General features: G+C 31.7%; 19 protein-coding genes and 7 long non-coding RNA genes across 31 annotated transcripts in view; 12 read left to right on the forward strand and 14 right to left on the reverse strand.

The window, feature by feature from the left end:
* Positions 1-21028: 21028 nt before the first annotated feature.
* On the reverse strand, positions 21029-267541 carry LOC123268155 (diacylglycerol O-acyltransferase 1). The gene is made up of 12 exons (XM_044733045.1): positions 267050-267541; positions 230123-230251; positions 208200-208294; positions 204299-204351; positions 195891-195999; positions 117638-117787; positions 108464-108641; positions 104883-104991; positions 76031-76075; positions 28010-28188; positions 23615-23765; positions 21029-21351 (listed from the first exon to the last, which is right to left on the reverse strand). Exons 1-12 carry the CDS (start codon positions 267163-267165, stop codon positions 21175-21177), a joined length of 1491 nt encoding a protein of 496 aa, XP_044588980.1. The 5' UTR covers positions 267166-267541; the 3' UTR covers positions 21029-21174.
* LOC123268161 (odorant receptor coreceptor-like) lies at positions 66561-69215 on the forward strand. The gene is made up of 4 exons (XM_044733054.1): positions 66561-66708; positions 68629-68739; positions 68858-69013; positions 69082-69215. The coding sequence occupies exons 1-4, from the start codon at positions 66646-66648 to the stop codon at positions 69139-69141; spliced, it is 390 nt and encodes a 129-aa protein (XP_044588989.1). The 5' UTR covers positions 66561-66645; the 3' UTR covers positions 69142-69215.
* LOC123268163 lies at positions 87180-87588 on the reverse strand. The gene is made up of 2 exons (XR_006510182.1): positions 87416-87588; positions 87180-87318 (listed from the first exon to the last, which is right to left on the reverse strand). It is a non-coding gene; the product is annotated as an uncharacterized LOC123268163 (long non-coding RNA).
* Positions 90188-92083, reverse strand: LOC123268157. Its single transcript, XM_044733048.1, has 2 exons — positions 91332-92083; positions 90188-91033 (listed from the first exon to the last, which is right to left on the reverse strand). Exon 2 carries the CDS (start codon positions 91031-91033, stop codon positions 90197-90199), a length of 837 nt encoding a protein of 278 aa, XP_044588983.1. The 5' UTR covers positions 91332-92083; the 3' UTR covers positions 90188-90196.
* On the forward strand, positions 123749-127495 carry LOC123268154. Its single transcript, XM_044733044.1, has 7 exons — positions 123749-124500; positions 124762-124906; positions 125018-125152; positions 125221-125411; positions 126338-126486; positions 126566-126988; positions 127053-127495. The coding sequence occupies exons 1-7, from the start codon at positions 123907-123909 to the stop codon at positions 127360-127362; spliced, it is 1947 nt and encodes a 648-aa protein (XP_044588979.1). The 5' UTR covers positions 123749-123906; the 3' UTR covers positions 127363-127495.
* LOC123268159 lies at positions 150662-152642 on the forward strand. Of its 2 annotated transcripts, none has more exons than XM_044733050.1 (4): positions 150662-151266; positions 151370-151502; positions 151584-151730; positions 152458-152642. In XM_044733050.1, exons 1-4 carry the CDS (start codon positions 150982-150984, stop codon positions 152475-152477), a joined length of 585 nt encoding a protein of 194 aa, XP_044588985.1. In that variant the 5' UTR covers positions 150662-150981; the 3' UTR covers positions 152478-152642. The 2 variants fall into 2 exon arrangements, with proteins under 2 accessions (XP_044588985.1, XP_044588987.1); XM_044733052.1 differs by having other exon boundaries at positions 151587-151730.
* Positions 164839-167014, reverse strand: LOC123268164. The gene is made up of 2 exons (XR_006510183.1): positions 165864-167014; positions 164839-165654 (listed from the first exon to the last, which is right to left on the reverse strand). It is a non-coding gene; the product is annotated as an uncharacterized LOC123268164 (long non-coding RNA).
* Positions 176791-177577, forward strand: LOC123268162. Its single transcript, XR_006510181.1, has 2 exons — positions 176791-176998; positions 177392-177577. It is a non-coding gene; the product is annotated as an uncharacterized LOC123268162 (long non-coding RNA).
* Positions 179900-180818, forward strand: LOC123268160. The gene is made up of 3 exons (XM_044733053.1): positions 179900-180218; positions 180513-180601; positions 180776-180818. The coding sequence occupies exons 1-3, from the start codon at positions 179934-179936 to the stop codon at positions 180801-180803; spliced, it is 402 nt and encodes a 133-aa protein (XP_044588988.1). The 5' UTR covers positions 179900-179933; the 3' UTR covers positions 180804-180818.
* Positions 192988-194686, forward strand: LOC123268158. Its single transcript, XM_044733049.1, has 2 exons — positions 192988-193811; positions 194548-194686. The coding sequence occupies exon 1, from the start codon at positions 193224-193226 to the stop codon at positions 193806-193808; it is 585 nt and encodes a 194-aa protein (XP_044588984.1). The 5' UTR covers positions 192988-193223; the 3' UTR covers positions 193809-193811; positions 194548-194686.
* Positions 197422-198780, reverse strand: LOC123268165. The gene is made up of 4 exons (XR_006510184.1): positions 198633-198780; positions 198458-198560; positions 197953-198043; positions 197422-197866 (listed from the first exon to the last, which is right to left on the reverse strand). It is a non-coding gene; the product is annotated as an uncharacterized LOC123268165 (long non-coding RNA).
* LOC123268166 lies at positions 247623-262292 on the reverse strand. The gene is made up of 3 exons (XR_006510185.1): positions 262282-262292; positions 260198-260204; positions 247623-247880 (listed from the first exon to the last, which is right to left on the reverse strand). It is a non-coding gene; the product is annotated as an uncharacterized LOC123268166 (long non-coding RNA).
* LOC123268156 (dorsal-ventral patterning protein tolloid-like) lies at positions 247886-256022 on the reverse strand. Of its 2 annotated transcripts, none has more exons than XM_044733047.1 (5): positions 255522-256022; positions 255255-255433; positions 254954-255172; positions 248713-248931; positions 247886-248601 (listed from the first exon to the last, which is right to left on the reverse strand). In XM_044733047.1, exons 1-3 carry the CDS (start codon positions 255875-255877, stop codon positions 255117-255119), a joined length of 591 nt encoding a protein of 196 aa, XP_044588982.1. In that variant the 5' UTR covers positions 255878-256022; the 3' UTR covers positions 247886-248601; positions 248713-248931; positions 254954-255116. The 2 variants fall into 2 exon arrangements, with proteins under 2 accessions (XP_044588982.1, XP_044588981.1); XM_044733046.1 differs by having other exon boundaries at positions 255522-256016.
* Positions 267542-274668: 7127 nt separating the features above from the next.
* On the forward strand, positions 274669-298965 carry LOC123267229. The gene is made up of 9 exons (XM_044731782.1): positions 274669-274783; positions 274940-275019; positions 277240-277347; positions 277418-277475; positions 277592-277764; positions 297039-297190; positions 297256-297423; positions 297515-297634; positions 298881-298965. Exons 2-9 carry the CDS (start codon positions 274951-274953, stop codon positions 298930-298932), a joined length of 900 nt encoding a protein of 299 aa, XP_044587717.1. The 5' UTR covers positions 274669-274783; positions 274940-274950; the 3' UTR covers positions 298933-298965.
* A 40408-nt stretch (positions 298966-339373) lies between these two features.
* LOC123266863 lies at positions 339374-349008 on the reverse strand. The gene is made up of 3 exons (XR_006509885.1): positions 348998-349008; positions 340522-340527; positions 339374-339454 (listed from the first exon to the last, which is right to left on the reverse strand). It is a non-coding gene; the product is annotated as an uncharacterized LOC123266863 (long non-coding RNA).
* A 6992-nt stretch (positions 349009-356000) lies between these two features.
* LOC123266906 lies at positions 356001-382376 on the forward strand. Its single transcript, XR_006509896.1, has 3 exons — positions 356001-356014; positions 374903-374909; positions 382166-382376. It is a non-coding gene; the product is annotated as an uncharacterized LOC123266906 (long non-coding RNA).
* On the reverse strand, positions 370656-399195 carry LOC123266905 (protein slowmo). The gene is made up of 5 exons (XM_044731353.1): positions 398985-399195; positions 398349-398514; positions 391895-391981; positions 371125-371298; positions 370656-371036 (listed from the first exon to the last, which is right to left on the reverse strand). Exons 1-5 carry the CDS (start codon positions 399014-399016, stop codon positions 370803-370805), a joined length of 693 nt encoding a protein of 230 aa, XP_044587288.1. The 5' UTR covers positions 399017-399195; the 3' UTR covers positions 370656-370802.
* Positions 399196-399901: 706 nt separating this feature from the next.
* On the reverse strand, positions 399902-403410 carry LOC123266807 (ATPase WRNIP1-like). 2 transcript variants are annotated; one of them, XM_044731225.1, is made up of 4 exons: positions 403377-403410; positions 402848-403068; positions 400351-401161; positions 399902-400245 (listed from the first exon to the last, which is right to left on the reverse strand). In XM_044731225.1, the coding sequence occupies exons 2-4, from the start codon at positions 402998-403000 to the stop codon at positions 400094-400096; spliced, it is 1116 nt and encodes a 371-aa protein (XP_044587160.1). In that variant the 5' UTR covers positions 403001-403068; positions 403377-403410; the 3' UTR covers positions 399902-400093. The 2 variants fall into 2 exon arrangements, with proteins under 2 accessions (XP_044587160.1, XP_044587159.1); XM_044731224.1 differs by lacking the exon at positions 403377-403410 and adding an exon at positions 403176-403265.
* LOC123266805 (GPI-anchored wall transfer protein 1-like) lies at positions 403315-405055 on the forward strand. Its single transcript, XM_044731221.1, has one exon. It carries the CDS (start codon positions 403400-403402, stop codon positions 405053-405055), a length of 1656 nt encoding a protein of 551 aa, XP_044587156.1. The 5' UTR covers positions 403315-403399.
* A 99-nt stretch (positions 405056-405154) lies between these two features.
* On the reverse strand, positions 405155-412067 carry LOC123266806 (EGF domain-specific O-linked N-acetylglucosamine transferase). 2 transcript variants are annotated; one of them, XM_044731223.1, is made up of 11 exons: positions 411549-412067; positions 410218-410421; positions 408113-408319; positions 407893-408041; positions 407661-407824; positions 407451-407568; positions 406258-406411; positions 405984-406184; positions 405654-405787; positions 405484-405586; positions 405155-405365 (listed from the first exon to the last, which is right to left on the reverse strand). In XM_044731223.1, the coding sequence occupies exons 2-11, from the start codon at positions 410398-410400 to the stop codon at positions 405195-405197; spliced, it is 1584 nt and encodes a 527-aa protein (XP_044587158.1). In that variant the 5' UTR covers positions 410401-410421; positions 411549-412067; the 3' UTR covers positions 405155-405194. The 2 variants fall into 2 exon arrangements, with proteins under 2 accessions (XP_044587158.1, XP_044587157.1); XM_044731222.1 differs by having other exon boundaries at positions 407451-407571; positions 411549-411969.
* Positions 412068-415598: 3531 nt separating this feature from the next.
* LOC123266754 (protein transport protein Sec24A) lies at positions 415599-431345 on the forward strand. Its single transcript, XM_044731151.1, has 16 exons — positions 415599-415847; positions 416029-416199; positions 416958-417835; positions 418159-418460; positions 419498-419600; positions 420434-420560; positions 420647-420756; positions 421448-421679; positions 421758-421915; positions 424207-424432; positions 424538-424867; positions 424938-425048; positions 428003-428175; positions 428257-428592; positions 428665-428768; positions 430934-431345. Exons 2-16 carry the CDS (start codon positions 416061-416063, stop codon positions 431043-431045), a joined length of 3441 nt encoding a protein of 1146 aa, XP_044587086.1. The 5' UTR covers positions 415599-415847; positions 416029-416060; the 3' UTR covers positions 431046-431345.
* Positions 431346-439862: 8517 nt separating this feature from the next.
* Positions 439863-542727, forward strand: LOC123266708 (NACHT domain- and WD repeat-containing protein 1). Its single transcript, XM_044731086.1, has 11 exons — positions 439863-440026; positions 517184-517774; positions 529844-529923; positions 532952-533074; positions 533241-533383; positions 534898-535058; positions 535156-536870; positions 538660-538918; positions 538995-540905; positions 540991-541260; positions 542574-542727. Exons 2-11 carry the CDS (start codon positions 517666-517668, stop codon positions 542585-542587), a joined length of 4785 nt encoding a protein of 1594 aa, XP_044587021.1. The 5' UTR covers positions 439863-440026; positions 517184-517665; the 3' UTR covers positions 542588-542727.
* A 6298-nt stretch (positions 542728-549025) lies between these two features.
* LOC123266785 (bifunctional 3'-phosphoadenosine 5'-phosphosulfate synthase 2-like) lies at positions 549026-550353 on the reverse strand. Its single transcript, XM_044731186.1, has 2 exons — positions 549931-550353; positions 549026-549849 (listed from the first exon to the last, which is right to left on the reverse strand). Exons 1-2 carry the CDS (start codon positions 549958-549960, stop codon positions 549166-549168), a joined length of 714 nt encoding a protein of 237 aa, XP_044587121.1. The 5' UTR covers positions 549961-550353; the 3' UTR covers positions 549026-549165.
* A 3474-nt stretch (positions 550354-553827) lies between these two features.
* On the forward strand, positions 553828-555941 carry LOC123267322. The gene is made up of 6 exons (XM_044731887.1): positions 553828-553918; positions 554335-554726; positions 554812-554956; positions 555113-555210; positions 555292-555372; positions 555838-555941. The coding sequence occupies exons 1-6, from the start codon at positions 553828-553830 to the stop codon at positions 555883-555885; spliced, it is 855 nt and encodes a 284-aa protein (XP_044587822.1). The 3' UTR covers positions 555886-555941.
* Positions 555942-560350: 4409 nt separating this feature from the next.
* LOC123266572 (ATP-binding cassette sub-family C member 4-like) lies at positions 560351-572983 on the reverse strand. Of its 2 annotated transcripts, none has more exons than XM_044730875.1 (15): positions 572628-572983; positions 572446-572556; positions 567384-567897; positions 564482-564673; positions 564105-564413; positions 563567-564040; positions 563190-563495; positions 562916-563122; positions 562347-562854; positions 562049-562279; positions 561742-561978; positions 561411-561673; positions 560890-561329; positions 560684-560813; positions 560351-560613 (listed from the first exon to the last, which is right to left on the reverse strand). In XM_044730875.1, exons 1-15 carry the CDS (start codon positions 572690-572692, stop codon positions 560419-560421), a joined length of 4182 nt encoding a protein of 1393 aa, XP_044586810.1. In that variant the 5' UTR covers positions 572693-572983; the 3' UTR covers positions 560351-560418. The 2 variants fall into 2 exon arrangements, with proteins under 2 accessions (XP_044586810.1, XP_044586811.1); XM_044730876.1 differs by having other exon boundaries at positions 563190-563491; positions 563563-564040.
* Positions 572984-575587: 2604 nt separating this feature from the next.
* LOC123267323 overlaps positions 575588-576716 on the reverse strand; it is a 4888-nt gene continuing 3759 nt past the window's right edge. The window contains exon 4 of the mRNA XM_044731889.1: positions 575588-576716. This exon is cut by the window's right edge and continues 221 nt beyond it. Coding sequence (XP_044587824.1) covers positions 575588-576716 — 1129 coding nt within the window.

The raw sequence follows: 576716 nt of genomic DNA on the forward strand, positions 1-576716 counted from the left end.
CGGATTGCGACGACCAAATTACCTTAAGCTATTGTTCGTCAACTTTTGATATTTTTTTCAATTTATTTCGTAGTTGGGAAAATTAAAAAGAAATCAAGTATAAATTAATTTTTAGCTTTTATCATCAAATAACTTTCATCTGTTACAAATCCTATTTTTTTGGTAGATGTCTTTGAATATCTATTTGTTGTTGTCAGTCTTATGTCGTTATTTGCAAAAATATCATGAAAAATAAATTTTAGGACATTATTGCCTTTTAATAACGTGTTTTTTTCAGTATTCAAATTTGAAATCTACCTTTCCATATCGGGTGTGGCCGAACGGCGCTTTTTCTTATCTATGTCATGTTATCATAACACATAATTTGCTATCTCTATGTTAACATAATTGGTTATCACAGCTTGTCTTATGTTGTCCTAACAAAAAATTCTCTTCAGTGTTAATAATCAATCATATTAACTAAAAGTTATTTATAACTACAATTACAAGATAACTTAATTGATTCAAATGATAAAATAACCTTCTTTGTAGTCTTAAGCAATGAAGGAATTTATAATTAAATCGAGTAAGTAAAGAAGTCATGGTACAGTTACCACTAGTTTGAAAAAACTTGATTAATAACCCGTGGGGATTAATAACCCGTGGGGCTGATTAAAACAGTAGTTATCTTAATATTGCATAAAATAATGTAACATCAAAATAAAAGGATTATACTTTACACTAAATCCCGGCGATATAAAACTATTATCTGCATTTCCAATAGCTTACTTTTATTATTCACCCGACAGTGATATTTTCATACTAAATATTATCATATTCTACGAAGCTATATAGATATATTAATATTTATATTTAATTTAATTTAAAAGCCTCGCCTATCGTACTCGAATGTTTTTTCATTTTACCGTAAAACCCCGACAAGCCGCAGTGATATCAGCCATTGTTTATTTTCGATCGTCACGGACTACCTTTTTTTCTCGCTGCAATTATTGAATAAAAATTAATGCCACCTGATATTTCGAACCGCAACAAAACGAACGCCAAATATTTGCCGCCTCACGGATGGCTTTGACGCTTTCATTTAATATACAATATACGATATACATATCGCATCCATCGATCAAACTACTTTTTGTTGTGCTACGAATTTTATTTCGTAGAAAATATTTTCAATTTTAAATAAAAAATAAATTATATTCTTTTTTATAAAGTGAAACAAAAAAAAATTGTTTTCTGACGGATAAGAAAAAAGGAACAAAAAATTTGCGTCTTGAACACGAGTGTTGTATGAAAAATTGAATAAATAGTAACGTAATTTTAATTTCAAATTATTCGCGACTACCTAAAACAATTAAAACGAAGCGCATGCTTTAAAACTATAAATTAGCTGATAAATAACGCCTATCAGTGGCCTGAGACTAAAATTTACTCTACTCTACATACACACAAAAAACCACAAAATTTTAGTTTATTGTTAATTATAGTTAATCGATACTGAATTAAACAACCATTTTTAACAGGTTTCCACACGAGACGATTATAAAGCTGATAAAAAAGATAATAGAGTCAATACATCAAATATTATAGCGGCTAGAGTGTTTACAAGCATGAAAATTAATTATTTTACAGATGATTAATTTCAATGGTTTAATAAAATTTTGTGAAATGCTTTATATTTTTCAAACAATGCTTATTATCGCTTTAAGGCGAAAGATCTTTCTTATGGAAAATTAAGTTTCGTATAAAAATTCTGATTTTAATTTTTCTGTGACATCCCATACAAAAAATGAAGATCGGCCCGATACTGGGCCAAGACTGGTAACCGATCTTTAAGTATTGGTCGAGTATCGTGAAATATCGTTGGGCCAAGACTGGGCGAGCATCGGATGGTAACACCCAGCCGATGTAGGCGACTGATCGTCGGCCGAACATAGTAATCAAGCATTGGCCGAGCATCGGCCAAGCATAGGCAAAAAAATCAAATTTTAGGTAAAATAATAAAAAAAATTTTTTTTTCGTTGTTTATTTTTGAATTATTATTATTCTGAGGTGATGGACTACTGGCTGATAGAAATTAATTCTGAAAAAATTCGGATGTGGAGGGATTTGAACCTTATCCGTCTGCGTGGAAGTCTCGAGTAGAGTCACGGACGCTGCTAACTGATCTGAGTGTAATGTTCTTAGTTTAATCATTTCAATGTTCAACAATCAATTTTTCTCAGTATAAGTGAGTTAACTTGATTGTTGTTACGAATTTTTTTATTTATTTCATAATTGAACAATTTCTGAATTTTAATAATAAAAAATAACTTCCCAGTTTTTTAAAACTTCATTTTTTAAGCAAGAACTTCAAAATTAATTAAAAATAAATGATTTATTAGTAAATAAATATATATATTTAGATTTGTAAATTTTTATTTATATTCATAAATCTATTTGTAAGTAAATAAACCATTTATTAGAAATCATTAGTTTCTTGCTAAAATATTTTTTTATTTTAATACTAAAAGAAATAGGGTTAACTGATTGGGTAATGTAAAAATTCATCGAAAAAGTACTTCAAAAAAATATTCATTAACTTATTAAATCTGTTTTAAAGCCAGTCCCATGGCTAAGCGATACAACGCTTGTCATGCTTGATTGGGACTGGTGAGGCGTGGGTTCGAATCCCGGTGTGAGCTGAAATTTAATTTTCAGTGAACATCGGTGCTCGTAACTCACGCCGGGCTGTACAGGTTTGGGTTTTTCGATGGTTTCCCCAAGCCCTGTGCTACCGGTGGGGCATAGGCGAATGCGTGCAGTTTCCCCAAAGTCGGCCTATCGCCGCATTACTCTCCAGGCTGAAAAAGTATGTAATACCGCCAAACTTATTATGCCAAACTTAATGTACCGATCAGCCTGGAGTCCCCCTCCGGTCTCGGCCGGACCCCCATCGAGACAGAAGTCTGAAAAGCGGGGTTAAAAAAAAAAAAAAAAAAATTTGTTTTAGTGAAAACAAATGTTGATTTAATCTTAATAGAGCTTGTTGAATAATAAAAATGTTTATTAAAAACTAAAAAATGATCAATATAATATTTATAAAAAAACATTGTTAATAATTTAAATTGGTGTTTTCTCCTAAAAAAATCTCTTAAGATATTTTTTAAAAATTGATTTACTAATTTTTAGTACATATTAGTTTATAATTTGGTCAAACGTTAAATTAAAAAAAATTGAAAACAATAATATAACATAGTAATGACTAATACGTATTAATTGTTTTCAAGCGTAATAAAGAATTAGCAAGAGAATCGGCCAAGCAATGGTTGATAATCGAATCACATACCATTATATTATAATAAATATCGTGCGGTAGCCAATGGCTTACCTAGACTAGGCCAGTACAAATCGCCAATGCTTGGCCGAACATTAAAGCCGATACAAAACGCCGATACTTGGCCGAGCATTAGTAGCTGTGCCTTGGCCATTGAACGGAAATTGTTGAGCATCGGCAACTTTGTATAGGATTGACCATTTTACCGGAAAATGTGAAAAACAAAATTGTTTCGTAGAATTTGACCTTGATGTCACGTAAATACCAAAATATATGATTCGTCATCAATCAGCTGCAAATAAATTTCAAAAAGTGTTTTATTGTCTACAAATTGCGTTTTGATTCATCGCAGTAGCATTAAATGTCGCTTTTATAAGAAATTAAAAATAAAAATCACAAAATTTTTGTGTATTGTGACGTTCTCGTCAAATTCTTAAAGAAAATTAACTTTTAATTAATTGAATACTTAGAAATCTTATAAGATAAGAAGTTGTTGGGAATCGCGGGTAGCCAAAATACATGTGTTACCTCAGCATGTGACCCGGGGCTCGACGACGTTCTCAAGATGCAACCCGAGATCAACAATGGCTGACGGAGAAAAATTGTATTACTTATGTAGAGTAATTAAGCAGTTTATAGTTGGATCTTCTGGTGCACGAAGCTCTGCTCCGCTGCCTAGAATCCGCCCATAAATAATTAACTAATCAAATAACTATAAGACTCAACCAGTAATAATTATTTAAACCGAGAGCCTACTAGATCCTCTCTTCTTCTAGTCCAATCTTTATCCGATATTTTGGAAACCAATCCATCGGGTCATCCAGGAGGTACCAAGGAACCCAAAACTCATTGGAGGAACGACGTCTGATGTAATTGGACTCTTAGGGGCCAATAATCAGCAAGTCATCATATATTAATAATATATTAAAAATTCAAATTATAGTAGGAGACTATTTTGTGACGGCGCACATGAGGTCTGTCGACTTCCTAACGACGCCAACCTGGTTTTAAAATTAAAACATAAAACTGGGTTTTCCAGAATGTAACAGTATTTTTAATGAAAAACCTTTAAAATTAAAAAAATAAATAAAATTAAAATTATGGGCTCAAATTTTCAGAACTTTTTTTTTCATTATAAAGAACAAAATCATTTTAAAAGGCCGAAAAAAAGTCGTCGATTAAAACGAATCACTCGAATGGCCATATCAAAAAATTTCCTCTAATTGTTCTGGAAGTGCAGAATGAATATGATAACGATAATAAAAATTATGAAAATTGTTTGATGAGGTGTGCAATAAATTGCAGACTTATTAATAATGAGTCATTATATTACACGTAAGGATTCACTAAATTTTTTTTCATACATCTTATTCTGAAATCTAATTTTCTGGTACATTATGTATATACCATATACTAGTGACAGCAAAAAGCATAAAAAGTAAAAAAAAAAAGCTTTATTCAAATCTTTCCACATGCCATGAAATCAGCCGATTTATTTTCTTCTTTATTTTTTTGTAAAAAAAAAAAAAAAAAAAAAACGAAGTAACATAGATGTCGAGTTCACTTTTTCGCAGGCATTTCCATCTCATTCACGTTCACTTATCCAATCTCTTTTTCTCGAGGGCATATTCTCCTTGGTATACACATTGAAAGGCGTTGAAAAGTAGTATAAACTTGTGTGGTGGCGGCTTAAGTATCTTCGTCCTTAAAAAGAACTCATCGAAGGCTCTTTGAAACCTTCTTTGTAAACTTTTCCATTCAATATATATCTAATACATTCAGTGAAAAAAAAATGTACTATTCGTATACTCTGTATACAGTCTTAAAGTTAAACTCTTTAAAAAATTTTTTCACGTGATAAAAGACCAGAAATTTATTTTCAATAGATTGTACACTACTGAAGTAAAGCCACCGGCAAAGCGGTTTCTTTTGAAACTAATATTCTATAGTATAGTCTATTTTATAAAGAGTGTATACTACATCGCAAATCATTTTATTCAAACCCACTGCCCTCTTATTCAACCGTTAGATTTCTTTTAAGAAATCCCAAGTACACAAGAAAAATTTAATATTCTTGAAAATTTTTTTATCTATTTGCTATTTATTTACTTTTAACTTTTTTATTACTTTTTTTCTTAGTGGTTTATGCTCTGCAATTTCTATCCTGCTGCTAGAAGGAAATTATTACCTTTAACGGGAAATTCTATAAAACAAACTGAATTGACCTGAGAAAATGAGGTTATGATTATCTAAATAAGATTTTCTTATCAATTTCAAGCAACGCTAACAAATCGCTACTTTATCCAGATGTTTCTCTAATATTTCATTAGTGGTGTGAAATAAGTAGTGATTTTTAGCGAAAAAATTGCAGAAATTTATGAAAAAAGCGCTGGCTTGTAAAGCCAGATTAAATTTTATGTTGAGTTATTGAATTTAAACGTGAATTTTTTTTTAGATGCTTTAAATTTGACGCTTAGTTATAATTTATAATCGACAAATATCTATATCATAAGTTCGCGACACTGTTTATCGGAATAAAGACCCGATATGTGAGTTTAAAATAACATTAAAAGTAATCAATACTCTTTCACATAATAGTTACATTAATTAAGAAGCAATCCCTTGATACAGTTGCACTTAAAAAATTTTATTTCGTTAGGACAACATAAGATATGTCGTGGTAACGAATTGTTATGATAGTAAAGGAATAATAATTTCGTTATTTTAGCATAATACACAGAGAAAAATTAATAGGAACCTTTCCAAAAATTATGGGAATGGTTGCTATAATAAAATGATCATTATAGGTATCAATCCTATGCTCATTATGAGAACCATACCCATAGTTTATTGAAAACGTTCCTATGCAATAATGGAATAGCTTTAATATATTATGGGAATGGTTCCTACAATATTATGGGAATGGTTGCTATAATATTATAGGAATGGTCCTTATATTATTAAAGAAATGGTTCCTGTAATAGTATAGGAATGGTTCCTTTACTATTAAAGGAATGGTTCCTATAATATTATGGGAATGACGCACATAGTAGTAGAAAAATATTTATGTTTATAATAATGAAGCAATCACTTCAAAAATATAAAGTAATTATTATACATTTTTTTGCTAATACATTTTTTTTTGTAAATAAAAATTGATCTTTCACTAGAGTAAAAAAATTTCTTTTTCATAATTTTTATTCACGTGTGTACTTAATCTTTAATATTATAAACTGATTCGTTATTTCAAGTGTGTTACTGTATTAAAAGAACTAATAAATTTAATACTATAAATAAGATCATTTGTTACAACAACATTTTTCTCTGTCATCCCGTCTAAGGTGGTTTTAACGAAATCATTTTTATGAGTAAAGCTAGATGTGAGCGCGTGTATAGTTTGGTATGGCCAATTTTCACACGATTCTTCTTTTAGCACTTTTCTTAAAATACTTTTTAGTAATATGAAAACTTATATACAGAAGAATGTGTTGTTGTACAAATGAGTTTATTATTTATCTGATTTCGTTGTCATCCCGGGTCGAAAAATTTAAACTGATTTTAAGCTAAATGATCTGCAGTTGAACTTATTGATCTGTATTTGATCTACTATTCAAATTATTTTTGATCTGTTTTAAGTCTAAATAACCTTCGAGTAAAATAATTGAGCAGCTATGAATATTTTATGCTGTTTCTAATCTAATGAGACTAAAAAGTTTTAAAAGTTTGATCGGTTTTTAGTCTAGTTAATTTGTAGATGGGCTTTATGTATTGTTTTCAAATTCACTATGAAATCTTGTACTGTTTTTATCTACAATTTTCACTCTAAATGTTCGAAGGCTAAAAGTCGACTACGATGGCGACTTATAACTTTTTTGACTCAAAAGTATCTCATTAAAAATTATAAGTCGCATTTATTTGAGAAAATAAATTAATTTAAAATATATTCATGCGCTCTCTTGTTTTATGAACTGAACGTCGATTATAACCTTACATCTGTCATATCTATTTGTCATAGCTTAACATTTCATCGATTATAAAAGTTTTGTAACTGCGAATATTAGTTGCAGTGATAACTAATAAATTTGTATTAATAAACGTATATAAAATAGTTCTCATCGTTTGATAATGGATCTAAATCTACGGTTTTCCAATTATCGATGTTAAACACAATGTGAATACATCGACAAGATTAAAATGTTGACAAGATGACAAGATTAATATTAAACTTTATACACTGTAAATCCAAGTGTTTTAACAAAACATACATAAAGTGTTTTGTTCCTATCTTGAAGCATTGTAGTCACTTTTAAAACACTTCCATGTGTTTTAATTTCCCATGTTAAATGCCCATTTGTAGTCACTTTTAAAACACTTTGATTTACAGTGTACTTTCACTCATCAATTAATGAGCGATATTCACTATTTGGTAGTGCGAAGAATACCGTTTGGTATACATTGCACTACGAAATAGTAAATAGTCACTATTTCAGTTTCAGAGAATGAAAAGCTATGCCCTGTAGAGGGTCTTCGAGGACATGAATAAAATAATAATAAATAAATAAATAAATATATTATTACTATTATTATTATTATTATTATTATTATTACTATCTAATTCGTAAAAGGTCTGTTTTTGATCTACAGGCGATCAAAAACCGACTAAAAATTATGGAACGCTTTGGTCTGGTTTTGACCTTGATGCGATCAAAACCAGTTAAATGATTGTGACAAAAAAAGTCTGATTTTGGTCTTGAAACAATAGAAAACAATTTTATTATAACATTAAAAATGATCTGAAATTGGTCTGAATTAGAAATAGTACGGGCAAACCCCCATGGAAATAATATATATTTTGAATATATTAAAAATATATGTCATTTTATATTTTGAATATAAATAATAGTATATTACACACCTAGGGAAGTAAAGTAAGAAATGTCTCAGATCACATGTAATTGTTGGCCGAGGCGAAGCCGAGGTCAACAAACATGTGATCTGAGGCTTTCTTATTTACTTCCCGAGGAGTGTATACTATTTTTTGTCCGACGAAGGCGGAAAGCGGCAACTTAGTTTAGCGCAGCAGGACGAAAGTTGCCACTTTCCGCCCGGAGGGCAAAAAATATATTTAATATATAAAAATATATTTCACGTATATTTCAAATATATTCTAATTACAGTACTTTTGGCCGTTTTTTGTATATAAAAAATATATTTTTGATGTAAGAAAAATATACGCAAAATATATTTTTTTTTGTATGATAAATATAAATGTCGAATATATAAAAATATACTAAGAATGTTTTTTAAATATTAGCAGTTTTATATACTGAAAATATTATCCAGACTATATTTTTTATATATTTTAAATATAATTAATATATACGTAAAATATACTTAAAATCTATAGGACAAAATTAACAGCCCGAGATTTTGGATTTTGTTAACTTGAGAACATTTGCCAGTGCATGGTTACAATGTTTGTTCCGGAAAACTTTAAACTATGCCAGTTTCTTGTACGGTTCAAAATCTCGAGCTGTCAATTTTGTCCTATATACTTTAAGTATATTTTACGTATATTTTAATTATATTTAAAATATATAAAAAAAATAGTCTGGAAAATATTTTCATTATATAGAGCTGCTTATATTTAAAATACATTCTAAGTATATTTTTTATATATTCGAAATTTATAATTATCATGCAAAAAAAATATATTTTGCGTATATTTTTCTTATATCAGAAATATATTTTTTATAGACAAAAAACGGCCAAAAGTACTGTAATTAAAATATATTTGAAATATACGTGAAATATATTTTTATATATTTCACGTATATAATAAATATATTTTATTTATATTCAAAATATAAAATGATATATATTTTTAATATATCCAAAATATATATTATTTCTATGGGGGAAAACAGATTAAATTCTTATATAAAATAGATACACACTCTCTAAACATGAATTAGTGAATATTCACTTATTCAAGTGAATTTTCACTAATTCATGTTTAGAGAACGTAATAAAATTAAACTGAATGGAAAATATTAAAAATTTTCATTAATCATATAACAGATTAAATTTATTGACCCGGGCAATTTGAAAAAAAAAATATTCAAAAAGATCAATTTTTCGATTTTTTATACTCAAAAATATGTGGAGCCCCACTTTCGCATAATTACCAAACAATTTTGTTGCTTCAATAAACTGATTTTTTTTAACTCAACTAAACTATTTTGTTATAACTAACTACAAAATTCCGCTACAATAACAAAACTATTTTGACGATATAACATTAAAGTTACTTATTATGATTTATGTTTTATTATCCCTATGCTAACATGATAATTCATAACCACAACGTGTCTGATGTTGTCCCAACAAAAATTTTTCTCAGTGCACAAAAAACTAAATAAAGTCCCACATTTATATTTAAAAAGAATGTTACACACAAGAACATTATATCCCAATGAGATATATATCAAATAACAAAATAGTGAAACCTCTCATTTCGATAAAATTACCCGCATTAAACTATTCCAGCAGATTCCATTACACACTACTTGGATTATCGTATGTACTCTGTTGTAATCCACAGCAATAAGCGGATGAGTATCCGCATTACAACATTGTATTTCCAGCTGGTTGGAATTCGAAGTTCTCATATCGCATAGTTCCTGGGTGTCGATCACCTTTCCAACTTTCATCTAACTCCAAATTCATCCAGCAATACCTTCCTCGGTTTCACTGTTTGTTTTATTGTTCCGAATAATCTCAAAATTCAACATTTAATCATCAATTATTACTCCTACAGTGCTGTATATCTGTCCATAGCACAATGCATTAGTTATGTCTCTCAGCTCAGAACGGCAAATATCTGTTTTTATTATTGTTATAATTACCGAATAACCAACAAAACAACCATTTCAGACAGTAAAAAGATAAATATATAGTGTAACTTAAACAGAAATAGTTGTAGAACGTAGCGAGGTATGAAGTTGCCGGTACTGTACTGAGCAAAGTCCGACCACAAACTTCCTTAGTATCTCACTCGACACCTACAGTGTGATACCCTCGAGCAACGAACTCACGACACTTGGAAAATTATTATTGCCCAGAGTACAAGACTCACTAACAAAAATGTCTAACAATCCCTAACCTTAAACATTGTACTTTTATGCCTTTGAACCTTATACACTATGCAGTCAAGTTACTGCCGCCGTTAAATAAGATTTATTTTAATTTCTCTTGTTTATGGTATCAAATTTCATTTTAGTAGACTGTTAGCTATCAATCGCTCGCTTTGCCAAACTTAATTACCGTACAAGTAAAATTTGATTGTTTTTTGGTCCAACAATTTTTCAAATTTATTTCAACATTTTTACCCGCAATTAGGCTCTTAAGGATTTCTGAAGATTCAATGCGGTGAATATCGTTGGAAAGCCTTCTAAGTTGATCTTGAATAAAATTATTTTTAGTATTATATATTAAGATCAGTATAATCGTAATCAAAATTCTGTTAATTTCAATTGATCAATTTCAATTGATAGAATTGATACATTTTACTTGCTTAGATAAAATTAACAACTTGTCACTACATGACTGCCAAAAATTACGAATTATAAATAAAAGAAATTGAGCTTGACAATTTTTTGATCATATTTATGTTAAAAACTTTTGTGTTAAATATTTAACACATTTTTGTGTTAATTTCTTAAACCAAAACAAAAAAGTGTTAAATATTTAACACAAATTTTTTTGACCCAAAATATTTTACTGTGTATGCATATATGCAAACTATAGTTTGGGTAGTTTTGAAATAAATTAAAAAAATGATATTGTTCTATAGAACTACTATAGTATTTGTGATCTGATGTCATATTTTCTCAATATGAGTGAAACAAATGTTATCTGCAGCAATAGTTCCACACCGCTCGATAGGTGGCGAGAGATAATCTATTGTTCCCCTGTGCAGAGCAGAAATTAGACGAAAAATTAAAGAATAATTTTGAACGAAAATTAAAAGTTTTATAAAATATTATTAACTTCAGAGAATAAAGTTATTAGCAGTTACTTTCACATTCACAGAGAATTATGGTGTGTTAACTAATATTTTGTGAAGCGATTTAAGCTTATAAGCGGATCAATTTTTGACTAGGATCATTAGCTATTTGAACATTATATTTTGAAGTCGAAGGACTCTGAAGCTGAATTCATCAAATCCTATTTCTCTTTACTGCTTGTAGGCTAATTAAAGAGATTGAAAACTTTGCAAATTATTCCATAATAAGGCTACCAGGGATACTATTTTCTCTATAAACATGAATGAAAATTCTTTTGGATGAAATAATATTTACTTATTCAAAATGAGTTTCACTAATTAATGTTTAAAGTTTAAAGTCAATATTATCGAGAAATGTGATAGTCTTTTATGCAATTACTAAGTTCTATTGGAATAAAATAACAGGATTTATATTATTTAGTTATTATGAAATGTATTCTTTTGTAAATTACTAAAAGATCTTATTTTAAACAAAGTTACATCGACGAGCATGAATAAATATTTAATTACAGTAAAAAATGTTTTGTCAAGCAAACATCAGATAAGTCGGTAATGTAACTAATTCAACATAAAAAAATTAAAAGGTGGTTTCAAAAACAAATTATCTACAAAAATCTGCCAACGTTTTTTAAAAAAAAATTTTTTTCTTTCTTTTACATCACCACTGGAATGTTTTCTGTGGGTCTTTTGTCGTGACACCGGACGAGTTGTAGTAGCAAGTTAGTATGTTAGCACAGAAATAACAAATCTAATGTCATGATAACAAAACATAAATTATAATAAGTTATATATATTTACATAAACAAAACAGTTTTGTTATTTTAGCAGAACCCTTTAGCTAGTTCTACAAAATAGTTTAGTTAAGTTAAAAAATCGGTTTGTTTATAGAAAAAAAAATCCTTGAACCAAGTACATGATCGTCTTCAAAATTGTTCTTGAATTAATAAACTTATTATTTTTAGTCCAATAAATTTTCTTTCAATTAATATTACAATAGAATTCGAACGAAGCGAATAACTTTTTCATTGAAAAGCAAAATCTATTATATAAGGCTTCGGCATAAACAAAAGTATCAATGTACCCTTTAAATCAATTTAATTTTTTTTCAGTGTCTGAAAACGCGTTTATTACTACAATATATTGTCTGCATTCCCGACTTCACTTATTTTAACAAACCATTTATAAATAACGTAATATTAAACCATATGATTAGTTGTGAATTACCAAGCACTCATGAAAATTCAAACGATGGAAATTTGAACAGAAATAATTGAAACAATCCGTAAAACAAAGAGTACTTAAATTCAATAAAATAAACTATTTGATTCGTTGTAGTACAAACTGAGCTCAACGATAAATGTTTGAACGCTGATACTCAACGAGCATGGAATTTCGTGAAACATTTCAAATATACATTTGACATGTGTTCAGTATAATAGTCGGAAAGGCACGGAATAATTCAACTATTTTGATACTGGGAAAATATATATTTTTTCTTGTGTTAAAAGAACATTAATATTATGAAATAGCTTTTGATGTGAATAATTTAATTTCTAGTTTAATTTACACTTTGTTACTTAGCGTAATTTTCCCGGCAAATTGAGAGAAAAGTATTGCATTTAAATAATTTTTGCTCGGCAAAAATAGAGATTGAGTTATAACTTTTCTAAAACTTTTATTTAAAAAAGTTTCTTACTTATGTACGCTGTTTAATATTCTTTGTTTTATTGCGATGTTAAGGAACGGGAAAAACTATGACTTGAAATTTTTTTTATCAAAAAAATGTTAAAAAAAATTTTTGAATTATTAAATTTTATTTGTAATCAAAGTCACTCTAATCAATCGATTGTATCACATTGCAAAACAATTTTTTAGGTCTAAATTACTCATATTGTAAAAAAAGTTGAATAGTTCATGATAAGGGCAAGGGGGAGGTGTCATATCATCAATCTAACGGAACACTACAAATAGTTTGTTCCATAAAAAAGACATGACAGATAAGATATTTGTTCATGTTAGTCAATCAAATTAATGCTATTTGCAATGACTAATTATAAACAGTACCAAAAAAAAAAAATTGAAATCCAATTTTTTCATTACACTAAAAGGATTATGCTGTCACAAAAATTTTCGATGTTAACAATAACTGACCTATCTATTTTGATCAGTCATGACCATTTAATTTAAAACATCAATTATATAACCAGTATAAGATAAATTCGTTTATATTAACGTTGAATTATATCAAAATTATACATGTCAATACTTGATATTAAAAATAAATAACTAATAAATCCATAGCCGGTTCATTTTTCTCTTTTACTGAAAATTAAGTAAACAAGCTCGAATTTTCTGTGAAAAGTTATAAGTTGAAAGTACTCGTGCAAAAAAAACTTGTGATTGATCATGAATTTTATATGAGATTCAGATTTTTAAACAAATACAAGTTTGTAAAAAATTTAGTATAAAAAAATTATAATTTTTTAATAAAATTGAAAAAACAAAAAAAATTAGTGAATCGAAATTTATAAAATTTTTTGGACATAATAAATGATTTTATGTCAAGATCGAATTGAAACATTGATGTGTAAGTAATATTTTAAATAAGTTTGTGTGGAAAGATTAAAAATAAATATAAAAAATTGTCATATAATCTGGAATTCACATTTGACATAAAAAAATTATGGAATTTAGTCTATTTTTCGTTTAAAATTTTTATAAAAATATTACAATACTTTAAAGCCAAATTTATTATAAGATTTTATTTTTTGTCAAAATTAAAATTTCATAATGAATCAAAAATTTCATTTGCATGGGTAATTGAAGCAAGCATATTTCTTACGAATAAAAATTCAATACTAAGTTTTTCGTTTAGGTCAAGACAAAAAATAATTTTTTAAGACTGTTTATTTTTCCTTTAATTTTTTTTCTGTCTGAGAAATTTATGAATATTTTTTGCACTACTTGTTAAATATTAAAAAATAATTTACCTTCAGTATCCATCGTTATCACTCCACAACACTTGCAAAACGTGATACTCATGTAACAAAAATCCTTTGGTTAATCAAAAACAATTGTTAAAATAAGATGACTTGAATTTACCAAAAAATCCGACCAATTTATCAGTTTTCACGTAAAAAATAAATCTCGGGATGATAAACGGTCGTTCCTCGTGACAAGGCCGTCAGCGTGATAATTAGACGTCGTGTATAACAGTAGACGTCGCGGCGCTTACTGCAGAATCGTCGCGGAGCAACCGCCCTTATAGGCATCAACGGTTCCCTTTCCCCGTCATGGCTTACTGGGAATACAACATATCTGTATACGGGATGTATATAGATATAGGGGTGCCAGTGTTAAGCGTGTCGGATGCATCACGCAAGCGTCAGTCTATAGGTATAGTGAGGTACAGAATAGGTGAAGGTGTGGGGGGAGGGTTATTCAGCGAACAGCAAGAGACCGAGGAAAAGCTGCCGGGACCACATCGCAGTCTCGAGCGTGAACGAGCAAGAGGAGAACGTGTTCTTTTACAACACGGCTGTGATGCCACTTTACTAACTTCCTGTTAAAACCCAACTTTTAGTTAAGTTTTGACGTTTTTGTTAATAATATTCTTCTATAGATAGGCTAACGGTTTATGGTTTTATTAAAGTCAATTTTGGGTTTTTTATCATTTTAATTCAACTAGATTTGACGAAAATTGATTACTTTACAGGTCATTTATAAAAATGAGACCAGAACTTGAACAGACTTTTCGAATTGTTCTAATACAAAATTCGTATATTTATTATGAGTAATATGTTTATGTTATGATTATTCAATGATACAGTAATCGATTTCTGTACGTTTTTTCAATTACACAGAAAAAAAAATTTCTTGACTGCCCGGGTAAAAAAGATTATGTGCAATTATATATAATTATTAATAATCCATATATAATTATATATGATTCATATCATCTCATGATATGATTCATATCATATGATTCATATCATCTCCATGGAGAACAAAATTCTTGGCTCAAGAAAATTTTCGGGTGCCTGAAGGAAGACCGAAGTTGTGTTGGCCGAAGTAAAAATTTTTCTTGAAATTCTATTCTTGGTGGAAATAATTTTTTCTTTATTCAAATTATCATAAATACTTGATACAATAAATTTTTATATTTGATCAAGATTTTTTGATACTTTAGGGAAGTAGCGCCACCTACTTCAGCTGAGAAAAAAATTTTTTCACCTTGAGAAAATTTTTCTCTTGTATATTTGATACCCATTTTATATTATTTTAGCGTGCAATTATACATATTGAATGAAAAAAAATGATTCAATATTATTTGATCTTCCCATTTGACATGTTAATCAATAAAAATATTAATGAAAATTTACTTCTATCGAGATATTTAATTTTTTGGAGCAAGAGAGAAATTTTCTCGGCAAGAAAATTTACTTCTATCAAGAACTAAATTTTTTCGAGCAAGAGGCTGAATTTCCTTAAAACAAGAAGATTTTCTTGACTTGAATACATTTTCTTGGATAAAAATACGTATTTCTTAAAGCAAGAGAATTAATTTTGTTGGAATAAGTGAAAATTCTTGTGTCAAAAAAAAATTTTTTTTTTGTTCAAGAAAATAATTAGGAAGAAAAATATATCCTTGGCTCAAGTGAACCTTTTTTTCTGTGTATAAATCAAAACAATTATATTTTCATAAATTTAAGAGTTGACAAGTCGACAGTAGCCGATAGATGCTATTTTTTTATGAAAAAGGTACTAAACCGTAAACCGAACAATCAGTAAAAAAAAACGGTACATCATCATTTTAAGTAAAAAAATTGTACGACCCAATGAAATATTTTTTTCTAAATAATACATATTTTTTGTAAAGGCACTGTAATTTTTATACTAAATTTTAGCGTCTACTTATATCTCCAAATTTTCAAAGCGATACCCAGAACTTGAATAAGCTGGGGCCGTATAATTTTAATAGCACTCTAACCTCTAATAGGTTTATAGACTAGTGATCATCATTGTGATTTGTATTAATTACTGCAAATTAAATAAATTTAATAGCTAAAAATTAGTGTAGTTAAAAATTATTGAACGTTTTGAATTGAGTTTTTTTGATTTATAATTGAAAATTTGCTTTGCCATTCATAAAAATGTAATTAAAAAACAAATATTTCTCATTTTTAGATAAATATATTAAATATTCATAGTATTATTTTTAATATTAATCAATAATATGCTATAATTGTTTTGATATTTCAATAAAATGTTAAAGATTTTTGCTGTGCCTATTTCCACATATTTTATTAGTTCAAGTACTGCTCCCGGAGTGTTCAACTACTGCGGTTTGTCAAAATTGATTGTTCAACTACTACTTTTTTTATAGTCTATCTTAATAACGTTGTCAAAATAGAAATATTCAATTATCAGCTTGATTTTGCGCTGCAATCAATTCAAAATTGTTTATATATTTCATGAAAATCACTAATTTGAACTAATAATTACATCTCTATATATTAAAAGTAGGGTCAAATGCGTTTTACTTTAAAACCTGTTTAACAACTGGGTACTTTATCTTTTATACACGGAAAAAAAAAATATTGTTAAAATGACTATCCAATGTATCTTTAAATGACGTTTTCTTAAAATAACGATCTGGATTTCTGATTTAAGGATTCATTTGTTTGACTTAAGCATACAGAGAATAGTTCTTGTAAATATATGTAGTTTCTTCAAAATAGGCCACTGTTTTGTTAACGTGAGGATCTGTATAGTTGAATTAACTAAATGTAACGGTAAGATAATAATACAGATCATCATTTTGATGATCCGCTGTATAGCTGAGTTAGCTATACAGCGTATCTCTAAGAAAAATGACTATACGGCGTATAGTTACACTGAGAAAACAGTTTGTTTGGCTCAAATGCGCAGATTTATTTGAAATAAATTAAAAATATGTATTTAATGTTAACAAATTTCGTCCATTCAAATATATATTACTTTGAATACTACTTCGTTTTGGTTTATTTAACTGAATCGACTTATTTATTTCATTCAAATAAAGATTTGTTAACTATTAACAAATCTCACTTTAAGTAAATTACGCCTGGTGCCGCTGCGGACGCTACTGTTATTTCTCGACGTGATTTGTAAAAAGTAAATAATGAGAATTAACTCATTTTACAAATGTGTTTGTTTAATTTTTATAGAAATAAAGAAAATAAAAAAAAATATATATATGCTTAGACAAATATATGTATTGGAATAGTTAACTATAACAGACATTAATAATTATGATGCTGAAGTTAGCAGACATCTGTCAATTTTTTTAATTTTTATTACAGATCAGCGATAAAAAACATTAAAAAAAAAAATTTGCACTTTCTTTTTAATTTTTAAACGTGGAATTTTTTAATTAAAATTTTATTATTATAAAAGTCCTAAAAATTGACAGATGTCTGTTAATTTCTGAAAATTAAGTTAGCTGACATCTAAAAATTTTTAGAATATTTTTTATTGAAAAAATTGTTTCGAAAGAAATTTTTTATTAAAAAACTTCATTCGTAAAAAACTTGAAAAATTATAAATGCAATTGTTAAAAAATATTTTCTAGTTTAAATTTAATAAATAAATAAAAAAATTAAAATATAAAAACGTCGACTAACTTTAGTATTATTGTTAATTACAGTACAATTAATAGTTTCAAAAGAAGTGCCCATTTAACCCCAAACGTTCGATATGTCTACTTTTACTACTTTCCTAACCTAAAACTAAAAATCATTGCTTTGAGTATATTCAAACATACCATTTATTTATAGTTAACAAATCTGATTTGGTTGAAATATGTCATTGTTAGCACCTAAGAAATATTTGTTAACTATAAACAAATCTGGATTTCATTCAAATATACTGTAACTTTGTCTCAAATAAATCAATTTATTTGTATCAAATAAATATTTCTTGTGATATTTAAATAAGAGATTTATTTAGAGTTAACGAGCCTCATTTCATTTAAATGAACTGTTTTCTCAGTGTAGAATAATGATACGTATCCTTATTCTAACGATATTTTTTTCTCCGTGTAAGAATTTCTTAAAATTAACAATTTAATACATCAATTTTTTGACGGTAGAATATCAATATTTGTTGTCGTTATTATCAGTAAACAATACTTAGCTTCACATGAATTAAGAGCCAGTTTCAGCTATGTAATAATTTGTTACCATAGCTTGTCTGATGTTATTCTAACAAGAAAATTTTTATTGTTACATTGAAACGAAAAAAAAAAAAATTAGGAAAACGGTTGAACCTAAAGGCCATCCCTGTAACTTCCCGGTAATTCCATACCTAGGCGCTTAAAATTGCACTTATGACCTTTTTGAGCTCTTCGAGCTCAAAAATACAGTTTATGTCTTATTTTGAGCTCTCCGAGCTCGGAGAAATAGCTTCCCCATGCTTTTAAACTCTTCGAGCTCAAATTTCATCAAAGTTCGATGAAACACGATTTTTAACTTCCCGCTAAAAAAATCGAAGATTTTTGAAAAGTCGGGAAGTTATTGTTTTTACCCCGTTTTGCAAAAATCGAGGTTTCAACAGATCTCGACGTTTTGAAGCCCTAAGAAGCTTCCCTGACTATTTTTACGATGTGTGTGTGTGTGTGTGTGTGTGTGTGTGTGTGTGTGTGTGTGTGTGTGTGTGTGTGTGTGTGTGTATGTAAACCTCTTATAACTTCTAAACGGCTTGACCGATTTGATCGAAGTCAGTGTCTTTCGAAAGGTTTTCGCCAAACTTAGATTTCCTGTAAGTTGGAACCGATTCGGACCAGTAGATTTCGAGAAATCGCAAAAAAAGTGAAAAAAAAGTTGTTTTTTTTTTTCATTTTTTTTTAATATCTCCGAATTGGCTGAACCGATCGACCTCAAAAACTATTTAGCTCTTAACCTTGAAAACCCCCATCGATTGCCACCAAAAGCGTCAAAATCGAAAAAAGTATTTTTTTGTAATAACTCCAAAATTTCTCATAAGATCAATTTTCTGTTTAAAATTATTTATAGAGCTCAAAAAACTACATCAATTGCCGCTAACCGCGTGCAAATCGGTTAATTAATTCAAAAGTTATAGCAGTTTGAAAATTAAAAAATTAGGAAAACGGTTGACCCTGAAGGCCATCCCTGCAACTTCCCGCCAATTTTATACCTAAACGTTTGAAATTGCACTTATGACGTTTATGAGCTCTTCGAGCTCATAAATACAATTTGTGTGTTATTTTGAGCTCTACGATCTCAAAAAAATAGCTTCTGTATGCTTTTGAGCTCTTCTAGCTCAAAAGTTTGATAGAAGTTTGATAAAACACTATTTTTTGTGTTTTCGGCTTCGCCTCGGCCAACAATAACATGTGATCTGAGACATTTGTTACTTTACTTCCCTCGGTGTGTAATATACTATTAAAAAGTAATCAACTTACCGTATGGTGATGAGGCGCGTTTTGATTTCTGGTGTGTATTCTGCTTACATTTGAAAAGTGACCAGTAACTTTGCAACAGCAGCATAAAATGATCTTTATGAATTGCATTGTTAAGCTGTTGATGATCAATTCAGAAAAATAATCTTAGATCAAACTAGAAAAATTAAAAGAAATTGTCAGAAATTATTATTACTTCTCAAAAAATGCAAAACGATTCCAACTCACGAGGAAGCAACTGAATAGTTTGAAGTCATGTTGTCGACTAAATTAAATGCTTGCAAACGTATGACTTTGTTTTAAATTAGTTGCCCATGACACCCACAACTTATAGTGAAAAAAGTATCGTTTGTATTTGTGTCGTACCTTTTGCAAGGAACACGTCAACTAGGTCCGCTAGTTAATTCTTTGAAGTGCGCTAATTATCATTTTTATGAACCCAGTAAAATTTACACAAGTAACACCAGACTCTCACGTATTCAAAATAGTAAAAAGCTGGAACTTTATGTCAATATAATATGTTAAATATTTACCTGAAACGTAAAAGTTTTGCTCCAGATACTTCAGACAATTTTTTTCAAATATTGAAATGTTGATAGAAACACTCTCCAAAAATTTAAATATTGATAAAGGAAGTATTAATTGTGATTGATTGCTTGAGATAAATTAGTAATTATCCTTAGAAGATAATTTATTATTGATTTTTCACTTGACAGTAGAATATTAAACTCTTTAAATAATACCTTACTCACTACTTAAAAATTACGAAAAAATTTTTAGGTAATAAATAAATTTTTAATTACTGAGTGTTTATTGGAGTTTTTACATTTTCAATAAATTAAAAAAAAAAAAAAAAACTAAATATTTTTTAATTATTTTTTTATTTTAGACTTGAATCACATTAGAGTCATATTCATTTTATCAATGTTGTTTTTTTTTAATCTCTTTCTGTGAAAAACATTCGAAACTTCAGATCAGTTTTATTCTGAAATTTGTTGGACTTTTTTTGATTCCTTAAGACGCTAAAAAAGATACTTTTACTAAGATTTTCCGAAATAATCATATTTAATTTAATTTGTAAGTTATTAAAATACGAATTTTAGCGTATTTTGTTATCACAACATATAATTTCTACATTATTATTGGTTGAATAAAGGACCCAGACAAGAAAAACAAACTACAACAATTACCAAAGTTAATAATTTCATTTATTGTTTAATGTAAACAGTATCCAACAATTAGACATCCGACAATAACGGTATTCAGTAACGTTGTAGAATTAATGAGGATCATTGGCCAATACAATTAATAATAATTGAATGGCAATGATCCTTAGACAATCGAATGATCTTCGAGTAGTGTTTCTCCAAAGTGTTCTACTACGTAGTCGTGATAATAGACCATGATACAAAGGGGTTGACCGATTATCAAGCTCGACCAGACAACGATATTACCCCATCTGGCGCCAAACCTCCGCTCCACGTGTTTGCTGATGAAGGATAATGGAATCTATAACAAATATCACATATGTGTTTATGTTTATTGTTCATATTAATACTTTGCAAATACTCAAAGATACCTTAATTTCAATATTTATGGAATAAAATATCAAGTGAACAGGCTTAAGATGTAAAACTAATGCGGTAAGACGCTTAAGAAGTTATGATTTAAATATTTAAGACCACTGATGAGGATTAAAGTTTTTGGTCTCGTAGTACTTTGCGAATGATATTACTCTGGTATTAATGAGGGTTTTTATTTATCGTCAATGCTTTAACGGGCAAACATAGCTTTTTTCGTCAATCACTTTTTCGCGAAGAAAAAAATTTTATATGTAAGTAATAATTTTTAATTCGTTTTAAATATGTAAAAAACATTTTTTTCGATTTTTTTTTTTTTCGTAAAATAAATTGTCATGATTAAAAAAAAATTTTTGGTTAATTTAAATCCTGATGCGTTAAATGTTCAAATCATATAAAAAATTTCCAAATTAACGATTATAAATACAACTTTCGAGTAAAAACCTGGAAATTATTTCTGATTTTTAAATCCGAACAAAAACAGTTTCACTGTAAAAAAATCGCGCCAAGTCCACGTTCATAAGACTATTAAGAAAAAAAAAATTTGTTTTTTCTTTACAAAAATATATAAAATAAAAATTAAAAAATCCAAGTAACCGATATGATTGTTTATGATTTTCGGAAATTAAAAAAAATTTTGTTATAAATTTGAAAATTAAGAAAAAAAGTTTGGAACGTATTTAGTGTGCGCGGTTGCAAAATTTAAAAAATTGAAATACACAATGACGCACACCAAGTACGTTCCAAAATTTTTTCTTAATTTTTAAATTTATAACAAAATTTTTTAATTTCCGAAAATCATAAACAATCATATCGGTTACTTGGATTTTTAATTTTTATTTTATATATTTTTGTAAAGAAAAAAACAAATTTTTTTTTCTTAATAGTCTTATGAATGTGGACTTGGCGCGATTTTTTTACAGTGAAACTGTTTTTGTTCGGATTTTAGTATTTTTTGTAATTATAATAAAAATTTACAATTGGTACCAACTTAATTAAATCTCGCGTTGGTTGCATTTTTTATAGCAAACTATCCCCTTGAAACTACAGTTTATGTAAAAATAATTCCAGCGCACCCTGGTGGGTGTAGATGCAAGCTGTGATATATCTATTTTTAACTGTAGTTTCCCATCTAATGAAGGATTACTATGCATTCTCGAATTATTTAGTCTGTGGCAGATCATTTTGCCCATCGAAAAAAAAGTCAGGATCGAAATTTTTGCGTTGCTATAGTTTGTGCTGATTAAATTTAATAATTTCAAGTAGATTAATTGTTATAAGTGAATATAATTAATTAATAACAGTCAAATAAAGTATGAATTACTGTTATAATATACAATTTAGGAAAAAAAAGTACCGTAGAATTAAATAAAATTTTGCAACCTCAAAATACCGTTCTGCTTACAGTAAACACAGTCGGTAGTCTGGCGCTTCGTTTACAGCAGATTTGAACGGAACTTGGCGCCAGATTTTACCGAATCTGTGGATTTTACTTAATTATATGACAATTAGAATAAAAATGATTCACTGTGCATTGCAAAAATGAAAATTATGAAAAATTGACTCTTTACAATTCACTTTTGATGTTTGTTTAAATCTTTCCGCGACTTGGAGCTATCTTGCAAGTCAAAAACGCCCTTAAGCGTTGCAAAAGGTCAATTACAATTGATAGAAATGCATGCACACATGAACTTATACGGAACTTGACGTCTAAAAAATATTACAAATATATTTATATATATATATATATCTATATATATATCTATATATATATATATATATATATATATATATATATATATATATATATATATATATATATATATATACTTAATAAATAAAAATTGTGAGAAAATTATAGTAGAAATTTTTTATTTACGATTAAATAAATAATAATTAAACAATGATTGTCAAACTGGCCCTGCACGTTGAATTTCCAAACCGAAGAAAAAATAAATCAAGTTAATTTATTTTGTTTTTCGAGAGCTATAGTGATAACATTACAGTGTAAATGTCAAAAATTTCGTGAAATTCTTTTTTAATTAATTTTTTATATAAAATTGTGAATTAATTATTTTTGAAATACATGAAATTTATTTATTGAAATTTTATCTTTGTTTCGGTTTGCATTTTTTCACCATTAAACTGTATAATTAATTGATAATTAATAATTTTTTTGAATTGTAACGTACCTGACCCATCATGCCCATGAACGCCCAAATTTTGAAAGTTTTTAACGGCACGCTGACGAGGTACTCATGAAAGAATGCACTTATGAAGAATACAGTCACGCTGGCTGTCTTTTTGCTATAACCCATTTCAACCACTGGAATATATAAATGTCTGAAACGCAAAAAATCTAATTTTAATATATCCATTTATCGAGCCATTATGGATAAGATTTGTTAAACACGTGAGAAAAGTTCTCAGACGTTAATTTATAAATATTGATCAGACTGTGAAATTGAAACTCAATCACTCGATTTTAGTTTAATTCGATCAAAGTTTACTGTAAAATAAAGTCAATTAAATATTTACTAGATCGCTAAAGCCTCAATGAAAGTCATTTTTAAAAATTAATTAGTTTGCTGTATTATCAAGTACATCGAAAAAAAAGAAAAATTAACCTGTTATTGGCGGAAAAAAGAACAAAAATAATAAAAAATAGTAAATGTGCGTCTTAAACACTTGTATGAAAAATTAAACAAATAGTGCGACGTGATATTAATTTCAAATATTTTGCGGCTGGTCAGTCATAGGATAAAGAAGAGGTGCATGCCCTCAAACTATAAATCAGCTAATTAATAATGACTACAAGTAACCTGAGACTAAACTTTATGATACATAGACAAAGAAACACAAAAGACCACAATATTTTCGTTTTTTATTAATTATAATTGAACGACACCGAATTAGGGAACGATTTCCAATAGGTTCCCACTCAGGGCCTTTCTGAAGCTAATTAAAAAAAAAAAATAGTGTCAATTCATTGAATATTTTAGCATTTAAAGTGTTTACAACAAGAATTCATATGCACATACTAATTGAGACCCATTATTATGACATAAATTACTATTTTTAGCCATCGGGTATATTTATTTATGCTTCGTGTTTTTTTGATATTTATACATTTTTATTATCCTGCGATTGCAATGTAAATATGATCGCGGTGATTGAAATTTTGAGCCAAAATATTATGAAGCGTGCAATAGTAATTTACGCGATATAGCCGAAAAGGTGAAATTTTATCGACACACGGAGAAAAACTAGTAAAAAATGATTATTAGATTATTTGAATGCACTTGGAGTCAAATGCGTAGAACTTAAGTTTTGTAATAATAACAATAATAATAATTATTATTATTATTAATATATAATAATTATAATGAAATGCCAACCGTACGGATAAAACTCTTTACAGTTGGTAGACTGTTTATTTTTATATCCGTGTGCCTGCGCGAGTCTGCTCGGTGTGTGAGTATTTGTTTAACGTGTGTGAGTGTGATCCCCTCACAGTACCTTTGCGAACGCCACCAAGTGCTCGAAAAGTGAACTTACTGACCGAGTATGATGAAAAAAATATTATGAGATTAAAATATGGCGAGTTTGTTACTGAAGATACGCAAAACAGAAAATCGAGAATAATTTATGACTGTAAGAAACTAAATAATAACAAAATGAGGTTCTTAGGTTAAAAAGAAGTAACATCTCTCAGATTCTTTTTTATGACCTCTAAGTAATATTTCTCGGCCTTTTATTTCATTCATATTTCTCTATCTTTCATCTATTTAAACTATTTCGGTCTTTCATTTTATAGTAGAATTTCATTGCGATGCAGAGTAGAGACATTATAAGTAAGATCTGAGAGTACTATAAGCAGTTTTGAGTGTAAAGCGTTGCGATGTGTATCGTCTTTTTCCATTACAAACCATCTCGTAAGAAGAGGCTCTAACATTCTGTAAAGACTAACCTCAACTTTCTCGTTTAACCTAAGAAGACTTTATTTTTATGTATTTATTCTTTTTTTTAATTTAATTTTTATTTTTATACTACTATCTCTTCCCTTCTACTTTTTTTTACTCTCATAGAATAGACTTCCATGGACTTGTGCCAGTCGCAGACTGAGATTCTCAACGAGTGATAAAAGACGCTTAAGAGGTTTTAGTGTGAATGGAACGAGTTCTGAATACATACGCGTTCGAATATAATATTATATTTCTAAATTATTTTTTATCTGAAGTTTTCATTTTTTAATTTTTGCTATCAGCAAATTGATTTTTTTAGTATCTTTTAAAAAACTCTTAATTTAAATTCGGTAGAAACATCAAATTCGAACAATATTTTCGGTACTTAGAGCAATACAGATAAAATGAATAGAAGATAAATTTTTTTTTATTTGACTACCGATAAATTTGAATATGTTTGACCTTAAGAAATTTTATGGAATTTATTTAACTTTGTAATGGCAACAGGCCAAAGTAAAAATATAAACACGTTTGATGGCGAGTACTTTGTTGTTTGAAGACCGGAAAAACTAGGAATACTAAATAACTACCCGTAAAATAAATATTTATTTATTTTTTATTTTTCATCATATAATGAAGAAAAAAATAAAAATTTTTGTCTCCAGTGTATTTATTTGATAAAATAGATTTTTATAGTTAAAATTAATATCGTTGAAAAAATCTAGTCCTGAATTTATGCCTTTTTGAGTTTTTAATCACTAATAAATCCGAACGTAAACAATGAAAATTAGAAAAACGGTTGACCCTGAAGGCCATCCCTGTAACTTCCCGCTAATTCCATACCTAGCTAGGCGCTTAAAATTGCACTTATGACGTTTTTGAGCTCTTCGAGCTCAAAAATACAATTTGTGTTATTTGGAGCTCATCGAGCTTAAAGAGATAGCTTTGCGATGCTTTTGAGCTCTTCGAGCTCAAAAGTCTTATCAACATTCGATGAAACACGATTTTTTAAATTTTTAAACTGCTGTAACTTTTGAATAAATCGACCGATTTTCACGCGGTTGGCGGCGATCGATGTAGTTTTTTAAGCTCTATAAAAAATTTGGAACAAAAAAATTGATCTGATGAAACATTTCGGAGTTATTACAAAAAAAAACACTTTTTTCGATTTTTTTCGACAACGATATCTCACGAACGCATCAACCGATTCTGACGCTCTAGGTGGCGATCGATGCAGGTTTTCAAGGTTAAGAGCTGATTAGTTTTTGAGGTCGATCGGTTCAGCCAATTCGGAGATATTTAAAAAAAAATGAAAAAAAAAACAACTTTTTTTTTCACTTTTTTTGCGATTTCTCGAAATCTACTGGTCCGAATCGGTTCCAACTTACAGGAAATTTAAGTTTGGCGAAGACCTTTCGAATGACACCAACTGCGATAAAATCGGTCAAGCCGTTTAGAAGTTATAAAAGGTTTACAAACACACACACACACATACATGCATGCATAAAAATAGTCAGGAAAGCTTCTGAGGGCTTCAAAGCGTGGAGATCTGTTGAAACGTCGATTTTTGCAAAACGGGGTAAAACCAATAACTTCCCGATTTTTCGAAAATCGTCGATTTTCTTAGCGGGAAGTTAATAAATTATTGACATAGTTACGTTTAATTGTATCAAATTGATTACATTGAGAACCGTACTCATTTTTTTCGGTATTTGTACTCATTCAGAGACAATGTACTATTTTTGTTCTACTTATACGATAAATAGAACTTAATAATAAAATTTCAAATTAAAAAAAAAAAACGCTCTACCATAGAAATTAGAAAATAAAAAAACTAAATCAATTAAAAATTATCCACTCCGGAAATTTTTATAATAAATTAGGCAATATAATGGACAAATTGTATTCATCTGTAGTTACAATAATTTCCACAACCAAACTTTGCCTGAAAAAAATTAACGAGATAATAATCACTCGTAAAACTCCAGCCACAAAACAAGAAAACGAGTATATCCCTTTGCACAGAAACACGTACTCGAGAAACGCTACTGTGGGTAGTTAATACGGTAACTAAAAAAATGAATTAGTTTTCCCTTTGGTAGCTTGGGAAAACCTGTGATAGAATTAAGTGAATAAGAATTTCGATCAAACATTTAACGATGTGAAATGTCTACATCTTTTTATCTTCATACATGTAGAACGCTCAGTCTACGCTGTCTTTCTGGTTTTCTCTGGCATTCCCCACCCCGAATGAAGGAGGGGTACCTTTGTAGGAAGCTTCATCACTGTAGAGATTACATCCGAGATCCTCGGAATGAGAAAATGAGGTTGAGACAGAAGATTGTGAAGAGGAGCTTCCGTGTTCTCCAAATATAACTGTATGGATATCACATCCACTAACTTACACTGATATTGTAAACGTATGTATGGGTGTATGCATGTGTGAAATATATTACTGCTGAAACTATTGCAAGTACGACTTAACTGACTTTAGGGAACACAATAGGAATATCGAATGAGGATAAAGGAAATTGAATGGCGAGTACACTTGTGCTGGTGCTCAAGGTAAATTTAAAACGATTGTTATCAGTGTGTACCTATAGTATAAGGTACTTAACTCACCTTACAGCCCATCGATGAACCGCTAGGTTCCATGTGCGCCAGAATGTGTCAATATTATTAGCATTCCACCAGTCGCCGTAGAAGTTGCGATCGGCAAAGTGCAGTAATTCACCCATTAGGTTTAAGTAAGAGTGGAAGAACAGGTAGAAGAAACACAGCCACATTAAGTGATTTGGGATCTGTAAAATAAAAAATTTACATGTCATTCAGTTAAAAACATTTTTTGATGTAGCTACGCACTAAAACAAATTTTTCAAGATAGCAACTAGATTTTCGAGCTCGAAGTTGCATCTTGAGCTTGAAGAGCTACAAATGTTACAATAGGAAAGTTTATGAGTGTATTGAACTTGAATATAACAGGAAGTTTCGGGAATATAGTCTGCAGAGTGAACCATATCCAGGATTTTTCAATTTTTACAACTATAAAAAATTCTACATCATAACTTTAATGGAAATTTTGGATAAAAGCTTCTCAGAATTTTACAACTGTTCTTGGCAACAAAATCAATTCGTCATGACAACAAAATCATTTTGTTAAAGCAAAAAAAAATGATTTTGTTACTACAACATAGTTGTCAATTATCTCGTCTCTTATTATTTTAACAAAACCGTTCTTATAAGTATAGTTTTTAAATGTATTGGAAAAATTGAAGTATTAAATAACTATAGATCATGCATTGTACAAGACTTTTAAATGTTCTATTTTAAAAAAGCCCGCTTCTTTTTAGTGACGTCACCTAACACTGCCGCCATCTCTTAAAATCCTTTAAAAACACGTATTAATAACTGCATTAACTTATTACACAAATCTATTTCTCTAAAAATATTACATACGACTGCCTGAGAGGTGGAATTTTTAACTTCCCGCTAAGAAAATTGAAAATTTTCAAAAATTGGGAAGTTATTGGTTTTACCCCGTTTTTCGAAAATCGAGTTTTCAACGGATGTTGATGTTTTGAGTTCTAAGGAAACTTCCCCGAATGTTTCCGCGATGATGTCCGTATGTCTGTGTGTGTGTGTGTGTGTGTGTGTGTGTGTGTGTGTGTGTGTGTGTGTGTGTGTGTGTGTGTGTGTGTGTGTGTGTGTGTGTGTGTGTGTTGTGTGTGTGTGTGGCCGTATGTAAACCTCTTATAACTTATACCGTATGTAAAACTCTTATAACAGTTTGAAAATTAAAAAAATCGTGTTTTATCGAACTTCGATAAGATTTTTGAGCTCGAAGAGCTCAAAAGCATAGGGGAGCTATCACTTTGAGCTCAGAGAGCTCAAAATAACACTTAAATTGTATTTTTGAGCTTGAAGAGCTCAAAAACATCATAAATGCAATTTTAAGCGCATAGTTACGAAATGATCCGGAAGTTGCAGGGATGGCCTTCAGGGTCAACCGTTTTCCTAATTTTTTATTATAAGTTCTGCTCTAAATATATGAATTACAAAAAAATAAAAAGAGTTGGAAAAATTCACCAAAGAATAAAAAAAAATTTTGTATTATAATTTAAAACTAATCACACTTTTTAGGACAGAAAAAAATACAAACGAAAAGAAAACACTTCTGATATTTTCTGCATCAAAAAACTTCCGTTTAATTTCAAAGGCTGACTTTTCACGGTGATTAGAAGAAACGGAAGAAAGTATCAGAGGATCCCTTTTATAAGAAAAAAATGTCCAGTTGTGGAAAGGAATAAAAGAGTAAACAGAGAAATGGTATAGTTATAAATAATTCGATGAAAATAAACAGAGAGGTCGAGTGGTTCAGAAGAATTTAGAGGAGCTTTGGGCAGTTTGCGGACGTCAAAGGACACTCTGGGGTGTATTTCACATGACTCAAAGCTGTGTGGCTTCGTGGCTATCTGTGACGCGTCGCAAACAACCCTCAGCTACCGCTACAAGTATCTGGTCTGATGTCTGTACGATGAAAGTCATCGGTCACTGGGGTAAAAAGAAGAAATAAGATACCAGATGAAAAGGTTCTTTAGATAGTTGTGAAAAAAATACGATGAACGACAAAGGAAATTAAAAGCGCCCAACCAGTATCAAAGGCTCTAACTGTAATTTAATAAAAAAGAGGTAAAAAATTAGTTCAAAACCGAAGATTTTTCAGAAAAACTTCTTTTAAAAAATTTTCATTGGAAAATTATCTTACAAAGAACTTTTGTAGACTGTAAAAAAATTTGCTTCAAAAATTACCGTTACATTCACTTTCCGTGTGCTAAAATAAAAACGATCTTTTTAATTTAAGATATTTGTAGAATTTTTTTCCTTTAAAAGTAGTTATTAGAAATAAATGATTATTTTTTGAAAATATAACACTGAAAAAATCAGGAAAACGGTTGACCCTAAAGGCCATCCCTGCAACTTCCCGCTCATTCCATATCTAAGCGCTTGAAATTGCACTGTTATGACGTTTTTGAGCTGTTCGAGCTCAAATAATTGGCTGTTCTATGCTTTTAAGCTCTTCAAGCTCAAAAGTCTAACAGACGTTTCATAACACACTATTTTTTGAATTTTCAAATCGCAATAACTTCTGAATGAATAAACCGATTTTCACGCGGTTGGCAGCATTCCACGCAGTTTTCTAAATTCTATAATATATTTTTAAACACAAACTGATCAAAAGGGAATGTTCAGAGAAATTTAAAAAATTAACTTTTTCCGAATTTTTTCGACAACGATAACTCACGAACCAATCAACCAATTTTCACGTTTTCGGAGGCAACCGACGTGGTTTTTTGAGCTCTAATAATTATTTTATTCCATCAAAAACGATCCAAAAAGAAATGTCGAAGTTATGTAGAAAAAAAAAGTTTTTCGTTTTCGACAACTCCCGAACGAATCAACCGATTTTGACGGTACTGATGGTAATCGATGTGTTTTTTCAATTTCAAGAGCGGATTACTTTTTGGAATTGATCGGTGGAGCCGTTTGAAAGTTATTCTAAAAAAACGATTTTTTGAAAATTTTATTTTTGAGATTTCTCAAAATCTAGCTAACCGAATCGATTCAAATTTTAACGAAATTTAATGGCAATGATCCTCTTTAGATTGCCGCCTATTTCGATCCGATCGGTCAAGCCATTCAAAAGTTATAAGAGGTTTACATGCATAGATACATACATACATACACACAGATCTTGACGTTTTGAGGTCCTAGGAAGCTTCCCTGACTATTCCCGCGATGGTGTCTGTATGTATGTATGTATGTATGTGTGTGCGGTTGGTGACATTCGAAGGGGTTCGACTAAACTTAGATTTTGAATATAAGTTGGACCGATTCGAACCGATAGATTATGAGAAATCTTAAAAAAACTGCAAAAACAAATTTTTTCAAATGTGGTTTTTTTTTTAATAACTTTTAAACGGCTTGGCCGATCAATTCCAAAAACTTATCAGCTCTTAATATCAAAAAACCACATCGATTGCCACCAAACCAGTCAAAATCGGTTGATTCGTTCTTGAGTTATCGTTGACGAAAGAAATCGAAAAAAAGTGTTTTTTTTTAATTACACCGAAATTTTCGGTCTGATCAATTTGTGTTTGAAAATATATCATAACATTTGAAAAACTGCGTTGAAAGCCGCCAACCGCGTGAAAATCGGTACATTCATTCAAAAGTTATTGCGGTTTGAAAATTCAAAAAATAGTGATTTATTAAACTTCTATCAGACTTTTGAGCTCGGAGAGCTCAAAACTACACGAAAATTATATTTCTTAACTCGAAGAGCTTAAAAACGTAATAAGTACAATTTTAAGCGCCCAGGTATGGAATTAGCGGGAAGTTGCAGGGATGGCCTTCATGGTCAACCGTTTTCCTAATTTTTTTTTTATTATTAGAGAGAAAATTTATATCTTGGTATTTACTATTTGAAAAAAAAAAAAAATTAGAAAAACGGTTCACCCTAAAGGCCATCCCTGCAACTTCCCGCTAATTCCATACCTGGGCGCTTAAAATTGTACTTATGACATTTTTGCGATTTTTGAACTCAAAATATAATTTATGTGATATTTTGAGCTCACTGAATTCAAAGAGATAATATTTCTATGGATTTGAGCTCTCCCAGCTCAAAAGTCTGATAGAATTTTCATAGAACACTATTTTTGGAATTTTCAAACCGCAATAACTTTTGAATGGATCAACCGATTTTTACGCGGTTGGCGGTATTCGACGCAGTTTTATTATCCTCATAAGTTATTTTCAGGTTTTAATTGATCGAACTAAAAATTTCGGAGTAATCCTGAAAAAACACTTTTTTTGGTTTTCTTTCGTTCACGATATCTCTCGAACGAATCAACCTATTTCGACCAGCTTGGTGGCAATCAACGTGGTTTTCTATTGTCTAGAGGTGATTAGTTTTTTGGAATTGATCGGTGGAGCCGTTTAAAAGTTATCCGAAAAAAACCACATTTAAAAAATTTTTTTTTCTTAGTTTTTTTAAGATTTCTCAAAATCTACTGATCCAAATCGATCCAAATTATTTTCAAAATCTAAGTTTGGCCAAGCCCTTTTAAATGGCACCAATCGCGATAAAATCAAATCAGCCGTTCAAAAGTTATAAGCGGTTCACACACACACACACACACACACACCCACACACACACACACACACACACACACACACACACACCCACACACACACACACACACACGGTTGGCGGCATTCTACGCAGTTTTTAAAGCCTCATAGGCAACCTGAATAGGTGCGCCTTGGCGCAAAACCTGCTGCGCCAGCGTGTCTTTGAAGATAAAATCGACGTCTGCTTTATCTGCGAGCAATATCTAAACATCGAAGGTAAAACATGGTTCGCAGACGAAACTGGCACGGCAGCAATTTGTATTGTGAACACAAAGAACGTTACCGTCAACAACAGCGGAAGTGGAGCAGGTTTTGTCTGGATTCAAACCCCCACAACCTACTTCATGAGCGTCTATCTCTCACCTAACGAAGGGATTAGTGTATTCCGACAGAAGATGGCAAATATAGAAAATGCGGTCACTAAATTCGACGGCGAAGTCATCGTAGCAGGAGACTTCAACGCTAAATCGGCTGAGTGGGGCGCTGCTTTCTCCGACACCAGAGGTAACGCGGTCGCTGACGTCGCGGCTAGACTCGACCTTATAGTGCTGAACACCGGGAACACCACGACCTTTAGAAGACCAGGGTACCAAGAATCCATCCTCGACATCTCGTTGGATACTCCAAGGACTACCAACATGATCGAAGACTGGACTGTATCCGAAGAATACAGCGGCAGTGATCACCAGTTCGTGACATTCAACGTTGGATTGTCATCTGCTTCGGTTTCACAACGCGACCTTTCTCAGCGGAAGTGGAATGCCAAGAGGCTTGATCCAGAGGCATTGCAAGCTTCACTTGCACGAAGCTGGTCTATCCTTCAGAACAACCCGACTCCGGATACCTGCAGCGAGACGGAAAAGGCAGTGCTAAATACGATGAAGGAATGCTATGCCGCGGCTGAAAAATCAGAGTTTCCCTAGGCCGGCGTTCTGGTGGTCAACAGACATAGCAGAACTCCGGAAAAAACGCCACAGACTACGTCGGCTAGCAACGAGAGCTGCGAAACGCTCCCCCAATCAAGATCTATATTTGAGCGAGTATAATCAGGCCAAAAAGAACCTAAACCGGGCAATCAAAGCAAGCAAAGCGAAATTGTGGTAAGAGATCTGTAACGATCTTGATAAAGATATCTGGGGTAAAGCCTACCAAATTGTCACCAAACGACTTGGAAGGGCTCCACCAGAGGCGCCGAAGTCTCCAGCCTTAATGGATAGCATTGTAGCGGAGCTTTTCCCCAAACACCGGCCGCGGGAGAAGAAACACTACATTAAAAACAGCGAAGTAACACCCTTCACAACTAAGAAACTACAAGACGCGGCCAAGTCACTCAAAACAGGAAAGGCACCCGGCCCTGATGGCATCCCAGCATCGGTGATCAAAACTGTAGCCCTGGAATACCCAGACATACTCCTGAACACCTACAACGCATGCTTGACAACTGGAACGTTTTCTGCGGTCTGGAAGCGGCAGAGATTGGTTCTGCTAGATAAAGGCAAAGGTGGTCCTGTAACACCCTCGTCCTTCAGACCACTTTGCATGCTGGACATTGCTGGGAAATTGCTCGAAAAGCTTATACAGTGAAGACTACGAAACGACATCGATCGTGCTGGAGGCTTTGCCACAAACCAACATGGCTTCCGGAAAGGACGTTCAACAGTCGGTGCGATCCAGACAGTCGTAGGGACAGCGAGAGAAGCATGGGCTGGTAGCTTCAAAGCTCGTAAAGTATGCATTCTCCTCACGCTAGATGTCAAAAACGTATTCAACAGCGCGAATTGGGGAGATATCCTAGACGCTCTGGAACACAAATTTGGCGTAAAGCCAGAGAATTTGGCACTAATTGACAACTACCTTGAAGAAAGAAAGCTAATAGTGGAAACTACAGAAGGACCACAAGAATACGCCATAACGGCTGGCGTGCCGCAAGGCTCAATAATGGGGCCCGATTTATGGAACACCGACTATGACGAGCTTCTTAAGATTCTGTTACCAAAGCAAGTAGAGCTAACGAGCTTTGCAGACGACGTCGCGGCCACGATAATAGTAGACAGCGTAGAGGAGGCCGAACTACTAGTTCGGGAAACCATTGATGCCGTCGAGACTTGGCTCGATAAACACCACCTGAAACTCGCCAAGCATAAAACCGAGATGGTCGTTCTGACTCGTCAAAAATGGTTCCCAAAACCATTCGCTGTGGACATGGGAGGAACAACACTAACGTCAACAAGGGCCCTGCGCTATCTGGGGGTAATGATAGACGAGAAACTATCTTTTCGCGAACACCTCGATAATGCATGCCAGAAAGCCAGCAAGACGGTGTCTAGCCTAGCAAGAATTATGACCAACATCATGGGACCAAGAACAAAAAAGAGAAGAGTTCTTCTAGAAGCAGTCCACTCGGTACTGCTTTATGGAGTTGAGATATGGGCAGACATATTAAAGCAGACCTACCGGCGAAAGATAGCAGCAGTACAGCGGCGAGGCGCTCTCAGGGTTGCCTGCGCCTACCGCACAGTTTCCGAAGCGGCTGTATTGGTCATTTCAGGAGCCACGCCCATTGACCTATTAGCGATCGAGAGAGTTAAACTCTATGACGCTAAAGATAGTGACGAAAACATGAAGGACGCAAGAACCAGGATAAAGGCGGAAACGCAGCAAGAGTGGCAGGACCGATGGACATCGGGAGAGACGGGCAAATGGACAGCGCGCCTGATCTCAAACATCAACGTCTGGCTTTCTCGAAAGCACGGGGACACGGACTTCTTCCTGACCCAGCTATTGACGGGACATGGGAAGTTCAATGCCTATCTTTTCAAGATGGGTTTGCACAGCACACCAACGTGCAAATACTGCCCAGACAAAATTGACAACGCCGAGCACACGTTTTTCGAGTGAGATCGGTGGAAGGACGACAGAATCAGCACCGAAGAAACAATAGGCACAACACTCTCCCCTGAGAGCTTGGTAACCTGCATGATCACAAAAGAAGAAAACTAGTCAGCTGTCGCAGCCTACGCGCAGCGCCTTTTAAACGAAAAAATCGCAGAAAGAGATTAGAAACCAGTAGTAACAAGAAGTAGGTGTCGTGAGACACAACATGGACTGGATCGAAGTAATGCTAACGCGATCCCGATCCAGTCTTCCCTGTAACATCTATGGGGAAAGGAGAGAGGAGGATGTTTAGTCGGTATTGTTGCAAAATAATATTGACTTCTGAGTCCGACATACCCAGGCATCAACACCTAGTCCTGGCACCAACACCAAGTCCTGGCATACGTAAATGTATTTTACCTCCTCTATAAAAAAAAAAAAAAAAAAACACACACACACACACACACACATACAGATATAGTGACAACCTCGCGGGAGTAGTCAGAGAAGCTTCCTAGGACCTCAAAACGTCCAGATCTGATGAAAACTCGATTTTCGAAAAACGGGGTAAAACCAATAACTTCCCGATTTTTGAAAATCTTCGATTTTCTTAGCGGGAAGTTAAAAATCTTGTCTTATATATTTGTAGGAAATTGAATTTTCTACAAAAAAGGTCTTATACAATTTTTTCGTCAACTTCGCCGTTCAATAGTTATTGAAGGTCGAAGTTTGATTATTTTCAGACAGATTTCGTTTTTCTTATGAATTTTGTAACTCGTTAAAAGAAAATTATTATGATATGCGTATCTCATTATCTCATAGGAAATTCACTGCTCTACAAAAATGGTCTCTTATGATTATTTGCTTAAATTAACCGTTTTAATTATATTCATCGTCAAACTTCAATGCGCACTAATTTTAACAGTTTTTGATTAGTAATTCGAACAATTTCAATTTAATTTATAAGTTTTGAGGGAATTCGTGCAAACTTGAGTTTCTATGATTGGAGAAATGTTTTAAACTTTATTTCCAATTTTTTTTTTAGTCTTGAGCATGTTTAGGTACGGTGGAACAAAAAATGATTGAATTTTTTCTAATTTAGACTATGATTCATCAAATTTCAAGTAAATAATGTTTGTGGAACGAATTTAATATAAAGAGTATCGATCTAGAAGAAAAAAATATTTTCAATTTGTTTTCAATAAGTTTTTTAACTTCCCGCTAAGAAAATCTAAGATTTTCGAAAATCAGGAAGTTATCGGTTTTACTCCGTTCTGCAAAAATCGAGTTTCCATCAGATCTCGACGTATTAAGGTTACAGGAAACTTCCCTGATTTTTTGAAAACAAATTGAGAATATTTTTTTCTTCTAGATCGATACTTTTTATATTAAATTCGTCCCAAAAACATTATTTACTCGAAATTTGATGAATCACAGTCTAAATTAGAAAAAATGCAATCATTTTTTGTTCCACTGTACCCAAACATGCTTAGGACTAAAAAAAACTGGAAATAAAGTTTAAAACATTTCTCCATTCATAAAAACTCAAGTTTGCACGAATTTCCTCAAAACTTATAAATTAAATTGAAATTGTTCGAATTATTAATCAAAAACTGTTAAAATTAGTGTGCATTAAAGTTTGACGATGAATATCTTTAAAACGGTTAATTTAAGCAACTAATCATAAGAAACCATTTTTGTAGAGCAGTAAATTTCCTATGAAATAATGAGATGCGCATATCATAATAATTTTCTTTTTAACGAGTTACGAAATTCATAAGAAAACGAAATTTGTTCTGAAAATAATCAAACTTCAACCTTCAATAACTTTTGAACGGTGAGGTTGAAATTTAATTTCCTACAAATATATGAGAGGAGATTTTTTTTCATCAAATAGTAAATACCAAGATATAAATTTTCTCTCTAATAATAAAAAAAAAAAAATAATAAATAACTGAGGGATGGAAGACTTTCCTATTAAAATTGAGAGCTCATACTTGGAGAAAAATTTTTTGAGGTGTCTAACAACCTATTTTTCAGAGTATAAAGATAAAAAAAAATAGTCGATTTTTTTGGCCCACCCTACACACACACACACACACAGCGGCACGGACACCATCGCGGGAATAGTCAGGAAAGCTCCCTGTGACCGTAAAACGTCGAGATCTGATGAAAACTCGATTTTCGTAAAACGGGGTAAAATCAATAACTTCCCGAATTAAAAAAAATTTTCAATTTTTTTTTTAGCGGAAAGTTAAAAAAACTGTTCAATTAATTGAAAAAAAAAAAATATTCTCTTTAAAATTTCATTCTTATTTTAAGATATATTCATTTCGCATTAATTCAAGGAATTCATATATACTTCCTTATTATTTTTGATTCGATAATCCCTGAATGCAATAACACAGTTTCTTTACTAAAAGAAAACTATATCACCAGTTTTAATTTCAATTTTTCATCACTCTGAATACTAACTTTAAATTTATATTTTTGTTGTCGGTTTATCTCATTTTTATCAGACATAAAAAGCATATTGTAGTGGAAACTATGAAATTATTTTTAGGGCTCTAGTCGTGAGTCGTGGTTCGTGCCTAAGAAGACCATCTGCGGAAGTTGGCGCAATGTTGTAGATAATTGAATTGGGCAATGATCTTACTCTTTACTGCGATTTTTAGGAACGCAAACGTCAGCAGAATCGTTCAATTCGGTCCGTTAGAGGGCATTGAATTTCAGGATTTGTTTAAGGAGCGGTTTTACTCTATTACTTTCGAATAACTTTTAAATTTTTTTCTTTGAAAGACTCTTTGATTTAACAAAAATATAGTCTTCAAAATTTTACTCTTGCTTCGAGATATTCAGTTCAAATTGATTGAAGAAATTCATCTGGGAATCAAGAAAATAATATTCGAGGATAAGGAGATAGAGATTGACATTCAAAAATTTTATGAATTCAACGAAGTACTTAACTATTTACAATCAAGATAATTTATATATTTTACCCAACAATTTCACTTTCGAGGATTAAGACCCGCGGTAACGTTGGTGTGAAATATTACCCACTTGTTTCAAAAATACCAACAATTCTCGGATTTCTGTTATTTTCTATCCCATCGAAAATAAGTCTGAAATGATTATCACGATGCGTTCAAATAAGAAATTTGGTTTTCTTTTTAAGTTTTTTTAGTATTGTAAATAAAAAAGACTTTTTCTTAAACCAAGAATATTCAATTCTTGAAAAAAAAAAAAAAAAAAAAAATTATTATTAGTTTTGGAAAATCGCGTTTTTTGATGTTAGATCTGATTGTATTTCTTAGAGATAATAAAGTTTAAATTCAAGATTTTAAATTTTTTGTTATACTCGTTCCAAAAGTTCAACTTTTGAGCGCTGGGTCGCGTCCGTAAAGGGACTCTTTTCTAGAGACTCTACTATACCGTCTTCTTTTCACGGCCTAGACCGTGAAGTTTTACCCCCTCCTTTTTTTTACGAACTTTTCGTGTACATCCCGACGAAATTGAGAGAGATTGTAAAAAAAAAGTCACATTCTAGTGTACCGACCGATAATTTTTAGTCAATTATAAACTTAGTTACTATTCAGTGGCGCTAATTATTTCTCTGCTGGAAGTTTATTACGAAGCGGACCTAATGTTAATAAAATAACAACGACGCCATAAATAAATACTAATAAAAAGTTATTTACATTTTCTGAACGTGAGCAAGATTTTAAGATTAATAAAAAGATAATTAATATAAAATTAATTTTTTTTTGCCCTTGTGAAACTTCATAAAATTTAAATATGTCATTATTTGTCTCCTATCCCTCAAAAGTTAAACTTATGGAGCGATAATTACAAAAAATATTGTATGTCATTTGGCCGTTTAGTGGCGATTTTGACAACGACTTTTTTTCGATATTCGCTTTAATGTTTGTGACGCGAATGTTCGAAAACGAGCGTAAATTTCCGTCCTCGGTTACGCCTTGGATGTTAAAATTACACCTGCTTCGAACCTTCCCGCCACAAACCTTAAACTCATATCGAAATATCGTCGCTGTCAGAAAACCGCCACTTCACGGCCTTATGATATAAATATCTATTTCTTCACTTAAAAAAATTGAAAAAAATGTTATTTTCAAATAACCTGCATTGAAAATGCGAGTTTCAATGTCTGTTGAGCCAACCGAAACTAGTCAATTTCAGACCAATGCGACTGTTGCCGGGCAGTAATTAATCATTTTCTTCCCGGCGCGCAGAAAATGACGATTTTCTGCCCGCGAGATAAAGTTGCAGCTTTATTTTCAATCCTATCAGAGTATCTTTTGTTTATTTTATACCTTTATAATTGTCATTCTAACCGTTAACTGTACTGACATATTATAATTCTGTTACCAAGCATAAATAAAAATGACAAAAGAAAACTATTCAATTTACGAATAATGTTTTATAAAAAATAAACCATTGCTTTCTTGAATTGTAGTTTTTAATTTTCTTAATGAGTTTTATAATAAAATAGTATTTTCGCTATTCGTCTGAAACTATCTAGTTCTGGTTGGCTCCTGACATTGAAACTAGCATTTTTAATGCAACTTATATGAAAAATATAATGTGTGACGCGGGATAAAGCACGATTTCAGACCTCGCTTCGCTCGGGCAGGCAACTTCACTCCAGTTTGAAATCGTTTTGTTTCATCCCTAGTCACACAATATCCTATCAACAAATATCAGTTCTTTTCGAAATAATTTTGTTAATGGAAAAATATTTGTCATGAGAAAATTTTTCTGCTTTCTTCCATAAAGTTTAATTATTCAATACATTAATTTTTTTAATGAAATAAACACATGGACTCAACTCTGTGATGAATAAAGAAAAAAATTAATTAATTAAAAAGTATAGAGCCTCTTATTCATGAAGTGCTAATATAAATACGAAACAGCTGACAGAAAGTAATTTTTAAAATGGACTTTTTGTTATAATCCCGTGTCCAGTGAACTGTTGTAGGTATTTCGTCTTTTATATTTCTATCTTCGTAGTCTCAAGTGATCCATTTGACCCGTGTAATATTCTCGGGCGTGGTCGCAATTTCAACTTGAATCCTTTGATCCCCAGCGAATAATAAAAAAAGAATATATGAAATGAAATAAAAAAATACAAGACGCTACCGGAAGATAAAAAACAAAATAAACAAGTTTATAAAAGAAATAGTATAAGTAGTATTATCTATAGACGCAGTAAAAGTACAACAAGCCGTGTAGGATCAAAAAGTATGAGCGGAAAAAATATAAAAAATAACGCTACAAAGTACAAGTAAGAACTTTAAATGTAGGTAAAGTGCTTCTATTTATCTTGTTCATGCTAAGAATTTCGAAGTTATTCGTTTTTCAATTGTACCCTAAGACACACATAAACTTTTTTGACTTACTAGACCCTAAAAGATCTCTTATTGTGATTATGATTATGACAAATAGCTGCTGTGGAATATAAATAAAATCCCTTCCTGCTTTCGAGTTTTTTTTTTTCCTTTTTTCATCCACCCTTGTATGTATATATGTTAATTTTTACGATAAAAATAACTACCTGTTTCTTGAGATGAAAAACATTAATATTTTTTTAGGCATACGAGGATAAAAGAAATATAAGTTCGATCTAATCACATGTCGCCAAAAGTATAAACGTTATGAAAATGATTTCGTTGAAATAATAAAAAATTTGGAAAATCCAAAAGTGCACGACTCATAATGCTCATTTAATTATGAAATATTAATATAAAACAAAGAATGAGAAAAAAAAAATATATATATAAAACCGCTAAGAAAACAGCTGTACTAGGGAGGTAATGCACAGGCACCCCTGGTGGAATAAATGTACATAATATCTATAAATATAGATATATCACCATCCATGTTAATTTTATATGGATATATATAGATATACAGTTTTGTAGTTTTTTATTAATTGTAATTAAACGACACTGAATTAACTAGCCATTCGCATTCGGTGACCTACAATTCTCAAGAAGAATTTAAAAAATAAAATTTAACTTAAATAATGTATTTTTTCACAAGTTACAGTGATTCCGGAGTTTCATACATGACGGACAGAAAAATTTTTTGACCTATTTTGATGTTTTTTTTCCGTTTCTATTGCACTAAATCAATTTTTAAAAAGTATGGAATTAATCTCCATTGAATTATCTCGACAATAGTATGCAAAATATGATGCTTCGCATCATGAGTCGTGCAGTACAGGATTACAGAAGAATACATCTCCAAATAAAAAGTTGGTTTGGTAAGACGTGAAGCCTTGTTGCTAGGCAACTGTTAATATGGGCGCGTTGCCTAGCAACGGTTGCTATGGGAGTTTCTATGGGGGTGTTGTCTAGGGGGAAGGTTGTAATGGGGTCTTCTATGGAGTTTCTATGAAGATTTCGATGGGATTTTTATTGAGGTTTCTATGGGGTTGATATGGGGTTTTTATGGAGTCATCTATAAGAGGGAGGGGAGGTAATAGTTAACATTATAAGGGTAGTGAGCGCTCGAGTATATTTTCATTAATTTGATTGTATTAATTTTATTTGTTATTAACTTCACTGATATGTTTACTTTTTTTTTATTTTTTACATATTTTGTACCATTCATTTTGTATTTAATAATTATACATCAGTGTTAGTGAACAAATTATTTGTGTGTAATTTTTATTTTAATTTGATTTTATTGTAGACATATCGCGTGCTAAATGCCAAAAGGGCGTATTACAGCAGTTAGATAGGGTTCCATGCCAAAAGGGCGTATAAAAAATTTTTTTTTGCCATTATTTTGAAAATCGCTCGAAATGTAAAGATCAGCAAAAAAAAAAATTTTTGATATACTATTGTCATAATACTATTTTTGACATAAATTGTCTGGAGAAAATTAGTTTAAAAAAAAAATTTGAAATAGTCAACATTTTCGATGGTAGTAACTTTAATTTTTCATCATCTCAAACAGTCCAGTGTAATTAAAAATAATCATTAACGTTAATTTTTAATCAACTAGGAAATTCCTAAATAATTAATTATTATTAACTATTATTAATTATTAATTAATTATTATTAATTATTATTATTAATTATCATTATAATTAATTATTATTAATTATTAATTAAGAATTATAAGCTAGAGATTAAGTTTAATATTCGTTCCTATATTTGACGCCACGCGGAGCGTATGGTGAAGAGCTAGTATTTAAGTATTTCTCAATTTCGCGCTTTATCTGTACTGCCCCCTAGAACCGAAAGAGTCCTCTGTTTTCAAATAGTTTTCCATCTCGCGCCTCAGCTACCATCTGATCGGCCAGGTCTGGCTAAGTACCGCTGTCGCCCCCTACAACACAGAGTGCTCCGTTATGGTATTGTGTTTGAAAGTTTGAATTTATACTTCATTTTTGCTGTCATTTAAAAGTGTTCTAAAAATTTGTAACGATGGGGAAGTCTGCTTGGATAAGTGATGATGACAATGAACAACAAAGTTTTCGCGTGCTAAAATGTTCATGTTTTTTATAAATTTCTTTTTTTTTTTTTTTTTTTCAGACGAAAATGTAGAAGATGCAGATAGAAAAGGTACAGGAATTGTACCCCAATAAACTTTCTGTATTTTGAAACTAGTTTTTTCTTGTATTTTTATCTCTGAATAATTAAAATAATTTCTTGCCAGCTATAGCTTTAATAAAAGATATTTTTTTATATAATTGCATACCTTAAGCGCGAGCGAAAAACACCTTATTATGAGTAAGAAATTATTAACATCCTTAAAAAATTTTTTGAGCTGAATATAGATCTGATGAAAACTCTATTTTCGAAAAACGGGGTAAAAACAATAACTTCCCGATTTTAGAAAATTTTTCATTTTCTTAGCGGGAAGTTAAAAATTATACGTCCTTTTGGCTTTTGATTACCAAATTTTCAGTGTTCTAAAGCCAAAAGGGCGTATAACTAAAGATATACGCCCTTTTGGCTTTGAAAATTTTTTTTTCATTTTTAGACTTAGAACATGTTTACGAAGCGATTGGCACCAAAAAAAAAAATTATACGCCCTTTTGGCATTTAGCACGCGATATTACCCGCGCGTAGCGCGCGGTTCATGCTAGTAGTAGTAAAAAATTAGTTTACTCATTGCAATTAATTGATTAAATTAATTTTTAATTGAATATTAATTATTAATTGAACAAATCAGTTTGTTATACCGCTCAATTAATCTGTTGTTTTAACAACGATCATTGTGTCGCTATAACAATATCTATTTATTGTAACAAAAAAATTATTTGTCATCATAACTCAGCTCATTTAGTTGTTTTTTATTTTAACCCCGCTTTTCAGACTTCTGTCTCGATGGGGGTCCGGCCGAGACCGGAAGGGGATTTCAGGCTGATCGGTACATTAAGTTTGGCAGAATTAGTTTGGCGGTTTTAAATACTTTTTCAGCCTGGAGAGTAATGCGGCGATGGGCCGACTTTAGGAAACTGCACGCATTTGCCTGTGCCCCACCGGTAGCACAGGGCTTGGGGAAACCATCGAAAACCCAAACCTGTACAGCCCGGCATGAGTTACGAGCACCGATGTTCACTGAAAATTAAATTTCAGCTCACACCGGAATTCGAACCCACGCCTCACCAGTCCCAAGCAAGCATGACAAGCATTATACCGCTTAGCCATGGGACTGGCTCATTTAGTTGTTATAACAACATTTTTTTGTTACGTTATCTAAAAAATCAAAAATCAATGTTAACTTATTGAAAAAATTACTTATTGGAAAAATATAAACGAATATGGCGACAGAGTAAGGTCACGTTCTGTTTCGCTCATGTAAAACATACAAATTGAGTGTTTATCTGCATATCTTTTGGTAAAATTTTATACGCTAAGTGTCGCGGTGGTAAGAGTGATTATTTTGAAATATAAAGTTCTGAAAGGGCAATGACATAATTAACGTAATTGTCATTTTCTCGGCTTGGCTAGTGGAATTCAACAACAATAATAATAATAATCACATACGTATATCCGGCATAACAGTGAAAAGTGCTGACACCTGCGGATAATTACCATATTACCATATTAGTCGAAATTATCGATAGTTCATCGATCATTATATCACTCCAAATAGTGCCATCTAGTAGAAAGTAATATAACTTTCACATCCCGCTAATATCGACTGGTTTGTTTACAAACATTCAACGATATGTCTCGTACCTGTCGTGGCTGCTCTGGCAGTATAGCAACTGACAGTGTTGACTGTCCGTCTTGTGCAGCGACATATCACCCCAGTTGCGCGAAGTCTAAAAATGTTTTACCGAACGGCGCGTTCCAAAGGTGTTGTGGTATTAAAAAATCCTTTTCGTACGAAGACTTACGCAAGCTCATTTGCGAAGAAAATAGATCTGTTAAGAACGAAATCTCCTCAGGGATCCAAAAAGTCCAAGAAAGCGTTGATGCGTAACGTCAATCTCTCAATGACAGGATAAACCTAATAGAAGAGGGGCAACGCAAACTTGGTAAAAAGGTCGTAACACTTGAGGGCAATCTCAAGGTTAACTCGGACAAGATAAAGGCTTTGGAGGAGCATTCACCAGGCGATGAATTTATTCTTGATGAAGTCGAAGAGAGGTTAGCTAGGCGCAGCAATGTTCTCCTCTTCAATCTTCCTGAATCCACACAGACTGATCTAGAGGCCAAATCTGAAGCGGACTCAGATTTTGTTACAAAACTTTGTAACACACTTGGCATCGACTCATCCTTCTCGTCGCTGACATCACATTATAGAGTTGATAAATATTCTCCGGCGCTCGGAAAATCGAGACCGTTAAAAATAATATTCGCTAACCCAAGTTATCCTGGTAAGCTTATCCAGAACTTCATACAGAGGAAGAAGTCCAACCAACTTCCATCAGATATGAGCCTGAACAATATAGTGATGACGAACGATCGCACCCAACGACAACGGTCGCAGCACAAGAGTACTCGGGAAGAGTATCAACGTCGAGTGGCGGATGGAGAAGCAAATCTACGTCTAGTGACAAGGAATGGCAGGACAACAATCATCAACAAACCTTCACCTCGTCGAAGTCAAATGTAGAGCGCTGGACAATTTTAAATACTACTTATAAGCAGAGTTACATTTACTACCAAAATGTTAGAGGACTTAAGTCGAAATGTGACCGACGTGAGGGATTCAGGGGATCAGGTGGTGGTGTACTGATAGCCTGTAATACATCCATACCGGTGCAATACAATAGCATGGATATATTAACTGATGATTTTCCCCAAATCGATATGGTTAGTGTCACTGTTGGTCTAAACCCACCAATTTGTCTTATTGCTCTTTACATACCACCTGATCTTCACAACCAAGTCTATTCGGACTTCCTGGATGCCCTATCAACTCACCACCTTGTTGACGCGGGAGTGTTAGTGATTGTCGGGGATTTTAACTCACCACATTTATCTTCATATTGTCGCGATGGGTATGTATGTGCCAGAGCCGAACTCTTACACTCTTTCTCCTGTTTCCTCAACCTAACTCAGTACAACGACGTGCTGAACTCTACGGCCAGGCTACTAGACTTGGTATTTAGCTCTGTTGAGTGCACTACTATTATAAATAATGAACCAGTAGTCAAACTCGATCCCTATCACCCAGCCCTATCAATATCACTCCAAACTATCATTGAGCGCAGCAAAAATAGTTGTAAAGTACCAGTGAGTAAATATAATTTTCACAGGTATGACAAGGATCTGTTCCTTGATGCACTCGGTAGTACAAACTGGGACTTAATTAATAACTTGCCTCCAGATGATGCGTGTGAAATTTTTTATCAGCTATTAGAATCAGTCTTTGATAGGTCGTTACCGAAAACAGGTACTGGTAGTAAGAACACCAACTCGAAATACCCCCCGTGGTTCACCTGGGATATAATTAGCGATTGCAAACTCAAGGAGTTAATCAGGCAAAAACTAGTAAAGAATCCCTCTTCGTACTTTAAAGCCCAATATCATGCCCTCAGAAGTTCGCTGAAGTCTAGGATTAAGAACGCGCATAGAAGATATCAAACTGAAGCCGAATCTAATCTTGAAAATAACCCAAAAAACTTCTGGAAATTCGTTAAGAATAGTAAAAAGCAGAGCCAATATCCTACCAGTTTCTATATCAATAATGATATCAGCTCTGACCCACAAGATATTGCTAACGAGTTTGCGCGGTATTTTAGTAATGTTTACACTCAGTTTGACAACTCGGTTGATCTCTCCGAAATAGGCGCTATTAGTGACTACTTAGGCGGCATTATTCTCCCTAGTGAGGATGATATAGCTAAATACATCAACCGGCTACCTAACAAACTATCGGCGGGAATTGACGGCATACCGTGCATAGTAGTGAAAGATGCTTCTGCGTACTTTGTTAGGCCACTAACGAGGCTTATAGAGTGCAGTATCAGGCACGGGATTTTTCCAACACAATGGAAAAATACGAAAGTGTGCCCAATACATAAAGCCGATGATCCCGCGACAATTACTAATTATAGGCCCATCTCACTAATCTCTGTCTTCGCAAAGGTTTTTGAGATGTACATTTATGATCAGTTATTGCCGTATTTTAGCGTGGTCATTAGTGATTCGCAACATGGCTTCTTTTATCGTCGTTCTACGGTAACTAACCTAATATGCTACACTGAATACATTAATAACAACATTAATAATGGAGATCAGGTAGATGTTATCCAAACGGACTTCGCCAAAGCATTTGACAAAATTGACTTAGTTATATTAATACACAAGCTCCAAGATCTTGGGCTACCATCCTACCTACTAACTCTGTTAATCTCCTATCTCACTAACAGATCTAACTATGTGATATTTAATGGATTCCGATCTATACCGTTCAAATCAACCTCTGGAGTCCCTCAAGGCTCGAATTTAGGGCCGCTATTATTCCTTATATTTATTAACCCTCTAGAAAGCGTTATAACGTGTCCTTTTGAGCTGTTTGCAGATGATGCCAAGTTTTATCTTCGTATAAGATCGTGGACAGACTGCATTATATTACAGAATAACCTGAATGCGCTGGCGGCCTGGTGTAAATTAAACAAAATGCAACTCAACGAGCGTAAATGCGTGGTAATATCTTTCAGTAAATCCCAAGCTGACATCCAATATCCCTACACTATCAATGAAATTGCTCTTAATTATGTCTCATCTTGTAGGGACCTTGGAGTTATCTTTGATAATCATCTATCGTTTACCAATCATTACGCTGCTATAGCTGCATCAGCTCTCAAGACCCTGGGATTTGTAATTAGAATGACAAAAAATTTTAAAAATCTAGTAGCAATTAAGGCCCTATATTCAGTCTTCGTTCGACCTAAGTTAGAGTATGCGTCGGTTATCTGGTCACCGACCTATAAAAAGCATATACAGAGCCTCGAAATAATGCAACGTAAATTCATTAAATATCTTGTCTACAAGAAAACTGGTGACTATCCGGTTCGTGGAACCGATTATCTCGATTTATGTAGGAGCACTAATATGTTGACTCTCGAAGAGAGAAGAAAATGTGCGGCGGTATTATTTGTTATGGGTGTTTGTAGGAGTTTTATTCACAGCCCAAATTTCCTCTCCTTGCTCCCTATTAAACTCCCATCGCGTAACCTCAGATCCTCGAATCTCTTCCATCTTCCTCTAGTGAGATCGACTTTGGCACAGGCATCTCCATTGTATAGATTCTCAGCAATTTGTAATTTCGTCGTTGCCAATAATAATGATGAGGATCTTGAACTTGATCTTTTCGGATACAATCAACCGCTCACTCCTAGTACTCTTGCGTCAATAATTCTGAAATTGCGTGATACCGATACTTAACTCCTTATAATATAACTAATATAGGTACACTTGGTCCTGGCTAACAACAATAGGAGCTGAAAATGTAACTCTGCATAGGTAAACTTGTATCATTTCTATTTTTTCTATTTTTTCTTTTTTTTTCTCTTTCTTTTTACTACATTAGTTACTAAACTATATGTAAATAAATACATTAAACATTCAATTATTAAGTTTTAGTTTATATAGAGCCTTACACTATCTTAAGATTGCTACGATGTCAAAATCTTCAACTTTGTAAAAATTAAGTAACCCTGTTATTGGCCCTTTGGGCTGTTGGGTTTATGTAATGGAAAAATAAATAAATAAATAAATAAATAACTCAGCTCATTTAGTTGTTATAACAACATTTTTTTGTTACGTTATCTAAAAGATCAAAAATCAATGTTAACTTATTGAAAAAATTACGCATTATCATAAAAAGTTCAGATAGTACTTAGACATTATGTTTTATTTGTAATCGAGCAAGAAACATGTATATCGTAAAATTGTTATATTGTGAATAAAAAATTCCCACATTGAAAAAAAAATTCTTGACTGGAGGATAAATTTTCTTGGCTCAAGAAAATATTAAGGAAGATTGAAAATTTCTTAAATGAAGTCAAAATTTCTTGAGCCAAGAAAATTTCTTCTTGCTCCAAAATAACTTTTGTCTTCCTTAAAATTTGCTTAGTGCAAGTTTTTTTTTCTGTGCAGGATTCATGAATGAATTCTCAAAATTCGTGAATTTCACGTTGCAAGGCTAGAAAAATTAAATTTATTTTTTTAATTGCATTTTTAAGGGTCTTTGGCTGTTTGTGATAAAAAAATTGATAGTTGCTGTAAAAAGCTGAGAATTTTTACATTAAAAAGATTTTTGTCCGTATTTCTATTGAAATAGTTTTTTCTCGGAAAAAGTTACTTGAAAAAAAAAAAAAAAAACCGTTTGATAATAAAAATCAAAAATTTAAAAAAAAAAAAAAACAATTTCCTCTAATTTTAAAATGATTTGAATGCGACCAATATAATAAAATGTAGTTATATCGTCCATATATATTAGTTACATTTTGCCAATACTTTCAAGTATTAGGACCTAAGGACCTAATTCGGTTCAACTATTTGTAACTAATTAGTAATTAGTAATTAGTAATTACGTATGATCAGATCTGATTATTTTTCTTGAGAATGCCTTCAAATCTAATTTACAATTATTTATACGAGACCGACAGAACTAAAAAAGCTCATAATTTTCCTATAAAACAGGCATCTATCAGCATCAATACCTTTGATATTCATAGACAAGAAAGGTATTTACGAGATGTTCTTATATAAGCTGGTTTACATACATCTATATGCTATAAAGCATTATGATCGATTGAATGACACGGTTCGACATGTATGAAAAGACATGATTGCCCTTCTTTGAACAGATATATTATATATGATTATCGACATCTGTCGATTGCAAAACATAGACTAGATATACGACTTCATCAATGTTCCGGCCATCATATCTATATGGAATTTTTGTGTCAAATAACGTAACTATAAAAAATGGCTCGATGAGAAAAATTTTTGGTAATCAAAATAAATTATCCTACATGATATATTACTATTCCGTGATTTATGCAGATCCGTGAGATATTTTTTTGATAACATAGCATAGATCAAAAATTCAGAAATTTCAGAAACTTGCCGATAACTTCAGGTCAAACATAGGATATTTAAATTTAGTTAATAATTAACTGAATACATGATCTTTACATGATGTACTAATATAAAATTTTTGTTTGATTAATATACGACAAGTTGTGTCAGCAAATTATTATGTAAGCGTAGAGGGATTGCAAGTCATATGTTTTATGAAAAGAAAACATTGGTTATGATATAATGAATAATTTATACCACATTACTAATGCTCAAAAGCGTATATAATTTTTTTTTGCTCCAATCAACTTAGTAACGTTAGGAATGAAAAATTTATTAGAAACATGAAAAATAAAATTTTTTTCACAGAAGCTTTATTAGTTTTAAGAAAAAAAATTCTTCAAGTTAAAATAGTGTATAGAAATAAAATTTTATTTCATTTTCTAACTTTCTAATTTAAAAATTAAACGTTTCAAACTCTGGATATATTGGAAAAATTTTTAATTGAAAAAAAAAAAAAACAAAAAAAAAGAGACTCGGGATACCAACAAGTCGAAATTCAAAAAAAAAATTTATTTATAACAATTTAATTGAATTCAATAATTATTTGAATTTTTAATTTTCATCGCCAAAAGTAAAAAATGTTCAATTTTTTCAATGAAAAGTCAAAAAATAAAAATTTATTTTTTTTTTATATACACTCCCGGGTCAAAAAATTTAATCTGTTTTATGATTAATGAAAATTTTTAATATTTTTCATTCAGTTTAATTTTATAATGTGTATCTATTTTATATAAGAATTTAATCTGTTTTTGCCCGTACTATTCCCAATTCAGACCAATTTCAGATCATTTTTAATGCTATAATAAATTGTTTTCTATTGTTTCAAGACCAAAATCAGACTTTTTTTTCACAATCATTTAACTGCTTTTAATCGCATCAAGGTCAAAAACAGACCAAAGCGTTCCATAATTTTTAGTCGGTTTTTGATCGCCTGTAGATCAAAAACAGACCTTTAACGAATTAGATAGTAATAATAATAATAATGAAAATAATAATAATGAAAAAAAATTAGGAAAACGGTTGACCCTAAAGGCCATCCCTGCAACTTCCCGCTACCTCCATACCTAAGTGCTCAACAATTCACTTATTTTTTAAGCTCTTTGAGCTCACAAATATAATTTTTGTGTAATTTTGAGCTCTCTGAGCTCACATAAATAGCTGTTCTGTGCTTTTGAGCTAGTCGAGCTCAAAAGTCTAATAGAAGTTTCATAGAATAATATTTTTAAAATTTTTAAACCGCACTAACTTTTGAATGAATCAACCGATTTTCACGCGGTTGGCAAAATTTGACGCAATTTTTTTAGTTTCATGAAGAATCTAAGTTTGAACTGATAAAACTCGGAAATTTGGAGTAATTCTAAAAAAACACTTTTTTTGGTTTTCTTTCGTTCATGATATTTCTTGAACGAATTGACCAATTTTGACCGGCTTGACGGCGTAATTTTTTCATGCTAATAGCTGATTAGTTTTTGAAATTGATCAGTGCAGCCGTTTAAAAGTTATTCCAAAAAATGTCGGAGTTATGTTAAAAAAACACTTGTTTCCAAATATTTTATCGAGGATATCTCTCGAACCAATCAACCGATTTCTACGTTCTTGGCGGCGATCGACGCGGTTTTTTAAGCTCTGAAATTATTTTATATCATCAAAAACGATCCGAGTAAAAATAACGAAGTTATGTCAAAAAAACACTTTTTTTCGGTTTTCTTTCGTTCACGATATCTCTCGAACGAAGAATATATGGCGAGGCTTTCACCTACCTCCGAAGAGGCCGTTTCCTGGGCTCAAAAGAGCTATACACGCACGTATATCTGTCCTACCCTCACGTAGGAAATACACAGCCAAGTTTGTGGGCAAGGAAAAACCCTGCCCTCAAGCATTTACGCTATCATAGGACAGATGTGAATTGAGTTGAATTTAATGTCAATCTGTCCTCGTACTCAGTTAACTGTATCAACCCATTCAACGACTGCGTTAGCCTGATCGGTAATATAATGACAACCCGACCAGTTACCAGCGGGGCCCATGCGGGGAGGTACAGCCGTAAGACCTGTTTGAGCGATTATACTTATCCCCCCTACAAGAGTCTCGTTCGTATGTCTGTCTAATCTAGTCCCCGAATCTTTGAGCTTACCTGCGTTGCCAAATAATTTGACAGCGTCACGAAGCCTTGCTCAGAATATCTCTCGAACGAATCAACCGATTTTGACCGGATTAGCGACGATCGGCGTGGTTTTTCAAGCTTAAGGGCGGATTAGTTTTTGAAGTTAATCGATAAAGCCGTTTAAAAGTTATTCCAAAAAAAAACCATTTTCAAAAAAAATTTTTTTCTCATTTTTTTTGGAAATTTCTTAGAATTTCTCAAAATCTATCGGTCCGAATCGGTTCAAATTCACGTGAAATGTAAGTTTGAGGGAACTCTTTAGAACGGCGTTTAATAGATTCCGATCGGTTTAGTCGTTCAAAAGTTATAAGCGAGTCACATAGTCACACACACACACACACACACACACACACACACACACACACACACACACACACACACACACACACACACACACACACACACACACATGCACACACGCACGCACACACACGCTCACATACAGACCTAGTGACAACATCGCGGGGGTGATCAGGGAAGCTTCCTATGACCTCAAAACGTCGAGATCTGATGAAAACTCGATTTTTGCAAAACGGGGTGAAAACAATAACTTCCCGATTTTTGAAAATCTTCAATTTTCTTAGCGGGAAGTTAAAAATGAGACACCAGAGTTGTTGTGTCTCAAAAAATATCAGCAGAAATATTTACTGCATTCTTTTTTATTTTTTATCATTATACGTACTTGTTATTGATTCGTTTAACTAAAAAACAAAACTGCAATTATTACACTGATAAAAGGATTTATTAACTATTAATAATTTAATTTATTTGAAGACAATTATTTAATTTATTAAACTTTAATAAATATTTTTTAACATTCAATAAATATTTATTTGGGAGGAAAGTACATTTATTAATAATTAATAACTATTTATTATTAGTTAACGAATATTTATTGACAGTTAATAAATATTTTGTTGAGTGAATTTGTTTTGTCGTAATATCATATGATATGAAATAAAATACCGAATTCTATCATAGCTCATAATTATCTTCTGTATTTTTAAATATTAAAAAGGTTAATTTATTTAGTGAATCGAATTATTATCATGTTTTCCAGCTATAGGATTATAAAAAGTGTCAAAAGAAAATTGCTATTTTTGCTTTTCATTTTAAATAAATATTTGTTAACAGTTAAAAAATATTCATTAATAAACAAATCCTTCTATCGGTGTATAAAATTGTCACATATTTTTTATAATTTTTTTTTACAATTATTTATAAAATTTATTTATTTTTATGTTTCTTGCTATTGACATACGTATAAAAGCATACTCTGACAGCCTCCTGTAGTTCATATTTTGACTGGTGCTGGAGTCACACTCATAGCGAATACCAAACGGTACTCTTTGCACTACCAAATAGTAAATACCGCTCATTAAATAATGCGTGAAAGTATAAAATTTAATATTAATTTTGTCATCTTGTCAACATTTTAATCTTGTCGATGTTTAATATCGATAATTAGAAAACTCTAGATTTAGATCCATAATCTAACGATGAGAACTATTTTATATACATATGTTAATACAAATTTACTAGTTATCACTCCAACTTATATTCGCAGTTACAAAACTTTTATAATCCATGAAATGTTAAACTATGGCAAATAAATATGACAGATGTAAGGTTATAATCGACAGTTAGTTCATAAAACAAGAGAGCGCATGAATATATTATAAATTAATTGATTTTTTCAAATAAATGCGACTTAATTTTTAATGAGATACTTTTGAGTCAAAAAAATTACAATTCGTCATCTTAGTCGACTTTTGGCCTTCCAACATTTAGAGTGAAAATTGTAAATCAAAAACAGTATAAGATTTTATATTGAATTCGTTAACAATACATAAAGTCCATCTACAATTTAACTAGACTAAAAACCGATCAAACTTTTAAAACTTTTTAGTTTCATTGAATTAGAAACAGCATAAAATATTCATAGCTGCTTAATTATTTTACTAAAAGATTATTTAGACTTAAAACAGATCAATAAGTTCAAACGCAGATCATTCAGCTTAAAATCAGTTTAAATTTTTTGACCCGGGCTTTCGAATACAAAAATGTTTTGTTGTCATATCAACGGCGACAGTTGAATTTTCGAGCAATAAGCAGGGGGTGTAAATTATACGATTTCTGGCTATCTATAGTTTAGTTAATTTACCTCGCACTAGTATCGAAAAGTAACTTTTCTCTCTCTATCTGCACGGAAAAAAAAATTTCGTTCTGGGAACGAAATTGTAGAGTTACCATAACTATACACAGTTTACTGTTTGTTATAGAGTTACAGTAACAAAATTTTATTTAGTTCTGATAACTAAACGTTTTTGAGCTCTCAGAGCTCAAGGGGATTGTTCCGCGAGACAAACGGTATAGTTGGGAGAGCTTTACGTTGCGCAGTAGTGAAGTGCGCTGACATATTTCATAACTTTCAAAAATGACGAACATAATTATTTTGTCACTCATCCATATTATTAAAAATATATGAGAACAATTAAGTCTCCAGTTTATTTATTTAAGGAAATGGGTATTTTTTTTTGTCAAATTGAATTTCGTTATAACGGTTTTGTATTTATGGTTTTTCAAGATTCATTTGCAGTAACTTAATTTAATTTATTAGTTTAATATATTGTGATATATATTGTGATTGTGATAATTTTTATTTGTAATATAAGTTCTATTATTATTTAATTTATATTATAATACTATTCTTATTTGCCATATACAATTATAATTGACAATATAAATTCATTCTGCTGCATTTATTTATTAAATTATCAATATTAAATCGTTATAGATTTGTTAAAATTTATTATAGCCTTAGAACGATCCTGTAGAGTTGTGAGAGGTCAATAACGTTTGGCTCTCAGAGCTCAACGACGTAGAGTTATAGGAGTCAAACGTTATTGTTACTATAAGAATGCGTTAACCTACTGGAACTTTTTACAACTAACTATCTACTATAGAGTTCCTGTAGCTAAATTTTTTTCTCTATGTGTTTCTACATTCCTATACGACTACTTAAATACGCTATAGATGAGTCAAATGATCTTTTAATTTTTTGTTGGTACTCAAAATGATCTTGTACTATATCCAGACTCGCTTCGCTCGGCCGGATAACTAACTCGGTGTTGATAAGAATGCGTCAGCACCAAGCCGTGAGAATCCTTACCTTTGCGCATATGTATCAAAAATAACTATTTTTTATAAAGCTAATAATGCGTTTAACTATGAAAAAAAATTTTTTTACACTTTTCCTTTAGATTTATACATTATAAACATTTTTAAGTTGATTGCAAAAAAATATTTTGTTGTAACAATAAACAGATAATATTATAATAACAAAGTTATTGTTGTATAATTTTTCTCTGTAATCCTGTCTTTGGTTATTCAAACGAAATTATTTTTATTAACGTGAAACTAAAAAATGTATGTTCGGAAATACGCTTAAGGGGCGATTCCGTACTCGCGGGTGCAACATTTAGAATCACTCAAGGCTTCTTACTAAGAAAATAAAAACTCTTTTTAAAGAAATGACTGGTCGCAGGATTACATTGTAATCTGTTTTACAAAAATTAATATAAAAAACATTTAATAAAATGTCTAAATAGACACAGGAGAGGTTCAAAATGCTATCGCGGGTGCAACGAAATCGGCCCACCATTAAAGGTCATGAAGCTAGAATGAAAAAAGTCTGTTAATTATGGAATATTTATTAAATTATTTTTACATTCTTTAAAAGAATATAAAACAAACTAATTATTAATTTAAATAAAATTATTAAAAGAAATAGATGTTATAAATTATTCACGTTTTATCCAGTCGCAGGTGCAACGTAAAACTATCGCGGGTGCAACACGTCTCACTGTAGTAAATATTAACATTTCCATGTAACTTTAAATTAAAGATATGAGATCATAGATGCTGTATCACTAATTAGCACTTTCCTATGTAACTACAATAAATTATTTGTTTGGAATGGTCGGCGATTTATCAGACTTAAGGTTCATCTTCAGAATCGCTGTAAACATCAGAAACGCGTAACTTTTGCGTAACTTTTTTTGCAACTTTTCTACGTTTTTTTTTAGTAGCAGTTATCAAAACTAATTTGCTTTTCAAATTAGACTTCGACGTTCGTGCAACACAAATGCTCTTACCCTCCTCAAATTGAAAAAAATTGGTATAAAAAAAGTAACAAATACTGTGATTTAAAAATTTCTGTCAAAAATCGTCTCCCGCGGAATCGTCCTAAGGGGGTATTCTAGTCTAGAAGCATGAATTTCAGGTAATTTTTTGAAGTGTCGTAAAAAAAAGGCAATCAATATTTTTACGATCCATTTTTTTATAAGTTATTTATTAACATTACAAGAATACAGAAAAAAATAAAAAAAGTTAAAAATTCAAAAAATTAGCAGCTGATGAAGTGGGGGGGTCTCAAAAAATTGGCATGTGACCATGCCCACGATTCCAACCCTCCTAGCAATCGGATATGAAAAAATAAAAAAGATTATTAATCTAGAGTAATGTCGCTATGGCATGACTAGGGAAAAATTAAAAAAAAAATTTTTCACAAAATGGCGACTGCCTGAAAAAAAAATTTTTTTGTACTATTTTTTTTTGACTTTTTCGAATTTTTTAAAAATAGTAAAATTGAAATTTGGGAATGATCTGAGTTCATGCCATAGCGACATTACTCTAGATTAATAATCTTTTTTATTTTTTCATATCCGATTGTTAGGAGGGTTGGAATCGTGGGCATAGTCACGTGCCAATTTTTTGAGACCCCCCCCCTCACTTCATCAGCTGCTAATTTTTTGAATTTTCAACTTTTTTTATTTTTTTCTGTATTTTTGTAATGTTAATAAATAACTTATAAAAAAATGAATAGTAAAAATATTGATTGCCTTTTTTTTAGGGCACTTCAAAAAATTACCTGAAATTCATGCTTCTAGACTAGAATACCCCCTTAACAAATGGGTCATGCTTAATTTAGTATCATAAAACTCCAATCAATGCGATTTACATTTAAATTTAATATGAAAATGGGCTCGAGTAACTAAATATATTAAATAGACCGCGACTTCCTTTCATACAAAGCCTGCTTTCAAAGTAAATCGGGTATTCATGCACTACAAACATTACATTAATAATATTACCGCGGTAAATAAATATTTGATGACATGTAATTCTGAAACCACTCAACCTGCCATTATAAAGATATATCATACATTTTCATTAAATATTTTAATATGTTTATATAGTAGATACAATATACTTTATTGGTATGATTATTTTTTTTTCGACTATCGATCGGTCTGTTCTGGGTTATAAAAAAATGTTTGTTATATTTAATTTTGTTAATCGATAGTTGATGACTAATAATCTGTTATGTACATGGAAAATAGTACCGGAAAAAATGTACCCACGGAAAGTCATTATGATTCATAAATGCTTAAAAATTTAAGGATTATTTTATTTTTATATTAGAATACTGACGGTAAAAGGGGAATTAATTTTGCCTGGTCAGTTGATAAAAATACTTGGTAGGATAAAGTCATGAAATATTTGTCCCGAGCGTTCAAAGTTGTGAAAACTGTGACTAAAGTGATTAAAAATTTGATGATTCTGAAAAGACGTAATCAGAATTAGAATTGATGGGTTCTGCTGCTCAATACGTGGAAGAACATTCTTGGATTTGGAAGCAGTCGTAAGAATTATTTTAATTACAGGTAAAAATATTTTTATTACTAGCCGTAAACACTCACTTCGCTGGGTTATTTTTAATAGAACATTTATTAATATTAAAATTTTTTTATGATGTTTCAAAAGTTTCTAAAACAATCCAACATATTTTTGACCGATAAGAATATTGACATACATTTTGAAGCTTTCTAATTTATTCGGAGTTACTCTAGATCATTCTAGAATTTTTTAAATCACTCTTTGAGAATTTTCTAAAACATTCTCATCCGATCAGAATCCAAACGTAGACTTTAAAACTTACCAGATCATTCTAGAAATTTCTAGATTATTTTCGAAATTTCTAGATCATTCTAAAATTTCTTAGATCATTTTAGAATTTTCTAGAACATTCTCGTTTGATCAGAATCTAAATGTAGATTTTAGATCTTACCAGATCTTTCTAGAAATTTTTAGATCATTCTAGACATTTCTGTATCATTCTAGACATTTCTGGATCATTCGAGAATTTTCTAAAACAATCTCATTCGATCCGAATCCAAACGTAGATTTTATAACTTTCCAGATCATTCTAGAAATTTCTGGATGATTCTAGAATTTTCTAGACCATCCTCATTCAATCAGTATCCAAACGTAGATATAAAAACTTCTCAGATCATTTTAGAATTTTCTAGACCATTCTCATTTCATCAGAATCTACACGTAGATCTTAGATCTTACTAGATCTTTCTAGAAATTTTTAGATCATTCTAGAATTTTCTAGAACATTCTGAACCGATTCGAACATTGGTATACATATTAATGCTTTCTAGATCATTCCATAAATTTCCAGAACAATCCAGACCATTTTAGATCCATGATAGTGTCACATTTTCGAAGTTAACATGTTTCAACCTCCGTATCTTTTACACCCTTATAATTATCGACTTGCAACCACCATAGTGCACGATGGGAGCCTTGTACCTATTGCCACATACAAACACTATTCGTCTGCGATGCGTATTTTTGGCTGCAAAGTGAAATATAGGGACACACACCTCCAATTTTATATATATATATATATATATATATATATATATATATATATATATATATATATATATATATATATATAAAGATATGTTTTATTCGTTGAAACGTGTCAACAAACAGACAATTTAAAAACCGATCCCAATGAAATATTTTGCACTAAGTCTATGCATGAATACACAGAAAGAAAAATTTTTTGACTAGAAAACAAAATTCTAGGCTCAAGTAAATTTTCGGGTGCCTGAAAGAAGACCGAAGTTGTGTTGGCCGAAGTAAAATTTTTTCTTCAAATTCTATTCTTGGTGGAAGCAATTTTTTCTTAATTCAAATTATCATAAATACTTGTTACAATAAATTTTTATATTTGATCAAGATTTTTAGATACTTTAGGGAAGCAGCGGTACCTACTTCAGGTGAGAAAAATATTTTCTTACCTTGAGAAAATTTTACTCTTGAATATTTGATACCCATTTTATATTATATTAACGTGCAATTATACATATTGAATGAAAAAAAATGATTCAATATTATTTGATCTTCCCATTTGATATGTTAGTTAATAAAAATATTAATGAAAATTCACATCAATATATTTAATTTTTTGCAGCAAGAGAGAAATTTTCTCAAGACAAGAAAATTTACTTCTGTCAAGAACTTAATTTTTTGGAGCAAGAGAGAAATTTTTTCAAAACAAGAAAATTTTCTTGACTTAAAAAATTGTCTTGGATCAAGATACATATTTCTTGAAGCAAGGAATTAATTTTGTTGGAATAAGTGAAATTTCTTGTCAAAAAAAAATTTTTTTTTCGCTCAAGAAAATAATTAGGAAGAAAAATATTTTCTTGTCTCAAGTGAACCTTTTTTTCTGTGTATCTTGATCAAGTTTGGAAATGAGCAAAATCGATTGAATAGTTTGGGAGTAGTGGGTGTTTGAAAATTTTTTTGATTTTCTAAAAATTCATAATTCAATCAATTGTATCGAAATCAGTTTTCATTTATAAAAGATAGCTCCTATCGGTGATATAAACAACCACCCGAAGACAATTTATCCTCACAACAATTGATCCGAGTGACAATTGATTCCGCTAAAGGCGCAAATGTATTCATTGATGTATAATCATTGCTTTCTCGAATTAAACACCGCATGTCAATAATAGATTTAAGATTCTTGAGTGATTTATTTCTAATTCTGCATAATAATTAATCAGCTCAAATTTCTTAATTTCTAAGACAAATAATAAACAACCGACGTACAATACCCCCATGAAAAAAAATTAGGAAAACGGTTGACCCTGAAGGCCATCCCTGCAACTTCCCGCTAATTCCATACCTAGGCGCTTAAAATTGTACTTATGACGTTTTTGAGCTCTTCGAGCTCAAAAATAGAATTTATGTGTTATTTTGAGCTCGCCGAGCTCAAAGATAGATTTCCTATGCTTTTGAGGTCAAAACTCTTGTCAAAGTTCGATGAAACACGATCTTTTTAATTTTCAAACTGCTATAACTTTTGAATAAATTAACCGATTTGCACGTGGTTAGCGGCAATTGATGTAGTTTTTTGAGCTCTATAAATAATTATGAACAAAAAAATTGATCTGATAAAAAATTTCGGAGTTCCTACAAAAAAACACTTGTTTCGATTTTTTTCGACAACGATATCTCACGAACGCATCAACCGATTCTGACGCTTTTGGTGGCGATCGATGCGGGTTTTCAAGGTTAAGAGCTGATTAGTTTTTGAGGTCGATCACACGGAGAAAAAAAAATTGTTAGAATAAGCATACGTATCGTTATTCTGACTATATGCCGTATAGTCATTTTTCTTAGATATATATATATATATATATATATATATATATATATATATATATATATATATATATATATATATATCAAAATGACGATCCATATCATAAATAAATATGTTTTTTACATAAATGAAGATATTAAGTGTGTTTCAGACTGGTGCCAAGCGAATAGGCTGCGTTTAAATGTATTAAAGACTAAGGCAATGTTATTTGGCAGTGCGGTTAATGTGTGCAATGTTAATGCGAGCATAGAAAATTTAAGATTATATTTAGATAATAGATTGATAGATTTTGTTACAAGCTACAAGTATTTGGGCGTAGTCTTTGATTGTACTCTTACTTGGTATAAGCATATTGCTAGTATTAAGAAGCGAGCGGCAGGAGCATTGTACAGAATACGAATGAATGATGCACAACTCAGTATGGCGTTAAAGAGAAAACTTATTACTGGTATGGTCTTGCCAATTTATGATTATTGTGCTTGTGTATTAACGAATTTGTCATTTGAGCTTGAAAGATCGCTGTTAGTAACGCTGAACAATTGTGTGTGTTTCGTTTTACGAATACGCCGAGTGGAGCATATAACGAAGCATCGGCAGGCGCTTGGATGGCTAAAGCCACCAAACCGAAGATTACAACTAATGGCTAGTGAGTTTTATAAGGCGATTTGTTTAATACGTCCAAGTCTTTTCGGTGACCAGTTATTACACTAAACTAGTGCTTCAGGTCGTAGGGAATTAGGTAAAACAAATTCACTGCAGGTGCCTTTTGCGCGTACAGCAGCTTATTATAAATCTTTCATTGTTACTGGTTGTAATTTTTGGAATAATCTACTAGTTTTTATTACATCAGCTGAGACTCTAGATAACTTCCGTCATAAATGTTATTTGTATTTGTTAGTTAGAAAAGAGTCAGTATGATTTAAGCACTTGATTGTAAACCTGATTTTGATTTTGAATGCGAAGAAAATGTCTGTGATTACTTACTACTTTTGCACTAATATTACTTTGTTTATAGTTTCATTATTATTGTTATTATTATATCAGTTTCTTACTACCTATGTATTTTCAACAATTTTGTAATTTTTTTGTAATTATTTGGATTTGTGGTCAAAAAGAGAATTATCTCCATGATCAGTAAATAAATAAATAATAAATAATTATTTTAGAATTACATTTAGTTAATTCAACTATACAGATCCTCACGTTAATGAAACAAGAGCTATTCTCTGTATGCTTTTAAGTGAAACAAATGAATCCCTAAATCAGAAATCCGGATTGTTATTTTAAGGAAACATCATTTGAGGATACGTTGGGTAGTCATTTTAACAATATTTTTTTTTCCGTGCGGTTCAGCCAATTCGGAGATATTTTGAAAAAATGAAAAAAAAAAACAACTTTTTTTTGCAATTTCTCGAAATCTACACGGAGAAAATTTTATAGTAGAGATAACTATAAAATATTATAAATTACTATAAATTACTATCTAGTTATGGTAAAATCGATTAACTGAATTCGATAGTAGTAAATATTATTTAAATAATTATGTAAACCATCTGAATTGTAGTAGTTACTATCCTGATGGTTACTACTACTATTATGATGGTAATCAGTAATAATAGCTATTATTATTTTAACTAGTTACTACTATTATCAAAATCGTAATTCCTAATATAACCTGATGGTTACAGTTACCATCAGTAATAATAATAGCTACTATCTAAGCTAGTAAAAAATATTTAAAAAATTAAAAATTTGCGTTAACGTGGATGCATTTCTGAATAAACTAAAAGCAGTTGTAGCGCAGTGTAGTACACAAAAAATCGGGATTAAATTCGGATTGAATGTATATTTAAATTTTTATTTGTCTAAAACAAGTTTCAGCGCCAAATTTTTCCAAAAAAAAATTTGAAATTTCCAAAGAAATCAAAATTTTTAATAAAATTCAAATTTCAAAAAAAAAATTTTAATCTTACAAAAAATTTTTAAAAAACATAATTTTCAAAAAATCTAAGATTTTCAAAAAAAAATTTTGAATACAATGAAGCTTTAAACTAATTATTAATCATAATTATCTAATTATTTAAATTAAAATTTTCCCTTTAACAATTGCAATTAAAGAGAGCATACTCTTTGCTCCAGTTGATGGTATCGTATTTTAAAATGCACCGAATCAGCTTGACTACATGTAATTTTTCTTCTGCATTAAATTAAATGATATTCTTAAAGCTAGCAGATGAAATAAACTCATTGACCTGTTCTAGTTATACATTCTGTTGAAGAAATTCAATGCACAAATTATCAAAACTAGCAACCTGCAGTCCCTATGTGACTGCCAAGAATTGCGAACTATAATAAATAAAATTTTGCTTAATTGTATAATGATTTTCGTTAAAGTGTACTTTACTTTCTTAACTATTGACATTTATAAAAATATAAGCTCATCCCGATATTACACTCATCAAGAGCTCTCATTTAGTACCCACTTGCATAACGAGCTTTCATTTGAGTACCCACTTGTATTTTTGATATATTTTTCATATATACATATATATAATATATATAAATATATAAAAAATTGATGTGGGTACTCAAATGAAAGGTCTCAATGAGTGTAACATCGGGATGAGCTTATATCTTTAAAAATGTCAATAGTTCACAAGATACAAGGTCATTTCTTAATTATTGATATTTTTAAAGATGTAAGCTCATCCCGGTGTTACACTCATCAATAGCTTTCATTTGAGTACCCACATGCATTTTTATATATTTTTCATAAATATATATATATATATATATGAAAAATTGATGTGGGTACTCAAATGAAAGGTCTCGATGAGTGTAACATCGGGATGAGCTTATATCTGTAAAAATGTCAATAATTCACAAAATATAAGGTCATTTATTAATTATGAATCTAGAGATTTTCTCTTAATGATATTCTCTTAATAATATAGATGATAGGATTACAATTAATTCAATTATAATGGAACCATCAAATGATGTAATTTACCAACTTGGATATACTCTGGGATATATCTGCATCATATATTGTTTTGTGGAGACAAAAACTATTTAAAGAATATTTTTGACATAATAAAAAATACCTAAATTAACCAAGTTTTGTAAAAGTTCAAACAAATTTTTTTCTGTGTGCTAAAACAATAGGCCTTATGACCATTTTACACTTTAAAAATTTAATTTTGTTTTGCAGTATTGTAAAAATGACCATATTATATATTTAATAGAAATTGTCCTTAATTAATGATTGACATAAAAATTTACGGAGTTCTTTTATAAACGTAAGTATTAATCAACTTGTCCTAATGACCCGCAGGTTTTTTATATCTCATTACTTCTACAATTACAACTACCAAATAAACTTTTTTTCCAGATTCTACAATGTAACAAAAAAGAACATAATTACTCAAAAATAAAATGAAATCTGAATTAAAAATAAACTCTTTTGAGAATGAATTAGGATTGCTCGTCCAATGCTTGAAACTAAACGGACTATGGCCGTACAAAAACAAGTACAACAACCTAAAATTCTCATTGTGTATCATCGTCGCAATTACGGGCGTGTTTCATGGATTGTACATAATCTTCAACCAAAAGAGCAGTCACAATCGTATCCTGTCGATGTTTCAAGCAACACTCTACTTTCATACATTGATGCAGCGCATTGTATTTAAATGGAACCAAAGTAACTTTAAAACAGTGTTCAATTACATGGACCGTGATTGGAAGGAATCAAACCATCTCAAGTCGAATGATTTGAATATCATGTTTAACTACGTCAAAAAATCTAGACACGTAGTTAAGATTATATTTATGACGTTTTTCGCAGCCGGTTTTGGTAAGAAATTATCGGTTTTTTTACTAATGATGGTTTTTGTCGTTGGGACACAGAAAGAGATTTTCTTTTAATTTATAGGACGTTCCGCAATTTTTGGGTTTAATTACATTACTTTGAATATTTATTCACAAATAAAATGCAAAAAAACATGGAAAATTACCATTCATTTTTACTGTAGTATAAAAAATAATAAACGTGAAAAATTGCAGTAAAATAAAATGTTTTTACTAGAATTACTAAAAAATTAACCAGACTCTCCAGTAACGATTAATTTAAGTGACAGTATCATATACACCGACTATTTGACGGCATTGTAATTACTTTCGCCTTCTCAGCTGTATAAAAAATTATACATATTAGTAATAAATTATTGCTTAATTACAGTGAATTCTTACAAAGTTTTATAGAATTATCATTATAATAAAATTTAATGCAATTAGTTAAATATTAGGTATCAGGATTCTTGATACCCCGGTAAAATATCTCCAAAATAAATATCCCCGAGACTAAATATCACTGTGACAGAATATTTAAATATATAAATATTAATCTTTTTAAGATTAATACGTCGAATAAACACACACAAAGTCCATGATAAAAGGGCACAACACGGTAACAAGCTTATGCTTTGGCGTATTTTTAGATAAAAACACATAAAATCACGTTTAAATAAATAATTTTTTACATATGTGTTATCTTTTGATTGAATCCAATTCTATTTTATATTTTGGCAGTTACAATATTCAAAAACATTATAATTTTTAGTATTATTAATAATTAATTTTTTTGTAACAATTAATTTTGTGGTATTCATTGTTATTTATCAACTGATTTCATTTTGTTGTATTTGTGATAATTTAATCATGATCATTTTCATAATAATTGACGAATGTTACCTAATAACCAATATTTAAAGTTTTTGTAAAGTGCTACAAACATTTGTTGAATCACATTAATAAGTGATAAAATAAATTTGATAACTTTTTTCAAATTTATTGTTTTGAATTGTTTTATTGAAAAATTTAATTATTTAAGATATTTTGTCTAGGGTTATTTTTTTTAGAATATTTTGTCAGAAAATATTTATTTTGGGGATATTTTGTCAGGAAATATTTATTTTGGGGATATTTTGTCGGGGTATCAAGAATCATGGAACTAAATATAATTTGTGAAAATGTACTTCGATGAAATTTGCAACTTTTTGTTACTATTCGCGATTATTCTCTATATTTATTGTAAAGTTTAAAAACTTTAAAAAATAAATTAATTACACATTTGATCTTATGAAATTTAAATCTAGTTTTTCTTAAATACAAAATCTATGATTTTCTTTTTTTTTTTTTTTTTTTTTTTTTTTGAGAGAGTCCGGTGAATTTGACTGACATAAACTTTAAAAAGTGCTGCTGTTATTGATAAAGCAGTGTCCTAGGTTCTAGATTATAATACAGTTTGGTAATTTTTTTCATGAATTTAACATAAAAATTAAAAGAAAATTTCTTTTCGCACAGTACATGTTTTAATAGCAACAATTTTTCAGGATGGGGAGTGAATTTATTAATCGAAGTGTTCGTCCACAAAAAACGGGATTTACTGATATTCGAAAACTGGAACGCAGTGACATGGGACGTTACTTCAAGCACTAAGTTATTGAGGTTGTTGTTCCAATTATTGGCTACCTTCAATGGTTTGTTTGGCGCAGCGACTATTGATAGCTGCATTGTGCTCTTGATATTGCACTGCTGCGGACAGCTGGAAATTTTGTGTGAGAAGATTAAAAAATTCCACGGACTCATTCGACATAATTTGATCAACCGGAACAAGGATTGCAGTAATACTGTCAGGATCATCAACAATTGCTCGTGCTTGCAGTGTATTGTTGAAAAACACAATTATTTAATTCAGTGAGTTTTATCTTAAGGAAATTTTCCTGTCTATTAATATTTTTTTAGAATGATTATATTATTTTCATTAGTTTTATAATCAATGTCAAATTAATTTTGTCCAAAAGTTTTGTAAAGGTACTAGATGAAAGTATTCATGGATTGATGCTTCTTCAATTGATACCAGGAACAATATCTTTTTGTACAAATGGCTACGGACTTATGAAAGTAAGTTTGACCTTTTTTTATTTTTTTTTTTTTTATTCCAATCTATCATTAATTTTTTAATAGCATTTCTCGAACTATGCACAATTTTAAAATTAATTAAATTTAAAAAAACATAGTTTTACATTTTATACCGTTATTATCATGATACTTCAATTGTTTTCATTTTTCTATTTAATTTTTGAGAGGCACAAATTTTAGGTGTTTTCTCAAGTACAATAAAAAAATTAATAAAATTTTTAGTATCCATTACTTTAATGAGATATTTTTTCATGTCTTAAGAAAATACAAAAAAAAAAAAACATTTAAATCAAAAAATTAAAAATCCAAAAAATTACAGTCTAGGAAAGTGAGGGGTCTAAAAAAAAGACACGTCCTCGTAAACATGATGGCAACTTTTTTTTAGTTTACCAAAATTAAAATAAAAGGTACACTCCTAATCAATGCAGATTTTTAAAAATGTTAGTTAATGTTTAAAAATTAATTTTTTTTTCTGATATTTACAAATTTTTTAAAAATAATAAAAATTTTAATTTATTATATAAATCTAGTTTAGATGATGAATAGAGGTATATAAAAGGCTCACACTAACTTTCACGTCCGCCGGTCCAGTAGAATTTGAGGTATCATTTCAACCATTAAAAAAAAAATAGCTTAAAGTTTTCTACTCTTCCCAATCCGGTTAAATAACATTACTATAATAGCTAGGTATCTGAAAATGATTTTTAAAAAATCATTGTAAGAACATATTCTTAAAAGTTCAAACTTTGAAAATGCAAAAAAAAGGTTTTTTTCAGAATTCTTGACTTGAATATCCTTTGAAGTTAACAATCTGATGGTTTTTTCTATTGCTGTTATTGAAAGTTAAAAGTGTACAGAAAAGTGATGTGTTGTAGGCTTATGTTGAAACCTCTTACGCGTGATCAGGAAGATCCAGGTTCGATTCCTAGCTTGAGTCCGCAGTCGCATATTTTTTCGTCAATCTTTGCTTTCAATAAATTTTCAAGGAGTGATGATTCATTTAACACCTGAAAAAATATTTAAGGAGGTACTACGGCAAATAAAGACACTAATAGGTTATGGCTATTGGTTTCTTTCTCACGCACTAGTGCTGCCTCTCTTGACAGACTATCGCTCACTTACTTCCACTCACGTAAAATATCGAAAGTCGTTAACTTCAAACATTTTTTATAAAAAAATGAATACCGATTGTTTATGATATTTATACAAACTAGAATTTAATTTGCACGCTCAAGCCGCGCCTCATATTTATTTTCATGATATATTTATGTGTCGCTTATGTATATTATATTCGTTTTCAACCAATCAGAATGAGAATAAATATTTTCAAACAATCACATTACGAATAAATTGGTTTCACATACATTTCATCTCAATTTTATTATGGGATATTTTTGATAAAAAAAAACTTGTAATAATTTCAATTATATATTTTCAGTTTTTCAAAAAAATCCTAAGAAAAGTATGGTTGTTATTCAATAAAATGTTCACTTTAACTACGGCCAGGATAAAGAATACATGTTAGATGTACGATTTTTAATTTTTAATATTTCGAAAATTAGCACTGCAAGGACTATTAAAAAACATTTATTCGTATAGAGGGCACTTAAAATTATGCGTATTTAAAAATTGAAGAATTTTATAAGAAAAGTGATTTTGCACATTACCTCCTTAACTAACACATGATTAAACAGATTGTTTGCTGTGAAACTAACTCATAATTTTTCTATCATCTAATTTTATTATCAATGTGCAAAAATTTGAAAAAATTTAAGAAATGTCAATTCATACATTTTGAAACGGGATAGCAGTAGAGTTCTAAAACAGAAATTTTATGTTTGTTCAAACCTTAATGATAAAATTTTGATGAATTATGAATAAAACGATTTTGTTTGGTTTTAGAGTTATACTAATGGCGATATTTCGTCAATGATTTATCACATCATTTACATATTGGCAATAATGCCTATTTTTTTGACTCTGTGCTCGGTGTCCGATGATTTATTACAAAAGGTAATGTAATAACAATTGCTTCAGTTAAATCGATTTGAGTTGTGTTGATTTATCAGCAAAATTGGGTATTTTTTAAATTTTTCGTAACATATTTAAATATGAACTTGTTTTGCTTCAGAACGAAAATATTAAACACATGTTATATAATCTGGAATGGTACAATTATAATAGTAGGACAAAAAAATTTTGGATAATGATGATTAATCATGCGAACAAATCAATTAAAATCACTGGAGGAGGGTTTTTTGTCATTTCACTTAAATGTTATAAGAATGTAAGTGGTTTAATAGATACATAAAAAGAACAATGGCATGCATTTAACTTCGAGTGTCTTTGTTTCAGTGGTTCATAAATGGTGTGGAGTATTTATCTGTCCTAGCAGCAATAATGACAAGGAGTTGAGCAGATCTTGATAATATTGGCACAAATATAAAAACACAGAAATTTAAATTATTAAAAAAAAATTATGGTTTCAAATGATTTCTATTGATACTGTACGCTATAAATAAGATGAGAAAAAAAGTTTTAATTTATATTTATTTGTTATTTTTAACACACTTTTTGGATATGGTCGATAAATAACAACAGAATTAAGGTAATCTTTTGTATAATACAAGTTTAGATTTTAGTAATAACCCGTGTAAAAAAGGTGTGGAATTTCTCCGGTTATTCCGCAAGGAAATCCTGAAGAATTCATATTCTGATACACACATAAATTCCAGAGACATTGAGGATGAAATCAAAGAAAATGATCATCGTTAAAAAATTAATAAAGTGATAGTATGGATTCGCGAAATTATGATATGTTAATTAATCATTCATTACAGACTTCTCAAGATTTCTCGGAAAATTCTGGAGGTATCCCGTCGGAAAGTCTGCGGAATTTTTCTACAATCCTTGCTGAATAGAGACTAGAAGTTACACTGGTAGAGTTTCGCGAAATTTTCTTCGGGATTTCTCCGGATTTTTTGAAAAACCTTGAGGTCTGTAATGAATTAATCATCATATCATAATTTTACGAATCTATATTACTACTTTATTAAAATTTCGAGATTTGAGCACACTACTCCGTATTATAAAAATTAGGCTGGTTAAAACTTGATTTTAGAAGAGATTATTTCATAGCTTGTTTATTTTACAAAGAAATTAAGTTAAATTACTGTCAATTATTTAAATCGAATTTAGAATTTCTGCCGATTGTGCTAAGGAGAGGTGACGTCAGGAATGATTATCTACGTCTGCCAAGAAGTAATTGTGCAATTTATGAAAACTCTTTCCTAATTCATGGTATAAAAGTTTGGAACTCGTTACCGGCCGAAATTACATTAATTGACAATTTCGAACAATTTCAACAGGCTTGCTATGACTTCTTCTTACAATAAATGTTAATGTTATTATTTCTCTGTTAATATGTTATTATTTTAAGAATTAATATGTTCTTACTTTTAATAATTTAATATCAAATATTTAAATTGTATTAAAAACACTGTATCAAATGTATACATGTAAATGATAAAATTTATGTATTGTTGATGGTCCTGAAGGAGCTTAGAACTCTAGGATCAAATAAATTTTTCTATCTATCTATCTATCTATCTACTTTATTAATTTTCTATCGATGATAATTTTTTCTGATTTCATCCGAAATTTCTCCGAAATTCATATTTGTCTCAAAGTATAAATTCCTCAGGATTTCTTTGCGGAATCACCGGAGGAATTCTGCAACTTTTTTTATACGAGAAATAGAAAACGAAGAACGATGTAGTCACAAATGAGTTCACTTATAGTAGTAAATTGATTAGTTATTATAACAAAGTGAGCCAAGTTGCAATGAAAAATCACATGGAAAAAAAATTGTACAAAAAATTATAATTGTTACATCGTAATCCAGGAGAAGCTTTTTAACATCTTCACTTTGATAATTTTACATTCTAAAATTTATAATGTTTAATCCTAAAAATTCATGTATTGACTTTTTTTTACGCATTTTTGGACTCAGCCGTCCGTCTTACAGCAGCTAAGAAAATTTTATTTCTAATGTGTATGTAATATCTCAATTTGTAAGAATGTAAAGGTAAAAAATTAGTTGAACACTAAATTTAATCTTACCGACCAATTCTCCGCCTCTAGATAAGGTGCAAAAATGATCCAGGAAAACGGCGGAAAAAGGAAAGAGGGGGAAGTAAGGTGGACAAAGAATTCCGTCGTTCATCTAATGACAGCAAGGAAATATATAAATTGTTAATCTATCTTCTATCTATACTAATAAATGGAGAGCCGGTTTTTTTGTCCGATTATACTACGAAAACTACTGAACCGATCGGAATAATACTTATATCATAAGATGCAGCGTGTTTCGGAGAAGGTTTTAGTATATGATATGGTGGTGATGGCGACACGAAAAAATAACCGCGACATTATATCCGTGACTATGTCGCTGACTTGTCTATACGACAAATTCAACTACAAATTAATTATTTGTTATTTACCGTAAGATGGACGGTGGCGTTTACTCAGCCAGGTCTTAATAGGTGACTGAATAATAGTTACAGACAGTATCTCGGATAGCTTAAGTGGTAGAGCCTTTGGTGCGTAACCGAACGATCCGGGTTCGAGTCCCGGTCCGGGCTATCCGAATTATATTTTTTCAGTTACCAAAAAAAATTCCTACTGAGTAAAAAAAGGTCCCCCCTTTCCTCTTATCCTTTATTCACCCAGTTCCCAAATTTGTCGCGGACATTATGACGCTGATATAGCATCGCGGATGTAATGTCGCGGTTATTTAGTCGCGGAGCCGGTGGTGATTACTTATCTGGAACCTATTTTTTTTTTACTTAGAAATAATGAATTTTTATTGTAACTAAATTTATTCTATTCGATTGTCATTTGTTTAAAATAAATTTTTTAATTCTATAGGTTGTAACAGGCCACTTTTAGCGCCACCTATTAATAATTTTTTTTTCTTTCGATTTTTATTTTATTAATTTAATTTAAATGAATTTAAATATTGAGTTTTTTTTTATTTGCTGTCCATTGATTGGATTCACCGCGACCGAGTCACCTTCACGTGAGAAAATCCAAACGAAGCTCGATTGTGCGCGAAACAAAATTTATTGCGATAATTAACAATTTAATTTTAGTGAAATAAATTAGTTATAAGTTAGATTTAAGTTAGTTTAAGTATTGTAACTGGTACAAAAGACGACGGCCACGAACCCGTGAAAAGGAAGACAACGAGAATCATCGACGTAGATAATCTTCAAGATCATCATCGACGGAGAGAGGCTGTTCAGAGAGAACAAGACGACGGACGGCTTGGAATTTGGAGTGAGCAAGCGGCGCAGGCGTGAAGTCGTAGAGCTGGCTGTCGAGCGCGCCAATGCTCCAGCCCATACATCAATTGAAACGTCGATACTGGAAAATTGGATATACGGCGCCATCTCTAGAGTTAAAACGTCAACTACTGCCGAGAGAGGGGTGAGCAAGCACGGAATGCGACAAGTGATGATTTTGGCGGTTTCCACGTTTTCGCTTGGTAGAGTACGGACGCACGTTGTTCATTATTTTTATTTGAGGAATTCTTTTGTAAAAAGAATCGGCTGTTCAGTAATTCATAAATAATTTGTTCACGATTAAGTGCAAAGAAATTCGAAGTTCATTGTTGCTAGTTATTTTTGGCGAATTTAAGTAAACGACGTTGAATAAATTGTTAGCAATTCTCTACATAATTGTCAGTAAAATCGACGCTTGATCGACGTTTGTTGAGTATTTTGGCAAGTTCTTTGTGCCCCACCGTGCTGTGAAGTTCAAAAAATTCAACGGGCTTAGTACAGGAGATTTGGACCTTCGACGAGATTGCTGGGGGATATACGACGCTGTGCCGGACTCTCCGACACCGGGGTTCTTGTTTTTGTCTGACGGGGAAGCCGAGGGCGGCTATTCGACGACCAACCAACTCCAGGAGTCGGAATCTGCGTCTTCGACCAGGGTAAGTGGCCACGTTTTCTCTTAAAATAGCTCGTGGGATTTATTTAAATTAAAAATTTAGTTGGATTGAACAATAAAATCCCTTAGTGAAATAATGTTACAAAAATTTCAAGGTTGAAGTGGTGTACTGATTATCAATAATCCCACGAAGTATTTGGGGTACCGCCATATTCGTTTTGATTATTTTGATTATTATTACTATTGGGTTTATCAATGTTGTATTCCCGGGAAATTATTGACCCATAAATCGAGCTTCGGAATCGTGTGACATTCAATCGACCGAACTCGAGTGAAGTTATTTATAAATAAATAATTGCGACGTTTTAAGATTATTTCTCGGAGATTTTAATTAATTATTATCAATTAAATCCGGTGACTGGATTATTTTTGTTTAAAATTTAATTATTTACTATTAATTGAATTCGGCGGTGTAATTATTTAATTTCATTATTATAATTATTATTAATTAAATCCGGTGACTGGATTATTTTTGGTTAAAATTTAATTATTTATTATTAATTTTTTGAGCAAGGCCTCGTGACGTTGTCAAAATTATTTGGCAACGCAGGTAAGCTCAAAGATTCGGGGACTAGATTAGACAGACGTACGAACGAGACCCTTGTAGGGGGGATGTGTTATGGCTCAAACAGGTCTTATGGCTGTACCTCCCCGCATGGACCCCGCTGGTAACTGGTCGGATTGTCATTGTATTACCGATCAAGCTAACGCAGTCGTTGAATGGGTTGATACAGTTAACTGAGTACGAGGACAGATTGACATTAAATTCCACTCAATTCACATTTGTCCTATGATAGCGTAAATGCTTGAGGGCAGGGTTTTTCCTTGCCAGCAAACTTGGCTGTGTATTTCCTATGTGAGGGTAGGACAGATATACGTGCGTGTATAGCTCTTTTGAGCCCAGGAAACGGCCTCTTCGGAAGTAAGCGAAAGCCTCGCCATATATTCTTCTTCTTCTTCTAATCATCATTAATTAACTGCGGCGATTTGATTATTAGGTTTACTTATTTAATTAATTGTTATTAATTAAACTGAGTGCGAAGATTGATTCATTTTTTGTTATTTTAATTAATCATCATTAATTAACTGCGGCGATTTAATTATTAGGTTTATTTATCTAATTAATTGTTATTAATTAAACTGAGTGCGAAGATTGATTCCTTCTTTGTTATTTTATTAATCATCATTAATTAACTGCGGCGATTTGATTATTAGATTTATTTATATAATTAATTGTTATTAATTAAATTGAGTGCGAAGATTAATTTTTTTTGTTATTTTAATTAATTATTATTAATTAAGTGCGGTGATTTAACCATTTCGTTTATTTACTTAATTCATTAATATTAATCAAATTGAGCAAAGGTTGATTTTTTTTTTATTATGTACTTAATTCTGATTATTAAATGAGTTTATTGCGGCGAATTTGAAATTGTGTCTATTTTGTTCAAATTGAGTTTTGTATTGCAAACTGCGAATCGACGACGGCGTCCACGATTATTATTTGGCGATTAGTTCTTTTGATATTGTTCACCTTGACAATCTGTTGTAATTATTGTTAATAAATTAATAATTGAATTTTTTTTAATTAATTGCGAATTAATACGAATACCCCGAATTTTACTCGTTCCTTCTTTAATTAAGTCGTAATTTTAAGACCCGCCGCCCGACGAAGAGTCCCGGATCGAAGCAGCCGAAATCGACGTGATTGGAGCATAGCTCCTGGCGCTCAACAAAAGGTAAAGCAGGTAGGCCAAGTTATTTATTTCGGGCTTCGTCCTCGCTAACGCACGAGGTCGAAATACCCGTTATAAGGTTATGTTGATATATTAGGCAGATTTCTTCACTTATGTGAGACCTGCAATTTCTTTAACTGAAACTTTCAATGCTCATTACAATTTTTTTTTTTTCATATCAATTATTATTCATTTTTGTAAGAAAGACACGGGAATGTTATAATGATTGCACATTGAAAGTTACTATGAATATTAGCTAGAATAATTGCATGGATAAAAGGTGCATACCAATTCGATAGAATTGGGAATCTGTGCAAGTCAAAACAATACTCTAATTAAATTTCAAGTTTAGATCTAAAAATGCAATTTTATAAAGCGCCCAGCGGAGCGGGCGAGTAACAGCTAGTATATCATATAACCCGAGCAAGGCCTCGTGACGTTGTTAGATTTAATGCGGCAACGTAGGTAAGCTCGAAAATTGGGGAACTAGACTGAACGCCTACATACGAACAAGACTCTCACAAGAGGGGGAGGGGGGATGAAAACGAAAGCTAAAAACAGGGCCTTACGGCTACACCTCCCCGCATGCTCCCCGCTGGAAACTGGTCGAGTTATTATAATATTGATCAGGCCAACGTTGTCGTTGAATGGGATTGATGAATGGTTTGACCGAGTACGAGGACAGATTGACATTCCATTCACATTTGTCCAGTAATAGCACAGGCGCTTGAGAGCAGGGTTTTTCCTCGCTTAAGCCTGAAGCCGTGGTGTAAAAGTAAAAAATATTATTATCAAAAGTCTTTCATGTGCCCAATAGGGTAACATGTGCGGCACGTAAGTATATAATTTCGATTATATATATACACGGATGAATAGATTACCAAATATCATATAAATTACTAAGAGCTTATTATGTTTTATTATCCTACTAGATAATTTGTTATCCTTCTGCTAACATATTAGTTTGTTACCACAACTAGTTTTATGTTGTCCTAACAAAAAATTTTATTGTCAGTGCAAAATTTTTAATTTTCGTGGAAATAAGAAAAAATATCTGAAGATAGCGGACACTGCAGTTTCTATTGAACTTGACCAAAACTACCAAACACAACATGACCGAATCACAAAATAATTGATACACTAATAATATTATAATTGCATCAGTAATAAGCAATATTTTGGTAAACAAATATGTGATGTAAAAATCACCAGCCGAGTAATTTGCATACCAAATAATACATTACTATTAGGTGCTTCTACAGAATCGCTGCCAATCAAATCGAATTAGTTCAGTGTATTGAACTACAGGAACAATAGACGTACGCATCTATTGTTAGCGCAAGCTTATTATTTACCAACTATTAGTATTCCCGGCGTAGTATTGTTTCGATACTTTTTTCTCCTGTCTATCAAAAAAAGTAACATTCTTTCGAAAGTCACTAAATTATGTACCAATAGTTATAAACTAATAAAGTACAGACTGATAGTTATATATGGTTGATAAATTATGATTATAGGATTATTGATTTATTAAACTATTTAAAACTCACCGCTAGTTTCAGAAGTCTCTCGGCAGCTTTTGCAACATCCATTTTCTGCAAAAAAAAAAAAAAAATACAATATTACATCATTATAAAAATGTAATTTAAGAAAATTGTTTTAAAAGAATTGATTCACGGAAAAAAAATGCGGTGAATGCAACTACACTTAGAAGTAGCATTTACTACAAGATGGACTAAAGTATATACACGCTATAGTTTGTTTACGGATGATTTTAACGTGTATCAAATCCATCTCCAAGTATGGTTGGTTTACCACACGTTATTTTCCGTGTTGTTTTGATTGAAAAAATTATTTAAGTTAATTCCAAATTATGAAAATTAATTTATTCTTGGATTAAGAGAACATCATCTCTACGAAATACAATTAAATCTAATATCGGAAAATGAGATTTTTCAAAATTAACCCTCGGACTACACACCTCCGAACAAAACTTTAGAGTACATACAGGGTCAAATTGACCCTACTTCACTTTCGAAGAATTATATCTCCGAAACTAGGCATTTTATCGGAATTCAGTTTATTACATTTTTGGTAGGTAAAACAATGCTCTTTTGAATACAATCGTTATTATTCTGAATTAAATAGTTTTTAATGTTGAAAAAATTAATTCAAAATGAACCTATTTTCGAGAAATATTTTAGAATAAGAAAAATTCTGGCGACCAAAATGACCCCCAGTGTACTCCGAGGGTTAAAAATAATTTTGTCTTTCTTCGAGAATTTTATATACTTGGTTCAAGAAAAAGTTTTTTTTTTTTTTCATTTACAATACCAAAAAAAAATTTAAAAAGAAAATCAAATTTTTTATTTGAACTTATCGTGAGAATCATTTGAGATATATTTTCGATGGGATAAAAAATAACAGAAATCCGAGAATTGTTGGTATTTTTTAAACAAGTCAGTAATATTTTGCACCAACGTTACCGCGGGTCTTAATTCTTGAAAGTGAAATTGTTGGGTGAAATGTAAGTTATCTTGATAGTTAAGTACTTCGTTGAATTCATAAAATTCTTGAATGCCAAGCTTTATCTCCTTATCCTCAAGTTTCATTTTCTTGATTCGCAAATAAATTTCTTGAATCAATTCGAACCAAACATCTCGAAGCAAGAGTAAAATTTTGAACAGTATCTTTTTGTTAAATCAACCCTGTAAATCCAAGTGTTTTAAAAGTGACTACAATGCTTAAAGATAGGAACAAAACACTTTATGTATTAAAACACTTCGATTTGTAGTAAAGTAGTTTTTTTTTCAGTACAATCGTCTTTCAAAGAAAAAAATTTAAAAGTTATTTGAAAGTAACAGTGTAAAACCGCTCTTTAAAAAAATCCTGAAATTCAACCCGTGAAAAAATTTTCTGATCAGACTATATCAGGCCTGATATAAACCGTCCATATCAGACTATATATGCCTTGATATACGTATATCAGACTATGTATCCGCCCGGGTAAAAAAAATTATATATCATTATATTACATAATTATGAATGAAAAATGGCCCTATATAATTATGTATAATTAGGTATAATTATATATAATTATTTCCATAGGAAAAAAAAAATCGGCGCGAGTGGGAATCGAACCGTGGACCTACCGCTTGAAAGACTAATTTACTACCCGTTTACCTAAGAGACTTACTTGGAAAACAAAGTTTATTATAACTACAAGTAATGCAAGTCGTATACATGATCGATTCGTAGTGAACAAAATTTTTCATCTAATTTATTAATTATTAATTGTCAATATTTATATATAATAATGGTATCTATATGTAGATTTATAAAATTATCTATGTATACATGAAATCGCAAAAATGATTCTACGATATATTGTTAAGGTACTTCGTTGCTTTAGAATTTATAATTTCTTTGAAATTGAAAAAATAATTGAGGTAAAATCAGAATTGAAAGCTTAAATTTTGATGGAATTATTTGTTTAGTATATGGAACTATATATTGCTGGAGGGCCTGGCTAACAATTTTTGAACTTGACAAAACTAATAATTTTTGTGAAATTAAATTTTTTTTTGTTCCTATTATTTCATCCGAAAAATACTATATATTAAAAGATTGTTAATCATTGGAGTAACAGACTCTTAGATAGAAAAAGAGAATGTTTTATGGTAATCACAAAATACCCACTGGAGTAAAAAAAATTATATAGAATTCTATATGATTCATATAGAATTGTATATGAATTATATATACATCTATATAATTATAAATGAATTACATATGCTTCTATATAATTAGATATGAATCATATATAATGATATATAGTTTTTTTTACTCGGGTATGCCTTTATATGAGTACATAAGACTACTTATGTGCTGGTAAGGGTATGAGTATATCAGACTATATGAATCCATATCAAGTTATATCAACCCTGATCAGGGTTTTTTTTTTCAAGTTTATCAAAGTATATTTAACTTTATAAGGTTATATCAGGACATATCAGGACCTATTAAAAAATAATGTAAAATTAGATATGAGCATATCAAGCTATATCAAGTCTGATATAGACATATCAAATTGATAAGGCTTGATCAGGCCTGATATGGCCAATTTTCATATCAGGCCATATCAGGACATATCAAAAATTAAATATGGACATATCAGATCATATCAGGCCAGATATGAACATATCAAAAATTTTTATATGGTCTTATCAGCTCATATCAAGCCTGATCAGAATATTTTTTCACGGGAATGTCTGCTAACGGACCGAATTGAACGATTCTGCTGTTATTTGCATTCCCAAAAATCGCAGTGAAGAGTAAGATCATTGCCAAATTCAATTATCTACAACATTGCGCCAATTTCCGCAGATGACCTTTTTAGGCCCGAACCACAACTCACGACTAGAGCCCTAAAAATAATTTCATAGCTTTCACTATAATATGCTTTTTATGTCTCTGATAAGAATCAGATAAACCGTCAAAAAAAAATATAAATTTAAAGTTAGTACTCAGAATGATGAAAAATTGAAATTAAAACTAGTAATATAGTTTTCTTTTAGTCAAAAAACTGTATTATTGCATTCAGGGATTATCGAATTGAAAATTATAAGGAAGTATACATGTGAATTCCTTGAATTAAAACAAAATTAATATATTTTGAAATAAGAATGAAATTTTGAAGAGAATTTTTTTTTTAGCATTAAATAGTTTTTTTTCCAGTGTATTATATTTTTAAAAAATAATAATTTATTTCTAGTAACTGGTTTTAAAGTTCAACATGATTTTACAAACTTCCGAGTACATATTCTGGAAAATACTACATTTGTAGAAAGAGAAGATGTAATAGAGCGGAATGGAGTTGTTCCTTAGGCAAGACATGCCATAAGCAGAAAATTAAACTTAGTAATTGGATGCAATGTACTTTTGAACTTAAAATTCATGATATGAAGATTTTGTCGTTAGAACTACATTTCACTTTATTTATTCAGTACATTTGTATCTATATCTATACTGAAGATAAATTCAGAACATATCAGAATTACAAGATGAACTTTCTTTCTAACAAGAAATAAATTTGTTCTTAAAAAAGTTTCAATTGTGTTAAAAAGTTTCTTCGGTAAATTCAATTTTTAGTTTCACTTCACTTTTTCATGTGAATTGTTTTATAAAAAAAGTTAAAAAAATATCCGACACTTTTTTTTTAATTTTAATCAATTTTAATTACAAATTCAGTCTTTTTTTTTTCTTAATGTAAAACCTCGAGTCAAAAAAATGAATTTAGACGAGCTTGAATCATTTGTTTTAGTATAGCAGTTTTCATTTAAGTTAAGTTTTTCAATTTGGGGCGATGTTCAAATGGACAAAATGATGAATTGATAATGAAATAATCATCTCATCTGGATCTTTTAATTATTTAAGAGCTCTTAATCTTAATTTAATTTCTGCTTTTTATAAATTCATTTATCTCCATACTCACAGGCTGTGTGACTGTTTCGCGAGAGCACTACTACAAAAAGCACGATGAGAAATATCCCTGTGAATTCCGCAGTCAAAAGCACAACGCCATCCATGAAATATCTCGAGCTTTTGCTTAAACTCGACAAAATTTCGTCTCAAAGTACTTTGTCAAGCGAAGAAATACACGGCATTATTTATTTAAAAATAATCTAAGGAAAAAATGGGCTCGATAGACTTTTCTATGCAGAACTTGATATTTCTTAATTTTTTCAATGTTGAAAAAATTTGAATAATTCCAAATTGCACGTCTCAAATGCTCATTCTAATTTATTATTAAAATTACTCATGTTAATAGTGGAAGAACATTTTTTGGTAGCATTCAAAGAAAATGTACACTGTTAAAAATTTTTGTGAAATTACAATCATATTACAAAACAAATGATATGTAAAATTACAAAACAGTGTATAGCAATGCGAAATAAAATACAATTCATGTAATTTTTCAACATCTATCAGGAAATCTACTAAGATGTATTGTAATTTTACAATCTTCTTGGATAAACCTAACACGCATTGTAATATTACAGAACCGTTGGTCAATTTTTAAGAAAAAGCTTTTTAATTTTGCAAACATTATTTGTGATCTAATTCGGCAGAGTTGTATGTAAAATCATAAAAAAATATCGTAATTTATATTACAATAATCTCATATAAAATTTGAAAAGCTTTTTTTTATTTTTACAATTTTCATTGTAAAATGACACAGTGCAATGTAATGTTACCAGACAATTTTATTTATATTACACGAATTGTAATTCTACTTCACTGTTTTTCAATTTTAAAAACAATACTTTTTAGTTTTACAAAAATATAACTGATGTATCAAAAAACAACAATGTCCTTCATATTTATTTTTACTAATTTTTAGCCTGTAGTTGTTTATTTGCAATAATAAATTCGAGGCATCATTTATCTTTTATAAATTTTAATATTACGTTCAAACGATCATTTCGAAATCAATATATTTGAATGAGTATATGTTAGACTTTAATTTTTATAATATTCAATGAATTATAAATAATGTAAAAGTTAGTTATTTTTCATCAATAAACAGCATAAGATAACACAAATAATGTAAATAATAAATAATAAGCCGTAATGCTCAATCACTACATAGGATTAGCTTATAAGAATAATAAAATGTTGAATCACCTATCGGTCGAACGGCGTAGGGCGTTAGGTATCGGTCTGGCAAGCGCGCGGCTCGCGTTCGATTCTTAGGTAGGGTTAATATTATTTTCACTTTATATCATCTAAGTTGTAATAATTAGGTCTACGTGAGATTTAAAATCTAGACAGCGCTTCATAAAAATAAAATGACAACAAATATTAAATCAAATCTTTCTTTTTTATTATTTCAATTAAAGTAAAATTCAAGGAAAGTATTGTAATTTTACAAACTTAGCTAATCTAAAAATATTTGTAAAATTACAAAACCGTTTTGTAAAATTAGTAACCTCACAGAGCTATATATGTTTTGTAATATTACTATACCCGATTGTAATTTTAAATAAATGTTTTGCCTATTAGCTTCCAATACATATCTTGTAAAATTACAATAGAAATTTTTAACAGTGTATACATAAATAATTGTTGAGGTGGAAACTTGTCAATTAAGTTAGATACTTTTTATTTTATCAGAATTATATATAATAAAAACATTATCAAATGCCAGTACGTAAATAGTTAGATTCCCATGAAATGAAAAAAACCTCACCATGCTGGAAGTAAGTGAATTTATCTCAATGTTGATGATATCAACTGTCTGACTATACAAATTAGTAATCGAATCTTCAGCTATATGGTCCAGAAACGAATTAGTAATTCGGTGAGTGATAGTACAAAAATTCTCGAACTGTGAAAAGATTTGGGGCTTCTAATTTTCTTGATTGTGTCGATCGATTTCAAAATACTGTCATGCAAATGCCCGAGTTTTGTTTCCAACGCAAATGTCGAGTAAAGAGTATACTTGTCACCGATTTTCTTGAATCCATAAGCGTCCAAGAAGTGCATGATAGTCATCCATTCACTGACGTTAGTCTTGTGGTACTCGGAGTGGCTCAAAATTTGGTCCAATTCATTAAGTTTTTTCAACATGTCGCGATGAATTAGATCCATTTTTTTGTAACGGAGCGATCATTACCCGTTGAAGGCCCGTTATCCGTATCCAGTTAGTTATCGACGGATCACAGAGCGCAATGATCTAAAGCCCTCGAACCGTAGATTGAAGTTAGTAAGTGAGGCCCCAAGGTAAAGACGCCGGCGCGGTGAAAGTGGGAGAGTGTAGTGAAGACGAGAAGAAAAGAAACAATAAACCGACAAGAAGATATTTTGACTGCGAAGCTCATCGGCAATTTATTAACTAATTATTTATTTCTCTTGTTAGGCTCAATGCCAGCTTGCTTGTTAAATGATAAATTCTAGTGCCAATTTGGGGTTACAGGTTTTACCAATATTATAAAGAATATGAGTCAAGTGGTTGTACGAGAGGAGTTACACGAAACGGCGGACGAAGATTTTTCCCGCGCACGAGATTTTTCTGAGTAACCGAGACAAGGCAAACAGACCTCCAAGGGATCGTCGAACAAGAATAATAAACGGAAAGAAAATTATACAAAAAATTGCGATGAAAACATCGTAATTTTTAGTATAGGACATTTTGTAGTGCCGGACCAGAACTCAAACATTATAATTTATACGATGCGCACAGTCTTATACACTACAAGAAAAATTACGATGTTACTATAATAATATTTTTTCTATCACTTAAATTAAAAAGAAGTTTCAGCCATCGAAAAAATAATTCTGAATCACCGAGGAATCAAACCCGGTTTTCTCTCCATCATAAGCCCAAAGTTTATCCTCTTACGCTATCTGAGGGAATATCCAAAAGTTCCTTTCAGTCACACAATAAGACCTTCCATACAGTAGTTGGTCATCTTTCGGTGGTGGCGTCGCAAATTACTGGACTCTGTCTCTCTTTTATTAAAACATATAATATGCGTCCTTATTCGCTTGCTCTTACGGAAAAAAAATTTACTAAATAACATCGTAATTTTCAATAATTCAAATTGGATTCTGTAGACGGCAGCATCGTAAGAATTTTTATGTTATTTATTACTTACATTATTTGTGATAATTACGATAATAACATCGTAAAAATTCATGAGTAAATAGTAATTTTCTAAATATAAAATCATAGAAGTTAAGATATTGAAAAACTAGTCCTAGATTACGATGTTACTATTGTAATTTTTCATGATTTTTTTCTGTGTAGAGGTAGAAAAGTCAAGTCTTAGTACAGTGGAATCTCTCTATATTAGACCTCTGTTCATAAGATAATTAATTATTGAAATTTTCTTCTTAAAATCTAATGGCGAATCACAATTTACGAATAAATTTTTCAGCAATATTAAATTTGTAGAAAATATTAGTAAAATTTTAATAGTATATTACACTATTAGGGCAGAAATTTCAGCACTGCGCGCCATGATGCCCGAGGCGTAGCCGAGGGCATCACGGCGCGCAGTTCAGAGCTCTCAAACTTCTGCCCGTGTAGTGTATACTATTTTTATTTATAGCCGATCGAAAGTACGTAAAATATTTCATGTACTGTATCGAAAAAAAATTGATGCCTGCCCCCGACATTTGCGGCACGAGCGAAGCGAGTGCTGCTGGTCGGGAGGGGGGGAGCGGGCAGGCATCAAATAAAAAAAAATTAATGTAAAATCAAATAAAAAATAATTAAAAAACATTTTTTTTTTTAATTTTTAGATTAAATAAAACTGAAATTTATTGAATTCAACAAACATAATAAAGATTATTCTCGGTTAAAAATAGAAAAAACGAGCATATTATCTGAAAATTAACAATAATTAATAAAAATCAAATTAAATTGTTGTTACTGCGTACATTTTTCTAAATAATTCATTAATTAAATAAAGTTGATTCATTTTACACACGTCACTGTCAAACTGAATCTTAGTACAGTACAACCTGGTTATAAGTTACATCGGATGATCTACTCATTCTTACGGAAGTTATATTTTTATCTGTATCTCTATCTATATATGAAATATTTCATGTAAGTAGAAGAAAGAAAGAAATATAACCAAGTTGTATTGTACCATCAATCGTAAATGATCAGCGTAAACAAAACATAGTTAGTAACAAATGACTAATGTCAGTCGCGGTAGCGAAAGCATTTGCTCCTGCTGTTATAGAAGGCGAATGTGTAGCTTAATCAATGCACGAATCTTTAACTTTCTGCCGCGAAATAGATGCAAAAGATGCGTACTTTCGACTGAGGTATAAAGAAAAAAACATTGTGGAGGTTATTGATAGCTTTCTTAATGATGCTTTTGAGTCGAAAATAATTCTTATGATAAAAAGTCTTCATGCCCTGTTTAAAAATATTGATTGAAAAGAATTAAAAATGATGAAATTCGAATTCTTTTCAATAATTTCAATTCTTTTGTTTGTATATATAGATATACAATTTGCATGGAACGACCGCTTCTCAATTCTTTTCAATCAGTATTTTTAATCAGGGTGGTCACTGCTGGTTCGTGTACTGATAAGTTTTACTAATTGAAGATCCACAGATTCGGTAGAATCTGGCGCCAAGTTCCGTTCAAATCCGTTGTAAACAGAGCGCCAGACTACCGACTATGTTTACTGTAAGCAGAACGGTTTTTTGAGGTTGCGAAATTTTATTTAATTCTGCGGCACTTTTTTTACCCAATTCGTTTATCATAACAGTAATTCATAATTTATTTCACCGTATTAATTAATTATATTCACTTATAACAATTTATTTACTTGAAATTATTAAATTTTATCATCACATACTATAGCTCGCTCACAAATTTCAATCCTGACTTTTTTTTGATGGACAAAGGTCAGCGCCACAGACTAGATAAAATAAAAATGTGTAGTAATCCTCCTATAGATACGCAACTACAGTTAAAAAAAGTAATTCACAGCTTACATTTACGGCCGCCAGGGTGCACTGGAATTATATCTACATAAACTGTAGCTTCAAGGGGATAGTTTGCAGTAAAAAAAGCTGCCAACGCGAGATTTAAGTTGGTACCAATTGTAAATTTTCATTATAATTACAAAAAATACTAAAATCCGAACAAAAACAGTTTCACTGTAAAAAAAATCGCGCCAAGTCCACGTTCATAAGACTATTAGGAAAAAAAAAATTTTTTTTCTTTACAAAAAGATACAAAATAAAAAAATTAAAAAATCCAAGTAACCGATATGATTGTTTATGATTTTCGGAAATTAAAAAAAATCTTATTGTAAATTTAAAAATTAAAAAAAAAATTTAAGAACGTACTTGGTGTGCGTCATTGTGTATTTCAATTTTTTTAAAGTCCTAGTAAATAGATTTTACGAATTTCATTAAAAGTAAAATATTTTGCAACCACGCACACTAAATACGTTCTAATCATGTCTTTATTATTCAAATTTTTATTGCTTGAAAAATAACAATAATAATAAACAAGACAGTAAATTAACTTTTATACGACAAGATTAACAAAAAGATACTTTATACAATGTCCAAAAGTGGAAAATAAGAGAGAGAGAGCGAGGCAAAACAGGTAAATCTGCAAGAACTATGTACTCTCGGTAGAGATAAAGATAAATAAAATTAAAAGTCACTCAGCGCCTTGACTTATTGCTTTACAAAACATTTTGTATCATAAAACGAGCTCCGACGCTGAATATAATAGAATAAAAAAGATTAGCTAAAAAATGAAAAGTACCGGAGATTTTATCAACTCTAGAATTATTTACGGGAAATAAAAAATAAAATCGAACTGAGCTGCATTGATTTTTTTATTCTCTACGTTCGGGCACTTATTTTTTCCCTTGATGATAATGGACTGCTATTGAAGTATTTAATTATTAATAAGAGAATAGATTTCCGAAAGGTTTTTAATCCCTATTTACAGAATGACAACCAAATTCAATCAGTATTGAAAGTTTGAGATTTAAAAGGGGTCATAGAACTGATAGAAGGACTGACGGTGTAATTTAAAATTTACGGCACTGGTGGATAATAAGACCTATCTATTGTAAGGGATATTTGTGATAAAATGAAAAATATCTCATTTAACCAATTATTTTTCATGTAAATTATTATTCAAGAACATTTTCTTTAAAATTTTAATAACAGATGGTTACTTTTACTCTGAAGAAAAATATAGTTATACGTCATCAAAAATCTTATAATCAGACCTTATTTATCGGTTTGCAAATTTTATTTTCCTTAGAATCTTATTTTAATCTAATTTCCTAAATTGGTGTATTTTATTTTTTATTATTCAGTGTTTGCTTTTCTTTTTTTACCATTGTAACTTTTGGAACGAATGACTGGATATATATTAGGGTGTTTCAAAAAAAAAAAAAAAAAATTTTTTTTTTCAATGGTGTTGAAACGTTGAAAGTACATTTAAAAACAAAAATTTTGGCGCCTATTAGAGCCCTTAATATTAATATTAAGGTTTGCCTCGATTCATTTGTAATTTTTATATTTAAATGACACGAGAAATAGTATATTACACTACCAGGGCAGAAAGTTTGAGATTTCTGCACTGCGCGCCATGATGCCCGAGGCGTAGCCGAGGGCATCATGGCGCTCAGTTCAGAGCTCTCAAACTTCTGCCCGTGTGGTGTATACTATTTTTCTTTATAGCCGGTCGAAAGTACGTAAATATTATAATGTATTGGATTGAGAAAAAATTGATGCCTGCCCCCGACATTTGCGGCACGAGCGAAGCGAGTGCTGCTGGTCGGGGAAGGCATCAAATAAAAATCAATGTAGATAATTGACCAACATTTTATTTGAAACGTTTTTAGCTTAAATAAAACTGAAATTTCTGGAATTCAACAAATATAAAAATAAAAAGAGCATTTTAACTGAAAATTAACAATAATTAATAATAATTAAATTGAATTTTTGCTACTGCGTACATTTTTTTTCTCATTTTCGCCATGGTTACAAGTATAATAAAAATTATTTATTATATCGCCATGAAATACGCAGTTTTGAAATAAATTAGGTGGATTTTCATCAACAGAAAGACATTTTGATTTTTGTTTATTTAAATGATGCTGGGTTCCACTTCCAATAGCTTCGATTTGTTTTCCTGGTGGCGTATTCTCTGATTTTTCTGAGAAAACTGTAACTGGTGGTTTTTTCAAAAAGTGCGTAGGTTTTGTTGATCGGTTATTGTGCATTACAAGTATTTTTTTGTTGTTAGCTGTTGTGAAAACAGGTGTAGGTGATCTGCAATTAAGTTTAGGTTGTTCTAGTTTATCGATTTCAAGTAACTCCTCCTCGTTAATCTCAAAACCATCAGAGAAGTGATCGCATTCCATTTCACCATCTGGAGATGTCTTATCATTCATTGGAATTATCACTTCAGCTTCAATGATGTTTGTTGATGAACTTGTTAATGTATATGGTTTAGTTGGTTGTGGATCAGTTGATGTAGATGGTGGTGGATCAGTTGATCTCGATGATTGATGATTAGTTCGAGAGAATTCTGATCCATGAGTTATATTCTCATATATTTTTCCCGATTCTTCATTGAATTTTCCACATACTCTGTTTATTAACAAATTATTTATCATTAAAATTTTCTTTTTAAAAAAAGGTAGTTATTTATTTTTTTTAATAAAATTTTGTAATTAAATAAATAAAAAGTAACCTAGAGCGATTGCTGTAGACTTCCAACCTCCGAGTTGTTTTAACATTGTCTCATTAGCACCCGAGTCAGACAACAGAGTTGCGCCAGTTCTTCGGAAACAATGTCCGGTGTATAATTTGGGATTAGGTAAGTTCAAATGTGAAGCTATAGCGCGCGGTGTCTCCCCAATTTTGTTTCTGCCGATTACTTGTTGGTAAAATTTTCCATTCTGATATTTGATGAAAAATCTGTCGGTGAATGATTCTTTGGCTCTCTTTTCAATATATTGCTTGACTCTATTGTAAAAGGGTTCTCCGATGACAAACTGGCGAGGGACATCATTTTTTGTCTCATTGATAGAAACCAGGAACTTTTTACCACGATCTTCGACATCTTGCACTTTAAGTTTGCTGATCTCGTCACATCTCAGAGCTCCACAAACTCCAAATATCAGTATAACCTTGAAGTATTCGAAAAATTAACATATAAATTAATAAAAAAAAAATTGATAAAAATTATTATAAATACTAACCTTTGAAACAAAATGATTGTTATCTGGAGCTGTTTTCATAAATCTTGAAATTTCATCCCACTTAAGGGTCAACGATTTTTTCGGCTTAAAACCTTTAGAATTATTTTTGATTAGGCTTTTTAAATTATAAAATTTAGTAATATCAATATCCTCTTGTGTATACAGTGTTTTTTTCAGCATCGACCACATGCTCCATAAAGTGGAAGGTTTAAGTTTTTTACTCAAGTCTTTAAAATATACGACTAAATTTGTTTCTTCTGAACTTGATAGAGAGCCTTGATTAGTTAATTGCCAATTTTTATAATTTTCATAAACTAATTTATACCGATCAACGGACTTTTTTGGCAATGTATCTGATTGGATAATTAGTTTCGCTTCATTATCGAAATTTCTCACTATCTCCTCTTCGTCTGCAGATTCGTCAGTTGAGATCATTTTTTTTTTTCAATGATACTTTAAATAAATAAATTTTATCTATTTTACACCCGTCACTATCAAACACTGTATCTTACTGTCATCAATCGTAAATAACCAGCGTAAACAAAACATAGTAACAAATGACTAATGTCAGTCGGGATAATGAAATAATATTTGCTCCCGCTGTTACAGAGTGTGAATATGCAGCTTTACCAATGCACGAATGTTGAACTTTCTGCTTTAAAAAGGTGCAAAATTTGCGTACTTTCGACCGAGGTATAAAGAAAACTTTTTTTTTACACGCTTTATATTAGCTTCACTTGTATGTCAGTTTGTTTGTCAGTTTGTCAGTATGTCAGTAACTCTCCGTGGGTAATCTGCGCGCCTGCGGCCTTCCTTGGTTCTGGTAGCCGTTTCTCAGGCTCCCTCTCCGAAATCGAACTCTGATTCCCCGTATTTATAATATTTATAAATAATTATTTTTTATTAGCTTCACTTGTATGTCAGTATGTCAGTATGTCAGTATGTAACTCTCCGTGGGTAATTTGCGCGCCTGAATATTTTTGATAATCAACAAATAATAGTTTAAAAACTAAAAATCACGCTTTTATAAATAAACCAAACTAAAAGTAAAAATAAATAATAGTTTAAAAACTAAAAACACGCTTTTATAGAAAACCAAACTAAAAATAGAAAATAAATTTAAATTAAGAATAGTGTTAAAAATTTCAATAAATATAAATTAATAATAGTGTAAATAAAAAAATGTATTTTATTTTAAAAAAAGCGTGGGGTGCTTTTTAAGATATTATCAAAATGATAATCACTCTACTCATATCTGTCAATAAAATATTTATAACTATTGACACCATGCACCTCACGCTTTTTTTAAAATAAAATACATTTTTTTTATTTACACTATTATTAATTTATATTTATTGAAATTTTTAACACTATTCTTAATTTAAATTTATTTTCTATTTTTTAGTTTGGTTTTCTATAAAAAGCGTGTTTTTAGTTTTTTTAAACTATTATTTATTATTTTTGAATTTTAATTACTTCGGAATGGCTTGTTTACGCAATATCCCAGAGAGACGACTTATAGGAAATTTCACGCTCTACAAAAAACGTTTAAAGGTCAAAGTTCCTCAGATCAACCGTTTCAGAGATATTTGCAATCAAAAAAAAAAACACCAATCAAAAATTTCAAATATTTTCCAATAAAATTGCAAAAAAAAAATCATACTTTATATTGATATTGTTTTTTTTTGTAAAATCAATTGAATTCTGTTAATTTGAGATTTTAATTTTTTTTTTGCTTATTTACTCCATACGTAACTCACAAAAAGTACAAATACATAAATATAAAGGTTAAAATTATCAAACAAATGATTTTTGGGTCTCTTTTATAACAAATTTATTTTATTTTCTACCAAATACTAATAAATTCTATTAAACAATCAATTCTTTATAACAAAAAACAATATTTAACAACAATTCATAAAATTTTTTCTAACTTGAAAATATTACAGTTTTATAAAATTATTTTTATTGCAATTAGGATATCGTTTTCTGTGTTCTGTCACTACTTGCAATAAATACTGAAGCTGTTCTTCATTTTTCGTTAAGCATCGATTATACTGCTCTATCAATGCCACGCCGCGTTCTGCTACATCATTTACAACTTGAAGTTTCTCAAAATACTCCAAGTTTCTTTTGTAATTTAGATTTTGAGGCCACAAAGTTACATCCTCATCAATGAAATCATACGACAAATCAAACGATTTAAACAGATTTATCGATCTCATAGATACAAATTGACTAAGATCTTTATTTAATAATGACTCTAAATTTTTCTTATCGATTATAAAACGACTCGTTGTAGTTTCATTGGTTTCACAGTTTTTTAAAGCATGAACTATTTTTCTTTTTGTTTCAACTGAAACAGTTTCGTCAAAGAGAGATAAAACAGACAACTCGTTATTTAAATACCACAAGTGATCGGCTAATTTTTCTGAGCATGCCCGTGAAATAGTATTATTAAATTTTTTATATGAAATTAATTCTTTAATTAAAGTTAAATCATTATTAGGTGCTGCTATAGCGCACGGCGCAGTATACCAAGCTTTTAAATAGAATATTATGATAAATAAACTAAGTTCTCGTAATCCAGCTATTTCTGATTTAGTAAGATGAAATTCATTTCTAAATAAAAAAAATTTTAAACTATATATTGCTTTAGCTATCCACCTTGCATGATGGACGGCTCCAGGACGCTTAAATGTAATATTTGTGGTAGTAGCACTCAAAAATATCGATGATAATTGCAGGAGTTCACGGTAATCGTCACGACAATGATCCATCTACAAAAAAAGTTCAAAGTCAAAATAAAATTAATTACATTGCAACCTCAAAGTAAAGAACATTAATTATTATCAACTGATGTGAAGTAAAAGTTACAAAATATTTTACAAATGCAATTGTAATCGTTAATGATGATTAAGAGTATAATAATCATGTGAAATTGATTTCCAATATTTTTATTTACAACGGGGTTGATTATTAAGTATAAAATGAATGATTATACGGAACTTCATAAATTTTCATGTTTCACTTTAACATCAGTTGATAATTCTTTAGCGCTGGATTAAAAAATTTTACTTCTATTTGATTATTAACGAATTTCAAAATTTCATCTTTGATTGGTGTTATAACTTCCAAAATACTACAGCGTATTTGACGCCGTAGTATCAGAACACAATGCTTTGATGTTATCAGTATTAATATTCCATTGTTTTACTGTTGTAATAATAGCTGAAGCTTGATTTTGTCCAGTTCCAGATTCTAGTTTGGGGACTCCTAACAGTTGAAATTTACCTGATGATGATAAAATAATAGGAAGCCGGTCAACTTGTTCTATACCTGTAATATCTGACAACAGTTTTCCATAAAAATGTAGCACATAATTATCAGTTTCCAAATTAGTTTTCAGATTTAACGTCGCTTCTTTGCGAAATTTTTCCCGTGCTCGGTGAATAGTCAAATGACTGAAGTTTACGCTTGCACAATCAATATTTAGGCTAGATAATAAAGCAGCAAAAATGTAAGTCGCCGACCTACTACTCACATTAGCTCTATCCAAAGCCGCAGCAAGTTCTGGTGTCATTAGATCAATTTTAGGAACTTGTTGTTTTGGAATTTCATCTTCATAATCAGAGATTATACGAGAATTATTACTTTCCAAAGATTTCTAGGATAACTTAGATGTTTGACTTGATATTTCATGATTAACAACATTATCAGTCTCAACTGTACAAGAATAGTCAACATTGTCATTACCGAACTCTCCGACATCAAATGTACCACTATCATTATTGTTATTATAATTGATATCAATGTTCTCTTCATTATTGTTATCATTATTACTGTAGTTATTATTTTCATCGCTTACATCAACATCCATAACTTCAATATCTTCTGGAATTGGTTGAGAATTATATGAAATAAAACCACGTCGACTGGAAGATTTTTATCCCAAATAAAATAATCTTTTTTCTTTATCCAGTAAATTTAGCACATCAGCATGAGCTATATCAAATAGTTTATTTAATTCGTCCCGAAAAAGGGATTTATTTTTTTTTTTTTTTTTGAGATTTTGACTTTTTCCTCTTACAGTTTTTTTTGTAAATTCCTCCATCGATTGTGATTTGAGGTTAGTTTTAAAAAAGCAGATCTTTTCTCTCTTGTCGGGATTTGTGCCACACACCAAATTTCGAAAACTTTGTCGACAGTGGTTGATATGCTTTCTTTCACTGAAAAATTTTTCGTTTTGAGATAATAAAATAAAAGTAACATAACCTCTTTCAATGAAGGTAATTTTTTTCCACCAAATTCACTTAATACATCACCAATCAAGTACACTGTTTTCACCATTGTGATCATAAAATTTATAACTTATATATTTTAATTATAAGCAAATGAAATTAATAATATAACGAATTTAAATAACAATCAGTATCAATAAAGAAAGACAATGATGAGAAGATAGAACAAAGCATTGAAAGCAGAGCAATAAAGAGAAATTGGTACTGAACGACCAAGCTTACCAACACAGAGCTTACTAACTACATTACTCAAATCAAACGAATATACTACTTTTATCGACGGAGCTGAATAAAGCTCATTCAATATTTTTTAAATGAAAAAAATTAATCAAATCTTATAGTTGATTGGATTGATTTAATATATTTATAATTTTTTTAACATTTTTAATAAAATACAATGATGAGTGTTTGTTTAGTTAGTGTGATCAGAAACTTTACATTTTCATCTTACAAAAATTTATAAACTTTATGAAATATAAAATTAATTTTTTATAAAAGAGACCCAAAAATCATTTGTTTGATAATTTTAACCTTTATATTTATGTATTTGTACTTTTTGTGAGTTACGTATGGAGTAAATAAGCAAAAAAAAATTAAAATCTCAAATTAACGGAATTCAATTGATTTTACAAAAAAAAAAACAATATCAATATAAAGTATGATTTTTTTTTGCAATTTTATTGGAAAATATTTGAAATTTTTGATTGTCGTTATTTTTGATTGCAAATATCTTTGAAACGGTTGATCTGAGGAACTTTGACCTTCGTTTTTTTGTAGAGCGTGAAATTTCCTATAAGACCTCTCTCTGGGATATTGCGTAAACAAGCCATTCCGAAGTAATTAAAATTCAAAAATAAAAAAAAAGTTTTCTCGTATTATTTAAATAGAAAAATTACAAATTAATTGAGGCAAACCTTAATATTAATATTAAGGGCTCTAATAGGCGCCAAAATTTTTGTTTTTAAATGTACTTTCAACTTTTCAACTCTATTAAAAAAAAAAAATTTTTTTTTTTTGAAACACCTTAATATATATATATATATTGTGACATGAGAAAATTTTCTAAAATTTGAAATTCCGAGTTTTAAAATTATTAGGTTGGCTAAGCTGAGGAAAAGCAGAGATTCGACGCGCCTGTGTCGCCCCAAGCAGCCTCCCGATCAGAATGACAAGCTCGAGGTAAAATTAGTAAAAGAAAACGCGCCGAATTTAAATTAAAAATTCAAATAAAAAGAATACCGGAATGAGTGTGAACTATTGTTGAATGCATGAGTGAGTGAGACTAGACTATAGCGATCAGACGACCCGCGAATTTCTACGAGCCATCGACGATCAACGTGACATCTGGCCGCGAGGATAGAACGACGAGAAAATTTGAACGGACCAATGACGACGGAGAGCGACCAACAACAAGTATGCGAGGCGCCATCTGAACACGAGGCTGATCACTAATCGAAGTATCGACCAATCATCGATCGCAACGGAATACTGGACGCATCCCGGAATACAACGGCCGGCTAGAAGAAGCTGTGAGCTGATTGGATGCGAGTTTTTGGAACGAACCGAAAAAAGAAAGAGCATGGGTTGCCGAGGAGGCAGCCATATTAGCAATTAATTCTGATCTGGACGCCGTGACTGTGGCATCGTGCCGTTCTATTTTGATTATTTTTGCTGTTGAGTTTTTTTTATAAATTTGTCGCTGACGTGAGTACGATTGTGTACCTTATTGTGAAGTATTTCGCTGAATTGTTTGGACACTACGACCCCGGACACGCCATCGCCGAGATATCGACGCTCTTCCGTCAGTTTTGCCGCCAACTTCGTCTACTTGGTCAGCATCGCCCGAGACGTCTACGGTAGCTGCAGGGTAAGTCTGGTCGCTGTCTTTATTAGCCCCAGGGTGTCATCACCGCGAATTTCGTCGTGTTAAAATAATTTGTTTATAATTCGAGTTGCACGGAATTAAAGAAATTCCGTGCGGTATTTTTGAAGCTTAGTGACGACACTCTGCGGCACGGTACCGTTGAGTCACGTGTTTGTGTGTGTGGAATTTTTGGTCGGGATTATAAGTACTGTTTACCTACCTCGAGCTTCAAATACCCGACAAAGCGGCTTAGTAAAGTGCTTTGTAAAATAAGTTGACGAATTCGAATACTTCGCATAATTTGTTTTTTTTTTTTTTTTTTTCTTGTCATTGTTGAACCGTTTGACGATTTGAATTATTTTGGATAATTTTGAGATCTTTATTAGGTTTTTGCGATTGAAATTATTGGTTGAATTTTGCGATTGAAATTATTATATTTTTTTTTTAATAAAAAAAAAAGAGAAGACTTCGTAGATAAATTTTGCTGTTGCGATTTTTGATAAAGATTTGCGATTGAGATTTTGTTATTAAATTTGGCAATTGAAATTTTTGATAAAATTTTGCGATTGAAATTTTTAATAAAATTTTGCGATTGGAATAATTATTTCCTTTTAAAAATTTTTTGAATAAATTTGGCGAGTTGAATTAATTATTTGTTTTGAAATGTTGAATAAATGTTGCGAATTGAATTAATTATTTGTTTTGACAATTTGAATAAATTTTGCGAGATGAAGTAATTATTTGTTTTGAAATTTTGAATAAATTTTGCGAATTGAATTAATTATTTGTTTTGAAATTTTGAATAAATTTTGCGAATTGAATTAAGTATTTGTTTTGACAATTCGAATAAATTCTGCGAATTGAATTAATTATTTGTTTTGAAATTTTGAATAAATTTTGCGAGTTGAATTATTTATTCGTTTCGAAATTTGTTGAAGCATTTTGGCGAACCGACATTTTATTTATTTTGTTTGAAAGAAAGGGCTTTGTAATTTTTATTTTTGGTTACTCGAATTTCTTTCTAGAATTTGGTTTATTTTGAAATGTCGAATCATTGCGTTAGCACTAGTCTTGCGTTAGAATTATTTTTGCGTTAAATAATTTTTGTTATTAATGCGACATTGCCGACAGTATATATTTGTTGTTGAATAAACCGTTGTTGGATTAGAATTGCACGCCTCAATTATTTTTAATTGTTGTTGCTCTGATTAACCGATCCTATCGTCCCATTTCGATTTCTTTGTTCGTCGATTGCCGTGATTCGATTTTTGAATCTCTTCAACACCGACCCGCCGCCCACGAAGATCCACCGCCAGATCGACCCGTGGAACATTGAGTTCCTGGCGCCCAACCAAATATACGAACCAGGTAAGCCAATTTTTTGGTTGACCTAATCCGGCCCTGTCGACGCCAGTGCCGGAAAAGGCATCACAATATATATATATATATATATATATATATATATATATATATATATATATATATATATATATATATTAGGGTGTGCCAAAATGTAACTTCCGTGGAGAACCTTTTAAAATTGGAATTTTGAGTTCCACTTTTAACAGCAGCTGTGTTTGGGCATTTCCTGAGATATTTCGGGTTGAGATAATTCATTTGATTATTTATAGGATTTTTAACAGGAGATTTAATTGGACACTTCCAGCCAAATTTTGAATTTTCACCGGAAATACCCAAACTAAGCTTCTGTTAAAAAATTCTATGAAAATCAAATACATTGTCTCACACCAAAATATATCAGGAAATGCCCAAACGCAGCCCCTGTTAAAAGCGGAACTAAAAATTCCAATTTTAAAAGGTTCTCCACGGGAGTTACATTTTGGCACACCCTAATATATATATATATATATATATATATATATATATATATATATATATATATATATATATATAGCATATATATATATATACAGAGTGTCCCAGAAGTAACGGACGCCATTGTAGCATCTGATAAACAAAATAATTCTGAGACGAAAAGTCCTTAGCCATTTTTTAATCAGACGCATAGATAATTAATTATTAATTAAAATAACGTCCTTTTATGCGTTAGGGAGAGAGCACTAGTGTCAAGTCAAGTGCGTTCCAACGAAGATGCTTGCACGTGTGAATGTGTAAGTAAATATGTGTGACTACGTTAGCTATAGAAACTAGTTAGCCATACAGTTAGTAGTGTCTTTGTTTGGCACATACTTTACTGGACACTGGCGCTCTTTCTCTAACAAATAAAGAGACGTTATTTTTAATTAATAATTAATTATCTATGCGGTTAATTGAAAAATGGCTAAGGACTTTTCGTCTCAGAATTATTTTTTTCATCAGATGCTACAATGGCGTCTGTGACTTTTGGGACACCCTGTATATATATATATATATATATATATATATATATATATATATATATATATATATATATATATATATATATATATATATATATATATATATATATATATATATATATTTTCGAGATAATAAAATTACAAAACATTTGAACAGAATTTTTTTGATAAAATCACTATATTTGTATTGTAATATTGTCAAACAAATTGCCGATAGATGTTTCGTAAATTAAAAAAAAAAATTTTGTAATTTTCCAATACAACAACAGTCAAAAATATTTTGTAAAATGACAACACCTGATTTATAAAATTACAAAACTGTTTTGAGAATTTACTTCCAACGCATTTTTTGTAAAATTACCATAGAAATTTTTATCAATGTATATAAAACCTTGAAGAGACACAAATTCAGGTTAATACCTTCCAAATTTTTCTAAAGTAACCTAAAAAAAAAACCTATTTCATCATATAAATACGCCTGAGACAAAATTTTTTGTATTCTCATCATTATATAGATGATACACGCACAGAAAGAAAAATTTCTTGACTAGAGAACAAAATTCTTGGCTCAAAAAAATTTTCGGGTGCCTGAAGGAAGACCGAAGTTGTGTAGGCCGAAGTAAAAATTTTTCTTGAAATTCTATTCTAGGTGGAAGTAATTTTTTCTTAATTCAAATTATCATAAATACTTTATACAATAAATTTTTATATTTGATCAAGATTTTTAGATACTTTAGGGAAGCAGCGCCATCTACTTCAGCTGAGAAAAAATTTTCTCACCTTGAGAAAATTTTTCTTTTGAATATTTGATACCCATTTTATATTATTTTAGCGCGTAATTATACATATTTAATGAAAAAAATTAGAATGACGGTTGACCCTAAAGACCATCCCTGCAACTTCCCGCTCATTTTGTTCTTAAGCGTTCAAAACTATATATTACGTTTTTGAGCTCTTCGAGCTCAAAAATATTATTTTTGTGTCAATTTGAGCTCTTCGAGCTCAAAACTCTAATAGCAGTTTAATAAAACACAATTTTTTGAATTTTCAAACGGCAATAACTTTTGAATGAATGAACCGATTTTCACGCGGTTGTCGGCATTCGACGCATTTTTTGAAGTTCCATGAAAAATTTTCAAGTTTAAATCGATCGAGCCAGGAATTTTGAAGTAATTCCGAAAAAACACTTTTTTCGGTTTTCTTTCGACAACGATAACTCACGATCGAATCAACTGATTTTGACCGGGCTTGCGGTGATCGACGTGGTTTTTTTATCTTAAGAGCGGATTAGATTTTGGAATTGATCGGTGAAGCCATTTAAAAGTAATTCCAAAAAATTTTTTTTTGTAGTTTTTTTGAGATTTCTCAAAATCTACTGGTTCGAATCGGTCCAAATAGTATTCAAAATCTAAGTTTGGTCAAGCCCTTTCGAATGGCACCAATCGCGATTAAATCGGTCAAGCCGTTCAAAAGTTATAAGAGGGTCACATACATACATACATACACACACACACACACACACGCACACACACACACACACACACAGACATACGGACATCATCGCGAAAACAATCAGGGAAGCTTCCTAGGACCTCAAAACGTGAAGATCTGATAAGAACTCGATTTTCGAAAAACGGGGTAAAACCAATAACTTCCCGATTTTTCAAAAGTTTCAATTTTCTTAGCGGGAAGTTAAAAAATGATTTAATATTATTTGATCTTCCTATTTGACGTGTTAATCAATAAAAATGTTAATGACAATTTACTTCTATCGAGATATTCAATTTTTTGGAGCAAGAGGCTAAATTTTCTTAAAACTAGATTTTCTGGACTTAAATAAATTTTCTTGAATTAAGATAAGTATTTCTTAAAGCAAGAGAATTAATTTTGTTGGAATAAGTGAAATTTCTTGTGTCAAAAAAAATTTTTTTTCCGCTCAAGAAAACAATTAGAAAGAAAAATATTTTCTTGGCTCAAGTGAACATTTTTTTGTGTGCGATTATTATGAAACTCAAATGATGATATTTGATCAGTGGATAGTCTTCAGGAAGTCCATCATAGCTGAAAATTTCACCATGTTCGATAATTATAATTTTAAACTAAGCAATTAGTTAACAATCAAAACCATGATAATAATGAGACCACATACTCGTAGTCATGTTGCCGCGGAACCTGACGTCTTTCCCAGCAGGTAGTTCGATTAGCACATTTCAAAGTTTCAGATATGCTATGAAACTTTAGGATTAATTGTGTGGTTCGAACTTCTCGTTTCTCAGTAACTAAACACATTAACATCAACGTGTAGAGTATAGACTCACACACATCAACGTCCACACATGAAAGCTTTGACGAAGACGATGTATTCCGACACGGTGACATAATAGTGCAGCTAGACGTGCGGAACTGAGGGAACTACCGTATATACACATATGTGTATGCATCGATAGAGATGTTTGAAGATAGTTCAGTGTGTGCTCATTCGACAGACTGTCAACCACCTATAGATTCTGCCGTGTTTGAAAATACGAATGCTGGATTTAGTGCTAAAGTACGGCGCTTTGTGCGCAACTAAAAGGGTCAGAGTGGGGACATATTGTTGGTGTCGGTAACAGAGAGCTTATGGAGGTTGATAAGAACATAGGCAGATATGTTAGAAGTTGATGCAGAAAGGAATAGAGAATAGAGTGCTTTTGCTTTTGGTTGAAGAACACTAAAGATGACGTGTCTTCGGGAACTTTTGCGTTTACGATTAACTACTTTTGGTGTACTGATGCAAGGCAGTGCACTGGAGGAAGCTATATAACACTTGACTTACTTGACATTCATACCAACCGACTAACTGTCTGTACTGCAAGCTTAACTGTCTTGTGTGAGTTATGGAGTTTTGTGTTAATGTATGCATGTATTTATGCTGTATGAACTCTCTGAGTTAGTTTCGTTTCAAGATTGATACTAGAGCAAACTTATAATTATTGTACGCTGAACGAATCCGTTTTCAGGTTTTACAATGTAGTAAACTTGTTCGCTTACGAAAGCTCTGATAATTCTTTAAAGGTCTAAGAATTATGCGAAGAAGACGATATTTTTCTTTTATAGCACGCTCGATAGGATAACTCTACCTGAGAGAAAATTGTTGGAGCTAATTATGAGTTACAAAATATAATTATATCTAAATTTATAATGAGATTTCAGTTAAATTCAAATAGGGGAACCTGGGGCACGACGGACCCGTTAAGCCGATTTTTCCTTTTTGTGGCTTTTAACCATCAAATTCGTTTATTTTCCATCTATTTCGAACGAATCGGTCGAAATTTTTCAAAAAATAAAAAAAAAAGTTTTTTTTTTTCTGGGGCACGACGGCCCCCTTCCCAAAAAATCATATAAAAAAAAAATTTTTTTCTTACTAAAGCTATTACCTACAAAATCTAGAGATTCTCCTCCCAGAAAACGTTGTAGAGGGAAAACCACGATTCTGACGAGTTTTGAGTATCGCCGAGAACTCAGAAAAAAAATCAACATGAAGCAAAAAAAAAGACCTCAATTAAACAAAAAAAAAAATTAGGAAAACAGTTGACCCTAAAGGCCATCTCTGCAACTTCCCGCTAATTCCGTAAATACCTGGGCGCTTAAAATTGCACCTACGAAGTTTTTGAGGTCTTCGAGCTCAAAAATACAATCTATGTGTTGTTTTGAGCTGTCCAAGCTCTAAAAGATACCTTTTCTATGCTTTTGAGCTCTTTGAGCTCAAAAGTCTGATAAAAGTTTCATAGAACACCTTTTTTTTGAATTTTTAAACCGCAATAACTTTTGAATGAATGAACCGATTTGTACGCGGTTGGCAGCATTCTACGCAGTTTTTTAAGCCTCATGAACAATGTCTAGGTTTTAATTGGTCAAACTATAAATTTCGGAATAATTCCGAAAAAACACTTTTTTAGGTTTTCTTTCCTGCACGATATCTCTCGAACGAAGAATATATGGTGAGGCTTTCGCCTACCTCCGAAGAGGCCGTTTCCTGGGCTCAAAAGAGCTATACACGCACGTATATCTATCTTACCCTCACATAGGAAATACACAGCCAAGTTTGCCGGCAAGGAAAAACCCTGCCCTCAAGCATTTACGCTATCATAGGACAGATGTGAATTGAGTTGAATTTAATGTCAATCTGTCCTCGTACTCAGTTAACTGTATCAACCCATTCAACGACTGCGTTAGCCTAATCGGTAATATAATGACAACCCGACCAGTTACCAGCGGGGCCCATGCAGGGAGGTGCAGCCGTAAGACCTGTTTGAGCCATAACACTTATCCCCCCTTACAAGAGTCTCGTTCGTTCGTCTCTCTAGTCTAGTCCCCGAATCTTTGAGCTTACCTGCTTTGCCAAATAATTTTGACAACGTCACGAGGCTTTGCTCAGAATATCTCTCGAACGAATCAACCGATTTTGACCGGATTAGCGGAAATCGACGTAGTTTTTTATGTTAAGGGCTGATTAGTTTTTGGAGTTGATTGATAAAGCCGTTTAAAAGTTATTCCAAAAAAACCACTTTTTAAAAAATTTTTTTTTACAGTTTTTTTAGATTTTTCGAAATCCATCGGTCCGAATCAGTCCAAATTGTATTCAAAATCTACACAGAAAGAAAGGTTCACTTAAAACAAGAAAATATTTTTCTTCCGAATTATTTTTTTGGGCGAAAAAAAATTTTTTTTTTGACACAAGAAATTTCACTTATTCCAACAAAATTAATTCCTTGCTTCAAGAAATACGTATCTTGATCCAAGACAATTTATTTAGGTCAAGAAAATTTTCTTATTTTGAAGAAATTTCTCTCTTGCTCCAAAAAATTAGATATCTTAATGTAAATTTTCATTAATATTTTTATTAACTAACATGTCAAATGGGAAGATCAAGTAATATTGAATCATTTTTTTCATTCAATATGTATAATTGCGCTCTAAAATGATCTAAAATAGGTATCAAATATTCAAGAGAAAAATTTTCTCAAGGTAAGAAAATTTTTTTCTCCGCTGAAGTAGGTGGCGCTGCTTCCGCACACGCAGAAAAAAATTTTGTTAAAATAACCTAAGTCATTTTCTAGTAACAAATGCATTTGTTAACATAGGGATAACAAATTATATGTTAAAATAACAAAATTTAGGTTATAGCAAGTTATTGATATGTTATAACAACAAAACAATTTGGTTACTTTAGCAAAATCTTTAAGTAGATTCGACAAAATAATTTAGTTGGTATAACAAATTTTTTTGTTGAAACAGCAAAATTATTCTATTAAAATAACAAATAAATTTATATTAAATGTTACATTAAATTTTATAAGAATCCATAATTTAAAAATATGATATAATCAGAGATATCTGATTTGGAAAATATTTTAGCAACAAATTAGTTTTGTTATTGCAATAAAATGATTTCGTTAGGACAACAAATTGATTTGGTGATTTAACAGACTGATGGTTTGTTAGTACAACTTGAAACATTTTGTTAATGCGACTAAATGGATTTGTTACTACAACTACACTCATTTGTTACCAGAACATATTTTCCAGTTATCCCGTCTTTATGATAATTTGAATGAAGAAAAAATGACTTCCACCAAGAATAAAATTTCAAGAAAAATTTTTACTTCGGCCAAGACAACTTCGGTCTTCCTTCGGGCACCCGAAAATTTACTTGAGCCAAGAATTTTGTTCTCGAGTCAAGAAATCTTTTTTTCTGTGCAAGTTTGGCCAAGCCCTTTTGAATGGCACCAACCGCGATGAAATCGGTTCAACCGTTCAAAAGTTATAAGAGGTTACATACTCACACACAAACACACACATACACACACACACACACACACACACACACACACACACACACACACACACACAAATGCCTAACGGCGGTTTCCATGAGGGATTAGGGGAAAGAGGAAAAGGGGTTTAGGGTTTAGTGGGTAGGGGCGCTAGCGTCAAGTTTTAGTATGACACTGCGTCGAGTCGCCACATATCCAGGCCAAACAACTATGCCTAGAATCCGTAAAAAGGATTCCCCCCCCCCTTAAAACAAAAAAAACACACACACACACACACATACATACAGGCATAGTGACACCCTCGCGGGAATAGTCAGGGAACCTTCCTAGGACCTCAAAACGTCGAGATCTGATTAAAACTCGATTTTCGAAAAACGGGGTAAAACCAATAACTTCCCGATTTTTGAAAATTTTCAATTTTGTTAGCGGGAAGCTAAAAATTTTTACCTAATTTTTGAGGGGGGCCGTTGTGCCCCCGGGGGGGCCTTCGTACCACAGGTTCCCCTATACATCGTTGCATGTGATTGTATCTAATAATGTGTGATTAAATATTCGAGAAGAAATGTTTTGATCCAGTTATATATTAAAAAATATAATTATATATAAATTTCTATGAATGCATTGACTTTTGCAAATCTTTTCAACAGTGAGTGTCATTTTATTCTCATGTAATAATTTCTCGCATCAAAATTTTTTAACATTCATTTCTCTGTCATAATTTCTGTCAAAAATTTTTGTAAAATTACAATCATATTACAAAACAAATGATATGTAAAATTACAAAACAGTGTATAGCAATGCGAAATAAAATACAATTCATGTAATTTTTCAACACCTATCAGGAAATCTACTAAGATGTATTGTAATTTTACAATCTTCTTGGATAAACCTAACACGCATTGTAATATTACAGAACCGTTGGTCAATTTTTAAGAAAAAGCTTTTTAATTTTGCAAACATTATTTGTGATCTGATTCGGCAGAGTTGTATGTAAAATCATAAAAAAATATTGTAATTTATATTACAATAATCTCATATAAAATTTGAAAAGCTTTTTTTTATTTTTACAATTTTCATTGTAAAATGACACAGTGCAATGTAATGTTACCAGAAAATTTTATTTATATTACACGAATTGTAATTCTACTTCACTGTTTTTCAATTTTAAAAACAATACTTTTTAGTTTTACAAAAATATGACTGATGTATCAAAAAACAACAATGTCCTTCATATTTATTTTTACTAATTTTTAGCCTGTAGTTGTTTATTTGCAATAATAAATTCGAGGCATCATTTATCTTTTATAAATTTTAATATTACGTTCAAACGATCATTTCGAAATCAATATATTTGAATGAGTATATGTTAGACTTTAATTTTTATAATATTCAATGAATTATAAATAATGTAAAAGTTAGTTATTTTTCATCAATAAACAGCATAAGATAACACAAATAATGTAAATAATAAATAATAAGCCGTAATGCTCAATCACTACATAGGATTAGCTTATAAGAATAATAAAATGTTGAATCACCTATCGGTCGAACGGCGTAGGGCGTTAGGTATCGGTCTGGCAAGCGCGCGGCTCGCGTTCGATTCTTAGGTAGGGTTAATATTATTTTCACTTTATATCATCTAAGTTGTAATAATTAGGTCTACGTGAGATTTAAAATCTAGACAGCGCTTCATAAAAATAAAATGACAACAAATATTAAATCAAATCTTTCTTTTTTATTATTTCAATTAAAGTAAAATTCAAGGAAAGTATTGTAATTTTACAAACTTAGCTAATCTAAAAATATTTGTAAAATTACAAAACCGTTTTGTAAAATTAGTAACCTTACAGAGCTATATATGTTTTGTAATATTACTATACCCGATTGTAATTTTAAATAAATGTTTTGCCTATTAGCTTCCAATACATATCTTGTAAAATTACAATAGAAATTTTTAACAGTGTTCTTGATGCAAAAATTTCTCAAGTTAGATTTTCTCAGACAATAAATTTTCATGATGGTAATTAAAATTTCTTTTTTACGCATTCCTTGTTTTTTTTTCTCTACGACTGTTAGATCCTCTCTGATAATTTTCATCCTTACACGATTAAATAACTACGATAATCGTAATGTCCGCGACAAAATACCATTCTTATAAAATTTCAAAATACCTCATGTTTTATTATTTTACCGTATTTTTTATTGTTTGATCATAGGTAATTATCTTGGTTTTGCTTTTAATATTTTTTTGACATATTGAACACATAAAAATTAATTGTTGCACTTACCGTGAAAGGTTCCAGCGAATTTTTCACCGAAGGTATCATCCATTGTTGACAAAGTGACATCACTACTTGGCACCCGACGAACACTTCAAAAATTCTTTTCATTAAAAACCTAAAAAAATAAGTCTTTTTTAGATAAGTTATAGAAAAAAATTATTATATTACCATAAGATATACAGATTATATATTAACCTTCCATTACTCGCGCTTTCTCTAGTGTCTTACTCGTATTCACACCAACTCTATTAGGTTAAGTAGTGTTGGGCGGCGAATCCCTCTATTCCCCTATCTAGTGCGAGTAACGAAGGGTTAAAGCAACGCTTGTAGTGATTTCAATAAAAACATATTTATATTTAGTATAATTTTATTTGCGACACAACTCTTATTTATTTTTTAGCAATCAATAGTATATTACGACCCAAGGTCATACCACATACATCAGGGCATCCAACATTCTGGTCGTGGGTTGTATACTATTTTTCTTGCTCTCCAGTCGAAAGTACGCAACCTCGTGGAAGGGGTTTTACTGGGCGTGAGGGAGGCGCCGCCCGACTTTTGCAAAGCCGAGGCGAAGCCGAGGTTTTGCTGGTCGGGGCGGGCATAATAAAAAAGTAAAAATTAATAAATAAAAAAAAAATAAGTTATTTTAAAGTAAACTAACAAATGCTCTGATTAAGAGAGATAACATGCACAGAACTTGTCACAAATATTTAAACTCGATTTAATAACAGAATTAATTTTTTTAAATTGATTAAAAATTAGTTTTTAATTAGATGGCTAAGAAAGATTGAAATTAAATTATTAGAAGCTTGTAGAGTACATGGATTGTTTTATAAACATTGCTTTACTAGCTGTCAAAATATAAAAGAAAGCAAATAAAATCTACAAAACTTTTATATTTTATTTTTTAAAATTTTTATATAAATTATTTGTGCAGTATTATATATTATTAAATAGTTTATTAACAATAATCTAGTTAGAAATTATTTTTATTTATTTGACATTTTTTGGTTAGTTTATGTGCTGACATGTTACATACAGTTGATGTTTTGACTTTTATATATATATATACAGTTGAAACTCGCTGTACAAGAGGCCATAAAAGTTGCTCTTCCTGGAGTAAAGTACGTCCCGACAGAGCGTACTTTCGGCTAGGAGAGCAAGAAAATTTATTTTTCTGCCCTCCGGCCGGAAAGTGGCAACTTTCTGGCCGCTGCGCTAAACAAAGTTGCCACATTCCGGCTACGTCGAGCAGAAAAATAGTATACACACCTTGGCCAGTAAATAAGAAAGCCTCAGATCACATGCTTGTCAACCTCGGCTTCGCCTCGGCCAACAATTACATGTGATCTGAGACTTATCTTATTTTACTGGTCTAGGTATGTAATATACTAAATATAAAATAGAATTAATGCGCATATACAATGTTTATTAATATGTAGTGATGTTAAAAAAAAATCCAAATATGTATTTTTATTCCTAGTGAATAAATTTATCTCTCAATGAAGAAACAGATATTGTTATAACAACAAAATAATATTTTTAAGTCACGAGGAAAAAAAAATTTCGTTCTGGGAACCAAATTGTATAGTTACCATACCTATACCCAGTTTACTGTTTGTTATAGAGTTACAGTAACAAAATTTTATTTAGTTCTGATAGGTTAGAAGTACCGTTTGTGGCCACTGTACCGTTCATGGCCATTTAGTGTTCAAATAAACGATAGAAATGAATTTATATTAATAAACCATTACAAACTCAATTTGTTTTAATATAAATTTTTTTAAACTCAACAAAAATATGGTTATAATATTATAATTTTTTATAAATTAATTCAAATGTTAACTGGCTAAAGACGGTACTTCTACCCTAACTAAATGTTGGTTAGCTCTGAGAGCTCAACGGGTTTGTTCGAAGAAACAAACGGTATAGTTGGGAGGGCATTACGTTGCGCAGTAGTGGAGTGCGCTGACATATTTCACAACCTTCAAAAATGACGAACATAATTATTTTGTTACTCATCCATATTATTAAAAATATATGAGGACAATTAAGTCTCCAGTATTTTATTTATTTAAGGAAATCAGTATTTTTTTTTGTCAAATTGATTTTCGTTATAACGGTTTTCTATTTATGGTTTTTCAAGGTTCATTTTCAGTGACTGTTAATTTAATTTATTAGTTTAATATATTGTGATATATATTGTGATTGTGATAAGTAATAAGTTATCAGAGTAACATTAAAAAGACCCCATTTAACACAAAATAAAATTTGTTTTATTTTATTTATTTTTTCTTGTGCATACACGGATGTGATTTTATGTCCAATATTTATTGATATCAGAACGACCCTGTAGAGTTGTGAGAGGTAAATAACGTTTAGCTCTCAAAGCTCAACGACATAGAGTTATAGGAGCCAAACGGTATTGTTACCATAAGAATGCGTTATACCTACTGGAACTTTTTACAACTAACTATCTACTATAGAGTTCCTGTAGCTAAATTTTTTTTTCCGTGTAACAGATTGATATAGTGGTGTTAGAAAACTTTTTTTCAACAAAAATGCTTACTGAGAAAAAAGTTTTTATTTCTTCAGCTATAATATGAAATTATTTAAAATTTTAAACAAATTAATTTCTTATTACAACATTGGTTAATTTTTATCAAAATAAATTTTTTTTTTAAATGTAGATTAAATGAATTGTATTTAATTATTCAAACAATAAAGAACAATTAATTAATATCAAATAAAAATCGTACAAAGAAAAAGGCGTCTCTTTACATTGTCGTGAAGTGAAAACCACATAATATAGCCCAGAAAGGTTAAAAACAAAGCGTAAAAACTTCAACTCGTATACATCACTTGGATCTATCGACGATGTTACCTCCTTTTTACGTCCCACAACAATAGTCTTCACTTCACTATTTTAGTAACTGAAATCTAATTCAACGAGTGCCTTCTGCTGCTACTATAGTTATTCTTTTTTTGTTCTTTATTTTCTCCATCAACTCCTCTACTTTTTTTAATGCAACCCCCTTAGTTGGTATGGGTGTTATACGTTTTATTTTTAACTCATTTTCTCTTTACTTTTTACTTGTTTTATTCATCCTTTTACCTTTTTTATTCTTTAAGCTCATGAGCAACAGAAGAGCAAGAACAAGAACAAGAACAAGAATAAGAATAAGGAGGCTTCAGGAATGAGGAAAGTAAAGTTTAACGATAGAAAAGACTTGTAAATGAGCAAGAAACGAGAGATAGCAACTTGAAGCTCATTAAAGAAGCAAAAACTTATTTGAGAAAAAAAGAATTATGATGAAGTTAAAAAAACAATTGTTTTTATTTTTTTTTTTTTTTTTACGTATTGAATAGTGAAATTGAATGGGATAAGAAAAAATAAATTTTTAAAGAAAAATCTTGTTACAGAATAGAATTTATAAAGATATAGAGTTTTCATAGAAAGTTCCCATCAATTTAATGAATCAATATTAACAAAGCGGAGAATTATTGAAAGTTTTTATGGTAATTGATAGTTTTCATTATTCGATTCAGCAGAATTTTATTATTTTATGATGTTAAGTAAATACCTTTTCCGGATTCTCTCCGTGCGGGGGAAATTCAATTCATAGCAGAGTGTTGGAGCGAGGATGTAATAAAATAAATCACGTAGATTAAGATTATCTGGATACTGCACTAATGTTGTTTTAATGTTACGGCTGTCGTGAACAGAAACATCGTTCACGTCATTTTGGTCCCCTAGAACCGCTGAAACAGAAATTATTGACCAAGTTAGATTAATGAGTACAGTTATTATTATTATCATTGTTATTTTTATGAGAACAGTCCAGCAAGATATGAAAGTCAGTAGATGCTTAAAGCATTTATTTTACAAAAAAAAATTTTATTCAGCTATTAGAAAAAAGTATTCAAAGAGTTAATATAAATAGCCGCAAAGGAATAATTGTTAGGTACATGCATAAAAATGTTTTTGATTAAATGACAAAATACGGGGTGACTGAAAAATATATACTGGTAACAAATGTATATACTTTGGCAACGAATCAATTAGTTCCCTTAACAAAATTAGTCGTTGTAATAACATACACTGATAGAAGGATTTAGTTCTATTTAATAAGATTTAGTAACAGATACTAAATGATTTAGTAACGAACCTTTCATTACTAAATATTTAGTAATAGGTACTAAATCGTTTATTAAAGCCCATTTAGTTCCACCAAATAAATATTTAGTAGTATTAAACAAATGATTTCTATTTATTGGTACTCAATAAATCGTTTATTGGTATCAAAGAAATTAATTTTTTAGCTAATTTTAGCGTGTAGCCTAACTTTTTAACTTAAAATAAATAAAAATAATTAGGATAAACAATTTTAAGTAAAAATATAAAGTATTATAAAGAAAAGAATCTCATTAAATTACATTTTTTTGTTTGAGACATTTATAAAATTTAAAATTAAACAAGTTTTTAACATATCAATAATAGATAAATTAAAAAATGTAAATTAAACTCCACTGAGAAAAGACATAAATAGAAGACATTTATTGAGAGTATGTGTGTTTTTGAAGGTTTAATAAATCTCCCAAAATCGAGCTGAATAAAATAATCTAAGTTAGTGAATAAGTTATTTATCACATAAACATTGGAATTAAAGCATAGCCATCTACCGACAATACTTGCCAAAGAAATATTTAGTACCTGTTACTAAATATTATTTGGTGGAACTAAATATTTATTTCAATGTAATAAGGCTTTGTTCATATAAAGAAATCATTTATTAAACTGTAAAAAATATTATTGATGGGTACAAAATATTTGTTTCTCCCAAATAAATGAATAAAAATTTTGTTACTAAATCAGTTTAGTACTCCGTACTAAATCCTTCTATCAGTGTACCAGTTTTTTACGTCACAAAATAAATTTATTGTCCAGATGTTAGAACAACAAAAAAATTTTGCTACTGTTACTCGGCTCATTTTGTTGTAGTAACAAAGTGATTTCGTTGACATTAACAAAATGATTTTGTTGCTAAAATTAGTTGTAAAATTCTAAGAAGCTTTTCACCAAAATTGTCATTAAAGTTATAATTTACAATTTTTTTATAATTGTAACAATTAAAAAATTCTGGATATGGTTCACTCTGCAGGCTACCCCTGGAACTTCCTGTGATATTCAAGTTCAAAACGCTCAAAAATTTTTCTATTGCAAAGTCTGAAGCTTTCGAAGCTCAGAATACAGCTTCGAGCTCGAACATCTAGTTACAGTCTTGGAAAAATATTTCTTTGAAAATTTTGCTTACAAAATTATAAGTTATTTGAATAAAGTAATTCAGCTATTTCAACAACATTTGTTATACCAACTGATTGGTCTATGTTGAATCAGCAAAAAAATTTTTGTTATTTTGACACAGCAATCTTTTTATTTTAATTAATCGATTTTTCCATCTAACTAAAATATTTTGTTGAATTAACTAAAAGATTCTGCTATAATAACAAAACTGTTTTGTTGTTGTAACATGTAAATTATTTTATAAAACCTAGACTTTGTTAACAAGATTTGTTATCCTTGATTGTTATCACAAGATTTGTTATTCCTATGCTAACATATTCATTTGTTACTACAACATTTGTTGTTTTAAAAAAAAATTTTTATTTTGCGTGCAGCTTCAATGATCCTTGCATTGTGTAGTCTTTACAACTTTGATGGCGGCAATTTTCACATTAACGCGGTCGTAAGATTTTCCTTCTAGGTTGTTACATTTACTACAAATGTAGTAAAATATAGCATTTTTTTATATATTAAAAATGATTTTACAATAACTATAAATATTAAACTCTTTCAATATATCACTGAAAATTAAATATTCGAAGGATATACTTCCACTAAAAATAATTTATTTATTAAAAATATCATATATACAGGTTACTAAATGAACTAGACACAAAAAAAAAAAAAAAACATCAAAACAAGTTAAAAAAAAAAAAAAACTGAATTTATAAACCGCAATAAAATGATAACTCAAAAAAATAATTCAATTACTTGTGATTTTTCAACAAAGTATTCTGAAATTTTTAAAAATTTTTCCTGGAAAATTTCATATTTTTGTTAATCCATTGTTTAGACTACGCACCTTTAATAGAAAAGATCCATAAATACCGCAAACATCATATCTACAACAAATTTTCCCTGTAAAATCGATTATTAACATAATTTAATTGAATTTTTCTTATCAATAAATCCAGAATAAAAAATTCCCTATACTATCCTATTTTCATAATAATAAAATATTAATATATTTAAATAAAAATGTAAAGTAAATTCAGGGAATTTAAAATGTAAAGTAAACCGACAAAAAATCACAAATTGATTAAAAGTAGTGTGGGTACTGATAGAATTTCTGCAATTATCCAAATCCGATAATCCCAATCTGAAATTCAAATTAGGACAAGATTGGGTTCGAACTTAAAACTTGAAATAAATGCAAATTTTAAAGGCCGAAATCTTTCGATCATATTTTGTGATAAATAAAAAACTTTTTATCGCTAGTTACCACTTTCCCATTCATCTGCATACCCTTCTATATGCATAAACATATATACAGTATGAACAGTATCTTATCATCTTTATACCCTGCTTCTTTGGTTTTATCTCTTACGCCTTAGCATTCCGTACCCTAAAAAAAAATATCCTTGAACTGAACGACAAGATACCAGGGGATTACGGCAACAACGCGCCAAAGATCTCCGACCTCTCAATCCCTTTCTTTTGATTTTTTTATTATTTTATTTGCTCCTTTTTTTCCCCGTCTCTTTTCGCCTTCCAACTTGGACGTTTTTCCGTCATCATCTGATCCCCCGTTGCCTAAACTGGCTTCTCAATCTCTCCCCTTCCTCCTTCTTCTCCTGATTCGAGCTTTCAACGCCTTCTCGTGCCAACAACGTAACGAGCGCGAAGCATTTGCCCCAAATGAAATTCCCGACATTTTTCTTTATTGCTTGTACTTCAAGATGATCCTTGTTCTATCAACAGAGACTGCTTTTCTTGATAATAAGAAATAAAAAAAAAAATATGTAGGTACATAAAAAAAAATTTAGTTATTTAACATCTTCCGGTAGCATAATTTGACTTTTTTCCGATCCTGATTGAAAGCTATCGGAACATCAGAGCGATTTTCGATATTAAAAACATGGAATTTTAGATATTTATAACTGTGAAGGGATGTATATTGGCAGATTGGGATCCTTGTTTGTCATGATTGTTATAATAATAATAATGATAATAATAATAATAATAACAATAATAATAATAATAATGATAATAATAATAATAATAACAATAATAATAATAATAATCATAATAATAATAATAATAATTTATAGTTTGGTTTATATTGGCAATAATAATAACAATCCTTTTTTTTATTATAATAACTATAATAATACAAATAATAACAATTATTTTTTCAGTCAAATTTACCTTTAATGACAAATTTATATACGAATTTTAAAAATTGTTTATGCTTGGAGGGAATACAGGCTAACGATATTATAAATAATTAGATGAAAATTCGTGCAATAGACTGGATAGCCAACAAAATTCAGATTTATAGTATTATAAAAACCAGTCTTTAGAAAAATATATTGTATAAATAATAACAATATTTGCATTTATTGATTTTTGTATTATAATACGGCCATTCGTTTCTTTATCACGACGTTGTGCAGAATTTTTATATTAATTACATTTATTTATGTATGAACTGAGTAAATAAGACTGTCGTTACTCGTGTGTGTGCACATATACTCCGCTCGTTGTTCCAATTCTCTCATAGCCGAAAGCTCAATCTACTCAATTACATAATATACTATTACATTGGATTAGTAATAATTAGGTATGTTTATCATATATTAGAACAAATGGGTGAGTTTTATTTGATTGATTTGCGTGATAGATTACACTTGCGCATAAAACGTAATCAATCCAAGAGCTGCTTTATTAATTAAGCAGACTGTTAATAGATGGCGCCTTTTATAACCTTTTAACCTAGATGAGTGCATTGTCAACAGATGGCGCTGAATTGTTTTTTTTAATAAAAAACTTTTTGATTAATTCTGATAATCTAAAATTTTTCAATTTTTTTTTGTTTTTCGCCTATAGAATAAATCACAAGGACAAGTCTTAAGATGGTATCTAAATTTCTAAAATTGGTTGAGAATTGAAAAAAAATCTTGCTGCAATACAAAAATGTATTTCTTAACAATAATATGAAGGATAATTTTATCTTATAATAAATAATTAAGCCTAATAATTTTTTCCCAAACACTTAATAATAACGCCTAAGTATAATCAAGTTACACCTATTCATCAAGGATATTTGAGGATGATCTTTTAAAATCGTAAAGTTGGTTAGCACCATTTCTCCATACGGGCTTGACCGATCAGCTTTAAATTTTCACATAACTTTCGTAGACCTATTCTCCAGGCATAGTTTGAAGGGATAAGGTTTCTAACAATTATTTCGATTTTTTAGACCTTGAAATTGGACATTTTTCTAAAAACTGCCATTTTGTCAATGAATTAAAATTTTGACCGTTCCTTCGATTGATGCCGACAATTATCATGTATTAAATAAATTTTTTGGGATTTTCGATTTGATATATTCCAAACAAGAGATATTTTGCTCACTGCCTGATACCTTTTTGTGGTAAACCTCCAGGAGATCAACTACAGTAGTAGTACAACATAATATTTTTAAAAACAGATAGTGAAGTTTTAAAATATAAGAAATTTACTACATTCATATATTTTTTAAATGAAAAGTCTTTTAAAAAAGTTTAATAAAAAAACGCGTTTTTTTTTGGCTTGCAGCTGGGTACAATTCTCTAATGACAATCCGGGACTAAAAGGAAGCAATTAAAAAAAAATTTATTGAGAATCTTAACGAGCTTAGTATATCCATTAATAAAAATATCTATTACAGTAGAATTAGAAAAGAATAAGCAATGAATAACTTGAAGCGTTGGCGCTTTGCCACAGATTTATCAGTAAGATAAGTTTTAAACCCATTAGATATAAAGAGCTTTAAGATTATCCGTGTACCTATGGGGTGTGTCTTTGGCGTTCCACAATTTAGAGGCGTCCGCACAATTGCCTGGTGAAAATTGCCGACGCTTGTTCTTACCGTGAAAGCTCGTTCCTCGTTGTCGAAAGCTCGAGCCTCAGAGTTAATTTGCGAGATTCTTTTCTTTATTTCTAGAGGTTTGCTTCTTACAATTTTTTTTCGTCCCCTTTCATTCTATGTCTTCTTTGCCTCTTTTTTATTTTTTTTTTTTTTACTTTTTCGTTTCTCAACGGCGTCTTGTAAGATATATGAACCCATGCTAGAACTCAAGAAGGTATTCCAACGGGATACAAAGAAGGAATTACGTTGGATAAAGTCTCGTGGGCGTGATTGAAAAAAAGTAAAGTTATATAATGCTTGTTATAAAATTAAAAAAAAAAAAAAAAAAAAAAAAAGGGTAAAAGAAGATGGAAAAGAATTTAAAGAACCTTTTCAGCATTCCTCTTGAATAGAATTTCATTTTATTATATTCGCTAATTACTAATTAATAATCGATTATTCAGTTAATTACGTAGAAAATTTGCTTAAGCTATCGAATAATTAACAAACTTTAGACGCTTTTATAACTGATGTGATTATTCTTGCGGAATTAAAATTTTGCTTTTAATGCCCATAAAATGTCTACCACGTAATGATGTGCGGTCGTATTTCCTCTAGAAAAAATTTTAATAGATATGTCTGTAAAAGAGTGAGCATCACGCGACGATTGTTTAGGTTGATTGACTTACTGTGAAATATAGTTGATTGAGAATTTTCAGAAACTCATTTTATATAAAATTACTTTACGACACGCAATAACGTGCAAGGCTACTTTATTTGTATTCTGGTTATTTTGTCTTCACTTTATTGCCACTGATTTTTTTAATCTTTCGCATATTTTATTTGCAAAGATGTAAAAACCTTATTTTAGTTTTTTTTTAAATAATAATAATAACTAGCAACCTAGTAGTCACTATGTAACTGCCGTGACTTGTAGATTATAAATAAATAAAATTTGCTTTATTAAATAATGACTTTTGTTAAATTGCATTGTACTTTCTTAACTATTGAAATTTTTGAAGATAATAAGCTCATACCGATGTTATACTCATCAAGGTCTTTCATTTAAGTACTCACATGCATTTTGATACATTTTTCATATACAGTAGCGCTAAAAAGTATTTTAACAAATTTATTTAATGGTTTAATTAAAAATAAATATGAAACACAATAATCATTTATTTATTTTTTTAACAGTCTTTGAATAATTAACAGAATAGTGTCAAAGTGGTCTTTATTCGTAACAAAAGAAAGTTTAATTTTTAAAATATTAGGAAAATGATGGCTCTAAAGTATTTTGACATTGTTGAAAAAAACTAACGCATAATGTTGTCAAAATACTTTTGAGCGTTACTGTATATAAATATATAAATACAGTGTAAGCTCTATATAACGACACTGAAGGGACCGTACATTTTATGACGTTATAGAGAGTTGTCGTTAAATGGAGAGAAGTAAAATCAGAATAAGAAAAAGAAAAAGTTCATTTCAGACTAGTATTAGTAGTTATGTACATAAAAAACAATCTTATTTGGACGCTATTGCGTATAGTCTGTTATTTTTGCATATTAACATAAGTTTTACCCTTAGATCTTCCATCGATAATAATGGACACTCTATTCCATTGGCTGTAAGACACTAGTCGTATTTATCTTTTCGTCCTAGGCGGACGTATGGGGGTTTTTACGTGCAGACGATACTCAATCTGTAAATAATACGCGTACGCGCCAGTATAGAACTTTATACAGCCCAGGACAATGCCACGCTTGCGTCACCAATCTCTATACAGCTGACTAGCTTACGTTTTAACTGTAATTTTAAAAACGCGCCGGGCGCGTGTTATGCTGAAAAGACAATATAATCTCAATATTTGTAAATCAATTGTTTTAGTATAGCAGTTAAGTTCATTGATGTCAATTTTTTTAACTCGGGGAATTGTTACTTTAATATTATAAAATTGCAATTTATTAAAAAATATGTTAAAATAATTGCGTTTAAATTATTAATTACAATAAAATTACATTTTAATATTTACTAGAAATTTGAATTTATTAATTTTAACCACTAATGAATCGTGGCCCGGTTTTTGCGAGTTTTTACCTATGACTAACTTCAAGACTTTCATGTATTTTTATTTAGAGGGTTATGGCGTCGTACGCTATTTATTTACAAATTAAGTTTCCCCTGCACGTAAAAACCCGCATACGTCCGCCATAGGACGAAAAATTTTTTAAGCACCATGGGCAAGCCACGCGCAAATACGGTCTCGGTGATAATTATTTGCAACAGGGATATAAAGCCGAGGCCCTATCGGGTGTATTTCAATTTTTTTAAAGTCCTAGTAAATAGATTTTACGAATTTCATTAAAAGTAAAATATTTTGCAACCACGCACACTAAATACGTTCCAAAATTTTTTTCTTAATTTTTAAATTTACAACAAAACTTTTTTTAATTTCCGAAAATCATAAACAATCATATCGGTTACTTGGATTTTTTAATTTTTCTATTTTATATCTTTTTGTAAAGAAAAAAAAAAATTTTTTTTTTCTTAATAGTCTTATGAACGTGGACTTGGCACGATTTTTTTACAGTGAAACTGTTTTTGTTCGGATAGTAATTAATGTAAGTGTAGGACTGTGATTAGTAATTGCTGGCCATTTCAGGGACCCACACGAGGCTTTCGGGATAGGTACAAGTATTCCCTTAAAATAACCCTTACTCGCTACGGGATCGACCCGATAAATCGATAGTGAATTTAGTTAAACAATAAAAGAATAAATTATCTAAGCCAGGAGACAGCGGTGTGCGGATATGAATCGATCTCAACTTGTGAGTACTCACCAAAAAGAAAACTCAACCCAAGGCACCAAATCCACACTCCTTACAATAGCGGAGGTCCCGCGTGTATACCTCACACCAAGCGGGCCACCGCGTGTCTGCTCAATTTTTGTCACCGTAAACCGTTCGAGGCCTCGTGTTCGACAACAAGGGCCTCTCTAGCCATTTTCCCTAATTCAATGAACTCTTTGCTCGCGATCGATATTGTAGGGCCTCACCCGTGCGAGTAAAGGCTATGATTTATCACTCATAGTAAAATTAGGTACTATATGACAATGATTTACGGCAATACACACAAATAATAATAATAATAATAATAAATTATAAATAATTCATTATAAACGTCTGAAATAAAGATAAAATTAATTCTTAAATTAATAACCATAATATTAGAAATTTCAAATATAAATAATACTAATAATATTCAATTCAATAAATAAATTAATAAATAAATATAAAATAATAAATTCAGAGACACACCGCGTGTGGATCTGTTACCAAATTTAGGCGCAGGGAGGGACGCACACAGGGAATAAAAACCCTGTGACAATATGAAACCTTGAAAAGGCATAAATTCTAATCAAGACCTTTGCAATGACACTAAATTTTACTAAAAAAACTGATTTTATCATGACTATCCTGGACACAAAATTTTTCTTATTCTCTTAATAATATAGATAATAATAAAAATAATCAAAATAATAATAATAATAATAATAATAAAAATAAAATATTTACTCACGTTGTAAATTATTGTAGGACAATGACTGTCTTCTTAAACGTGGAGTTGAAGGATCCTTCATACTTGCACGGCACCACATATTTACTTGAACATACGACCATAATTTTAAAAAAAGTATAGCATACAACATACAAACATACACAGCTCCAACTGTAACAAAAAAATAAATCCTGATTAAATTATGGGTAATCGATTAATTTTGTAAAGTATATTAAATTTAACCTACATCGGAAATATTTATTACAATTTTAAGCGGCTTATTCAATTTATCAGATTTAAGCGGGTAAACTTCAAATCAAGTTTTTAATCTGCCTGCTCATTGGAATTAAATGTCGATTATTAAGTTTAAACATTTACCAGTTATAAAAAATATTCATGCGTCGAGCAGAGTAGATTAAATACACGGCTTAAAGTATTATTCTTGATGGATTATTGATACAAATATAACCAACATTACGTGCGGTGAGTAATTAGTGTAATAACTAACGGTAGGCGATTTCAAAGTTCGCTGGTAGATTCTCGCTCAAGGTAGTGGAATGGAAGGATCATTATGATAAATATGTTTGTTTTAAAATCTCAGAGAGAGTAAAAGTTTTAAAAATTAAGAAAATTAAACATTAAAATGAATTAATAGTCCATAAATTCAAATGAATTTCGACTCTTAAATGTAAAAGTAAACGTCTACCTGCATGAATATATATGACTAAAACAAATCTATGTTATTTCTCGGGACTCGTTGTCTCAAATCCTTAGACCGAATAGGGAAATAATACAAGAATAAAGTAGTGAAATAGGTATTATAAGTATAGCTATAGAGGTTTGAGGTATACAGTGCTTTTGTCCCTCAAACTTGATTATCCCATGGGAAATTCTGGAGAATACTCGTATTACTCGAGCCCTTCTCGTACAAGTAATCGTCTGACTTTGTATTTACCTACATCACTTATTCTATTTGCTCAGCGGTACTTAATATAACTCTTCTATTGAAATTACTTAAATAATAATTACATTTATACAAGATTCAATTTAAAATTTAATCAAGTTTCCAATTCATTTATTTTTAAATTATATGTTTTAATCTTCAATTGTAAATATTAGTAGAAATTATATTTCACTAAAAGCCACTTATCGGGCGAATTTGATTCAGATTTTCCATTTATTAAGCAAACAATTGTTACAATAATGGAATTTTAAGGGTGTAGTCTAGTTTGTTAGTTAAAAAAATAGGTTATTTTTGGGAATTTCTTGTGAGCTTGCTATAAAAGAAATGCTAACAAAAATTGTTAGGGGTGATAAATAAAATCTTACATTACAAAAATAAAAATTGTTTTATTAATTATTTTTAGTTTTTCTACAAAAAATTTTTACTCAAACGAAACATCATAATTTGGAGGCTGGTCAGCTCCTACATGAGGTCTTGGCAACGATTTACGTGAAATAAAAAAACTGAAGTGTTTTAGATTCGGCATGATATTAAATACAAAGTAGATTATTGATATTAATTTTGAACAGTTTTTATTAATTTTAAGAAATAAAAAACAATGAAATTGTTTCTTTTGACGCTGTTATTTATACAAAAAAGAAAAAAAAATTATAAAAACGGTTGACCCTGAAAGCCATCCCTGCAACTTCCCGCTAATTCCATACCGAGGCGCTTAAAATTGCACTTATGACGTTTTTGAGCTCTTCGAGCTCAAAAATACAATTTATGTGTTATTTTGAGCTCTCCGAGCTCAAAGAGATAGCTTTGCTATGTTTTTGAGCTCTTCTAGCTCAAAAGTCTTATCAAAATTCGATGAAACACGATTTTTCTAATTTTCAAACTGCTGTAACTTTTTAATAAATCAACCGATTTTTACGCGGTAGGCGGCGATCGATGTGGTTTTTTGGGCTCTATAAAAAAATTAGGACAAAAACATTGATCTGATGAAAAATTTTAGAGTTATTACAAAAAAACACTTTTTTCGATTTTTTTCGACAACGATATCTCACGAACGCATCAACCGATTCTGACGCTCTATGTGGCGATCGATGCGGGTTTTCAAGATTAAGAGCTGATTAGTTTTTGAAATTGATTGGTTCAGCCAATTCGGAGATTTAAAAAAAAAAAAACAACTTTTTTTGCAATTTCTCGAAATCTACTGGCCCGAATCGGTTCAAACTTACAGGAAATCTAAGTTTGGCGAAGCCCTTTCGAATGACACCAACCGCGATAAAATCGGTCGAGCCATTCAAAGGTTACGAGAGGTTTACACACACACACACACACACACACACACACACACACACACACACACACACACGCATGCATACAGAAGTACATCATCGTGAAAATAGTCAGGAAAGCTTCCTAGGACCTCGAAACGTCGAGATCTGATGAAAACTCGATTTTTGAAAAACGGGGTAAAACCAATAACTTCCCGATTTTTGAAAATTTTCAATTTTCTTAGCGGGAAGTTAAAAAGTGAAAATCAATATTTTAGCATGATGGTAGTCTATTTTGAATATTGAAAAAAACACGTTATTAAAAGGCAATAATGTCCTAAAATTTATTTTTTATTATATGTTTCGAAATAACGATATGAGACCGACTACAACAAATAGATATTCAAAGACATCTACCTAAGGAATAGGATTTGTAACAGATGAAAGTCATTTGATGATTAAAGCTAAAAATTGATTTATTCTTGATTTATTTTTTTAATTTTCTCAACTACGCAATGAATTGAAAAAAGTATCAAAAGTCGACGAATAATAGCTTAAATTAAAGATAATCATGTGAAGTTTAAAATAAATTTAACAGATTCAAACTAACTTTTACGAATTAATTAAAAAAAAGTCATCAAAATTAGACGAATAATAGCTTAAATTAAAGGCAATTAAATTAAGTTTGAAATAAATTTAATAGATTTCATCTATCTTTTACATCTGGAAAATTGTTTTCATAAAATATACGAAATTCAAAATTTTTTGAAAATAAAAAAAATTTCGAACATTCACAACTCGTAAACTAACCGGCCGATTTTGCTTATCTTCGAACTTGATCTTAGTATTGATCCAGAGAATGAGCCCAAAAAATTTCATAAAGATCGGTTTCTGAAGAAATCTACCTAAAAAATTAAATTTTCGAAAGTAATCAACTAGACTACACCCTTAACACAATAAAATTTTACAAAAGTGTAAAAATTTTATATCTTATTCCTCATGGACTTTTTTACGTTACGGCTAAATATTTTCTAATTATTAACCGATCTTAAAAATTTAAATATTATGTTAAAGCTAATTTTTTTTTCTATAATTAAAGATGAGAGGATGTTGGATCTTAATACCAACACTAAGAAGCTTTTCTTTATACCTCGGTCGAAAGTACGTATCTTTTGCACCTATTTCGAGGGAGAAAGTTAAAGATTCGTGCATTGGTAAAGCTACGCATTCGCCCTCTATAACAGCGGGAGCATAAAATGCTTTCGTTACCGCGACTGACATTAGTCATTTGTTACTAACTATAATTTGTTTACGCTGATCATTTACGATTGATGGTACAATACAACTTGGTTATATTTATTTTTTTCTTTTATTTACATGAAATATTTTATGTATAGATAAAGATATAACTGCCGTAAGAGTGAGTAGATCATCCGATGTAACTTATAACCTGGTTGTACTGTACTAAGTTCAGTTTGACAGTGACGTGTGTAAATTAGATCAACTTTTTTGTAATTAATGAATTATTTAGAAAAATGTACGCAGTAACAACAATTTAATTTGATTTTTATTAACTATTGTTAATTTTCAGATAATATGCTCGTTATTTTTTTATTTTTAACCGAGAATAATCTTTATTATGTTTGTTGAATTCAAGAAATTTCAGTTTTATTTAATCTAAAAATGTTCCATAAAAAATGTTTGATAATTATTTTTTATTTGATTTTACATTAAAATTTTTTTATTTGATGCCTGCCCCCCGACCAGCAGCACTCGCTTCGCTCGTGCCGCAAATGTAGGGGGCAGGCATCAATTTTTTTTCGATGCAGTACATTAAATATTTTACGTACTTTCGACCGGCTATAAAGAAAAATAGTATACACTACACGGGCAGAAGTTTGAGAACTCTGAACTTCGCACCGTGATGCCCTCGGCTACGCCTCGGGCATCATGGCGCGCAGTGCAGAAATCTCAAACTTTCTGCCCTAATAGTGTAATATACTATTATTATTTAGCGACGTTTCGTGCACTTTATTTGCACTTCCTCAGGCTATCATAATACATATCTGAACATTTTCAACTCAATATTACATCTCTTGTCATATTTCATACTGTGTCGGTCACGATAATTGGTCAAACTTTAATTAATCGAGCGCAAAATCAGCTAATAACAGAAATAAATAATTCTGTTGACAACTTTAACAGTCTCATGTCCGCCATCTTAGTCACTTTTTTTTTTCTATTGACAAATAATATTAAAAAAATTGAAAAAAATTTTCAATTTAAGAAATCAAAAATTCTATTGAATATTATTTTCATTTTAGTTTCAATTCTACAAAAATTGTTTTAAAATCTAGAAATTCCATTAAACTTCAACGAATTTTTATAAAACTATAATATACTATAAGGAACTTTTACAAGTTCTTTCTGCTTCACAAAACACTATTATCCACAACTAATTATAAAGAAATAAAAATAATTCAATATTTCTTGTCGTGCTTACCAGAATTCCATTTATAATTCAATCTGTTTTGCATGACTCATAACCATAATCATATTCGTAATATATAAAAAAAAAATAAATATTTATTTGTATACCTCGCAAACGAATATAACACATCAGATAAACATAAATATAAATATAAATACTAAGTATACATTATATAAAATTGAACATTTATCCTATCAAGTTGAAGATAAGCTTGACTGGTAAATGTCTAGACTAATTGCAGGATGTCGTGCTGTAGACATCAAAACCAACGTTGTAGCGTGGTGCACATGAGCACACACAATATTTCATAAAATATTTTATCGTTTGTTTTTTATCAGCATTCTGCTGTCCTCTGATTTGATTGCTCGATATGTATGAATACTTAAAAAAGAGATTGACGGAAAAAATTTATCTGGATAATAACTCTAACAAGTTATGATTTTTACAATGCAGCCTAACGTAATTTATAATTGATAAATATTAAAACTTGATTGATTAATTTTGCACATTTTAGAAAAAAAAAATTTTCATTTTTAGTAAATTTATTCAATGAATTAAGATATGTTGGGATCTTTGAGACGTAATCGGAAGATCCAGGTTCGATTCTCGGTCTGGTGCCTTTTTTTTTTTTTTTTTTTTTTTTTAGATCTTGATGTCTATAGACTGTATACAGAGTAAAAAGCAAAGTTTATTAAATTAATTTAATAATAAATTTACCAATCTATCGACCATCGTCAGTTGTGAAAATTAGTTTTCTTTCATAGCATATCTTTATTGAAAACGTGCTGAGGAGAAGAAATTAAAGATTCTTTCCAATCAATTTTTAAATTGGCCTTCTTTAATTAAAATTACACACTCCTATTACCGATACCATATTGGTTTTCGAACAAAAGCATACACCCCATTAAAGAAATATGTACATTGAACCTTAAAATGAATCATGAAACTTTCAATTGAGAGAATTCCAATGAATTTTCATAAAGGTTATTGACCTATTGATTGTATAATTCAATTTGAAGCATTTTCAAACTTTTACTAACTCTGAATTAGTAAGTCTGAAAGAGTCATTGAATTTTTAGTTACATTAAATCATTAAACATCTGAGAGACTGTAAAGTAGAACGGATTTTTAGAATATGTCCAGCGAATAATATTCAAGTACGGATGGTTCACGGGAAAAAAATTGTTGGAAAAATTACAATTGTAACATCGTAATTCAAAACCAGGCAGAAAATTTACTATATTACAATTGTAAATTATTTTTTTATAGTACTCAAAATGATTTTGCCGTAAAATCTTTGTCTTCTCTTATCAGTCTTACTGCAAGCTATTAATTGTTTTGTAACGATATATCTTATCTGCAGTTATTAAAAAAAATGAGATAATAAGTCAACTTCCAAATTTAAAATAAAATATGACACAGTTTTCAAATAATTTTTTGTAGTATTAGTAGACATCAATCTTCAATAAGTAAAACTTTTTAGTACACGAACCTGCAGTAACCATAAAGACTCATCAGAAGAATTATTTTCATCTCAAAAGCATCATTAAGAAAGCTATTAATAAACTCCAAAATGTTTTTCAAAATTTTACTAATTTTTTCTGTAAATTTAACATTGCTGAAAAATGGATTCGTAAATTGTGATTCACCGCTTGATTTTAACAACAAAACTTCAATAATTAATTATCTTATGAGCATGCCAAACAGAATAATAAACAACTACAAACTATTTGAGACTCTGCCCAACAAACAAAATATGGAAATACTGAATCTAATTCATCGCGACATGTTGAAAAAACTTAATGAATTAGACCAAATCTCGAGCTACTCCGAGTACCACAAGACCAACGTAAGTGAATGGATGGCTGTTATGCACTTCTTGGGCGCTTATGGATTCAAGGAAATCGCTGGCAAGTACACTCTTTACTCGACATTTGCGCTGGAAACAAGACTGGCGCATTTGCATGACAGCATTTTGCAATCGATCGACACAATCAAGAAAATTGGAAGCCCCAAATCTTTCCATAGTGTCGAGAATTTTTGTAATATCGCCCACCGAATTACTAATTTGTTTCTGGACCATATAGCTGAAGATTCGATTACTAATTTGTATAGTCAGATAATTGATATCATCAGCACTGAGATTAATTCACTTACGTCTAGCAAGGTGAGGTTCTTATCATTTTATGAAAATCTATTTTAGATGAATTTCCGATAAAAAAGGAAGATATCCAATTTCATAAATAAGTATTTATTTTAATCATTATTCAAATTTATTTTCTTCTAAATATTCACAATAATGATAACTTTCTTTAAATAGTCATAATTTCTTGTAACAAATCTATTAATACCATTACTTCCAATGATTTCAAATCCTTAATTTTCTGGATATATAGAAAGTAATTTGTAAATTTTAACTATATTGCAGAGAAAAATAAAACCAGATTATTGTGGCGAAACAATATCATTTCAAAAAGCATTATATGAATACTATCGAAAAATGATTAAAATCAAAATCCAGCAGACAACTATCAACTTTTTCTACAAATTTTTGAATATGCGCTGCGATAACAGTTAGTAACGACTATAACCTACTCATTTTATTCTATGAAATTGATTGGTTCCTCAAGCCGCGGATAATCAATATCCTTAGCCTGTGATTACAACATATTATTTCTCCATAGTTCGAGTCGAAAATTTGTTATTCTTCGAGAGAAAAGTTCCAAAATCGATTCGACAGATGATTCAAAAGACATCAAAGATCATGAACAACATCAATTACTACATTTACAATTGCGATGCACCGGTTGACACCCAAGGTGAATTTGAAATTCCTTTTTACTTGCAGCTCTTCAATAGATCTTTACGATATTGATTTATTCGCTAGGTAACGAGACTTTGAACCTTGAACTGGAGAGGATCATGGAAACGAAGATAATCCTTGAAGAACACTTGAGCAAAACTCAACAATGTGATCACAACTGCGATCTGGAAGTAATCGGCCAGAATATCAATCGGACACACTGCGAAGAATTTCGTGACTGCCAGCATATTTCTACTCACTCTAATTCTTGTAAAGTAAGTAAATAAAAAATGAGGCCTTTTGGCTTCATCAAGGCAAACAATTTTCAGGATCTTTTGAAGTCAAATCCCTCTGAAGAAGCAATCTTCCATTAAAGGTGCTACTCTGAGAAAAAAATGTGGTTCTCTGAACTAGAACAATCTAGTTAGTTAGCATTATCACTATTCAATTGAAGTTTTTATATCTAAAATTATTAATTATATTGAACTTCAATAACATATTTCCTCGAACTATTTTTAGTTAAATATGGGTTTGATAGTCATCTTGATTCACTTGAACTCAGTACTTCTAGCTCTCCATTTAAAATTACTGTAACTCAATTATCCTTCGAACATGAATGGTATTCATTTCGTAGCTGATTTGTCATTGAACGACTTAACCTCTTCTAAAAAGTTGATAACTGGATGTCGTATCGTTTTACGTCATTTCTCTGACTATTTTAATCGGTTGTTGATTGGTCAACTGAGATAGTGGCGGGATTTTTGAAAGAATGAAGGCGAGCGAAGCAAGCATGTTATGTCTAGTTTTAGGAAAAAAGAGAAAAACGAATAAAGTGAAGGGGGGGGGATGACTTAGTGGAACTTTTCGGCAACCGAAAAAATAATTCGGACAGTCCTGAGCGGGAAACGAACCCGGATCGTTTGGTTACGCGCCAAGGATTCTTCCAGTTAAGCTATTCGAGACATTGTCCGTAATTACCTTTCAGTCAACTAATAATTCTTTATTGAACATGATAACAGAATACTGAAAAAAAAAAGTTTCGAAAACTATATTTTTGTACTTGTGACGTTCTAATTCAGCTAATTATACACTTTTCTCCTAGTTCATCTTTTACAAATGTATCCTATCACCTATCTACCTCTAGAAGACTTCGAATATACTTGAACAGAATATAACCTATGTTTTATTTTTATACCTTTAGCCTGGGTCTGGAAAGAGTGATCTTTGCGATGAAAACCAGCATCCATGTGATTACTGTATTTGCACTTGCATGATAAACTCTCAAAACTCAACACATATTACCACTGCTATAGACTTCAGGGAACAAGTGTCAGATATCTTCAACAACAAGTGAGTTCTACTGTCACTTTGCCTGTAAAATTTATGATAATTAATCAAATCAAGAAACTAGCTAATAAATCTATTTTAGAGTGGTGGTAGGTGTAAAGTTTTCGGAGTCAAACAACATGATACATGTCAACATTTTGGAAAGTAAGCTTCACCCCGGAATGAATAATCTCTTTCACGGTGTAAAAATAGCATCTGAGACCATAGAATACAATAAAGAAGCACAAAACTACCACATCTTCAATAAAAATGGAACTGTGACTACTCTTATCCCAGGAGTTGACTATGGCCACCCAGAAATCATGTTTCTGGACAATGTAATCGCTCCTTTTGGTCAAGTAATCACTGGTGTAAGATTCAGGATTGCTGGAGACCTTAAGGAACCACCAGTGAGGTCTGGCCCCATTCAGCTGCAAATTCGGGTCACTCCTTTCGACTTCAAGAACAATACGCTTGACAATCTTGAAAAGACACGATGGATATTTGCAAACTCCGCGAACCCAAGGTAAGTTTTTTTCATGTTTTCGTTCCAATCATTTGTAAGATTCTAACTCTCTTCATATTATCAGGGAAGAAATACTGCTAGAAGAACCCGACAAGCCTACAAAGTCACTGAAAAATCTCCCAAACTCAGTTTCAAATCAATTCATCAGATTTCGTCGTACTGATTTTCGTAAAGACGCTGGGCGGTCAATAGTACCTTTCTTTGATGGTCAGATGATAGGTCGTAGTGAGCCGCCTCCACTCGGAGGAATTGGGATCTACCATCGAAGCTGCAAAGGATACGGTGGGTTTCTTGCTTTTAGAATTTTTGATGCTAACTTATCGAAACTTCTGGTGGCTGGACAAAAAAAAAGTCAGATATCATCGGATGAGTAAGTAACCGAAGTACTCGTTGATTTGTCAAGATTGAGGCTTTACTTCCATTCAATAAAACTAATTGAAGTTGGTACATTTTCTCTGTAAGTCATGTAAATGTCAATAAAGACTTTTTGTTAAGTAATATTTGATGTTTTATCAAGACATGCCTTTGTACAATCAATTTCTGTATACTTTGATGTAGACTAATTAGATTTGTTATGTAAATCCTACTAATTATAAAGATTAATCTTCGTCCACGATGAAGGAATTTTATAGAAATTTTTTCGGTTTTTGTTATTTTTTAATAAATTTATTTTAAGCGTTAAAAAATCATAATTGACACATTAGTCACACCTCCCTAACTATATTGAGGATGAGATATTTCGAAATGTTCCAAAGAGTTATCAAAAGTAATAGTCATTAATTGATTTAATGATCCAATAGACAGAAATATTATTTTATTGTCTATAGAATAACAAAAAAACCCGATCATTAAGAAATTTTACGATTTCGATAACCTTCATCTATTTTTGTACTAAAATTAGAATTATACCGACTTTTATTCAACTGAGTCTTAGATTAATTGATTGCAATACTGCCGTGGCAAAAAATCTTTAGACTAATTTTTATTTTCGATATTCTGATGACGTTACGCTAGGTTTATTGAAGAGGATATCAACAATCGGTAAAAATAAGCATCTACTAATGATAAATGATTTTTTTTGTAAAATATCTCTGTCGAACAATTAAAGAGTTAGAAAGATAGTCGATGGACACTCAAGCTAATGATGAAATATCTATTTTATGATACGACCATTAAACCGACCAAAATTAATTTTTTGACCAGTCAAGCTCTAATGACGAAATAATCTACCCGGGGAAAAAAAATTATATATAATTTTATATAATTATATATAAATCATTATATATAATTATGTATGAGTTTTGGCCATATATAATTATATAAAATTATATATAATTATATAAAATTATATGAAAAAAATTAGGAAAACGGTTGACCCTGAAGGCCATCCCTGCAACTTCCCGCTAATTCCATACTTAGGCGCTTAAAATTGCACCAATGACGTTTTTGAGCTCTTCGAGCTCAAAAATACAATTTATGGGTTATTTGAGCTCTCCGAGCTCAAAGAAATTGCTTTTCTATGCTTTAAAGCACTTTGAACTCAAAAGTCTGATAGAGATTTGATAAGACACTATTTCTTGAATTTTTAAACCGCAATAACTTTTGAATGAATAAACTGATTTTTACGCGGTTAGAAGCATTCGACGCAGTTTTTCAAGCCTCACAAAGATTCTCAAATTTTGAATTGATCGCGCTAGGAATTTTGGAGTGATTCCAAAAAAACACTTTTTTCGGTTTTCTTTCGTTCACGATATCTCTCGAACGAATCAACCGATTTTGACCGGACTGGTGGCGATCGACGTGGTTTTTTGAGGTTAAGAGCGGATTAGTTTTTGGAATTGAAACTTTAAGCCGTTTAAAAGTTATTCCAAAAAAACCACATTTAAAAAAAATTTTTTTTTCAGTTTTTTTAAGATTTCTCAAAATCTATTGATTTGAATCGGTCCAAATAGTTTTCAAAATCTAAGTTTGGTCAAGCCCTTTCGAATGGCACCAACCGCGATGAAATCGGTCAAGCCGTTCAAAAGTTATAAGCGGTTCACATACTTTCACACACACACACACACACACACACACACACACACACACACACACACACACACACACACACACACACACACACACACACACACACACACACACACACACACACACACACACACATACAGACACCGTGACAACCTCGCGGGGATAGTCAGGGAAGCTTCCTGTGACCTTCAAACGTCGAGATCTGATAAAAACTCGATTTTTGCAAAACGGGGTGAAAACAGTAACTTCCCGATTTTTGAAAATCTTCGATTTTCTTAGTGGGAAGTTAAAAATTTAATATTTTTTATTAAATTAAAATAAGTAGGGATTGGGCCTCACAAAATATTTGCGATCAGTTATCTGATGAAAAATTGTGAGTGTCGACGGGATTTGAACTCGAGTCCTTCTAGTTGCCAGTCCTGCGCGCTGCTACTGGTCCGCATTACACGATACAACTACAGGACATTATTTGTTTTATTTGAATTGAAACACAAGATAGGCTAGGTTTTTATTAAAATTCTTCAATATTTCATGGAGCTTCACCGAAGTAGTAGTTTTAAATTTTGATTGTTGATTTTATCTGTTATTTATGGTTAACCTTTATTTTTTATTGAAATTATCCCCTGGTGAAAAAAATTATATATAATTTTATATGATTATATATAAATTATCCTATGTAAGGAGTAAGCTGCTAAAATTTCAAGGCGATCCGAATATTTTCCCGAGAGTTAAATCATTTCTTTATAAATCTAGACTGATATTTGAATTGTTTATAATTTTTGTGCTATTGGTCAGACGTGGATGCTTTAGAATAGATGAAAGTCTTTGAAGTTCGCCGTTAGTCAAAACTTGCAAATAAATAGCTATGATTCCTGATTGGTCAAACGGGAAACTATACTCACTTACTATTGTTCAAGCCTAAGAATGTCGACATATATCACTATATATCGATATGTATCAAATAAGAAAATCAATAAACAATGTATTACATTAATGTATAAAACTTAGATTAGGAGGCATGTGGATGGGCACTGTTGAAAATTTCTAATTTAAAAAAAACATTACTGGTTTTTTTTAAGCTCTACAATTCATTTCTGCACCTCGAAAATCTAAAATCAATTAGCTCGGAAAAAGAATTTACTCAATTAGCATTTTTTCAATTGCCTATAATTAATTAACAAATAGTGATCGTCATTCAGTTTGTTCTGGAATTTTATAATATTCTGTTGAACTATCTAGAAACAACCTCCCGAGTCCAATTGAAGGTAATGCTATTTAATCGAGTAAACCCACGTAAAATTGAATATCTTTTTTGGGCTATTCGACTGATTTTTTACGTTAACTAGTATTCGGAAAATTTAACAAAGAAGGGTTGGTTTTTATTTTACTATGTATATAACAGCGGGTCGAATTGTTAGGAACTACTTTGCCATCATGATCATATAACGTAAGTCAGATCGTAGTGGAATACTTCGGTCAAATTTTATTAACAATTAAAGTCCTTTTCAATTGATTTTTTTAACATTTTGCAAAATAAGTAAAAATTTATCCAAAAAAAACTTTATCGCTGATTATATTAAAGTATTTTATAATTGAAAAATTACATTAGATTTCTCAAACGTGTTGTCAACTGTATCTTTGGTGCAGCTTTGAAGTACTCTATTTTTTAAATTAATGAACAAATAGAAAAATGTTTTAAATTATATCTGTGGAGAATTTTACTCTTTACAAACTCTCAATTAGTTGTATTTTCTGTGATTCCAATATAGTTTGAGCTATTTTGAAAAAATTGAGAAGACTTGTGAATTTTCGGAAAATTCTGCTCAGACATTATATAGAATTTTGTATAATTATATAGAAATTTATATAATTATATATATTTATGTAAAATTTTAAGTTAACAATTATGTATAATTAGATAAAATTATATATAATTATGCAAAATTATATAAAATCCTCGTAGCAACAAAGCCATTAGTTACCTTAACAAAATTAGTCTAGCTATAAAAACAAACCAATTTGTTACGTAACAAAATTAATCTGTTGTCCTAACGAAATCGTTTACAAAACTGTTTTGTTGTTATAACATATAAATTACTTATACTATAAAACACTATGCTAACATATTAATTTGGTATCTGAACTGTCTTATACTGTCCTAACAAAATTATTTTTTGCGTGTATGAAGACCGATGTGAGTAATTTTCATATGAAGCCCTATATTGACATACCAGGCCATATCAAAAAGTTTTTGACGGAATAATATGATATTAATCATAAATTAACTGATTTTAATTATTCTGGGGTTATAACCAGCATCCAGTTCACAGAACAAGACTACACGATCCACATCCAAACAATGGAAGCTCAATTTTCTCAAAGCGGTCAAATGGGGGATGATCGATGGAAACCCCTGGAGAATTTTGATTACGATGAAGGAACAGAACAATACTATATAATTAACAGAAATGGAACGCATACTCCTCTTTTATTGGGCGTCGATTACGCACGTCCAGAAATTATGAACTTAGATAACGTGATGGCACCTCCCGGTTACGTGATCACCGGGGTGAGGTTCCGATTTGCAGGAGATTCACTCGAGAAGCCAAAGTTAAAAGCTGGCTCGATACAGTTGCAAATCCGTGTTACGCCTTTTGACTTTATCCGCGGTAAGCTTATTGATCTCGACAAAACACATTGGATTGGATCCCAATCTTCAATTCAAAGGTCAGTTTCTTGGCTTTCTACCTAACACAACTCTGCATATGCTTATTGTTAGTAAAATTATAAACGTATTATTTTCAGAACTAAAATGAGGTTAGAGAATCCAAAAAAGCCAAGTTGATGTGTTATTCACATGAAGGACAAAAAATGAATTACTATCGCAGCATGAGATGGCGTTTCAGTAGTTTCGACCCAGGAAAAACGAATGAGATCTGGCCATATATAAACAGATCTGGTCAGATCTTTAAATTGTCTCTATCTGACGAGATCTGGCCATATATAAACAGATCTGGTCAGATCTTTAAATTCTCCAAACACCCGCCGCGGGAGAAGAAATACTACACTAAAAACAGCGAAGGAACACCCTTCACAACTAAGGAACTACAAGACGCGGCCAAGTCACTCAAAACAGGAAAGGCACCTGGACCTGATGGCATCCCGGCAGCGGTGATCAAGTTTGTAGCCGTGGAACACCCAGACATACTCCTGAACACCTACAACGCATGCTTGGCAACTGGCACGTTCCCCGCGGTCTGGAAGCGGCAGAGATTGGTTCTCTTAGACAAAGGAAAGGGAACCCCCGTAACACCTTCGTCGTTTAGACCACTCTGTATGCTAGACATTGCTGGAAAACTGCTCGAGAAGCTCATACAAGGGAGACTTCACAACGATATCGATCGTGCTGAAGGTTTTACCACCAACCAGCATGGCTTCCGGAAAGGTCGTTCAACAGTCGGAGCGATCGAGAAAGTTATAAAGACAGCAACACAAGCATGGTCTGGTAGCCTCAAAGCTCGTAAAGTATGTCTCCTCCTCACGCTAGATGTCAAAAAAGCATTTAACATCGCAAATTGGAGAGACATTTTAGATGCTCTGGAGCACAAGTTTGACGCGGAACCAGAGAATCTAGCACTAGTCGACAACTACCTGAACGAAAGAAAGCTAATAGCGGAAACTACGGAAGGCCCACAAGAATACGCCAAAACGTCTGGCGTACCGCAAGGCTCAATAATGGGGCCCGATCTATGGAATGCGGACTACGACGAGCTTCTTGAAATCTTGTTACCAAAGCAAGTAGAGCTAACGGGCTTTGCAGACGACGTTGCGGCCACGATAGTAGTAGACAGCGTAGAAGAGGCCGAATTACTGGTCCGGGAAACCATTGACACCGTCAAGACCTGGCTTGATAAACACCACCTGAAACTCGCCAAGCATAAAACCGAGATGGTTGTTCTGACACGTCAAAAATGGTTCCCAAAACCATTCGCTGTGGACATGGAAGGAACAACACTGACGTCAACAAGGGCCCTGCGCTATCTAGGGGTAATGATAGACGAGAAACTCTTTCGATAGACGAGAAACTATCTTTCCGCGAACACCTTGACAGTGCATGCAAGAAAGCCAGCAAGACGGTGTCTAGCCTAGCAAGAATCATGACCAACACTATGGGACCAAGAATCAAAAAGAGAAGAGTTCTTCTAGAAGTAGTCCACTCGGTACTGCTTTATGGAGCAGAAATATGGGCAGACATATTGAAACAGAAGACCTACCGACGAAAAATAGCGGCAGTGCAGCGGCGAGGCGCTCTCCGGGTTGCCTGCGCCTATCGAACGGTTTCCGAAGCGGCTATATTGGTTATTGCGGGAGCCGCACCCATCGACCTACTCGCGTTTGAGAGAGCGAAACTCTATGTCACTAAAAACAGTGACGAAAACATGAGGGACGCAAGAACGAGGATAAAGGCGGAAACGCAACAAGAGTGGCAGGACCGATGGACATCGGGAGAGACGGGCAGATGGACGGCACGCCTGATCCCAAACATCAACGTCTGGCTTTCTCGGGAATACGGAGAAACGGACTTTTTCTTGACCCAGCTATTGACAGGACATGGGCAATTCAATGCCTATCTTTTTAAGATAGGACTGCATAGCACACCAACGTGCAAATACTGCCCAGACAAAATTGACAACGTCGAGCACACGTTATTTGAGTGTGACCGGTGGAAGGACGACAAAAGCAGTACTGATGAAACTATTGGCACCACGCTCTCCCCTGAGAGCTTAGTAACCTGCATGATCAAAAAAGAAGATAACTGTCAGCTGTCGCAGCATATGCGCAGCGTCTTTTAAAGAAAAAAATCGCAGAAAGAGACTAGTAACTAGGAGCAACCGTCGTGAGACGCAACACGGACTGGATTGAAGTAATGCTAACGCGGTCCCGATCCAGTCTTCCCCGTAACATCTATGGGGAAAGAGAGAGAGGAGGATGTTTAGTCGCTATTGTTGTCAATAATATTAACTTCCGAGTCCGACATACCCAGGACAAACATCTCGTCCTTGTACACGTAAATGTATTTGACCTCCTCTATGAAAAAAACACACACACACACACATACATACAGACGTACGAACATCATCGTGAAAATAGTCAGGGAAGCTTCCTAGGACCTCAAAACGTCGAGATCCGATGAAAACTCGATTTTCGAAAAACGTGGTACAACCAATAACTTCCAGATTTTTGAAAATTTTCAATTTTGTTAGCGGGAAGCTAAAAATTTTTACCTAATTTTTGAGGGGGGCCGTTGTGCCCCAGGGGGGCCTTCGTGCCCCAGGTTCCCCTATACATCGTTGCATGTGATTGTATCTAATAATGTGTGATTAAATATTCGAGAAGAAATTTTTTGATCCAGTTATATATTAAAAAATATAATTATATATAAATTTCTATGAATGCATTGACTTTTGCAAATCTTTTCAACAGTGACTGTCATTTTATTCTCATGTAATAATTTCTTAGCGGGAAGTTAAAAATTAGGATGACGGTTGACCCTAAAGGCCATCCCTGCAACTTCCCGCTCATCTTGTACTTAAACGCTCAAAATTACACATTACGTTTTTGAGCTCTTCGAGTTGCAAAATATGGACTACGGGCTTCGTTATCTTAGTAAATACAAACGGACTCGTACATAAACCAAAGGGGAGACATAAAAATTGGTACAACTTATTCTTAAATCTGAATCTAAAGAATTTTTTATAATCTTTGTGAATTGGCACCAGGAAATAAGCATCCTGGAGATCTATACTTCCTAAATCATCTCCTGCCGAGACTAACCCGAGAGCTGTTCGTATATCCTCCAGTTTAAAATGTGGAGGGTCGATAAATGCATTTAAATCCTTGAGATTAGGTATGAAACAATTTGACCCGTCTGGTTTTGGCACCAAGAAATAAGGGGAGATGAACTGATTATCGCACTCCTGACATTCCTCGATTGCGCCTTTACCTAAGAGTTTATTTATTTCTATTTGAATTTTTTCTATCTCTTCGACAGAAAAAATTCTTTCTCTCTGGAGATAATTTTGAGACGGTGTTTGTATGAAAGGAATTTTGTAGCCACTGATAGCACTTAAGACAAATTTGTCTGAAGTAATTTCTTTCCACCTGGCCTCAAAGTGTCGCAATCTGCCTGCTATTTTTTTTACCTTGTCTATCTCTTGGATGACGACTGGCTCGTCGTCCGTGCCGCTGGCTTGGATTCTCGTGGGTACGTCCTGGATGACTTTGTCTTGAACTTCAAGGATTTGTATCTCTGGTTCTGGCCCACCGCGCGATAATCCATCGGTGGGCGCCTCACATTTCCCTGGTTTCGAAACTTTGATGATACTTTTGTAGCTGGCTTCTCCTTGATGTCTGCACAAGCTTTTTCTATATCTTTGACGTCCTTGACCTTGTCTTTAAGATTATTGCCATATAACCATTCGTCTGACAACATAGTGTCAACCATTGGCTTAATATTTTTATTTAATTGTGGCGTGATAAATGACTTTCTTGCCACAGATTGCTGATAAAATACGTCCGTGAGGATTTGACCCGCATGACATATAATTTATCAATTATAATTTATCAATTATAATTTATCAATTTATCAATGCATACTCATCTACACCTTCCCCAGGTTGATCCAGAAGTAAAGAGACTGCTGCACCCAGAGCAGCTATTGCAGTACCCACGCAATTCTGGGTCTCTGCAAAATGCTGATCTCTCGTCTTCGCTATGTCCGTCAGCAACGGAACTATTTCCAGGTTTATTTTGGGGGCTTCCGTGAAAAAATCACCCTTCCTTTTGTATGCCTCCAAAATTTCTTTCTTGTTCTTTTCCGGAAGACCCTCGCTCTTCCATTTAAGCCAAGTATTTTTCAGCTCTGGATGATATTTCACATTCTTAAATGTAGAATCATCCGGGTCTAATCCTAAAACTTTTAAGACACCATCCTTGACTGTTTCCGGTTCAGCTTTTGCTTTTTCATTATTTTCTGTCTGTACAGTGTTTGATGTCTCGCTGACATTATTTTTATTAGGGTCATTCTCTTTCGAGCTTTCTGCCTCTAAGAATAACAAAAAAAGGACGAAATTTTTTATTATTATTTAAATAAAAAATTATTTGGCACTTATTGTGCAATTGTGATAAATACGTTCTTATTGAACTTAATCACCTTTAATCACAGTAGTATGGATCTGGTGACACCGTGTGGGTATTCACCTCTCTACTTTCGTATGGAAAGTAGATATTCTTAATACTAAATTATATCGGTATTATTTTTCTTACCTTGTACTACATCTGGAGTGTTCAGCTTCTCAGGCGGATTTATTGGTTTATTCTGTTCTTTTTGAACATTTACCAACGACTCAACAATTTTTGTTAGGTTATCCATCTGCTCTTGCATCTTAACCCATTTGTCATCTTTTTTACGCCTAGATTCCCGGAAACGAGATCTTGATCGTTTTCCCATGTCGAATTTTTTAATTGATATTTATATTAATTAATTATGCAAAAATAGTAATTTTAAAGAAAAAATCCTTAGTTATTGCGAAAAAACGTGTTTATGCTTTAGCACAACAAAACAATATGAGATATAGAGGGCGCAGGTCGAGCAATATGGCGTAGCGCGCCAAATTTATTTAAATTTAAGCGTTAAACGTTGTGGATTGAAGCATGACAAGCATGACTACATAGTACTATCATCGAGAACGAGACACGTAATATAATCACATAAATAAATTTTTATAAATTTTGATATAATTATAATTATAACTATAACAATAATAACTATAATTATAATGATAACAAAATTTATTAAAATTTGTTTCTTCGATTATAACGACAGCTGTATTGTAAATTGTGAGAACAGTAGCTTTTATGCAATAATAAGATCATGTCAATCAATCCGTTTTATGTTTCCGTCCCGTGCAATAAAAAATTCTGATTCAAAATGAATTTAAGAGTGAAATTTATATTTTGACACGAATATAAATTAGTTTTGAGATTACCAGTACAAAATTTGAAAGCATAGAATTTTAAGTTAACAGAATAATTAATAATAATAGTATATTACAACCCAAGGCCAGAAAGTTGTCATGGGTTGTATACTATTTTTCTTGTTCTCCAGCCGAAAGTACGCAACCCCGTGGAAGGGGTTTTGCAAAACCGAGGCGAAGCCGAGGCTTTGCTGGTCGGGGCGGGTATAAAAAAAAAAAAATAAAAGTTAATAAATTGAAAAAAAAATGTTATTTTAAACTTTACTAACAAATGCTCTGATTAAGAGTGATATCATGCACAGAATTTGTCACAAATATTTAAACTCATTCTAATTACAGAATTTATTTTTTTAAGTTGATTAAAAATTAGTTTTTAATTAATAATCGACGGCTAAGAAAGATTGAAATTAAATTATTACAAGTTTGTAGAGTACATGGATCGTTTTATAAACATTGCTTTACTAACTATCAAAATATAAAAAAAAAAAGCAAATAAAATTCACAAAACTATTATGTTTTATTTTTTAAACTTTTTATATAAATTATTTGTGCAGTATTATTATTAAATAGTTCATTAACAATGATCTAGTTAAAAATTATTTTTATTTTTTTGACATTTTTTGGTTAGTTCATGCGCTGACATGTTACATACAAACGATGTTGTGACTGTTATATATACAGTTGAAACTCGCTGTATAGGCCGGTCGTGCCACGAAAATACGAAAGAAAGCGAGGTTCTGTGCTGCCGAACCAGAAAATATGCGTAGCGCGCATGCGTTAGAGCAGGCCATAAAAGTTGCTCTTCCTGGAGTAAATTGCTGCCAGGAAGAGCGTATTTTCGGCTAGGAGAGCAAGAAAAAACTTTTGATAAAACTAATCAGCATAATCTAAAATAAAATGCACATCATGAGGCGTGGAATTGTGAATTTTTAAATTGAAAATTTATCAATTTACAAGATATGATTTTTACCAATTCGACGTTTCGAAGAATTTTGATTCACGAAAAAATTTTTTTTTTCACTCTTCGCATCATTTCTTATGGTCTAATGATCTAATTAGTCTACATTAAATGAATCGCCCCACCCGCCTCTTTATAATTTCTTATCTTGTTCTTTACTAATGTCATGTTATTAACTAGCATTTACGCATTGATTTACAGAGTTCAGTATAATTCTATAAAGAAAAATAAATGTAACAAAGTATTTTTTTCGATGTGCTGGAAAACTTTACTTTCACGTCTATAAATAACTTCAAAATTTTATTACGTCTATAACTACTCTCAATATCTAAGAATACAATATACATAAAATATGTTTAACATTAAAAGTTTATCAGGTCAATAACAGTTATCGAAAATATAAAATATCTACACATTAAAAATTTTTAATCACTGGAATCCATAAAAAAACTTGAGGTGAAGGTAACGATAAAAAAAAAATAAATTCGGTATTTTAGTATATATAAGATAATGAATTAGTATAGAAGCCAGAATAAGCTTCTAAGTATAACTTTAACTTCAAAAACAATGTTTTTTCAAAGCGTCGCAATATTGATACTTGTAACAGCGCAAAACAGTGTCATATCCGCTGAATTAAACCTTAATAATATAAAATCAGTGCAGAACTTTCTTGACAGTCTGGGACGCAAATCTAACAGTGATTATCGACTGAATTATTTACTACGCAACTCAGAGAATACAAGAGTTCTGAAACTGATTTTTGAAGACAAGCAACAAGTTTTTGATGAATTAGCAAACATATCGACCACTCTGAAGTACAGTTCTCACAAATCGGAATGGAAGAATCTGATGAGGTCAATAAAAAAATTCGAAGTCCCTGGGTGGATGTACGATTCTTACTATTTGCACACCACCGAAGATGAGCTAGATTTTTTGCAAGAGCGAATAGAATTGTCTATCAAAGCATTCAGATCCGTGGGCCATATAGATGACGAACAAGATGTTGAGTATTTTTGCAAGAAAGGATATCCAATCGCTAACTTGTTTTTAGAACAGTTACATCACGAATCGGTTCATTCTTTGTACCTTAGCATCATCGGAATCGTCAGAGATAAAATGGAGTTTCTTATGAATACTCAGGTAATTTATTGGTTTTTCATCTTCAACCTAAGATATGTCTACATGATGAATTATTGCAATTGACAGGAAGTGGTTCAAGATCATTGTGGCCAGAGCACTTCATTTCGTAAAGCGCTGCATGACTATTATCAACTGTTCATGCTAGTAAATATTAAATTTGTAACGCTGAAATTCTTTAATTGGGCCACCTTCACTCGATGCGCGAATAGTGAGTTTTCTATGCAAGAGATGATTATGTATTTTTAATATTTTAACCTACACTGAGAGAAAAATAGATATTTATGTCATAAAGCCGTGAAGTGGCGGTTTTCTCACAGTAACGATATTTCGATTTGAGCTTAAGGTTTGTGGCGGGAAGACTCGAAACGGGTGTAATTTTAACGTCCGAGGTGTAGCCGAGGAAGGAAATTTATACTCGTTTGCGAACATTCGCACCACAAACATTAAAGCGAATATCGAAAAAAAATCGTTGTCAAAATCGCCACTAAACGGCCGAATGACATACAATATTTTTTGTTATTATCGGTCCATAAGTTTAACTTTTAAAAGATAGGCGGCAAATAATGATATATTTAAATTTTATGAAGTTTCACAAGGGCAAAAAAAAATTAATTTTATATTAATTATCTTTTTATTAATCTTAAAATCTTGCTTACGTCCACAAAATGTAAATAACTTTTTATTAGTATTTATTTATTTGTTGTTATTTTATTAACATTAGGTTCGCTTCGTAATAAACTGCCAGCAAAGGAATAATAAGCGCCACTTAATAGTAGCTATAAGTTTAAAATTAACTAAAAATTATCGGTCGGTATGCTAAAATGTGACTTTTTTTTACAATCTCTCTCAATTTCGTCTGGGTGTACACGAAAAGTTCGTAAAAAAAAGGAGGGGGTAAAACTTCACGGCCTAGGCCGTGAAAAAAAAACGGTATGGTAGAGTCTCTAGAAAAGAGTCCCTTTACGGACACCACCCAGAGCTCAAAAGTTAAACTTTTGGAGCGAATAACAAAAAAAAACAATTTTAGACAGACTTGCAAATTTTTATCCAAAATTTTTTTTTTTTTAAATTCATAAAACTTTTTTCAACAAGAAAATAACTGGAACTAAAATTTTGATTTCTTTGTCACAAAAATGTCTATTTTTCTCAAAAGAAATTTTCTTACTCACTCTGATAATTATTTTTGATAGCTCCTGTTAAAAATGGAATGCGTTGGGTAAGTAAAGAAGTCGAAAATGCAAAAAAAATGATCGATTACACAAAGAGAATTATGAATGTCATCAATCATTATGTCTACACTTGCGAACCTCTCGACTACGAACGAAGTAATTTTTCTGACTAAAATTTAAATTATTCAATGCATACTCCTTAATTTTTTTCATTACTTTTACTATCTACTCATAAATGGTTGCTTACAATTTCTTCATAAAATCAGATCTCATCATTTTTCTCGATATTACTAATATGCAATGCGAGATTTAGCTATTATTAACTTCCTGCTAAGAAAATCAAAGATGTTCAAAAATCGGGAAGTTATTTTTTTCACCCCGTTTTGCAAAAATCGAGTTTTCATCAGATCTCGACGTTTTAAGGTCATAGAAAGCTTCCCTGACTACTCCCGCGAGGTTGTCACTATATGTGTGTGTGTGTGTGTGTGTGTGTGTGTGTGTGTGTGTGTTTGTGTGTGTGTGCGTGTGTGTGTGTGTGTGTGTGTGTGTGTGTGTGTGACTCGCTTATAACTTTTGAACGACTAAACCGATCGGAATCTACTAAACGGCGTTCTAAAGGGTTCCCTCAAATTTAGATTTCCCGTGAATTTTAACTGATAGATTTCGAGAAATTTTGAAAAGTATAAAAAAAATAAGAAAAAAATTTTTATTTAAAGTGGTTTTTTTGGAATAACTTTTAAATGGCTTTATCGATCAGCTTCAAAAACTAATCCGCCCTTAAGCTCAAAAAACTACGCCGATCGTCGCTAATCCGGTCAAAATCGGTTGATTCGTTCAAGAGATATCGTGAACGAAAGAAAACCGAAAAAAGTGTTTTTTTGACATAACTTCGACATTTCTTCTCGGATCGTTTTTAATAAAATAGAATAATTTTTAGAGCTTAAAAAACCGCGTCGATCGCCGCCAAGAACGTAGAAATCGGTTGAATGGTTTGAGATAAATCCTCGATAAAATATTTGGAAACAAGTGCTTTTTTAACATAACTCCGACCTTTTTTGGAATAACTCTTAAACGGCTGCACTGATCAATTTCAAAAACTAATCAGCTATTAACTTAAAAAAATCACGTCGATCGCCGTCAAACCGGTCAAAATTGGTCAATTCGTTCAAGAGATATCATGAACGAAAGAAAACCGAACAAAGTGTTTTTTTGGAATTACTCCAAATTTCCTAGTTTTATCAATTTAAACTTGAAGATTCTTCATAAAACTGAAAAAATTGCGTCAAATGCTGCCGACTGCGTGAAAATTGGTTGATTCATTCAAAAGTTAGTGCGGTTTGAAAATTAAAAAAATATTGCTCTATGAAACTTCTATCAGACTTTTGAGCTCAAAGAGCTCAAAAGCATAGAAAAGCTATCTTTTTAAGCTCGAAGAATTATAAAATAACACATAAATTGTAATTTTGAGCTCGGAGAGCTCAAAAATATCATTAGTGCAATTTTGAGCACCTAGGTATGGAATTAGCGGGAAGTTGCATGGATGGCCTTCAGGGTCTACCGTTTTTCTAATTTTTTTAACTTCCCGCTACGAAAATCGAAGATTTTCAAAAATCGGGAAGTTATTGTTTTCACCCCGTTTTGCAAAAATCGAGTTTTCATCAGATCTCGACGTTTGAAGGTCACAGGAAGCTTCCCTGACTATCCCCGCGAGGTTGTCACGGTGTCTGTATGTATGTGTGTGTGTGTGTGTGTGTGTGTGTGTGTGTGTGTGTGTGTGTGTGTGTGTGTGTGTGTGTGTGTGTGTGTGTGTGTGTGTGTGTGTGTGTGTGTGAAAGTATGTGAACCGCTTATAACTTTTGAACGGCTTGACCGATTTCATCGCGGTTGGTGCCATTCGAAAGGGCTTGACCAAACTTAGATTTTGAAAACTATTTGGACCGATTCAGATCAATAGATTTTGAGAAATCTTCAAAAAACTGAAAAAAAAATTTTTTTCAAATGTGGTTTTTTTGGAATAACTTTTAAACGGCTTGATGGTTCAATTCCAAAAATTAATCAGCTCTTAACCTCAAAAAACCACGTCGATCGCCACCAGTCCGGTCAAAATCGATTGATTCATTCGAGAGATATCGTGAACGAAAGAAAACCGAAAAAAGTGTTTTTTCGGAATAACTCCAAAATTCCTAGCGCGATCAATTCAAAATTTGAGAATCTTTGTGAGGCTTGAAAAACTGCGTCGAATGCTTCTAACCGCGTAAAAATCAGTTTATTCATTCAAAAGTTATTGTGGTTTAAAAATTAAAAAAATAGTGTCTTATCAAATCTCTATCAGACTTTTGAGCTCGAAGAGCTTTAAAGGATAGGAAAGCAATCTCTTTGAGCTCGGAGAGCTCAAAATAACCCATAAATTGTATTTTTGAGCTCGAAGAGCTCAAAAACGTCATTGGTGCAATTTTAAGCGCCTAAGTATGAAATTAGCGGGAAGTTGCAGGGATGGCCTTCAGGGTCAACCGTTTTCCTAATTTTTTTTTTTTTATTATCTAAAATTTTTTTTCATCTCTATTCAGAGTATGAAAACATAGACATCGAATTGAAAAATATGATGAAACCGGTAATGATCGAAGAAAAAAATATAATTACAACGCAAAATTGTGACCACCGTTGTGACATTAATTTGATTAACAAAGCACGTATCCTCGAAAACGAGTGCAAAGAATATCGATATTGTACATATGTATCTGAGAACACCATCATTTGCAGTGTGGTAAGGGACAAAACCACCACAAATCTCAACTATACATTGAAAAAATTATTCTAAATTTTTTATCTTTCAGAAGGAGCAAGAAAGACTGAACAATTATCTATTCAAAGATGTCCATCAAGTAGTCTATGCCAACAATGATTCATTGTTCAAAGATACCAAATCATTAAATGCTGAATATGAAATCAAAAATTCTGACTGTGGCTTTTGTCTTTGTACATGCATATCAAAACCTTCGAAGACACGGAAGGTTATTGCAGCTCTCAGTTTTCGGGAACAAGTATCGGACATCAACAATAACAAGTACAATTTTTACATTTAAGTATCATAGTTACTACCCTCTAGTAAAATTAATCTTAGACTAGTTTTGCATGCCTTAAGCGCTCAAGTCATACACAAATTATTTAGATTGACTGTTATCTCGTTTGAGGCTTTACGGCCAAATTTTGAATTTTCACCGGAAATGCCCAAACTAAGCTTCTGTTAAAAGCGGAACTCAAAATTCCAATTTTAAAAGGTTCTCCACGGGAGTTACATTTTGGTACACCCTAATATATATATATATATATGAGGTTAATTAAAAATGGCTAAGGACTTTTCGTCTCAGAATTATTTTTTTCATCAGATGCTACAATGGCGTCCGTTACTTCTGGGACACCTTATATATATATATATATATATATATATATATATATATATATATATATATATATATATATATATATATATATATATATATATATAACTTTTGTAACTTCTGCAGACTCTTAATTTGATAGGAATCTTTGTGTAAGATGTCAAGTTCAGCTAAGAATGAATTTTCTTGAATTCTAAACCCAAAAGGGATTGCGGGGGCGTTAACAATGAAAATCTCTCATTTCCAATCAATAGTTTCTATGGATTCGGTTTTGTTGAATCTTTTATTTATAATGTGGAAATCATCTCGAATAGGATTTTACGAAATTCCTCCCCCACATAGGAGTACGGGAGTGACAATTGTCAAAAAATTCATATTCTTCAAATACAGTTTCTACAGATATAAAATTTGATAGAATCTCAAAAGAAACAGGCAATTACCGGGATGGCCTCTAAGGTCAACGGATTAAATATTTTGCTTTCTTAATAATTATATTTTCTTCCAACAATCGTCTCTTTGGCAGCGGCGAAAAAGTCATTGTAAGGTTTTCAAAATTTAATATTACATGTACCCTAGTAGAAATAATCGAGTTTTCACTGGATATAAACCAGTAACTGGCCAGTGATATCGAGTAAAAACTTGAAATCGCGCCACCTACAACTAAGTCATAAACATTAGTTACACCGACAGTGTATCTTTACTAGTGTGTGTATGTTTGTTTATTTTTTTTGTTAACCTGTACGCATCATTATTGTAATTATTGTTATTAAAAAACAGTATAAATCAATCAAAATTAGTTTTTATTAACGTGTAAATAATTTCCAGTATATATTTCAAAATGGATACAGTGAAAAAAAATGACACAATATATAAATTGCGACTGTGGGCATTAAAAACAAATCTCCAATTCAAAATAATTATTTTCTTATTCTATTGTTAGATTTATTATTAGTCTATCAGACTAATGATGTTATCTATTTTATAATGTACACATAAATGAAACTTTTTTATATCATATCGTTTATTAAACATTATTTTGAATTTATTTGACAATTTTAATAACGCCTAATAACCTCAGAATTCGAAACTGACAGTTTCACTAAAGCCGCCATAATGTTTTGTTAGATCTCTAGTAAAACTGGCCAGTTACTAGACAGAAACTGGATATTACACTGGCCAGTTACTGGTTTAAGTCTAGTAAAACTGGCCAGTTACTGGCTAAAAACTTGATTTCATTTCTACTAGGGTAGCTATTCTGTCAACGGACTGAGAATTTTACATAGATTTTATTTTTACTGATCACATAACCGATAAATTGTTCTTATTACGGGATCGCAGGAATGTAACAAATTAAAATCATTTCATGTTCTAAACACTTGAGTTATGGAAAAGAAATTTGGCTACTTATTATGAAAAAATTCGTAAAAACCATGCATAAATAATTTTCTATGAATAATTGATGTCACGGAAGAATTTTTAATTAAAGGCAAAATTAGTCGTACTTTAAGCTAGGAAGATTTCAACCACAATTATGAGACCTGCAATTACTTTAACTGAAACTTTCAATGCTCATTTCAAATTTTTTTCTTCGTGTCAATTAATATTCATTTTTGGAAGAAAGATACAGGACTGTTATAGTGATTGCACATTAAAAGTTACAATGAATTTTAGCTAGAATAATCACATGGATAAAAAATACAGGCCAATCCGATGGAATTTGGAATCTGTGCAAGTCAAAACAATACTCTAATTAAATTTCAAGTCTAGATCTAAAAATACCATTCTATTAAGTGCCTAGCGGAGCGGGCGGGTAACAGCTGGTATATATATATTTATACGATATAACGCGGCTTGTCAGCACGATAGCGTTTTCAATTTATAACCGATTCTTCTCAAACTTAACATGCTTTATCTATCGATCACGACCAAGGTTAAGTTCTAAGATGAGCTTAATCGGGCGAGTAATTTGGAAATGACAGGATTTTAAAATTTTGAAAATCGTAAAAATGGATATTTTTACTACTTCAACTTGGTATAATTACTGATCGAGACAAGATATCAAAATTCGGTAAATGCATCGTAAAGCTCTTTTAATAAGCTTCAATATCCACTACTCAGAAGTGGTAATAGCCTCAATATTACTCCTTTTAGAGTTCGTTTAATAAAACAGTTTTACTGTTGCAGCCGTTTTAGAATTATTGTCTGCATCATAGCTTAATCATAATGTAAATTCAATAATTACGATGATGATCAGTCTTTTGTGTAATGTTTTCGGGTAATTCGTCAGAAAATATGTCACAAATTAGGTCTATATATTGTTTTCTTCAATCAAAATTTTATCCGGTTTCAAAATTCTGATTAATTTGGAAACTGTTGTTCCTAAGCAGTTACTTAAAATTTAGTCATTTATAATCCAAATCTTATAATCTTTGCAATTCTTTGGTAAATATTTGAGAAACTTTTTCTTCACAAGTTAATTTTTTTTCCAAAATCTGTTCTAAATAGTTTAAAATTTATTATTGAATTTTGTTTTTAATTCATGAATTAAGTTATATATTATTAGTGTTATTATATTATTTTATTAAAAATCAATTCTCTTTATTTGAAAAATCTACTTCCATTTCGGCTGCCGAATGGCCTTTTTTTTGTTTGAATTTTCCAGCGAGTGGTGTTATCTCCTCTGTAGGTCGAGCTAAAAAACATTTTAACAGATGATGAAACTGTTAGTAATTATATTACCATTATGTATGTATAGTTTCTGCTTGTTCATAGTTATTTCAATCCTATTTTATGAAAAATAATATATATGGCTGCCGAAATCGCAGAAAAAGTCACCGAACTGACAGTCGAAAAAAATTAACTATATTGAAACGGAATTATTTTGACACGCAATTTTCACAAGGGTTTTGGCAAACTCCCTAAGGAATAAAACAAAAAAAAATTAAATCATGAAAATTATTTTTGACTAAGTTGTGGTGTTATCAAGCCCAGTGCTCCTGTGAATACCACACTCTTATTCAATTCGTTAGAAAAACGAGTTTTTCCCGAGAAATCTTATTTAATCGATAAGAAAATCTTCTTAACGTGTTCTGTACTTATTATTATTTATTTCAATATGCTTTTTATTTATAATTTTTTTCGTTTAAATTATGAAAATCACGTTTTAATCGAAATCACGATTTTTAGGCGAGAGTAGAGCATTAGAGAGCTTCGCACTTAAGGAATGCAAAAAAAATTGGATAATTCTTGAACAAAACAGTTAATCAAGACTTTATATCTAGACTAGCGTCAGACTCGAACAAACTATTGGAAACAGAGCGTTTAGCAATTCTTTGTTGAGTATATTTCTCAAATCTACAGCACAAATTTTACAAGATTTTTCATCAAAAATCTTGACCTACTCTTTTGTGGAAAAACCAAAAGTTTATGGACGCGCCCCTCTTTCTTCTTTCTTATTAAGACATGAGAAATGTAACATTACAATGCTTTTCATTTAAAATCTTGTTTATTTTGTATTATAGTGTAATCAACTAGTACGATTTATACGTAGAATGAGAACCTCTGCTTTTACAAGCGAGTCTTAAAGAATAATAGTAGGTTGTCAGATTTCTTACCATTTTTTTGCTCAAAATTTCTCCAAGAATCTTTACGAACTATCTATAGCAATTATTGAACAATTCTTAAACAGGAATCTATCGACAGTATCTTACACTAGAATTGTCAAGATCTGAATGCAGATACTTAAGACAGAATCTTAGGTCAGATTTGTTCGAGACGACAAATATTATTACTGGGGTAAATCAAAAAAAGATTGATTCTAATGAGTTTTTTCAGAGTAATCACTGCTCTTCAGTTTCTTGAGAAAAACAACATGATCCACATTCAAGTAATGGAAAGCGAGCTGATGCCTTCGGGAGAAACTGATCTAGCTCCTTGGAAACCTCTCGAAAACTTTATCTACAACGAGAAAACTGAGATGTACTATGTTGTCCATGATCAATCCATAGTTACTTTGGTACCAGGAGTTGACTATGGCCATCCAGAAATTATGAACCTAGATGATCTGATTGCTCCATCAGGTCACTTAATCACGGGTGTGAAATGGGGATTCGCCGGGGATTCACTCGACAAGCCACAGATGAACACTGGTCCAATGCAGCTGCAAGTTCGTGTCACTCCGTTTGATTTTGATCAAGGAAAGCTTATTGACCTTGACAAAACACATTGGATAACTCCTAATTTTGAAAATCCGAGGAAAGATTCATTTCGTTGTAGCTCTTGAGACCTATAACTTTTCTGATGGTACTGATTTTGATTTAATTTCAGGACCGAAATGGTGCTAGAGCAACCAGACAATCCCTCGGAGCCATCTAACAACCCCCCTGACTCCAAAACGAATCAATTCGTCAAATTTCGGACTACTGATTGGTGCAAAGATTTTGGAGCAAGAACAGTTCCATTCTTCAATGGACAAACTGTGAGGTTTGTTCCGATGACTGCTCTTGGAGGCGTCGGGATTTTTCACAGAGGAATAACAGGATATGGAGGATATCTTGCATTAAGAGTTTTTGATTTGAATCCTTCTAAATTTATGAATTCGGAACTTATTTGATGTTTTTGAAGTCCTTTGTCTTAATATTAAAGTTTGAAATCAATGAAAAAATTGCGGTATAAATTACAATACCAAAATTGCTTGTTTGGGTTAGAATATTGTTTCAAATAGTTTAAATAAGAAAATATATAATGTATCTACGGGCAATAAAACCTGGAGAAGAGATATTTGTAATATAAATAAATATAGCTATAAATTTTTTTGTTAATCAGTATTTATGACATTTCCTGTAAAATATTATAGGAAGGTGAAAAATTTTTGTTATAATCAAAAACCAAATTGAGCATTTAAAGAGTAGAAATCTGATAAGTTCTTTGACTTTAACTTACTTACTCAGATGCGCGTAAAAAATTTTTCGATATGGCCTGACCTAATCATACACTGAGAAAACAGTTTGTTTGATTGAAATTCGTAGATTTATTTAAAATAACTTAAAAATACGTATTTAGTATAGACATATTTGTTTCATTTAAATTTGGATTACTTTGAACTAAATACTATTTTGTTTTGGTTTATTTGATTGAATTCGCCCATTAATTTCATTCAAGTAAGATCTGTTAATAGTTATCAAATCTCGTTTGAAATAAATCATGCGACGTTTGTATCGATACTATCACTATTTGAGTTATCGTAAGTTTAGTAAATTTATCGTCGCATGTTATAATTGAGCAATGTTGTATACATACATAAATTTTTGATGAGTTTAATGATGGAAAAGAAAACTATCAAAATCCAACGCGAATCTAATAATTTTAGCTTATTTGAAGATATTCCAATATAAATCATAAATGAACTCATTCTCATTGCTTTCATAACCGTAAAAATATGTTAGATATTATTTACTATATTACAAAGTATAATTTCTTTATCAAAATTCAAATATCACATTTGTTCGTAATTAACTAATCTGATTTGACTGGAATAAATGATTTTAAAATATTAAAGAAATATTTATTGATTATGAACAAATAACTATTTCATTCAAACAAATACACTGAATAAACCATGTCTTTGTCTCAAATATTTTCATTTAATTGTGTCAAATAAGTATTAGTTGGTGGTATTTAAATAAGAGATTTCCTTTAATAATAAACAAGTCTCGTTTGATTCAAATAAATTGTTTTCAGTGTACAAAGACATACACTGCTAAAAAATTTGGTGTAAAAATGGACCCAGAGCACTTTACACGACCGATAGATCCAAAACGCTCATTGAGAAATAAGGACACGGAGAAAATAATATTACTACTGAGTCATCTATTAGATGATCTACTAGATATTCACTCGTCGATCGCTACCGCAGCATTACATATTTTTACAGTAGCAATACTTTAGATGGCGAAGAAACCTATGCTACATTTTTCAACGAAATAGCTACTATAGCAATACAGCATTGCTCTGAGAGCGATTTTTTTTCCGTATAAGTAAGGTCGAGATCAGGAGAAGGAATCAACTAAATTTTTGTTCTCGGTTATAGTAACCATTTTTTGTTTACATTTAAAAGATAATGTAAAATGATGAATAATGAAAGAAACTTATCGCTTGAATTGGATTTTTTCCATTTTATTCCAAATATATCTTAGATAGGTTTTATGATTCGCTACCTTATTTTATGTTTTTTTTTTTAATTTTTTAACTTTATAATAAGTCATAGTGTGTACAAAAAATATAATCAAAAAGATAAAAAAAAAACACTTATTAACAATCATTAATGGTGTGTCTTCAACAAAGAACATTACAGGAAGTAAATGCCAATTAATAGTATATTACACACCTAGGGAAGTAAAGTAAGAAATGTCTCAGACCACATGTAATTGTTGGCCGAGACGAAGCCGAGGTCAACAAACACGTGATCTGAGGTTTTCTTATTTACTTTCCGTGGAGTGTATACTATTTTTTTGTCCGACGAAGGCGGAAAGCGGCAACTTTGTTTTGCGCAGCGGGACGAAAGTTGCCACTTTCCGCCCGGAGGGCAAAAAAAATATTTATTATCTTCTTTGTATAGAATGTACTCTCTTAAAAGAAATCAGTGGAATTTCACTGGTTCACCAGTGGAGGTCACTGATTTCAACCAGTGAATGCAATTTCACTGGTGAATCAGTGAAATCCACTGATTGAATCAGTGAACAACACATCTGCGCGCATGCGCGCTGGTTTGTCTACTAGCTGAACCAGTGAAATCCACTATTTCACCAGTGACATTGTATTCACTGGTGAACCAGTGAAATTCCACTGATTTCTTTTAAGAGAGTACAAATAAAGATTAAAAATCACTTTATCACCTTATAAGTGTAACAATCTTATTTTTTTATACCAGACATTTGATCACGCCTTCAGTTTATTTTTCCAATTTGATTCCAAAATGTAAAAAAGTATCTGTGTGCTGACGTCAATACTTTTGTTTATACAAAGTAGTACACTTGTTAATGCAACCAAGGTTAATATTAATGACATCAACTCAATCTATGGCTACTTCGACAAAATTGCAAGTAAAGCTATCGACGATTATGAAATAGATTTACGATTGACTACCAAAGTGAATAAAAGAATACTGAAAATCGTGTTCGATGACAAAAATAGAGTTTTCAATTAATTGTCCAACATTTCAAAGAATTTGAAATACTATCACAGCAACAAAAATTGGACACGTGTCATGCGGTTGATGGGAAATCATGAGTATCAAAAGATCACGACTTTCGACTTATATGATTTGTTTTCGCGAGAGATCGAACTATCAGAATTGCGTAGAAGAATAGAAGCGGCGATGAATGCTTTTAAATTTTTTGGTAGACTGGAGGAATTTGATAATGCTGAGAATTTTTGCGCAGAGGTATATCCAGTTGCTAATTTTTTCTTGGAGCCCTTACACCGTGAATCGCTGTTTGAAATATACTCCGATTTCATGAAGATGGTCAGGCATCGAATTATTGCCATCAAGGTGAGTAGCGCCATAGGAATCGAAATTATATGAATAATGTCCAACATTATTTATCATAGTAATGAAAAAAATGGCGATTCTAATTGCTTTGAACGGATTGCAGAAAAAGACCCCAAACATAGCAATTTTACTGCAAGCATCTTTTCATGATTATTATCAACTGATGATGATAGTCCAAATGAAGTTGATTGCTTTGAAATTTTTCAATTCTCTTACGGAACGGTGGTGTAGAAATGGTAGGTTTTTTTTCATAATTATGAGTAACATCAACCAATTGACTTAGTAATTCATGTAAGTTTTCAATTTTTGATACCTAGAAGGCTACCATGTCAACGGTTTATATTACTCATATTGGCCGCGATTCGCATTTAAGGAGACCAAAAAAATAATGGAAGAAACATTGAAGGCTCTGAAGAGTCTCAATTGCTATGCAGATTATTGTGAAGTAGGTCCACAATACCAAGGTGGGTTGGATACGTTTGCATCATTAGTTATCTATGAAATATGCACTGAAAAATAATTAATTGATTCAATCGAAATATTCTTGGTTCAAAAAAAAAAAAAGCTTCGTGGTTCAATTTTGACAAGATTTGAGCAATTTTAAAATACATATTAATATCATAATAATAAAGAAGATAATTGGGTTATTTTTATTTTCTTGAGGAAATATTTGAAATTCGGAATCAGTAATATGTTTAAACGCTAATATCTTGAGAAGAGATAATTTTAGAAATATTTTGTTGAGAACCTTTTTTGTAAAGTATAAAATTCCTATCAAAATATATGCTCAAAAAATTATTGACTAAATTTTTATTGTTAGGCGTATATTCGTTTTTTGGACTTCATCGGAAAAAGATAGAAAAATTTCATTTTTTGTAAATACTTTATTACAAAATGTATATCTACACTGAAAAAAAAGTTTTTTTCTATCAAGGAAATGTTTCCTTATGGTTAAAAAACTGGTATTCTTATGATTAAAATACCAAAGTTTTTTAACTATAAGAATACCGTTTTCTCACTATCAAAAAACTAGCCTTATAATAAAGTGTGGTATTTTAAGGTTAAGAATACCAGTTTTTTTAAATCAAGAAAACTCGAGTAAAAAATTTAGTATTCTAGGAGGAAAAAATTTTTTTTTTCAGTGTATATTATATTAACCAACTCAAATAATTTTAAATTGTTTTTTGTTAGGAGATATTAAATTGAAGTGATGGATTCAAAAAATCATAGTAAATGAAAGCAGTCTAAGTTCTTCGGGATCATGCCATCATAATTGTGATCTCAAAATGATTGATGAAGAAAGAATTGGTAATGGTGAATGCCAAGAATATCGTGACTGTCAATATTTGGTAGGGGAGATCGAGATCTGTCAACTGGTTAGTAAATATCACACCTTTTAGTCACAACAGAGTAACAAAGAATCCGTAGATTGGTAGAGAATGTCGATGCTCAATTAATCTGTCGGTAATGCAAAAAGCTGCAAGTTTAAGCAATCTATTAAGATTCATAACAGAGCATCAAAGGACTGACAAAGATTTCTCTAATATTTTCTTATTGCACATTATCACAATAATGTTAGCTTTACTTTCATTTGTAATCAGTTAAGAAACTCTTTTTTTTTTTTTATTTTTAATTATACGTTAGGTAATTTTCATAATCTCTGGACTAAAATTGGAAGTTTCAAGACCTCTTTAGCCAGTCGAAACAAGTTCATTTTAAACTAAAGCCGTTAAAAAGTTTAAGTGCACGTGTGCATTACTAATGCTTCTAATTAGTGGAAAGAAAGCAAGCAAATTTCGTTGTGATTTTAGTATGACTTTTCTAGTATTTATAAAGCTTCTATTATTTTGTTAGCGATGCATCTTTACGAAGAGAAAAAAATAAAAAAAAGCAAATTTAAACCTACCCAGTTAACACATCTGAAATTAAGTTGACCCTAACCTGTGGCCGGAATAGGACGTAAAGTTTCCGGCAGTATATTGGCGTCCACTTGATAAGTAAGTTAAAGTCAAGTTCTGTAAAACTGTTGCAAATGCAAAATTTGATGCGAAGTTTACGTAAGCTTGACGTAAATCATTGAACATCAACTAGTTGATTGTCAATTCGTGCTTACTGGGTATTCTTTCTGGTTTTTGGATTATTGCATGCCTGAAGCGCGAGCGCGAAGGTGTTCTTTATTATCGATTCAAAATCAAAATTTCAATTTTTCATCACATTTAATCGTACCTGAATGTGATAGTCTACATGTAAACAATTAAATACAAAAAGCACACTTTAAAAGAAAATACCACTAAGATTATCAAGATTGTTTTTAAATCGATAAATTGCTATTTTTCCATTTAAAAAATGGTTTTGATAGCTTATGGTGTAAATTTTTCAAGTTTTTGTGTAAGAGAAGCTCAATAACTTTTGGAAAAATCAATTTTTTAAGTCAATTTATCTGTTAATCTATTCATCGATCTGATGGAAAATTTTGAAATGAAAATTGCAGGTCAATATTGTTTTTTTTAGTTATAATTAATTATTTTCGTCTGGCACTGAGAGAAATTTTTTGTCCTTTGAGCAACCATGTGTGAAAATTTCTTTCTGAATATAGCTTAAGGACAGTTGATATTATACTCAATTGTTTCACTGACTGGCCGCCGGTTATACAGTCTTCACTTGGATCTTTTTTTATGATACACTCATCGGAACAACAAAGGGCGTTCAATTCTTATAGAAAGTATACTACCCGCAAAAAAATTTAAACAAGCTTTGAAAGTAAATTGTAAATAAAATTCATATCTTGTAATTCACTTATTATTAAAAGTATGTTTTCAATTTATTATTGCAGCGTACAGTAGATGATTATTATTTTTTTTTCCATGGAATTTTAATATAAAATCATTAAAAAATTGCAAATAGCATAAAGGTTATTAGTAAAACCTTGTTTATTTAAACTTTACTCTGATTAATTTACCTATGACAGAAGCTCTTAAAGCATGTACATTTGGATTAACCAAAATTATTTTCTTTGTTAAAAAAACAAAAAAAGACGCTACAAATGGTTCGAAGACTCCAATGCAACAGTTCACAACAACAACAAAACTTGTCATAAAACCATCACAATTCTCAATGAATACGAATCATTGGACGATAATTGCGGATACTATCTTTGCACTTGTATGTCCAAACAATTACGGTCACCTTACATGACCACGGCCATCAGTTTCAGAGATCAAATATCAGATATCGTCAATGATATGTTGAGTATTCTAACTTCAATATCAATATAATCAAGTGCAAAAATGTACCAGGGATCCTGGACTATATTTAGAGTTTTGTTACTTGCTTAGATTCCGAGTGAACATTAATAATATCCATTCAAGATGCATTGTGCCACTGCAAGCTTGACGAAGCGACAGTATCGAGAGAAAACAGCATTAGAACAAAACTTGAATTTTTCTAGGGTGGTCACCGGTTTAAGATTCGTCGCCGATTGATTTCACGCTGTTTGATTTCGTCCACAGCAAACTTTCAGATATCCATCAATCACGTTAGGTGGCTTCTCAATCTCTAAGGTAAACTTTTTTAAACTGCATGTCTTAAGCACAAAACGCTGAGGTATGCATTAGCTCCTAAAAATGTAAACTCGTTGATTGCAGCTTTTAATTCGTTTTCAGATTATTTGTATAGGTACGTAGTGGAAAAATGCACACCAAAACAAAGATAAAACATCAATCAATAAATTTGATAAATTAAATTGTATAATTCACAATTTTGAATTACAAAATTAATTTAGAATTAATTTTAATAAATTTTTTCCATAAACGTGATGGTGTCAACAGTATAGCTTTCACTGAATAAAATAAATTGACTTTATTCTTTTTTTATTCGGTTTGTATAATCAATGCACAGAGCTAATCATTTGCTCATAACTTTACTCATGAATTGGTTCTGTAGCGTTTTTTTTTTTTTTTTTTCGTAATTAGAGTTCCCTATACACTGAAAAAAAAATTAACTTGATTCAAAAATAAAATTCTTGAACCAAGAAAATCATTATGAAGAGATTTATCGTCTTGAATGAAGTTGAAAAATGCTCGATCTAAGAAATGTTTCTTGATTTGAGTAAATTTTACTTGATTCAATACTCTCTTGTTTTGATTTAAGATAGTGAAACTCTTTAAAATGATTTTTTTGGATTGAGAATTTTTCTTTTGAATCGTTAATTTTTTTTTCTGTGCACTGATAGAAGGATTTGTTTATAGTTAAAAATATTTGTTAATATTTAACAAATCATTTATTAGAGACCACTTTTTATTCGTTAATAAATATTTCTTAGTATTTAAAAAGATTTAATAATATTTAATAAATGAATACCAGATTTATTAAATACAAACAAATCATGTTAAATATTAAGAAATATTTGTTCAATACTAAAAAGTGGTCTCTAATAAATGATTTGTTAACTATTAACAAATACTTTTTAATACAAATAAATCCTTCTATCAGTGTGTAGAATTTATATGCGTATGCAAAATTTATAATCGATCTTTTGCAACGTATGAGGGCATTTAACTTGTAAGATAATTTTAATTCCCGGGAAAATTTGAACAAAAGTAAAAAATAAATTATAGTGAATGTTAACTCTTTTGAATCAATTAATGAAAGAATTTTTTATTGCTTTTGGTTTTGCAATGTAGATCATTTTTATTCCAATAGATATTTAATTTAAAATAATTGAAAAATTGAAAATATTCAAGTTTTTAATGGAAAGTTGTATATATGAGCGTTGATTTGAATAATTTAGATATTACATGATTAAGACATACACAGTTAAATTTACCAAACTATTTACTTTTCTGATTTTGTGCTATTTTTCGGAACTAAGTAACACTCTATTCTGATTTCAGGGAACAAAAATTCGTCAAATTCGGTTTCTCTGACATCCAAAAAGATGTTGGACAATCAACAGTTTCTTTTATTGATAGCCGAACTGTGAAATCGGGCAATTTTTCACCGATTAGAAGCATTGGAATTCGACATCGTCGAAGTGAAGGTAACTATGGACGTCTTAGTTTTCAGATATTTTCTGTCTAACTAATGATAATCATAAATCCTGCAGACTACAAAAGATATCAGTATAATTCCACCATGAGCCCGTCTGAGAATGCATCAAAGTAGGCCAGTATCCCTTTCATAACTGAGCTTTTCATGCTCTAAAGAGCTGCAATAATTCTATTGAAAGCATTGATATCAATAAAAATACCATCGGATTCAACAACATTCCCTAGTGCTTTTTCTTTTCCTTTCTTCACACCGTCAGCGAATCAGCAGAATTGTTCCCGGTGGATTCAATTTATTTTACGCATAAGAATTCACCAGGTGGTATGTATTCGAAAACCACAAACATACATTTGGTTGTGTGTTTACATCTATATATCCATTTGTATGTAGAAACTGTAAGCGAAATTCTTGGTTAACCAAATTCACTCTAGAACACCGAACAATCGGTATCTCGGGACTTTCAATCATTTCACGAGTATTGATTATGAATATTTTATTATATTTGATAATCCTGAAATATTAATAACTTTTATTCATAAGACTATGAACGAATTACATGCATTTTTCATTATTTTAATGCTTTTACGGGAATTTATGCGGATCGTTATTTTAAATAAATATCGTCTGTTTCTTTCTAGAGTATTTATAATTCATCAGAGAATTTTAGATTGCATACTGTATAAGGTTCAATAAGAGCTCATATCAATGATAACAATCCGGCGTTACTAAAAAAGATATAAAAAATTTAGATTTAATTTTTCAAAAAATAAATTATGTCACTGAGTTACTAAGTAAAAAAGAGAAGAAAAATTATCCTCACTCATAGACTGATATAATAATTAACTTAATTCAAGAGAAAAAATCTTAAATCAAGAACTTCGTGAAGAATTTAATTATTTTGAATCAGCTGATTCTGCCTAGGCAGAAAAATTTTTAAATCAAGTAAAATTTATTTGAGCTGAGAACAATTCCTTAGTTCAAGAATTTTTTTTGCCTGATTAAAAATAATTTTCTCAGTTAAAAATTTTTCCTCGTGAATTCAGTTTTTTAACTTCCCGCTAAGAAAATTGAAAATTTTCAAAAATCGGGAAGTTATTGGTTTTACCCCGTTTTTCGAAAATCGAGTTTTCATCATATCTCGACGTTTTGAGGTCCTAGGAAGCTTCCTTGACTATTCCCGCGAGGGTGTCACTATGTCACTATGTCTGTATGTTTGTATGTATGTATGTATGTATGTATGTATGTATGTATGTATGTATGTATGTATGTATGTATGTATGTGTGTGTGTGTGTGTGTGTGTGTGTGTGTGTGTGTGTGTGTGTGTGTCTGTGTCTGTGTATGTATGTAAACCTCTCATAACTTTTGAACAGCTTGACCGATTTCATCGCGGTTGGTGCTATTCGAAAGAACTTGACCAAACTTAGATTTTCTGTCAATTCGGACCGATAGATTTTGAGAAATTTTGAGAAATCTCAAAAAAAAATCAGGAAAAAAATTTTTTCAAAAGTGGTTTTTTTTGGAATAATTTTTAAACGGCTTAATCGATCGAATCTTAACCTTGAAAAACCACGTTGATCACCGCAAATCCGGTCAAAATTTTTTTGACCGGGTTTTTTTTTTCAAAAATATGAATTTTTAAATCTCAAAAAAAAATTTTTGAATTTCAAAAAAAAAAATTTTTTTGTTTTTTGCAACTTCTATACAAGTTAAAGTTATGCAGATACATAATATTGTAATTTTGAGTATTTAGAAATCAAATGCACGACGTGAAAATATTAAATAATAAATTAATTTCAACTTTTATTCATTTTTTAGACATAATCTAAAAGTCAGGCTTAACGCATGATATAATTTTTTATTTTCTTAACGCGTGATATATTTTGTCCGTTTCTTCACTTCAATTACAGTTTTTAACCTCAAATAACTCAAACAGATATTAATTTTCTATAAAAATTAGAAATGATTTCATGAGAATATCAATTTTTTTTTTGTTCTTTCGAATACTTATTTACTTACGAATTTCTGCACAATCATAGTTCTCAATCTCAAATTAATATTTAATATTTAATGATTTAATATTTTCACGTTGTGCATTTGATTTCTAAATATTCAAAATTCCAATATTATGTATCTGCATAACTTTAACTTGTATAGAAGTTGCAAAAAACAAAAAAAAATTTTTTTCTGAAATTTAAAAATTTTTTTTTGAAATTAAAAAATTCATATTTTTGAAAAAAAAAACCCTATCCAAAAATTTCAGGATCTTTTAAGATCATTACAAGGTATCATACAAAAAAATTGAGCCAAAATTTTAATGGCGGTCTTCATTTTTGACGATTTTCAAAAATTCAAAATTTGACAAATATGGCATTTTTCCAAATTTTTTTCCAAATAATTTTTTTTTTCAATAGCCCTAAGTGTCCCTTTTTAAACAAACGAAAGACCATTCCTGTATCTATAATAGCATTCAAGATATTGCAAAAACAAAATTGAAAAACAGGAAAAATCGCGAAATTTTGAATTTGCATATCTTTCGAAAAAAATTTTTTTATTTTTTTTCCTTTGGCAGAACTTCGTTTTCTGATAAAAGAAAACCTGACCCAAATTCATCCAAATCGAAAGGGGTCGATTCCAACTATTGGTCGATTTGACATGGAACGACCCACATAGATTGTATTTTTGAGCTCGAATAGCTCAAAAACTTCGTAGGTGCAATTTTAAGCACCCAGGTATTAACGGAATTAGCGGGGATGGCCTTTAGGGTCAACCGTTTTTCTAATTTTTTTTTTAACAGTCTAAGAACAAAGATAAAAAAAAAATAAAAAATGTGCATCTTAAATCCGAGTGTTATATGAAACATTGAACAAATAGTGACGTAGTTTTAATTTCAAATAGTTTGCAGCTGGTGACTTAGATGAGAAAAATGAGGCGCATGCGGTAAAACTAGAATTCAGCTGATTAATAACGCACATAAGCAGCTTAAGGTTAAACTTCATAGATACGGAAACACAAAAGACCAAAACGTTTAAGTTTTTTATTAATTATAATTAAACGACGCTGAATTAGACAGCCATTTTTAATAGGCTCTTACTCAAGACTATTCTGATGCTAATCAAAAATAAATTGTGTTAATATATTAAATATTTTTGCGGCTAGAGTATTTATAAGCAGTCTACACACGAAAAGATTAGTTGACATCTATTATAATTTTTTTTTAATTATATTTTTCGGGGATAAGCGAAATTAAATTTCTTTGGACCTTCAGATATATTTATGCATCGTGTTTTCTTAATATTTATACGTTTTAATTGTCCTAAAAGTACAATGTGTATATAACAGCAGCGATTTGAATTATAAAAATTTCTTGACCTTGATAAATCGAAATCAATACATACTCCTAAACTCTTGGCGTTCTAAATCACGTAAAACATTGTCATTTTTAGCAACTTTTATATTGAAAAGTTTGCAATATAAAAACATTTTCTGAAAAACTAAATCGGCAACCAGTGACGCGAGATGCTGCTACTGTATATAAATACATCGAGCTCTGTATGTACATAATATATTCTAAAGAAGTTTTCAACCATAGGGAACAGTTTCTCATTTTAGCACATTCGTTTTTCAAATACATACCGAAGAATAGCCGGTAGCTCTCCCATGTGCAATTGTCACGTCGCTTTATACAGTTAGGAAAAAGTTTTCTTCAAGCAATTTCACAACACTTTACACTTGCTTCTATGAATATTACATTTAACTTATCGATTTCTCAGATGGATAAACTATTTTTAATATAAAATATCCATAAATAAATAAATAAGTAAATAATCACTCATAACTAACAACAGTTTCTATCGTCTAATTGATCAAATTATCTTGTTGTTAGAATAATATCTATTTGTTGTCACAACAAAATTAGGTAGCTGATTTTGCTGTCAGAACAAAATTAATTTGTTGTCAGAACAAAATCAATTTGTTGTCATATTCAAATTAATACCGTAATGTATGATTTGTAATTTTTATGCTAACATAATAATTTATTATCACAACTTGTTTTATGATGTCGTAAAAAACATTTTTTTCAGTATGTATGCCCACATCTAATTTTTTGACCAAATTTACTATCTAAAATTTCTAATAAAAGGTGCATGTTTGCTAAATCTTGTCTTCATAAGACTGTTAAGTCTAAGATGTTAAGTTTTAAAATAAAAATTATTTATTTTTACCTTCCTAAGGAAGTTATCTGCATTTATTTGTATTTAAGAAATTATTTTTTTCTAGCCAATAAACAATTTATAATATTAAACAATTATTTTTTGATTGATAGTTAATAATTATATATTATTTAACTATAAAATAATACGTTGAGTAGTTAATTCGTTGAATATTAATGAATGAATATTAAATATCAAAAAAAAGTCTGTTTAATCTTAAAAATTGCATATTGACTAAGAAAGAAATTATTTATTAAATGTGAAGAAATTTAACCACAAAAAGTTTCATATAAATCACTCAATTTCCATGACCTCAACCACTCTTCCATATTTTATTTTCATATCATATCAATTGCAAATCATTAAAATAAATTTTTATAACAAACCGACAAATTTAGTGGGTAAATTAGCGCGGAGTAAACAATCAATATGGCGAATTGATCACGCACATTCAAATGTGTATCGCACAGCCCTTACTAACTCATACAGGCATAAGTACATAGATAAGTCGGGGTACAGCCATCTACCAACTATTTTTCTTAAGAAATATTTCTTAATTATTAAGAAATCTTTTTTGGTCGTAAAAAATATTTGTTTCAATCTAACAAGGCTTTGTTAGGATTAAAAATATTTCTTAAATGTAAAGAAGTAATTTATTTTAATGAGTATTTTTAATTATTAAGAAATAGTTTTTATTCCGTAAAAAATCACGAAAAATTTTTAAGAAATCAATTTCTTACTCCCAAAAAAAATCCTTCTATCAGTGATGTTATTCATTTATAGTTTTAATTAACTATTTAACCTATTTTGATTTAATACGAAATAATTATTGACGAACCTATTTTTAGAAAGAATTGCAAGATTATAATACATTATTTTTTTTAATTTTCATACATGGCTGTAACTTAAGCACTATATATGCCCACACCAGACAGTTTTCTACGAGAATCTTGGTAAAAAATCGTCCACAAGTCGAAAAAGCACTAACAGTTTGTTTGTTTTCTTCATTTATAAATTAAATAAATATTTCTCGACATGATTTAAATTGTAGGCGTAATTCGCTACTTACGTCAAAAGTAAAACTCCTGGCGAGCGAAATATACTATTACGCTAGTTTCTCACAAGAAAATCGTTTGCTGGTACTTTCTGGCACAGTATCCAACTGGCAAGGAAATGTAATCACTGCTGTGAGTTACTGTGCGTATACAACTACCATCTTGGCAAACGCCACCTACAATTATTATGTTTTTTTACTATCTTTTATTGTATTTAATTATTTACCTAATTATCTTTTTTTTAGAGTAATTCGCAGATTAAAGATGCATACACAGTGAAAATTCTATCAAAAATAAAATTCCCTTTAGGAAGCGTGCAATTTTAAATTAAAAATTTTTTTAATATTACGGTGCGATAACAAAATGATTTCTTTGCCAAAAATAGTTTTATAGAATTCTAAAAAGCTTTTCTCCAAAATTTTTCTTGAAGTTATAATTTACAATATTTAACTTCCCGCTAAGAAAATTAAAAATTTTCAAAAATCGGGAATTTATTGGTTTTACCCCGTTTTTCGAAAATCGAGTTTTCAACGGATGTTGACGTTTTGAGGTCCTAGGAAGCCTCCCCGAATGTTTCCGCGGTGATGTCCGTATGTATGTATGTATGTATGTGTGTGTGTGTGTGTGTGTGTGTGTGTGTGTGTGTGTGTGTGTGTGTGTGTGTGTGTGTGTGTGTGTGTGTGTGTGTGTGTGTGTGTGTGTGTGTGTGTGTGTGTGTGTGTGTGTGGCCGTGTGTAAACCTCTCATAACTTTTGAACGACTCGACCGATTTCATCGCAGTTGGTGCCATTCGAAAGGACTTGACCAAACTTAGATTTTGAATACAATTTGGACCGATTCGAACCGGTAGATTTTGAGGAATCTCAAAAAAACTACCAAAAAAATTTTTTTCAAATGTGGTTTTTTTGGAATTACTTTTAAACGGCTCTACTGATCAATTCCAAAAACTAATCAGCTTTTAACATAAAAAAAACTACGTCGATCACTGCTAGCCCAGTTAAAATCGGTTGATTCGTTCGTGAGTTATCGTTGTCGAAAAAACCGAAAAAAATGTTTTTTCGGAATTACATCGAAATTTCTACTTCAATCGATTAAAACTTAAAGATTCTTTATGAGGTCTGAAAAACTTCGTCGAATGCCATTAACTGCGTGAAAATCGGTTTATTCATTCAAAAGTTATTGCGGCTTAAAAATTTAAGAAATAGTGTTTTATTAAACTTTTGCCAAGCTCAAAAACGTCGTAAGTGCAATTTTGAGCACTTAAGTATGAAATTAGCGGGAAGTTGCAGGGATGGCCTTTAGGGTCAACCGTTTTTCTAATTTTTATTACTTACTTTGTTATCATAATATATGATTTGTCCCAACAAAATTTGATTTGCGTGAAGAGGGTTTAAAAATTATAGTATAAGCCATTTTTTCAATGCAAACACTGTTTTATACATGAAAAGTAAATACTTATGAATCTAAGATAAGAGTTAACGGTATTAATTGCATACAATAATTCAACTATATCTAAGTTACTTCAGCCTCCGTAAACCATATCCGCTACAACGTCGTATATCTCCATAATAATTAACTGCTTAGGCCGATTTACATTACTAATTAAACCAAAACTTATCTAACACATTCGTAACTTCCCGAACGTGTAAAGATTATACGTATATCTGTGTCGTCGCTCAACTACTCAAGTACTTATACAATATATAGTATATAGTTGGATAATATATTTCAAGATAAATATTACTTTAATTTATTTTAAAGCGACATGACAACTTCTTAAATTATAAATCAATTTCCTCTTAAGTTTAATAATTCAATTCATGATGAGTTACAATTAATCCAGACTATCAATTTACGGCATAATCTCAAAGTTGAATAATTAAAAATCGTTCATATTTAATTAGATTTTATCCGTTAGAAAATCGATCCGTCAGTTTCGTCATATCGGTTTAGAAAAAAAAAGTAGTTCAATTGATACAATAATAGTTTTTAGTTAAATTGACAAAGTTTTTCCAACTTTTGAAAGCGAGAAAACGATAACTTTCAAATTATAAAATTGTTAAACTTTATTGTTTTTCATTATATTATTACGGACAACCATTCAAAAATAATAATCAGATCTCTCTTTGTTTTGTTGTAATTTAATTTTCTAGACCTATACTGACTCAAAAATATTTAACTTGTTCGAAGACATGTATAATATTTTTATAGAAATATCTACTTTTATTACAAGTTAATACAGGCAGTACGTGATTTTTAAGAATTTCAATAATCGGGAAGTTATTGGTTTTACCCTGATTCTCGAAAATTGAGTTCTTATCAGATCTTCATGTTTTGAGGTCCTAAGAAGCTACTCTGATTATTCTCATGATGACGTGTGTGCAAGTGTTTTTAATGTAATAAAATCACACCCGAACATTATTCTGTCATCAGCTGTAGAGTTTTGAAATAGATTTTTATCATTTTAATCAGCCGCCAGATAAGTTCAAAAATTTTCATTTAATTAAACGTACTTCGAATGATGATATTTGGATCTTTCTCCATGGTATTTATTGTTTATACTAGAATGTCATAGGAAAAAATTTCAATTTTGGCTATAATCGAACTTTATTTTCTTATAATTACACACTTTAAAATACCAAGAATTAAAGTGACTACAGCGAACACATAACTAAGCAACGACTACTGATATTTAAGAATTACTACGTTACAATATGCACATTTAATAATTTTAACCCTCAAAAGAGCTTCCAGGGTTGGACGGAATAATCTGCTCAATAGAAGAAACATTCCTTAGTTGCGATCTGAGTTCCATGCGGTATCGTCTTCTGATCAGAGTTTGCCTGCGACGTTTTTCATACTTGTGAAAAAGCAGCTCCAGTCCGAAGGCAACCAGTTCCCATATTGAAAGCCCAAGAACGATCATGTAGCTCAATATTAAAATATCGATATCAATAAACTCAAAACTCGCACGCTCTTCAATCCGTTTGGCTTCTCTGAACTTTTTTGTAAAATACTTTATATCTTGAGATACCTGATCACTATAGAACCCTGATTCAACGGTCCAAGAACTGACTCTATCAAGTTTGTCTTTAAGACTCCAATCTTTTCTGACCCAATAAACGAAATACTTTTCGAAAATAACGTCTTTTGATAAATGCAAGTTCGTTGATTTCGATGCATACCATTGTTGAAAACTCTTAAATGAAATACAAGCAACCGTAGAGTTAAACTCCGCCTCGACTGCACATCTGATTAGCTCAAAATGATTAGATGGGTGCAAGTACTGCATGTCATCATTAGTAACCCACAATTTTTCATTGAATATGTCTCTCAGTAATGTTGCATGGTAGTAAACATGATGTTTGTTATCATAAAGATCTTTTAATGACTCGACGTTGCGCCTCAACGGTTCCGACAGTATAGCAGATACCTGACCTTGGAATTCGACATTACGGTGAAGACGAACGAGAACCCAGCGATGTAGATTATCCGTATCGACAACCGGTCTAGAGGTGTGATCACTCCCATGCCTGCTGTCAGACTCATAACATCCAAGCTACCGCTACTGATATCAAATTTGTTGTTAATTATGATTATCATCCCAATCAACACTAACATGATGATTGTCTGGAACAGGAATTGATAATTGCAAGCAACTTGACTGATTGTCGTCAAATAGTTCGATTTTTTTGTTAGGATTGAAAAAGTAATAATTACATCATACCGTGTTAAAATATCCATGTATTTGTAGTTGGTGGGATCCTATGGGAGTTTTTAAACAGAGTAGAACATCAATCGTAATCTCGGCTAATTGTCTGAAATATCCGTTTTTAAAGGATGTCGTTTGAACCGAAGAAGAAAAAAACCATGTTTTGTCCTTGGCTTCGATCAGCGATAATATTTCGTATAGTCATTGATCCTTTTTGTTTCATTTTATTCAAATACTCAGTCATTTCAGAAGACAAATTTTTCCGAGGGATGTTTTTGATATCAATAAAAGCTGCTAGTTTCACCTCATGATCATTTAAGTTTTTAGTCTTATCGAAAGCGATGTTTCTGCAAATAGTGCTGCCTGAAAGAAATTTAATCGACTCTTAGTCAAAACAGAAAAAAGTATCTACTCGGAAAAATTAAAACGACTGATTGTAATTTTGCGTCCGACTTGTTTATTCCAAGAAAAAATATCGAAAAATTTAGCTAACACATAATCAGAGCCATGAAAAATCAGGTTTCAATTTTTTCCAGTTCCAATAAATTAAGTATTTGAAATCAATAATTTACCTTTTGTATATTTCATACCGAAAAGGGTCAATATCTTTCCATTACCGCTGAATTCGTGAACAGAAAACCACGGTGCTGGAGCGTAAGTAGCAAATGGATTCAACGTGAAAACATTCGTCATATCTTGATCACTATACAGGTAATAGACGGCCAATAGATCCTGCTTCCACATGAATTGCAATACTTCTCGAGCATTCAAACAAGATGATTTTCTTTCAACGATCAAAAATGGAGACGATGCTCCATGCAGTCGATCTCCAGAAATGATTAATAACTGCTTTCAAGTAACCAATAGACTCAAATGAGAATACGTATGTTGGATAAGCTGAATTAAAGCATGTAGCCTGTTTCTGGAATTTGTGGTCAATCACAACCCACGAATTACCACCTAGATCCCAATCATTGCTTAGTAGATCTGCAGACATAATAACTAGATTCTAATTACTCTTAAAACCCATTCCAGCCAACTCTCTCTGAAAATGAAAATAAATTCGTTAATCACTGTTGATTATTAAAAGTATTGGAAAACTTACTGCGTTGCGACTAAGGTGCAAAGAAATTCCAGTCAGTTTTATAATTTTTATTTCATTACACGACACACTACAGATAAACAAGAAACAACAACACAAAGTAGCTCTCATCACCCACATGATAAAACTATTCAAACCTAGATGACTGGTTAGTACACCGGATTTTGTGGTGCGTTGAATATTGAAACACGTCATCCTGCTTAGGAATAAAAAACGCAACTGGGTTAGCCACGTCCTAAGCAACGAGGCTTTGTCGACACAACAAACTGGATCGTAAAAGTGAATTTTTAATGCGAACAAAATATAGGTAAAATTTTAACATCTAACTTGAAGCCTGCATGATTTTTATTGCTCGTTAGACACAGGCAATTAGCAACGTTGCAGGTAACTTTCGACTGATGTACTCAGTGTATTCGAAAAGCTATGATTATTATTTTGACCTAGCAGACTATTACATCGGTATAGGGACAGTTGTAATGCACTGGACGTCAAAATAAAGGAATATTACAAAGCTCTCGTTTTACGTTGACTTAGTCTAAAGAAATTCGAATAGCTTGAAAAAATTAATAACTGGTTAATATTTAAAAATTACTTATTATTATGAATCAACTTTATGATTTCATTAGATTTAGTCGCATTGAAAATCGATAAAAAGCATAAAAATGAAGTGAACTGTACATCATTAAAAAAAAAAAAAAAAAAAAAAAAAAAAAAATTGAGCCTATACTATTGATTTTTCAAGCCTTTAAGAAGGTTTTAACACAATCTCTTATTACATGAAAAAATCAATATTTGAACTCAATTTAATATTTAATCTCCTTATCTGCCTTAGATGAAGTCGCGGAATAAAAATTACTTTCTAGGACCTCAAAACGTGGAAATCTGAGGAAAACTCAATCTTCGAAAATCGAAGTGAAACCAATAACTTCCCGATTTTTGAAAATTTTCAATTTTCTTAGCGGGAAGATAAAAAAAAATTTATTACAATTATATTCAATTTTCATTAAAAAATAAGTTTCTTAAAATCTTATTACAATACAAAAAAAATTATAAATCACAATAAAAAGCACTAATAAACACTTTCAAGTCATCATTCTCGAGAAAGTCGACGATATCCAATACAATTTCATACGGTAAAGATATACAATCCTTTAACTGTGGAATTTTATAAGTTGATTATATAAAGTCGATTTTATAAATTGTGTAAAGTTGGAAAAAATCCGAAAAATTGACGTATAAATTATTTTCATTAACTCAGCTTTACGATCGAATCCTCCGGAACGAAGCTATAAGATGTTTGTATGTTTATACACAAATACACAGACGCACACGCACACACACACACACACACACACACACACACACACACACACACACACACACACACACACACACACACACACTTTGAGGAAAAAACATTGGTATACTACTTTAGAAATTGATTTCTCATAAATTTCCTTGAAAAACAAAACAAGTAGTTAGTTTTTTAATATTAAAATTTAAAAATTTCAGTAAAAAATTTTTTTCATCATTTTTAACTGCTGTAAAGTGAAATAAAAAAAAATTAGGAAAACGGTTGACCCTGATGGCCATTCTTGCAACTTCCCGCCAACTTTATACCTAAACGCTTGAAATAGCACTTATGACGTTTTTGAGCTCTTCGAGCTTAAAAATACAGTTTATGTGTTATTTTGAGCTCTTCGAGTTCGAAAATTTGATAGAAGTTTGATAAAACACTATTTTTTGAATTTTCAAATCGCAATAACTTTTGAATGAATGAACCGATTTTCACGCGGTTGGTGGAATTCGACACAGTTTCTTAAACTTCATGAAGAATCTTCAATTTTTAATTGATAAAACGAAAAATTTCCGAGTAATTTTGAAAAAACACTTTTTTCGGTTTTTTTCGGTTTTCTTTTGTTCACGCTATCTCTCGAACGAATCAACCGATTTTGACCGGATTAGCGGTAATCGACGTGGTTTTTCAAGCTCAAGGGCGGATTAGTTTTTGGAATTGATCGATTGAGCTGTTTAAAAATTATTCCAAGAAAACCAATTTCAAAAAAAAGTTTTTTTCGATTTTTTTTTACTTACCAAAAAGTTTTTGACTTACCTACCGCGCGCTGTCTCCACAGGCGGCGTTCCAGTTCTAAACCTTATTCTTTTAAAGTGCTGCCGTATGTTCAAGGGCTATCCTCTAGGATAAAAGGGACAGGGTGGGACTGATCTTTCGGAGGAGGCGCTTCACACAATTGCGATAGAACTTCACTTAGGTAAGTTCGTTTAATCGTTCAATTGTATTCCGCGCCTCCTCCTCAGATCACCTGGTAGATGTTTAGAGCAATGTCTATACGGCAGAATAAAAAGTATTTTTAACTGTCTTGTCGTTTATTTCTTATTAATTTTAGTGAATACAGCTTCAGCAAAAATTTTAGGGTCTCGAATGACCTTTCTATCATAGAATTTTGCAAATGTTTTCGACTTTTGTGTCCATCCAGCCGTTTTCGTTATGAGGTCGATGTTTATGCCGCTTGCCTTAGCGGCCGAGGTTGCTGCATGACGTGTGCTATAGGCTGTGAAAATTGTAATGTCAATAGCACTTTGCTCCATTACTGTCTTAATCCACCGACTTAGAGTCTGAGATGTAACAGATTTGTGTGGTTTTCTCCATGAAATAAAAAGATTATAGTCTGATGTACGATGAGATTTGGTCTTCACCAACTATTCATCCAGCGCAGTTACAACACAAATAGAAGGATTTTCTTTAAAAACGGGTGTTGGTTGCTTCTTATTCTTTCCGGAAGTCTTTATTTCGGCCGGAATCTTAATCACGACGCGGTCCTCAGATCTTTCAATATTTCTTATATCGATAGCCACTAGAGTCATCCTATGCCGTGTAGCAAGAGCTAGAAGAGTGACTGTCTTCAGAGACAATTGATCTAATGGGACCTTATCATAAGGAAACCATTCTCCCAGAAAGTTTAGCACAATTTGAGGATTCCATGTTGCGTCGTATTTGGGTTGAGATGGTCTTAGGCTTGATGCACCTTTTCAAAATCTTTTTACCTGAGCGACTTGTCCAATCTCTGGCCCCAAGATCAGAGCCACAGCTGATCTTGTAGAGTTAAGCGTTCCGTAGGCTGATCCTTTATCAAATTCGCCTGCCAAAAATCTTACTACGTCCGGGATTGTTGCTTTAAATACATCAGTGTCCGTTAAATGACAGAATTTCCACCATCGTTTTAGTGGTCCTTTATACTGATGAAGAGATGAGTCCGACAATGAAGCCAAAGCAATTTTTATTGCCTCTTCTGGCATCCCTTTTTTCGCATACGCCTGCTGGATGATATTCCTGCCACCAGGAAAATCTGGTGCCAAAGCGGATGTAATTTTCTGTCAGAAGAAAATAACATATTAACATTTGGCTTAAAGATAATAGGAGGTGATTCGAACATTTCCATACTGCGAGGGTACCAGCTCTGAGAGGGCCAGTTAGGAACCACTAGGATACCTCTAGCTCTCTCATTAACAATTTTTTTTAATATATTTGGAATTAAAGTAAATGGAGAAAATGCATAAAAGAACCAAGGAGACCAATTAACAGTGAAGGCGTCAACCCACATTGCCCCTGGGTCTCTTTTCCACGAGCAATATTTTTCGCACTTTGTATTTACTCGACTTGCGAATAAATCAATATCAGGAGTTCCTAGCGTTTTACAAATTTTTGTAAAGGCTGATTGATTCAACTCGAACTCTGTTTCCGGCTCTAATCTCCTTGATTCAAAATCTGCGACTTCATTCTCTTTGGACGGGATATATGAAGCGAAAATCCAAAGATTTCTCTCTTCACACCACTTCCAAATTAATTTTGCGATCTTACTTAACTGTTCCAACTGCGTACCTCCCATACGGTTAATGTAAGCAATGGTCGTTGTATTATCTATTCGCAGTAAGATATCACAATTGCGTTTATCCTCAGCAAAATATTTTAACCCGAAAAACGCTGTGAGTAGCTCAAGATGATTAATCGGTAACCTTCTTTCATCTTCACCCCAGTATCCATGTGTTCTTTTGTTACCAGTAGCGGCACCCCAGCTCGTCAGAGATGCATCTGAGAATATTTCTATACAAAACTTCAAGGATTTTATAGGCTTATAAACGATATCGATATTATTTTTCCACCAGGAAAAATCTTCGTTTACATTAAATGATAATGTTATACGAGCTTCATAATTTTCTCGATTGGTACGCAGGGCTTCAAATTTCTCTCACTCAAGGTCTTTCAAATAGACCCAACCGTATTTTACTGCTGAACAACTGGCCCCCAATGTACCAATCAAGGAGGGAAATTCTCGAATTTTACAATTCTTTGAGTTTTCGAATTTTTTAATTAAACTTTTGACCGCGGAGCGTTTTTCTTCCGGAAGTTTTATTCTCATTTCTGCTGAACTGATAATAAAGCCTAGAACGCGACATTCTTTTGAGGGAGATAATTGGCTCTTGACCTCGTTAATGAAGAACCCTAACTTCTCTAATAATTTACGAGTTTTAAATAAATTATTTATACAGTCGACCTCTGACTCCCCAAGAAGCCATACGTCGTCCAAATAGACAACCGAAATAAAACCTCGTTGTCTGAGCCAAGTAAAAACAGGTTTAAGTAATTTTGTAAAAACATACGGTGCAGTGTTAAGGCCGAATGGAAGACACGTAAATTGATAAAGCTTACCACCGAATTCAAGTTTTAAATATTTCTTATATTCTTCCGCTATTGGAATAAGATAGTACGCGTCTTTGAGGTCTAAAGTTGCCATAAAGCAATCGTTGTATATTAGCTCACGCACTGTACGTAAATCCTCTAACTTGAAATGTTATGTCTTAATAAATTCATTCAAGTCTTTTAGGTTAAGAATTAGCCGATGTGAACCATCTGGCTTTGGTACTAGAAAAATTTTTTAAATGAATTACCCCGGTTCATTTATGCATTCCTCAATAGCTCCCTTAACTATAAGTTCATTTATTTGTTCTGAAATCAGACTGTACTCTTTTGAGGACCAACTGTGAGCCCTCGGTGGGTATGGTTGAGAGACGCTTTTACTGAAGGGTATCTCGTACTCTTTGACCCACCCAATGATAGGATTGTTGCCAAAAAGTTCCTCCCAGGCTGGTAGGAAATGTCTTAACCGCCCTGCAGGTATACTTACCGCACTATTTATTTCCTGTACGGACAACGATCCTTGTTCACTGATGATCTGCGCGCATGATACGGTTTTCTCTGGTTCGTGTTCGGCTTGAAGGTCTGAACTGGAGCACGCTGGTTTACTACCCCCTCTCAACTCCTCTCGAACACGATAGGTCTGCTGAGGGAGGGGTTTCAAGTTTTTTGACTTTGATATAGCTGGTGTTTTGCCTAGCGGCAATTACTTTAGCTGTTTTCAAGGATTCCTCTAAATCCTTACCAAATAACCTTTATCCATCACCGTAGCGTTAAGCGTTTCTTTAAGGGCTGGGTTAATGTTAGCGGAGATGATCAGACGTCTTGTTAAAGATTCGTCCCGCTGCAAATCAACTAAGACCCTTGCAGTGTCGCTAAGAGTCGCCACTAGATTAGTGGTTTCAGGAGTATTCCCTTTTAGAAGGTCTGATAGTACAGAACCTAAAACTGACAAACATACGCATTCTTTGCGTTGTTTCTCAATAAAACGCTTGTCTTTATTGATTAAAGGTTCCAGCAACGAAGCTTTTATCTGAGCGTTTAATTTTTGAGGTTCTAAAATTAAACAATTCTCGAGAGTTGGGTATTTCTTGAATAACAACTCTCGCTCTTCAGTAGGAAGACCTTCTTTTAAAATAACTTTCCATCTGACAAAGATATCGTTATGGATAGCTGGACTAGTCTTCTTCTCCTCGTCGATTCGTTTACCAATAGCTTCCAACATTTTTCCTTCAATAACAGGATCTTTGACCACTTCAGTAGATTTTTCAGGCTTGTCTGTAGACTCAATAATTGGCGTATCTTGCGTCTGTTTAGTTGCAAAACTTCTAGTCAAAAACTTTGTCTTTAAACTGTGTGGAAATAAGTACATGAAGTAGGGGTACTACCAGGTGATCTGAGGAGGAGGCGCGGAATACAATTATTTAAGTAATTATTGAAAGAAAATAATAATTGAAACAATAGGAAATATTTAAATAATTATTAAATAACAATAATTAAAGAATAATAATAATTACTTAAACAATAATATCGTAAGAATACACGGAAAGAAAATTGTACGAAAAATTACAATAAAAACATCGTAATTTTTAGTATAGGACATTGTAGTGCCGGACTAGAACTCAAACATCGTAATTTATACGATGTAACATCGTAAATTTCTATCACTCAAATTAAAAAGAAGTTTAGGTCACCGAAATAGTATATTACACATCTAGGGCAGTAAAATAAGAAATGTCTCAGATCACATGCAATTGTTGTCCGAGGCGAAGCCGAGGTCAATAAACATGTGATCTGAGGCTTTCTTATTTACTGCCCGTGGTGTGTATACTATTTTTCTCCTCGACGGAGGCGGAAAGCGGCATTTTCGTTTAGCGCAGCGGGAGGAAAATTGACGCTTTCCGCCCGGAGGTGAGAAAAAATAATTCTGTATCACCGAGGAATCGAACCCGGTGTTCTCTCCGCCAGAAGTCCACGTTTATCCCCTTACACTATCGGAAAGAATATGTAAATTTCTGTTCAGTCACATAATAAGACCCTCCATACAGTAGTTGGTCATCTTTCGGTGGTGGCATCGCAAACTACTGGACTCTGTCTCTCTTTTATTAAAACATATAGTATGGGTCCTTATTCACTTACTCTTGAGGAAAAAAAATTCACTAAATAACATCGTAATTTTCAATATTTCAAATTGTATTCTGTAGACGGCAGCATCGTAAAAATCAAGTTACTGAAAGTCTAGTCCTGGATTACGATGTTACTATTGTAATTTTTCATAGGATTTTTTTTCCGTGTAGTAACTAGTTATTGAAAATGGATATTATTAACAAAAAATAATTAAATAAATAAATAAATTAGTACTATAGTAAAATAAAAGATTTAGTTAAATAAGGAAACTATGTATTTGTGTGCATATAAATGTACTTGCGAGTACACCAATACATAGATACACATATAATCTATAAGTAAGAGAGAAAGGCACATCATGTCCTCTGGGCCCAAAGAAGGGAGTTCAAGCGAACATCTTCAGAAAACTCGAAAGAGAGGGTAGAATCTAAGGAAAACAGACAGCTCATTGGATAATGTTTTCCCCCAAATAGTAATTTGGAAACGCCCAAAAATTCGAGGCCCAGAAGATCTTCGGATGAACACGCTCTCGTTATCCTGACTTCCTCCTGAGCGGATCAAGTCTAGTTGGTGGATAGGTAGTTTAAATTTTGAGTCCTCGGTCTGAGCCTCTCGTAAGAACGCACCCTTGTGCGGGAGTCTCGCTAGAGACTCCCGTCGATGAATCGTTAATAAAAGATCTCCAGGTTTGCGGATCGTTTAATCTTAGTTAGTGGCCGGTCTTTCTCCCACGTAAACTAATAAGTGTAATTTAAATAGCAAAAGTAGAAGCTAACAAAGTTAAATGTTTAAATAGAATAAAATAATATTATACAGTGTGAGTGTGTGTCGACGACCAGGTATGATTATATTAAATTTGTACACCTAAACTTGTAACTTTAATTTTTGTCAATATACGTTATTAAAATTAAAATCTAAAAATTAATTATATAAAAAAATTCAACAAAAGACAACCGCACCGTTTTCCTACATCCTTCTGGGTTCCCGGTCTAGTGATTGAAAAATGGTTTCACATTTTTACAAATATAAATAATGCTACCATTTAAAAAATACCAGGACCAAAATAAATTTTAATAATTTATGTCCAAAAATTTGGACGTAACAGCATCTTGAATTTTAAGTTTTTCGTTTATTTTTGGAACAATTACTTTCATTTAATCAAAGATTCCTTGTCTATTTTAACAAATTCAAATTTTAAATATTTTTTTAATTTTCAATTTTTTGACGAGTATAAGAACTTACACAATATAAAATGTTTCTAAAGCTTACTCTAAAAAATCGCAATTTATTTTTTTCAACCTATCACTTTTCCATAATAATTCTCATCTAATTTGGGGTTAAGCATGTTTAATCTTAGTCCCACACTTCGGCGTCACAGGAACCGTAATATCATTCAAAGTATACGAACTATATGGAGAGAGACGCAGTACTTGCGTGTAATCGAGAATTTCCAGGATAGGGGGAACATATAACCTCAACAGCATCCACTTCCAGTTAAGTCTCAAGCACATCTACACTCTTTTCCGTTAGCGAAATTTCACGGTACGTCGAGTCCATTCTCGTTTGAAGTCGCAGTTAGGAGCAAGAGTGTCGTTTATTTTTGACATTTTTTTTTTTTTTTTTGTTTTAGTCTATCTCGAGATTTTTTTTTTCTTTTTTTTGTACATACTTTTACTTAACTGTATTATTTTTACACATTTTAAAATTAATGTTTCAATTTCAAGTTGATTTAAATTAAAAGGATGTTGATTATTTTATTGTTTACAACCTATGGAGTAAAATTCATTGAGAGCAAAAGTAAACAGGAATTAAGGAGAATATTAATCGATCATTTAATTTAATTCCCGAGTTGAAAAAATTAACTTAAATGAACTTAACTGCTATAAGAATACAATTGATTTTGAAGCTCAAATAAGTTCATTTTTTCGACTCAGATTGAAAAAAAAAATTGCCATCATCAAAATTAACATCGATATTCCTAGAGAAATTTTTTATATCACTTGATAAATTTCAGAAGTTTTCAATTTTTGAAATGAAATAAATTGCATTGAATTAATTTTTTTAAGTTGTCAATTATTTTTATTTTATGGAAATTCATTGAAAAAAATTTTAATAAAATTTTTAACCTCTCGTTGAAAAAGTAGAAAACTTAAAAAAATTGGGCTGACAATATTTCCAGTTCACTTTCCAAAAATCAATTTTTATTAGATCTCACCATTTTGAGGTCCTTAAAGGCTATTCTGACTATTTATTCATGTTCATTATTACACGCTTTATATTAGCTTCACTTGTATGTCAGTTTGTCAGTATGTCAGTAACTCTCCGTGGGTAATCTGCGCGCCTGCGGCCTTCCTTGGTTCTGGTAGCCGTTTCTCAGGCTCGCTCTCCGAAATCGAACTCTGATTCCCCGTATTTATAATATTTATAAATAATTATTTTTATTAGCTTCACTTGTATGTCAGTATGTCAGTATGTCAGTATGTAACTCTCCGTGGGTAATTTGCGCGCCTGAATATTTTTGATAATCAACAAATAATAGTTTAAAAACTAAAAATCACGCTTTTATAAATAAACCAAACTAAAAGTAAAAATAAATAATAGTTTAAAAAACTAAAAACACGCTTTTTATAGAAAACCAAACTAAAAAATAGAAAATAAATTTAAATTAAGAATAGTGTTAAAAATTTCAATAAATATAAATTAATAATAGTGTAATTAAAAAAAATGTATTTTATTTTAAAAAAAGCGTGGGGTGCTTTTTAAGATATTATCAAAATGATAATCACTCTACTCATATCTGTCAATAAAATCTTTATAACTATTGACACCATGCACCTCACGCTTTTATAAAAATAAAATACATTTTTTTTATTTACACTATTATTAATTTATATTTATTGAAACTTTTAACACTATTCTTAATTTAAATTTATTTTCTATTTTTTAGTTTGGTTTTCTATAAAAAGCGTGTTTTTAGTTTTTTTAAACTATTATTTATTTTAGTTTTAGAAATTTTTTTTCTTTTTCCAGCATTAGTAACGCAATATATAAATAACTCATTATATCCTATGTTTTGTTATTATAACACATGATTTCTTGTCTCTATACTAATATAGTAATTTATAACCACAACTTATCTCATGTTGTCCAAAAAAAATTTTTTTAATGTACATAATTTTTTACCAAATGTATTATTAAAAGTACCCGACAGAGAACGCAGAATCGTCTTCTTACTAGAGAGTTAAGTCTGAATTATTATAAATTAAAAATAAATTTTTTTTATTTTTTTAAGGAGCTTATCTGACATTGATTTTTAGTTTACTCCACTATTGAATCAATTTCTGTTTAATATGACGCATTAATTGATATACACATTTCAAGAAAAGATGAAACGTTGAAATTTTTTTCACGGGTCGTTAAAAACTGGGCCACGTGTATGAGCTATAAAATTTGAAGATTGAAGTAACTGATTGTATTTATATTTGAAACATGAAAATCTCATAAAATAGTTATGGAAACTATGATAAAACATTGATACTTTATTATTTAAAAATGATTTAGCTTTTTCCATGTTATGGTTTTTGCACGAAAATCTAGTAAAATATTAATCGTAAGCATATGTTATAATTTCAACTTGACGTTGAAAATTATCTTAGCTACCAAAATATTCATCAGTCAATTCTAAGAGAGAGACTAAAAAGTGTTAGAAAAAAATTTCAACTAAAATTCTAAGATAAAATGAAGTTTAAAATTTGGATTATTTTGTAAGTATAATTAGAAGTGATTGTAGTTTTTATCAATACAAAATAAAGAAGAATGAAATTTTAAGTCAATAAAATAATTAATAATAAAATTAATGATAAAAATTTTTGACAAATCGTTTTTTCACACTGATAAAAGGATTTCTTAGTATTTAAAAAGATTTCTTTGTATTTAAGAAATCATTTCTTAAACATCATTTCTTAGTATTTAAAAAATATTTCTTAGTATTTAAGAAATATTTCTTAAATTTTAAGAAATATAAATACTAAGAAATATTTCTTAAATATAAAGAAATATTTTTTAAATACTAAGAAATATTTTTTAAATGCTAAGAAATGATTTCTTAAATACAAAGAAATCTTCTTAATTGCTAAGAAATCCTTCTATCATTGCAGATTGTTTGCAACATCAGGACATGGATTTTTAATAGAAAGAGTAAAAAAACTTTATAGTTATATTGATGCTAGTGATCAAGGTTCCACAGATGTAAGCATTGAAAAACGTCAAGAAAAACCATGGGAAACACAACAATCTACATCCTCAAATCATGGACCATACGGAAATTCCGACAAAGAAAATTTTGAACATCCTGGAGTAGGCGCTGATTCTGGAGGTAATTTAAATTTCGGACTGAGTGTTAGCGCCAACATAAGGTTGAATTCTTACGGGGAAATTTCCAAAATTGTTCAATCCGGAACGAATTTAAGTAATAGATTGTACAAAATTGTAAAGAATAAGAAAGTAGGACAAGAATTGAACAATCAAGAATCAGCCGCCAAGAATCAAAAATCTTCCGATTCAGACTCTAAATATTACGGATACGATTCAAAATCTGGAAGCTTCGATGAAGATAGCAGTTCTAGAGAATTCGATGGGCAATATCAAAGTCAAGACCAAAAATTGTTCAATTCAGATCCCAGTCAATATCAAGGACATGAATCAGGTCAATCATTTGGTTTAAACAATCAAAATTATCATAGGTTTGACCCTTATAGTAGTTACGAAGGATATCAAAGTGAAAATCAACAATTAGTCAGCTCATATCCTAGTGGGCATCAAGGATATGGATCAAAAGTGCAATCCAATGTAGAACAAGGTACTTCTGATTATAATCAGAATCAGTATAGTAGTAATAAAGATCAGGTCTATGAGAAAGTTCCACGAAATGGTTACAGCCAATCTCAATCATTAGAAGAGCCTAAATGGTCGGAACACTCTAAAAATGAGGAGCTAAGAAATGATGATCAGTTAAATTCACAAACACATGGACACAATTTTGTGAATGGTAAGAATAAAGTATTTTATAATCAACAATATGGAAGCGATCAGAATAAATAATTTAATTTTGAATTTTAGAATATATCTGATTTAATTTAAATTGTGAGATTTGTAAAAATCATTTTTATTCCACTAGTTTTGAAATGAATAAAAAAATGTAAATTCTTGTAGCAAATATTTTTTTTGTAACCTCCACATAAAGTTTCATTATCCCGGACGAGCCCCCAAAAATTTTACGTCGAAAATGCAACTAAAATTTAATCATTTTTATTCTAGCCGTTAGACTAATAGATAAGGATCTGAAGCCTATGGGAGGAGGTTGAAGTTATAATATAAGAAAAATGAATTCAATTTAATAAATATATTATAAAATTATAATACAAAGATTTGAATTATTAAAACAAACATAAAAATCTTAACTAAGGACTTACTTAAATATAATTGTAACCGCTTCTTTACATAATTTAAATTTACTTCACTAACAATTTCTTTTTGAATCTGACGCGTGGTTTCATTGAAACTTACAAAAACTTTTTTTTTCGATGTTAACACTAGGACGTCAGGACAAAGAGAGCGATACGACGACAGTTTTCCGGCTCTGAGAGTTTGGGTGGGTCCGATAGTTGAAACAGTAGGGGAAGAATGTACCTAATTAGCCCTCTAGTTTTGGGACTTCCACCCTCTCTCCAAATATTCCGGAAAACTAGCTGTGCATCGACTACCTTGTGTGTTACCTCTTACTATGGTATATTCTTATATTCATCTATGTGTTTGTGTATATGTAAGCGCATTTACGCATAGACAAAGACATACATGCGTACTGTTTAACATTAAATTATTTATTTTAAAACGTACGAATTAATATGCATTTCAATTTTGTAGATCTTATGTATTTGAAGTTAACTTTTAAATATTTAATTTTAAAGAAATTTCTGTTTTTGTTGTTTTATAAATTAATTATTTTATTGCATTATTTTAAAGTTTTATGGTTTAATATTTGTTTATTTCAAATTGTTCTATTATCAAGTTCTATTTGTTTATTTGTTTCATTATTTAAATTTTTGTTGCTTAATTTTATTTTCATCTAAAATAATTATTACTTAATTTCATTGTTACTTAAATTATTGTTATTTAATTTTTTTTCTATACATTTTATTTTGTTATCAAAAAAAAATATATTTCTATTTCGGGTCCAGATAAAAATACTCAAAAATCCATTAGGGTATTTGCTCAGACTCAAATCCCTTCATGTAGTCGGGCCCAACTAAATGTGGGAATTTTCCGAGTCGTAGTTAGATAAGAAAACTATTTTTTTATTTGCTCGGGTCATAAAATTATTATTTACTGTTCGACCCAGATAAACCGATAAATATTTTTAAAATAATTTCTTTTAAAAAAAAAATAGTATCTAGAATTCTACAGAAAAAAAAAATTAATAATAAAAGTAAATATATGTAATTAGTTGTAAAAACATGAAATCATGGATGAATAATTAAATTCTATTTGTTATAAAATAAAAATGTCGAACGTTGAGTCCGACATAACACATCAAATAAAAATTTAGTAAAAGGAAATTTAGGATTAATTTCATCATATTCGGCCCAAATAAAAGAGCCTAGAAGCGAAAATGGTGCAGGATCAAATTTTGTTCATCAACCCATGCATTCAGGAGAATCCAAGTCCTTAAATCACAAATTAACTATAAATTGTACACAGTATGGTATGCACAGCAATTCAGCGAACTACGAGCAAAATAAAGACCTAGGTTTAGGATTCAATAATAAACTAATCAAATATCAGCAACAGGACAATGGCAATCCAATCGAGCTTTATGAAGGATCATCAAAACATTTCGGTCACATGACAGAAGAAAATTTTGTAGAAGTCCGTGACAAGAATAGTGCAATAAACAAACAAAGTCACGAACAATTTGGTCAATCGTCTATTCAATCTTATAGGGGGTTCAATCATGAAGCTAATCTGAAAGTAGATATTGGGTCGTCTAAAGAAGGTAAATTATCTGATCTTCTAAAAGCTGGCAAAAAGATTGGTAAAAAAGTGGTTCACAAAGTTCATGCTGTAAGAACTTTAGGAAAAAATTTAATCAATTCTGCGTTTGAGAAAGCCGAGGGTACGATTTCGAAAGTTGGAAATGGAGCAAGTAATCTGAAGGTAACAACAAAGGTCAAAACTTCACACAACATGGAAAAATCTAGAGGATACGATGCGAGTGCAGCTGAAGAACATAAATCAAGCTACGGTTACCAAGCTCATAGTTCCGAAACAGGATATGGAAATCATGATAATTCTGAAGGATCCGCTAAATACGAACAGCAGAGAACCGTCGATAGTCATCAAGTACCGCTTACATCAGGTTAGACAAAGTCAGATAAAGTGTCTTCGTTGAAAAATCTTGGAGGAGGATTTGACATTCATGTGGGAGTATCATTCAATCACACTGTTACTAAATACGAATAATAACTTATCATTGTCAAAGGTGTTGAACTTGCAGATTATTATTTCAAGTAGTCTTTTTGTAGTAACAACAAAAATTCTTTTTGAATATATTATTGTAATCACAATATTTATTGATACTTCCAAAATATATTGATCTTAATTTTATTGCTTGATCTAATACTTTTTAGATTTACAATTTCTTTTCATCAATTATGATTAGTCTAAATAACCCGATAAGTGAAACAATTTTCTAATATGGTTTGATAGGTTGTGGTATCTTTTCTGATACATCCTTACACGCTAATACATGACTGAAAATAAAAATTAGCTATATTAAGCCATATATGAGCATGAGCATGTCAGGATATATTTATTCTGGTTTTGCGCATGATCGCTGAATTGTCTCCTCAATAGAATAATGTGTGAGGAGTTAAGTTCTAAAGTGAGGTGTAAAGTTCTAATTTATAGATATAAGATAATCAGAAAAACCATCCAGTTATCCGGCAACCATCCCCGGAACTTTGCGCTTTTTCTGAGTTTAACTCTCTGAGGCCGAGACAGAATGAGCCGCGCGTCGCTGAAGTAGGGATTGCAAATGGCGTGCGCTCATTGTCCCCACTACCTGAATTTACAAGACTCGTGCTCAGTCAGTACCGTCTATCAGCTGTTAAATGGGTTCTGTTGGTGCCCCGTTCAAAACATTGTCATCAAGAGCGTTTGAGCTAGTCATACATTTTATTTATTTAAAAATTATGCATTACAAAAGCTTTTCAAAATGAAGCTTGAAAATTCATTAAAATTAAAAGAGAAAAATACACCAGGTAAAGTATCAAAGAAACCGATAAAGAAAAAAATTATAAACAAAGAAAAGGTTAAACCAGCTAAAAAAGTTTGTGATGATGACATACAAGAATATGATGATTATCAGAGTGACAGTTCGAATTGCTCATTTATGGACGATGATGATATAAATATTGAAAATAATGATATTGAAGGTAAATAAAAAAAAGTATCGATGTTATTATTTATACAAAATAGAGAAATAAGGTTATGAGTAAAATTTAAAACCAAAAACAAAATAATTGAATTGTCATTTAATTCTTATTTATAAATTTTTTTTTGACAATATAAAAATGCAACTAATTTTTTTTCGCAACAATAGTTTAATTGTTTTGTTTTTGATCCGATTAACTGATAACCTTTTTGCAATATTTTGTTGAAAATAAATTTCTGAGTTCGAGTTTATTGCTACTCCTAACAGCAGACTAAGTTTTATTTTTTTTTTATGGTTGAAATGATATCGAATGAAATAATAATTAGAAGAAAATTGTTTATAGATGATAATGAGTATAAGAGTACTGTCGACGAATGGTGTGATGATATAGAAAAAACAGAAGTAAGAAGATTTTCTGCATTTGTTGGGCCTCTTCATACGATACCTGAAGGATCTACCGAGGAAGAATATTTAAAATTATTTTTCGATAATGATTTCTATGAAATGATGGCTGAACAAACTAATTTGTACGCACAGGAAGTGCATGATGCTGGTCGTCCTAATAAACATTGGAAGCCTGTAACATCTAATGAGATGAAAGCATTTGTAGGCATTCTTATTTACATGGGCATTGTTCGGTTGCCACAATTAAAGATGTACTTTCAGAGTGATTTTGTACAGTGTCCATTAGTCTCAAATGCAATGACACGTGATAGATTTAAATTGATTAGCCAATATTTGCACTTTAATGACAACTCTAAAATGCCAAAGCTTGGTTCAAAAGATTATGATAGACTTTATAAAATTCGACCTGTATTGGAAGTTGCATTGATAAATTTAAATATGTGTATCGACCTGATCGAGATATCTCAGTGGATGAAGCTATAGTTGCATACAAAGGCAATTTTTCTGCGAAATAATATATGAAAGATAAGCCAACATCTTGGGGTTTGAAGTTTTGGGTTATAGCTGAAGCCTCAACTGGTTATACATTGGATGAAAAACCATATCTTGGGAAAAAAGAAGAGACTAATAAAGATTTATTATTAGGTGAACAGGTTGTTTCAACTTTATCGGATTTTTTTGGTCAAAAAAATTATCACCTTTACTGTGATAATTCATTTACTTCAATAAGATTATTCAAGAAATTAGAAGATAACCAAATTTACGGCTGTGGTACCATAAGACAAAATAGAAAAGAATGGCCTGTACAATTTAAAAATCCAAAGAATCTGAAATTGAAAAGAGGTGATTTCCTACAAAAGCAAATAAGAAATATAACTGTGACTGTATGGCAGGATAATCGACCAGTGACAGTTTTGTCTACTAATTGTAATCCTACGGATATAGTAATGTTGAAAAAATACTTAAGAGAAGACAAACGTTACGTTGACATTCCTTGCCCCTCACCTGTAGTTCATTATAATAAATTTATGGGTGGAGTAGATCTTTCAGATCAGAAAAGAACTTATTACAGCACATCTCGTCCGTCAAAAAAATGGTGGAAATATTATTTTTATTTTGTCTTGGATTTATGTATCATAAATAGTCATATTATTTATAATGCAAGTGAAGCTAAACCAATACGTCAGTTAGAATACCGGGAAAATTTAGCAAAACAGCTAATTGGCAATTTTTCTAACCGGGAACGTAACGCTACTGTTATCCGCAATGTACCTGAGCCTGATGAAAACTCCAAACAGTCACATTCGTTAATCAAAATATCTGGTTTACGCCGTACATGTGTATTATGTGCAATACAGAAAAAAAAAATCAAAAAAGGAGGCTACATTCGAACATCTTTTCAATGTCTTCAATGCAATGTACCCCTTTGTCGACTTGGTTGCTTTTTTGACTTCCACAACAAACAATAATAATTTTATATTTTGTTTTATCTAAATTGATATTAATATTATATAATAATAATTTTCTTATTTTAATTAATAGTTTATATGATACATATAAACATATTTTAGTATATAACAGATTATGTTCTAAACTTTTCTCAAAGTAAAATAATTATTTAATAACAATAAAATAATTCTTTAAAGCATTAAATTGTAAAAAAAAAATTATGTTAGCTTTTTCAAAAATTTGGAATTTACCAAATACTTTTTGTCCGTTCTCTTGTCTAATAGGTACGCTACTGCTCATAAGAGAACAAGGACACACACTAACGCGAATATGGGCCGCCCGCTGAAGTGTCCGCAAAGTGGGGGAAACGCCCAGAAGCATCAGAAGGTTAAAACGCTCGAAAATTTCACATTTGGTTGGTTTTTGAGCTCTTCGATCTCAAAAATTCAAAAGTTATATCAAAAAAACAATCGATTAAAAATTTTTAAATGACTATAACTTCTGAACGCCTTGTACGATTTTAACTTACTTGGCTGCATTCGAAGCAGTTTGTTAAGTTAACCCTCTCACGGTCGATTCGGACTGTGTAGTACTTTTTCTCCCGAAGTAGGGATAGCCAGTCGCGTGAGCAGACTAACTCTCTCCACCAGATTTTCATGCCCACCGCGTGTTCACTCAGGGCCGTATTTATTATTTTTATGGCTTAACCATGTAAACCTTTACTATACGTCCCTGCGCTCCGCTCACCGGATTGCGTGCAGTCCCCTTGCCCCGCGAGTGGGAAAAGAGTGGGAGAAACGCCCAAAACCGTGAAAGGGTTAAAAGTGTCTTTGATTTCGAGAGCTGATTAGTAAGATATTTTGAAAGTTATTTAGAAAAAACTTTAAAAAAATTTATTTTTTTGTTTTTATTTTTCGAATATCTTTGAAAGGGCTCAACCGATTGACTTTAAATTCTTGACACAGTTTTATCGGCTGCACATTTGGCCCCTTAAATTAAATTAATTAAAATAATAAACTAAACAAAATGAAATCTAATTAATAAACAAAAGGGCGCCACCAGGATTTTTAATCACGGTTCCTGGAACCGGAACCAGAGCTGAGCTTATCTTACAGGGAGAGAGAGTGGAGGAAGGTGATCTGAAATAAATAAATTTTTAATTAACAATACAACCGGTGTTTATTAATAACAAAATTTAACAAGTTGCGCACTCACGTACACACTCTATAATCAACTTAAAACTATAATTTAGTTCTTACTATCTATTTACAGTTAGAGTTACTCTGTACAAAGAACGCACTGTGTGACAGAGTTCGTCTGGCCTGACGAGCGGCTAATCCAAACCTTAACAATACCTCACTTGACTCACTAACCCAACGTATTATGACCCCGCGCAGAGAACGCAATGCACGAGGATCGTCTTTATCACACCACTAACAGAAGCCTCAGCCTAGTGAACGCAACGTAAACTGAGACTGCCTGCAGCCCACACACATACCCCTTAAGTACCTAGCCAATGAAACACCTCGCACAGAGAACGCAATGCACGAGGGAACGCTGTTAACATTCACACACTCATACCCCTTAAGTAACTAGCCAACGAAACACCCCGCACAGAGAACGCAATGCACGAGGGGACGCTGTTAACACTCACACACTCATAACCCACGCGTCTTCACACACACAATGATTTTACTTTACTTTTATTTTTTTTACTTATAAAAGTTATTACAAAAATTTAATATCTGAAAATTATTACATTAAATTTTTACTTAATTAATTCAGTCATTAGCTAGCAATTAAATCATAAAATATTTTCACGACTAATAAATTTAATTCCCAAAAAATCCGAACTAAAAACCGACGCTTAAATTTATTCCAAATCAATCACGAGTTTAATACTCAACATTCCCGTGTAAAAAAAAAGTTCCGAAAACATTCCTCAGAAAAGTTCCGATTATGAGACGATCCGGAACTTTTGCGGAACTTTTCCGGAACTTCTCCGGAACTCTTTAGAAACAACATTTAAAAAGTTTACTTACAAATTTTTGAGTAACCAAAAATTTAAAATTCTTAAAATTTTTGAGGAACTTTTCCGGAACTTTTTCGGAACTCTTTGGAAACAACATTAAAAAAGTTTACTGACAAACTTTTGAGTAACCAAAAATTTTAAATTTTTGAAATTTTTAAGGAACTTCTCCGGAACTTTTGCGGAACTCTTTAGAAACAGTTAAAAAAATTTACTTACAAACTTTAAGTAATCAATTTGAAATTCTTAAAATTTTTTAGGGACTTCTCCGGAACTTTTGCGGAACTTTTACGGAACTTTTTCGGAACTCTGTAAAAATAACATTAAAAAAGTTTACTTACAAATTTTTGAATAACCAAAAATTTAAAATTCTTAAAATTTATTAGGAACTTATCTAGAACTTTTCAGGAATCTTTCCGGAACTTTTTTTAAATGTTTTTTGGAACTTTTTAATACTGTTTCTACAAAGTTCCGGAAACGTTCTGCAAAAGTTCCAAAGAAGTTCCTAAAAAATTTTAAGAATTTCAAATTTTTAGTCTCTTAATAGTTTGTAAGTAAATTTTTTTCAATACTGTTCCAAAGAGTTCCGAAAAAGTTCCGGAGAAGTTCCTAAAAAATTTTAAGAATTTCAAATTTTTGGTTACTTATAAGTTTGTAAGTAAATTTTTTTAATACTGTTCCAAAGAGTTTCAGAAAAGTTCCGCAAAAGTTCCGCAAAAGTTCCGGAGAAGTTCCTAATAAATTTTAAGAATTTCAAATTTTTTGTTACTCAAAAATTTGTAAGTAAACTTTTTTAATGTTGTTTCCAAAGAGTTCCGAAAAAGTTCCGCAAAAGTTCCGGAGAAGTTCCTTAAAAATTTGAAGAATTTTAAATTTTTGATTACTTAAAAGTTTGTAAGTAAATTTTTTTAATACTGTTTCTAAAGAGTTCCGCAAAAGTTCTGCAAAAGTTCCGGAGAAGTTCCTTAAAAATTTCAAGAATTTAAAATTTTTGGTTACACAAAAGTTAGTAAGTAAACTTTTTTAACGTTGTTTCCAAAGAGTTCCGAAAAAGTTCCTCAAAAATTTTAAGAATTTTAAATTTTTGGTTACTCAAAAATTTGTAAGTAAACTTTTTAAATGTTATTTCTAAAGAGTTCCGGAGAAGCTTCTACAAAAGTTCCGCAAAAGTTCCAGAGAAGTCCCTAAAAAATTTTAAGAATTTCAAATTTTTGATTACTTAAAAGTTTGTAAGTAAATTTTTTTAACTGTTTCTAAAGAGTTCCGCAAAAGTTCCGCAAAAGTTCCGCAAAAGTTCCGGAGATGTTCCTGAAAAATTTCAAGAATTTAAAGTTTTAACTAAAATTCCCGGACTTAATATCCACGCCGTTAAATAATTTCGAAGAATTTTATGAAAGGATGATATTAAATTAATAAATAAATTTCTAGAACTTAAGTTCAATATAAAAATAACCACATGGAATTTTCCGACTAAAATAAATAATTAATGAACAATTTATCCCAATATAAAATAAATTAACGAAAAATTATCTACGGGTAAATCAGTCTCAATTGCGCCAAAATCTCAGTAAACCAATTCTCAATGAATAATATAGTGTTAAATAAATATTTCCTTGTAATAATTATTAATTAATAATAATTCAATTGTTCAAAAGTAAAATTAAGAATAAAAAATTTACTATGCGGAGTGAATTATAGTAATAATATGAAATATGAATTAAATCTGCCTGGGATCGAATTTTGATCCCTAGAAAAAATGAATTAATTGAAAATTCATCCACCCCGCGTTCACTCCGCGAATATGTTACAGGGTGTCATATCAGAAAATTTTTTCACATGTTATCTTGAATTAAACTAATCAAAAACATAAACATAACTAATCAAAAACATAACCACGAAAGATGATTTTGAAAGTTATTCATATGATTCTCAGATTTGCTACTGAGTTCTGTTTTTGTGGGCTCGACATTCCGCAAACTTGATAACTGCTTTGAATTCTCATGCAGCTTCTACTCGGCACTGCTACTATCTCTACAGCAGAAATACCTTCGGGCTATTTAATTTCTGAAAGCTAGTGTCCAAAATGAGTTCATAGCAATATTGCAGCCCTATATGAATTCAAAATTCAGTACGCTCTGTTATTTCTATCAAAAGTTATATTATAAGAAAACGACGAGAAAATAGATATCTCTTAAAATGGGATTTGTTTCTGAATATTTCATTAGATATTTCCGACACTTGGCTATGAAAATGTATCCTCTCTTTCCAAGGATACTGTATTATTTACGTTAACGAAGAAATTATCGAGAAAACTTGTTCTCAACAATGGTCGTTTCACCTCGAACCAATTGTAAGTTTCTGTATAAATATAGACACCCTGAAATAAATTCTTTTTGTTAGTTAATATGTTAGCATATAGGAATAAAAAATCATATGTTATAACGACAAAATCTAAGTAATAATAAATAATTTATGTTCTATACCAACAAAACAGTTTTGTTATTGTAGCAGAATCCTTTACTTAATTCAAAAAAATATTTTAGTTGAACGAACGAATGTTGTTGCTGAAATAGCTAAATTAGGGTGTTTCATTTTTGGGAAATATTTTTTTTTCTATCCTACCTGAAAATCTGATAATTCATAGATAAAAAAAAAAAAATATTGCTGCCGAAAAAAAAATTTCAAGTTAATTGGAAGCTTTACTCATTGAAAAATTTAACTTCTCATATAAATAACACAAGGAAAATTCTTTTTCGATTTCAACGCTATTTTTCGGTACTAAAAAACAAAAATTTAGAAAAAATGAGAATTCGGCTTTTGTAGGAAATTAAATTTGCTAAAGAAAGTTCCTTTCAACAAACACTCTGCGACTAACAGTTTTTGAGTTGTTGAGCTGAAAAGGTGAATATTCATAATAAATGATACAAAATTTTCTTTAAATTGGAATTTTTTAATTTTGCATTAGATGGTATTTACAATAAACGCTGGAAAGTTATTAAATTGTTAATTTTAGAAATGACATTTTGTATTTAACCAAGAAAGATAAATTTTAATTCATAATTACTATGAAATCACAATATCAATGAACTAAAATTCAAATTTGTGTGTATATTTTAATTTTCAAAACTTTTTAATTCTATTTCATGGCACAGTGGCGCTGTTCTCGATTTTGTCTATACTTGCACTACAATAAACATAAGTTTTTGCTCTTCATCAGTATTGACTTCAATTTAATTAATTAATCTCAGTGCTTTTTATTTTTTTAATTGGTAACATATATTAATAGCAATGATTTGAAATGTGAAAGTAAATTGGAAGTAGTCTAATTAACTTAGAATTTTTTTTTCGGCGGCAAAATTTTTCTTTTTCTATAAATTATCAGACTTTCAGGTAGGACCGGAAAAAAAATATCGCCTAAAAATAAAACACTCGAAGCTAAATTATTTTATCAAAAAACTAATAAAGTTGTTTGCAAAATTTCTAAAAAAAAACATTTTTCCAAAATAGTTACTAGATTTTCGAGCTCGAAGTTGTATTTTGAGCTTGAAGAGCATCAAACTTTCTAATAGAAACGTTTTTGAGCCTTTTGATCTTGAACATATCAGAAGGTTTTAAAGATAGCCTGCAGAATGCAAAAAAAGTGCATGTCATAACTTTAATAACAATTTTAGAGAAAAGCTTCTCAGAATTCTACAACTATTTGTAGCAATAAAATCAATTAATTACTCCAATAAAATGAGGAGAGTAGTGGTAACAAAATTGTTTCTCGTTGTATATAAAAACTAATTACTGACATAGTCTAACATTACTTCTAATCCTTTAATTATCTCTAACTTTGCTCTAAGCATTAGCATACTTTACTATTCAGTTTCTAATCAATGCAGTTTATCAAAAGTGGTAAGGTGAATAGCAAAATTTGAAGGGTCATCCAATTTACTTCTTCCATGAAATTCATCCTCGTAAACTTCGATCGGCAACTCATCAATTACTCACGAATATTCTGTGGCTATTCAGTAGCTATTAACTGAATCTCTGGTAGCGATGAATACTTACAGACAGTTTATGTATGTTCCAAATTTTGTAGAATTTGATACATGCCAAAACTTTGGCAAGTCGATAAAAGCACACTTCTAAATGCTTCACGCTATGCCAAAGTCAAGCAATTCTGCTACTTATAATTACCGCTATTATATTCCCTTTGTATTTGCAAAACAATAACTAAGTGTTAGCATACATAATGTTTCAGATAAAATTTAATTTGCTCTATTACAAAAAAATAACAATTGAAAAAGAATTATAGTGAATGGCCATTATTCTGTGTGAACGTAGCCTGCTTGTAAACACTCTAGCCGCCATAATATTTGATATATTGACACCGTTTTTTTAACTTCCCGCTAAGAAAATTGGAAATTTTCAAAAATCGAGGTTATTGTTTTTACCCCGTTTTTCGAAAATCGAGTTTTCATCAGATCTCGACGTTTTGAGGTCCTAGGAAGCTTCCCTGACTATTCCCGTGATGGTGTCTGTATGTATGTCTGTATGTATGTATGTATGTGTTTGTGTGTGTGTGTGTGTGTGTGTGTGTGTGTGTGTGTGTGTGTGTGTGTGTATGTAAACCTCTCATAACTTTTGAACGGCTTGACCGATTTGATCGCGATTGGTGCCATTCGAAAGGGTTCGACTAAACTTAGATTTTAAATACAAGTTGGACCGATTCGGACTGATAGATTTTGAGAAATCTTAAAAAAACTGCGAAAAAAAATTTTTTCAAATGTGGTTTTTTTTTAATAACTTTTAACCGGCTTGACCGATCAATTCCAAAAACTAATCAGCTCTAAACATCAAAAAACCACGTCGATCGCCACCAAGCCGGTCAAAATCGGTTAGTTCGTTAGTGAATTATCGTTAACGAAAGAAATCGAAAAAAAGTGTTTTTTTCGAATTACACCGAAACTTCCGGTCTTATCAATTTGTGTTTAAAAATTTATCATAGAATTTTAAAAATTGCATCGAATGTCGCCAACCGCGTAAAAATCGGTTCATTCTTTTAAAAGTTATTGCGGTTTGAAAATTCAAAAAATAGTGTTTTATTAAACTTCTATCAGACTTTTGAGATCAGAGAGCTCAAAACTACACGGAAATTATATTTTTGAGCTCGAAGAGCTCAAAAACGTAATAAGTGCAATTTTGAGCACTTAATTACGGGTCAACCGTTTTCCTAATTTTTTTTTATTAACTTCAAAATGACCTTGACCTCGTTTAATTATAATAAATAAAAAACAAATTTTTTTTGTGTTTCTGTGGTGATGTAAAGTGGTTTAGTCTCAGGCCGCTTATGGGTGCTATGAATCAGCTGATTTATAAGTTAAGCGCATGCGTCTCATTTTCATCATCTCAGTGACCAGCTACGGAAAATTTGAGATTAAAATTACGTCTCTATTTGTTCAATCTTTCATATAAAATGAATGTTTTAGACCGCATTTTTTATTTTTTCCATTTTTTTTTCTTACAATTTGTTTCTATTTAATTTAATAGGTCAGCAATACAATTTATTTCTTTTATTAATTGAATGGACCTGGACCTTTTTAATTTTTGTCATAAAAATTTCAATTCTCTAAACGAAATCTAAAAAAATTACTTCTTTTCTGCTCCTGTCGTTACTTAAATATATTTTCCGCCTGAGCTTCTGACTCAAAAAAAAAAATTTAATGTTCTTCTCGTTTCATAATAATACATTTTAACATCTATACATCAAGTCGACATCTTTGAGATATTTTTTCTCAACTTTGTTTTTACTCTTTCTTTGATATACATTCAGATATATATGTACAAAAATAAAAAAAAATGATACGTTGACTGTAAAAGAGACTTTATTTCAGTTTCGTACAGAGGTAAGAAAAGAGACTTTAAGACTAAGTAAGTAAGGGTGTTTCTAAGTGCATGTGAGCGTACACGAGTCGTTTGGAATACGTTGAGAGGTCGAGTTGGGTTCTGGTGCTTCTGAGGATGCACTTATATAATTTTCCGAGTATATAGACCAGGACTTTTGAACTTTTATACGTAAAGGACGGTATTGATTTGTGAGCATCAAATTTTTGTTCTGCACTGTATATCACGGGAAATATTTTTTATTTATTCTGTATTGGTCTATTTATTCAACTCGTTACTTAATTTTTCAATGTATATTATAAAAATAAATGTGAACATCAATATAAATATGAATACTTGAATTTTTATAATTAAATCCATCGGAAAAAATACTGAAACAGTGCGACAATTATAGAATATTTGTTAGCGCAAAAATTTATATGTTATATAATATTGTATATATTTTGTATATATATACAATAAATACATAGACACATTTCTCGATCATTCGTACCGACGTGTTTCGAGCAGATGCGACGTGTCCGGCTACACTACCTCGGGATACGTCAAGTAATTGCATTTGCATGTAAACGCGAATGACATATATTCCGTTGAGTGTGTAGGTATAACATACAATAAAAAAAATAGTTTATAATACACAAAAAGTTAAAGGTATTTCCGTGCAACGTTTTAACTTTTTTCATCCACGCAATAAAAATTTATAAATTATTGTCGACGTGTGAGTGTGATATGTTGGAAAATTTTTATTGAATATCAAAGCTACTTTTTGTGAAAAAATTCACTGATTATTCTTGATATGCCAATTTATAAAGTTCATCTTGAAATGAACCGTATCGGGCTTTATATGACCAGTGAACAGAACTACAGTGTTGCAGGATAATTAAACAACATTCTCTTGAGCCCAGTTTTTCAATCCGGGATAAAATTTTATCCTACGTAGAGTATATCTACTCAATTTATGGACATAAATATACTGGCAATAGTGATTTTATCCTGGATCAAAAAACTGGTCCTTACTGATACAAAAAAAAATCGTAAAAAACAAAAAATTTTGTCCTCAGCATAAAATATTATTTTTACATAAAAAAAAAGTAGTTTTAATGGCTCATGGAGCAGATTTTCAAGTTTTTATAGAAGAGTAAACACGATAACGTTTGAAAAAATCAATTTTTTAACTCAATTTAGTTTTCATTCTTCTTATTTGCCTTATAGGAACTTGTGGTTTGAAAATCACAGCTTAATATTGTATTTTTTAATTATAATTCATTTTTTTCGACTGGCAGTTAGAGAAATTTTCTTTCCTTTAAGCAGCCAATGGCTGCCAGCCATGCATAATAATGTACTTCTAAATATAGCTTAAAAGACAGCTGATGCTATACTCTTCGTTTTACTGGCTGACCGCCGGTAATACAGTCTTTAAGGGGGGAAATACGTGTAGAGGCTTGAAAAAATTCAAAATTTTTTTTTTTCATAAATCGCTTGTTAAACTATTGAAAAATATACAGTTAAAATTTCAGGTCAAAATTATTATTCGTTCAAAAGTTACAAGCGATTTAGTAAGTGCGCTCGGTACAGCGCCCGAGAACATAATTACCTGAACGGAGCGGTCGGTTAGGGTCGAGTAGGTAGTCATTCATATACTTCCAAGTTGACAGAAGTTTTAATAAAAAAATTAAGCACTTACTATGGACTAGCAATTAGGAGAAATGTAAATAGCGTTGAAGACATGAAAAATGAGATATTGGCAACTTATTTCCATATGATATCAACAGATGATAATCCACAACATGACAAATGTCCAAAGGGTGTAGATAGCTGGTGTAAGTGGAACGAAGCTAAAGCTCTGGGGACAGAACCTCCAAAACATCCGACACCTTTGCATCCTGACGTTCAAAAAGCGATTTTTCCAATTTATCAGGATTTATCCCGGGTAGATTTATTGGAGAGATGTTTAGGAGGCCATACTCAAAATGCTAATGAAAGTTTTAATTCAACTATTTGGCGTATGGCCCCTAAACATTTGCATAGTGGTTTAAAAACTATTGAAATTGCTGCATACTTGGCTGCTTGCTTATTCAATGAAGGCAGTTCAAGTATTTTATTAGTCATGAACGAGTTAGGTCTCATCGTTGGGAACAATAGCTTCAATCACGCACAACAATCCGACAGTCAGCGCGTAACCCGTCAGAATCGACGCAGCTCCTTGGACAGTAAAGAAGCCCGAAAAGCACGAAAAGAAAAGCTACAAGCTCAAAATGAAGCATATGAAGCTGAAGAAGGCTTACAATATGGTGCTGGAATAGCTGATTAATTGGTAAGTTGTTTCAATTCGTTTAATACAACTTTATATTAACCTTTTGGCACCGTGGCTTTATTTACCAGTAACAATTTATCGAAACAAAAATTTTTCATAAAAAATTTATCATACAAAAATTTCTCACATGCAAAAAATTCTCACTCAAAAATTTCTTGATTAAAAAAATTCTCACAGAGCAAAAAATTATCATTTAAAAGTTTCTCAAATATTTTATTTTCACTTTATCATTAAAAATTCATAATTAAATAAATATTAATTTTAATAATAATTAATAATACCAAATAAATTTTGACAATGAGAAATATTGCCTTTGTGAAAATATCGAACAAGAAATTATTGCTGATAATTTATGTCGCGAGAAATTATTGCATGAGAAAAAAGAGACGGTCACCTTAACTTTTTTCATCACTTATTTTTTAAACGCGTTTTTCTCGAAACTAGTTTTTTCGAACTAGTGTACACTCTAGCTTAAAAAGTTTTTAACCAATCATCTTCAAATTTAGTATATTATTTCTTTACATAATTGTGCTGAATATGAACCTCAATCAGAAGCAATTTTTTCATTTTAACTAATTTTTTTATACTAAACAATAAACAAAAAAAAGGTAAAAAAACATGACTTACTTTCACAGCCGTCAAAAAAATGAAAATTTTTTTTTTTTTTCTTTAAAATGAGGTTCATATAGAAGATACATGTCTAAAAAAAGTTATAATTTTGATGCATTGATTTCAGATAAAAATTATGGCCTCCATGATGTACACCAGTTGCGAAGTCGGACGACAACCTACGAGATGTATCAGCTGATATCTTTACTACTTTTTAAGTTTTATTCTTGTAAATGTAAATTTTTACTCTTCAATATATGTATAAAATAACCCAAAAGTTTGAATAAATAATATTAATTTTTTATACCTTTAAATAATTGATTAAAATCTGCTCGAAAACGGCCATCTACACGTATTTCCCCCCTTAATTGGTTCTTTTTTTAAAGTTGACGCATCGGAACAAAAGATGGAGTCTACATTACCACGAAAGATGGTGTTTCACATCGAACGTTAAAATTGAATTGTAAACAAATTAATTTTATGGAACTTTTTTTTTTATAGTGTAAAGTAGATGATTATTTTTTTTATCATTTAAGTCGATATAAAATTTGCAAAAAAATCCAAAATTGCATTGAAATAAAAAGAATAGTCACTTTTCAATGAATTATCATTGATGTTCCTTATAATTTACCAATGTAACCATGTTAAAAAAATATAAACGAACATTCCGTAAATTTTTGATGTAGTAACCACAAAAACACTTCATCCAATTATAAATGCTCCATCAGAATATTAACACTGCGCTCTTGTAGCCTCTAATTGCGACAGCATAACGCCGAGTTTAACCTCACAAAAAACTCAGCTCAGTTATTTTTTGGCATTACCACTATCTACTCTGAAATTATACACCGTGGTTAGGTAGGATAAATGATAGCCTAGTCTAGAGAAAAAAGTAATTACCGGTTTATTAAATTAGCTATTCGGTTGATTAGTTTATTCGCATACTGCAATGAGAGACAAGGGATTACAAGGTCGGTTGGAAGCTGAATTTAGGGAAATTAGTTGGAAGTTTCTTGATACAACAGATGGGTGCGATTGACCCTCTCTAGGCGCAAAAGCTCAAACTCTAAACGTAATACGTTGAAATATCCGGAATACGAGAGCAAGGAGACTACGGTAAACCACAGGCCCGTTTACATTTACATAGCCGCCGTTCAACTGTCTGTTACCAAACATTCTGTACTTTATGTACGACCATATATATAGGGAGAGAAAGAGAGAGCGAGAGACAGAGAGAAGGGCACTATCTCTCTTTTTGCATTTCATACATTACCGGCTGTTTACCATCCACTATCACTATCAGCTACAAAATCTACTCATTCTATAATCTCTGTTATGTTATACCAACTGTAAGTACTGAGTTTGACGGGTTGATAGAAATCACAGTTAAACAGGTTCTATAGATATATCTATTTGTGTGTGAAGCTTTGATGCATACAGAATACAGAGTACTGAATTTAGAATACTTACTCGAACTGAAACCCGAATCTTTTACATGTATTAGTACCATTGGCATCAGTATCATCCCCAGTAAATTGATAACATGGAAGATTGTACCTGGTCCCTGTGCGATTACATCCTGAGAAAAAGAATATGCGTGATAATTATTACAAAAATTCTTTGTTTTTTTACTTTTGTTCAAAATTTTATTTTTAATTATTTAATATCAAAGAAAAAAAGGGTAGACATCAAAAACCCATAATCCTATTGCCCAGATCTAGTATTGAACATAATTCTTTTAGCCAGATTGCGTTTACCCAGATTTCTAAAACTAAGGATATCTTTTACCCAGGCATCCACATACACAGAATTTCGATAACCCAGGCACCTGTTAGCACAGAATATCTTTTACACAGGCATCCAAAAGCACAGGTTTCTTTTGCCCAGATTATTCATTTTTGTTTTAGAAGTTCAATGAAATTACACTAGATAGCGACAACATGACCAATTATGATTTGAAATTGAAAAACTTTCACTAATGATGACAGATATATTACTCTGGTAGAACTTCTTTCAGGAAATCGAACGAAATTTAATTTAACAGATATTTATTAAATTTTATTCATTTATTTATTTATTTACTTAATAAATAAATCAAAAAATTTTAATAATTTTCTTAACAAATAAATTATGGCAAAAAAATAAAAGAAAAAATTGACGTAGAAATTAAAAAAAAATTAAAAATTCGATTTCTTTTAAAATTATTTTTCGGAATAAATTTGTTTATTAAAAAAAAATAAAAAAAAAAAAACTTGGAAAAAATTATCAAGAGGATGCTACCATATGACATTCGGGACCTCGCCTTCAACGAGGATGAAAAAATCATAATTAAAATTACACAATTTGCAATAGACATTAAAAGCATATCGAATCTAATTTTACTTATACTATAATTGAAGAATAAGACGAGAACCCCTCGAATTAATTTTAAAATTCCCGCCAGAATACCCGTCAGCTGTACGGAACAACCCAAAAGTCAGCTGAGCAAACAATCCAGCAAGAGAAAAAAAAAGTGACTGTTAACTTAAATGTCATGGAAATCGATCAAATTTCCTAACCTAAAATTTACCTTATTATTGAAAATTATATACCGTTACTTTTACGAAGCCGCAAGAACTGGCATAATTCTGGTAATCAGCACATATAAACAAAGTAAACAAATAGAAAAAAATTTCGAAGACAGTATCTTCAGAAGGTCTTAAAGACGTCTTTTAGACGTAGACTCTGACGTCCAAATCAGAAATCTGAACTCATTCGGAATAACTTAATATGTCATTTTGCTATCTGGGTAGTTAAGAGAACACTAACAATAACAACGTGTCATGTTATATAATTTTTTTTTAATTATTATGAACAACAATAAAACAGTTAATATGAAATTTTTTTTTTAATTTCATTCAGTGAGTAATATTTTTAAAGTGGTTAAATATATGTAATGTAAGTAACATTTTTAAAACGGTTAAGTATATGTAATGTAAGTAACATTTTCAAAACGGCTAAATATATGTAATGTAACATTTCTAAAACGGTTAAATATATGTAATGTAAGTAACATTCTTAAAACGGTTAAATATATGTAATGTAGTGTAACGAAGCAATTAGAAAATTATAGAGATGTTCATGGGTATCCGTGATATTAAGCATATACTTAATATCTGTGATTAAATATTTGTTTGATTTTAGTCTGATAATTTTCGGACTTTAATATTATCATTTTCAAGTTCAATCGTGTATCGCGTTGTGTTCATTGGTTCATCAAACTTAGCCTCAAAATTCAAGCGCATAGTTTTCCCAGAGACCGGTGTTTTCTTTAGATCCTTTGACTCATCTTCTTCCTGGTTTTCTTGTCTTTTATTTTCCGAGAGTGATTTATAAAAGTTAAAGCAGTATCTGAACGGCCAGTCGAACTCCATTTGGTCTCTTTCTGGCATTCGGACGAAGCAGCACTGTAAATAATAAAAAAAATAGTTATTACTTTCAATTGAAATTAATATACAAGATATAGAAAATGTTATTCTATGTTATAATTTACCTCGTAATCATTTAAAAGTCCTAAAAACCGCCGGTACGTCGTTTTAATAATTTTGCGCCTTTTTCTCAAAATTGGTTCCGCTGCAATTCATCTGTAAAAAGTTAATTAATAATATGTACATGACATTTAGCTATCAAATAAATATATTAATGATTCTAATGATTTTTTGACTAATTTATAAATTTTACAGTGAACTTGAGGTTATAGAATTATGACTATTCCTGAAAATTATACCAGATGCTGACACAAAAGACAAAATTGGCAAAAAAAAAGTGTGAATATAAACACATACAATACAGGAGAAAAAAGTAAACTAGGAGAAAAAGTACGACAAGTCATTGTTAAATAGGAGTGTGAATTTTCGAAAACAGTTGCAAAGAATCAGACATCGGATTCAAACAAAAATTTTTGAAGTAAGTTCTCAACATATCGCGTTACTAATACCAAAAGGGCGTAGATGTTGAGATACATTAGTAACGCGATATGTCGTTAAAAAAATACTAACTTCCACAATTGATGATCGTAATTCCTTAAGCCATCCCAATTAAAATCTCGGTCATAAGTCATCAGTCTCAGTCTCACAATCCTTGCATCTTCTGCAAAAGTCCCTTTAAAGAAAAAAAAAATGTTAATTTATTTCGACAAAAAAAAAAGTTATTTATTATTTTCATTCAACTTACATCGGCGTTTAATCCTGAACCACAGGTATTCCTTCGGGTAATACATGCTGATGGTATTTTTTGCGAATTTTCTTTATTATTATTATTAAAGTTATAAAATGAATATAAATTTCCCAACTAATGAAGATATTAATTATGTGTTGTGCTATTTACTGTTACTATGGTTACATGTTTTTTTTTATTTAAAACAAAAGCAGTTTTGATAAATTCGAATTTTTGTTTAATTTTAAATTTATCACGCAGTATTGGCGGTTTCTACGCAGTCGTAACTGTTTGATTTTAAAATAGTATTCAAATAAAACATACAGTTTTAAAACATGATCATTTGTCAAGTATTTTTGTTTTAATTTTGTAAGTAAATACTTAAAAATATTTAATTTTTTAAAAATTGATATTCTAAAATTAAATAACAAGTAGTAATGTCAGTAAGATATCTTTATTATCTTCATCATGTCGTATGTATAGTTAAGTTATTTAGGAGATGAATTAATATTCATTTAGACTATTATTAATACTTGTTTTATAGGATATTATTAGTTATAGCAAGATATATTTTTTATAGCTTATACTTGAAATTATTTTTTTCTTTTGTTTTACTATATTTAAAAAAATATATATTTATGATTGCTACAATCATTGCCTAGCAACGAGAGAAAAATAATTTTAATTTTTTATCCGAAGTTTATCGATAATTTAAAATAAATTTAAACCATTAATAATGAGAATTATACCAGGAAAAAATCAAGATTCGTTTATATTATATCATAATTAGCTAGTGCAAATTACAGCTACCAGTCTGTGTCTGCCATTCTATCTCGAGAAAGAGCCAAGAACCGTCCAAAAATTCCGGATACTCTTTCCGATTTATCGCCTTTATTGACTGATAACACTGTAATTAAAGTTCATCTAGTGTCTAAAGAAAGCTCTATTCTATTATTTACTTCTGAAGAGTTATTAAATGGACTCGCGGAGAGCCATAATCTGTTTATGGATGGAACATTTTCAGTAATAATAAATTTTTAATTTATAATTTGTAAGATATTAATAATTTCTAATTTTTTTTTTACCAGAATACATGTAGAAAACCTAATATAAACCAAATTTATACTATCCACTTCAAATATAAAAATCAGGTAGTTTAAATATTTGTATTTAAAAAAATAAAAAAATAGTTCTGATAAAAATTATTTTTTTAAAATACAAAAAAAGAGAAAAAAAAATGAAATTATCTTGAATAAAACAAGATTTTTTTTCTGTAATTAAATTTATTATTTGCTGTAAATAGTTTAAATTTATTGAATATGTTCTAAGTTTGATTTAAGTTTGTACTGCTTTAATGATTTTCATTCAATAATTTGTTTTAGTATCATGCTGGTGTAATAGTACTGACTGAAAATAGGCTTAGTCATACATACAAAATGATATTCGATTGGCTTGCAAAAAATGTTGAAGGTCTAAAAGATAAAGAGATGATCATTATGACTGATTATGAGAAGGCCACGGTTAAAGCACTCAGAAAGTGTTTCCCATGTGCAAAAATTCACGGCTGTTTTTTTCACTTTGTACAGGTGAGAGTGTAACAATTTATAAACGATTAATTAATAATTATTTTGATGAGCGGATAAAACTAGTACTTAATCAGTATTTTTTTTTTTTTAATTACAATAATATTTAAGGTATTTAATATATCTATATGTACATGTATACATATATATTTGACTCGAAGATCGGTGTTTATTGATAAATATAGATAGTTATTATTATTATTATTATTATTATTATTATTATTATTATTATTATTATTATTATTATTATTATTATTATTATTATTATTATTATTATTATTATTATTATTATTATTATTATTATTATTATTATTATTATTATTATTCTAAGCCGAATACTCCCGATCCAAATTCTCGAAGATTGACTAATTTTTGATTATGACTTCTTCACCATAATATTTTATCGGTATTGAGGTCTCATACCATCAGAGAAAATTTAGGTGAAATTCACAATTAAAATTCGCTTATCGACAATTATTGTTAGAGAAAGATGTAATTTTTACTCAGTGTAACTTTTTTCAGTAACTGAAAAAATAATTCAGACAGCCCAGACCAGGACTCGAACCTGGATCTTTTGGTTACGCGCCATAGTCTCTACCAGTTAAGCTATCTGAAACACTGTCCGTAACTACCTTCCAGTTACCTATTAAGTTCCACTGAGTAAGTCTCTTTTGGCCAAGACTTTTAATATTTAAGGTATTTAATATATCTATATGTACATATACATATATATATCCTATATATCTGTACATATACATATATATATCCTATATATCTGTATATATACATATATAAGTCAGTACGATCCCCAGCAAAATTATTAGTGATACCGGGACCAATTCTTTTACGCGATCTCTAGCGAAATCGCCAGCTTGTTCACTGTTCTCTTTAAATTAATTTCATTAAACATTTTAGTCACAACACTGTGCTTCAAATTCTCTTCTTTATTTATCTGAGCATTACAGACTTGTATTTGTTTACAAGCACCTTTACATCTGCAAACCAACCTGTTTTTTTTTGACATATTTTCATATTTGATCAGCAATCTAATTTTTATTTTTTCTTCAAGCTGCTGTCTTCACTTGATTGCGAAAAACAAATAACAATTAATTTATTATGACCAATCAGAACGCTTGGCTATACCTATCTACTGTCTCTCTCTTTTAAAAAAACTAAATTATCGGCCCTACTAATTAGGATATTGATACTTGTCTTCACAAGGGTAGCCGATACAACCTGAGACAGTATAAGTAACCTTCCTGCAACTCCTAAGCCAAATATCAAAGCACAAAAAAAGAAAGTTGAGTTAGAAGTTACCATCGAACTGAGAATTTAGAAAATTGTTGAATAAAAAGAAAGCAAAGACAACTTCAATTATCAAAACTCCTACAAATTCTTGTTGATCAAAAACTACTGAATATACCTCCGGAAGGCGGGTTTTCGGCAAAGCAACCACTCATTGAAAAAGTGTACACTTTAAACGTTTTAAGAAGGATGCTTAAACAATAATTAACAATGTTAATTGCTTAAAAAAGAATTGTAGTCATTGTTTATAATTTCAAGCATTGTTTATAACTTCAACGGTTTCTAAATATTGTTGATGATGACTTATCAATAATTATGATTTATGATGAAAAGTAAAATAAATACAAATTCTTTTTCATATAACCTGCATTGAAAATGTGAGTTTCAATGCCTGTTGAGCCAACCGAAACTAGACAATTTCAGACCAATGCGACTGTGCCGGGCAGGTATCAATTATTTCTTCCCGGCGGACAGAAAATGACGATTTTCTGTCCGCGAGGTGAAGTTGCAGCTTTATTTTCAATCCTATCAATTGTTTGTTTATTTTATACCTTTATAATTGTCATTCTAACCGTTAACTGTATTGAAATATCATAATTCTGTTATTAAGCATAGATAAGAATGATAAAAGAAAACTTGTCAATTTACGAATAATGTTTGGTAAAAAATAAACTATTACTTTCTATTTTATTATAAGTTTCATAATAAAATGGTATTTTCGCTGTTCGTCTGAAACTATCTAGTTCTGGTTGGCTTCAGACATTGAAACTAGCATTTTTAATGCAACTCATATGAAAAATATAATGTGTGACGCGGGATGAAACACGAAATCAGACCGAGTGATGCCAGCCCTCGCTTCGCTCGGGCAGGCAACTTCACTCTGGTCTGAAATCGTTTTGTTTCATCCCTAGTCACACAATATACTATTAATTCTTTTGAAAAAAATATTTTGCAAAGAGTTTTTTTTAATTTTATAATATGAAATATTCTTCTTCAGGTTGAAGTACACCACTCCAGTTGATGGATAGTGAGATAGTCCAGAATTATTCTCGAAAAAATCTGATGCCTAATAAAATGGAATCAAATAAATTTAATTTTAAAAGGAATGGTCATGTTATCGCTATCTAGTGTTATTTCATTGAACTTCTAAAACAAAAATGAATAATCTAGGCAAAAGAAACCTGTGCTTTTGGATGCCTGTGTAAAAGATATTCTGTGCGAACGGATGCCTGGGTTATCGAAATTCTGTGTATGTGGATGCCTGGGTAAAAGATATCCTTAGTTTTAGAAATCTGGGTAAACGCAATCTGGGTAAAAGGATTGTGTTCAATACTAGATCTGGGCAATAGGATTATGAGTTTCTGATGCCTACCCAAAAAAGATTGTGAGTGTTGTAAAAATGCATCAGATAAAATTATTCTGTTTTACCAACAGTTGATATTGAATTCTTTTAACTTGGTTCTTTTCTTTCAGGCGACGCTACTGGAGGATGAAGTAAGTCATAAAATGCGAGGAACGAAAATTATATTACATGTGGAAGAAGTGAAAAGAAAACTGAAATTATTATTCGATTTCAAAGTGGGAAGTAAGGAAGAAAACTTTTATTATACTCAAAAATTAAATTAAATATTCTAAAGAGATCCTAGTGAATTTTTTAATGATGATGATTGAATTTTACTTGTATCACTTATGTGTTTTACAAGGATCTAGAAGGTCATGCTCTCTACAGCCAGCTACTGGTTAAAGTGCTGAGATCGCCAAGAAAACGGCATCTCAGAGATTCAAACCCTCGCCTGTTGACTCATTCAATGTATGTTTTGTTGTATGTCGCATACATGAAATTATGTATCCGGGCATACATATTTTTTTCGTAGGAGTAAGACATATGAAAAGTTAAGTTTTCTCGGATGTTTTCAATTGATTTCAAAATAATCAATTAGTTTACATTACAGTTCATACTTTTTTAAGATTCAAGATCAATCATCACAAAATTATTCCGAAATTAACATAATTATTAATTTTGAATGCCAAATATTTCAAAAAAGCATTCTAGTCTGCAATTCCAAAAAATAATTTTGTTTTTTTGTTTGTTTTTAAAGTTCAAACTTTTAACAATATATAAAAATTGCCAGTTTTTGTTTTTACTTCATACAAAATATATTTAAATAATTAACAGTTGGTCTGACATTATCGACAGTTTTCTTTTCATTTCAAATATCTTTTAGCTAAACCTGATGACCTACAAGTATCTCTTAAAATTTGGAAATCGATAATTTTTAAAATTCAGAAATGTTTATCGTACGTATCACTTCACTACGTGTTAAAACGTAGAAATCAAGATTATACTATGTTAAATTTACGATGTTTATTTTATCAATTTCTAGTTATTGTGAATTAAATACTTATACCTATAAAAATTGATAAAATATTTAATACGAATAATCTCATTTATTGTATATTTAATCTTCATCCATTTTTTTTAGAGTTAAACTACAAAAAAAAAATTTATGCGACTATATAAAACTGGAATAAAGCCGATACTATAAACTGTGTACTTTCGTGACCAAAAACGGAACAACCGGATTACGCTTTTGGTTGATGTGTATGAAAATATGAAAATAATAAAAAAGTTAAATATTTCTATAGCAATACAATTTTAATCTTTTGCAAAATGTTGAAGTTAATTTTTTTGATTTATTACAATTATCCTTTATATTACTTTTATTATTTTTTATATAAATTGACTAAGAACAATTTTCATCGGAAAATAATTAAAATTTTTGCAATATTACTTACTAATGATAAGCCCTTTTCAATCAGCAGACTAAAAGTAACAGGTACAATTGAATCTGGAACAAAACGTAAGAATATTTGAATTTTTATCGGTAACAAAGTTAAGAATGATATTTTTGATTCCGAATCGAAATTATTTTTAAGAGAACCAGTTGTCTTAAATTAAGAGTTTTTTGTCTTGGAATTCGGTTTGATAAAAAGTATATTATTTTAAAAAGATGCAACTAAATTCGAAATTGAGAGAGACTGCTCTTGAAAACTAACTATATTTTCATTTTTTTGACAAGAATTACATGCTTTTTATTCAATTTCAAGTTTTCTTTAATATACCATAAAAAAAGTTTTTTTTTCAACTTGAATTAACAATAAAATGTATTTCTAAGGCTTATTTTTATCCAAAAAATATTTTAGAAAATCAAATTTTACCTATTTTTTAAAGATTGTCTAAACCTCAAGATTTTTGTACCAAACGGTTCCTCGAACCGGGAAATATAATCCGAGTCTTGTGCAGCAATCCTTGGACAATCATAAGCCGCTATTATTCCTAGTCTTTATACAAACATCCGTAATTAAATTGCTACCAATATTTTTATGTTATTAATCTCTTTTCTCTTATATTGTTGCATTATAATTTTATCAATTGAGGAGCCTGAAAATTGATGTATCACCAGTCAAGCTTCGTCATAAAACTGAGCTTTTTGAACTAAAACTAACATTACTATTAAAATCTAGCATTGATATCTTAAAATAATTAAAATTTTAATTGATTGTACAGGAAAAAAAAACGGAATTTTCTATTTATATCTTTTTTGTTTTATTTTCTTTATTCTTGAATAAATTTATTTAATTAATTCGAATTAAATATTTCAAAACAAAATCGAAATTTTGAAAGAATATTTTTCTTGAACGAAGTAGTTTTTTTCAGTGTATTTATCTACTAGCAAAATCAGATAGTTAACAAAGATTCGAGTGACTTCGTTAATTATTTAATGAATCTACAACTCGACTTACTAAAGAGCTTATAAAACTTGAAAGCATAAAGTGCAAAGGAATTATTTTACTTCCTTTAAATCTCCTCCTAATTGTCAGAACCTTCTTCAACGTCATTCGACTTATAAAAATTAATAGAGTCTCAAGTCGGCGACAAAATAGAAAGAAACCTTTTATTAAGATGTTCAAAAACTGCTAGTTTAAAAATAAGTGTGAGATCGATTGCAGTCAAAAACTAAATTAGAAAAAAAAAACTTTCACATTTTCGTAAAAACAGATTACGAAAATAGTTACAATTCCAGTACCTCGTGTTGCTATTTTAAATTCAAATTTTATTTATCGCAATTTATAAATAAAATACACGATAATGCTACGTCCATTTGACAGCTCGTGGTCTAAAGCGGATGACAAAAGAAGCAGTGAAATTCGTTGATGTAAAAACGAGACAGGATGTAAATGTGAGTATATAGAATAATATAATGGCGTATTATATTTATATTACAAAGTCTATAGCGTTCATACATTCATAAATTCATAACAAAAAAGAAGTACATTGAAATAGTGGAAATATAACGACTCCCGTTCAAATATTTCGCAAATAAACGATGACATTTATTTTTATTATTCAATGCAATTTCAAAGCAATTTGTGCATTCGAATATTTGACTTGTTTGCGATTTATAATAATAGTAAAAGCTTATTTATTTCCCGACCGTTAAAAAATGGAATATATGATTCTGATAATGATGACTGCAATCAAAAAATTTGCTGTTATTAACGAAAATTTATTGTGTTATTCATATACTTGCTCGGGGTCAAGAATAATTTGAATTTAAAAACGATTTGTTAAGTTCCTTCGCTTGTACTTGACTGAAAAGAAGTTACGAAAACTTTAACCGATGTAACGATAAATGTTATTGGAATTTTTTTATGGCACCACAATGGCACGTGAGAATTTTTTGCTTTTCTGTACTTGGGTTTTTCTACGACTGCTGGAATATAGATAAATGGAGCGAGATAAGGAGGGATAATTCAGGCTAGAAAAAAGAGAAGCAATGTGCGGAATATGGGTTTAGAACTTTAATAAGTTTGTTCAGTGAAATTTAAAGTAAGTAAATGTTGGATTTATTAATTAGATAATTAATAGAAAATGGCAAATGAAAGTCAGTGCAAATTTAGTGAGAAAACGACAGTAGCGCTAACATGGCATGGTGTAAGACATTATCGTGGCTCTGAATTGTATCTTATTGTCTCAATTTTGTCATGGGTTATGAGTTACTGATCTTCAATTGCCATTTTATTATCAAATAGCAACTAGGAGCTACTATATATATCCCAAACTTATGAATCATGAGTAATTAAAAATTTAGTTTAGCGATTTTTTCATATTTTAATTTCAATATGCGTAGTTTCGGGACATTGGAAATAAATTATAAATACAGTACAGTGATCACATTATAAAACCGATAAGCTATCAAAAGTCCTTCAAAAACTTAATATAAAAGATGTACTATTACCAAAAAATATAGAAAACCGTAGAAAGGCTCAAATACAGGTCACTACCTTTTTCATGATACAAAATTTAACTATCAAAATCCCATAAAAATATTCAGTATTACTCCGGAAACATCATAATAAATTAACAATCGCTAAAAACTATATGTGGGTGATTCTCTGTATACCGGACTCTTATATAAGGACGTCTTAAATCTGTACAAAGTTGTCCGATCAAATTATTTTTGATTTTATTAAAAAAAAAAATTAACAAGAGCTACAAAACTACACTGAAAATAAAGTATAAGTCCTATCGTAATACGTTCAAGTGTATGGCTTATACCCATGTTAAATGCGCCATCTGTATAAGTCATACGCTTAAACGTATTGCGATAGGACTTAAACTTTTTTTTCAGTGTATCAGCTTAACCATAATAAATAAACAGCCGATTTAATTTTTGCTTTTTTGATATTTGTGTATCTTTTGCCATATAACATGACAGGGGACTGTTTGCCAGGGGACTGTTTTTTTTTTATTAAATTGAGAAAAATCAAGCAAACTATTTCAATGCATTCAACTTTTCAAGTTCTCAATGAATGTTTACATTAATTAGAATAATATTAAGACTTATGAATCCAATTTTATAAATAAATTATAAATAAAAATAGTTGCCAGGGGACTGAGTTTTGAAGTGGCCCAGACACATATTTCCAGCACAAACGGTGCTTCGACACCAAATAAAATGGCGATAAAGCACTAACAGCTCTATGGTTGTTAACTCAAGGCTAGTTAGATCCTTATAAACCTTACGAAAGGTAAAATAACACGCTGGATTTTTTTTTTGGCTTTGAACTTCTGGCAGGGGACTGTTCTTAAAATGCCTGGGACAAACTTTGGTTTAATAAATTTAATGAAATAAATTAATTTTCGGTACTTTTTATTGAAGAAGATTGTTAGTTAACAAATTAAGTTTATAAACATTATGGACCAAATTATATTTTATGGACGAATAACTTAAAATTTAATCTTACAGTTTTAATTTTGGGAATGGGACAGCCCAGGGGACTGTTATTTCGGTGGTTTACGAATTTATAGCAAAAAAACCAAAATTTATTTCATACTAGTTTTCAATGCTCCAAATAGAAATGTTTTTCTACTTTCGTAATAAATTTTTTTTAGTAACAAAATAACAATTTTTCTAATAAAAAAAATGCCTGGGACAGCAAAAAACATCCTTACAGAGAATCACCCATGTAACATTTAAATGGCACAAAATCAAGACCTTCCCAATTATACTTAATTTAACCAAGTAAACCCATCGTATTTTACAAATATAAATTTTTTCTCATTTTTTTAACTATATAGATAAAGATTTTATTGAAAAAAAAAAAAAGGAAAATAATCAAGTGCAAGACTTACAGCAAATTAACAAAATTGATGGATACTCCTCACCGCCATCTTGTGTACCGCTTAGGAATATGAACCACTGCAGAGGATCCACTCTTACTCCATACCTATAATTATTAATTGGAAAAAAGTTTAGTAAATTCAAATGTGAATGTCTTGTAACAATAGGTTAATGCCAAAAAAATTGCAAGAAATTCAATTGCGAAGCTCGTTCAAATTTTCCCGCGGATGGTATTTTTCCATACGACCTGAACGCCCTCTTCCATTTTCAGGCGTGAATTATAAAAAAAGAACCAATTACTGATTGTTATCGAGAGTCAGTCAGCGAAATAAGTGAGTATAACATCGGCTGTCTTCAAGTTGTAATGAGAAATGAATTTTTGTAAATAGCTGTTTAAAATGATAAATTTCTCTAATTGCTAGTCGAAAAAATTAATTATAACACCGGCACAAAAAAAAAGCTGTCTGTACACCGGGCGCCACCTATCTACGGGCATGTTTTTCAACCCGCTGAACACGAATTTCAAGTCAGTTTAGGCCTCCAGCCTTCAATTTCGAGTAAATTGCAAAAAATCCCAAAAAATAGCGAAAATTCGATGTTTTGGCAAGAAAAAAAATCTTAAGATCTAAGGCAAGCATAATTTTCATGTATTTTGGTCTGTTAAATACTAATTTTGATCGTACTTTAATCATAAACCGTTTTAAATCTAAAAAAATTGTAAAAAATCATCAAAAATAGCAAAAATCGAAGAAAATTGGGGTTATCTTGGTATAAAAAATTTTGTGGACCTGGATTGATGAAGAATTTTATGTAATTTAATCTGCTTGATCTTATTCTGCAATACATTTGGCCCATAGTCCCCTCAAACATTCATAAAATTGCAAAAAATCGATTAAATAGCAGAAAATTGCTGCTCCAAAAATGGAAAAAAAATCTTTTAAACACAATTAAATAAATTTCTTGTATTTTTTATTAAAAAATACAAGATTAAGATCCAAGAATGTACACAAATTGGATAATTATAATTAAGCCAAGCAATATTAAGCAATTTTTATTTCACAACTTTCGATGAGGTAGATGGTGAGATTAAAAAAATAAATTGAGATGAATTATTGATCTTTTTTAAAGGTATTGTATTTGTCTGTCCATAAAGATTTGAAACATCCATAAAAAAACAAAAAAAAAACATCAACGTCATACCAAGAGGAAAAACTTATTTAAAAAAATATCAGTAATGTTGTAACTTTATTTCTATAAAGTTTTTGAAAATTTTCAACAAATTAATTTCTTGTCACAACAATGACCATTATTTTCAAAAGAAATTTTTTGTCTCAGTGCATAAGCTATTAAAGTCACTTAATTATGTAAAAGTTGCGAATAAGTGATATAAAAGAAAAATTGATCATTTTAACGATCATTTTTCTTTCTGACAGGGTTTTTGCATCCTTTATATGTGTATTATGTCTTTCAGATACGACAGAATATGTCAAATTATTAGGATCTTGATTTTTATACGATAATAGAACATTCTTATCCCCGTGGAAATAATATGTATGGAAACATATGAACAAATATATAAAAAGTTTATATCTCACATATATCTAATTTATATGAATTTTCGCCAAAAACGTAGATGAACAATTTTTTATATATTTTCTTAAATGTTCGCCAATATATTTTCATATATTCGTTCATATATAAAACAAGTGTAGATTAGTGCTATTGAAAACAGACAAAAATTCCCTCTTACCTAGTTACCTCTTACCGACTTTCGGAAAATTTTAAAGTTTCTCTCATACATGAACGGATGCATCCAACATGTTTTAAAATATATAGACAAACATATTAAAATCGGAGTCATTGGTTTTACCCCGTTTTTCAAAAATCGAGTTCTCATCAGATCTTGACGTATTGAGGTCCTAGGAAGCAATTCTGACCATTTCTCTGAGGATGTCACTATGTCCGTATGTGTGTGTGTGTGTGTATGTGTGTATTTGACCCTCTTATCATTTTTGAACGGCTTGACCGATTTCATCACGGTTGACGCCATTCAAAGGGCTTGACCAACCTTATATTTTGAATAACATTTGGACTGATTCGAGCCAGTAGATTTTGACAAATCTCAAAAAAACAACAAAAAAAAATTTTTTCAAATGTGGTTCTTTTGAAATTACTTTGAAATGGCTTTACCGATCAATTCCAAAATCTAATTAGCTTTGAAGATAAAAAAAACCACGTTGATCACCGCAAGCCCGGTCAAAATCGGTTGATTCGTTTGTGAGTTATCGTTGTCGAAAGAAAACCGAAAAAAGTGTTTTTTCAGAATTACTTCGAAATTCCTGGCTCGATCAATTTAAACTTGAAGATTCTTTATGGGGCTTCAAAAACTGCGTCGAATGTCGCCAACCGCGTGAAAATCGGTTCATTCATTCAAAAGTTATTGCCGTTTGAAAATTCAAAAAATTGTGTTTTATTAAACTGCTATTAGAGTTTTGAGCTCGAAGAGCTCAAAATGACACAAAAATCATATTTTTGAGCTCTTCGAGCTCAAAAACATAATGTGTAATTTTGAGCGCTGAAGTACAAAATGAGCGGGAAGTTGCAGAGATGGCATTTCGGGTCAACCGTCATCTTAATTTTTTTGTATTACTCATGTGGGAAAAGTAGTATCTTAGCGCTCGCTATTGCAGTTGTAAAAGAGCTGTTTGCCCATTTTAAAATTACGCGTGAATTTTTTCATAAATGAAACTGTTATTTGAGTGCGACAAGTTTACTTCACACTTTTTCGGGTGCACTAATCACTTACATCACTATACAACAAATCACTTTCTTTAAATTCTCTATAATTGCTCCAATCTTATCCTAGTATAAGTATAAATATCAAAAACAGTGTTATCTATCTAAATACGGTCTTAACTAGCTAACATATCTTACTAGTGGTGGAATCAGTGTTATCTTCTCTCATATAGCATACTGAAACTATAACGTTGTCAACAGCCATAAGTAATGTGAATTACAATTTACATGTAGTACGGCAAAGTAGACATTGCTGTTACTGTTTACTACTTTTAATAACCTATTATCAACATAACCTGGTCTAGTGTCCTTTTGTCCTGCAATTCGAAATATTAAAGGATGTCGGACTCTACCAACTAATACCAGCTTTTACGAAGGTTCTAGAAATGTTCATCTATGATATACTGCTGTCTTATTTTAGTTCTATTATTTCACCTTCACAACATGGCTTTTTGAAGGGCAGATCTACCGTGACGAATCTTCTACCATTCACCCAGTACGTAACAGACAGAATTTCTAAGGGTGATCAGGTAGACGTAATCCACACAGACTTCTCGAAAGCATTTGATAAGGTTGATATCCGTCTTTTTGTGGGCAGACTAATTGCTTTAAGAGTTTGTGGGTTACTAATATGTCTCTTAATCAGCTATCTTGCTTATAAGAAAATCCAAGTGCTCTTCAAAGGTTTCTATTCACTAGTTTATATTGCGATATCAGAAGTCCCTCAGGGCTCAAATCTTGGTCCTTTTCTAATTTTCATTAATGTTGTAAGCTTTCTAGTATCAATCTTCCTTGATCTTTACGCTAATGATAGTAAGTTTTATCTCACCATTAGATCTACTACATACGGAAAAAACGAGATTTAACTGGTTTCCATGTTGGACGGAACCTAGTTCCATCTATAGTGAAAAAAATTTACAAATGGTTACAAGTAGTAACCTACTTCAATGTAGACTGTAGTAGGTACAGTTTTCGTTTATTTCAGTTCAATCCGAGATGGGGCTCAGAGCCATCTGAGATTTATTTGTCTCAGATGGTTGTCAGTACCACGCACATGCTCGTCAGTCCCATCTTACATAGAAGTGGCGTCTATTTGGAATTTAACTAGAATCTATCTGCAGATAGTACCTATTTTTACATTATCATTTTCAAGTGCATTTTGCAATCAAATACACGGTGAGAAATTTCTGTAGAAATTTACTATGCATACATAATAAGACTGAACCTTAATAACTCAATTCAAAATATTACCATAAAAATTTAAGAATATCATATTGTACCAATCAATATTTACTAGGGACCATAGTAAATTTGACCATGCAACTGTTACATAAACATATATAAAAAATTTTCGTAAACTAACAGAACAAAAACTGTTAGTGTGCTTAAAACTTTTCATTATAGTTCCATAGTAAAATTTCTGTTGCTCAGTCGACAATAAAAATTTATAAAAAAGTTTCACATTTAGTCACGTGTACTCGGTTTAAATTTAAAATTGTGACTATGAAATTTTCAAATGTCCCATAGTAAACGTATGCGCGTCAGTCGCGACGCGCGCTCTTTCATTTTTTCGTGCTGCTTTGTTTTGTCAACATAAGTCTACAGACGCTATCAGTAGTGGTTAACGGTGTTATGAAAATTGCAATAAACATTAAGTTTTAAATAAATATTAGTTTATAAATCCATCAACACATGAATAGTTAATGAAAATTTGTAAGATTCATAAATAATAAAATATTTAATAATTTACCGTGAAAAATTAAAATGAAAACAAACATTTGATGGTTAACCTGCATTCATAATAAAATTAACTGCCAAAATAAATCCTACGTTTATTGTTAAAAATGAAAAAAAAACAAAAACTATATTTTAAAAAAATATTTTAAAAATTATTGCAAACAAAAAAAATCTTGTTTGGTTTGATATTTTTTTTGATTGCTAAAAACATTTTTTACTCTAAAATTTTTTATTTTTTACAAACGTTTTCTTATTTTTTTTGCTATAGTACATTCGGAAATTTAAATTATTGCATATTTCATTTTACTATGGTACATTTCAATTTCTACCATTTACTATGTCTGATTTCATTTGTTTCGGAAATTACTATGGGCCATTGTAAAATTTTATTCTGAGTCAATAAGGTTCACTAGTAATATGCACCATTGTAATATCTAAAATCCATGCAGAATAAAAAATAATGGAAATTTCTCACCGTGTATATATGAATAATATGAATGAATAATAAGTATATTATAATGAATAATACACATTATAATTTTATTCCAAATCAAAAAACTAATCCTTAATAAGTTTAAAAAAAAATAAATTAAAAAAAAAAATTTTAATTAAAAATTAAAAATTAAAAAAAAAAAATTTTTAATTTAAAATTAAAAAATTTTAATTTCAGAGTGGTACTATTTTTTTAAATAAGATGTTGATGAATACCAATCTTCATCTTGTTTTCAAAAATAGTACCACACTGAAATTAAAATTTCTTTTTTTTAATTTTAAATTAAAAATTTTTCTTTTAAATTTATTTTTTTTTCGAAACTTATTAAGGATTAGTTTTTTGATTTGGAATAAAATTATAATCTGTATTATTCATTATAGTATACTCATTATTCATTCATATTATTCATATATATTTGATTGCAAAATGCACTTGAAAATGACAATGTAAAAATAGGTACTATCTGCAGATAGATTCTAGTTAAATTCCAAATGGACGCCACTTTTATGTAAGATGGGACTGACGAGCATGCGCGCCGTACTGTCAACCATCTGAGACAAATAAATCTCAGATGGCTCTGAGCCCCATCTTGGATTGGACTGAAATAAACGGAAACTGTACATACTACAGTCTGCATTGAAGTAGTAACCATTTGTAAATTTTTTTCACTATAGATGGAACTAGGTTCCGTCCAACATGGAAACCAGTTAAATCTCGTTTTTTTCGTGCAGACTGTCTTCACCTAGACTAAAATAGAAAATTTTGTACTGTGGTGCAAAGAGAATAAGCTTCACCTTAATGCCCTCAAATGCAAAGTCATCTCATTTATAGGTCAAGAATTCCTATTTTCCAAGATTACAGCATTAATGATATCTTTATAGATATTTTTCTGACGTAAGTCATTGAAAATTTACAGTTTATTGACTATCCAGTCTAATACAACAATTTTTTCTCTATTCATAATTTTGTTAGCCTGTATTCTCTCCAGGCATAGACAATTTATTTTCAAATTCGTATCTAAATTTGTCTAAATTAATGTTGTCTAGCTTATTGCTAGGGTAATAAGCTGCCAAGACTGGGGTGTAACTTTATTTTTGATGGTCAATTAACCTTTGTAAAGCATTACGATAACATCATACGCTCATCTGTAATAACTCTAGGTTTCATCATCCGTACCTGTAAAAACTTCAGAAACCTGGATGTTACCAAGACTCTCTATATGACACTGGTTAGACCTAAATTAGAATATGCAGCGGTAGTGTGGTTTCCAACGTACAAAATACACATCAGTAATATTGAGAAAGTTCAGCGCAGATTTTTAAAGTTTTTCACATTCAAAAAATATGGCACATATCTTCCTCTTGGTAGCAATTATTTTGCCATGTGCGTTGATGAGAACTTCCTTACTCTTAAAGAAAGAAGACTATGTGCTTCAATACTCCTGATCCTACGTCTTCTCCATGGAGCTATTGACTGTCCTAAACTTCTCTCACTTATTCCCATATCTGTACCCGCAAGAAAAACTCGTTCTGCTTTGTCTTTTTATCCGCCGCCAGCTAGAAATAACTTAGCGCAATCTGCACCTATTACTCGACTTTTAAATGCCTGTAATAGGATTATTGAACTTGATAATTCAATTGATTTAATAGGTAGCTCTCCTTCCATTTTGACTAGCGCCTTATCATCGTTTATAATCTCTTTGACATAACAACTTGCACTACAATAAAATAATCTCATATACACTGATAAAAAAATTGACTTGACTCAAGAGCCAAACTCTTGAACCAAGAATACCATTTTGAAGAAAATGATTTTCTTGAGTCAAGAGAAAAAATTCTTGAGCTAAGAAATTATTCTTGGTCTAAGAAAATTTTCTTGAGTCAAGAATTTATTCTCTTGACTCAAGAAAATCATTTTCTTCAAAGTGGAATTCTTGGTTCAAGAGTTTGGCTCTTGAGTCAAGTCAATTTTTTTATCAGTGTACTTTGTAACATTTTTTTTTTGTAAATGCTTTACTATCTATTGTAAATTAACTTTTTTAAGTATATGTATAAATTTTTACATTATTATTGATGCACCTAATTGTAACTTTAGCAGGTGTAAATACGCCTGTTAAGAATTTCTGACCCTGTTACTGGCCATATGGCTGTTGGGTTTCTTATAAGGAAAATAAATAAATATTCCACTTTCATATTTTGCGTACTTTAGTCTTATTATAATAGAAGACTGTATACAGTTGTTTTTTCATTCAACATTATCGATAGCTCATATAAGTTTTATACACAACATATCCTATCAGATCCTATGCAGTAAATAATAAAAAATTTATTCTCCGGAGATTTTTCAAGACGAGATATAATAAAATGAAGCTGGAGAACATATACCTACCCAAGATTCGTCGACAGAAATAGATCTCTTATTTCATCATTGTGTTGGGATCAAGGGAATTTATTTCTCGATATTATTTTTTCCGTTACCAAGAAAATGTTTACCCGGAAGCGCACACATATTTACTTACGTTAAATATTTTCATTTAAAAAAGGATTTTATATTTTTAAAAAAATTTAATTAAAATAAGTTTGTTTAAAATTAAATGGATTAATATTGATGTTGTGTAACATCGGAAAAATTAATCGGTAAAAAATTTAAGTGAAGTATTAAGCTAATATTTATTCTATTTAATTGACAATACGGGCCTCAGGCATACGGATGTTCAGAACTTTCTGTGACGGTTAACTTATACCAGAGCTTTCTTTCTGTGTATAAATTTATATAACTAGTTACGATAACGCCAGATTTACATTTTAAGAACCGTACCAATTGTTATTTGATTTATTTTAGTTTAAATAATGGAGTTGAGTGGAGGGTGATCGAGCTGATAAACGGTTCTTAGGTACTATTCATATTGATGTACGTTTAGTTCGAGATTAAAACTGTAAGGTTTGAAAAAATGAAAAAATACACAGAAAAAAATTAGGAAAACGGTTGACCCTGAAGGCCATCCCGGCAACTACCCGCTAATTCTATACCTAGGCGCTTAAAATTGCACTTATGACGTTTTTGAGCTCTCGAGATCAGAGAGATAGCTTTCCTATACGTTTGAGCTCTTCGAGCTCAAAAGTCATCAAAGTTTAATGAAACACGATTTTTTAAATTTTCAAATTGCTATAACTTTTGAATTAATCCACCGATTTTCACGCGGTTGATGGCGATCGATGTAATTTTTTGAGCTCTATAAAAAATTTTTTACAAAAAAATTGATCTGATGGAAAATTTCGGAGTTATTACAAAAAACACTTTTTTCGATTTTTTTCGACAACGATATCTCACGAACGCATCAACCGATTTTGACGCACTTGGTGGCGATCGATGCGGGTTTTTAAGGTTAAGAGCTGATTAGTGTTTAAAGTCGATCGGTTCAACCAATCCGGAGATATTTTAAAAAAATGAAAAAAAAAACAACTTTTTTTTCACTTTTTTTACAATTTCTCGAAATCTACCGGTCCGAATTGGTTCAAACTTACAGGAAATCTAAGTTTGGTGAAGCCCTTTCGAATGACACCAACTGCGATGAACGGTCAGGCCGTTCAAAAGTTACAAGAGGTTTACACACACACACACACACACACACACACACACACACACACACACACACACACACATGCATGCATGCATACATACATACAGACATACAGACATAGTGACACCCTCGCGGGGATAGTCAGGGAAGCTTCCCGTGACCCTCAACCGTCGAGATCTGATAAAAACTCGATTTTTGTAAAACAGGGTAAAACCAATAATTTCCCGATTTTTGAAAATCTGAGATTTTCTTAGCGGGAAGTTAAAAATCAATTTATAATATAAATCCATCGGAAACTGAATTTTTCTCATTCTGTATTAGATTTACTACATTATCAAAAAAATGTTTTTATAAAGTACAACGTAAAATTTTAATGAAACTTTCAAAAAATTCATATTGTCTCAAAGTTGGCAGGAAACGATGATTAGATTGAGATAACATATCCACCAAAAAAAGTGAATCCATAAACACTTCTCGTAACAAAAAACACTGATACCGTATAATGGAAACTGAATCCTCCTGTCGAATATCGCTCCAGTAGCTTTACAGAGTCGGGTAAAGCCGTTTAAAAGTTATTCCAACAAAATCACATTCAAAAAAATTTTTTTCATATAACCTGCATTGAAAATGCGAGTTTCAATGCCTGTTGAGCCAACCGAAACTAGACAATTTCAGACCAATGCGACTGTGCCGGGCAGGAATCAATTATTTCTTCCCAGCGGACAGAAAATGACGATTTTCTGCCCGCGAGATGAAGTCGCAGCTTTATTTTCAATCCTATTAATTGTTTGTTTATTTTATACCTTTATAATTGTCATTCTAACCGTTAACTGTACTGACATATTATAATTCTGTTATTAAGCATAAATAAAAATGACAAAAGAAAACTATTCAATTTACGAATAATGTTTGATAAAAAATAAACTATTACTTTCTATTTTATTATAAGTTTTATAATAAAATGGTATTTTCGCTATTCGTCTGAAAATATCTAGTTTTGGTTGGCTTCAGACATTGAAACTAGCATTTTTAATGCAACTTATATAAAAAATATAATGTGTGACGCGGGATGAAACACGATTTCAGACCGAGTGATGTTAGTCCTCGCTTCGCTCGGGCAGGCAACTTCACTCTGGTCTGAAATCGTTTTGTTTCATCCCTAGTCACATAATATACTATTTTCGTAGTTTTTTTTTTAGATTTCTCAAAATCTACTGGTCCGAATCAGTTCAGATTGTATTCAAAATCTAAGTTTAGTCAAGCACTTTCGAATGGCGTCAACCGCGATGAAATCGGTCAAGCCGTTAAAAAGTTATGAGAGCCCGAGTCGAAATCTCAGGTCTGTTTTCATCGTAAAAGTTTCCAAACCCATTGAAGTCTCATTGACCGCCTAAAACGAGGCCTGTTTTGAGCGTAGATGACGGTGTCGGAAAATAAATACGATCAAACCAGACCTGAGCAGTACCATTTTGATCGTAAAGGTTATTAAAAGATGTACGATTATTATTATTTTTTAACAACTTATTCATTATTATTATTATACCACCGACATCTTGTTTTTCATAGCCGTCAAAATTCGAATTATTTTTGTTATTACTAATATTGTCAATATATACGTGAATTGAAAATAATTTATAATGTTATTTATCTTGGTCTTTGATATTAAAAAAAAAAAAAATTTGAATACAAAGCTTAGCAAGATTGTCCTATAATTAGTATTGTACTTAACACCGAATATAATATTTTTTCTTGCTCTCCTAGCCGAAAGTACGCTCTTCCTGGCAGCAATTTACTCCAGGAAGAGCAACTTTTATGGCCTGCTCTAACGCATGCGCGCTACGCATATTTTCTGGCTCGGCAGCACAGAACCTCGCTTTCTTTCGTATTTTCGTGGCGCGACCGGCCTATACAGCGAGTTTCAACTGTATATATAACAGTCACAACATCGTCTGTATGTAACATGTCAGCGCATAAACTAACCAAAAAATGTCAAAAAAATAAAAATAATTTTTAACTAGATCATTGTTAATGAACTATTTAATAATAATACTGCACAAATAATTTATATAAAAAGTTTAAAAAATAAAACATAATAGTTTTGTGAATTTTATTTGCTTTTTTTTTATATTTTGATAGTTAGTAAAGCAATGTTTATAAAACGATCCATGTACTCTACAAACTTGTAATAATTTAATTTCAATCTTTCTTAGCTGTCGATTATTTATTAAAAACTAATTTTTAATCAACTTAAAAAAATAAATTGTGTAATTAGAATGAGTTTAAATATTTGTGACAAATTCTGTGCATGATATCACTCTTAATCAGAGGATTTGTTAGTAAAGTTTAAAATAAAATTTTTTTTTAATTTATTAACTTTTATTTTTTTTTTTTTATACCCGCCCCGACCAGCAAAGCCTCGGCTTCGCCTCGGCTTTGCAAAAGTCGGGCGGCGCCCCCCTCATGCCCGGCAAAACCCCTTCCACGGGGTTACGTACTTTCGGCTGGAGAGCAAGAAAAATAGTATATAACCCATGATCAGAATGTTGGATACCCTGACGTATGTGATATGATGGCCTCGGCTACGCCTCAGCCATTATATCCCATACGCCAGGAAATCCAACTTTCTGGCCTTGAGTTGTAATACACTATTAATCTAATATTCAAACAAATTTAATATTTAATATAATATTTATGCGTAACTTTTACATTGAATAAGTAAGTAGCCTGGCGATACATTAGAGATCTTAGATAATTTAATACTACAGAAAAAGATTGCACAAATTTACCGCCATCTTATTACCATATTGCCAAGAGACGCCGTATGGTACCCAGTAGGGCAGCTCAACGGATCAAGCGTAGATTCTGAATTACAAAAACGGTTCACCGTATCATAAATGCGATAAATAGGTGCAGACTGTGCGAAGTTGGTCTTGGCAGCTGGTAAGTACATAGGAATATGGTTCCTTACTCCCAGACTAGGTGCTTTAAATTTAAACATTGTTAAGAGTTGAGGAAAATCCACCAAGTTACTGAAGAGTTTTGTAGCAAAAGAGAATTCAGTGCATAGTCGCCTTTCATTGAGTGTAAGGTATTCACATTCAGTGCATAGTGCAAGATTTGCAATGCTTCGAGGCGGATAATATCCAGATTTCTTCCAAATTAAAAATTTTAGAAATTTTCTCTGAACCTTTTTAATCTTGGCTGATTGTCCCAACTGGGTAGGAAACCAAACTAGCGATGCATATTCAAGTTTCGGCCTGACAAATGTATTATATAGCAGCTTTACGGCCTTCAGGTTTGTAAAGTTTTTGGAAACCCGTATAATGAACCCTAAAGTTTTCCATGCTTCTGATATTATACAGTTAATGTGCGTAGAAAAAGTTAGTTTACTATCAAATGTTACTCCAAGTATTTTAGTAGAAGTGCACCTTCCTAAGATTTTATCAGACATTTTATTGTAATCAAAAGCAATGGAGTATTTACTCCTATCAAGAGTAAGAATACAACACTTATCAACATTAAGTTGCAGCCCATTGTCCTCACACCGTTGGTCCAAGCATTCTATATTACGCTGTAAAAATAAACAATCATTTATATTACGTATCCTCATATAAAATTTAAAATCATCAGCAAATAAGTCAAAAAAACAAGATATAAATTGCGCCAGACGATTATTTATAAAGATAAGAAATAAAAGGGGACCTAGATTGGAGCCTTGGGGGACTCCTGAAGTAGAGAAATAGGGCTTAGAATGATACCCATTATAATAAACAATATTTTCCCTGCCCACTAGGTATTAGGTTAATAGACACATGAAGTGAGTAGTTAGTCCTAGTTCACGCAGTCTTTCCAACAGGATTCTGATGTCCACCTTATCAAATGCTTTAGCAAAGTCAGCACAAAATACATCAAGTTGGTCCCCGGCGACAAGAGTCTCATTAGCAAGCTGAGTGAAGTTAGTTAGATTTGTCACCGTTGACCGCTTAGGCATAAAACCATGTTGAAAAGGAGAGACAATAGGCTGAAACTTGTCAAAGACAACTTCATATATACACATTTCCAAAACTTTCGAGAAGGAGCATAACACCGCTCTTGGTCTCGATACAGTAACATCAGTTAGATTGCCGGTCTTAGGTAAGGGGCACACCTTTGCCTGCTTCCATATATTAGTAAAAGTTCCATGTTTAATTGACGACTGAATAATAACTGTTAGAGGAGTACTAAAAGCCTCAGCACAGTCACGCACCACACAACAAGGAATTTATAAGCTGAAATTGTTGATAAATATCCGTTAAATATAAAGTTACATAAGTTGTAAGTTGATAGTTAAATTAGTTTATAAGATATTTAGACATAAAAGTAGAAAAAAACATTTTCTTGAAGATTTTTTTTATCAACAAATGGTATAAATTAAATAAATAATTGAGTCAGAGCTTCAAATTTTGGCTTAATTTGTTGTTTAATTAATAAAGAATAAATAAGTGCAAATCTTAACTTACGCGGCAAGGGCCGAATATCAACCAAGTTGGTTTCTAAGACCAGCTTGGGATTCGAACCCACGCCTGGCCGGTAAGTTAGTCCGAGTCCTCTATAGGCCGTGCACCTCAGACGACTCGGCTAACGTCACCGGTTTTTTTTTATAATTTATTTGTTATAAAAATAAAAAAAAATTGACAGCTGCTAGCTAACTCAATTTGTAAATATTACTGAGTTAAAATATTAATAAATAAATTATAGAAATGGAAAACGAAGAAGTAAAAAAAATAGACTGTGAAATCCGGCAAATAGAGACCGAAATCCGTAAGCTGAAAGAACGCAAGGAAGCTTTGATAGAACGGAAAGAAAAAATCCATCTGGGTGAATATATCTAACAATTAAAAATCTTTATTTTTTAAATTTAAAATAAAGGAAAAATTTAATTTAATTTTTAAAATTAAAATAAAGATGCAAATGTCATCACTATTTACACTGTTATCATTTACACTATTATTGACACTTAGGTTACTTGAGTTACGTACAGAAATATTTGCATCGCATTGTTCATCGTTATTTACATTTTTTTTTAATTCTCTAAATTTTTTTAATCGCTGATATGCTTGTGACATTGTGAAAAAAAATTAATTGGTCAATATAACCTACAACATAAGACATGTAAATGAAATAAATGTGCTCTGAGAATTGAGAAACAGATTTTTGGCGCATGCGCAAGGACGTATGGATTTGATTATCGGCCGATGAACGGCTGTTTAGACTATACAGACATCTTCATACTAAACATATCAATAAATATTTAATTACCTTTGTAGCAAGATATTTATTATCAGGGGCTTCATTTAGAAATTTTTCGATATTTTCTTTTGTAAAAACTTCAGATTTTTTAGCAACGTATTTACACATTTGTTTCTTCAAAAAAAAAACGTTACTTTTAGGTAATTACCAATATCAACATCATCAAATGCTTTGATAGTAGTTTTCAACATTGAATGAAAAGCCCATAAACTGGGAGGGACATATTTTTGAGAAAGATTATCAAATTAGACTACAATTACATCTTCAGCAAAAGAATTTGATTTAACATTTTCTTTACGCCATGCTTTAAAAGCATTATAAGTTGCCACATACATTCGTCTAGATTTTGTTGGCATTGATTGTAAAGCTATATTCTTCGCCTTTTCTTTTATCTCGTCAGGAACAAAATCATTATAATCATCGTCTAAATCACTGTAATCACTGTCCATATTTATTACGGAATAAGATTGTTGTTAAATTAAATAATGTTCAGAAAATATTTCACACCAGAATAATGTTTACGACTGAGCGAAATCGTTAATAAAAAACATTTGAGAATCATTAATAGAGGTTTTAGCATACTTCAGACTGAATCATAACCGACAAAAAGATGTAATTTTAATCATTAATTATTTATTATTTTGTATTTTTTCGGGGCTTTGAATGTTTATAATTATATTTTTTCGTTTTTTTTTTGCGGTGAAAGTCAAATTTTTAGAGCAGAAATGTATGAATTGATCGTAAATATGAGCCCGTAGCCTAAAAAATTCCTCTCTACTCGTTTCATAATTGTTTATTTAAGTCAACAGTTGAGCGAGTCCTAAATACGAATTTAGGACACGCAGTGCTATAAAAATTTTTTTAAATGTGGTTTTTTTTGGAATAACTTGTAAACGGCTCTATCGATTTATTCCAAAAACTAATCAGCTCTTAACATCAAAAAACGGTCAAAATCGGTTGATTCGTTCGTGAGTTATCGTCGACGAAAGAAAACCGAAATAAGTGTTTTTTTCGGAATTACTCCGAAATTCGTAATTCGATCAAATTAAACTTCAAGATTTTTTTTGAAGCTTAAAAAATTGCGTTGAATGCCGCCAACCGCGTAAAAATCGGTACATTTATTCAAAAGTTATCGCGGTTTGAAAATTTTAAAAATAGTGTTGTATCAAACTTCTATCAGACTTTTGAGCTCGAAGAGCTAAATAATATTTGTATGTATTCATATGGATAAAAAATAAATGTCAATCAACAAAATACAGTCAACTTCAGTGTGAACATGTTTACAAACGTTCAGTAATTAGACAACAACACCATCTTAACGTTTTAGGCGATACTTACGGTAGAAACGAGGTTTTTGAATTCGAACATGTAGATACGAGAAAAATCAAAAGCCTCTAAAAAAAATTCTATCATCATTATGAACATTGCATGTTTGGTTTTACGTTACAAGAATGCTATGGAGTGATATTCGCTAAAAATCTTAATTTCTAAAATAATGGAGTTACGAGGTTTACACAGAAAGGGGACGATATATAGAAAAATAATAAAAATTTTAATCATAAACATCGTCAAAAACTTAGAGACCTTAAAAAGTTACGGATGTATGTTATCAGTCATAACTATGAAAAGATAAAATCAATAAAACTTCAATCTAAATTATAAAAGCCAGTTACAATAATTACAATTAGGTATTATTAAATTGATCGCTATGTTCACATGGCAAATAATTCATCATTTCTCTATAATCACACTGGAAACTTCCAGCCGTACAGTTTTATTTTTAATATCGTTCTCGACTTGAGTGCAATAATACCAGTACAACGCTTGTAACTTGGTTGAGTAAAAAATAAAAAAACGAGTAAATATAATAAAATGTATGTACACAGCGAATGAAAAAAAAAGAGGATTTATTAAATAATAGAAGAGAAATTTTTTTCATTACCCGAGTCTATGTACTTTTTCAGCGGGATATCGGGTCTAATCAAAACCAATTCATCTTATCCGAGATCAAATGGATTATTTAATATCTTGATAAATTTGAAAGATAAATAAAAATTTTATTAATAATATGGTTAAATTATTAACTCATAAATATGGAATGAAGAATACAGGAAATTATAAAAAAAATACGTTGACCTTACGGATCATGGCTGAAACTTATTATTATTGTTCAAAATTTTCAATTTAAGGACTCGAAAATTTGCCAATTAGTTGATTTTAGAGATTAATAATTCGCAAATTATTTCAGAATAAAAAACATAAAAAAAGAATTTTTTTTAATTATATTCAATTCATAAATAAATAATTAAAAAAAAAAAAATTTTTAAATAATAATTATTTATGGCTCGTGAAATGTTAGTATTTTTATTTAAACTCGTTCAAGTGATAATTAAAGCTGATACATTGCCAATAGTTAATTATCATGAAGATTTTATGATAATCGATAATCACTAAATAGAGCTCTCAAGAGGGTGAACTAAGTATTAATTTAACATTTAAATCTTATGTATAGTTCTAAGATACGAATTGACTTGATAAAATCTCATTTATTATTCAGAATCACTTGAAGCTTAATTATTTATCTTCCTTCTTGAAATGGCACAATCACTTAATACGATTATTTGTGATTTTTGCCGATTATTAACTAATAATAGATATTAACTTCTAGAAAAAATTTTTTGATATGAGTATATCAGGCTATACATAAAAATAAAGAAATAATTTATTATAATTTTTTCAATTTTATTTTTTCTAGAAATGTTTATGTTAAATAACTTTCTGATAAACACTTTTTAGCACTGTGATTTATTTAATTCCGAATTAATTCCGGAGAAGCTTCGGTGAGACAAAAAAAAAGTATTGAAAAGTATTGGTTTTCTAGTCAATGTAATACTTTTTTCTTTGTCTCAATACTTTTTTTTAACTTCCCGCTAAGAAAATCGAAGATTTTCAAAAATCGGGAAGTTATTGTTTTCACCCCGTTTTGCAAAAATCGAGTTTTCATCAGATCTCGACGTTTGAAGGTCACAGGAAGCTTCCCTGACTATCCCCGCGAGGTTGTCACGGTGTCTGTATGTGTGTGTGTGTGTGTGTGTGTGTGTGTGAAAGTATGTGAACCGCTTATAACTTTTGAACGGCTTGACCGATTTCATCGCGGTTGGTGCCATTCGAAAGGGCTTGACCAAACTTAGATTTTGAAAACTATTTGGACCGATTCAGATCAATAGAATTTGAGAAATCTTAAAAAAACTGAAAAAAAAATTTTTTTCAAATGTGGTTTTTTTGGAATAACTTTTAAACGGCTTAAAGGTTCAATTCCAAAAACTAATCAGCTCTTAACCTCAAAAACCACGTCGATCGCCACCAGTCCGGTCAAAATCGGTTGATTCGTTCGAGAGATATCGTGAACGAAAGAAAACCGAAAAAAGTGTTTTTTCGGAATAACTCCAAAATTCCTAGCGCGATCAATTCAAAATTTGAGATTCTTTGTGAGGCTTGAAAAACTGCGTCGAATGCTTCTAACCGCGTAAAAATCAGTTTATTCATTCAAAAGTTATTGCGGTTTAAAAATTCAAGAAATAGTGTCTTATCAAATCTCTATCAGACTTTTGAGCTCGAAGTGCTTTAAAGCATAGAAAAGCAATCTCTTTGAGCTCGGAGAGCTCAAAATAACCCATAAATTGTATTTTTGAGCTCGAAGAGCTCAAAAACGTCATTGGTGCAATTTTTAGCGCCTAAGTATGGAATTAGCGGGAAGCTGCAGGGATGGCCTTCAGGGTCAACCGTTTTCCTAATTTTTTATTCAGGGTTCTTAAGATCTCAACCTTAACTCTCTTGTATAGAGAAGATTCAACGATCATGCGCCATCTGTTAGGAATTTCAAATACTACATTTGTCGAAAAATTTTACATTAATATATCTATAAGTTTACAATAACAACTTTAATATCATTTTTGTCATATCAACCACGAAAGTTGGATTTTCGAGCAACATACAGAGGGCGCAAAGAATACGATTTCTGGCAATCTGTAGTTTAGTTAATTTACCTCGCACTAGTATCGAAAAGAAACTTTTCTCTCTTTCTCTCTCTATCTGTCTCTACATTTCTGCCGACTACTAAAATACGCTATAAATGAGTCGAATTATCTTTTAATTCGACAAACGTCTGCTGGATGAAGTAAAAATCACAAAGAAAAATCTTAGCGACAGTCGAATCATGTAAACGACTTCAACATATACGTACATTTAATCCGTCGCTATTTAATCTCATGTAACATAATTCTTGTGCCTTTAAATAAAATAAACAGTAATTAAACATTTCTTACTGTTCTCTCAAATCCAACTTCCGCAATTGATATGACAAAAAATTTTGTTCGAAACGTTATGCTCGAAGGTAAGGATCCTGACAAACTTGAAGTAAAGGCACTCGTTTGAGGCTAGGGATACATTCTCTTCAAGATCTCGTACTATATCCGGACTCGCTACGCTCGGCCGGATAAATGTTTCGGTCTTGATAAGAGTGCGTCCATAGCCTCAAACTCGTGACGTCACTTCAAGCCGTCAAAATCCCTATTTTTGCGCATATGTATCGAAAATAACTATTTTAATTTTGCATGCCTTTAGCGCGAAAGCTCTACTGAGGCTTAAAAATCAAGTTTTCCACATCGTCAAAAGAAATTGTATTTTTAATCCATAATCTTCGTACAAATGTTTAAAAAAAATTAGGAAAACGGTTGACCCTAAAGGCGATCCCTGCAACTTCCCGCTGATTCCATTAATACCTGGGCGCTTAAAACTGCACCTACGAAGTTTTTGAGCTCTTCGAGCTCAAAAATACAATCTGTATGTTGTTTTGAGGTCTCCAAGCTCAAGAAGATACCTCTTCCATGCTTTTGAGCTCTTTAAGCTCAAAAGTCTGATAAAAGTTTCATAGAACACTATTTTTTGAATTTTCAAACCACAATAACTTTTGAATGAATGAACCGATTTTTACGCGGTTGGCGGCATTCTACGCAGTTTTTTAAGCCTCATAAACAATTTTTAAGTTTCAATTGGTCAAACCAGAAATTTCAGAGTAATTCCGAAAAAACACTTTTTTGGGTTTTCTTTCCTGCACGATATCTCTCGAACGAATCAACCGATTTTGACCGGATTAGCGGCAATCGACGTAGTTTTTCAAAGTTAAGAGCTGATTAGTTTTCGGAGTTGATCGATATAGCCGTTTAAAAGTTATTCCAAAAAAATCACTTTTAAAAAAATTTTTTTTTACAGTTTTTTTTAGATTCTTCGAAATCTATCGGTCCGAATCAGTCCAAATTGTATTTATAATCTAAGTTTGGCCAAGCCCTTTCGAATGGCACCAACCGCGATGAATTCGGTGTAACCGTTCAAAAGTTATAAGAGGTTAACATACTTACATCTACACACACACACACACACACACACACACACACACACACACACACACACACACACACACACACACACACACACACACACACACACACACACACACATACATACATACGTACATACATACAGATATAGTGACACCCTCGCGGGAATAGTCAGGGAAGCTTCCTAGGACCTCAAAACGTCGAGATCTGATGAAAACTCTGTTTCGAAAAACGGGCTAAAACCAATAACTTCCCGATTTTTGAAAATTTTCAATTTTCTTAGCGGGAAGTTAAAAAATACACTGGTGGTGAGAAGAATGATCACTGAACTAATTAAAAACACTACTTAGTAAATTAATTATCAAGTTTAGTGAAAGAACCCGTTTTTTAAAACTTATAGTGGTAATAACTGTCAAAATATAAATGGTGATGTGGTCATGCAAGATAATTAAAAATATATACAATTTGAGAACTCATTTTTTTTCAGCCCTGTCATTAAACTTTAATGAAGAACCCTATTCAATATTAAAGTTTGATATTGCTTCGTATAGTTGTAATTTAAACATTTTGATTGATATTCACACCGACTTTTCTCATTTTGGTCAGCCTTATGTTTATTTTTTAATTCTAAATAGAGCTTAATGACAGCATATACTATACTAAATTGTCAGCTAGTCTGGTATCTGGTTACTTCTTATGATTTACTTGAAACACATGAGGGCGTTAAATTCGTATCAAAATAAATACCATCCGCGGAAAAATTTGGATGAACTTTTTATTTGAAATGTAAATAAAATTAATTTTCTTATAATTTCTTCTAGATTAACTCATTGCTATAATAATCGTTTCAATTTATTCTGGTAGTGCACAGTAGAGATAATTTTTTGTTTTTTCTATTGACGTTCAACATAAAATTATCGAAAAATTAAATGTAATATTGAGGTTAATAGTGAAAATTCGTATATTTTATCTACTTTGAAAAATTTAAAAATAACATGAGCGCTTAAGGCATGCACATTTGCACTGTAAAAAATTTTTTGGACTCGGTGTGGTGTAAATGGTTCAGTGTTAAAATTTTTAACACGGATGGTGTGTAAATCACACTAAGTGTAATGTTGAATTTGAACGGTGTGAATCCTAAATTTTACACCACCAAGCGTGTAAATGTATTTCCTGAAAATTTCTCATTAATTAATTTGATTGATTAGTTTCAGACTTGCACGATATTAAATTATAAATATACACAGTAAAAAATTTTGCGTCATTGCGTCAAAAAATGTTGTGTTAAAAATTTTTGTGTTAAATATTTAACACTTTTATGTGTAAATTTAACATTAATTGTGTTAAATTAACACAGAAAAATGTTAAATTAACACAAAAAATTGTTAAATATTTAATAGAAATAAATATTTAAAAGTATGTTTTTTTTTTATATTATGCTATTTTAAGGAGTAAAATCATTCCAACGTAAATCTTAATATCATTGGAAAGTCTGCAACAAGAATGTTAATATTCAAGTTGTTAAAAATTTATCTAATTATACCGTGGATTCTATATTAGAGTCTATTGATAAAAATGCGAATGTTTATAGTGTTAAATATATTTTTAAAGATATAAGCTCATCCGAAGTTACACTCATCAAGAATCTTCATTTAAGTACCCACATCATTTTGCTATATTTTTCATATATACATATATATATAATATATATAAATATATGAAAAGATGTGGGTACTTAAATGAAGATTCTTGATGAGTATAACATCGGGATGAGCTTATATCTTTAGAAACGTCAATAGTTAAAAAAGTACAGTGCAATTTAACAAAAGTCATTATTTAAGAAAGCAAAATTTTATTTATTTATAGTTTACAAGTCACGGCAGTTACATAGAGACTGCAAGGTTGCTAGTAATAGTTATTAATTTTTTAAAGTTATAAATAATAACACGGAATAGTGTAAACCCGTAAATTACACCGTGTTAAATTTACACGAGTGAAAATTTCACACGGAGGAAATTTTACACCGACATTTCACACTTACACGGCGGTGTAAAAGTCCCTGGGTCCAACTTTACACCGAAATTTTTTACAGTGTGGATTTTCCTAACTTTTTCAATTATTTTTTAACAAATTTCGATAGGAAAAATAATTACCTATTACTCAATACAACAATTTTAGAAAAAAAATAATTTGAATAATAAGCGAAATTGTGTTATTGATATTTTCTGGTGTATCTAGGACATATAGTCAGAAAATAAATTTAATTATTATAATTATTTAATTAGGGTGCATTCATTAATGATGTATCTAAAGTTCCGAACGTTTTTTTATGAATGAAAATCAAAAAAAAATTTTTTGCTTTTGAAACTGTAAATGGTTTTCCAGCTTCAAAAAATCCTTAAAAGGATCGTTTGAAGCTGTTGATTTTTTGTTGTACTCAGAAAACTTCTCGACACAATACAAAAAATCATCAGACTAACCCCCTTGAAACTACCTCTACAGTCAGCTCAAAGACATAAATTCTAAAAAAAAACGACTCTGTGAAGGATTTTTTTAAGAAAAATACTTTTTTTTCAGTGTATGATGGATAATAAATAATAATAAACTCCAACTTTTAATAATAATAATAATAATAATATTTACTTGATAAAATTTTCAAGGAGAAGCCTAACGCCTCCAAGACCGAGAAGAAGGAAGCCCCAATTAATGAATCCAGTGAAGTTATCGAAGCCTGAGCTCCAGGAGAAAAGACTGTCTCTCGGTTTGTGACAACTGGAACAAAAAAGTTAGACGCTAATTATAAATTATAACGAAATGTGATGGATAAATATAAAATAAGGTGGAAATTTTAAAAGACACGCAGAAGTAAATGACGATGAGTACCCGCTACAGCAATATAAAGTGGGAGTCTATTGTCTTAAGCTTTATAAACACTTTCTGTAGAATTTACCAGCTAGAATAATCAGCTCAAGAAAATGAGTAGTACAGGAAATAGACAAGGGTTTGCGTATTTCTGGATGCAGCAAAGACAACTAAAAACTGAGTAAGAAAATGAACTCAACTTTAGTTCGCAGAGCTTTTATGCTAAGAGGACAACAGTTGCTAAATTAATCATTATCATCATCGTCATCATCGCTAAAGCTTCATGTTCTTACTAGATGCATTTACGGTCGGAAAGTTTAATTAAAAACGAAGTAAAATAAGAAATAAACAATTATAAATATTAATAAAGGCTGGCAATAGCCTAGTCGGCTCGGTGCCCGCTTTTCGAAAGAGTGGGACCCGGGTTCGATCCCGGCACGCACCAATATTTTTCAGTAATTATAAATAAAAATATGTGCGTTATGCTGCCAACCTCTGGAAGTGGCAGAGATAGCCGGGCGGCACACGTCTGACTTTGGGCGATCACCCATTTAAGCAACAACTTAAATGGGTGACCACTCTAGTCAGCGTTGGCTAGCGCGAGGGATCTCTGCACACTAGGAGAAGGGCCTAATGCTCCAGTGGTCGATAAAGAAGAATTTCTTATCAATCACTGTAGACTTAACCCAGCTCCGGCTGTACTAACATGGGTTTGCTATGTGGTTTCCTCATGTTACTGTTCCAATACCTGAGTGGTAAGGATCAGGGTAAATACGGTACAGAAGGCACAAGTCGGTCCACAGCCGCATCAAAAAGTGTGTGTTGGGAATGAAAAAATCCCGACATGCAGGGGGGTGGGGACGAAAGAAGTAGTGAGTATAATGAAGTGATAATAATAATGGAAGTGAGTACAGAGTAGAGCTGGAAAAAAGTGTGTGTAACAAGGGAAGTGAGAATAATACCCCGCCCTCCCTTGTAAAACACTGCCCAGGTGATACAAGTAAAACCTCCATTATTATTATTATTATTATTATTATTATTATAAATATTAATAATTCAAATAATGAACTTTTAAAAGATTTATAAATAACTTTTGTTAATTTTCCACTAAAAAAATTAATCTTTTTCAAAAATTGGGAAATTTGGCTTCGCTCGTGCCGCAAATGTCAAGGCAGGCATCAACTTTTCTTTAATGAAAGTTTTTTGTACTTTCGACCGGATATAAAAAAAATGATATGCACCACACAGGTAGAAGTATTAAATTCCTGCACTGAGAGACAATTTTATTTAATAGTAATGAAATTTTATTACTATTTAATAAAACGTTTATTTGGCTAATCCCAAATAAAAATTTATTAAATATTAATAAAATTTCCTTAAATACTAATAAACATTTTCTTAAATACTAATATATGTTTTATTAAATACTAATAAATTTTTCTTAGTATGTAAAAGACGTCGTCTGTCATAAAGACAACATAAAAGTCGGAAGTAAATAAATAGGTTAGGATAGGATGTCTCATTGAAAAATCTTTATATTATTTATTAAAAGATATTACTGTGAAAACATATTTGTCTAAATTATAATTAATACAAATTTATGTTATGTTATGATATGAAACATGAATTATGTATTGTAATTAAGCACATTTAACTTTTACATATTTATATATCTCAATAAATTAAATTAATCAATATTAATTTTTTTTTTTTTTTTGAGATTATTTACTCACCCTCAAACTTTTGGAACAAGTTCAAACTACGCAAATTAATGACAGCTAATGAAAGCGACGCTCGTGGCTATTTTAATAAGCACATATTAGTATTTAAGAAAATTTTATTAAATACTAATAAAATTGTATTGATATGAAATATAATTTTATCAATATTAACTAAGTTTTTTTTTCAAGTCCAAATAAACTTTTTTATTACTATTAAATAAAATTGTCTCTCAGTGTGCACTGCGCGTCATGATGCCTGAAGCGAAGCCGATTTGTACTGCAATATACTATTCAAGGAATCGAAGAATACATATTTTACAAGAATTTTTTATTATTTTAAACTAAAAAGTCGTTAACACAAACACTTGAATAAATAATTTTACAATCTTTTCAAAAAAATAAACATTTAAAGAACAATCAATTGCTTATCAGGCTAATATTAAAGTTATAAAATTAAACTTTTATGAAATTCGATATCCATACATGTAAATGTCAAAGTTTTGCTTCCAGCTTGCAATTCCAATCTAATTTCATATTCTCAAAATAAGTTACTATTTCATCATCACAGATCTCAATTATTAAAAAATTCAATATCGCTCTGACCTCCAATATCAGATTATAGCAGAAACGAAATTTTCATCACAAGTAAACTATTAATTTTACAAGACATAAGACAAAGTAATAAGCCTTTAAGTAGTAGACTTTATAATATTGAAAAATAAAGAAAAAAAATTAAGAATCAAGTCTTATTTTTCAGATAATGACCTGCAAACATGAACTACTTTCATAAGCGGCATTTTATACAATTTGAAACTTTGTAGTGCCTCTTTTTCTTCTTATAAATATATATCATATATATATATATATATATATATATATATATATATATATATATATATATGTATGTTTTTTTTTATTCTTCCAACATTGTTTTTTCTCATTCGCTTCCCATCCACTTTCCCATCTCATTTCATCGTACTCTTTCATTTTCTATCCCTTAACGAACGAACGAACGTTCTATTTACTCACGTCAGTGTTTATTTAACACTCATTGTTTTTTTTAAGTATTTTTTGCTTCATTATCGTGGAAATTAAAGCTACGGAATATATATAACATTTTTATAATGCAAAATGTAAATTATTTTTTAATTGTCATTGTAATTTGAGTTTTTTATTTCAAACTGATAAATATATTTAAATTAACGAAGACTAATTGATGGAGTGTAATCAGTAATTAATTTAATGTATTCGACGAGTTTTATTTAACATAATAACCGACAAATGGTAATTAAATTTTTCGAATGCTTTTAGTTAAATATTGAAATGGTGAAATTCGTTCCATTGATAATACAGTTATATACTATGTGAATAATATCACCGGCACACAAAAAAAAAAAAGTTGTCTGTACTTGGGACGCGCCACATATATTCCCATGTAATTTGACCCGCTGAACCCGAATTTGAGGTCCGTTTGGCCCCTACACCCTAGGATTTTGAGAAAACTGTAAAAAACCGAAAAAAAACGGGAAAATTGGGGGTTTTGGTGATTGAAAAATTTTTTTAGATTCTAACTATGCATGATTTTCATGTATTTCGATCTGCTTTATACTTATCTGAAGTGTACTCAGACCAGCAGCCATTAAAAGTCTAAGTAAATCCCGAAAAACCCATGAAAATTGCGAAAAAAACAAAAAATTCCCAATATTGTGATAAAAAAAAATGTATTGAGCTAAATATATGATGATTTTCATGTAGGTTTATCGACGACATATAAATCTCCAACTTTTATAACTCAGACGTCTCGAAAACATCAAACAAATGTGCAAAAAACCCCGAAAATTGGAAAAAAATCAAATGTAATATAATAAAAATCGAGTTATTATTCAAAATAAATAAAAAAAATCATATCATTCGATCTGTGGTGCATAAAAAAAAAGTATTTCGTCCTAAGACTTAAAAAAAATTAATTTTTTCGGAAAATATCATCAAAACCCTTTGGATTTGAATTTTAATTCGTTCTCCGCTTATATCTCACCCTTTTATCTTCAAACGTCCTGCATAAAGGGTTTCTCTTTCGTTTCCTCTCTTCTTCGGGTAAATCTCTCTTCAGAGTCCAACAATGATCTGCCATCATATTTACATCCCACGTTCCTTGATATCGTTTTCCATCACACTAATGTCTTGATGGAATCTCTCACCTTGCTCTTCACTAAAATCACCAAGATTTTCAGGAAAGTGTGAAAGATGAGAATGTAAATAGTGCAATTTTGTATTCATTAAGCAACCTAAAGTATTATAGTTGTATAACAACTCGTCAACTAAAGTTGCGTAGTTATCACTTTTCGTATTCCCTAAAAATTGCTGTGATACTTCCTTAAAACTTCCCCAAGCTGCTCTCTCAATCTCGTTCATCTCATATTCAAGATTAGCATCCTGGAATAGAGTCCGAATTTGGGGTCCATCAAAAATTCCTTCTTTTAATTTAGCGTCACTTATAGCTGGAAATTTTTCGCCCAAGTACTTAAAACAGTTTCCATCTTTATCCAGAGCTTTGACAAATTGCTTCATAAGGCCAAGCTTGATATGAAGTGGGGGCAGCAAGTACTTGGAAGGATCAATTAGAGATTGTCGCGTAACATTGTGAGAACCAGGATTCAAATTTGTTCTTGTTGGCCATTCTTTTTGAATGTAATGATTCTTTCGGTCTCGGCTATCCCACAAACATAAGAAGCAGGGGTACTTTGTGAACCCTGATTGTTGGCCTAGCAATATTGTTGCAATTTTCAGATCACCACAAACCTTCCATTGATGTTCTGAATAGTTTATTTTATCTAATACAACCTGTAAATTGTCATAAGTCTCCTTTAGTTTAGTCGAATGAGCTACTGGAATCGGTGCCAATAAGTTTCCATTATGAAGAAGCACAGCTTTAAGACTTCGCCTAGAGGAGTCAATAAAAGCCTCCATTCTTCGTCTTTGTAAGTGTTTGGCTTCAACTCATCGATCAGTCCTTTTACATCTGAACAGTACACAAATGAATTTTCGCTGTCTTTTGTAAAATACTTCCGGAACTCTTTTTCCCTATCACGATAAAAATAAGCTGTTGTATTTTTAGCTAATAAATTTTTCCTTAAAGCTGAGGCTAAATGTTCAGCTTTTACCTTAGATAGTCCTAAGTCTCGTACAAGGTCATTCAATTCAAGTTGATCGAAGACTTCAGGGTCTTTACTTCTAGGAACACCACTCGGGATGTATTCTTCATCCTCAGAATGGATCTCTTCGGGTTCAGGATCGATTTCTTCAAAGTTATCTTCAACTTCCATCTCTTCATGTTCATTCACTGGTTCAGGAGCTGCAGGTTCTTCGACATTCAAAACTTTTTCTGCTGGCACAACTGATGTTACGTTGGCATATTGAATTTTATGTTTGGTTGTCGAAGAAAAACCTGAAACTTCCGTCGTGACAAAATAGCAGTTTTTTTGACTCGTTGGTGCAGACCAAATCACAGGTTTTGAAAATTTCAAGCACTGTTTACTTTTCGTCTGCTCCCAACGAGTAAGCATCGTGTGACACCGATTGCAAAGTGAATGTGGTACCCAAGTTGCTTCCCAGTTCGTAATCTGGATACCGAAGCAGGTTTCGTAGACATTTTTCAATTTGTTTGAAAAGATCTACGACTTTTCGTTACTTCAAATTCTCCACATATGTAACAGAAGCAATTGGAGTTTTTGTTACATATGTGAGAGACACTTCTTGTCATATTAAACGCTTCAGAAGCCAAGTCACCCACTAATGAAGAGCTGCAGTCACTTGATGACGACGCCTGCGAGCCTGCTTTCTCACTCTGACCAGACGCCGATACTGGGATTCCGGGTCCCTGCATCGTAAAACACTTATTACTTGTGCCTGCCATGACGGCATTCAAGCCGTTAACCCAGGGACTATGCCAGACGGTCCTGTTGCCCGCCGTCACCACGTGGAGGTGCCCTGGTTACAGGCACAAGCATTTAAGCAAGAAATCGATTCTGAGCCCAAAAAGTTCCTAGAAGTGAAAACCCTGAAACATCAGCTTAAAGAAAAAAAAATTTATTAACTAAAAATACAACAGCTTATTTTTATCGTGATAGGGAAAAACGAATCTGATAACATTTTTAAAACGGCGAAAATTCATTAGTGGACTGTTCAGATGTAAGAAGTTTGATTGATGAGTTAAAGCCGAACACTTTCAGGACGAGGAGTGAAAGTTTTTCATTGCTTTGTCTAAGCGAAGTCTCAAAGCACCGACTCCAGTAGCTCATTTGACCAAAAATCATTGAAAAGTTTGTGGTGATCTGAAAATTGCTACACTAGTTAAGCCAACAATCTGGTTCACAATATATCCCTTCTTGTATGTTTGTAGGATAGTCACGATCGGAAAATTCCCTACAGTAGAAAAGAACGGCCAACAAGAAAGAATTTGAATCATGGTTCTCACAACGTTATGCGAGAATCTCTCATTAATCCTTACAAGTACTTGCTGCCACCACTTTATATCAAGCTTGACCTTATGAAGCATTTTGTCAAAGCTCTCGATAAAAATGGCAACTGTGTTAAGTACTTGGACGAAAAATTTCCAGCTATAAGTGACAATAAATTGAAAGAAGGAATTTTTATGTACCCCAAATTCGGACTCAATTCCAGGATGCTAATCTTGAGTATGAGATGCACAAGATTGAGAGAGCAGCTTGGGGAAGTTTTAAGGAAGTATCTCGAAATTTTTAGGGAATGTGAATACAAAATTGCACTATTTACAATCTCATCTTTTCACACTTTCCTGAAAATCTTGGTAATTTCAGTGAAGAAAGAGAAGAAACATTCCATCAAAACATGAGTGGATGTCAATATGATGGTAGATCATTGTTGGACTCTGAAGAGAGATTTACCCGAAGAAGAGAGGAAACGAAAGAGAAACCCTTTATGCAGGACGTTTGAAGATAAAAGGGTGAGATATAAGCGGAGAACGAATTAAAATTCAAATCCAAAGGGTTTTGATGATATTTTCCGAAAAATTAATTTTTTAAGTCTTAAGACGAAATACTTTTTTTATGCACCACAGATCGAATGATATGATTTTTTATTTATTTTGAATAATAACTCGATTTTTATTATATTACATTTGATTTTTTTCCAATTTTCGGGGGTTTTTGCACATTTGTTTGATGTTTTCGAGACGTCTGAGTTATAAAAGTTGGAGATTTATATGTCGTCGATAAACCTACATGAAAATCATCATATATTTAGCTCAATACATTTTTTTTTATCACAATATTGGGAATTTTTGTTTTTTTCGCAATTTTCATGGGTTTTTGTGTATTTACTTAGACTATTAGGGGCTGCTTGTCTGAGTACACTTCAGATAAGTATAAAAGCAGATCGAAATACATGAAAATCATGCATAGTTAGAATCTAAAAAATTTTTCAATCACCAAAACCCCCAATTTTTCCCGTTTTTCGGTTTTACAGTTTTCTCAAAATCCTAGGGTGTAGGGGCCAAACGGACCTCAAATTCGGGTTCAGCGGGTCAAATTACATGGGAATATATGTGGCGCGTCCCAAGTACAGACAACTTTTTTTTTTTTGTGTGCCGGTGTATTTAATCCATCATTAACAATGGAATTCAATGTAATTTTGTTAGTTAATTTTTATTCAATTTTTATTCGTATAGTGTTCATTTTATTAATTTTATATTTCCGGCATTAAATATTGTAAAACCGATCATTCACTTGTTTTAAATTTGGGTTGTGTAAGTTCATTAATTATTACATAATAGCAAAACTCATGATGCAAAGCATTAAAGAGTACTTTAAAACCGAATAATTTTTTTTGTCTCATTTCGACAACTGTTTTTATTATTATTCCCTTGTTAGTTCATAGAATCAAGATACTTTACATACTATTGCGAAGATAATTTAATAGCGATTAATTCTATTTTCAAAAATTGATTTAGTGCAATAAAAACGGAAAAAAAAAACTTCAAAATGGTTATAAAAATTTTTTTTTAATCCTTTCAAAAAATTGTAGATCACCTATCGCGAATGGCAAGGTAACTCAGTATCGTTTAATTACAATGATTAAAATAAAAAAATCAAAAGACTGTATATCTATATATATTGCGTACACTTATGCCACTAGAGGCACCTGTGTATTGTCGCTCTATTTCAGCTGTTTTATATTTTTTATTTTATTATTATTTCATCAATAAATGAGCATTATGAGCATTATGAGTCGTTCACATTTGGGTTTTCCAAACTTTTTTGCTTTCAACTATGAAGTGATGAAAATATTCCAAAAAATCTGGAAAACGGTTGACCCTGCAGGCTATCCCTGGAACTCCTGCTATATACGAGTTCAAAACACTCGAGAAATTATCTATTCTGAAGTTTGGAGCTTGAAAAGCTCAAAAACACAACTTTTATACTTTTTGGAAATCCTAAAGTAAAATTGAGATGAAATATATATGAAGCCAATTTATTCGTAATGTGATTGGTTGAATATATCATAAGCATGAAAATATATGGAAACTCTATATTCAAGCGCGCGCAAATTAAATTCTAATTTTTAAAATTCAATATATCTCGAACGAATAGACCGATTTTAATGCGGTTTGCAGCAATTGACATAGTCTTTTGGGCAGAAAGAAATTATTCCTTGCTCGCTAAACAATTCGAAAAAAAAAAAAAAGTTGTGAAGTTACATAAAAAAATTTCAAATTTTTCAACGATTTCTCTTGAACGAATGAACCGATTTTGATACGGTTTGTGGCAATCAATGTTATTTTTTTAAGGTTAAGAGATGATTAGTTTATAGAATTGATTGATACACTAGTTTGAAAGTTATTGCCAAATAACATTTTTGTGAAAATTTTACTTCCGAGATTTCTTAAAATCTACCGAGCCGAATTGGTTTCAACTCTTATAAAATCTGATGGCAATAAAAATCTTTCGAATACCGCAAACCTCGTTTGGATTGATCAAACCGTTTAAAAGTTATGAGAAGCTTACATGGATCGGAAATCCCCGTAGAGATAGTCAGAATAGCTTCTTAGGACGCAAAACTTGGAGATCTGATGAGAACTCGATTTTTGAAAACTGAAGTGAAACCAATAACTTCCTGATTTTTTGAAACTAATTTTTTTTCATAAAGGGAGGTTGGGAAGGATTTTACACTTTATTTTTGCTACGATAAAAGTCTTTATACTTAGGGTAAATACCCTAATAGATGGACACTCCCCAATAGATGGACAATTATTATTTCCAGAAGCAATTACATTAGTTTTAAGAACAAAAATCTTAAGTCGTTATTTTTTTTTATGTCTACATATAGTTCTGAGAGCTACAAGTAATTTTTTTTTAACTTTTTATTTAAAATAATAGTTTAAAAAAATTATTTAAATTGGACGTCTCGAGGTTTTGCTACGAGAACGCCACCACTAGTAAGCATGTGACAGATAGCTGGTGGACGTTATTTGTTATTATTATTAAAAATAATTTTAAAAAAGTAAGATTTGTACATTTGATTACGCTTATATTTCACTAACAAAGCTAGAAATTCAATATTTTGATGATAAAATCTAAAAAAAATAATAAAATTTAGTGTCTCTACTGGTAACACTTTTCTGACCTCTATCCAATAGATGGACATTAAGTTTATATGGTGAATTTTCTCATTCTTTTTTAATATAATTAGTGGATCAATCTGAAGATCAATGTGAGAATAAGAGTAAAGATTATAACAAACAGACATGTACTGAAAATGAAAGTATTATTATGATTATTGAAGAAATTGAAGAGATAAATGAAAACGCTGAATAAAAGAGAAAATTGAGAGAAGGAAATTTAAAAGCAAAAGAGATCAGACCTATTAAAAGGAAGAAGAAGACAACGTAAAATGTTTTTAACGTTGTGTTTTATAAATTTACTAGTGTACGTTGCGCGCGCAAGCGCGCGTGTGAACGTTGGTATGGAATTATCTATATTTTTATGCTTATGATATATTTGACCAATCACATTACGAATAGTTTGCTTACATGATATATTTTCATATTTTTCATCTTAATTATAAGAGTGGTTATTGATTATTTATTAATTATTAGTATTCTTTATATGAATATATTTTATATGTTACTTTGCATGAGAAAGCATTACGTGTTGAAAAATAATAAAATTATTTTATAATGTATTTTGAAAATTACTATCCGATTTATCACCTTTTCTCTTTAATTTTATCAAGCTTTATTTTTTAGTGAAGAAAATTAATAAATTAATTATTTCTGATATAAATAATGAATTAAAAATATCGCTTGTAAGTAGTGTCCATTTATTGGTATACAATATATTGACTGTCCATCTACTGGGGTTTTGGACTTTTTCTTACATTTTTCTTTTTTATTAATTACTACAACGTTTTACATATTTTTTCCTGGTTAATTATATATTTTTACATAAATATAATTTACTTTATCACAACTTATCTTTATATTACTATATTGTTTTTTTAATAGAACACGAGAGTTTGCTTAACCGTCCATCTATTGGGGTATTTACTCTAATTCGATTCATTATCAACTAAGACTATTTATTTAATGCGATTTATTAATAGTTAAGAATATTTAACAAATAACTGGTAGAGATATATGAAAAACATGCTGCAGGATTCTACTTTTTGCACAGAACACAAGTGAGATTCGGGATTTAATATCTGTATAGAATATATACTACTAACTATATATATTTCAATAGATTTAAATCCGTAATACCGTGGATTAAGTTTTAGCCTCTATTTTCGTTTAAATATCCTGCTTTTGTTTACTTTTTCAACCATTTTTCTAAAATTCTGTTTTGTTATTCAAACAAATAAAGCCGCTTTCATTTGCTAATCTGTGATCCAAACAATAAATCTGCACGTTACATGCCAAAAAAAAAAAAAAAAAAAAAATAACAGAGATATCAAAATTTTGAATAATCGATGTTTGATTCGGATATTTTTTACAATCAAATGTGTTTTTCCCCTCTAATTTTTTTTTCTTGTTTATCATACTTGACTGTAAGCAATAACTTAACGAATATTCAAGAATTAAAAACTTTCTTAGGAAAGCAAATAAATAATATCAGATGTTAAAGGATCTGGAGTTTACAATTTATTTTGTTAATAAAAGTTAAAGTTAGCGAAGCACGTTACCGGCAGTTAAGAATCAAGTTTCTCGGGCGTTCAAGACTTCTGAGTAGCCAACTAATTACAATTGTTGACTCGGTGGTAACTTTTCACCTTCTGGATGTTTGTGATGATGACCACAACAGTTTGAATGTTCAAATACAGTTCAAATAAGTCACTCCGTAAAATACTTGTTTAATTAATGAAAAAACTTTATTAATTTCTTCTCCCATTGCCATTGCTATTCCAGTGTTTATTGATTGCGCAGAGATCATTAACATTTTATTGATTAACTAGAATTATTATTATTATTATTATTATTATTATTATTATTATTATTATTATTATTATTATTATTATTATTATTATTATTATTATTATTATTATTATTATTATTATTATTATTATTATTATTATTATTATTATTATTATTATTATTATTATTATTATTATTAGTATTATTATTATTATTATTATTATTATTATTATTAGCAATTATGCAGTCAGCATGTGTTTTTAGTCACAATGTACATTTTTCTTCTACGATAAATTATATATCCGTAAATATATACTAGAAATATATCCTGAATATATTCTTACAAGCCAAAATATCTACTCATAGTATATATCTGCGGACATTGAAATTAAAGTAAAGGTCATTGCAAATATTTGGTTAACAATATAAAACAGCTAACATAACTTTGTAATCAGAAACAAATTTTTCATACATACGCTTTCTATCAGAATTTATATTTATTATGCGTATATATTCAAATACATTTTTGAGAAAAGTTAAATGTATCCCAGAATACATCCTACACAGAAAATAAAAAATCTTGATTCGAAAGTAGATTTTCTTCCCGAGTTAAAATTTAAATTGTAGATTCAACGTATTGAATGTTCAAATTGTAAGTTTAGCGTATTAGACGTTGAAAGTTCAACATATTGGACGTTAAAATCGTTATTTGAACGTATTGAACGTTAAAAACGTTAGTTGAACCGATTCAAACCGATAAGGAGTGAAAATAAGTAATATCAAAACTATTCCAATAACTACATGCTTTCAAACGGAAGTACGATAAAAAATGTTTTTTCAATTCTGTTAGGCAGAATTTCAGTTTTTTGGTTAAATTCTACCATCTGTTCGATGAAAATACTTAGTCCGAATTTTTTACTTGTGAAATGGTTTCCAAAATATTTTTTTTCGAAGGTATATGGCTGTTTAAGAAGACTACCAAGTGTTTAATTAAGAACCAGTGATACTTGAAGTATCTTTGAGTACTCTCACAGCTTAAAAATTTGGCCTTAGAAGCTATCAAGCTCATTTTTCTTTCAAAAAGAACCTATCAGATGTCAAATGATCAACTAGAAAGATAATTTTGAGTTTGTGAATAACGATCTTTATGATTTTTGATTTTTACTATGGATCATATATTTTTTTAAAACAGTTGAATTTATTCTTTTTTGAAAATGTTGAATCAATATTTTTTACGTCCAATACGTTAAACTGATGTTTTGAACATTCAAAACGTTGAGTTTACGATTTGAACGTTTGTTACGTTCAACTAACGTTTTTTACGTTCAATACATCGAATTTACAGTTTGAAGTTCAATACGTTGAATCTACGACTTAAATTTTGACTCGGGTTGGCTTAAAAATATTTTAAGGAAAATTAAAAATTTCTAGAATGAAGTCAAATTTTTTTGAGACAAGATAATTTCTTCTTAGTCCAAAAAAACTTTGGTTTTCCTCGGAATTTTTTTGGCGCAAGAAATTTTTTTTTTCTGTGGGATGTATTTCTATTATATAATAATCATTTCATAATGAAGATATGCAACTCATAAAATTTTCCTGATTTTCTTAATTAAATAAATTGATATTTGACATATAACGACATTCGATGTATCGAACAAAATGAATAAGTAAATAAATAAATAAATTTTGTAAACCGAAAAATTTGTTAAAAGACTGTTCTAATAGTACTAAATTAAAATAAAAAAATCAATTTATAATATAAATCCGTCGAAGACAGAATTTTTCTCATTCTGTATTAGATTTACTACATTATCGAAACAATATTTATAAAGTACAACGTAAAATTCTAATGAAACTTTAAAAAAATTCATATTGTCTCAAAGTTGGCAGGAAACGATGATCAGATTGAGATAACATATCCACTAAAAAAAGTGAATCCATAAACACTTCTCGTAACAAAAAACACTGATACCATATAATGGAAACTGAATCTTCCTGTCGAATATCGCTCCAGTAGCTTTACAGAGTCTTTCACCCTATCAGAGCCGTCTGTTTGATGTTCCGTCGAAGGGGAAATATCTTTTTAGCCAACATCCTTGTTTCATCCAAATGTAATCGTGTATTATTGGCGACTCGACAGCACATTGTCTTGATATTCTTTAGCATCATGTCTCATCACTTCAATGCCATGACCTTGCTGTTCTTTTACTTTTAATTTAGTTAATTTTACCAAAATAGATAATCCATTTTTGAATTCTTCACGAAGCTGGCCACGCCGTTCTGAAGTATAAATAGCGCTGTTTTCGATTATTTTCTCTTCGAAGTTGTTTTTTTTGCATCCTGCTCTCAAGTTATCTACGACGCCTTCAACCTGCTCAAGAAAGTTTCTCGGCATAATTAGCAATAACTTTAACAAGTTTTGAAATTATTTCCATCAAAACTTAAAGTTATCACAGCTTCAATCAAACGAAAGAATGGGGATAATTAAATAATAAGTTGTTTGTTAAGCGATTGACATTTATAATACACCGCACGCAGAAAAAAATTTTGTTTAAATAACCTAAGACATTTTATTGTAACAAATGAATTTGTTAACATAGGGATAACAAATTAAATATTAAAATAACAAAATTTAGGTTATAACAAGTCATTGATATGTTATAACAACAAAACAGTTTTGTTACCATAGCAAAATCTTAAAGTTGATTCGACAAAATACTTGGTTGGTATTTAGTTAATATAACAAATTTTGTTGTTGAAACAGCAAAATTATTCTATTAAAATAACAAAGAGAATTTGTTGGAGTAACAAAGATAATTTGTTGAAGTAATAAAGAGAATTTGTAATATTAACAAAGAGAATTTTTTGGAATAACAAATAAATTTGTTACAGTACATTTTATAAGAATACTTTTAAAAATATGCTATAATCAGCTATAGCTGATTTGGAAAATATTTTGGTAACAAATTAGTTTTGTTATTGCAACACAATCATTTTGTTACAGCTACAAAGTCATTTTGTAACAGCAACAAAATGATTTTGTTAGAGCAACAAATTGATTTTGTGATTTCACAAACTGGTTTGTTAGTACAACTTGAAACATTTTGTTAATGCAACTGATAGATTTGTTGCTATAACTACACTCATTTGTTACCACTACATATTTTTTGACATATCAACCGTGAAAGTTAGATTTTCGAGCAACACACAGAGGGTGCAAAGAATACTATTTCTAGCAATCTATAGTTTAGTTAATTTAACTTGCACTAGTATCGAAAAGTAACTTCTCTCTCTCTATTTGTATCTACATTTCTGCACGACTACGCAAAAATACGCCATAGATGAGTCGAATTATCTTTTAGTTTGACAAACTCCGCTGGGTGGAGTAAAAATCGCAAAAAGAATCTTAGTGACAGTTGAATCTTGTAAACAACTTCAACATATACGTACGTTTAATCCATCGCTATTTAATCTCGTGTGACATAATTCTTGTGCCTTTAAATAAAATAAACAGTAATTGAACATTCTTGACTGTTCTCCCAAATCCAACTTCCGCAATTGATATGACAAAAAATTATGTTCGATACTTTATGCTCAAAGATAGGGACCCTGACAAACTTGAAGTGAAGGCACACGTTTGAAGCTATGGATACATTCTCATCAAGATCTCGTACTATATCTGGACTCGCTACGCTCGTCCGGATAAATAACTCGGTCTTGATAATAATGCGCCCATAGCCTCAAACTTGTGACGTCACTTCAAGCCGTCAAAATCTCTACCTTTGCGCATATGTATCGAAAATAACTATTTCAGTTATCCCGTCTTTTGTTATTTCAACAAAATCGTTTTTATGAGTGCGTAGTGATTAGGAGGAAAAATAAATTTATTAGATTTTATAAGACTCATCCAACCGAAAAGGATTACCTAATATGGGAATCTACGTTCTCAAGTACAAATACCATATTTGCCCTACCGGCGTTCCCATTTGGTTTAATTTACATAAGGTCAGATTTATCTGCATCTAGTATATATACCTACGTGCGGAACTTACAGATCTTGAGAGTATTTGAATGGTTAATTAAGGATCAAGGGATTTATACTATTTAGATAGTAGATTTAATTTAATTATAGAACTATGACAAGTTTAAAATTGAATTTCTGTGTTATCAACATTTTATCAGAAATAAATTTGCTTGAATAAAGAATAAAATTAATCATTTTTAATTTTCATTAACTCTAATATCAGAAAATTTTTTAAAGTTCATCGAAAACTAAATATTCGAAAAAGATTTTTTGTTTTGAAATGATATAATACTAGTGGACCCGACAGACGTTGTCCTACACACACGTCTTAAATTTAGAAATTTTAAGCTTATTTGAATAAGCTGTTACAGTTTAGACCTTTTTGATAAAAATTATTATCTAAACTTTATTACAATGTAATATTTCAATTAGTAGGTGATTGATTTTACCACAATAACACAAAATTTTCTTGAATCTGATCGCAGCGCCTGCTATCGGATCACACTGAAATTAAAATAAAATATTTTGGAATATTCGATATTGCGATCACCGTGCTGTCTGCCAGATCTAATGTAAAACATTCTAAGATCAACATCAATTTATAAATAGGAATATTTATAAATAAAAAAATCAACTGAATTAGTTATTTTCGATACATATGCGCAAAGGTAGGGGTTTTGACGGAAAAGCGTAGCGAGTCCGGATATAGTACGAGGTCTTGATGAGAATGTATCCATAGCTTCAAACGTGTGCTTTCACTTCAAGTTTATCAGGGTCCCTATCTTTGAGCATAAAGTTTTGAACATAATTTTTTGTCATATCAATTGCGGAATTTGGATTTGGGAAAACAGTCAAGAATGTTCAATTACTGTTTATTTTATTTAAAGGCACAAGAATTATGTCACACGAGATTAAATAGCGATGGATTAAACGTACGTATATGTTGAAGTTGTTTACAAGATTCAACTGTCGCTGAGATTCTTATTGTGATTTTTACTCCACCCAGCGGACATTTGTCAAATTAAAAGATAATTGGACTCATCTATAGCGCATGTTAGCGTAGTCGTGCAGAAATGTAAAGACAGATAGAGAGAGAGAAGTTACTTTTCGATACTAGTGCGAGCTAAATTAACTAAACTATAGATTACCAGAAATAGTATTCTTTACGCCCTGTGTGTTGCTCGAAAATCCAACTTTCGCGTTTGATATGTCAAAAAAATATTTTCCCGTGGACTGAATTGTGAACCATTCTCAAATCCACCTGAAGACACACAAAAAGTTTCATTGAAAGCGGTCCAGCCGTTTAGGAGAAGTTCAGTGACAAATACACGCACAGAAAAAATATATACATATAATATATATATATATATATATATATATATATATATATATATATATATATATAAATATATATATAGATTTCAAGAGAACAATAATATAAATTTTCTGACTATGTTGTAAAAATTGAAATTTATAAGAATTTTCTTGTCAGAAAAGTACCATTGTAATTTCAGGTAACTAATATGTTATTATTAGTAAATGAAACTGATTCTTACTAGACTCGATTTATTATTACATTGTTGAAAAAAAAAATTTGAAAAACGGTTCAAACAGTTTTGAGATCATCAAGCTCTTCAAAAACACAACTTCCATCATGTGTGTCTTACATGATAGAATTAATGTAGTCAACAATAGGTAGTTGTTCAATGTGATCCATCACCCAGACACACCAGATGTAAAAAAATTGCAAAAATATTATTTTTAAATCTATTTACGTCACACCGTCATTATTATAGACTACCCAATATTTGCATTACCCCCCACCTAGGCGTGAAAACATGCAGATGCCCTCACAGGACCCAGTTAGTGACCATACTGACAGCTAATCACCCTAAGAGAAAGGGAAGGGAGGCTAGACAGTCTAGACAAGACTTGACTGTCTAGACACTGTCTCGCAGGTTGTGCCCCATATTACTATCGTTTATTTCCATGGTTAAGAAAAATTGATCGTAGAATAATTTATATGGAGTGGATGTAAAATTTTAAATGAAAAATTGCCATTGGGTTTAATAGATTGAAGCCAATACAGCAAAATAATTTGATTTTCATTTTATTACATGAAGCATTGATGCTTCATTATAAAAACTAACAAATTTATGAATATAACAATTTAGCGAAAAATTGATCAAATTTCGCTACTACCCATTAATAGTGAAATTTATTAGAAGTATCTATTGGGACATTCGATTTTTGTAAAGAAAAAAAAATTTTATTTTTACAGTCATATCATAGATTGCACATAATTATTTGGGAAATACAAAGCAATTATATACTGATTTCTTAAGTTTTCTTAAAAATAAATTAGTTTACCTCTTGATGCTTTAGAAGCTTTTTCAAAAGATCGGCTAAGTAAAAATTTGTTGAAGGTCAGTCGAGGTTATTAAAAATTATTAAAATCTTCTTAAATTGGATCAACCTGGTCTTGAAGGATAATAAAACAATGTATAATCATAGAAGATTCAAAAAACGGATGTCGGGTTTTGCTGCGCTATCGTATAACTTATACTTCAGAATCATAGTTTATAAGATCACCCATCTAAGGGTATTGCAAACAAAGTTGCTGAAAATCCTGAATAATTGATCATTCTGTCACTAGAAAAGTCAACCAATAATTTGTTATCAGTTGAATTAATTTGCCACGAATCGCGTTTACCACAGTACACTCCAATGATTTTTGAGTTATAATCAATACCATCCTTACTCATAAGAAAATCAATGCAGCTGTCATACAATTCAAGCTCAAAATAGTGAATTTTCATCGCTATGCGATGATTATTTGGTGCAGTAAATTTCCAAGTGCATCGTCGACTTAGTGGATACGCATCTGGAAAATTAGTTGATTCCAGGTTGAAAGGAGTATTTAACTTGATGTCGAAAATTCCGCCACATGTAATATTATAGTGAGCTGTGAAACCTATGGAAGGATTACTTGTCGTTGCTTTCACGTATGTCACGAATAAAACATTATTGGTCTTGATGCTGATGGATGAAAAATTTCCGCAGTATCGGCCTGCAACAGAATTAGACGATTTATGATTCTAATCCATATATTAGAGATATGTTTGCCTTGAATATGCAGACATTATACTAGCACTATTATTGCTTCATTGAGAGGAATTACTTAAGACAGTGCTATGAGGCGGATAACCAGTTCTTATTTCTAAAAATTCATCTGTGCAGTTAGGATTCTGGAAAATTCTTAACGTAGGTATTACAAGTTCGATTCTTTCACCCTTTGAAGCTTTGATTCTCCATTTGCAGTTTTTCATTTGAATTGAATTGCTTGAATGCGTTGAGGGACCGAATGAACCAGAAATCCCGTAGAAGATTCCTCCACATTCTAAATGAAACAGTAAAAACTCATTACTAAAATTTATTATTTTTATTGATCGAGTTACAATGAATTTCATGATTGATAAGTTGTGTTTATTACAAAATACACTATTCTTGAGCTCAAAATACTCGAAAAGTATTCTATCTCAAAATCATCATCTTTCCGAAATCGTAAATACTACTTTTAAACATTTACACAAACAGCTCTTTGTGCCCGAAAATCCAGTAGTTGTATTAGAAGAGAAATTTTTTTGAAAATCTAGAATTTTGATATCTCCGGAACTAATCGACTGGATTCGATTTTATTTGCAGTTTTCAACGCGATTTTTTATCCTAAAAAGATCACTCATTCGTTACTTACAATCTGATGGGAAATTTCAAAGTTATGTATAGAAACCACTTCTTTTTAAAATTTTTTAAAGATAACTTTTGACTTGATTTACCCATTTTAATACGATCGATGCAATGACTTGAATTTGAAAAAAAAAAAAAAAAAAAAAACTTTTTCGGAATTTTCATTTTTGAATTTTCTCACAATCTATCAGGACGAATTGGTTCAAATTCAACTTCCAAAAGTAATGAGAGGCTTGCGCACACACACACACACACACACACACACACACACACACACACACTCGGGGCAGAAGAGATACTGCTACCGGGCGCGTCTCCCCGAGCGGATGGGAGAACGCTCGCTGTCCTTGGATGACACTTAATCTCTTAGTTGATGAGGTACAGCGGGTAGGAGCCAAGCAAAATAACCAAACAAAATAAGCTCCCGTGGACAAAACTCCCCTTTAATGGGTTGGTCACACTAACTGACCTAGCAAGACGATTGGTTCCTGCTGTAACTCACTGGGAGTGTCCGGAACCTGTATCGTAGTTTCCGACGATGCAGGCCACGGCTGATGTGAGCTTGCTCTGCCGAGGTGAAAGTTGCAGCAGTGGATCAGGAGCCAGCCACTTCGGGCCTTGATCAGGAAGTACGCAGTGAGTGTTAGAGATCGGAATCTTCACCGCTCCGAGCGAGTCTAGTCCGTCCGTGTATTCCGGGACTGGCTAAGTGTCGGCTAGGCCTCAGGGAACTGGGGTAGGAGTACTATCTCCGAGGGTACACCCGTTCCTAGTTATGGCAACCCGCTCCACTCCGTACGATGCGCTGGTAAATCAAAAAAGTATGAGTACGTTACAGGAAACAAACATGAATAGAAACGGGCTTCATGCTCAACAAGCAGCGATTGAAGCAAGCGCTGACATGAAGAGAACGCAAGCGTTGGAGCGCCTTGAGAAGCTGACCATTGAGCTGCAAGAGTTTGTCCAAACTAAGGTCAATATCCACAAGGAGATAAAGACCAAGACAACCGGTGTAGTCAATGCTCTTGGAAGATTCAAGAAACTGAACGAAGAATGGCGCTCATCATTACACCGCACCCCTTGTGCTACATCGGAGAGAAACAGTCAAGTGGTTGTTGAAGAAGCGATGGACACTGGAGCCGAAGGTGACGGAGAATCAGTCGCTGAAGAAGAAAGTGAAACTATCACAACGGCAGAGACTGAATCCTTTGACCAAGACGGCCGCATCCTGAGGAAGTTGAAAAGAAAAATTCGTTCTCCCGAAGGCGGAGCTTTTCATACTCCCAAGAAGCTGAAAGACGTTGGACCTGGTCATCCCATCAAGAAGCAGGAAGTGGTTAAGGATCTTCCACAAAACTCTTGTGAACAGAACAAGAAGCCAGGCTGGGAAAAGGTGCAGTCCAGAAAGGACAAGAAGAAGGAGCGCAAGAAACTGCTCCCAGAAAAACCTCTGGTGCCTCCACCGAAGCCGAACCAGAAGCCAAGAAGAACAGCAACGAGACCGGAGGCACTTATTATCCGTCCAGCGAACAAAGATAAGTATTCTGAAATACTTACACGGATCAAGGCGGACGTTCGCCCAGATCAGGTCCGCAACACAGTCGAGAAGATACGCAGGACCGCGACAGGGAACATTCTCATCACGCTGTCGAAAGGCAGTAGTGATAGAGGTAAAGACCTGCAGAAGACTATCGCGGGAATACTTAAGGAGGACGCAAATGTCATTAGTACAGGACCTGAAGAAGACCTGGAAATTCGCGATATTGACGATACTACAACTAAAGATGACATTCTAACAGCTTTACAAGAGGCAGCTGGAAACGATTGTGGTATAACAGTAGAGGCCATTAAAATTCGTAAGGTCTTACGTAGCAGAACACAAATTGCGTCGGTGACTCTGGCAGCAACGGTAGCGCAGAAAGTGGTAGGAGAACACGATAAGATTAGGATCGGCTGGACCAATTGTCGTATTAGAACAGTACTAAGACCAGTCCGATGTTATAAATGCTGGCATTTTGGACACCGTGCGGTTCAGTGCACAAGTAAAGTCGACCGCTCCAAACTTTGCATTAAATGTGGAGAAGAGGGACACAAAATCGCCGAATGTAATAAGCCTGCTAAATGCGCACTGTGTGCGGATCAATCCGGTACAGAGAATAACGCCCATCATGCCGGCACAAGCAGATGCCCAGTATACCAAGAGGCACTCAAGAAGATAACTGATAAACGAAAATGAGAATACTGCAGCTAAACATCAATCACTGTGAAGCGGCACATGATTTGCTCATGCAGACAGTACGTGAACAGAAGCTTGACCTTGTGCTTATATCGGAACCGTATAAACACCTCGGCGGCCAACCATGGGAAACTGACTGCACCAAAAAAGCTGTCATATGGTCCTGTCGCAAGCTCCCCTTCCAGAGTGTCGTTAACAATGGCAGCGCCGGCTTTGTAGCAGCATCGGTAGATGGCATCCGCTTTACAGCTGCTACACACCACCTAGCCTCACTATTGTTGAATTCATGGACTTTCTGGATCGACTGACGGAGGACGCGAAGCAGTACTACCCAGTGGCAATAGCTGGAGACTTCAACGCCTGGGCAGTGGAATGGGGCAGCAAACACACCAACGCTCGAGGTAAAGAACTACTGGAAGCTTTTTCTACGTTAGATGTAGTATTGTTAAACAACGGCGATGCGCCGACGTACACTAAAGGAGACGCAAGTTCTATTGTGGATCTTACTTTTGTCAGCAGCAGCCTCATCAGAGGAAACTACGACTGGAAGGTGATGGAGATCTACACGGCCAGCGATCACAATGCGATTCTCTGGGAAGTATCAAAGGACCAGAATCCTAGAAGACCGGCTAAGAAACTTGACATCGTTGGGTGGAAGGTGAAATCCTTTGACCCAGGTGCTCTAGTAGCTGCCCTAAATAGTGAACCGCTTACTACTGGATCTGCAGAAGAAATGACCAAGGACTTGATGAAGAGAGTGACCCAGGCTTGCGACACCTGCATGCCTCGTAAACGGGGCATGAACCAAAGACCTTCGGTGCACTGGTGGAACGAACACATCAGCTTCCTACGGAAAGAGTGTCTCAAGAAAAGAAGAATATCTCAGCGTGGTTATCGGCGGCCTGACTCAGCGGAACTAGTCGCAGAATACAAGAAAGCTCGTCGAGACTTAAACAAAGCCATCAAGGATAGCAAGAAGAACTGCTGGAAAGAGCTAGTCAACGAGGTGGACAAAGACTTGTGGGGCAGACCTTACAAGGTAGTCATGGCAAACTTGAAATACCAGCCAATGCCGTCTCCTACGTGTCCTCAACTCCTACAGAAGATCGTGACTGCACTGTTTCCACGACAGCGCGTCTTCAACTACCTGTTGACACAAGACGAACTGAATGATATCCCACCTGTGACGAAAGAAGAACTGATGGAAGCTTGTAACCGCGTCGGGAATAATAAAGCGCCGGGATTGGACGGAATCCCTACTATTGCCTTGAAAACATCTATTAAAGCAGCGCCAGCGTTATTCCTCGATGTCTACAACATCTGCTTGAAGAAAGGGATTTTTCCTCGGAAGTGGAAACAACAACGGCTGGTACTACTTCCTAAAGGAAAAAAGCCACCGGAAGAACCGTCATCTTATCGTCCACTCTGCATGTTGGATACAGCCGGTAAGATACTCGAACGTATAATCCACCAAAGGATAGAAGCAGTTGTCGATCCACTATTAGCAGACAATCAGTACGGATTTCGAAAAGGACGATCAACCCTGGACGCAATCAACCTGGTTGTCGGTATAGCCAAAGACGCAATCGCCGGTACCAGATGGAAGGGTGGAACGAAGAAATATTGTCTGGTGGCAACCCTAGACATCAAAAATGCCTTCAACTCCGCCAACTGGGATCGCATCATGCAAGCTCTTCAAGAGATGAACGTACCAGGATATCTACGAAGGATAGTCGCTAGCTACTTCACGAATAGAGTCCTTAGATATGACACGAAGAATGGTCCAAAGGAGTATGATGTTACTGGAGGCGTCCCGCAGGGTTCTGTTCTCGGTCCACTTCTCTGGAATATCATGTACAACGGATTGCTGAGACTGAAACTACCAAGAAATGTCAAACTGGTAGCGTACGCGGACGACGTAGCCGTAGTAATCGTCGCCAAGCATATTGATGAGATAAATCATATGTTCACGATCACCTTTGAGCGAATTAACCAGTGGATGGACACAGTAAACCTACAACTGGCTAAACAGAAGACCGAGGCTGTACTTATCACTAGCAGAAAAGTGGTGGAAACGATCAATTTAAACGTCGGAGACCAAGAAATCACATCCCAACCATTCATTCGATATCTGGGAGTGATGCTCGATTCCCGACTTAACTTCAAACAACAAGTTGAACACGTGACCGCCAAAGCATCAGCAGTATTGGCTAACCTAGTACGATTGATGCCCAACATCGGTGGCCCGAAGCAGACAAGGAGGTTATTGCTATCATCAGTAGTTACATCGGTCCTCACGTATGGGATATCCATTTGGTCCGACGCACTTGAGACCCAAGAATCATGGAGGAAAGCATGTCCGGTTTACCGACTGAGCGCGCTAAGAGTAGCCAGCGCCTTCCGAACAATATCAGAGGAAGCAGTGTGCGTCATTTCTGGAACTCTGCCGCTTAGAGTCTTAGCTAAAGAAAGACGGGCCCTTTACCATCGAAAGAGGTCAACTACACTGAGCGCTGAAGAACTAAGAACAGAAGAACGGCAGCACAGCATCTCGCGATGGCAACTTGAGTGGGACGCCGCAGCAAAAGGAAGATGGACACACCGCCTCATACCAAAGATCGACGTTTGGCTGAGCCGAAACCATGGTGAAGTCAACTATTACCTAACGCAGATGTTGTCAGGACATGGGTGCTTTCGAGAGTATCTGCACCGCTTTAAGCACGACGATTCTCCGGAGTGCCCGTCTTGTCCAGGGGTTATTGAGGACGCAAGGCACGTTTTCTTTGTGTGTCCACGTTTCGATCCTCAGCGTGAGGAGTTAGAGAGGATCCTGAACTGGAGAATCCAACCAGAGACAATAGTAGATGCAATGTTGTCGAATCAAACTGCTTGGAACGCTACAAGCACTTTTGCCACAGAAGTGCTTACAGAGCTGCGTTCCATTGAAAGAAAAAGAGCAAATGACAGAAACTAGAAGGAAGGAAAAATAACACCTTAGCCACCAGAAGGAATAGCGGTAGCTGGATCCTCCCCTCACGAAGTAATGCCTGACGGCGGTTTCCATGAGGGATTAGAGGAAAGAAGAAAAGGGGTTTAGGGTTTAGTGGGTAGGGGCGTTAGGGTCGAGTTTTAGTATGACACTGCGTCGAGTCGCCACATATCCAGGCCAAACAACTATGCCTGAAATCCGTAAGAAGGATTCCCCCCCCCTAAGATAAAAACACACACACACACACACACACACACACAGAGCCGCACCTACAAAATTCATGACTTTCTCGTAAAAATAGTCAGAGCAGCAACCAAAGATTTAACAATGAGAATCTAATGAAAAATACAATATTCGAAAATCAAGTCGATAACGAACTTCCCAATTTTTGAAAATCATTGATTTTTAAAGCAGAAAATTAAAAACTTTATCAAAATAGATCACACTTACTGGGACAACTGTTTAACATATTTGCAGTCGATATATCACCCTCGCTTAGTTTGATGTTTGTTCCAAGAGATAAATTTTTTTGTTTTGGTAATAGGGTTTCCAAAGGCCAATAAATTGAGAATGCATCACTGGGATAGTGCATGACTGAATGATAGTCGTAGGTTTAGTTGAATGTTTGTACATCATGAGGTGATCCTTTTTCAAATTCACTAAAAAATTCTGTTTAGAAGCCAACAAGTAATTTTAACTTAGTGTTATATTAATTATCAAAAATAATTTTTGGATAAGTGTATACACTGATCTTCTGGTATATTTTCATAAATGACATCAATAAACATGTCACGATCAGGACGAATATGTTCATGCTCCAATCCAATCGCGTGTCCTAGCTCATGCAGAACTATCGGAAATTCATCACATCCATCTGCGAAGCTCAGTATTACTTTATTCTCGAAAATTGGTTCCACCATAAGACAACATCTAGAACAAATTATTTTATTTAATTGTAAATAAAATATATAACACTAACGTATGATGTTTCAAAACTCATTTAAAAACATATTCATACCTGCAACTTGCTTTGGTGATTGCCAAATACTTGGATCTACCTTCAGGAACTGTCTCTATGAATGTAATACATGTCGACTTCTCCCATACACGGATTGCTTCTTTTATTAATTTACGTTGGTAACCACTAAACACATCATCAATTATAAAAGGAATAACACCTTGATCCCACAAGCGATCTTTGCTTTTCGTTGCAACTGTTCTCCGTATTCTCTCGAACAGCTCAATATATTCAGATTTCGTTACATTATTTTCAACATGTTTCGAGTTTTCATGAACTATATGTGAGTTAATCACAATAATCATCGATAGTATTAATATCAAGCGAATTGCTATCAAATGAAGCAGTAGTTTCATTTCGAAAATATTTTTAATATTCTATTGAATTGTTGTGACTTGTACTTTCTTCTTTGAGTGTTAGAAGTATCTCTCTAATGTTATTATAATCGATGATATTTTGATAGTCACGTGCGTTAATACTTAACGACTTATATTGACTAAATACAAAAAACGCAGTCGAGATTTTATATCTAAATTGATTTGTCAATTACTGAATAGTTTCAATTCTATAAGCAATTCGACGTGTCATTATTGTTATTTTAACGTCTTATCGTAAACCTATACATCTACTTTAAGTTACTAACTAGAAATTTGAATAGCGCGCTACGCGCGCGCCTAAATTTTAACCAATAATGAATCCTGGCCCGTTTTTTGCGAGTTTCGACCTTTGACTAACTTCAAGACTCATCTATTTTATAATATAGGATAAACAAGTGATATCGTTTGATAATCTGACTACTGAAATTCTCCATTAATGACACGTCCGAATGTCGAAATATTTTTTTGGAAACTACCGATCATCGTTAAAAAATTGTGAAATCTCAAATGCTCACATAAACGGCTTATAAAAAATTTTTGTTATTAAAGTTGTGCAAAAAAAAAATTTACGCAACTAATGAGACAATGATTTGTGATGATCGCTTTAATAAAAAAATCAGTAAAATGGTTGATCCTACAAGCCATCTCTGCAAATTCTAACTGATTTTAAATGCAAAACGCTCTAAATTTAACCTGTAACAACGTTTCTGAGCTCTTCGAGCACAAACGTCTAGTCTGTATTTAATAAAAAAAATTTTTTCAGAATATTTAAATTACAATAACTTTTGGACAAATCATCCGATTTTATAACGCTTGGCGGCATGTAGCGTGGTTAAGGATATTCATCGGCAAGAAAAAGACACCAATAGGTTATGGCTATTGGTTTCTTTCTCACGCGCTAGATCTGCTTCTCTTTACAGACTATCGCTCAATTACTTCCACTCACGTAAAATATCGAAAGTCACTAACTTCAAATATTTTTTATAAAAAAATGAATACCGCTCGATTATGTTATTTTTGATAAAAAATACTTTTTATATCTTCAATTAATGATTCTCAATTTTTTAAAACAATCCTAAGAAAAATACGATTGATATTTAATAGAACATTCGCTTGAACGTCGGTCAGCATAGGGTTTGTATATAAAACATACAAATTTTGAATGCTAATATTTCAAAATTTAGTGCCGCAAGGACTATTTAAAAAAATTCCTGCTTATAGAGAATACTTATGAGTATAAATACTCAAAATTTTAAAAAAATTTTTAAGAAAACAGTTTTTTCTCGGAACGTCCTTGAGAAAGCTTTACCAAAATTCTTAGAAAATTAGAAAAACTCGAATTTTTTTATATTAACCCGTGAAAAAATTTTCTGATCAGACTATATCAGGCCTGATATAAACCGTCCATATCAGGCCTGATATGGAAATTGGCCATATCAGACTATATGTGCCTTGATATAAGTATATCAGACTATGTATCCGCCCGGGTAAAAAAAATTATATATCATTATAATACATAATTATGAATGAAAAATGGCCCTATATAATTATGTATAATTAGGTATAATTATATATAATTATTTCCATAGGAAAAAAAAAATCGGCGCGAGTGGGAATCGAACCGTGGACCTACCGCTTGAAAGACTTATTTACTACCCGCTTACCTGAGAGACTTACTTGGAAAACAAAGTTTATTATAACTACAAGTAATGCAAATCGTATACATGATCGATTCGTAGTGAACAAAATTTTTTATCTAATTTATTAATTATTAATTGTCAATATTTATATATAATAATGGTATCTATATGTAGATTTATAAAATTATCTATGTATACATGAAATCGCAAAAATGATTCTACGATATATTGTTAAGGTACTTCGTTGCTTTAGAATTTATAATTTTTTTGAAATTGAAAAAATAATTGAGGTAAAATCAGAATTGAAAGCTTAAATTTTGATGGAATTATTTGTTTAGTATATGGAACTATATATTGCTGGAGGACCTGGCTAACAATTTTTGAACTTGACAAAACTAATAATTTTTGTGAAATTAAATTTTTTTTTAAGTTCCTATTATTTCATCCGAAAAATACTATATATTAAAAGATTGTTAATCATTGGAGTAACAGACTCTTAGATAGAAAAAGAGAATGTTTTATGGTAATCACAAAATACCCACTGGAGTAAAAAAAATCCGAACAAAAACAGTTTCACTGTAAAAAAATCGCGCCAAGTCCACGTTCATAAGACTATTAAGAAAAAAAAATTTGTTTTTTTCTTTACAAAAATATATAAAATAAAAAAATTAAAAAATCTAAGTAACCGATATGATTGTTTATGATTTTCGGAAATTAAAAAAAAAATTTGTTATAAATTTAAAAATTAAGAAAAAAAGTTTGGAACGTATTTAGTGTGCGCGGTTGCAAAATTTAAAAAAATTGAAATACACAATGACGCACACCAAGTACGTTCCAAAATTTTTTTCTTAATTTTTAAATTTATAACAAAATTTTTTTTAATTTCCGAAAATCATAAACAATCATATCGGTTACTTGATTTTTATTTTTATTTTATATATTTTTGTAAAGAAAAACAAATTTTTTTTCTTAATAGTCTTATGAACGTGGACTTGGCGCGATTTTTTTACAGTGAAACTGTTTTTGTTCGGATTTTAGTATTTTTTGTAATTATAATAAAAATTTACAATTGGTACCAACTTAATTAAATCTCGCGTTGGTTGCATTTTTTATAGCAAACTATCCCCTTGAAACTACAGTTTATGTAAAAATAATTCCAGCGCACCCTGGCGGGCGTAGATGCAAGCTGTGAAATATCTATTTTTATCTGTAGTTTCCCATCTAATGAAGGATTACTATGCATTCTCGAATTATTTAGTCTGTGGCAGATCACTTTGCCCATCGAAAAAAAAGTCAGGATCAAAATTTTTGCGTTGCTATAGTTTGTGCTGATTAAATTTAATAATTTCAAGTAGATTAATTGTTATAAGTGAATATAATTAATTAATAACAGTCAAATAAAGTATGAATTACTGTTATAATATACAATTTAGGAAAAAAAAGTACCGTAGAATTAAATAAAATTTTGCAACCTCAAAATACCGTTCTGCTTACAGTAAACACAGTCGGTAGTTTGGCACCCCATTTACAGGAGATTTGAACGGAACTTGGCGCCAGATTCTACCGAATCTGTGGATTATATAGAATTCTATATGATTCATATAGAATTCTATATGAATTATATATGCATCTATATAATTATAAATGAATTACATATGCTTCTATATAATTAGATATGAATCATATATAATGATATATAGTTTTTTTTACTCGGGTATACTTTATATGAGTACATAAGACTACTTATGTGCTGGTAAGGGTATGAGTATATCAGACTATATGAATCCATATCAAGTTATATCAACCCTGATCAGGGATTTTTTTTTCAAGTTTATCAAAGTATATTTAACTTTATAAGGTTATATCAGGGCATATCAGGACCTATTAAAAAATAATGTAAAATTAGATATGAGCATATCAAACTATATCAAGTCTGATATAGACATATCAAATTGATAAGGCTTGATCAGGTCTGATATGGCCAATTTTCATATCAGGCTATATCAGGACATATCAAAAATTAAATATGGACATATCAGATCATATCAGGCCAGATATGAACATATCAAAAATTTTTATATGGCCTTATCAGCTCATATCAAGCCTGATCAGAATATTTTTTCACGGTAATTGCATATTAATTGCTAATATCCTTTATTATCGGCGCAACTCGACATATATTAATAGTTAAGATACTGATACTTGAAAAAAGAGATGAAATTCCTAAATTTAATCATATGGTATTTATATTTAACAATATATTTTCGATAAAATTATTTTATTTTATTGTTAATCCGTAAATTTCTAAATACAAAGTTAGAATAATCATGTTACAGTAATTATTACTCAAGCTTCGTTCTCAGAATTACTCTGTAGTACCGTTCATGTACGCTATTCACACCACATATTTTAGCCTAAACAAAAGCAAAACGTCATCTTAGCAGCTGCCTTGTTTATTAGTCAATACGTTTTTTGTGCGCTTTAAGTAAACAACTAATTTTATTAATCTTGATTATTTTTACATTTTAAAATGAATAATAAACGTAAAAACGAAAGCAGTCTTTCTCTTGACGAACTTGAGAAGAAGCTCAAGAAATATCAAGAATTAATTGATATAAAAAAAGCATCAAAGAAGTCAAATGACTTTTCTGGCAATAACTCTTTTTCTGAGGTTAATTATTTATGTTTTTAACATATTTTTTGGGCAACAAATCTTCATTGATTTTGTTGTACCTTTCTTGACTGGGTTAAGAATTAAAATTTGTGATGTTGGATTTCGTAATCCTTTCTTTCACTTTTGCATCAGGAAATTTATTATTTTATTTCCTGGTCGCTTTTCTTAACCTAGCTCTTTTTGCTCTCGCAGACTCTAATGATGACGACCAAGAGCAATCTAACCTCTGTGATCCTGATACCGAAAACGTCCGACCAAACGTTTTTAAGGTGTCAGACGAGTCTGTTGAGGCGCAGGGTTCTGAAGATCCCATCCTCAGTGATTCTATTTATGTGTTGTATCAACTTTAGAGTTTTATTTAAAAAAAACTTCTTTACTGGTTAAAAATCCAGTTAATTTGTTTTTAACAACTGTGAATATAAGAATGCGTCAAAAGACACTGTGAGTAGATGAATTTGAGTTTTTTTTTTTTTTTACAAGGCTGTATTCGTAATAATTTTTCTTCAAATAGTTTAAGACATGCGTTAACTTCTTCTGCCCTTAAAAAAAGAGGTAGATTTAAAAATTATTAAAAATTTAACTGGTTGGTCGGAAAATTCAAAGACTTTTGAAAGATTTTATAATCGACCGGTCACCTCTGATAAAAATGTATTTGCAAATTGAATTTTGACTTGATAATTAAAAATTTATATTAATGATTAAAAAAAAAATAATAATAATAAATGAATAATTCCATACTCTTATTACTTTTAGATAAAGTCTATTTCAATATTAATCATATTGTTGATAATGTTCATTGTTGCTCTGAACATCTACAGAATGATCCTGAGAACGAAGCTTGAGTTATAATTTCATTTCCACCCTGTGATCTCTTCACTTTACAGAACTTAGCTGAACTAAATGACTAATAAACAAGGCAGTTGCTAAGATGACGTTTTGCTTTTGTTTAGGCTAAAATATGTGGTGTGAATAGCGTACATGAACGGTACTACAGAGTGATCTCTTCGAACGAAGCTATCGTTATAATTAATATTGCATTGAATCTTCTTTCATCATTTCCTTGTCTCCAATAAGGGAAGTTAATAATTCCGAGTTCAACGATGGTTCTGCATTAGGACGAATCTTAAAAATTAATTAATATATTATACTAAAAATTAAATTTATTTTAGTAACCTCAAAAATATCACACGTAACATGAAAAATGTATTTTTTATTTTTTATAAATTAACGTTAGGGTAAATGTACCAGTAGTTGACCGATTAAGGATTTTTAGGATTTCAATTGATCATAATTTAATTATTATACGCTAAAAAAAAAAAATTTAAGTTTATTCAAACTTTAAGTATTCAAGTTTTTGATATGTGATGTTATTTATTCGAATTATTTATAAAATTACATATAAATTCACATTTAAATGCAGGTAAGATAAAAACACCAGTAGTTGACCGGCTTGATTCAGTAAATTGACCGGAGTGTTCCAGTAGTTGACCGATTATCAAACATTGGTTATTTTGTAAATTTTAATTAGTTTTTTATGTTTAATGTATAATGTTTTTATGCTTATTTATTTAAATTAGATTTGTATTATTAGCAAACAAAATTCGTTTAGTTTAGAACAAAACTAATAATAATAAAAAAGTAACAGATTAGTAAATTAAACTTCGATTCAATAATGACAAAAGCAAAACATTTTTTTGAGGTACACGTATGCAATTATTAAAAATAATAACTATTATGTAAAATAAACTATTAATTACTATAAATTTATGTCTATATATTTCTAATATCAACAAAAAAATTCATATTTAAACTTGTTACACTGATAGAAGGATTTGTTTATATTTAATGATGTTTGTTAATATCATAGGGTTTAATAAATATTTATTAACAGTTTATAAATTATTTATTAAATACGATTTATTAACTATTAATAAATATTCATTAATGTTTAATGAATATTTGTTAACTTTTAACGAATATTTATTTAAAATCAAAAGCAAAAATAGCAATTTTCTTTTGACACTTTTTATAACCCTACAGCTGGAATACATGATAATAATTCAATTCACTAAATAAATTAACGTTTTTAATATTTTTAAATATAAAAGATAATTATGAGCTAATTTGTGATAAAATTTGGTATGTTACAATAAACATTATTATCAAATAATATAGTTAATGTAAATAATTTGTAAAGATGATTTTTGTTTATAAGCAATCTTCATAACATATGACATTGCAAGCGAAACACAAATTCACTCAACAAAATATTTATTAACTGTTAATAAATATAGGTTAAATATAAATAAATACTTATTAACTATTAATAAATGTACTCTTTTCTCCTGAATAACTTAAATTATTAATAGCTAATACATCCTTCTATCAGTGTACAAATTTAAACTTGACTCAACAATCATATTATTTAAAACACATTAAACAATATAAGCATAAATACTTCTTTATTACTAATAATTTAATAATTATAAATTATTTTAAATAACAACACTTATGTAAACATGAAATTATCACGTAAACATATTTATATTTTTATTTTATATAGGATAGAAACTTACAACTGTGCATGCGGTCAACTACTGATATTTTGAAAAATAGCAGGTTTCAATAGATGACCGAAGTCATTTATTGATGGTACAACGGTGTTTTATTGTGCCAGTATCTGACCGGTCGATGAATTGGTATTTATTTGATTGTTTTTGTCAAATCTTATTAAAAGATTTGTTAAGAAACTATTAAAGACTACTTCAGAATTTAATTTGGCAAGATTAACCTAATAGAAACTTTTTTGTTAACTAAAACATGTAGTCGCCTCTCGGATACTCTACCATAGTAATTGACCGATTTTAGTCAGATGATGCGATGAAAAATTTTCATAAATTATTTTCGATGTTCTAAAAATTAAATAATATTTGGAATACCTATTCATTGTAATGATTATAAGTTCAACAATAGTTAAAAATAAATTTCAGGGTCATAAAAATGCAGTTAATAATAATTTGATAGCAGTAATAATTTGATAGCAGTTATTTTTTAACTACTGTGAAATAATGTCCACTATTACAGCGGGCAGAAAAAAAATTAAAAAAATAAAAAACATTAAAAATAAATTGATTAAAAAATATTATGTTGTTAAAAAAAATTAAATATGACGCATAAACTTTTGTTCTATTTATATGAGCTAAAATTTTTAAAAATATTGCGAAAATTCATGAATTAAATGGAAAAATTTTAAAAAGTTACTAAAAAATTATTGAAATTAGAAAGCATTGGGGTTCGAATACGAATTTTTTTTAAACGGTTAGAGTAATCAATTAAACACATCCCTGCAACTTCCCGCTAATTCCATACCTGGACGCTTAAAATTGCATTTATGCCGTTTTTGGGCTCTTCAAGCTCAAAAATACGGTTTATGTGTTGTTTTGAGCTCTCCGAGCTATGCTTTTGAGCTCTTTGAGCTCAAAAGTTTAATAGAAGTTTGATAAAACAGTATTTTTTGAGTTTTCAAACCGCAATAACTTTTGAATGAATGAACCGATTTTCTTGCGGTTGGCAGCATTCGACGCAATTTTTTAAGCCTCATGAAGAATCTTTAAGTTTGAATTAATCAAACGAGAAATTTCGGAGTAATTCCGAAAAAACATTATTTTGGGTTTTCTTTCTTGCACGATATCTCTCGAACAAATCAACCAATTTTGACCGGATTAGCGGTGATCGACGTGTTTTTTCAAAGTTAAGAGCTGATTAGTTTTTGAAGTTGATCGATAAAGCCGTTCGAAAGTTATTCCAAAAAAACCACCTTTGAAAAAATTTTTTTTACAGTTTTTTTTAGATTTTTCGAAATCTATCGGTCCGAATCGGTCCAAATTCCATTCAAAAGTTATGAAAGGTTTACATACTTACATATACACACACACACACACACACACACACACACACACACACACACACACACATACAGACATACACGGAAAAAAGTAAACTGTAATATTCACTCGGATTCCGGTTAATTTTTATAGTTTCAAACAGTAAAGCGGACATCGGGGTGGCAAAAATATAAATATTACAGAACTTAATGTATAAAGTATAAAAGCCACAATTTATAATTTAATATCTAAAATAGGTGATTAGTAGCTGTCACTATAGTAAATAACGACTTTTTCATCTTAAAAAATTACAGTTTCAAACAGTAAAAATTGCCATTTCAATATATAGTCCACATTATGAGGAGAAGGGGAACTCAGATGAAAGAGAAGGGGATCTCACTCTGGGAGAATTCAACATTTGAAACAGTAAAAATTATACTTTTAAAATATACATTTTACCAGTTCAAGCAAGTCAATAATTACAGTTTGATTTTTAGCGTTGCGTTTAAAATTTATCATTTTACTGTGTAAATATTGACGTTGCTTGTATTAAAAATTTACTAACTTTATTTTATACTTTTTACATATCATAAGATCATTTTTTAAGTACGAAATGATATATATCAAAGTCTGAATTCTTAATTATTATACTTTAACATTTTAGACATTTACATAGCGAATATTACTGTTTGAAATAGTATTTTCTTCCATTTAAAGAGTAAATTGTAACGTTTAAATGGTAAATATTATATAGTGAATAGTAAAATCACGATTTTACTATTTGAAATGGTAATTTTTAGCAGTTGATCATTACTTATTATAAATCGACTGTTATTTATTACAGTTTACTTTTTTCCGCGTAGTGACACCCTCGCGGGGATAGTCAGAGAAGCTTCCTGTGACCTTCAAACGTTGAGATCTGATGAAAACTCGATTTTTGTAAAACGGGGTAAAACCAATAACTTCCCGATTTTTGAAAATCTGAGATTTTCTTAGTGGGAAGTTAAAAATTTAGAGGAAATCAATGCTTCATTTTTAGGTGAGGAATATGTCAACCAGTCGATTGGTGATAAAAAAAAAAAATTAGGAAAACGGTTGACCCTGGAAGCCATCTCTGCAATTTCCCGCTATTTTCGTAATTAAGCGCTCAAAAATGTAATTTTCGTGTAGTTTTGAGCTCTACGAGCTCAAAAATATGGTAGAAGTTTATTAAAACACTATTTTTTGAATTTTCAAACCGCAATAACTTTTGAATGAATGAACTGATTTCCACGCGGTTGGCGGCATTCGACGCAGTTTTTCGAATTCTATGATATATTTTCAAACACAAATTGATCAGACCGGAAATTTCGGTGTAATTCGAAAAAAAAACACTTTTTTTCGATTTCTTTCGTCAACGATAACTCACGAACGAATTAACTGATTTTGACCGGCTTAGTGGCGATCGACGTGGTTTTTCGATGTTAAGAGCTGATTAGTTTTTGGAATTGATCGGTTAAGCCGTTTGAAAGTTATTAAAAAAAAACCACATTTGAAAAAAAATTTTTTCGCAGTTTTTTTAAGATTTCTCAAAATCTATCGGTCCGAATCGGTCCAACTTGTATTCAAAATCTAAGTTCAGTTAACCTCTTTTGATTGGCACCAACCGTGATTAAATCGGTCAAGCCGTTCAAAAGTTATGAGAGGTTTACATACATCCATACATACACACACACACACACACACACACACACACACACACGCACACACACATACATACATACATACATACATATAGACACCATCGCGGGAATAGTCAGAGAAGCTTCCTAAGACCTCAAGACGTCGAGATCTGATGAAAACTTGATTTCCGAAAAACGGGGTGAAAACAATAACTTCCCGATTTTTGAAAATTTTCAATTTTCTTAGCGGGAAGTTAAAATTATGCGCCTTTTTACCTTTTGGCACGCGATATTTTATATAAATAAGATCTTATTAAAAAACCTCAACTCTATGGGTAGATTTAATATAAAGAAATTGTTTTTTCAGCGTACTAAAATGTTTCTAAATTTAAAAATTTTTTTACAATCTATAGGGTAAAAGACCCCATTAGTGGCGGGGACCCCATTACTGACACTTTCTTTGATATTGGTACTTATTCAATTAATGAAATCATTAATTTTAATAATGAATATATTATTTATAATCTTTAAAACCTTTAGATCAAAAAAATTTTTAATTTTTCTTACAATTAGAACATTTTTTCATTGAAAGAAAAAGTGCCACTAATAGGGGTTAAAGGTGCCACTAATGGGGTCTTTTACCTTATTTCACAATTCATATTTTGCGCTTGTTCTTTTCAATCTATCGCTCGTATTTATTTTACCAAGACCCGCAAAATTGCCACAACTAAACCCTGCCTTACCAACCTCATATCAACATCAAATGACAATCACAATGAAAAATAAAGCAATCATCATAAACATCATAAAGTGAAAGTAAACCGCATGTCATACTATTACATCATCCAAATGTAAGTTAATTAATACTAATAAATATCCAACAATCATTGCCCGCCGCGCATGCGCAAATTATACCCAATCTATTCTGTTCACATGCTCTTTCTCTCTCCCACACTTGAAAAACTTTACACACATATTGTGACGTGCAGACGTCCAAAGTCGCTCATAACATAATCTATCATGTAGCATGTGTGTACTATGTAACAAAAATTCCTCTTACTCGCAAAATGAATTCCAATGTTAATAATTTTTTTTATCTACCGATAATTAACGTTCTATTTTTTTATCTCTTACGTTATAATTTTTTATCAAATCTCCGTGACAAAAAAAGATAATACGTGTTTATGTAATATTAAAAAAAAAAGTTGTCATTGATCAAAGGCTAGAATTAAATTACAGGAAGTAAAAAGCTAAATTCAATTTTGTTTATCAATAAAATTATTTAAACTCACGGTTTATCAGGCTGAGATTTGCGGACCATGTAATCCATCCGTTGAATTTCTTCGGCTCTGGTAACACTTTTAGTACGCCTTAACCTAACTTTAGACTCATGATCGCTTTCTGGCATTTTGGTACTTTATTTATAAATAATTAAAAAAACTAACAACAATAAATTGTAAACCCGCGAAAACTTTAAGAAAAAAACACTTCGAAAAACGATGACACTTTTGTTTACAGTTGTTGCAATGTAGAGAGTAAACAACAACAAAGAGAAAATGTCAGTGGATGCTTGAAAAATGTATAGTTTTAACAAAATAATAGAAGACTTTGTCTTTGTAATCTGATATGCGTGTTCAATTATCTGATTTTTCTATACGAGAATTTTAATATTTTTTACGCTTTGAAAAGTGGATCTCACGGATACACATTACGTGTTTGATTACACGTGCGCGGATTCAAGTTATATTGTGTTGGGGGCCAGAGAACCGCTGATACTGTTGAGAATACGATCACAGCGCAACGGTGTATTGGGGATTTTTTTACTTGGATTTATGGCGGCGCTCGGCAAAAATGAACTTTGACATGATAAAATATAATATCGTTATTGTTGTTATTGTTATTGGAATTGTTTTACTTGGACATTTATAATTATTTGGGTTGATTATATTTTATTTAAAAAAACAGTTTGATTTTTATTTTGATGGAAAAATAATTATTTTGATATTGGGCGGCTTGAAAAGATGTTTTAAATTTAAAAAAATCATTTTATTTTTTTTAAATTAAATATTTTGTAGAAAATTATTTGAAAAAGGAACATTTTAATGAAATGGGTTTATTTAGATAAATTTTTAGTCTTTTTTATAATTAAATAAAAAAACTTAATAAAATGTGGGTACATAGAAAATTAAAAAAAAAAAAAAAAAAACAAAAAGCCATAAAAAAAATTTCTTATAAAATAATATTACAGCCTATAATTCTAAAACAACTGCAACAGTAAAACTGTTTCTTTGAACGAACTCTAAAATGAGTAATATTGAAACTATTACTACTTTTAAGGAGGTCCTTTCGCCATCAATGTTAAATAAAAAATTAGATTATGCATAAAATTAAGTTTTATCTAATAGTTAAAGTCCTTATTTATTTACTAGTGAAGTTTAATTTATTCTTCGCCGTGGAAATTTTTGAAAAAAAAATTTCTAAAAATGTTAGTATTTTTTCCGGGTCTTACGAGAAAGTCAGACATTAACAACTTTCTCGAATTATGGCTATAACCACCGATTAGATGGGGTAAAAAAAACTCAAAATAAGATTTTCGAAATATTCAGGTTTGATTTTTTGCAATAAAATATATAGGTTGCCGTGGAATTTATGAAGAAATTAAAATTATAAAATCACAGAAAATTTTTGAGTAACCTACATTTAAATGGCGTCAGAACATTTGGCAACATTGCGTAGCGCGCGAGCTTCAGACCATTCAATAAATTCAAACTAAACTTTAACGCACTTATGTTTTTCATTTATACTTATTAATTAATTTATTGTTAACAAATTTTCATATTTCATAATTGAAAAATAAAACAATAATTTAAAAATACTAGCATTCTTACCATAAGACATTAGAATGTTATGGTTTTATGACTAAACATTTTTAATTAATTTATTTATTTACACTGACTGCAAAAACTTAAACATGATTAAGGTTATATTGTGCAAATGAAAATGTAAACAAACGAAATATAGCGTTGCCAAATCACGGACAGGTTACTAACAGCTGATTTACAAGAGTCAAATTAATTTTTGTGTTTAATTATTTTTTTTTTTAATTTTCAAAATTTCAACGATTAATGCCTCATATACTATTTATTTTTTAATTTTAGGAATTTTTATGGGTTTTTATTTTAATTTATCGAATTCACAGATTCGGTAGAATCTGGCGCCAAGTTCCGTTCAAATCCGTTGTAAACGGAGCGCCAGACTACCGACTATGTTTACTGTAAGCAGAACGGTTTTTTGAGGCTGCGAAATTTTATTTAATTCTACGGTACTTTTTTTACCCAATTTGTTTATCATAACAGTAATTCATAATTTATTTCACCGTATTAATTAATTATATTCACTTATAACAATTTATTTACTTGAAATTATTAAATTTTATCAGCACATACTATAGCTCGCTCACAAATTTCGATCCTGACTTTTTTTTTATGGAGACAGGTCAGTGCCACAGACTAGATAAAATAAAAATGTGTAGTAATCCTCCTATAGATAAGCAACTACAGTTAAAAAAAGTAATTCACAGCTTACATTTACGGCCGCCAGGGTGCACTGGAATTACATCTACATAAACTGTAGCTTCAAGGGGATAGTTTGCAGTAAAAAATGCAGTCAACACGAGATTTAAGTTGTTATCAATTGTAAATTTTCATTATAATTACAAAAAATACTAAAATCCGAACAAAAACAGTTTCACTGTAAAAAAGTCGCGCCAAGTCCACGTTCATAAGACTATTAGGAAAAAAAAAATTTTTTTTTTCTTTACAAAAACATACAAAATAAAAAAATTAAAAAATCCAAGTAACCGATATGATTGTTTATGATTTTCGGAAATTAAAAATTTTATTGTAAATTTAAAAATAAAACAAATTTTAGAACGTACTTGGTGTGCGTCATTGTGTATTTCAATTTTTTAAAGTCCTAGTAAATAGATTTTACGAATTTCATCAAAAGTAAAATATTTTGCAACCACGCACACTAAATACGTTCTAAAAATTTTTTAATTTTTAAATTTACAATAAAATTTTTTTTAATTTCCGAAAATCATAAACAATCATATCGGTTACTTGGATTTTTTAATTTTTTTATTTTGTATGTTTTTGTAAAGAAAAAAAAAATTTTTTTTTTCCTAATAGTCTTATGAACGTGGACTTGGCGCGACTTTTTTACAGTGAAACTGTTTTTGTTCGGATATTGACTACTACAGTTGTTGTGACTCAACTGGAGCGAAAGGACTTCCTTAAGGAGTGAAAATTGAAGCTTAATGAAAGAGCTTTATGATGCGCGCAATTTACCGAATTTCAATATGTGTAGATCAGTAATTAAACCAAGTTAAAGTGGTAAAAACATTAATTTTGTATTTTTACGATTTTCAAAATTTCAAAAGTTAGATTTTTATGAAATCTACTAAAAGCAATGTGGAGAATTTTTTTTATTTTTATTTTTGTAATAATTGTTATATTTTGTAAGAAAGAATGGTTGGATTTAATTATACTTATAGAACAAAATAATTTTAAATAAATTAATGTCACAAAAAAGTTGATGATTTTTTTATTTTCAAGAGCGCAATAAAAAATTTTTTTCATAATAAAAATTGTAGCAACAAGTTATCATGTACATACTAACGTTCGTTAGCATGGGGATAACAAATCATATGCTATAGCATATATGATAAAAAATAACAGTGAGATGTATTTTTAAAACCATAGTTTTTCACAGGTGTTTATAACTATCTAAGATAACCGTTAGTGTTAATTAATTGACCATATTGTCGTATTAAAATACTCTAGAGCTAATAATAATTAAGTTTGATTATTGGCAAATGGCGAAATCTACCATTTGTAGCCAGTCATTAACAACTACTTTAGCCCCTGAAAGGCGAACTGGATGAAAAGTACCCACCCATAAGATTTAACTGCATTGAAATTTTACAAACTTTGTTAATGTAAAATGTTATTCTTATACACTGAGAAAAAAAAATTTTTTGTTCAGAAAAAAATTTCTTGGCTCAAGAATCGTTTAAAATAAATTTTGGTTTTTTGACAAAAGAATATCAATGTCTATCATGATAATAAAATATTGGCATTAATTTTAATAGATTAACAAACGAATAGGTTCACTTGAATTAAATAAAAAATAATTCGATTGATTCGATCAATTCTTGAGACAAGAAAATATATTCTTGAAAATTATCAAGAAAATATATTCTTGAAAATTATCAAGAATATATATTCTTGTGACAAGAAAATTTTCTCAAGAGTGGTACATTTTTTTCTAAGTGTATTATTAAATTACTCCATTAAGTAATTTAGTTAAACATAACAGCTTAGCCGAATTAAAAAATCGGTTTATTGCAGCAACTAAATTGTTTCGTCGGGACAAAAAGTATTTTTATTGGTTTAACAAAAAAATAATTTATTTCACGAACATAAGCTACACAGAAAGAAAGGTTCACTTGAACCAAGAAAATATTTTTCTTCCGAATTATTTTCTTGGGCGAAAAAAAATTTTTTTTTGACACAAGAAATTTCATCTATTCTAACAAAATTAATTCCTTGCTTCAAGAAATACGTATCTTGATCCAAGACAATTTATTTAAGTCAAGAAAATTTTCTTGTTTTGAGAAAATTTCTCTCTTGCTCCAAAAAATTAAGTTCTTGACAGAAGTAAATTTTCTTGTCTTGAGAAAATTTCTCTCTTGCTCCAAAAAATTAAATATCTTGATGTAAATTTTCATTAATATTTTTATTAACTAACATGTCAAATGGGAAGATCAAGTAATATTGAATCATTTTTTTTTCATTCAATATGTATAATTGCGCTCTAAAATAATTTAAAATGGGTACCAAATATTCAAGAGAAAAATTTTCTCAAGGTAAGAAAATTTTTTTCTCAGCTGAAGTAGGTGGCGCTGCTTCTCCAAAGTATCTAAAAATCTTGATCAAATATAAAAATTTCTTGTATCAAGTATTTATGATAATTTGAATTAAGAAAAAATTACTTCCATCACGAATAGAATTTCAAGAAAAATTTTTACTTCGGCCAAGACAACTTCGGTCTTCCTTCGGGCACCCGAAAATTTACTTGAGCCAAGAATTTTGTTCTCGAGTCAAGAAATCTTTCTTTCTGCCCTTGTGGAAATAATTTTCTGAAAAATCTCTTTTAAAGTCTTCAAAACTCTGCAGAAGACATTTTGAAAGTCTTACCGTCCTTAACTAAGTCCTGAGAAGAGTGAATAAGTCTTACAAACTCTTCAAAACTCTGAAAAAATCAAATGTTTCCTGAAATTTCGGACTTTCAGTAAGAGTTCTAAAGAGTTTAACAGACTTATTTATAGTTTTACAGAAAAAAAAATGTAGGCAAAAAATTTACTCTACAAGAGTTTTAAAGGATTAAGAAGACTTCTTAAGTAATGATGCTCTAAATGGTAAAAAATATTTTAATACTTATTGTATTGTTATAAATTTATGTTTTCTATTTATAATCAGCCTTAATACATCAATTAATATATATGTATAAATAAAATATATGTGCATGTATGCATATATATTTGTACAGCTAGAGTATATCTTTTGAATGATTTAAAGAGTAATACAAAAACGAAAATTGTATCTTTTTCCACAAATCATCAATTTATGCAATTAAGTAAGTTTTATTCATTAAATGAAAGGTTTAGATTAAAAAATAATTATTTATTAGATTTATAAGCCTTACTATGAGGCCGAACGTTCTAATTTTATAATAGATAAATAGAAACATTTTGACGTAAATATATTATATTACAGATCTAAAATAACGCACACCTAAATAAAATGTATAAATAGGATTACACTTTTACTGCAAAATTAAAACATTTATAATGAAGAAGTCAAACAAATTAGAAAAACGTAACCGAACTAGTTCACAGTATACAATTTAACGGAAGAAATGTAATAATAACATCAGGTTTACAATGTGCAAAGCCAAAAATTTTTTCATTTTGTATTGATTGCATTTAATCAACATGAGCTTTCACGAAATTCACTCAAGTATTAAATGTAAATAACTTTTATTACTACAATATGTATTTAATAATAATCTTGTCTTTTGATACTTTAACCAAATTACTTATATGACCTTAAAATTTTGTCAGATCATATCTCAATGAAGATCCTATTAAAATTTGAACGCTTAGTATTGATATTTAAAAAATATATATAAAAAAAAAAAAAAGTCTCTTACACGATTTTTTAATGAATTAATTATTTTCAAAGTCATTCAAGATTAAAGTTGGACTGAAAATTTGAATAGCGCGCTAAGCGCGCGCCTAAATTTCAAACAATAATAAACCGTGGCCCGTTTTTTGCGAGTTTCGACCTTTGACTAACTTCAAGACTTTCATCTATTTTATAATATAGGATATATCTTCAATTTTCAAATTTTCTGTTATTAGAGGAAAAAGAAAAATAATTATAATTTAAATATAAATTTTTTGTATATTTAGGGTAAATACCCCAATAGATGGACGGTTAAGTAAACTCTCGTGTTCTATTAAAAATACAATATAGTAATATACAGATGAGTTGTGATAAAGTAAATTATATTTATGTAAAAATATATAATTAACCAGGAAAAAATAAGCAAAACTTCATAAAACGTTGTAGTAATTAATAAAAAAGAAAAATGTAAGAAAAAGTCCAAAACCCCAATAAATGGACAAAATCTCCAGTAGATGGACAGTCAATACCAAGAGATGGACACTACTTACAAGTGATATTTTCAATTCATTATTTATATCAGAAATAATTAATTTCTTAATTTTTTCCACTAAAAAATAAAGCTTGATAAAATTAAAGAGAAAAAGTGATAAATCGGATAGTAATTTTCAAAATACATCATAGAGTAATTTTATTATTTTTGAACACGTGATGTTTTCTCATGCAAAGTAACATATAAAATATATTAATATAAAAAATACTAATAATTAATAAATAATCAATATAAATTTATAAAACACAACGTTAAAAACATTTTATGTTGTCTTCTTCTTCTTCCTTTTAATAGGTCTATTCTCTTTTGCTTTTAAATTTCCTTCTCTCAATTTTCTCTTTTATTCAGCGTTTTCTTTTTTCTTTTCAATTTCTTCAATAATCATAATAATACTCTCATTTTCAGTACATTTCTGTTTATTATAATCTTTACTCTTATTCTCACATTAATCCACCAATAAAATTAAAAAATAAATAAGAAAATTCATCATATAAACTCTATGTCCATCTATTGGATAGAGGTCAGAAAAGTGTCACCAATAGATGGACACTAAATTTTATTATTTTTTTTCGATTTTATCATTAAAATGTTATATTTCTAGCTTTGTTAGTGAAATATAAGCGTAATCAAATGTACAAATCTTATTTTTTTTATTATTTTTAATAATAATAACAAATAACGTCCACCAGCTATCTGTCACATGCTTACTAGTGGTGGCGCTCTCGGAGCAAAACCTCGAGACGTCCAATTTAAATAATTTTTTTAAACTATTATTTTAAATAAAAAGCTAAAAAAAAATTACTTTTCGCTCTCAGAACTATATGTAGACATAAAAAAAAAATTACGACTTAAGATTTTTGTTCTTAAAACTAATGTAATTGCTTCTCGAAATAATATTTGTCCATCTATTGGGGGGTGTCCATCTATTGGGGCATTTACCCTACTCAAATACAATATCTTTTTTCCAGAAAATTATGTTAGTTTTTAGAATTTTTTTTTTTTATCAATAAAAATTTATCTAACTCAAGAATATAAAATTCTCAAAGTGAGTCATGATCGTGAGTAATATTGATAATCTCAAATTTTATTATTTGTGATAAGTCAATATTTAAACTACTAGTATTATGCAGCGATGACAAAAAATCAGTCCTTGACAGACAAAATCAGGAACAAGTCAATCACTGTCGAAAGAAAAGAGTAATTACGGAGATAATTATTAGTTAGTAAGTATCTATTTTTGTTATAAATCCTTCATTATTGTCCATTGGTCATTTCTTATAGCTTATCCACAAAAGATATTATTATGATTATATACTCAAAGATTTGAAAATTTAAAAGTACTTTGTAAAAATAATGACTCATTTTTAATTAATTTTAAGATGTTTCCATCATGACAAGTTTTGTGGCACTAATTATTGTATCAATTTATGCTGTGGATTTTACAAGCGGTTGTTGGACCGTAAGTGTTAAAAATCAATTTTTCAAAAATTCTATACCATTTGTTACATACCTTACAATCAACGCAAATCTAAAGAAAAAATAATTCTTGCGAAAAAAGTAATATCCCGTGTAAAAAAAATTGTTCCAAACGTGGATATCCAAACATGACAATTATCCTAAAATTATCCAAAAAATTTTCAAAAATTGTCCAAAAAATGTTCTTAAATTATTCAAAAAATGTTCCACATAAGATTTGAAGGACAAAATTTTAACAAAATTGTTTAAAATAAAATGCGTTGACTCTAAAATTATCTTAGCAGTATTTCGAAAATTTTGAAAAAAATACTTAAAATTCACGAAAAAGTTCTTAAAATTCACTATTTGAAAATTTCCGATTATTTATATGATGTCCTAAAACTGCCCAAAAAATATCGCTCATTGTATCATGTTTGGATATTCACACTTGGGATATTTTCGATAATGACAATCAAATGCTATCGGTGTTATACCATACATGACAAAAAAAAACATCGTTCGCTATTGTATAAATTTTGTAAATTTTATAAACATTGTAAATTTTGTAAATATTATAAATCCGAAAAAATCTAGTTGCTTGATAATAAGTAATTTTTCTGACCCATAAATATTCAATTGTTGCAGCTTAATTTTATGCTATTATGATTTTCTTATAGTACCGAAACATGATTGTCATGTAGCTGAAACATGACGAATCATGTGGATGCAACATGATTTCGTCATGTTTATTTACCAAGACTGCATCATATTGCATTAACTATTTATTTTTTTCCGTGTACATTATTAGTAGCACGCGCATTAGTGAGAGCAAGACTTACGATTCGCTCAAAAAACATCTCTCACAAATAAAAACTAACGGCCAACGCGTTTGAAAAATAATTTTACGCATCAATATTGAACTTCTCGCTATGAAAATCAATGACTTTCAAAAAGTCGAGGTTATTGGTTTCACCCTGGTTTCCGAAAATCGAGTTCTCACTAGATCTCCACGCTATGATGTCCTAGGAAGACTAGGTCGGAACCGCATAGCATTACTTTAGCCCAGTCCATGCTGCGTCTTACGACGTCCTTTCCTGTTTTACTGGTCCCTCTTTGAAATTTTATCCATCAGAAGACGCCGCATGTAGGCAGCGGTTTTATTCCAGTTTTTAACTTCCCGCTAAGAAAATCGAAGATTTTCAAAAATCGGGAAGTTATTGGTTTTACCCCGTTTATCGAAAATCGAGTTTTCATCAGATCTCGACGTTTTGAGGTCCTAGAACGTTTCTCTGAATGTTTTCGCGATGATGTCTGTATTTATTTATGTATGGGTGTGTGTGTGTGTGTGTGTGTGTGTGTGTGTGTGTGTGTGTGTGTGTGTGTGTGTGTGTGTGTGTGTGTGTGTGTGTGTGTGTGTGTGTGTGTGTGTGTGTGTGTGTGTGAAAGTATGTGAACCGCTTATAACTTTTGAACCGCTCATCCGATTTTATCGCGGTTGGTACCATTTGAAAGGGCTTGGCCAAACTTAGATTTTGAGTATAATTTGGACCGATTCAGATCAGTAGATTTTGAGAAATCTTAAAAAAACTAAGAAAAAAAAATTTTCTAAATGTGTTTTTTCTTAATAACTTTTAAACGGCTCCACCGATCGATTCCAAAAACTATTCAGCTCTAGGCAATAAAAACCCACGTCGATCGCCACCTAGCTGGTTGAAATCGGTTGATTCGTTCGAGAGATATCGTGAACGAAAGAAAACCAAAAAAAGTGTTTTTTCGGAATTACTCCGAAATTTTTGGTTCGATCAATTTAAACTTGAAAATTCTTCATGAAGCTGATAAAACTGCGTCAAATGCCGCCAACCGCGTGACGATCGGTTGATCCATTCAAAAGTTATTGCGGTTTGAAAATGCCAAAAATAGTGTTCTATGAAACTTCTATCAGACTTTTGAGCTCGAAGAGCTCAAATGAATAGAAACACTATCTCTTCGACCTCAGCGAGCTCAAAATATCACAGAAATGATATTTTGAGATGAAAAATCTCAAAAACGACATAAGTACAATTTTAAGCGCCCAAGTATGGAATTAGCGGGAAGTTGCAGGGATGGCCTTCAGGGTCAATCGTTTTCTTAATTTTTTTTTTTTAATTCGATAATCAATTAATATTTTAAGCCGTATGTGATGGAATTATTAAGACTTCAAATTAATTAACACCCAAATTTATAGCGACCAACTGCTCCTTTACCTCCAGAATTTTTTCTTATTGACTCTCAGACTCCAGTTTATTTATATGGAAGAGATAGTAATGATAAAAGAACCTTGGAATCGATACAAGTAAGTAAAAACGCACGAAATTGAATTAATTAATTAATTTCAAAGGGAATCTATTGAAACTTATCTTTAGGGAGAGACACATATTAAACACATGAAATTCCATAAGAATAACAGAGACATCAAACCATGTAAGTTTTTAGTTTACGAAAAGGTATATCGATTAATTGAACTGTAGCTAAAATTAATTAATTAATTATTTTTCGATAAAACTTGACAGTACTAACATAAATGAAGCTATTTTTAGATATGATATTCTTGAGAACAATAGTTGTTGTTGATTATTCCATGTATCAAAAACTAAACCTTCAAGTTCTTGATCATGTCATGGCATGTATGTATTACACAGAAAATCAGGTTAATAAGGTATATGAATATCCACAGTTAAAATTTGTTGTCACTGCTATAGTCATTCCAACGGTAAGATCACTTGGTAATAAGTTTTTTTTATTTATGAATTTTCTAATACATAAAAAAGGGCTCATTCTGATTCCGGCGCTCGAAAAAACCAGTATTTATGATTTTTTTATACAGGAACTATTTTAGAAATTAATGCATAATTTATTCAGCTTAACAAATACACTTTTGAATAATACAAAAAATATCGAAATTTATTATTTTTTTTATATTTTCTATATAAATAAACAACGGGTGAATGAAGCTCCTCCAAAAGTTAGTATGCCGCTGACATACATGATAACTTGATAACGGCTTATCTGAAACACAAAAACCACAATTATTTACGGTCAATATATAAATAGTTATTGCACCAGCTACAAAGATTAATATTTATTGATGAATGATAAAATGGTGGAGATAAAAAAAATGAGGCTTGTTTTCATTGTTTTCAGTCTTAAAAAAATAGTGCAAATAAAAATTTTAATTTGGATATATCTAATGCAATAGTTACCACTATGTAGAATATTTGGTTTAAATTTCATTAAGATTGGGTCAGTAGTTCCGGAGATACTATGTACCTATGTTAACTAGAAAAACATAGTTCTGAAATAAACAAGTTTGAAGTTTTTTAATTTAAGAAAAAAAAATCTTACATGAAGTCTATCATACAAGATCCCTTTAGCCTTTTCAAAAATTTTATTTTCTTCCACTCGAACATCCACATAAACATCATAAAATAATATAGTCACAGTGGTCCGATCACTTAGGAATTTTAACACAATACTTTCAGATATATGGGTGATTCTCTGTAAGGATATTTTTTCCTGTCCCAGGCATTTTTTTATTAGAAAAATTGTTATTTTTTTACTAAAACAAATTTATTACGAAAGTAAAAAAACATTTCTATTTGGAGCATTGAAAACTAAAATGAAATAAATTTTGTTTGATTAAATTCATTCAACAAAAGTTTGTCCCAGGCATTTTAAGAATAGTCCCCTGCCTTAAGTTTAAAGCCAAAAAAAAAAATCAAGCGTGTTATTTTACCTTTTGTAAGGTTGATAAGGACCTAACTAGCCTTGAGTTAAACCATAGGGCTGTTAGCGCTTTATCGCCATTTTATTTAGTGTCAAAGCACTGTTTATGCTAGAAATATGTGTCTAGGCCACGAGAAACTCAGTCTCCTAGCAACTATTTTTATTCATAATTTATTTATAAAATTGGATCCATAAGTCTTAATATTATTCTCATTAATGTAAACATTTATTGAGAACTTGAAAAGTTGAATGCATTAAAATAGTTTGCTTGATTTTTCTTAATTTGATGAAAAAAAAAACAGTCCCCTGGCAAACAGTCCCCTGTCATGTTATATGGCAAAAGATACACAAATATCAAAAAATCAAAAATTAAATCGGCTATTTATTTATTATGATTAAGCTGATAGTTTTGTAGCCCTTGTTAATTTTTTAACTTCTCTTGTTAATTTTTTAAGGTCACGCACTGATAAAAGGATTTATTTATAGTTAAAAAGATTTCTTAATATTTAACAAATCATTTATTAGAAGCCATTTGTTAGTCCTTAAAAAATATTTGTTAGTATTTAAAAAGATTTATTAATATTTAATAAATGAAAGTCAGATTTGTTAAATACAAACAAATCATTTTAAATACTAAGAAATATTTGTTTAATACTAAAAAATGGTCTCTAATAAATGATTTTTTAACTATTAACAAATATTATTTAATACAAATAAATCCTTCTATCAGTGCAGGAAGCTTCCCTGACTCTTCCCGCAATGGTGTCCGTGCGGCTGTATGTATGTATGTATGTATGTGTGTGTGTGTGTGTGTGTTTTTTTTTTTAGAGGGGGGAATCCTTTTTGCGGATTCCAGGCATACCTGATTCGCCTGGATATGTCAAGACTCGACACAGCGTCATACTAAAATTCGACGCTAACGCCCCTACTCACTAAACCCTAAACCCCTTTTCTTCTTTCTTCTAATCCCTCATGGGAACCGCCGTCAGGCATTACTTCGTGAGGGGAGGAACTAGCTACTGCTCTTCCTTCTAGTGGCTAAGGTGTTAACTACCTTCCTTCTATCTTCTGATATTTGCTCTTCTTCTTTCGGTGGAACGCAAGTCTTTGAGGACTTCTGTTGCAAACGTGTTGGTAGCGTTCCAGGCAGCTTCTGATGACAACATTGCTTCCACTAGTGAATCTGGTTGCATTCTCTGGTTCAGGATCCTCTCCAACTCTTTACGCTATGGATTGAAACGAGGACATACAAAGAAGACGTGCTCCGCATCTTCAGCAACTCCTGGGCAGGAAGGGCACTCCGAAGAGTCATCGTGCTTAAAGCGGTGTAGATACTCTCGAAAACACCCGTGTCCCGACAACATCTGCGTAAGATAGTAATTGACCTCGCCGTGATTCCGGTTAACCCAAATGTCGATCCGAGGTATGAGGCGGTGCGTTCACCTACCCTTCTCTGCAGCATCCCATTGTAGTTGCCATCGGCCTATGCTGTTCTGCCGTTCTTCAATTCTAAGTTCTTCAGGGCTCAGTGCACTTGACCTTTTTCGTTGGTAAAGGGCTCGTTTTTCCTCTGCTAGAACTCTAAGAGGTAGGGTTCCGGCAATGACGCACACTGCTTCTTCTGATATAGTGCGGAAGGCACTAGCTACTCGTAGGGCACTCAGTCGATATACTGGTCCAGCTTTTCTCCATGATTTCTGGGTTTCCAGTGCATCAGCCCAAATGGATATTCCGTAAGTGAGCACTGATGTGACTACTGATGACAATAGTAGCCTCCTGCTCTGCATTGGGCCTCCGATGTTAGGCATCAGTCGTGCGAGACTAGCCCTCACTACTGACGGTTTGGCACTGACGTGTTCCACCTGATGCTTGAAGTTGAGTCGGGCATCCAGCATCACTCCCAGATAACGGATAAATGGTTGTGATGTTATTTCTTGTTCTCCTACTCTCAACTTGATGGTTTCTACCGTTTTTCTACGAGTGATGAGCACTGCCTCGGTTTTATGCTTGGCTAGTTGCAAGTTCATCATGTCCATCCACAAATTGACTCGTTTGAATGTAATATCAAATGCCATTTCTATCTCTTCGAGGTGCTTTGCGACGATCACGACAGCTACGTCATCCGCATATGCTACAAGTTTGACTCCCGTGGGCAATGCTATTCTCAGGAGGCCATCATACATGATGTTCCATAGCAGAGGACCTAAAACTGATCCCTGTGGCACTCCTTCGGAGATGTCGTACACTTCCGTACCGTTCTTCGTGTCATATTTCAGAACCCTATTCGTGAAGTAGCTCGCTACCACTCTGCGAAGGTATCCTGGTACGTTTTTTTCTTCTAGAGCCCGCATAACGCAGTCCCAGTTAGCGGAGTTGAAGGCATTCTTGATGTCCAAAGCAGCCACCAAGCAGTATTTCTTCTTTCCACCCTTCCATCTCGTTCCGGCGATTGCATCCTTGGCTGTATCAACAACCAATTTGATCGCATCCAGAGTTGACCATCCTTTTTGGAAACCGAACTGGTTCTCTGCCAGGAGAGGATCGACTACAACCTCCATTCTCTGATGAATTATGCGCTTGAATATCTTGCCGGCCGTGTCTAACATGCAGAGTGGTCGATAGGATGACGGTTCTTCCGGCGGCTTTTTCCTCTTCGGAAGTAGCACTAGCCGTTGCTGTTTCCACTTCTGGAGAAAAGTCCCTTCCTTCAGGCATGTATCGTAAACGTCCAGGAATAATGCCGGTGCTGCCCTAAGGATTGATTTCAGGGCAATATTAGGGATTCCGTCCAATCCCGACGCCTTATTATTCCCTACTCGATTGCCTGCCTCTATCAACTCATCCAACGTGATAGTTGGGATGTCTTCAGGGTTGAGCTGCTCCAACTTGTAGGTGAATACCGGCTGTTGGGGAAACAGCGCAGTAACAGTCTTCTCTAGGAGCTGTGGACACGTAGGTGATGGCATTGGCTGGCATTTCAGGTGGGTCATAACCACCTCATACGGTCTGCCCCATGGATCTTTCTCTACTTCTGCGACCAGTTCCTTCCAGCAGCGTCTTTTGCTTTCTTTAATGGCTCTGTTTAGTTTTCGACGGGCTTTTTTATACTCTGCCAACAGCTCTGCGGAGTTAGGTCGTCTGTAGCCACGCTGAGACTTTCTTCTCTTTTTAAGACACTCTGAACGTAGAATGCTAATGTGATCGTTCCACCAGTGCACCGAAGGTCTTGAATTCATGCCACGTTTCCGAGACATACTGGCGTCGCAAGCCTGAGTGACTCTTCTCATTAGGTCCTTGGTCTTATCTTCAGCAGTTTCTACGATGATCGGATCGCACTCTAGGGCTACTACTAAAGCAGTGAGGTTAAGAGATTTAACTGTCCACCCAACCGCGCTGGCATTCCTGTTGACTCTTGTTAGATTCTGGCCAATTGATATTTCCCATAGTATCGCACTATAGTCACTGGCTGTGTAGATGTTCAATACTTTCCAAGAAAAACCTCTTCGAGCTAAGCAACTGCTGACAAATGTAAGGTCGACAATTGAGTTTGCCTCTCCCTTAGTATACGTTGGTGTGTCACCGGTGTTAAGAAGGATCACGTCCAGTGTGGCCATTTCCTCGAGAAGTGCTTTCCCACGTGTATTAGTGAACTTGCTGCCCCAGTCTGCTGCCCGGGAATTGAAGTCACCAGCTATTGCCGCGGGAAAGTGTTTTCTTGCGTCCTCAGTTAGCCGATCAAGGAAGTCTTCAAACTGTTCATTAGAGAGACTAGGTGGTACATAGCAACTGTAGAAGCGGAGGTCATCTACCCATGCTGCTACGAAGCCAGCTTCTTAATTGTTGACTGTTCTCTGAAAAGGACATTTACCGCAGGACCAGATGACAGCTTTGTTAGTGCTGTCGGATTCCCAGGGTTGGTTACTCAGGTGTCTATAAGGCTCACTTATAAGTGCTACGTCTGCCTCTAATTCGCGCACAGTTTGCATGAGCAGGTCAGGCGCAGCCTCACAATGATTGAGGTTGACCTGCAATATCTTCATGTTCTTGGCTTCGTTATCTTCTGGAGCGCTTCTTGGAAGACGGGGCATCTGTTCGTGCCTGCATGGTGAGCCGCCTTATCTACGCCATGCTGTTCAACACACAGTGCACATTTAGCTGGATTTTTACAATCAGCAATTTTGTGTCCTTCTTTTCCGCACCTTATGCAGTGCTTAGACTGGTCGACTTCGCTTTTGCGCTGAAATCCGAAGTGCCCAAAGTGCCAGCATTTCAAGCATTGTATGGGTCTCTTCGTTGCTTTCATTCGGCAATTGACCCAGCCGATCCTTATTTTGCAGTTTCCCTCCAGTAACTTTTGTGCTGCAGCTGCTGATAGTAACACTGTGGCTGTCTGCGTACTCCTAAAGGCTTTACGGATTTTGATTGCCTCTAGTGGGATTTCACAACTTTCTCCAGCTTCTCTCTTTAGAGCGGTCTGAATATGCTCTTTCGTCGTGTCGTCATCGACATCTCGGATCTCGATGGTCTCCTGTGGTCCTTTGCAGATCACTTTGGCCTCCTCCTTAAGGATGTCTGCGATCGTCTTTTGGAGGGCTTGGCCTTTGTCAGTGCTCTTCCTCGAAATCGTAATCAACAAGTCGCCACTTCTGGTCTTGTTGATCTTATCTACCGTTGAACGACCCTGCTCATCTGGGACGTCCTGCTTTATGCGACACAGAATCTCGGCATACTTTGTTTTCTCGGCCGGGCGGATGATCAGTGCGTCGGGTCTGATCCATTTGCGTGGTTTTTTCCGCTTAGGCTCTGCCCTGGGCTCCTTCGGCGGCTGCTTTGAGAGTTGCTCTCTAGCTAGCTTCCTCTTCTCCTTCTTAGACTGTACTTTTTTCCAATCAGTCGCCTTCTTAGGTTCGTCGCCCTGCCCTGCCAGTCGTTGGGGAGGGCTTTTTTTCAAGTCCTTCTTCTTTGTGACTTTGTCGGTTGGCTCTGGCGAATTTCAGTCCTTTCTCTTTCCAGGCCTTGTGTCAGTTTCACCCTTGTCCTCAGCAGCAGATTCGCCGTCACTGTCGGCTCCAGTGTCCATTACTTGTTCCGTCTCAACTTCAGTTTGAATACGTCGTCGTGATGACTGCCATTCCTCGTCCAGTTTCTTGAATCTTCCAAGAGCATTGACTACACCGGTTGTCTTGATCTTTATCTCCTTGTGGATATTGACCTTAGTTTGGACAAACTCTTGCAGCTCAATGGTCAGCTTTTCAAGGCGCTCCAGCGCTTGCGTTCTCTTCATTTCAGCGCTTGCTTTAATCGCTGCTTGTTGGGCATGAAGCCTGTTTCCACTCTTGTTTGTTTCCTGTAAATTACTCATACTTTTTGATTTACCAGCGCATCGTACGGAGTGGAGCGGGTTGTCATAACTAGGAACGGGTGTACCCTCAGAGATAGTACTCCTACCCCAGTTCCCTGAGGCCTAGCCGACACTTAGCCAGTCCCGGAATACACGGACGGACTAGACTCGCTCGGGGTGGTGAAGATTCCGATCTCTAACACTCACTGCGTACTTCCTGATCAAGGCCCGAAGTGTCTGGCTCCTGATCCGCTACTGCAACTTACACCTCGGCAGAGCAAGCTCACATCAGCCATAGCCTACATCGTCGGAAATAATCGACACGGGTTCCGGACACTCCCAGTGAGTTACAGCAGGGAACGATCGTCTTGCTAGGTCAGTTAGTGTGACCAACCTATTAAAGGGGGAGGGGGGGGGGTTTTGTCCACGGGAGCGTATTTTATTTGGCTCCTACCCTCTGTACCTCATCAACTAAGAGACCTAGTGTCATCCAAGGACAGCGAGCGTTCTCCCATCCGCTACGGGGGGACGCGCCTGATAGCAGTTTCTCCTTTTCCGCAGGTATGTGTGTGTGTGTATGTGTGTGTGTGTGTGTGTGTGTTTCTTTTTTTTTTTTTAGGGGGGGGGAATCCTTTTTACGGATTCTAGGCATAGCTGTTTGGCCTGGATATGTGGCGACTCGACGCAGCGTCATACTAAAACTCGACACTAACGCCCCTACCCACTCAACCCTAAACCCCTTTTCCTTCTTTCCTCTAATCCCTCATGGAAACCGCCGTCAGGCATTACTTCGTGAAGGGAGGATCTAGCTACTGCTCTATCTTCTGGTGGCTAAGGTGTTAACTACCTTCCTTCTATCTTCTGCTATTTGCTCTTTTTCTTTCGGTGGAACACAAGTCTTTAGGGACTTCTGTTGCAAACGTGTTGGTAGCGTTCCAGGCAGCTTCTGATGACAACATTGCTTCTACTAGTGAATCTGGTTGCATTCTCTGGTTCAGGATCCTCTCCAGTTCTTCACGCTGTGGATCGAAACGAGGACATACAAAGAAGACGTGCTCCGCGTCTTCAGCAGCTCCTGGGCAGGACGGGCACTCCGAAGAGTCATCGTGCTTAAAGCGGTGTAGATACTCTCGAAAACACCCATGTCCCGACAACATCTGCGTAAGATAGTAATTGACCTCACCGTGATTCCGGTTAAGCCAAATGTCGATCCGAGGTATGAGACGGTGCGTCCACCTACCCTTCTCTGCAACATCCCATTGTAGTTGCCATCGGCCTATGCTCTTCTGCCGTTCTTCAATTCTAAGTTCTTCAGGGCTCAGTGCAGTTGACCTTTTTCGTTGGTAAAGGGCCCGTCTTTCCTCTGCTAGAACTCTAAGAGGTAGGGTTCCAGCAATGACGCACACTGCTTCTTCTGATATAGTGCGGAAGGCACTAGCTACTCGTAGGGCACTCAGTCGATATACTGGTCCAGCCTTTCTCCATGATTCTTGCGTCTTTAATGCGTCGGCCCAAATGGATATTCCGTAAGTGAGCACCGATATGACTACTGATGACAATAATAGCCTCCTGCTCTGTTTTGGGCCTCCGACGTTCGGCATCAGTCGTGCGAGACTAGCCCTCACTACTGACGCTTTGGCACTGACATGTTCCACTTGCTGCTTGAAGTTGAGTCGGGCATCAAGCATCACTCCCAAATATCGGATATAAGGTTGTGATGTGATTTCTTGTTCGCCGACTTTCAGCTTAATGGTCTCTACCACTTTTCTGCTGGTAATAAGTACTGCCTCAGTCTTGTGTTGCGCCAGTTGCAGGTTCACTGCGTCCATCCACCGGTTAACGTGCTCAAAAGTGAGTGAACATATCATTTATCTCGTCAAGGTGTTTGGCAACGATCACTACGGCTACGTCATCTGCATATGCTACGAGTTTGAGCAGAGTTAGTCTTAATAGCCCGTCATACATAATATTCCACAGGAGCGGGCCTAGGACTGAACCTTGTGGTACACCTCCAGTAATATCATACTCCCTCGGACCGTTCTTCGTGTCATACTTCAAGACCCTATTTTCAAAGTAGCTTGTTACGATCTTAAGAAGGTATTCTGGTACATTCTTCTCTTGGAGGGCCTGCATGATGCATTCCCAATTGGCGGAGTTGAATGCGTTTCTGATGTCTAGGGTCGCCACCAGGCAATACTCTTTCGTTCCACCCTTCCATCTGGTTCCTGCGATTGCTTCCTTGGCCGTATCAACAACCAGTTTGATTGCGTCCAGGGTTGATCGTCCTTTCCGGAATCCATACTGATTGTCTGCCAGGAGTGGGTCGACTACTGCTTCAATTCTCTGGTGAATTATGCGTTCAAATATCTTACCCGCTGTATCTAGCATGCAAAGTGGGTGGTAAGATGACGGTTCATCCGGTGGTTTCTTCCCTTTAGGTAACAGTACCAATCGTTGCTGTTTCCACTTATGCGGGAAAGTCCCCTCCTTAAGGCATGAATTATAAACGTCTAGGAATAATGTTGGAGCTGCTTTTATGATGGTTTTCAAGGCTATATTAGGGATTCCGTCCAATCCCGGCGCTTTATTATTCCCTACACGGTTACAGGCCTCCAGCAGTTCTTCTTCAGTGACAGGTGGAGTGTCATCCAGTTCGCCTGGCGCCAACTGGTAATCGAAGTTGCGTTGCTGTGGGAATAGTGCAGTGACGATTTTCTGGAGAAGTTGAGGACACGTAGGTGATGGCATTTGTTGTTTTTTTAGGTGGGTCATAACCACCTTATAAGGTCTACCCCACACGTCTTTATCCACCTCGTTGATGAGCTCTTTCCAGCATTGTCTCTTACTATCCTTGATGGCTTTGTTCAATGATCGATGGGCTTTTTTATATTCTGCGACCAGCTCCGCAGAGTTAGGTCGTCGATAGCCACGCTGGGATATTCTTCTTTTCTTTAGACTAGGTGGTGCATAACAGCTGTAGAAACGGATGCCGTTAACTGTTGCTGCTACAAAGCCGGCATTATCATTGTTAACTACACTTTGGAAGGGATGCTTACCACAAGACCAGATGACAGCCTTGGTGGTGCTGTCAGATTCCCAAGGCTGGGTATTCAGGTATCTGTATGGCTCTGCTATCATTACTAAGTCTAACTCTAGTTCTCTTGCTGTTTGCATAAGCAGATCATGTGCAGCTACGCAATGGTTTAGGTTTAGCTGCAATATCTTCATGTCTGTTTGTTTGTTATCTTCTGGAGTGCCTCTTTAAATACTGGGCACCTGGATGCGCCGGCATGATGAGCCGAGTTCTCCGCACTTTGATCCGCGCATAATACACATTTCGCTGGGTTTTTGCATTCAGCAATCTTGTGTCCCTCTTGTCCGCACCTAATACATAGCTTAGACCGATCCACATTGCTCTTGCACTGGGATCCAAGATGTCCAAAGTGCCAGCACTTGAAACATTGGATTGGTCTCCTCGTAGCTCTGATTCGGCAGTTGGCCCAGCCGATCCGGACTTTACCGCTTCCTGTCAATATCTTCCGCGCTGCAGCTGCTGGTAGTGTCACAACAGCTGTCTGAGTACCTCTCTAGGCCTTATGAATCTTAATTGTCCCTAGTGGTATCTCGCAGATTTCTCCGATTTCCGTTTGCAAGGCAGCCTGAATATCCTCCTTGGTTGTGGTACCGTCAAGATCTCGGATTTCGACGTCTTCCTGTGGCCCTTTGCAGATTACCTTCGCGTCTTCTTGGAGGATGTCCGCGATGGTCTTCTGTAAGGCTTGGCCTCGGTCAGCGCTCTTCCTCGAAAGCGTAATCAGCAAGCTCCCGGTCCTAGTTCTTTGGATCTTATCCACTGTAGTACGGACCTGTTCGTCAGGGACGTCCTGCTTTATTCGCTTCAGAATTTCAGCATACTTTGCCGTCTCTGCGGGGCGGATGATCAGTGCGTCCGGCCTGATCCGTTTGCGCGGTTCTTTCCGATTAGGCTCTGGCCTGGACTCCTTCGGCGGTTGCTTCTGGAGCTTTTCTACTGCTTGCTCTCTCTTGGACTTCCTTGACTGGACTTTTTGCCATTCATTCACCTCCTTTTTTCCGCCGTTCTGTGTTACCGCGTTTTTCGGGGGACTTGGTTTAAGGTCCTTCTTCTTCTTAGTACGGCTGGTCATTGAGTCTGGGGAATTTCGTTCTTTCCTTTTCCCGGGCCTGATATCAGTTCCAGTTTCCTCTCCGTCTTCGACAACTGACTCGACGTCACCCTCACCACCTGTGTCCATCTCCTCGACAAACGTGTCGGCTTTTGCTGGTGAAACCGCTGTCACACTCGTCTTCATCACGATATTACCGTGTTGTTGTTGGATCTCCTGCCATTCTTGGTCCAGTTTTTTGAACCTTCTCAGGGCACTGCAGATGTTCGTCGACTTCGACTTGATCTCCGTGTGGATATTTTGCTTGGTTTGGAGAAAGTCCTGCAGTCCACTGACTAGCTTCTCCAGATGTGCCAGCGCATCTGTCCTCTTCATCTTTGCACTAAGTAGCAGTGCGTCTTGCTGGGCATGAGGCCCGTTTTCACTCTTGTTTGTTTCCTGTGCATTACTCATACTTTTTAATTTACCAGCGCATCGTACGGAGTGGAGCGGGTTGCCATAACTAGGAACGTGTGTACCCTCGGAGATAGTACTCCTACCCCAGTTCCCTGAGGCCTAGCCGACACTTAGCCAGTCCCGGAATACACGGACGGACTAGACTCGCTCGGAGCGGTGAAGATTCCGATCTCTAACACTCACTGCGTACTTCCTGATCAAGGCCCGAAGTGGCTGGCTCCTGATCCACTGCTGCAACTTACACCTCGGTAGAGCAAGCTCACATCAGCCGTGGCCTGCATCGTCGGAAACTACGATACAGGTTCCGGTCACTCCCAGTGGGTCACAGCAGAGAACGATCGTCTTGCTAGGTCAGTTAGTGCGACCAACCCATTAAAGGGGAGTTTTGTCCACGGGAGCGTATTTTGTTTGGTTATTTTGCTTGGCTCCTACCCGCTGTACCTCATCAACTAAGAGATTAAGTGTCATCCAAGGACAGCGAGCGTTCTCCCATCCGCTCGGGGAGACGCGCCCGGTAGCAGTATCTCTTCTGCCCCGAGTGTGTGTGTGTGTGTGTGTGTGTGTGTGTGTGTGTGTGTGTGTGTGTCACACATGTAAACTTCTTATAACTTTTGAACGGCTCAGCCGATCGGATCGAAATAGGTGGCGATCCAAAGAATATCATTGCCATTAAATTTCGTAAAAATTTGAATTGATTCGGTTCGCTGGATTTTGAGAAATCTCATAAATAAAATTTTCAAAAAATCGTTTTTTTGGAATAACTTTTAAACAGCTTTATCGATCAACTCCAAAAACTAATCCGCTCTTAAGTTTGAAAAACTACGTCGATTGCCACCAGTCCCGTCAAAATCGGTTGATTCGTTAACCCTTTAATGTTCTGGAAGCGTAATGAATCTCAGTGTGAGCTGTTAGGGGAGAGAGCCAATCATAGTCCGTTATGCAGTTGTGTGAAAGACGGTTTAGTTGTAGTAGTGTGTCCATGCGTCCCTTTCTACTACTTTTCTTGCCCCCTCTCTAGGAAAAAGACTATAGCTCTCTCACTCAAAGAAAAAGACATATGACTCGAATTAAGAGTGGGGATTCAAGGCCGAACATTAAAGGGTTAAAGTGTTATCGAAAACGAAAAATTTCGAAAAAAGTGTTTTTTTTCACATAACTTCGACATTTCTCTTTGGATCGTTTTTGATGAAATGGAATAATTATTAGAGCCCAAAAAACCACATCGATCGCCACCAAGAACGTGAAAATCGGTTTATTGGTTCGTGAGTTATCGTTATCGAAAAAATTCGGAAAAAGTGAATTTTTCAAATTTCTCTAAGATTTTGGGTACGATCAGTTTATGTTTAAAAGTATATTATAGAGTTGAAAAAACTGTGTCGAATACTGCCAACAGGGAGAAAAAAGTGTTGCTATTATCACGATACAGTATAGTGATGATCACGATCCACGTATGACTATACTTTAGATGCGCATACGTCCAATCTAGTGGATTGTGATTATCACGATCCACATGGATTCGGATATCGAATGTCTATATTGCTATGGTTTATAGATGATTATTAGTTGTTTTTGATTAAATGTTAATTATATGTTATTGCAGATCATTTTTTTTTTTAGTTTTTTCGTATATTATTGTTATAAACATAAATACGAATTCATTGTATAGCTTGATTAGTTTAAAATTTTTGTGTAGTTTATATGACAGTCAAGAATTAGGTTAGGTTTAAAAATGTTTAAATAATGACTGACAGCAGTTGGAATTTATTTTATATGACTTTTTTTTTTATTTTTAAAAATATTAGCCTAGAAATTTGTATTATTGATATATTCATTAAAAATACGCAATTATTTTTATCATAAGAAAAATATTTTTTAATGGAATTTTTACTTCTTTATTACTCCATGTACTTTATAAAAAAAATAACATATTTTTGCGTAAAGTGGTACTAAAAAAACCTTTTATGAAAACACAAATGTTATTTATTTAATACAATATATAATGTTCATTGTTTTTCTTTATCAACGCAGTAGAATTATATACAATAACCACGGACACAGCATTAACACAGTTAACATAGGAAGATTTATTTCTTTACTAGACCTTCAAAAAACGACACGAGTTTTTCAAGATTCCACTCAAGTAATTTATTAACAACCCAATTGTCCATATCGCTGTTAATATAAATTGGTGCAATTATCGCTACTTCATCACTGTCGCTTAGAGATTTTTAACGGCAATTTGTTAGGGGGTTATTTGTTTGTTTTAATGTTTTCTTTAGTTTATTTTATTTTAAAGATTAACGAATATATTAATTTAATTTTCTTTATTTATAAAAAACAAATGAAGATCAACTAATACAAATTAATACATAAAATAGTGAAATTGAATTTCAAGTTTGGGAGCAAGACGTTCGCGGAGACGTTATGTTTGTATGTATTATCTGTTTTACGTTTATCGGTAGACTGTTGTAATTTTGTCAAAGTTTAAGTTTGTTTCTTACTGTCTAATTCACTGCATTTAGAAGGGATGTTTTTACGTTTCTTGATTGGTCACGAAAAGTTGTAGGCGTTTTAAAGGGTGTTGTCAATATGACGATAGTAGAGGTGACAAATTTAGATAGAGAAACATATTTTGACAGAGTGAGATAGCGTTAGTGGCCCAAAAAGGTCAGCTAACGTGGGACTTATTTTTATCTCATGCTCTTTAATGAGGTCATAAATAATTTTATGAGGGTTCCAAGTATGAAGTAATAGACATCTACTTAGATAAAAAAAAAGTAAAAGTAAAGGATTAACGTAAAATCTTTTCTCAAATTTTGTAAAGAGTAAAATAAATAAAATAAAATATTTTTGGAAACAGGAGAATGTTTGTAAAATCATAAATTTAAGAGCGTGAGAGAATTTTCTTGTACAGTTGTTTTGCAGATGTTTTGAAAGTTATAAAAATTTTGTATTTAACAAACTTTTTATTTTACCGTACGTCTGTTAGTTATTTGTCTCGGTCTCGAACAATCACCAAAATTGTAAATAAATAAACTCGTAAGTTTCAGATTTGGTTACGTGTGGTGGCGCTGAACGCGTCGTGGATAGTGATAATAACGATCCGTTTCGCTGTAGTAAGAAAATGTTTTGAGATATTCACTATACAGTTGAGCGTGGTATTCAGTATTCACTGTTTCGAGCATAACTGTATTCGTATGGAGAGTATGACAATACTGTTTTGAGCTAATCACGATACTTCGTTCACGATCCACTGGATCGCTATAATAGCAATACTTTTTTCTCCGTGAACCGCGTGAAAATCAGTTCATTCAGAAATTATTGCAGTTTGAAAATTCAAAAAATACTGTTTTATTGAGCTTTTATCAGATTTTTGAGCTTGAAGAGCTCAGAGAGCTCGAAATAACATACAAATTATATTTTTGAGCTCAAAGAGCTCAAAAACGTTATAAGTGCAATTTTAAGCGCTTAGATATGGAATTAGCGGGAAGTTGCAGGGATGGCCTTTAGGGTCAACCGTTTTCCAGATTTTTTTCTAATAAAATCAAAAATAATTTGGTCGAACAATTTTGTACAGATTTAAGACGTCCTTACAGAGATCACCCATATGGACTTTCGAATAATATAAAAAAAAAATTTTTTTCTGAAAATTACCAACCAGAATGACCCCTAGAAAAAAAAAATTGTCTTCAAAAATTATGTTGCATAACATAAAACATATATTTTAATCAAATAATTTAAGAATTGAGCGAACTCGCCGAAGGCGAGTGAAGCTCAATTATAATTATGTCGAGAGTTTCGTTCGAAGAGATCACTATGTAGTACCGTTTATACGTAGACTTCACATCACACAGTTTAAATAAAAAAAAAATAAAACAGAGTAGTTACCTAGCAACTGCTTGTTTATTCTTCATAAAGTTCAGCCAAGTATTCTAAAAAAGAGATCACTGGGTGGGACAATATTTTGTAACATATTTGTTATACATATAAAATCCTGGGAGGGAGTGATCTCTTCGAACGAAACTATCGACATAATTATAATTGAGCTTCACTCGCCTTCGGCGAGTGAAGCTCAATTCTTAAGTTATGTCTCAAGTTTCGTTCTTGAGATCACTATGTAGATGTTCAGAGCTGCAATGAACAGATTCTATATATATAATATATATATAAGCATATGAATGAAATAAATAATAGTATGCAATAGCAAAATTAAATTTTTATTCGAATGAAACATTAACATAGAACGAAACAAAAATATATTATTAAGATAAGATGGAACTAGCGAAAATATTTTTATCGGTAACAATAGGACGATTATAAAATTTTTCGAACAGTTTTGATTTTTGTGACCAACCTGTCAAATTTTTAATGATGCTCAAGTCAACTCCTTTCTTTAAAGCAGAAGAAGTTGATGCATGTCTGATACCATGTGGTGTATAATTATCACCCACGCCACATTTAACTAAAAAGGAGCGGACCCAACGACTAATGGTATCTTTAAATGCATTACGATGTGGTGAGTTAATTGTAATAAATAAGTTATTATTTGAGGTACTAGCAATTAGTGGTGACGTAACCTCAATGTATTTTTCTAAGGTATTAATTATGTATAAATCCAGTTTTCTCGCATACGTTGGAATCCTTGATTCGTTTCTCCAGATTCTCGCCGAACAAGAAACTATCAGTGACAGACTCCTCGAGGACAGTCTTCTTTTTCTCGCCAACCTGAGAATAAAGCTGAAAACGTCTAGATTTAGACAATTGGAACATTAGTTCGCAAAGCATGCTGCTGGAGTCGCAGAGAAGTTGGAGGAGCTCATCCTTGTCCACAGGTTCTGAATCGTCATTGAAAATGCTGCAAATAGCCATACCAAAGACTACAAGGCTACGACCACACATATCCTGGTCATTGGAAAAATATTTGTCACGAGAACGCGCCCTCTTATGCAAGAGAGGGATCAGCTCTGGATTAAGAACCGGCGCAGAAAGAGGGCAATTACCTTTATTAGGGTATGTATCAATCATACGCAATTTTGTCTCTTTATCCAAACCAGATTTAAGAACATCTTTCAAGCATCCCACTAATTCAGGATGAAAATTATAAGTTTTGTTTTTCGTTGCTCGTTTATCGGTGCCCAAAAGTTTACGGACAGCATCACTAAGATGAGGATCTTCAGCCTCAGTCGTATCATGTGACTGCTTTGACGCCTTCAGGACATTTTTGATAACCTCTGAGGAGGAATCAGAGTCAGATGTTAAAACACTCTGACTATGGTCGTCTTCAAGCGAGTCTGCAAGTCTACTCAAGAGCATAAAAGAGCTAGGTTAAGATAGCGACCAGGAAAGTAAGAGGTATATAATAACACTTACTGATGCAGATATTCGAATGAAGTAAAACATATAATCAAAGATTTTATAAAATCCAGAACTTTATTTGTTATATCAAGAGAGACTTAACCCAGTCACAAAAGGTACAATAAATCATAAAAAATGAATTTATTGCCCAAAAAAAAAATTAGGAAAACGATGGACCCTAAAGGCCATCCCTGCAACTTCCCGCTACCTCCATACCTAAGTGCTCAACAATTCACATATTTTTTAAGCTCTTCGAGCTCAAAAATATAATTTTTGTGTAATTTTGAGCTCTTCGAGCTTAAATAAATCGCTGTTCTGTGCTTTTGAGCTCTTCGAGCTCAAAAGGCTAATGGATGTTTTATAGAACACTATTTTTTGAATTTTCAAACCGCAATAACTTTTGAATGAATTAACCGATTTTCTCGCGGTTTACGGCATTCAACGCAGTTTTTTGAGTTATTTAAAAAATCTTTGAGCGTAAACTGGTCAGACTAAAAATTTCATGAATATTCTGAAAAAAAAATTTTTTTCAATTTTTTTCGACAACGATATCTCACGAACAAATCAACCGATTTTGACCGGGCTGGTGGCAATCGACGTAGTTTTTTGAGGTTAAGAGCTGATTATTTTTTGGAATTGATCGGTTCAGCCGTTTGAAAGATATTTCAAAGAAACGAATTTTTGGAAATTTTATTTTTGAGATTTCTCAAAATTGATCGACTCAAATTCTGTAAATTAGTATCAGAATTCTAGGAGCAAAAGAACTCTTCAGAACGCCCCTTATTTCGATCGAATCAGATGATCCGTTCAAAAGTTATAAAAGATTTACACACCTACACACATACATACACACACACACACACACACACACACACACACACACCACACGAAGAACGGTACGGAAGTGTATGAAATCTCCGGAGGAGTGCCACAAGGATCAGTTTTAGGTCCTCTACTATGGAACATCATGTATGATGGCCTCCTGAGAATAGCATTGCCCACGGGAGTCAAACTTGTAGCATATGCGGATGACGTAGCTGTCGTGATCGTCGCAAAGCACCTCGAAGAGATAGAAATGGCATTTGATATTACATTCAAACGAGTCAATTTGTAAATAGACATGATGAACTTGCAACTAGCCAAGCATAAAACCGAGGCAGTGCTCATCACTCGTAGAAAAACGGTAGAAACCATCAAATTGAGAGTCGGAGAACAAGAAATAACATCACAAACATTTATCCGTTATCTGGGAGTGATGCTGGATGCCCGACTCAACTTCAAGCAGCAGGTGGAACACGTCAGTGTCAAAGCGTCAGTAGTGAGGGCTAGTCTCGCACGACTGATGCCTAACATCGGAGGCCCAATGCAGAGCAGGAGGCTACTATTGTCATCAGTAGTCACATCAGTGCTCACTTACGGAATATCCATTTAGGCTGATGCACTGGAAACCCAGAAATCATGGAGAAAAGCTGGACCAGTATATCGACTGAGTGCCCTACGAGTAGCTAGTGCCTTCCGTACTATATCAGAAGAAGCAGTGTGCGTCATTGCCGGAACCCTACCTCTTAGAGTTCTAGCAAAGGAAAGACGAGCCCTTTACCAACGAAAAAGGTCAACTGCACTGAGCCCTGAAGAACTTAGAATTAAAGAACGGCAGAACAGCATAGGCCGATGGCAACTACAATGGGATGCTGCAGAGAAGGGTAGGTGGACGCACCGCCTCATACCTCGGATCGGCATTTGGCTTAACCGGAATCACGGCGAGGTCAATTACTATCTTACGCAGATGTTGTCGGGACACGGGTGTTTTCGAGAGTATCTACACCGCTTTAAGCACGATGACTCTTCGGAGTGCCCTTCCTGCCCAGGAGTTGCTGAAGATGCGGAGCACGTCTTCTTTGTATGTCCTCGTTTCAATCCATAGCGTAAAGAGTTGGAGAGGATCCTGAACCAGAGAATGCAACCAGATTCACTAGTGGAAGCAATGTTGTCATCAGAAGCTGCCTGGAACGCTACCAACACGTTTGCAACAGAAGTCCTCAAAGACTTGCGTTCCACCGAAAGAAGAAGAGCAAATATCAGAAGATCGAAGGAAGGTAGTTAACACCTTAGCCACCAGAAGGAAGAGCAGTAGCTAGTTCCTCCCCTCACGAAGTAATGCTTAACGGCGGTTCTCATGAGGAATTAGAAGAAAGAAGAAAAGGGGTTTAGGGTTTAGTGAGTAGGGGCGTTAGCGTCGAGTTTTAGTATGACGCTGCGTCGAGTCTTCACATATCCAGGCGAAACAGGTATGCCTGGAATCCGCAAAAAGGATTCCCCCCTCTAAAAAAAAAAAAAAAAACACACACACACACACACACACACATACACATACATACAGACACGGTGACATCACCGCGGAAATAGTCAGGAAAGCTTCCTAGGACCTCAAAACGTCGAGGTCTGATGAAAACTCGATTTTCGAAAAACGGAGTGAAAACAATAACTTCCCGATTTTTGAAAATTTTCAATTTTCTTAGCGGGAAGTTAAAAAAATAACAGGATGTATTTACCATCTGATCCAGGGTCTACAAGAAAGTCATCGGGATCATCAGAAAGCTCACTGCTGTCAATGAGGTCTTGATACTTCTTAAGTTTCTTTTTAAGTAAATCAAGAGGATATTTAACATCTCCTTTACGTTCATTAATTGTAAATAACAATTAATAAGGAAAATAAAATCAGTGAAATGGTATTAAAATAATTAAATTTGATAGATAAGATAAATGTGATGTTTACTCAAAGCGCACAAAAAACGTTATGAAGAATAAACAAGCAGTTGCTAGGTAACTACTCCGTTTTAATTATTTTTATTTGAACTGTGTGATGTGAAGTGTACGTATAAACGGTACTACATAGTGATCTCGGGAACGAAACTTGACACATAATGAATTTTCATACTTTTCTACGTGCGTATAACACATCAGGACAGCGTGGTGCTATCATCTTTCAAACCCGATTCTCACAAGTATTTAAATATGTCACCGAGATTATTTAAAGAAATGAAACATTTCTTATTAAACTTGAAGAAACATATAACTGCCATGGAGTACGAATTCGCTATCTTTATTTCGTCCGCGTAAGTTATTCTTTATATAATCTTATTTTTAGGGCAAAAATACATACTTAACTTTTTATACTCAGGAAATCTGTTTATAATGAAGATATTAATCAACTTGGATACGTTATTTCAAATGGATACCCCAATTGTTTTGATGATTCATCACCACCAGAAATTCAGTCAGTTATTACTGTCGTTGATGAAGTCCCTGGCAGTGATTATTCTACAGTTTACGGAGAACTTGTACGGTTGTGAGTGTACTTCCTATCAATTTATAAATTTGATTGTCATCTTAAGTTTTAAAAAGGTTGTGATAAACATTTAAAATTTTTTTATTTTTAGAATCGAATATTTATCAAACCATTTTATGTGTGATAAAAATTTTATTAAATACAATGAAGAATTGGTTCCTGACAAAGTATTCGAAGCTTGTACTAATACGAATTTAAAAAACGGATTCAAGTACTTATTAAACATATTTTAACAGTACCTATATGGTACATAATATCAGTAGAATCACGTGGGGTAACTGTACGCAGCGGGTAAGTGTGCGCAACCCCTTTATTTATGAATGGGGAGAGGGAAGTTTGTGATATATATAGATAAATTAAAAGTTTGTTGGTAGAAAAATTATTCTGTTTAGGGCATTAAGATTCCACGAACTTCCCTTAGTTGCACAAATTTACCCCACACAAGTGCGCACACTTACCCGCAGTACGCAATAAATATGCGCATTTTGAATCATTTGGATCAATCCTTTTTTTTTCAGTGTTAAGGTTTTAGACTTTATTTCTTAATTTAATTATTACCTACATAAATACTGTATCAGAGAAATATTTTCATTTTCTTTTCATGCTTATCGTTCAACTTTGATCCAACCCGGGAAAAAATGATCAGACCTGACCATGCCTGTTCATGTATGATCAGGCCTGAAATTAGACATAATCATGTCAAATTAGACATGATAATGTCAAATACGCTCAGGCCTGATCAGGCCTGTTCATGTCTGAAGGGTTAAATACGCTCAGGTCTGATCATGCCTGTTCGTGTCTGATCAGGCCTGTTCATGTCTGATCAGGCCTGTCCATACCTGTTCATGTCTGAAGGGTTAAATACGCTCATGTCTGTTCATGTCTGATCAGGCCTGTCCATGCCTGTTCATGTCTGAAGTGTGAAATACGCTCAGGCCTGTTAATGCCTGTCTATGCCTAGAAAAGTTAATTAAATTTACCCTACGGTAGGTGTTTAATGATAACCAAAATACTTTTATTTATTAAATAATAAAATATACCGTTTATTGATAATTTACAAATTTATCAATCGAAATTAATGTACACACACTGAACATATTCAAAAAATTTTTCTTAGCATATTTGGTCCTTAGCATAACACTTCAGACATGAACAGACATAAACAGGCAAGATCAGGCCTGAGTGTATTTAACGCTTCATACATGAACAGACATGAGTAGGTCTAATTTCAGGCCTGATCATACATGAACAGGCATGGTCAGGTCAATTCATGCCTGATCAGGCATGGTCATTTTTCATGTCTGATCAGGCCTGAAGACTCATGCCTGTTCATATCTGATCAGGCCTGATCATTTTTTCCCGGGTAGTTTGAATGCTTAAGTGCGCACACTTTCCCCACATGATTCTATATTAGCAAGTAAGATTTGATGATGATTTTTTAAATATTTTCGCAACAGAGCGGGTTTCCCTGAATGTTACTACGAAATGCCCGAATTTCTCAAAAATTAATTTGGAATTCATTTATATCAATTATGATTTCAAGAAATAAACTGCAATGTTGCTGATCATTTACAATATTATGAAAAAATTTTATTGAATTTTAAAATAAATAAACTAAAAAAATTATTATAATTTGTTATTAAACACTATAAAATTGAAATAAGCCTCAATTTCACAAAAAAAAAATATTTATCCTGGCCTATAACTGTTGTTAAATCGATTTCACATCCGACATTCTGATTTTTCTTAAGAAAAATATGTGCATTATTAAGGATACATTTTCATCGTAGCACTAGATTTTTCCCAGCTAACTTTTTCCAATTTCCCAGTTATTTACACAATAATCAATAAGTAATCCAGGAACACGAGTACATAATCACGGTAGTCAGACTGTAGAATTTAATGAATTTTCATGCCGAGTTTTGCAGCGCTAGACCCTTAGAGGAAAGGACAATCGGCCCGAGCTTGGCCAAGGCTTGGCGCAATGCTCATTAACTCTGGGGCAAGCTTGAAATCCAAGCTTGGCCCAAGTCCGTCTAAGCATACAAATGATAACTTCCTGCCAAGACTAAATATCAGTACTGTGCCAAGACTGAAAATAAGTATTGTGCCAAGACTGAATTTTAGTATCGAGTCAATACCGATTTTCAAGTCTGACACATGCCTGGTCACCAGGACTGGGCCACAGTTACTATTCAAGTCTGGCCCATGCCATTTGATAAAAAGTGATAAAAAGAAATTTTTTATTTGTATTTTTTTTTTATTTTAATTTCTATGCAGGGCTAACGCAAGTTTAGTTCCTTTGACTCTTTATTTAGATCTAACTTTTATTAATTATGAAAATAATGTGAAAATTGCATTTGCCCTAACCGAGATTCGAACCCGAGCCGCGCGCTTGCTAGACCGATAACTAACCCCTACGCCGTACGACCGATAAATTGATCTACATCTCATCATTTTTATAAGCTAACTCTATATGATGACAGAGTGTGACGGTTTATTGTTTTCACAATTTATGTTATTTAATATTGTGTTTTGATGAAAATTAACGATTTTTCACAAATGTTTATTAATTTACAAAAAAATACAAAAAATACAAAAGTCAAGTCCTTATATTACTTTAGTATTTATACATCGTTCTGAATACTTTTAATATTTTGTTATAAATTTTAATGTTTAAAATTATCAATACTAAAAACTCCACTGTAAATTATTATATTTTAATTTTTTTAAGACCGTATCAATCTTGACGATATGTAATTGTTTTTGTTAAATAATAAATTTTCAATTTTGGGTGATTTTGGCTCTTGATGTTATCTGAAATCAAATATTCTTGATTATTCTTAATCTATAGACATGTAATTCTGGTCGGAACTACTGAAGTTAAATTTCAAGGGTAAATAACATAATATCGGACTTTGAAAAAAAAAGTCCTTTTATTTTAGCAAAGAAAGGGTTGTAAAATAAAAAATTAGAAGTAAAAAAAATTCTCGTTAGTACTGACGAGAACTATAAGTGTGTAGAACAGCCTGTTAAAATTTGAAAGCAATCGGTTCAGTAGAAAAAAAGTTAGGACCCGGGCCACCCACGTGCATTTTTTTTGAGGTTCCAACTTCGAGTGACAATAATAATAGTAATAAACTATTAAATTTTTTCGAATAATTTTTTTTTTATATTTTCAATATGTAAATAAAAACACTCTAAATATTCAAGATAATTCATTTTTATTTTCCTATAAAAAACCACCCTCCAAAGAAGTCATGAAAATAGGCATAAGTTACCAGACTACTACCTTAAGCATTTTCTAACAAATATTCATTAAACAATAAATATCTACATTATTGCTCTAATCAGGTCTAAATTCTTCTATAACTAATTTAAATCAGGATGTTCACAAACAAATAAACCATTAAAAATTTTCATGTAAAATCAAAAACTCAATACAAATATCTAAAAAAATAATAAATTAATAAATATCTTAAAATTTTACAATATAAAAACACATAGTCCTCAATTTACAAAAAATTACTGCGCATGACATTTTAATATATGAACAAATTTTTTTATTTTATTTTTATATTTAGAGTCCGTAATAAATAAAATGAACTATATCCAATTTAATAGATTAAAAAACTCGTCAAAAATTTTTTTCCTATTATTCTCTAGTCAAAGACTGGAACCTCGTGTTTATTTGAAGGTTATTGTTGACAATTTGTTACTTGTTAATAATGACTAGAAGATAATAGGAAAAAAAATCATTGGGCCGGCCACATTATTGGGGAAAGTTTTAAATCTACATATGTGAATAAAAATATTATGAATTTGTAAATTTTAAACGTATGTATAAATGTATATGTTAAAGCTAATGGATAACTTGTGGGCAATTACGACTTGGCCGATAAAATAGTTATTTTCGTAATACTATAAAATATAATTAATACACACTGAAAAAAAAAAGTTTTTTTATACCTAGGAAATTTTTCCTTATGGTTAAAAAATTGGTATTCTTATGATTAGAATACGAAAGTTTTTTTAACTATAAGAATAAATTTTTCTGCCTGTCAAAAAACTAGCCTTATAATAAAACGTGGTATTCTAAGGTTAAGAATCAATTTTAAGGTTTTAAATAAAAAAAACTCGATTAAAAAATTTAATATTCTAGGTGGAAAAAAATTTTTTTTTTAATGCATATACACTATAGTTGAAGCAGAAACGAATTTCAAATTTTTTTTAAGTATATACTACATAGAAAAAAACAACAATAAAATGACAGAAAAACTGTCAAATTTACAGTTTTAACAATGTCAATAGTAGCTGGGTATTGGTTCAACACTGGCAAACCAAGACATCAGTTGAATATTGGCTGGGCCTTGGGCCAAGGATAATAAGCCAACACAAAAAAAACAATTAATGTGAATCAAGTAATTAATTTTGAAGAACTTCATTTCCTTGATTTAAGGAAGTTCGAGCGTAACTAATGAGTCAAAATAATGTTAAAATTTTTTTTTAATTTTAGACTTCCCAATATTCATCAAAATTCTTTATTTTAATTTCAAATAACTTTAACAATTTAATAATTGATGATTTTTACTTATTTAATAAAGTAAAGTAATAAAATGACTTTGGTATTTATTACTTGACGGAATAAATAAACAGATTTGGCAATAGCGCGTTTGATTATACCCATAACAGAGACGTGGATGAATGTCTGAGTTAAAGATTTCTCTCTCTGTAACTATATTTCTATCTTTTTGTTTTTTCTCAGCTGTTGGCGCAATGTTGTCAAATCTTTATTCGAATAAATGGCTGACGATAAACCAGTTACAAACATAAAATTTGACTTTAAATATTTCAAAAATTTTATGGGTAATGTAATATTATTAAATTGTTTTTATATTTTGCAATAATCCAAGTTTCTTGTGTATAGTTTTTTATCAGTTAAAGTTGGGAGGTTAATATTGAAAAAAATAATTAAAGTCTCGACAAAAGTTTGTCCACCATAAGAGCCCATGTGTAAGGAGATAAAATATGTGATTTTTAAATTTTAATATCTAAGTAACTAAACTGTGAATCTTTTTAAAATGTTGGTATTAGATAAATTACGTATTTATTTATACGTATACTTAATTTCAAAGCTCAAAATTGGAAATTATTTTTTACATTAGATTCGCTCGAACTTCCTTAAGTAAAAAAATTCTTAAACCAAGAAATTTTTCTTGGTTTAAATAATTTCAACTTGATTAAAGAATTTTTCGTCTTGATTTAAAACAATAAAACTTTTTAAAATTATTTTCTTTTGGTTCAAGAATTTTTCAATTGATTCAAGTTAACTTTTTTTTTTCTGTGAAGCCTTGTTAATTAAATATTGGTTAACTCTTGAATCAAGGCTGGCAAACCAAGACTCGTTACATAGACATTGGCTGAGTCTTGGTCCAAGAGTAGTAAACCAAGACTTGTCACTTGAATATTGGCTGGGTCTTGGTTCAAGACTGGCAAACCAAGGCTTGTCAGTTAAATATTGGCTGGGTCCTTGGTTCAAGACTGGCAAACCAAGACTTGTTACGTAGACATTGGCTAGATCTTGGTCCAAAAGTAGCTTAACAAGACTTGTCAATTGAATATTGGCTGGGTCTTGGTTCAAGACTGGCAAACCAAGACTTGTCAGTTGAGTAGTGGTCCAGTCGTGGGCCAGTATTGTTCGGCCGAGTCTGGGCAACCCATTATTGTGCCAAGACAGGCCCCGTTATAGATAATTTTTTTCCTACAAGGGGATGGGAATAATAAAAGAAAAAATTATACAAAGTCTTTAACATTCACTCGACTGTACCAATGACTTCATCAAGGGGAAAAGCCTGTAGCAGCTACAGGCCTAGTTTTGTAGCTGCAACAGGAAAAGCCTGTTGCTGCTACAAGCCTAGTTTTGTAACTGCAACAGGATAAGTTCCATTACAAGTTTAAAATTTAATTTAATTATAATGAATCAATATATTAACATCACTTATTAATTTTTTACATGGATCAGCTTATAGTTAATTTGTTAATATGATAAAACTCTTCTTACAACTAAGTTTCATAATCTTGTAAACAATTTATCGGGTCTTTTACTTTACTGCAATATTGATCTTGGAATATTTTCAATATTTACTAAAATTATTCAAAAAAATTTGACTTTGATCTTCGAACATTTTAGAATATATAAATAATTTTTTCAAACATCTTGAAAAACGTTAAATTACTGAATAAAAATTTCTAAAAAAAATTCGCGGGGCTTTCCTCATCGCTTGACCAAAGTCGTAAGTAGTTTTTTGTCCCCGACGTTGCCGAAAACACTTTTAGTCTCTGCCTGTCAAACGTGTATGAACTGGAAACACTGTACGCTCTAAAAGCAGTGCGGCAAATCCCTCATTACTTACATACCGAAGTCGTTAGGTCGCGCTTGTTAACCAGTCTACACAGAAAAAAAAATTAGTAAAACGGTTCACCCTAAAGGCCATCCCTGCAACTTCCTGCTAATTCCATACCTGGGCGCTTAAAATTGTACTTATGACGTTTTTGAGATTTTTGAGCTCAGAATATAATTTATGTGATATTTTGAGCTCGCTGAGCTCAAAGAGATAGTATTTCTATGCATTTGAGCTCTTCGAGCTCAAAAGTCTGATAGAAGTTTCATAGAACACTACTTTTGGAATTTTCAAACCGCAATAACTTTTGAATGAATCAACCGATTTTCACGCTGTTGGCGGCATTCGACGCAGTGTTATCAGCCCCATGAAAAATTTTCAGGTTTTAATTGATCGAACCAAAAATTTCAGAGTAATTTCGAAAAAACACTTTTTTCGGTTTTCTTTCGTTCACGATATCTCTCGAACGAATTAACCGATTTCGACCAGCTTGATGGCCATCGACGTGATTTTTTATTGTCTAGAGCTGATTAGTTTTTGGAATTGATCGGTAGAGCCGTTTAAGAGTTATCCAAAAAAAAACCACATTTGAAAAAATTTTTTTTCTTAGTTTTTTTAAGATTTCTCAAAATCTACTCATCCGAATCGGTCCAAATTATACTTAAAATCTAAGTTTGGCCAATTCCTTTCAAATCGCACCAACCGCGATAAAATCGGATGAGCAGTTCAAAAGTTATAAGCGGTTCACATACTTTCACACACACACACACACACACACACACACACACACACACACACACACACACACACACACACACACACACACACACACACACACACACACACACACACACATACAGACACCGTGACAACCTCGCGGGAGTAGTCAGGGAAGCTTCCTATGACCTTCAAACGTCGAGATCTGATGAAAACTCGATTTTTGCAAAACGGGGTGAAAACAATAACCCCGATTTTTGAAAATCTTCGATTTTCTAAGCGGGAAGTTAAAAATGTTCTTGAATCAAGTATATAATTTTGAAGAACTTAATATTCTTGATTTGAGTAGAAAAATTCTTGATTTAAGAAAATTTTACTTGATTCAAGAATTTTTCGTCTTGATTCAAGACAATTACCCTCTTCAAAATTATATTCTTGGTTCAAGAATTTTTCTCTTAAATCAAGTTAATTTTTTTTTCTCTGTAGGGTAAAAAATTTTCAAGGAATAATAAATAAGAATGAAATTATTTAACGTAAACATATTAAAAATGATCAATGTCCTACTATGAAAAACCTTAAAAATGAAATTCAAAAAACAAATTTTTCAGTATACTTGCAAAATTTTTTAATAAGTCGTTTTTTAAGACTCAATCACATTTTTTCAACTCAGAAAAGTAGTTACAACTCAAAAACCGTCTTTAAATCCGCTGACTCAAGCTAAAAAAACTGCAGGCCAAATATTTTTATATAATTAAATAACTACTAAGCCTGTAATCGTGACAGTGTTATCTCTGTATCTGTGTTAGGGCTAGGATTAGATGCAAGAAGGTTAGACCTGTAGTTGCTACAAAACTAAGCCTGTAGCTACTACCACAGGACGACGCCTGTAGCTGCTACAGGCCCAACCGTGTTACAGCTACAGGAAAATGGAATGTAGTATCCACAGGCTCAGCCTGTAGCAGCAGCAGTTTTTTTTTCCGTGTAGTAATACAAAATCCGATCAAAAACAGTTCCACTGTAAAAAATAGCGCCAAGTCCACGTTCATAAAACTATTATAAGAACAAAATTTTTTTCCTTTACAAAAAAATTTAAAAATCCAAGTAACTGATATGATAGTATATGATTTTCGATAATTAAAAAAAATTTTGTTGTAAATTTAAAAATGAAAAAAAACAATTTTGGAATGTACTTGGTGTGCATGGTTGCACAATATTTTTTTTTTTTTTTTATAAAATTCGTGAAATTGATCTATTAGGACTGTAACAATACTTTTTCCCAAAATTTAACTAAATTCGACCGATGGCGGAGATATCGGCTGGGTAGGGTATTTTACGCTCGCCCTTTTTAATAAATAATAAAATTAACCCGGAAACCCCTCAGGCTGGGTTAGTGCAATATTTGGACGCCAGGTAATTTTTATGAAAATTACCAAAAATAATAAAAATTCCAGGGGCCGCGCCGGACGATCAATTAACGATTTAAATTAATGAGAATGGAAAATAAATCACGAAATAATCAAAGTCGAGATTAGGATATTATTTGGAATCAAAAACAATAACTAAATAATTATAAATTAATATCTTAGATTATTTAGCTAAGATAGGAAGATGAGTCATAGGAAAAGAATCCGGGAATCAGCTTTCATACATTAATTATTAATGGATCAGAAAATTTCAATAAAAATAAATAAATTATTTATTCAAAAACGAAGTTCCTTAAAACTAAATTTATCCTTTAAATAACAAAATAAACCCTTTATGGAATTCTTGATTAACATATAAATTTTTCTTCAACTTATTTTACAATATTGCGTTCGAGAATAATAATAACCGCAATCAAAACAATAATCGTAACAGTAATTAAAATTTAAGAATATTAAATCTGAATTGCGCTTGAAAATAATACTTGTAATGATAATTAATGTTTGACAATAATAATTGTCAATGACGCAAAATAATAAACCCAATTTGACAATAATAATTATAAACATTGCTGACCGTATCGAGGACCCAACACGCGGCTTTCGGGACAGGTACAAATATTCCCTTATGATAACCCTTACTTGCTACGGGATCGACCCGATCAATCGATAGTGATTTTAATTAAACAGTAAAAGAATAATTTATTTAAGCCAGGAGACAGCGGTGTGCGGATATTAATTGATCTCAACTTGTGAGTACCCACCAGAAAAAGGAAACTCAAACCAAGGCACCAAATCCACACTCCTTACAATAGCGGAGGTCCCGCGTGTCTACCTCACACCAAGCGGGCCACCGCGTGTCTCCTCAATGTTTGTCACCGTAAACCGTTCGAGGCCTCGTGTTCGACAACAAGGGCCTCTCGAGCCATTTTCCCTAATTCAATGAACTCTTTGCTCGCGATCGATATTGTAGGGCCTCACCCGTGCGAGTAAAGGCTATGATTTATCACTCATAGTAAAATTAGGTACTATATGACAATGATTTACGGCAATGCACACAAATAATAATAATAATAAATTATAAATAATTCATTATAAATGTCTGAAATAAAGATAAAATTAATTCTTAAATTAATAACCATAATATTAGAAATTTCAAATATAAATAATACTAATAATATTAAATTTAATAAATAAATTAATAAATAAATATAAAATAATAAATTCAGAGACACACCGAGTGTGGATCTGTTGCCAAATTTAGGCGCAGGGAGGGACGCACACAGGGAATAAAAACCCTGTGACAGGACTTAAGAAAATTTGAATTACATAATGACGCACACCAAGTACATTCCAAAATTGTTTTTTTTTCATTTTTAAATTTACAGCAAAATTTTTTTTAATTATCGAAAATCATATACAATCATATCAGTTACTTGGATTTTTTAATTTTTTTATTTTATATTTTTTTGTAAAGGAAAAAAATTTTGTTCTTATAATAGTTTTATGAACGTAGACTTAGCGCTATTTTTTACAGTGGAACTGTTTTTGATCGGATTTTAGTATTTTTCGTAATTATAATAAAAGTTGACAATTTTAATTTAATACTTTTTCGCGAAAATTAAAAGTAAATAAATAAGAGAATAATTGCCGGCAAAACACTAAAATCCATCAACATGTGTGTGTGTGAACCCTTTTGAGATTTTAGTTAATTTTTCTCCGGTACCAACTGAAATCTCGCGTTGGCTGCACTTTTCATGGCAAACTATCCCCTTCATGCTACAGTTTATGTAAAAATAATTTCAGCGCGCTCTGGCGGCCGTAGATTCAAGCTGTGAATTATCTTTTTTTAGTGTAGTTGCGTATCTATAGGAGAATGACTACACATTTTTATTTTATCTAGTCTGTGGCGCTGACCTTTCCCCATCGAAAAAAAGTCAGGATCGAAATTAATTGTTATAAGTGAATATAATTAATTAATACGGTAAAATAAAGTTATGAATTACTGTTACAGTAAACAATTTAGGAAAAAAAAGTACCGTAAAATTAAATAAAATTTTGCAACCTCAAAATACCGTTCTGCTTACAGTAAACACAGTCGGTAGTCTGGCGCTCTATTTACAACGGATTTGAACGGAACTTGGCGCCAGATTCTACCGAATCTGTGGATTCAACGATACAAATTCCTTTCAAAATAATAACATGTTCGTCACAAAATTCTCCTTACTTTCTCAATTATTTAAATCATAAATGAATATCGCTGAAAAAATATGAAACCCAATTTACGATAAGAATATACTGATATAAATCGAGTTTTAGGATATACCGGATAAAATCGAGTTTTCATCAGATCTCCACGTTTTGAGGTGTGTGTGTGTGTGTGTGTGTGTGTGTGTGTGTGTGTGTGTGTGTGTGTGTGTGTAAATTTCTCATAACTTTTGAACGGCTTATCCGATTTGATCGAAATAAGCGGCGTTCCAAAGAGTTCCATTGCCCTTAGATTTCTGATGCTAGTTCAAAGAATTCGAGTTAATAAATTTTTAGAAATCTCAAAAATTAAATTTCCAAAAATTCGTTTTTTTGAAATATCTTCTGAACGGCTTAACCGATCGATTCTAAAAACTAATCAGCTCTTAACCTCAAAAAACTACGTCGATCACCACCGGTTCGGTCAAAATCGGTTGATTAGTTCGTGAGATATCGTTGTCGAAAGAAATTGAAAAAAAAAGAAATTTTTCAGAATTTCTATGAAATTTTCAGTCTTACCTGCTAAGCGCGAGAAAATCAGTGGATTAATTCGAAAGTTATTGCGATTTGAAAATTCAAAAAATAGTGTTCTATGAAACTTCTACCAAATTTTTGAGCTCGAAGAGCTCAAAAGCACAGAACAGCTATCTCTTTGATCCCGGAGAGCTCAAAATAACACTAAAATTATATTTTTGAGCTAAAAACAAAATAAGTGAAATGTTGAATGCTTAGGTATGGATTTAGCGGGGAGTTGCAGGGATGACCTTTATAGGCTCAACCGTTTTCCTATTTTTTTTTTTTTTATATTTCATTATTTTTTGAAAAAAGCATAATTTTTTTTTATTGGTAACAAATTTTGGACGTAAACTTGGAGAAGCATGTACTAGTGATACCTCTTGCTGATCGAAATTCTGTTGATAATATAATTATTTAGCGCGACAATTAAAATATTTATTCAGATAAACAGTGCTCTAAGACCAAACAATTTTTTTTTCGACAAAAAATTAAAAGGGTCGTGCTCTTTTGGATTTTTAAAACTTTTTTAATATATTCTAGTAACGTTAAACTTTTACTTGACCAAAAATACACTTTAAACTATGTAATTAGATATGAGTAAATATAAATACCCCACTTATTCCAAAGCATCGGAGTAAATTCAGCAAAGAGTTTAGTGTTAACCGCAAGTCTGACAGGCGAAACTCTGTTGAATTTAGGTTGAGAATCAAGTAGTATAGAGCCGACTCCGTTCAAGCAATCACTTGCGAGAAGTCCCTCGCTTCAACCCTCCAACAGTTATTTACCTCTAAATGTGTGTAAGAAGTTTCTTAACGTTCTCAATTTCAAAGGATTCTGCACAAGAACTTTTGATGAAGCCCCAATCTCTAAACAAACATTTAAACTGCTCTGTTAAGCTTTTATTTCTATCAGTTACTTTTTAGATTTTACGAAGCCCTAAACTGATAAAAAATTAACTTCATTCAAGAAAAATCTTGAATTAAGTATACCAATTTGCTGTAAATTATTTTCTTGAGTCAAGAGAAAAATTCTTGAGACAAGAAAAATTCACCTAAATCAAAAATAATTCTTTATCAATGCAAGAAACTTATTTTCTTCGAAATGGTATTATTGGATCAAGATTTTTTCTCTTGAGTCAAGTTATTTTTTTTATCTGTGTACTAAAGAATTTCTGTCGTTTTTATTTCAAATTTAAATTACATTATTCAATTAATTTTATCGTCATTTCTTTCACAATTTTATTGGAATTTATACCTTTTAGTGGTACTGCGTTAGTTATTTATAATTTACATTGATGTTTTTCGAATCAAGATATCATATCGAGTTCTATTTATTGAAGCTGTCGTTGCGCGCCGTCATTTTCGCGACAGCCAATTTTCCAGGTTTATTTCCAGATATCGAGTGACACCTCTATCAAATATAAATGCTAAGAAAGATTTCTATATCTCCATTTATTAATATATATTTTTAAGATATACACGGAAAAAAGTAAACTGTAAAATTCACTCGGATTCCGGTTAATTTTTATAGTTTCAAACCGTACAGCGGACATCGAGGTGGCACGAATGTAAATATTACAAAACTTAATGTAGAAAATGTAAAAGCCACAATTTATAATTTAATACCGAAAATGTGATTAGTAGCTGTCGCTATAGTAAATAACGACTCTCTCATCTTAAAAAATTACAGTTTCAAACAGTAAAAATTACCGTTTCAATATATAGTCTATACTATGAGAAGGGGAAGGTCTCACACTCGGAGAATTTAGCATTTGAAACAGTAAAAATTCTACTCTTAAAATATATATTTTATGTCCAAGCAAATCAATAATTATAGTTTGATTTTTAGCGTTGCGTTTAAAATTTATCATTTTACTTTGTAAATATTGACGTTGCTTGTATAGAAAATTTAGTAACTGTAGTTTATATTTTTTACATATCATGCGATCATTATTTTTAGGTACGAAATGATAAATATCAAAATCAAAATTCTTAATTACTATTCTTTAACATTTTCGACTTTCACATAGCGAATATTACTGTTTGAAATAGTATTGTCTTCCATGTAAGTAATAAATTGGAGCATTTATATGATAAATCTTATAAAGTGATTGTTAAAATCACGACTTTACTGTTTGAAATGGTAATTTTTTCCAGTTGATCCTTACTTATTATTAACTTATAAATCAATATTTTTCCATGTAATAATCATGAAATTTTTATGATTATAAAATATTAATTAACGTTCAAGTAAATGAAAAAGTATTTTCTTACCGTTAAAAAAGTATTTGTCTGAAAGCGCAAGTGTTGTGTAAAAAATTAAATAAATAGTGACGTAACTTTTTTTTTTTTTTTTTTTTTTTCAAATATTTCTCGGCTGGTCACTGAGAAAAATAAAACTCATCCACTAAAAATAAAAACCAACTAAATAATATATCGTCAGTAAGCACCCGGAGTCTCGAGTTTATTTTACACAGACGCAAACACACAAAAGACCAATAAATTTTTATTTTGCACGCCTCATAGCGTGAAGAGCGATTGAGGTAATACTTTTTACATCCGACACGTCGAGGTCAAGAAATTTTGTGGTCTTCAAATGCCTCTATCACAACCATTCTGCAGTTATACGATAATATGAGTAGACGTACATCAAAGAAACATCTTAATTAATCAATCTTATAGCTTGTGAAATCGTTTTATGTTGCTATTTTGAAAAAAAAAACATTTTGAAAAAAATTTTATGTGGACGTCCGGATGTCTGAACGCTGATTTTGTATGTACTTACGATAACTCCCGAAAAACTTGATGTATCGAGAGTTTTTTGAACTGAACGTCGATTATAACCTTACATTTGTAATATTTATTTGGCATAGCTTAAGATTTCATGGATTATAAAAAGTTTTGAAACTGCGAATATTAGTTGCAGTGATAACTAATAAATTTGTATTAACATACGTATATAAAATAGTTCTCATCGTTTGATTATGGATCTAAATCTAGAGTTTTCTAATTATCGATATTAAACACAATGTGAATACATCGACAAGATTAAAATGTTGACAACATGACAAGATTAATATTAAATTTTATACTTTCACGCATCATTTAATGAGCGGTATTCACTATTTGGTAGTGCAAAGAATACCGTTTGGTATACATTGCAATACGAAATAGGGAATAGTCACTATTTCAATTTCAGAGAATGAAAAGCTGTGCCCTGTAGAGGATCTTCGAGGACATGAATAAAATAATAATAAATAAATATATTATTATTATTTTTTTTATTATCATTATCTCGTAAAAGGTCTGTTTTTGATCTATAGGCGATCAAAAACCGACTAAAAATTATGGAACGTTTTGGTCTGTTTTTGACCTTGATGATTACTATTATATTACTATAATCTGATTACTATAACCTTGATTATTATTATCTAATTCGTAAAGGTCTGTTTTTGATCTATAGGCGATCAAAACCGACTAAAAATTATGGAACGTTTTGGTCTGTTTTGACCTTGATGCGATCAAAACCAGTTAAATGATTTTGACAAAAAAGTCTGATTTTGGTCTTGAAACAATAGAAAACAATTTCATTGTAACATTAAATATGATCTGAAATTGGTCTGAATTGGGAATAGTACGGCAAAAACAGATTAAATTCTTATATAAAATAGATACACATAATGAAATTAAATTAAATGAAAAATATTAAAAATTTTTATTAATCATAAAACAGACTAAATTTTTTGACCCGGGTAGATAGTATTCACTACGATCGGGTTGATGGTAAAATTTTTTACCATAATTAGATAGTAACTACTATCATTTAATTTTCTCCGTGTGTGATACTTAAAAAACTTAAAACAAATAAGATTCGAATTGGGCTAGCCTAAGTTCGGAAAGCCAAGTTCGCTCCAAACTAGCAAAACTCAGGTTATCGTTACTTGAAACCAGTTCGGCGTTCCCATGATATATCAGACTTAAGGAATCCATGAAACTTTCCTAGTTACATTCAAATATGGCAAGCCAAACATTTCGTTCTGCCTACCTTGGTTTTTATGAGGTACAACCTAGGCAAGCCAAACTTGCCCCGAATTGGTTCTTCGGCATATGCCGCACTGAAATTTCTAGTCGGGTACATGAGACACCATGTTTATATGTACAATGCATAAATACTCTCATAAATACACACTTTTATATGTATAGAACGAAAAGGCTTAACCTTGGAAAGACAAAGCCAAATATCTTCTCCCACTCCGTTTTAGAGTACTTTGGCAAGAAATACCGAAGTTCGTCAAACGTTTGGAATGCCTAACTTGCAGGAAATTATAAAATTCAAAGGTCTACGGAAGTTCGGTTTGCCAAACTTAAAAGTAATTAGGGCCATCTATGGTAAGACGAAGTTTGGCGAATGTTTGGAATGCCTAACTTGCAGGAAATTACAAGATCCAAAGGTCTACGGAAGTTCGGTTTGCCAAACTTGAAAGTAATTGGGGCCATCTATGGTAAGACGAAGTTTGGCGAATATTTGGAATACCTAACTTGCAGGAAATTATAAAATCCAAAGGCTTACGAAAGTTCGGTTTACCAAACTTAAAGGTAATTAGGGACATTTATGGCAAGCCAAACTTCGGCAAATCTTTGGTTATCGTTACTTCCAGCTAGTCAGGCATTCCAAAGGTTCACCGAAGTTCGGCTTGCCATAGATGTCCCAAATTACTTGCAAATTTGGCATGCCAATCTTCGTTTTGCCTAACGTGGATTTAAGAAGGCGCAAATTAGGCAAGCCAAACTTGCCCCTCACTAATTCTTCGGCATTCCTCACTACAATTTCTAGTCGGGTAGCGGGAAGTATGCAGGGATGGCCTTCAGGTTCAACCGTTTTCCTAATTTTCATTTAAAAAAATTAATGAGCGTTATGGAGCGTGCACTTTTGAATTTTTTAAAGTTATTCATAAATTATTATTAAATACCACTGAATTAGACAGTCATTTTCAGTAGACTTCTATTCAAAGTCATTCTGAAGCTAATAAAAAAAAAAAAAAAAAAAAAAAAACGATTTCAATGTATCAAATTTTTTAGCAACTCAAGTGTTTACAAGCGGGCTACGCACGCATAGACTAATTAACATCCATTATAATTTATTTTTCAATCATTTTTTCCTGGGATAAGCGAAATGAATTTTTTTCTTTTAATCGTCAGATGTATTTAGGCATCGTGTTTCCTTAATATTCATACTTTTATTGTTCTGCAATTGCAATGTAAACATGATAGCGGCAATTCGAGTAGTGAAAAATGGCTTGATCTTGAAATGAATACGCACCCTTAAACATTTCAGATTCGAATAACTATGTAATTGGTATTTTTCGTACTCACAGTTATCACTTAAAAATAAACATATCTTCATTAACAAACATCAATTATCGATTTTAATGAAATTTAAATAACTGTCCAATCGAATTTTAATATTGAAACTCCAATTAAACGTACGAACATGAAAGATTGATATTTGTTAATTAACTCAATATTTCAATAATTCATAAATGTAATCAATCAATTTTATTAAAACTACCTGGGCACAATTAAAACAATGTAATTGTTATGGGAAATTTGAAATAATAATTTTCATTTTCGTCAATAATAAAAATAAAATAATAATTTTTATTATATAAATATTTTACAGATGAATTTATCAATAATTCTGGCTTAGCCCCAGAAAAATATTTAGTGACACTTTTATGTTCTTACTCTACAGCACCAAAAACTGAACAATGCGAATCAGCGATAACGGGTAAAGTCATAGCTCGAGGGTTTTCGAGATATCACCAAAGGTGGTCTATCATTTTGAATGTTAAATCCCCGGGTCGGTGATATCATTCATTCGACAAAAGCAAAAAGACATGGCAAGGCGACGATAAGTGATAACAACTTTTATACTTTCACATTTTTATTCACTACTGTTATCATCACGCTAAAAATTTTATGATTTAACGTTGAATCAATCCTTGCAAACCCCATTAAATATTCTACACCACTTTTTTCTCGCAATCGTAAATCATCAAAGTTTCAATTTTGATGAGTTTTACTCATACACTGACAGAAGGATTTCTCAGTATTTAAAAAGATTTCTTTATTATTTAAGAAATCATTTTTTTAGTATTTAGTAAATATTTCTTAGTATTTAAGAAATATTTCTTAAATACTAAGAAATATTTCTTAAATACTAAGAAATATTTCTTAAATACTAAGAAATATAAATACTAAAAAATATTTCATAAATACAAAGAAATATTTCTTAAATACTAAGAAATATTTACTAAATACTAAGAAATGATGTTTAAGAAATGATTTTTTAAATACGAAGAAATCTTCTTAAATGCTAAGAAATCCTTCTATCAGTGTACTTAAGGGTGTAGTCTAATTCGTCGGCTAAAAAATAGGTATTTTTTGGAATTTCTTGTGAGCTTGCTATAAAAAATATGCTTATAAAAATTGTTAGGGATAATTGAAGTCTTAAATTACAAAAGTAAAATTTTTTTTATGAATTTTTTTACAAAAGATTCGTACTTAAATGGAATGCCATAATTTGGAGTGCCATAAAACCGAAGTGTTTTAAATTCAGTATGACAATGACTATAAAATAGACTATTGATATTAATTTTCAACAATTGTTGTTAATTTTAAATAACAAAACGAGAAAAAATATTTTTACCTATTACAAAAATAAAATTAGCAAGACGGATGACCCTGAAAGCCATCTTTGCAACTTCCCGCTAAATCCATACCTAAACGTTTAAAATTCCACTGATTTTGTTTTTGAGCTCGAAGAGTTTTCTGTGTTACTTTGAGCTCTTCAAGCTCAAAAAGATAGCTGTTTTATGCTTTTGAGCTATTCGAGCTCAAAAGTCTAATGAGACTTATAGTTACAATACCATTTCTGGAATTTTCAAACTACGATAACTTTTGAATGGATCAACCGATTTTCACGTGGTCAGCAGCGATCGATGTTAATTTTCAAGCTCTATCAAAGATTTACAACGATGAAAATTGATCTGATAAAAAATTTCGGAGTTATTTTGAAAAAATACTTTTTTCGAAATTTTTCGTTTTTGATATCTCACGAACGAATGAAACGATTTTGACGGGACTGGTGCCAATCGCCGTGATTTTTTAAGTTTAAGAGTGGATTAGTTTATGGGATTGATCGGTGGAACCGTTTAGAAGTTATCTAAAAAAAAAACCATTTTTTTTTAATTTTATTTTTGAGATTTCTCAAAATCTAGCGAACCGAATCGATTCAAATTTTTACGAAATTTAATGGCAATGATACCTTTTTAGATCGCTACCTATCTCAATCCGATCGGTCGAGCCGTTCAAAAGTTATAATAGGCACACACACACACACACACACACACACACACACACACACACACACACACACACACACACACACACACACACACACACACACACACACACACACACACACACATACGCACATACAGACAGCCGCACGGACACCATCGCGGTAATAGTCAGGACAGCTTCCTAGGACTTTAAAACGTCAAGATCTGACGAAAACTCGATTTTTCGCAAAACGGGGGTAAAACCAATAACTTCCCGAATTTTTAAAAATTTTTCAATTTTTTCTTAGCGGGAAGTTAAAAAAAAAAATACTAAAAAATCAATATTTTAATATGATGATAGTCTATTTTGTGAGTATTTGTGTGTGTAGAATGTGGTTAAAATTTCAGAAGGATCGAGCGACGGGTTGCGGAGAAATCATGATGGCTGTTCATGAAAACGTAGTTTTTAAAAAAACGCGTTTTAAGTTTCTTTAAATGAGAAACCATAAAAAATCTTATCATAATTTAATATGCGAGCCTTCACCCGAAACAGTTAACATCCCCGGGAATCCTTAGATACATACAATATTTGAAAAATGTAAATAAAAATATTGAATTTTCGAAAGTGATGAACCAGACTACACCCTTAATCTAAAGTTTCTGATGATGAAAATTTTCGACTTCCAACTTCTTTCAAGAAATTTTCCTCCTTTGAAATTTTACTTTTAAATAACGCGTCGTTTCTTGAAATATGTCCACTTATGGATAAAAATACACTACTGCGCTATCGGTCTATAATTACTTTTGTGATAATTATGTTTCGATAATTGAATCTTCTATATGTACGTAGAACTTTAAAAATGTGAAAAGAAAACAATTGCTTGTCAATATCTGTTCGACTATTGTTTACAATCTTTAAGAATCGTATACTTTTACAACTCCCATGTATTGTTTTCTTAAATGCTATATGTCTGTTTACATTTATACTGTTTTCATTTATTTATAAAGTTAGCTGGACGAGTTCGAAGAAAAAAGCATTGACAAACTTAAAAACCAAGGTAGAGAGAATAAACTTTTACAATATCAGTTTGAAAGCTTGGACACAATTGAAGCAACTTACAAGAAGATTGGATTTTAAATGGTCTCAATCCAATGTGCAGTTAACCTTACTGTATTGATTCAAACAGATTCTTCATTGTAATTTCCATACAATGGCAATCTATTGACATTTACAAACAAAAAGCTTACATTTCAGTGCGTAATTTTGTTGCTTGCGCGGTTAAATTGAATTTAACAATTGGAATTTTTGAATATATGCAAATATATAGTGTCAACTCCAACAAAAGGCTTCAGTTGTCATTAGAATTGAGAGTAATATGTCATATTCGATTATAATTCTCGTTATTTATAAAACTGATAACTTTTAGCAATAGTAAAAAATCGAAAAATCATCTATTCCGAAGTTTAGAGCTCTTCGAGCTCATAAAACAACTTTTAATCTTTTTTTTGAGCCTTTTCGAGCTCGAAAATTTAGTGGTTGTAAATAAATACATACTTCTTTGGAAATTTTTTAATTGCGATATCTCTTGAACGAATCAATCGTTCTTAATGAGACTTGCACTATTCGACGCAATTTTAAGGATCAAAAGATCATTTTCTATCCACCAAACAATTCAACGTCAAATTTTGAAGTTATATTAAAAACACTTTTTGGAATTTTTAAAAATTAAATGTCTTTCGAACCATTTGACCGATATTGATGCGATCTGCAGCACCGGACGAAGCTTTGTGAGCACAAAAACATTAATCCTTATTTACTGAGTAATTCGAAAAAATATTTCGAAGGTAGGTAAAAGAAATCACGTCTTTCCAAATTTTTAGACGACGATTTCTCTTGAACAGATGAACTGATTTTGATGCGGTTTGCGGCAATTCATTTTGTTTTTTGAGGTGACGGTTTGAATGGTTTTTTAAATCGATCATTACACTAGTATGAATGCTATTCCGAAAAAAAATATTTTATTGAAAATTTCATTTTTGATATTTCTCAAAGTCTGCCAAGCCGATATGATTGTTTATGATTTTTAGAAATTTAAAAATATTTTGTTGTAAATTTAAAAATTAAAAAATTTTTTGGAACGTACTTGGTGTGCGTCATTGTGTATTTCAATTTTTTTAAAGTCTAGTAAATAGATTTTACGAACTTCATTAAAAGTAAAATATTTTGCAACCGCGCACACTAAATACGTCACAAAATTTTTCTTTAATTTTAAATTTACAACAAAATTTTTTTTAATTTCCGAAAATCATAAACAATTATATCTGTTACTTGATTTTTAATTTTTATTTTTTATCTTTTTTGAAAGAAAAAAAACAAATTTTTTTTCTTAATAGTCTTATGAACGTGGACTTGGCGCGATTTTTTACAGTGAAACTGTTTTTGTTCAGATTCCATTTACTACAGCTACCATTATGGTAATAACAAATAGCCTTTGAAGCATTATTTACGTACTTCCTATATTGATACTCATCGTTCGCTGTTTATTCAATTATTAGTTATTTGATAATAAATGCCTTTACACTGAATAATTCCGATAACTATAATGCTTACCTGACCTTAATAAACATTAATCAGCTTCCATCAACGAAAATTTTAACACATGTAGTCAATATACAGTGATTGAGTTCATGATTTACACAATAAAATTACAATTTACAATCTAACTGAAATTGATGAGCAAAAGCAGGATCAGCTTCTAGTTTGAAATAAAATAATCCTTCGAAATCAAACTAATTGCGTATTCTTAAAAAATCTATGTACTTAAAAAGAGCTGTGCAAAGCATTTATTAAGTCTTTCTGTATATAATACTGCTCCGAGAAACAGATTGACTTCCATAGAATCCAAAGCACAACAAAAACTAAACATTTGAATCAATAACTAATAATCTGCTATACTTTCTATCTAATTTATCTGTTATCAATATCATCGCTGTTGGTGGTATTAATATAATCGATCACATTAGCCAAGAGAGATTCCAGCAGCATGAAATGGGTAATTATCACTCATATATTTGTCAGCAATATTCCATAATAGAAGCGGAAAGTTGCGTAACTGATCTATATCAGTAACATGATGACATCGGCATACCTACCAATATAACGATGTTTACATGGATATCATAAGCTCACAAATACCACGGTGCTCGCGTAACATCAAATCATATAAACGTCCACAGCTCGTATATTTATCCTTGGTACTCAATTTGATTGCTCGCGAAAATAAAAAGCGGACTCCTGAGCGCAACAACAAGCTCCATCCTAATCTAAACTCAATTAGTCGCCCCTAATTCATTAATCCAACGCCAATCATCCTGTTCACAAACTCCACATCCGTCACATCAATGCTATCGCGTGCATCAAAAGGTTTTAATGAAAATAACGTATATTTATCTACCTTCCTGTAACTCAAGTGGTACGTGACACTATAAAAACCCATATATATAAAAATCAACCGTCGCTACAAAATATATTCTGCCCTAAAGCATCTCTTATGTTCTTTTCTACGCACTCTCAGTTATTCACTTCCTGGCCATCAACGTTCTATGGATACTGAATTTTATGTGAAAACAAAGAAAAATAGAAAGAAAGCCATACATTGTAATCAAGAGATAAATCAATAGTAATGCCTTCGACTTCTGAAAGAAGCCCTTAATCCATTGGAGTTTCAATACGAACAAATTTTTTATTTCGATTATCTTGACCTAAAAATATAGTTTTTGTTACGTTTTTTGATGAAACCACTTTTCATCCTTTTACAAACTAAATCCACTTTCACCACGCATTTAGATAACAATATTTTAATCCATTTATACATAAGCGGATCAAAACGCTTCTCAGTAAGTCGTGTGTTGGACGATAGAACATGTTTACAAGCGCTGATGGGCTTAGTCACACCGATCAGAGTTGACGTGTATCACATCCACGGCAGCGTGTATCCAGTACCCAGTATCCAGGGATATGGCTATATAGCAGTAGCCGGGAGAGACAACGCTTGCTACTGTACTCCCCAAGTTGATCCCTATAAGCTAAGGCTGAGACTATTAGCTCGGCTGGGCTATAAGTCGTAAGCCCTTAGACCAACACGGATACTTACATGATCCTTCAGTCTTGAGACTTTAGACACTTGAGAAAAGCTTACGTGTTACTTGCTAGTGATATACTTTAATATCCAGCAATAAAAATTTATTTGATACTCTATCTTCGACACCCTTTATTACGTATATAATAATTCATAAATAACTAAACGAGCTTAAGTACACAGATTATCGCTTTACCTAATCGCCATCAGATTGGTGTTAGGTTGGATGGATAAAGGGTAGCTTCCAAGACGTTACGTTAAAAGCATTAGGTGGCGATGTGTTATTCTAGGAGACCCTTAGGAAAGCCTAATTGATTTTCACTCTTTAATTCCTGACAAACATCGTAAATTATAAATGCAAATCACTAAACTATTTATTTATTTAATTACCTCCATTTTTCCGTTTGATTGAAGCTATGATAACTTAAAGTTTTAATGGCAATAATTTAAAAACTTGTGAAAGTTATTGCTAATTACGCCGAAAAACTTTCTTGAGCAGGTTGAAGGCGTTGTAGATAACTTGGGAGCAGGATGCAAAAAACAACCTCGAAGAGTAAATAACCGAAAACAGCGCTATCTATACTTCGGAACGGCGTGGCCAGCTTCGGAAAGAATTAAAAAATCGATTATCTATTTTGGTATAATTAACTAAATTAAAAGTAAAAGGACAACAAGGTATGGCATTGAAGTGATGAGACAAGATGCTAAAGAATGTCGAGACAATGTGCTGTCGAGTCGCCAATAACACACCATTACATTTGGATGAAAGAAGGATGTGGGCTAAAAAGATATTTCCCCTTCGACCGAACATCAAACAGACGGCTCTGATAGGGTGAAAGACTCTGGAAAGCTACACCGATAGAAGGATTTGTTTATAGTTAAAAATATTTGTTAACATTTAACAAATCATTTATTAGAGACCATTTTTTAGTATTAAACAAATATTTCTTAGTATTTCAAATGATTTCCCGGGAAAAAATGAATTTGCCTAATCATATATAGTTATATATAATCACTTATATACAATTAGACCTGAAAATTGGCCAGATCTAATCATATATAATTAGATATAATTATTTCTATAAAAATAAAAAAAATTCAACGTAAGCGGGGATCGAACCGGGGACCTGACGCTTTAAAGACTAACACGCTACCTGATTACCTACGAGACTTACTGGAAAAGTAAAGCTTGAAATACCTACAACTAATGCAAATTGAATATATAATCAATTTATATAAGTTAAATTAATTAATACAGTTACATTATTTCATCCACAAAAAACTATAGTTTAAAAGACTATTAATCATTGGAGTAGCAGACTCTGAGATGAAAATAGAGAACGTTTTATAGTAATCACAAAATGCATATATAATTATATATTATTTCCGTATAGTTACACTGATATTGATAGAAGGATTTGTTTATATTTAATGAGCTTTATTAACTGTTAATAAGTGATTTTTTAACATCATGGGATTTAATATATATTTATTACCAGTTAATAAATTATTTATTAAATACTATTTATTAAATGTTAATAAATATTTGTTAACAGTTAACAAATATTTATTTGAAATCAAAAGCAAAAATAGCAATTTTCTTTTGACATTTTTTATAACCCGACAACTGGGATACATAACTGTAACACATGATAATAATTCAAATCACTAAATAAATTAACGTTTAGAATATTTAAAAATTTAAAAGATAATTATGAGCTGTGATAGAAATCGGTATGTTACAATAAACGTTATTATAATGTAATATAATTAATGAAAATAATTTATAAAGATGATTTTTGTTTATAAGCAATCTTCATATCATATGACATTGCAAGTGAAACGAATTCACTCAACAAAATATTTATTAAATATAATCATTAAAAAATGCTGGATCTGATTATATATTATTATATATTAATAAATGTAAATTTATAATTTAAATTTGATTAGATATAATTATGTACATAGCTTTACGTTTAATTATATACATGGTCCTATATCAATTAGATCTGATTAGACCTGAGTTATCTAGGGCTATATATAATTATATATAAATCTATACAGGGTGTCCCAAAAGTCACGGACGCCATTGTAGCATCTGATGAAAAAAATAATTCTGAGACGAAAAGTCCTTAGCCATTTTTCAATTAACCGAATAGATAATTAATTGTTAATTAAAAATAACGTCTCTTTATTTGTTAGAGAGAGAGCGCCAGTGTCCAGTAAAGTATGTGCCAAACAAAGACACAACTAACTGTATGACTAACTAGTTTCTATAGCTAACGTAGTCACACATATTTACTTACACATTCACACGTGCAAGCGTCTTCGTTGGAACGCACTTGACTTGACACTAGTGCTCTTTCTCTAACGCATAAAAGGACGTTATTTTAATTAATAATTATCTATGCGTCTGATTATAAAATGGCTAAGGACTTTTTGTCTCAGAATTATTTTGTTTATCAGATGCTACAATGGCGTCCGTTACTTCTGGGACACTCTGTATAGATTTATATATAATCATATATAACCCTAGGTAACTCAGGTCTAATCAGATCTAATTATATATAGATTATATATAATCATATATAGACCTAGATAACTCAGATCTGATCATATATAGACTTATATAAAATATTCATACAATATATTAGTCTATATATGATTATATATATTTTATATAAAAATTTAGATATAATCATATATAATTCTATATATTCAATATATAATCATATATAAACATATATGATTAGGCAAATTCATTTTTTCCCGGGTTGTTTGTATTTAACAAATCTGATATTCATTTATTAAATATTAATAAATCTTTTTAAATACTAAGAAATGTTTGTTATGGATTAAAAAGTGGTCCCTAATAAATGATTTGTTAAATATTAATAATTATTTTTAACTATAAGCAAATCCTTCTATCAGTGTACTGGAGTGACATTCGACAGGACGATTCAGTTTCCGTTATACAGTATCAGTGTTTTTTGTCACGAGAAGTGTTTATGGATTCACTTTTTTTGGTGGATATGTTATCTCAATCTGATCATCGTTTCCTGCCAATTTTGTGACAGTGTAAATTTTTTTTAAGTGTATTTGCACTTCATAAATATTGTTTTGATAACGTGATAATAGTACATGTACTAACGTGACCAATTTTTGCTGATATCAACACTCTCTTGGCCTGAGTATAAAGGCTGAGAAATAACGATAGAAACTGCTTGGTAGTCAGAGCACGTACATTATTAGCTATTCTCGTTCTCGTTGTCTAGTTTCTAGAAAGTTATACAACCTGTGGTAGAATCAAACTCAAAAACTTTTCCACAAACGATCTCACTCGATGGTTTACATAGTCAAAGTCCAATAGCCTCTTGGTGAACATCTGTTTAATAGGTTAAATATTATTTTCACGTTTATATGCATGCGTTCTTATTCATTTTGCATTCAAATCGATAGCGCATATGCTTGATGCTTGACAAAAATATTCAAGAAAAGTCATCTGTCTTTTTCATTCCTTACATAAATCAGGCATAATGTGCCTTTAACGAATTGTATTACAATTTAGTTTGTTGGTTATTAAAAAATTAATTATTTCTGATCTTAACTTTCCACTCAGAAGTGTTTGGTATAATTTTTCTACCCTCGAGATATTTAATTAAAGTAATTATCGATTTATCGAGAGTCTATTGTTCGGTATCTAAAATTAAATCTGGATCGATTGATGCTTGATAATTTTGACCAATCTCCGTGAAACATTTTATTGTGCCGTTACGTGCTTTTTCGTAGAAGCTCTTTACGTCGCAGGCATCTAGCAACGCATTGATAAATATTTCTAAAAACTTCAAGCCGACATTTTGATGAATCTTGCGTGCCAGAGAACGGTACTCGCTAAATGGCGACACAAAACTGCAGATTGTAATATGACCGCAGTCAGAAAATAATTTAGTAACTTCAGCAGATCGTCTTATGTTATCTTCCCGGTCTTCTTTCGTGGAAGTCAAATTATTAGTCAAACCGCTTCTCAGGTTGTCGCCGTCCAAACTATACGCGGGAATCCCACGCTTGACAAAGAAATTTTTAAGGTTAAATGCTATTAACGTTTCGAGAATTCCTGTTATGGCTGCACGGAATGATAGTGAAATTCATCAAATTTGAAAAGTATGTTTTCGCAAATTTATTGAGAGATTTTGTCGTGCTATAGTCATTAAATATCTGAATAGAAGAATACTTTTAAATTAATAGTTTGTCAACTTTAATACAGTAAAAACAAAATTTGAACCATAAAAATGGCACAGTTACTAATCATTCACCTTTTTTATAGGGTCGTAATGTGTAAACCATGAGATTCACTCAAAAGTTGAACTTCTAACGTGAATTCATGAGAAGAAAGTAGCAGAAAAGGAGTAATAGTCGTTGATATTGAAGAGGAGCTGTGAAGAACCTGAAAGACTTAAGTGTCATTCCCTCAAGGCTGGCGTCACTTTTACGATCCAAAGTAAAGCGTGCAAAGGCCACTGGAGGGATGCAAGAGAAATTCGTTCGTATTGAAACTCCAATGGATTAAGGGCTTCTTTCAAAAGTCGAAGGCATTACTATTGATTTATCTCTTGGTCGTGTATGGCTTTCTTTCTATTTTTCTTTGTTTTCACATAAAATTCAGTATCCATAGAACGTTGATGGCCAGGAAGTGAACAACTGAGTGCGTAGAAAGAACATAGAGATGCTTTAAGGCAGAATATATTTTGTAGCGACGGTTGATTTTATATATATAGGTTTTATAGTGTCACGTACCACTTGAGTTACAGGAAGGTAGATAAATATACGTTATTTTCATTAAAACCTTTTGATGCACGCGATAGCATTGATGTGACGGATGTGGAGTTTGTGAACAGGATGATTGGCATTGGATTAATGAATTAGGGGCGACTAATTGAGTTTAGATTAGGATGGAGCTTGTTGCGCTCGGAGTCCTTTTTTATTCTCGCGAGCAATCAAATTGAGTACCAAGGATAAATATACGAGCTGTGGACGTTTATATGATTTGATGTTACGCGAGCACCGTAGTATTTATGAGCTTATGATATCCATGTAAACATCGTTATATTGGTAGGTATGCCGATGTCATCATGTTACTGATATAGATCAGTTACGCAACTTTCCGCTTCTATTATGGAATATTGCTGACAAATATATGAGTGATAATTACCGAATTTCATGCTGCGCAGATCTTTTGGCTAATGTGATCGATTATATTAATACCACCAACAGCGATGATATTGATAACAGATAAATTAGATAGAAAGTATAGCAGATTATTAGTTATTGATTCAAATGTTTAGTTTTTGTTGTGTGCTGGATTCTATGGAAGTCAATCTGTTTCTCGGAGCAGTATTATATACAGAAATACTTAATAAATATTGCTTTGCACAGCTCTTTTTGAAGTACATAGATTTTTTAGAATACGCAATTAGTTTGATTTCGAAGGATTATTTTATCTTAAGCCGGAGGCTGGTCCTGCTTTGCTCATCAATTTTAGTTAGATTGTAAATTGTAATTTTATTGTGTAAATCATGAACTCAATCCCTGTATATCGACTACACGTGTTCAAATTTGCGTTGATGGAAGCTGATTAATGTTTATTGAGGTCAGGTAAGCATTACAGTTATCGAAATTGTTCCAATGTACAGGCATTTATTATAGCGAATAACCAATAATTGAATAAATAGCGAACGATGGGTATCAATATAGGAAACACGTAAATAATGCTTCAAGGGCCATTAAAAATTATTATTTTTATAATGGTAGATATACGAAATGAACTCATTAAATTGAAGCTAATTCAATTAAATTGATCTGTTTGATCATCAACGTCGCAAGTATCCGATACGTCGGAATTAATTCAATTGGCAAGGAGTCATCCAACACTTTTTAGTCAAACAATTCTTGTAATTAATTGAATTCATTATTTAATCAATTACTTTGAGATATTTTTTAGCACTTTTTGAACTAGTACATTAACATCATTAAATTAAACAACATTACTAAATTAACATTATACATTAAGATTCTTAATCATAAATACCAGGAAAAGAAAAGGTAATTTCATGTATATAATGCGAATAGGAAATAGCAATTACAATTGATTAATTTTCTTACAAATTGAAATTCGGATCGCTGAAATTCATAATTTGTTTCTCTTTGATAATATAACAGATAATGTATTGTATTATGTACAAACCTCAATCTCACTATTGTCTCATGCTCTTCTTCCAAATCACATTAAGTCCGTTTGTCGTTAACTTATTATTAACCATCCTTTCCTCACTATCTCTTTTTGTTTACCCCTTTTGAAGTATAGAAGTAATTATGCTTCCTTTGATGCTGTCTCTATTAAATACCGACGAAACTCAATTCCAGAGTATATTGTGATACAAATCATATTATATGTCTAGAACTTGTATTGTCTAACTATCGTATCTCATTGTGTATCAAACTTACTAATTAATTCCTTGAAACGTGTTATTTACGTAATATTTATTCATATTTTCTAATATCAACTGGACTTAGTCCTGTAAAGGATAAAATTTCTTCAAAAACAGCATCTAATTATTTTTAAATTCTTGACATGAATTATAAATGATTTCAAGCATTAATTTAATTGAAGCATCAGGCTAAACGTTATTAAAATAGACAATATTTACTTTTAATAAATGAAGTAGAAAAGCTTCTCGCTAAAAAAACGGTTCGCGCTAACGAAATGCGGTTGGTTTGAAGGGATTAAGAAATTATTTTTATAAAAACACAAAAATTAATTCAAAAATATAGGTATTCATCCCTCTGGAAATGTAAAAAATATATTCACACAGATTATAGGATACCAAAACTTTCGTTACGTTTACGTAATCCGGTTAGGATGGTTCCCGGCGTGGTTAAGTTTAAAATATTCGTCATATTTTTTATCTAGTCGTATTTCTTTTTCATATTTTTTTACTTTTTAGTATACTGCCTGTAGCTCAATTTTTACACACCAATAAACAATCGAATATATGCAGACGTTATACAAAAATATAAAATATAAAATTTTGAATACACAAACAAAAAACTAAGCAATAAAATGTACTCAGATTCTTGGTAATTTTTAGTGTTTTAGATAGTATATCGGACTCTGGGGTGACATATTATTGAATATTACAAAAAAATAATGTGAAAAAGTATAAAAGACAAAATTTATAATTTAATAAAAATTAGAAAATCGGTAAGTTCACGCCTCATAACGCTCATTTAATTTTTAAGAAACAAATAAGTTTTACTATGGACATTCGTATAAAATGGACAATTCAACAAATTATGCTTTAAAAAACTTCTTTCGCTCCAGTTGAGTCACAACAACTGTAGTAGTCAATATTCGATAAATTAAAATAAAAAACCTATAAAAATTCCTAAAATTAAAAAATAAATAGTATATGAGGCATTAATTATTGAAATTTTGAAAATTAAAAAAAAATAATTAAATACAAAAATTAATTTGACTCTTGTAAATCAGCTGTTAGTGACCTGTTCGTGATTTGGCAACGCTATATTTCGGTTGTTTACGTTTTCATTTGCACAATATAATTCATTTGCACAATATAAACTTAACCACGTTTAAGTTTTTGCAGTTAGTGTAAATAAATAAGTTAATTAAAAATGTTTAGTCATAAAACCATAACATTCTAATGTCTTATGGCAACAATGCTAGGGGAAGGACGGGAAAAAAGGATATGTTAATTTAAAAATTAAATAACAAATATATATTATAATCATATATATTCTTAATTTTGGCTAATAATTTCTTGGATAATTCAAGTTTATAATTAAAGTAAAATAAAAATAAAACCAAAGAAATTCTTCTTTGAAATTGAAAGAAAAAAAAAAAGTCAACATTATCCGTTTTGCCCGACCAGGGCGGACAAAACGAATACTCAGGTCGCGCAAAACAAATGCTGATTGGAAAATACATTTTAATCAAAACAATCGTCGCAAAAATGTGAACCGTGTCTCGAATATGAAGAAAAAAATCAAATCTGCATATGCAGATATCGTCCTTAACAACATTAAAATATTCACTGTATACTTACGGTTTAAAATTTTAATTTTTTTTCTAATTTTCAATATTTATAAAAAAAAATCTCACAAGTATGCAAAACCAATGCTTTATCGATAACGGTAAGTGTAGTTACATAATAGATTGATAGATTGCAGTCTAAAATGTTTCAAAATGATTATTCATTTTACCCGCCCTCTCCGTCTTGTCCGCCCGTCCCCTAGTATTTTTTAATTATTGTTTTATTTTTCAATTATGATATATGAAAATTTTTTAACAATAAGTTAACCAATAAGTATGTATGAAAAACATAAGTGCGTTAAAGTTTAGTTTGAATTTATTGAATGGTCTGAAGCTCGCGCGCTACGTAGCAACGTTGCCAAATGTTCTGACGTTATTTAAATGTAGGTTACTTAAAAATTTTTTGTGATTTTATAATTTGAATTTCTCTATAAATTCCACGGCAACCTATATATTTTATTGCAAAAAATGAAACCTTAATATTTTGAAAACCTTATTTTGAGTTTTTTTTTACCCCATCTAATTGATAGTTAATGCAATAATTTGATAAAGTTGTTAAGGTCTGACTTTCTCGTAAGACTCGGAAAAATACTAACATTTTTAAAAATTTTTTTTTCAAAAATTTGCACGGTGAAGAGTAAATTAAACTTCACTAGTAGATAAATAAGGACTTTAACTATTAGATAAAAATTAATTTTATGCATAATCTAATATTTTTTATTCAACATTGATGGCGAAAGGACCTCCTTAAATATAAACTCAAATATTCCGTACCATTTTTATCTCAGTGAGAAAATTATAGACATACCAAAAACTAGTCGATTTCATTTTTTTTATTGATTGTAATTAAACAACATTGGATACACAGTCATTTGCAATAAGAAATTACGTGCTGTAATTTTGAAGCTAATAAAAAAATTATCTCGATATGTTAAATTTTGAGGGTGTAATCGTGCCAGATCCGCACGTACTAACATCGGGACAAGCTCGAAAATTTTTTTTCAATGAGTTTTTTTATTACTCTAAATAAAATAAATGTCTTTAACAAATATCAAATGCGTTAAAACGAGTGTTTTTTTGTCCCACCTATATTTATATTATTCTATAAATGCAATATGAATGAAATAGAGAGATTTTTACTTCAGAAAGTTGCTTGATTTTGCTAAGGCCAGAGTAGAGCACTACCTCAACCACTTCGCATTATAAGGCGTGTAATTGAAAAAAGTGATTTGTAGCGGTTACCCTTGTAAATTACGAATCACTCTTTAAAAATTATCGTTTTAAATGGTAAAACCGCCAACACGGAAAGAAAAATATGGGAACTATTCCCATAATTTTATGGGAACAGCTCCCAGGCAATTATAGGAACTGTTCCCATAAATTATGGGAACTGTTCCTATAATTATAGGAGATTTTCCTAGAATTATGGTATATGAATGCTTCCTATAATTATAAGAATGATTCCTATATAATTATAGGAACCATTCCCATAATATTATAGGAAATATTCTCATAACGATATAGTAATGGTTCCTATATCATTATGGGAACTATTCCCATAATGGTATAGAAAGGATTCCTAGAATATTATAGGAGTCATTGCTATACCATTATGGGAATCATTCTTAAAATAAAATAAAGATAAAATCTTCGTGCGGAGTGAGTTCGAAATGATTCCTATAATATATACACGAAAAAAAAAAAATTAGGGCTGCCACTGATACATTCCTGTGGCAGCCACATGAAAAAAGCATGTAGCAGCTACATGATTTTCATGTGACAGCAACATAATTTTCATGTAGTAGGCAATAATATTTAAAACAACAATAATAATTAAATAATAATAATAATAATAATAATAATAATAATAATAATAATAATAATCTATATTATTAAGAGAATAAGAAAAATTTTGTGGCCAGTGTATTTATATGATAAAATGGGTTTTTGCTTGGAGTTGTACCTTTTGAAGGTTTCATATCATTCTCGCCAATAGTCAATTTATTATAATAAGAATTTAGGCTGCATTCGAAAATGCTCTGTGTCTAGATACATAATGAAGAAATTACCTTGTATCTGGTAAATTATTGACATTTTTGAAGATATAAGCTCATCCCGATGTTACACTCATCAAGAGCTTTCATTTGAATATCCACATGCATTTTGATACATTTTTCATATATACATATATCGATATAAATAAAAATAAAATTCCGCATGTATGTCCACGCATTACTTGAGAACGGCTGGACCGATTGAGCTAAATTTTGTTTTGTTGTCTTCAGAATTGTTAGGAGAAGGTTTGTATGTAAAAAAATTTTTAAAAAATCCTCCCCCAAAGGGTATTACAGGGGCGTAAACAATGAATAATTCCCGTTCTTAAACTATAGCTCCTACAGTTCCCAAATTTGGTAGGAATCTTCTGTAAGAGATATAGAAATAATCTATGAACGAATTTTACGATTGCTCGCTCCACAGGGGGTTGCGGGGGTAGATATTAACATATGTGATGCGGAAATGATCTAAGAGCGGATTTTACTACAACCCACCCCCAATAAGGATTGCGGGGGTGGGTGGTAGAATGTTAACTTTTCATTTTCAAACTGTAACTTCTACAGACTCAAAATTTAGTAGGAATCTTCGTGTATGATGTTAAGTTCAGCTAAGAGTGGATTTTATCAAATTCTAACCTCAAAAGAGATTGCGGGGACGTTAGCTATGAAAAACTATCATTTCCAAACAATAGTTTCTATGGAGTCGAAGTTTTGTAGGAATCTTTTATTTATAATGTAAAAATCATCTCAAATAGGATCTTACGAAATTCCTCCCCCATATAAGAGTTCAGGGGTATTAATTGTCAAAAAATTCATATTCTTCAAATACAGTTCCTACATATAAAATTTAAAGAATCTCAAGAGATACAGGATATTACAGGGATGGCCTTCAAGGTCAACCGAGTTAAATATTTTTCTTATTTAGTGATTAGATTTCAACTAAAAACGAATTTCGTGATAATTCAATTGATACGTAGGTTGTGTCAGAGTGGTGAGTATAGAATGTAAAAAAATGTTTTTGTTCATAAACTAGGACTTTTTGAGACATGAAATTTAGGACATATCTATTAAACTTCAATAACATTTAATAAAAATTTCCTTACAACAATCGTCTCTTTGGCAGCGGGGAAAAAGTCATTGTAAGGTTTTCATAATTTAATATGACATGTAGTTATTCAGTTAACGGACTAAGAATAGTTCATACATGTTATTTTTGCTGATCACATAACTAATTAATCGATTTTATGATTGCGGAAATGTAACGGTTGAAAATGAATGCATTTTTCAAACACTTGATTATTAATTTCAAGCCGATTAATAAACTCTATCATCAGTTTGTCAGTGCGCAAGAACTTTTTTATTGTTATTGTTTCAAAATACCAAGGAGAAGACGACCTGACTAAAGTCATCCAAGTTAATGAGATGTGGGACAAGCTATCTCACGTTCAAACCACACTGACAATCATAAATAAATCGCCAGACCAGTCGTTGAAAATTTGCGGAATCAAATCGGAATTTTCCTGTTTCGTGCATGGGAAATTATACGTCCTGTGTTCGTGAATCGAAAAACCATCATCTTTATATATTTACGCACCGCAAAAAAGATAAAAAATGTAGTCCATCAAAAAACTTTAAATTGATTAAGTGTATAACTATAGTGCATTGAATGTAAATAAAAATTTTGTATTAAGATTTGACTATACTTTTCACAAATATATGTAGGTGATACGAAGTTCACCGGGTCGTCTAGTATAATATATATAAATAAATGAAATATATGAAAAATTGATGTGGGTACTCAAATGAAAGGTCTCGATGAGTGTAACATCGAGATGAGCTTATATCTTTAAAAATGTCAATAGTTCACAAGATACAAGGTCATTTCTCAATTATATGTTTAGAGATAGAGCATTTTCGAATGCAACCTAAATATCTATCATCATAAATTGACTATCGACGAGAATGACATGAAGCCTTGAAAAGGCACAAATTTAAGTCAAGTCCTTTACAGTGAAACTAAATTTTACTACAAAAATTGATTTCATCATGTGTATGAGTTCATCATTAATAATATAAATTATTATTATTTAATTATTATTGTTATTTCAACTATTATTGCCTACCACCTGAAAATCATGTTGCTGTCACATGAAAGTCATGTATCTTCCACAGGAATGTATCATGTGGCAGCCTCAACTTTTTTTTTTCCGTGTAGGATTTAAACCTATACATTGTGGGATCCATTTCTATACTATTATGGGAATGGTTCCCATAAATTATGGAAACCATTCCTATAATAGTATAGAAATGATTCCTATAGCATTATGGGAACCATTCCCATAATATTATAGGAATAGTTCCCATAATATTATGGGATTAGTTCCCATAATGATATAGGAATCGTTCCCATAATTTTCTTTCCGTGCAGTCAATTATAGTTTTGTTTTTATCGTTGTGTCCAAAATTTACTATTTTACCTCATTAAGGACGTTCAAAGAAAAAACCGTTTAATTAAAATTTTTTTGAAATTTTGTGTACTCATACTCATAAGTGTCCTCTATACGCAGGAATTTTTTTAAATAGTCCTTGCGGCACTAAATTTTGAAATATTAGCATTTAAAATTTTTATATTTTACATACAAACCCTATGCTGACCAACGTTCAAGCGAACGTTTTATTAAATATCAATCGTATTTTTCTTAGGACTGTTTTAAAAAACTGAGAATCATTAATTGAAGATATAACAAGTATTTTTTTTTTCAAAAATAACATAAACGAGCGGTATTCATTTTTTTATAAAAAATGTTTGAAGTTAGTGACTTTCGATATTTTACGTGAGTTGAAGTAAGTGAGCGATAGTCTGTAAAGAGAGGCAGCACTAGTGCGTGAGAAAAAAACCAATAGCCATAACCTATTGGTGTCTCTTTCTTATCTAGGAACGTCCTTAATGTAGACGTTGGCTATATTAAAATGTTAGAATCTTACTATAGAAATTTAGTAACCTTTCTTGATATTTTTACATATGCAATGACCTTTTAATTAATTTTATTTAATATTAATTTTAATTAATTAATTAATTTTATTTAATTATTTAATTAATTAATTAATTTTATTTAATTTTTACGTATGCAATGACCTTTTAATGTGATTGTAACATTCGAGTAATAAATATCATAACTTAAGGTAGTTGTCGTGGTTAAGGCACAGTATCAGAAAATTCTAAATTTTTGTATTGTAAAAATTTCTATTATAATTTTACAAGAAATGTATTGGAAGCTAATAGGCAAAACATTTACTTAAAATTACAATCGGGTATCTGTGAGGTTACTAATTTTACGAAACGGTTTTGTAATTTTACAAATATTTTTAGATAAGCTAAGTTTGTAAAATTATAATACTTTCCTTGAATTTTACTTGAATTGAAATAATAAAAAAGAAAGATTTGATTTAATATTTGTTTTATTTTTGTGAAGCGCTGCCTAGATTTTGCATCTCACGTAGACCTAATTTTTACAACTCAGATCATTTAAAGTGAAAATAATATTTACCCTAATTAAGAATCGAACGCGAACCGCGCGCTTGCCAGACCGATACCTAACGCCCTACGCCGTACGACCGATAGGTGATTTAACATCTTATTATTCTTATAAGCTAATCCTATGTGGTGATTGAGCTTTACGACTTATTATTTATTATTTACATTATTTGTGTTATTTTATGCTGTTTATTGATGGAAAATAACTAATTTTTACATTATTTATAATTCATCGAATATTATAAAAATTAAAGTCTAACATATACTCATTCAAACATATTGATTTCGAAATGATCGTTTGAGCGCAATATTAAAATTTATAAAAGATAAATGATGCCTTGAATTTATTATTACAAATAAACAACCATAGACTAAAAATTAGTAAAAATAAATATGAAGGACATTGTTGTTTTTTAATACATCAGTCTCATTTTTGTAAAACTGAAAAGTATTGTTTTTAAAATTGGAAAACAGTGAAGTAGAATTACAATTCGTGTAATATACACTGATAGAAGGATTTGTTTATAGTTAAAAAGATTTGTTAATATTTAACAAATCATTTATTAGAAGCCATTTGTTAGTCCTTAACAAATATTTCTTAGTATTGCTTGCTAGGCCTTTCTGTCAGCTTGCATTAGTTAATTTAATTTGTAATAAGTACTAATGCCGATTTGCAGTTACAGGTAAAATATTTGCCGGGGAATACGTGACGCGACGCGGTGACCAGGTCTTTGCCGCCAAATCAAGTAGTTCGCTAAGGAGAGATTTCTGTACCAGCATCAAGACAACGAGTTACAGCTCATCAAGGGAGTGCGCAATTAAAATTATAAAAACTCCAGGTACAAATATTATGTCTGAATAATCTCTCGGTGATGCGGCGTCAGCCAGGCACTCAAGTCGGCTGAAGGTGATCGCCATTCCGCGTTCGGTCACAATCTTTAGTTTAAGAATTTAGTCACTAGAATGTACTTAAGATATTATTAAGAATATTATCTAGAATATTTTTTAGAATGTCTATAAGAATTTAGTCACTATAATTTACTTAAAATATTATTTGGAATTTATTTATTTAGAATTTATTTATCAGAAATATTTAGAATGTTATTCAGAAAATGATTAAGAATTTATTTAAAATAATATTCAGAATAAATTTCAGAATAATCGAGACAAGTCCAGAAGCAAAATCAGAATAAAATTAAGAATGAATTTAAAAACAAGTCAGAAATAAAAGTACTAAATATTTAATTAATAAAACCAGGAATTATTTCGGTTCATTAATTTACTACGTAGGCAAAGTTTGGATTGACTTTACTGGGAATACTTTCGGTTGGTCAATTCATGACTTCGGTGCCATGTAAAACAAATTGTCTTTGGTAATTGAGTTAAGTGAATTTATTTAATTAATTGCATAAAGTAAAACCAGTAAAACGTTTTAGAGAAGTTTTAGTAAAATCATTTGAAGTTAAATTAATTTAAATCAGTAAAATAAATTATAATAAAAATTTAATTGTTTAAGATAAAATTTGTTTGTAATAAAATTAGAATCAGTCAAAATCACTAAAATTGTTAATGTAAATTATTTAATTGAAAGTAGAAAATAAAACTTGTAAAAATTCGTCAGAGAAAAAATTACACCAAAAACTTGCGACAGAGACGCAAGACCGAGCGAGAGCGTCAGCCATCTTGTCCCGCGTGAAGCGCTGAGTAGAGGACACTCAAGGTCGAGACTAAAATCTTACTGTGTTGCTAGGCAGAATATAATCCTCTGTTAAAATAAAATAAAATAAATGCTAAGTTTTTAAACCAAACACAATAGAAAGTAAAATGAAATAATTTAGGTAAAATAAAACTCGGTTATTCAAGGAGAAGTAAAATAGTTTAGTCAAAATAAATCAAACAAAATCAATTGATGAATTCTTAGTTAAAAAAAATTAAGTTCTTAATTAAATAAAATAATTCATAAACTCTGGGAAAATAATTCGGGCTAAATTAACAACGACCTAATAAAATATTTAATAAATTCTGGTAGAATAAATTAAATGAATTAAAATAATTTAGTAAAATGGATTTATAAAATTCTGGTGAAATAAATTAGACAAAGTAAAATAATTTAACGAAACAATTTATAAAATAAATTAAGTAAATTCAGGAAAAATAAATTTGTAAACACTCGGAAGTAACAACACGTTGTTGGCAGATTATTAAGATCTCTGTCAATAGATTTTAATCTATTAATTCAAGATACGAAGACCTCTTGTAATTAAATATTTATTGTTGTATATTGTGTGTGTGGAAAATATTATTGCAGTGTAGCCTAGGGATTCATGATATCCTCCTCTGCTTCCTGGACGCACTTAGAAGTCGTTGTATAGACGCCGGATTTGGGGTACAAGGGTAGTAAGCTAGAAACCGCGGTATAGACGCTCCATATGAGGGTACTGTCGGGAATAGGAACTATGAGAGAAACCGTGATGTAGACGCTCCATAAGAGGGTATCGTCGGGATTAACCCTTCAGTACCCACGTTCTTTTTAGTGTCTCACTTGCACTGCAGCGACATCCTATAAGTTGAATGTTGTTGCGTGAGAAAAATTCTCATAGCGAGGGTACTGAAGGGTTAAGTTTATTTGATATTTCGTAAGGGGTTTTATTGTATATTAAGGGTTGGTTAAATAAAATAAATTGTTAAAATGAATTTCTTTTTTTATAATTTCTGTATCCTTCCTAATAATCTCTCACGACCCTGAGTCTTCTCTCCATGTTCTGGTCCAGTTTCTGGATACTGTGCGAAAAATCCAGTGGCAACCTAAATAAATTTAGGGGCGACCAAGAAAGCGGTGGATCCCCGTTTCAACATACAATTATGCCGAATCAGATCACAAATAATGTTTGCAAAATTAAAAAGCTTTTTCTCAAAAATTGACGACCGGTTCTGTAATATTACAATCCCGAGTAAAAACAGAATCCCGCCGCACCACCGCTGCACGGCTTTTTAAGCGCCGCACCACCGCTGCACTACAGCCGTGAAAATTTTGGTTATTTTACAAGTGCCGTATCACCGCCGCACCACCGCCGTGACAAGTAAAGAATTTATCTATTTGCCGCACTACCGCCGCACCAGCGCCGTGACAAGTAAATAAATTTCTATTCGCCGCACCACCGCTGCACCACCGCCGCACCACAGCTGTGACGCGCCCGGGTAAAAATAAAATTATTAATTTTTACGAAAAAATAATAAATTTCGTTCGACCGCCGCACCACCGCTGCACCACCGCCGCACCATACCACTGTTTGATGGTATATACATTGAAATAATATATTCGTTGATCATTCAAATAGCTTAACTAAATTTTTTAAGTTAAGTATGGCTTGCTGTGCAGTTGGCAATGTTCGAGACTTCCATGCAGACGATCCAGGTTCGAATCCCATCACAGTTCAATTTTTAAAATTCTTTCAGAGTATTTCAATAGGCGTACCGCTTCTGTGCAACCCGAGGACGAAATTAAAAATCTACATCAACAATACGACTAAAAAAATCAATAATTTTGCGGTGCTTTGGCCTGATTTAAAAAAAATTTTTTTTTTTTAATATTAGGCATTCGATTAAAAGGAGGTTGATCAATAGGTCTTACATAAAGATTTCTAGTCGCAGTATTTATTAATTAATTATTGCGTGATAAATTAATTATGATACCATTTTTTGTGAAATTGTAGGTATGATTTAGCATTGGTGCGGCGGTGGTGCAGCGGTAGTGCGGCGATGCTAGGGGGAGTAAATTTTTAGCGTGCGGCGTAATAGTCCACCAAACGGCGGTCGTGCAGCAGTGGTGCGGCGGTATGGTGCGGCGGTGGTGCAGCGATGGTGCGGCGGTCGAACGAAATTTATTATTTTTCCGTAAAAAATAATAATTTCATTTTTACTCGGGATGCGTGTTAGGTTTATACATGAAGTTTGTAAAATTACCATACATCTTAGTAGATTTCCTGACAAGTGTTGGAAAATTACATGAATTATATTTTATTTCGCATTGCTATACACTGATTTGTAGTTTTACTTATTATTTGTTTTGTAATATGATTGTAATTTTACAAAAATTTTTAACAGTGATACTTATTAAGAACATGATGATATAATTACCCTTAAAATTTGAAGTCTATTGACCACCTACAACCCGAGATGAATTCAATCAAAAATTGGATATTTAACATTGATTGCATACGCTCTCTGCAGTTCTGTACCAATTTTTTAGTTATAAAAAAAAAAAAAAAACTAACTGTCAAAAACTTGAAAAAAACTGACAGTCTTTTAATGTATTTGTTGTGAGTTTAATGGTGAGTTTAAAAGAAAATAAAAAAAAGTTTTTGACCGTCTAATGATTTATAAGTAACAGATTAAAGTTCAACAATTTATGAAAAAGTATATATCTACGGACTCGAACAGAAACAATTGTATGGGTTGCGTCTCCACGGGTACAGTCTTGCGTAAAAATCAACAGACTCGATAGAGTCTGGCACCAAGTTCCGTTCTCAAGCCAGACTACCGAGTGTGTATATACCGTAAGCAGAACGGTTTTTTGAGGTTACAAATTTTTTTTCAAATTTATTTTGATTTTTTTTTTTATATGATATTTTATAATAGTAGTTCATGCTTTTTATTACGCGTATTATTTGATTATTATCAATTATCTTTATAATTTCTATTTAAAATTATTAAAAATAATCAGCACAAACTATAGCGACCCAGATTTTTAATTGCTAATCTTATAATAGATGGGAAACTACAGTGAAAAAAAGATATTTGACAGCTTGCAATTACACACGCCAGGCGGCGCAAGAATAACTTTTACATGAACTATAGCTTAAAGGGGATAGTTTGCCACCGGAAATGTATTAAATTAAAATTGTCAATTTTTATTATAATTACAAAAAATACTGAAATCTGAACAAAAACAGTTTCACTGTAAAAAAATCACGCCAAGTCCACGTTCATAAGACTATTAAGAAAAAAAAATTTTATTTCTTTACAAAAAAATATAAAATAAAAAATTAAAAAATCCAAGTAACCGATATGGTTGTATATGATTTTCAGAAATTAAAAAAATTTTGTTGTAAATTTAAAAATTGAAAGAAACAATTTTAGAACGTACTTGGTGTGCGTCATTGTGTACTTCAATTTTTTTTAAAAGTCCTAGTAGATAGATTTTAGGAATTTCATAAAAAGTGAAATTTTTCGTAACCACGCACACTAATTACGTTCCAAAATTGTTTCTTTTAATTTTTAAATTTACAACAAAATTTTTTTTAATTTCCGAAAATCATATACAACCATATCGGTTACTTGGATTTTTTAATTATTTATTTTATATTTTTTTGTAAAGAAATAAAATTTTTTTTTCTTAATAGTCTTATGAACGTGGACTTGGCGTGATTTTTTTACAGTGAAACTGTTTTTGTTCGGATTATGGATTACTTAGCTACAAGCTCATATACTTTTGCGGCACGTATAATCTCTAATTTTTCGACAATATTGTACCATGACAACTACCTTAACTGTTAAAATCACGATTTTACTGTTTGAAATATTATTTATTATCAATTAATTACTGTTTATTATGAATCTATTATTATTCTAATTAGTTTAATTTTTTCTGTAAAGCATATTTAAAGAAATTTCTCAAACAACTGACTATTTAATCTTGAATATCGCGGTTAAATTAGTTATCTCCTTGATGATCTTAAAATTATTCAAGGATAATGCTATTTTGATAATGCAAATTTATTCAGAAAATTCTGTCGACGCATGTAACGGCTAATTGATGAGCTTGCGGTTTGTAACTCTACAGAACCCCTTTGAAACCACTAACATTGTACCACGGCTTCGTAAATATTGACTGAGTCCTTTACCAAGTACAGCTTGACCTTAATTAATTAGTTTTAAATTAACTTTAAGTAATCAAAATTAAATTTTATACCGTTGCTTGGTTTACTATGTCGTAACAAAGGTATTTTTTATTTAATCATTCTCCTTTTAAAAACCTTTTTCATAAAATTAATTTTTGTATTTTATTCTTCAATTTATATATATTTATTTCAATTTAAACTCTGTAGTTCACATTGACCATCAAAATAAACCTGATAAAATCTGGAATCTGGGTTACAATAGTTTAATGGGTTACAATAGTTATTGCCGAAGAATATTTTTTTGAACATTTAACTTTCGAGATTTCTTAAACCTAACATCCTCTTAGGAATAGCCAGAATAGCTTCCTAGGACCTCAAAACTTGGAGTTCTGATGAAAACTCGATTTTCGAAAATCAGGGTGAAACCATTAACTTCCGGATTTTTTTTTAAATCATCGATTTTCATAACAGGAAGTTAAAAATTATAATCTCGTAAATTATTTCATTGAATGGAAATACGATTTTACATGAATAAATTTATCTTTTAATTGAAATTAAATAATAAATTAGTAGCTTTTAGTGGCAAATTGGATTGAATTTCGTTAATTACTGAAAATAGATGGACCGATGAATACTATAACTATTGAGTACTTTTACAAAATATTTCCTGTGGATATTATGACCTGAAAACGGAGCATTTCTATTTTAAAATTGACAAAATTCTATCACGTACTTTTCTCTGAAAAATATTATTTATCATTTCAATTGATTAAATTCAATCAAAAATTTAATAAAGTTAAAATTACACTTTTGTCAAATTATAAAAATGTCCCTTGCGAATTCGATCATATCGAAATTTTTTATATATTTGGAAGATAGTGTACATTTGATAACATTTGGGTATGTTTTACAAATAAATGTTCAATTTAGTGGTAAAATAAATATTAATTTTGATTTTGGTTAAATGACGAGCAATTGAAGAGCAAATATTTGTCATTTAACGTAATTTTTTTTTATCATCAATTAAAAATTATTATGCGAATTTTTTTAATGTCACATTAATGCACCCAAAAATTAAAAAGAAAATAAATTAAATACTAAAAAAGGCCATTCGGCAGCCGAAATGGAAGTAAATTTCATGATGAATAGAATTAAAAACTACTCCCGGGAAAAAATGAATTTGCCTAATCATACCCAGATAGCAAAATGACGTATTAAGTTATTCCGAATGAGCTCAGATTTCTGATTTGGACGTCAGAGTCTACGTCTAAAAGACGTCTTTAAGACCTTCTGAAGAGGTCGAATGCGCCGCTTATTGTAGACTTTAAGAACTCATCAAAACGAGCTCTTAAAGAGCTCTTTTTTCTGAACTCGCACAAATGAATGATTTTTTATCTCTATACGCTATTATAATGATAACAATAATAAGAACACAACAAAAATAATATTAATAATAACAATAATAATAATAATAAAAGTAAATTATGAAAAAAATAATTCAGAGTTTCATGAAGCACCGATGCTGATTTCGAATGTTTATTATTTTAGTTAGACCTAATATATTGTCGGTTTAAAGAGAGAAAGTGAAAATTGCAATTGCCGTAACTAAGGTTCGAACCCGAGTCGTGCGCGTGCTAGATCGATACCTAACCCCCTACGCTGTTCAAACGATATGTCGTTACATATCTCATTATTCTTATAAGCTAAGTTTATATAGTGATGAAATGTTGCGATTATTGTCTATATTATTTATTCTATTTGATACTGTGTATCGATAGAGAAAAAGTAACTTTTACGAATATTTATATACTAAAAAATATTCAAAAGTCTACCTGTAATATTTTTTTAAATAGTCTATATAAATTTTGTTTACTTTTCACAATATAAAATCTAATAGATAAATTAATGAATATTAAAAATTCAACAATAATTAATAAGTATATAGTTATAAGATATCGTTAAATTCGAATAAAATGTTTAAAATTGATACATGCAAAGTACTCCTTAAATGTAGAAAGTTCACATAATTTTTTCAGATTATAATCCAATTTTATTATTTTATCTAAATTAGTTTGAATATACGAACCAGATTTTAACATTATTGCCTATTACTTCATAATATAATTTAAAATTTTTGAAAAATTTAATTAACCTGGATTAAGAAAAATGAATTAACCTATGCCAAGTGTATATCTATATATTAATCTATTCAAATTGTTTTAAATCATTTAATTCGAATTATTTTTAATCATTTTCAATTTAATTTCTCAATCAGGAAAGTAATAAATGAAAAATGAATAAGATTGTTTTGTCGAAAACTATCCACTTAGGATAGTTTCCGTAATTGTTTTAAAAATTATAGTTAATTTGGGATTAGGATATTAAATAAATTGTGCGTCGATTTGTAGGGGAATAAAATGAAGATTTATTTATCCCCAGAGGAGGAAAACTCAGTTGCACTGAGAAAAAACCTCCTCGAATGAAAAAATGTACAAGTAAGAACGCAAAGCGTGTAGTGCGAATAAGACTATGTGTAAATTGCCGTCGCAATCAACACGAGGTGAGCTCAACCTTCTTAGAAACGCAAAATGTATTAATTCAGAATTCGTGAATTGACGCTAACTTTTAAGTTAACTAGAGTCGATTGATAGTGCAATACTAATTAATCGACGTACAACGTCAGTGTAAATACTGATAGATTATAATTATTAGTGTAGGAACTAATTAGATAATTTGACGTCAGAATTGAATAATTGATGAAATTTGATTTGATAGAATGATGGTTAAATGTCGAACGATGAATTTAATGTAATTTATTATAAGTATTGCGTATTAACTATGGATTGACTAAAGCCGCGTGGCTGATGCAATCCTTTCTCAAAATGGCGCGCAATAACCGCGTGGCGTCACTTATTAATTTTGATTTATTTAACTCACTGAATAATTACTAATGAAATTTAATGATTCGAGAATTTAATTGGTAATTGAAATTAATGAAACTAATAATATTTAATGAAAATTTTAAGTGTTAAAGTAAATGCGTATTATACGTGATAAATCAGAAAACGATTGACACAGAGTAGTCGTACTAGTACAAGCGTCCAAGCACAACTGCTTTTCGCCCGCCACGCGAGCCGGCTTCTCTCCCGCTAACCAGGGCGCGCATGAGCGACAGCCATGGTGTGACACGAATTTACACGAGTTGGAGCGATCAAGCCCGAAGGCGCAACTCCTCATATAAATTTCTATTGAATGTTTTTTCTATCGGTTAAACAAGATTTTGACAGCTTTATATTAAAAAGAAATTTGTATTTTTGTTTATAATGTCTATAAGCTCATTATACGCAACTCAAAAAGAATTCCAAAAAAGGGACTCAGTTAGATGTCAGAAAATTGACTCCAAACTTATGAGTTCATTAAGAGCTCTTAGTTCTGACCTCGTAAAAAAGAGCTCCTTAAGACGTCACATTAGGACTTCTATAAGAAGTTTTCTAAAAGACTTCATACTGAAATCTTTCTGACTTGGATGCTGACTGGGTATATAGTTATATATAATCACTTATATATCATTAGACCTGAAAATTGGCCAGATCTAATCATATATAATCATATGTAATTAGATATAATTATTTCTATAAAAATAGAAAAAAATTCACCGTGAGCGGGGATCGAACCGGGGACCTGACGCTTTAAAGACTACCACGCTACTTGTTTACCTACGAGACTTACTGGAAGAGTGAAGCTTGAAATACCTACAACTAATGCAAATCGAATACATAATCGATTTTTATAAGTTAAATTAATTAATACAGTTCCATTATTTCATCCAAAAGAAACTATAGTTTAAAAGATTATTAATCATTGGAGTAGCAGACTCTGAGATGAAAACAGAGAATGTTTTATAGTAATCACAAAATGCATATATAATTATATATGATTCATATATAATTAGATATGATTCATATATATTTAGATATGATTCATATATAATTATATGTGATTCATATATAGTTATATATGATTCATATATAATTATATATGATTCATATATAATTATATATGATTCATATATAATTATATATGATTCATATATAGATAGATAGATAGATAGATAAATAGCGTTAATTGATCTTGGAGCCATGGCTCCCTCAAGACCATCATATATAAATACATATTTGATACAATATAGTAGTACAATATTTTAAATCTTATAATTTATAGAAATAATTTTCAAAAATAATAATAATAAGTAGTAAATAATAAAGTAATAATAATAAGCAACAAGTAATAAATAATCATCAATCATCAAATAATCATCATATTCAAGTAACAGCTATAATAATGAATATATCATAAATCTAAGTTCGAAATTGTTAAATATCATTTTCTCAAAAATAAGCAAAACAAGCATTTTTGAATAAATCCAAATTATCGAGGGAAGTTAGGTCAGCCGGTAAGGAGTTCCAGATGCGAATGCCGTGAACTAAGAAAGATCTATCAAACATATTCGAGTTTGCATGCGGCAAGCGTAAATAGTCCTGTCTTATGTCTCATATACGCAAAGCAACATCTAAAAACTCCAACCCGCCCGAACAACTGTCGAAAATTTAGACGTATTTCTTTAAAAAACAAGCAGGCAATGAAATAGTCTCTTCTTGCACTCAGTTTGAGCCAACCTAGTTTGTTGTAAAACGGTGTCACATGTTCCAGTTTTGAGATTTTATATATAAATCTAACTCACGAATTCATCTTTCTTTGCAACTTGAGCTGTAAATTGTTGGAAATGTTCATGAAAGCAGGACTACAATAATAAAAAATTGGAAATATCAGAGTTACCACTAACTTAATTCGAAGTTGTTCATTAAAGACCTTATTACTGATCTTTAGCTGTGCCAAAGTCCTCATGGCCTGATTACATATTTTCGTTACTTGATCTTCCCACGTTAGCACATCATCAATAATGACACCTAAGTATTTAACCGATTCCACGTACGGGATGATACAGTCATTAACAACGATCCTTTCGGCTGAGATGCAAGCATCACTGCTAACTCTATGACGACTACCAAAGATAACTGCCTTCGTCTTCGACGCATTCAACTTTAAACAGTTTAATTTACACCAGTTAATGATTTTCGCAATTTCATTGTTTAGCATAGCAACATGATCATTAATTTCTGAAGCGTGGCACGATAAGTATATCACTAAATCATCCGCATAAAATACATACTGACAATTTAGTGATTTAGCAAGGTCTGAAATATATAGCGAGAACAATAACGGCCCAAGAACACTGCCCTGCGGAACACCATTGGGAACCTCCCTCCACTGTGAGAAGCAACCATTACTATGAACTGATTGTCCCCTCTGTGCTAAGTACGATCCAACCCATTCTAGTGCCTTATCATCAAAATTCATATACAGAAGTTTACGTAGCAGTCTTTGGTGGTTAACTGAGTCAAAAGCCTTGCTGAAATCAAAGAAGACTGCTACCGTCACTTTTGATTCATCAATTCCCAATCGGATATCATCGCACAGTTTAATCACAGCCGTTTGAGTATTCAAGCCCTCCCTAAACGCGAATTGATATTGATCTACATAACTGTTAATATTGATGTACTTCACGATTTGTTCATATGCACATCTTTCCAAGGCCTTTGACAAGTTCGATAGCAGCGAAATTGGCCTTTAATCCTCACAGTTCGTCGAATTTGCAATTTTTGGAATAGGCACCACGTACGATTGCCTCCATTCCGATGGAAACACCCCTTCTAACAGAGACTTATTAAACAAATCTATGAATCGCGGTAGAAGAAATGGTAACATACACTTTTATGCCTTAATAGAGAAGCTATCAGGTCCCACCGCACTTGATGTCAACCTCATAATCGCCCTCCTCACGGATTCCGAATCAAGTTCACGAAAACTAAAATATTCACTATTATCGTTTAATGATGTAATATCTGCCGTACCGACATCAGTCTCCACTGCACTACGCGAAGATTTTATAAAGAAATCATTTAAGTGATCCAGATCGATCTTTATAACTGTCTGAGTTTCTTTGCACTTAACTAAACCCAATCTTCGAAGATCATTCCACAATACTTTCGAGTTCTTCGCGCAGCTAAGATGTTGATTAAAATATCGTTTTTTCTCACGACTCAACCTCTGCTTTACGAGACGCCTTATATTAGAATATTCTGTATACGCATAACCGGTCCTCCTGAAAATACGATACAATTTGTCACGGCGTCTTTGAAGTTCCTTTATTTCATCTGTGAACCATAGCGCTGGTGGCCGTCTTGGATACACAGTTTTTTCAGGAGTAACCATATTTATAATATGACTGAGATGCCTATGCAAACATGTATTCATTTTGTCCACTGTCTCACAAGACTGCATTGCTTCAGTGTCAACGGCAAGGCATAGATCTTGTAATAAATTCTCATCCACAGCATTCCAGTTACGATAGGTGAAACAGTTTATTCGACGCTTGTCTATTTTATATTTGTATGTGATAAATATTAGATCATGATCTGATATAAACGGTTGTGACGATTGACCTGCGTGGAGCACTTTGTTTAAATCATCAACTAAGCATACACATATCCATGATTCAGAGTTCTCGAGGTGATGGGTTGGACGATGCTCAACTAGATGCAAGCCTAAACATGAGCAGAACCTACACAGTTGCGTGCCATAAGAACACCTTTTATTTAAATCTGAGTTGAAGTCTCCCATAATTACAACATTACCGAAATCAGCCATGAGAGTTTCAAGTTCATGCTCTAAATCTTCTAAATGTCCTGTGTTTGGAGGTTTATAAACGACACCAACTAGAATCTTCTGTCTTGAAGATCCTGAGACTTCCACAAATAAATATTCTGGGTGCCGATCTTCATTATTAGCCGACGAGGCAACATATTTGGAGCTTAAATCATTCCTGACATAGATCGCCACGCCGTCTCTACTTCGAACACGGCGATCATGACGATGCAAACTGAAAAATGGCAAGGAGACAATGTTATTAGATACAAGATGATTAAGCCATGTTTCGGAAACAGTTATAATATCAAAGTGATGACATCTGAAGTATTCTTTAAATAATTCAAAGTGCCGCTCATTTCTGAGCGATTGAGCATTGATATGAAATATTTTCAAGTCCATATTAAGTAAATCTAGCAAATCAGGATCCGGTCGAACAACGCCTGGTAGTAATGATGATGATGATAAAGAAGAAGATGCTAATGAGGGAGCCATAATCTGCTAATTAATTAATTTTTTTAGCGGCTCTAGTCCCGCTGATGGTGTGAGCTTGATTGGTGGCTTGTCATCTGCATACCTCACATTGACTGAGCAAAACGAAATCCAGATATTTCTGGGAAGAATATTCGGATATTGTTTACGCACTTTTATACAGAGCTTTTAAAGAGATAATGGATGTCTTCGATGAATATAGACTGCATGACTCGGCGACTGTCCATTCGGCAAAACATCTCCAACTTTCATAGCACTTCCCGACTAGAAATTTCAGTGAGGCAGTGATTTGGCGCAAGTAAGGCATGTCGAATTCCAAACTTGCAGTAAGTAAGGCATCCAAACCAGGCCGAAGTTTGGGATGTAACGCAGTTGCGAGGCTCAGCCTAACTTGGCTTCCTGATTAGGTTGCAGTTTGGAAACCAAATTCGCGACGAAGAATCCAAATCTAATTCTTTCTTGATTTTTAGCTTTTTTACTATCAAGCGAAAATTAATAAAAACAAATGCTTATTTTTTTATCTTCTTTTACTATTTTAAGTATAAATATTAAATTTAGTACTAAATTTTTTAAGTATTTCATGAATAATAAAAAACAAATTCTTTGTTGCTTTTATTTAATATTATTTTTATTATTTCATTTTATTTTTTCTGTAATTGTTTTTTGTTTTTTGGAGCATTTTTTAATGTGAAGAGATTTTTTTGATTGGTAGATTTGATAAGTCAAAGGGGAAGGAGATGATGGAGGAGTTAGATACACTAATCACACATAACACTTAACTTTACTTCACACTCGCCTTAATAGTAATTATAATTAGTAATTATTAATTATTATAAATCGTACATGTCGAACGCGAGACTCGAACACGGTACCCGACGCACGAGGGCCCTATACCATACCGCGACGCTACGCCGATGATGAGCGACCTCTTACTTTAAGATACTTATAAGCATAACCAATGTTCGGCTTGCCTAATTTAAAACAAATAAGATTCGAATTGGGCTAGCCTAAGTTCGGAAAGCCCGGTTCGCTCCAAACTAGCAAAACTCAGGTTATCATTACTTGAAACCAGTTCGGCGTTCCCATGATATATCAGACTTAAGGAATCCATGAAACTTTCCTAGTTACGTTCAAATATGGCAAGCCAAACATTTCGTTCTGCCTACCTTGGTTTTTATGAGGTACAACCTAGGCAAGCCTAAGTTAGGCAAGCCAAACTTGCCCCGAATTGGTTCTTCGGTATATGCCTCACTGAAATTTCTAGTCGGGTACATGAGACACCATGTTTATATGTACAATACACAAATACTCTCGTAAATACACACTTTTATATTTATAGAACTAAAAGGCTTAACCTTGGAAAGACTTAAAGCCAAATATCTTCTCCCACTCCGTTTTAGAGTACTTTGGCAAGAAACGCCGAAGTTCGTCAAACGTTTGGAATGCCTAACTTGCAGGAAATTATAAAATCCAAGGGCTTACGAAAGTTCGGTTTACCAAACTTAAAGGTAACTAGGGACATTTATGGCAAGCCAAACTACGGCAAATCTTTGGTTATCGTTACTTCCAGCTAGTCAGGCATTCCAAAGGTTCGCCGAAGTTCGGCTTGCTATAGATGTCCCAAATTACATGCAAATTTGGCATGCCAATCTTCGTTTTGCCTATCGTGGATTTAAGAAGGCGCAAATTAGGCTTGTCTAAGTTAGGCAAACCAAACTTGCCCCTCACTAATTCTTCGGCATTCCTCACTACAATTTCTAGTCGGATTACTTTAACATTTTTCATGATATCATCAACATGTCTCTGGCTGCTAAACTTCACATGTATATTGCGATTCTTAACTCGTCCGAAGGCACCCATGCGTTCAACTTTGACAATTTCTCTCTTTTCTATAGGAACTTGCAGTTTATTCACTAATCCAATTACTATATCAACTAATACCTCTCCTACTGACTCCGGAATGCCACCTACAGTGATTTCATCTGCCAATTGCTGCGATTCTAGTTACAGAGTTCTGAGTTCAAGATTCCCCCCAACAATACTTTGAGCTGCATCCTTTATTTCCTTTACTAAGAACGCATCAGCGTTCAACTCAGTCCGTTTTGTTTCAATCTTCAACACCCGCTCCTCTAATGTCTTAAAGTCCTTCTGCAGGACACCATAATCCTTAACCAGCTTGTTGACTTGTGTGGACATCGAGTTCACTGTCTTCGTGAAAGTATCCATCTTTTTATCAATACTGTCCATTGTAGCTAACTTAGCATGTATTGACTCTAGAACTTTTGAAACATCAACAAAACATACGGGGCACATGTTCGCAATTTTACCAGCAGCGCGCGATTTACTCGGTAAACAGTACCGTATTTTGACACATGTATCGTGGAAGTAGTGTTTGCATGCAGCGCCAGTTTGCACCAGTGCTGCCTGGTCAGTAACAACCTTTAAGCAGAGACCACAGTTAGATGTCATCTTAAAAACCGCTAGATGGCGCGAGACGTTAAGAAGATGTATATATGTGGGTACGTGTATATGTGTTAGTAGCTAACCTCACTGAAAATGCCCAACTAAATGTCCAAAATAAAGAACAAAAACAGTCAGATCTTCTGAGAAATATTATCTCAAAATATGCCGCAGCTCACAGAGCACAACTACTAATCAGTTCCAGCCAATTATTCAAAACTTAACAGGCGAGACCATCTTTTTCTCGCTTTGCTCTCACGGAGTTCAACGGAACTATCTCTGTCGCACTCCTAACAGCAGAGCAATTGCAGTTTCGATTGATTTGACGAAACGAATGAAATTTTTGAAAAAACCGCTTTGTGGTGAAATAGTTTATTAAAATATCTATTATCTCTAAAAACGTTTTTTCAAAATTTCCATTCGTTTCGCTAAGACGATTGAAACTGCAATCACTGGTCTCGGCTGTTAACTCCAATAACTGTAACCAAATAGCCCGACTATAAAAACACGACCTTACTGCACTACTACACTCTGTAACATCATATATAATTATATGATTTCCGTATAGTTACACTGATATTGATAGAAGGATTTGTTTATATTCAATGATCTTTATTAACTATTAATAAGTGATTTTTTAACATCATGGGATTTAATATATATTTATTAAGGTAAAAGCCCCAATAGATGATCATGTACCAGTATATGATCACTCCGTGTATTTGTATACCTATATTTGTGAATATAGATATACAAATACATGGAGTGATCATATACTGGTACGTGATCATCTATTGGGGCTTTTACCTTACCAGTTAATAAATTATTTATTAAATGTTAATAAATATTTGTTAACAGTTAACAAATATTTATTTGAAATCAAAAGCAAAAATAGCAATTTTCTTTTGACATTTTTTATAACCCGACAACTGGGATACATAACTGTAACACATGATAATAATTCAAATCACTACATAAATTAACGTTTTTAATATTTAAAAATTTAAAAGATAATTATGAGCTGTGATAGAATTCGGTATGTTACAATAAACGTTATTATAATGTAATATAATTAATTAAAATAATTTATAAAGATAATTTTTGTTTATAAGGGGGCGTCCATTAATTACGTGAGGTGTTCTAGGGGGAGAGTGGATCAAGCTAAATCTTACCAAATCTCACTTAGGGGGGAGGGGGATCTTAACAAATATCACGTCATTTTTTCTCTAGCAGAAAACAGTGTAAAATTGCGTGAAAAAGTATTTCTATAATAAAATATGGCCAAATTTGACACAATAGTGTTTGTCGTATTCGTCTGAACCCTGTAGAGCAGCAAAATAGCGCTCGATTGTTTAATTTGATTATTGATCGATAGGATTCACTAATTTTGTAGTTAGATTTCTTTAGAAATCTATCGGTGGTAGCCGGTCTCATGTCGTAATTTTAATAAAATTTTGTCATAATATGTTTAATTATCTTCAATTTAAACTATTGTTCGTCTACTTTTAATAGTTTTTTCAATTTATTTCGTAGTTGAGAAAATTCAAAAAAAAATCAAGAATAAATTAAATTTTAGCTTTTATCATCAAATGACTTTTATCTGTAAAAAAATCCTATTTTTTAAGAAGATGTCTTCGAATATCTATTTGTTGTAGTCAGTCTCATATCGTTATTTCCAAAAATATAATAAAAAATAAATTTTAGGACATTACGGCATTTAAATAACGTGTTTTTTTCAATATTCAAACAAGAAATCTACCTATCCATGTCGGGTGTAGCCGAATGGCGCTTTTTTTTCTCAATAATCCAACACGTTTACAGCCAAAACATAAATTTTGAAGAATCTTGCGTGAGATTAAGGGAGGGGGGGAGAGAGTTGAGGAAAATCTTACGAAATCTTATCAAGGGGGGAGGGGGGGGGGTCAAAAAATTCTCAAAAATGCCTCACGTAATTTATGGACGCCCCCTAAGCAATCTTTATATCATATGACATTGCAAGTGAAACAAATTCAGTTAACAAAATATTTATTATATATAATCATTAAAAAATGCTGCATCTAATTATATATTATTAAATATTAATAAATGTAAATTTATAATTTACATTTGATTAGATATAATTATGTACATAGTTTTACGTTTAATTCTATACATGGTCCTGTATCAATTAGATCTGATCAGATATAATCATACACAGTAAAAAAACTTTCGTAAAATTTAAGATAAAATTTTGTGTAAATGATTTTTTTACACAAAATTTATGTTAATTCTACACATACTGTTTGTATTGATGAAATCAACATAATTCTGTGTTAAAAGTAACACAAAAATATGTTAAAACTTTCATTGGCTGATTCTCGGATTTCTACACACTTAAATGTTATCCATAACACAAATAAAGTGTTGATTGTAACTTTTTCTTTGTGTTACTCAGATCAGCTGTCAAATATGTGAGTTTTACTAATAATTTAAATATATATATATATATATATATTTTGTGATTAAAAAAAATACATGAGCAATTGAAAATAATAAATTAAAGGAAAAATGCACATGTAGAAAATTAAAAAAACTGTAAGTTTATTTTCTAATAATTTATTAATTTCAATTATTTATTTTTTGTCTAATTCAAAAAATAAATGAAAATTAAGTTAGCCGACATCTGAAAATTTTACAATTTTTTTTAATGAAAAAATTATTACAAAAATTATTACAAAAAATTTCACTTGTAGAAAATTTGAAGAATTATTCGTGTAATTTTTTTAAGTATTTTTAACTTGTAAATAATTTGTCAAAAAAAATCAACATGTCTGCTAGATTCATAATCATAAAATTTATAATTTTTCTTATTTTATTTATTTCCTCATAATTTAAAATTCATTCTGTCTTCTAGATTCACACTAGAAAGGACATTAACCTTGTAATGAATTTTAAGGTTACAATTCTGTTATCGGATGTTTTAATATAAATTACCCTTTATTTACTTAGTTTTTAATTGCTATACACTACAATTGTATATTTATTAGCTGCATTTAAGTATTTTACGTAATGACACAAATCAAAATCCACCAAATTAAAATGACGTTGAGGCTATCACATTTACATGTCTATCTTGTGTGGCATACGTGACTATATATGAAGAATTCTTTAACATAAATTTTGTGTTGGTTGGCCAGTAACATTAAAAAAGTGTAGTTTTACTTTGAATTAACACTTGAGTGTGTTAAAAAATGGATGGATTGATCAATACAAACCGTTTGTGTAGAATTAACATAAATTTTATGTAAAAAAAACATCTACACAAAATTTTATGTTAAATTTTACGAAAATTTTTTTACTGTGTACATATATAGATTTATATATAATCATATATAGCCCTAGATAACTCAGATCTAATCAGATCTAATTATATATAGATTTACATATAATCATTTTCGTCCTAGGCGGACGTATGGGGGTTTTTACGCGCAGACGACACTCAATTTGTAAATAATACGCGTACGCACCAGTATCTACTGGGGTGTATAGAACTTTATACAGTCAAGGACAATGTCACGCAAGCGTCACCAATCTCTATACAGCCGAGTAGCTTACGTTTCAACTGTCATTTTAAATTAAAAAGCGCACCTTTGACTAACTTCAAGACTTTTATGTGTTTTTATTTAGAGGATTAGAGGGTTATGGCATCGTACGCTATTTATTTATAATTTGAGTATCCCCTGCACGTAAAAACCCGCATACGTCCGCCATAGGACGAAACATTTTTTAAGCACCATGGGCAAGCCACGCGCAAATACGGTCTCGGCGATAATTATTTGCAGCAGGGATATAAAGCCTTGGCCCTATCGGGCCTCAGCCTTATATTATCCCTGCTGAAAATATTTATCACCTCGACCATATTGGCGCGTGGCTCGCTCAAAGTACATAGATAACTAATATATAATTCTATATATTCAATATATAATCATATATAAATATATATGATTAGGCAAATTCATTTTTTCCCGGACTAGGATTGAATACAAAAAAAAATTAATAACGTTCAATAAAGAAAGAGAAGAATTATTTGTACTTCAGTACTTTTCAGTCAGTTTTGTATAGACAAAACGACTGCAAGAGTAAAATTTCTTAAAAATGATCCTAAGATGGATATTTTTTGCTTTAGAAAAAAATGTGAGCATATAAATTGAAGCTTAATTTCTCAGCTTTCAGATACATTTAACAGGAATCGAATAACTCGACGCGTTCAAAAGTTATTTGAAGGAGAAGTAGTGAAAGTATCAAATTTTCGAAATTTTAAAATCTTTAAATGCTGTAATTTCTAAACTATTTGACCGATTAAGCTCATATTTAAACTTGACCTTCCTAATAGTCAATAGAATAAGCATGTTGAGTTTCATTGAGATCCCTTAAAAATTGTTGACGCTATCGTCGTGACAAGCCGCGTTATATCGTGTATATATATTAGAGTGGTCCAAAAAAAAACATTTTTATTTTTTTTTTTCAAGTGCTGCTGTCTCAAAAACTTCTCTAAGGTATAAAAAAAATTCTCTCCAAAGCGCAGCTCGAAATCTCAATTCTTCATGAAGCTCAATGAATTTTTATTTTCCCATTTAAATAACACGTAAAAAATTTTTATTTACGTTTTCATCCGGTAAATCTAACAAAAAAATTTTTTTTTATATTTTTCGTCAATTATTCTTGTAGGAAATTTAATTGTCTACAAAAAAGTACTGAGGTAGTTTTTTCGTAATCCTAACCAATAAAAGTTATTAAGCTTTAAATACTCGCAATAAAAGAAAATTTAATCAGATATGATTTTAGAATCCATTTTGTATCACATTTTCTGTTTCAAAGTATTTGATTATATAATTTATATTTTTTTCTTGAAAACATGGTATACAGTCTGATATCGGTAATTCAGTCTGGACCAGTGACAACAAATGACAATTTAATATATCGGTTTGTTTATTTGAACTACATGTAAAATGCACTGAAGGAGATTACCAGACTTTGTAAATACTCTAACCACTGCTTAAAAAAATTAAACTAGATAATTTACCTATATCACTCTCTTGCGGCCTACATGAAGATATATAGTAAATTCAATTTTTTGTTGACAATTAGTCTTTTACCCTAACCTAGCTGCATTTTAATAATTATGTCTTATAAGTAATATAAACTAAAATAAGAAATAACCAAAAAATTAAATCAGTCTCAAAGATTATATTGGTTGTATGTTTATTAGCAATTTCTTTATAGTCAAGCTTATTTAGTTAAATATGTGATGACTCGAGATAAGGCAGTTTTACGCACGAATACCTGTTTATTTATCATTTTTTTTTTTTTTCAATGATCAAATTTAAAAATAAAATAATCAATTCACGAAGGACTTCTATTTACGTTCTCCTGCAAAGTTTCATGATTTTTCATTCGGTCAAAAAGCGTCCCAGCATCATGTTCAAAATTTAAATATTCACCTGTCCCACCTGTCCTACATGTTCTTAAATAAAAAAATTAAATTTAGTATACATCCGGAGGTACTAGCTTGCTCTTGATTCAGATTCCGTAATGAAATTCAAATTCAATTTTAAAAAATCACTGCTCATAGGAAAAAATATCCAAATTAAAATGAGCGAAATTATTCATAATTCACAGTTAATACTTCACCAAAAGACATGTGTTAATTATATTAGAAACAGTCTAGTTTGATAAATTTTGAAATAAATACATACAGTTACTAAAAAAGTTTTCGAAAAGTTGCTTTGAAACTAACTTAGTTCAAATTTTCTTTTGTGCGAGTATTTAAAGCTCAATAACTTTTTATTCGTTAATATTACGAAGAAACTACCTTAGTACTTTTTTGTAGAAAATTAAATTTCCTACAAGAATAATTGATAAAAAAATTTAGAAAAAATTTTTTTCGTAGTAAAAAATCGTTGTAAAAAATGCTTGCCGTAAGATTGACGGTTGTAGTTTTTACCAATATAAATAATGCTGTGAAGCGGGAAAGAATAGGAGTTACGGTAATTATTACATGAAGCGTTCCACATTCACGTAACAGGATAATTGGTAGGAAAGGATTGAGAAAGGAATGTGGAGAGGATCATCTTAATGTGAGTTTATAGAATATGCGAGAAAAAAAATTCTTAGATATAGCTCGGACTGGGATTCGAACCCAGAACCTTCCGAAGACATGTCGGCTACTCTACCATTTGAGCTATCCGGTCTATACTAAATTTCCTTTCGATTATTCTATATACATTAAGCCACACCGTCCATCTTACGGCAAGTATCTTTACAAACATAAATAATGCTATGAAGCGGGATAGTACGGTACACATACGGTGTACGACAAATTAGATGCGAAATTGCCGTAAAAATTTTTTCAGTCATTTTTTGGTCAATTTTAAAATACTTTTTTGATTGGTTACAGAATAGAACCACCGGTTTTGGACACTTTGGTACTATTTTTGGACACTTTTAAATCTAGTAATTATGCAGAAAATTTATTTATTTATTCATTTATTCCGATTTAAATGCCAAAGCAAAAAGCCAGGTGGCAAAAGAATTAAAGAAGATAATTAAAGTACATGTAAAACCATAAACATTATCAATATGATAGATTGTGACTTATAAATGACAGCATAAATAGAAAATAGAAAGACTCATGGATCTGAGCAATGAAGTTTTGTACATATCAGTTTATACTATAAATATTGTAGAATATTTTCTGACTTTGGTTCCTAGGCCTCCCTGAGTTTAAGGTCGTAGAAGAATTTAAAGGATCTGGATTTTAATGCCTCTATGCTAAGTGAGTTTATGATATCCAGTGGTATTACGCGCTAAAGGCGTATTGAAGAGATTAAAAAAGAGTGCTCATATACTGATGTTGAGAAGTTTGGAAAGCAGAACGAGACATTGTTGTACTTTGAAGCCAGCCTTTCAGAGCGTCTAATGTCTTGTGACTCCTCAATAAAGAGACACCTCAAAAAATTTGGATCACCAGAACTGAATAGTTTGTAAATAAATCTAGCTAAGAGATATAGTCTTTTCGATTTGATTGAGAGCCATTGCAATGTTAAAATAATATTTTCATAGAATTTTTAAACGATTACATTCATTCAAACAGAATTTATGATGCTAATCCTCACGGTTTTTGAAATACCGTAAATTTTCGGTATTAATGCGTTTACCATAAATTAACCGTTATAATTCTGAAATAATACGGTATTTCTGTGGTTATTTTGGCCAGTTTTTTTACTATAGTTATACAGCATTTCTACCGTACTTTTGCTGCAAAGTTCAGAAATAATACGATAAAATTACCGTAAAACTCTAGAACTTATACCGTAAAAATATGCGGTACATTTACGGTTTAAATGCTGTTAATATACCGTAATTTTTCTATTGTATTGCCGTAAATATTCTAAATTTATTTCGTAATTTTTTCGTAAAAACTCGACATAAAAACTGGCTAAAATAACTGAAGTATTACGGTAAAAATACAGCATTTATATCGTATAAATACCGAATCTTTACGGCATTTCCAAATTCGTGAGGGAATACGTTTATAAATTATTTATACAATAATTTGAACATCAAGTGCCCAAAAACGGTATAATGTCCACAAATGGTACTTCTACCTTGTTTGTTATTGAAACTAAAGCTACATATACCGTTTCAAAAAGTATGATAATAACGTAATTGCTCGTTAAAGAATCGAAAAGTTAAAATACAAACCTGGCTTGTACAACAAATGAGATGCAAAATTACCTTCACAAATTTTTTGGCCAATTAAATTAAAGACGAGTAATGCATCAGCATGTTTTTTCCTTCCCATCACTAGTTCAATCATACCGAAATAATACTGAACTTACCGTAAATATTGGGTATGTTTGTGAACGTTTTATACTCGAATTACGCTGAGAAAAATCTTCATTCAGTTCTTCGAGTAGACCACAGATGTTGTGTGAAAATAAAATGTCAATTACTGTCAAGCCTTCTTATTGCTATACCGGCTATACACGATATACAGTGCATCGTCTCCGTACTTCTGTTTAGTTTCATATTTTTATAACACTTATGAACATTTTATGAAAGCATATTTTTTATTTAGTAATTTTTACTTCGCATGATTCAATACTTTCAATCATTCAACTTGACATTAAAATACGTTTAAAACGACTTAAATTTATACTCGTACTATGAAGTATAATGCGCACTAAGTACGTCGATTTTTTCATTATAATTTTTACTCTTTCCAACAAAGTTTTTTTTCGAATCTAAAATGTGTATGTACTTATATTTTTTTTATTTCATAATTTTTTGTAAAAATCTACTGATAATTTTTGTAAAAATAGTTGAACGTGTGTACTTGGGGTGATACTTCACAGTGAAATTGTTTTTAACGAGATTAATATTTGTTAATTATAAAAACAGTCAATAAAAATAAAGTACCCATTACTTGAACACTTTTATAAAAATGGGACCAGTACTTGAACACACTTTTCGAATTGTTGTAATACAAAATCCGTATATTCATTATAAGTAATATGCACATGTTATAATTATTCAATAATACAGTAATTTATTTCTGTAAGTTTTTTCAATTATACATCAAAACAATTATATTTTTGTTAATTTGGAAGTTGACATGTTGAGAATAGCCGATAGATTTGCGTTTTTTTCTAAAAGTTTAAGGTAGTACTACCGGTTTTATAATTGACGTTCAGAATTTAATGAAATTTGGCATATTGGTACTTTATAATATCATAATTAAGCAGTAATATTTTTGGAAGCCTGGCATGTCCTGAAAAAAATATATTAATATTTACATATTTTCGCCTTAACCGTTGATCCTTATGGAAAATCAAAGACTTTATTTTATTTCACAAAACTGGACGTTCAGATTCTTATAAAAATTAAGACAAAGAGGGAAAACAACATCTATAACATATTTAATAACAATCAGTATGGTTTCCAAGCATTTGAGAATATTTATTAATAAAAAACATTCAAAATTTATCTCTGTCTCTCTTTCTCCAACGTGATTTAGTATAGGGAAATCTACTAGATTAATCAAATAAGGTTAGGTTTTGGGATTTGACTTTCGTGGTAACGGTAGTACTACCTTAGAAACAAAAATTTTCAAAAAAAAAACATCCCAATAAGTAAATTTTCAAAAAATTTATGGTTATTTAACGAAACAATATATTAAAAAAAAAAACTCGTAACTTTTTAACTTCCCTCTAAGACAATTGAAAATTTTCAAAAATCGGGAAGTCATTGTTTTTACCCCGTTTTTCGAAAATCGAGTTTTTATCAGATCTCGACGTTTTGAGGTCCTAAGAAGCTCCCTTGACTATTCCCGCTGTGGTTTCTGTATGTCTGTATGTATGTATGTATGTATGTGTGTGTGTGTGTGTTTTTTTTTTAGGGGGGGGAATCCTTTTTACAGATTCTAGGCATAGCTGTTTGGCCTGGATATGTGGCGACTCGACGCAGCGTCATACTAAAACTCGACACTAACGCCCCTACCCACTAAACCCTAAACCCCTTTTCCTTCTTTCCTCTAATCACTCATGGAAACCGCCGTCAGGCATTACTTCGTGAAGGGAGGATCTAGCTACTGCTCTTCCTTCTGGTGGCTAAGGTGTTAACTACCTTCCTTCTATCTTCTGCTATTTGCTCTTTTTCTTTCGGTGGAACGCAAGTCTTTAAGGACTTCTGTTGCAAACGTGTTGGTAGCGTTCCAGGCAGCTTCTGCTGACAACATTGCTTCTACTAGTGAATCTGGTTGCATTCTCTGTTTCAGGATCCTCTCCAGTTCTTCGGGCTGTGGATCGAAACGAGGACATACAAAGAAGACGTGCTCCGCGTCTTCAGCAGCTCCTGGGCAGGACGGGCACTCCGAAGAGTCATCGTGCTTAAAGCGGTGTAGATACTCTCGAAAACACCCATGTCCCGACAACATCTGCGTAAGATAGTAATTGACCTCACCGTGATTCCGGTTAAGCCAAATGTCGATCCGAGGTATGAGACGGTGCGTCCACCTACCCTTCTCTGCAGCATCCCATTGTAGTTGCCATCGGCCTATGCTCTTCTACCGTTCTTCAATTCTAAGTTCTTCAGAGATCAGTGCAGTTGACCTTTTTCGTTGGTAAAGGGCCCGTCTTTCCTCTGCTAGAACTCTAAGAGGTAGGGTTCCAGCAATGACGCACACTGCTTCTTCTGATATAGTGCGGAAGGCACTAGCTACTCGTAGGGCACTCAGTCGATATACTGGTCCAGCCTTTCTCAATGATTCTTGCGTCTTTAATGCGTCGGCCCAAATGGATATTCCGTAAGTGAGCACCGATATGACTACTGATGACAATAATAGCCTCCTGCTCTGTTTTGGGCCTCCGACGTTCGGCATCAGTCGTGCGAGACTAGCCTTCACTACTGACGCATTGGCACTGACATGTTCCACTTGCTGCTTGAAGTTGAGTCGGGCATCAAGCATCACTCCCAAATATCGGATATAAGGTTGTGATGTGATTTCTTGTTCGCCGACTTTCAGCTTAATGGTCTCTACCACTTTTCTGCTGGTAATAAGTACTGCCTCAGTCTTGTGTTGCGCCAGTTGCAGGTTCACTGCGTCCATCCACCGGTTAACGTGCTCAAAAGTGAGATCGAACATATGATTTATCTCGTCAAGGTGTTTGGCAACGATCACTACGGCTACGTCATCTGCATATGCTACGAGTTTGACGTTTTTTGGCAGAGTTAGTCTTAATAGACCGTCATACATAATGTTCCACAGGAGCGGGCCTAGAACTGAACCTTGTGGTACCCCTCCAGTAATATCATACTCCCTCGGACCGTTCTTCGTGTCATACTTCAGGACCCTGTTTTCAAAGTAGCTTGCTACGATCTTAAGCAGGTATTCTGGTACATTCTTCTCTTGGAGGGCCTGCGTGATGCATTTCCAATTGGCGGAGTTGAAGGCGTTTCTGATGTCTAGTGTCGCCACCAGGCAATACTTCTTCGTTCCACCTTTCCATCTGGTTCCTGCGATTGCTTCCTTGGCCGTATCAACAACCTGTTTGATTGCGTCCAGGGTTGATCGTCCTTTCCGGAATCCATACTGATTGTCTACCAGGAGTGGGTCGACTACTGCTTCAATTCTCTGGTGAATTATGCGCTCAAATATCTTACCCGCCGTATCTAGCATGCAAAGTGGTCGGTAAGATGATGGTTCTTCTGGTGGTTTCTTCCCTTTAGGCAACAGTACCAATCGTTGCTGTTTCCACTTACGAGGAAAAGTCCCCTCCTTGAGGCATGCATTATAAGCGTCGAGGAATAATGTTGGAGCTGCCTTTATGATGGCTTTTAAGGTCATATTAGGGATTCCGTCCAATCCCGGCGCTTTATTATTCCCTACACGGTTACAGGCCTCCAGTAGTTCTTCTTCAGTGACAGGTGGAATGTCGTCCAGTTCGCCTGGCGCCAACTGGTAATCGAAGTTGTGTTGCTGTGGGAACAGTGCAGTGACGATTTTCTGAAGAAGTTGAGGACACGTAGGTGATGGCATTTGTTGTTTTTTCAGGTGGGTCATAACCACCTTATAAGGCCTACCCCACACGTCTTTATCCACCTCGTATATAAGCTCTTTCCAGCATCTTCTTTTGCTCTCTTTGATGGCTTTATTCAGTTCACGACGCGCCTTTTTGTACTCTGCGATCAGCTCCACTGAGTTGAGCCGTTGATAGCCGCGCTGGGAGATTCTTCTCTTTCTATGACACTCTTTACGGAGGACGCTGATGTGGTCGTTCCACCAATGCACCGAAGGTCTCGAATTTATGCCACGTTTACGAGGCATACTGGCATCACAAGCATGTGTTACTCTTCTCATCAGGTCCTTAGTATGTTGTTCTGCACATCCAGTGTTGATCGGATCACCATCGAGGGCTATTAGCAATGCTTCTGGGTCAAAAGATTTCACCTTCCAACCAACGATGTTAGACTGCTTGATTGGTCTCTTGAGGTTCTGGTCGTTTGATATTTCCCAGAATATCGCATGATGGTCGCTGGAAGTGTAGATGTCCAACACTTTCCAGTTGTAGTCACCTCTAGCAAGGCTATTACTGACAAAAGTGAGGTCTACAATTGAGCTTGCGTCACCTTTGGTGTAGGTCGGCGTATCACCACTGTTGAGCGAAACTATATCTAGTGTAGTAAAGGCCTCTAGTAGTGCTTTCCCTCATGCGTTGGTATGTTTGCTGCCCCAGTCAACTGCCCAGGAGTTGAAGTCCCCGGCTATCGCTACTGGATGGTATTGCTTCGCATCTTCAGTTAGTCGATCCAAGAAATCAGTGAAGTCAACAATGGAGAGGCTAGGTGGTGCGTAGCAGCTATAGAAGCGGATGCCCTCTACTGATACTGCTACAAAGCCGGCATTGCTGTTGTCGACTGCATTTTGGAAAGGGAGCTTGCCACATGACCAGATGACAGCTTTGGATGTGCTATCAGATTCCCAGGGTTGGGTACTCAGGTGTTTATATGGCTCTGCTATTAGTACCAAGTCAAGCTCTAATTCTCGCACGGATTGCATGAGCAGGTCATGCGCTACCTCACAATGGTTGAGATTGAGCTGTAGTATCCTCATGGTTGTTTGTTCGTCAACTTCTGGAGCGCCTCCTGAAATACCGGGCACCTGTGGGTGCCGGCATGGTGAGCCACGTCCACATCTGATGCAGAGTTTAGACCGGTCTACTTGGCTTTTACATTGGGACCCAACATGTCCGAAGTGCCAGCATTTAAAGCATTGGACTGGTCTTCTAGTTGCTCTTATTCGGCAATTGACCCAGCCAATCCTTATTTTGCCGCTTCCAGTAGCTGTGCTCCAGCTGCTGGTAGTGTCACTGTAGCCGTTTGCGTACCTCTGTAGGCCTTACGGATCTTGATAGCCTCTAGTGGTATTTCGCAAGTTTCTCCGGTTTCCGTTTTCAGGGCAGTCTGAATGTGCTCCTTCGTCGTGTCATCATCAATGTCTCGGATCTCGATGGTCTCCTGCGGTCCTTTGCAGATTACTTTGGCCTCCACCTTAAGGATGTCCGCGATCGTCTTTTGCAGACCTTGGCCTTTGTCAGTGCTCTTCCTCGAAATCATAATCAACCCCCAAGTCCCCACTTCTGGTCTTGTTGATCTTATCCACAGTTGAACGAACCTGCTCATCTGGGACGTCCTGCTTTATACGACGTAGAATCTCGGCATACTTTGTTTTCTCGGCCGGGCGGATGATCAGTGCGTCGGGTCTGATCCATTTGCGTGGTTTTTTCCGCTTAGGCTCTGGCCTGGGCTCCTTCGGCGGCTGTTTTGAGAGTTGCTCTCTAGCTAGCCTTCTCTTCTCTTTCTTAGACTGTACTTTTTCCCAGTCAGTCGTCTTCTTGGGTTCGTCGCCCTGCCCTGCCAGTCGTTGGGGAGAGCTTTTTTTCAAGTCCTTCTTCTTTGTGACTTTGTCGGTTGGCTCTGGCGAATCTCAGTCCTTTCTCTTTCCAGACCTTGTGTCAGTTTCACCCTTGTCCTCAGCAGCAGATTCACCGTCACCGTCGGCTCCAGTGTCCATTGCTTCTTCCGTCTCAGTTTCAGTTTCAATGCGGCGTCGTGATGACTGCCATTCCTCGTCCAGTTTCTTGAATCTTCGAAGAGCATTGACTACACCGGTTGTCTTGGTCTTTATCTCCTTGTGGATATTGACCTTAGTTTGAACAAACTCTTGCAGCTCAATGGTCAGCTTCTCAAGGCACTTGTGTGTGTGTGTGTGTGTGTGTGTGTGTGTGTGTGTGTGTGTGTGTGTGTGTGTGTGTGTGTGTGTGTGTGTGTGTGTGTGAACCTCTCATAACTTTTGAACGGCTTGACCGATTTGATTGCAGTTGGTGCCATTCGAAAGGGTCCGACTAAACTTAGATTTTAAATACAAGTTGGACCGATTCGGACTAATAAATTTTGAGAAATCTTAAAAAAACTGAGAAAAAAATTTTTTTCAAATGTGGTTTTTTTGTAATAACTTTTAAACGGCTTGATCGATAAATTCCAAAAACTAATCAGCTCTAAACATCAAAAAACCACGTCGATCGCCACCAAGCCGGTCAAAATCGGTTAATTCGTTCGTGAGTTATCGTTGACGAAAGAAATCTAAAAAAAGTGTTTTTTTAGAATTACACCGAAATTTCCGGTCTGATCAATTTGTGTTTGATAATATATCATAGAATTTAAAAAAACTGCGTCGAATGGCGCAAACCGCGTGAAAATTGGTACATTCATTCAAAAGTTATTGCGGTTTGAAAATTCAAAAAATAATGTTTTATTAAACTTCTATCAGACTTTTGAGCTCAGAGAGCTCAAAACTACACGAAAATTATATTTTTGAGCTCAAAAACGTAATAAGTGCAATTCTGAGCGCTTAACTACGAAAGTAGCGGGAAGTTGCAGGGATGGCCATCAGGGTCAACCGTTTTCCTAATTTTTTTTGGTTGGGTAAAGAATTTGAAAAATTCGGAAAATTGTTTTGTGGATTATTATATTTTCTGGATTATTTATCAATTGTTGCAACATTAATCACAATAGTCGTAATTTTTATTTCAACTTTACACTTGAAAAATTTTTGCAAAGGTAAGAGTTGAAAATTTTTAAAGTCCAGTTTTTACTTATAAAATTTTTTCTATTATGAAAAAATTCTATGTTCCTTAAAATAAAAAGATGGAAACAACCTACAGACCCTCGAGGTAGGTTCTTTAGGTTCAAAATACAGTTTTAAAACTGTGATTTCGACCTCAATAGCCTATTTTTAGGCCAATGAGGGTGAAAATACAGTTTTAAATTTCAATGCAAGCCCAACAACAAAAGAAAGGAGACTCATGCATGAGGCTCAAATCATTTTTTTAATTTCGACTCGGGTTATTTTTTGTTCCGTCGTACGATTAGTTTTATTAGAAAAATTTAAATTAATTAAATAATTTTATGTCTCTTATTTGTATAGTCGAAAATTATTATTTAAATTGGTAAATAATATAAATAATATATTTTATTTTAAATTCAAACCCGTATTTTTAGGTATTTCATGTTATCTAGAAAAAGGTTCATTCATTTATTTAATTTTATTTATGGCTGTAAATTTCCCAGCCTATGTATTGCAATACCAGTCTAGACAATTTTTTGCTTTTTTTTTTTTATATTTCAGTTACTTTCTAGCTTTAGAATAGAAAATGAGTTTTTAATAGTAATTTTTGGGATATTTTCTTAAATAGTTTTTAATCTGCTTATGGTCATAAATTTGATACCTGGGTTATATTACTCTGGGTTTTTACTTTTCCCTTGCGGCCTTGAACCCACGGTGATGCCACCCTGGTCGCATAATGGATGCACCGTGTACTCACTGTGGATACACTATGTATTCACGGTGGCACCATTGGCATTTTGTGAAATTTTTACACGGTGTATCCACAGTAGGCCCATAGTGTATTCCCGGGGGACTCATAGTGCTTTCACGGTGGGCCCATAGTATATCCACGTTGCTTTTATGGTGTATCCACAGTAGTCTCACAGTGTATTTACGATGATCTCATAGTATATCCACGGTGCCTCTGTGGTGGCGTTACTGTGAGTACACATTGCAATCACAACGGGTTCAATTTTTATTTTTTTTTATATAATTCAATATTTCTTAAAAATAGCTCCGAAAATAACGCCTAAAAATTTCACAGGACAATAATCATTAATTGAAGATCCATTAATCCAAACAATTTTTCAATAACTGCCACTTGGACCCCATTGATTATTTTTTACTTCCTTAAAATTATAATAATAATAATAACAATAACAATAACAATAATAATAATAATAATAATAAGATCGGGTTTACATCATTACAAAAATAGTTTATTAAATTTCAACAATTACATTGAATTCTGCAATTATAAATATTTTTTAGGTTTATACCCTCTTCAGTTCTAAACTTTTAGCTTTTTTCATCCTTGGGCATTTAAAACTTTTAGTTTTTTCCTACATTGCCTGAATAATTCATCTGCCCATTCCCGTGCGTAGAGATTTACATCGTCCAAACCACCCTGTATGTAATTGATCCTTTTTTTGCGTTGCAAAAATAAACAAATTTCTAAAATTGAAAAAAAAAACAGATGTTATAAAATTTATATTTTCACTCAATTAAACTGTTTTTTCTGTGTAGCTTCACATTAATTTAATAATCTTCAATTTGGTATAAGATAAAAGCCTCAGTACCTGCTCAGGAATCAGCACCTGCTCACTCCATGTATTTGTATATCTAAATTCACAAATGCAGACATAAAAATACATGAAATACACTATGACCCAGATTTTACTTTTTGTATTTGAGTATTTTAGTTTATTTTTTATAAATTACTTAAAAATTAATAGAAACAATTATTGTTATTAGTGCGGCGATTATTATTTAATTATTGTATTTATTTAGTTAATAATTTTATATTATTGTTACCGAAGGTATGATTAAATTAAGAAATTAAGCGTGTGAGAAATTATGACGAAGCCGAGCGAATTAATTGTAAAAGAAATTAAAAGACTGGGCAAATTATTCTAAGTTCCGAACAAGATTTAGTATGGAAAATTAACGAATGGATATATAATGAAAGAAATTGCGATTAAAATAATAAAGAATTGTGAATTTGACGAAACGAATGGATAAAAAATGAAGGAAATTACGATTAAAATAATAAAGAATTGAGTTTCGAAAATAAAAACTTAGAATTTGGCAAGACGAATGGATAGAAAATGAAAGAAATTACGATTAAAATAATAAATAATTATTTTTGAATGCTAGTTCGAGGACACCGGACAGGTATCTAAAACGACCCTTCCGGTTCGTTACAAGAGAGTTAGGGGAAAAATGATAAACGCCAAAATTTGGCTCGATAAAACGAGCAGTTCTTCCTCGGGAGAATTACTCGGACGAATACTCTTCACCAAGTAATTCTAGAGGATGATACTCTACCTGGAGTCTGACCAAGGCCCAGGTAAGTATCGTGAACCGACCGGGTGAAAGTGCTGACTTGACCATGTGGGGGAAATTTGGCCACCGCGTAGCTGGAAAGGGTTGCTTTCCAAGCACCCGAACGGGATTAGGGGTAAGTAGGGCCGGAAAGGGGTGCTTTCCAAGCCCCCAAACGGGATTAGGGGAAAGTAGGGCCGGAAAGGGTTGCTTTCCAAGCATCCGAACGGGATTAGGGGTAAGTAGGGCCGCGATTTAGGGTGTAACCGTCGGTAGGAATACTACTTTGTAAAGGTAGTAGACAGAGTTTAGCCACCAGGTGGCACCGAAAACGGAATATTGACATAAAGTTTGTACATATTATCACTTAAGCTTTTGATATTTGTTGAAAAGAGTGTTCTAATGTATTGTTTATATCGTTTATTAATATGATCAGGCCAATAAAGAGGTTTCCTTTTTTTTTGTTTTATTTAAAATGAAGTGTTTTGTTTATATTTTGTTATTGATAATGTGATCCCCGTTTATGACTCTGGACTCCGGCGAGCAAATTTCGAGCCGGGGACAAATTAGATTATTTATATTTTGGAAAACGTGGACGTTACAACACTGTGGATACATTGTTGATACACTGTGTATCCATGGTGGCTACACCATGTAAAAATTTCACGATTTCATGGTGCATACACCGTGCATCCATGATGCTTACACAGTGTATCCACGTACACCGTGTATACACGGTGGACTCAAGGTCGGTAAATTTTGTATTTAATCTTTTAATTGCCAACTAAGTTTAGAAATATTTTGTAAATCTATCGCCCATTCAGGTAAAAACCTTAGCATCCGTATTCCCTTTCCTGCTTATTTTTCCAAACTGCATAGCTTGCAATTATCCCGCCTCCAAATTACTTCCTGGTCAACTATTCGTTACCAAATATTCCTACTCCTAATTTTTCCTGCTTGTAATTGTAACGCCTAGTTCTTACTCTCTTTGTAACAATTTTTGTATTTTTACTAAGTTAGTTATTCTCACATATCTTGTAGCGCACAGTCGCATTTCTTTGCTTTAAAATAAATTAAAGTTAAACCGAACCTCATTGGTTTTTTATTTGGTACAATCTAATTGTAAGATTGTCCAAATACCTTGTGAATTAAGTATTTAATTCACAAACAAATTAAATTAATTATTTGGTATAAAATATAATTATTAATTTTATACGTAACCGTAAAAATACTCGCGATAAACTAATCGTGAGTCAAAACATTTTTTTTATGAAAAAAGTACTAAACCGTGATCCGAATAATCAGTAAAAAAACGGTATATTATCATTTTAAGTAAAAAAAATTGTACCACCCAATGAAATGGTCTTCTCTAAATGATAAATCGCGTGGCTAAAGGTAAAAGGGCGTATAGCTAAGGGTTCCTAGAGATTTGTGCTAAAAGGGCGTATAAAAAAATTTTTTTTTGCCATTCGGTTTGAAATTGTTTGAAACGTAAAAATCTGTGAAAAAAAAGTTGGTATCTTAAAGCTGAAAGGGCGTATCTCAAGATATACGCCCTTTCAGCTTTAAGAAAAGTACTACTTAAAAGTAAAAGGGCACATAAAAAAAAATTGTAGTTTTGATACCAAATGTTAAATAATAGTTTCACAAGACAAGTTATACTAAAATAACAGCCTCATATACAAAGTGTGATATAAACAAATAGAAAATAAATCAATCAAAAACAAATTACGTAAAAATTAAGTAACTAATTTAAAATAAAAGTTACGCAATTAATTAAATCAAGCGTAATTTATTGTTTTTTGGATATATTTTATTTTCAACTTTAAAAAATTGTATAGTTGAGATTTTACGCCGCTACTACTACAGAAAGTTTTTTTTTCACATTTTTAAATTACGAATGTTTTTTTGTAAACTGGCCAAAAAAAGTTATACGCTCTTTTACCTTTAGATCACCAAAATCTCGAAATCTTAAAAGTAAAAAGGCGTATAATTAAAGACATACGCCTTTTTACCTTCACAATTTTGTTTTTTCAATTTTAATCGTAGAATGTGTCTACTACTCGATTGGCAATAAAAAAAAATGTGCGCCCTTTTACCTTTGCAAAGATAAAAGGACGCATAAATTGTTATATGCCCTTTTACCTTTAGGCACGTGACATTTTTTTTACAAAGACATAAACTATAATTTTTACAATATTTTTATTTCTAAAGACTAGTCTGTATTTTTATATATATTTTTTACAATTGTAAATTGACTATATTTACAATTGTTATTTGCTATCTAGTCTATTGCACAATTTTTCTTCAATTATTTATAATTTTTTGTTAGCCTGTATTCCCTCCAGGCCTAAACAATTTTTCATTCTTATTTTAAATTTGTCATTAGAGATAAATTCAACTGAAAAAATAATTCGGAGGGCCCAGACCAGGACTCGAACTTGGATCTTTTGGTATCGCGCCAACTGCTTTTCCCTTGAGCTATCCGAGACAATGTTCAGAATTACCATTCACTTACCTCCTCATGACAAACTCAACTCTGAATATAGTATGATGTTAATTTTTCTTGCCCTTCCGTACATACATTTTTAACGCCAGATGATTTTTACAATTTTTACAATATTTTTATTTCTAAAGACTAGTCTGTATTTTTATATATATTTTTTACAATTGTAAATTGACTATATTTACAATTGTTATTGGCTATCTAGTCTATTGCACAATTTTTCTCGGAACAAAAAATTATAAATAATTAGAGAAAAATTGTGCAATAGACTAGATAGCCAATAACAATTGTAAATATAGTCAATTTACAATTTTAAAAATGATATATGATTTTTATATTAAATTTTAGCGTCTAACTATACCTCCAAATTTTCAAAGCGGTAACCAGAACTTGAACAAGCTGGGGCCGTATAATTTTAACAGCACTCTAACTTTTAATAGATTTATAGACTAGTGATCAGCATTGTGATTTGTAATAATTACTGTAAATTAAGTAAATTTTATAGCTAAAAATTAGTGTAGTTAAAAATTATTGAACATTTTGAATTGAGTTTTTTTGATTTATAATTGAAAATTTACTTTGTCATTCATAAAAAAAGTAATTAAAAAATTAAATACAAATATTTCTCATTTTTGATTGATCATATTAAATATTCATAGTATTATTTTTAATATTAATCAATAATATAATTCTTTTGATGTTTCAATAAAACGTTGAAAATTTTTGGTGTGCCTATTGCAATATATTTTATTAGTTCAACTACTGCTTCCGAAGTGTTCAACTATTGCGGCTTGTCAGAATTGATTGTTCAACTACTACTCTTTTCATAGCCTATCTTAAAAACGTTGTCAAAATATAAACATTCAATCATCTGCGTTATTTTGCGCTGCAATGAATTCAAATTTATTTATATTTTCATAAAAATCACTAATTTGAACTAATAATTAATCTTTATATATTAAAAGTAGGGTCAAATACGTTTTACTTTGAAACCTGTTCAACTACTGGGTACTTTACTTTAGTCAAAGAAAATAACAAAGTCGAGAAAAAGATTCCAAATCAAGAAAAACTTTAATTGGTTCTAAATCTTCCTCTTATGAAAGAATGTGAGCAATGCCTTATTCTTTAGCGTACTGTCAACTCGAAGAGGAAAAAGGAATAAATACACAACTAAGGGTTTTGAAAAGCTGAAGTCAACGAACTTTCTAGGTCCTTAAAATAATTTTGATTTTCGAAAATAAATTTATTTACTACATGTGCTACATTTACAGAATAATTATGTGTTTCCATTTTAATTTTGATAAAGTAGTACAAATTTTAACGATATATACACCCGAATTGCATCGAAAATTATTTAATTATTTTACCTACATAACATTATTACACCAATTGCATTGTCTATTAAATATCAATTATAAAAATCGATATTACGTTTTAAAATAAATTTTTTTACTCTAAAAAGCGAAATAAAAAAAAAAACAAAAAAAATCTACTACTATCTTATGAATAAATTCAATAATTTCGTACTCATAACAATGAACTGATATTGCAATCCGATTGACTTTTTATTAATTATTATTGACTAATAATTAATTAACAAATTAATATTATTCATACTTTTAAAAATCTATAAAGAATTTAGCAATCACTTGATACCGTATAGAAATAATAAATATAGCAGATAAAGCATGAAATGAAAAATCGAATCGTCAATTAAATAAATTAAAACTAGTTCGTAATCTTAGCTATAATTTAGGCATAGATTGCGGCGACGGTGGCGCCGTAAGAGTGTGAATTTCGTCCAGTGATTTTTTGGCAGCGTGCTGAAGATCATCCATGCCACGTTTAGTTTTAATCGTTATGTCATCTATCTGACGACGTGTTTGCGACAGCAATTCATCAGTAGACTTAACTGCAGTGTTAGCGAGGTCTTTCATTTCCATATCAAGCTTGATCACCCATTCAACAGCTTGTCGTCCCTAAAAAAAGGTTAAAGTTTTCTGTGTTGCTGAATTAATTACAAACTCGGCAAAAATTGTTTAGTGAGTAATTTCACTTAGTTTTTACCATGCCAGCATTGAAAGAAATTCTTTTGGTCAAAAGATCCTCCATGTATGAAGCAAGAGGCGCTCCCTGTACAGTAACGATGGCCTCTTGTTTCAGAAGAGTTTTATTTTTATCTTGGGGATGGGGCATGTAACGTAACGTTTCTCCGACGTCTATGTAGTTACTGAAAGACAACTGAAATAGATAATAAATATTAAGGTTGACAAAAAACCAATAGTACAAAAGTTTTAAAGGGTTAAAGTAAAAATGATGCTATCCATAAAATATCATGACAGTCTGATTTTAAGTCATGTTCTATTAATTCAAGCGCAACTTGACATGTAACATTTTTCGGCTAATAATTTATAAAACGATGTCTGTTTTAGATCGGGACAGAAGTGAAAAATTGAATAATTTAATCGTATAAAAAAGCAGTCCGTAGTCTTGAGGAGTAATTCATTTTTTAATCAATTCATAATTAAATAGAAAAGTTTTTTTTAAGATTAGAAATAGAACCGAAGTTTCATGTACTAAAGTATGATTAAGGTTGTTCGGACACTAATGCACTTGTAAAGATCAAATACTAATTTTTTGATAAAGCGGCAGGATGGCCGAGCGGGCTAAGTCATTATATCGTTAGTTCGTTCGTACATCGTGCCATGAGGCGAGGGTTCGAGCCCCGACGGTTATTAGAATAGTTCCAAACTAACCATTCGAAAGTCGTGAGGAATAGGGTAAATACAGTACAGGAAGCACAAGTCGGTCCACAGCCGCAAGAGATACGCAGTGATTATAGAAAATTGAAAGAGCAGGTTGTGTCATCTATGTGCGAAATTTGAAAGAAATTTCGAACGCAGTGAAATAGAGAGAGACAGTACGATTGTGATGAAATTATTATAAAAGGCAAGTTTTACTGCTGTACAATGTAACAAATCTATCTATCTCTACTAATTTTTGATATGTTATGAATTGCTACCTCATACGTCTAAATTAATTTTTGGAATAGATCTAACGAAGGGTTATCGTTTAATAAATTATTAAAAAATTGAAATTTAACATGTAGCCTATAGAGAATATTGGCGGATTGCACATATATCGATTCATGTGACTACCTCATAGGAAGATTAAAAACAAAAAACTTCTATTTCAGTCAATCAACTCTCGTAGAATACGTTAAAAATAAAATGAAAATTTTCTGACGAAGGCTTTTAAAGATATTTTAATGCAAAAGATGAAAAACTCACGAAAATTTCAGTGCGACATATTTAAAAATAAATAAAGCACGTGATTCAGCGCAGTGTGGCAACGTTGCACAAAATATAACGCGCGAATTTTGAATTTTAATAATTCCTGTGTATTTTTACGGGTTATGTTTATCAACTCAGCACTACACAACGAGATAAATATAAACAGCTGTTAAGCGCGGTGTTGCCAGGTCCACGTTTTGTGAAAAAATACTTTAGTCAAACGTTGACTATTTATTGTTTTTGTTAGTTAAATTATTTAATTATTTTAATTAATAATAATGTTAGGTAACGGTTAAATTATAATAATTAATTTTCGTATTCAAATTTTTAATTTTAATGAAAAAAAAATTTAGATTCTATCCACAGATTCGGTAGAATCTGGCGCCAAGTTCCGTTCAAAAATCCCGTTGTAAACGGAGCGCCAGACTACCGACTGTGTTTACTGTAAGCAGAACGGTATTTCGAGGTTGCAAAATTTTATTTAATTATATGGTTCTCCTTTTTCCAAAATGATATATTATAAAAGTAATTTATACTTTATTTTACTGATATTAATTAATTATAATCAATTATAACACTTAATTCACTTAAAATTATTAAATTTTATCAGCACAAACTATAGTAAGCCCAGAAATTTCGATCCTGACTTTTTTTCGATGGGAAATATCAGCGCCACAGACTAGATAAAATAAAAATGTGTAGTAATCCTTCCTATAGACACGCAACTACAGTAAAAAAAAGTGATTCATAGCCTGCATCTATGGCCGCCAGGGTGCACTGGAATTACATCTACATAAACCGTAGCTTCAAGGGGATAGTTTGCAGTAAAAAATGCAGTCAACACGAGATTTAAGTTGTTATCAATTGTAATTTTTCATTATAATTACAAAAAATACTAAAATCCGAACAAAAACAGTTTCACTGTAAAAAAAAGTCGCGCCAAGTCCACGTTCATAAGACTATTAGGAAAAAAAATTTTTTTTTTTCTTTACAAAAAGATACAAAATAAAAAAATTAAAAAATCCAAGTAACCGATATGATTGTTTATGATTTTCGGAAATTAAAAAAAATTTTATTGTAAATTTAAAAATTAAAAAAAAAATTTTAGAACGTACTTGGTGTGCGTCATTGTGTATTTCAATTTTTTTAAAGTCCTAGTAAATAGATTTTACGAATTTCATTAAAAGTAAAATATTTTGCAACCACGCACACTAAATACGTTCTAAAATTTTTTTTTTTATTTTTAAATTTACAATAAAATTTTTTTTAATTTCCGAAAATCATAAACAATCATATCGGTTACTTGGATTTTTAAATTTTTTTATTTTGTATCTTTTTGTAAAGAAAAAAAAAAATTTTTTTTCCTAATAGTCTTATGAACGTGGACTTGGCGCGACTTTTTTTACAGTGAAACTGTTTTTGTTCGGATTATGACTTACGGGGTACTGTCCGTGAAACCTTAAATAAATTAAATATTTGAAATCGATTAATAAATATTAATATTTCTGAGTTAAACTTTTAGGTTAGTTTTTATTCTTACTAATCAATAAGGTTACAATTGACTGAAAAACGAAGAAATGTTAAATTTAAACAGCAAAATATTTATTCAATTATTTAAAAAAAGTCTAATAAATTTAAATCTGCATGCTTTATATGCTTGGGTCATACTTCAATTGAACATTTTTTTGATTTTTTAATAATTTTATATAAAACTTTGACAGAAAAACAATAATCATCTACTGTCAACTACAAGAATAAATTGTTAAAATGATTCTAATAATACGTTAATTGAAAATAAATGACAACAAATTAATGATAATTGAAACTGAATTTTAGAGTTCGTTCAAATTTTGGCGCGAACAATATTTTTTCATACAAATCGAGAGCCCTCTATCGTTCCGATCCATGAATCATAAAAAAATCAATTAAAGACTGTATAACCGGCGATCAGCCCATGAAATGATTGAGTACAGTATCGGTTGTCTTAAAGCTGTATTTAGAAATAAATTTGTGTAAATAGCTGCTCAAATGATACAAAATTTCTTTTACTGCCACCGAAAAAAAATTGATTATAATTAAACGAAACAATGTAACGCTGCAATTTTCATTCCACAACTTTCTTTGAGACGGAAAAGATTAATGAAGAAATTGAATTAAAAAATTGATTTTTTTCAGTTATCTTCGAGCTCATAAAACAACGTATATTCTTTTTCGAACTCGAAAATTTAGTGGTTGTAAATGAATCCATCCTTTTTTGAAAATTCTAAATTGCGATATCCTCCGATCGAATCAATTGTTTTTGATGGGACTTGCACTATTCGACGCCGTTTTTCTAGTAGAAAAAAATTATTTCGATACTGTTATTCTAATACGTCGTATCCCACATTTAGAAAATTTTACAGCAGACGGTGAAAACGATTCATTTTTAACAATGATTAAATGGGATTCGACAAATGAAAATATTTATTTAAAATTGGTTATTAAACTATTTGACCGTAAATATTTTAATATGACTTGCATAATATTGTTATGATTTCATTTTTGAAAAAAAGTCAATTTGTCAAATTTTGTGGGATATCACGTATTAGAATGGCAGTATCGATTTGTTATCTATCAAACGATTCAACATGAAATTTTGAAGTTATTAAAAAAAACCCTTTTTTCAAAATTTTTCGACGATTTCTCTTAAACGAAGGAACCGATTTTGATGCGGTTTGGGGAAATCAATGTTGTTTTTTGAGATTAAGAGCTGATTAATTTTTTGAATCGATCGATACACTAGTTTAAAAGTTATTCCAAAAAAACTTTTTTTTTTTTTAATTTTATTTTTGAGATTTCTTCAAATCTGCTAAGCTGAATTGATTTAAACTCACATAAAATCTAATGGAAACGAAACTCTTTAGAACGTCGTCATCCCCGTTTCAATCAGTGAAGCCGTTCAAAAATTATGAGGAGTTTACACACACACACACACACACACACACACACACACACACACACACACACACACACATACACACGAAGAGACACCCTTGTAGAAATAGTCAGAATAGCTTCTTAGGACTTTAAAACGTTGAGATCTGGTGTGAATTCGATTTTCGGAAACCGAGGTGAAAGCAATAACTTTGCGATTTTTTGAAAAGCATTAATTATCATAACGGCAAGTTAAAAATGTTAATAAGGTCAGAGATTATTTTTCTTTTCAACAGTGCTCTTTTTTTATCATTCATATGCATATGGCTTTTATATATACATAATGTACATGTATATTGCGGCTGTCAGGTATGATTTAATGTGACAAAACGTTTAGATCTTGATTTTCAAGCGATTCTAGAGAATACTTATGTACTTAGGTACTCGCGTTTAAAGCATGAAATTCGGTTACACAAAATAGGAAATCATAGAAAATATTATTCGAAGCTGGACCATAACTATCGGTAAGCAAAATTTCTGAAAGAAGCTGTATTCTGATAGAAAAGCGCGACAGCAAATTAGAATTAAAATACATATTTATAAATTCAATTCATCAAAATTACCATTAAATTGACGGGTTCATTATGAACTGTAGAACCTGTAACAACGTGTTCACTAACTGCAAGGACTCATATGAAATACAATGTTCTGAAGCAGGTGTAGCAGAGGCATTAATATAAGCGTAAGTCGGAGAGAACAACGGTTACAGCGAATACTGGAGGAAGGACTAGAAACAATTGAAACGGGGGAAAATATACAGACATAGAAGGGGAAGCAGAATAATATAGAGTCGAGAGATTGCAGTACGTTTCACGAGAAAATTAGCACCCATGGTATTGTATACCACACAAAAGTATATAACGGGCCAAGCATTTCAACGTAATATTGCCAATAAGGTACGCTTCTATTGTTATCATTCTTTTGACTTTTATTGTTTAACATCGAATTCCAATTCTTTTTGCTAATTCGTATATCGATTCACGATGGTAATATCCACGTTTTTAAATACCTATTCAGAAAAAATTCAACTAATTGGGCTCTCATTAAATTGTAAGCTTTTGTCTGGTAATGAGTATGAAGACAAATAGGCAATAAGTTATAAGAATATTTTAATAACATAATAATTTTGAGTTTTAAGTTTGTTATTATCAATGCGTTAATACTGCTTCAATAGATATAAGCTTTTATTGTTTGTCGAGAGTAAATGCAGTAATTGGCGATATTAGAGTTTTACATTTAAAAGTATATAGTATGAACAATGCTCGTTGTAAGATACTGACCCTAGTTATATCTATTGTTGACATGTATCTACCACGGCGCGTGAAACATTTGCCAACGGCTATCAAACGGGCATCTTAATCGACGTGTTACATTGCTTATACGAAACACGCTATCGTGATAAGGTCGGCTACCCAACACACATCAGTTGACCTATCCAATTTGTCGAAACGTGTATCAGATAAATTATTTTATTTCTACCAATCTGGTGAAAAACTAGAAGATAAACCCAAAAAAGGTTATGCTGGAGCTAAATAAAGAGAAAAAGTATCTTATAAAGGATTTAAGATTAATGGTTGGAGTATACCTGGAAAAAATGGTCTATTTAGTGTTGGAATTTCATAGCTTTTTATTGAAAAAGAACAACAGTTTTCGATCGGAAAAATTCAATAGTATCATCAGTTATAAGTGCGAAATTACTTGCAACAAAAGTTTTTGATTAAGAATGTTAACTCAATATCGATCATTGAAATTCAATCAATTTTGTTTTGTAAAGTAAAGCACTAACTTAAGCGCTCAGCGTTATGAAACGTGCAAAAAAATGATAATTCTAACAAACTGTGAAAATAATCGGACTAACGTTGAAAGTCAAAGAACTCAGGTGTTCGTGCGGTGTACACAGACAAGGTAGTTTCCATAAATTCAAAGCTCAAAGTCAAAAATAAGGACTACCTAACAATTTTTATCTAGTTCTAAGTCGGCCTACTTTATTCACGATACACGCCAGCTAAAAGGAATAACCTACAATTTAAACCGTCAGTGCATTAAAAAAAATCACCCGTCACCCTGTAACCTTAGTATGATGGGCACGTACAGCACCACCGGATCTTACAATTTATCTAAATCCTGCGATTCACTAGATTCTTTTCTACGGTCGCTTTAAAATGATTTCCTTCATCAAAATGATCCACCATCCTCCTACAAAATAACAAACTGTAAAACTAAAAGTAAGAACTCACAAAGCAGAGGAACTTGAAAACCACAGTAAGCAATCGACTAAGCAAGAAAAATAATTTAATGAAAAATGTTAACTGGATGTACTTTGTTCTTATCAATACTTTTAGCGAAATAAAAAATAACAGTAAGCTATTAAAAAGCAAGAACACACGTCGGTACTGGGAACTGGTTTGGTATGGGTCGCGCATTAAATGTTGATCATAAAATATTTCTCCACTGTGCAATCGTGCTCAGCGAGGCAAGAAAGCCAGACAGAAGCAGATACAGTTAAACTATGGTCCTTTACTTAGTATTTTTAGCAGCGCGGTCATATAACTAAACGAGACACGTGTGGGGTAGAAGTCTCTTGGCAAGATCTTCTGCACAAAAACACCATGATATTCGGTGTTGTAACAGTGTCCAACTACCTTTTGAACAACAATATCAACTACACAAAGTGAAACAAGTGAACAACAGCACTACCACTAACAAAAGTAACAGTCGCTACAGGAGGGACGTAAAAGCGTTAGCATCCTTTTCCTCATGCTATGGCTTAATCTAAAATTGAACGAATCCCGGGGGTCATGTGTAGCAACAGAAAGGGATGAGGATAGTGGTATTTCAGCTGCGTACACTGGGATATTATAGTAGCCTCTCGCGGTCGACTAGAGTGTAGTATGCTGTGTGTTGTGTGTACCATAAGGGTATATCTACTTCCGATGTATTCTATATAAGCCCATGAGTCCGGTTCACTGTACTCACGTCCTGTTCTCTAGAACCAGAGGATCGCTTTGCCTGTACACGGGATTTCCATCCCCAGAGAAAAATATCTTTTAGTATTTTATAGGGTTGGACACGATGTACTGGTGGGTAGAAATATGAACATGCTAAAATGGAATAAATACATGCGCTGGAGACTAAAATATTATCCTGGGAAAATTGATCTATGTTCATATTTTATTTATTGCAAGACTATTAAGATGATGGAGAGAAAAAGAGGTTGTGTTTTATAGTTGATATATAATATTTATATTCGTATATATGGATACGTTTTGGTGGAATTCATTCGGATTGGCACGTTCGAAATATCACAGAGTTAATATTAATTCCTGTTGAGTCGCTAATGACATATCTATCAATTGTAACCCTATCAAGTAAGCGGATTTTGTAAAATCATTTGAATTTGCTGTAATTTTTTATGATCCCTTATCAAACCCTCGTTAGCGGAAGATTGCACGACTTTGAATTATCATATTATAATTCGAAAAAAAGTATTTATATTTCAATCAAAAAAAAGTTTTTTACCCTTTATGATCAGTCATATTTTGTCGACGCTAAGCTCATATGGTCTGTTATTGTAATTTTGTAGATCGCGACTAATTATTGCGTACTTTGCTTTGATTTGATCACTATGCACGGAATATGGAAATTATGAAGCTGCAGCTTAAGTCTTAAATTCAAACAACACTTATTAAGCTGTATGTTTAGGATTATACACTTGTAACAATAACTTTCATAAACGCAAATTTTTTATTGTACAACTACACTATATTTGAATAATATTTTCTATTAGATTAATAGTGAAAAATACTCTTGAAACGACTCTTTGCGTAATACAGATATAATTTTTCTTTTTATGTCCAAGCAAAAAAATGTGTTTTCAATAGCGTATCATGATAGTTAAAGCTCTGTTGCAATATTTTCTTTTATAGCGTTGCCGTCAAAAATGAATCATTTAGAAAAATTGATAGGATCGTGAAAAATGTTTTTGACATTGAATCAAACTTCAAGAGAGGAAATGAAACATCGAGTGGTGTGTTTTTGATTGAAATATATACAATTCTGACGAGTGATTATTATGATATATCAATAACTACAAATATTTATAATAATAATATCCACTTCGAGATATTCAATCGTTGAAATTTTAAAGATAAGCCTTATAATCAATGACAATGACAAAATAAAAGAATATCTTTTAGAATCCATTTTCACTTTCATGAATTTTATGTTTCCAGCCAGATTGCTATTGATTCTGGTAAGTATTTGTAGGGTTTTATCTAGATTGTTCGAAAGGTATCAATTTAGAAAAAACTACTGATCGATTCTCATAAATTTCGATAAGAAACCCTGAACATGTTGTTTTTTTTTTTCTCTATTAAATTTCCGAGTACTGCCGATTCTTATCTAGAGTTCGAAGGTTGATAATAAAAATTTCTAATATTTATAGTGAATTTCACACATCAGTTAACGATGTAACGTTCTAATTTTAATCTGAAACTCGTTTGTCTCTGACTATCATTTAGTTCAGTTGTATGTTGGTTTTTTATTGTTAAAAACTCGTATAGTTCTAGAAATAAAAATTATTTTATAATAAATATGAGTACGTATTTTATTAGATTCAGTTTATTCAGAATGATTCCCCCTGGATTTGGTTGATGAAGAGGCCGTTGAATCCACTACTCTCGCAGCTGAATTAATATACACCCGGTTCTCTAAATCATAAAAACAACGAATTGCATACACCGAGAATAGAATGTGTGATCGAACATAGGATATGCACTTGATGCTTTTGTGTGGCGAAATAGAATACAAAAAATTATAACAAAAAATGACTAAAAAGAATTATACGAAAAAATTTTGTTTTAATTCTTTTTTTGTATCAACTTTTTATCCTTTTATTTTTTATTTTTTTTTCCAAATGAAACATATAACTGACTGGTATAGTCCAGCTTAATGAAAAATAGCAGAACTCATCTCCTCTATTCTACTGGGAACGAAAAAAAAAAGCCGAAGTTACGAGTAATGAAATTTGGTGGTGAAATGAAAATAAAATAAAAAATTTATGATCCTATAAAATGTTTTTTAATAATATTACGGGTATGAATAACGCATGATTTGTGAAAATGAAAATTGAAAAAATAAATATTTAATTTTTCACGTTGATGGATCTTTAAAATTGATTGTGATGAGCATGTATTATTCAATGGCTAACAGCGAAGAGATGTTATTGAAATTATATTGTAAATAATTTTTGTAATTACATAGACAATTTGATTCAATATTTTTTTTTTTTTTTTTTTTTTTTTTTCATCAGGAAGTCAGATAAATAAGTAACCGCAAAAAGTGACATCCGACATGCCGGAATCGGAAGGTAAATTTACTATTCGAATGGTGAAATTAAAAAAAAAAAAAAGTATTGCAGAGGAAATTTGACACCTCGGAATTGGACACTTAATTTATGATATTTTTATTAAAAAATAAACTTTCAATACCAACCAAACATAAATCAATCGAAGCTTTATAAAAATAAGTGAATCAGTTGAACAGTATTGTTAATTTAAAATTGGTCTGAATAGAACCATAGAACATTAAATTATTCCATTAAGAAATCTCGCAAGGATTCTTATCTAACGAACATTAAATATTTTTTGATGTTCCATAAAGTATAGAAGAGATATGATTAAAAAAACTTGCAGTTACGTAAACTAAAGCTTCTTCTATTCAGTAAGATTCGACTTAAAATGAAATTAACGTCCAGCCATCAAAAAGTTATCTAAAACTGAGTTTGTAGCTCGATTACGTCTTTCAAATAGCTGTAACTAAATTGGTAAACAACAGAAAGTAAGTCAACACTCTATTAAGAACATGCAGGACAGGTGAATATTTGAATTTTGAACAAGATACTGGGACGCTTTTTGACTAAGTAATTATTGAATAAAAAAATCATGAAACTTGATAGGAGTACGTAAATAATAGTCCTTCGTAAATTGATTCCTTTGTTTTTAAATTCAATCATTGAAAAAAAAATAACAAAATGATAAATAAATAGGTGGTGTTTGCGCGTAAAACTTCCTTATCTCAAGACCCATCACATATTCAAGTAAAATAAATAAACTTTACTATAAAGAAATTACTAATAAACGTAAATCAATTCAATCTTTGAGATTGATTAAATTTTTTGATTATTCTTTATTTTAATTTAGATTACTTATAAGACAGAATTATTAAAATACAGCTAGGCTAGGGTAGAAAACTAATTATCAACAATAAATTTTATTCACAATACTTTCATGTGAACCGCAAGAGAGTGCTAAAAGTAAATTATCTAGTTTAATTTTTTTAAGCAGTGTTTAAAGTATTTAAAGTCAGTCTGACAACCTCTTTCAGTGCATTTTACATGTGTTTCAAATAAACAAACCGACAATTCAATTGGCATTTGTAGTCACTGGTCCAGACTGAATTACCGACATCAGACTGTACATACTATGTTCTTAATAAGTTTTGAAAGAATTGCTAGATAAAGCTATTACAAAATTTGAGAAAATCAGTAAAGCATTTCTCTTTAATCTGCATTTATTGAAGAATATATTCATAGATACCATCTTCATTATTTCACCAAGACCTTTCTATATTCAAGATAAAAAAAGAACTGTGCTATCTTTTACTTGAAGAACATGTTTTATTTGTATCTCTTGAACCTTAATTGTCGAAAATGTACAGATATTGATCGAGAAACCTCTATATTTATGTCCTGGTATAATTATTCGGAATAAATCATGAATAATCTAGTAAGAATGGTAATTATTCAAGATTTATCATTCACAAGCTTAAGATTTTCATTAAAGTAAATATCGATAGGGTAAGTGTGGGTATTACTGCAGTTTTTTTCGTAAGTCTCACTTCGAAAGCATTTTTATAAAATTTTCTCAAGATAATAATAACTTTTTTTTTTAAACAAAAGTTTGACTCATTATTAACCCAAAATAAAATCAACAATGAGAGAAACAAATATTTTCGTTAAATAATAAGCATTTAAAAAGAAGTCTAAATGCATGTATTACTGCAGTTCTTAAAGTAGCTTGCTCCTATTACTGCGTGTCCATTACTGCAACTGATCCAGTTACTGCGTACCTATTACTGCAGAACGGCTATATTTTATGATTTACTTAAAAATGAACAAAAACTTATCAAAAAGAAAATTGCAGTAATACACGCACATGCGGTTTCTCGGTACCAATTACTGCGTGCTTAATTAAATAAATGTTACTGATCAAAATGTAATTTTTATTAATTATTTGATTCTAAAAAAGGGTTATCTAACTTCTAAATGTAAAAAATATATTAATTAGGTCATTTATATAAAGAAAAAGACATTTACGACCACCTCTTTTTACACTGAAACTCTTAAAAAAGATAAAATTATTCACTTCTGTAACTACTTAATTTTTATTAATTAATAACAAATTGAATAATTGTCATACATATAAAACCACTATGCAGTTATTTTCCGAAAGGTTTAAATTAACAGAAATAATTTTTTTTTAATCAAAAAAGTCATAACCCATTTATTGATAATTAAAAAAAGAAAATCTGCAGTAATACCTACACCTGCAGTAATACCCACGCTTACCCTACTGTCATTTTAATACGTCGTATCCCACATTTAGAAAATTTTACAGCAGACGGTAAAAACAGTTTATTTTTAACATTGATTAAATGGAATTCATCGGATGAAAATATTTATTTAAAAATAGTTATTAAACTATTTGAGCTTCAAATTTTTAATATGACTTACATAATATTGTTGTGATTCCATTTTTCAAAAAAAGTCAAAATGTCAAATTTTGTGGGATACGACGTATTAGAATGGCAGTATCGATATTTTAATTCAACGATTACTTTTGCTAAAATAATATGTACACATTCAGAATAATATAATTATCTGCTGAACACTAAATTTAAATCGCTAGATTACATATTTTTACCGTTTTATCAGTTAAAATTTTCATAAGAGCTTTTTTGGAGTAACTAAGGTAAAAGTCCCTATTATTGACAGGGCCCCGACTATTGACACCATATTGAATTTTATTATTTCACTAGAAATTTAAATAATGCGCTACGCGCGTCTTAATTTCGTCCAATAAGGAATCAAGTCCTATTTTTTTGTGAGTTTCGACTATGGACTAACTTCACACTCTCATGTTTTTTTATTGTAGGGATTATTAAAATATGTTAATCATCACAATTGTTGATATTTCATGACAATTTTACATATTTTTGAAATTAAAAAATAGTAAAATTCAATTCCAAGGTATTAAAACTGCTTATATGTTTGTTACTTTTTAACAATATTGTTAAGAAAGACTTCGTTTTAAAATCCGGATTTCTCAATGTTTTTTTTTATGTAATTGCATTGTTTAAAATTATTTTAGATTATTTATAGTCTAAATAACCATATTATCATTTATTTATACTTTATCGAGTTAAAATTAATTTTAAAATAGCGGATGTCAATGATGAAGACACAAAAATTAACTTGCGTCAACTAACGACATAGGCCATAATGTAATGTAACCTAACTCTCTCATTAATATCAACGTATGAATTTTTACATACTGTAATGTGATTTTATAACAATCAAAGTTCTTGAAACTAAAAAAAAATTACTAAAAAAAAACTTGGTAAAAAATATAGAAATGCTAAGTCTTAAATGAATTTCAAAATAATAAAAATTATTGATAGTTTTGCATTTGTAAGTAAAAATGATTATTATTAATATAAATTTAACTGTAATAAAAAACCTGTCAATAATAAAGTCAATGGTATGTCAATAATCGGCTCTTTGAATTTTTCGCGCTGTCAATAATACATACATTCGACCTGTTGGTTTTAAGTTGATATAATAATTATTAATTTATTGCTATTATAGTTAATTAATTAATTTATCTAAGTAAAAACAATGATTAAGGTGTTTTATAAAAGAACGATGACAATATTGATTCGAAACACGATAAAAAAAATTAGAAAAACGGTTGACCCTGAAGGCCATCCCTGCAACTTTCCGCTAATTCCAAACCTACACGGAAAGAACAATAACCCACTGTACATCCTCATATAGTATACTCCGTGGTATTTGTAGTGAAAAAAAATTTCAGACTATAGTCAATATCCTTCAAAGTAGTCTAAATTATTTTTGGACTGTACTCAGTGAAGTCTCCGATTTAATCGATTAATTTTTCTGGTTGTATCGCGTAAAACTTCAAGGGATATAATCTGAAAAATTATTTCGTGTAAATTAAATTATACTCGGTTGAAATTTGGATTATGCCCACGGTGACTACGCCATTTTTTTTTCTAGGACCTGCGCGTAAAGTGCTGTTTATAATTTGTGAGTTATAGTCAATCAGCATATCCACAGATTCGGTAGAATCTGGCACCAAGTTTCGTTCAAATCCGTTGTAAACGGAGCGCCACACTACCGACTATGTTTACTGTAAGCAGAACGGTTTTTTGAGGTTGCGAAATTTTATTTAATTCTACGGTACTTTTTTCACCCAATTTGTTTATCATAACAGTAATTCATTATTTATTTCATAGAAATTTCTAGTTTGATCAATTTAAACTTAAAGATTTTTTAAAAGGCTTAAAAAACTGCGTCGAATGCCGCCAACCGCGTAAAAATCGGTTCATTCATTCAAAAGTTATTGCGGTTTAAAAACTTAAAAAATAGTGTTTTATCAAACTTTTATTAGACTTCTAAACTCGAAGAGCTCAAAAGCATAGAAATGTTATCTGTTTGAACTCGGAGAACTCAAAACGACACATAAACTGTATTTTTGAGCTCGAAGAGCGCTCAAAAACGGCATAAGTGCAATTTTAAGCATCCAGGTATGGAATTAGCGGGAAGTTGCAGGGATGGCCTTCAGGGTCAACCGTTTTCCTAATTTTTTATTATTACGATTTGTCTGTACGATTCGGAGTTATATAGTACAGAGTCTTGTATCGCAAAGATTAAAGCAAAAATAACCCGGATTCGATAACTTGAATTTTCCACTGTTATTCAATATTAATGTACTGAGATAATTCTATTTTGGTTGTAGGCAATATCTTTTATTAACGATTTTGACTCTTAACTACTCTTTTTTAATTCAATCTCTTGTCTTGTGAACATGAATTATCAATATTTTACTTTTAAAAGATTTATTTCTTAAAGGTAATATAAAGCCAAAAATTCCGCAAAGGACTTTATTCGTCTTTAGTTGGAATTATGAAATTTTCATTCAAAAAGGTTAGCGTAAAAACTGTCTTTAATTAATAATCATAAATTATTTCCAGATATTTAAACTCAACTTATATTTTGCTGAGAAAAGTTTTTAGAATGTTGATTAATAATAATACAAAAAAAAAACAGTAAAAGGATTCAAACCCGGTTAAGCATTGCTATTAAAAGAATGTGTGAGTAATCCAGATTAAAAAAACACTTCTCGTGTAGAAAAGTTTAATTTCATAAATTGAAATATTAGAAAAATTATTTTTAATTTTTGAATCACAATATAATAAATAAAATAAAATAAAACTTTTTGTACTGAGGACCAGTACAACGGAACCATTTAATTTACCGAAAAAAGAAACAATATCGTATAAATTGATGGTTATTATAATATTTCATAACAAATAAACGTATGGACTATAAAAAACATGCGTTATTGACAAAATTGAATGATTAATCGATAAATTACCATTAAATTGAATATTTACTGGAAAACCTAAAAAGCTTTTCCATATACTATTGTCGAACATTCCGCAACCACAAAGTCCTCCTCAATAAATGGGGTAGAGAACTACGTCAAGTGGAAATTGGAGCGTAGTGAATTGGTGGCGAGTACCAAAGTGGGTAATACTAGTTCGAATATCGTTAAATGGCGAACATCATTGAACAATGTGGTTAAGACATAGTTTACTAACTCAACTCTTCGTCTCACTCTCTTCCTCTCTTTGTTTCTCTCTCCTCAATTTCACGTTCATTAAATCCCAATTATTTTTCATTTCCGAAACAAAAGAAAAAAGAACAAACTTTGTTGAAGCGAATAAAGAAAATCAACTGTTTTATTTCTTTGCAATTAATTATTAATTATAAAATTATATAACTGATGGGTGCTCACACAAAAACTCATTTTAACTTTGCATTGTTCTTTACCTGAATGAAAAAAATATTTAATGAAGAGAGGAAAAGAGTTAATTTATTTAAACGACATTTACGAAGTATTTTAACAATAAAGAAAAATATAAACACTATTCATACTTTATACACTTACAATTTTTTTTTATTTAACTAAAACATTGTAAAGTAAATAAATAAATATATATATTTTTTTTTTACATTAAACATACGATGGATTCTTAACGTTATGGTTGTATATTTTATATGTATGTCGACGTAACAAGAGTAAATGAAAAGCAAACACCTGAAATGGGAGCGTCAGTAGTACTCGAGGGATTGGCAAACACATTGAGTTTGACGTGCAGCGAAGAGAAAAATTTCAATTAACCGATGTGAAGGGGTTATGTCTATTGCAGCTGTACAAAACATTTAACAAAAATATATACGGCTGAAGAAAATTTACGACAAAATAGAAGGAAGCTCAAGTATCTGTAAGAGATTTTAGGGGTGAGACACTTCATTATTGCAAAGCTTCATTTTATGCAACAGTATGCAAATGCATGGAAATAGTAAATCGTGGGATTGATGATTTACGACAACGGAAGTTGAAGTTACTTTTATGATAAACTAACTGTTACCCGCCCGCTCCGCTGGGCACTTTATAGAATTGTATTTTGAGATCTAGACTTGAAATTCAATTGGAGTATTGTTCTGACTTGCACAGATTCAAAATTCTATCGGATTGGCCTGTACCTTTTATCCATGTCATAATTCTAGTGAATATCCATTGTAACTTTCAATGTGCAATCACTATAACATTCCCGTGGCTTTCTCCAAAAATAAATAATCATTTTTGGATTTACGATTTTAATTTTTGATTTTACAAAATCTCTTAAAATGAATAGCCAAATTTCTTTTCCGCATCTCAAGTGTTTAGAAAATGTTTTCATTTTAATCTGTTACATTCCCGCGATCCCGTAATAAGAACAATTCATTGGTTATGTGATCAGCAAAAATCAAATGTATGCAAAATACTTAGTCCGTTGACTATATAGCTACATGTAAAGTTAAATTTTAGAAACCTTACAATGACTTTTTCGCCGCTGCCAAAGAGACGATTGTGGTAAGAAAATATAATTATTAAAAAAGGAAAATATTTTAATCCGTTGACCTTGGAGGCCATCCCTGTAATTACCTGTTTCTCTTAAGATTCTATCAAATTTTATACCTCTAGGAAATATATCTGAAGAATATGAATTTTTTGACAACTATCACTCCCGCACTCTTATGTGAGAGAGAAATTTCGTAAGATCCTATTCGAGATGATTTTTACATTAAAAATAAAATATTCCAACAAAACTTCGAGTCCATAGAAACTATTGTTTTGAAAAGAAAGATTTTCATTGTTAACGCCTCCGCAGTCCCTTTGGGATTGGAATTTGATAAAATTCATTCTTAGCTGAACTTGACATGATACATGAAGACTCCCACCAAATTTGAAGTCTGTCGAAGTTACAGTTTGGAAATTAAAATTTTAGATTTTAACACCCACCCTCGCAATTCCTATCGGAAGTAAACTTTATTGAAATCCATTTTGAGATGATCTCTACAGGAGAAATAATAGATTTCTACCAAATTTAGAGTTTTCAGAAGCTATATTTTGGAAATGAACATTTTTTATCGTCAACACCCACTCCGCGATCCTTATTGGAGGTGATTCGTTGTAAAATCCGTTCTTAGATCATTTCTATATCACATATAGAAGACTCCTATCAAATTTGAAGTCTATAGGAGCTATATCTTTGAAATTAAAAATTTTAATTGTAAATACCCACCCCCGCAAACCCCTGTGGGGTGAGCTATCGTAAAATTCGTTCCTATATTATTTCTACATCTCTTACAGAAAATTCCTACCCAGTTTGGAGTCTATTGGAGCTATAGTTTGAAAACGGGAATTTTTTATTGTTAACGCCCCCGCAATCCTCTTTGGGGTAGGATATCGTAAAATTCGTTCATAAATTATTTTTACATCACGTACAGAAATTTCCTATAAAATTTGGAATCTGTAGGAGCTATAGTTTGAAAATTACAAATTTTCATTGTTAATACCCACCCCCGCAACCCTCTGTGGGGTGTAATATTGTAAAGTTCGTTCATAGATTATTTCTAGATCTCTTACAGAAGATTCTTACTAAATTTGGAGTCGATAGGATCTATATTTTAAAAATGGGAATTTTTGATTGTTAACGCCCCCGCAACCCCCTTTGTGGGTGGAATTTCGTTAAATCCGTTCTTAGCTGACTTCTACTCGGTGAAAAGAATATTCCTACCAAATTTCAAGTCTCTAGGTCTTATGGTTCCAGAGATATCGTGATGAGTGACTATATACGTGGAAATAAACGGTTACCATGGCAACGGTTACTATGGCAACGGTAACCATGGCAACGGTAACCATAGCAACGGTTACTATGGCAACGCTAACCATGGTAACGGTTACCATGGCAACGGTAACCATGGTAATGGTAACCATGGCAATCGTAACCATGGCAATGGTAACCATGGTAATGGTAACCATGGCAATCGTAACCATGGCAATGGTAACCATGGCAATCGTAACCATGGCAATGGTAACAATGGTAATGGTAACCATGGTAATGATAACCATGGTAATGGTAACCATAGCAACGGTAACCATAGCAACGGTAACCATAGCAACGGACCATTTCTTTTATGAGCGGGGGTCAATAAGTGAAAATCCATTTCCGATAGGAATTCCGTAATATCGCTTCTTATCTCTCATCTACGGTGAAAAAGGAGTACTTATGCCAAATTTTAAATGAATCGGTACAATAGTTTCGGAGATCTGGTGATGAGTCAGTGGTATTTCGCTTATATGTATATAGATAAACCCAGTAGAATTTCGTATTCGAAGTTAGGATTATGGAACTGAACTTCATTTATGTGACAGTGCATACTGGTATTGTTACGTAAACACACGGTTTATGGATGAATACTTCTATAGAATTCCTATTATTTACCTGAAGTTATCATAGATTTATAATACATGTGTGTAACTTATGGGATGATCAATAGAGGTCTAGAGATAATCTAAAGCTTTCGCTTGCAAAGGAGCAGATCAAATAATTAAGTATCATTTGCAATTTCAATTATTAACTTTTCTTGAATTGTTTTCTTGATAAGTTCAGCTCGGTAATTTATATTAACTTATATTAAGCCGTTCGAATTACAATATTTAATTCGATATGATGAAACAAAAATACACTGATAGAAGGATTTAGTACGGAAGACTAAACTGATTTAGTAACAAAATTTTGAGTTATTTATTAGGGAGAAAAAATTATTTTTTACCCATCAATATTATTTGTTACAGTTTAATAAATGATTTTTTTATTCTAAATAAATTATATTAATGTAAACAAAGCCTTATTACATGGAAATAAATATTTGTTTCCACCAAATAATATTTGGTGGAAACAATTAATATTTAGTAGTAGGTACTAAATGTTTCTTTGGTAAGTATTGTCCGTAGATGGCTATGCTTTAATTCCAAGGTGATACATAACCTATTTACTGACTTAGATTATTTTATTCAGCTCGATTTTGGGAGATTTATCAAACCTCTGAAAACACATACACTCCCAAATAGCTTATATGTTATTTCTCAATGGAGTTTAGTTTAAATATTTTAATTAACCTATTATTGATGTATTAAAAACTTGTTTAATTTTAAATTTTATGTCTCAAATAAAAAATTATAATTTAATGAAATTCTTTTCTATATAATGCTTTATATTGTTACTTAAAATTATTTATTTTAATTTCTTTTATTTATTTCAACTAAAAAAGTAAGGTTATACGCTAAAATTAGTTAAAAAAATTAATTTCTTTAATACCAATAAACGATTTATCGAGTACCAATAAATCATTTGTTAAATACTACTAAATATTTATTTGGTGGAAATAAATGGGCTGTAATAAATGATTTAGTAACTATTATTAAATATTTGATAATGAAAGGTTCGTTACTAAATCATTTATTATCTTATTAAATAGAACTAAATTCTTTTATCAGTGTATGTAAATTAATAACGTAGTTTTCACTAAATTGAGTAGACACATGATAAAAAGTCTTACGACGGTCAATAGGTGAAGAATGATAGCTCAAATTTTTCGCTTACAAAGTGACAGATCAAGTAATTAAGTATTTTTTAAAACCTAGATGCGATAAAAAATTTACAATTTTTTAGTGCATTACCATAAAGCACGGATTAACGCTCGACGCTATGTGGCTTTATTTATATTCACTTAATTAAACCTAATTTTATAACGAGATAAAAAGTAAGTTTATAATTCACTGAAGGAAAAATTGAAACCAGGATTTCTTTTAAATCTTTTTGATGATTAAAAACTTCTCACTCCTCTATGAAATAATGAGTGCTCAGTAAATTTATTGGCTTCTCAGTTTTTCTCCTGCAATTAACTCTTTTCTTAGCGAATAATTTTATTTTACCGATTCTTTTTTCCACCATCTTTTTAACTCACCAGGGATAACGATCATCTCTCTCTTCTTCGCGTTTGTTCTTTTTTATTTGATAATTATCATTCCAACCTTATGTTCCTTCAGGCGCCTTTACACTTAGTATTCCGTAAGGCTAATCCAACTCACTCTCTAGCAAATTTCTCGCGAATTAAAGCTTACTAAGGGTGATTCCCGGACACTTTAATTGCCACAGTGGGCGTCAACTGCAGTCGTTTGGTTTTTCTTAACGAGGAGAGATCTACACCTACTACTTAAATCTCACTAATAAATTGTCCTGAAATTCTCTTCAATATCACATATATTTTACTTTCTGAAGTATCAGAGCGCATATATATTTAAAATTATCATCAATAATTCTTATATTAAAAGCTTAGAATCGTTAATAATCTCATTAGAAATTAATAATTTTAAGAAGTAAAAGCACTGTAAATCGAAGTGTTTTAAAAGTGACTAACAAATGGGCATTTAACATGGGAAATTAAAACACATGGAAGTGTTTTAAAAGTGACTACAATGCTTCAAGATAGGAACAAAACACTTTATGTGTGTTTTGTTAAAACACTTGGATTTACAGTGAGATTGTCTTATTATTAAATATCTTAATTAAAAAAAAAAAAACCCATTTTTCAATTATTTTTAATTAAACAAAAAAATATTTTAAGCTATATAAAGCGGCATTAATCCATGACTCAGTTCCCAAAAGTACCAATCATTAAAATTGCAAACATTTAAAGTGCTTAAGCGATTGAAAGTTAAGAGTTTTAACAAATGGAATAATAATCCAACCTCATTGTTGAATAAATGTGAATTTGTCTTAAAATGAAAATATATGATTTATATTTAAATACTTACATTTCTCGTTCTGAGTACCATTTCCCGGGTGGCAGGATTAACCTCACTTCGTTCACTTGCATAATGAGTTTTTACTTGACCAAGAATCTGTAAGCAGAGTTAAAAAATTTAAATCATTAATTGAGATGGAGTAATAACTGGACAATCTGTATTTAATTCCATAAATGTTTTTAATAATAATTAGTTGAATTCACGATAATACACATTGTACGATTAATTATAACGCTCGCATAGACGTTAATTAATGAATTTGTACTTCTGTACATTTAATTATTAATTATTACAAACCACAATCTGTGAATACTCACGAATAAATGCGTTATTATTTACAAATCATAATAACTTTCAAAAATGAAAATTAGGGAGTTATTAATTGTGTAATATATTTACTCAAAACGAGATCTGTAGTATTCAAATAATTAATATAAATAATTGGTAATCATATCAACTAACCAGATTTCATTATTAAAAAAAAAAAAAAAAAAAAAAAAAAACTATAATCATGTTAAATTAATACATAAAAGATAGATTGTAATGTAAATTTCAGTGAGATTACAATCAATGATTCAAATAATTGATGATTATCAGAATTATCGGGTATTACTTTATAATAGTACATTCTCTTCCTTTGTATAATTAATAATTACAGGAACCAATCAAATAAACTGAAACGTCGAGTACATTGAAATTATTCAAATAATTATTTATGCCTACATGTCTGTGCATGCGTTCAATTATTTTAATAATCTATACTAATTTCAATTGCAAAATCGAATGGACTATCATTTGGTGGTTAATATCAAATTTGTTCAGTCATATCGATGGAAAAATTATATATCCGTAATTGGATAGACGCATAGTATCTGGAAATTCTGAAAGAGGGCGTAAGTACATAAAATTCGTTCCTAATTACAAAGTTATTTTAGATGTTTTTTACTACTCATGCGGGATAAGTAGTATCAGCGCTCGCTGTTGTGGTTGAAAAAGAGCTGTTTGCCCATTTTAAAATTATACGTTAGTTTTTTCGTAAATGCAACTGTTATTTGAGTGCGACAAGTTTACTTGGCGCACGCAAATTATACTTAGCACACGCAAATTGACTGTGAAACTGCTAAAATTAAAATAAATAAAAAAAAAACAATCTAACTATCAATATTAAAGAAGTGAGGTTGACATTATGAAGTTCATATTTTTAACGAAAGTAAAAATAATTAATTAATATTGAGCTGTTCAATTTGAATGAAAATTAATTTGGTAGATATTTGATAATTTTAATCATTTTTGTCGCAAATAAATTATAGCAAAAAAAAATTTTTTTAAGTTGACATGTAGAAATTTTAAAAAATAAAAAATGCAATTTTTTATAAATAATTTTTTGAAACAAATTTTTTTGTTAAAGAAAATTAAAAAATTGTAAAGTGACAGCTAAATTTAATGTTATTTAATTGTATATATTTATTTAATTTTATGTGTTGATTGTTTCAAATAAATGTATTTTTTGTTAATTAATATTAATTACTTTGTATTTATTATTTGAAATAGATGTTTCTTTTTATTTAACTTTTTGTTTGTTTTAGGAACTGGGGGGGGAGGCTCCGCCCCCCAACCCCCCGCCGGGGCTTTGCCCCTGGGCCCGATTTTGTGCCCACATATATTGCCGCATTTGTAATAAAAAATAGTATGTGCAACCCATGCGATGTTGTCAATTGCACTAGTTGCACAATATACTATTACTAGAAGTTTGAACAGCGCACAAATAAAAATTTTAACTTGACTCAAGAGCAAAAATCTTGAACCAAGAACACCAATTAGAAGAAAATGAATTTCTTGAGCCAAGAGGAAAAATTTTTGAGTCAAGATAGATTTTCTTGAATTAAGAAAATATATCTTGCCTCAAGAATTTTTCCTCTTGGCTCAAGAAATTCATTTTCTACCAATTGATGTTCTTGGTTCAAGATTTTTGCTCTTGAGTCAAGTTAAAATTTTTATCAGTGCACGCTACGCGCGCGCCTAAATTTTAACCAATAATGAATCGTGGCCCGTTTTTTGCGAGTTTCGACCTTTGACTAACTTCAAGACTATCATGTATTTTAATTTAGAGGATATTCCTAACCACATTACCATGATGTTTACTTAAATTTTATTATTTCCAGATATATCTCTGGATATATACTACACTGAGAGAAAAATTTTTTTTGACAAAAATGGTCATTGTTGTGAGAAGAAATTAATTTGTTGAAAATTTTTAACAATTTCATTTCTTAGCTGAAGAAATAAAAATGTTTCTCACAGTAAATATCTTGTTGAAAAGAAGTTTTTTTGATTTGACAAAAAAAAAAACAACAACAACTTTAGATAGACAACTTATAAATTTTCATAAAAAACAGTTTTTTCCCAAATCTAGAAAAATTATTTTTAGCAAGAAAGTTACTGTGAGAAAAATTTTTATTTCTTCAGCTGAAAATTTTCAACAAATTAATTTCTTAATACAACATTGCTCATTTTTTTCAAAAGAAATTTTTTGTCTCAGTGCATGCGTATAACTGAAAAATTTTTAAAATTAACAAGAAATAATTTTCGGTCATTCATTTTTCTAATTTTTAGTTTTCTTGAAAAATATTTTTCTTTACCGACGGGCAATTAGGATAAATCATATGATACGATAAGTTTTTTCATCAGCAGAAAATCAGAATTGAATTAACGCAGTTAAATAATCGTCTAATTGCATTAATTAACAATATAAAACCGAATGACGGTATTTAACTTCTTATAGAAAATAAAATAAGAAATGTTTTTTAATTTTACTTTAATTTCTCTTCAATTCAAGAAGCTTACACTTTTTAGTTAAGCAAGTTCGGTAAAAAAAGATTCACTTTAGAAAACTAACGAAAGTTTATAACTTATTCGACTGCTGCGCCAAATTACTTAATATGTAAATACAGGAAAAAAATTTCATCACCGAGTTATGGAACTTCATTGCATAATTAAGTTAAATATACATTTTTTAGTTTGAACAATGCTAAAAAAGCTTCGGTGTCAAAAGGTTGAAAGTTATAAAAATAATTTTATGTTCATTAAATTGACCTGAACACTTCACATTTTGCAGTAATGTTTTCCGTGAGCCGTACTCTAGATAAATCAGGAATAAAACATAAAGTTTTAATCTCGTTATTAATGCAGGCTTCACAATTGAACTCGACTGAACTAGTGTTTGTAAAATTATCCGAATAAAGTTTTTACCTATTATCAACGTTTTTGAACCTCTGTGGTATCAATTCATCTTTATTGAAAATAGTTTGCATTCATTTGTAAAAATAATTATATTTCTGATGAAGTTTATCATAAACGCAAACTCTAAACGTGAATTTTTTATGAAGACTTTTAGCATTACATAAATTTCTGTTATTTAATTTTAAGATTGTTGGAATTATTTATTAATACAAAAATAATTATCATCGGAAATAAGCATTTTATCTCAATGAATTTCCAGAGTCGTGAAATAGAACATTAAATTTATTGGATAATTTTATCTTATAAATGTGAACTATATTCATCCATAGAAGCACAAATGAAAATATCAACTTTTTATTCATAATTAATTTCAACGCGAAAGATTAATTATGAAATAAAATGACGTCAGGTATTTTTATCGAAAAAAAAAATTAATTCACCGATTTTTATAAAATTTATCTCTCGAAGCGATTTAACATTATTTCTGCATATTAATTAAAGTCGTATTTACGTAAAAGAGAATTCAATGAAAATTAAAAAAGGTATGTATTTATAGTGAATACTCAATAATTCAACAAACTTCTATTTAAGATTTTATAAGCTGATTTTTATAATTTAATACTTCAAATATGTTTGATTATTCTTGTAGTTTAAAATAAAAAATTCAGCAATTTGAAAAATTGATTTCATTCGTTTAATAACTCATGTAGAATTATTATATTATTATATTAGTATATTACACATCTAGGGCAGTAAAATAAGAAATTTACATGTGTCTCAGATCACATGTAATTGTTGTCCGAGGCGAAGCCGAGGTCAATAAACATGTGATCTGAGGCTTTCTTATTTACTGCCCGTGGTGTGTATACTATTTTTCTCCTCAACGGAGGCGGAAAGCGGCATTTTCGTTTAGCGCAGCGGGAGGAAAATTGACGCTTTCCGTCTGGAGGTGAGAAAATTATATATTCATCATTCTATAACTGAATCTTCAAAATCTGTTTCTTTAGATATTTTTTCACTTTTAAAATTAAAAAAAAAATATTTTTAATACTATGTCTCATAATAAATTTATTAAAAAAATTTTTTCATCTTAATAGATAGTAATTGGTAATAATGATCAATAAGCGTTGTGTTATTTTACCAATCCGGCTATGTAAAAATACAAAAGATGGTTTAAATTAAAAATCTCATTTTATCTACTAAAATTGCGAAAATATTTATTAAGATTAGAAAAATTTTTTTGAAATGAAACTAAAATTTTTTTATTTTATCGATAATTTTGTAAGTTTAGTTTACTGGAATTTGATTTTTTTCAATCAAATTCTTGACTTGTAATTTTATCAATGTAATGTTGAATATATAATAAATAGATTTTAAACTTAAAAGGTAATATCCCAATATCACTGTAATTGAAATTCCTCGTACTCATAATTATCACTTGAAAGATAAAGAAATGTTTATTCACACGTAAAAAAGTCCCGATAAATCTACTCCGCGTGAATGTAAGGGCCTTTAAGTGGATTTAAGGTTCTTACATTCACACGGCGTGAATTTATCAGGACTTTTTTACGAGTGAATAGATATGTTCAAAACGTAAACATATGTTTATTAACAAACATTAATTATCTATGTTAATGAAATTTAAATAATTTTCCAATTGAATTTTGATATTAAACCCTCCAATTAAGAATACGAACATGAAAAATTGATATTTGTTAATTAACAATATTTTAATAATTCTTGTTTGTATGCTAATATGTTTATATATTAACAAATTTTTTCACAGTGTATTTATAACTACTGCGCAAAGTTATTATAATAAATTAACTATCGCTGAAAACCATATAAAACCTTAAAAATGTTCAAATTTAGTTCAAAACTATTCCTAATATACAATAAACTAAAATCTATATATATATAAAAATGAATAGCTGTGCGTTAGTCCAGCGAAAACTCAAAAACGACTGGACCGATTTCAACAATTTTCTTTTTGTTTTGTTCGCTATAGTTCAGGGATGTTTTTAAAAGAATAAAATTTTTGAAAAACCTAAAAGTTCAGCTAAGGAAATCAACAGATCTAAAATTGTTAATCGTCTATCTTCTATATATATGGACAAAAAAAAATTTCATAAATTCATTGTTTATTTTTTGGGATCTTGATTTTCAGGCGATAATGAGAAGCGAGTTTCATTTAAGAACTTGACAAAATTCTAACCGCACTTCATACAGCCAGTATTTATTCTTTATCTATTATTTATTCTTTAAGTAGATTAGAGTTTAAAGATTGATAATCGCTGTTCGAAAGGTGTAATAAAATATATTGTAGGTGATACGAAGTTTACCGGGTCAGCTAGTATACAATAAAATTGATTTTTATATTTCACGACTCATGATGCGAAGCATCAGAGAAAGCTTTACGATCGAAAAATTTGTTTTGTCTCGGTTTCGTAACTATTTAATTAATTACACGATCGGTAATCTATGTAGTTTTATTAATTTGCGCATCATTCGATAGATAATTTAATGGAGATTAATTCTGTCACTGGTAAAAATCAGTTTAAGATAATAGAACCAGAAAAAAATATCAAAATAGTTCAAGGAAAATTCCTGTCAATCAGCACATTTCTGTTTGAAACATGATAACTTGCGTAAAAATCCACTTTGCGGCGATTGGTATTGCAAATGGTCATCTTACTTAGTTTTGTTTAATCGTTATTAATAAAAAACTAAAATAATAAAGAAAAATACACATAAGTGTTTGTATACCTTGTTGTAGCAAACAAACAAAAAATAGCAAATTGCAAAAATAATATTTAAATTTAAAAAAGTAAAGTAATATTTAAAATAAAATTAAAAAATTTTTTTCTCCGAACATTAACTATTTTTATTTTTTATTTATCGAACGAATGAGCATTACGAGTCGTGCACTTTTGGATTTGCCAAACTTTTCAATTGTATAAAAAAATTATTAAATTCAACAAAAACTTTCAAAACTTACCAGGCAATATCATAATATTACTACGCATGAATTATAAATCAATTTCATGGACTTGGTATTTATTTTTATCATATGTTTATATGCTAAAATGTTACGAAATTTATAAAAAATTTTTTTGTATTGTCTACAAGCCAATGTTAAATTCATTTTGATATTTTTTATTAAGTGAAATATTTGAAAAAAATTGTTAGTCCTTGTTACCTTCAGAACTATAAAAAAACTTACCGCTTGTGCAGTTCTAGGAAATTTAAATTCACTGACAACTAGTCTGTGTGTATATAGAGTTCCATTGATGATTTTCCTATCAATAATATCGGTCCCGAGAACAGCTTCATTCAAAGGATTCGGGTATTTTTTTAACGCTGCTGCTACAACTGTTTCCCATGGGTGACTAAAAATAAGCAAAACAATTAGAGTCTGATAAATGATTAATAGACATTGATTAATCACTCAGTAAATATTATTATAATTATGATTATGATTAATAAAATAATTACAATATAAGAAAATGAATTTATCGAAATTAGCAGACATTTCACAATTTTTAGAAATTTAGTCAGCAAATTTTTTGTATTGGGAAATAAATTAAAAAAAAAGTTATATTTTTATAAAGTATTTTTTAAGTACTAATTTATTTCTAAAATAAAACTAAAAATTTTCTGATGTCTGCTGATAACGGTGTCATAAATTAATAAATAAATTTTTTAATTAATAAATTCAGTTTAACAAAAAAAAAATAAACTACATTAAATAAAATAAAATAAAAGAACTGTTATATATGAATTGTAATTGAAATAAATGGATTTTAATGAACTAATAAACCAACGAGGTTAGGCATGCACTATAAAATAAAAAACTTACTTGAAAGTATGTTCAATTGTCCAGATCTTCATTATTATGATTTATAAAAAATTAATATCAAACACAGAAATTAATACAGTTATTGTTAATATGTCAACACACACTTTGTTAGCACTATTTATATTATTAAAAAATGAATATTATAAGTGAAGGATGAAAGGTGATGAGAACACGATGTGTGTGAATGAGAGCGAGCAAAAATAAATTTCATGAAGTCTTGGACTTGGACTTGGAACGTAAAAGCTGAACTTTCGCAATCACTTGAAACTGTGCTGTCATGTGATTTGCTTCTTGGCAAACTGAAAGACCAATCAGCGCACCTGACCTTGACAATTCCGGTGTAACGCTTGTATGATTCATCGCTTTCTGTTAGACTGGTAGAAGCTGCGGCTGGTTAGAAATTGACTTTTATCTCTAAATAAAGCGCTATTGGGATTTTTGTATCGTGCGCATGCGCCGTTTCAGCTCGATGGATTTAAAATTTTTATTAAAAAAAAAAAAAAAAAAAAAAAAAAAATTTTTATCAATTTCTTCAAATTTTATCATCACATTTTTTCATAAAAAAAAAAAAAAAAATAAATAAATAAAACAAAAAACTAAAAAACACTCAATTTTATTATATTTATATCAATTTTTACAAGTAGGCTTAAAATTTTTGGAATTCATTAAAAACTTATTCAAGAAAATTTCAATAAATCATTCTTATTTTCAAAACATTGACGTCTATTTAAAAATATAATTTTTTTTTCAATCGAAAATTTTTCTACAGTATAAAACTTGAAAAATATATATTGTATTAATTTTTACATAATAATTTACTATAAAAAATAATGAATATCCAGTACAAAACTATATACATTTTCATTTTTTCTTAAGAACAAATTGTTCTATAAAAATTGTAACAATTATTCCTCACCAAAATTATTTTCAATAAATTAAATTCTATTTCTAAGTATAAAAATTAAAAATAAAAAAAGCATTCAAAATTTCTTCTTGTCTCTTTTGTAATCTATTTCTGTCTCATTTTTCATTAATGATAAAATTTATACATAACTTTCCTTCTGGCCTCAATAAAAATTCTTATAAAAAATAAATACAATCTCCAAAAATTAATTACCACTCATATCTTCGGCACTATTAAACCTGTCGATAAATTTAATTTTCTTCGCTTTACATAAATAAATAACACACTGTCCCAACATTACGTCACACTCTGGCATCCCAATCATTTGACAAGCGTTCATTGTATGTACAGCAGTATCTAAAATTAAGAGCATAAAAATAAATATTACAAAATAATAATAATTATCAATCAATTATCAAACATCTGTTCAATTAGCATCAATTAATTAATTAATTAACATACCGAGAGCATGAGGATCGGAAATATCGATATCTTCATTAGCGATCCGAATCAATCTTTTCCCAATAAAAACCGGATCTTCCCGAGCAGCCATCAATCTAGCAAGCCAATACAAGGCACCATTAAGATCGCCAGCTCTGATCGACTTGTGCATGGCTGAAACCAAATCTTTGTTCTGATCACATTCTTTTACGGACAACAAGTACGCTCTCTGGATATTCGTCTTGACATCTTGTAAAGAAAAATTAATCTGAGCCTCCGTATCTTCAGATAACTTGACCATCAATTCCACGGTATTAAGAGCGATCCTTGCGTCGCCATCAGACATCTCTGCTAACCACTTCAAGGCATGATCATCGATGGCATATTCTGGTTGATAACAGTCAAATTCAATGTCAGTTCGCTCTGTAAATTTATTGTCTACAAGGTGGATTTTATTGTTGATTAACGCTAACGAACGACAAATGATACTTTGAAGGTCATCGGATGTTAATTTGTCGAATTTGAAAACCCGACAGCGGCTCATTAAAGCTGAGTTCAAGCTGAATGATGGATTCTCAGTCGTCGCTCCGATCAGCGTAAATGTTCCGGCTTCGATGTGTGGCAAGAAAATGTCTTGTTGCAATTTATTGAAGCGATGAATTTCATCCATAAAGACTATTATTGAACTTGAAGAGTGCGTAGATTTTTTCTTGTCATCAGAGGCTGTTTCTAACGCCCTTCTGATGTCACCGATGCCGCATGCTGTTGCTGATAGTTTTATGAAACATGAATTGTTGGAGTTCATGTTGGCAATTATGTTGGCCAAAGAAGTCTGTAAAATAAATTTTGTGGATTATAAATGAAAAAATGAAAACTTTGAACGATAAGAAGAAACTAATAAATAAAAATCTGAGAGAATGGATAAAAATAGATAATTAGTTGAAAATCATGATATTAAAATAATTTCTATAATAATATTATTTATAAAATTTATATAAACGATGAAATTTATAAGATCCATTTTAAATAAGGTAAAATTTTGCTCAGTCAAACTTGCTAGGCTGATATTCTTTTAGCTTGCACTGTATTAGGTATTAATATATTTACTATTTACTATATATAAATAATTATTGATAAGAAAAGTTATATAATTTAATATGTACTCGTTCTATGCACAGGTGCTGTACGCACCTCTATAAAAATTTTTTTTTTGTAACTAGAACGATAAATAAATAAATAAATAAAGAAAAGAAAATAATTGATAATCAAAATAACATGTTTAATTCTATATAATTTGATCTTTTACATCCTGAATTTAATAATTATTGAATAATAAACTAACAACCTGCAGTCACTATGCGACTACCGATATTTACGAAATGAATAAGAAAAATTTGGCTGAATGAATTTTTGATATTTCTAATCACACTATACATAGTTTGAGTACTTTTGAAATAAATTTTAAAAATAGTAGTATTGTGATTGGATCAATTACAAATAATTTAATATACAAATGTGACGAGACAAAATTTATAGAATCAACAAACTATTTAAAACTCTCCCAAAAATTTAACATAAAAAATTGATACAAATCCCTATCAAGACCTTTCTGGTGATATAAAAATTAACGATAAAAATCTCTTTCAAAATAATAACATGCCTTCAAAAAATTTTCCTTGCTCACTCAATTATTCAAATCATAAATAAACATCGCTGAAAAAATATCTAACCCAACTTAAGATAAAGATATACCCCTTGCAAAATTTTTCTTAGTCCAGCAAAAGGTCCCGGTGAAAAGCCATAAGGGCGTCTAAGAAATTTTTTTTCGGGAATCAACGAACTGCAAAAACAGAAATGCAAAAAAACAAATTTTTCTCCTAACGAAAAATTTTTTTTTGAACAAAAAAAAAATAGGATTTTTATTATAAGCCCTTATGGTTACCGGGTGCCATAAGGGCGCATAATTTTTATACACCTTTATGGCATCTGGAACGCGATATAATCACATTCAAATGTACAAAATCAAAAAAATAAATAAACAAATTATGTTTATAGCGAAATTCGAATATATTCAGAAGTACTTCGAAAACTTATTATCATAAATTAACTATTGCTGAAAAGCATATCGATACTGTCGTTCCAACACATCGTATCCTACATTTAGAAAATTTTACAGCAAACGGTAAAAACGGTTAATTTTTAACATTGATTAAATGGGATTCGATGGATGAAAATAATTGTTTAAAAATAGTTGTTAAACTATTTGACCTTTAAATTTTTCGATATGACTCATAATATGATTATGAATCTATTTTTCAAAAAAAGTCAATTTATTAAATTTTATGGGATACGACGTATTAGAATGGCAGTATGAAACATTAAAAAGGCGCAAATTCAGGTCAAGACCTTTCCAATTAGACTAAATTTAATTATAAAAAAACATTTTATCCTATAAATGCGCCAAAGACAAAATTTTTCTTATTCTCTTAATTATATAGATGATAATATTTAAAACTACCTTTCCGCATCCAGTTGGTCCCCATAGAATCATGCTACTAATTTCCTTTTTCTCCAGCATTTTTCCCAGCAAAGTATCCTTGCCAACGACATTTTTGTGCCCAAAATAATCTTTTAAACGCAGTGGTCTCAATTTTTCAATCAATTCTCCCATTTTTTAAGTTTTGAAATCCAAAAACACCAATCTAATACAATTTCTTTCATCAGTGTTCCAACTTCAACCTGCAAAAAAATTAGATTAGTACTCATACACCAAAATGTATAAATAATCCAAAAAATCCCCAAATCAAAAGCTAGTTCTTAAAAAACTAATTGTTGGCGCCAGTTACCAATCAACAAAGCCAAAAGGTAAACACGCGTTTCAGCTTGTCGTGTTTTCCATAAAAATAACTGACAATTCTAAGAAAATAATAAAAAATTATAAAAGGCAGCGAATAGAATATTATTAAGAATTGTGATTTATAATTAAAAAAGTGCCTAAACTAAGTAAGTGATAGAAAAATTAAAAAAATAAAACAAGCTTAACCTACCAGTGTCTTGGGCTGCACAAAAAATGAGATCAATAACCGACGAAGACGAACAGCGCTACCGGCGCGCGCAACAGGAGTTCATTTCAAATCTCGGCGGGAGCGCGCCGCAGGAAATAATAATCGTTATTCTGCCAAGTATATTGACAATTCTTCTTTTATCAACAATCACCTCGGTATTGAGTAACAAAACGTTAATAAATAACAAAATAGTTCGTAATTTTTTACCAATTGTAGAATTTATTATCACAATAACTCCATCCATTTTAAGCCTGACAATTTTGTCAGACTACACTCTAATAATAACTTTAGTAATAATAATTACAATTATGATTAATTACTCGATAATTTACAAATTTCGTAACAAATTGTCTGTAAATATTAATAATAATTTAAACAATTGTAAAAATAGCGGAAGAAAACATTTTCTTACAAATTTTCGAGCGCTAACAAACATATTAACTTGTATTTGTATTTTAGCTGTTGATTTTAAAATTTTTCCGCGTAAATTCGCTAAAACAGAAATTTACGGCTATAGTTTGATGGACGCAGGCGTAGGAATGTTTATTATCGCCAATGCAATAGTATCTCCTCAAACAAAAGACTTTACTTCTAACAACAGCAACAATAGTAATAAACATTTAAGAGTAATCCGGAAGTTTGCGCTGAATGCGAAGAAATGTACAAAGGACACAGCGCCGCTACTAATTTTAGGTATCGGGCGTATTTTAGCAGTCGAGTATTCCGATTACCAGAAGCATGTTTCGGAATACGGCGTCCATTGGAACTTTTTCTTAACGTTGGCGTTTGTTAAAATATTCATTAGCACAATAACGAGCGCTATTAGCTCGCGATTCGCGTTGATATCAGGTCTGTGGATACTGGTAATGCACGAGTACGCATTGAACACAAAAGGCTTAAAGGAATGGTTGCTGGGCGACACTCCGCGGAATGATTTCGTGTCAGCTAATCGCGAAGGTATTGTATCAGTGCCAGGTTATGTTGGCCTGTATCTAGTTGGAATTGCGCTGGGAAGGTTAATTTACTCGACTTATGATAATAGTGAAAATAATAATGGCAATTATGGACTCATGAAGCGATTTGGAGTAAATATGATGTTGCTCGGAAGAAAAGTATCGTTTGAGTACACAAAAGCGATGGTTTTGTGTGTTAAATTGTCGATCATAGCGCCACAGGCGTGCGGATTGGTCATTTTGAACAATTGGCTGTTTGGAGTTTCCCGACGCATGGCCAATTTTGGCTACTGCGCATGGGTTATTACGCTTAGTACCATTTTGTTGACTTTATTGTTACTTGTTGAGATACTGATTGATATTTTGATCTTTATTGTGACTGACGGCAGCAAGGAGGCTGATAAAAGTAAAGATTCAGCTAAGAAGAGAAAGAATGTTAAATTTGATGATAAGTTTATGAATGATTGTTCTAACAAAGATATTAGCGAAGAAATTAACCTAAAATGTCCGACTATCTTCCAAGCTGTTAATTATAACGGACTTGTCTTCTTTTTAATCTCAAATTTGTTAACTGGGATTGTTAATTTGAGAATTAAGACTTTGTATGTCAACGAGTACAATGCAATTTTTCTTATTTGCTCATATGTTGCCATTTGTATTTTTAGTGTTTTTATATTTTATCGTTATAATATTAAATTGAAATTGTAAACATTATGTTTGATAAGAAATAAATTGTGTTGTGTGAAAAATTGACTGTATTTGTATAAAAATAAAGAGAATATTTGTTATTAGGTAACTTTAAATTACTTATTTTAGTTTTTAATTTATTTATTTTGGAAAGCTAATGTCATAATTCGACTTTAGGCGGCTTTAAGCAAGTTTGGGAGCTGAGAAATTTTTTGTAATCCGGATTACTGGTAACTGAGTCTGCGGCTAAGGATACGATGCGCAGAAATTCTGTTACGTTGAAGCTGTAGTTCGTGAATTTTGCATGCGCTCCACCGTCTGGATGATTGCCCTGTAAATTTATAAATTAAAGTAAATTAAAATTTTTTATATTTAAGTTATTTTTTATATTTTTCAAACTGAGGTTAGGTTTAAAAAGTACAGAAGTAATTTTTAAAAGTTTTACTTACAGGATCTTGTTGCGTTAATTTCTCATCGTCTTCCCAAGTAAAATATTTTACTCCACGTAACCGAGCTAAATCTTTGTAACAACTAGCATCTTCACAATTATATCTAAAAAAATATTTGTTATTTTATGAAAAGAAATGTCAGAAGTTGGAATTTACAAAAAAAAAATTACATTTCGAATACTGCAGCCCAATCAGGTAAAAACAACGCATGCGTCAATCCAGCTCCATGAATTCCAATAAAGACATCGGAATTACGAGTTATTTCTAGCTGTTTTTTGAAAGGTACTTCTCGATTATAAACAACCTGATGAAACAATAAAATTTTAACCAATAATTTATATTGTTAAATGTAAGTATCACTGAGAAAAAAAATTTCTTTTGAAAAAATTTATTGAAAATTTTAAACAATTTTATTTCTTGTCACAACAATGCCCATTTTTGTCAAGAAAAATTTTCTCTCTTAATATATAATAGAAGAAAAAGTTTGATAGTCGACTTACTCTTTTAACTTTGTAATTAGAATTCTTTTTCAACCCGGCTACAAGTTCATCTTCGTTTAATATTCTTCTATATCTTGTATCCCGACTCAATAATGTAACACGAATTTTATTATCTTTACGTTGATTCATAGGAATTTTCAGTCTGTGTAATATATGTTCGCTAAATGCTTTGAATAATCCACTTTTTTCACAGCCGTAGATCTAGAAAAATTGATTAATCAAACTATGAGTTATATTTTTTTGATTTATTTAAAAAAAAAAAAAAGATACTTACTAGAGGAGTATTATAGAAAAGACCAAAAATCATACGTGGTAATAATGGCAAAACCAAATTTTTGAAACAAACTGTGTTACCACGGAACGTTTTCAAATCCCACAAAGAATTTTTGGTAAACGCTTCAAAAGTATCTTGAAATGCTGAATGGTAACTGAAATTTTAAAATATTTGACGTTTTTAATTTAATGAATGATTATAGTACTCGAGAAAAAATGATTAAATCTGATTATTTATAATTGGATTCAAACAATTAGATTAAAGCAGATCCAAATATTGACGGGATCTAACTGTATGTGTGAAGATACAACAATATTGGATAATTTTACAATTTCTAGTACTCATACATTGATAAAAAAATTCTTCAGCAAAAAAAAAATTAATTTGAAGAATTTCTTAGCTTTGAAAAAAGCTGAGAAATTATTGAATTAAGTCAAATGTACTCAAATCAAGAAGAATTTTTTCGCTTAATTCAAAATCATTAAATTCTTCAAAATAATATTCTTCGATCAAGATTTTTTTTTTGAACCAAGTTAATTTTTTTATCAGTGAACTCAAATATTGCAAGACTCATGATGCGAAGTATCAGAGAGTGCTTTACGATCGAAAAATTTTTTTCAAGATATTTTGCATACTATTGTCAAGATTTAATGGAGATTAATTCCATACTTTTCAAAAATTTATTAAGTGCAATAGAAACGGAAAAAAACATTAAAATAGTTTAAAAAATTTTGCTATCCGTCATGTATGAAACGCTGAAAACACTGTAACTTGTGAAAAAAACCATTGATTAAGTCAAATTTTTTTTGATAAATTTTCTGAAAGAATTGTAGGTCATCGAATGCGAATGGCTAGGTAACAGTCGTTTATTTGCAATTGATAAAATTTTAAAAAAACCCCAAGGACTCTATATCTATATATATTGAGTACATTTATCCCACTAGAGGCACGTGCGCATTATTATCCTATTTCAGCTATTTGATATTTTTTTTACATTCGCTTTATTTTATTATTATTTCATAATTAAATGAGCATTATAAATCGTGCACTTTTGGAGTTTCCAAATTTTTTTATTATTTTTGTCAATTTTTAATAACTATTTAATTGTTAATTGATTTTATGAATAAACTGGATCGAACTATTTCTTTTTAAAGATCTAATCATACAATTAAAAACTAATATTATTGACTTACTTGTAACTTTCCCATATCAAAATATGATTATCAGTGCTAAAAGTCGATGGGTGAGTATTATTAACATGTAACGACGCATATAGATTAAAAAAATCACAGAAATGATGATACAAATTGACTGCTGCAATAAAAAGTGCAAACAGTAATTAAGAAGACTTCTTTAATTAATTAATCATAAATTATAAATTATTACCTAAATAAAACACTTACTTGCATCAATCTTCATAATATAAGTAGGCTTTTCAATAACTATATCACAGTCACCTTCGACAATTGGCCGACGTGGTAATTTACGAAAATAACGCAGCTCCGGCCCCCAAGATTGTAAAGCGCTAATATGATCCGCATTATCTTGCAGTTTTTTTTCGTTCAATCTATTAATTAGAAACTTATGTCAACCTGTCAATAAATTTATTTAATTAATAGAATACCAAATAATTACTTGCAATAACCACCGATTTGCCCTTCCTTCAAAACATCCATCGCGTATCTTATAGGCTCTTTTCTGTGGGTCAGATCCGTGAAGTTAATCATTATATTTCTTCCCCGGCAAAATCTTAAATGTTCTGAACATTCTAATGAAGAATCCTCCTAAAAGAAAATTAATTTGAATTAGTTAATTTCAGTCGGTAATAATTTAATTAAACAAACTAAAATTAAACCTTGAAAAATGGCTCGCACAGTAGCGTCATTTCATTTCGTTGATCTCTGACGTATCCAAAATCTCCTTGCGAATAAAATGTATCTATTTGTGCTTTTTTACTTGACACCCATCCTTTGTGATCACTTGGGCAATGTGGAATTGAGAATGCATTTTCTTGCTTGCAATTATCTTCATATCCCCAACACGCTTTTTCATTTAAATGTTTCTTTAAAAAATATATCAATTATTTTAACAATTAATTGGAAAAAAAAAGTTAAATAGCGTGTGATTATCTATACATAGAAAAAAAAATTTACTTTAATCAAGAGAAAAATTCTTGAATCGAGAAAATAATTTTGAAGAGTTTCATTATCTTGTATTAAGACGAAAAATTCTTGAATCAAGTAAAATTTACTTTGAACAAGAAAAATTTCTTAGTTTAAGAATTTTTCTACTCAAATGAAAAACATGAAATTCTTCAAAACTATTTACTTGATTCAAGTAAATTTTTTTTTCTGTGTATAATTGAAAGAATAAGAAAAATTTTGTCTCCGGTGTATTCATGTGATAAAATGATTTTTTAAAATTAAATTTAGTCTAATTGGAAAGGCCTTGACCTGAATTTGTGCCTTTTTAATGTTTCATATGCTTTTCAGCAATAGTTCATTTATTATGATAAGTTTTCGAAGTAGTTCGAAATAGATTCGAATTTCGCTATAAACGTTTCGCTATAAACGTTCGTTTATTTATTTATTTATTTGATTGGTTTTGTATATTTGAATGTGATTATATGTCAAAAATTAATTTATATAAATAAGAGACTAAGAAAAAATTTGTAAGGGCCCGTGTAGAAAAAAATTGTCTTAAAAATGTCGTTTATTTAAGATTTTAAACGTGACACAAACCAAGACTCTATTAAGACGCCAAAAACAAATTCCGAGAGCAGATTTTTGATAATTGGTTCTCAAATTTTCTATGAAAATTAATTTTTAGACTTTTTTTAGATGATTTTACGAGTTTTTAATCCCAACATTTTTGAGTACGCCCTTTTTAAATTGAATTTGAAATTGTTGAAAAATTATTATCCGACAATTTTAAGACGCTCCGTTTTAATGTTCCGATTAATAATTTAATTTGAAAAAAGCGTACTGAAAAATGTTAAAAATTTCAAAAATCTGCTCTCAGAATTTTTTTTTTTTGGCGTCTTAAATGAGTCTTAAAATAGTCTTGGTTTGTGTCACGTGTAAGATCTTAAACAAACGACATTTTTTTGACACTTTTAAGACGATTTTTTTATATGGGGGATAAATCTTTATCGTATATTGGTTTCGATATTTTTTTAGCGATATTCATTTATGATTTCAATAATTAAGAGAGTAAAGAAAATTTTGTGACGAGCATATTATTATTTTGAAAGAGATTTTTATCGTTAATTTTTGTATCATCAGAAAGGTCTTGATAAGAATTTGTGCCTTTTCACGGTTTTATATATTATTCAATTCAAGTCAATTTTTTATGTTAAATTTTTGGGGGAGTTTTGAATAGCTTGTTGGTTCTATAAATTTGTTTCGTCATATTTGTCCATTAAATTATTTGTAATTGATCCTATCACAGTACTATTATTTTTAAAATTTATTTCAAAAGTACCCAAACTATGTATAGTGTGATTAGAAATATCAAAAATTCATTGTGCCAAATTTTTCTTACTCATAATTTTTAGTTCTCAACAGTCAAATAGTGATTGCAGGTTGCTAATTAATAATAAGTAGTCAATAAATTATTTTCAATATTCAGCAAAAATCAATTCTTTCAATTTCTAATATTTATTTTTTTTAATAATTAAAACTTTCCGATTTTTTAAAAGTAAAATAATTAAAATAATTGTCTTATTTTAAATAAAAAAAATAACAAATTTCACACTTTATGATTTTTCTCTCCTTGAAAGGTAATTGCCCTTCTAAAATATTCATTATTTTAATTATTTCATAAAATGTTTCAAAATTTCTTTAAAGAGGAAGAACAATTATTTCTTCTTGAATATTATGAAAAAAGTAATTTACAACTTTTAGTAATAAAAAATAAATAATTTGAATTGATTATTCAAAAAAATAAAAAAGTGATTACCTTATAAGGACACGCCGGATCATGTTGACATTCCCGTGCAATAATCGGAAATGAGTTGAAGTAATATTTCAAATGATTTGCCGGCAAATTTATGTTTTTATAAATATCACTAGCACACACATTGGTAATTAAATAAATAACAACTATGAACGATATATAACTCTTTTTTGATAAATTTATCATGATTGTGCCGTTTATGGACAGCTGAAATGAAAATATAAATTAATCGGTTAAATAGATACTTGACTATGGAATTAACTTCACTGTGAAGAAGGTAACGCTGGGAACTCAAAATAAGAGTCGTGTAGTGAATGCGCGGTTGTGGATTGCTCAGTGGCAGGGAAAAAATTATAATGAAGAAAAAAAGTAGGCGTTAATGTATGGGTAAAGAGTAAGGAACACCTGATGTGGGTGTATGACCTCACTTTTAAACACTAGTAATTTTTTTTATATTCATATGGTTCTTTATATATTTTTCCGTTATTTTACTTTGAGATAATTTTTGATTGTCATCTTATATGTTTGTTTGTGATTTAGGTTTTTTTAATTTTTGTTTATCATTGTCAGAAAAATTATTGTTATTCATTGAACAAAAACTTTTGATTAAATTTTATTTTATAGGAAAAGAAATTATTTACAGTTCAATTAATATTTATGTTTTGCAAGCTAGCTCAAAATTATTTTAATGTCTTTTAATAAAATTCAAAAATTTTTTGAAGACCGTCAGCAAATTCAAAAAATTTTAAATTAAGTGCTAAAAAAAATAGTTTAAAAATGATAAAATTATTCAAAAAATGAATTAACATCAAGAAAATATTTTTAGTAAATTGCAGTTTTTTTTTTAATATTTACAAGTGAATTTTTAAATTTATTTATTATAAAAATTTATCCGTTGTAAAAAATTATCAGATGGCTGCTGATTTCAGTTTCATAAAAAAAAAAAAACTATAAATTACAATTCAAATTTTGATGTGACAATTTTTTTATATTTTTTTTTTTTTTTTTTTTTTTTAAATAAAATTTGTAGAATTTTTTATAAAAATATATTTTTAAAAGTGAAAAATTAAGAGTAAAAAAATTTAATTTTTTTTTTTTTTTTAATTAAAATTGATGGTCTGCTGAATTTGTCATTAATTTTTAACAAAATCTATTTTTTGAACTTTTCAAAACTTAAAATTAAATCAATAACTGAATTTTCAATGCAATAAAGAAATTTTCACCAATCATATTCTTCTTGTTATTTAAAAACTTAAAAATAAAAAACAATATTTGTATTTTAGGCATAAAAATCAATGAAAAATTCAAAAATATAAATTAAAAAAATTACTTACTCATAAATACAATCTTGTGTATGATATTATTTTCTTAATATTAAAATCTACAAGGAACAGGTGTTTCCGTTTCACCAGCATCAGTAGACTGTTAATTTAATAGAATTTCTAATCTATAATTTTTTTATTGTTTTATTATTATCCTTTACTTTTTCCTGAGATATCCACCTTCTTTCACTTGTACTTTCAAACACGAGGTAATCAGCTGTTTGTTATTAGATACATGAATTACACATATTTTACCTTGGTTTATTAAATACAATAATTACATATTGTCATGATCTGAAGCGCTTACAACAAAGCTTTTTCGAAAACTATCAAATGATTATTATAATAAACAAATAATTGATCTCATCGGTATTTTTAAACGGAATACGTTTTTTATTCAACGATTTGTCAATAATGTAATCGGTAATAAGAAAATAGTATAAAAAATAGTGTCGATTTATTCCTGGCTGTTGAAGATAAAGTGAGGAATTTTTCCGATTGTAAATAAAGTTATACCGATAGATTATCAACGTGTAGTAAGTTATTAATTGACTTATTATTGATAAATATAAGTCCACGCATAATAATCCCTGATAGCCACAGTTTCAGACCAACCAAGTTGGTGTCAGATAGTTGCCACCAACTTAGCGACAACTTGCGGTCAACTTCCGAATTTGTAACTGTTGGCGTCAAATTGGCTACAAGTTTCTGAGAAAAACAAGACCAATCTACTGCCGCAATATGTCGCCAAATTTCTTGAGAAACTTATCGTCAACTTGGTGTGAAAAGTTTCAGAGCAACTTTTGCCGACAACTTGGTGACAACTTGGTGAACAAGTTGACACCAACCGAGTTACTTTCCAAGAGTTGCCGCCAAGTTGGTGACAAGTTGCGGCAGTAGATTGACAGAAAGTTGCGGCCAACTTGGCTATCAGGGCACGCATAATAATCCCTGATAGCCACAGTTTCAGACCAACCAAGTTGGTGTCAGATAGTTGCCACCAACTTAGCGACAACTTGCGGTCAACTTCCGAATTTGTAACTGTTGGCGTCAAATTGGCTACAAGTTTCTGAGAAAAACAAGACCAATCTACTGCCGCAATATGTCGCCAAATTTCTTGAGAAACTTGTCGTCAACTTGGTGCGAAAGAGTTTCGAAAGCAATTTTTGCCGACAACCTGGTGTCAACTTGGTGAACAACCGAGTTCATTTCCAAGACCAGTAAATCGACGGAAAGTTGCGACCGACTTGGTTATCAGGGTAAATTTCTTATAATTTTTATTGGCAATGTTTTAATTTTGAAAATTTTCACCATTTTATAAAATTGATAAAGTTGAGCGCAATTTTAAAAATTTTATGAATTGACTAATTTTTGTTTTTTTAATTATTCTATTTTTTTTTTTTGCATAATATAAATTAAATATTGAAAATTATGGCATTAGCTCCATATCGTTGATCAAATGTCAAAATTGACTAATTTTTCTTCAAAAATTTTAATCATAGAAAACTTTTTTTTATTTCAATTTGTTGTTTTCATGCGGTTTAAGAGAAAAAAAAAATTATGTTATATACTCAAAAATTATAATTATATAATGTCTAAAGCATTTAAATGAAAAAAAAAAAAGTAATATATTTTTTGACTTTTAAGTTGAAAAAAATGTTTTCCACAATTTTTAAAATCATATTCATAAATCCGCCACAATATGAAAAAAATTTAGTTAAAAAATTCTGAGTGCGAATTTTTAGAACTGTTTCTTTTAATGACAATTGATTTCTTATAAAAATTAAAAAAATCGTCAGATACTTGCTGATTTCAGTATTATTTAATTTTTAAAATTTTTATGACTAAACAATGATGGACCCCTACATCTAAATAATTACCCTAATTATAAATCATTTTTATTTCTTCTATTATAAAATAGAATATTTTAAAATTTCATAAAAATATTAAAAACAGAAATTTTTAGATTTTTCTTGGTTTCAAAATCAAAAATCCATTTTTTTATTAATATTTGGTAATTCTTTGAAAATTGTGAACATTGTAGATCCATTTTAGTCCTAATTAGTCCTAATATAAAATTGAGATGAAATGTATGTGGCATCCAACTATTCGTAACGTGATTGGTCGAATATATCATAAGTCCTAATATATAAGTCCTAATTAGTCCTAATATAAAATTGAGATGAAATGTATGTGGCATCCAACTATTCGTAACGTGATTGGTCGAATATATCATAAGCATGAAAATATATGCAAATGCTACAGTCAGGCGCGCGCTTGCGCGCGCAAATTCAAATTCTAGTACATACAAAAAAATAGGTGTCAATATAATTAAATTATAGAAAGACTTTCCTTCAATTTGCCCCAAGGTACCTGAAAAGAAAAAAAAAGTATTATTATTAAATTAAATATTAAATAAATATGATAATTAAATTAGGAGACATTTGATAATTTTTATAATTTTTTCAACAAATAAATTGACATACAAAATTTCATAATACTAAAGTTAGCCGACGTTTTTAATTTTTTTATTATTTTTCATTTATTAAATTAAAACTAAAAAATATTTTTTAAAAATTTCACTTATAGTTTTTCAAGTTTTTTGCAAATGAAAATTTTTTTTTATTTTTCTGTAATGATTTTTTCAATAAAAAAAAATTCTAAAAATTTTTAGATGTCGGCAAACTTAATTTTCATAAAATTTCACGTCTAGAAATTGTAAAAAAAAAAATTATAAATGTAATTTATTACAAGTAATTTTCTACAACTAATTCATTTGTTAAATAAAATTAAAACATAGGGTAAGTGTGAGTATTACTGCAGGTGTAGGTACTACTGCAGCTTTTCTTGTTTTAATTATCAATAAATGGGTTATATGACTTTTTTGATTAAAAAAAAATTATTTCTGGTAATTTAAACCTTTCGGAAAATAACTGCATAGTGGTTTTATATGTATGACAATTATTCAATTTGTTATTAATTAATAAAAATTAAGTAGTTACAGAAGTGAATAATTTTATCTTTTTTAAGAGTTTCAGTGTAAAAAGAGATGGTCGTAAAAAGTCTTTTTCTTTATATAAATGACCTAATTAATATATTTTTTACATTTAGAAGTTAGATAACCCTTTTTTAGAATCAAATAATTAATAAAAATTACATTTTGATCAGTAAAATTTATTTAATTAAACATGCAGTAATTGGTACCGAGAAACCGCATGTGCGTGTATTACTGCAATTTTCTCAGTCGACTGCAGTAATAGAAGCGCCTCTATTTGTATATCTATTTACCTATTACTGCGGACGTAAACACGGCTATTCTAACCTCTAAATAAGTGCGTGAATCAAGTTGTCTCGAAGTGAAAAATAAACTATGGATAAAATTAATAAAAAATCAAAAGTTAATAAACAAAAAAATAAGAAGTCGAGGCAAGTCCAGGAAAGCAATAATCAGTAGATTGAAGATTACATCAATTAAAATTTACGAATTCTGGTCAATTAATAATACGTTAAGGCTGTGTTACTTATTATTTAGATTATGAAGAATTCTTGTTATTACATTAAACTAATAAATTTTATTTTTGATAATTTTTTGTTCATTTTTAAGTAAATCCTAAAATATAGCCGTTCTGCAGTAATGGACACGCAGTAATAGGAGCAAGCTACTTTAAGACCTGCAGTAATACATGCATTTAAATTTAGACTTCTTTTTAAATGCTTATTATTTAACGAAAATATTTGTTTCTCTCATTGTTGATTTTATTTTGGGTTAATAATGAGTCAAACTTTTGTTTAAAAAAAAAAAGTTATTATTATCTTGAGAAAATTTTATAAAAATGCTTTCGAAGCGAGGCTTACGAAAAAAACTGCAGTAATACCCACACTTACCCTACGTTATCGCTCGGAATCTCGGAATCTCTCAGAAAACTTCAAGCCTACGTTACCAATGAAGATACAAAATACTCTAAATAAATACCACGAGTTATAGGCGGCGCTCTAGTCACACTAGACCTGCCACGTAATGTTGCGTGCCGTTTAACAATCCCAGTGTCTTGCTGTCTACTGATGTCTGTGTTTTTCTGTCTATGTCTGTCTGTGGAATATTATAGGTTGCTAGCGCTGTAACAATTAATAAAATAATCTCATATCTATTTCCATAAAATCCGCTAAAAAATTAATCATTATTCACAAAACGTTAATCATTTCTTAGAAGCAATGCTACACATGACTAAAGTCCGAACCTAGCAGTAATTTACTTGGTAATTAAAGTTACACCAAAAGGAAGGATATATTTATAAATTATATTACAATAAAGTGAGTAAATTAACTGTTTATGATTATTAATAAATAATTATTTTCTACAACCATTAACTTTCAGGTTACTGTTAAAAAAACTAATTTTATTTTTACACTTGTCAATCAATTATTATTTTTTTTACACGTGATGACGTTTTAACTTTCACAATATTTAATATATTTTTATTTTTTATTTCAGAGTTTATTGAAGCTAAGCGTCAGCGATTTGAAATGTCACAAAATACCTATCAGCCACAAAATATTGATAGCAACGTCCCATTAAAAAGTGGACCATCCTCAATACTTAATGGTCAATCAACGATTCAACACAATCAAAATGGTAGTCAACAACAAATTTATAATTCTACTGGTAATAACTTAAATATTTATCTTAATTAATCTCAAAGATTATTAATTAATAAATTAATTAGAATTTATTTTTTTTTTTTGTACTGTAACTTTTGATCTTGACTTTTGTACTTCAGTATCTCAATTCTTAAGAAATAAATTTGATTTAATTAACTTACGTACAATGAAAATACTTTTTATTCTCAACTAATAAAATTTTTATTTAATAATGAACCAGTGGAGATCAACTATTTATTATTTTAAAGAATGATACTGAAATTGACAGATATCTGACAAATTTTTTATTTTTACAATAAAATTATTATAAAAAAAATTCCACATATTAAAATAAAAAAAAAAAATTAAAAGTGAATTTTTTTTAATATTTTTTTTACAATAAATTTATTTCTAATAAAATTTAAAAAAATTATTAAATGTCTTCTAACTTCAATTTTATTGAAATGAAAAAAGAAGAGTTTAATTATTTCCCAAGCGGCACAAAAATTTTTTTGGTAATGTTTTGTTGAATTTAAGTTGATAATTATTAATTTTTGACTTCTTTCCAAGCGTCACAAAAAAAATATTGACTTTTTGATAGATTTCACTCAACAAGAAGTTAAAAAATTAATAATTGTCAACTTAAATTCAACAAAACATTAACAAAAAAAAATTTGTACCGCTTGGGTTGTTAAATAAAATTTATCAAAAAGTCAACAGTTTTTTATGTGACACTTGGGTTATTAACAAAATTAACAATTAAATTATTTAATTTAAAATTAGGTACACCATCATCCCAATCATCACGTGAAACATCTCGGGACCCATCTCCGACCCAATATCTTCACAATCAATATCGTCCTCAACTGACAAGACCACCAATGCCACCAATAAACGGGCAACAGCCTCATGATCCACCGGGACCAGTCCACCGTTCGGTATTTCAATCCCAGCCTCCAAGATTCCCACCGGGTGTAATCAAACCACAGGATCCGCGTCAACAGCAGCCACCAGTGGCTCCTGGGACCAAGATAACCCAAGATCAGCCTCAGTTGAACGACCAGATACAGCCGCCAGTAAATGCAAATCAACCTAGCCATCTGAATGCTCTTCCATACTCTAGTAACCAACAATACCTACCGCCACAGCAACAGCAGCAGAATAACAACTTCAGTCAAGGACTAAACAACCAACCCAGTCCCTTGCAATACTCTAGGCCATCAAATCCAAATCCTCCACCATCTGCAAGTTCATTCAACAAAAATCAAGGGCAAAGTTTACCAACTGTCCCGCTAGTACCAAATTCACAGTATAATCTTAATAGTAATGTCAATCCGAACTTAGCTATGGGACCGCCACGCCCGACACTGCCAACCGCTCAATTTTCTAACAATCAGCAGCACCAACTTCAGCAGCAGCAGCCTTCAATCCCAAAGCAGCAGTTAAATTATGGTAATCAGCAGATGGATCCAAGATTACCACCGACCAGCAACACTGCGCCGATTTATCCAACTCAAAATTACGGACTAAGTCAACAAAATTTAACTAGTCAGAAGAGGTATCCATCTGCTAATTTCAATCCAATTCCTAGTGCTGGTGGTGTTACAAGTCCTACAAATGATAATTTGCCGAGAAGTGGACCGCCGCTTCCTGGACAAGTGGTAAGACTTATTGATAATAATTAAGAATTTTTTTTTTTTTTTTTTTTAAAAAGGTGCAAAAAAAGAATAAGATGATACTGGATATCATCCCAGATTATACTGAGTGAAAAAATTTCAGATAGTAGCTAGTATTACCCAAATTACAATGAGTATGATCCAGATTATAATGAGTATAATCCAGATATCACGCAGCATAATCTGGATTTTTTAGCTACTATCTGAAATTTTTTTTCACCACAGATATCACTGAGTATAATTTCGGATGATATCCAGTGTCATCTTGTTCTTTCCATGTGAAAGTTAAATTGATTGAAAAATTTCAGACAAGTCCGTATGACAACAGACAAGGTTATTACGGTCAAATGTCAAATGTACCCCTGGACAATATGTCGAAAAGATATCCGTCGCAAATGACCGGTGGGGTTAATAACTATCAGAATGACATTAATCAATTAAATACTCAGATGAGTAGAATGGACGTTGTGAATTCTGGTTTCAATTCAATGTGGAATCATCATTCGATTGATTTATTGCAAAACAGAAATATTTTGCCAGCTGATAAAATTGAAGCACCTATTATTAAGTTGCCGCAAGAAGAACTGGAAGCTGTTAATTGTAGTCCTGAGTAAGTATAATTATTTCCTGTTGATATATAAGTAAGCTACAGGGAATATAAGTATGCGACAAGTATTACAAATTTTTATTTAAATAATATTACTACAGTCAGTTTTTTATGATTTAATTGAACAAAATATATAGCAGAAGAAAAAGATAAAAATATTGTGATTAATAGAGCGGCAGAAGAGAATACAAGAGCCTGCTAGATGTTATTGTGTCAGATGCGAACTCGAGTAGATGTAATAAAAATTGATACAAAGATCAGCTCTAAATAAAAATTTTAGGGTTTGCTCAAGATTTAAAAAAATTCACAAAATTTAATTTTTTTTTTTTCGTATTGTTATATTCTTGGTTGAAAATTTCAAGGCGATACTTTTCGCTCAAAATTTTTGTAATTTTCAAAGTAATCTTACGATAATATTTTTGAGCGACTTGAGAGTATGAATATCAACAAACTTTTCATATTTATTCTTAAAATTGACATATTGAAAAAACAAAATAAAATACATAATACTAAAAAAAGTTTGAACTATAATTATAACTACTAAATTTTAATTTACAAGTATTTATCCAATATCTAATAACAAATCTATTTATAATATTTAATTTTTTTATTTTTATCAATAATTAGATACAATTCGAATAGTTATTTTCAATTCTTTTTTAAATCAAAAAAATTTTTTTAATTTTGCGTGAACTTTAAGAACAAAAATATCAACTTTAAATTTAAAAAATTTCCATAATTTTAAACTCAAAAAATAATACCACGTCGAGAAAAAAAATAAAAAATTCAATTTTTGACGATTTTCGAAATCTTGAGTGACACTTTAAAAATTTTTATTTGAACTAATTTTCGGAGAGAGTTCATAAAAATTAAACCAACATTATTTTATAGGAGACTTGAAATATTCAAAATTCGATTTTATAAATTATTAACTAGTCATGAATCTACAGATTTTTGACAAAAATGATCGTAAAGCAACGTATCTTCGTTTTAAGCACAAGTATATTATTATCCATCAATAATCAATTTTTTAATTTCAGTATTTTCCGCTGTACATTAACCAAAATTCCGGAAAACGACAAATTACTGAAGAAGACACGATTACCACTAGGAATTTTGATACACCCTTTCAAAGATTTAAATGTAAGTATCAATGCAAGCACAGATAAAAAATTTAAATTGACTAAAGAAAAAAAATTTCAAATCAAAAAAATCATTTTGAAGAATTCGATAATCTTGAGTCAAACTAAAAAATTTTTGAGCCAAGACATTTTTCTTGATTTAACCCGTAGTAGTCACACTTCTTAAAAATAACGTAGTGGTCACACTGGGTCTAGTTGACCCCATGCACGAAAAAAGTAGTTGCTACTTGCGTTTTTTTCAATATTTTCACTCGAGCCGTATATGAAAGTAATTCTTAACACTTCCGTTAAATAACTCAATCGTTTTATTACTTTTTTTTAAATTGTTTAATTATAAAAAAAAAAATTCAAGAAAGTCAAATTTCGAAAAATTTTACTTTTTTTTTTTACTAAAAACTTCATTTTTTAAGATAAAAGAAAATGACCTCCGGGGTTCTACTCCGGATATCGCATACTTTGAAAAAAAATGGTGTCATGTCAAGCTTTTCAAAAAGTATATTTATTTGTGGAATTGAAATCGTAAATTTCCATGAATCTCAAAAAATCTTCAAACAATAATAGATGGTACCACAGATACCATTTTGAATGATATCTTCGAAGCAAGAGCAATTCAAAAATTGCCTGGGGGTCATCTAGACCCATAATGACCACTACGGGTTAAGTAAATTTTACGTCGCTCAAAAATTTTACTACTTTATTGAAGATCATCAATTTCTTAAGATTGATTTTCTTGGATCAAGATTTTTTTTTCTTCAGTCAAATTAACGTTTTTATCAGTGAAATGATTTCATGGCATGTAATAAAAGTAATAAATTAATTGGGTGTATTTTTCAGCATTTACCGTTGATACAATGTAGTACAATAGTGCGCTGTCGTGCGTGTCGCACTTATATAAATCCTTATGTATATTTCATTGACCCAAAACGATGGAAATGTAATTTATGTTACCGCGCAAATGATCGTGAGTATTTTGATTTTTTTTTTTTTTTTTTTCAATAAATAAATTAATTAAATAGATTTAAACGTTAATGATCTATTTGATTAAAGTTCCCGAAGAATTCCAATTTGATCCAGTATCAAAATCATTTGGCGATCCAACAAGAAGACCAGAAGTTAAAACGAGCACAATTGAGTTTATTGCGCCAAGTGAATATATGGTAATTTTTATTTATCAATTACATAAAATAATGATTAATTATTTTTAATTATCATATTTAATTTATTTAATCGAGCAGAAAGAACTTTTATACTTTAATCTTTAAAAATCTTTAAATCTTTAAAATTTTAAAACAAAAATCTTTAAAAACAATTATCACAACAAAGAATATTTTTAAATAATCTTTGCATTATGCAAATAGTGCAATTGTGAGGAAATATTGTTTTCAAATGTTTGAATTATTTATTAATGATAATTGAATTGAAATTACAATTTTGCGTTTGCAGTGTGTTAAACATGAACAAAGCTTATGCTTTGAATAAAGCATATTTATTTATGTATGAATATGTAAAAATTATTTTTAAAGACTTGAAAGTTCTCAAGCTGACAATTATAACTTGACTAAATTATTTACTAACTTATATTTTTATTGTTAAAAATATTTATTTCGAGTTAATAATAATTGGACTAATAAATTATAAATATTTTCATTAAAAATAAACTTAGTGATAAATTTTGTTTGCATTTAATTTAATACAATTGATAAGAAAGTAAATTAAATTTTTTATAATTTAATCAGTATCTCTGTTAGGAATTTTTTTTAATAATTAATTATTATTTATATTTTTGCATTAATTATAATCAAATTTTTTATTAGAGTACTTGAATAATTTTCATAAAATAATTTTCAGCTCCGTCCACCTCAACCAGCTGTTTACCTCTTCATATTGGACGTTTCACGGCTGGCCGTTGAAAGTGGATACTTGGCAATCGTTTGCAATACGATAAGCGAAGAATTATCAAAATTACCGGGTGACAGTCGTATGCAAGTCGGATTTTTGGCTATTGATTCAGCTGTACATTTCTTCAGCATGCCTGATAATGTATCTCAGCCGCATGAATTGATAATGCTTGACGTTGATGGTAATTAATGATCAATTTTATATTTTTCTTCAATCAATTAATTAATCACTAATGGCAATTATTTACTTTGCATTACAGATGTTTTCTTACCGTGTCCAGATAATTTAATTGTTAATTTAAAAGAACGGGAAGAATTAGTGCGTGATTTATTAACTCAATTGCCCACTAAATTTACTGGAACACTTGATAATAATAATGCCTTAGGTGCTGGATTACAAGTTGCTTATAAATTGATGGTAAGTTTATTGTTTAACAAAATTAAAGTTCCGTTAATTTTGGTAATCGGAAAAAATAGATCCGAAAAAAATTTTAAAGTTATGGATAATTCATATTATTTTATTAAAATTATTATAAAATAATAATTATAATATCCACTCCCACAATTTTCCTGAAAAACAAGCACCCCCGGAATAATCGCTCCATTTTTTCTTATGAATTTTAATGAAATTTCGGGTCTATTTTTTCCGATCTATTTTTCCGGGATTCGTTAATTTTAAGGAGAAATTTTGGTCTAGAATTTTGAAAAAGTTAATTTTTTTTGTGCATGAATAATCGCCAAAATTTGTGCTTTTATACCAGAATAGCTCTTACAATTAATATTACTTATTAACACTAGCAACCTGCAGTAACAATATGACTGTTAAGAATAACAAATCATAAATAAGAGAACTTGCTTAATAATTTTTTCATATTTTTAATGATAATATATATTGATTGAGTACTTTTGAAAGAAATTTTAAAAATAATATTCCTATCACAGGATCAATTATCAATAATTGAATGCAATATGTTATGTGACGGATAAAAATTTATAGAACCGATAAAATTGACCATCACGAAAAAATATACAAAAAAGCACAAATTCAAGTCAATACGTTTCTTAAGAGATCTAATTTAATTATAAAAATTCCGTTTCAAAAAGGAAAAATAAAAATGTTTCCGTTATAAAATTTTGTTTATTCTCTTAATTATGTGAATCAATATTTTACATATGAGTCATTCCAAACGAAATCACCAGAATTGAAAAATCACATTATTTTATTTAGTTGAATTTGATATCTTTATGTCAAAAGACGATTTTATTTTAAGTTGGTTAAAAAATCGAAAATATTCGAATCTCATTTTGAATAATAGCTTAAAAAATTGTCTAATAGTCTAATATAACATATATTTTTTCAAAAAATATCAAAGATATCTCTCTTAAGGTGCATCCCTAGTGTAGCAGCCTAAAAAAAGGCGATTTTTGGGAGTTAAAAAAAACTACTGTATCAATTGTTTTAAAATTTTAAGGCTATATTTATACATATTTTAAGAATACACAGTAAAATTTTTGAAGAAAAAAATTAAATATTTTTTTAACGGCGCTAAAAAAAAAGCTCCTCCACTGCTATAGTGATTCCGGCCTTCTCCGTGGATGAAATAAAAAAAAAAAAAATTCTCGTTAAACTAGAAGATATTGTCCGCACAGTGACCTACGGCAAAAAAAAAAAAAATATCAAAAATTGACAAAATGGCGGCGTTTTTAAAAAAAAAAAGTTGAATTTTACCCAAAATTTTGGTCGTTTTTAGCCTGCCAAAATTCAATTTTTGATCAGATCAAAAAACTGGTAGGTCATTGTTAGAGAACTATATACAGAACATGCAGAAAAAAATTTGACAGTGATCGGATCATTTGTCTCCGAGTAATCACTGCAGCAAATTCGAAAAATGCTGTTTCGAAAAACGCGTTTAAAGATAAAATGATCCTATTCTAACTGTCGAGCGGCTATTCTGTAAATGGCTGTAACTCAAAAACTATTTGAGATATCGAATTAAAATTTTAGTATGTTATTTTTAAAGGTATATCCTATCGAAATATGAAAAAAAATTGATTTTTTTTAAATTTCACACTAGGTGTGCCTCTTAAAAAAAACTCGAAATTTGAATTTAAAATTGGAAAATAAAAAATTGAAAAAATAAAAATTGATATTTTAAAAACTTTTGGAAATTGAGGGCTAAAAATTCACAGATAAGTGCATTTTGCCACAAACAAAAAGATTAAAAAAAAATGTTAAATAAAAAAAATGTGATTTTTCAAATCCAGTTATTTCATTCGAAATGACCCATATAATGAAGTTATCATGTTCCAATCAAAATAAATAAATAAACAAATTTTATCTAGTGGGAAATTTGAACCTATTTATATTTACTCCAGAAAACATCATAATAAATGAACTGTCGAAAAAAATGATATAAAATCTTGAAAAAACACAAATTCAAACTGACCCAAATATACTAAATTTAACTAAAAAATTTTTTTATCATAAAAATACACTGAAAATAAAATTTCTTCCTTATTATATTAAGGTAAAAGCCCCAATAGATGATCACGTACCAGTATATGATCACTCCATGTACTTGTATATCTACATTCACAAATATAGGTATACAAATACATGGAGTGATCATATACTGGTACATGATCATCTATTGGGGCTTTTACCTTAATTACATAGATAAATAAATAATTGGTAATATAAATTTTTAGTCTGCTAGTGGTGGACGCGTAAGTGTATTCCAAACATGCTTACCAAATGTTGGACCAGGATCATTACAAGCACGAGAAGATCCAAACGCACGTGCAAACAAGGATGTACCGTACTTGAATCCAGCGACTGATTTCTATAAACGTCTTGCGCTAGATTGTAGCGCTCAGCAAATAGCCGTCGATTTGTTTTTACTCAATGGTCAATACTGTGATTTAGCCACTATATGTAAGTCTGCAATTACATTAAATCTTCACTGTATAGGATAAAGTTAGATCTTAACTTTGTTGATGAAAAAACAATGAGTAATCTAAAGAGTTATTTAACTTTCAGCTGGCATATGTAAATTTTCTGGTGGTTGCATATACCATTTGCCACTATTCCGTAACAATAAACCGCAGTGCAAAGAAACTCTCGAACGTATGTTGCGTCGTTATTTAACTCGAAAAATAGGATTTGAAGCTGTAATGAGAATACGCTGCACACGTGGATTAAGTATTCATACTTTCCATGGTAATTTCTTCGTTAGATCAACAGATTTATTGAGTTTGCCAAACGTTAATCCAGATGCAGGCTTCGGTATGCAAGTCGCTATCGAGGAAAATTTATGTGATGTACAGACTGTATGTTTCCAAGCTGCTTTACTTTATACATCCAGCAAAGGTATTTTTTTTTCTTTATCATAAATTTTATTTTGTTAATGCTTTTAAATGTTTACTTACTCATTTTTTAGGTGAAAGACGCATCAGAGTGCATACACTTTGTTTGCCAGTTTCAGCAGATCTGACAGATATCTTGTACTCTGCTGATCAGCAATGTATTGTTGGATTGGTGTCAAAAATGGGTAAGACTATAAATTTATTTCATTATTATTCAATTATAATTCAAAGTTTTGCATTTGAACATTTGGTTGATGGTAAAAATAACCACCTGTGGATAAATGGTTGCATCCAATAATATATTGCAAGATATAATTATTTATTGATTTCTATAATTATATCCAAATATATTAGTATGTTTAATCTATACTAATAAATGGAGAGCCAGTTTTTTGTCCAGTTATACTGCGAAAACTACTGAACCGATCGGAATAATTCTAATACCATAAGATGCAGCGTGTTTCGGAGAAGGTTTTAGTATATGATATGTTGGTGATTACCTATCCGGAACCTATATTTTTTTGACTTATAAATAATGAATTTTTATTGCAACTAAATTTATGCTATTCGATTGACATTTGTTTAAAATAAATTTTTTAGTTCTATTGGTTATGTTTATATACTAGGCAGATTTCTTCACTTATGAGACCTGCAATTTCTTTAACTGAAACTTTCAATGCTCATTACAAATTTTTTTTTTTCATATCAATTATTATTCATTTTTGTAAGAAAGACACGGGAATGTTGTAATGATTGCACATTGAAAGTTACAATGAATATTAGCTAGAATAATTACATGGATAAAAGGTGCATGCCAACTCGACAGAATTTTGAATCTGTGCAAGTCAAAACAATACTCTAATTAAATTTCAAGTCTAGATGTAAAAATGCGATTCTATAAAGCGCCCAGCGGAGCGGGCGAGTAACAGCTAGTTATATATAAATTTCCAAAATTTTACCTAATTTTCTAATAGGTCATATTTTCTGATAGGTCATACCCAAAATTGATGTCGTATATAATTATATCAATTTTATCTAATCATGCATGATAAGATATTCGAGAAATTTTTTAATCAAGTAATATATTAGTAGATATAGTTATATACAAGCTAGTACAATTATATCTGAATTTCTAATTTAATCGTAGTTATATCCAGATATGTATCGTTGTATATAATCATATATGATTAGATATCCAAGAATAAATGGTTTAATCCAGTTATATATTAATAGATATAATTATGTATAAATTTATATTCCTATATTTGATGACATACGATCAGAAATGACTTTTTGAATCAAAACGGATTGTTGGATATGATTATATCTGTTTGTATATAAATATTTATCAAATAAAAAACTGTGAGATCTGATCATATACATATGACTAGTTATAATTATATATACTTTTAGATAAATTTATTTTAATCTTATTATTTTTCAATTGTTTCCATTTTAATTTGAATTAATATTCAGAATTCTCTTTTTTAATTAAGCTTTTTTAAGACTAGCGTTATTTTGTTTAAGGCAACTTTTTAAATTGCTCATTTGCTAGATAACTTTATTTTTCAATTCCTGTTTTTACCGTTGAATTTTTTTTTATTTGTAATATTTTATGATAAGCTGAATTTAATTTTTTCAATATTTTAAATTCTTATATTTTAGGAGCGGCATTTTTTTAATTTAGATAATTTTACAAATATCATAATTTACGGTTTTCCAAATTTAGAGTTTAGAAACGGCCAAATTGAGAAACATACCCGAATTAATGCACACGATTAAATATCTAATCCTTTAATTACATGGTCTATTCATACGTTAATAAAATTACATTCCATTGAAACCACATGGATAAAAGAATCATATTGTGTAGAAGTGTAAAATTATATACCAAAATATTATAATATATATATTGTTTTTATTTATTTCTAGTAAAAAAAAAAAATTCTAAAGAGGTGCAATTGCACCTGTGCTTACAACCAGTACATTGCGATAACAGTTATACATACATTACTTAAATTATATTTACAATATTTATAATACAGTGCATTGTAATTTAAATTGCCAATACCAGAATTATAAACTTAGCTTATCCTTAATTATAGATTATAATTAGGGCCAAGATTTTTGGTGCAATTTTAAAATAAATGGTTCAAATGTTTAATATCCCGGCGAAAATATTATTCATAAAAAAATTTATTGAATAAAAGTTTTTCAAAATTTAATTTCATAAAAAAAAATGTTTCTTATGATTTTTTTAAAAAATCAATATTTTCGCTGTAATTTCAAAATCAAGATTCCTAATGAAAGGTTTAATTTTTTTGATTATTATAAATCTTTCTTTAAAAATTACGGTGAAATTATTGATTCTAAGGAAAGAATATAAGGGACTTTTTTTTTTTAAATAAAATTGTGAACAACTTTTCGGCTGCCCAATTTTAAAATACAGTAACTGCAAAATTTTTATACCTGATTTTTTTCAGTATTGGTGCTTTTCTTATAACTCTTAGACTTTAATTTCAAGTAATTTTTCTTAAAAATATTTATATTCAAGTATTTTCTATTCATAAATCAAATTTTTTATCAATTTGGTGCGCAAACTTTTTTTTAGTAAGAAAAAATTTTAAAAATCTTAAAATTGGCAGCCGTTTTGTTTAAAAAAATTTTTCATAGGGTCAATACTTTTGATATAATATCAAACATTTGAACGATTAATAATGATCTGTTATTTTGAATTTGCGGCAAAAATCTTAGCGCTAATTATAATCATAATTATAATTAGTTCTTATCCAATTGCTACTTTTTTTTTTATCAGCTTCTTAGAACACATTAAAGTTTTTATATTGTTAAATAATTTATTATAGATTTTTAAAGCTACATAATATGCATTTTTATAGCTAATTGGTTTATTATGTTATTAGATATATTTATATCTATCCGAATATAGTTGGATCTTATGAATATTTAGACCCAATTATACATGATTAGATCTAATGACTTTACTTGGGCATCGTCCATAATAACACAACCCAAAATTTAATTGTTCAATATAAGAAACAAATCAAATCATCACAGCAATTTTTATTAAATTTAATTAATGCATATCTAATAAAATATTAAAAATAAAAAATGATTACAGCCGTTGATAGATCACAGCAGACTTCATTATCCGACGCACGTGATGCATTAATAAATGTTGCCATAGACGCGTTGTCGGCATATAAAATAGCACAACCATCAAGTACTGGTGGTTTAATGGCACCACTTAATTTAAAACTATTACCTCTTTACATCGTAGCCTTAATGAAAAGCGTAAGTATCTGAGTTACTTATTAAATATTAAATTCAATTATAATATCAATATCACATTAATTATTTTTAATTGATTAATAGGTTGCCTTCAGAACTGGCACAAGTACCCGATTAGACGATCGTATATTTGCAATGTGCCAAATGAAGTCGTTACCACTGTCACAGTTGATGTTGATGGTTTATCCAGACTTATATCCGATTCATAACTTAGATGATCAAAATGGAAAAGAGATTGATGGCAGATTGTGCCCTCAACCCCAGCGCTTACATTTAACCGCTGAGAAACTTGATTTCCGCGGCGCATTTTTATTAGATGCTGGTGATAAAATTTATATTTATATCGGGAAAAATATTGATTCACTCTTTTGTACTAATGTATTGGGTGTATCCTGTTACTCAGCCATTCCTGAAGAAATGGTAATTATTAATTATTATCTTTTTTTTTTTAGGAAGCTATTTAATTAATATTTTTTTTTGTTTGTTTTTTAGTACGATTTACCAGAATTAAACACTGTTGAAAATGAACGGCTAAGGTTATTCTTATTCAGTTTACAAGAAGAAAAACCATATTATGCAACTGTACAAATAATACGGTATTTTTTTTTTAATTTAATTATATTAATAATATCAAAAAATTTTATTTATAAATATTCGCTTTAAGTTCAACTTGAAATTTTCTACCAGTAAGGTAAAGGCTCCAAATATTGAACAGTTAAGATAGAATGAACATAAATACATTATTTGTAAATTTATTGGAATTTTATCAGCTAAAACGAGTGTTATGATTTTTTATAGTTTTAACTTACAAACTACAATACTTTTGTTTATAAAATACATAATAATGAACATTTAATTGTAATAATTAACGTTACAGCCGATTGATCCGAATACTGACCATTACTTATATTACTAAATATTGACCGCCTCTGTTCCAAATACTGACCAGTAGTATTACGCTTACTCGACTTATGAATAATTTTTATTTTTAATCTATAATAGTTTCGAAATTAGGTAATCTATTCACTGACATGATAATAATTTCAGAATTTTTGTTAGTTGTTCTGTATTCTGATGCAACATTATCTGCAGTACTCATATTTAAATCTATGGCCGAAGCCATACTAATAACGCAATAACAATAGGTACATTGGATAATTTACAACAATTGTTGGTCAGAGTATTATTTCAATTATTAACATTTTTCTGACAAAAATAATTGATAATTCGATATTCAATTGTTTTGACAAATACTTTTTTATTAATTATGAAGTATTTAATTTTATATAAATTGATCTAAAGGTAGTTGTCGTGGTTAAGGGATAACGTCAGAAAATTCTAGATTTTTGTATACTTATTAAGGACATGATGATACAATCATCCTTAAAATTTGAAGTCGATTGACCACCTATAATGCGAGATGAATTCAATTAAAAATTGGATATTTAAAATTGATTGCATACGCTCTCTGTAGTTCTGTGCCAGTTTCTTAGTTATAAAAAAAAACTAACCGTCAGAAACTTTCAAAAAACTGACAGTCTTTTAATGTATTTGATGTGAGTTTAAAAAAAATATAAAAAAATTTTTGACCCTCTAATTATTTATAAATAACGGATTAAAGTTTAACAATTTATGAAAAAATATATCTACGGAGTCGGACAGAAACAATTGTATGGGTTGCGTCTCCACGGGTACAGCTTTGCGTAAAAATTATGGATTACTTAGCTACAAGCTCATATACTTTTTATTCGCGGCGCGTATAATCTCTAATTTTTTGACAGTATTGTACCACGACAACTACCTTAAATGTACCTACTGAATACGGCGAGGTTAAATTCTAATAACTAATTTTGACAACTTTTCAATATTTTTACACAAACTTATTTTTTTTTTTTTTTTTTTTTTTTTTTTTTTACTACAACAACTGTACATATTTTGTGTATACGCAAACTTTTATTTCAAGTATAATTAAAAATTGATAATTACATACTGAATAAAAAATTAAATTACTAGATTTTTTTAATCAAATTGTTATGCTGCTTGATCAATATTTGGTTCCTTTGTCCTATATTTTTCATCATGAAATTTCATATTTTTAAGCTAAATTTATGGGTCATATAAAATTATATGAGATTAATAAAGAGTTAAATTATCAAAATTGCTACGGTGGCGCTAGTTGTGCGTAGAGTGAATTTTTGAATACTCTTTTAAAAATTTCTTAAGGTAGTTCACTCGGGACATATAGTTTGTGCTATTTCTTTCCTTTTCAATCGCTAGTGCTGTCTTTCTCACGAGTTATCTCTTATTCGCTTTTACTAATGGTTATTTTTGTTTGACTAGCCAGTTTGTTAACAATTTATAAAAAAAAAACTACATGGTCAAAATTTTCAAAATTTCTTTGGATTATTTTAAATATATTATTCTAACAGGTATCAGTTTTTTGAAAAGATCTTGAAATCCTTTCAATGCAATAACCATTAATATTTGTGATTTTCTCATTCTCCACTCATATTGTCTATGCTAAAATGTCATTTTTAATTACAATTATCTCATTTCTGGTATGGTCAATTGATTTCAAATTTCAACAGCACATGTAAAGTACGAATTCTATTACCCATATTTTAAATTTCGAAAACTTCTTAAAATTTTGCATTTATGATCGAACTACCTTAACTTCAATAATTTAATTTTTAATCAAATTATTACAAAAATTTCATTTGATCATCAAAAATAAAATTAATAAGTGTTTTATAATTTACAGCGATGACAGCCATTTCAAGAATCTATTCATCGACTATCTAATTGAAGACCGTACAGAAGCAGCATTAAGTTATTATGAATTTTTACAACATCTTAAAACACAGATTAAGTAATTAAAATTAATATAAATATAATAAATAATTTAGTTAATTGAATAAATAAATAAATAAATAAATATGAATAATGAACATCACCAGATAATACGCGTGATAGTTGAATGATTTTTTTTGTTTTCGTACCGTGATCAAGGATGACAGAATTGTTTAAAAATATTTTTAACTTTATAATTTAAAATTTATTATAATAAAATCTATTAGTTAATTAGCTTATAATTGTAACAATAAATAAATATTTAATGTTATAATTATAAGAAGAAAAAATTAGTTAGAACTGGGATTAGTTGACCAAATTATTATTTGTTTAGTGTAATGTAATATGTAATTATTTTTAATTATTTAAAATGTAGAATATCACTATTATAAAAAAACAATATTAAAATAATGCCATAAACGTATGTAAGATGGTTATTATAGAATGTATGCGTTTTAAATTTATTTTATCATTAAACAATTATAATTTTAAATGACAAACATAATTCACATTTGTCGAATTTTTTATTTATTTATTTTAAATTGTTATATACAAATGATGGTGATGTGGAATATATTGTGTAACATAAAGAAATATATATATATATATATATATATATATATATATATATATATATATATATATATATATATATATATATATATATATATATATAAATATATAATGTTTAATATGTAGAAATTCAAACGAAACGAAAAAAAAAATTATTTTTTTTCAATTATTTTTTTTTAATTTTTTCGGTAAAACCTATGTATATATATATAAACGCAACTATTGATGTATTATTAATTTTTAAAATTGATTAAACAATTCATACTACGGAATCTTTAAATACTAAATCAAGTGCATTGTATTATTAATAAAATCAACAATTGTTAACTTCAGGGTTTTGATTAATTATTATTGATTAATCAAGTATTGTTTAATCTGATAATTAATAAACTTTACATCAATGCATCATTATTAGTTAGTTAATTATTATAAGTAATTTGTTGTATTTGTATAAAAATGAATAAATTAACTAAATAAAAGTTATAAATTTACGATAACATACAAAAAAGTGTTTATTACTAAATTTTTATGTGAAAAATATCCTCAAAGAAATTTTTTTTCTGAAGAGGTCATTCTGGTTCCAGCGCTCGAAAAAAAATTAATACTTTTGAATAACAAATAATATTTAAATTTATTTTTAACTTCCCGCTAAGAAAATTGAGAATTTTAAAAAGTTGGGAAGTTATTCATTTCATCCCGTTTTTCGAAAATCGGGTTTTTAATGGATCTTGACGTTTTGAGATCCTAAGAAGCTTCCCCGAATGTTTCCGCGATGATGTCCGTATGTCTGTATGTATGTGTATGTGTGTGTGTGTGTGTGGCCGTATATAAACCTCTCATAACTTTTGAACGACTCGACCTATTTCATCGCGGTTGGTGCCATTCGAAAGCGCTTGACTAAACTTAGATTTTGAATACAATTTGGACCGATTCAAACCGGTAGATTTTAAGAAATCTAAAAAAAACTACAAAAAAAATTTTTTTTCAAATGTGGTTTTTTTGGAATAACTTTTAAACGGGTTTACCGATCGATTCCAAAATCTAATCAGCTCTTAATCCTAATAAACCACGTCAAGCGCTGCCAGCCCAGTCAAAATCGGTTGATTCGTTCGTGAGTTATCATTGTCGAAAGAAACCCGAAAAAAGTGTTTTTTTGAAATTTCTAGTTCGATCAATTCAAACTTAAAGATTCTTCATGAGGCTTAAAAAACAGCGTCGAATGCTGCCAACCGCTTGAAAGTCGGTTCATTCATTCAAAAGTGATTGCGGTTTGAAAATTCAAAAAATAGTGTTTTATCAAACTCCTATCAGATTTTTGAGCTCAGAGAGCTCAAAATGATACGAAAATTATATTTTTGAGCTCGAAGAGCTCAAAAACGTAATAAGTGCAATTTTGAGCGCTTAAATTAAGTATGGAATTAGCAGGAAGTTGCAGGGATGGCCTTTAGGGTCAACCGTTTTTCTAATTTTTTTATATGAATAATCAATGGGTGAATGGAGCTCCTTCAAAAATTGATAGGTCGCTGACGTACATGATAACTTGATAACGGCTTTTCTAAATCACAAAAACCAAAACTATTTACCTTTAATATATAAGTATAGTTACAGCATATCAGTTACGGAGATTAATATTTATCAATAAACAACAAAATGGCGGAGATTCAAAAAATTAAAAATAAGGCTTTTTTCACCGTTTTTAACCTTAATCTTAAACAAACAGTAAAAATAAAAATTTTAATTCAGTTCTAGCTAATGCAATAGCTACTACAATGTAGATTATGTGGTTTACATTTTAGTAAAATCGGGTCATATACCTAAACCAGAAAAACATAGTTCTAAGATAAATGCGTTTAAAGTTATTTTGATAAAAAAAATCTGGAAAACGATTGACCTGGCAGGCCATCCCTGGAACTTCCGGCTATGTACAAAACGTTTGAGAAATTATTTATTTCAGTCGTGAGTTTTTGTGCTCAAAAACACAATTTTTGTTCTTGTTCGAGCTCTTCAAGCTCGAAATTTTAGTAGTTGTTGAGAACATATTTTTTTGAAATTTTTTAATTGCGATATCTTCCGAACGAATGACTCGTTTTTGATGGGACTTGCAGTATTCGACGCAGTTATTGAAGCTCAAAAAAATTATTCAATACTTACTGAACAATTCGACATTAAATTTTGAAGTTATCTAAAAAAACCACTTTTTTGAAATTTTTCAAAATTAAACATCTCTCAAATGAATCGATCGATTTTGATGCAGTTTGCAGCAGTCAATGCAGTTTTTCTATAGCACGAAAAGATTATTCCTCACTCGCTAAACGATCCGAAAAGAAATTTTGAAGTTATGTAAGCAAAATGATTTTTTCCAAATTTGTTGATGATTTCTTTTGAACGAATCAACCGATTTCGATGCGGTTTGCGGCAATCAACGTTTTTTTTTTATTTTTTATTTTTTTTTTAGAATAAGAGCTGATTAGTTTTTGAAATTCATTGAAACATTAATTTAAAAGTTATCTCAAAAAACATTTTTTTAAAAATTTCATTATTGAGATTTCTCAAAATCTACAGAGCCGAATTGATTCAAATTCACGTGATATCTGATGGCAAAGAAACCCTTTTGAATGCCGCCAACTGCGTTTCAATCGCCGTTCAAAAGTTATAAGGAGCTTACACACACCCACACACCCACAATCATACATACATTCATACATATGAAGAGACATCGTAGGAATAGTCAAAATAGCTTCCTACACTGATAGAAAATTTATGTTGACTCAAGAGATATTTTCTTGATCTGAGAATTTATTTTGGAAGATAAATGATTATTTTGCTTTTAAGAATTTCTTGTCTTGATTTAGATTTTCTTGGCTTAAGAGCTATATTATCTTCAATCGATACATTTAAGTTTTTCAATCAAAATAACATTATCGTTTAAAAAATTTAAAATAATTCATCAAAGTATATTTTAAAAACTAAATAGTCTTTAATTGTTATACCAAAAAAAAATTATTTCTTGGAAATAAGTAAATTAATGACTCAAAAAAAAAGCCATTCTTAATACAAGTCGGTAATATCTTGAATCAATGTTGTCGCCTATCTTGAACCAAGAGACAAAAATTCTTGAAAGAAATATATCTACATCTAGTTTCAAGAGTTCAAGTTTTGAAGAAAAAAAGTTTCTTGAATCAAGATTGTTTTTCTATCAGTGTAGGACCTGGAACGTGGAGATCTGATGAGAACTCGATTTGCGAAAGCAATGAAATCAATAACTTCTCGATTTTTTGAAAATCATTGATTTTTATAGCGGAAAGTTAAAAAAAATAAAATTTTACCTGAAGTCAATCAGCGAAGCCGGCACCACACAAAATTCCTTCAGCCTTTTCAAAAATTTGATTTTTTTTCACTCGAACATCCACATAAACATCGTTAAATAATATAGTTACAGTGGTCTGATCACTTAGAAATGTTAACACAATACTTTTAAGTAAGGTAAAAGACCCCATTAGTGGCACCTTTAACCCCTATTAGTGGCACTTTTTTTTCAATGAATAAATATACTACTTGGAATAAAAATTAAAAATTTTTTTGATCTAAAGGTCTTAAAGATTAGAAATAATAAATTCATTATTGAAATTAATGATTTCATTAATTGAATAAGTACCAAAATCAAAGAAAGTGTCAGTAATGGGGTCCCCGCCACTAATGGGGTCTTTTACCTATCTGAGTAAAAGCCCCAATAGATGATCACGTACCAGTATATGATCACTCCATGTATTTGTATATCTATATTCACAAATATGGGTATACAAATACATGGAGTGATCATACTGGTACATGATATTGAGCTTTTACCCCGAAAATGTAAAATTTTTTTTGAAAGTTACAAACCAGAATAACCTCTTAAATCAATAACATTAAATTTATAAATAGTTAAATTGTTAAAAATTTGTAAACATTTCTTAGTTGGAAGAAATAAATTACTTAAGTTGCTTCTTTTTTTGGCTTTCAAATATCCCCGCCAAGGATAGCAAGACTAGCGCTGTAGGTGAAAATTTTGATAACTTCAGTTGTAAAAAATATCATATAATTTTCTATAAGTTGCGAGTTCAATAAAAAAGTTCATTATTCTTCATATTTTCGAGTTTAAAAACTAATCTTCAGTTCGAGTATTCTCCTAAGTTTAATTTCAGGCAGTTTTTAACTTAAAATGAACAACTAAAGGATACTTTTAAAAACTTTTGTCAAAGAATGAGTGAAGAAAGTTTGTCAATTTGTGGATTTCCTTGCTCGAAGTCAAACCTTTTAGACTTAATAATTTATTTTGTTATCCACTTGACCGTTATCTTGAGTCAAACTTCTAAACTTGAAACAGGAAATTAAATGGCCTTCTTCGAAACTTCTGGAGGTCAGTTGCAGAGCAATCGATGATGAACGGTAAGTCAAAAAGTAACTTTGATGCTAACGATACTTGAGTAAATTGTGTAAAAATGACATTGATGAATTTATAACTATTGAAGACTAAAGACAAGATATACATCAGATGGTCAGATTTACCGGTTAATTTTGCTCTAGTATAGAATTCAAACTAGTTTCTGTATTATATTAAGCCCTTCAACCAGTCGATTCATGAGATTGCAATCTCATACGGGTCTACTTGTTTGATTCACTTAACTGTCGTTCAATAGTAATTTAAATCAATTGGGGTCTGTACAAGCACGAGTACTTTCATCTCACCTGTCGATAATAACGGGCGGTATTTTTATTTGCGTTAAATAATAGAGCTTATCTCTATGGGGTATTCCATGCCAAATCGACCACTTTTGAATCCGACCCCTTTAGATTTGCTGAAACTTTTCTATTCTTTTCTACCCTTTGAAAGACATTTTTGAGAATTTTTTCAAATTTTTTTATCTAACCCAAAAAAAGTTATGAATTTAAAAAAAAATTGCTATTTTATTTTCAAATAGCCTTAACTTTTTTAGACATTGTCAAATTAAAAAAAAATGGTCAAATTTTCTAAAATATAAAAAATTTTTTTTCTTCAATTAAATAAAAAAAATCGTCCCTGTCCGCCGGGATGAGCAGAAATAGTTGTCAAATTGATTGAAGTTTTTTTTTTTTGAGAAAAAAAAAATAAAAAAAAAAGTGACGAACTTTGAAAAAATAACGATTTTGCTAAAAAAAAAAACCAATTACTTTATAGAATTGATCATATTTAGTTTTTTTGTGTATTTTTTCGAAAAGTTCATTCAAAAACAAAAATTTTAAAAAAAAAGGTACCCAAAGGTTAATGTCTAAAAAAAGTTATGGCTATTTGAAAATAAAAAAGCCATTTTTTTGAAAAATTCATAACTTTTTTTAGGTTGGATAAAAAGATTTGAAGAAATTCTCAAAAATGTCTTTCAAAGGGTAGAAAAGAATAGAAAAGTTTCAGCTAAATCTAAAGGGGTCGGATTCAAAAGTGATCGATTTGGCATGGAATACCCCCTATACATTCCAGCGCTCCAATTTTAATGATGATAAAAACGTCATAAGTGCAATTTTAAGCGCCTAGGTATGGAATTAGCGAGAAGTTGCAGGAATGGCCTTCAGGGTCAACCGTTTTTTTAATTTTTTTTCAACAAAAAAGTTCTGTGAGAAAAGTTTTGATTTCTTCAGCTAAGAAATAAAATTGTTGTAAATTTTCAAAACAATAATTTCTGATTACAACATTGCTCATTTTTTTTTTACAAGGAATTTTTCTCTCATTGTATACAATAAATTTGAGAAAGCGATGGTTCATTATACAATGGTTGATTTGTCCTGTGGTATAATTGTCGATCGCTTCAAATGTCGTCGATTGAACTGTCATTCAGTTGAAATGTCGTGGTTGAACTGGCCGTGGTTTAATTGTTACAGAACTAATGCTTTATCATTTGAGCTTACCCATACAGGACAACACGACAGGGCCAGATATAGGCCATGCTTGGCGCAATGCTGTCTATCTCTGGCCCATGCTTGTAAGCCCGCTTTGGCCCAGCCTTGGTAGAAGTCTGGAGTGATAACAGGGTGCCAAGCTTGGTTGCCTAGACTGGCCCAAGCATGATAACCAAGACTGGCCCAAGATTGTTAACCAAGACTGGCCCAAGTATGTTAACCAAGACTGGCTCAAGTTTTTAAGCCAAAGCAAGCCCAGGCTTATTCACCACTGTAGAATTTACTAAAAGAAGTAGATTACAAAATATATTTAGAATTTAATTGTTTAATGTGAAACCAAATTAGTATTAAGAACCCAATTTCGAATAAATTTAATTCTCTGAAATAAAATAGTAAAATTCTACGAAACGGTTAAATTATTTTGTATAAAATGAGTAGTTGTTAGTTGAAATTATAAAAAAGGAATTTTTTAATTGTCAATAATTTATTTCAATTTTGATGTAAAGCTAACGCAAGTTTAGACGGCTTAACTCTTAACTTAGACCTAACTTTCGCTAATTATAGAAATAAAGTGAAAATCGCATTTATTACCCTAACCGAGATTCGAACCCGAGCCGCGTGCTTGCCAGACCGACCACTAACCCCTACGCCGTACGACCGACAAGCTAACGCACATCTCACCATTCATATAAGCTAAATCTATGTGGTGACAGAGTGTGACGGTTTATTATTTATATAATTTATGTTATTTAATATTGTGTTTTGATGAAAATTATCTATTTTTTACAAATGTTTATTAATTTAAAACAAAAATCAAAAGTCAAGTTCTTACATTAACTTTAGATTTTTTAAATCGTTCTATATATTTTTAATATCATATTATAATATTTTAATTTTTTTTTAAGACCGTATCAATTTTGACGATATACAATTGTTTTGTTGAAATAATAAATTTTCAATTTTAGCATTTGCTATCAAATATTCGTTAAGTAATAAATATTTACTGTTCCAAATTCTATTACTTAATGATTAATTGAATTTGGATTTCCCATTGAATGGCCAAAGTTAGGTTGCCCAATTCTGAGTCAAGTTTAGGTTGCCATTCAACGGCCAAGGCTAGGCATTCCAGTCTTGGCTAACGCTCGGGTAATCATTGATTCAGCCAAAGCTAGGTTGCTCAGTCCTGGCCCAAGTCTGGATCGCCATTGAATGGCCATGGCTGGGGGACCCAGTTCTAGTCCAAGCTCGGGTAATCATTGGGTTGACCAAGGCTAGATTGCCCAGTCCTGGCCCAAGTTAGGGTGACTAGGCTTGGCCAAGGCTAGGTTATTCAGTTTTATTGACCCATGTTAGGGTTACCATCCAACGGCCGAGGTTAGGTTACACAAACTTGGCCCAAGTTAGGGTAACTCTAGGCTTGGCCAAGGCTAGGTTATACAGTCTTGGCCCAAGCCTGGGTAATCATTGGAATGGCCAAGGCTGATTGCCCAGTTATGGCCCGGGCATGGGACAATATAGGTTTGCCAAGATGGGCTTCCCAATAATGTCCCAGGCATGGCCCCGTCGTTCAACTCTGGGGCTTCCTGTATGGGTAAGAGTCCTAAAAACCCGAAATTTTTTTGAAGTTATTCTATACTTCCAATGAATTTTTTAATTTGTGATGATCTATTTAACACTTGAACAGATACTTGCAATTTCTAGCTTACCAGTTTTTAAGGATGGATGACATTCAATTAATTTCTACAAAAGAACAATACCGTTTCATTAAAGTGAAAATAAAATTTTTTTATTCCCAGTATACGGAAAGAAAATTGCAGGAAAAATTACAATTGTGACATCATAATCCAGGATCAGACTTTCAATATTATGTTCACTTTTATAATTTTACATTTTGAAATTTAGGATGTTACATCGTAAAAATTCGTATATTGACTTCTTTTATTACGATGTGACAATTGAAATTGTTCTAAAAATTTTTTTCCGTATATTTGATCAACATATAACTATACTAGACAGACTGCATTCGCGATAAACTCACTAATTATATTGAAAAAAAATAATCTTCACTTTTCTCTAAATATTAAATTGATAAATAAGTATGTTAAATAAATGAATAATTGTAATAAAAATAATTTGTTATGACTATTACGACAAAAATTATCTATAACAATATAGCGACATTTGTTCACTCTCTAATCTCTTGTCAATCTTTATGTTTGTTTGTCCATTTCCACGTCCATATATCGCCTTATTCTAATCCAGCATATAAGGAGGGATGAAAATGTAATGTAAGATATAATATTACACCTACAGACAAGCCCTTGAAGCGCATGCGTTTGACTGGAGACGCGGGTTTGGTTTTGTTGTCAGTAGCTCCTGATACGAGCTTTAACAAAGTCGATGCGATATTGTACAATCATTTAAAAACGACTTTGGGCATATTCGTCGTAAAAAATATTTTAAGTTGTGTTAATTTTCCTGATATAATTTTTTCATCTATCGGTGAAATTACTCTCCAAATGTAAGTTTTTAAATTATAATTATTTTTATTCTTAACTATTAATTAAAAATTAATAATATTTTTTTTTTTAATTACACTTATTCGATTGAAGCGACACGTTATAAATTAATGTCATTAGTGAAAAATTAATCTATCAGCGGACAACTAATTAAATTAAATTAATTAATAACTGTCTGGATTATTGATTGATAAAACAATAATGGAATTATTAAATTGTTAAGTGATGGTTGTTGAAAAATATTTTTTCAATGAAAATATAATTTAGTAAATTGTTAAATTTTTAGGATTATTATTATTATTATTTATTTATTTAATTGGCCATAAAGTCGAAACTCCTTGCGGCCATCTAAAATTGATACAAAAAATCTTAATATAATATATAAAGTAGTGTGTTAAGTAGTATATATAAAGTATATATATAAAGTAGTATATATAATGTAGTGTATTAAACACTCAGTCACTCAATCACTCAATCATCACTAAATTCTAATACAATGAATACATATTATGATCTATCAGATTGTAAAAAATATTCATAACAAACAGTTCGAAACTCTATAAACATTGGTAACGTTGTACAATCAGCTGGTAATTGATTCCAGATTTTAACCGCAGATATCAAGAATGATTTTTCATACTTCGCTGAATGATAAACCGGTAACTCAAGATAGTCTTGACGAATATCTCCTCGGCGTAGGCGAGGCTCAAGAATTTCTAAGTCTCGCCTAATTAGAGGCTTTTGATTAAGATACAATGCTTTATAAATAAGACACGATAAGAAAAATTTACGCCTAGAACTAAGTGTCAGCCAACGAAGCTCAGTATAATATTGAGTAACATGTTCATACTTTGATATTTTAAAAATGTATCGTACACAAGCATTTAATTTTCTCTGAAGTCTAGTCTGTTGTTGACCTGTAATATCAGTATAAATAGCCGCGCAATAATCAAAAATAGGATAAATTAGAGTAGTGACCAATCTTTTCCTAACAGGCAATGAAAAAACATCTCCATTCATCTTTAACTGTGCAAGTACTCTCATGCTACTTTTGCAAACCTCAGTAATTTGTAAGGACCAAGTTAGAGTGTCTTGAAGTATGACTCCTAGATACTTTACTGATTTACAATAGTCAACTATAGTATCATTTACAACTATATTTGGAATCACTTCACATTGAACATCAGCCAATTTTTGTGCTGATCCAAAAATCACTGCCTTTGTTTTGTTAGGATTTAGTTTAAGACCGTTTATAATACACCACTTCAGAATTATAGCAATTTCCTCATTCAGAATTCTTACAGAGCTTTCTATATCACAAGGTTTACATGTTAAATAGACAACTAAATTATCAGCATAAAACAAGTGCTTACAGCGCTTAAGTAATATACCCAAATCTGTAACATAAATGGAATAAAGTAGTGGTCCAAGGGCACTGCCCTGCGGAACACCACTCGAAATTTCTTTCCAATCTGATATACCAGAATTATCAATTCTAATTGCTTGCAGTCTATCTTTTAAGTATGATACAATCCAAACAATAGCAAGATCTCCAAAACCTATAGCCTTTAATTTAAATATTAAAATCTTATGCACAACAGAGTCAAACGCTTTGCTGAAGTCGAAAAATACAGCAATAGTAATCATTGTGTTATCAATGCCTAATCTAATATCATCACATAACCTCAAAACATTACAATTGTATATTTTTGGAATTGCTAAAATAAAATTTTATCAATTAAAATAAAATTTTCTTTTGCAAATATTGTAACTGAAAAAATTTGTACTTTAAAATTCAATTACTTTTTTTTAAGAAGATGTAAAGAAATTGAATATTTATCTGAAAAATTTTTTTTTAATTTATTATTAAAATTTTGAACAATTATCGAAAAACAAAAATTTGATTGTGATACTTGTTTTTTTTTTTCGAATAATTTAATCTTTTTTAAACTAAAACCAAAAATGATTTTAACATATTTATTTACTTAAACAAAAAAATACATAAAATTTAATCGAGTGAAACATCTATAAGAGTAAATTTATTCTACAAATTACAAACTTTTGAAGCTTGGTTGATGAGTAAAAAAAACATGGTAGAAATGAATAAAACGTAAAGTTTCAAGGATTTAAACTCCGTGTAGGATCAACTTAAATAGCGCCTGGTAAAAAGCGTGTCACTTACGGCACATCAATTCAAATTTAACTACAAGCTTTATAATAGTAATTTACAAGCCCTAAACGAATTCTCCTACATTTTAAGATTCTGCTGAGAAAATTTAAAATATTCTTCGCTTTTTTTTAACTGTAAAGGTGTATTTTTATAGCTAAACTTTTTTTTTCTTTTGTAGTGAGTTAAGTTTTAGCTTTAGGAAGTATTAAGTCACTAATTTTAAATATGGGTCATATATGGAATTCAAACAATAATATTTATTATTATTAATTTTTTTTTATTCATAATACCTACATAAAGAGATAAAAATTAAAACAGAGAGGATTAAAAATCATTAAAATGTATTTATCTAAAATCCTTTAAACGCTCATCTTTTAATTAGAACAAATCAATGCGTATTGTGGTTAACTTGCGGAAAATATTAAATCATTGCAATAACAAGCGTAATGCGGGCAAAGTAGATCTGGTAATTGTCATAACACTGAATTAGTATAAAACTAACAAGATACTGTTATTCCAAGCATACTTTGCTCTTAATATAAAATACTCTAGTCTCACTTGAAAATAATCATGAATTGTAAATTGTGGCTAATTTACTACGAGTGAATTCGAAACTGTTAATAGTTTTAAATTATAATCTACACCACATATTACACTGGGAAAAAAATACTTTTATTAAGAAAATTTTCTTGATACAAGAATTCATATTCTTTAAAATTTTCAAGAATATATATTCTTAGCTCAAGAACTTGTTGAATTGATTGAAATAATTTTTACTTAATTTAAATAAAGCTATTCTCTTGTTTATCTATTATAATTCAAAGATAAATATTGATGTTCTTCTCTTAAGAAATTAATAATTAATAATAATAGAATATTTGATCGTCATCGAATTTCTTGAACCAAGAAATTGTTAATTGAGTAAAAATATTTTTTTTTCTCAGTGTACGTCTAATGTCTAATTTATACAAGTAATTAGGGTTAAAAAAATAGCTTATGCAATTCTAGATAATTCAATATCTGTTTGGTGAGAGCTAGACTTCACAACAATATACAATGAGCACTCTATGAATTACGTATTTTTAGGTTAAGGTGAAACTCGAGGAACAAACGGATCATTCGTTACACGAGACAATAAGTTAAAATTTCAAACAATGACGCTCCGACAAATGAATTTTTTTTTGTTTTTATCATAGCAAATGAGACATTTGTTCCGCGGTTGAACTATTTGTCATTCTTCAGAATTATTCAATTTTGTATTTGTATTATTCGATTTATGTTTGAACTATTCAAATTATTCGAATTGCGCGTATGTGAGTCAATCTAGATACTACTCACGCTCTCTTGGTTTAACGCGAATTCGTGGGTTTGTAAATGTGGTAGTTTTTTTACATAACTACCCCAATTTTTTGAATAGATTACCCACTTCAATTTCGGTCGTTTTTATGTCAAAAAGTTTTATTACTAACAAATGGAATCGAAAAAAAAATTTGGTTTATAATTTACGATCATTGTAACCAAAAAATAAGAAGATTTAATCACAAAGAAGAAAATTGTTTTAGTTAATAATGAAAATTTTTCAAGAAAAACGTGAAAAATTCTTGTATATTTCAACTAACAAAAATTTACGTAGCATTTACTCTAGAGATGTACAAAAATATTTATTTTACTTCCGGTTTAAAGATATTGATTGAAAAAATTAAAAATGATGAAATTTGAATTCTTTTAAATAATTTTAATTCTTTTGTTTGTACACTGAAAAACAATTAACTTGAATCATTAAAAAAATTATTGGATAAAGTAACTCCACTTAAACCAAGGAATATTTTTTTAGTTTAAAAATTTTTCTATTCAAATCAAGAAGAAGTTCTCCAAAATTATTTATTTGATTAAAGTTAATTTTTTTCTGCGTATAAAATACACTCCACGACAAAACTTTAGCACAACACACATTTTTTATAATAACTCTTAACAAAAATATTTTTTTAGCTTTTCGATTCTACGATTGAAGACGATTAGTCAAGGCATTTATGTCAATGTTAGGAAGAGACAGCTATTGTTTGCTTATAGGTTCCGCGTTATATGCGTGGAGGAAGTGTTATGTGTTGGACTTCGATAGGTTTTGAAGGAAAGAGAGAAATAAAATTTATCTCTGACAAAATAACTAGTATAAGTTATGTAAAATTGATCGACGAACAGTTAGCCAAACATGGAACCCAAATTGGAGGCCAGAATTTTATTTTTCAGTAAGACAATGCAGTTGCTCATATATGAGTATACTGCAAAACTCGTTAAAGACTATCTTTTAAAACACAATTTCAAATTTTAAAGTGGCCAGCTCGCTCCCCTGATATGAATATTATTGAAAATTGTTGGGATAAGCTAGCAAGTGCTGGGTACTCAAATGGAAAACAATTTGACAGTGTTGAACAACTAAAAAATACTATATACAAGATGAGTGGAAAAAGTTAAATCAAGATTATATTAAAAATCTATATGAAATGCTGCCGAAAAAACTGATTGAAGTGGTTAAAAATAGAGGAGGATATACTCATTACTAAAATAAAAAATAAAAACTTCCATATATTTTTTTATTTTTTTTTTTCCTGACTATGCTATAGTTTTGTCGCACCGTTTGAGCGCCATGATCTGACGCGGAATCTATAAAGAAGCAATAGCTGTCTCTTTCTAACATTTACATGAATGCCTTAACTAACCGTCTTCAATCGTAGAATCGAAAAGCTACAAAAATGTTTTTATTAAGAAATGTCATGAAAAATTTGTAGTGTGCTAAAGTTTTGTCACGGAGTGTAGATGTACCGTTTGCATCGAGCGGACCACTTTTCAATTCTTTTCAATCAGGGTTCTGAAATTAGTAAACTATAAAGAAACAATTTGGTTACATAAAACGTTAATGAGAACAGAGTAAACTATTGAGGTGTGATTGACTAAATATTTTTTGCATACAATATAAAAAGTTCCGAGTGCGTTTATAAACAGAATTAAAAAAAAAAAAAAATTAGGAAATCGGTTGACCCTGAAGGCCATCCCTGCAACTTCCCGCTCATTCCATACCTGGGCGCTTAAAATTGCATTTACGACGTTTTTGAGTTCTTCGGGCTCAAAAATACAATTTATATGTTGTTTTGAGCTCTCCGAGCTCAAAAAGATAACTTTTCTATGCTTTTGAGCTTGAGGAGCTCAAAAGTTTGATAGAAGGTTGATAAAACACTACTTTTTGAGTTTTCCAATCGCAATAACTTTTGAATGAATAAACCGATTTTCACGCGGTTGAGGGCATTCGACGCAGTTTTTTAAGCCTTATGAAAAGTCTTTGAGTTTGAATTGATCAAACTAGAAATTTCGGAGTAATTCCGAAAAAACACTTTTTTGGGTTTTCTTTCCTGCACGATATCTCTTGAACGAATGAACCGATTTTGACCGCATTAGCGGCGATCGACGTGGTTTTTCAAGGTTAAAACCCGATTAAGAGCTGATTAGTTTTTGAAGTTGATCGATAAAGCCGTTCGAAAGTTACTCCAAAAAAACCACTGTTGAAAAAAATTTTTTTACAGTTTTTTTTAGATTTTTCGAAATCTATTGATCCGAATCGGTCCAAATTGTATTCAAAACCTAAGTTTGAACAAGGCCTTTCGAATGGCGCCAACCGCGATCGAATCGGTCGAGCCATTCAAAAGTTATGAGAGGTTTACATATGGCCACATACACATACACACACACACACACATACATACATACATACAGACAGACATAGTGACACCCTCGCGGGGATAGTCAGGGAATCTTACTGTGACCTTCAAACGTCGCGATCTGATGAAAACTCGATTTTTGTAAAACGGGGTAAAACCAATAACTTACCGATTTTTGAAAATCTGAGATTTTCTTAGCGGGAAGTTAAAAAATTAGGAAAACGGTTGACCCTAAAGGTCATCCCAGCAGCTTCCCCTTAATTCCGTACCTATATCGAGGGTCCTCTGACGTAACCTCGTATCTCAAAAAATACTACTTTACGGAGAAACAAAAAACTTTTTTCAATCGATATATACGCCAATTATGTTTCAGAAAAAAAATTAAATATATATAAATCGTAATCCCCAAAAATTGAGTTACGAGGTTACGTCAGAGTACCCTCGATATGCGCTTAAAATCGCACTTATAACGTTAATAAGAGTTTAATAAAACACCATTCTTTAAATTTTCAAACTACAATTACTTTTGAATCAATAAACCGATTGTCGAGGGGGTTGGCGGCGATTGATGTAGTTTTTTGAATCCAATGATTAACTTTTAAACACAAATTGATCAAACCAAAAATTTTAAAGAAATTTGAAAAAATTCACTTTTTCTGAATTTTTTTTGCCAATGATAATTCACGAACGAATCAATCGATTTTGACCAGTCCAGCGGAAATCGACATGGTTTCTTGATGTTGAGAGCTGATTAGTTTTTGGAATCGATCAGTATAGCCGTTTAAAAGTTATTCCGAAAAAACCACATTTGAAAAAAATTTTTGTCGTAGTTTCTTTTAGATTTCTCAAATTCTACCGGTCCGAATCGATTCAAATTATATTCAAAACCTAAGTTTGATCAAGCCCTCTCAAATGGCGCCAATCGCAATCAAATCGGTATAACCGTTCAAAAGTTATGAAAGGTTTATATACATCCACACACCACACGCGCGCGCACACTATCGTAAAAATCGTCAGGGAAACTTCCTAGGGCTTCAAAACGTCGAGATCTGATGAAAACTCGATTTTCGAAAAACGGGTTAAAACCAATAACTTCCCGATTTTTGAAAATTTTTTTAGCGGGAAGTTAAAATCGCGTTGATAAAGTGTCAATAGCCTTTAATGTTAATCATTGTGTACATGATTCAATATTTACAGCAAATTAGTTTGCTGTCACACTTTATATTGATGAAATTTGAATATACGCTGAATTTAAGCTTGACGGTTTACGGAAATTGTATGCATTACAACGGAAAAGTTATTTTTAACAGACAGCTTCGCTATTTATAGTCTAAATATTTTGTTAATAACTACTCGTGAGAAAACTTTCTGATATGGTTTGATATGTACTTTTAAGTCCTAATTGAAAAAAAATAACTTGGTCAAGTAAATATTTTTCTTCAAAATATTTATATCTCTTAATTAAAGAAAACGTACACTTGAATGAATAAATAACAACTCTTGGATGGAGATCGACATAATCTTCATTCAAGAATTTTATCCTTCGGCCAAGTATTTTATTGTTTTCAAAGTTTATATAGAGAGTATTCCATGCTATATCGTGGACAGAATTCAGCTTTTGCCTGGTTGACATATACATTATATCTCTGGAATCACTTACTCGACCTATATTAAATTTAAACCACATATTCTACATGTATTCTACTACTATAGTAGTACACTGTAAAAAAAAAAAACGGTGTGAATCCATGCGGTGTACGGTGTTAAAAATTCCGGTGTTAAATTCAACACCGAAATCGGTGTAGCAGTAACACCGTTCGCGGTGTAAATATTTTTTTTTCGGTGTTAAATCGGTGTTATAAATTTTCCGGTGTTGATAATATTTTAACTAACACAATTTTTATAATTAAACTTTTTATGTTTAATAATTAAAAATAAATAATCAAAAAAAGTTAATATGTAATTTAGAAAGTTTAAAATAATAAAATATTAAAAAACTTCGATGTAAGAATGGACCCAGAGCATTTCGGGACATCATATAAATAATCGGAAACTTCAAAATAGTGCATTTTAGTAATTATTTCATAACTTTTAAGTATTTTTTTTAAGATTTTCGGAATACTTCTAAGATAATTTTACGGTGAAATTCAAAAAATTTTCTTTTATAATGATAATATAATGCTGTTGTGTAAGCTATGGGAGACTATGTGTTACAATATGAGTTTATGTGCAAATGACATATCTAAAAAAAAAGCAAAGTTATCAAATTATTAATTTATTATGTTTAAAACATCCATTATATTTAGAAAAACATCATGGTTACGATAAAAATAATTATTATATTGTTCCTAAACCTTTAATATTGTAAATATTATTTAACTTGTTGTATAACATTCATTAAATCGATTTCTGCGTAATTTTATAAATTGAAAATTCTTAAATAAATGTTCCTTGTCTCATTTTGATAAATATTGAATATTAATTGTGTTTTATGGATCATAATATTCATACTCCGATACGGTGTAAATTTATTCTACTGTTACACCGGTATTACATCGATATTACACCGGTTTAACACCGGATTTTTAACACCGCAAAAGAGCACCGCTACACCGGTGTTAATACATAGGTGTTATATAGCGGTGTTAAAATGAGTCCATTTTAACACCGCTTTTTTTACAGTGTAGCTATTGCATCAGTTTCAACCAAATAAAAAATTTGATTTTTACCATTTTTCACGGAAAAAAAAAAAAGGGAAAAATTACATTGGGTATAATGTAACGTGGCGTTTCATATAAAAAACTGGACAAATTACAGTTTCAGATCGTAATTATTACAGATTTCTTAAGAATTACATTGTAAAATGTAAATATTAGATTGAAAGATCTGAAAATTAACATTCAAAATTTGAATTTATAAAAAAATTATTTCGAACTGCAATTTTTCTAGTTTTTTATATGAAGTGACGCTTATTACTATTTATAATGTAATTTTTATTTTTTCCTTTTTTGCGTGTTTCAACAATAGAAACTGTGGAAAAGGCTCATTTATCAGTTTTTTTTTCAATCTCAGTCATTTTGTTATTTATCAATAAATATTGATCTCCTTAATTCGGACCATAGCTACTTTTGTATTGAAGGTAAATAATTTTGATCGTTGTATTTTAGAAAAGGTGTTATCAAGTTATCACGTTCGTCAGCGACATACCAACTTTTGGAGGATTTCCGTTCACCCGTTGTTTATTCATATAAAAAATATAAAAATAAAAATAAAATTAGACATTTTTTGTGTTGTTCAAGAATGTATGTGTTGAGCTGAATAAAGTTTATGTTAATATCTATAATAGTTCTTGTGTAAAAATATAATGAATATTTGCTTCTTTTTTTTTCGAGTACCGGAACCAGAATAATCCCTCAAAATAACAAAATGTGTTACTCTGTTGTTTAATTTCAACATAAATTTTGTGTTGACCATATTTGATATAGAAATTGTGTCGATTTTATACACTATTTTTTATTATTTATTGAAAAAAATCCCAAATTTGCTATTTTCAATACTTTTTATTTCGTTTTATTTTTAATATATTATTTGATTTAGAAAAAAAAAGGTCAAAGCTTAAAAATTTTTTTTCCTAAAAAATACGTAGAAAATGAACAATTTTGAAAAAGAATTCTGATTGGACCATCATTAAAGAAGTTATAAAAAAAAAACTGAAAAAAAGATTAATTTTTTTTAATTTGATTTTTTCAAACGTGGAATCAAAAAATTTTTTTTGTGGAGTCAAGAAATTGAGAAAATCAAAAATACAAATTCTTAAAATTTTCGCGGAAATACCCCATAAATATAATAATATCTAGTCATATAGATCATATTTCATAATTTTTTATTGGTTAAATTAAATATTTATATACAAACAGTTATAATTGTATCTAACCATTTGTTTCGATTAAAAAAGTTATATCTGATTTGATATCAACAGATATAATTATAAAAATTTATATATATTTATGTCTACTAATATGTAACTGAATCAAATCATTTCTTTTCATATATCTAATCATATATGATTAAATATAATAATCCACAATACATAAGATATATATTTGGAGATAATTATAATTATAGTAGAATCTTCAGAATAATTATACAAATTTATGCTTTATTATATCTTGCAATATGTAATTAGATACAACCATTCTTTTTTGATTAAAAGTATAATTGTTTTCACTATACTTAGCATCAAATCATACAGAGATTTAGGTTCTGCTCTAAATTATTATAACCAATCTAGGCAACCAAATAGTATTCATTATTTCAAAATACGTTTTATAATAACTTCTCAAGCATTCCAATCCCATTCTTTTATATAAATTATTCTTCCAAATAAAAAACATTGATTTAAAAAAGCAACAAATTTGAATAATAGTTAATTTCATGATAAGCACTCATTCTATAACTTTTGTAATACAGTGACTTAATTCAATTTTCTCTCAACCACGGACAAAAATCTTTTTAAAATAAATCGCGACTGGAGAAGAAATGCTAAATATGGCAAAAAGAATATGCTTTTTGCGGTACTAATCCAACGGACTGCGGCATCAGGGAATGTATAATTTTGTATATGAAATGAGTTTTTTTTAACACTTAGACGTTTAAATATTCATAAGTCCTTACATATGGAAAGGCTGTATCAAATATAGTACAAGACATATAACAACGCATTGGATTATTATGCAGATTATGTTTAAAAGAATCGTAATAATCATAATAAAAGCCATAAAAATACATATCATGCATTGCTGTGCTTTTTTGTTTTATTTTAACATTAAATTCGTGCAAAACATCATTTTCAATAAAAATTATATTTCTTCATATTGTCAGAAGTGAAAATAATGAAACTTTTTATGGGCAACAAAAGTTTAAAAATCACTAAGTGCCCATAAAATTCAACAATGACCATGCGAAGTAATTTTCATCGCAAAGTAAAATTTTTTAAGATAAAACTCCGCGTTTTTTATTAGATCGTGAATTTTTTTAATGTCGAAAAGATACAAGCTTGCAGAAATATAACAGAATTTCCTTGCTATCTCTTGGATAGATAAATGGTCTTGAAATTTCTTGAGAGGACTTGAATTTTTATGGGATTATTTAATGCTTTCTTCTACATGGAAATAAACCTGTAGCACCGGAAGAATGTGCACACGATTTTTCTCGAAATAACTTAAGAACCAATCGACCGATCCAAACCTAGTTTGTGGGATTCAAAAGGGTTTATTGAGACTTGAGTCTGATTGGGTTTTAAAGTCAATCGGTTTAGTCGCTTTCAAGTTCGGCTCTTTTAGAACATGAAAACTTAAAAATTTTTACTTGTTTTTTCAGTATTGCTGCATTTTTTGTGACTTAAAGTACACAATTTAACTTTTTTATTTTTTTGTATTTTTTCTAAGCAGAAATAGAATTTTCTGTTTGGAATATAAACTTTTTCTTATAGATCAAATTTTGGAAAAAATCAAAAAATAGTAATTAATTTTTGAAATTTTTGCTGTTTCAATTTTTCAGAAATCAAAAATTTTTTCATCGGCTACTGAAGATTTTAAAGCGATAATAGATTATTATTTTTATACTTGCAGCCAGAATAATTATTGACTTTTAATTTCAAAAATAAATAGTCGAATTCATTTATTTGCACATAATAATATTGTAATTATCTTTCTGATCACAATATTAGGCAAAATATTAATCTAATTAATTACGGTAGTTAATTACATTTATCCATAAATGAACCGAATGAGTAAAATTTTCTCTACTCGTGAGTTAGCAAACACGCTCTACTGGTTGTACCGATCTCTCTCATGGCTAAAAGTTTCATCCACTCGATAACAAAATATAACATTACATTAAATTGTAAAAAAATTTGTGCAACATTTATAAAAAATGTATCGATTTTTATTTGATTAATTTGCTTGATACTCGAAATTATACTTTCGCATAAAATGTAAACAACGCAAATGTCATCCACAGATTCGGTAGAATCTGGCGCCAAGTTCCGTTTAAAAATTCCGTTGTAAACGGAGCGCCAGACTACCGACTATGTTTACTGTAAGCAGAACGGTATTTTGAGGTTGCAAAATTTTATTTAATTCTACGGTACTTTTTTTCTTAAATTGTATATTATAACAGTAATTTATACTTTATTTTACTGATATTAATTAATTACAGTCGATTATAACAATTAATCTACTTGAAATTATTGAATTTTATCAGCACAAACTATAGCAACTCAAATTTTTAGATCCAGATTCTTTTTCTCTGTGGAAAACGGACCGTCAAAGACTACATAAAATGGTAATACATAGTAATCTTAGAGGTAGATAGAAAACTACAGTCTGAAAATGAATTTTTTTACGTTCTCTGTTATACGCACTAGGGTGCGTTGCGACAATTTTTACATTAACTGTACAGTGAAGGGCATTAATGCTCGAACGATACTGCTCTGTATGTATACGGGGCACCAAAGATTCCCAGTAAATTCAAATTTTATTAGAAAAACGTCGCATATATACAGAGCTGCAATATTTTAGACTAATTCCCGGAATTCATATTTTAAATAAACAAATAATAGTTTTAAAAAACACGCTTTTTATAGAAAACTAAACTAAAAAATAGAAAATAAATTTGAATTAAGAATAATGTAAAAAATTTTGATAAATATAAATTATGAATAAGAGTGTCAATAAGAAAAAAAAAAGTTTTATTTTAAAAAAAGCGTGGGGTGCTTTTTAAGATATCGAAATGATAATTCTTCTTATATCTGTCAATGAAATATCAACAGACTAGATATAGTCTGACGCCAAGTTCCGTTCTCAAGCCAGACTACCGAGTATGTATATACCGTAAGCAGAACGGTTTTTTGAGGTTACAAATTTTTTTTCATATTTATTTTGATTTTTTTTTTATATGATATTTTATAATAGTAGTTCATGCTTTTTATTACGCGTATTACTTGATTATTATCAATTATCTTTATAATTTCTATTTAAAATTATTAAAAATAATCAGCACAAACTATAGCGACCCAGATCTTATAATAGATGGGAAACTACAGTGAAAAAAGACATTTAACAGCTTGCAATTACACACGCCAGGCAGCGCAAGAATAACTTTCACATGAACTATAGCTTAAAGGGGATAGTTTGCCACCGGAAATGTATTAAATTAAAATTGTCAATTTTTATTATAATTACAAAAAATACTGAAATCTGAACAAAAACAGTTTCACTGTAAAAAAATCACGCCAAGTCCACGTTCATAAGACTATTAAGAAAAAAAAATTTTATTTCTTTACAAAAAGATATAAAATAAAAAATTATAAAATCCAAGTAACCGATATGGTTGTATATGATTTTCGGAAATTAAAAAAAATTTTGTTGTAAATTTAAAAATTAAAAGAAACAATTTTTACAACAAAATTTTTTTTAATTTCCGAAAATCATATACAACCATATCGGTTACTTGGATTTTTTAATTTTTTATTTTATATCTTTTTGTAAAGAAATAAAATTTTTTTTTCTTAATAGTCTTATGAACGTGGACTTTGCGTGATTTTTTTACAGTGAAACTGTGTTTGTTCGGATTTTAGTTACACAGACTATTAATATAGATGGCACACATAGTAAAATGTATTTTTAACAGACGGCGCTGCACTTTTTTTAATAAAAAATTTTTTTTTATTAATTAAAAAAAATTATATTTAATTTCTTGCATATTTTTCGGCAATAGAGGAAAACATAGCTTCAACATAATATTTGAATTTTTAAGATTGATAAAGAATTAAGAGAGCTCAAGTTGTAACAAAATAGTACCTTTGAAAAATAAAATATATGATGATTAACGGTATAAAAACCAAATAAACATAAAAAACATTCTTTTTATCGATTTCATCGCACATCATGCATGATTGACATCATTGAACTCGGCATATTTTGAGAGCCAATAAAACACTTATTGTTTGTTCGGTCAACATATAGATGATCGTCTATTTTCTTCTTTCCATTCCTTTCCATTAGACAAATTGATTCCAGAATCACGAGGAAAAAGAACAATTCTTTTTGCCTTCATTTGACTACTTGCGACTTATAACGTTATGTTTTATACCATCATTTATACTAATTTAATAATTCTGACACTTGCAGAATATATTTGACTTTTGATCTGTGTTATACATGGTGCATATATGTCCCGTTCTCATACGGTAAACAGAGCGGAAATCTATATTTCTATTTGTCTTGACAGGGAAAAAATGAGTAATGGCCGTTTTTATTCAACAATTCTTCCTCTTAGGTATTTATTGTTATTTATTATTATTATTATTATTATTATTATTATTATTATTATTATCATATACACCTCTCTATACCTACGGATCGATTATATAAATCTCCAAGAAATAAATATATTTTTTTATTGCACGCCTTATACTGCAAAGCATGCCGTGCGTTACGTCAAATTTTTTTTTTGTTTCATTTTAGCATTACATTTATTATTTAGTTTTTTAAAGACAGAAAAATCTCCAAAATATATTTATAATATTTTCTCAAGTTAAAAAATTGTAAGGGCGAATAAAATTAGTGAATACCAAAAATTATGATAATACAAAAAATAAATAAAACAAGTCAAGTTAAAATTAAAGTTATAGATAAAAACAACGAGAATTTATTTATTTTAGAGGGATTAATCGCTTTATTTAGTGTTCGAGGAGTTTCTTTGTTTTCTTTATCTTTTACTTAACTTATTTTTCTTAGACTCTTTTTCATCCCTTTTTTTCTATTTTCTTATTTTTATTTCACCCTTAACCATAATAGTGACCTTCAACTTGCCAGTAAGGCTCCTAAGGCGAAATTCCTTTTATATGAGTATGGGTGTGGCTCAATCTCGATTTAGAAACGGGGGCATATATGTCAAGAATAATAATCTTCTCATACAAAAATGAACAATCCAACAAAATAGCACTTGAATTTTTAAAAAATTGTTATAATTTTTTTAATTTTTCAACTTCTTACTCATCTTTAATTATTATCATCTGCTCTAAATTTAATCACCACTATCAAATTAAATTATTAACTTCCCGCTAAGAAAATCGAAGATTTTCAAAAATCGGGAAGTTATTGTTTTCACCCCGTTTTGCAAAAATCGAGTGTTCATCAGATCTCGACGTTTGAAGGTCACAGGAAGCTTCCTGACCGATGGACCGATTCAGATCAATAGATTTCGAGAAATCTTCAAAAAACTGAAAAAAAAATTTTTTTCAAATGTTGTTTTTTGGAATAACTTTTAAACGGCTTGATGGTTCAACTACAAAAACTAATCAGCTCTTAACCTCAAAAAACCACGTCGATCGCCACCAGTCCGGTCAAAATCGGTTTATTCATTCAAAAGTTATTGCGGTTTAAAAATTCAAAAAATAGTGTTTTATGAACCTTCTACTAGACTTTTGAGCTCGAAGAGCTCAAAAGCCTAAGAAACCAATCTCTTTGAGCTCGGAGAGCTCAAAATAACTCATAAATTGTATTTTTGAGCTCGAAGAGCTCAAAAACGTCATTGGCGCAATTTTAAGTATGGAATTAGCGGAAAGTTACAGGGATGGCCTTCAGGGTCAACCGTTTTCCTAATTTTTAACTTCCCGCTAAGAAAATTGAAAATTTTCAAATGTGGTTTTTTTGAACCACTTTTAAACGGCTTGACCGATCAATTCCAAAAACTAATCAGCTTTTAACATAAAAAAAAAAAAAAACACGTCGATTGCCGCTAGCCCGGTCGAAATCGGTTAATTCGTTCGTGAGTTATCGTTAACGAAAAAAATCGAAAAAATCGTTTTTTGGGAATTACTTTGAAATTCCTTGTTCGATCAATTTAAACTTAAAAGTTCTTTATAAGGCTTCAAAAACTGTGTTAAATGCCACCAACCACGTTAAAATCGGTTCATTCATTCAAAAGTTATTGCGGTTTAAAAATCGAAAAATAGTGTTTTATTCAACTTCTAGCAGATTTTTGAGCTCGAACAGCTCAAAATGATACGAAAATGATTTTTTTGAGCTCGAAGAGCTCAAAAACGTAATAAATGTAGGTTTGTGCGCTTAAGTACGAAATGAGCGGGAAGTTGCCGGGATGGCCTTTAGGGTCAACCGTTTTCCTTATTTTTTTTTTTATAATTGATATTTTTTAATAATGACCGACTTATCAATAATCATGATCATTGATCAGATATAACTTTCTGAATCAAAGCAAATCGTTAGATGGAAATATGTCTGTCTCTAAATATTTAATCAATAAAAAATTATGGAATCTAATCATATATGACTCAATATAATTATATATCCTTTCGTATGACTATATATAAATTTTTAATTACACGGGTAACTTCATTCAAATGTAAAAAAATTCTATTAGATCGATGCTGCGTTGATATGAGACATATCATTTACTATTTGCGGTTTATTCATTAAATTAATGAATAATTATATGGATACTACAAATAGACGAAACTTTCGAATATTTGAGTATGGATATTAGAAAGTATATTAGGGGCATTCTACGCCAAATCGACCACTTCTTACCCTGATCCCTTTCGATTTAGCTGAAACTTTTCTATATTGTTCTACTTTATTAGCGCAACACTATGACAAGCTTATGTGTTGGCGTGTTTTTAGATGAACACACACAAAATCACGCTTAAATAAATAATGAAATGATGTTCATAGTAGCTAATATTTTTTATTTTAAAAAATATTAAGTTTGTTCGATATTGATCGTCTGATAAATAACGCTTGTGATATTTCGTTTATTGATATTTGGTTGCAGTGATACACGGGAAAAAATTTCTGGGAAAATTTACGATACAACTATTGTAAAGCTGGACTATACTTTTATTACTATTAACTGTCAAATATTTTAGAAGAAAAAATACTATTTATTCATGAAAAAATACGATATTACTATTGTAAAAAGTAAGAGATGAAAATTTCCAGTGCTACCTCTGTATCTTTCCAATAGAACTATAGCAAATTTTACAATAGTTGAATTGGAATGTTTCTCAATTAGTGTGAGTGATGGCCGTACACAGCGCTAGACTCCGAGTTTATGTAAATGTTAAAGGGTATGGGTCTTAGTTTACCTCGGATAGCGTAGAGGGAGAGTCTCTGGCTGCCAACACAGAGTTCTTGGTTCGATTCCCAGATAGCACGGAAATGTCCGTTTCTTTCTTCGATTACTGTACAGTTACAAATTAGTCCAACCTTCTATCTCTCTCTCTCCTTAATATTTCTTTTTTAAAAAACCAACTGTGAATTTTTACAATAGTTCAATTGTAAAGTTCACAAACACATATTGTATAATTTGCTCTATAGTATTCGACTTTTTAAGACTCTCGCTAGTCTTATTTGTTGGATAAAATTTACAATAGTAAATCGTAAAAATTACTAAATGAGAAGTATAGAAGTAATAGTAAAATAGTAAAAAGTGTACTTAGTCTCGGGGATATTTTGTCCGGAGATATTAACGCACGTAACCCGATAAATCTATTTCTTCACGGTTTCGAGGAATGACCAAAAAACAACTTTTTTTTTTTTATTTTCTTCATTTTTCAATCTAGTTTTTGAAAAAAAAAAAAATAATTGAAGCTTCCTTTTGCTTTTTATCTTAATTTTGTCACATCAAATTTACCTAATAGACATAACATAGACATACAAAATTATTATATTATTATATTAGTACAAAAAGCACTGAGGTTGGCAATAGCCTAGTCGGCTCGGTGCCTGCTTTTCGAAAGAGTGGAACCCGGGTTCGATCCCGGCACGAACCAATATTTTTCAGTAATTGTATTTAAAAATATGTGCGTTACATTGCCAGCCTCTGGAAGTGGCAGAGATAGCCGGGCGGCACACGCCTGACTTGGGCGATCACCCATTTTAAGCAACAACTTGAATGGGTGACCACTCTAGTCGGCGTTGGCTAGCGCGAGGGATCTCTGCATACTATAGGAGAAGGGCCTAATGCTCCAGTGGTCGATAAAGAAGAGTTTCTTATCAATCACTGTAGACTTAACCCAACTCCGACTCTAATAACATGGGTTTTCTCTGTGGTTTTCCCATGTTACTGTTCCAATAGTCGAGTGGTGAGGATCAGGGTGAATTACGGTACAGAAGCCACAAGTCGGTCCACAGCCGCAATGATAAGGCAGTAACTAAGCAAATGATAAGGCTTAGGAGTATAAAGGGGCGTTATCACGCCTATACACTAGAAAATCTGTAACTAACTATCTAGTACAAAAAGCACACTGTTAGAAAGAAAAATGATCATTGAAGTTATCGAAAGTTTTTTTAAATTAATTAATTGCTATTTTACATAACATAGTGGTTTTAATGGATTATAGTGTGTATTTTTACAGTTTCAATGGAGAGTAAAAATGGTAACTTTTGAAAAGATTAATTTTTCAACTCAGTTTATAAAAATTTCAAGCCATTTATAAAAATTTATTTTCAAATACAGCTTAAAGACAGGTGATATACTAAATTGTTTCACTGGCTGACCGTCGGCAATATATCGGAACGAAAGAGGACGTTCAATTCTCGAATGAAAAAAATACTATTTACGGAAAAATTTTAACGAGCTTTAAGGTAGTTCTTTCCCAACCTATAGTTTATGCTACTGCTGTCTTTTCCATTCGCTAGTGTCGCCTCTCTTACGGGCTATTGCTCACTTACTTCCACGCATGACTTTATTTGTTTACTTTACTAGTTTATCAATTATTTCTTAAAAACTATGCGGTAGGGAATTCTAGAATTTTTTAGGGTAATTATACATGTATTAATCTAAGTAATATTAGTTTTTCGTGAAATTCTTAAAATTTCTTCAATACAAAAATAATAAAACTTCGCGGTTTTATCTCTCTTTTCCCATACCGCCTGTGTAAAAATGTCATTTTCAATTGCAATTATCTTTGGTTAGAAGTAGTAAATCGTCTCCAAATTTTAACAGCATGTTCATTATGCATTTAATTACTATATTATAAATTTGGAAGGTTTCTTGAAATTTTGCTCGCATGACCCAACTATCTTAAAATTGAATTGTAAATAAAATTAATTTCTTATTGAAATAATTTTTTCAATTTATTCTTGTAGTGTACAGTAGATAATTATTTAATTTATATCAAAGTAAGATCTAAAATTATTCGAAAATTGAAAATAGCATTGAAGTTCTTAGTGAAAACTTGTATATTTAAACTTTATTTTGATCAAAATTTATATATAACACAAGAGCTTAAGGCATGCATATCTGGATCTACCAAACTTTTCAAATATCATCATCAGTATCAATTCTCTTAAACAAAAAGAATATTTATTGTAGTGATAAAATCAAATGGTATTATTTACAATCATTAGAGCTCGGACTTCAGTAGTTGTTTAAATGAGCATTCACATATTTAACCTCAACTTTAAACAAAGAAAAACGCGAACTTCCTGGCCTCAATAATTGTATATTATTGAAAATAAATCCCTAACAATGCATCGTAGTCCTTTGATTGTAAGCTAAAATCCAGTGAAACCACTAAAAATTCCATTTACTTTAACTTCACATTTCCAGTAGCGAACTCGTTTACTTTTCAGAACTCAAGTACTGCGCGTGAGAGTGCTTTACCCACCTTAAAAACTTTTGCCAATGCACCTCGTTAAATTCTATCTGTGGCGCATAGATACTCACTCGGGTAAAATGCTTCTGCAGAAAACAATAACGATCAACAAGTAAAGCTATTTCGGGTCAACAAACTTCCGATATTAAGCGAAAACCCAGACGTAGCTTTTAATTACTTTGTCAAAAGTTGGCTTTGCAATGTTCACATGTGCTTCTGAGTTGAAGCCATTCAATTACTCGACAAAACGTCAGTACATAGTGCATTAGCTTGAGCTTTTTACACTGAGAACTCCATTAAATATCTCCGCCTAAATCAACTATAATTATAATAACTCAATTATATTAAATAAATTAAATTCTATTGACAGCACCGACAATCGCTACAGCTGCTATACACTAGCTTCTAGGTTAGTGTCTCCCCTCCTCTCAGCGGCGTCATTACCCAGAGCACGCAACGCCCCGTATGGATCAATCGGAGCTATTAAAATTAAATGTAGATGTAGATGGCATTAGATGGGATGTTCTCTGTTGAGTGTGACTGCATCAGTGGAAATAACATTAATTCTAACTGGTAGTACCATTCAAGAAGGGACAACAGAGATAGATGTTCTTGTGCAGTATATGAATTGTGTGCTAGTTTGTGTATCATGGATCATGTTATACTGCTCGTTATGCATTTGAGTAATTTATGATCCCGATCCCTAGTGGATGCTTCTTTTAATTCAGCTAATTAACTGATTTAATCAGTTCCAACATCTGTTTCTATTGAAAATTTTGGGTAGCTTTTGTATCGACGCTTTGAGTGCAAGCTCAATTTACGGTCGAGCAGTAGTAAATTGAAAAATTAATCATTTGGAACAGAACTAAAGAACGGATTGTGATATCAGACGGAAAATATTATCGGATCTAATTGGATATAATCAGATTCGAATATTGGCGGGATCCAATTTTAAATGGGAAGATGTATCTTATTGTATACCTGCATGGAAAAATACACTTCTCATAAAAATTAAGGGAGCAAGAAAAAAATCCCAATTTTTGGGGGTTTTTCAATACGCTGTAACTTGAAGAAAAATGGCTGTACAGAAAATCAAAATAAAGGAAATTATAGCTCCAAGAATCTAGTCTTTGGATCTGAGTTCTAAAATTTTTTTCTGAAATTTTTTTCGAGTACCCTAGCAAATTTAATTATACCGAAATTTTAAGAATATTTTGGGTATTTTTTGGATATAGTATTCATTTGGTAACATTTGGGTATGTTTTACTAATAATTTTCAAATTATACCGAAATAATACCGAAATTACCGTAAATATTGGGTACATTTGTGAACTTTTTATACCCATATTATACTGAAAAAAAATTCTATTTAGCTCCAAAAGTACATTACAGATGGCGCTTATAAATGAAATGTCATTTACTGTTAAGCCCGTTATTAACTACTACATCAACTAACATACTCATGTATAGTATATCGTATATTGTATATTTTCGTATAGTATGTATAGTATATCGTATATTGTATATATCGTATATTTTCGACGCTGCCGTTTTTTAACTTAATTATATTATTTTACAATCGATTTGTTTATATTTTATCGAAGTACATTTTATACTTAATTACTTGTTTGGTGTTATTATGAAAATTTATCCATAATTATATCAATCAGCACAAAAAAACGAAAGTGAATAAAAAAAACAACCTCATCGAACAACTGTTTAAAAACATAACCAAATTTCTGAGCAGCCGTTACAATTCAATCCTGAATATCGATTTTCTTTTTGTGTAATTACTGGTAATGATAAATAATAATTTTTGTCAATATTATCGTTAAATTATTAGTTAACTAATAAATAAATTAATGAATAAATTAATAAATGTTGACAAAAATTTCAATAAGCGTGCATTTGATTCCTATTAAGTCAATTCCTTATTTTCCTTATTCAATAGATTAAATTGTCAATAGTTTAATAGTTCTCACTGCAAAGTCAAAAATTAAAAAAAAATTTTAGTATTATTTAGGCATGAAAATTTCACAAATATACCCAAAATGTATGCTTTGCTTGGGTATGATTTGGGTACCCGGGAAAAAATGATCAGATATGAACAGGCATGAGTCTTCAGGTCTGATCAGATATGAAAAATGACCGGGTCTGATCAGACCTGGCCAGGCATGTTCATGTCTGATCAGATCTGTTCATGTCTGACTCAATCAGGTCCATAAAAGAAAAAAAAAAGATTGGTAACGACGGAGATTCGAACCATGTACGTTGCGCTCTTCAGACCGATACTTTACCTGTTGACCCGATGACTTATTTTAACTCTAGTGCAGAGTTGCAAAAAATGCATTACTTTAATTAATGCATTGGCGTTTCATTACTCATTACTATATTAATGAGTAATGAAATCAATTACCATTACTCATTATTTTTTTTTTTAATGGAACATAAATTAATTTCCATTAAAATTTTTTTAATGAAAAATGTATTGTCTTATACAATACTCATTTTTAATGTTAATGAGTATTTTGATAATCTTCAATAAAATTTCTTACAATAATGAGTAATGGACCCATTTTTCATTCCTCACTTTTTTTATTCTTAATGAAGGAGTAATGGGTATTCCATTACTCATTACTCATTGATATAATTACTAGTTCTTGTAATATTTGTTGTGTCGTTGATGATAAACTGTGAGCTGGACCATACAGAATAAAAAATGAAATAAAATTTAAGTCAGATTCACATTTCTTCATAAATAATCAACTTAAGGGGGTATTCTAGTCTAGAATTTTGAAAAAAATGAAAAAATTTTGTTTTCATAATTCGATAGTTTAGATATTCAAAAATATCTCCCTGAAAGGATTTTTCAAAATTCAAATTATTTTTAAAGTTACAGCTGTTTTAGTGTCGGTGCTGGTAAATTGACTGATCCACAGATTCGGTAGAATCTGGCGCCAAGTTCCGTTCAAATCTGCTGTAAACGGAGCGCCAGACTACCGACTATGTTTACTGTAAGCAGAACGGTATTTTGAGGTTGCAAAATTTTATTTAATTCTACCGTACTTTTTTTTCCTAAATTGTATATTATAACAGTAATTCATACTTTATTTGACTGTTATTAATTAATTATATTCACTTATAACAATTAATCTAATTGAAATTATTAAATTTAATCAGCACAAACTATAGCAACGCAAAAATTTCGATCCTGACTTCTTTTCGACGGGCAAAGTGATCTGCCACAGACTAAATAATTCGAGAATGCATAGTAATCCTTCATTAGATGGGAAACTACAGTTAAAAAAAGATATTTCACAGCTTGCATCTACACCCGCCAGGGTGCGCTGGAATTATTTTCACATAAACTGTAGTTTCAAGGGGATAGTTTGCTATAAAAAATGTAACCAACGCGAGATTTAAGTTGGTACCAATTGTAAATTTTTATTATAATTACAAAAAATACTAAAATCCGAACAAAAACAGTTTCACTGTAAGAAATCGCGCCAAGTCCACGTTCATAAGACTATTAAGAAAAAAAAATTTGTTTTTTTCTTTACAAAAATATATAAAATAAAAAAATTAAAAAATCCAAGTAACCGATATGATTGTTTATGATTTTCGGAAATTAAAAAATTGTGTTATAAATCTAAAAATTAAGAAAAAAATTATGCATCGTACTTGGTGTGTGACATTGTGAATCTCAATTTCTTTTAAGTCCTCGTAAAAACATTTTACGAATTCCATTAAAAGTAAAATATTTTGCAACCGCGCACACTAAATACGTTCCAAATTTTTTTTTTAATTTTTAAATTTGTAACACAATTTTTTTTTAATTTCCGAAAATCATAAACAATCATATCGGTTACTTGGATTTTTTAATTTTTTTATTTTATATATTTTTGTAAAGAAAAAAACAAATTTTTTTTTCTTAATAGTCTTATGAACGTGGACTTGGCGCGATTTTTTACAGTGAAACTGTTTTTGTTCGGATAAAGTAATCACTCAGTTGTCTGCGTACTACGGATTAGCTATTCGTCGTCATCCTGAATCCTTTGAAGATATGAAACGAGAAATATGGGCCACGTACTTGCATAAAATTTCAACTGATAAGAAGCCTCAGCACATGAATTGCCCTCCTGGACCAGACAGCTGGTGCAAGTGGCAGAAAGCAGCGGCCGAAGGAACTGAGGATGACTTTCACCATGAAAATCCACCTCTAACTGATAAGGTTTTAAAAGTTATGAAACCTATTTACGAATGCTTATCAGATGATTCTTTATTAGAACGTTGCTTGGGCAGCAAAACTCAAAATAACAACGAGTCACTTAACTCTTTAATATGGACATTTGCACCCAAACATATATATGCCGGGTCCCAGACAATTGAGATTGCTAATTGTTTAGCAGTTTGCATTTTCAATGAAGGCTTTTATCCTATTTTACAAATAATGAGTCTAATGGGAATAAAAATAGGTCTGGAATCCCATGGGTTTGCTGTTAGGCGCAACGCAGTAAGAATTGAACGGTCTGAGGTTCGAGCTTCAGATGCTTCAAAAGAGGAAAGAACTGCTCGTTATACAGAGAGAAATGCTGAAAACAGTCAATATGAAGTAGAGGAAGGCCCAATGTATGAAGCTGGGATGGCTGATTAAGAGAATGTAAGTTATACGTACTATTTTATCAGTTACGCTGCCTGAAACTGAACGTTAAACTTTAAACGCGTTTTTCTCGAAACTACTTTTTTCGATACGGTAATGCAGATATCTTAGGTTCTAATCAGCCGATTTATTTGAAATTTAGCATGAATATTTTTCAATTATCTCGCTTTCGCACTAACCAATAAAAATTGAAAATTTCAAATTTGTAATATTTTTTACTATTTTTTAATATTTGTAATATTTGTAATATTCTAAAAAATTGGAGGAAGTTGAAAAATGAGTAAAAAAATCGACTTCTATTTTTAAACAGCCGCCATTTTGTGAAAAAATTTTTTTTTTTAAGTTTTGTTGATTTGTGCGACAATGACATTTGTACTGATCAATAATTTGGCATTGTTTTTTTTTTCAGATGGATAAAAAGGGAGAAATCCTTTTCACGAGGACACGGCCTTTTTTTTTCTCTACTTCAAGGAATTATATCTTTTTGAAAATTTATTTTCTTTAAATGTATTTTTTTGTATTCTTTAAATATCAATAAACAAATGATAAAAAATTTTATAGTAAAAATATTGACTGCTTCTTTTATATTAATTGTTGAGAAAAGCTCGAAATTCAGACCTCTAGACTATAATACCCCCTTAATAAATATTACATTGAAATCGAAGAATACATGAAGTATTACTATGTAATTAAACGAGATCGTGACTCTATGAAAATTTATTATTACTTTGTTAGGTAAATATTGTCGCTATAGACGGTTATAAATGGAACCTTTATTATTATTAGAAAAGAATTAGTTAATATGATTATATTTATATACGGAAAGAAAATTATAGGAACTATTCCTATACCATTATGGGAATGGTTCCTGTTGCGTAAATACTACATGTTCGCGCCAAAACATGTGGTAAGTTCGCACTTAACCTCACCCGAGGTGCGGCGATTGACGCGCACTCTGCCAGTCAACCTCCCGAAGTCAACAGCTGCTTGCGCGCCAACCGCCATAATATATCTACACGCGGTGACCAACAACACGTGCATTGTGTATTCATAAACTTACTTACTAATTCATTGTGTACAACTCATTATTGTAAGTGCTTTACCAAGGAAATTCAGCATCATTGGTAACGCAGGTACTGTCTTTTTCACATTCAATTCCAAAAACTAATCAGCTCTCAACATTAAAAAACCACGTTGATCGCCACCAATCTGGTCAAAATTGGTTGATTCGTTCGTGAGTTATCGTTGACGAAATAAAAAAAAGTGTTTTTTTTTTTCGAATTACACCGTAACTTCCACTCTTATCAATCTGTGTTTAGAAATGCGTCATAGAATTTGAAAAACTCCGTCGAATGCTACCAACCGCGTGAAAATCGGTTTATTTATTCAAAAGTTATTGCGATTCAAAAATTCAAAAAATAGTGTTTTCTCCCCTCCGGGCGGAAAGAGTCAATTTTCCGCCCGCTGCGCTAAATGAAAATGCCGCTTTCCGCCTTCGCCGAGGAGAACAATAGTATTCTCACCACGGGCAGGAAATAAGAAAGCCTCAGATCACATGTTTGTCGAGCTCGGCTTCACCTCGGTCAACAATTACATGTAACCTGAGACATTTCTTATTTTCCTGCCCTAGGTAAGAAATATACTATTTATTAGACTTCTATCAGACTTTTGAGCTCAGGGAGCTCAAAACTACGAGGAATATATATGTGTGTTTATATATATATATATATATATATATATATATATATATATATATATATATATATATACACACACACACGCACACACACACACACACGGAGCATGTCTTCTTTGTGTGTCCACGTTTCAACCAACAGCGCAATGAGTTAGAGAAGATTCTGAAGAAGAGAACCCAACCAGAGTCAATAGTAGAGGCAATGTTGTCATCAGAAGCTGCCTGAAACGCCACAAGCATTTTTGCTACAAAAGTACTTACCGAGTTGCGATCCAAAGAGAGGAAAAGAGCGAAAGACCGAATCTAGAAGGAAGAAATAACATCTTAGCCACCAGAAGGAAGAGCGGTAGCTTATTCCTCCCCCCGCGAAGAAATGCCTTACGGCGGTACCATGGGGGATCAGAGGATAGAAGAGAAAGGGGTTTAGGGTTTAGTGGGTAGGGGCGTCAGCGTCGAGTTTTAGTATGACGCTGCGTCGAGTCGCCACATATCCAGGCAAACAGCTATGCCTAGAATCCGTAAAAAGGATTCCCCCAAAAACACACACACACACACACACACACACACACATACACATACACACATACATACAGACGTACGGACATCATCGTAAAAATAGTCAGAAAAGCTTCTTATGGCTTCAAAACGTCGAGATTTATTGAAACCTCGATTTTTGCAACACGGGGTGAAACCAATAACTTCCCGATTTTTCGAAAATGTTCGATATTTTTAGCGGGAAGTTAAAAATCTAAATGTTAATCAACGAAAAATTTTTAACTTTTTTTAAACATCTCAAAGATAATGGGTATAGGTTTGAATAATTTTGTTACATCCTTTTTTCAAAATTTCATTTGAGACAGAAAATTTATTGAAATTAACTTAATGAATTGAATGTTGAAGTTGAAAAGCCTATTTAGTACCCCATGTCATTTTTGATTGATTGAATGACTAATATCAATATTTATAAACTAATTTTTTAATAGAGGATGAAAAGTTTTTCATTACTTATTTTTGCTGTTAAATGAGTAATGGAGGACTTCTAATAACTCATTAAGTCATTACTAATTTAATAAGTAATGTAAGGCCCTTCATTATTCATTTTTTTTTATTTTAATGAGTAATAAAAGGCCTGAAATTACACATTAATTATTTAATGAGTAATGTAAATAATTTACATTAAAATTTTTTTTTTAATGAGTAATGAATAAAAATTACATTGCCATTAAAAAAAGTAATGATTATTGCATTATTTTTTACATTAAGATTTTTGCAACTCTGCTCTAGTGTACCTTTCAAACTAGTTTAAGTAATTTAAATTTTATTCATGACTTATCCTTACAGTTAACGAAGTTCTATACTTAATTTATTAATTATACACAGTAAAAATTTCGCGTCATTGCGTCAAAAAATTTTGTGTTAAAAATTTTTATTTTAAATATTTAACACTTTTTTGTGTTGATTTAACAGAATAAATGTTAAATTTACACATAAATGTGTTAAATATTTAACACAAAAATTTTTAACACTAAGATTTTTGACGCAATGACGCAAAATTTTTTACTGTGTATATTAGAGTGATTTATTTGGGACGGCTATGTATTTTTTTCGTTCCATTAACATATGGTTCTATGTAAAGTAAAAAAAAAATTTCTTCAAGGTTTATTCCGTAATTATAATTTTATTGTTTTCTTTTAAAATTGAAGTTTTTTTTATTAAAACGTATAGGAAATGAAGAATTATTTGTGTGTTCTACAATTTAGCAGCCTTTGACACTACTGCAATGGACCAAGGCGTAGCTTTGATAATAACAGACACCTTGAAAGGACTTATCGCCTATCGATATCAACTGATATATTTTGGTATTTTCATGCTATCAAACTCAAACTTTTACTAAATAATCTTATTTTTTGCGTATTCAATGGAACACAGTAAAAAATGTTATGTCATTGCGTTAAAATTCATCGTTAAAAATCATCGTTTTGGCATGGAAAATTAAAAAGTTCATGCTTATATAAGCCGAAATTTTTTATGAAAGTTATACATTTAAAATTTATAGAACTGCAGTCTGTGTGTGTGTGTGTGTGTGTGTGTGTGTTTTTTTTTTTTTTCTCTTTAGGGGGGGGGGGATCCTTTTTACGGATTCCAGGCGTAGCTGTTTGGCCTGGATATGTGGCGACTCGACGCAGCGTCATACTAAAACTCGACGCTGACGCCCCTACCCACTAAACCCTAAAACCCCTTTCTCTTCTATCCTCTGATCCCCCATGGTATCGCCGTAAGGCATTTCTTCGCGGGGGGAGGAATTAGCTGCCGCTATTCTTTTTGGTGGCTAAGATGTTATTTCTTCCTTCTAGATTCTGTCTTTCGCTCTTTTCCTCTCAATGGATCGCAACTCGGTAAGCACTTTTATAGCAAAAGTGCTTGTGGCGTTCCAGGCAGCTTCTGATGACAGCATTGCTGCTACTATTGTCTCTGGTTGTATTTTCCTCTTCAGGATATTCTCCAGCTCATCTCGCTGTGGATAAAAACGTGGGCACTCAAAGAAAACGTGCTCTGCATCTTCATTGACTCCTGAGCAGGACGGGCACTCCGGGGAATCATCATGCTTGAAGCGGTGGAGATACGCCCGGAAACAGCCGTGTCCTGATAACATCTGTGTAAGATAATAGTTGACCTCACCGTGACTCCGGTTTAGCCAAACGTTGATCCTTGGTATGAGACGATGCGTCCACCTACCCTTCACTGTGGCATCCCACTGTAGTTGCCATCTACTTATGCTCCTCTGCCGCTCTTCTGTTCCAAGCTCCTCAGCGCTTAGTGTGGTCGACTTTTTTCGTTGGTAAAGGATCCGTCTTTCCTCAGCTAAGACTCTGAGAGGCAAAGTTCCGGAAATGACACACACTGCTTCTATAGATATTGTGCGGAAGGCACTTGCTACTCTTAAGGCACTCAGACGGTAGACTGGTCCAGCCTTTCTCCATGATTCTTGCTTTTCTAGTGCGTCCGCCCAGATAGATATTCCGTAAGTGAGCACTGATGTGACTACAGATGATAGTAGTAGTCTTCTGCTCTGCTTTGGGCCTCCGACGTTTGGCATCAGTCGTGCTAAGCTAGCTACCACTGCTGATGCTTTTGCACTCACGTGTTCGACTTGCTGCTTAAAGTTGAGTCGGGCATCAAGCATCACTCCCAGATATCGGATATATGGTTGTGATGTGATTTCTTGTTCTCCGACTTTCAGTTTTATGGTCTCTATCACTTTTCTGCTGGTAATAAGCACAGCCTCAGTCTTCTGTTTAGCCAGTTGTAGATTCATTGAATCCATCCACCGGTTAACTTTCTCAAAGGTGATACCGAACATGTGGTTTATCTCATCTAGGTGTTTCGCAACGATTACGACAGCTACATCGTCTGCATATGCAACAAGCTTGACACTTCTTGGAAGAGTCAGTCTCAGCAGGCCATCATACATGACATTCCACAGAAGTGGACCCAGAACAGAACCCTGGGGTACACCTCCGGTAATACCGTACTCTTTTGGACCATTTTTCGTGTCGTATCTCAGGATCCTGTCCGTGAAGTAGCTAGCCACTATTCTACGTAGGTATCCTGGTACGTTTTTCTCTTCCAAGGCTTGCATAATGCAGTCCCAGTTGGCGGAGTTGAAGGCATTTTTGATGTCCAGAGTGGCCACCAGGCAGTACTTCTTCGCTCCACCCTTCCATCTGATCCCTTCGATTGCCTCCTTGGCCGTTGCAACAACCAAGTTGATTGCGTCCAGGGTTGATCGTCCTTTCCGAAAACCATACTGGTTATCTGCCAGGAGTGGATCGACAACTGCTTCTATTCTTTGGTGGATTATACGCTCAAGTATCTTACCTGCCGTGTCTAACATACAAAGTGGTCGATAAGATGACGGTTCTTCTGGTGGCTTTTTCCCTTTTGGAAGTAGTACTAGTCGTTGCTGCTTCCACTTCCGAGAGAAAATCCCTTCCTTGAGGCATGTGTTGTAGACGTCCAGGAACAATGATGGCACTGCTTTTATAGTTGTTTTTAAAGCAATATTGGGGACCCCGTCCAATCCCGGCGCTTTATTGTTCTCTCCACGATTACAAGCCTCCATCAGTTCTCCCTCCGTGACAGATGGAATGTCATCCATTTCATTCTGCGCTAATAGGTAGTTAAACTTGCTTTGTTCGGGGAACAACGCGTTTACGATCTTCTGTAGGAGTTGAGGACACGTGGGTGATAGCATTAGCTGGTTTTTAAGATGGGTCATGACCACCTTATACGGCCTACCCCACAGATCTCTGTCCACCTCAGTGTGTGTGTGTGTGTGTGTGTGTGTTTTTTTTTTTTTTTTTTTTTTTTTTTTTTCCCTTAGGGGGGGGAATCCTTTTTACGGATTCTAGGCGTAGCTGTTTGGCCCTACCCACTAAACCCTAAACCCCTTTCCTCTTTCCTCTAATCCCTCATGGAAACCGCCGTTAGGCATTACTTCGTGGGGGGAGGATATAGCGACTGCTCTTCCTTCTGGTAACTAGGTATTATTTTACCTTTCTTCTAGTTGTTGTCATTTGCTCTTTTTCTTTCGATGGAACGCAAGTCTATAAGGACTTCTGTTGCAAACGTGTTTGCGGCGTTCCAGGCAGCCTCTGATGACAGCATTGCTTCTACTATTGTCTCTGGTTGGGTTTTCTTCTTCAGGATCATCTCCAGCTCATCGCGCTGTGGGTAAAATCGTGGGCACTCAAAGAAAACGTGCTCCGCGTCTTCATTGATTCCTGGGCAGGACGGGCACTCCGGTGAATCATCATGCTTGAAGCGGTGAAGATACGTCCGAAAACATCCATGTCCTGACAACATCTGCGTCAGATAGTAATTGACCTCGCCATGACTCCGGTTTATCCAAACGTCGATTTTCGGTATGAGACGGTGTGTCCATCTTCCTGTTGTCGCGGCGTCCCACTGCGATTGCCATCGTGCGATGCTGTTCTGCCGTTTTTCAGCTCTGAGTTCCTCGGCACTTAGTGTGGTTGACCTCTTTCGTTGGTAAAAGTTCCGTCTTTCCTCAGCTAGAACTCTAAGCGGCAGAGTTCCGGAAATGACACACACTGCATCCTCTGATATTGTTCGAAAGGCGCTTGCAACTCGTAGGGCACTCATACGATATATTGGTCCAGCTTTTCTCCATGAATCTTGCACCTCTAGTGCGTCAGCCCAAATTGATATTCCGTAGGTGAGCACCGATGTGACTACTGATGACAATAGTAGCCTCCTGCTCTGCTTTGGGCCTCCGACGTTCGGCATCAATCGTGCGAGACTAGCTCTCACTACTGACGCTTTCGTACAGACGTGTTCCACTTGCTGCTTGAAGTTGAGTCGGGCATCAAGCATCACTCCCAGATATCGTATATGAGGTTGTGATGTGATTTCTCGGTCACCGACATTAATCTTAATTGTTTCAACTTCTTTTCGGCTGGTAATAAGCACTGCTTCGGTCTTCTGCTTGGCCAGTTGTAGGTTCACTGTATCCATCCACTGGTTGATCTTCTTAAAAGTGATGTCAAACAGATGTTGAATCTCGTCGAGGTGTTTGGCGACGATCACTGCGGCAACATCATCCGCATACGCTACCAGTTTGACACATCTTGGAAGCTTCAGTCTCAGGAGCCCGTCATACATAATATTCCACAGAAGTGGACCAAGAACAGAGCCCTGTGGCACACCACCGGTTATATCATACTCTTTCGGACCATTCTTAGTATCGTATTTCAGCACTCTATCTGTAAAATAGCTAATCACTAGTCTGCGAAGATATGTTGGCACGTTCTTCTCGTCGAGAGCTTGCATGATGCAGTCCCAATTAGCGGAATTGAAAGCATTTTTGATGTCCAAGGCAGCCACCAGGCAGTACTTCTTCGTTCCACCCTTCCATCTAGTTCCTGCGATTGCCTCTTTGGCCGTATTAACAACCAGGTTGATCGCGTCCAGAGTTGATCGTCCTTTCCGGAATCCATACTGGTTGTCTGCCAAGAGTGGGTCGACTACTGCATCTATTCGCTGATGGATGATACGCTCAAATATCTTACCCGCCGTATCTAGCATGCAGAGTGGTCGGTAAGATGACGGTTCTTCTGGCGGTTTCTTTCCTTTAGGTAAAAGTACTAACCGTTGCTGTTTCCACTTACGAGGAAAAGTCCCCTCCTTGAGGCATGCGTTGTAAGCGTCTAGAAATAATGTTGGTGCTGCCTTTATGATGGTTTTCAAGGCTATATTAGGGATTCCGTCCAATCCCGGCGCTTTATTATTTCCTACCCGATTACAGGCCTCCAACAATTCTTCTTCAGTGACAGGTGGAATGTCGTCCAGTTCATCTTGCGTTGACTGATAATTGAGACTGTGTTGCTGTGGAAACAGCGCAGTGACGATTTTCTGAAGGAGTTGGGGACACGTAGGTGACGGCATTTGTTGTTTCTTCAGGTGCGTCATGACCACCTTATACGGCCGACCCCACACGTCTTTGTCGACCTCGTATATGAGCTCTTTCCAGCATCTTCCTTTGTTCTATTTTATGGCCTTATTAAGTTCACGACGAGCTTTTTTGTACTCTGCGATCAGCACTGCAGAGTAAGGTCGTTGATAGCCACGCTGTGATATTCTTCTCTTTCGATGACGCTCTTTACGTAGGTTGCTGATATGTTCATTCCACCAGTGTACCGCAGGTCTTGAATTCATAACACGTTTGCGAGGCATACTGGCATCACAAGCTTGTGTTACTCGCCTCATCAGAGCCTTAGTATGTTCTTCTGCACATCCAGTCTCTATCGGATCACTATCGAGGGCTGTTAGCAATACTTCTGGGTCAAGAGATTTCACCTTCCAACCGACGGTGTTAAATTGCTTGATAGGCCCCCGGAGGTTCTGGTCGTTTGACGTTTCCCAGAGTATCGCATGATGGTCACTGGCAGTGTAGATGTCCAGTACCTTCCAGTTAGTGTTACCTTTAGCAAGGCTGGTACTGACAAAAGTGACGTCTACAATCGAGCTTGCGTCACCTTTGGTGTAGGTCGGCGTGTCACCACTGTTGAGCAAGACTACATCTAGTGTAGAAAGAGCTTCTAGCAGCTCTCTTTCTCGTGCATTAGTCTGCTTACTGCCCCAGTCCACTGCCCAGGCGTTAAAGTCCCCGGCTATCGCCACTGGATGATGTTGCTTCGCGTCCTCGGTCAGTCGATCCAAGAAGTCAGTAAACTCAGCAATTGAGAGGCTAGGTGGTGCGTAGCAGCTGTACAAACGGATGCCATCTACTGATGCTGCTACAAAGCCAGCGCTGCCATTGGTAGCTACACTCTGGAAAGGGAGCTTACCACAAGCCCAGATCACAGCTTTCGTGGTGATATCCGTCTCCCAAGGTTGTCCAGCTAAATGTTTATATGGCTCCGATAAAAGCACAACGTCGAGCTTTAATTCCCGTACTGTCTGCATAAGCAGGTCATGCGCAGCTTCGCAGTGATTGATGTTAAGCTGCAGTATCCTCATATTCGTTTATTTGTCAGCTTCTGGAGTGCTTCTTGGAAGACTGGACATCGGCCAGAACCAGACCGGTGAGCAGTGTCCTGAGAGCCAGGTTTTTCCGCACATAACGCACATTTCACTTTATTTTGGCATTGAGCAGCTTGATGACCTGTTTGCCCACATTTGATGCAAAGCCCAGATCGGTCGACTTCGCTTTTACATTGGGCAGTAGTGTGCCCAAAGTGCCAGCACTTATAGCATCGTAGTGGTGTCTTAATTGCTCTGACACGGCAATTTACCCAGCCAATCCTTATTTTGCCTGTCTTTCCAAGTATCTTCTGCACTATTGCTGCTGGCAATCGTACCGAAGCAGTTTGAGTACCTCTGTAGGCCGGACGAATTTTAATGACATCTTCAGGTATTTCGTAGTCATTTCCAGCTGCCTCTTGTAAGGCCTTCCGGACATCGTCTTTAGTTGTTTCGTCGTCAATGTCCCGGATTTCAAGCTGTTCCTCTGGGCCTTTACAGATGACTTGCGCTTCTTCTTTAAGGATGCTCTTAATGGTCTTCAGCAAAGCTTGTCCTTTGTCTGCGGTCTTTCTGGAAAGCGTAATGAGCATATTCCCATCATTCGTCTTTTGAACCTTGTCAACGACGTCACGGGTCTGATCTGGTGGGACATCTTTTTTAATCCGACGCAGTATCTCGGCATATTTTGCCTTCTCAACGGGTCGAATAATTAAGGCATCTGGTTTGGTGAAATTTCGCGGTTTTTCCCGCTTAGGCTCCGGCCGAGATTTGTTCACCGGTTGTTTTGGTAACCGCTCTCTCGCTTGCTCCTTCTTCTCCTTCTTGGATTGGACCTTCTGCCATTCAGTCACCTCTTTTTTTCCGGCGTTCTGCACTGCCGTGTTTTTCGGAGGGCTTGGTTTCAGGTCCTTTTTCTTCACAACTTGGCAGAACGTTGGGTCGGGAGAAGATCGATCTTTTCTCTTAGTTGACTTGCTACTAGTTCTGATTCTGTCTTCCGCGACTGATTCACCGTCACCTTCGGCTTCAGTGTCCATTGCTTCTTCATTCACGATAGTTGCTTGAATGTTTCTCTCCGGTGTAGTGCGAGAAGTGCGTCGTACTGTTAAACACCATTCTTCATCAAGTTTCTTGAATCTCTGGAGGGCATTGGCTACGCTGGTCGTCTTGGTCTTAATCTCCTTGTGGATATTGACTTTAGATTGGATGAAGTCATTTAGCTCACTGGTCAGCTTTTCAAGGCGTTCAAACGCTTGCGACCGCTTCATTTCAGCGCTTGCTTCAATCGCTGCTTGTTGGGCATGAGGCCCGTTTTCACTATTGTTGTTTTCCTGAATTTTACTCATACTTTTAAATTCACCAGCGCATCGTACGGAGTGGAGCGGGTTGTCATAACTAGGAACGGGTGTACCCTCGGAGATAGTACTCCTACCCCAGTTCCCTGAGGCCTAGCCGACACTTAGCCAGCCCCGGAATACACGGACGGACTAGACTCGCTCGGGGCGGTGAAGATTCCGATCTCTAACACTCACTGCGTACTTCCTGATCAAGGCCCAAAGTGGCTGGCTCCTGATCCACTGCTGCAACTTACACCTCGGCAGATCAAGCTCACATCAGCCGTGGCCTGCATCGTCGGAAACTACGACACGAGGTTCCGGTCACTCCCAGTGGGTCACAGCAGGGAACGATCGTCTTGTTAGGTCAGTTAGTGCGACCAACCCATTGAAGGGGAGTTTTGTCCACGGGAGCGTATTTTGTTTGGTTATTTTGCTTGGCTCCTACCCGTTCTACCTCATCAACTAAGAGATTAAGTGTCATCCAAGGACAGCGAGCGTTCTCCCATCCGCTACGGGGAGACGCGCCTGGTAGCAGTTTCTCCTCTGCCCCAAGAGCAGTTTCTCCTCTGCCCCAAGTGTGTGTGTGTGTGTGTGTGCGTGCATGCGTGCGTGTGTGTGTTTGTTTCTGTGTGTGTGTGTGTGTGTGTGTGTGTGTGTGTGTGTGTGTGTGTTTGTGTGTATGTATGTATGTATGTTTTTTTTTTTTTTTTTGGGGGGGGGAATCCTTTTTACGGATTCTAGGCATAGCTGTTTGGCCTGGATATGTGGCGACTCGACGCAGCGTCATACTAACTCGACACTAACGCCTCTACCCACTAAACCCTAAACCCCTTTTCCTTCTTTCCTCTAATCTCTCATGGAAACCGCCGTCAGGCATTACTTCGTGAAGGGAGGATCTAGCTACTGCTCTTCCTTCTGGTGGCTAAGGTGTTAACTACCTTCCTTCTATCTTCTGCTATTTGCTCTTTTTCTTTCGGTGGAACGCAAGTCTTTAAAGACTTCTGTTGCAAACGTGTTGGTAGCGTTCTAGGCAGCTTCTGATGACAACATTGCTTCTACTAGTGAATCTGGTTGCATTCTCTGGTTCAGGATCCTCTCCAGTTCTTCACGCTGTGGATCGAAACGAGGACATACAAAGAAGACGTGCTCCGCGTCTTCAGCAGCTCCTGGGCAGGATGGACACTCCAAAGAGTCATCGTGCTTAAAGCGGTGTAGATACTCTCGAAATCACCCATGTCCCGACAACATCTGCGTAAGATAGTAATTGACCTCACCGTGATTCCGGTTAAGCCAAATGTCGATCCGAGGTATGAGACGATGCGTCCACCTACCCTTCTCTGCAGCATCCCATTGTAGTTGCCATCGGCCTATGCTCTTCTGCCGTTCTTCAATTCTAAGTTCTTCAGGGATCAGTGCAGTTGACCTTTTTCGTTGTTAAAGGGCCCGTCTTTCCTCTGCTAGAACTCTAAGAGGTAGGGTTCCAGCAATGACGCACACTGCTTCTTCTGATATAGTGCGGAAGGCACAAGCTACTCGTAGGGCACTTAGTCGATATACTGGTCCAGCCTTTCTCCATGATTCTTGCGTCTTTAATGCGTCGGCCCATATGGATATTCCGTAAGTGAGCACCGATATGACTACTGATGACAATAATAGCCTCCTGCTCTGCTTTGGGCCTCCGACGTTCGGCATCAGTCGTGCGAGACTAGCCCTCACTAGTGACGCTTTGGCACTGACATGTTCCACTTGCTGCTTGAAGTTGAGTCGGGCATCAAGCATCACTCCCAAATATCGGATATAAGATTGTGATGTGATTTCTTGTTCGCTGACTTTCAGCTTAATGGTCTCTACCACTTTTCTGCTGGTAATAAGTACTGCCTCAGTCTTGTGTTGCGTCAGTTGCAGGTTCACTGCGTCCATCCACCGGTTAACGTGCTCAAAAGTGAGATCGAACATATGATTTATCTCGTCAAGGTGTTTGGCAACGACCACTACGGCTACGTCATCTGCATATGCTACGAGTTTGACGTTTCTTGGCAGAGTTAGTCTTAATAGACCGTCATACATAATGTTCCACAGGAGCGGGCCTAGAACTGAACCTTGTGGTACCCCTCCAGTAATATCATACTCCCTCGGACCGTTCTTCGTGTCATACTTCAGGACCCTGTTTTCAAAGTAGCTTGCTACGATCTTAAGCAGGTATTCTGGTACATTCTTCTCTTGGAGGGCCTGCATGATGCATTTCCAATTGGCGGAGTTGAAGGCGTTTCTGATGTCTAGTGTCGCCACCAGGCAATACTTCTTCGTTCCACCTTTCCATCTGGTTCCTGCGATTGCTTCCTTGGCCGTATCAACAACCTGTTTGATTGCGTCCAGGGTTGATCGTCCTTTCCGGAATCCATACTGATTGTCTGCCAGGAGTGGGTCGACTACTGCTTCAATTCTCTGGTGAATTATGCGCTCAAATATCTTACCCGCCGTATCTAACATGCAAAGTGGTCGGTAAGATGACGGTTCTTCTGGTGGTTTCTTCCCTTTAGGTAACAGTACCAATCGTTGCTGTTTCCACTTACGAGGAAAAGTCCCCTCCTTGAGGCATGCATTATAAGCGTCGAGGAATAATGTTGGAGCTGCCTTTATGATGGTTTTCAAGGCTATATTAGGGATTCCGTCCAATCCTGGCGCTTTATTATTCCCTACACGGTTACAGGCCTCCAGTAGTTCTTCTTCAGTGACAGGTGGAATGTCGTCCAGTTCGCCTGGCGCCAACTGGTAATCGAAGTTGCGTTGCTGTGGGAACAGTGCAGTGACGATTTTCTGAAGAAGTTGAGGACACGTAGGTGATGGCATTTGTTGTTTTTTCAGGTGGGTCATAACCACCTTATTAGGCCTACCCCACACGTTTTTATCCACCTCGTATATAAGCTCTCTCCAGCATCTTCTTTTGCTCTCTCTGATGGCTTTATTCAGTTCACGATGCGCCTTTTTGTACTCTGCGATCAGCTCCACCGAGTTGAGCCGTTGATAGCCGCGCTGGGAAATTCTTCTCTTTCTATGACACTCTTTACGGAGGACGCTGATGTGGTCGTTCCACCAATGCACCGAAGGTCTCGAATTTATGCCACGTTTACGAGGGATACTGGCTTCACAAGCATGTGTTACTCTTCTCATCAGGTCCTTAGTATGTTGTTCTGCACATCCAGTGTTGATCGGATCACCATCGAGGGCTATTAGCAATGCTTCTGGGTCAAAAGATTTCACCTTCCAACCAACGATGTTAGACTGCTTGATTGGTCTCTTGAGGTTCTGGTTGTTTGATATTTCCCAGAATATCGCATGATGGTCGCTGAAAGTGTATATGTCCAACACTTTCCAGTTGCAGTCGCCTCTGGCAAGGCTATTACTGACAAAAGTGAGGTCTACAATTGAGCTTGCGTCATCTTTGGTGTAAGTCGGCGTATCACCACTGTTGAGCGAAACTACATCTAGTGTAGTAAAGGCCTCTAGTAGTGCTTTCCCTCGTGCGTTGGTATGTTTGCTTCCCCAGTCAACTGCCCAGGAGTTGAAGTCCCCGGCTATCGCTACTGGATGGTATCGCTTCGCATCTTCAGTTAGTCGATCCAAGAAATCAGTGAAGTCAACAATGGAGAGGCTAGGTGGTGCGTAGCAGCTATAGAAGCGGATGCCCTCTACTGATACTGCTACAAAGCCGGCATTGCTGTTGTCGACTGCATTTTGGAAAGGGAGCTTGCCACATGACCAGATGACAGCTTTGGATGTGCTATCAGCTTCCCAGGGTTGGGTACTCAGGTGTTTATATGGCTCTGCTATTAGTACCAAGTCAAGCTCTAATTCTCGCACGGATTGCATGAGCAGGTCATGCGCTGCCTCACAATGGTTGAGATTGAGCTGTAGTATCCTCATGGTTGTTTGTTCGTCAACTTCTGGAGCGCCTCCTGAAATACCGGGCACCTGTGGGTGCCGGCATGGTGAGCCACGTCCTTTGCTCCTTGCTGCTCAGCACATATTGCACACTTGGCAGGATTTTTACAGTCAGAGATACGGTGCCCTTCTTGTCCACATCTGATGCAGAGTTTAGACCGGTCTACTTGGCTTTTACATTGGGACCCAACATGTCCGAAGTGCCAGCATTTAAAGCATTGGACTGGTCTTCTAGTTGCTCTTATTCGGCAATTGACCCAGCCAATCCTTATTTTGCCGCTTCCTTCCAGTAGCTGTTGTGCTCCAGCTGCTGGTAGTGTCACTGTAGCCGTTTGCGTACCTCTGTAGGCCTTACGGATCTTGATAACCTCTAGTGGTATTTCGCAAATTTCTCCGGTTTCCGTTTTCAGGGCAGTCTGAATGTGCTCCTTCGTCGTGTCATCATCAATGTCTTGGATTTCGATGGTCTCCTGCGGTCCTTTGCAGATTACTTTGGCCTCCTCCTTAAGGATGTCCGCGATCGTCTTTTGCAGACCTTGGCCTTTGTCAGTGCTCTTCCTCGAAATCGTAATCAACAAGTCTCCACTTCTGGTCTTGTTGATCTTATCCACAGTTGAACGAACCTGCTCATCTGGGACGTCCTGCTTTATACGACGCAGAATCTCGGCATACTTTGTTTTCTCGGCCGGGCGGATGATCAGTGCGTCGGGTCTGATCCATTTGCGTGGTTTTTTCCGCTTAGGCTCTGGCCTGGGCTCTTTCGGCGGCTGTTTTGAGAGTTGCTCTCTAGCTAGCCTTCTCTTCTCCTTCTTAGACTGTACTTTTTCCCAGTCAGTCGTCTTCTTGGGTTCGTCGCACTGCCCTGCCAGTCGTTGGGGAGGGCTTTTTTTCAAGTCCTTCTTCTTTGTGACTTTGTCGGTTGGCTTTGGCGAATCTCGGTCCTTTCTCTTTCCAGACCTTGTGTCAGTTTCACCCTTGTCCTCAGCAGCAGATTCACCGTCACCGTCGGCTCCAGTGTCCGTTGCTTCTTCCGTCTCAGTTTCAGTTTCAATGCGGCGTCGTGATGACTGCCATTCCTCGTCCAGTTTCTTGAATCTTCCAAGAGCATTGATTACACCGGTTGTCTTGGTCTTTATCTCCTTGTGGATATTGACCTTAGTTTGGACAAACTCTTGCAGCTCAATGGTCAGCTTCTCAAGGCGCTCCAACGCTTGCGTTCTCTTTATGTCAGCGCTTGCTTCAATCGCTGCTTGTTGAGCATGAAGCCCGTTTCTATTCTTGTTTGTTTCCTATAACTTACTCATACTTTTTTGATTTACCAGCGCATCGTACGGAGTGGAGCGGGTTACCATAACTAGGAACGGGTGTACCCTCGGAGATAGTACTCCTACCCCAGTTCCCTGAGGCCTAGCCGACACTTAGCCAGTCCCGGAATACACGGACGGACTAGACTCGCTCGGAGCGGTGAAGATTCCGATCTCTAACACTCACTGCGTACTTCCTGATCAAGGCCCGAAGTGGCTCGCTCCTGATCCACTGCTGCAACTTTCACCTCGGCAGAGCAAGCTCACATCAGCTGTGGCCTGCATCGTCGGAAACTACGATACAGGTTCCGGACACTCCCAGTGAGTTACAGCAGGAACCAATCGTCTAGGACAGTTAGTGTGACCAACCCATTAAAGGGGAGTTTTGTCCACGGGAGCTTATTTTGTTTGATTATTTTGCTTGGCTCCTACCCGCCGTACCTCATCAACTAAGAGATTAAGTGTCATCCAAGGACAGCGAGCGTTCTCCCATCCGCTCGGGGAGACGCGCCCGGTAGCAGTATCTCTTCTGCCCCGAGTGTGTGGAGTTGAGGACACGTGGGTGATGGCATTAGCTGGTTTTTAAGATGGGTCATGACCACTTTATACGGCCTACCCCACAGATCTCTGTCCACCTCAGTGTGTGTGTGTGTGTGTGTGTGTGTGTGTGTGTGTGTGTGTGTGTGTGTGTGTGTGTGTGTGTGTGTGTGTGTGTGTGTGTGTGTGTGTGTGTGTGTGTGTGTGCGTGTGTAAGTAAACCTCTCATAACTTTTGAATGGCTCGACCGATTCGATCGCGGTTGGCGCCATTCGAAAGGGCTTGTCCAAACTTAGATTTTGGATACAATTTGGATCGATTCGCACCGATAGATTTCGAAAAATCTAAAAAAAAACTGTAAAAAAAAATTAGAAAAACGGTTGACCCTGAAGGCCATCCCTGCAACTTCCCGCTAATTCCATACCTAGGCGCTTAAAATTGCACTTATGACGTTTTTGAGCTCTTCGAGCTCAAAAATACAATTAATATGTTATTTTGAGCTCTTCGAGCTCAAAGAATTAGCTTTGCTATGCTTTTGAGCTCTTCAAGCTCAAAAGTCTTATCAAAATTCGATGAAACACGATTTTTTTAATTTTCAAACTGCTGTAACTTTTGAATAAATCAACCGATTTTTACGCGGTTGGCGGCGATCGATGTAGTTTTTTGAGTTCTATAAAGAATTTGGAACAAAAAAAAAATTGATCTGATGAAAAATTTCGGAGTTATTACAAAAAATCACTTTTTTCGATTTTGTTCGACAACGATATCTCACGAACGCATCAACCGATTTTGACGCACTATGTGGCGATCGATGTAGGTTTTCAAGGTTAAGATCTGATTAGTTTTTGAAGTTGATCGGTCCAGCCAATTCGGAGATATTTAAAAAAAATGAAAAACAAACAAATTTTTTTATCACTTTTTCTTGCAATTTCTCGAAATCTATTGGTTCGAATCGGTTCCAACTTACAGGAAATCTAAGTTTGGCGAAGCCCTTTCGAATGACACCAACCGCGATGAAATCAGTCAAGCCGTTCAACATCAAAAGTTACGAGAGGTTTACACACACACACACACACACACACACACACACACACACACACACACACCAGAAGGAAGAGCGGCAGCTAATTCCTCCCCCCGCGAAGAAATGCCTTACGGCGGTACCATGGGGGATCAGAGGATAGAAGAGAAAGGGGTTTAGGGTTTAGTGGGTAGGGGCGTTAGTGTCGAGTTAGTATGACGCTGCGTCGAGTCGCCACATATCCAGGCCAAACAGCTATGCCTAGAATCCGTAAAAAGGATTCCCCACACACACACACACACACACCCACACACACACATACAGACGTACGAATATAATCGTGAAAATAGTCAGGAAAGCTTCCTAGGACCTCGAAACGTCGAGATCCGATGAAAACTCGGATTTCGAAAAACGGGGTGAAACCAATAACTTCCCGATGTTTTAAAATTTTCAATTTTCTTAGCGGGAAGTTATTAATTTTTTCAATAGTGGCTTTTTTGGAATAACTTTCGAACGGCTTTATAGATCAACTCCAAAAACTAATCAGCTCTTAACCTTGAAGAACCACATCGATCGCCGCCAATCCGGTCAAAATCGGTTAATTCGTTCGAGAGATATCTCGCAGGAAAGAAAACCCAAAAAAGTGTTTTTTCGGAATTACTCCGAAATTTCTAGTTTAATCAATTTAAACTTAAAGATTTTTCATGATGCTTCAAAAACTGCGTCGAATGCCGCCAACCGCTCGAAAATCGGTTCATTCATTCAAAAGTTATTGCGGTTTGAAAACTCAAAAAATAGTGTTTTATCAACTTTCTATCAAACTTTTGAGCTTAAAGAGCTCAAAAGAATAGAAAAGTTAACTTCTTGAGCTCGGAGGGCTGAAAACAACATATAAATTGTATGAATGCAATTTTAAGCGCCCAGGTATGGAATTAGCGGGAAGTTGCAGGGATGGCCTTCAGGGTCAACCGTTTTCCTAATTTTTTTTTGGGAATCTCACATTAATTTAAAATAAAAATTTTACGTCACTATTCACGCAATTTTGTATTCATAAATGTATTCATAACTAAATCTTGTTAGGGGAATATGAGTTTTTCAGCTCGTTTTACTTTTTTTGGCCTTTTACTGAGTTTATGGTAGTAATTTTTTTGCGTATATCAAAATTAACAAATTTAGAAAAGTGGGGTAATACGGGCCCCCCAAAAAACTCAATATGCTTCTTACTTGTTTTATATTTTGAATTTTTTTTATTATGTATTCAGTATAAAAAATTAGGATATCAGTAGACCCTAAAAGCCATCCTTGCAACTTCCCGCTAACTCCATACCTAAGCGCTCTACATTTTACGCCAAAAGCAATAACAAATCAGGTAAAAAATGTCAGAGTAATTTCAAAAAAACGCGTTTTTTGAATTATTTCGACAACGGTATCTCTCAAACTAATCAACCAATTTCAATCGCGTTAACGGCGATCAACGTGGGTTTTCAAGCTTAAAAACCGATCAGTTTTTAGAATCGATTGGTGAAGCCAATAAAAATGTATCACAAAAAAAAACAATTTTTTAGAATTTTTTTGACAACGATATCTCACAAATGAATTAACCGATTTAAAAAAAATTAAAGGCATTCTATGCAGTCTTTCTAGAACAAAAATATTATTTATCACTAACTAAACAATCGGAGTGAAATTTCAAAGATGTGTTAAAAAAATACTTTTTTTAATTTTTTAAAATTAAATATCTCTCGAACCATTCAACCGATTTTGACGTTATTGGAGGCGATTGAAGTGATTCTTTTAAGCTCTAAAAATCATCTCGTTGAATAAAAAACGATCCCGAAATAAATGTCGGAGTTATGTAAGAAAAAAACAACACTTTTTCCCAAATATTTTGTTCACGATACCTCACAAACGAATCGACCGATTTTGATCGCGTTGACGGCGATCGACGCAGTTTTTTAAGCTTAAGAGCTGATTAGTTTTTGGAAACAATTGATTCAGCAGATTAAAATTGATTTAAAAAAAAACATTTTCTGAAAATTTTATTTTCGAGATTGCTCAAAATCTACTGGTCCGAATTACCTTTAATAGTATAAAATATCTATAGGCAAAGGAACTCTTTCGATTGCTGTCAATCCCGTTTGATTCGGTCGAGCCGTTTAAAATTTATGAGAGGTTTACGTTTACACACACACACACACACACACACACACACACACACACACACACACACACACATACGATCGCAAAAATAGTCAGGCAAGCTTCTGTAAAATAAATAGTTTTTTAACAAAAAATATAGTAAATAATGTTGTTATTTAACTCGCGACCTAGTTCGTACTTTACCTATATAATTTTTTCTATAATTCAAAAATTCTAGAATGCGTTTAACTGAAAAATATTCTTTGGTTTTTAAAGTCTAATCAGCCCATTATACCTCCTAAACACTTCGAGAGTTGAAAATGTTGGGGGCCCATTCTGCCCCCAAATATTTTTAAATATTGAAAATTTTAGGGGGCCCATTTTGCCCCCCCCCTTCCCCTATATATAATTAGATCCAACAATTTTCTCGAGAAATGATGACTCGGACGTGATCGTCAGAAACTTTGTGTGTGATCGTATGCATTTTACTCCACTAGTCAACTATTAAACTCTTAAGAGTGATATAACGTCAGCCAAAATTACAAAGCAGAAGTGGTACTCGAGCTCTCGTTCTCGCACGGAGAGTATAAAAGTGTTCTACATTTTCATTAAGAGCAAAATTTAATATTTTTTAATTGCTTTCATGAAAAAAGGCTCGTACTTATGCACACCTATATTCCATATTCTACGCAGTAGCGAGTCAGGCTGCTTACACGTATCTTAATTTCTGAACACACATATGTTAAATTAAAGTATTCCGAACTTTGTCGAGATTCCAGCTCTCATTCAAAGATTTAGTTTCGTAATTACAGTCAAACCCGCTAAGTTTTCTTCTATTCACTCGATACAAACAAAAAACTAATTAAAAGTTATAAAGTTTGTGCCGCGCTTATTATAAACTATTTACATTTACTATATTTGTCAAAACTATAAGAATTTAACCAAGACCGAGGTACTCGGTCTTTTTGAGAACATGCCGCAATTATTCTGCGTGACGTCGCTTCAATTAAGTCAGAATCTCTATTTCGCTTTACTGTCAATATTAATATTAAAAAATAACTTGTATCTAGTTAGTATTTTTATTAATAAAATTTTTCATGATGATTAATAATAAAGAAAATACAGCATCAGCGCAAACAAAAATACATAAATTTATCAAAAGCGGTCGAGAAATTTAATATAACTAACGAGCTGTTTCAACGATATTTAAAAAATAAAAAAAATTTTTACATGCGTTCAGTGCGAAGGCAAAGGTATCTAATATCTGTCTAATAAAATTGAAACGAAATGCATGTAAAGCCAATTTATTCGTAACATGCTTGGTCAAATGTATCATAAGCATGAACATATATGTAATTCTAAATTGAGGCGCGCGTTTACTTATGCTCATTATTTTTAGTGTACATATAAATAGTACAAACAGAAAATAAAAAAAAAATTATCACTGAATTTCTCAAAAATTTTTTTAATTGACGACTGTGGTATCGATTTTTCTATGAAGGGGTAAACGAAATGACATAAACAAATCAATTTTTCAACTCAATTAATATTTTAATTTCCTTATCTATCTTATGGAAAGTTGTGAAATGGAAATTGAAGCTTAGCATCTTTTCTTTTTTTTTTCTTTATTGGTTTAAAGTCGCACAAACTACTGTCATGAGCGACTACGGTAGGAGGTAAACTTTTGAGGTTAGAACTCGTTTTATTTTTTGGGCTGAGCAGAATAATATACTTATATATTGAAAATATTCATTGATGTACGCCGGACTCGAACCCGGTCCAATGCTTTGGTAAGCAAGGGCTGGATCCAATAGGCTACTGCGTGCCTGAAGCTTAGTATTGTTTTGTTTAATTATAATTAATCTTTTTTCGGCTGGCAGTTGAAGAAATGTTCGGTCTTTTGAGCAGCCATTTTTATTTATAAAAATACTATTGATATTTATAAAAATGTATTTCTTATTATAAAATAGAGCTTGAAAACAGCTGATACTATACTCAATTGTTTCGTTGGCTGACCGCCGGTAATATAGTCTTTAACCCTTTAATGTTCTGGAAGCGCAAAGAATTTCAGTGTAAGCTGTTAGGGGAGAGAGCCAATCATAGTTCGTTATGCGCTTACTACTATTTTTCGAGCCCCCTCTCTAGGAAAAAGACTATAGCTCTCTCACTTAAAGAAAAAGACATATAACTCAAATTGAGAGTGGGGATTCAAGGCCGAACATTAAAGGGTTAATCGGCTCTTTTTTTATGATTCACGCATCGAAACGACAGAGGGCGTTCAATTTGTATAAAAAATACTATTAGCGGAAAAATTTGAAGGAACTTCAAAATTGAATCGTTTATAAAATTAATATCTTGTAATTTTTTCTTAATTTACTTATAGTTAATATTACTTTTTCAATTTATTCTTGTAGTGTAAAGTAGATAATTTTTTTTAAAACGTGCATATCGACGGTACTTTGGTAAAACCTCGTATCTTCTATGTATTTTGAATGAGAGATACGAGGTTTTACCAAAGTACCGTCGATATTTGGGTTTACCAATATTTTTTACCTTTTTTTGGGATAACTTTTCAATGTGCCAACTAATCAACCTAAAATCTCACATATATTTCTTTGGGTTGAAAAATTGCATCGCATACCATCAAGAAGATCAAACTCAAAGGATGCATTCAAAAAAGATATCGCAGTTTGAAAATATTCAAAAAAAAGCTCTCTGAAATAATTTTCAGATATTTGAGTTTGCAAAATTTAAAAATCAACCAATTGGTAAACTTTCGATTATTTTGAGCTCGATAATAGCAGAAAGTTTCAAGGGGTCTGCAAGATCAACCAGTTTTCAGATTTCTTTATTAAACAAACTTTTGAAGCGTAAACTTTCGAATTCCCAAGCAATCTTGATAGTCTAAAGTAAGAAATCGGTTGTTGACCTCCTTTTTTTTTTCATTCCAAAAAAAAATACTAATCCGCAATTGCTCATTTTTCTTAATAAAAATTAACCTCCCTCCTATCAACGTAAAATTAATATCTCTGTAGTTAAAGAGATAAAGGAGTTTCCCTTCATTTTTTGCTGTAATAACAGCGATATTGCGGACAAAGGGCATCATATAACGTTATTTATAAGTAATAAGTTATAGCACCGGAGTTGAATACCCGATAGCTTAACTCGAGCTCTTGGGGGTGCATTCTTACGTTGGTATTCACTGCGAAAGACATGACTGAATAATACGGCGATCGAATATTCAGTTTCAGAGCCTCTGTTCTCTGGAACAGCGAGCCAGGTTAGTCGGTGAACTTTTGACCCAGCTGCGCCTGTCTCTCGTGAAACGACCTTTTGCGCACAATTACGACTTCACTACCTCAAAATTATTACCCTTATAAAAAATGTACGTAAGTTTCTTTTTTTTAGCGCACACTCTCCTATTCATTTAGCTTCGTCGCATCAAAATATAAATAACTTGTTTCATTACTTCACTTTTTCCGCTCCTTTGTCATGATCATTGCAATACATTTTTTTTGCTGTTGCCTCCTTACCCAGATACCAAGTTGAGAATAACAACATCCAGCTGGTATTTTTGTCCTGTATCTTGTAAGCCACTTTGTTGATGTTGATGCAATCGATACATACTATTAATAGCTCTGGATGATAATGACATAAATTATAACTGATTGAGAAGTTTGGAGTCAAAAGTTGTTAAATAAATTTGCTAGTTTCATCCGAATATGCTGCTTCATGGTCCATTAAGCGAATTATATGCTAAATAGAAATAATTGATTTATGAAAAATATTCTTTTCTATATCAAGAGATCCGAAAAATTTATAAATTACCTTTTTTTGTTGGAAATTTAGTTTTCTATAAAAAAAGCTCCTATCAATTTGCTCATATCTTTCGTAGTTTACTCGCAATTTTAATTTGAATTATTTGCAAATAATTTTTCCGAGCAGCCACTGCAAATTATTTACATCAGAAACCTTGGTGATGAATTGAAATCAAAATTACGGCTCAAGTATTGAAGATTCGAAAAAATGATAAGAAAACTTTTTTTTACAAGAAAGGTCTTTATCTTTTGTCATATCTTTAATAGTTTACTCACAATTTAATTAATAAAAACACCCAAAACCAGAAAAAGAGCTATTGATGCTCAGTAGCGATAATTAAACCCAATCAATCCTAATGGAAAATTGAAACTAACTGATGAAAGACTTGCAATTACTGACGTTTGATTGTGAGTAAAAATTTACGAAATTATAGGTCTTCTACATCAAATGACGTACTAAGTTTCTTCATCGTTTGCTTAGTTTCTGAGGTAATTGGGTTTCTATGTTAAATGATAACATAAAAGCTTCAATCGTTAAAGGGTGGGCGTTTTTCTCACACTTCGCCATCGCAAACAAGATATCCATTGACTTGTGGTTGACTTAGGGTGCGCATTTAAGGGTTAAGCGGTTGTAAAATCTTCTGCATAATAGTATGTAACTGTTTTTACCAGATATTACGCTTTTAGATACTTTTTTTTACTAATGAACGAATCGTAAAATGTCATATACTCGCGGCGTTGTGAGCAAGATGCCATCAATTATGGAAATAGAGCGCTCGGATTTTTACCAGCGATACTCATGAAACTGCAATATACAAAAGAAGTCGGATTCGTGATCCCTCTATAGGTCTGCAAACAGTAGAAAAACTTTCTTTTCATTCTGGATCGACCGGATATACCCTGTTTTAACTTTAATTGCCATTTTGTAGATGAAACTTTCAAGCGTGAATTCTAAACGAGAATTTCCGATGTATCGATTAGAGTTTTAAATATTATTTAAGCTTAGTTTAACATCGATAAAATAGTTCGTATAAGCATTAAAAACATTAAAATATTAAACATGAGAATGTTTCTTATAAGACTTTCAAACGTTCTGTTTTAAAAAAGCCCGATTCGTTTCAGTGACGTCACTAACTGATGCCATCTCTTGGAATTCTTTGAAAACACGAAATATTACGTATATTAAATTTTAATGAGTGTATATTTGTAAAAAAATTACAAAGCGCTGGTTGAGGTAGAAATTTTAGTGTAAGTGCTTGTCTGAAAGATGAAAATAAAAAAAAAACAAAAAGAAATTAAATCATCTTTTTTAAATGGTCCTTCGCAATGATCGGATGAAATAAATAAACAAATTGATTTTCATAGTTGTATACTTTGAAAATTATTGTACTTACACTTTCAGGAGTTGAAATAATTTCGTGAAATTTACTAAGAAATTAAAAAAGAATTTAATATCATAACATACTTGTATCTATTCAGAAAAAATATAATTTAAATACTATGAGCTTGTTTTTAAAATTCAAGAAAATTATTTTGAATTATTATAATTTTTTCGGAATCAAGGTAAAGTTTTTTCCGTATAGTGCAAAAAAATAGGTTGACGGAAACGACGCCAAACGTGATGTCAAGATTAAACTTTAGCATGTAAGATATATTAATTATTAATTACAATCGTTGACTCGCGCGTATTTAGGTTTAGCTCGCGATGAATAATCTCGATCTTAATGCATATTTTATTACGCCATGCGTTAGCTTAAGTGCTACATAATCTTTATTTAAAGGGCGTCAGGGGAATTAGGTTTTGCCTGTAAGAATAAACTTTGCAGCAAAAATGTTCGATGTTTAATAACGTTTTACGCTTTTAAATTATCTTATCTTACACACTCACTTGGAAAAGCGGATAGGAAGAAAAATATTGTAAAGTTCACTAACAAATTAAAAAGCAATTTCATAATTTTATAGAATAATGTTCATTCATCAATTAAAAAAAATGAAATTATAGTTTTTTTTTATGAATAGTATTTTGAAATGGCTGAATATGGAACAAAAGTGTCAATCGCTTGTCACAAACAATACGAAAACTAAACGAGTGCAGACTACATAAAATCCATAAAAAATAGCAATATCGAAAAGTCTCTAATAAAGAGCAGTTGATCGTATGAAATTTACAAAAAATCTAAATAAACTAAAAGGAAAACAAAAAAAAGGAGAGCGGTGATGAAGGGAAGGAAAAAAACAATTTGCCCTGTGTTCGATTCAAGTATTATAAATTGCTTTTTTCTCAAAGCTTCTGCTTGGAATAAATTTCCTTCTTTTTTGTTAGGAACGCGATCAGCGATCACTTTGAAGTAGGTTCTTCGACATCAAAGATACTGTGCGATGGATAAGTATTTCTTGATGTCGTTTAAAGCGGTAAAAAAGTTGATTGAAGCTATTGACAGCAAGATATCTTATCCATAACAAGTTACTGTTAACTCAACTTTGCTAAATACAATGTAATTATATTCTATGTTCGGGTGCATAGATCAATAGCCGGTTAGCTGGTGGTCAGTCTTGTAGAAAGTCCACCGGGTTGTGCATTATCTAAATTTCCTGAGAGAATTACGCCCTACACTCTAACAAAGTTAGAGTCACGGTTTGATTAAATTAATGTTCCTTTCGTTTTAGTTTCAAGTTTTCGTGTTATTGACGGTACACACAATAACAAAATTTTGTTGGGACAACATCAGACATGTTGTGGTAACAAATGAATATGTTAGCGTAGGGATAACAAATCATATGTTATGATAACAAAGCCTAGTTTATAATAAGTAATTTATTTATGTGTTATAGCAACAAAACAGTTTTATTATTATAGAATGATTTAGTTAATTTAACAAAATATTTTAGTTGAATGAACAAATAAAACAAATCGATTTTCTGAAATAACAAGGTTGTTATGTCAGGATAACAAAAATTTTTTGCTGGTTCAACATAAACCAGTCAGTTGGTTTAACAAATGTTGTTGAAATACCTAAATTATTTTGTTAGTAAAATTTTTAAAAAAAGATTTTCCCGAGACAGCAACTAGATTTTTGAGCTAAAAGTTGAATTTTGAGCTTAAAGAGCTACAAGCTTTGCAATTGAAAAGTTTTTGAGTGAATACAACAGGAAGTTCCAGGGATAGCCGACTGAATGCTTTGCAAAATGTGTGACTTTGTTTGAAATTGTTGCCTATGACAACTGTAGCTCACAATGTAGGAAAACATCGTTAACATTTGTGACGAAGTTGGTGGAAAAGACACGTCAACTAAGCCAACTATTGAAGAGGAATTTTTATTATGCCATAAAACTGATTAAAGCCTCCACAGGGACTTATATTGTTCTAGTAACTATCGACGAAAAACCGCCCGGGAGTTGTGGTCTAGCTCTTTCGTTTCACTAATCTTCCATCGGTAAGCAAATAATATCATATATTTCAGACTTGACATTTAGGTATTTTTATATGTTGCAACTAACGTGTCAATTTGTTGAATAGACGAAGAAACACTCTAAACAATCCATCGAATATTTAAAAAAAAAAAAAAAACAATTTATATTGAATCTTTGAAGAAAAACATTAAACATTAAACATAAAACATAAAAAAATTATAACTTTAATGTAAATCTTAACTTTAATGAGAAAGCTTCTCAGAATTTTACAATTATTTTCGACAACAAAATCAATTTGTTACAGCAACAAAATGATTTTGTTACGACAAGTATGAGCATTTAAATTTGAAGGAACATTTTAATTTTAATTTAAGAAATTTTTAACTAAGTGTAAATGGAAAATAATATTCTACTCAGTTGGATGAAATTTAAAGCTTAAATATCTTATTTCAGTATCAGTGACACCTTCATTAGAGCATTATTTCGTATGCAGGTTATTCTTTTTTTTGCTCACGTGCTTGTTGCTTTTGGTGCTCAAAGGATTATAGAATAAAATATTGTCAAGAGAAGCTCCTGGTAACTATCCGTTTTCCAAAGAATAACATGCGGCGCAAATTAAAATGATAATAAAAAAGCTAATAATTATACGCGACAGACTATATACACTGAAGAAAAAAAGTTTACTTGATTCAGGGAAAATATTATTTTGAAAATTTTACTTTTGTATTGAGATATCAAGTTTGATTTAATTCAAGAAATCTATGGAAAAAATAAACGAGATAAAACTCAACGATTAAGAGGAAAATCGCTATTCAAGAATTCTATCAATAAGCACTTTACTATTTTCAAAAAAGATAACTTAAACGATTAAAAATTTTGTAAGTTTATCAATATTTCAGTATTTAAACAAATTTTAAAATTAAATATCGAGTCTAAGAAACGAAGTTATAGTTCATGCATAGTCATGTTACGATATATAATTTATTTTAGGGTTTACAATGTTTTTTTAGTGAAGTCATTAATAAATTCAAGCTTTTCTTTTGTTCCCACCTTCTACACGCATAATAGTCTTGTGAAAGTGGATCAATAATTCCAGTGCGGGGTGCCCGAGGTTTCCGTGTGTGTTCTAAGGTTTAGATCCCATTAATTAATCGAAAAGGCGTCAGACATCTATAGATGTAGGGAGGTTCAGTTAAATCCCCTTACAATTTTATTAAAGAAAAGCTTTCCTCCGAACTGTAATTTTTTTTTTAATCATATATTTCTTGAGTATCATTGAAATTAGAAAATTTAATTATAAAAATACCATTCAGCCACACCCAACATGAAAAGGTGGATTTCTTAATTTTGGCATACAGTGATAGTTAAAATTTTTAATGCTATTTCAGAGAGTTTGCAAAATTTATAAATTTTGAGGAAAATTACATATTTAATAGTGAATATTATAGTTTATTGTATGAGCTACAATGTATACTTTGGGGAATTGTAATACACTGAGTTATGCGGAAGTAATTTAAGGATAACGTACGTAAAATAATTACTTTTTATATTTTTACTGACTTTAAAAGCTGTAGGAAAAATAAAACAATTGATTAACGACAAAGCAGTGTATTAGAAGTTAAAGCTTATTACATAAATTTTAGGGTACAACTATCATAATTCTGTTATCAATTATAGTTTTTGAATGATTCGGAATAATTTCGCAAAATTTTGATTTTCGTGAAAATTCGAGACTACCGAGACTTACGAATTAAAAATAATAAAACTTTGGCTTAAGGGGGATAGCCACTGTGGAATTTCAAAAAAAAAAATTCTTTTTTTTTTTATTAAATCAAAGTTTATAGATTCAAAAATATGAATCTAAAGTTTTATATAAATATTCCAAATAGTTTTCGAGTTATAGTCATTTTTGTGACAGCAAATGACCGTTGCATAGAGTTGTGAGAGGTACATAACGTTTGGCTCTCAGAGCTCAACGACATAGAGTTATAGGAACCAAACGGTATTGTTACCATAAGAATGCGTTAACTTACTGGAACTTTTTACAACTAACTATCTACTATAAAGTTCCTGTCGCTAAATTTTTTTCTCCGTGCAAATTTAACCGTAAAAATTCCTTTCAAAATAATAATTTCGATACTAAACTATCTTCACTTTGTCATTAATTTTATTTTATAGTATTTTTAACATGTAACCACATTCACATGTAACAACAGTCACATGTACAAGAAAAAAAATAAATAAACAAACGAATAACGTTTATCGCGATATTCAAATCAATTTAGAACCATTTCGAATAATTATCGTAAAAAATAAACTATTGTTGAAAAGCATATGAAACATTAAAAAGGAATTAATTCAGGTTAAGACATTTCCAATGATATATCATCATAGTATATTAAATTGAATTTAAAAAATTTATTTTATCATATAAATATACCGGAAACAAAATTTTCCTTATTATATTAATTATATAGATAGTATCTTAAACTTGTGAAAATATCAAGGTAAAGATTGAATGAACATCAAACGACGATTATGGAACTAATGGATCGATTTGACCTATTTCGAACTTGACCGAGATTTTCGTTCCTGGAACAAATGCGTTGAGTTTCATCAATATTGTCGAGAATTGCAGTCGTAATCGTGCTGACGAAGTTGATTCTATCATATATATGTTTGTTTATATACATACCTCTGCAATAGGTCGATTTCTGAAAAAATGTTCCTAAAAATCATTTTTTAATGCTTACCAGCTGCTATCGCATGATTCGATATTTATCGAAGCTGTTCTCATAAATTGAAAAACGTAAAATTAAAATCATAGGGCGAAAATTCGAACATCAAATTTATCAAGTGATTAATTCCAACAAAAAGTTGAATGTAGCAGTTAGAAATAACATTTCTAGTTATTGGTTGTTCTCATTCCCCAGATCGTCACCCTACCAATATCGATTAACTCACTATTCTCGAAAATAAAATTTAACTATTCTAAATGCACGCTTTTTACTCCTCAAGAATATTTGCTTTTAATCCTGTCACATTTTTATTGAAAAATTCGTAGAAAAATATACTGACACTCGACCCAGTTACACCTTTTTTCAATAATAGAACCCCACGAAATAAGCTCCGAGAGAGTGAATAAATAAAGTGGAACCATCTGCATACACTTGATATTTGCCGCTGTACTCGATATTTATTAACGAAAATTCAATGAAATCAGAATCAACGGAAACTATCAGCTTCATAAATAACAATGTTGATTCGTACGCAAGAAATGTTACACCTCCCCTCGAGCGCCAAGTGCTTGATACTTTGAACAAAAACTCCCCTTGAGAAACTTTTATCAACTTTTCCAACGGAGTGTGTAAGATAAGATAATTTAAAAGCGTAAGAAGTTATTAAACGTCGAACATTTTTGCTGCAAAGTTTATTCTTACAAGCAAAACCTAATTCCCCTGACACCCTTTAAATAAAGATTATGTAGCACTTAAGCTAACGCATGGCGTAATAAAATATGCATTAACATCGAGATTATTCATCGCGAGCTAAACCTAAATACGCGCGAGTCAACGATTGTAATTAATAATTAATATCTTACATGCTAGAGTTTAATCTTTACATTACGTTTGGCGTCGTTTTCTTCAACCTATTTTTTTGCACTGTACGGAAAAAACTCTACCTTGATTCTGAAAAAATTATATTAATTCAAAATAATTTTCTTGAATTTATAAAAAAGCTCATAGTATTTAAATTATGTGTTTTCTAAATAGATACAAGAATGTTATGATATTAAATTCTTTTTTAATTTCTTAGTAAATTTTACGAAATTATTTCAACTCCCGGGAGTGTAAGCACAATAATTTTCAAAGTATACAACTATCAAAATCAATTCGTTTATTTATTTCGTCCGATTATTAAGAAGGACCATTTAAAAATGATGATTTAATTTCTTTTTGTATTTTTGTGATTTTTATTTTTTAGACAAGCACTTACACTAAAATTTTTACCTCTCAATCATTGATGTGTAATTTTTTTACAAATATACAATCTTATTACAATTTAATAGAAGTTATAGTACGTGTTTTTAAAGAATTCCAAGAGATAGCATTAGTTAGTGACGTCACTAAAACTAAGCGGGCTTTTTTGAAATAGACCGTTTGAAAGTCTTTATAAAAAGAAAAATGCTTTATATTAAATGTGAAAAAGATGTCTAATTTATATTTTAATTTTTGAACTTGAATTATTTAAGTCACAATTTACAAAGTTTAAAATAGAAGAATATAATTTTTATAGAAATTTACTTGCCATAAAGTAGAAAATTAATCATTAGAATCAGTATAGTAGCACCAGCAAATTTTTTTAACATGAAAGAATTGAGAATCAAGGCGAAATTGAGTGTCAACATGAGGACAATAACGGTAGGTGATTCAAGAGCGACATTTAGTGGCAATGATTCCTCAGATGCTTGTTGTCCACTTGACAGCGCTTGGATACGACGATTCGTGATAATTGCGGTCGATATACTGATAGTCCAGATACTGAGTCGGTGATTGATTTACCTAGATATATCACGTGACGATCGCTAGTATCACACCTGGTTATTTAGTAGCTACGTTTTTATTAAAAAATATCATTATCACTGATCACAAATGCTTTACTGAGTAAATTCCATTTTCTTCGGAAACACTATAGCTTAATCTGTAATCTATATTAACAAAGATGAAAAATGGAAAAAATTGAAACATTTTTTATAAACTTTATTGAACTTTCATAAATAAATATAAGTTTCTAGTCACGTAATACTTCAAGAGCGTTTGACTCACAGATCTAATAACACCTTTAAATTCGTTTCATATCGTTGTAACTCTTATTTACCGTGTTATGAATAGCTCGATAGTACCCGAGGGATTAAATAAATTACTTTTTGGATTTATTCTATGTAATATTACCGTTAAAATAAGTTACTGCTTCGTGATTTGTTCAACGTTGTGTTTATTTTGTACGACAAAAATTTTGTTATCCTGACATAAAAATCTTATTATTTCAACAAATGTTCGGACAACATAATCGTTTTGGTATACCGTTAATCTGCTCATTTTGTTGTAGTAAAAAAATAATTTTGTTGTGGTAACAAAGTAATTTTGTTGCCAAAAATAGTTGTAAAATTCTGAGAAGCTTTTCTCTAAAATTGTCATTAAAGTTATAATTTAAAATTTTTTTATTATTGTAACAATTAAAAAATCTTGGATATCCTTTTCTAACCATACGCCCTCTATTAGAAACTAAGAATACTAAGAATACTCTAAAGATTCTAACTGTAAACTCGTGGACTAAAATATATTTAGTATCAATTAATTCTAGCAGATGGCGTGTGGTTAGAAAATTCTTTCCTACCTAGAAAGTTGAATTAAATATTTGATAGTCCAAATTAAATACTGATTGGATTTACTCTTTGAGTAGTATCTGTTTCCAACAGGATGTGCACTTCATTTGCTGTTGAAGTTTTAATTGCTCAACTATGAGTGATTCGATACGCATCGAAGTATTTTCGTGATAAAAATATTATTTAAAAAAAAATTTTTACAAAATATGCATTAATTCTTTTTTATAGTGTTATTTTCAATTTTTACCAATTCTGATAAGTAAATTTTTTGAAAATAAATATTCTCTTATTTTCCTGTAAAACTGAATAAGTCTTATCAACTCTTAATAACTATTTGGGAAAGTCCCAATTTGCAGGGAAAATTTGACTTTCCAAGAGTTTTTTCAGAGAATTATTTTCACAAAGGTTCCTACAAGAATTTTTAATAACTCTGAATAACTCTTCTAGTAGTCTCAAATCTTGCAAAAAATCTGTTTTTCTAAGTCGAATGAAGAGTTTTTCCGACTTAATTAATAAGGCTTTTTCGGACTTTTCAAGAAAATAAAAAACTTTATGAACTATTATTTGTACTTATTAAAATTTTTTCACAGTTATTTCAGAGAAATTTTTTTACAAGGGTATATGGTTTATTCTGCAGGCTATCCTTGAAACTTTCTGTTATATTTAAGTTCAAAACGCTCAAAATCTTTTCTATTGCAAAGTTTGTAGTTCTTCAAGCTCAAAATACACGGAAATAACAAGATTTTGTTTTGTGTGAAGAAATTTTCACTTCGATAATTTGTTTACTTCCAGACCAGAAACATGACGCCGCCATCTTGGGAGATTTATGATTTGCTTGCATATAAACTATACCAACTACACTTAGGGTGACGTTGAGTATCATGATATCGTTTGGTGGTAGACTTGCTGGGTTTGTGTGCTGAACGCTACAGTACACTCGAGTAACATGCTTGCCCTGAACAAAGGTCCTATAAGACATAAAATGGCCGTTAAAGCCTGACTTGAAATATACATTGCGGAAATGTGAGATAAACAACGACCCGAGAGTGAGATGAATTTATTTATGTTTATAAAATTTTTAATACTTCAAATATGGAAAGAAAAAAGCAACATAAAATCCCTCGCGTAGTTTTAAATTGTGATTTACTGATCTTTTATGAATTGTCAAAACCCACGAGTTTTATGGATGCTTTTATGTTTCTATGAACAGCGCTCAGCTAATATTTACACTGTGAACATAACTTTTAGTTAAATAGCCATTTTTTATTACATTTTACATTCGTACTGCTGCAATTCATTTTGTTTTGTGTCTTTTTAAGCTTTTCTTTTTATTTCGTTGATTTTTTTTCGACTATTCTATTCAGCAATCGTATCGCTGCGAGGAAAGTTCTTATTTCAAAGTCTTAATGAGTGTTTAATGTAACGTCGATTGATATTTTATAATTAGAAATAGTTTATACTGTATGGTCTAGTTTAATATGCGGGTAAATAGTTTTTCATTTCAATAAATCATATAGAGAGTTGATAGATAGCGTTGAGTATGGTAGTTCACTGGAGGAATATTGATTATTTCTTCCAATTTGAACTTAATTAATAATTACCGAGTCTAAGCCGATTAACTACATTCTGCCTAAAGTGCCCATTATAATTTTGTAATTATTACGCAGAAGGCCTGGGGATTAATCAGACCTAAACTTGTCCGCATCGGCTAGATCTCTTCGTATGACACGTCCCTATTATACTCACAGAGTACTTGCAGGGTAACAAAAGTGTAAGGATATTATGAAAACATAAAGCATTAACACATCCGATGGTCCAAACCTGTATGGAAAAAGATGTATGTTAAAAATATTTGTGAAAGTATATTATATATGCCGTACATATTTTCGTAAAAAAAATATGTCAAGGAATATTTTTAAATATATACTGAAATATGTGAATGTATAAATGTCAACATAAATGTGTGCATATATATTGATATGTACACATGTATGCTTATACAGATGGAAGTATATATTTAACATATATGAGGGTTTATATGCAGATGTATAAGTCTTCATATATGGCAACATATGTGCGACCATGGTGTGGCGACACCATAACCGAAGACAAAATAACCTTAATATAATATGTGTTGGTCTATTTTCGAGTAAACACACACAAGAATCAAAATTCATATGTTTTTAATCTGGAGTGATAACACACGGAGAAAAAAATTTTGCTATAGGAACTCTATAGTAGTTAGTTAGTTGTAAAAAGTTCCAGTAGGTTAACGTATTCCTATAGTAACAATACCGTTTGGCTCCTGCAACTCTACATCGTTGAGCTCTGAGAGCTAAACGTTATTTACCTCTCACAACTCTACAGGATCGTTCTGAGACTATATCAAATTTTCGGCAGTCTGCTTAATAATTTTTTTTTACGATTTAGCATTGATAATTTAATAAATACATGCGGCAGAATGAATTTATATTTCCAACAATAATTGTATATGACAAATAAGAATAGTATTATAATATAAATAAAATAATAATAGAACTTATATAACAAATAAAAATTATTTGTAAAATAAAAATATGGTCGTCACAAAATTATTTTATTTTCTTAATTATATCAATAAATATTGGACATAAAATCACTACCGTATATGCACAAGAAAAGATAAATAAACGAAAAAAAATTTTATTTTGTGTTAAATGGGGTCTTTTTAATGTATTCCGATAACTTATTACTTATCACAATATATTCAACTAATAAATTAAATTAACAGTCACTGCAAATGAACCTTGAAAAACCATAAATACAAAACTGTTTTAATGAAATTCAATTTGACAAAAAAAAACCTATTTCCTTAAATAAATAAACTGGAAACTTAATTGTCCTCATATATTTTTAATAATATCGATGAGTAACAAAATAATTCTGTTTGTCATTTTAGAAGGTTATGAAATATGTCAGCGCACTCCACTACTGCGCAACGTAGAGCGCTCCCAACTATACCGTTTGGCTCTGAGAACAATCCCGTAGAGCTTAGAGAGCTCAACAACATTGAGTTATCAGAACTAAATAACATTTTGTTACTGTAACTCTACAACGAACAGTAAACTGTGTATAGTTGTGGTAACTCTACAGTTAGGTTACCAGAACAAAATTTTTTTTTCCGTGCAGGTCGCCAAGCTTGGTTGCCTAGACTGGCCCAAGATTGTTAACCAAGACTGGCCCAAGTTTTTAAGCCAAAGCAAGCCCAGGCTTATTCACCACTATAGAATTTACTAAAAAAAGTAGATTACAAAATATATTTAGAATTTAATTGTTTAATGTGAAACCAAATTAGTATTAAGAACCCAATTTCGAATAAATTGAATTTTCTGAAATAAAATAGTAAAATTCTACGAAACGGTTAAATTATTTTGTATAAAATGAGTAGTTGTTAGTTGAAATTATAAAAAAGGAATTTTTTAATTGTCAATAATTTATTTCAATTTTGATGGTAGAGCTAACGCAAGTTTAGACGACTCAACTCTTAATTTAGACCTAACTTTTGCTAATTATAGAAATAAAGTGAAAATCGCATTTACCATAACCGAGATTCAAATCCGAGCCGCGTGCTTGCCAGACCGATAACTAACCCATACGCTGTACGACCGATAAGTTGCTTCGCATCTCATCATTCATATAAAGTAAATCTACATGGGGACGAAGTGTGACGGTTTATTATTTATATAATTTATGTTATTTAATATTGTGTTTTAATGAAAATTAACTATTTTTTACAAATGTTTATTAGACAAAAAAATGCAATAATTAAGTTCTTATATTATTTTAGACTTTGTACATTGTTCTGTATATTTTTTTAATATTTTATTGTAAATTTCAATGTTTAAAATTATCAATATTAAAAATTCAACTGTAAATTATTATATTTTAATTTTTTTAAGACCATATCAATTTTGACGGTATGCATTTGATTTGGTTAAATAATAAATTTTCAATTTTAGCATTTGCTTTCAAATATTCGTTAAACAATAAATATGTACTGTTTAAAATTCTATTACTTAATGATAAATTAAGTTTGGATTTCCCATTGAATGGCCAAGGCTAGGTTACTCAATTCTGGCTCAAGTATGGGTTGCCATTCTACGGCCATGGTTAGGCTTCCCAGCCTTGGCCCAGGCTCAGGTAATTATTGGGCCGGCCAAAGCTTGGTTGCCCAGTCTTGGCCCAAGACTGGGTTCCCTTGCCTTGGCCATTCTATGGCAAATCAGTGTTGGCCCAACGCTGGGTTCCTTTGCGTCGGCCATTCTATGGCGAACCAGTCTTAGCCCAACGCTGGGTTCTCTCGTCTTGGCCATTCTATGGCAAACCAGTGTTGGCCCAACACTGGGTTTCCTTGCCTCGGCCATTCTATGGCGAACCAGTGTTGGCCCAACGCTGGGTTCTCTTGCCTCGGCCATTCTATGGTAAACCAGTGTTGGTCCAGGCTAGGATAGCCTTTAGGCTGGCCGAGGCTTGGTTGCCCAGTCTTGGCCCAAGCATGGGCCAATATCGGTGCGCCAGGCTTAGTTGCCCAGTACTAGGCCAGGCATAGCCTCGTCGTTCAACTCTGGCAGTTCCTACATGGGATTGCAAAATTTATTATAACTTAATTTTCTCTGAAAAATTGCAATTAAAAATATAAACGAAAATTTTTTTCCTTATTTTCGTGTAAATTGAGGAAAATATTCATAAAATTTTTCCATATATTAATTAAATAATTTTAGCGTTTTGTACCGAAAAAGTAGGTCAATACAACATGTGACACATTTCTAAGTTGAAAATTCGAAGAACAAAAGAATTTTTTGCAAGTTATGAATTTCATTCAAGTTCGATATAACAAATATAGTGGGGTTACGCTAACCCCAACGTTTTTTTAAGTCGTCACTGTATCACTTCTAAATGAGAACTGGTTATTCTATACAGCATTCCTTCTCTAAATAAGTTCCTTTTCTAATGCGATAAATGTGACTTTATCACTAATACAGCCAAAACACCGAGGTTGGAAAAATTTTGTTGGATTTGGAGAACCTCTGTGTTGGGCGCTAGGGTTTAATTTCTCATACGAATTTTTTTAAATAGCCCGATATGAAAATTGGACACGCCAAAAAATTTTTCCAAGGATTTCTCTTTTTTATCAAACCTCACATTAATCACATTCAAAGTGTCTCCAAAGCAATCTTTTTCTACCCAAGCAAGAAACTCTTCCTCATAAAATTTCCCTTGTATCATTACCATGAATTCAAGATTGATCAGACCATCCGACTATCTATCATATTTCACAACCGCAACATATTACTTCCAAATTGACAACATGGGCAATAGGATAGATTAACAATAGAGTACTCTATTTTGATTAGAAAAAATAACTTTCTATTCACTCCGCTATCAATAGTCACATACAATCGCCTGGTTATTCACATAACATCAATACAATACATGTAATGCATGTTTACATTTATAAAATATACATTTCTAGCACACACATAACATATCTCTCAACAACTGCCACTACAATTTCTATGTAGATACACACGTATTTCGAACGGAATGAAAATTCCGCCTGCTACGTATGAATATATACATACATACATACACACAAACCTATTATATATCTGTATAACCCATTTTCTGTCGTCACGTCGTGGTGTCTATCGATCCACGCCACGTATTTTCGGTTCCAACTTGAGCTTCAAATAAAATATTTATTTTTCCATGTTTTTGCAGCGCAATCTCTCGACTTTTTTTATTTATCTACTCATTTTATGTCCAAATAATTTGTATCTATAAACTCATATTGACTGGACATTGAACATTGGGCGTCCTCTGTTTCAATATTTGATATTTGTTGTTTGAAAAATAAACAGTCAAAAGTTTATTAACTTTTCGGCAGAAACGGGCGTCGCGTTTGGTAATAAATTGAAAACGATTTAAAATTTTTTTAGACCAATAAACTAGACACTAAAAAAAAAAAAAAATTAATTCAAGTCAAGAGAAAAATTCGTAAACCAAAAAAATCATTATGAATACAACCGAAAGAAATGAGTGATTTTCGGGAAGTTTTTTTTAACGGAAAAAACGGAATAGGATTGATTTTTATTTAGTTTGTTAAGTGTACATCCAACAATATTTATATAAATTTTTATTAAAAAATATTAAATAGTCGTAAAGTCTGAAAAAAATAATTTCCCTTCCATGGTCGCATCAATTTTTCAAAAACGAGTTATTTGAAAAGAAGGCCATTCGGCAGCCGAAATGAAAGTAGATTTCATAATAAATAAAAAAAAACTACTAGGATTGTATACAAAAAAAAAAAAAAAAAAAAAAAAAACCAGTGCAACAGCAAATTTCATAGGTAAACAACGTTCAATAAAGGAAGAAAAAAAATTATTGTACTTCAGTACTTTTTAGTCAGTTTTGAATAGACAAAACGACTGCAAGAGTAAAATTTCTTAAAAATGATTATAAGTTGGATATTTTCTGCTTTAGAAAAACATGTAAGCATATAAATTGGAGCTTAATTTCTCAGCTTTCAGATGTATTTTACAGAAATCGAATATCTCGACGCGTTCAAAAGTTATTTGAAGGAGAAGAAGTTTAAGTATGAAATTTAAAAATTTTAAAATGCTGTAATTTCTAAACTCATCGAACGATTAAGCTCATATTTGAACTTGACCTTGTAATAGTCTAATGAATAAGTATGTTGAGTTTCATTGAGATCCCTTAATAATTGTTGACGTTATCATTGTGACAAGCCGCGTTATATCGCATATATACATATTAGGGTGTGCCAAAATGTAACTTCCGTGGAGAACCTTTTAAAATTGGAATTTTGATTTCCGCTTTTGAGTACCTATGAAACAGGGGCTGCGTTTGGGCATTTCCTGAGATATTTTGGTGTAAGACGATGTATTTGATTTTCATAGAATTTTTTAACAGGAGATTTAATTGGGTACTTCCGGCCAAATTTTGAATTTTCACCGGAAATGCCCAAACTAAGCTTCTGTTAAAAAATTCTATGAAAATCAAATACATCGTCTCACACCAAAATATCTCAGGAAATGCCCAAACGCAGCCCCTGTTAAAAGCGGAACTCAAAATTCCAATTTTAAAAGGTTCTTCACGGAAGTTATTTTGGCACACCCTAATACATATATAAACTTTTGAACCATATGTATTTTTTGACTCAGCTCCTCGAGTTAAGTCGAAATATAGCAAAATTTATAAAAAGTTACGTCATGACGACAAATACATTAGTTAGATTTTGATGAAATTTACTAAAAACCCAATTTCATTGTAATCTATATCAATGTAATTATCGCTGTACATAGCCCTTTTTTTATTATTTTGGATTCTTACAAAATAGCGACTGATAAAAAATTTTTTGATCGATGGAACAAGTAGGAAATTTTTCGTAATTTAAGTAAATTTTACTTGATTAAAAAATTTTACTTATTGTTTCAAGATAACAAAAATCTTCAAAATAATTGTTCTCATGAATCAAGTCAATTTTTTTTCGGTATAGACTTTAGAAAAAAAAAATAACAGAAGCACTTATCTACAGTGTAGATTCTATATACTAGCATTAGATGTCTCATTACTTAGCCGCGACGGCGAAGCGAGCTTTATACTTTTTAAGGAGAGTATTTTTTCCCATGTAACGGGTAATTACCTCTTTTTGCACTCGAGTTCTTCGGTATTGTAGGAAGGCATATTACCGTTTTTTTTTTTAGTTTCATATTGGGAAAAACGAGCAATTATTTTATTTATTAACTTAAATATTGACTCGATAGCTAGAGATATTATTTATAACATCTCAGTCTCTTTAATCTGGGATTTTTTCGATGACCCGCTTGAAATTGATGGAAATTTTTTCTTACTCGAGAGGTATTGGTGTCAAGTGACAAATGATGCTATTGTTTAATATTAATGAATTAGATTTCTTTTTTAATTTTTTTGTCGTATATTGTTTCGGTGAAATGACCGTTGGAAAAGTTCCCGGATCGGATTATTTTTTTAAAATTTGTTTAATTATATATCAAGACATATCAACCTTAGTGATTTGGATTAAGCTAGTTCTTTCCCAAACTATAGTTTATGCTAGTGGTGTCTTTTTCATTCGCTAGTGTCGCCTCTCTTACGGGCTATTGCTCACTTACTTCGGTTACGTAACACTTCATCGGCGACATTTTAACCCCCACACGGAAAAAAAAATATTGTTAAAATGACTATCCAACGTATCCTCAAATGACGTTTCCTTAAAATAACAATCCGGATTTCTGATTTAAGGATTCATTTGTTTGACTTAAAAGCATACAGAGAATAGCTCTTGTAAATATATCTAGTTTCGTCAAAACAGGCAACTGTTTCGTTAACGTGAGGATCTGTAGAGTTGAAGCAACTAAATGTAACGCTAAAATAATGATATAGATCGTCATTTTAATGATCCGTTGTATAGCTGAATTGGCTATATAGCGTATATCTCTAAAAAAAAGGACTATACGGCGTATAGTCAGAATAACGATACGTATCCTTATTCTAACAATATTTTTTTCTCCGTGCAACAATATGAAATTAATAGAATAAAAATTAATAGTCATTAAAATGGAGAGCTCCGCCCCCTAATCCCCGCCAGGGTTTCGCCCCTGGACCCCATCAAAAATTGAACCCCTCCAGTGGAGATCAATTGTCTTGCGGATCAATTATCGTGCGGATCAAGTGTCGTGCGGATCAATCATCCACGGATGAAGTGTCGCGGATTAATCGTCGCGGATGAATTGTCTGCGGATGAGCAGTCGCGTCACCCTTACTTCCACGTATGACTTTATTTGTTTACATTACTAGTTTATCAATGATTTCTCAAAAACTATGTGGTAGGGAATTTCAGAATTTTTTAGGGTAATTAATAATTATACATGTATTAATCTAAGTAATATTAGTTTTTCGTGAAATTCTTAAAATTTCTTCAATACAAAAACAATAAAATTATTATTATTATTATTATTATGCATTTAATTACTTAAATCATAAATTTGGAAGGTTTCTTGAAATTTTGCTCGCATGACCTAACTATCTTAAAGGACTTTTTTTGTAAGAAATTGAACATCCTATAAGTTTGTCGATAACTTTTTTTTTCTGTAAATTAATTTATTTGTGAAATAACGTGAAGAAAAAAGAATTTTATATTAGAAGTAGATTCCCGGAAAAAAAGTTTAGATCTGCTCTGATCAAATTCGATCTGAGCAGATCAGATTTAATCTAAATTCAGATCTAAGTAGATATGGACAGATTTAATTTGATCTTCTTAGATCAATCCAGATCAAGTTTGATCAAAATGAAATCAAAAAGTAGATATGAATAGATCTGTTCTGATCAAACTAGATCCGGTCAGATCAAATTAGACCAATCCAGATCAAGTTTGATAAAAATTAAATTAAAAATAAGATATAAATAGATCTGACTTAATCTATGTAGATCTAACTTAATCTAATTATTACGCGAAAAAAAAAGTTTAGATATAATCAGATCAAGTTAAATCAAATCAGATCAAGCTTGATGAATATATGTAATCATAAAGGTGATATGGATAGATCTACTTAGGTACGACTTTTTATACTTTATGTTCTAATAAATAGCTCTTACAAATGCACTAACTTTGATCACGATTTTTTTATTTAATACAAATTATAACTGGATGTAATTGTTTCAATAGAAACTTTGAGTATCCTTGTTTACAATCACGTGCATGAAACATAGTGTTAAGTAATTTATTTATTTGTAATTAATCATCAAAATTGTTGAAGATCAAGAATTTTCAATTTTCAAAAATTTATAACTCAGAAACTATCACTTTACGGCAAATTTTATAAGAGTAATTTTTATCTTAAAATTGCCTAAAATATTGAAAAAAAAAATTAAGAAAACGGTTGACCCTGAAGGCCATCCCTACAACTTCCCGCTCATTTCGTACCTAAGCGTTTAAAATTGCATTTATGATGTTTTTGAGCTCTTCGAGCTCAAAAATACAGTTTATGTGTTATTTTGAGCTCTCCGAGCTCAAAGAGGTAGCTTCCTATGCTTTTGAGCTCTACGAGCTCAAAAATCTTATCAAAGTTCAATAAGATGATTTTTTGAATTTTTAAACTGCTATAACTTTTGAATGAATTAACCGATTTGCACGCGGTTAGCGGCAATCGATGTAGTTTTTTAAGTTCTATAAATAATTCTGAACAAAAAAATTTATCTGATTAAAAATTTCGGAGTTATTACAAAAAAACACTTTTTTTTATTTTTTTCGACAACGATATCTCACGAACGCATCAACCGATTTTGACGCACTTGGTGGCGATCGATGCGGGTTTTTAAGGTTAAGAGCTGATTAGTTTTTAAAGTCGATCGGTAGAGCCAATCCGGAGATATTTAAAAAAAATAAAAAAAAAAAACTTTTTTTGCGATTTCTCGAAATCTACTGGTCCGAATCGCTTCCAACTTGCAGGAAATCTAAGTTTGGCGAAGACCTTTCGAATGTCATCAACTGCGATCAAATCGGTCAAGCCGTTCAAAAGTTATAAGAGGTTTACACACACACACACACACACACACACACACACACACACACACACACACACACACACACACACACACACACATACAGACAGACGTACGGACATCATCGTAAAAATAGTCAGGGAAGCTTCTTAGGGATTCAAAACGTCGAGAAAATACTCAATGTTGAGGATATTCAGCTTAAAATTTAGAGGAATATTTTTATAAAATTTTCAGTTCAGAGTGAAAAAAAAAATAATCGTGTACTGAGAGAAAAAATTATTTTTGAGAAAAAATTGCATCCTTTTTGCAAGAATTTAAATTGTTAGAAATTTTCAACATTTTTAATATTTTTTTATAAAATTATTTTTTTGTTAAACAGAAAGAAATAATTTGGGAGAAAGACAGCAAGTGATTCATTTAAGACTTCAAGTTTTTAATAAAACATTGTTATTGTATAGTATAAAAAAAAATAATTTTTTTTCATCAAAAACTTGAAGATTTGAATAATATATTAGTAGATTTTCTTGAAAATTGTTTTTTTTTTTCTGTACAAAACAAAACATGGGTTTTTAAAAAGACATATACGGAGAGAAAAGAATTGATCTTATTCCTATGTAGAATGGTAACCATTACTATCTTACATAATAACGGAAATTTTGGTGAGAATCCTGTGTAAATTTGCTGAGAAAAATTTTAGAAATTGTGATAAAAATATGAAGAATCACTCATTCGATTCGGAATTAAATTCTGAAAATAGTGGTATTGATTTTTCATTTTTTTGATGGAAACTTCAATTTGTTATTAACAAAAAACATAAACAATGTAAAAAATCTCTGTTTTTTGTAAATAACTGAATAACTATAGGTGATGTCAAAAATCGAAAAGATGATCCTTAAAGAGAATGAAATTTCTGGAAAAAAGTCTCAATTCCCGGAACTCTAGTTTGAAAAAGAATAATTTTTATTTAATGTTGAAAGTAGGGTTACGCGCGACTGCGGTCGTATTTTAGCATCGGCGCGACCGTGTGACAAAAGTTTGAATAAGATCTATTCTTTTTTCTCCGAGTACTATAGGAAAAATGTTATTTATTCAGCTGATCAAAGAAAAATATAGAAGATTTCTAACAATTTAAATATTTTTAACAAGAGTAAAAAAAGAACCAAACAGTACTTTTTATTTATTTAGGTAGAAAAGCTAAGCTCTCTTAAATAGAAAATATTTAGAAAAATTAGATATGCATAGACAAATATATATATATATATATATATATATATATATATATATATATATATAGTCACTCATCACGATATCTCTGGAACCATAAAACCTAGAGACTTGAAATTTGGTAGGAATATTCTTTTTACCGAGTAGAGGTCAGCTAAGAACGGATTTAACGAAATTCCACCCACAAGGGGGGATGCGGGGGCGTTAACAATGAAAAATTCCCATTTTTAAAATATAGCTCCTATCGACTCCAAATTTGGTAGGAATCTTCTGTAAGAGATGTAGAAGTAATCTATAAACGAACTTTACGATATTACACCCCACAGAGGGTTGCGGGGGTGGGTAATAACAATGAAAATTTTTAATTGTCAAGCTATAGCTCCTACAGACTCCAAATTTGGTAGGAGTTTTCTATAAGTAATGTAAAAATAATTTATGAATGAATTTTACGATATCCTACCCCAAAGAGGATTGCGGGGGCGTTAACAATAAAAAATTCCCGTTTTCAAACTATAGCTCCAATAGACTCCAAATTGGATAGGAATTTTCTGTAAGAGATGTAGAAATAATATAGGAAAGAATTTTACGATAGCTCACCTCACAGAGGTTTGCGGGGGTGGGTATTAACAATTAAAATTTTTAATTTTCAAGCTATAGCTCCTATAGACTTCAAATTTAGTAGGAGTTTTTTATATGTGGTATAGAAATGATCTAAGAACGGATTTTACAACGAATCACCTCCAATAAGGATTGCGGGAGTGGATGTTGACATTAAAAAATGTTCATTTCCAAAATATAACTTCTGAAAACTCTAAATTCGGTAGAAATCTTTTATTTCTCCTGTAGAGATCATCTCAAAATGGATTTCAATAAAGTTTATTTCCGATAGGAAATGGGGGGGGGGGGTGTTAAAATCTAAAATTTTAATTTCCAAACTGTTACTTTGACAGACTTTAAATTTGGTGGGAGTCTTCGTGTATCATGTCAAGTTCAGCTAAGAATGAATTTTATCAAATTCCAACCTCAAAAGGGATTGCGGAGGCATTAACAATGAAAATCTCTCTTAACAAAACAATAGTTTCTATGGACTCGAAGTTTTGTTGGAATATTTTATTTATAATGTAAAAATTATCTCGAATAGGATCTTATGAAATTTCTCCCTCACATAGGAGTGCGGGAGTGATAGTTGTCAATTCATATTCTTCAAATATATTTCCTACAGATATAAAATTTAATAGAATCTCAAGAGAAACAGGTAATTACAAGGACTGCCTCCAAGGTCAACGGATTAAAATATTTTCCTTTTTTAATAATTATATTTTCTTACAATCGTCTCTTTGGCAGCGGCGAAAAAGTCATTGTAAGGTTTCTAAAATTTAACTTTACATGTAGCTATATAGTCAACGGACTAAGTATTTTGCATACATTTTATTTTTGCTGATCACATAATCGATGAATTGTTCTTATTACGGGATCGCGGGAATGTAACAGATTAAAATGAATACATTTTCTAAACACTTGAGACGTGGAAAAGAAATTTAGCTACTCATTTTAAGAGATTTCGTAAAATCGAAAATTAAAATCGAGAATCCAAAAATTATTATTGATTTTTGGAGAAAGCCACGGGAATGTTATAGTGATTGCACATTGAAAGTTACAATGGATATTCGCTAGAATGATGACAGGTATAAAAGGTACAGGCTAATCCGATAGAATTTGGAATCTGTGCAAGTCAAAACAATACTCAAATTGAATTTCAAGTCTAGATCTCAAGATACAATTCTATAAAGTGCCCAGCGGAGCGGGCGGGTAACAGCTAGTTTTTTATAATTTAATAAAAATTAATCGTTTTGTACGAAGTTAAATGCATTTTAATTTTATTATAGGAAAAATATTAAGTCCTTGATTTATAAATAAAAAAAAAAAAAAAAAAAGTATAATTGAGAACTGGAATACTTGAGTAAGTAAATATCTTTTTTTGTATTTAAGCAAATAAATGTCATAAACTGTATAAAAGTTGGAAATATAACGAATCCAGGAAATTAACAGAACGTGAATTTCTTGCTGAACCGGAAGACGGATATCAAATAAAATACAAAAAAAGTTTGGAAAATTCAAAAGTGTAGGTCTCATAATCTCATTTTTCACAATTCAATTGATTGCTTTATAGCAAAATATGACATAATCTTAAATTATGTCGACATAGCAAAATATGACATAATTTTAAAACTACATATGTAATATGGTACTCAAACTGATGCTTATTTAAAGGGCTTTCAGATGCAATTTACAGAGATTCAATAAGTTTTCCCATTCAAAAGTTATTCAAGTAAGAATGTGAAGAAATATGAATTTTTAAGATTTTGAAAATTTTAAAATCCTGTCATTTTTAAATTACTTGACCGATTAAGCTTATCTTCGAACTTCACTTCGGTATTTAACTGTAGAAGAAGTAGGGGAGAGGTGCTGCAATTGTAACAAAAATTTTTATTTTTTTTATTCCATTTATTTTTTTTAAGATAGTCAACTTAAAAACTTTCAGAAAGTTAGTTGATAGTATCTTTTATGTGACTGACTTAGTTAATTAGCAAAAAGTTAATGTTAACTTATTAAAAAATTAATTTATAGCACTGCGGGTCCTAAATTCGTATTTAGGACTCGCTCAACTGTTGACTTAAATAAACAATTATGAAACGAGTAGAGAGGAATTTTTTAGGCTACGGGCTCATATTTACGATCAATTCATACATTTCTGCTCTAAAAATTTGACTTTCACCGCAAAAAAAAACGAAAAAATACATTACGCCATCAAAAAAAATTTAAATCTACTTTGCAAGAAAATACTTTTGCAAGAAAGAAAAATTCAACTTCTCAATTCGACGATTGTAAAACTCCTCATTCATTTATCTGTTCCACAATATTTTATGATCAAGGCTTAGGTTTGTGCGTGAAAAAATTTAAAGAGTCTCAATGTATGGTATTCCAAAACTGCCATTTCACCATTGAAGTTCAATCAGAAAAAAGATAAATATTCGTTAAGATTTTACATTTTATGATTTTAATAATAAATAGAAAGTGGAAATTAACATTTTTAAAAGAATTAAAAAATTATAAAGTGACAGCTAAATTTAATGTTATTTAATTTTATGTATTGATTGTTTCAATGTGTGAATTTATTTTTTGTTAATTAATATTAATCACTTTGGATTTATTATTTGATATATATTTGTTTCTTTTATTTTAACTTTTCATTTGTTTTTTGGGACTGGGGGGGCTCCGCCCCCCAATCCCCCGCCGGGGCTTCGCCCCTGGACCCCATCGGGGCTCTGCCCCTGGACCCCGATTTTAGGCCCACATATATCGCAGCATTTGTAATAATAAATAGTATGTGCAACTCGTGCGACGTTGTCGATTACTACAATTAGATTATACTATCAGACTATTTTAAAGCAATTATTTATTTTAGCATTCTAAATTTTATTTATTTGGAATGCTTGCGGTCCTGCTATGCATGATATACTATTTTTGCTTTTCCTTAATTAATTTTTATATTTAAATTTGAATAAAACTGAAGACGAATTTAGGACACTGGTGCTACAAAATAGTGTAAGATACTCGTGGCTTAAATGAGCGATCATTCACGGCGTGTTAGCGCACTCGCTTCGCTCGTGCGCTAACTTCACGTCGTGTCATAATCGCTCATTTATGCCACTCGTATCTTAATGTACTATTATTTAACTAAAGTCAGGGACCAAGATGGCGGCGCGAATGGGTTGCAATTGTAACACAGTGCTGGGGCAATTGTAACACGGAACGAGATAGATATTTTTCATCAAATTGCTTCTATTATAAAGTCTTAATACGTACTATTATTCGTTATTAATTCTTAAAGTCAAGTATTTAAACTTATAGTATCCACAGATTCGGTAGAATCTGGCGCCAAGTTCCGTTCAAATCCGTTGTAAGCGGAGCGCCAGGCTACCGAGTGTGTTTATTGTAAGCAGAACGGTATTTCGAGGTTGCAAAATTTTATTTAATTCTACGGTACTTCTTGTTCCTAAATTTTATATTATAACAGTAATTCATACTTTATTTTACTGATATTAATTAATTATATTCAATTATAACAATTAATCTACTTGAAATTATTAAATTTTATCAGCATAAACTATAGCAAGCTCAAAAATTTCGATCCTGACTTTTTTTCGATGTAAAAAGTGACATGCCACAGACTAAATAATTCGAGAATGCATGGTAATCCTCCAATAGATGGGAAACTACAGTTAAAAAAATACATTTCACAGCTTGCATCTACACCCGCCAGGGTGCGCTGGAATTATTTTTACATAAACTGTAGCTTCAAGGGGATAGTTTGCTATAAAAAAATGCAGCTAACGCGAGATTTAAGTTGGTACCAATTGTAAATTTTTATTATAATTACAAAAAATACTAAAATTTAAACAAAAATAGTTTCACTGTAAAAAAATCGCGCCAAGTCCACGTTCATAAGATCATTAATAAAAAAAAATTTTTTTCTTTACAAAAAGATATAAAATAAAAAAATTAAAAAATCCAAGTAACCGATATGATTGTATATGATTTTCGGAAATTAAAAAAAAATTTTGTTGTAAATTTAAAAATTAAAAAAAAATTTTGGAACGTACTTGGTGTGCGTCATAGTGTATTACAATTTTTTTAAAGTCCTAGTAAATAGATTTTACGAATTTCATTAAAAGTAAAATATTTTGCAATCACGCACACTAAATACGTTCCAAAATTTTTTTTCTATTTTTAAATTTACAACAAAATTTTTTTTTAATTTCCGAAAATCATATACAATCATATCGGTTACTTGGATTTTTTAAATTTTTTTATTTTATATCTTTTTGTAAAGAAAAAAAATTTTTTTTATTAATGATCTTATGAATGTGGACTTGGCGCGATTTTTTTTACAGTGAAACTGTTATTGTTTGGATATCATAATATATTTGGATCTTTAGTATAAATTATTAAACATTTACAAAACTACACAAACTACTCTATCCCAGAGTAGACTTGTGGCGCATCCAGTTTGAGCAGATTCCATACACGACTCCGAGTGTTACAATTGCTACTCGTTCAAGTGTTACAATTGACGCTCACGCTGATCTGTTAATAAAAATCTAATTACAATAACAAAAATCAGTGAATTGATATGAAATTCGATTTTACAATACTCTTGATATGTCTCTTAAAGTATTAATATAATTCTCACATCATAACATTAGAAAACAAATTTGTTATTAAAAAAATTGTGAAGCGTACAAAAAAAGTTTTCACACGTATTTTCAACAATTCTCAATATTTTGATATCGGAACTAGATTAATAACTGAATCTTTGATCTAATCAATAAATTGCTATTTTGGAGACGTTAAAAAAAGAATAATAATAATTTTTAGTTTTTTTAATAGTTTTTTATTGAGTGTTACAATTTCCCCTTGTTACAATTGCAGCATCTCTCCCCTATATTTGATGCCGACAATTTTTTATTGTTAACGCCCCCGCAATTCTCTTTGGGGTGAGATATCGTAAAATTCGTTCATGAATTATTTTTACATCATTTATAGAAAATTCCTACCAAATTTGGAGTCTGTAGAAGCTATAGTTTGAAACTTAAAAATTTTTATTGTTAAGGGGGAACACCACTGTGACGATCCAAAAAAAGGGGTGATTTTCGGGAATTTTTTTGACGGAAAATAAAGGAACTTGGGGGTCGGATTTTTTTTATTTTATTAAGGATACATTAAAAATTATTACCCTAAATTTTTATTAAAAAATATTTAATTATTACAAAGTTATTAACAATCTCGTAAAGCACTAGAATAAATTTCCCCCTCCATGGTCGGTTCGATAACTCAAAAACGGATCATCTGAAAATAAAAACCCAAATTACTTTTTAATCAGTAAGAATGTAGTTATCGTCGCACGTACGGAATTTTGAAAATTTCGATTTAAAAAAAAAATGGTGACTGATTGAAAATTTTCTCACTATTCTCACTGTTTTTTTTTTTGTTTTAACCCGGCTAAAAAAATCTTTAAAGTAAAAATTTTTCAAAGTCCGTACGTGTAACGATAACTACATCCTTACTGATTAAAAAGTGATTTGGGTTTTTATTTTCAGATGATCTGTTTTTGAGTTATCGAACCGACCGTGGAGGGGGAAATTTTCTCCAGTGCTCGACGAGATTGTTAATAACTTTGTAATAATTAAATATTTTTTAATAAAAATTTAGGGTAATAATCTTTAATGTACCCTTAATAAAATAAAAAAACCCCGATTCCCAAATTCCTTTATTTTCCCCGTCAAACAAATTCCTGAAAATCAGCTCTTTTTTTCGATCGTCACAGTGGTGTTCCCCCTTAACACCCACTCCCGCAATCCATATTCGGAGTAAGTTGTCATAAAATCCACTCTTAAATCATTTCTACCTCACATATACCAGATTTTTACCAAATCTGGAGCCTATAGGAGCTGCAGCTTGGAAATTAAAAATCTTCACTGTTAACACCCGCTCCTGCAATCCTTATTAAGGATGAGTTATTATAAAATACGTTCATAGATAATTTCTACATCACATATAGAAGATTCTTACTAAGTGGATTTTAGTTTATTGCTAATTATAAATAAACTACATTGAATTAGACCATGATCTTTGAAATAACTTAGTTTTGGATAAGACCAAAGAGTATAAAAAAAAAAATAGACTTGATCAAGTCAAGTTTTTCGGCAGTTATCGTGACCACACCAATTTCCATATATACCGACACACGGACGGCCACGGATTAATTGTTTTATTTATTTAAAAAGTAAATTTTTTTTTTTAAAATGCTATAAGTGTTGAAACTGGTGTTTTTCCATGATATTTATGTGTAAATATTATTCTACACAAGTGTAATAGAAAATAAATAGAGAAAATTTTAATTAAAAAAATCACTTGATTTTTGTAAGGCGAGAGTGAAGCACTACCTCATCCGCTTCATTTATGAGGCATAATGTTTAACCCTAAAATTTTAAAAATCCAATATTTTTACTGGTTTTCTTGAGCTTTCCAAAAATTTAGTGGGCTGATTATCTTATCATAATTTACTACTGTGTAAAATTTCATCAAATTCTTAACGGTAAATTTCTGACCGAGGGTACTACCTTAAAAGTTTGGAAAATCTAAATGAGCATGTCTTAAGCGCTCATGTCATACATAAATTATTTAGATCATAACAAAAATTATTCGTTTTTAATTTGAATTTTCCCGCGAGTAGTATTGTCCCCTCTGTAGGTCGAGGTAAAGAAAAATTTCAACAGATGATAAAACAGTTAGTAATTATACCATCATATATGTATAGTTTTTGCTTGTTTATAGTTATTTCAATTCTGTTTATGAAAAATAATATATATGGCTGCCGAAATTGCAGAAAAAGTCACCGAACTGACAATCGAAAAAAATTAACTGCATCGAAACGGAATTATTTTGACACGCAATTTTCACAAGGGTTTTGACAAACTTCCTCAGGAATAAAACAAAAAAAAATTAAATCGTGAAAGTGATTTTTGACAAAGTTGTGGTGTTATCAAGCCCAGTGCTCCCGTAAATACCACGCTCTTATTCATTTAATTCATCAGAAAAACGAGTTTTTTCTGAGAAATCTTATTTAATCGATAAAAAAAATTTTTTAACGTGTTCTATAGTTACTATTATTTATTTCAATATGCTTTTTATCCATAATTTTTTTCGTTTAAATTATGAAAATCACGTTTTAATCGAAATCATGATTTTTAGGCGAGAGTAGAGCATACCTGCGCGCTTCGCGCTTAAGGCATGTAACATCGTAAATTTTAGAATGTAAAGTTGTCAAAGTGACCGTATTGAAAGTTTGATCCTAGATTACTATGTTACAATTGTAATTTTTCCTACAATTTTTTTCCATGTACGTTAGATAGTATAATAAATATTATTTTCAAAGTAGCTAAATAGTTTACTTTAAATAACTATAATAGTAGCGGCTATAAATAACTTCTGTTATGACAACAAAATTAGCTAAATAATGGTAAAAGAATAATTTTCTTGTAATAACAAACAGATATTGTTATAACAACATGCCCTTATTAAGACCGTGGATTAATTTTGCAGTGTTACAAACTGATTAATCATTGCAATTTGGCTTACTTTGTTAAAAAAAAACTAATCGATCTGTTTCAACGAAATCAGTTTCATAAATGTGGCAATACACGTCTCATAACGCTTAATTTTTAATTTCTTAACTTATAGAAATTCGAATCTCTTTAAAACTATTGAACCTTCATCCAAATTTTAAATTTTCCGAATCAACATCTTCCTCTAATCTGCAATTCATATCAAACGAAAATATTTAATAAAAAAAATCACCTCGACGACGTCTAGCAATCACTAGACACGATAAGCGCTTTTAGCGTGGATTAAGCGTCGGCATTCTCTCTAATGTGAAAAATCCACTGGCAATATTGATCATCTCAAAGATAAGTTTGCACACCACACATCTCTCGGCATATAACACGTCCTCTTCATACATATTTAGTAGTAGGTTAAACAAATTCGATAAATCGATAGACGATATAACAAACAACGTCGAACAGACAAGACATAACCTGCAACTCAACATAAAGAGTTTGCCAAACCCGAAACCATTAACACTCCAAAAGGCGAGACAGCTCGAGCCATTATCTGTTTTATTGATCCTCCATTACCGGCAATTTAAAATAGTCCGTTCTTCTGTCAAAAGAGGGCTTAAGCAGCCCCCGAACAATAGACATGCTTAATTAAATTCTGCGGGAATCCCCGGGATTTATTAGTAGTAATTTATTCCACATATTTTAAGTCACTTTGTTAATAAATCCTTCCACATTACTGAACTGCCTTTTAACAATAATGATAATAATAATGATCCTAATTTAAATGATTAAATCTTTTGTGTTGCAGGTTACCTTCATGGAGATTAAAATTGGAGGAAAGCCTGACGTAGCGAGCGCCGCGGCTACGTCAAGGCGCAATTAATAGTTTATTCCATTGTCTTTCTAAATAGTATTAAGAATAGTATAAAAAAATATTCCTAATAACGCACAGTATTGCTGACAAGCATTTAATTACGAAGACAATCCTTACCAAAGTTACCTAATTAGCGTAAGATTAATTAAGATAATTTTTTGTTGAGACACTTGAGGCCAATATTAGTATTTATAATTAAAGTATATTAATTGTTGACTGCATTGATATATTTATTGTTGATAAAGAAAAAGTATTTACCGAAATTGATCTTTTATATAAATATTGTTTTTAATGTTTTTGAATTATGTAATTTACCGATAAAATTTTAAAGTTTTGAGCTAAAAGTTAAATTTTAATTTCTAAATAAAAAATAAATAAATAAAATTGTTGAGGTTGATAAAGTTTAAGGGATTAAAATGAACCTTGAAGTAGAACTGATAGCTGGAGTTGTCAAGGGTGGTCCACCTCCACCGAATTTGCCGGCCCCGAGACTTATCAAGATATTTATTGCTGGGGAACGAAATGGTGAGTTTTTTCTAGAGTAAATAATTTATTTATCTATCCGAGAATTTTTTAGCAGACTCTTTACTTGCTCGCCATTTTATTATCGAATTTTTTTAGGTCACCATTTTATGATTGAATTTTTTAATATTTTTATTAACTTTTTTTATGAATGATTTATCGATCGTTTTGATGTTTAATTATCGCAGTCAATTATACAAAACGGCTCGGAGCGTGTTATCATGAAAATTTGGAGACTTACCAGCAAGACGAAATAAAATATTAAGATAAAAGCACAGAATTTCTGTTTCCCCAATATTATCGTTAATTACCCACTGATTGCCGTGCGAGGGGTGAAAGTCACTCGATAGTCTAAAAATTTATCGGTATACTTCGTGTACTTTTCACATAAAGTTTTTATAAAAATGTAATGACCAACATTAACAATATCGTCAGAAATTTCATAGTAGTCGACAGATAATCGTAATATTGATCAATGATAATGATGACAAAAGTATTATCTAATTGCTTCACGAAACTTTTTCCAGCGAAAATTATTATGTCAGTAAGAAAAATATAACTTTATTTTTCCGGCAGGCGTGACTGAAAAATGGAGAAAAAAAAAGAGAAAAAAAGTAATTTTTTATCTGACTGAGAACTGAGACGTCCAATAGAGACTTTTCTAAATCGAAAGACTATTTTTCATAAAAAATTCTCTCGGATAAAAATATTCGATATAAAAAAAGCAAGTCAATAAATAAATTTAGATAACTGAATGTCGGTGAGAGTAATAGGATAGTTTCTCAGGTGGAAAAAGAATAAAAAATATTGACGAGTTTATAAAATATTGAGTACATTTATTACTTTACGTAATTTATTACGTAATTGTGTTGAAAATAATCTATGTTTATTATATAATTATGATTATCATTGTTATTACAAATATCAATGTTAATCATTATCAAATCATTATCAATATGAATATCTTTATCATAATCGTTATCATTCTTAATGTCAATGCAAGTATCATTATAATTATCTTTCTTCTTAGTGTTATCCTGATTGTTTTTACTATCGATATGAATATCATTATCGTTATCGATGAAAATATCATGATCATTATAAATAACATCAACATCAATATCATTATTATCATCATCAGTACCAATATCGTTAATTTATTCATTATCTTCATACTTACCTTTATAGTAATTTCATTCTCGTTATCATTATTATCAGCATCATCATCATCATCATCATCATCATTATTTTTATATCATATCACGGAAAAAAGTGTGCGGTAGATCCAATTATACTTGGAGTTAGATTTGATACACGTTAAAATCATCCGTAAGCAAACTATAGCGTATATTTACTTTAGTCCATCCTGTAGTAAATGCTACTTCAAGTGTAGTTACTGCATTTTTTTTCCGTATACACTATCATAACCACAATATCAATATCAATAAAAATATCATCATTAACGATAATCATTATTAATAGCATTATCATTATCGATTTCAATATCATTATTGCTATCGATAAAAATATCATGGTTATTATGAATATCATTATCTTTATCTCAACTATTATCAATATTGAAATCAAAATTAGTATCATTTTTTTTTTTTATTTATTTATTCAATTTTTATGTCAAGGCAAACTAGCCGAATGACAATAATATACATAATTTTTATAATAAAGTACACGTATAACAATATTAAATATATAAGACTAACATCATCATATTTTAAGGAAGTTAATAATTTTGAATGATTTAATAACATAGTTGCAAAATTTAATAGTACTGTACTATTTATAAGAATGAGAACAACAATAGAATCAATGAGCAATATTTGAAAGCTAATTTTTTCAATGGTAACATATTAGATGCTTTAGTAATTTAGAATGTAAATTTTTTATTTTAAATTTTTAAATGGCCTGTTTGATATTTATAGTACATTTTCTCGTTCTAGTTTCACAAAAAATTCAAAAGCTTTATTTTTGAAGGAGTCTAGGCTAAATGATTCTATGACTTCAGTGGGTAGCTCTTTCCAGATTCGAATAGCAGAGATTACAAGTGAATGCTCGTAGATTGTAGTCGAGAAATTTGGCATTTTGAAAAGAATGTTATTAAATTTCGTTGCAATTCTGTCAGATCTTCTTCTAATAAGATGATGATAATGTTTTAGATCTTCTGTCAGTATAGTTGATATCCTGTGCCTCAGATGAGAAAAGTAACTTGGATTGTAAAGAATTGTGTATAAGGCAAGCAATACCTTCACCTCTAATATACTGTCCATTTGAATTAATAAGACCTCGATCTCGACGGTGGATAACATAATCCTTGAAAGTGACATGGTTATTTGGTGTGAGCCATGTTTCAACAACAGTGATAATATGAGGCTTTAACTTATTTACTAAGGCTTCGAATTGCGGTGAATGAGCAGAGAGACTATTTATATTTAGGCTCAGAATATTGATAGATGACAAGATGTTAGTAGTTTTATACGGTAATTGCTAATCCAATTTAGCTAAATCAGCTTCAGAGCTTATCAAGAGCTTCAACGAATCATCATCTTTTTTAGCATAGACTTTGCCTTCAGAGGACCAGACATATTTGAAATTTCGTTGTTTTGCTTTAATTTTAGTGAGTTTCAGCAATTTATAAACATGCGTGTGTAGAAATTCGTTGATAAATACTTGTCGATCTTGATCAGTTTGAGTACCTGAATCAAAAATATTTTTGACAAGCAATTTTGGTGAACGACGTTTATTATTAATGATATGTTTACAAACTTCAGATGATTTTAAATGAATAACAAAGGATTTAGATAATGGTTTGGAGCTAGATTGACTTTTCTTCCTCTATGAGTTGAATTCACGAATACTCAGTATATCAGTGATAAGATTAGCAACACCAAGCTTATAAAAGACTTTATGAACTATTTGTTCCGACGTTTGATCAGCAGCAGTAGTTTCAGGAATCCCAGATAGTAGAAGCTCGGATGACATCTGATAATTAGCCGCTTGTGGAGGAGTAGAAGTACCAGCAACAGAATTGAAAGCAGGTTGTAGCATAGTGATTGAAGCAGCATTATCATCGCATTTTTGCGAATTTAAGCTTAATTTATTACTAATATCGCTGATATCCTTCTGTACTTTACAGAATCTTTACAGATCTTTACAGATTTCTACAGATCTTTATCTCAATTATTATCAATATTGAAATCAAAATTAGTATCATTAATAATAACGATTATTATCAATATCAATATATCTAATTTTGTAATTACCTTCATAGTAATATAATTCTGGTTACTGTTATTATCATCATAATAAATGTCATCAAAGTCCACTTTTATTACTTTCCGCAGTTATGTTTATAGTATTTTAAAAGATTTGCGACTGTTTATTTATGATAGAATTAAAAAGAGTTGATAATTGCAAATAAGTATCTAAGATTATTTTTCGATTGTCATATGAAATGGAATATACATGCAAGCAAACTTAGTGAAAAAAATCAAATATTTTACTTTCCTGTTTTATAAATTAACTAATTGGATTCAACCTTAGGTCTTAAACAATATATCATGGCCTGTTTGAAAGTGTTTGGAGTAATAAAGTATGGAATTATTACGTGGGGAGGGGTTTATGATAATTCTGTTAAACAGCTAGTCACTATTCAAAATTAATTAATCAGTAAAATGAAAATAAGCAATGAGTCATTGATAACTTTAAAAATAAAATATACTTTTGTTGTTAGTGCTCTTGTATGTTATTACAATGATTGTAATCTACTGAATTCTGAAAGGCTACTTAATACTCGTTATAGGCAGTTAATTTTACCTAAAGTTAAGAAAACTATTAATACTAAAAATGCTTAATATGTGGCAATTAAATATTATAATGAGCTTACTAACGAATTAAAAACACTGAATGTTTCAAAGAAGGTTCTGAGAAGAAAAATCTGTAATTGGGTTAGAAATATAGACTGTCACCTTTTGGTTTTTTTTGTTTTTAAGTTTTCTGTATGGTAATTTTTGTTATGGTACTCGTAATTTTGTACGTTATATTACTAATTATATATTCTTGATTTGATTAATGTATATGTAACTTATGTATTTTCTTTTTTTCTGGTTTCTATGAACAGGTGTAATACACCTCTACAGAATATATCCAGAAATGAATACATATAGATAATCACATCATTATCAATATCAACATTAATATTATTATTAAAGACAATCATTATCAACATCATTATTTTTGACATCGTCATTAATGATGACTCATCATTCTTATCGTTATCAATATAATTATTATTGTCAATATCAATATCATTATCGTTATTGATTAAAATATAATGTTCATTATCAATATTACCATTAACCTTAATAGCAATTTGGTTCATGTATTGGGCAAGTCTGGCTCAAGAATCATGAAGAAGTATTTGTATACAGATTTTTACAATTCTTGGACCAGAAACTTATGGTAGATTATTCTTTAAGAATCGTCGAAGAATCACTCCAGATATTTGACTAAGATTCTTGGGCAAGACTGGAGTCAAAATTCGTCCAGAAAACGGTCAGATATGGTGGGGCTCTCTACCACCACTTTTTAAGACTCAGTTGTGAAGGTAGAAGTTCTGATTTCATTACAATAATAATGCGTACTGTTAGTTTTCATCGTTTTTCGCGCAAGTCTGGGTCAAACTTCTTTACCAACAATCTGGACAAATTTTGGCTACAGACTTATCACTAAACTTGACCAAGTCAACATCAACATCATGAACAATGAAATAATTAAAAATTGTTAAATGGATTGGTTTAGCCGAGAATTAATATAATAATAATAATATCATTACTATTTTTATTGATATTAGTTTTCTACCTAAAAATCAATTAGCATACGATATTGAATATCGGAAAAGAATGAACTGGAAACGCTGTTGTATGTCTCCACAAGCTCGTTAATAGATTGCATTTATACACATTTATGACGTTATTATTATTAAAAATAACGATCGTTGAAAAACCTATTGTTTGACTCTAATAGCTGAGTTGAATAGTTGATTAATTGTTAATTAAGTTCAGTTGTTTATGTCCATTGTATTGGATAGCATAAATTTTTATAGTTCGAGCGTAAAGCTGTTTTATGCTCATGGGCGAGGAGGATCTCAACCGTAAATTGTGACAGAAATTTCATAACTGATGCCACATCATCATGTTACGGAAAATAATATTATTATTTCAGATGTATAATAAAAATAACATGTAAACATTCCATCAGCTTGTTAGCTTACCAACAAATGGGAAACTTTATGTAGCAAGGTCGAGTGAAATAGGACACTCCGGGAAAAATAAATAATTAAACTACAAGAACGTGTATGCTCAGCATCCAGACAGTCATCGAATATTATTCATCAAAATCATTCGAAAATCTGAAAAACGGTTGACTCTAAAGGCCATCCCTGCACCTTCTCGCTAATCCCATATCTAAGCGCTTAAAATTGCACTTATGACGTTTTTGAGCTCTTCGATCTTAAAGAGTTCTAAGCTTTTGAGCTCTTCAAGCTGATAGACGTTTAATGAAACAATATTTTTTGAATTTTCAAACTGCAATTGGCAGTATTCCACGCAGTTTTTCAAATTCTATGATATAAATTTGAACACAAACTGATCGAACCGAAAATCTTAGAGAAATTTGAAAAATTCACTTTTGCCGAATTTTTTCGACAACGATAACTCACAAACCAATCAACCGAGTGTCAAGTTCTTGGTCGCGATTGACGTGGTTTTTTGGGCTCTTATAATTATTTCATTTCATCAAAAACGATCCAAAAAGAAATGTCGAAGTTATGTGAAAAAAACACTTTTTTCGAAATTTTTCGTTTTCGATAACTCTCGAACGAATCAACCGATTTTGACGGGACTGGTGGCAATCGACGTGGTTTTTCAAATTTAAGAGCTGATTAGTTTTTGGAAATGATCGGTGGAACTGTTTAAAAGTTATTCCAAAAAAACAATTTTTTGAAAATTTTATTTTCGATTTCTAAAAATCTAGCGAACTGAATCGATTCAAATTTTCACGAAATTTAATGGCAATGATACTCTTTGGATCGCCATCTATTTCGATCCGATCGGTCGAGCCGTTCAAAAGTTATGAGGTTTACATACATACACACACACACACACACACACACACACACACACACACACACACACACACACACACACACACACACACACACACACACACACACACACACACACACATACATACAGCCACACGGACACCATCACGGGAATAGTCAGGGAAGCTTCCTGTGACCTTAAAACATTGAGATCTGATGACAACTCGATTTTCGCAAAACGGGGTGAAACGAATAACTTCCCGATTTTTGAAAATTTTCAATTTTCTTAGCAGGAAGTTAAAAATTAGTAAAACATTTGAACTTACAGACTATCCCTTCAACTTCCCACTAATTGCAAATGCAAAACGCTTCAAATTTAACCTGTTGGGACGTTTTTGAGCTCTTTAGGATCAAACCTTTAGTTTGTATTTAATAAAAAATTTTTTTCACAATATTTAAGCTGCAATAATTTTCGGAACAATCATCCGATTTAAGAACACTTGGCGGGATTTAGCGTAGTTAAAAGAGCTTTACCGAAATTCTCAGAAAGAAATTCTTTCCAATTAATAATTGGAAAATTATATTGAAAAACCATGTTTTGTTGATTTTCTAAAAAATTATATATCTTTCGAAAGAATCGATCGATTTGCGGCAATCAGCGCAATTTTTTGAGCTTAATAAAAAAATCTACGACGAATAAATTGATTTGACGTAAGTTTTTCAAGTTATTTTGAAAAAAAACTTTCAAGATTTCTTTCGACAACGATATCTCTCGAACGAATAAACTGATTCTGATGCAGTGCACGGCAATCGACGTCATTTTTTTAATAGGAGAGCTGAGAAGATCATAAAATTGATCGAAACAGAATTTAAAGTAATTAAAAAAAAAAAAAATTAGGAAAACGGTTGACCCTGAAGGCCATCCCTGCAACTTCCCGCTAATTCCATACTTAGGCGCTTAAAATTGCACCAATGACGTTTTTGAGCTCTTCGAGCTCAAAATATACAATTTATGGGTTATTTTGAGCTCTCCAAGCTCAAAGAGATTGCTTTCCTATGCTCTTCGAGCTCAAAAGTCTGATAGGGATTTGATGACTCTATTTTTTGAATTTTTAAACCGCAATAACTTTTGAATGAATAAACCGATTTTCACGCGGTTGGCAGCATTCAACGTAGTTTTTCAAGCCTCACAAAGAATCTCAAATTTTAAATTGATCGCGCTAGATATTTCGGAGTTATTCCGAAAAAACATTTTTTTCGTTTTTCTTTCGTTCACGATATCTCTCGAACGAATCAACCGATTTTGACCGGACTGGTGGCGATCGACGTGGTTTTTTGAGGTTAAGAGCTGATTAGTTTTTGGAATTGAACCATCAAGCCGTTTAAAAGTTATTCCAAAAAAACCACATTTGAAAAAATTTTTAACTTCCCGCTAAGAAAATCGAAGATTTTCAAAAATCGGGAAGTTATTGTTTTCACCTCGTTTTTCAAAAATCGAGTTTTCATCAGATCTCGACGTTTGAAGGTCACAGGAAGCTTCCCTGACTATCCCCGCGAGGTTGTCACGGTGTCTGTATGTATGTGTGTGTGTGTGTGTGTGTGTGTGTGTGTGTGTGTGTGTGTGTGTGTGTGTGTGTGTGTGTGTGTGTGTGTGTGTGTGTGTGTGTGTGTGTGAAAGTATGTGAACCGCTTATAACTTTTGAACGGCTTGACCGATTTCATCGCGGTTGGTGCCATTCGAAAGGGCTTGACCAAACTTAGATTTTGAAAACTATTTGGACCGATTCAGATCAATAGATTTTCAGAAATCTTAAAAAAACTGAAAAAAAAATTTTTTTCGAATGTGGTTTTTTCGGAATAACTTTTAAACGGCTCAAAGGTTCATTTCCAAAAACTAATCAGCTCTTAACCTCAAAAAACCACATCGATCGCCACCAGTCCGGTCAAAATCGGTTGATTCGTTCGAGAGATATCGTGAACGAAAGAAAACCAAAAAAAGTGTTTTTTCGGAATTACTCCAAAATCCCTAGCGCGATCAATTCAAAATTTAAGATTCTTTGTAAGGCTTGAAAAACTGCGTCGAATGCTTCTAACCGCGTAAAAATCGGTTTATTTATTCAAAAGTTATTGCGGTTTAAAAATTCAAAAAATAGTGTCTTACCAAATCTCTATCAGACTTTTGAGCTCGAAGAGCTTTAAAGCATAGGAAAGCAATCTCTTTGAGCTCGGAGAGCTTAAAATAACCCATAAACAGCTCAAAAACGTCATTGGTCCAATTTTAAGCGCCTAAGTATGGAATTAGCGGGAAGTTGCAGGGATGGCCTTCAGGGTCAACCGTTTTCCTAATTTTTTTTTTCAGTTTTTGAAGATTTCTCAAAATCTATTGATCTGAATCGGTCCAAATAGTTTTCAAAATTTAAGTTTTGTCAAGCCCTTTCGAATGGCACCAACTGCGATGAAATCGGTCAAGCCGTTCAAAAGTTATAAGCGGTTCACATACTTTCACACACACACACACACACACACACACACACACACACACACACACACACACACACACACACACACACACACTGGAACTGCATCATGCAAGCTCTTCGAGAGAAAAACGTTCCAGAATACCTGTGTAGAATAGTGGCCAGCTATTTCACCGATAGAGTTCTTAAATACGACACGAAGAATGGTCTAAAAGAGTACGATATTACAGGAGGTGTACCCCAGGGCTCTGTACTTGGTCCACTGCTGTGGAATATCATGTACGATGGCCTATTGAGATTGAAATTGCCAAGAAGTGTAAAACTCGTAGCATATGCAGACGACGTAGCCGTAGTAATCGTCGCTAAACACCTTGACGAAATTAACAACATGTTCGACATCACCTTCGAGCAAGTCCATCGGTGGATGAATACGGTAAACCTACATCTGGCTACACACAAAACTGAGGCAGTGCTTATATCCAGCAGAAAAGTGTTAGAGACCATCAAGCTGAAAGTCGGCGAACAAGAAATCACATCACAACCTTACATCCGATATTTGGGAGTGATACTTGATGCCCGTCTCAACTTTAAACAGCAAGTGGAACACGTCAGTGCCAAAGCGTCAGTAGTGAGGGCTAGTCTCGCACGACTGATGCCGAACGTCGGAGGGCCAAAGCAGAGCAGGAGACTACTACTATCATCAGTTGTCACATCGATGCTCACATATGGAATATCCATTTGGGCAGACGCGCTGAAGTTGCAAGAATCATGGAGAAAAGCTGGACCAGTATATCGACTGAGCGCTGTAAGACTAGCCAGTGCATTCCGCACGATATCAGAAGTAGCAGTGTGTGTCATTTCCGGAACTCTGCCGCTTAGAGTTCTAGCTGAGGAAAGACGGAACCTTTACCAACGAAAGAGGTCAACCACACTAAGTGCCGAGGAACTCAGAGCTGAAGAATGGCAGAACAGCATCGCACGATGGCAATCGCAGTGGGACGCCGCGACAACAGGAAGATGGACACACCGTCTCATACCGAAAATCGACGTTTGGATAAACCGGAGTCATGGCGAGGTCAATTACTATCTGACGCAGATGTTGTCAGGACATGGATGTTTTCGGACGTATCTTCACCGCTTCAAGCATGATGATTCACCGGAGTGCCCGTCCTGCCCAGGAATCAATGAAGACGCGGAGCACGTTTTCTTTGAGTGCCCACGATTTTACCCACAGCGCGATGAGCTGGAGATGATCCTGAAGAAGAAAATCCAACCAGAGACAATAGTAGAAGCAATGCTGTCATCAGAGGCTGCCTGGAACGCCGCAAACACGTTTGCAACAGAAGTCCTTATAGACTTGCGTTCCATCGAAAGAAAAAGAGCAAATGACAACAACTAGAAGAAAGGTAAAATAATACCTAGTTACCAGAAGGAAGAGCAGTCGCTATATCCTCCCCCCACGAAGTAATGCCTAACGGCGGTTTCCATGAGGGATTAGAGGAAAGAGGAAAGGGGTTTAGGGTTTAGTGGGTAGGGGCGTTAGCGTCGAGTTTTAGTATGACGCTGCGTCGAGTCGCCACATATCCAGGCCAAACAGCTACGCCTAGAATCCGTAAAAAGGATTCCCCCCCCCTAAGGGGAAAAAACACACACACACACACACACACACACACATACACATACACACACACAGACATACTGACACCATCGCGAAAACATGCAGGGAAGCTTCCTAGGACCTCAAAACGTCGAGATCTGATGAAAACTCGATTTTCGAAAATTGGGGTAAAACCAATAACTTCCGATTTTTTAAAACTTTTAATTTTCTTAGTGGGGAGTTAAAAATAACCTACATAAACAAAAGTTCATAATGACTGTCGATAAAATAAATTTTTTCTGATGAAAATGAATACTTTTAATCACAAATTTTTTGATGCTCAAAACTCTTGAATTCTATTGTTACTGATCCGGAATTTGATACTGTTGCCTGTATACAATGAGATTAATGTAGATCACAAGTTTAAGGAAACTCATGCCTTCCGAGAGAGTGGAAGCTAAATTAATCTTTGAGATACTAGAGTCTTGAATTAAGAGCTGGACTTAATTATTCGATGTAAATCACACGAACCTGCGCCTCTTAACTTTGTACATTAATACATATCTATATCTATGTCTATATACCCTCAGCACGGTTAAATCCGGCGTAATTTTAAATTTCAATTATCCTTGTTAAAGTTCACTTTTTTTCTTTTTTCTTCTCATTTATTTTTCCGAGCTCAACAATGCTATCGAGGTCAACGATTCATTTAATTGAAATATGCATTGGGATAACGTGCAATAAATATGCGGGCGAATGAAAATTAAAATAAATAAAATATAAAATTTAATCAATACGTTGTAATTTTAGAAAAATAATTGAAACCACGGATAGATATTCTTTTAATGGGAATCATTATTTATTTTAACGATATGCTTTTTATTAGTTTTTTATTGATTTTTAAGTATTGCTGTTCATCTATGAGATAAAAAAATAAAATTTTAATTCCGTGAATTATTTTTTATATATTTCTATGAATTTTGACCGATTAAAATTTCCCATTTTTTTTTAAATACCTTCAATTTATTACATGAAACACAACAGCAGAGATTCCTTTAATTATGTTCTATTTACAAATTGCTATTAATTTTAATCCATTAACATTTTTTGTTAAATTTTCTATCAAAATTCATCCTTTACATTTTTGCATTAATTTTAATGCATTCGACTTTTCTTTAAGTTTCAGCCATTGTTAGTTATTTATTAATTATTATTTATTAAAATTTTCTATTAAAATTTTGTACCAATTTTCATCCATTGCATTATTCCATTGATTTTTATCGATTAGACTTTTTCATTAAATTTAATCTATTACTAATTTTCTATGAACTATCATTCGTTAAAATTTTTCACTAATTTCAAACCATTAGAATTTTCGATCTATTTGCGTCGGTCAAAATTTTTCATTAAATTTCATTCATTAAAATTTTAAATTGATTCTCACCTATTAAATTTTTCGATTCAAATTCATCCATTAAAAATTTTAATTGATGTTCTCATAAAAATTTTTCATCAATTTTCATCCATTATATTTCTCCATTGATTTTCATCTATTAGACTTTTCCATTAAATTTAATTTATTACTAATTTTCTATTGACTATCATCCATTAAATTTTTCTATTAATTTAAATCGATAACTTTCATGCCGTAGAATTATTTCATTGATTTTCGTCCATTAATTTTATCCGTGAATTATTTTCCTTCTATTTTTTATTAATAATTTTCCATTAATGCATCAACTTACCGAATCTTATAAAGAAATTCTATTAATTCTTGAATTAAATTATTCGCGAAAATTGATCATGAAAATACCTCTACCACTAGTATTATTATTATCATTATATTATATCAAATTAAAATATTCTTATTTTATATATTCCAGAGTTCCCTGAAGAAAGAAAACAACTGCTGGAATCGATTGGACCCGAACTCCAATCTATTTATGATGACATGGGAATTGAAGTATGTTCTCATACTTTTACTCTATTTTTGTGTATTTTTTTTCTTTACTTTACATTTCAAAAACCTTCTGAAGCATACACTTTCATCCTTATAGCGCTTGAGAGTAACAATTTCATTTTTCAGTATTTGGGTCACCAATATTGTCGAATCCTCTTGATGAAAATGACATTCTTACGTCCTATAAACCGTATGAAATATTCAGTTTTACATTTATCATTTCACGTTACCATTTCTAACTATTTTTATTTCTCGATTATATAATCTGAGAATTTTCTCAAGCTCGACGAAATGGCCTGAAAGAAATAAAAAAATTACTAATTTACCTCGGGACAAATTCAATTAATTGCAACTCATACGAATAAATTCCACGCTGCATTCAAAAGCAACATATTGTTAAATTCAATCTAACAATACATTTTCCACTTTGACATACATGTGTACTAATTCTTTTATAATCCCTGTATAACTCTACTTACTTACATAGTTACTCTTTACACGTTACTTTATTCAATTCACAAGTTGCGACCGATGCGCTCTCACATTCCAAAACTGTACTAACACGCGTATTTCTGAAGTTGGTATCTTTAATCAGATTAACGATATAACCTTTCGGGAACTTGTGAAACTTCAACTTTGTTGAATAAATATACGATTTATACCATAAAACTGTGAATAAAATCAAATAAAGGACACTTTGAAAGATATGATTAAGGCGCCAATTCATTGTTTCGAGTTAATTACCAAACATTTTACAAAAAACATTTTTTTTTTAATTTTTTTACTGAATTATACAAAATTTTCCTTACTCCCAAAAGAGTAAGCACGATAACTTTTGAAATATATAATTATTGAGCTTTATTTTTTTCGTTAGATTATTACAAATTACTAAATAAAAATAATAATTCAATTTTTCGTTGTTTTTTTGTAATTTATTTTTTTAAACCAGCACTGATACATAATCAAAATATAATAGATTAATTTTATGTTTATGCTTATATTTTTTAAGGAATAATTATTATGTAGGGACATAATAATATATCAAAGAATTAAAATTCTGAGTTGAGCTGATGACAAAAAGAATATTTTTATTATGTGTCATGATAATTAAAAATAAGAGCTTAATAATTATGTGAGGATATAATTTTAACTAACAATTTTTTTTATGTAGTGACATAAAGTAAATTGGCTCCTGTAGATTTATATTTTTGGAGTGATTATTTATAACATTTTAATTTCTTTTAATCGAAATTTAATACAAATAAGTATTAAAACTATGTACATAATAGTAATTCAGAATTAAAATTATGTACATAATAAAAATGTTATAATTAAAATGATGTACATAATAAAAATGTTATAATTAAAATTAGTGTGAGAATTCGTCCGATGAGGCACGGGACACGGATCTATCATACACTGTATCCGTGCTCGTACTTGTGCCCCGTGCGTATGAAATATCTGCACTGGTGTAGCGTATGCATAGACACGTGCCCCATGCCTCATCAGAGGAATTCTCACTTCCTTAAAATTATGTACATAATAGTGATTCAGAATTAAAATTATGTACATAATAAAAATTCTCAATTAAAATTATGTACATAATAAAAATATTATAATTAAAATTATGTACATAATAATAATTCAAAATTAAAATTATGTACATAATAGTAATTCAGAATTAAAATTATGTACATAATGGAAATGTTTGAATTAAAATTATATGTACATAATAGAAATTTTGGAATTAAAATTATGTACATAATAGAAATGTTGGAATTAAAATTATGTATATAATGGAAATGTTTGAATTAAGATTATGTAAAGAGATAATATCAATTGCTTAATATCATTATGTAACAAGATCATTTTTATTTATCATTATTATTTTATTTAGTTTTAGGATAAAAAATTTAAATTAAATTTATGTTACTAGATAATTAAAATTCGTTATCGGTACAATTAATTATGGTGGGACATAATAAAAATTGTCTGAATTTTAGTTATGTTGTGTCATAAATTTTTTTGAAGTATTCATTATGATTTCACTTTTTACTAAATTCTGTGAATTTTTATTATGATCAACCATAATAAAAATTTTGCAAAGATTTTTAAATAAAATTAATCCATTTTTTTTATGCAGATACATCATTTTAATATTTTTTATTATACTATTTATAATGAAAAAAATATATTTTATCTTTAAACATTATTGAATTGTATTCAATATAATTATGTTGCAAGATAATAAAAATGTTTTTATTTTTTCAAAAGAATAATTTCTAATCATTAAAATTATGTCGTTACATAATTATAATTCGTGTTTTTTAGTACCTCTCCCTATGCATAAGCATTTAATTTTATGTCGGGACATAAAATAATTACATTTTTATTATGTCAGTACATAAAAAGAATTCACTGAAAAAATTCTTTTTCAAATTAAAAATAAATTTTTTTTTTTTTATGTTCTGCAAAAATATTACCTGATTAAATAGTAAAACGGCGTGCCATACTAATCCAAGAGAAATAACTAAAATTTAAACACACGACAAATATAGTTATAAAACACACTCGATATGTATCGTTAAGATTTCACAAACTATGTTTATATTTAAATGTTGAGTACTCAACCCGTTATAATTGATATAACACTTAATTTAACCAAAAAAAAAGACTTCTTTTATGTATGTTTAGATAATTTTACTCATTTTCACCCTTCTAAATATCAGCGCAAACTTGCGTCCGATATATTTGATCTTTTTTCAGAATGCAATTCTTAATTTTCATAATTGGAGTATAGTTATATGTATGCAATAGTGGAAAGTAATATTAATACTCATTCTTAATTACTTCCACAAGTACTTAATTAATATTTATAACAATAAATAATTATAAACTGAGGAAGGTAGCAATTAAAAACTTTAAACATTTATATTTCTACCCACTTAAAGTAAAGTTTTATGCTCTAATAAGTCCAACAAACATTTAATTAATACGAAACTAAGTTATTAAACTTAAAATAAATTCGCAGGTATTATTGGTGGACATGCAATTTGGGACAGAAAAAAACCCCGATAGCGATCCGTACTTAGCGGAATTGTTTCTTGAAGAGATAAAAGCGTCGTTTCGACACTCACGTGGATGTTTTTTTCTCGTAAGTTTCTAACGAATTAATAAACTTTTATTGTATCGCTAGCAAGGAGTATCTAGAAGTTGAATTTTTTAAGCATTTTAACAACTGTTGTACTTATCTGAGCGCAACCCAAAAAGTTTCATGAAGCAGTAATGATAGAGATTAACTTTTTGGGTAAACTTTTTAGGTTCTCGTGGGAGCAGATTACAGAGCTGGTTGGATCCCGACGAAACTCCAAGAGAAAATTTTTCGTACTCTAGTCACAAATTCACCCGAGCTTAACGACTATTACGAGTACAAAGAACATTGTTATGCTCTAAAGGCCACCAGGTATATTTATTACTCTAATACTTTAATCTTTATTACTCTAACTACTCATATATTCCTCTCTTCTCTTTTGTTTTGCACTACCGCGATTTCGTGTTACCTCGAGAATAAGGTCTAACAAGAGACCTTAACAGATTACTTGTCGTTCATTTGTAGATACTATTAAAACGAGGAAATTAAATTGTAAGAGAATTGTTGTCTACGGAAAATGTAAGAGGCCGACGAAGTATTGATTTAATGTTCTGGTTTTTTATAATTCTGGAAGAATGAGAAAAATTGATTGTAAATTTAATTGTAGATTAATATGAAAATTACAATACCTACTAGTATTTAAAGATATGTGAAGTAACTAAATTGAAAAAAAATTAACTTAATTCAGGAGAAAAAATTTTTTAGCAAGAAAATCATTTTGAAGAGTTTGATTGTTTAGGATAACAAAACCTGGAAAACGGTTGACCCTAAAGGCCATCCCTCCAACTGCCCGCTAATTTTATATCCAAACGCTTAAAATTTCACTTATGGCGTTTTTGAGCTCTTAGAGCTCAAAAATATAATTTATATGTTATTTCAAGCTCTTCGAGCTCAAAAATCTGATAGGAGTTTAATAAAACAGTATTTTTTGAATTTTCAAACCGCAATTCTGAATGAATAGACCGATTTTCACGTGGTTGGCAACATTCCACGCAGTTTCTCAAATTCTATGATATACGTTTAAACACAAACTGATCAAACCAAAAATTCTAGAAAAATTTACTTTTTCGAATTTTTTCGACAACGATAACTCACAAACCAATCAACCGATTTTTAGGTTATTGGCCGCGATCGACTTGGTTTTTTAGGCTCTAATAATTATTTTCTTTCATCAAAAACGATCCAGGGATAGCCAGCAGAGTGAACCATATCCAGGATTTTTTAATCTTTAAAATAATAAAGAAATTGTAAATTATAACTTTAATGATAATTTCAGATAAAAACATAATTTTATAACTATTTTTGGCAAGAAAATCTGTTTGTTACAGCAATGAATGATTTCATTACCACAACCAAATGAATAGCATAATAGTAACATAATTATTTTATGCGCGTGCAAATAGAAAATTTAATTTTTCTTTCTAACGTTCATGTCGCTAAAATGCGTATTATTGAAGATATGAGTAATTGAATATTTTAAAATCACGAAAAAATATTTTTTACAGATTAAATTTTCCGACAAAAAAGCTTAATTTTTTTTATACCTCAAAAAAATTAAAACTTTAAATCCTTGTTAAACTTATTTCACCAAAACTTATAAGTTATAACAATTTTGCCCACCTGGTATGAAAAGTTTGACAGTTTGTTCAGTTACTTGCATTAATTTGAAACACTCAATTCATCACACAAAATCATGATCCATTCAATCTTTTACGTTAAATTCTTTCCAGCTATTTTTAACTCCTGAAATAAAAATAAAAAGCTAAAAGAAAACAAATAGGAGTATAATAAAAATAAAAAGCTTTTCCTTTTTTGTAATCTTCCAGAGAGGAAACAGTTGAAGACAATTGGCAAACAACAACGGGCACACGGCTTTCAGAAATTCTCAAAGCTGCTGCCGAATCAGCATTAATAAACGATCCGAACAATACAGATATACAGTACTTATTAAAATCAACAGCCGAGCGTCAATTAGATTACGGATTAAGTAAGCCCCTCTGTTATCTACCTCGAAATTACCTTACTACCAGTTTACCCTGATAATGGTTCATCTACATTAACAAAATAAAACTTTATGTTTATAGATTTAGACCCTCAAGGAAATGGTATCATCACCATCATCCGAAACTGGACCGGAGAGAGTCCCCCGCCGTTCCCAGAATGTCAAAAGCTCAAAAAAAAATTAAATTCCCATTTACCTGAGGACAACGTCCTCAATTTCGATGTTAATTACAACGATGCTGGAGTTATCGATCCCGATATAAATACCCACGATAACTACCTTACAAAGTTACGCAACCGGGTATTGGATCGAGTGCAGAACTTGGTGAATGCTTCAGTAGAAGCTCTCCCCGAGATAAAAAGCAGGAAAAAATTGGTCCAAGAAATTTATGCTGAAAGCCTTGCTCATCAATCTTTGCTCCGTGAAATAGAGCCTTTACCAGAAAACGACGACGTTGTACAACGAGTTAGGCAGCTTTTGGAACTCGGCATAACCCAAAAACACGGTCCTATAATAATTCGTGGTAACCGATGCACAGGAAAGACCGCGATATTATCGACAGTCTACAAAAAAGTAGACAGCTGGTTTGCCAACAGAACAACGATGAAAATAGTACGTCTCTGCACCGCAACACCCAAATCGGCCTACAATCTGGAACTGCTCCGCTTATTGTGTCAACACATGGGATTTCTGTCAGGAAACAATGACGGTAACTTGCCACGTGACGCGTCATTTCACCCGCTGTATCTGAATAATTGGTTCAATCAAATCGTTCGTGGTATTGAAGAAAAGCCGCTAGACAATGGTGGCCAGTTGATTGTCTTAATTGACGATTTGAGTCGCCTTCATCCACTGGACACTGATATAGTTACTGCGTTGTCATGGCTACCGGTGAATCCGTTGCCACCGGGGTTACATTTAGTGATAACGACGCAGTCCTCTCTAGAGACCATGAAACTGACACCCCTCCAGAGGGACAGGTTCAAACGTCCAGATGTGCTAATCGAGTTGCCAGAAACACGCAGCAAGGCTCCTAACGTCGAGGCTCAGCTTGATAACTTGGAGAAGCTTATCGGTAATAAAGCTGCTAATCGCATTGGCTCGCTATTAACATGCATCGAGTATGGATTATCGGAAACGGAATTACTCGAATTGATAATGCCGACAATGGATGACAGCCCGCTGTTGCTGGCAGCAGGACAGTTTAATTTTGCAACTTGGTGTCTGGTACGCAGGAATTTCGACTCTCTGCTGAGAGTTAGAGTCATGAGTGGAAGGCTCTTGTTTTCCTGGCGCTGGGTAGTCCAAGACATCGCTCGGAAACGATACCTTCCAACCCAATTCGTGTCAAGACCCTGCCATGCTGAATTAGCTGCTTTGTTCTTCGCGGAAGACTGCGATGACAGCGAACGCTCCCTAATCACTGATCAGGATCCCGGAACTCCTCCGAACAAAGAGACGCCCTTTCAGAGCGTTCCTCAATCCCAGGACATCACTTACACGCTGAGACACGTTGAAGAAGCATGGCTCCATTTGCTACGAACTGGCGATGCTGAGAAGATTAAGAAGTTCTCTGTTTGTGCTTTTGATTTTCTATTGGCCGCTGTGCAGATGATAAGTGTTAGCTACTTACGATGCGTGTTGGAACATGCAAGGCGTTATTTGCTGGAGCGGGATCTCGAGTTGGTTTATTATACGATCAGGAATTCAAGCGACGCTTTGACCAGGGATCCGCTACAGCTAGGCGCTCAATTGATATCTTGGTTGAGGCCTGTCGTTGGTGATGGCAATGATCCGGTAAGCTTTTTCATGCTTAAAATTATTGTATGGTTAGTCTTAATAACATTAATCTAAGACAAGTTTCTTGAAAAAGCTCTTTGTAAATGACTAGCAACCTGTAGTCACTATGCGATTGTCGAAATTTACGGACTATGAATAAGAAAACTTTGGCTTAATAATCGTTTCTTGATCGCTGACTCGAAAATACGAACTTTCGGGCCGCGTTTCGCTTCAGAAAGTACGACTTTTGTGGCTCATTTGAATTACAGTGCGCTCTTGTGGACTTCGTGTTTTTCCTGGCTCGGTAGTGTAATAGCTTTATTCACTAGCACGCTGTATGCAATATTCATTCGCTGGTCAAACTTTTTGTGGTTATAAAAGTGTTAATGATTATATACGTTACTGATTGTATACGTTAATATATTTAAACTATTTAATAAAAATTCCATTATAGTTGGCAATTAATAATTTATTTTCGTTTATTTATTTGTTTATGTGTTTTCTATTCTTAATTTTTAGTTTCAGAATTTAATTATCGTGCAATTAATTGTATCTTATTTATGATATATTTTTTTAAGCTCGCTCTACCAGCGAAACCTCGGCTTCGCCTCGACTCTGCAAAAGTCGCCCCCCCTCCCGCTCGTGTCTATGTTCCATGCGCTATAAAATCCAACTTTCTGGCCAAGGGTCGTAATATATTATTGATTTTTATAATCACGCTATCACGCCAGTGTCCAGTAAAGTATGTGCCAAACAAAGACTCCACTAACTGTATGACTAACTATTTTCTACAGCTACATAGTCACACATATTTACTTACACATTCACACGTGCAAGCGTCTTCGTTGGAACGCACTTGACTTGACACTAGTGCTCTCTCTCTAACGCATAAAAGGACGATATTTTAATTAATAATTAATTATCTATGCGTCTGATTAAAAAATGGCTAAGGACTTTTCGTCTCAGAATTATTTTGTTTATCAGATGCTACAATGGCGTCCGTTACTTCTGGGACACTCTGTACATTGTTTGGGTACTTTTCAAATAAGTATGAAAAACAATAGTGCTATGACAAGATTTATTACAAATAATTTGATCGACAAATGTGACGGAACAAATTTATAGAACCAACAAACTATTTACAACTTCTCCAAAAATTTGACATGAAAAATTATCACTGAAAAATATATAAAACCGTGAAAAAGCACAAATTTTTATCAAGACCTTTTTGATGATACCAAATTCAACTATAAAAATGTCATAAACTAATAATATACACGTCACAAAATTTTTCTTGTTCTCTCAATTGTTTAAATCATAAATGACTATCGCTGAAAAAATATCGAACCCATTTTACGATAAAGATATTATACCCCTTACAAAATTTTTTTTAGACTCTTAATTATATGAATTAATTTCTGATCTATAACCACATTCACAAGGACAGAGTAGTTTAACTATTGCTGGAAAACATATCAAACCTTGAATAAGGCACAAATTCAGGTCAAGATTTTTCCAATGATACTAAATTTAATTTTAAAAACTTATTTTATCATATAAATACGCCGGAGACAACATTTTCCTTATTCTCTTAATTATATAGAAGATTAGACAGTTCTTGAGCCAGGCAGTTAATCAAGATTCTGTATCCAAACTAGCGTTAGATTTGAGCAAGATCTTGGTAGCAAAGCGTTTAGCAATACTTTGTCAAGTCTGCAACAAAAACTTTAAAAGATTTGCTAGTAACTCAATCAAAAATTTTGAGCTAGGCTTGGCAGATAATAAATAGTTTCTTTTTACTTTCCAGGCGAATTCAGTTGATCAAGTCAGCAAGATGATAACTGCAGCGATGGCTTGGTGCGATGGATTCGCTGCTCCACTCTTGGTACCATTGAACGGATGGTTGCAGTCGCCACTGCCCTTGCAAATAAAGACCCTCACTTGTCCCCAGAACGTAAAGTTCGTTGAACCTGCTCCTACAGGACAGCATGTCATTGTGATTCCTGACCAAGGAGATCCTCAACTTTGGCATGTCATGTCTGGCCAGCTAGTCCATACCTTTAAAGGTAAGCCAGACTTACCACCAATTTTCTTTAAATTTACATAATGTAACGATTCTACTAACTGTTCTGTCCTAAACAGGTCATTCAAACCCAATCTCCTGCATCGCAGTCACTCAACAATCCCAGTATCTGCTAACAGGCTCTGAGGACACATCGATCATAGTCTGGGACATCAAGGAACTAACGTTGAAGCGACGAATCTGCGAGCATATCGCACCAGTTTTGACAGTAACCCCTGCCTTGAACAACTCCGTGATCGTCAGTGGTGGCGAAGACTCTCGTATCATCGCAACAAGTCTTCTAACCGGAGAGGTCTTGATGAAGGTCGACCATCACCGCGGACCAGTCACAGCAGTTAAAATAGACACTGCGGGTGATGTTCTGATATCCGGATCAGCAGACTCAACAGTGTGTTTGTGGTCTCTGGAAAACTTTCAGCTGCTCAATAGCATAACACTCCCGTCGCCTGTGGCGATGCTCGACGTGTCAATTGATTCAGTATTTCTACTGGCTGTTTGCGAGGACAACAAACTCTATTTACGTTCATTAGCAACGGGTACAGAGATTCACTCACTACGAGGACATCAAGGCCCAGTTAAAAGTTTGTCCCTAGCCAAAGATTGCCGACGGGCTGTTGCCGGTGGTGTTGATGGAAGAGTATCGATTTTCGACATGCACAGTGGTAAGCTGATCAAACCTTTGAACACAAACTCATCAGCAGACGTATCATTTGTTAAAGTAACCGACAAAGACGATTTCTTAATTACTGCTAGTGGAAATCGTGTAACATTCTGGAGCTTCCGTGGTGATGAGAATAATTATCTAAAGTCCTTGGGGTGCAAAGGTAAACACGAATCGTTGCAGCCACACACAGCTGCGATATCATGCTTGGATATATCTCGCGACGGTGCGACAGCAGTAACAGGTGGAATCGATTCCCTGGTTAATTTATGGCAATTGAATACTCATGAGCTTATTATGACCTTGGAGGGGCATATTGCAAGTGTTACGTGTGTTGCATTCTCAGCGTCTGGTCTATTCGCCGCTTCGGGATCTGAAGACAAATCAGTTAGAGTTTGGGGGCTGACATTGGGCTTGGTTGTCGCCACGTTTCGTCATCAAGCACCTGTTACGTCAGTAATAGCCATGTTGGATGGCAGACGTGTCGTCAGTTCTGATCGCGGAGGCACCATCAGGGTTTGGGCTGCTGATACAGGCACACTGATCCAATCAGTGTGCGGTCCAGGACAGTGTTTCGCTGTCACCTCAGACATGAGATACGCTATCTGCGGCACTGGTGACAACCACCTGCGAATTATTGGTCTAGGAGCTGGTCCGGAGGAGAAGCACCAGATTACTCACTCTCAGGACATCACTTGCTTGGTCGTAACACCGGATTCTCAATTGCTGATAACTGGCTCGTGCGACATGAGCCTCAAGGTTTGGCAGTTAGCTGGCGGAAAACTATCCCAGGTTCTTGTTGGTCATACTGATTACGTTACCTGCGTCGCGGTAGCCGTCACTGATAAGAGCATCGTTGTCTCCGGGTCACGTGATGCTAATCTGATTGTTTGGGACATCAACACTGGAGACGACTTGCACACACTTACAGGACATCTTGGTCCTATCACCTGTGTTCGTTTGTCAGGAGATGGGACTCTTGCAGTAAGCGGCAGCGAAGACAAAAGTCTCTTCATCTGGGACACTAAAAAAGGAATCTCTTTGAATTCAATCGTCCTGCATGTTCCGATCCTCGGCGTTGAAATATCCACAGATTGTTCAAGAATGGGGCTGCACTTATTGGAGCAATGTCGAATGCCTATTCTGTGTCTGCACAACACTCCTGCTCAATATGTTAAGTTACCTTCCTACGTAGCTCCGAGAGACTTGAGACCTCCTGGGCCAAAGAGACCCGCCAGAAGATTGTTAAAGAAAGAAGTTTCACTGGACACTTACACTTGGCAACGAAAGTATGGCCACTTAACTTCAGGTAATTGATACTGTTGTGTTACTGTGTTGTAAGCAATGCGCATGCGTTTATGAGTTGGTAATATAATGTGCTTGGTATATTGCAGGAATAATGGTCGCTGCGGTGGAAGACAGGCTTAAGCGACGTTTTAGTGTCAGCGCCTCTATGGAAGAAATCAGCAAAGCTGGCTTGGCCAATTCTCAATCTAGTCTCGGAAGAGAACAAGCTGCGCTTGCGCAGTCGCAACACTTCGATCAGCTTGAAGCATTGTGGAACAAACAGTCTCCCCCTCCAAAACCGCGTGGAACGTTTAGTCGCACGCTGTCCAAACAGAGTTCACTTCAGGGAACGCGAATATCTGACTCTGACGAAGAAGGTTAGTTTTTTTTTTTGATGATACTTAAATTAAGAAACATAATAATTTTTAGAATTTTTTAAACAATTAAATTAAAGTCACGTGGGGTAACTGTACGCAACCCCTTACTTATGAATGGGGAGTGGAAAGTTTGTGATATGTGTAGGCAAATAAAAGGCTTTTTGGCGGAAAATTAGCTTATGCAAGAAAAAACCATATGGTATCATTCGTTTATTTAAAAAAGAAAATATTCAGAATCTGATGCTGTATAGATAAAATTTACCCTCATGGTGAAGATTGTCACACTATACTGCGGGTAGTAACTGAAGTAAATTAATTTTTTTTCTGTCAACCCGAGAAAAATTTTTTATACATCAATCGGTTATATAAAATCATATATAAAAAATAGCTAAATATAATCATATATGATGATATATAAATGTTTATGACTATTTTTTCCCAAAAAATTTTATAAAGAAAATATTTTTTTCTTTTCTTTAATAGAGTCTAATTAATATTTGGACATGTCATATAATTCGGAAACTGATTGTCTGATTAACAATTCTGCCCGGAAGGAAATTTTTTTTTATAATTACCGTTAAATTCACGGGAAGCATGAGACGAATGGCACGATATAATCATTTGTCAGTAAATGAGATAACTTTTAACTTTTTACCAACAAATTTTACCGTAGTCTACTGTAAATTTTTTCGGTTTTCGGTAAATTTTATGAAATGTACCACAAAATAAATGAATTTTTTCACAATTTTTATTAAATAAATAGTAATAAATAAAAGGGCCGCATTGTGTCCCTCGATTACAGTGAATTTAACGGTAATTTTTAAAGAAAATTTCTTTCCGTGTGGGATCTGCTGAGTTCGAACACTGGTCTTCGTGGCTGTCAGTCCTGTCCATTGATGAATAGTCTAAATCACGCATAATACTAGGTCAACTTTATTCAATATATTTGAATTAAAAAAAATGAAGAAAGACTAGATTTATATTAGAATTTCATGAAATTATTCAAAATTTTATGAAATTTTACGAAAGTAGTACTTTTTCATTCAATTATTGACCCGTGCGTCCTCAATGGGTTAAGTGTGCATATTTGCACCACATAACTTGGTAGCATGAAAAATTGATTATAAAATTTCGTCTTTAGAAGCTCTAAAAAATTATGAATGCAATTTTTTAAAAATAATTTTTTAGATCTAGTTAATTTTTCAAGAAACATAAAAAAATTGTCAAGTGTCTGTTAAGTTTCAGTGTCATTGTTTTTTTTTTATTGTATTTTTAGCTAGAGCAGTAAATTGATGAATATTTTGTAATTTCAGATGTTCCAGATTAAATTTCGGTTGGAATATCGCAGATAAGTATAAGTAAGGAATAACGATTGGGTAAATTTAAATGACAAAGTAAATTCTTCTCTACCTAAATATATATATTTTTGACTGAACTATAATTAAACTATAATAAATATATATTATTTTTTCAATACAATAAATAACTTACTGTTAAGTAATTTATTTGGACATTTTAAAAATTTTTTTTTTTTTTTTTTATTCAAATATCTAGTCGGGTGAACATATATGATTAATACACGAAATTTTATGTTTAAATAAAATAACTTATCTGAAACGAATCATCGAATCAAAAAAACTTTGAATTTCATATTTTGAGACGTTAATTCTAAAATACGAGTAATAAAAATTTTTTGATGAGAAAAAAATCTATGTAATAAAAAAATAAAATTAAAATAAAATATTTTGTTTGTTTACTAGAGAGACCACTAAAAAAATCTTTCCCTGTTACCTTGCCCTCGGGTTGAACATTACAGAACCAAAAATTGTTGAATATTACTAAGTATATTAAAGAATTAACGTAATAATATATAATTAAAAATTCATTTCTGTGGATCTAATCCTTCCTAATAAATAAAATTGAACATTTTTGACTTTTTTAACTAGACAAAAATCTATTAAAATTTATAAAATTTTTTTTCAATTCAATTTTTTGAAAATTTTCAATAGATACGTTATTAAATTAAAAAAAATTTTTATTATTATTAATTACAATTCTATTCAATATTATGATTATATCAGTTTTCACTTATTTGTAAATTACTGCTAAATTATAATCAAAAGACAAAATGTTTAATTTATTCAACTAATTTTGTTAGTTTTCGAATGATTCATTTTAGAAAATTAGTAATTGGTTGATAATATGATTATAAATAATTGAAAAATAAGAACCACCGGAATCGTCAAAGAATTCTGTAAAATTTATTACAGTTATTTTTAATTATAAGTTAATCTTAACAACTTTCCAGTAGCGTAGCGATCCATTACCTGTAATCTAGTCATTAAAGTAAAGTAAAAGAAAAAGTTATTGGGCTCGTTCAAGTTTAATAAGTTCTTAGCTGAACTGAGCTTAGATTAGCATACCTTGCATTGTTTTCTTATAAATATTCTTTAGTGAGAATGTAGCCACTTTAAGTTTTTGGTACAAAATCTGCTAAGATCTGCCAAGATCTTAATTAACTTGAACGAGCCCATTTATTACTATTATATTTATGAAAAAAAGTTCATTTGTCTGAACAAAATATGTGTATATATTATTTACATTCTAGTCAAATCAATGAATCGTACAAATTGTTATTTATAGTCGACGTTTTAAAACCTTCCAAATAAAAACAGAAAGTAAAACATATGTGCACTAAAAAAAAAAAGAAAAAAACTAATTGATTCAAGAAAAATATCCACAGATTCGGTAGAATCTGGCGCCAAGTTCCGTTCAAATCTGCTGTAAACAGAGCGCCAGACTACTGACTATGTTTACTGTAAGCAAAACGGTATTTTGAGGTTGCAAAATTTTATTTAATTCTACGGTACTTTTTTTTCCTAAATTGTATATTATAACAGTAATTCATACTTTATTTGACTGTTATTAATTAATTATATTCACTTATAACAATTAATCTACTTGAAATTATTAAATTTAATCAGCACAAACTATAGCAACGCAAAAATTTCGATCCTGACTTTTTTTCGATGGGCAAAGTGATCTGCCACAGACTAAATAATTCGAGAATGCATAGTAATCCTTCATTAGATGGGAAACTACAGTTAAAAAAAGATATTTCACAGCTTGCATACACACCCGCCAGGGTGCGCTGGAATTATTTTTACATAAACTGTAGTTTCAAGGGGATGGTTTGCTATAAAAAATGCAACCAACGCGAGATTTAAGTTGGTTCCAATTGTAAATTTTTATTATAATTACAAAAAATACTAAAATCCGAACAAAAACAGTTTCACTGTAAAAAATCGCGCCAAGTCCACGTTCATAAGACTATTAAGAAAAAAAAATTTGTTTTTTTCTTTACAAAAATATATAAAATGAAAAAATCCAAGTAACCGATATGATTGTTTATGATTTTCGGAAATTAAAAAAAATTGTGTTATAAATTTAAAAATTAAGAAAAAAATTTTGGAACGTACTTGGTGTGCGTCATTGTGTATTTCAATTTTTTTAAAGTCTTAATAAATAGATTTTACGAATTTCATTAAAAGTAAAATATTTTGCAACCGCGCACACTAAATACGTTCCAAATTTTTTTTTTTAATTTTTAAATTTGTAACAACATTTTTTTTAATTTCCGAAAATCATAAACAATCATATCGGTTACTTGAATTTTTTTATTTTTTTATTTTATATATTTTTGTAAAGAAAAAAACAAATTTTTTTTTTCTTAATAGTCATATGAACGTGGACTTGGCGCGATTTTTTACAGTGAAACTGTTTTTGTTCAGATTTTAATTAACTTTGTTTTGCGGAAAGAAAGTGCTACTGTTATCTTATGGAATGACATATACAAATAAATAAAAAGCTTAACATTTGCACTAAACTTCCCACAAAAACAAAATGCGCAAAGTTCGAACTTGGTTACAAATATAATGAGAAATAGGATACGCGCCAGGAAGAAAAGTAGGATATCTTAATACGCGGGTTTGTCACCCTTGCCTTCGGCTAGGGAGACAATTTTACACGCAGGTTGGAATGTCCTACTTTTCTTCCTCAGTGCCTAGTATACTATTTCTTGTAGCTTAGAAAAATTCGAAGTCTTCGATTTCAAGTTTGAAAAGTGAGAAAAAGTTAGGTTATACATTGGACTAAATGGACTATGTAATAAATGGGTGATTCTCTGTAAAGACGTCTTAAATCTGTACAAAATTGTCCGACCAAATTATTTTTGATTTTATTAGAAAAAAAATTAACAAGAGCTACAAAACTATCAGCTTAATCATAATAAATAAACAGCCGATTTAATTTTTGCTTTTCCGATATTTGTGTATCTTTTGCCATATAACATGACAGGGGACTGTTTTTTTTTTTTTTTTTATCAAATTGAGAAAAATCAAGCAAACTATTTCAATGCATTCAACTTTTCAAGTTCTCAATGAATGTTTACATTAACTAGAATAATATTAAGACTTATGGATCCAATTTTATAAATAAAAATAGTTACCAGGGGACTGAGTTTTGAAGTGGTCCAAGCACATATTTCCAGCATAAACGGTGTTTTGACACTAAATAAAATGGCGATAAAGCACTAACAGCCCTATGGTTATTAACTCAAGGCTAGTTAGATCCTTATAAACCTTACAAAAGGTAAAATAACACGCTGGATTTTTTTTTGGCTTTGAACTTCTGGCAGGGGACTGTTCTTAAAATGCCTGGGACAAACTTTGGTTCAATGAATTTCATGAAACAAATTAATTTTCGGTACTTTTTATTGAAGAAGATTGTTAGTTAACTAATTAAGTTGACAAACATTATAGACCAAATTATATATTATGAACGAATAACTTAAAATTTAATCTTAAAGTATTAATTTTGGGAATAGGACAGCACAGAGGACTGTTATTTGGGTGGTTTACGAATTTATAGCAAAAAAAACAAAATTTATTTCATATTAGTTTTCAATGCTCCAAATAGAAATATTTTTTTACTTTCGTAATAAATTTTTTTTTAGGAAAAAAATAACAATTTTTCTAATAAAAAAATGCCTGGGACAGCAAAAAACATCCATACAGAGAATCACCCATATTCATTCAAAATAACTCTGCACCGAAAATTCTAACTCTAGCACCTTACACTATCTAAATATAAAAAATTAGGAAAACAGTTGACCCTGAAGGTCATCCCTGTAACTTCCCGGTAATACCTCTTCGAGTTAAAAAATACAATTTATGTGTTATTTTGAGCTCTCTGAGCTCGAAGAGTTAGCTGTTCTATGCTTTTGAGCTCTTCGAGCTCAAAAGTGATGGTGGTTTAATAAAACACTATTTTAAACATTTTTAAACTGCAATTACGTTTGAATGAATAAACTGAATTTTAATCAAGTTTGATATAATAAAAATAGTGGGGTTTCGCTAACCCCAACGTTTTTCAAAATCTTTATTATATCACGTGTAAATGAGAACTGAAGTTTCTTTATACAGCATTCTCCTCTAAATAAATTCATCTCTAATGCGATAAATATCGTGACTTTACCTATAATACAGCCAAAATTCTAAGGTTGGGAAAATTTTGTGGGATTTGGAGAACCCCTGTGTAGAGTGCTAAAGTTAATAAAATAATATTTATTACATGAAATTTCACAAAATTTTTAAACATTTAATATAACTGTAATTTAGATATCTTCTTTTCAGATTTCAATAAAAATTTCGGTGATGAAAAAAAAATAACATATTGAACACTTAACGTAATTAAAAGTATAGATCTAGAACATGTGATGGTTATAATTAATAAAAAGACTTTAAAAAATTATCCCTGCCTCTTTTTCTCTATTGCGATGTTTGTAGGGAAATTATTTACATAAATAAAATAAGGCTTCGATCGGAATATTTGATATTTGTGGTATCTATGATACTACCTTAATCCTCGAAAAATGAATAATTGAATAAAATATAGGTTATCTCGTTTGAAAACAATAAAGCGCTTGATTGAATTGATGAAATTCTTGAATAGAAAACTTTATCTCATCTTTAAGTTTTACTTTGTTAAGATAGTACCACAGATACTACAAATGTCAAATATCAAACACAAAGTCTCTTTTGATTCACGTAGTAGATTTACCTATGTAACGTTGCATTAGAAGAAATGAGTCAGAGATAATTTTTTGTAGTTTTTTGTTAATTATTATTCATGACTTAAATTTTTATTAAAATCTGAATGGTCCCTGATTGAAAAACGAATTAAAAAGTATTGGGAATAACGAAATTTAATTTTTTTTCAATATTTTTAAATTTTTCTCTTTTGAAGAATTAACACCGTCAATTATTATAATAATTATGATGATTTAGTGTGCGCGTATTTAGTGTGCGCGGTTGCAAAATTTAAAAAAATTGAAATACACAATGACGCACACCAAGTACGTTCCAAAATTTTTTTCTTAATTTTTAAATTTATAACAAAATTTTTTTTAATTTCCGAAAATCATAAACAATCATATCGGTTACTTGGATTTTTTAATTTTTTTATTTTATATATTTTTGTAAAGAAAAAAACAAATTTTTTTTTCTTAATAGTCTTATGAACGTGGACTTGGCGCGATTTTTTACAGTGAAACTGTTTTTGTTCGGATTTTTAGTATTTTTGTAATTATAATAAAATTTACAATTGGTACCAACTTAATTAAATCTCGCGTTGGTTGCATTTTTTATAGCAAACTATCCCCTTGAAACTACAGTTTATGTAAAAATAATTCCAGCGCACCCTGACGGGCGTGGATGCAAGCTGTGAAATATCTATTTTTAACTGTAGTTTCCCATCTAATGAAGGATTACTATGCATTCTCGAATTATTTAGTCTGTGGCAGATCACTTTGCCCATCGAAAAAAAGTCAGGATCGAAATTTTTGCGTTGCTATAGTTTGTGCTGATTAAATTTAATAATTTCAAGTAGATTAATTGTTATAAGTGAATATAATTAATTAATAACAGTCAAATAAAGTATGAATTACTGTTATAATATACAATTTAGGAAAAAAAAGTACCGTAGAATTAAATAAAATTTTGCAACCTCAAAATACCGTTCTGCTTACAGTAAACACAGTCGGTAGTCTGGCGCTCTGTTTACAGCAGATTTGAACGGAACTTGGCGCCAGATTCTACCGAATCTGTGGATTTACATTGAATATCTAAAATTGATCAAATTATTTGAAAAAATTTAATTGAAATATTGTTATTTAATTAAAAGTCAATGATTTAATCTATTGTAATATTATCTAACACTGTCAATTGTTGTGAATTATTTTTGCTAAACCAGGGGTATTTTTTTATAAATTAATAGCAAAGATCAACATTTTTTTTTATGTTAGTATTTTTTTTTTCTGGTTTTTATAGAGTACTAGTATGCCAAGTTTTATTAAATTCTGAACGGTAATTATGTGAGTGACAGCACTACCTTAATTTACAAGTGAAGTTCTTTAGTTAATTCAGAATAAATTAATACAAGTTAGTTCAAAATAAATTAAATTTTATCGAATCAAAAGTAAAATTTTAAATAGAAAATTTTTCTTGAATCAGCTAATTTTTTTTTCAATGTAACATGACGAATATATAATATATATATAAAACAAGGAAAAAAATATAATAAAAATATAGTTTTAATTATTTTTATCGTTGAAATGTATGTAAAAGAACAATAAGCAAGTAATCTTAATGAATAATATGATTATGTATGGTATTATAATAAATAAAAGTAAAAATGACAAGAACCTGTCCTGTATTGATACTATCTGTGTTGTAAACGAATAATTGATAACGTTAAATGTTATAAAAAAAAATGTATTGCTCTAGATATTTTTATTCTGTTGTTTTATATTTATAGATTATTATTATTATATTATATTATATTGAATTATAATTTAGTTTGTTGGTTATTGAAAAATAAATTATTTCTTATCTCAACTCTACACTCAGGAGTATTTGGTATAATTTTTTTACCCTCGAGAAATTTAATTAAAGTAATTGTCGATTCATCGAGAGTTTGTTGCTCGGTATCTAAAATTAAATCTGGATCAATTGGCACCTGGTAGTTTTGACCGATTCCCGTGAAACTTTTTATTGTGCCGTTTCGTGCTTTTTCGTAGAGGCCCTTCACGTCACGTGACTCACAGACGTCTAGCGACGCGTTAATAAATATTTCAAAAAACTTCAAGCCGACATCTTGATGGATTTTACGCGCCAAGGAACGGTCCTCGCTAAATGGCGATACAAAACTGCAGATTGTGATGTGTCCGCTATCGGAAAATAATTTAGCAACTTCAGCAGATCGTCTTATGTTTTCTTGCCGATCTTCTTTGCTGAAGGTCAAATTTTTATTCAAACCGCTTCTGATGTTGTCACCGTCCAAACTGTAAGCAGGAATCCCCAGTTTAACTAAGTAATTTTCTAGGTTAAATGCTATTGACGTTTTTCCCGCACCCGACAGTCCTGTTAGCCATAAGGTACATCCGCGAAATCCTTTGAATTTTCCTATAATGTCGCCGCGCATTTCGCGGGATAAATTGTTTTTTTGTATCGTTATATTGTTCGTGTTTATCTAAAAACAAAGCAAATTATTTTGAATGAGAGTAATAATGATAACTTTTATACTGAAATAAATTTTCCTTAAAATTCTTACCTGATTATCTTCTTGTAAAAAAATACCCATTATTATTATTCGTTCAAATATGTAAGTATATTATTTTTATTAAATTAACAGGATTTTTATTAATTATTGCTTAACAAATTACTAAAATAATAAACACTAATAAAGCTCGTAATATTACTGGAGATTTTTATGAATCAAACGGCATGGGAGCTCGGAAGAAACTGACGAATAATAATGTATGTTAGTAAGTAACTATATGATACTAAACTTCGTGAAAGTAAAAAGAAAGTCGCGGTCATTATACAGCTGCGGATGTTAAAGTTATTACATGCATGATGCAAAGGACTTTATCAAATCATACGTTCTACTTTTACTTTAAAAGATTCATTCAGGTAAAACATTCCTTTCTTTCTTAAAAAAGTTGAAAAAAACAAACAAGTTCATCAATTAATTATAGAAATTTTTTATCCAATAATTCACTTTTAAAAGGCAAGATTATTTTTACAAATTTTTGAAAAATTATAGTTTAATTTTAAAAGTATATTGTCAATGGTATACAATAATTTCTTGAATACGCAATAGCTACAAGTGATTTGCTACAATTATTGGTGTAAATATTTTAACGTTCCGCTAAGAAAATCGAAGATTTTCAAAAATCGGGAAGTTATTATTTTCACCCCGTTTTGCAAAAATCAGGCTTTCATCAGATCTCGACGTTTGAAGGTCACAGGAAGCTTCCCTGACTATCCCCGCGAGGTTGTCACTATGTATGTATGTATGTGTGTGTGTGTGTGTGTGTGTGTGTGTGTGTGTGTGTGTGTGTGTGTGTGTGTGTGTTTTCTTCCCTTTTAGGGGGGGGAATCCTTTTTACGGATTCTAGGCATAGTTGTTTGGCCTGGATATGTGGCGACTCGACGCAGCGTCATACTAAAAACTCGACGCTAACGCCCCTACCCACTAAACCCTAAACCCCTTTCTCTTCTATCCTCTGATCCCCCATGGTACCGCCGTAAGGCATTTCTTCGCGGGGGGAGGAATTAGCTGCCGCTCTTCCTTCTGGTGGCTAAGATGTTATTTCTTCCTTCTAGATTCTGTCTTTTGCTCTTTTTCTCTCGATGGAACGCAGCTCTGTAAGCACTTCTGTGTGTGTGTGTGTGTGTGTGTGTGTGTGTGTGTGTGTGTGTGTGTGTGTATTGTGTACTGCATCTATTCGTTGATGAATTATGCGCTCAAGTATCTTACCCGCCGTATCTAGCATGCAAAGTGGTCGGTAAGATGACGGTTCTTCTGGTGGTTTCTTCCCTTTAGGTAACAGTACCAATCGTTGCTGTTTCCACTTACGAGGAAAAGTCTCCTCCTTGAGGCATGCATTATAAGCGTCTAGGAATAATGTTGGAGCTGCCTTTATGATGGTTTTCAAGGCTAAATTAGGGATTCCGTCCAATCCCGGTGCTTTATTATTCCCTACACGGTTACAAGCCTCCAGCAGTTCTTCTTCAGTGACAGGTGGGATGTCGTCCAATTTGCCTGGCGCCAACTGGTAATCGTAGTTGCGTTGCTGTGGAAACAGTGCAGTGACGATTTTCTGAAGAAGTTGAGGACACGTAGGTGATGGCATTTGTTGTTTTTTCAGGTGGGTCATAACCACCTTATAAGGCCTACCCCACACGTCTTTATCCACCTCGTATATAAGCTCTTTCCAGCATCTTCTTTTGCTCTCTTTGATGGCTTTACTCAGTTCATGACGCGCCTTTTTGTACTCTGCGATCAGCTCCACTGAGTTCGGCCGTTGATAGCCGCGCTGAGAGATTCTTCTTTTCTTATGACACTCTTAACGGAGGACGCTGATGTGGTCGTTCCACCAATGCACCGAAGGTCTCGAATTTATGCCACGTTTACGAGGCATACTGGCATCACAAGCATGTGTTACTCTCCTCATCAGGTCCTTAGTCTGTTCTTCTGCACATCCAGTGTTGATCGGATCACCATCGAGGGCTATTAGTAATGCTTCTGGGTCAAAAGATTTTACCTTCCAACCAACGATGTTAGACTGCTTGACTGGTCTCTTGGGGTTCTGGTCACTTGATATTTCTCAGAATATCGCATGATGGTCGCTGGCAGTGTAGATGTCCAACACTTTCCAGTTGCAGTCGCCTCTGGCAAGGCTATTACTGACAAAAGTGAGGTCTACAATTGAGCTTGCGTCACCTTTGGTGTAGGTCGGCGTATCACCACTGTTGAGCAAAACCACATCTAGTGTAGTAAAAGCCTCCAGTAGTGCTTTCCCTCGTGCGTTTGTATGTTTGCTGCCCCAGTCAACTGCCCAGGAGTTGAAGTCTCCGGCTATCGCTACTGGATGGTATTGCTTCGCATCTTCGGTTAGTCGATCCAGGAAATCAGTGAAGTCAACAATGGAGAGGCTAGGTGGTGCGTAGCAGCTATAGAAGCGGATGCCTTCTACTGATACTGCTACAAAGCCGACATTGCTGTTGTCGACTGCATTTTGGAAAGAAAGCTTGCCACATGACCAGATGACAGCTTTGGATGTGCTGTCAGATTCCCAGGGTTGGGTACTCAGGTGTTTATATGGCTCTGCTATCAGCACCAAGTCCAGCTCTAATTCTCGCACAGATTGCATGAGCAGGTCATGCGCTGCTTCACAATGGTTGAGGTTGAGCTGCAATATCCTCATGCTTGTTTGTTCGTCAACTTCTGGAACGCCTCCTGATATACCGGGCATCTGTAGGTGCCGGCATGGTGAGCCACGTCCTTTGCTCCTTGCTGGTCAGCACATATTGCACACTTGGCAGAATTTTTACAGTCCGCGATACGGTGCCCTTCTTGTCCACATCTGATGCAGAGTTTAGATCGGTCTACTTGGCTTTTACATTGGGGCCCAACATGTCCAAAGTGCCAGCATTTAAAGCATTGGATAGGTCTCGTCGTCGCTTTGATTCGGCAGTTAACCCACCCGACATGGATCTTGCCGGTTCCTTCCACTAATTTTCGCGCGATGGTCATAGGTAAAGTGACTGCAGCCGTACGCGTACCTCTGCAGAGGTACGCGTACCTCTGAAAGCCTTACGGATTTTTATTCCTTCTAGAGGTATCTCATGATCTTTTCCAACTTCCTCTTTCAGGGCGGTCTGGATCTCTTCCTTCGTCGTTTCTTCGTCGATGTCTCGAATCTCAATGGTCTCCTGTGGACCTTTACAGACTACCTTAGCATCGTCTTGAAGAATTCCTGTGATGGTCCTCTGCAAGGCTTGGCCTTGTGTGTGTGTGTGTGTGTGTGTGTGTGTGTGTGTGTGTGTGTGTGTGTGTGTGTGTGTGTGTGTGTGTGTGTGTGTGTGTGTGTGTGTGTGTGTGTGTGTGTGTGTGTGTGTGTGTGTGTGTGTGTGTGTGTGTGTGTGTGTGTGTGTGTAAGTATGTGAATCGCTTATAACTTTTGAACGATTGAACCGATCGGAATCTACCAAACGGCGTTCTAAAGAGTTCCCTCAAACTTAGATTTTCTATGAATTTGAATCAATTCGGACCGATAGATTTTGAGAAATTTTGAGAAATCTAAAAAAAAAAAATCGGAAAAATTTTTTTTGAAAGTGGTTTTTTTGGAATAACTTTTAAACGGCTTCATCGATCAACTCCAAAAACTAATCCGCCCTCAAGCTTGAAAAACCACGTCGATCACCGCTAATCCGGTCGAAATCGGTTGATTCGTTCGAGAGATATCTGAGCAAGGCCTCGTGACGTTGTCAAATCATTTGGCAACGCAGGTAAGCTCAAAGATTCGGGGACTAGATTAGACAAACGTACGAATGAGACTCTTGTAGGGGGGATAAGTGTTATGGCTCAAACAGGTCTTACGGCTGTACCTCCCCGCATGGGCCCCGCTGGTAAAATTTTTTTCACTACAGAAATATTGATATGGAGGAATATAAGGATTTATCAGTCAACGGGCTAGTTCAAAAATTGACAGATATAATACAGGATAACGATACTCTAGATAAATTAAGACGTAAGTTATTTTTCTAAACTTTTTAGTGTACTCATTTATTATGGACCAGTTAAAATGTTTTATCTGTCATAAAAAAATAAGTGGTGAATTGAATGGATTGAAATTTCATTTTTTAAATAATCATGGACTAACTGTAAGTCGCGGGATTGGTGATCAGGGATTTAAATGTGATCAACAAGGTTGTTGTCGTAGATTTTTAAATTTTTCATCTTTAAGACGTCATATAAAAAAAATTCATTTGTGTGATGAAGACAGTAACAGTGAGCATGAAGAAATTGATGTAGAAGATAATAATGAACGCGGTAATAATGATGACAATGAGAATAATCATATAAATATTGATAACAATATCAATAATGATAATGTTAATAATGATGATAATACTAATAATAACAATAATAATAATAATAATCAAGTGTTTGATATACGTCGTTACGTTGTACGAATGATTGGCCGATTCCAGTGTAAGGCTTCAATGACAGCATCAACTTTAACAGACATAATAGACGAATGTGAAGAATTATTGGTGAATACATTGGGTTTTTTGAGAGATAAAATAAATAGTTTTTTTATTGATCAAGATTTGATGGAAAATGATGAAGCTAACAATATTTTGAAGGCTTTTGATTTATCTAATGTTTTTAATGGACTTAGGAAATTCGAGGATCAAATCACAGCTTTTAAAAAAATTATTAAACTCCTTGAAGATACGAGAGAGTTTAGACGACAGTGGATTGAACAATCAGGTCCCACAATTTCTGAAGTTTTCACTAACTATCCTCGTCTCTTGGATTTTAATGGAGAAATGGTGAAGCTATCAGATTTTAATTTACAATTATACTTATTTTATACTTTACTAAACATTAAAATTTAATAATGACATTTAATGACAGATTGAACGAGAATTTGATTCTCTATACCCGGATTCAGGAGATAATTTTTTGGAAAAATTTCCCACGTTCTATGCCCCCCGTATTCTTCGTTATGTCCAAGAATGTAAACCAGCTGTATACGCTGAATCAACTATTATTGAGGATGGTAAGTTTACAATTTATATTCGTGTTATGATTTAGATGCTGAATTTAAGGCTTCATTTACATAATTTCAAAAACATATCGTCAATTTCTTAAAGTTAAAAAAATCAATGCATACTATAAGTTTTATTACATGGCAATTAATTATATTTCATTTTAGAAAATTTGAGGGCTCTACTGGTGTTGTGTACATTAATGGCAGTATCGAACTCAGTCATCACAAAAAGAGGCAAAGGCAAGGGCAAAGGAAAAAAAAGAGTGTGTTTGAAATCGCAACAATTTATTATTCGTATAGTTATTTTTATTTTGATCTAATTATTTATTGTTTATTTCAATTAGACCCATGAAGAAAGGGATGAATCTCCTGTGCCTGTTAGAAGTTCTATGTTTCCTAATAAAGATTTATTAAAAACTGTCGCGGTAAGTTTTTCAATTTTTTTTTAACTGATCACAAACAGTAAAATAATTTTGTAAAATCAGTTTATGTCAAGAAATTTTATCAACTATCAATAAATATTAATTGCAATGCAATATGAATTAACGGTTTAAAACTTTCTACATAATTAATTATTTTTTCGGAATTAAATTATTTCACTATGTACAATAATTCTTCAAATCCTTTACCTTAGTTTTTCAAAGTTGCAATCAATATTAGAATTTTTTTTTTAAATACTTACGAAAAAAAAGTAATAGTTATCAAATTTATTAAATGTTTGACATAACTCAGTGCTTTATTAAATTTTATTAATAATCATTTTTATTTCTACATTTACTTTTATTTTTATACAATCAAAAATCAGCTATAAACAAATAATATATTTGTAAACGATTAATAGCAATGAAAAATTTCGATTCATTTATATGTAACTTTATGTTTATTTACAGGATGGAACAAACCTGAAGAATTATGCTACCGAATTAAAAAAACGTTAAGTTACAAACATTCAGCCTTATCTAATACTAATGAAGGGCCAAGATTGTGAATCTTATTTTATTGAAGGCGATAATTGGTTTATCGATGTAACCCTCGCGGTTTCGATAATGCCGTAAAAATACCGTAATTTTTCGGCATTTATGCTCATGCCGTATATTTACCGTTATAGTTCGGTAATAATGCAGTCAAACTATAGTTGTTTTGGCCAGTTTTTATACTGTAGTTATCCAGTATATATACTGCACTTATGCTGTACAGTTACCAAAAATATACTATACAATTACCGCATTAATGCCCAAATTTTACCCAAAAAATTCCAAATAATTACCGTAATAATACAGTAATTTTGCCGAATATTTTCTGACATAATGGAAAGTTATTAAAGATTTAGTTTTATTTTTAGTTCACTTCTATGTTAGAAATGAATAAAATGAAAAATTTCAAATTTTGCTTTTTATTCTCCATCGCTACTTTGCAATAACAAATACTGTTTTTGAATAAAAAATATGTAGAATATTACTTTTTAATTAGGTATTTAGCGATAATTAATATAAAATAATACATATGTTAAGTAAATATATTCTAATTTTAATTTCAATTTTTAATTTCTCACTTAGAAAATTGCAAATTTTCTAAAATCGAAAAGTTATATTGTTTTACATATATAATTATATTATTTAATTTTAAATATGCTTATCGTAAGATGGACGGTGTGGCTTAATGTATATAGAGTAAGCACACAAACAATATGGTACAGACCGGGTAGCTCAAATGGTAGAGTAGCCGACATGTCCCCAGGAGGTTCTAGGTTCGAATCCCAGTCCGAGCGTTATTTAATTTGACACCATTTTTTAAATATGGTTTTAATACAGTCATTTTACCGCCTTATTACCGTAAATATGCCGCATTTTCAGCGTAAATGTATCTTATTTTTACGGTAAATGTTCCGTAATTTTTGGATAAAAAAACTGACCAAAACAACCGAAAAAATGCTAAAAAAATACCGCATTAATACTGTATAATTGCGACATTTTTTCGGCATTTACAAAACCGCTAGGGAAACCAAAACAGTACTCCAATTGCGGCTTTTAATATACTATATAAACTTTTTTATGTTTTAAATCTTCAGTACCCGAACAGTCTACAAAATTTTTATAATTTTATTGATTGTTACATTTTTAAAATGAAAAATGTTAAACCGAGGTCTGTGGTATCATCACTACATGTCACGTTAAGTGATATTTTACAAAATAATGATGAGAAGGATGACAGTTTGTCCGATTAGTTTTAAAAGAAAAAAATATTTTAATCCATATTTTAACCAAAAAAAAAGTTTACCCAAACCGGACTTTAAATCAGTTTCATCTTTTTAAGTCTGTTTAATCATTTCTATGATATTATTTTATTATAATTAATAACTATTGTTTTTATCATCATTCTACCATTTTCTTAAAAGTTCTAGTTTCTAGATGAAAAAAGTTCATTTTTAAATAATATTTTTTTCACTTGATAAGATAATATTTATAAGGGAAAAATAATGTTAATTATCCGTTCTTTTCTAAAAAGAAACACTTATATTTTTATTAATGTTTTGTAATACCATATTAATTTAAGATGATTGTAATACTATATTAGTATAAGATGATTGTAACTTCAACTAATGATTTCACTAGTTTTTAGTTTATAAACTATTATTCATTCCATAAAATTATTTTTATTATTTCTCTAGTAAATTTAACTTGTTAGATTACTTAAATTTAATTATATTTTTATAAAACTATACTTATCCAATTAGTCAATTTTTCACTACACAGAAAGTAAAATTTTTTGACTGGAGAACAAAATTCTTGGCTCAAGAAAATTTTCGGGTGCCTGAAGGAAGACCAAAGTTGTGTTGGCCAGAGTAAAAATTTTTTTTGAAATTCTATTCTTGCTGGAAGTGATTTTTTCTTAATTTAAATTATCATAAATACTTGATGCAATAAGTTTTTATATTTGATCAAGATTTTTAGATACTTTAGGGAAGCAGCGTCACCTACTTCAGCTGAGAAAAAAATTTTCTCACCTTGAGAAAATTTTTCTCTTGAATATTTGATACCCATTTTATATTATTTTACCGTGCAATTGAACCGTGCAATACATATTGAATGAAAAAAAATGATTTAATATTATATGTTCTTCCCATTTGACATGTTAATCAATAAAAATATAAATGAAAATTTACTTCTATCGAGATATTTGATTTTTTGGAGCAGGAGAGAAATTTTTTCAAGACAAGAAAATTAACTTCTGTCAAGAACTAAATTTTTTGGTGCAAGAGGCTGAATTTTCTCAAAACAAGAAGATTTTCTTGACTTAAATAAATTTTCTTGGATCAAAATATGTATTTTTTAAAGCAAAATAATTAATTTTGTTGGAGTAAGTGAAATTTCTTATGTCAAAAAAAAATTTGTTTTTTGCTCGAGAAAATAATTGGGAAGAAAAATATTTTCTTGGCTCAAGTGAACCTTTTTTTCTGTGTAGCTGTAATATTATTTTAATCCAATGCGATTGAAACATTTTCATAAATCTAACAAGTGATTTTTACTAATTCAACTATTAAAAATCACTAATATTTTTATGAAATTACGCTCGCTTAATTGCAAAATATTCACTCATAAAAATTGAAATTTTTCACTAATTGAAATTTAACTTCCAATTATTCCAATAGTACTTTTCACTTATGGAAATGGTGAAAAAATTTACTTTTATTTTTAGTGAATTTTTCTTATTCAATTAGTTATTTAATTTCACTATTATAGAACTGGATATTCAATTAGCAAATTAGTGAAATTCATCGCTACTTATTGTATCTGTGAATTTCTAAATTCACTAATTCATATATTGAGTATTCACTAATTCTGCGTGGTACGATTCTAGCATTAACAATTAGTGAATATTCACTTGAAATAAGTGAAAAACCATTAATTCATGTTTAGAGAGTATAGAGCTGATGCTGCAAGAGGTGCCAAAAACCAAAATGATACATAAATAAATACTATGAATGAACAAATATCCAAATATTTTGTTGCGTTTCAAGATCTAACTCGAAAATGTCCCGAAAAATATATATTTTCAGCGAATAAATCGCTTTTGACATCTAGCGTGCATGGTGAAATGCAACTGGTTTATAAAATTTGATTTCATTGGCACTCTAATAATGCAACTAAAAATTGCTTAACAAATAAATGTGAATAGAGACAGAAAAAATACAAATAAGCGGCAATATTATTAAAAATGTATTCAATACATCGTATTGTTAACGTTACTGTAACTATTAATCATTTTGATAAAATTTTTGGAACATTAATAGATAAAATAAATGATTATAAGACAAAAAACTTTATAACAAGACTGCAAAACTATGATAATAACTATAAACACAACTTTAACCACAAATAACTTCTAAAGGAATGATTTTATCGAAAAATTATAAGAGAACTTTTTTGTAGAGCATTCAATTTCTCATCAGAATATGCACTGATCATAATCGTGGTGACATTTTTTTTGAAGAAAAAAAAATAATTGCAAAAAGTTCCAAATTCCCATGTTATTTAAATGGGAGATGTAACTCGACTTCGGCACGGTTCAATTTGGTAATTAAGAGCTTATTTGTGTAAGATATTTTTTTTTAGGCCAAGAACTAAAAATCAAGGGGGCGATCGCGAAAAAAAAATCAACTTGGGAAATAACGGACACCCTAACGTGCGTGTATAGCTCTTTTGAGCCCAGGAAACGGCCTCTTCGGAGGTAGGCGAAAGCCTCGCCATATATTCTTCGTTCGAGAGATAGCGTGAACGAAAGAAAACCGAAAAAAGTGTTTTTTTCACATAACTTAGATATTTCTCTTCAAATCGTTTTTGGCGAAATAGAATAATTTTTAGAGCTAAAAAAACCGTTGATTGGTTGATCGGTTTAAGAGATATCCTCGACGAAATATTTGGAAACAAGGATTTTTTCAACATAACTGCGACATTTTTTTGAATAACTTTTAAACAGCTCTACCGATCGATTTTCAAAACTAATCAGCTCTTAACACCAAAAAACCACGTCGATCGCCGCCGGTCCGGTCAAAATCGGTTCATTCGTTCGTGAGTTATCGTTGACGAAAGAAAACCGAAATAAGTGTTTTTTCAGAATTACTCCGAAAATCCTGGTTCGATCAAACTAATCTTCATGGGGCTTAAAAAATTGCGTCGAATGCTGCCAACCGCATAAAAATCAATTCATTTATTCAAAAGTTACTGCAGTTTGAAAATTTGAAAAATTGTGCTTTATCAAGCTTCTATCACACTTTTGAGCTCGAAGAGCTCAAAAGCATAGAAAAGCCATCTCTTTAAGCTCAGAGAGCTCAAAATAACACATAAATTGTATTTTCGAGCTCAGAGAGCTCAAAAACATCATTAGTGCAATTTTAAGCGACTAGGTATGAAATTAGCGGGAAGATGCATGGATGGCCTTCAGGGTCTACCGTTTTTCTAATTTTTTTTTTTTTATAAATCTGATGAAGAATTGTGTTTATCCGGAAAATTGAGATCAACTTGACCCAACAGTGCTTCTGACTGTTGATGAAATTCAATTGCTTCGTGTAATATGGTAGCGGCCATTGATGGTCCAGTTTGTTCAACCATTTTCGCAAACATGCTATTGGATTTGTTCATTAATAATTCGTAAGGCGCATCAAATTCCTGTTGAATAAGGAAGATTATTAATTGGTAAATAGAAGAAATGAGTAAGAAAATTTGATTGATCACTCACCACAGCACATCCATTATCCATTACTAGAACCCTGTCGCTGTTGATGATTGTATTCAATCTGTGAGCTATGGTTATAACTGTGCAGTCCGCGAATTTTAAACGGATAGCTTTTTGGATCAATGCATCAGTCCTACCATCAAAACAATTGTTAAAAAGTTGCACATTCTTGAAGAATTTGAATCAATAAGAGCAGGGATAATACATACCGAGAGTCGATATTGGCGGTGGCTTCGTCGAGAACTAGAATCCGATTGTTTCTCAGCAGAGCGCGAGCGAGGCAAATTAGCTGACGCTGACCAACGCTGAAGTTTGTTCCGCCTTCGGTAACCCATTGGTTGAGGGCCAAGTCACTCAATTCAACTTCCCTCAAAGCGTCCCAAATTTCTTTATCGGTGTATTTCCCAAAGGGGTCGAGATTGTAACGCAGTGTCTCGGAAAATAAAACAGGCTCTTGTGGAATTATTGATATGCTCGATCGTAAATCTTGAAGCCCGATTGTTTTAGTGTCTACACCGTCAATAATTATTTGCCCCTGGAGACCATCGTCGACTAGTCGGAAGAGCGCAGATATCAAGGATGATTTTCCAGCGCCAGTTCTTCCGACAACCCCAACTTTCCAGCCTGGCTCGATCATCAGATCAATATTCTAATCAGCAGAAGAAAAATATCTAATTGAATTATTATGAAATTCACTTACAAGCTTAAGTATTACTCGCGATTTTTATACCTTTAAGACAGCAGGATCATCTTTTTTGTAACTGAGATAAACATTCTTCCACTGAAGTCGGCCTTTAGATGGCCAGTTATCGGGCAATTGCTTCGACGATTCTATAGGACCTTCCTTCGGCAAGTCAGTGTACTGAATTATTCTCTCGACAGCTGTCATTTGTGATTGTACCTCCGTTGCTTGTTTCACACCATATTGAAGCAATCCCGTAAGTGATAAAGCTTGAGATATTGCTAGCCCGACTGATGCTCCAAATGTACTTACTAAAAAAATCAGACTACCATAATAACATATTCACATTCAAATTCTCAAAGAAAGAATCAATCATTACCAGGATTAATAAGGATCAATGTGAAACTCAAAATAGATATAAACGTGCTAGTGATCATATCAATACTGAATCCATACGCCGAACCAGTTCCTATCAGTATATACCATGCTCCAGAATTATGATCTTGAAAATCATCGAACTGATTGCGTAACATATTTTCAACATCTTTTCCTCGGCTTCGGATTGTTGGTAAGCCATTTAATGTCGTGTTCACGAGGGTATACACAGGGCTCTTCGCTAAAAGGAACAAGTTTATCACATGTTTCACCAATTATTCAAATAGAAGTTAAATTCTGAGATTACTTACTTATCCCTTCTAATCTTTTGGCATCTTGAGCAGTTGTCAGATAGTACGCAGTTACGATATAGAAAACAATACCAGCAATCAATGTCAGAATGATCATCCAAGGATTGACCACCATGATGTTTACAATGGTCCCAGCGGCATCGAAAAGGATAAGGAAAGCTTGGAGCATAAATGGTAGAAGTAATTCATCCATTGCACCTACGTCCTTTGAAAATCTGTTCAATAACCGTCCTGCAATTTTTAATCGTATTTAAAGTGGTTTCAATGCCAATGATTCAGATAATCAAATTATTCTTACCAGAAGGATTCGTATTGAAGAAATACATCGTTGCTTGAAGGATGTTTTTGAACATAAGATTGTGCAGCTTCCGAGCAGCTCTCATACCAATCGCAACAAGGCAATAGCACTTCAATACCGACAGAACCGTGAAAATGATGAGAAGCGCTAAGTAAATGTAAATGGCAGTCGTAGCAGGCAGCAAACCATCACTGCCCAACCACGGTGTAAAGATTGTGTTATTGACAAGAGAGTTGGGCCCGGCTCCAACGTTTGAACAACTAGTTATCGTTGCATGAAGACAGGGTCTGTATGTTTCCAATGCTGTCCAGTAGGTCAGCCATTGGTCGACACCAATCGACGAAACTTGAGCGATGATGAATATAAGAGCGAGCAATATCGAGCCAATTATTCCACCACCTTCGCGGAAGTAACGAAAGTAAACATCCTTGGAAATGAATCCCGTGTCCATCACTTCATCTGGTACCTCACCTGCTTCATCTTTATCGATCAAGTCTTCACTGGGCATCTAAAAGATGTTTTATGGATCAATGGAAGTAATTGTGGATGAGTCTAAGCTAGGTACTCACAGATCGATGACTGTCTTGAGATTTGATCGAAATTTGGGAAGATCTTCTGCGCTCTCTGATGAAACTACTCTTCTTGTCAGTACCTGGGACTATATCAGTCTCTTTTGATGTATTGTTTTTGTCGTTGTTCAAGTTATTCAGCATGTTAATGAATTCAGAATCGGATTCTGCAAGAGCTTCGAAAGTGCCATGATGTTTGATGGTACCCTAATGTGACATGTGATAAATGATAAAGACCTTTGATATGCTTGAAGAAGCTTAGGGACATACTTACACGGTCGATTTCGACGATGGTGTCAGCTTGCATAAGATAATTGAGCTGATGAGTGACGAGGATCCGGGTTTTGCCTTTGAGGTAGCCAAGGATACAGTCTTGGAAGAGTCGTCGAGATACGCGCGCATCAACAGCACTCAACGGATCATCCAAAAGATACAAATCAGCTGGTCTGTAAATAGCTCTGGCCAAATTTATTCTCGCTCTTTGACCGCCAGAAAGGGAAGCTCCTCGTTCTCCGACAATCGTCAGATCACCTTCTGGCAGTTGCTTGAAGTCTTGCAGTAGAGAACAAACCTTCGCTACCTGATAATACCATCATTCACAATAAAAATTAGTGACCTGCATTAAAAAAACTAATAAAAATTTGAGCTTACCTCTTGATAACGCGCTTTATCGTACTCTTGCCCAAAGAGAATGTTTTCTCTGACACTTCCCGTGAAAAGCCAAGAGTCCTGACTAGCGTACGATATCCTCATCGCTGGATTGTCCTGTGAAAATCCCGACTTAGACTTAGCTCCAGCAGACCCTTCATCAGAAAACTGGAAGAGTTCAACCATGCCTGCACCGACTGGCAGCTCCTGCAGGAACAAATTGAGCAAAGAACTTTTACCCGAACCGACTGGACCTACAAGAGTACAAAGTTCTCCTCCGTTGATCTTCAGTGAGACATCACACAGTGTTGGAGGTAATTGCCCGAACTTCCAATTCGCTGAAACTTTGTCCAGCTTGACAACTACAGCTCCCGGGTTGGCTTTATTCTCTACACTACTTTCAACAATTTCAGGCATCTGTGCTCTGATGTCCAAAGCCTTTGTGTTTTCTTTGACCTCCTCCAGCAGAAGAAATTCCTGTAATATTCCCAGTTTATAAATTCTAATATTCATTAAATCAGTGAATTATAAGTACTCGAACCTCAATTCGCTTGATTGCAACAATCGACTGAATTAAAAGAATAATTGCCATTGGGTAACAAAGTGCCATGTGTATTTGAAGGTTGTTAAAGTAAACCGCGATCTGGAACGTTACCCTTGGATCAAGTACATTTCCGTCGAAAATGAACGTCACCAGTGTCGCGAACACCATGATCTTTTGACTAACTCCTGACAAAATAGAGTACAAACCTCGCACATTGTTGGATCGGGTGATCTGTTTGATCTCATCCAGCCGAATCATTGCTACAATTTTGTTAAACGGTTTCTCCCAAGCGTACATTTTCACCACCTAGTATCCAATCACGAATCATTATCAAGATCATTTACTTCTTCACTTGAAAATAGTCACATCTATACCTGAATCCCAGAGATTAATTCACTCATAAGTTGGACCCGTCGATCAGTCAACTTAGCAGTTACTTTCCTAAGTTTTCCAGAGATCTTTCCGACGTAGCTTTGCATCGGGATTGTTACTAAGCATAACACGCCGTAGCCTACCAGAGTGTAGATTCCGATGTTGCGCCAGACTATGTATCCTACTACGAAAATCTGCGAGAAATCGACATTAACAATATATATATATATATATATATATATATATATATGCTGCTATATATATATATATATATATATATATATATATATAAGATAAAAAAAATCGTGTGTGTCAGCTCCGACGCACGACTGAAGTTTACTCCTTACGAACGATTATATCAAATATATAAATTAGTAAATGATAGTAAATGGAATTAATTATTATATTACTCGAAGCATACATGATACATTTATTTTCATTAATTATGCAATTAATTCGTCAAAATAGCTAACTCTATTAACTTGTTAATATTTTTAAATCGCAAATTAATATCGATAGATATGAATAAAAAAATTATGTGTAAACTCCAGAAACTCCAAAAAATTGGTTAAGGAACAATTTTTCTTTTAAAAATCATTATTTGTATCAAAGATTAAAATTTCATAAAAAAAATTTTCAATCATCTTATGAACAACGCATTTGTTTATAACAATTTTTTAAACAGTAAATGGTAAAAATTGAAAAAAAATATTTCCGTGCAGCTTCTGACAACATAAAAACGGATCATTAATAATATTTTGAAAAAATAAATTTTTTTGATGATTAATTTAAGTTTTTAATTTTGCAACAACGAAAATTATTAGTAAAAAATTGAAAAATTTTTTAATTTTTCGAACGGGGATCTATTCTGAAACCTTCCAAGAATTGCTCCAAGAGAGGAAAAAAATCTCAAATAGTTATAGTTTAACAATTATTACACTTGCAATGTACATTTTCAAGCAGAAAAAAAATTATTAATTAACAATTGCATAACTAATTGAAAAATTGTGATAAGAATTTTTTCAGGCGGATTATTGTTCATTTATCTATCCAGTAAGCCCCTGATTTTTTTCATTTCTTAAATTTTATATTTAATATGTTAAAATAATTTTTATTAATCAAGTGTTCAAAGTAGGCATGGCTTACGCAAGCCAGAGCACCCATTTTCGGCCGTATTTTCATCCCTCTGGGAAAATTATTAACCCTTCGTTGGTCGCGCTATGAGCGCATCGCCGCCTAACAACTACTCAACCTATAGAGACTCGCTATAGTGCGAGCGAGAAACTAAAAAAAGCACGACCAACGAAGGGTTAATATTGGTCCTACAGTTCCGGGAGTCCAGACTCTTCTAGGAAATTTCCTCCTCTTTTTGAATTTTTTAAAAATTTTTTAAATCTTTATTAGTTTTTGAGATATTTGTAAAAAACTAAACCCCCTTTTTTTTCAGTTAATTCTTAATAACCTTTGCAATTTTTGCAAGCGGAACTTCATTTTTTTCAAAAATCATTTAGATCCCATTTCGAATCGAATGACACCTCAATTATAATTTTCGAAGACTGCAGAAAAAAGTTGACCAAAAAGGCACTGGTTGACTAGACTATAAGCTATCACGCAGTATAATGTGTATGCTGGCTACACACAAGTATATACACACACACATACACACACACAACTGAAAAGGGAAAGGTGCGCGAGAAATGATTCGCACCAAAAACGTTACTATCTCATTTGATGAGTAGTATGGAGGGTAGAGGTACCTCTACCCTCCATAATGAGTAGGTTTTACTCTCCATATTTTTCTCATACCGGGCGCCTTATATGAAAATCGATTCTTAAGGAGTAAACTCCAAAAAATCAAATATTGACCAGGCTCCAAATATTGACCAGGCAGCGTAACAACTTGATTTTAAAAAATCTAGTGAAGTAATTTTATATTTAATACATAATTATCAATTTTTAATAATACTTGAAATAAAAATTTGCGTTTGCACATAAATGTATACAGTTGTTATAATAAAAAATTAGTTTGGGTTCAAATATCATAAAGTTGTGAAAATTAGTCATAAGAATTTAATCTCGCCGTGTTATCTAAGTACATTTATCATCAATTATTATACAATTGAATACTTCACAATTAATTGATACGGATTTTGCAAAACAATTGAATATTAAAAATTAATTATCAATCATTTTTGTTACAAAAACGATGTTAATAATTGGAATAATAATCTGGTCAATAGTTGGGGTTTTAAATTATCCAATATACCTGATAATAGTATGGGCTTCGGGCTTTGATTTTATTATGAGTATTGAAGATAATATTGTATCAGAATATAGAACAACTAACAGCAAAACTGAAATTATAAATATATCAGTGAATAGATTACCAAATGTCGACATTATGATAGAATAAAACTCAAAGTTATTCATAAATCTAGTAAGCATTATACTACTGGTCAGTATTTAGAACATAGACGACCACTATTTAATACGTAGTTGTCAATATTTGGAGCAATCGGCTGTGACGTTAATTATTACAATTTAATGTTTATTATTTGATAATAAACATTATATTTCAAATTAAATAATGCTGTGAAGCGGGAAAGAAGAGAAGTTACGGCAATTATTACGTGAAGCGTTCGAATATTCACGTAACAGGATAATTGGGAGGACTGGGATAGCTTGGACTAGGACTTGAACCCAGAATCTTCCGAAGACATGTCGGCTACTCTACCATTTGAGCTACTGGGTATATCATGAACTCTTCCAATAAATTTACAAATAATGTATTTCTATTCATTTTATCTCAACTGGTCAATATTTGTAGCCTTTATCCTATATATGCTTTGGAAAAATTATTCGAATTATTATTTGAAGAATCAAATTTCACCAAATTCTACTCACCTGTAAAGGCGTTATCCATAGAAAATTTATAAACATTGGAATCAAATCAAATCGACTGACATCGTTACTCAAGAGATTGATTATCTGACCTGGAGGAGTTTTATCCAAAGCAGGTTTGCTCAACTTCAAACTCTTGCGGTAAATTAACGAGCAACAGGCGACTCGGAATCTCAATCCTATGATCTGACTAAAATAGTTGAGCTGGTGCATTATGAATGTTAGCAACAAAGCTACAGTTGTAAGTGCACCGGCATAACCAAGTGCATTATTTTGCGTGATTGACGTGTTATTGACATCGAAGTACTCGATGATCCAGTTCTGGATGATTGGTTGCAAATTAAATAGGATCACATTGATAAGCATTTGAAATATTCCAAAGATAAAAATTTGCATGCCGAAACAGCGGATTATTGCGTGGAGAAGACTTGGTCTTAGTGATTTGGTGGTGGTTGAGTCCTTATCATTTTGATTACTTTCAGTGAGTTCCAATTTTGTTAACTCAATGTGCCATGCGCTGTAAAGCCATAGGTTATTTAGTAATTGATAAAAGAAGGATAAGAAAAGCGTACTTAGAGATTTTTAAAGTTAAAATTAACAAAGAATTTCTACACTGAAAAAAAAAATTAACTTCAATCAAGAGAAAAATTCTTGAATCAAGTAAAATTTACTTGAATCAAGAAAAAGAACCTTGTCCCAAATTCTAAGCTATTGGGGCCCCACCCATGCAGGAAACCCCCAGAGTTGACAAAGGGGCCAGGCTTGGGCCAGTACTGGGAAACCTAGCTTCGGCGTACCTGTATTGGCCCATGCGTGGGCCAGGCTGTTTAACCCAGCCTCGGCCATGCCAATGATTACCCAATCTTGGGCCAAGACTGGCTAACTCAGTCTTGGCCATTCATTGGCGACCCAAGCGTGGGCCAAAACTGGTTAACCCAGCCTCGGCCATGCCAATAATTATCCAAGCTTGTGCCAAGACTGGCTAACCTAGCCTTGGCGATTCATCGGTGACCCAAGCTTGGGCCAAGACTGGGCAACCACGCCTTGGTCGGCCCAATTATTACCCGAGCCTGGGCCAGAACTGGGTCACCCAGTCACGGCCACAATGATTACCCAAGGGTTAGCCAAGATTGGGAAACCTACACTGAAAAATTAACTTAATTCAAGAGAAAAATTCTTGAACCAAGAAAATAACTTTGAAGAGTTTAATTGTCTTCAATCAAAACGAAAAATTCTTTAATTAAATAAAATTTACTTAAATCGAGAAAAATTTCTTAGTTTAAGAATTTTTCTACTCAAATCAAGAAGATGAAATTCTTAAAAATTATTTACTTGATTTAATTAAGTAAATTTTTTTTTCTTTGTAGCCATGGGCGTTGAATAGAAACCAAAACTTGAGCCAGAATTAAAAAAAGTTAATTTTTTTTAAAAGAGCCAGAAGTAAAAAATAGTTAATTTTCATCGAAACACAATATTAAATAACATAAATTATATAAATAATAAACCGTCACACTTCGTCACTATATAGATTTAGCTTATCAGAATAATAAGATGTGCATCAACTTATCGGTCGTACGGTGTAGGGGTTAGTTATCGGTCTGGCAAGCGCGCGGCTCGGGTTCGAATCTCGATTAGAAGAACGGATACGACTTTCACACTTTATTTCTTATAATTAGCAACAGTTAGGTTTGAATTTACTTTACTTACAAAATAAAATAAAAAAATAACATTCCAATAATTCTTTTTTATCATTTTTTATCAAATGGCATGGGCCAGACTTGAAAAGTAACTATAGCTCAGCCCTGGTAACCAGGCGTGGGCCAGTCCTGGTAACCAGGCTTGGCCCATCGTTATCATCCCAGACTTCAACCAGGACTGGGCCAAGCCTGGCTTACAAGCTTGGCCCAGAGTTCTACATAGTTGAGCCAAGGCTGGGCCAAGCTAGGCCCCGTGGTACTTTCCTCTATGGGCACTTGTACAATATGTTCACTCATGCTAGTTGGTAGAATATGATGTGTACATCAATAATATAAAGGTTTCTATCTCTTATTGTATGTGCAAGGAACCGTAAAATGAAACTTAAAGTTATACTCTAATACAAGTTACACTATGAATTTAATTTGGAAATCTCTATTTGAATATATCTTCTTGCGTTCAGAGCATCTCCTCGTGGTTGATGGTGGTAACAGACAATACATTTTTTGTTTAGCTAAGACTCTGGGCGCGTGTTATGCCATCATGGCAAGAACAATTCAAGAATGCGATTTAAATGCCTCTGAAGTCCGTCCTAGAGGGGAAGATATACGAGCGGCAGATGTACCTGTGGGAGCTAGCCAACCTCCGGTACGGGGTCACCTCGAAAGGGTTACTGGCTTGAATAAAAATATCCACTGTTGTTCTTTCTTGTGACGCCGCTCTCATACAGCAGAGAAAATTATTGCGGTACCATTTATTATCAGGGAGCTCAGATAGTGGAAAAGCTTTTTTATATTTCCAAAATGAAGTTATATTAAAAAAAAACGTCTTATATCACAGGATGATCGTGTTTGTCACAAATGTTGGGTTCGGTTTCTACGACCTAAGGAAGCAAAATCTGATAATTCACCGCATCAGAAAGATCAAATTCCTAAAGAAACTTGTACAATACAGCTTGATATGGGAAGAGCATCTAGTAGTAAAAAAAAAATGTGTTTTTGGATGTGAATCTGGAAGATTCCGTATTGCCGGTGAAACAAGAGCTCAAGTGCTACAAGATTTTAAATTTTATATTCCGGACGAATCGAGAGTTTATGCTAATCACAACAAGGTTCACTGGGACGAAATCCCGAATGAAACAAGCAAGGAATTTAATTCGAAACAAGTCAATGATATGATAAACTTATTTCGAGGATTAGTGAATAAAGAAAGGACAACTGTTGTCAATTTTGATTTCTTTGAGAACCTTAGTGAAGCAGCCGTCAATCATTATACAGGTGTAAAAAAAATCAGTTTGAACAATTGTTGCAACAGCTTCCTACTCTTAAAAGTACCGAAAAACGTCATCCAGAGATCGCGCTTGCAATTTACTTGTGCAAATTAAAAACTGGGTACACAGATGAACATTTAGCACATGTATTTGTCAATGGTTCGAGACATATTCTCACTGATCTCAATAAAGCAAGATATGCTCTTGAGAAAGATTTCACACCTCATCATTTAGGAATTTAACATATCTCAAGAGAAGAAATCGCTTCAAAACGAACCCCTTTGTCTTACAATCTTCTATTAGAGAAGGACTCATCATCTCTTATTACTATTTGGGATTGTACTTATATTTACATCCATAAGAGCAAAAATAACATTTTTCAGCGCAAAAGCTACAGCATGCACAAGTTGCGGTCACTCATTAAGCCGATGGTTTGTGTTGCACCAAATGGTTATATAATTGATATTTTCAGACCGTTTCCAGCAACTCAGAATGATGTTAGTATTTTGTTAGCAATTCGAAAAAACATGCCTCAAGTAAAATGCAAGTTCAAGCCAGGAGACGTCTTCGTAGTTGACAAAGGTTTTCGTGATGCAGTTAATTATCTACAAGACAAAGGATTCATTGCTAAACTACCTGATTCGATACCAGCAGGAGAAAGTCAGCTGACTGACTTAAATGCAAATCATTCACGTATTGTAACAAAAATCAGATATGTCGTAGAAACTATTAATGGTCACCTCAAAACATGTTTTAAATATTTTGATAACGTCTAGCATACTCCTTCCTTGTCTCATCTAATGACTGATTTATGAAACGCAACATCTATACATAACGTTTGTCATGCTGAAATTATTTCCGATGTAATGAATGCTAATGAAATTGCACAGCTGATGAAGTCAAAGCTCAATCAAAAGAATACACTTGGGCAGATTGTAAAAGAATGTAATCTCAATCGCAAAAGAAGTCGATTTCATAACATCAATGAAAATGATTTGCAAGTACAAGATTTTCCAATTCTAACAGAGCAAGACCTGTATCTAATTGCTCTAGGACGTTATCAACTGAATCAAGCAAAATGCTATTATGGCGAGCATATTTCTACTGACGGTAAGCTTACAATTGAACTATGTACAGACATAACCCACATTGACTTTACATCATATGAATTGCACATCACTGATCCATTATTTCTTAAGGCTAGAATCCAGTTACGACACATAAATAAAACAAAATATTACATTTATATATTGGATGATAAAAATGTGGAAGGAAGAGATTCTATCAAAGCATACTATTGTACATGTAAAAATGGTGTCCGTACAGTTGGATGCTGCATACACATTCGAACGGTTATTTGGTACCTAGGTTATGCAAAACACCAAAAACAACTTCCCAAGCCACCAAGCGAACAGATATAAAATATTTTTGTAATGTTTGACAGCTCCGATGAAGAGTCAGTTTCTGACGAGCTTTAATCAACTATATCTTTCTTCGCACACACGTTCGTACGTTGAAATATTAATGTTATAGTTTTACACGGATAGTACTTCACACTGCAACATAATTCATTCGTGTACATCTGGGGCCCAGTTTGGGACAAGGTTCTTTCTTAGTTTAAGAATTTTTCAACTTAAACCAAAAAGATGAAATTCTTCAAAATTATTTACTTGATTTAAGTTAATTTTTTTTTTCTGTGTGGTGAAATTTTAAGTCTTGGTGAAAATTCGAACTCTTTTTATACTGATGAGAAAATTGTTTTTGAAATCTGATATATTTTTTAGAAATTTCAATTTTTTTTCAATTCAAATTAAAAATTTTTTTTTTTATTTTAATGGAAATAAAATTTTTTTGAGGTTTTAATTTCTATTAAAATTGAATTTTCAAAATTTTATTTTTTTATTTTCTATACAGTGACAGAAAAATTAGTTTTGAAAATTGAAATTTTTTTTTAAATTTTTGAATTCTTTAAAAAATTTGAATTTTTTTTAAATTTTAATTTTTATTAAAATTCAATTTTTGTTTTCTATTTTTCTATTCTTGATATTCGTACACTTTTTTTGTCCTAAAATACTTCAAATTTAAGAAATTCATATTTACTGCTCCAATTTGTCAGCTAAAAATTTCGACCTATCTGAAGCTATTGGAGTGAACAAATCCTCCAATGTGATTCCATCCTTCGCTCCTTTACTGAATAATTTCACTGTCCACCTATTGAATAAAGTTGACAATAAATAAATAAAAAAATAAAATAAATATCGAACAATAAGTAAATAACAAACCAGTAACACAATCTGCTGAAGAGATTAGCTTCTTCAATGGGATTATTCTTCTTCTGCGCAGTCATTCTTTTTTTTTTTTTTTAATTTTAACAAATTAGCAGCTAAGCGTGATCAGATAGCTTTAATCAACACCTTGGATCCTCACATTAGAAGAGAATTCACTTTAACAATAATTTCTATATTAACACTAAAGACTAGCAGATGTTTTATTTTAACAATTTATCAACTGTAGTTGATAAATCAGCGGGATTACACTGCAAATACGTTTTGCTATAAAACGATTCCGGTATCTTAATAGGTACTATTGTGGAGATAAGAAATATTTTATTGCGTCAATTGAAGTAATGCCAGCTAAACTTAAATACAATAAAAGATGCTGCGTGCATAAATTGATCAGGAATCTTATGATCTTATGAGGAACTCGATTCGTTAGACTTAATTGATTAGAGTCAATAGGGAATGAATACATAAATACACAACTATTCTTCTTAAGTAGTGATATAACACTCGACAAGTCTTAATGAAGGATTATGTCAGAGACTGTTAGATTAATCAAAGGCAACTGTTGCTTCGAAAGGTCAACATTTTTGGATTCATTTCTATCTCGTTTACATCTACGGATTTTATTAATTCATGTCTTAGATAGTGAAAGCAAGGTTTTTATTGTGCTCTATGTTTTTAAGTGAGTGGTTTATTGTCAAAAAAGATAATGTTATTACTTAAGATTAAAAATGTTTAACAATAGAAAATAAACAGGTCATTTATATTTTATGTTTAATTGATCTATAGTTGAAATTGAACTCATTCAAATTTGACGAAATTTAGTCAAAAGTTTTTTTTTATTATAAAAGGAAGATTTGTCGAAGGAAAAAAAAATTTTTCAAAGACTATTCAAAATTCAACATTTTACTATTTTTTAACTATACTTTCGAATAATCTCAAGAAAAAAAAGAATCCTTAAATTTTCAGAAAAAGATCTTTTCTTTATTTAAAAATTATAAATTTTCTAACTTTTCATTTTTGGAAAAAGGAAATTGAACAATTAAAAATTTTTAGAATTTCGAATTGTTAGAAATTATAAAAATCGACTTTTAAGATTAAATTTTGAGCTCTGATGTCTTGATATAAAAATTTTAAATAATCTACAAAGATTATCAAATATTCAAAGGATTATTTCAAGGTATTACATTGAAAAAATTGAGCCTAAAATTTAATGTAAGAAGTGAATTTTAACGATTAGAAAAAATTTAAAGTTCTACTAATTTTTGTTTACAATTATTTTTTCTTTTGCAGCTCTAATTATTCTCTTTAAAATAAACAATAGTTTATTTCTGTACTTATAATAGTTCTAAAGATATTAAAGAAATAAAGTTTAAAAACTGGAAAAATAGTAAAATTGTAAATAACTTTTGAAAAATTTTCTTTATCTTCGACAAATCTTCGTTTTATAGTGAAATAAATATTATTACCAAATTTCACCCGAATTCAAGAGAGTCGATACCAACTATTGGGTTGACATGAAATAACTCAAATTGAAATTACGAAGATGCTTAGGGAATTTAGATATCAATCCGAATGCTCACACTGGACTAAAAATATCACAACTAGCTATAATTATTTCTGGGAATAGTCACAACTTTTTATTTGACCGGCGTAGTAGATGTTTATTTTGGTGGCCGTAACTTATTACTCGTTTAAAAATTATGAAAGGTGTGCTTAACCATTTAAAACTTCTGTGAATTTTTGAACCCGAATTTTTTAATAGTAATCAGAAAAATTTTTTTCAATTTAGATTTTTTTTCTATACCGATCAAAAAAATTTTTTCTAAAATAAATTTTTTTTTTATTTATACGAACGAAAAAAAGAGTTTGAAATGTAAAAATTATTTCAGCATAATACAAATCAATATTAGTCCAAGAACTCTGTACTCGAAAGTTTTGCGGATTAAAATCCAGATCTAGTTTGAAATCGCGGGACGATTTATTTCTTCACTCTGTTACTCTCGATTTTTTGCAGTGTAATAAGGCTCATGCTCAAATTTAACTAAAAATCAAATGAATGTTATTGAGTAATAAATTTGTTTATACAAAAGTTGTCTCAGAAGTAACGGACGCCAATGTAGCATCTGATAGAAAAAAAAAATTCTGAAACGAAAAGTCCTCAGCCATTTTTTAATTTGACGCATAGATAATTAATTATTAATCAAAATAACGTCCCTTTATGCGTTAAAGAGAGATTGATTGATTGATTGATTGATAACTTTATTTATGCCAAGGCACAGGCCAAATGGCAATTTAAATACAAAATATTTTCGTCTTAAAAATTAATTATATTAAATGTAAATGTAAGTAGATAATTCTTAACCTAAATTTTAGAATAATATTGCAAAAATAATATTTTAAATTTACTTTCTTTCAAAAACTTTTAAACATTTTAAACTTTTTTAGACTGATTCGACTATTGTCTCAATTTAAATCCTTTAATTAGTATAAAAAGTACTGTAATCAACAAATTTAATTTATCAATTGTTTAATTTATCAACTGTATTCTTCACTAGCATGATTTAACTGAGTTTTCAATTTTTTTCTCTTTAATCTGAAAAGAGCAAGCAAAAGTATTTAGCAACACATTTGGATCTGAATTTTCCAAAAAGAGATTGATTGATTGATAAATTTATTTATGCCAAGGCACAGGCCAAATGGCAATTTAAATACAAAATATTTACATCTTAAAAATAATAATATTAAATGTAAGTACATAGTTCTTAACCTAAATTTTAGAATAATATTGCAAAAATAATATTTTAAATTTACTTTCTTTCAAAAAAAAAAAAAAAAAAAAAACTTTTAACCATTTTTAAACTTTTCTAAACTGATTTGACTATTATCTCAATTTAAATTTTTTAATTAGTATACAATTACTGTAATCAACAAATTTAATCTATCAATTGTTCAATTTATCAACTGTCTAAATTTAGCAAATAGTCAAAAACTTTATTTTTGAAGACTTCACTGCTACTTGAGTTTACGATTTCTTCTGGTAGTTCTTCCCACAGACGAATCACGGAGATCAAGAAGGAGTGTTCCATATAGGTGGTAGCAAAATGAGGTATCTTGAAGGAAGTATGTTTTTTAGCTGCTAGCCTATTGGAACGTCTAACATCAATGTCTTCAATGAATAGCTCTCGTAAGTACTTGGGCTTTTCAAGTTGAAGTAACTTGTAAAAGTAACAGCTCATATAGTACATTCGGCGATACTTTACAGACAACCATCCCAGCTCATGTCTGAAAGGTGTAATGTGCTCATCTTTTTTGAGATTAAAAATAAATCTGATAGAGCAGTTAATCGCACGTTGTAGTTTTAAATTGTTATCAGAAGTTGAGTCGACCAATACAACGGAACAATAGTCAACGAGTGGTAAGATGGTTGCTGATACTAGTAATTTCCTTATAGGAGTTGAAAAGATATTTTTCCTTACTTTGAGACAATGCAGAGCTGAGTTCACTTTACTAACTATCTGAGTGACGTGGTAGTTCCATGACAGATTTCTGCTTAGCTGAATACCTAAGCACTTGGTATAGTTAACGTAGGGTATTATGACACCATTTACTACTATTGATGGCAGATCCGAGTCCTCAAGCTTTTTCAACTTACTATTAGAGCCCAAGATCATAGCCTTTGTTTTAGCTAGGTTGATTTCCAATCCATGGTCTCTTGCCCAGTCAGCGACTGATTGTGCATCCGAGTTGACCCTCCAGATAGCATCATGTAGCTGATAGAAAAAGAAGTGAGAGTATATATATTTGTCGTCAGCAAACAAACCATGCTTGCAATATACCAGCCGCTGGGCCACGGAATTCATGACTATTAGAAACAGGATTGGACCCAGAACAGATCCCTGTGGAACACCAGATGACGTTTTGAGTAGTTGAATTGGAGTCCCAAGATCGTTTAATATTGATTGAGATCGACCCGACAAGTAAGAGAAGAACCAATTTATTGTTTCCATTGAGAAACCAAGCTCAAATAGCGCAATCAGTATATTTTTGGGATCAACATAGTCGAAAGCTTTGCTCAAGTCAAACAAT

Source organism: Cotesia glomerata, linkage group LG6 (genome assembly GCF_020080835.1).
Source record: "Cotesia glomerata isolate CgM1 linkage group LG6, MPM_Cglom_v2.3, whole genome shotgun sequence".
In the NCBI taxonomy this organism is placed as follows: Eukaryota; Metazoa; Arthropoda; class Insecta; order Hymenoptera; family Braconidae; genus Cotesia; species Cotesia glomerata.

Coding starts and splice junctions, on each gene's coding strand:
- LOC123268161 (XM_044733054.1), top strand. CDS start 66,646: ATGCTTCTTCAATTGATACCAGGAACAATATCTTTTTGTACAAATGGC. Junction 66,709..68,628: donor ATGGCTACGGACTTATGAAA/GTAAGTTTGACC, acceptor GTTTGGTTTTAG/AGTTATACTAATGGCGATAT. Junction 68,740..68,857: donor CCGATGATTTATTACAAAAG/GTAATGTAATAA, acceptor GTTTTGCTTCAG/AACGAAAATATTAAACACAT.
- LOC123268157 (XM_044733048.1), bottom strand. CDS start 91,033: ATGGATCATTGTCGTGACGATTACCGTGAACTCCTGCAATTATCATCG.
- LOC123268154 (XM_044733044.1), top strand. CDS start 123,907: ATGTTTTTCAAAATTTTACTAATTTTTTCTGTAAATTTAACATTGCTG. Junction 124,907..125,017: donor GAATATGCGCTGCGATAACA/GTTAGTAACGAC, acceptor ATTTCTCCATAG/TTCGAGTCGAAAATTTGTTA. Junction 125,412..126,337: donor CTCACTCTAATTCTTGTAAA/GTAAGTAAATAA, acceptor TTATACCTTTAG/CCTGGGTCTGGAAAGAGTGA.
- LOC123268159 (XM_044733050.1), top strand. CDS start 150,982: ATGCGGTTGATGGGAAATCATGAGTATCAAAAGATCACGACTTTCGAC. Junction 151,267..151,369: donor ATCGAATTATTGCCATCAAG/GTGAGTAGCGCC, acceptor AACGGATTGCAG/AAAAAGACCCCAAACATAGC. Junction 151,731..152,457: donor AGTAGGTCCACAATACCAAG/GTGGGTTGGATA, acceptor GTTTTTTGTTAG/GAGATATTAAATTGAAGTGA.
- LOC123268160 (XM_044733053.1), top strand. CDS start 179,934: ATGCATTCAGGAGAATCCAAGTCCTTAAATCACAAATTAACTATAAAT. Junction 180,219..180,512: donor AACAATTTGGTCAATCGTCT/ATTCAATCTTAT, acceptor GCGAGTGCAGCT/GAAGAACATAAATCAAGCTA. Junction 180,602..180,775: donor TCTGAAGGATCCGCTAAATA/CGAACAGCAGAG, acceptor TGTCAAAGGTGT/TGAACTTGCAGATTATTATT.
- LOC123268158 (XM_044733049.1), top strand. CDS start 193,224: ATGAAAAATGAGATATTGGCAACTTATTTCCATATGATATCAACAGAT.
- LOC123268156 (XM_044733046.1), bottom strand. CDS start 255,095: ATGCACTATCCCAGTGATGCATTCTCAATTTATTGGCCTTTGGAAACC. Junction 248,932..254,953: donor TATGTTAAACAGTTGTCCCA/GTAAGTGTGATC, acceptor TGTTTCATTTAG/AATGTGGAGGAATCTTCTAC. Junction 248,602..248,712: donor GCCTCATAGCACTGTCTTAA/GTAATTCCTCTC, acceptor ATTCTGTTGCAG/GCCGATACTGCGGAAATTTT.
- LOC123268155 (XM_044733045.1), bottom strand. CDS start 267,165: ATGCCAGAAAGCGATCATGAGTCTAAAGTTAGGTTAAGGCGTACTAAA. Junction 117,788..195,890: donor AGATTCGGGTTTCAGTTCGA/GTAAGTATTCTA, acceptor TTTTTGTTACAG/TTGGAGCTGTGTATGTTTGT. Junction 23,766..28,009: donor GTTCATCGATGGGCTGTAAG/GTGAGTTAAGTA, acceptor TTTGCGTTTCAG/ACATTTATATATTCCAGTGG.
- LOC123267229 (XM_044731782.1), top strand. CDS start 274,951: ATGACAAGTTTTGTGGCACTAATTATTGTATCAATTTATGCTGTGGAT. Junction 297,191..297,255: donor GCTATCTTTATTTCGTCCGC/GTAAGTTATTCT, acceptor TTTTATACTCAG/GAAATCTGTTTATAATGAAG. Junction 297,424..297,514: donor TACGGAGAACTTGTACGGTT/GTGAGTGTACTT, acceptor TTTTATTTTTAG/AATCGAATATTTATCAAACC.
- LOC123266905 (XM_044731353.1), bottom strand. CDS start 399,016: ATGAAGATCTGGACAATTGAACATACTTTCAA. Junction 391,982..398,348: donor TTCCTAGAACTGCACAAGCG/GTAAGTTTTTTT, acceptor CTCTGCTTACAG/ATTCTTGGTCAAGTAAAAAC. Junction 371,037..371,124: donor TTTCTTTCAATGCTGGCATG/GTAAAAACTAAG, acceptor ACCTTTTTTTAG/GGACGACAAGCTGTTGAATG.
- LOC123266807 (XM_044731225.1), bottom strand. CDS start 403,000: ATGGGAGAATTGATTGAAAAATTGAGACCACTGCGTTTAAAAGATTAT. Junction 401,162..402,847: donor GACCAACTGGATGCGGAAAG/GTAGTTTTAAAT, acceptor TTTATTTTACAG/ACTTCTTTGGCCAACATAAT. Junction 400,246..400,350: donor TTCCGATCCTCATGCTCTCG/GTATGTTAATTA, acceptor TCTTAATTTTAG/ATACTGCTGTACATACAATG.
- LOC123266805 (XM_044731221.1), top strand. CDS start 403,400: ATGAGATCAATAACCGACGAAGACGAACAGCGCTACCGGCGCGCGCAA.
- LOC123266806 (XM_044731222.1), bottom strand. CDS start 410,400: ATGATAAATTTATCAAAAAAGAGTTATATATCGTTCATAGTTGTTATT. Junction 407,572..407,660: donor TATTATGAAGATTGATGCAA/GTAAGTGTTTTA, acceptor TTTTTATTGCAG/CAGTCAATTTGTATCATCAT. Junction 405,366..405,483: donor AATTAACGCAACAAGATCCT/GTAAGTAAAACT, acceptor ATAAATTTACAG/GGCAATCATCCAGACGGTGG.
- LOC123266754 (XM_044731151.1), top strand. CDS start 416,061: ATGTCACAAAATACCTATCAGCCACAAAATATTGATAGCAACGTCCCA. Junction 419,601..420,433: donor ACCCTTTCAAAGATTTAAAT/GTAAGTATCAAT, acceptor TGTATTTTTCAG/CATTTACCGTTGATACAATG. Junction 428,769..430,933: donor GCAACTGTACAAATAATACG/GTATTTTTTTTT, acceptor TATAATTTACAG/CGATGACAGCCATTTCAAGA.
- LOC123266708 (XM_044731086.1), top strand. CDS start 517,666: ATGAACCTTGAAGTAGAACTGATAGCTGGAGTTGTCAAGGGTGGTCCA. Junction 529,924..532,951: donor ATGATGACATGGGAATTGAA/GTATGTTCTCAT, acceptor ATAAATTCGCAG/GTATTATTGGTGGACATGCA. Junction 533,384..534,897: donor TATGCTCTAAAGGCCACCAG/GTATATTTATTA, acceptor GTAATCTTCCAG/AGAGGAAACAGTTGAAGACA.
- LOC123266785 (XM_044731186.1), bottom strand. CDS start 549,960: ATGGGTATTTTTTTACAAGAAGATAATCAG. Junction 549,850..549,930: donor TTTTACAAGAAGATAATCAG/GTAAGAATTTTA, acceptor CTTTGTTTTTAG/ATAAACACGAACAATATAAC.
- LOC123267322 (XM_044731887.1), top strand. CDS start 553,828: ATGGAGGAATATAAGGATTTATCAGTCAACGGGCTAGTTCAAAAATTG. Junction 553,919..554,334: donor TACTCTAGATAAATTAAGAC/GTAAGTTATTTT, acceptor ATAATAATCAAG/TGTTTGATATACGTCGTTAC. Junction 554,727..554,811: donor TGGATTTTAATGGAGAAATG/GTGAAGCTATCA, acceptor ATTTAATGACAG/ATTGAACGAGAATTTGATTC.
- LOC123266572 (XM_044730875.1), bottom strand. CDS start 572,692: ATGACTGCGCAGAAGAAGAATAATCCCATTGAAGAAGCTAATCTCTTC. Junction 560,814..560,889: donor ACCGCCAATATCGACTCTCG/GTATGTATTATC, acceptor TTTTGATGGTAG/GACTGATGCATTGATCCAAA. Junction 560,614..560,683: donor TGGATAATGGATGTGCTGTG/GTGAGTGATCAA, acceptor CTTATTCAACAG/GAATTTGATGCGCCTTACGA.